The following is a 576,716-nucleotide window of genomic DNA, read 5'->3' as shown; positions in this document are numbered from 1 at the left end:
TTAGCCATATCTCCATTTCATTCTTTCAGTGATTGCCTCAGGGCTTGCAATTTGCATCCTTAGCTTATCACAGTCTACTTTTAAATATATTCCTATTTCCTTTCTCCTGTCTTTTGTGCTACTTTTGTTGTGCTTTGATTTTACTACCATATGTGCTATACCTTCCACAATACATTGTTAGTTTTGCTTTAAATAGATAATTAGCATTTAAAGAAATTTAAAAAGTAAAACTATACCTGTTACATTATCTATATACTTTCAGTTCCTGGGGTTCTTCATTCATTTGCATAGACCCAAATTTCCCTCTTCCCTGATGAACTTTTTAAAATATTTCTTGAAGTCAAGATCTGTTAATGATGAATTCTTTCAGCTTTTGTATTTCTGTCTTTGTCTACTTTTCATTTTGACTGGTTAAAAAAGTAGAGGTTGAAAGATTTATTTTCTTTTAGTACTTTAAAGATATCTCTCTTCTGTCTTCTGGCTGTAGAATATCTGATAAAAATTATCCTATCATTTTTAACCTCATTTCTCTGTATATAATGTATCTATATTCCCTGTCTGCTTTTAAGATTTTTTTCTTTTTCAGTGGTTTTCAACAATTTGATTATGATGTGCTTTGTTCTAGTTTTATGTTTAATCTGCTCAATTCATTGAGCTTCTTAGATTTATGGTTTTCATCAAGTTTGGAAAATTTTTGATCAGTGTTTCTTCAATAATTTTTCTATCCCTACCCCCTTTTTTTGGACTCCAATTAAATGCATATTAGATCACTTGATAGTTTCCTATAGGTCACTGCTGCTCTGGATTTTTTTAGTCTTTTTTTTTTCTCTATGTGCTTCACAGATTCTGTTGCTATCTCTTGAAGTTTACTAATGATTTATTCTACAGATGCTAGTTTGCTATTAACCCCATCCAGCACATTTTTCATTTCAGACACTGAATTTCTATTTATTTGAAAACTTACCCCAGTACTATTTATTTTTTTAATGTCTTCCATTTCTCTCCTTGTAATTGCCATGTTTTCTTAAATATGTGAAGCATATTTGTAATAGTCCTTTTAATATCATTTGTGTGTTTGTGCAAATTGACTTTTTTCCTGGTTATGGATCATAAGTTTTGCATTTTTGCATGTCTGAGAGTTTTGGGGAGGATTATGATATGTTGTTTGTTGCTGGATTTCCAGTATTCCTTAAAATAATGTTGAATTTTGTTTTTATGTACAATTCAGTAATTTGAAATCAGTTGGATCATTTCAAAGCTTGCTTTTAAACTGGGTTAAGATAGATCTAGGTGGACTTGAGTCCAGGATCAACTTTGCCCTACTACTTAGGATTCTACTTAATGCCCATGTATTAGGTCTTTCCACGTGGGCTCATGTGAACACAAACTATTACCAGCCCTGTGTGAGATCCTGGAATCTGTCTGTCCACTGATTTCCAGTGGTTTTTAACACAGCCTGAAGTCGTTTTCTCTCATTCATCTGTAGATTAGCAATCAGTGAAAGACTCAGAGGATTCTTCTGCATCCCCTAGAGAATTTTCCCGGAGCCAATCCCTCCACTCCAGTGTACTCCACAATAACTAGCCCTTGTCCTCCCTGAACTCCAGTCTGCCTCCTCCTCACTGTAAGCTAACTGTGTTGGGTTTCCTCTGTCTTCACTGAAGCCTGGAAATTCTCCAGGCACGAGAAGCTAGTGCAATTATTCAGGTCTTTATTTTTCTTTCTGTTACTCTTTCTTTCATTATTGTTGTTTGCTTTTTTCATTTTTCTCAGGGTTCCCAGACCTGGGCTGCTTGTTGTCCAAAGACGGAAAACTATTGTCTCAGATTGTGTCTAGTTTCCTACTTTGTTAAGGCAAAAGATTAAAGCTGGTCTCTCTTACTCAGTCTTGGCCAGAATCAGAAATTCCTATCAGTTTTAATATTTAATTTCTCTTATGATAAAAGAGATTGAGTATCTCTTCATGTGTTTAAGAGGTTTTAATATTTCTGCCTTTCTCTGTGAATGTGTTCACATCCTTCATCCATTTTTATTGTGTTTTGGTTCTTTCATCAGTTTCAATAGCATCATTTAGCTTCACTGATTCTTTATAGTTCCAAAAACAGTTTTTATTATCCACTGATATTTCAATAGCTTTTCCTAAAATAATTTTCAATGCTGTTCTACTGGTGTCTTAAAGAATCTTTATCCCATTTGTACATCTGCATATTTTTATACTTCAGTGTAAACATCAGTTAAACAAGCATTTCTTAAGTATCTAAGGCTTGCATATAACTGTTCTAAAGCAAAGAAGGATCAAATCAAGCAAAAGACACATATTATGATCTTAAAGAGTTTATGATATAGATGTGGAGAGAGAAAAATATATGTATGTACATCTTTTAAGTTGGGGGTCCGGGGAGGGAGACAAAGCCAAATTATAAAATGAGCTAAGAAAGTCATAAAATTATTCTTGGAATAGATGAATCTTGAGAAGAAGTTTGAGCAAAGTGATAAAATCTAAATATTCTCAATGAGGTAGGCTTTCCAGGGTCAATTGAAAAATGAGCAAAGGAAAGAGAAGTAGAATGAGGGGGGAAATAAGTCAGGGAGGCTCTGTGGGGTGGCAGTCTCCTCTCAGACCCCACTTATATCCTGTCCATTAGAAGAAAGTAAGAGTTCTGAGAAACAGAAGTCCAAGTTCACAGAAACCTGGAAAAGCTGGTCTCAGAGATTTAAGAAAACACAGCACTGCCTCCTAAATAGTTAAGAACTAGATTCCCTCATTTAACAATGTATTAATATTTTTATGGATATTGATACATTATAGGGTTCTATTGGTGAGTTCATTGCAGTCACGTTTAACTTAGGGAGCATGAGGATAACAGGTTTAACTGCAATTCTATAAAATTTGTATAAAATTTTATAGAATTGTATAAAATTCTGGTCCTTCTTACTAGTGATCTCTCTAGGCTCTCCACCCACACAGGGATTGACCAATCTCCATTTCCCATCCCATATTTATCAGCATTCCTCTGACCTCCTGGCCACATGGAACCAGATACTGTCTCCTAAGGCAGACCCCAGAAGACTTCCTGGAGAGGGGGTTCATGTCGAACCTGACTAAATGCTTGCATGCTAATCCTTCACTGCATTGGTAGCAGAAGCATCTTAATTTTTTGACCTCTATGGCTTGCCTTGTAAGCCCTCTGTGACTACCCAGCAATGGGCATTATCTCTCTTTTGTGTTTTCTTGATCCTAACTTCTTTATGAATTCACTTTTTTCCATTAGTGGCTCAAGCCCCTAAAATCTTATTAGTAGGAATGAAAATAATATCACTTCCTGAGGCTCATCAGTCACCCATGAATTGACTAAAGCCCAGAGCTTTTCAATAGTTCAAAATAGAGGGTTGATGCAATAGATAGATAAATGTGTGTTTAATCAAAAGGGTAAAGAATGGGAAATACCAATGGTAGAATAGAAATATATAAGAAAACTTGTAAATTGACAAAGGCAATTAAAGAATGCAAAGTTGATCGAACTTACGAGAAGAAGAAATAAGAGCACAACAAATTACACTATAAGCACTAATTAAAATGGATGGAATAAAATCAAGTACACCAATTATAACATGGAATGTGACCAGGTTTTCCTATTTAAAGACAGATATTTTTACTTTGCTATTTAAAAATAGAAGTCTGAGCTATATGTTGTTTATCAGAAACACATTTTCAGTAATAAAATTTTTTTAAAGAACTGAAAACAAAACGGAGGGCAAAATAATATTAGGCAATCACAAACAAAAATAAACAGCATAGGCAAGGCGCGGTGGCTCATGCCTGTAATCCCAGCACTTTGGGAGGCCAAGGCAGGCGGATCACTTGAGGTCAGGAGTTCAAGACCAACCTGGCCAACATGGTGAAACCCCGTCCCTACCAAAAACACAAAAATTAGCCAGTTATGGTGGTGCAGGCCTTTAATCCCAGCTACTCGGAAGGCTGAGGCAGGAGAATTGCTTGATCCCTGGCAGCAGAGGTTGCAGTGAGCCGAGATAGTGCCACTACACTCCAGTCTGGGTGACAAAGTCAGACTCTGTCTCAATAAAATAAGATAAAATAAATAGAAGAAATATTAATTTCATAAAAGTTAAATTTAAGATTCAAAGCACTAAGCAGGATAAAGACAGAATATGATGACAAAAGTCACAAAAGTTATGTAAGTCATATGTGGGAGCCTGCCTGGGAATACTGGGTGCTATAGGCTTAATAAATAATTAATTCTTTAAGAAGTCATATCTTCCAAAGAAGATAACATATAGATCTATATACACAAAACAGCATATGAACAAGAAAAATCTTTAGAAATGCAAACAGGAAAATATTTAAAAGTGCAATTAGAGTAAGAGACTTTAAAATCCCTCTTTCCGAGTGGTTTAATTAGTAAGAATAAGAATAGGCCGGACATGGTGGCTCACGTCTGTAATCCCAGCACTTTGGGAGGCCGAGGCGGGCAGATCATCTGAAGTTGGGAGTTCAAGACCAGCCTGACCAACATGGATAAATCTTATCTCTACTAAAAATACAAAATTAGCTGGGCGTGGTGGCGCATGCCTGTAATCCCAGCTACTCAGGAGGCTGAGGCAGGAGAATTGCATGAACCTGGGAGGCAGAGGTTGCCGTGAGCTGAGATCGTGCCATTGCACTCCAGCCTGGGCAACAAGAGTAAAACTCCATCTCAAAAAAAATAAAAATAAAAAATAAAAAGGAATTAAACAGTACACTGAATGAGCTCATAATAAGTAGAGATTCTTCAACTAGACAATATCCTTTTTTCTTCCTACATGTACATAACACATTTACAACATCAATTTTGTACTGGCCAGAAAACAATTGCCCCTAGCAAAAGTTTTAAAAAAGAGATTTTACAGGCCACATTCTGTAATCATAATCCAATAGTATTAGAATAGATCATAAAAATACCCAGAACAATTGCACATACTTGAACATTAAGACCCATACTCCTAAATAATCCTTGAAAACAAAAGTGGCTGCTAAAAATGGTATGCAGAAGAAGAAACCCACACGTTGCATGGACACAGCCCTCCCTGAGAGATAAGAAGTCATCCTTCATTCCCATCGGTCATTTTTATCTTTAGCAAAGCCGCTACACCTATTCATCTTATCTCCTGGTGTCTGTCTGGGATTGATATTTACTTGTTTATTTATTTATGTCACTGATTTGTTCTGTGAAAAATAAGCCAGTAATTCAAGAACAAATTAAATTGCCAACTTCGTAAAATCATATAAAGCATGTGGTTAGTTTTGGTATTTTCAAATATGTAGTTTAATATAGTTTTATGCATTGAAGTTAATAATGTGAAACACTTAGGGCAGGGCACAGCAGTGTGTCCCACATGCAACATTAGTTGTTGTGTTCATACGTCAGTCCCTATCTCCTCAGCTGAGTAGAAAGTGCTTCCTCCCCAACCCTAACCAACCTGTAGGTTCTTCCCCTAATGTGCTCCAAAGTCTCCCATGGTGCCTTTTTCTCCCCATAGGGCCAGTTGCCATTACTCCCAATTCCTGGAGCTGGAATTTGGATATGTCTCCCTGAAGCTGGAAATACACCAGAGAACTTCTTAAAGCAGCTAGAGCTTCCCACGTAGCACTTGGCCCAGCTCCTCCTCTCTAACTGTGCTTGTTGCCTTCCCGAGAGAAACACAGGAGGGCCTTCTTTCCAGTTCTCTGGGAAATGGTCAGGAAATGGAAATGCACAGCCCTCTAATTTCAGGTTCCAATGTCTGCCCAGAGTTCCCAAGCATGTAGGCCTCATGGAAATTACATTCTAATGGAGGAGACAGAAAATAAACAAGTAAACCAATAATAATATAATAACAGGTGGTGACAAGGGCTATGAAAAACATACAGCAGGATAGACAAATCAGGATCCAGCCAGGAAAACAGTCCAATACAGTATTCCAGGATTTAATATGGGAAATTAGAACAGTGTTAGAAATACTTAAAGAGCAAACATGACAATAAGGCAACCCGGGGATTTGCAATTGTCTATTGGGCTGGAGAATAAAGGAAAGAAGTGGTATTATTGAAGCCCAGAGGCCAAGACCACTTCGCAGATGCTGGAATCATGAGGGAGATGCAGCTGTATCTGGAGATGCCACCCAAAGGAGAGAAAAGGTGAGAAATCTCCCGGGTCTTTCCACTTCCTTCTTTCTCCTTTCCCCCTTCCCCCGAAAGAGTAATGACCAAACTTAACTTGAAGCCAACTGGCAAAGGAGGCTAGGAGATGTGGTTTGCAGAGATGAGCCTCCATAGTAGAAAGTGGAGGAAGGTGGGGCATGGGTCTGAGATGAAACAGACAGAATCCCAGTTTGCTGATGGAGGGATTGCCAGTGGTGACAGGTGATGGGAGGGGACTATTTGAGAGAGGATGGTTAGGAAAGATGTGTGAGGAGTTGACATGTGAGCAGACACCTGAATGAAGTAAGAGAGTAAGTCATCTAAAGATGTGAGGAAACCACACACTGGACAGAGGGAGGAGCCAATGCAGACTCTGAGAAAGGAACTAGCTTGGCACGTTCAAGGAGCAGCCAGGAGGCGGATGTGGGTGGGGCAGAATGAGCAAAGGATGAAACAGCAGGAAAAGAGATCAGAGAGATGGAAGAGGCCAGAGCATGCAGGGCCGTCTAGGCCACCATGGCCAGGAACTTGGAGTTAGTGACAAATGTGATGAGAAACCATGAGAATATTTTGCATAATATAGTGGTGTGAACTGATCAACATTTTTAAAAGATTCTGTTCATATTGAAAATACAAGTAACCTCAGCTGCTGAGCACACACTTGTTCCTGTGAATTTCTGTGTCGTTCTGCCTCCCATCCTGCCCCTCTGGTGCCATCACAGCAACCCTGCAGAGCCAGGGTTCAAGGCCTCTTCTCAGAGTCCAAGGAAAATGCTCCTGAGTGTGCCCTTATCTTTGGAAATGACTGGTTGTAGTGAGAGAAAGATATCCTCTGACAGCTTCTCTGTGTAGCAAGACCGCATCTCTGAGAGATGATTCCTGACACTAGTCAGGAAGGTGGAACCAAGTTCACTACATCAGCCGGGGGTCCAGACTGCCCCATCAAGAAAAAGAAAAAAAGTATTTTAAAAAGATTCTGTGTAGGTTGTAAGAAACTTGTAATTCAATGTCCAAAGCCCTCCTTCCTTAGCCACTTCCCTGGAAACTCTAACAATTATGGCCCTAAACTCCTCATACAGGATCATTTGTCTGGTTCTGCCGAAATATCCAGCCCCAAAGAGCACATCCTCTATTAGTCACATACTAAACTGTTAAGCAGAACATCCCACGACTCCCATCTGGAACTTGCAAAGCTTGATATGGCACAATTACAGTGTGGGCATAGTGTTACTTTTTCCAGAGCAGCTCTATCACCACCATTGTCTGTCAAGCATTCAGATGGAAGCAGGCTTGAGGGGGATGATGACTGAATTTTCCGGGTTCTATCAATAGCAAAGCTGTCTACTAGTTAGGATCAGAACTATGAAAAGGTCAGAAACATTTTAATGAGGAATACAGGTTATTGGGGGTGAGGAATGCCAGATAGTTCTCTTCCCACTGGAATTCTAGCTACTAGGATTCATTCACCCTGTTCTTTACAGAAAGTTAACTGGAATAAAAATACAAAGAAGTTTCATGTGTCAGAAAATATTATTCTCATTATTTTCTTCGACATTTAACAATATAAGAACGACACTTAGAGCCATATAAAAATGAGCAGTGGGTCATTTTTGACCCACTGGTTTGGCCTATGGGCCTCAGTTTACCAACTCCAGCCCCAGGATGGAGTCTAGCAGTTGACAAAACCCTTCCTCCATATAGAAAGCTTCTCATAGCTTGTTTAAATGTGAATGGAAAGCCAGAGATCACTAGATAGGTGAGGAAAGTCTCTAACAGAATAGTTGGAAACCAAAATTTAAAAACAGCAAAAAAGAGGAACTCACATGGAACAAAACCAATGCAGAGAATAGGAAGAAATTCACCCCGAGTCACATGGGTCCTCAAAGGGACTCATGAGATGAAAAAGGAGAAGTGTCACAGACAACACAGACAAAAGATCCAGAATCAGAATGCCATTGGATTATTCAACTCCAGCAGTGGAAGCTAGAAAACAATGGGGCAATGACTTCAAAATGTTGAGAAAAATGATTTCCAACCTACAATAGGTAGCAGGCCTTGAGAATAATCAGACTGCAATGGAACATGAACATGGAGAGTTAGGAATGAATTAGTGAGTGTGTATAGATAACCAAGCTAACAAAAAAACAAACATTAACAGGAAAAACAAGAAGGTCAACAGGAAATGAAATATAATACTATACCACATGACTCAGCTGTGACTAAAAATCATATTCAGAACAAAACAAACACTGAATTGTGATCTACCTTGAAATTATATAGTTCTATAGAAAGTTAGGGTGGAACTGAGAAGAGGAGGGCAGGTATTTAAGAAAGCTAAATTCTCATCTTCCATGGTAAATAGAAAGTCAAAAGATAATATCTAAAACAGGAAAATCAAGTAAAAGCAGTTTAAATATGCTTTTTGAAATATAGAGGAAATACCTAAAGAATAACTCTCAAAAGAGTTGAAAGTGGTTATTCCTAGAGACTGAGAATGGAGGTTGGGGAGGAGGTAACTCTTTGTTATTTATGTGAAATATCCATTTTGGAGTATAAAGTTGAGAGTCAAGTGAAACATTCAGCTCTAACGCAAGAAAATAACTTCCCAGAACTATAGTTTAATGGTGACCAGATGCTCTGATTTTCATAGGATTTTTTTCCCCATCTTTGAATCTAATTTTGAAAAACCGTTCCTGTAAGATTAAGTGTCTTGAGTAGCAGTGTTACAGGACCCTTGCGGTGTTGCTTCACCAGCCGGAAACCTCTGTGGCCAGTAGTGCCTCTGCCCGAGTTTTGATGTGGCCCGCTGGGCTCATTTCGCCCATTTGGCCTGACAGGTTGCGCTCGGCTCCCACTACCAGCCTGGATCCCATGCCTGCCAAGGGCAAGCCAGGTGTGGAGAGGTGAGGGGTGTGTGAGCGAGCATGGGATCCAGCCACTGTGCACAGCCAGGCATACCAGCTGCAGCAGGATAGGCACCGGCATGGGCGCTAGCTCCCTGGGACTCTGGCTTGACGGGGCGTACCATAAGCAGCTTCCATGGCTGACACTGGGGAACACAGTGTGGCACCCAGAACCTTGGAGATGCCCAGAACCACAGAGCCCTAAAGAGGGTATCACAGCCCTGGCTCAGGGATCTCCTAGGTCTGGGGTCCTCAAAGGACTGCAGCTCTTTTCTCCTTCTCTCCTTCTTGTTCCCCGCAACGTGGTGGGCAAAGGTCCTGTTTCAGCCCTGTTTGTGCTACTGCTCTTTCAGCCCTGCCATTCAGTGGGTCCTGAGTTCTTATCCTGTCTCCAGGAAGAATTAGGTACGCAGACAAGTGGAGGGTGAGCAAGACGAAAGGGAGCTTTTTTGAGCAATAGAACAGTTCAGAGGAGACCCGCAATGGGCAGCTCCTCTCCGGAGCCAGAGTGTCCCGACGAGTGTTCAGCTCTGAGCAGAGGGTAGCTCTTCTCTACAGCTGGTCGTCCTATCATTGCTTCAGCTCTCAGCAGAGAGGGTAGCTCCTCTCTGCTATGCAGGTCGTCCCAACGAACGTCCAGTTCTCTGCGGAGAGGGTAGTTCCTCTCCAGAGCTGGTCGTCCTATTGTCTCATCAGCTCTCAGCAAAGAGGAGACTCTGGCATGGGCAGCTACTCTCTGCAACTGGTCTTCCCATTGCCTCCTCTAGACTGGCTGAGTCCAGGCTTTCCCGAGCCTCAGAGGGGAAGTGCACGCTGATTGGTCCATGGGCAGCTATGGGAAGGCCTGGAAAACGGCATCACCAGTTCCCACTCTTGTCCGCAGGACTGGCAGCCTGGCCCCCAGGCTTCAGGCCCTCCCTGACTTCATGGGGGACCTGCCCCCTTCCACTCAGTCTGTCTGCCTCCTGCCACTGTTCATGGCGCCCATGCTGTTTGTGCCAAGGGGCGCCTGCAGACCAGTGCCAAGCTGCCCTCAGTGCCCCCTCAGCCTCCCTCCCATGCTTGTTGGCATCCAAAGTCCAGAGGGGGCTCAGGTGGCAGGGGGCTGGCGTGTTAGCACTGCCCTGAGTGTGAGCGCACCCAGCCAGGTTGTGACAGCACCTGGGCTTGGCTTCAACTTCGCTCTGTGACCAGAGCATGCGCTAACAGAGTGGAGAAGCCAGGCAGTGGGAGCAGACACCTCCGAGCCTATAGCGGGAAGGGAGAGCTTTCCCGGGCTCCGGAGAGTGCAGATGTGCCTGGGTCCCCAGCTGCAACTTGGGCAGCTGCAGCCACGCCTGGGAGGGCAGGGCTCCTGCCGGCTCCTGCCTGCTCCTGCCAGCTCTGTGGAATATGGCACTGCCCCAGACCCAGCTCCACCTTAGGGCCTCTCTCTGCCCGCCTCTCTGTGCCTGACCACGCTGCCCACCCCCACCAGTGGGAGACTGGCTCAGCTCCCAGGGCAGTGGGTGAGGTGGAGGTGGCACAGCACTCGGACCAACCTGGCATGAATGAACCTGATGCTCCTAGGGCCGGCCCTGCGAGTTCCAGCTGCGCTGTCAGCCAGGTACTTGCAGCCCCTGGCATGCAGTGGGAAGTGAGGTTGAGGCCGCAGTGGAAGCCGGGCCCGGGAGCAGGTGCTGCCCGGCCATGCGAGGGTGGAGGTGATGCAGTCGGCTGCCTTGGGGACACGGGGCACAGGGGACCCACCGCCACTACTGCTGCTCTCACAGTTGCTCCTACTGCCACCTCTTGCGCCTCCCCACTGCAGCCCGCATGATAGCAGCAGCCCCTCCAGATGGCCTGCCGCTGCCATCAGCAAGGCAAGTCATTTTGTCAGTACTCTAAGAAGCCTATCTAAACGATGTACCCCAGGATTGTTCAGTGTACAACCTATGCAATACTATCAACCTGCCTCATACTTTTTACCTGCTCCATGTTTACAAACTATAAGATAAAATCCAGAATTAGTGGCACTGATTTGCTGAAATTAGATCATCTCTTTATGGAACAAGTTGTTACTGTTTTCATTTAGCCAATTATTTTAGAATAAGCTTACAACCAAAAACCTAATATTAACTGAATGGAGACATTTATGGATACTCCAAACCAAGCTAGAATGGAGAAAAGCAGTATCTGTGGCAAAGAGCAAGCTTCTCAGAAGTGCTTTCTAGAGACATTTTCCAGTAGAGGCACTTTCTCTCCAACCCTCTGTGTTTGCACCTGAATCACATCAGAGTAGCCAGATGCCAAGTCTCTGAGAACCACTGAAGAACACTGGACACAGATTGATGTCAAAATGGGGAAGCAAACCAAAGCAAAAATGCTACTTAACCAGAAAACTTGGGTAGAAAACAGCTGTATGAAAAATGACAAAGTCATTCAAAGCACTCTGCCAATGTCTTCCCGAAGCTAGCATACGCCCCCAAACACAGTTGCAACACCCCTGAGCAGAGACTGAGAGGAAAGAGGGTGGCGCTGGGGCCAAAGCTGATTTTTTTTTCTCAAACTTTACTTTGCTCCCCGCCTTCCTGACTCTAGCCCCAGGGCTAGCTACTCCAGCCCCCACATGGAGAGCCCAGAGCCGACTTTCAGGTTGCATGAACCACCACCTATGTTGGCATCTTAACAGGTACCAGCCTGCCAGGTTTTATTACCTCTTACACAACAGGTCTAAAGACCGCAACTTCTGGGGAAGTGATAAGCTTCAGCTGGTTAGCTTGGTTAACATTCCTTTCCTTTCTTTCCTGAAATCCTTTTCCACCCGCTCTTGGGCTTTCTGGGCTGGGCTCTGCATTAAGTCCCTTAACAAAGACTCTCTTTTGTTACACAATTAACTAGACAGTGTCTTTTTGTTACGTGCTTCTTAATATGTATATTATTGTCTTAACTGAAATATCCAGGGAATTTTAGCACCTGGAAAGACTGTTCTATGTCTCCTGAATCCACCAGATCAAGTGTCTGTTCTAAATGTACCAGACACATGCGGTTAAGCAATTCACCTGGTCGTGTCTGAGTTTTCTTATTGTACCGATGCATTATTTGCCGGATTGGCATGGTATCTTGGCCAAGAATGCAAGAAGGCAGTGTGATAGGTTTAACTTACTACAGCACACACACACTCATAGGCACACCCACAATACTTGCTGAAGCAGATGAGATTCTTGCACTGAAGTCCGTATTTTAAAAACAGCTCTCCATGGAAAATGAGTCCTTTCTATTAGCAAACAGCATAATTAATTTAGAATGCTTCGGTGATTAGTTTCAGAAATGCTAATTGTGTTAAATTAAGAGGACTAGATAGTGCCAATTGAGGACTAAATAGACACTCAAAGACCTGAGGTAATATGGAAGGGTACATCTAAGTTTATTCTGCTAAAAAATATCTGGGAATGTCCTCATAAATGACTAACTTTTGGTGTCTCTTAGAAGCAGAGTCAGTTTTTCCTTCTATCAAATGGCACGAAATCTTCCTACCAGACTGATGGGATAGCAGTAAAGGTTTATATACAGGAGGCTAATAAATTTCTTTTAAATACAATTATGTATTTTAAAATCAAAGGTACAGAAGTATAACCTATCGAACTAATTCTGCTAGGGCAGCAGTTATGCAGATGATAGGAGACACTATCCAAACAGCACTAAATATTCATATTCACCTGAACCATACATATATTAGCAATCACGGCTCAGATTATTAATTAAATTTCATCTTTTAGATTAGTGCCTCTCCAAATTGGCCAAAGTCACCCAGAGGAACTTTTAAAAAAACACAGATTGCCTGGGCTTCCTCCAGATGGCAATGTCCAGGAGTGAGTCTGGGTTTTTATTTTTCAAAAGAGCCTTAACGATTCTGAGCTAGGTTTGGATCACTGACTTAGAAGGCCAAGATAATTGGCTCTTCATTTGTTGAGTCTGGTTATGTTCTTTTCTTAGAAATCAACAGCTGCATCACCTGGTCATCAGTAATATATATGGTTGAGTCAGTCAATATTCATGCAAAAATTTTTCCTAAAATAGAATTCTGGAGAGATCCATCAATGTTTCCCCATCCCTGCAACTTTGCATTAAAGACCACTCTCTTAATCATCCCAATCTCATAAATTTAATTTATTGTCAGGATGTAAGAAAGCTGGGTCAATAGTTTAAAAAGCCATTGGAAAATTTAATGTAGTCTTGTTAATAATTTTGTGGCTGAGGCTGGGTGTGGGGGCTCACGCCTGTAATCCCAGCACTTCAGGAGGCTGAGGTGGGCGATTGCTTGAGCTCAGGAGTTCAAGACCAGCCTGGGCAACATGGTGATACCCTGTCTCTAAAAAATAATAACAATAATTTTGTGGCTGGATATTAGTTTGATAATTACTCCACAGGCTTTTCCTCCTTGTGTTTCCACTTCCTCCTTCTCCAGTCTGTCTGTATCAGGCTTTCCTCCCTTGTTTGTAGCTTGATTATCTCAGAGATGGAAAACAGAGAAAGGCTTCCTCCTGCTGTTTTTCAAAAGCCTAATTCCTCAGGAGAATGTATAAGACTAAAGAGCCAAAGCTAAGAAGGGACATAAATTTTAAAAGGGGGGAAAAAATAGGTAATCTACTAAAGGAGGCAGGAGAAAGGGGCTACCCCCATCCCTCAAATATTAAAAATCATCCCTGGGCTAGGAAAGGAAGCAAGGAAGGCATAAGCCAGTACCCCAGGATGTGTCAGAGCCTGAAGGTGGCCACTTGATATTCCAGGCAAAGAGATCAGAGGTTCTGGATGTTCCTGCTTCTAAAAACTACCTGAGTCCCAAGCATGTGAACAGGGACAATGGCCTATTTAGCATTATCAATGTGGCCAGAAGATGACAGCCCAGACACACTGTCACCCCCACCCGATTTCTTACACAGTATAAGGCTCTGAATTAGTTTGCTATGGCTGCCATTACAAAGTATCACAAACTGGCTGACTTAGGACAGACATCTATTGTATCACAGTTGTGGAAGCCAGCAGTCTGAGATCAGCAGGTTGGCAGGGCCATGTTCCCTCTGAAACCTATGAGGAGAATCCTTCCTTGCCTCTTCCTAGCTTCTGGTGATGCTAGCAATTCTTGGTATTCCTTGGTTTGTACATGCATCACTGCAATCTCTGTCCCCATTGTCACAAGGCTGTTTTCTCTCTTTATGTGCCATTCCTCCTCTTATAAGGACACCAGTCATATGGATTAAAGGCCCACACTACTCCATTATAATCTTATCTTAAATAATCATGTCTGTAATGAGCCTATTTTCAAGTAAGGTCACATTGGAAGGTGCTACAGGTGAGAACTTCAACGTATTTTCATGGGGGAAATAGTTCAACCCATAACAAGCCCTTCAATCTCAAGCTGACCCCAGAATAAGAAGGATCTCTAAGAATTCCTGAGGTGAAACTTCCCACAAATTGGTAAGATCAAGACTTGGATATCATATTAACTGAGAGAAAGTAAAAGGGGGAGTAAAAAAATATATCTTGCATACTTGAGTTTGTAGACTGAAAATTACACGCACTATAATTTTTCATTTGAATGTTTAATAGTCTGTGAGGTGCTTAATTTTTTTTTCTTTTTCTTTTTTTTTTTTCTGAGATGGAGTCTCGCTCTGTCGCCCAGGCTGGAGTGCAGTGGCATGATCTTGGCTCACTGCAACCTCTGCCTCCCAGGTTCAAGCAATTCTCCTGCCTCAGCCTCCCGAGTAGCTAGGATTACAGGAACATCCTACCACACCGGGCTAATTTTTGTATTTTTAGTAGAGATGGGGTTTCACCATGTTAGCCAGGCTGGTCTCAAACACCTGACCTTAAGTGACCAACCCTCCTCGGCCTCCCAAAGTGCTGGGATTACAGGCGTGAGCCACCGCGCCCGGCTAGAGGTACTTAATATTTTAATAATCTATTGTGTGCAATAGAGCTGATACTTCCTGCAACAGCTCCCTATCCCCACCCTCCATGTTTACGTTTAGCACAGTGGAAGTACCTGTCAAATAGCAAATAAATCAATAAGTGTTTCATGAGATATTGCAACAGAAAACGTACAATTGACAAGATATTAATACAAGTTGCTATTTTGCTTTGAAGGTATCAAACTATTTAAAATAAAGGTAGTTTCTTTGATTTCTGAACGTGGTGCTACTATAAAAGCCATTTCAGTTAAAGCAACCTAGTTTCATTTATGATGCTCTTTACAACTTTCATAGTTATTTTTACCATAAATTTGTTTTTTTTTTCTTCTTCTTCAAAAAGTAAATAGATCACTGGGGAGTTGTAATCTCTCCAAAAATTCTAAATGCAGGCACAACATTTAAAACTCATTTGATTAAAATCACTCCTTAGAACAGTGGCTTTTTGAAAAGTTAATTTTCTTCTAATGTAGTCAGATTTCCGAATCAGAATGCTAGTGCTCCGGTAGCTGTATTTCAGAAATGTCAACCAAACATTCAGACCCTTATCACCAACTAGGGAAATAAGTTACAGAACTCATGTCACTCTTAAGTTCTAGCAAAAGGACATTACAGATTAGGTAGAAACATTTTTAAAGATGGGGCTTTGATTTGACTGACATATTTAGTGACCTTGTTTCATGGATTAAAATAGGCAAACTTTCCCCTGTGTTCTCATCTTTTTGAGGAAGAAACATAAGGATAAAATCAGACGTTTGCATTGTTGGGTTTGAGCTTCCCTACAGGGGGCATTTACAGCTTTTTTATAGCTCTTGAATTCAGAAAAAAAAAGATTTAGCTTTTAAAAAAATACTGTGTGCACCAGTTAGAATGGCGATCATTAAAAAGTCAGGAAACAACAGATGCTATAGAGGATGTGGAGAAATAGGAACACTTTTACGCTGTTGGTGGGAGTGTAAACTAGTTCAACCATCGTGGAAGACAGAGTGGCGATTCCTCAATGATCTAGAACTAGAAATATCATTTGACCCAGCCATCCCATTACTGGGTATATAGCCAAAGGGTTATAAATCATGCTACTATAAAGACACATGCACACGTATGTTTATTGCAGCACTAGTCAAAATAACAAAGACTTGGAACCAACCCAAATGTCTATCAATGATAGACTGTATTAAGAAAATGTGGCACATATTCACCATGGAATACTACGCAGCCATAGAAAAGGATGAGTTCTTGTCCTTTGCAGGGACATGGATGGAGCTGGGAACCATCATTCTGAGCAAATTGTCACAAGGACAGAAAACCAAACACCGCAGGTTCTCACTCATAGGTAGGAATTGAACAATGAGAACACTTGGACACAGGGCGGGGTACATCACACCCCGGGGCCTTTCTTGGGGTGGGGGGCAGGGGGAGTAATAGCATTAGGAGAAATACCTAATGTAAATGATGAGTTGATGGGTGCAGCAAATCAGCATGGCACAAGTATACCTATATAACAAACCTGCATATTGTGCACATGTACCCTAGAACTTAAAGTATAATAAAAATAAAAATACTGTGTGCATGCATGCATGTGTGTGCATGTATGTGTGTATGTGTTCAGAAAAAAACGTTTGAGTTTACATCAATCTGAGAGACACAAATCCCCAATCTCTGGCCGTGAAGGAGAAACATCTTTAGTGTTACTATAAAAGATGTCAACCTGTTCAAAAACAATTCAAGCCCATGAAACTAGTTTTAAAAATTAAATTCTTGTTTCTGAAATCATGAATATATAAGTCAAAGATGGAAGTTATAACCCATAAATAGATATGAGTTTAATTTTTAGTATCTGCTCAATTCATATCCATCCTACCACTTCTTTCCACATGTTTTAGTATCATATGTTAGGACTTATAAGTCTAGAATCACAGAAAAATAAGTTTGAGGAATTCATTTATTCTATCCCTCCTTCTTCAACCTGAACTCTTAAATCATTCTTAGATATCGAAGTTGGAGGGTTTCCCAAACCCTTGTGTATGGATGTTTTCTTTTGAGTGTGCAAGGCTTGGAGGGAACCAGAAAAGCAGTTTACAAGTCTCAGCACAATTCTCCGCCTTTCAAATGTTGACTGGACAATGAGATAGAATTAGAGGAGCCCACAAACATTTGACCTTATTTTTGGCAGAATACTGGAAAAAATGCCTATGTCCCAGCCTTGACCAAATTCTGTTTGGCTTCAGAGTAACCAAAGGATTGAAAGGAGAAATACTTACTGCTCTCAGGGAAAAACATGACAGTGCTCAATCGGAGCAGAGTTCCACAAGAACTAAACTATTGTATTAGTTTAGGTGACCAAGGGCATCTCCTTTACTCTAGAACCAGGCTAAAAAAAACCAGTTATTTGCTCCAATCTTATCCTGGTCAGTGACTGTGAACTTCTTTAAATGACTGGTTTAGAGACCGGAAATCACTAATGAAGGTATAAGGTAGAAAGAAAGTAGTTGTGGCTAGTATGTTATTCACACTGTGAATTAAGGATTATCTATATTTAGAATACTTTCCTTTTCTGTCCAAATCTTAAAATTTTTTGAAATAAGAAACTTTAGGAAAATATGTGGTCATGGTCAAATAAAAGTTTTTGAAGTAGGACCATGAGGACAGATTTGAAACCAGAATTAGCCATCTATTATCTATTTAATAAACAAAGATGTAAAACAATATAGCTCCTAGTTATTATGCTAGGTGTCAGATATTCAAACGTGAAAACAAAGAGCTATCTTTATGGAGCTTAAAATGTAGTCCAATTTAGCAATAAAAAAGAATGAAGTACTGGTAACTACAACAACACAGATAGACCTTGAAAACCAGTATATTAGGTGAAAGAAACCAGTCACATAAGACCACAGATCATATGCTTTTATTTATGTGAAATTTCCAGAATAGGCAAATCTGTAGTGACTGAAAGCAGATTAATGGATGTAGGAGCAAGAGGGAAGGTAAAATGGGAACTTTCTACTAACAGATACATGATTTTGTTTGAGGATAATAAAACAGATTGTGGTGATGGTTGCCCACTTCTGTGGACATATTTTTAAAAATTTAGCTGTACATTTAGATAAACATGGTATTTAAATTATATCTCAATAAAGATGCTTAAACATATTAGTAGATACAGATACATTCTTAAAATGGCATAAATGGCATGATTAGCTTTATGCTGAAAGTGATGAAAAAGGAGACTGGGCTTGGTCGCTCAAGCCAGTAATCCCAGCACTTTGGGAGGCCAAGGCCAGCAGATTACTTGAGTCCAGGAATTCAAGACCAGCCTGGGTAACAAAGCAAGACTCCATTGCTACAAAAAAATACAAAAATTAGTCAAATGTGGTGGTATGTGCCTGTAGTCTCAGCTACTTAGGAGGCTGAGGTGGGAGGATCTTTTGAGCTTGGGAAGCAGAGGTTGCAGTGATGAGTCATGATCATGCCATCACACTCCAACCTGAGTGACAAAGTGAGACCCTATATCCAAAAAAAAAAAAAAGTAATGAAACAGGCATATAATGCACTGAGAAAGAGACAATTATTTTCAAATACAAGGCAGGAAGAGGAAGTATGTGACATTAATAGTCCCTAAATAATCAGTACATGGTCATCTCAGAATATTTATCTGTGATTTACTCAAAAATGAACTCTACACAATTATATGATTCAGTGTTTCTAGACTAATATGACACTGAAGACACCTGGGTAAAAATGCAATCTTGAATGTATGCAATTATCTCCAACCATTCCCCAAACTAAAGTTAAATATGTTTTTCAACATTAACAAAAAGCCACAAAGATAAAGAAAAAGCAAGAAATAATAACAATGGAGAAATGCTGTCAACATATTTGTGGAATTATTATAAGCCACACTGAAAGATGAAGGACAATGGAGCAATGCTTTCAAAATTTTGTAAAACAATGATTTCTAAATTAAAGTTTTATACCCAGCCAAGCTATCACTCAAGTTTGAAGCTACAAAAAAAGACATCTCAAAAATGTATTCTCATGAAGCCCTTCCCAGGAAGGTAATAAGGAATGCCCTCAAAGAAACAAACAAAAATAAACAAACAAAAACAATTGAGTAAATCAAGAAAGATGTAAACATGAGATCTAACTCAAGAAAAAGATAAAGGGATTTCCAAAGATGACAGCTCTTCAGGAAACTTAGAGAGCTGCCAGTCCAGACTGGAACACAAGAATCAGGAAATACAAGAGAGAGTTCCCAAGGGTAAAGGTGTGATCAGGGACAAAACTATATAGATTATTTAATATGTTCAACAACATTAAGACTTTATAGTTTTTAAAATTAGAAGTGTAGACAATTTTCTAAATGACAAAATGAGGTAATTATTAACTATTTAAAAAACAAAAGTTGTATAAGGAAATGTAATAATATACTATTTAGTGAAAAGCAAACAATGTTTATGTAAGTACAGTAATATAAACTATTTACCAAAAATTACAATATAATTATCTTAAAAAAAGGAAGGTGGGAAGTAGCAGAGGTTGGGGGTAATAAGAGAGGGTTAAATTTTCATTTTTCAAGAATCAGAAAGTCAAGAAATGTTATTTAAAAATAATGACTTAAGTAGTTCAACAAACACCTACAAGACCTGAACGTGGTTTCCCTTGGGTAATGAAACTCAGGGAGATATGAAAAAAGAAAATGCCATTTTATCTTATAACAGTATTTGACATTTTTAACTTTATAAATGCATTTCTTTCATAAAAATTAATTTTTTGAAAAAATATATACAGCGCTGAAAATACTGCCAACTCAAGAACACATAGAGTTCAGTGACATGTTTTATTCTTCTTTGGGGTTTCCCACAGAACTAAAACAGTGCTTTTAATATATTATGAGCTCAATAAGCATATGTTGTTTAATAATTACCACCAAAATGTTAGATCAGTAGGTTTGGCAATGAATCTTATGGTGTATAATCTGGGAATTAATTTTTGCCTACTAAAGAGGAGCTAGAAGTCATAGTGTGCTGTGCGGTCCTTTGTCTTGATATTGAAAAAAGTGGTTGGATGGCACCTGGAGGAAAACAGGCTAGTTGTATTCACTATATAATATCTGGCACACTGTAGGTGGTCAGTTAATTAAACAATACCTTCCATTAGCAAGTGTAGTGAATGATAATATGAACTGGGTACTTCTTGCTTTTATACATTTTATGCCGTCTTGAGCTTTGTTTTCTCTTTCCAAGACTTTCAAAAGGTTCCTTTTCTTTCTTCAAAATCAATGAATTTAAGATATATTTGTAAGAAGTATCAAGGATGGCAAATACACAGGGCTCATGTCACCTCTCCCCCACCTCCCTTATCTAGGCAGGTATTGCGATTTAAATGGCATTCTCAGGTACTGGAAATGGCATGGCATTTCCAAGGCCAGGAAAGTTGATTGACTTGATAGAGCAGAAGTTTACATACTAAGTAGCTGGAGTATATATTAAGTAGCAAGAGTTCAAGATGAGCCCCAAAGCAAGAACAACTGCTTAGCCTTGGAAAGCTAGTTGAAGAATTCTAATGTGATTCATTGATAGTGGGAAAACTTTGTGCTATGAAGCAGCCTAATAAGTGATACGACACACAGCAAAGAGGTTCTGGCATTGTAGCTCTAAGGCCCTGTAAACATTGATTCAAAGAGTAAGAGAAATGAAGCAGACATGAAAAACTAGAGTGATTACTAAGAAGAAAGAGAAATGACTTGATGAATTACTAGATGTAAGAGTTAAAAAGAAAGCAGAAATGTAGATAATATTTTTTAATACTTAATGTGGCACCCAGGTGTTGTGCTGAACCAACTTTCCATATACTATTTATTAAATCCACTTAGGTAGACTCTATTATCACCATCACCAACCTATTCTCGAGTTGAGGAAACTAAGGCAATATAAAGTCACTTTCCCTAGAGTCTCACAACCAATAAGTGATTGATTAAATCCCAGATTTAAACCCAGTCACTTTGTTTCCTGCAACAGAGAACCTGGGGTGTAGACTGGATATCCAAGTGGAAATGACTAGTAGGTAGTTTGCTATAAGAAATAAGGTTTTATGTGAGAGGCCAGAGTTTAAAGCATTTATAGGGAGTCACCACCATTTTGATACAACTTTAATTTTGCGAATGGATGGACACAGAGTCAAGACCAAAGCCTTGGAAACAGGCATAAGAGAAGGTGCTCAACATCATTGATCATCAGAGAAATGCAAATCAAAACTACATCTCACCCCAGTGAAAATGGCTTTTATCCAAAAGATAGGCAATAACAGATGCTGGCAAGGACTGGAGAAAAGGGAACCCTCATACACTGTTAGTAGAAACATAAGTTATTACAGCCACTATGAAGAACAGTTTGGAGGTTCTTCAAAAAAACTAAAAATAGAGCTACCATATGATCCAGTGATCCCAGTGTTGAGCATATACCCAAAAGATAGGAAATCATACACTAAAGAGATATCTGCCCTCCCATGTTTGTTGCAGCCCTGTTCACAGTAGCCAAGATTTGGAAGCAACCTAAGTGTCCATTAACAGATGAATGAATAAAGAAAATGTGGTAGATATATACATGGAGTACTATTCAGCTATAAAAAAGAATGAGATTCTGTCATTTGCAATAACATGGATGAACCTGGAGGTCATGATGTTAAGTTAAATGAGTCAGGCACAGAAAGACAAATTTCACACGTTCTCACTTATTTGTGGAAGCTCAAAAATCAAAATAATTGAACTCATGGAGATAGAGAGTAGAAGGAAGGTTAGCAGGGGCTGGGAAGGGTAGTGGGGGGTTGTGACAAGTGGGGTTGGTTAATGGGTACAAAAAATAGAAAGAATGAATAAGACCTAGTATTTGATAGCACAACAAGGTGACTAGTCAAAAATAACTTAATTGTACATTTAAAAATAACTTAAAGAATGTAATTGGATTGCTTGTAACACAAAGAATAAATGCTTAAGGGGATGGATACTCCATTCTCCATGGCGTGATTATTATGCATTGCACTCCTGTATCAAAACACATCTTGTAACCTATAAATACATACACCTACTATGTGCCCACAAAAATTAAAAACAAACAAACAAAGGAAAAAGCCATGGGTTGATGATCAACAGGAGAAAAGCGGTGTCACCATGGAGTGAAGGAAGAGTTAAAGAGGTGAAGTAAGAATTCAGTATTATAGAGATAGAGCCTTTGACAAATTTTTAAGGAGAAAAAGAAAATCAACAGTATCAAGTACTTCCGAGAGATTTGATGGGGTAATAACTGAGAAAATGACACAGGACTAGAATAAAAGCCAGGAAAAAATCATTTCAGTTGTCTGGTAGGAGTGAAAACCAGATTGCAAAGGCTTAATATGAGAACTGGTAATGAAGAAATTAACATAACCAATACATTTCACCTGTTCAGGAATTTGGCGGTGAAAGGTGATTGTGTTAATGCAGTTGCTTGAAAAGGCAATGAGGTGAAGCAAAGATTTATATTCCAAGGTAGGGAAAACCCTAGGCATCATTAAAGGCAGAGAATGGGTAGGATTTTTCTCATGAAAGTCAATTTTAACCATAAAGAATATATCTCAAAACACTGAGAAACACTAAACTTGTCTCAATAAATATAGTAGCTAGCCAACATATCATTCCTTCCAGATAATCCTGGATCTAATGCCAGGTAAAGTGCATTCTTAGGAAGATCACTAAGAGGTGATATACCTCCAACTCCTTGCTGCCTCTCTAGGAGTGAGAGGCTGGCCAAGTGGAGCATTTTGGACATTCAGAGGAGGTGGCTGATTCTACCGGCCCAGGATTTAGGCCAGGAAGCTTGTTCCTGGAATTGGAGCAAGGTCAGTCAGGAAATGAGTGTCAGGGGATGGGGTGGGAGATGAATCAAAGGGAACACTCACAGGCAGACATTTCACAGACGTTTGAGTGGGTGTTCATGTCACCACTTGGCAAATCTCATGGCAGAGTCAAGACCCAGAGATTCTGAGCGGGCAGTCTGTCTCAACCGAATAAGCAAGAGACTGCCTTGCATGAGAAACAGCCACACTATCAATGCTCCTTATACCCATTAAACCAGCTAAAAGGACAGGCTGATAGGTACACAAGCTAGTGCTTTCCCACTATACAAACCTCCTGCATACCTGTGGGGTAAAAGAGGAAGCAAATTTGCTTTTCTCCTTGATCAATGCTAGAACTGAAGGAAAATCAAAGTTTCATACTCCAAAGTTCCCAGTATGACTCTAGCAGAAGTGAAACTAGAATCCAGCATTTTTTCTTGCCCTGCTAAAAGAGATTTTCCCATTAGCTGTGCTAATTCTCTTCTCTAATGAGTGACCCCTAATGCAACCAATTTGGTTATTCGACATTTATTATATTTTCAATTTGAATCAGAAGCTACTAATCTAGTGTTAAATCCTTAGGCAATAAGTTTGTCTTCTAAGCAGGGTGGGCAAAAATCCTCATCTTCTTTGAATGCCCAGAGCTAACAATTAACTTTCTATCTTTATTTCTACCTCAAATCTGCCAAAAAGAAAAAGTCAAAAACATCCTCCCTGGAATACAAAATTCAAAAGCTAAAAAACATCTGAAGAATTAATCTGTCTCCTATTCTTTGGCTGGCAGGTTAAAAATGGAATTTGCATAAATCCATAGCAGTCAGTCCTCTCATTCGTGAGGATAAAAGAGGGCTTTCGGGGGATGTGCCCAAGATGGCCAAACAGGAACAGCTCCAGCCTCCAGCTCCCAGTGTCAGCAACACAGAAGAAAGGTGATTTCTGCATTTTCAACTGAGGTACGGGGTTCATCTCAATGGGGTGTGTCAGACAGCTGGCACTGGTCCATGGGAGCAGCCCAACCAGTGAGAGCTGAAGCAGGGTGAGGCATCGCCTCACCTGGGAAGCTCAAGGGGGAAGGGAATTCCTTTTCCTAGCCAAAGGAAATTGAGACACACAATACCTGGAAATTCGGGTAACTCCCACCCTAATACTGTGCTTTACCAAGGGTCTTAGCAAACGGCACACCAGGATATTATATCCCACACATAGCCCAGAGCGTCCCACACCCACGGAGCCTCCCTTATTCCTAGCACAGCAGTCTGAGATCTAACTGCGAAGCGGCAGCGAGGTTGGGGGAGGGGTGCCCACCATTGCTGAGGCTTAAGTAGGTACACAATGCCACCAGGAAGCTCGAATTGGGTGGAGCCCACCACAGCTCAAGGAGGCCAGCCTGCCTCTGTAGACTCCTCCTCTGGGGACAGGGCATAGCTGAACAAAAAGCAGCAGAAACCTCGGCATAGGTAAATACCCATGTCTGACAGCTTTGAAGAGAGCAGTGGATCTCCCAGCATGGAGGCTGAGATCTGAGAACGGACAGACTGCCTGCTCAAGTGGGTCTCTGACCCCTGAATATCCTAACTGGGAGACATCCCCCACTAGGTGCAGACTGACACCTCACACCTCACATGGCAGGATATACCCCTGAGACAAAATTCCAGAGCAAGAATCAGACAGAAACACTCGCTGTTCAGCAATATTCTATCTTCTGCAGCCTCTGCTGCTGATACCCAGGCAAACAGGATCTGGAGTGGACCTCAAGCAAACTCCAACAGACCTGCAGCTGAGGGTCCTGACTGTTAGAAAGAAAACTAACAAACAGAAAGGACACCCACACCAAAACCCCATCAGTCTGTCACCATCATCAAAGACCAAAAGCAGATAAAACTACAAAGATGGGGAAAAAGCAGTGAAGAAAAGCTGGAAATTAAAAAAATCAGAGCGCATCTCCCCCTCCAAAGGAATGTAGCTCATCACCAGCAACGGAACAAAGCTGGATGGAGAATGACTTTGACAAGTTGAGAGAAGAAGGCTTCAGTTTATCAAACATCTCAGAGCTAAAGGAAGAACTACGTAACCAGTGCAAAGAAACTAAAAACCTTCAAAACAGAATGGATGAATGGATAATGGATAACTAGAATAATCAATGCACAGAAGACCTTAAAAGAACTGATAGAGATGAAAACCATAACACAAGAACTATGTGACAAATGCACAAGCTTCAGTAACCAACCCGATCAACTGGAAGAAAGAGTATCAGCAATTGAAGATCAAATGAATGAAATGATGTGAGAAGAGAAGTGTAGAGAAAAAAGAGTAAAAAGAAATGAATAAAGCCTCCAAGAAATATGGGATTATGTGAAAAGACCAAATCTACGTCTGATTGGTGTGCCTGAAAGTCACGGGGAAAATGGAACCAAGTTGGAAAACACTCTGCAGGATATCATCCAGGAGAACTTCTCCAACTTAGTAAGACAGGCCAACATTCAAATTCAGGAAATACAGAGAATGCCACAAAGATAATCCTCAAGAAGAGCAACTCCAAGACACATAATTGTCAGATTCACCAAAGTTGAAATGAAGGAAAAAATGTTAAGGGCAGCCAGAGAGAAAGATCGGGTTACCCACAAAGGGAAGCCCATCAGACTAACAGCAGATCTCTCGGCAGAAACTCTCCAAGCCAGAAGAGTGGGGGCCAATATTCAACATTATTAAAGAAAAGAATTTTCAACCCAGAATTTCATATCCAGCCAAACTAAGTTTCATAAGTGAAGGAGAAATAAAATCCTTTACAGACAAACAAATGTTTAGAGATTTTGTCACCACCAGGCCTGCCCTACAAGAGATCCTGAAGGAAGCACTAAACATGGAAAGGAACAACAGGTACCAGCCATTGCAAAAACACGTCAAAATGTAAAGTTCATCGATGCTAGGAAGAAACTGCATCAACTAGCGAGCAAAATAACCAACTAATATCATAATGACAGGATCAAGTTCACACATAATATTAACCTTAAATGTAAATGGACTAAATGGTCCAATTAAGAGACACAGACTGGCAGATTGGATAAAGAGTCAAGATCCATCACTTTGCTGTATTCAGGAGACCCATCTCACATGCAGAGACACACATAGACTCAAAATAAAGGGATGGAGGAAGATCTATCAAGCAAATGGAAAACAATAAAAAGCAGGGGTTGCAATCCTAGTCTCTGATAAAACAGACTTTAAACCATCAAAGATCAAAAGAGACAAAGAAGGCCATTACATAATGGTAAAGGGATCAATTTAACAGGAAGAGCTAACTATCCTAAATATATATGCACCCAATACAGGAGCACCCAGATTCATAAAGCAAGTCCTTAGAGACTTACAAAGAGACTCAGACTCCCATACAATAATAACGGAAGATTTTAACGCCCCACTGTCAACATTAGACAGATCAACGAGACAGAAAGTTAACAAGGATATCCAGGAATTGAACTCAACTCTGCACCAAGCAGACCTAATAGACATCTGTAGAACTCTCCATCCCAAATCAACTGAATATACATTCTTTTCAGCACCACATTGCACTTACTCGAAAATTGACCACATAGTTGGAAGTAAAGCACTCCTCAGCAAATGTACAAGAACAGAAATTTTAACAAACTGTCTCTCAGACCAAAGTGCAATCAAACTAGAACCCACAATTAAGAAACTCACTCAAAATCGCTCAACTACATGGAAACTGAACAACCTGCTCCTGAATGACTACTGGGTACATAACGAAATGAAGGCAGAAATAAAGATGTTCTTTGAAACCAATGAGAACAAAGATATAACATACCAGATTCTCTGGGACACATTTAAAGCAGTGTGTAGAGGGAAATTTATAGCACTAAATGCCCACAAGAGAAAGCAGGAAAAATCTAAAATTGACACCCTAACATCACAATGAAAAGAACTAGAGAAGCAAGAGCAAACGCATTCAAAAACTAGCAGAAGGCAAGAAATAACTAAGATCAGAGCAGAACTGAAGGAGAGAGAGACACAAAACCCTCCAAAAACCAGGAGCTGGTTTTTGGAAAAGATCAACAAAATTGACAGACCGCTACCAAGACTAATAAAAAAGAAAAGAGAGAAGAATCAAATAGACACAATAAAAAATGTTAAAGGGAATATCACCACTGACCCCACAGAAATACAAACTACCATCAGAGAATACTATAAACACGTCTACGCAAATAAATTAGAAAATCTAGAAGAAATGGATAATTTCCTGGACGCTTACACTCTCCCAAGACTAAACCAGGAAGAAGTTTAATCCCTGAATAGAACAATACCAGGCTTTGAAATTGAGGCAATAATTAATAGCCTACCAACAAAAAAAGTCCAGGACCACATGGATTCACAGCCGAATTCTACCAGAGGTACAAGGAGGATCTGGTACCATTCCTTCTGAAACTATTCCAATCAATAGAAAAAGAGGGAATCCTCCCTAACTCATTTTAGGAGGCCAACATCCTCCTGATACCAAAGCCTGACAGAGACAAACACACAAAAAAGAGAATTTTAGACCAATATCCCTGATGAACATCGATGCAAAAATCCTCAATAAAATACTGGCAAACCAAATCCAGCAGCACATCAAAAAGTTTATCCACCATGATCGAGTGGGCTTCATCCCTGGGATGCAAGGCTAGTTCAACCTATGCAAATCAATAAATGTAATCCAGCATATAAACAGAACCAAAGACAAAAACCACATGATTATCTCAATAGATGCAGAAAAGGCCTTCAACAAAATTCAACTCGCAATAAATTTGGTATTGATGCAACATGTCTCAAAATAATAAGAGGTATTTATGACAAACCCACAGCCAATATCATACTGAATGGGCAAAAACTGGAAGCATTCCCTTTGAAAACTGGCACAAGACAGGGATGCCCTCTCTCACCACTCCTATTCAACATAGTGTTGGATGTTCTGGCTAGGGCAATCAGGCAAGAGAAAGAAATAAAGGGTATTCAGTTAGGGAAAGAAGAAGTCAAATTGTCCCTGTTTGCAGATGACATGATTGTATATTTATAAAACCCCATTGTCTCAGCCCAAAATCTCCTTAAGCTGATAAGCAACTTCAGCAAAGTCTCAGGATACAAAATCAATGTGCAAAAATCACAAGCATTCTTACACACCAGTAACAGACAAACAGAGAGCCAAATCATGAATGAACTCCTATTCACAATAGCTTCAAAGAGAATCAAATACCTAGGAATCCAACTTACAAGGGATGTAAAGGACCTCTTCAAGGAGAACTGCAAACCACTGCTCAGTGAAATCAAAGAGGACACAAACAAATGGAAGAACATACCATGCTCATGGATAGGAAGAATCAATATTGTGAAAATGGCCATACTGCCCAAGGTAATTTATAGATTCAATGCCATCCCCATTAAGCTACCAATGACTTTCTTCACAGAATTGGAAAAAACTGCTTCAAAGTTCATATGGAACCAAAAAAGACGCTACATTGCCAAGACAATCCTAAGCCAAAAACAAAGCTGGAGGCATCACGCTACCTGACTTCAAACTATACCACAAAGCTACAGGAACCAAAACAGCATGGTACTGGTACCAAAACAGAGATATAGACCAATGGAACAGAACAGAGCCCTCAGAAGTAATACCACACATCTACAGCCATCTGATCTTTGACAAACCTGATAAAAACAAGAAATGGGGAAAGGATTCCCTATTTAATAAATGGTGCTGGGAAAATTGGCTAGCCATAAGTAGAAAGCTGAAACTGGATCCTTTCCTTACTCTTTATATGAAAATTAATTCAAGATGGATTAGAGACTTAAATCTTAGACCTAAAACCATAAAAACCCTAGAAGAAAACCTAGGTAATACCATTCAGGACATAGGCATGGGCAAGGACTTAATGTCTGAAATACCAAAAGCAATGGCAACAAAAGCTAGTATTGACAAATGGGATCTAATTAAACTAAAGAGCTTCTGCACAGCAAAAGAAACTACCATCAGAGTGAACAGGCAACCTACAGAATGGGAGAAATTTTTTGCAATCTACTCATCTGACAAAGGGCTAATATCCAGAACCTATAAAGAACTCAATCAAATTTACAGGAAAAAACAAACAACCCCATCAAAATGTGGGCAAAGGATATGAACAGACACTTCTTAAAAGAAGACATTCATACAGCCAACAGACATATGAAAAAATGCTCATCATCACTGGCCATCAGAGAAATGCAAAGCAAAACCACAATGAGATACCATCTCACACCAGTTAGAATGGCAATCATTAAAAAATCAGGAAACAACAGGTGCTGGAGAGGATGTGGAGAAATAGGAACACTTACACTCTTGGTGGGACTGTAAACTAGTTCAACCATTGTGTAAGACAGTGTGGCGATTCCTCAAGGATCTAGAACTAGAAATACCATTTGATCCAGCCATCCCATTACTGGGGATATACCCAAAGGATTATAAGTCATGCTGCTATAAAGACACATGCACATGTATGTTTATTGCAGCACTATTCACAATAGCAAAGACTTGGAATCAACCCAAATGTCCATCAGTGACAGACTGGGTTAAGAAACTGTGGCACATATACACCATAGAATACTATGCAGCCATAAAAAAGGATGAGTTCATGTCCTTTGTAGGAACATGGATGCAGCTGGAAACCATCATTCTCAGCAAACTATGGCAAGAACAGAAAACCAAACACCACATGTTCTCACTCATAGGTGGGAATTGAACAATGACATCACTTGGACACAGGAAGGGGATCATCACACACCGGGTCCTATTGTTGGCGGTGGGGAGGGATGTCATTAGGAGATATACCTAATGTAAATGACGAGTTAATGGGTGCAGCACACCAACATGGCACATGTATACATATGTAACAAACCTGCACATTGTGCACATGTACCCTAGAACTTAAAGTATAATTAAAAAAAGGGGGGGGCTTTCTGTGCTAAAGGGAAGAGGGCTGGCCATACTCTTACAAAGTGATAAAAATTGGTACAAGGATGAGTGTAACAGAGTGCTTCAACTAGGAGTCGAGGTAATCTTAAGATAAACTATCTACAGGTTAAGAAGGTAGTGAAAAAAGGTTAAGACTACCACCCACTGGCATACAGACACAGTCTGACCATTGGAGGGAGGGGCAAGGAAAAAGACAATTGACATTCAGATGGGAAGTTTACCTGGCATTTATTGACCCTAGCCCAGGCTATAGAACACTGTGACCTTCCAGTACCTTGTTCTGCCAGCTCCCTCCAGTCCACATCATATATCCTGAACTGACAAGTACCTATATAAGCTAACACTGACATCTGTATTGATTGGTTGATGCAATCTTATACCTCATTCAATATTTTAGTAATACCCCTGGGTATATCCAAAACTACTCATCATTAACACTTAAAAGCTGAATTTATTTTCTTGCTTCCTAAAAATATTTCCTCTTAGGGCTTACTTTCCTCTATGCCATCTCCATGTTCTTGGTCACTCAGTTAGCCTCAGTTAGCTTTTGACTCCTGTCTCACAATTGCCTGTTACGGGAAGTCAGGGACCTGAACAGAGGGACCGGCCGAAGCCACGGTAGAAGAATATAAATTGTGAAGATTTCATGAACATTTATTAGTTCTCCAAATTAATACTTTCATAATTTCTTACGTCTATCTTTACTGCAGTCTCTGAACATAAATTGTGAAGATTTCATGGACACTTATCACTTCCCCACAGTCAATACCCTTGTGATTTCCTATGCCTGTCTTTACTTCAATCTCTTAACCCCGTCATCTTCTTTGTAAGATGAGGAGGATATATGTCACCTCAGGACCCTGTGATGATTGCATTAACTGCACAGATTGTTTGTAGAGCATGTGCATTTGAACAATGTGAAATCTGGGCACCTTGAAAATAGAACAGGATAACAGCAATCTTCAGGGAACAAGGGAGATAAGACTTGGAGCCTGACCGCGCCGGTGAGCCAGGCGGAACAGAGCCATATGTCTCTTCTTTCAAAAGCAAATAGAGGAAATACCACTGAATTCTTTTTCTCAGCAAGGAACATCCCTGAGAAAGAGAATGCACCCCGAGGGTAGGTCTATAGACAACCCCCTTAAGGCAACCACCTTTTACTGTGGAAGCCAAAGGGATGAAATAAGCCCCAGTCTCCTGCAGCACTCCCAGGCTTATTAGGATAAGGAAATTCCCGCCTAATAAATTTTGGTCAGACAGGTTGTCTGCTCTCAAACCCTGTCTCCTGATAAGATGTTATCAATGACAATGTGTGCCTTCATTAGCAATTTTAATTTCCCCCCATCCAGTGGTCCTGTGATCTCGCCCTGCCTCCATTTGCTTTGTGATATTTTATGACCTTGTGAAGTATGTGATCTCTGTGACCCACACCCTATTCGTGCACTCCTTCCGCTTTTGAAAATCACTAATAAAAACTTGCTGGTTTTATGGCTCAGAGAGCATCATGGAACCTGTTGACATGTGATGTCTTCCCCAGACACCCAGCTTTAAATTCCTCTCTCTTGTGCTCTTTCCTTTTATTTCTCAAACCAGCTGAGATACCTAGGAAATAGAAAAGAACCCATGATAAATATCGGGGGTGGGGGCTCTTCCCTGATAATTGCCTGTCTTCCTTTAAAATCCAAGCTGTTCCCAAATCCATTGGAATCCATCAAGCCTATATTGACATGCTTCAGGGCACCATCAGTTATATACTAGCGAGGCAAGGTTGAAGAGAGAAACAGAGGCAAGAAGAGGTCTAGCTGCTGGTGGCAGAAGTTCAGCCTGCTGAACAAGTATGAGATCAAGGGGTGCAGGGTACTCCAGCTATAAACCAGGTAGTCAGTGGGTTGGCAGGGACGGACTAGGAGTTGAGCCATCAATTATCTAGAGCAGGCGAAACTTGAGAGTTGTCACATGGTTGGTTACATGGTTCATGGTTGGTCTGTGGACAAGTGGCAGGGCTGACACCAGCACAGAGTTCATCCAGGGTCCCAACAATCCTAAAGGAAGGGAGCAGTAAGACAGCACAGACCAATAACCTTTGGATATGATTGTGTTACTCAGCAATTAGCACAAGAGAAATTCAGGCATAGGGGTGAAGGTAGGTCAGTTGTAAGAACCATGTCATAAGCAGGGAAGTTAGGGTCCAAGAATAAGAATGAATCTTTGGTGATCAGAATTTAACCATTTAAGAAATATTTACCAACTACCCACTATGGGTCCTCAAAGTGGAAAGAGTTTAAATATAAGTGCAATTCTGTGTGATAAGTGCTAAATCCAGGTAAGATTCAGATGCACCCAAAAGAGGAGATAGTCAGCTTTGTGACATGGAGGTGTCATGTGAGACTGCAAAGAGGAGACAATGCTCAACCATGTTCTAGAATTATGAGTCAGCCCCAGCAATAAGTGGAAAGAACTTCAGATGGAGGGCATAGCAAAATGCTACAGATGGGCTGTCTAAGAACTCCAAGTGTTCACACCCATAGCACTAGCAGTGAGAATGGCTGTGGGTATAGCCAGCAGATGGTGTCACTAGATGGGTGAGCATCTCCAGTCTCTGGCTGGAAGTTGCCCTGGATATTCAAGCAGGGTTGGACTTGCAGATCAAATTTGAGTGAGGTGGAGAGGAATGCAAGATATATTTAACATACATCAGGTTTAATGTTTTTGTATCTGTCTCCTCTCCCTTCTTCTGAACACTACTCTAATCCATACCAGCAAAACCTTAAGCTTATCTAAGCCACTGCCATGATTCTCTAACCAGTTTCCCCAGTTAGACTTCTCCATTTCCTTCCTACACAGAGTTTCTTGATAAATCTCCCTAAAGCACAACTTTGAACATGCTACTCCCCTGGGGGGGAAAAAATCCTTTCAATGGCTTGAAAAGATCCCTGTCTTGGGAGAATCAACCTTCTTATTTGCATTTTGTTTGTACATTTGAAGGACTCCATTAAATATTTACTTGTCTCACATCATGAAAACAATACAAAAATTCACAGGACACAGGGCGGCATTGACAACAGAGGTGACAGGTGAAAGGTGGAGAGAAGAATGGTTAGGCAGAGCTGAAACCACAGACTGACAAGGACTGATCATCCTCTGATCTTCCATCTCTTAGAATTTCTTCTCATTCGATCTTTGGAAGAGTCAACACAGAACTAGGCACTCAGAGCAGAAGTGAATGACATCTTTGTAGCTTTTGTCATACAACATCCTCTGTGACACTGCCTTTTTTCAGTGGTTTTGTTTATGTTTGTTGCTTGTTTAATGGCTTAGATCTTATACTTTCTAAATTTAATGAGTATATCCAAGTGAAGTTTTTCTGTGCCAAATTTATTATTTTTTTTCATATGCATGTGGAAGAATATGCATTTTGCTTGTAAATCTCACATGCACATAAAATAGGTTTTGAAAAATATGATAATGAAATAAAAGATAACAAGGAGGTTAGCTATTATTTTTATCTCAACATTTAAAACTTTGAGCCAGTGAGGTTTTAGGTCAAAAATGGTAAGAAATTTCTAAAATTTTCCACTTTTTTTTTTAATGTTCAGTGTTCATATACACAAACAGTAACTGCAATAATATATGATTATAGAAAGTCAAAAGTTATCTCTGTGAAGGAGGATGAGTCTAAATTGAAAAGCAACTTTTGGTGCTATAAAAACCAAAAGGAAAGTGGACAGGTAAGCTCAATATACCTTCTATGTATTACAAGTGGCTCCTACAAGTTTCCAAAAATAGTATTGTATAAATTCATAGTTGCCACTTTTTTTCTAAATACATATCCCTCCCATTGCAGTATAGTCTGAAGGTCTGGGCTCAATTTCCGATAATGCTCGTAACAGTGAAAACAGTTTCTCTTTTTAAGGAAAAGACCTTTTTATATATGGCACCATTTTCAAAGGACATAAATAGCTCCGTCTGTTAATAATCTGCCTTTAAATTGTATGCCATTCACATGACTGAAGAGACTATAATTTATAGGCCATATTCAGAGAAATAAACTTGTCCAAACATCTGTCTATCTGTAAAGCTAAAAGCTTAAAAACCACTACTGACCCCAAACCTGAGATTTTGTTACAAATGACACAGGAATTTGGCACAGGGAGGAAGCAGAGTCAGGCTGATGATCAGGGCTGGCAAAGCAAATTCGTCCAGCTTCCATCAGATAGAGCCTATTTCCAAGTGCAGTTGACCACAGCTGTGCTGTCACCTCAGGGAAAGTTCAGAGAGTAGAGCTTACTCTGTCATGAAAGAACTCAGTCACAATCCCAGGGGCTCCCTTCTCAAGGGTTGGAACACCAGGTAGGATGCTTTGGGTTGCAAGGAACTGAAGGGCCAACAGATAGTGACTGGGGCAAAAGGGCATTTATCATTTCACAGAGCAACCAGTCTGGAAGCAAGGGCAGTTCTACAACAGAAGCAAGAGCTTCACAGTGCCACTGAGGACCCAGACTCCTTTCCTTTTCTGGTCTCCTCTGCTCAGAATTTTATTTTTGTCCTCAGCATTTTGCTCTAGTGATTACAAAATGGCTGCCTCGGTTCCGGGGTATTGTATCTTCACACAATCAGCCTGAAATGCAGAAGAAAGACACATTCTCCATGTGTCTCTTTATCTGGAAGGAAGAGCTTTCCCAGCAGCCCCAGCCAGCTGCCTTTCAGGTTCCTTAAGACCAGATTGGGTAGAAACTCAAGCTCTGGCTGTACAGGAGGAAAGCAGTATTGGGCATTTTCTTATCTTGCATTCTTGCCTGTCAAAGTCTGACAGCAAGATCGAGGTGGTAGCTGGGCACAGAACAGGAGCAGCTGCAGGGTGTAATTGGGTAGGCGATCAACAGTGTCACTTATAGAAAGTTAACAGCTTTAACGGCAGCCCTTTTTGAGCATAAACATTTAAAGTGTGCTCCTTTATACCTCCATATAACATTCCTTACCAGCATGCATTGCTAGCTTTGCACACTCAATAAATGAAAGAGCGTATCTCTCTTCCACATGATAATGAAGATAGATGCATAAAATATTAGCATTTGCAAAATATTTTTTCTAAGTAAGGATCAAGAAAACTGGAAATTTCTGCATGATTGATTTTATTCTTAGATAACAATTCTTCAAGACCTTATCTAGATACTTAAACCCTATGGCACAATATCCTCATATGTAAAAATGGGTATAGCATGAATAACATTGTGCAGAGGGCTATATATATACTTGCCGTTAACAAAATGAATTTTTCTGATTTTTTTAAAAACTTGAATAAATAAGGATTATGTCAATTATTGCATCTCTCCCCAAGGGCAGAGTTTGCCTGAGGGTTGCCGTGGGAGGGCCCCAGTTGGTCTGTGGCAGAAAGGGTATAATAATCACCACACCATTTCACTAGGCTCTGTCAATATTTGTTTGATTTCCCAAAGCTACAGTACTGCCTATTAACAGCTCAATTGCACAAAAAAGTTAATCAACATTTGCTACAGAAATACTGTGCTGGCTTTTATAACCTACTTTTAAGATAAAAGATAGGTTCATAAGAGGAGAGAATTCATTAGACTTTTTGGAAAATTTGAAGCTACTGTGAATTATTTTATGTACTTGATAAATAGGCCCACACAAATAAATGGCCACTGAGACATGTCACTTGACAGTATCAAAAAACTTCCTCCCCACCCTCAACCTCACCCCCATCTGTCCTTACTCATAAATAGTACTCTCTCTTCACAGCTGTTTCAAATGATCAGTGAACTCTTCCCTATGTGCATGGAGGCAGTAGAGGAAAGGGAATTAGAAGCTGCAGAAAACAATGGTTAAAGGCCAGGCATGGTGGCTCCTGCCCATACTCCCAGCACTTGGGAGGCCAAGGTGGGAGGATCCTTTGAGCTCAGGCATTTGAGACCAACCTGGGCAACTAAACAAGGCCTCGTGTCTACTAAAATTACAAAAATGAGCTGGGTGTGGTGGTACATGCCTGTGGTCCCAGCTACTCAGGAGGCTGAGGTGGGAGGTAGAGGCTGCAGTGAGCTAAGATGGCACCACTGTACTCCAGCCTGGGTGATAGAGCAAGACTCTGTCTCAAAAAAAAAAAAAAAAAAAGAAAAGAAAAGAAAAAAGAAAACAATGGTTAAAAAGCAAATTTGTTGCCTGGGAAAATCACTAATATCCAGTGTTCTATTATCACATAGCAGAAAACAAACCCTTCAGTTAATGAGACTAGGCTAAGGGAGAGCAAGATAAGCAGCAAGAGAATGTGCTAGGGAAAGGGAGCCCAAGAATGGTGCAGGCACTGCCTGGGAGCTTGCCAGAAATGCAGAGTCTTGGGCTTCTCCCCAGACCCACTGAATCAGGGTATTTACTTTAACAAGACCCTCAGGTGATTCCTGCACAGGTTAAAACTTGAGAAGCACTGCACCAAGGCAGGAGACAGTACTTCCAAGGAATAAACCCTGCCAGAGTGTCATGCTTGGAGCCCTGACAGCTAGTTGGGAAGAGTCTCAGCTGAGGTGAGAGGGACCTTAGGCATGTGTAACAGGCAAGCATAGGTGCCAAAAGGGCAACAGTGGTAATCGTGGTTATTGTCAGCTTTAATGAAACACTGACAATGTGGCAGGCACTACCGTACTAAGTCCCATGCATTGTTTCTGATTTCACAATAACTCTGCAACACAGGTATCATAAAGAAATGGAAACTCAGGGAGGTTAGGTAACCTGCCCTAGGCTCAGGCCAACAAGTAACTGAATCTGGATTCACTCCTGAGTTTTGGAATCAGAGAAATCCAAGCTCAAATCCTCTGTCTACTTCTTATTAGAAATATAATTTTATTGAGGTTGCTTCCAAGATGGCCAAATAAGAACAGCTCCAGTCTACAGCTGCCAGTGAGATCAACACAGAAGATCAGCGATTTCTGCATTTCCAACTGAGGTACTTGGTTCATCTCATTGGGCCTGGTTGGACAGTGGGCACAGCCCATGGAGGGTGAACCGAAGCAGGGCAGGGCATCACCTCACCCAGGAAGTACAAGGAGTTGGGAGATTTCCCTTTCCTAGCCAAGGGAAGCCATGAGTGACTGTACCTGGAGGAGCAGTACACTCCATCCAAATACCACACTTTTCCCACAGTCTTTGCAACTGGCAGACCAGGAGATTCCCTCTCATGCCCAGCTCAGTGGGCCCCATGCCCATAGAGCCTTGCTCACTGCTAGCACAGCAGTCTGAGATCGACCTGGGATGCTGAATTTTGGTGGGGGAAGGGGTGTCTGACATTGCTGAGACTTGAGTAGGCGGTTCTATGCTCACACTGTAAACAAAGCAGCAGGCAAGCTCGAACTGGGCAGAGTCCAACACAGCTCAGCAAGGCCTACTGCCTCTCTAGATTCCAACTCTGGGTGCATGGCATATCTGAACAAAAGGCAGCAGACAGCTTCTCCAGACTTAAACGTCCTTGCTTGACAGCTCTGAAGAGAGCAGTGGTTCTCCCAGCATGGTGTTCGAGGTCCAATAATGGACAGACTGCCTCCTCAAGTGGGTCCCTGACCCCTGTGTAGCCTGACTGGGAGACACCTCCCAGCAGGGGCCAAAAGACACCTCATCCAGGTGGGTGCCCCTCTGGGAAGAAGCTTCCAGAGGAAGGATCAGGCAACAATATTTGCTGTTCTGCAGCCTCCACTGGTGATAGCCAGGAAAACAGGGTCTAGAGTGGACCTCCAACAAACTCCAACAGACCTGTAGCTGAGGGGTCTGTTAGAAGGAAAACTAACAGAAAGGAATAGCATCAACTTCAACAAAAAAGACATCCACACCAAAAATCCGTCCAGAGGCCACCAACATCAAAGACCAAAGGTAGATAAAACCACAAAGATAGAGAGAAACCAGAGCACAAAGGCTGAAAATTCCAAAAACCAGAACATCTCTTCTACTCCAAAGGAACACAATTCCTTGCCAGCAAAGGAACAAAACTGGATGGAGAATGAGTTTGATGAGTTGACAGAAGTAGGCTTTAGAAGGCGGGTAGTAACAAACTTCTCCAAGCTAAAGGAGCATGTTCTAACCCATGGCAAGGAAGCTAAAAACCTTGAAAAAAGGTTAGATGAATGGCTAACTAGAATAACCAGTGTAGAGAAGAGCTTAAATGACCTGACGAAGCTGAAAACCACAGTACAAGAACTTTGTGAAGCATACACAACATTCGGTAGATGATTCAATCAAGTGGAAGAAAGCATATCAGTAACTGAAGATCAAATTAATGAAATAAAGTGAGAAGACAAGATTAGAGATAAAAGAGTGAAGAGAAACAAACAAAGCCTCCAAGAAACATGGGACTATGTGAAAAGACCAAATCTGCATTTGTTTGGTGTACCTAAAAGTGATGGGTAGAATGGAAGCAAGTTAGAAAACACTCTTCAGGATAATATCCAGGAGAACTTCCCCAACCTAGCAAGGCAGGCCAACATTCAAATTCAGGAAATACAGAGAACACCACAAAGATATTCCTTGAGAAGAGCAACCCCAAGACTCATAACTGTCAGATTCATCAAGGTTGAAATGAAGGAAAAAATGTTAAGGGCAGCCAGAGGGAAAGGTCAGGTTACCTGCAAAGGGAAGCCCATCAGACTAACAGTGGATTTTTTGGCAGAAAACCTACAAGCCAGAAGAGAGTGGGAACTAATATTCAAAAGTCTTAAAGAAAAGAATTTTCAACCCAGAATATCACATCCAGCCAAATTAAGCTTCATAAGTGAAGGAGAAATAAAATCCTTTACAGACAAGCAAATGCTGAGAGATTTTGTCATGACCATGTCTGCATTACAAGAGCTCCTGAAGGAAGCACTAAACATGGAAAGGAACAACTGGTACCAGCCACTGCAAAAACACGCCAAATTGTAAAGACCATCGATGCTATGAAGAAACTGCATCAATTACCAGGCGAAATAACCAACTAGTATCATAATGACAGGATCAAATTCACACATAACAATATTAACCTTAAATGTAAATGGACTGAATGCCCCAATTGAAAGACACAGACTGGCAAATTGGATAAAGAGTCAAGACCCATTGGTGTGCTATATTCAGGAGACCCATCTCACAGGCAAAGACACTCATAGGCTCAAAATAAAGGGATGGAGGAAGATCTACCAAGCAAAGTGGAAAACAAAAAAAAAAGCAGTTGCAATCCTAGTATCTCATAAAGCAGACTTTAAACCAACAAAGATCAAAAGAGACAAAGAAGGCCATTACATAAGGTAAAGGGATGAATTAAACAAGAAGAGCTAACTATCCTAAATATGTATACACCCAATTCAGGAGAACCCAGATTCATAAACTTCTTAGAGACCTACAAAGATACTTAAACTCCCACACAATAATAATGGGAGACTTTAACACCCCACTGTAAATATTAGACAGATCAATGAAACAGAAAATTAACAAGGATATCCAGGAATTGAACTCAGCTCAGGAGCAAGCGGACCTAATAGGCATCTACAGAACTCTCCACCCAAATCAACAAAGTATACATTCTTCTCAGCACCACATCACACTTATTCTAAAACTGACCACATAATTGGCAGTAAAACACTCCTCAGCAAATGTAAAAGAACAAAAATCACAACAAACTGTCCCTCAGACCACAGTTCAATCAAATTAGAACTCAGGATTAAGAAACTCACTCGAAAATACACAACTACATGGAAACTGAACAATCTGCTCCTGAGTGACTACTGGGTACATAACGAAATGAAGGCAGAAATAAAGAATTCTTTGAAACCAATGAGAACAAAAGACACAACATACCAGAATCTCTGTAACACATTTAAAGCAGTGTGTAGAGGGAAATTTATAAAACTAAATGCCCACAAGAGAAAGCAGGACAGATCTAAAATCGACACCCTAACATCACAATTAAAAGAACTAGAGAAGCAAGAGCAAACAAATTAAAAAGCTAAAAGAAGAAATAACTAAGCTCACAGCAGAACTGAAGGACACAGAGACACAAAAAAAACCTTCAAAAAATCAATGAATCCAGGAGATGGTTTTTTGAAAAGATCAACAAAATTGATAGACCGCTAGCAAGACCAATAAAGAAGAAAAGAGTGAAGAATCAAATAGATGAAATAAAAATGATAAAGGGGATATAACCACCGATCCCACAGAAATACAAACTACCATCAGATAATACTACAAACATCTCTAGGCAAATAAACCAGAAAATCTAGAAGAAATGTATAAATTCCTGGGCATATACACCCTCCCCAAGACTGAACCAGGAAGAAGTTGAATCTGAATAGATCAATAACGGGTTCTGAAATTGAGGCAATAATAGCATACCAAACAAAAAAAAGTCCAGGACCAGATGGATTCACAGACGAATTCTACCAGAGGTACAAGGAGGATCTGGTACCATTCCTTCTGAAACTATTCTGATCAATAGAAACAGAAGGAATCCTCCCTAACTTGTTTTATGAGGCCAGCATCATCCTGACACCAAAGCCTGGCAGACACACACAAAAATGAAATTTTAGGCCAATATCCCTGATGAACATCCATGCGAAAATCCTCAATAAAATACTGGCAAACCAAATTCAGCAGCACATCAAAAACCTTATCCACCACGATCAAGTGGGCTTCATCCATGGGATGCAAGGCCAGTTCAACATACACAAATCAATAAACGTAATCCATCACATAAACAGAACCAAAGACAAAAACCACATGATTATCTCAATAGATGCAGAAAAGGCCTTTGACAAAATTCAACAGCCTTTCATGGTAAAAATTCTCAATAAACTAGGTATCAGTGGAATGTATCTCAAAATAATAAGAGCTATTTATGACAAATCCACAGCCAATATCATACTGAATGGGCAAAAACTGGAAGCATTCCCTTTGAAAACCGGCACAAGACAAGGATGTCCTCTCTCACCACTCCTATTCAACATAGTATTGAAAGTTCTGGCCAGGGCAATCAGGCAAGAGAAAGAAATAAAGCGTATTCAAATAGGAAGAGAAGAAGTCAAATTGTCTCTGTTTGTAGATGATATGAGTCTATATTTAGAAAACCCCATCATCTCAGCCCAAAATCTTAAGCTGATAAGCAACTTCAGCAAAGTCTCAGGATACAAAATCAGTGTGCAAAAATCACAAGCATTCCTATACAGCAATAACAGACAAACAGAGAGCCAAATCATGAGTGAACTCCCATTCACAATTGCTACTAAGAGAATAAAATACCTACGAATCCAACTTACAAGGGATGTGAAGGACCTCTTCAAGGAGAACTACAAACTACTGCTCAAGGCACTGCTCAAGGAAATAAGAGAGGACACAAACAAATGAAAAAACATTCCATGCTCATGGATAGAAGAATCAACATTGTGAAAATGGCCTTACTGCCTAAAGTAATTTATAGATTCAATGCTGTCTCCATCAAGCTACCAATGACTTTCTTCACAGAATTGGAAAAAAACTACTTTAAACTTCGGATGGAACCAAAAAAGAGCCTGCATAGCCAAGACAATCCTGGACAAGAAGAACAAAGCGGAGGCATGACGCTACCTGACTTCAAACTATACTATAAGGCTACAGTAACCAAAACAGCATGGTACTGGTACCAAAACAGATATATAGGCAAATGGAACAGAACAGAGGCCTCAGAAATAACACCACACATCTACCACCATCTGATCTTTGACGAACCTGACACGCACAAGCAATGGGGAAAAGATTCCCTATTTAATAAATGATGTTGGGAAAACTAGCTAGCCATATGCAGAAACCTGAAATTGGACCCCTTCCTTACACCTTATACAAAAATCAACTCGAGATGGATTAAAGACTTAAACGTAAGATCTAGGACCATAAAAATCTCAGAAGAAAACCTGGGCAATACCATTCAGGACACAGGCATGGGCAAAGACTTCATGTCTAAAACACCAAAAGCAATGGCAAAAAAGCCAAAATTGACAAATGGGATCTAATTAAACTAAACAACTTCTGCCCAGCAAAAGAAACTATCATCAGAGTGAACAGGCAACCTACAGAATGGGAGAAAATTTTTGCAATCTACCTATCTGACAAAGGGCTAATATCCAGAATCTACAAAGAACTTAAACAAATTTACAAGAAAAAAATTGAACAACCCCATCAAAAAATGGGCAAAGCATATGAACAGACACCTCTCAAAAGACATTTGTGCAGCCAACAGACATATGCAAAACACTCATCATCACTGGTCATTAGAGAAATGCAAATGAAAACCACAATGAGATACCAACTCACCCCAGTTAGAATGGTGATCATTAAAAAGTTAGGAAACAAGAGATGCTGGAGAGGTTGTAGAAAAATAGGAACAGTTTTACACTGTTGGTGGGAGTATAAACTAGTTCAACCATTGTGGAAGACAGTGTGGTGATTCCTCAAGGATCTAGAACTAGAGATAACATTTGACCCAGCCATCCCATTACTGGGTATATACAGAAAGGATTATCAATCATTCTATGATAAAGATACATACACAAGTATGTTTATTGTGGCACTATTCACAATAGCAAAGACTTGGAACTAACCCAAATGTCCATCAATGATAGACTGGATTAAGAAAATGTGGCACATATACACCATGGAATACTATGCAGCCATAAAAAAGGATAAGTTCATGTCCTTTGCAGGCACATGGATGAAGCTGGAAATCATCATTCTCAGTAAACTATCACAAGGACAGAAAACCAAACACCTCATGTTCTCACTCATAAGCGGGAGCTGATCAATGAGATCACATGGACACAGGGAGGGGAACATCACACACCAGGGCCTGTGGGGGATGGGGGGCTAGGGAAGGGATAACATTAGGAGAAATACCTAATGTAGGTGATAGGTTGATGGGTTCAGTGACGTCCATACGTGACTATATATATACACGTATGTGTATATGTATTCTATATATATGTATGGTATATATACATATATGTATATAAATATTTTCTATATACATATATGTATATAAATATTTTATATGTACGTGTATATATGCATATAAACATGTACATATAAATATATATGTAAATATATATGTGTATATATACACGTACATATATATAAAAGAAGTATTTCAACCTCACAATACTCTAGAAGCTGAATAAGTCCTATCCTCATTTTCCAGTGGCACAAACTAAAGCTGAGAGAGGGAACATTCTTGACAAAATTATATATTTTTAACAAATATATTAAAAACATTAATATATAATGAAATGTTTACAGACAATTGTTTTTACTGGACTTTAGGTTCTGGGTTACATGTGCAGAACATACAGTTTCATTACATAGGTATACACGTGCTATGGTGGTTTGCTGCACCCAACAACCTGTCACCTACATTAGGTATTTCTCCTAATGTTATCCCTCCCCTAGCCCCCATCCCCCACAGGCCCCAATGTGTGATGTTCCCCTCCCTGTGTTCATGTGTTCTCATTGTATATATACATATGTGTGTATATATATGTATGTTTACATATGTATATACACATGTGTGTGTATATATATGTTTACATATGTATATAGTACGTTTACATGCATAAATACACACATATCTGTATATGTATGTGCATATACACGTATGTATGTATACATATACATATATACACGTGTATAAGCACCTCTCTCTATATATATACGTATATACACGTATACGTATATATATACGTATAGTATACGTATATATGTATAGTATACGTATATACACGTGTACATAGAGAGGCGCTTGTGTTTCCATAATAGTAAGATCATGTATGCATTAAATAGTAGTATATATTATTACTCCTTATTACTAAAGTATAATTTTTAAACATTTAGACAATACTCATTCAACTCTCTAATAACTACATATCAAAGACTGTATTCAACTCACTAATTAATGAAGAAACCAGTGAGATGTTGAACCTGGTTCAAATGAGAATTTGAGGAACAAGTGTTTGTAGACAACTTAGTAAAGTAAGGTTAGGATAAGACTGCTAGGTTATATACAAAACTGGTTCATGTCCTACAGGTTAATAAACTGTAACCTTTGGAATTATCCATTTTCACAAAATAGAAATTACAGGCATGCATCACTTAACCACAGGGATACATTCTAAGAAATGTTGTTGTTAGGCAATTTCATCACTGTGCAAACATCATAGAGTGTACTTACACAAACTTATGGTACAGCCTACTACACTCCTAGGCTATACAGTATAAGCCTATTGCTCCTAGGGTACAAATATTTACAGCATATTACTGTACTGAAAATGTAGGCAACTGTCACACAATGGTAAGTATTTATGTATCTAAACATAGAAAATGTATAGTAAAAAAAAATACAGTAGTATAACGTTATGGGACCACTATGGTATAAGCAACCTGTCATTGACCAAAACGTTATTCAGCATATGACTGTATTTGCATCTCAACCACACTTCCATGAGTGGTGAAAGGGTATTTCCTGCTCTCTTAGCCTTACCACTTTCTAAACAACTGGAAGAAAAGAGTTAGTTTTAATTCCTCCGTATTATTTGGACTTTCCTGTAAGTGTATTTTCGTAAGTCAAATAAAATGTGGGTTTAGAGAAATTCACAATTATCTGGAGTCATATTTGTGACTATATAGCATTGGTTCTTAGGATGCTCATACCATTCAATGAACTTCAGAAGCAACTAGATGTGGCAGAAAGGATCTTGGCCTGGGGGCAGCATGAAGATCTGTGTCTATGTCAGCATTGCCATTAAATGGCTCGGTGACTCCAAGCCTCAACTTCCTCATCTGAAAATGAGGGGTTTGATTAGATGGCCTCTAAGGGTACAGATCCTCAAACTTCAGTGAGCATCAGTGTTACTGGGAGAAACTTGATTAAAAGAAAAAAAAAAGGAACAAACAAATGTAGATTTCCAGACTCCACATCCAGATTCTGAGTCAAATCCAATTCTGTTGTTGTTAGTGTGTGTTTATTTTAACAACAGCCCAGGTGATGCCAGTGCAGTAGCAGACTGCACTTTGAGAGACTTTGCCTGGAGGTCTCATCCAGCTCTAACCATCCACCACTCTGTATCCCAAAGAGGGGCCCCAGAAGCCTGGCTTGAGCTGCTACTGATTCTGGTCACGAAGAGCTCACGAGTATCCATGAGGATTTCATTAGTCACTTATTTCCTTTTAAGAGGCTACATGCATTAACAAACCGTTATTGGTACAGCACTTAATGCTCCTGAAAATAATGTACTGTTATTGCAGAGGGCCTTTCTGAAAGGATTTTAGGTTGAATATTGTTGAGCTCCAATTTATTGTTTTACTTACACAAGACCTCTGAGTGGTAAATTGGTGTGTACATTGTTACAATGCAGTATTTTTTCAGCTAACATTACAAAAGAGATTTTTCTAATCTAATGCAGCCAAGCATTTACAATTTTCTGAGAGCTAAACCATAAACTGTCTTGAGTGGCTTGCCTTTCATCTTTGGTTATATTTTTTAATTAATTTTTCTAATACAATGATGTAGGTCATTTAAGTGTGTATTAGCAACATATAACCATCGGTATTAGACCCAGATAAGCTTATATTTGTTTGCTACAGGAAAACATGCTTATTCATTTCATTCTTTGTTTCCATAGGAGGCTAACAATGACTTTCATTAGACTTACATAAGTAGAAACAAGATTTAAATTGACAAAAAAGGCCAGGCACGGTGACTCACGTCTGTAATTCCAGCACTTTGGGAGGCCGCGGTGGGCGGATCACGAGGTCAGGAGGTCAAGACCATCCTGGCCAACGTGGTGAAACCCCATCTCTACTAAAAATGCAAATATTAGCTGGTTGTGCTGGTGCATGCCTGTAATCCCAGCTACTCGGGAGGCTGAGGCAGGAGAATTGTTTAAACCCGGGAGGCAGAGGTTGCAGTGAGCTGAGATCGTGCCACTGCACTCTAGCCTGGTGACAGAGCGAGACTCCGTCTCAATAAATAAATTGATTTAAAAATCAAGGAAACTCAGATTTTGTACCTTATATATATTAAGAAATTTTTATGATGAAAGGACTAGAAAATTAATATCTTGTTAGCAGAGTATATATGAACACACACACGCATGCATACTCCAAAATCACACACATCCAAAAAACATCAGAATTCTAATTAGAGAAAAACATAAGTAAAATGGTGAAAATTCACCTGACGCTTAAATGTTACAAAAGCTTGTTATTCTTCAAAGTGGAATTTGGGCTTTTAGAATCTGATGAGCACTTCCTGCCAGGGCTAAAAAACAAGAGTACTTGGAAAGCCGAAATAGCAGAACAACTAAATTAGCTCTCCATCTCCTAGGGAAGACACAGTCTCCCTAATGGAAGGTGGATGGGAGATGCACAAATAATCCATGTTTAGATCTGAGTGAAGATTATCTGCCCATCTCCCATTTACCATGTGGTGACTGATTTCAACCAGCTCCCATGACTGCTTTGAAGAAATGTCCCCATGCCCCATACCTCAGGGGCATCTCTATCTGTCACAAGCTCTATCTAACAGCAAACAGGATAAATTCTTACTACCTCTTTGAGCAGAGCCCTAACCTCATCCAGAAGGCCTGTATTTTAAACCTTTTCTTCCCAATAACACCAATCTTCCATTTATCTGGAATTCCCTTTCTCACCTCCTTCACATTCCCTCTTCATATGCCTGTGGATGCACAGATCTGTGTAAAGTAAAAAGAACGTTTGCCACCCATCTTCCCTTGTTGTTCTTATTGGCAAAGAGTCTCCTAAGTCAATTGAAGGAATTGCTCTTCAATTCCTTGTCTGAAGCACATTCAACAATTTACCTAAGAGGTTCCTTATAGTCTTTTACAGTAAACTTTGTGATAAAGTGTAACAAATATAATACAAAACAGCGCACAAATCTCAAGCGTCAAGGGTGAAGACACCCATATATTCAGCACTACATCAAGAAACAGAAAATTACCACCACCCCAGAAACATCTCATGTCCACTTTTAGTCACTAACTGTAAACGAAAACCACTCTCATTACTTCTAATACCATATATTAGTTTTGCTTGTTTTTGAAATTCATGTAAATGAATTCATGTACTATGTACTCTTCTTTGACTATCTTTAGTTCAACATTTTGTTTATGAGATTCATTCGTGTTGTTGTGGCAGGAGCTAATTCATTTTCATTGCTATATGTCATGCCATTTTACAAATACACCATAATTTATCTGGTCTACTTTTGATGGATATTTGGTTTATTTCTCGTTTGGTGCTATGATAAACTGTGTGCTATGAACAATCTTGTATATGTTTTTTGGTGAACATGTAATTGCACTTGTTATATATAAAGCCAGGACTAGAACTGCTGGATTATCTTTAGTAGATACTGCCAAATAATTTTCAAAGATAATTATACCAATTTACACTCACACAACAATTACTTCAAGTCTGGGTGCATACTATATATCATTATGGTTTTAATTCATTTGCATTTCCCTGAAGTTCAATTAAGTTAAGCACCTTTCTATATCTTTAGGACAATTCAGGTATCCACCTTTATGAAGTGTCTATATAAAATCTCCATTTTCTATCGGGCTGCCTGCATATTTCTCAAACTCCTAAATTCTTGGAATAAACACTACTTGCTTCTATTGAACTATTCATTTTATATATTACTGGATTTGATTTGCAGTTTTGTTTAGGATTTTTGCTTCTAAATTCATTAAAGAGATTGGCTTGTCATTTATTGTCTTATAAACCCCTTTTTAGGCTTTAGTAGCAGGTTTACACTGATCCTATCAAACAAGTTGAAAAGTATCTCTTTTTCTGCACTCTGGAAGGGTTTATGTAAGGTTGGTATTATTTCTTCCTAAAATGTTTAGAATAATTCATCAGTGAAGTAACATGAGCCTAGGGTTTTCTTTGCGAAAATATTTTTAATAATGGATCTGATTTCTTTGATAAAATAAAAAGATCCTTAATAACAAAATGAATTAAAGGGTTTTTTTACAAATTTGTCAATTTCCTCTAAGTTGAAAATTCATTGGCATAAAGTTGTCTAAAATATCCAGTTTTCTTTAATACCTATATGACCTGTAGCAATGCCTACTTTTCATTCTTGATATTAATTTGTATCTTTCCTTTTTCATGAATGGTCTTGCTAGAGTTTTATCAATTTTATTAATCTTTTCAAATTTAGCTTTGTTGAAAATTTTTTCTATTGTAACTGTTTTCTATTTCGTTGACTAGTTGTTTTATCTTAGTAACTTTTCTTCTGTTTTATTTGTGATTGCTGTTCTTTTTCTAGTTTCTTGAAATGAAAGCTTAGCTTATTCCTTTTCTGTCTTCTTTCCTACTATATGCCTTTAAGCATTTTAGTTGCATCACATCAGTTTTAACAAATTGTATCTATTTCATCATTCAGTATACAGTATTTTCTAATTTCTGCATGTGACTTAGAAGTATGTTGTTTAATTTTCAAAAAGTTGGGAGTTTTCTAGTTAATTGATTTCTAGTGCAATTCCACCATGGTCAGGGAACAAACATACTCTGAATGACTGAATTTTTAAAATCCATTGAGACTTGCTTTATGACCTAGCATATGGGCAATTTTGGCAAATGTTCCATTAGTACTTGAAAAAATTAGTATTCTGACATTGCTGGGTGCATTGTTTTATACACAAAAATTAACTAGAGTAGGTTAATTTTATTTTTCAGATCTTCTGTAACCTTACTGATTCTTTTGTCTAACCCATTACCTATGAAGAAAGGTGAGTAAAGTCCCCAAGTATGACTGGGGATTTGTTTGATTCCTCTTTTACTTCCATTAACTTTTGCTTTATACACTTTGAAACTATATTATTGGGTGGCTATAGGTTTAGAATTATAATATTTTCCTGATGTACCTACTCCTTTATCGTTACAAAATATCTTTCTGTCTCTTTTAACACTTCTTACCTTCAGGTAAGTGTCTGAAACGTGTACCTTTTCTTTGGTTAGTATTTACATGGTATATCTTTTATCATTCATTTTAAACTTTCTGTGTCCTTACATTTTAGGCATACCATTTTAAATTAGAACATTGAGGTTTTTTAAGTCAAGTCAGAAATTCTTAAACGTTCAATGGTAATTCTTAATCCATTTTTATTTAATACAATTGTGATAAATTGGGCTTCATAGTTACCATTTTTCTGTTTGTTTTATGTATGACCCACCTATTTTATACTTCTTCATTCTTTTCTTTTTCATTAATTTAAATCTTTTTGTTATTTCATTTTCCATATTACCTTGTATTTACACTTTCTTCTAATATCTTTTCAGGATGATCCTAGAAATTACAGCATGCATCCTTGGCTTACTATAATAAGATCAAATTGTTTCTTTCACTACGTCCCAGAGAACACTAGACTTTAGGACACTCTAACTCCACTTAGCCCCTCCTACCTTTTACATGATTTTTTTTATTTCTCTCTATATAATAAGCCAATAGATACTAATGTTAATTTTTTTTTTTTTTTTTTTTTTTAAAGACAGTTTCTCTCTTGTTGCCCAGGCTGGAGTGCAGTGGCACGATCTTGGCTCACCGCAACCTCTGCCTCCCGGGTTCAAGCAATTCTCTGCCTCAGCCTCTCAAGTAGTTGGGATTATAGGCACCTGCCACTATGCCAGGTTAATTTTTGTATTTTTTGTAGAGACAGGGTTTCACCATCTTGGCCAGGCTGGTCTTGAACTCCTGACCTCGTGATCCACCCACCTCAGCCTCCCAAAGTGCTGGGATTACAGGCGTGAGCCACCATGCTCAGCAATGTTAATGGTTTTTACAATCAAAACTTGTGTATATTTACTTGCATATTCACCTCTTCTGATGTTCTTCATTCTCTCTTGAGTTTCTGTTTTTCCATCTGCAGTGATTTTTCTTTGGATTAAAGTCCTTCCTTTAGATTTTTTTTTAGTGAAGCTCTTCTAGCAAAAAATTATCTTCGTTTGTGTTCTTCTAAATATATCTTTATTTCAATTTGTTTTTGAAGAATGTTTTTGCTGGGTATAGAATTCTACATTGGCAATATAAACCAAAAAGTGAGACACATCTCAATTGATTTAGAGGTTTATTTTGCCAAGGTTGAAGACATACCTGGGACAAAGAAACACAAGTTACTTTAGAAATGCAAGATCTGTAATCTGTGACTTTTTTCCAAGAAGGTTTTGAGGACTTCAGTATTTAAAGGGGAAAGAGTCGGCAAGAGGAGAGAGAGGAAAGAAAAAAAGAGGGGAGGGTAGGCAAAGACCCAAGTGGTTACATTCTTGTGAGGCTTTGGTGCTAACTGAATCTGTATTTCACATGTGAAAAGACAGGAGTGGGGGGAAATTCAATTATGCATTGTCTTATGCTTAGTAACTCCATACTTTACATAAGGTCAAGTAAGCATGTGAAATTATAGCTGTCTGTATGGGAATGAAAGCAGGCAGTTTTTTGGTGGGTTTTTTTGTTTGTTTGTTTTAGTTTTGTTTGCATGACTCAGTTCCCAAGCTTAACTTTTCCCCTTTACACAGTGCATTTGGGGTCCCAAGATTGTATTTTCCCTTCACAGCAGATACGTTTTTCCATCACTTTAAGATGCCATTCTTTTGTCTCCTGGCTTTGTCATTTCGTGAAAAGTCAGGTTCAAATTCTTTTTGTTGTTCCTTTGAAGACAACTTATTTTTGGTGCTTTAAAATTACTCTCATTGTCTTTGGTTTTCAACAGTTTTTAATGTGATATGACTGGGTTATTTTTCTTTTATTTATACTGTTTGTGTTTGTGGCACTTCCTAAACCTTTGGTTCATCAGTTTAGGAAAAATTTGTACTAATTATCTTCTAATGTTGCTTGTGCACTCATCTTTATGTACTCAGTTGACATATGTGATATAAAATGTTAACTGTTTTCCATGTATCTCTAATGTTCTTTTCTATACTTTCCTTTTTTTTTTTTTTTTTTTTTTTGAGACAGGGTCTCACTCTATCACCCAAGCTAGGATACAGTGGCATCATCACAGCTCACTGCAGCCTCGACCTTCACAGGATCATCAGGTGATCCTCCCACCTCAGCCTTCTTAGTAGCTGGGACTACAGGCAAACACTACCATGCCAGGCTAAGTTTTGGGGTTTTTTGTTTGTTTGTTTGTTTTTGTAGAGAGAGGGTCTCCTTATATTGCCCAGGCTATTGTCTCAAACTTCTGGGCTGAAACAATATACCCACCTCAGCCTCCCAAAGTGCTGAGATTACAAATATAAGCCACCACACCTGGCCAATTCTTTTTTTCTCTGTGCTGCAATTTATTTCCTATTGACCTGTCTTCCAGTGCACTAATCATATCTTCTGCTCAATCTATTCTGCTGTGAAACTTATCTATTGCATTCTTATTTTTTATTTCTAAAATCTCCATTCAATTCTTTTTTAATACATTCTAACTCTTTCGTAAAATTTTCCATCTTGATTCCTATTTTCCTTACCCTTTCTCTATTTTCTTTAGCATCCTAATCATAGTTAAGATGCTTGTGTGTTAATGCCAATATCTGAATCAATCATAGGTGTATTTACATTCTCTATTTTTTCTCTTATTGTTGGTTATATGATCCTATCACTTGGCACACCCAGTAATTATTTTAGTGAGCACTAGACGATATATGTGTGTACACGTACACATACACAAACACACACACACAGTGGAAGCACCATATAATGTTAACTTCATTTAGAAAAAGTTTGTCTTTCTATGCTAGAAAGGTTAGAAACTGATCAACCTAATTTGATCAAGGAGTGAAATGACTCAAGGCTGACTGCAATTTTGGTATGACTAAGTTTGTCCCTGGTTTACTTCACTCCTGGATAGGTCCTGAACTCTTATCCTTGTGTTTCAGCATGGCAGGACTGCTGGAATCTTTTTTTTTTTTTTTTTTTTTTGCAGACTTTCTGCTTAGCTTCTTACCCTTCTGAGCCACAGCTTTAAATTTTTAGCAAATGCATTGAGCTCTATGTATTGACTATGTGTCCATCTCAGTGTTCTGCCCCACGCTTTCTTAGCCACCCCACCTTCCCCCTCTCACCACTGCAAAATTCTCTGCTGGTTTTTCTGTCCCCCAAGCAGTGGCCTTCCCACTTGGAGGAAAATTTCAGATTTTCAGCTTCTGCCAGATACAGACTCTTGGCTGCAATCTCTGAAGTTGCTCCCTTTTTTGAATATTCCTCCTCCTCTCAGCCTTGGTTGTTTCAGTAGCTCTCCAATGCCATGAAATTGTTTTGTTTCATCTAGCTTTTCTAGTTGTTTTGGGCTAGAAAGTGGTTTGTTGCTTCTACTTCAACATAACTGGAAGCAAAAATCCATTCTTTTTTTAAATGAGTTCTGGGGAGCCCTTGTTAAGCAACAAGAACAGGGGCTGTTGGAAGATACATCCTTTGGGGGTTTCCTGGGTCATGTTTTGCCACAGTGTGTCCAAGAGTCAGAATAGTTGGTTCTAACCATGAGTCTTCATTTACGTGCTGAAAAACGGAGGCCAGCCATTGAATTTTTCTACTTAAAAAGTGAGGACATTATCTTCTCTTCTTACTTGACAGAACTGTCATGAAAAATAAATATTTAAGAGTTTTGGAAAGATAAACATGACATGTGTGATGAATACAGTCAGTCCTACAATATCAAATGTTTCTCTAGCTGTTCATTGGATGAATGACTTTCTCCCCCCGTTAGATTATAAGCACTTTAAGAGAGAGCCTGTGTACTCTACTTCCATCTTATTTCCTGTGGTTCCAAGTTTTGTGTGACACACAAAATAGTCATCGTTTAAGTGCTTTGCTTTTAAAAAACCATCTTATCCCATGCCTGTCCATATTAAAGTATTCTGGAGTGCAGGCTATCAGCCTTGCTATGGTGTGAATGTTTCTGTCCCTTCAAAATTTATGCATGGAAATCCCAAGCCCCAAGGTGATGGTAGTGAGAGGTGAGGCCTTTGGGAAGTGATTAGACTTGAGGACAGAGACCTTATGATTGAGATTAGCGCCCTTATAAAAATGAGACCCAGAAAGCGAGCTCCCCACTTCCACCTTGTGAAGACACAAGAAGAAGACATCATCTATGAACCAGAAAGCAGGCACTCAACAGACTTCCCAGCCTCTAGAAGGGCAAAAAAACAAATTTCTGTTGTTTATAAGCTACCAAGCTTATGATATTGTATTATAGCAGCCCAAATGGACTAAGACAAGCCTCATTTGGATTTCTGTCAATCTATGTTGGTAAACAACAGCTTTGGGATTTGTAATGTTATGTGCTGACTAATTTAGGGGACAAATTTTGATAATTAGCTTTTTTTTTTCTCATTCATCCTTTAAACTAATAAAGTCTTAGAGTAAAGAAATTTCAACTGCATGGAAAAGTAGATGACTTCACTTGCTCATGATCATTAGACCCAACTTCTTTTTTCGGTAATTACTAGTATGTGATAGAAGTGGATCACCTCTCATAAAGACAGCATTCTTAAAGTGAAATGCTTCTATGTACCCATTCAATCTCCACCTCTCAGACCCTTCCTTTCATCTAAAAACAAAAGGAATCAATTGCTTATTCCAAGGTAGTCTTGAAAATCATTTAGACATAATTAAAGCTTGCAATATCCTGTAAGCAAGTATTATATTCTAATATTTTCTGCCAAGAACTGAATTTGCTAGGCATGACACATTTATTTCTGGCAGTAGATGTACCAAAACCTACCAACACCAGGGAATTAATAAATACCACAGCCCTCCTATGGAGCAAGTTGCATGAATATTTAATAGGAAATGCATGATGAATTTCTTGCATGATTATGCAGAAAAACATTTGGGAATGGTTGCAGCTGTTACATGAAGTAGCTCAGTCTCCCCCATCTCTTTCTCTCTCTATCAATCTCAATATTGTACTTTAACTTCAGCAGTAAGCTATCTCCAATGATGAGTATTACAGACACCTGTCAACATTTTAGGACATGTGTGACTCTTTATATATGCTCTGTGTGTGTGTGCCTTACAATTTTCAGTAGTGCATTTCGAGGGAACAACTGAGAGAGGAGGTGAAAAAAGCTAAAAGTTAACAGCTGTCACTCTTATGGGTGTGTCACATTTTCTCTGACAACACCTTACATCTCCACCTAAGCCCTATGAAAATCTAATCTAATCTAAATTTAATAAAGGTGGGGTTTTTTTTTTTTTTTTTTTTTTGCAGCTTCTTAGTTGTTTTTAGTATTGCAAAGATGTTTCTCTTCCTTCATGCGTATTGTATATCCTTTAACCACCCTCCCCTTCAAAATATGTACCTTTTCAGTAGGTGAAATAGTCCTTTAACATTTTTTTAACTTTCTGGCACATTCATAAGGTTGAAAGATCATTGAACAAAAATTTTTTTAAACAAGAATTAGAAACAGAAGATCATTTATCAAATTTGAACAGGGAGGCCAAGTCAACATGTTTTGAAAGCCAGTGGGTTTGGACCCTCCAGAGCTTCAAAGGGCATCTCTTTAAAATAAAAGCCGCTTTTTGATTCCATTCAAATTTCCCAATTCATAGTCGATCTTCAGCATCCTGTTCCCAGGAAGTGGGGATTCCAGAAAACCCTCAAACCCTGGAACCTCCACAGACAGAACACAATGTTATCAAATCACTGCAGGGAGCTCAAACAGGCCCAGGTTTTGACAATAGCCTGTGACCTTCTAATGAATTGCAGGTGACACAATGTCTATGCCCTCTAAAGCAATTGAGTGCTTACTAAATGCCATTAAAGAGTTGGCACTCCTTAAATTATCAAGTGGTAATTATATTCTTGGCTTCATAACAAGAAAATCCTTCTAAATTACATATTTGTTCCCCAAGTGTGGTAGTGAGATGAGTGGCACCTATGAAAATGGTGACTTACTTGACTGCTCTCACATTTTGCAATCTATTTTTGGTAAGAGCTCTGGTCAACCTGGACAGAGGCTCTGCAATCACAAAGATAAAGGCGTCCTCACTGAATCAAATGTTTCTGTCTGAAGAAAGTGTAGACAAAAGAGAGGATATGGTAAAAATCCAGAAGTTTCAAGATGTGCACCCAAGTTAAACAAACAAACAAAAAAATCATGAACAACACTAGAAAGCAACTTCTTTTTCCAAAAGTAAAATGTCACAGTGAGGCAAGACAGTTTCTATCATGGCTTCCCTGACAATTTCCCACTGGAATCTGAATGTCTAATATGTGTGCATCCTTTGACAAGCTCACCAGAAAAAGCCATACGAGGGTATTCCACTGTTGAGGACATCCAGTGCTACACTGCAAAACCCTTACGAACATGTTACACACAGAACATCCCCTTGTCAGCAAAAGTGAATACTCATCTTTACCTGTCACAGAACCTTAATCAGCAGCATAGTGCCTTGGTGATATAATTTAAGGTGAAATAGACTTATATCACCCCCACCTTCCATCTTGCCAAAGTCTGAAATTAACAACCAGTTCTTGTGCAAAAAATCAAAAAGGAAAACTCATCGTATGCTAGAATTAACCTAAATGCTTTATTTATGGGGGTCTATCTTTGGTACTTTTAGAATATTTATATGCAGGCAGCAATATGTAGATTCAAGGAGACGAAAGTCAAAGGGCCTTTGCTGTGCTGCACAGACACAGTTGAAATGAATTCCAATCTGACCATTAGATTATTTCTATTGTTAAAACATAAATTTTAGTTTGTGACGATGCCTTAGTATACACCTCAATTAGAGCATGATTATAGGGTGGTAGAGAAATCTAGTTCTAATGGTCTCTAATGACCTTTTTCTTAACCCAGCACTATCAGGTATAGTCAAATAAAATGGCCAAAATATTTACACTAACTCACCTAAGAAAAGGCATTTTAAGGAAATTGTCCTTGCTTCTTTTTGTATCTTACAGGAGAGTTCAGTGTTATCTCTCTCTCAAGTGAATGAAAATCAGAAAATTTTCTTTGTAAATGAATAATACTGTTTAGAGCTAACCTGCAATATGTTAAATATTTGGAAATTGACTTGACCCAACTCAGACTCGCTCTAAAGGAGGCTGATTCAAGCCACCCATTGGGAAGGGGCCAAACAAAGCACAGCCACCAGTTTCCTGTTGCCTGGATCTTTTATTACATTGGCTCATTAAAACTCCTTGTTTGTATTTGCATTTTACTCTTGGGCAATTTTACAACATAGAATAGTGATAAGCTTGCAGGCTGATCCTACTCATTATGTTTAATCATGACTGCAATAAGGGAGATCATCGTATCATGCCTCTATCTCAAATACACTGCAGTGATTTTAAAATAGAATCGGTATCTTACAATAGCCTTGGCACATGCTCTCTCTTTTTTCAAGAGGAGTGCTTGAAACATAAAATAAAAGGCCTACAATAAACTTGGAGAGGTCCCCATTTTTAATCAGAATGTATGATTAAAACTAGGGAAAAGCCTTGCTGGAAAGCAAATGTGTGGAGAGAAAGAGAATAGATGAATATCATTAAAGAGTTTAGTTGATCTTCTGTGGCTGCCCCACACATACCTACTTCAAGACATCCATCTGAGTGTGGCCCAAGAGGACCCTCATGTCATCTTGGGTTGGTCTCCTGCACATTCAGGTTTATATTGTAGTTGAACAGAGCCAGTGCTTCAGTTTCTGGCATCAGTTACTCATTTTCTTATGTTAATGAAAAACACACATCAGCCTCCTTGAAATTCCCAAAAGCAGCATCAGTTTTGCCACTAATTGCGGTACTTTTGGGGTGGTGGAGGGAGAGAGGGAGTGATTCCAATAGCATTAGTTGGGACAGGGTTCTTTGCCTCCCTGAGTGGTCCTCTAACTGAAAACATTTGTGACTTGCCCCTCCCTGGCCTTGAGTTCTCATGAATTTTGAGAAATTGGAAGCTCCCAGGAGCACCAGAGCATGATGAAATAATGGAACTCCGGAGGAACTCTGGCCTACAAGATATGAAGAAGAAAGTCTGGCTCAAACTTCAAACCCCAGCAGAAGGGAATTTGAGACATATCCATTTGATCTTCTGTCTCAACCTAACGAGATATTCCTCTTCAGGGCCAAATACACTCCTACACGCTCCTCCAGCAACTGATACCTTATGCATGAGAATATTCTAATGAACGTGACAAGCACAAACATAATAAGTTGATTTTCTATGAAATGTAGTTTTTGAAATAACCAAAGGACTTTGGGATGCTGAGAATTCCCCCCAAAACTTAGGGAGAATCACTAAAGTGGGGATTTGAGGGATTTTTCCTCCTCTGAAACCCATTCAGAGCCTAATTCTAGTTACCAATGCATAAAAATTAGCTTTGCTCAATAGAATGTGTTCTATGGATAAAAACAGAAATGTCACAAAAGGGTTGAAGACCCTATTATACATAATATCTCAACTTTTGCATACTCAAAACACACATGCTGGGCAGATATTTTGCTAAAATTATTTGCTGCAAAACATGAAGCAGGCAGGAACCTATGCACAATGAATTGATTTCCAAGTCTTATTTGTGGCTGATTTGAGGTTGGAGAGCATTTCTGTGCTGGGTGGAGTGGTAAAATGCATGTTTATTATTTAGGATTTAAAAGGTCCATTATCATTCAGGCTCAGTAAGGTTCTGCCACACAAAACTGAGTGCCAGACCAGCAGGCAACTGATTCAAGTGACAAGAGGTGAGCTGCAACAGCCTTTCCATGTTAATAAAACATGTACCAGCACTCAGAAGGAACTCTAGCACAGTATGAGAGCAGATAGAATTTATTAATCAGAACTACTGTTAACTCTAATTATAGACTGCCCCCAAGTTACAAAATAAATGGATGCCTTGGAAATAAAGCAATGTTTTATATATTGAATCCCGTATTTCCACTGAATCCTCTTATTATCATTGAAAGTGAGTTTTGATAGAAAAAAGTCTAATCCCATTAATAGGGACTGTGAGATAGCTCCCTATCCAATTTCCCACGTTTAACCTTGTAATCTTTAGTTCTGGCTGAAGTGCTTGTCCAGGAGTCAGGAACAATGGCATCTGGTTCTGATTCTGCCAGTCATTAGATGTGGCACCTTAAGTCAGTCAGTTTTCTCATCTGCACAAGAGGAGGTGTTAAACTTGATCAGTTCATCACAAATGTTGGGAATCTTCTGAAAGCTATGGACCCTCTCCTCAGAAAGATACATGTACATACATACACAAGACCTGTGGCAATCAATTTCAGGAGTACATCAACAGAAACCTATTAAAGAATCCTAGGTTTAAAATCCCTGAACCAGATCATCTAAAGTAATTAGAGCTTTAAAACTTTCTGTGATTTTGGTTTCTTGACCAGTTTTCTACATGGAGATAATAAATTACAGACATTAGGTGCCTTGACAGGTCTAGTGTGTGTGTGAGTGAGAGAGTGAGAGAGAGAGAGAGAGAGAGAGAGAATGTGTGTGTGTGTGTGTGTGTGTGTGTGTGTGTCTGTGTGAGACGGGGTCTGACTCTGTCACCAGGTTGCAGTGCAGTGGCTCAATCTCAGCTCACTGAACCTCTACCTCCCAGGCTCAGGTGATCCTCCCTCCTCAGCCTCCCAGGTCTATTGTGTTTTTGTTTGTTTGTTTGTTTTTTGGTTTTTTTTTTTTGAGATGGAGTCTCGCTCTGTCGCCCAGGCTGGAGTGCAGTGGCCGGATCTCAGCTCACTGCAAGCTCCGCCTCCCAGGTTTACGCCATTCTCCTGCCTCAGCCTCCCGAGTAGCTGGGACTACAGGCGCCCACCACCTCGCCCGGCTAGTTTTTTTTGTATTTTTTAGTAGAGACGGGGTTTCACCGGGTTAGCCAGGATGGTCTTGATCTCCTGACCTCGTGATCTGCCTGCCTCGGCCTCCCAAAGTGCTGGGATTACAGGCTTGAGCCACCACGCCTGGCCCCAGGTCTGTTCTTGACTGACCAAGATAACTGTGTACCCCCTTCTTCATGTCAGATGCCTCTACACAGCATGGGCAGGAAGGGACTTTGCTTTAAGTAACACATATTCTGGCATATCGAATACCAATCTGTACCACCATAAAATAAGGGACCTCTATATGAATAGGCCAAAATTTCAAACGCTGCAAGTGCAAGCAGGTTGCCTTCAATAAGCCCTATGGCATGATGTCACTCTGAAGAGATGCCACAGAGCCTCTGGGTCTAGCAGCACAATGTTACAGTGCACAGCTTTCCATCTCCACGTCTTGTCTATGCTGTGGAGTTCTTGCTACCATTTTGAAACACAAAAGCAAACCGTTTGACATTACACCTAAACAAATGGCTCTTTCAGTTTTTAAAAGTACCATGCAATATATTTAAAACCCTAGTTACTTTGAGAAGTTTGATATACCTAGTAATTATACACCAAAAAAAAAAATAGTAAATATTAGGTCAGCTTATGTCTTCCCAACATTGGGGCACTAAAATTAGTTTCAGTATTGACATCACTAGCCAAGTGACAAGGTAGCAGTATTGCAGCAGGAAAAGATATTTATAATACATACAACCAACTCTATCCAGGATTTACAAAGATGTCTACAAGTCAGTAGGAAAAATCAGCCAATTCAGTAGAAAAACGGGATAGGAACTTGAAGATACACTTTGAAAAAGAGAATCTCTAATGGCTAATGAATATAAGAAAACGTGCTCAATCTCATTAGTCATCAAGAAAACTTAAATTCAAATCTAACTAAATACCACTATCCAATAGAAGACACAAAAGGAAAAAGGTGGACAATACCAACTGGAATAAACATGTGAAACAACTGGGACTAAACGGCTGGTAGGAGTACTAAAGTTGAAGATACCATTGGACCCAGCAATTTCATTCCTAGGTATATACCCAAATGAACATGCACATGTGCACCAAAATTATGTACAAAAGAATGCTCACAGTAGCATTAGTCATAACAGCCCCAAACTAGAAACATCTCATTCAACAATAGAAGAATGCATAAACATATTGTAATATAGTCATACAATGGAAAATCAAATGACAAACTACATTTACAGACAACAAAACTAGTGAATTTCACAAACAAAAAGCAAAAGAACCAGACACAAAAGAATATAACTGTAGGAATACATTTGATGAATTTAAAAAGCGGACAAAACTAAACTGATTTCAGAATTTAAGATAGTGGTTACCTTTGGGGAAGATGGAAGGGATAGTGATTGAGACAGCATTCAAGAGACAGTGTTTCTGTGATTTTAAAATTTCTTGATAAAAGTGATGTTTTCACACATGGAATCATTTTGTGATAGTTTACTGTAGCATGCATTTATAATCTGTGCACTTTTCTGAATATATTATTCTTTAAAAAAATAGTTAAGAGAGAAAGAGAACATAGCTTTGGGGGGTATATACAAGATTTCAAGTGCTGAAATCTTAATTTCTCCCTTGCAAACTGTGTGACTTTGAGCAATTTATGTAATTTATCTGAGCCTCAGTTTCTTCATTTTTAAAATGAAGATAATAGTGCTTATCAGCTTTGTATTACTGAATGGAAACATTCATGAAAATTATTTAGCACAGTAAATGTTTGCTGATCTATTCTATCCCCTCAATTTACAAATGAACAAACCAAGAGACAGAAGTGACATGTCTTGCTGACAATTCCTACCTAGCCTGTTGTCAGAGCCAGAATTTGGGCTTCTATTAGATAAGCAGTCACAGGCAAGGGTGACTACAGTACTGTGAACTGAAATTAAACAGAAGACACCCTTCAGACCATTCTGTTCGCTTCTTCCATGTGTGTCAATAACACGAGATACACATTTTTTTGCTCTGATTCTGGCTTCACGGTGACATTACTCAGCCAGTCTCTACAGAGTGGCTTTGGAAAAGAGATAGCAAAGTAAATAAAGTAAGTAATTAATTCAATTCAGCATGTATTTACTGAGCACATACTATGTGCCAGAGACCCCATTCTAGGTCCTTAGAATTTGTCAGTAAGCAAAAGAGAAAAAAATGCCTGCCCTCCGAGCACTTATTCTAGCAGATGTTGGGCAGAGAGGGAAGAAGTTGGACAGTGAAAATTAACATGATAAATCACTTACATATTGTTTTTAAAGGTAATAGATGCTTATTTTAAAATGTAGCCTTTATTATTACTCAACTATGGTGAGGCAAATTGATCAGGAGACAACTGCCATTGTAAAGGCAGCTGTTATATTCACAGGTCCCAATTTAGGCTTATAATGCATAAGCAGTCACAGGCAAGGGTGAGGCAAGGGTGACTATTAACTACTGTGAACTGAAATTGAATAGAAGGCACCCCTCACACCATTTTGTTTGCTTCTTCCATGGTTGTCAACAACACAAGACAAAGGGGCCACAAGGGGAAGTACCAGAGTGGATCAGGAGGCAGGAGCAAGACAAAAATACAGACAAAAGCCTTAATTGTGGCATCTACAGGAAGGAATGGATAAGGCAAAGGAAGCAGGTTTAGGATTGGTGAGTTTGAATAATTTCAGCAGGCTCTGGGGTGTAGGTACCTGGCCATGGGATGAGTGTAGGAAGGGGAAAAGTGGCCTGGAATGTGAGAACTCAATATAGGAAGTGGTTGGACATTTGGGCTCTGGATTTGTTGGTTTGCCTACAAAAGGCATGCTCACAAGCCAGTCATTTACTAGTTTTAGGAACTGGCTAGCTCTGAGAGGATCACTCTTCAGGGTCAGGAAGGCTTCAGATGTCAAAGGACCAGAAACTCATGGTTAATACAGTGGTCTGAAAGAGAGGGCAAGGAACAGGGACTAAGGAGCTACTGATCATCACCCAATTTAGAAGATTTATCAAATAGATCACCAAACAGGCATCTGACTTTTGTTGAACTAGATTTATATGTTTTCTTTTACATTTTAATTTTAGTCCTTAGCTGTCAGTGCAGAATGGACTATCCCATGTAGGGGGAAACATGTCATATATAAAAACTAATTCACATTTTGTGACAATGCTCAATACTATAAAATAAGAAACGGTGGTTTGCATTTGTTTCTATGTACTTGTGTAGCTTGGAAGCCACCCAGCCAGAAATAAGCTCAAGTCATCATTCTTCCAGAACAGCTGCTTATGTGATGCTTACATTCTGCACACTCAAATAATAGTCTCATGGTCAGGTCAGTACCCTCACCCCAGAACCCTGATGTAACTATAGCTGTATGCAGATACAGAATGGAGATGACAGCACAATTCATTGTTATATACAGTTTACTATATATGGTTCTAAATAATAAACCATAAAGGCTATACAATGAATCTGGGGCCAATCCTTAGACTTTCCTCACTGTAAAACAAGTACGATCTTTAATTTGTGTGGTTAAGAGAATAAATGGTTCTAATCTAGGTCTATGCTTAATCCTTTTTGCTGTCAGTCACCAACAAATAGAAGCCGTTGGGGGGTGGTAGTAGGGCAGACCTCAGAAAGTTCGGGAAATCAGACTGGAAGACAATCAAAAGTTGGCAAAGTGTTAAAGAGTTATAAATGATTAATCCAAAAAGGAAATGACCAAAAAAAAAAAAAAAAGCTTCTGCAAACATTTTAAAAACACTGCTACTTTATGCATAATCAAGGCAATCACAACCTGTTCGAAGCGTGTAACACTTGTGAATAGATGTCTGTCAGGCAGAGACTGGGGAGTTTTAAGAGGCCCCAGAGTGGTTAATGGGGGAATTAGCACAATTCAGAAAAGACATTAATTAGGTCAGTCTGCAGTTTTGAAAAACTTTAGCACCTCTCCAATGCTATTAGTGAATTAATGACCCCAGTTATTGAACAACAGACAAAGATTAACACAAAAATTTGGGGCCGTTAAAGTCAACTTTAAAAGGGAAGTCCGAAGAGAACTAACAAAGTTGGAAAACTACAATAAGAATTAATGGAAGTGTGTTTATGAATTATAAAAACAGACAATGGAATAATAAATCTTTTACAAAGAACCCTTCAGCAAACTTACAACTAAAAGGAAGAGAATGTCCAGTGATATTTAGCCTAACAAGAGGTTGTATAGCTTCTCTAAAGAAGAAATTTTAATTTATATAGTAAGTATGAACTTGCTCAGTAATATTTGGGAATAAGAAGTATCCCAATAATTGGCTGATCTGTAAATTAATTCTGGCACCGGCTCCCCTTCTCATGGTGCAGTGTGTCATATTTTAGGAGCCTCTCCTTTAGGTATTACAGAATCCAGACCCTTATGTAATGTCTCAACATAGGGAAAGAACCTGTCCCTTTATGTCTCTTAAGGTGATTCCCATGCCTGCTGCTCCTTCTACTACTTGGTGATCTTACACACCTGGCCCTCCAGTCTAAGTCAAACAATGATGCTCCAGAAAGGACAGAGCTGTCCTTCCCCGCAGTCCACACCAATGACCACTGAAACCCTTGTAGGAGTGATACAATATCACCTGATAGGGCTGATGAAGTAAGTACAGATCCTTTCCAGATAGCATAAGGTTTTGCAATCTGTGTGTGGCAAATAACACTCAATTGTTATGGAGAGGCCTGGGATTATATAATTTAAACATGCTGCTTGTATCCAAACACAGGATACCATAATCAAGAAATTCTGCCATTGGAAAAACTATGCAACAACCAATAATCAATAGAATATTAAGACTGTATTCTCACTTTTTTGTGGAAAAGCCAATGTCTTTGGCATATTTTGCCAACCAATTCAGGATGTGTTACATACAATCTTCCTTACCATGCTATAAGAATCAAAATTCATTGTTAAGAGCTAACATTTCTGTCTCCACACAAATAATTCCTGAATATATTGGGAGTAGTGTGGCTTGTAAAAACAAATTATATACACACACACACACACACACACACACACACACACACACATATATATATATAAAAAATGATTGTTTTCCAGAATAACTATTGTTACCAGAAAAGGGATTCCTTATGAATGGCAAATCATGTTGACTGACTTAAATTCCTCAGGATGGTACCTCCTCCACATCTATTTTTAAGATTTGTGAGGCAGGAGGTTCACTTGAACTCGAGGATTTGAGACAACTCTGGGCAACATAGTGAGACCTCATCTCTACCAAAAATAAAAATTTTAAATTTAAAAAAAAAAAGATTAGTCAAGCATGATGGTGCACGCCGATAGTCCCAGCTACTTGGAAGGCTGAGGGGGAGGATCACTTCAGCCCAGGAGGTCAAGGTTGCAGTGAGCCATGATGATGCCACTACACTCCAGCCTGGGTGAGGCCTTGTCTTTAAAAAAAAAAAAAAGTTTACTATGTGGGACTTCACACAGTTAATCAATCAGAGTTCAATCACCTTTAGCAGGTGGAATAAGGAAGCGTTTTAATACTAACATTTCCAGTGGAAGTGGAACAACATGGTCTGGAATCTGTAGGGAAAAAGAGCTAAAGGCAGAAACAGAGGACATTTGATGATATTTTTCCAGATTCAGACAAGATTACAGCAGTAGAGATTGGACAAAAGATTCCAAACTTTTTTAGAGGGCCACAATTTAAAAGTTTAGTTTCTTTCTAGAAGAGAAGCTAAAGGAGACAGCACAAATTTTGGAGACAGCACAAATTTTAGAGGCAGCTTTAATGGTCATTGTGGAACTCCTCAAGAGCAAGGGCTTTGTAATCCATTTTGGCATAGTTCTACATTACAGATTATACTGTTCCTGAATATTAGGAATTAGTGCTTTCATGTTCCTTGCATTTGCACTTGACTATACCCAACCCCAACACTGAGATGAAGAGTCAGAAACAAGAAACGGTGGATTTTGGTCATCTCGATGTACTAATCATAAACTCATGTTGAAATATACCCTGCAAATTAATCAGCCTGTCAACCAATCTTGCCTGGTTTTCTCCCTCTTGACACCAAAACATTGAATTACTTGGGTAGGTAATGACTCAGGAATCACAAATAACAATCCTTGAAGGGTTTCTCAACTTGAGATAGTATGAAGACAGAGGACTTACTGAGAATGACTAAACTACATTCAGTAATGAGAATTTGATTCCATTTACTTTATACATGTGTACAAAGTTTATTATACTACAATGTAAACTACAATGTAAAAAAGAAATGATTCTCCAGTTCTGCCTCACCATGGAATTGATAACCTTTAACTGGAGTGATAAAGGAACAGTCTGGTCCAGTCTGGATCCTCTTTAGAACTTTGCATGTCCCTTGCCTTACATTTTCTCATATGTGCTGGGACAGTTGAGTCAATTCTTGAGAATAACAAAGTCATGCTACAGACCTTTGGGACCCTCAGAGCTCTGTGCTTGGGATAAGGAGTAGAAAAAGCATTCTTACTTAGAAAAACATATAGATGAAACAAAGAGGAAAAAAGGGAAGATGCTGGGTCTGCATCAGCAGACCTGAGACCAGGAGTCCTCAGGTCTGCAGCTCTCTGACCTTGAACTTAGTTCTCTCACTCCATTCATCTCTGCCCTAAGAGTAGGAGGAAGAGTCACAGGTGACATGAAGGCAGCTTATATTTTTGCAGTGTCTTTCCAATTTTTTATCTCGCTCCTGCCACACACAAGGGCAGTATATTAATCAGGGTTCTGTAGAGGGACAGAACTAATAGGATATATGGATACATGAGATAGAGTTTATTAAGGAGAATTGACTCACACAATCACAAGGTAAAATCCCATCATGGGCTGTCTGCAAGTTGAGGAGCAGGGAAGCCAGTGGTGGATCAGTCCGAGTCCCAAAACCTCAAAAGTAGGGAAGCTGACAATGCAGCCTTCAGTCTGTGGCCAAAGGCCTGAGAGCCCCTGGCAAACCACTGGTGTAAGTCCAAGAGTCCAAAAGCTGAAGAACTTGGAGTCTGATGCTCAAGGGCAGGAAGCAACCAGCACAGCAGGATTTTGTCCTGCCTGCTTTCTTCTAGCCACTCTGGCAGCGGATTAGATGGTGCCCACCCAGATTGAGGGTGGGTCCGCCTCACCCAGTCCACTAATTCAAATGTTAACCTCCTTTGGCAACACCCTCACAGACACACCCAGAAACAATACTTGGCATACTTCAATCAAGTTGATGTTCAATATTAACTATCACAAGTAGCATTCTTTAAGCTGTAGCAATGGGAATATTCAAACCCCTTTGAGTTAAAAAATGGACACCACAATACTTTCTAAGTAATACTATTAATAATAAACATCTCGCCATAAAAATTGGCTTCAGGTGTTCCCAGTAGGTCATTCTCACCCAAAGCTGTCAGGGTTACAATACCATGGATTCAAAAGACAATGGATTTAATATTCTAGAAAGATCCTCATGCTTGGAAATCCAAAGTTATTGGATTCCTTTCATCTGTAAAGTTGAGTAGCTCTAGAAGGACCACATTTTTGTTTTATTTGCAGCCTGAGCCTATCACAGATTATTACATTTTCTCTTTCTTGGCTGGAATTAATACTAAGTACAAAGGAGACACTGGGTGTTCCTGATCTTTCTTTGACAGCTAATTATCGTAATGACGTGAGCCTATATAAAACCTAACCATGAGTTTGCCCTCTGTCAACTGCAAAACTAAGGAATCTAAATGCAGAACACATCTACGTTTTAGAAGTCAGTATCTGGTTCAGGCAACAGAGGATGCAGGAGTGATGACTGGGCATCTACAGCATTAACGTGCACCACTTTGAGCAAGAGCCATTGCTGAAAAGACTTATCTCCCTAAAAGCACAGTGAGGAGCTTCCTTCCCTGTCTGTTGAAAAGGCTGACCCAAGGGCAGCCTAGGGCTGCTTAGGTGCCTTACAAAGTCATTGTATGACTAAACCATTCAAGGGTTCCTTGACTCAAACTCTCGAAATTTTCAAGGAAAAATGGATAAGAAAAACAAAATGTATGGAATGACTTCTTGCCATGTGTCAGGCACTTAGCTAAGCATTTTGTGAACATTATGCCAATTAAACTTAATATAAACCTAAGAAGTGGGATGATATTCAAATTATTATACTCTATAACAGTTATAACACTGGTCCTGACCAATTAATTTAACGAACACTTTTATTTATTTATTTATTTTTGAGATGAAGTTTTGCTCTGTCACCCAGGCTGGAGTGCAATGATGCAATCTCGGCTCACTGCAACCTCTGCCTCCCAGGTTCAAGTGATTCTCCTGCCTCAGCTTCCCGAGTAGCTGGGATTACAGGCATGTGCTACCGCACCCAGATAATTTTTGTATTTCTAGTAGAGACAGGGTTTCAGTAGATGTTGGTTGGGCTGGTCTTGAACTCCTGACCTCAGGTGATCCACCCATCTTGGCCTCCCAAAGTGCTGGCATTACAGGCATGAACCACTGTGCCCAGCCAATTTAATGGACACTTATCCATAACCCCTTCACTTATGCCATACCAGTGTATAACTGGCTGAAGATTAATCACATTTTGCAGGTGAGAAAACTGAGACTTAGAGAGACTGAGTAACTGTCCAAGATATACTGCCAGAAAATGGAAGGGTTGAGATTTCTACATCTGCCTGATTCCAAAGCTTGAGATCCCCTTCTTGTTACATGTTTCCTCTTATTAAGTGACCAATTCCTTAATAAGAGGATTTTTGTCACCATTAAGATGCTGGATGAAAGGCTATCCATGAAGAAACCATGCTGAACACTCCCAACATCACCTGTGTGTGCACTGAGGTTTTTATCTTTTGTATAATATCTCCCTGGTAAGCATCTTCAAGCTCTTCCCATTGTCTACAGACTCTAAACTCCCTAGCTCTGGCCTCATAACTTAATAATCCACTCCAAACTCCACCAGTCCCATGGATCTTATACTCCAATCACTCTAGGTGCCTAGTCATTCCCCAAATATACTTGAGCTTTCCTTATTTCTTGTCTTTGCTCATGCTCTAAGTCAGAACTGTTCTCTAGCCTTTAACCCCAGTTGAAATCCAGGACCTCTTTTAACAGCCAATTAAAAGTTGCCTCCTATATGATACAGTTAACTTACCTGCCCCTATCAAAATCACTGTAAGGGGCAGCCTAATAGGCCGTGTGGTGCCTTCATTTTCACACTGACGCCACTTAGCAACAGCTGACCCAAGGTCAGCCTGTCCATCAGCTAGTTAGCAACCAATTAGATTGCTAACTTTATCCCTAAAGGAGAAAGAGAGGCCAAGTGGGGCTCAATACAAGCCTCAAAAGATCCTGTCAGACTAGGATGGGCAACATTGTAGGGCTGAGTGAGAGTAGAGGAAATAGAGAGGGGACAGCAGTTTATCTGCCACAGGCCCCCTTTCTCATGAGGACTGGATGCATTTTTGATTTTCTGTGATCTTCATATTCTTTCAACAATCCCTCCTTTACTTGAGTTAGCATGAGTAGGTCTCTTCTGGAAAACAAAGAACCTTCTAGAGATCAGGTTTCTCTGCTCACTGTTCAAGATTTAATACCCTCCTGCTTGGCAGTCCACTAATCTTTTTTATTGATACTTCGATTCTGGCACTTTTATCTCATCTTCAATTAATGTTAATTATGCATATATGTCTGTCTCACCACTTTTCCTTCAGACCACATCCATTCATCTTTCCCTTAGCACTGAGTAGAACCTGGCATACATAGAATGTTAACAAATGTTTATTAAATTGGATAATTCTTGGTGATGTCAACAACCATGCCACCAATGGGGCCTTGTGAAGTTACATTATTGACATGTCGCAAAAGATTTTACCATCACTACCACCCACATACTTGGAGTGTCTACTCCAAAAAGGTGACAAAAGAAGGAGAGGGATGCAGTGATGTTTAGCTAATCACCCAACATTTGTGCTCTCCAGCACAGAGATGTAGCTGCTAAATGCCTTCCCAGACAGGAACCGTATTTCCCAGCTGCTTATATATAGGTAGGGTTAACGTATACTTCTTCCCCACAGAACGTGAGATGGAAGCCTCTTCCAAACCAAAGTGCTTAATAAGTGCTTGTGAGGACCCATACAACGTGGAAGGAACCTGGGTCTCTGAAAATTCCCACAGAAGGCTACTGACCAGGAAATCTTTTAATAGACTGTGACAGGAGCAAAAAGTACATTTTTGTTGGGTTAAACTGTAGAGATTTCTGGGTGTATCTGTTACAGCAACTGGTGTTAATTAAACAAATAGAGAAGAGCACTGTTCCATTTTCTCTTTAAAGGTTGGAGTATTCAATTGCCTCTATTCTTTTGTCTCTCTTATGGTATTGATATTGTTTGATTGAATGATCGACCAGGTTTCTTTACTATCAATTTTTCACCTTTAATGGGCCCTCTTTACATTTTTTTTCTACATATCCCTGCATTATATTTTCTTGATGTTTCCCAGGACATCTTAGGGGAAGGAGGGTGGGTAAATGGTGGGATGCGCAGCCAATGATTCTTTTGAACTTGATTCAAGTCCTGGGGGCTTCCACTGACATGTGGATAATTAAGATTACTTAATTCAAGGTGATCTGGAATACTAACAGTTTCTGGATGTCAGTCTGATGGAAAGAAACCTTCATCTTATGAAATCTGCACCCTGCATCTTTGATTCATTAAGCAGAATGTGGATGTTAGCATTTTCTTTTCTTTTTTAGGGGTAGGTGGGAGTCATTAACATGTTGATTTTCATTCAACCAAAGAGGCCTCACTGGAGGGTTTCATCATGAACTTCATATACAGGGCAATCCTACAATATATCATCAAAAACAATTTACAAAACTGTGGTTTTGAGACAGATGGTGCAGCTCTGTAGTGCGAGTAGTAAATAGTAGTGCCCTTGTCGTGGTAAGATTCCTTTTGTGAAATTTAAACCTCTGAAGGATGATTAAGGGTACTAGAGGAAAGCATGCTTTGGATAAAGCCCCAAGTTCATCAGATGCCTTGCACGCATTGGCATGTGTTTGGATCCCACAGATCATTAGGAACAGAGTGAGCTTTGGTTCAAGGCCTTTATTTGGTTTACATTTAAACCATAATGAATGGCCCTTAGTTATGAATCAAAGAAATCTTATTCATGAACTTCCCACTATATAATATGCCTCCATTTGACCCAAAGCCATGATTTTAAGCAAAGCATTGGCTCAGTTTTTCAGATGAAAGCTATATTCAAATGTTTGCTGGTAACACTGAAGCATAGTAATAATAGTCAACATTTATAAAGCTGTGACTACACAACAGACTTTTGCTAAGCACTAAGCACTTTGTATTCATTATCTCTCTAATCTTCACATAACTGTATAGAGATGTGCTGTTACCAGTGCTATTTCAGAGTTGAATTTTTTGCAAGGCTTGCAGAAGTCAATAACTTGCCCAAAGTTCACAGTATTAAGCCAGGACCAGAATTGTGGACTGGAAACAAGACCTTCTAAATCTAGTGTTTAAAAAAACAAACAAAAAACCCCACAATATTTTATTAAAACATTAGTACACGCATAAGATTAAAAAAAAAATACAGATATGCATACATAAAAAAAAAATCAGAGGCCGGGCGCAGTGGCTCAACCCCTCTAATCCCAGCACTTTGGGAGGCTGAGGCGGGCAGATCACAACGTCAGGAGATCAAGACCATCCTGGCTAACACGGTGAAACCCCATCTCTACTAAAAATACGGAAAAAAAAAAATTAGCTGGACATGGTGGCAGGTGCCTGTAGTCCCTGCTACTTGGGAGGCTGAGGCAGGAGAATGGCATGAACCCGGGAGGCGGAGCTTGCAGTGAGCCGAGATCACGACACTGCACTCCAGCCTGGGTGACAGAGCGAGACTCCATCTCAAAACAAATAAATAAAAAATAAAAACAGAATATCACATTCCTACTACTTAAGAGATCACCACCACTATAACAACTTAGACCAAATTATTCCAGATTCCATTCCATGTATACAAACACAAAATATATGTGGCAAGAACTGACAGAATTGAAGGGAGAAATAGACAAATGAATAGTAACTGAAGACTTCAATACTCTGTTCTCAATAACATATAGGACATTCAGACAGAAGATCAACAAAACAACAGAAGACTTAAATAATGTTATAAACCAACTTAACCCAATAGATACTATAGAATACTCCACCCATCAAGAGCCGTATACACATTCCTCTCAAACATATATGAAACTTTCTCCAAGATAGACCATATATTAAGCTATGAATAAGCATCAACATATTTAAAAGGGCTGAAATCATGCAAACCACTATGGAAAGAAATTAGAGGAATTAATAATGAAAAATTTGGAAAATTCACAAATATGTGGAAATTAAACAACATAGTTCTAAATAACCAATAGGTCAAAGAAGAAATCACAAAGAAAATTTCATAAGAAATCATAGAAAATACCTTGAGATGAATAAAAAATTGGGACACTATGTACTAAAACAGATGGGATGTAGGTAAATCAGTGCTTAGATGGGAATTTACAAGTAAAAATTTCCCTCTAAGCACTGATTTATCTACATCCCATAAATTTGTACATTATATGTATCCCATTGTTTACATTATACAACAAGATCTCAAATCAATAATTTAATCTTATAACTTTAAAATACTGGGGTAGGGGGAGAGTAAAAGCAAGCAGAAGGAAAGAAATAATAACAACTTGAGTAGATATTAGTGAAATAATAGAAAAACAATAGAGACAAGCAACAAAACCAAAAGTTGGTTCTTCGAAAAGACCAAGAAAATTATCAGATCTTTATCTAGACTGATGAAGCAAAAAGACAATTCAAATTACTATAATCAAGAACAAAAATAAGACATTACTACAAATCTTACAGAAATTAAAAGGACTATAGGAACTCCTATGAACAACTATATGGCAATAAATTAGATAAATTAGATGAAACAAGCAAATTATTAGAGAGACATAAACTACAGAAATTGACTCAAGAAAAAATAGATAATCTAAATAGATCTATAATAAGTAAGTAGATTGAAACAGTAATCAAAAAACACAAAGGAAAATGCAGGCCCAGATGTCTTCACTGGCAAACTCTACCAAATGTTTAAAGAATTAGTATCAAGCCTTCACAAACTTTTCTAAGAAATTCTAGAACAACTACTCCTAACTCATTATATGAGGCCTGTATTAATGTGATACCAAAACCAGACAAAGGCATCACAAGAAAACTGCAGACCAATGTCTCTTATGAATATGAGAAAACATACTAGCAAACTAATAACATATTAAAACTATTGTACAACATAACCAAGTGGGGTTTATTCCAGAAATGTAAGTTTAGTTTAACATCTGAAAAATCAATTAATATATACATTACACCATACCAATAGAATAAAAAACAAAAGCCATGTGATCATCTAAATAGATGCAGAAAATGCATTTAACAACATGCAACACTACTTCATGATAAAAACATTCAACAAACTAGAAAGAGAAGAAAAATTCAACACTATACTAGAGATTCTAGCCAGGGTAGTTATGTAATTTTAAGGTAAAATTAAGTAAAAGGCATCCTGATTGGAAAGGGAGAAGTAAAATTATCTATATTTGCACATAACATATAGACCTTAAGGATCTTGTATGTAGAAAATTATACAAATTCACTAAAAAGCTATTAGAACTAATAAACAAGCCTAGCAAGTTTGCAGGATACAACATCAATATACAAAAATCAATTGTATTTCTATACACTAGCATTGAATAATCCAAAAGCAAAATTCAAAAAAGAATTTCACCTACAATATCACCAAAAAATTTAGAAATAAATCTAACCAAGGAAGTATAAAACTTATACTTTGAAAACTACAAAACAATGTTGAAAGATAATAGAAAAGACCTAAATAAATGGAGAAATATCTCATCTTCATGGACTAGAAGACTTAATATTATGATGGCAATACTCCCCAAATTGATCCACAGATTCAATTTACTTTCTATTATAATCTTAGCTGACATCTTCTGAGAAATTGGTAACCTGATACCAAAATTCATATGACAATTCAAGGGACCTATCAATCTTGAAAAAATAACAAAGTTGCATGAATTTCGCATCTCAGTTTCAAAACTTATAAAACAGCGTGGTATTTGGATGACGACAAATAGGTAAATGGAATAGAATTGAGAATCCAAAAATAATTCATACATCGATGACCAATTGAGTTTTGAGTAGAGTTCCAGGCAAATCTTTTCAACAAATGGTGCTGGGAGAACTGGAAATCTACAAGAAAGAACGAAGGAAGGAACGAAGGAAGGAACGAAGGAAGGAACGAAGGAAGGAACGAAGGAAGGAACGAAGGAAGGAACGAAGGAAGGAAGGAAGGAAGGAAGGAAGGAAGGAAGGAAGGAAGGAAGGAAGGAAGGAAGGAACGAAGGAAGGAAGGAAGGAAGGAAGGAAGGAAGGAAGGAAAGGAGGAAGGGAGGGAGGGAGGGAGGAAGGGAGGGAGGGAAAGAGAAAGAGGGAAAGAGAAAGAGGGAAAAAGAAAGAAAGAGAGAGAGAAAGAAAGAGAGAGAGAGAAAGAGAAAGAAAGAGAAAGAAAGAAAAAGAAAGAAAGAAAGAAAGAAAAAGAAAGAAAGAAAGAAAGAAAGAAAGAAAGAAAAAAGAAAAGAAAAGAAAGAAGGAAGAAAGGAAAGAAAAGAAAAGAAAAAGAATGAAAGAGAGAGAAAGAAAGAAGTTTGAGCCTTACCTCACTCTATAAAAATTAACAAAAAAATGGATCAAAACCATAAAACCTTTCAAAGAAAACAGGAGGTATATTGGATTGGATTAAGCAATGGTTTAAGATGACGCCAAAAGCATAAACAACAAAAGAAAAAATAATCTGGACTTCATCAAAATTAAAAACTTTTGTGCTTCAAAGAACACCATAAAATAAGTGAAAAGGCAACCCACAGTATGGGAACAAATAATTGCAAGTCATATATATAACAGATTTGTATCTAGAATGTATATTTAAAAACTTTTACAACTCAAACATAAAAAGAAAATAACCCAGTTGAAAACTGGGCAGATTATATGAATAGATGTTTCTGCAAAGAAGATATACAAATGACCAATACACATATGAAAAGATGTTCAACATCATTAGCCATCAAGGAAATGTAAATCTAACACAGAATGAGACACTATTTAATACCCACTAGGATGAATACAATAAAAAGACAAAAACAATGTTGACAGAGATGTGAAGAAATTGAAACTCTCAAACATTGCTGATGGGAATGTAAAATGTTGCAAACTTCAAAACACAGACTTACTGTATGATTCAGCATTTCCACTACTAGATACACAAATCATTTATCCACACAAAAAACTTGAGAAATTAAAAAAATACAAATTTATGCCTGCACAAAATCTTGTACATGAATGTTCATTGCAGCAATAATCATAGTAGCCAAAAAAGCAGAAAAAAATCACCATGTTCATCAGCTGATGATGGATAAACATGGTATATCCATGTAATGGAATATTATTCAGCAGTAAAAAGAAATGACTCACTGATACATGATTCAAAATGGATGAATCCTGAAAGTATCATGCTAAGTGAAAAACAGCCAGTTACAAAAGACCACATATTGTATCATTCTATTTATATGACATGTCCAGAATAGGCAAATCTATAGAGAGAGAAAGTAGATTAGTGGTTGCCTCGGGCTAAGGGTAATGGTTGGGGAAAAATAAGAGTAACTGCTAATGGGTGTAAGAATTTTTTTTTTAAGGTGATAAAAATGGTCTAAGATTGTGGTAATGATTGTGCAAGTCCATGAATATATGAAAAAATATTGAATTGTACGTTGTAAGTGGGTTAATTATAATGCCATGTGAATTACATTTCAATAAAGCTATAAAGAATTAGGACATTGAGAAGAATAGTTCTTTCAACGAGTTTGCTCTAATTGGGGCAGAGAAATGGGACAGCAGCCTGAGAGAAATGTGGGGTCAAGGAATGACTAATTTCCAAATGAAAGATATTACATATGTTTGTATTTTAGTTAATGTTCTAGAGGATGATGATGCAAGAGAAAGACAAAGCACACTTGCATTTAGGCAGGAAGTGATGAGAGCTATTGCAAAGTAGAGGAGGTAGCCTTAAGTCAAACCCTGTAACTTGCAGTTCAACTCATCCATTGCAGTAGGGCTGGCAGAAAGTACAGTTACAGATGCAGAAATGGTGGCAGATTGGTGCTGTAGGCATGAGAAATTCTTTGTGAAAAGTGAAAGGGGGGAGTTGACGTTTTGAAGAGAAGAAAGTATAGAACAGTCGTTTAGAAGAATAAGAAAGTCGTAAAGTGAATAAAGTGCAGAAATATACTATTACTGTCAGGTAGCATTCAGAGCCTAACAACAGTTTGTGCTTACATGTTCAAAGTGAGACCACTCAGCACAGCTGAATACATTTATCTTTCAGATGCTTAGGGGTGTGCCAAGAGTAGGAAGGAAGGTTAAATTTTACAAGCATGTGATTGGTGAGTACCGGGTGGGCTAGGTAACAAACAGTAGAAAGTTAAGCCAGTGGATTAGAGGCCCTGGAATGGTGAGAGATTTGTCAAAGGGAAGATACTGGAGGGAAGGAGAGGGAAGAAAATAGGAAGGACCCAGAGAGGAAGGAGGAAAAGAAGGAAAGAAGGAAGTGTTAAAAGAAAAACTTCAACTGAATTAAATTTAAAGGAGTTTAATTGAGCAATGAATGATTCGCAAATCAGGCAGCACCCAGAATCACAGCAGATTCAGAGAGACTCCAGTGTGGTCATGGGGTGGAAGAAGATTTATAAACAAAAGAAGGAAAGTGACATACAGAAATCAAAAGTGACGTACAGAAACAACTGGATTGGTTACAGTTCAGCGTTTGCCTTACTTGAACACAGTTTGAACGCTCAACAGTATACAAATGGTTGACATATGGCTGCTGGGATTGGTCAGGACCCAGCCACTATTATAGGCACACACTTCCAAGTTAGTTCTCAATCTTGTCTACCTATTAAGTTATGTTGTAATTCGTCCACAAAGAACTCAAATAGAGAAGTACAGAGTCCTTCTCAGGCCATATTTAGTTTGTTTTAACAGAAAGGAAGGGAAGGGAAGTGGAGGAGAAGGGGGAGGGAAGTGGAGGGGAGGGGAAGAGGAGGGAAAAGGAGGGAGGGAGGGAGAGGGGATTGTGGTCAGAGGGAGGGATGCTTAAAAATGAGGTCAGGAAGGAGGAGCAGTTTTTGATAATTATCATAGCTCAGTTATGCACATGGAGGTGGGTAGCTGAGGAGCAGTAGAGGAACCAAGAGTCCAGATTGTTAGATTCATCACTTATGTCAATACGGAATCACCATGTAGTGATGGAGAGATAGTGAGTCAGGTGCTAAATTCTTCAGAGAATGAAGGACAGTGACCTAAAATCAGTAGTTATCTGAACCAGGATGATTAGTGTGTGCTTTAAAGACACTTTAAAGGAGGTGAGAAACTTTGCAAAGAATTATTTTAGGAATTTTAGAAAGAAATTGTATTTAAAAAAATGATCGGTTTGCAAATGGCGAAGAGGAAAAAAAGAGGATGACTTACCCACCTCCAGTTCCTAAAGGAGAAAACAGGTGCAAGAAACACAAAGACCTCAAGGACAGCCAGGTTTCAGTCACAGGAGTATTTCCTAACTTGTTCTTTATTATTACCCTCCTAAGGAGCTTTTTAAGGTATTACCTGATTGTCTCCTGTGAAATTGTGAAAGGTCTATGTTTTGTATGTAAACAGTATGATTTTTTCACTGCCCCTGCCCAACAAGAACTAATTTTTGCCCACATTAAGAATTCATGTATTAAAGCAAGAATGTAAAGGGAATAGTCAGAGCAGAGGTTGAAAATAAATGAAGTCTATTACTAGAAATACACAGACACAGGCCCATTCACACATATCACTAAATTTCTTACTTAATCTATGTTCAATTAGTTAACCAAAGAAACTTTAGGGCCATGCGCAGTGGCTCATGCCTGTAATCCCAGCACTTTGGGAGGCCCAGGCAGGTGGATCACAAGATCAGGAGATCGAGACCATCCTGGCTAACATGGTGAAACCCCATCTCTACTAAAAATACAAAAAAAAAAAAAAAGAGCCAGGCGTGGTGGCGGGTGCCTATAGTCCAAGCTACTTGGGAGGCTGAGGCAGGAGAATGGTGAGAACCCGGGAGGCAGAGCTTGCAGTGAGACAAGATTGCATCACTGCACTCCAGCCTGGGCGACAGAGTGAGACTCCATCTCAAAAAAATAAATAAATAAAATAAACTTTACAAAGAAAGAGGGAAAAAATGAATAGATGGAAGTAAACATTGAAATTATGAGCTCCCATTTACAGCCAATGTCTGGTTCTCCATGATGGGGGAGGTTATGATACAATAGATGCTATCTTCACTCATCTCAGTATTTTTGCATCCCAGGTACAACTGTTGGATGTCCTTAAAAATGTTTTTATTCATGAGAAGAAAACACTAGTTATTTAATACTCATCTATATTTGAAAAACATACCAAAGACAGTTCTGTGCTTTAACCAAAATGACATGACATAGATTTTGGGGGGTAAGACCTCAAAAGCACAGATGACAAAAGCAAAAATATACAAATAGGATTATGTCAAGCTGAAAAAAACTGCTGCACAACAAAGGATACAATCAACACAGTGAAGAGACAGTCTACAGGATATAAGAAAATATTTGCAAGCTATCCATATGACAAGGGATTAATTAGGATACATAAGGAACTCAACTCAATAGCAAGAAAACAAATGACCTGATTTTTAAACAGGCAAAAGACCTGAATATACATTTTTCAAAGACTCACAAATGGCCAATATTTGAAAAACTGCTCAATATCAGTAATCCTCAGGGGAATGCAAATCAAATTGATGAGATATCTCACTCCAGCTAAAGTGGCTAACATCAAAGACAAAAAATAAGGATGTGGAGAATGGGAAATGCTAGTAAACTTCTGGTGGTAATGTAAATTGCAGCCACTATGGAAACCAGTATGGAGTTTCCTCAACCAACTAAAAATAGACCTACATATGACCCAGCAATCCTGCTGCTAGGTATATATCCAAAAGAAAGACAATTGGTTTATCGAAGAGACATCTGCATGCCCATATTTACTGTATCATAGTTCACAATAACCAAGATATGAAATCAACCTAAGTGTCAATCAATGGATGAATGGTTAAAGGAAATGCGGTGTGCATACATATAGAAATATTATTTAACTAAAAGAGAATGGAATCCTGTCACTTGCAGCAACATGAACGGAACAGGAGGTCATTATGTTTAGTGGTACAATAAGCCAGGTAAAGGAAAACAAATATCATATATTCTGACTCATATGTGGGAGCTAAAATAGTGGATCTCATGGAGGTAGAGAGTAGAATGATAAATACCAGAGGCTGGGAAGGATTGGGGGAAAAGGAGGATAAAGAGAGGTTGATTAATGCATCTAAACATACGATTAGATATTAATAGAAGGAATAAGTTCTAATGTTTGATAGCACCATAGATTGACTATAGTTAAAAATAATTTACTGAATATTTTTAAACTAGCTGGAAGGGTAGATCTGAAATGTTCCCAACACAAAGAAATGATAGATGTTTGAACTGATGTATATCCTAATTACTGATTTGATCATTACAGTGTATACATGTATCAAAATATCACACATACCCCATAAATATGTATAATTACGTACCAACTTAAAAAACATGAAAAAGAAGTTTCAGAAGACTTTCAACTAGAAACTAGGCTTTCAACTAGAGAACCACAGCTGCGAATGTCAACATGGTCCATCTTTCACTCCTCATGCTTCTGATCCTACTTTACTCTATCATAGGACTCATTTTCTCTCTCGCTTTCTAGTTCCCAGTCTGTTCTCTTCTGCATTTCTTCTTATATTTTCCTAAAACTTCAGCCAAAAATCTCCTATCAGCCAGAACTAGAAGAGGGGGTTATGAGCTAGAGGTTGAAGCCTGACCTCCAAATGCTGCCTGATCAAACAGCAAGCAGAAATCCAGCACTTCTGTCCTCCCGCACTCTGCTTAAACAAGGTATTTGGTTCACAATGTGAGCCTTGTTAACCAGCCAATATCTTTGCTAATGATGGACCAACAAGGACCAATGCCTACTTAGGCATATTGTACCATTTGGAAGACTTTGAGGCTGGGTGCAGTGGGTCACACCTATAATACTAGCACTTTAGGAGGCCAGGGTTGGCAGATTGCATGAGCTCAGGAGTTCAAGACCAGCCTGGGCTGCATTGTGAAATCCTGTCTCTACTAAAATACAAAATAATTAGCCAGGCGTGGTGGCATGTGCCTATAATCCCAACTACTCAGGAGGTTGAGGCAGAAGAATTGCTTGAACCTGAGAAGCGGAGGTTGCAGTGAGCTGAGATAGTGCTACTGCACTCCAGCCTGTGTGACACAGCGAGACTCCATCTCCAAAAAAAAAAAAAGAAAAAGAAAAAGGACTTTGAAACAGGGTCTTAGACAGGGCAGCTCCAGATCAAGCATTCAAAGCACTGGTGGATACACAAAGAGGATCACAGCACAATGGCTATGTCTGGAATCCCATGCAACAGGCGCTTCAGGGTAGTCATCAGGTGAAAAGACGACTTAGGGGATTTCAGGTGAAGCTATATTTGGTTAGAAAACCCAGGGGTGTGTGTGTGTGTGTGTGTGTGTGTGTGTGTGTGTGTGTGTGTGTTTGTGTGTGTGTGTGTGTGTTTACCCACATTGAAAGAAATAGATCAATTAAAGTGGCAAGTTTTCTATAAATGCTTAGTAGTACTTTTTATATGAGCGTTTCTATAGTATGATGTATTTGTATTTGACTTTTGTTATTCTTGTTATTTGGAGTAGCTTTGAGGAAGCTGATAGAGATTGTTGAGGGCCAAAGACTCACCCCATCTCACTGTCACCAGTTGAATGCATTTCTCAACTATGAAACGCTTAACTCAGTGATGGTTACACCAGATTCTCTGATTGAGGTCTGTAAGCTCCACGCACTAGAAGCAGCCTGGAAAGAACAGCAGGGGACCCAAGCTCTGAAAACAGCAAGTGCAGGTGAAAATTAACTCCTCAGCAAGCCATTGCCAATCCCTTTTTAAAATCGAGACATAATTCACACACCATAAAAGTCACCATCTTAAAGTGTACAATTCAGTGGGTTTTAGTACATTCACAAGATTGTGATCATCACCACTAATTCTAGAACATGACTCCAGAAAGAAATCCAATGCCCATTAGAAGACATTCCCCATTCCTCACTTGTCCCAACCACTAATCTGTTTTCTGTGTCTATGAATTTGACCATTCTGGTCATTTCATATAAGCAAAATCATAGACTATATAGCTTTTTGTGCCTGGCTTCTTTCTTTACCATAGTGTTTTCAAGGTTCATTCATGTTGTAGCATGTATCAGTACTTCATTTTTTACAACTGAATAATATTCCATTATATGATTATATGACATTTTGCTTACCCATTTATCCATTCATCACTTGATAGACATTGGATTGTTCTCACTTTTTCACTCTTATGAATAATGCTTCTATGGCCAACCTTTTTTGAAAGGAAGTTTCTGGGGCCCTGGAATTCTTAAGAAGAACTCCAATTCTCTTGCAAATACCTTTTCAGCATCACCATTCTCACTAGCCCCTCTCCAGTTTTATCTTGTCTCTCCTTCTTCACTCTATCTCCTTTCAGTTTATGGCCACATGAGGCAGGAAATGAAGGTCATGACCCAGGACTTCCTTCTATGGAGCTTGCAAAGAAAAGTGGTGAGAGAGGAAGAGCAGCAAGAAAGGGAAGAGAAGTAGCCACCAGGCATCCGTGCAGTGGGCCTGAAGGATCTGGGGGGTAAAAATGCCTCTGTGAGGAATGGGACCAACAACCCAAAACTGCAGCTCCTAGCAAGGCTGTGGTGTCCCCATGACCCTGGGGACTGTGCTTCCCTTAGTGGGAGAACAGATATAAACACTAGTGGCCAAGTTCCTCGGCTCTAGGCAGTCAGGCCCAGAAGGGGAGTGATAAAAAAGGCGCTGCCACAGTAGGTCTTCTGCCCTTTGACAGTTCCACCACATTTTACTCACCCTGGATCCATTGTCTGCTTGTCATGTCACTGACTCTCTCCTCTCCCAATCCCTCTCCCCGCAGGTTTGATTCTAGATTCATCCATATACCTAGACATTCACATCTGTGCTTTCCTTGGACCCCTCCCTGCTACGAACTCCCTAACTAATCCCTGACTGCCCCGATCCTGCTGTTCACTTCACAAATGCCTCCCTATGCCTTGCTTCTGACCCTAGCCTGCCCTGGCCTTGGTTTGCTGTTCCCAGCTTGGCTCTGACAATTCCTAGTGATCTCACCCCATTGCTGATCCCAGATAGGACAGTTGTGTTCAGAAAGGTCATCAGTCAATGGGGTGTTTGGAACTCAAAGAATTTCCTCATAGAAAAAAATCATGATAAATAGTGGTATGGTTCCCAGGCCAAACCACAAAGGCCTATTTAACCATGGTGCTGGCATGCCTGTTCAAAGCCACAGGGTCCCCTAAGTGAGAGTGACATGGAGGGAAATAGGCAAGAGAGTGGAGGCCCCTGGCAATTTAACAATTCCCATGGAAACATGGAATGAGGGAAATTCCAGTGGGAGAAGAGGCAAGGAAGAGATTGAGCAGTATCCCACAGGTCATCCAAGGAGAGATGAAGCACTCAAGATGCAGAACAGAGGGCACCCTGCCTGGAGAGGGTTTGCAAAGTTGATACTATCGCAGACTGGACTGGGAGGAGTCCAGGGGCAAAGAAACAGAGGCCAGCCCTCTGATCATTCATAAGCAAAACAGCATTATTGCAGGCCTGCCCTTGCTGAGTACCTACCCTCTTGCTAACTCTGTCCCTGTCCCTCTTCCTATGAAATTCCTGATTCTTCTCTGGCCCTTTGACCACCATCTCATTCTGCTTATTGGACGTCCCTGATAGCTGATAGATAGTTTTTTGCATAGTGAGATTGGCTTTCACTGGTTTGCTCGTTTTTGGTCGAGGGGCCAATTGTTTTAACTGTTCCGCATCCACTCCATTCTATATCCTTACTTTGAGAAAATGCACCATGAGTTCCTTTAAGGGAATCCCTCCCTCTCATTAGATACAGACTAGGGGGTTGTTGATCAAGGTGCCATGCCCTCCACTAACAACATATCTAGTATCTTCTCTTTCTAGCTCACCTTTCAGCCTTCCCTTAATCTTCAAAAGCCTCCCCAGCCTTTCAGTGAAATGCTTTGTGCTTGAGCCCACTAGATTTGCAACCAATGATCTCTAACACACATAGGACATCAAAGCGTTCTGCTCATGGCTTGATACTTTCTAATACACTCCCCGAATGCTTGCTGATCACTGGCCCCAGTTCACTCCTGCACAGGCCCTGCGGTACCACATGTGCCCTGCTTGCCGGGTACCTCCAAATGGCTGCTGCTTGGGGCACACTGTAACCTGTGCTATTGCTCTTCCCTGTGAGGTTTGGGCTGAAATGAAAGCACATATCCACAACAGTTGCCTTCTTAGCCCCCATCATGTCTTCCCCTTCAAAGTACACATTCCATTCCTCTAGGCCCACGTATCTCAGAGTCACCTGGGTGACATAATTAAATGCAGATTCACAGGCCCCAAGCCCAGGAATGCTCTTTCAGTAGGTCTGGTGTGAAGCCTAGGAATCTGCATCTCTACAAACATGCCAGGTGATCACACAGCCCATGGTTTGAGAAATGCTGCTGTGCAGTGACTCCAGTCATGCCACACACCTGTCAGCTGAGCTGTTCGCCTGGGCTGCCCGAGCTATTGCCCTCACAGAACCCTTCTTTTGTGAGATCTCAAGGCTTTGGGTAAATATTCTTTTTACTTTCATGGATAGTGAGAGACACAAATAGAGAAAGAGTAACAGGAACAACAGATAACAGTTCCAGCCCCAGGAATCAACTGGCAAATTTCAAAGTTAACAGTTTTTGCCAAGCTAATTCTTGGTCAAAATTTTTTTGACTGGCGAGGTGAGAGAAAATCTGCCTATTGATAAAACTGTAGATATGTTGATGGAAAGATGTACACATTTATACCCATTCCCTTTTTGTCACCATTTTACAATCTGAAGAATAAAAATGCACATGCACAATGAGTTAGCCAACCTACCTGATCAAAGAGAAGCAGAAATAACTCAGAACCTCGGATTCGTAAACATCCAGTATATTAACACTGCCCCAGAAAAGGCTTTGTGTATCAGACTGTGAGGAAGACCTGCATCAAAGGCAGGAGGAGGGGACAATTGCAGAGCACAAAAGGATTTTCAAGCCCTCATTTCTGTCCTGTGCAATGGAAAATAGCAGAAATGTTGGCAGCAAGACAAAACAAATGGTATTTCAGACTCTTGAAAAGTATTATATTACATGCAGTTCTTAATGATATCTAGTATTAATCTAAAACTAACACCCAAGGTCAACTCTGCAGTATGTTTTATGATTACTAAATGATACAACATTCTGAATGTCTTGGGAACAGACATTTTTGCATGGGGGATGGCCTGGAGAGCTAGTAAGAAGCTTGTTTTTCTTTGTTTCAACATTTTCCTCTCCAACTTCCTATCACTCCCTTCTTTAAAGAAGAAGGAAAAAAAAAAAAAAAAACTATTTGTAGTAACTGCTCTAGTTTCTGCCCTTAGAAATCTGCTCTATTTATTAACTACTCCTCCGGTGAAGAAATTCCACTGAAATTCCTTCAGGGCCTGGCTGCCTTTCAGCTTCTCTCTGCACATTCCTGACTCTATGTATGTCACCATCTTAAATAGCTGAGCCTTCTGTGCTTTAATAAGGTCTCCCTATAATCCTTTTTTTTTTTTTTTTTTAAGAACACAGACCTAGTTTTGCTAAATTTCTGAATACCTTGGATTATAAAGCCCCCATAATGCTAATTAATTTCTGTTCTACCTTGTCTCTGTCCTCACTGGTCGGCTAATAACATAAGGACCAGAACTGACCTCATTATAATAACTTCTTACATTTCTTACAGCATAATGGAAATGATTCCTCCAGGCTGGTATTTGAATTACATCCCCCTCCCTCCTGCTACCCCATCATCCCCACCCCCGAGGCACTATGTTAAAGATTTAGATGTGCATTCTTCACAGATTTCAATTTTCTGGGTCCCAAAATTTGGGTACTAAATTTTTTACAAGGCATATTCTTTTTCTTTGCAAAGTTCATGACATGTCCAAGCATTGCCCTGTCTGCATAGAAAACTAACATTGCTAAGCATGGTTCTGAATTACCATGAGACAGAATTTATCCAAAAAAAACAGAAAGAAAGAAAACTGTAAACATCCTATTGTCTTTCTTATGACAGGAGCTTGCTTGAAAAGAAGCTTTCAGAAGCTCTTAGAAAGAGCATCTCACCCTTAGGGTATAAGGAGTCAGCAAACATTTTATCTTGATTTTACCCAGATGGAAGCTTTTGAGTTCTGGTCCTTTGAGAAAATCCCAGAACTCTCTCCACAAATTTAGATTAGTGAAGTATTTCATAAATGCATCTTTTCCCTTCCCCTTCCCCACTCCACTCCCCTTCTTAAATTATCTCCAGACCCTTGTAGCAAAAACTAGTCTTGGAGTTGGACGTGGAATAAGTACTAGTGTTCTATACCACTCTAGGATGACTATAGTTAACATTAATATATTATATACTCTCAAATAGCTAGAAGCAGGATATTAGACGTTCCCAACACAAATGGTAAACGTTTGGGATGATGGATATGCTAATTATTCTGATCTGATCACTATACATTCTGTGTATTGAAACATCACTGTGTATCCCATGAATATCTCCAATTATTATTTTTCCATTTTTTAAACTTTTAAAAAAAATCAGCATTGGAGCAAAGAATTGACTGGCTCTTTTTGCTGATTCCTCAGCAGGATGAAAAATACCCCTGCCCACATATTGGGACCCCTTTGGTTTTCTATTCAAGTGGCTTTCTGAGGTTTTCCATTGAGCCCGGTGCACGCTCAAGGCAATGGTTCTCTATATGAGCTGTCTGTGTCATCCTGAATAGCAATCTTACTTGGGGCCCTCCTCTGGCTCATTCTTGCCCTAGCTCCCACTACCAGTGATTTTTAACGCATAGGCTTACATGGTCATGACGTCCCACATGGCTTGGGCTCACTGTGATTTTCTTAACTGAGTTGTATTCCACAGCTCACATTCAACCTCAATGATACCCTTAAATCATATCACCTAAATGGAAACTGAATAGTGGGAGGGAATTATTTAGACACTCCATCGGAGGCTGTTACATTGGAGGATCTCCCTACTACATCAGGCTGTGGCAGCTAGGGATTGTGTCACATAGCATGATTTTCCATCCCCTTTGAAACATAGCCGTCTTTCCTTTGAGGAGTTCCTATGCTTGCCCCTGTGAAGCTAGAGACAGAGCTTTACCACTGAAGCACAGGGGGAGGCTCACATGGGCCAGGCCAGTCACAAGGCGTCATCTCCCCGCAAGCCATGCCAGTCAGAATCTTTCCCTGAGAATGATACTCAGATGCTGGATGTAGGGCTGGATACAATGGGTTGGTGCAGCTCTGGAGCTAGTGATGGCCATCTTCTCTGCCACATGGAGAGAGTAGAGAGGGCCATGCTGCAAAATGAGGCTCAGCAGAGGCAAGACACAAGAAATAAGTCCACAGTTCTTATCCCTAAGGCTTTAGCACTTAAAGCTCTTCTGTAAGCCACTATATCTTCTTGAGCATTTTTTTTTTTGAGCTCACTTCTGTGAGTCTTCAGTATCTTAAAATCTATCAGAGCTAATTAATTATTTTATGCTTAAGATCATTCATCTTGGGTTTCAGTTATTGCAACCAAAAACACTCTGTCTAAAACCTCTTCCCTTGTGAATGATGGAAATGTACTAGAGACCGCATTGTTCCCAAGGAAATTCCAAGAAACATAAGATAATGCCAGTACTTGTCTAATTAGGATGAGCACAGAACAGTGTGAGTACTAGTAGACATCGTGGGAAGGTCTGTGGCAAAAGTATTAGAAAGCTTCCAGGTAAGGAAGTGAGCCACAAGATCAGAGACAGCATCAAGTGGCTGATGCAAAAAAGGAATAAGAAGCAGGAGCTACAGTACTGAAAAACAAAAACAGAGAGAGCAGCCAAGTAGAAAAAATGAAGATAAAAAACAGCTATAGGTTTAACCACAGAAGACAAGAAATGTCACCTCATTGCAAATATGTCTGACAAAATTACATCCAGAAATGTATTTTCAAAATGTAGGTTTTAAAGGGAAAATAGGGGGATGACATGCTTACATTCCAAGGCAATACCACCATGGCCAGAGCCAGGTCAACCACAGCGTGGCTCCAGGACCTCGGTACTGTAGGCTGTTCCAGGGGGACCATGAGGTGCAGACTGTGTCTAACAGCCCACCAATCAGATCAACTCAGCCACTCTCCTCTCAGGTACTCCCACAATTAAACCAGACATTTGGAGGCCCCTAATCTTTGGCTTTATGTTGGCCGTTCTGTTTTGGAAATGTTTCTTAATTAATATATATATATTAGTGGAGCAAGGAAACATTCTTGGCTTGCAGCAAATAGAAAGATAATCAAAATATTGTTAATCCTATTTGAAGGAGCTTAGATGCTAATGGCAGAGCTATGTAGATAAGGAACTCACTCAGAGGGAGAAGGAATGGAAGGGTTGTTCCTGATGATGTTCACTGACATCAGGATAATACCTTTAAACACCTCCCTGCAAGGCAGACAGCTAACTGGAGAAGGACACAGCCTCTGAGGGCAGGTAGCCCAAATCCAAACCTGGGCTCTGCCTCTCATTGATACAATCTTGAGCAAGTTATATGGCCTCTTTGTGTCTCAGCATCCTCACCTGTAAAATGGGGAGAGCAATAGTATGCATACCTCACAGAGCTATTGTAAGGACTAAATGAGTTACTATGCATAAAGAGATTTGAACAATACCTGATACATGGTAAGTGCTAGGTAAGTGCCATAAAAGTGCTGGCAAGTATTATTACAATCCCAACTGAGTTGGAAATAATTGACTGCTACGTGTCTATGAGGTAGGACAGCAGGACAGATTTTAAAATTCTTTCCCAGAAGAGCAGCTTCTTGTGGCATGATGTGTTCAGAGAACAGCTTAACCCTAGACAGATCCAGGGAATATCAGGCACATCCTTTCATTGCCTCACTCCATAAGTCTCAATGCATATCATACTCTCCCACCCCTCCTTCAACGGTTATTTCTGCAAACAATTTTATAATTTTCAGCAGTGCAACGTTTTTGTTTTAAAGAAAATCTGAAATGTCATCTCCCCAATGTAAAAAACAATAAGCATTCTTTTATTCTCCCCAGCACCTCATTTATTTCCAAACTTTGTTTTGGTTGATTGGTTTTGTTGATTATTTCATTCATTCATTGGTTTTATAGTACCAAGAAAATACAGATTCTCAGAGATAACAATTGCAAACAGTACTTTTTTTAATTTAACATCTTACCTTACATTCTTGGGAAACTTCAAGTAAATAAAGATGGCAACAAACTCTGGGAAAACTGGTGTATAATATAGTTAAAAATGTATATTTTTAAATATAAATTTTAATCTAATTAAAGTATACTTTAGGTAAATTCTAACCCAATATTTGAACACCCTTAATTTATGGCCTGTAACCTTGTGCTTGGCAAAATTCTAAGATAGTCCCCAAGGTTTGCAACCCTGATATATACACTGTATTTGTAATCGCCTCCCCTTGAGTGTATCATCATATGTGAATATTATGAGATATCACTCTCATCAGTAGGCTGAGTTATGTGGCAAAGATGAAGCGATTTTGCAGATGCAAATCAAGACCCTATTCAATCAACTGTCCTCAAAAAGAGGTTTCCTTGGGTGGGCCTGACCTAATTAGGTGAGCACCAAAAAGAGACTCAAAGCAACAGTAGTCTCCACTAGCCTTGAAGAAGAAAGCTGCCAGGCTGTGAGGGGACCACACGGTTAGGACCTAAGGGAAGCCCCTAGAAGCAAGGAACACTTCCAGCCAAAACACAACAAGAAAATGGGTACCTCAGTCCTATAACCACGAAGGACTGAATTCTGGCAAAAATCCTTGAGCTGGGAAAGAACTCTGAACCTCAGATAAGATCAGAGCTCTGGCCAACACTTGAATTTCAGCCTTGAGGGGCCCTGAGCAGAGGACCTAGTTAACCCTTACTTGGACTCCTGACCCACAGAAACTGTGAGCTAATAAATGGATGTCATTTTATGCCACCAAGTTGTGGTAATTTGTTGTTTACTAATAGAAAATGAATATGATCTCCACAGAAGACAGTACGTGCTCAATATTAGAGAGGGCCTAGCTAGTAGTCAGGGTATCCTAGGAGACTTTCCTGAAGTTGATAAGGGTATCTTCAGAAAAAAAGCCACCACTCAGAAAAGCGAAATTAAAACCCTCGTCAAGTCATCCATGAGAGAAGGAAACCCAAGGAACTAACAGCAGTGTTTATAGCCTAGGAAAAAAACGAGTAGCCACGGACCTATTGGAGGTGTTGAAAATACCTTTTGTGCATACATGGAGAAAAAGTGAATATAAGATATGAAGGAGGGCTACAACATTATAAATAACATTTGTGTTTTATTCCAATTCCTAAAATACTTATTGAAGTTTAAAAATTAAGATATAAAAAGAAAATATTTTGACGTTGTAATCACATGTATTTTGTATTTTGCTTTTAAGTTCAGGGGTACATGTGCAGGTTTTTATACAGGTAAATTTGGGTCATGGGGATTTGTTGTACAGATTATTGCATCACCCAGGTATTAAGCCTAGTACCCATTAGTTGTTTTTCCTGATATTCTACCTCCTCTCCCCCTGACCCTTCCCACTGTGTGTTGTTCCCTGACATGCGTCCATGTCTTATCATTTAGCTACTACTTATAAGTGAGAACATGTGGTATTTGGTTTTCTGTCCCTGCATTAGTTTGCTAAGGATAATGGCCTCCAGCTCCATCCATGTCCCTGTAAAGGACACGATCTCATTCTTTTTTATGACCGCATAGTACTCCATGGTGTGTATGTACCACATTTTCTTTATCCAGTCTGCCATTGATGGGCATTTAGATTGATTCCACAACTTTGCTCCTGTGAATAGTGCTGCAGTAAACATATGTGTATCTGTGTCTTTATGATAGAATGATTTATGTGCCTTTGGATATGTACTCAGTAATGAGATTGCTGGGTTGAATGGTATTTCTGTTTTTAGGTCTTTGAGGAATCACCACTGTTTTTCCACAATGGTTCCATAATGGTTGAAGTAATTCACACTCCCACCAACAGTGTTAAAACATTCCTTTTTCTCCGTAACCTCACCAGCATCTGTTATTTTATGATTTTTTAATAATAGCCATTCTGACTGGTGTGAGATGTTATCTCATTGTGGTTTCCATTTGCATTTCTCTAATGATCAGTGATGTTGAGCTTTTTTTGGTATGCTTGTAGGCCACATGTCTTCTTTTGAAAAGTATGTAATGTCTTTTGCCCACTTTTTAATGAGTTTGTTTTCTTGTAAATTTAAGTTCCTTATAGATGCTGGATATTAGGGCTTTGTCAGATGCATAGTCTGCAAATGTTTTCCCCCATTCTGTAGATTGTCTGTTTACTCTGTTGATAGTTTCTTTTGCTGTGCAGAAGCTCTTCAGTTTAAAGAGATCCCATTTGTCAATTTTTGCTGTTGCTGAAATTGCTTTTGGCATCTCTGTCATGAAATCTTTCCCTTTTCCTATGTCCAAGGTTTTTATAGTTTGGGGTTTTACATTTAATTATTTAATTCATCTTCAATTAATTTTTGTATATAGTGTAAGGAAGGGGGCCAGGAAGACAGCCAGACTTTTAACCTAACAAATGTTATCCTGACTCACTGCATTTTGTCATCTGCGTCATTTTAAGGGCTGAATATTATTCCATCTCATGGCATGGGCTGTGATTTACTTAAACATTTTCCAATTGTTAGACGTTAAAGCCATTCTAAATTTTAAGATATGTATTCTGAACTTGGGGAAAACTTTCAAGCATCAAAACCTATAGAAAATGGTGTTAGTTCATAGAGCTTCTTCCCTTGCATTTGACTACTCACCATTTTAAAACAGCCTAAAATAAAGCTAGTAGGGGTTCCTGCTGAATAAAATCCTATCTTATCCTTAGAGTTTCCTCTGTCTTGGGTATTCTTTTTGTTCAAACACGCTCTGACTTGATCCAGATTACTTATTCTCATTGCAATTTCCTCCCCTGGGAAATAGGTTCTTTCCTGGCTTGTCTCCCTGTCTCCTTTGTAAACATTAAAGTACGATATGAGATTTGTCCTAAGTGATGTTTACTTTCTCCTTTAGTAAAAGGGCTCTTCCATCTCTGAGAAAGGCCTATTGTTGCTATCACTAGTCATTCATTCCTTGTACACATGCAAAATAAGCCCTACAAGCCTCTCAGTGATTCTCCCATCCTCCCACTGCATGACTTTCATTTGTCATGTTTTCCTTATACTGTCATGAATTTACTTTGTCATCTCTCCAGCTTGCCTCTGCCTGTGCTGTCATATGTTTATACCCAGCACAGAGAAGCCATAGGAGCTCGTGGATGGTGGTTTGGTCTAGAGGGCAGGCCTTGAGTTCTGGTCTACCTCTAATGGCTGACTGGCATATCAGATGGGAAAGGGACTCCATAAGGGAAATGCCCCGCACCATGTCTTTCAGGAGTGGTACAATGCAGCGCATGTAACATGGCTTTCAGGACCAGACAGACCTGAGGTCATTACCAGTTTTGTGGCCAAAGATGAGTTACTTTCATTCTTTTAGTTTCCTCATTTGTAAAATGTAATTGACGATAGTACTAACATCATTAGGTGGTTGTATGGATTAAATGAAATGATGCATGTGTCCTTAGCACATGGTAATAGGTAAATTTAAACCATGACTAGTATAAGTTGCTCCCTAGTTCGGGAATGTTAGAGAAGGCTTCCTGAAGGAAGTGAGGCCCAATCTGAGATCTGAAAGTAAAGGGATGAGGAGGTAGGCCCAACAAAAAGAGTTTCAAGCATAGAGGACAGCACATGCAAAGGGCCTGTGATTAGAGGGAGCTTTGCTCATTAAGAATATCGAAAGAAGAACAGACTAGCTGGGTACAGAAAGTAGACTGATTGAAAAATAAGAGATGAGTGGGTATCAGACCCAGTAAACCTGTACGGGATGTCTGTGATTTGGCTCTTGAACCCAAGTGGCATGGAAAATCACTCAAATACTTTCAAATGGAGATAGTGGGAAGGTGGGAGTGATGGAATCATATTGTATTTCAAAAGTCAGTTCTTTCAGGAGCAATGTAAAAAATTAACTGAAGATGAGTATTAAAATTAACATGGAAGGCCTTTTAGCAGGCTATTACACTAGAATAGACAAGGGATAATGGTAGCTTAGACAGGCTGTTGGTTTTGATGATGGAAAGAAGTAAAATCAAGAGACATTGACAAAGAATAAGGAAGAGGGAAATTTCAAGAATAACTTCAAGGATACAGGCTTGCATAGTCAAGTAGATTAAGGAGCCACTACTTGAAAGAGGGAACTTTGGAAAGAAACTGTTTAGGAAGATAATGGCATGAGTTTGAGGTGCCTTTGAGTTCATTCTCATGGACATGTTAGGTAGGAGGCTGAGGATGTCAGTCTCAATCTCAGAAGATGGTGAGTCATCCAGAGGGAGGTGGCATTTGAGGCAACGGCATGAATGGAATTGGGAGTACTGGATGTGATCAATTAAATCCTAGTGTCTGGGAGTGCAGTCTGGGTAGCAGTACTTTTAAAAACTTCAGGTGATGCTAACATGCAGCCAGGATTGAGAACGATTGCACCTGCTATTCTGTTGTGCCCAGGCAGGAAGAAGGAATTGACAAGGGATAGGGGCATCTTGCATAACTAGTTGCTCTTGTGGTCTGCTCTCTGCTGGCTTTCATTCCTTTTTTGACCAATGCGGAACTGATCTCGAAATCCTCTGGGTTCTTTGTAGGGTACCCTGTGAACTCTTCAGAAGGCTCTCAAGTTCTGCTATGAAGAGCCACTCCCAGATGACCCTCCTCAGCTCTCATGACCAGAATTTCATACCTCCTACTATTAAGATTCCCACAACAAGGGGTCCTCTCTTGTGGATAGAGCAATAGCCTGAAGACTCTAACCAGATGACACAGTGATATTCCTCAGCACAGAGGAAATTCAAGACAAACAGTAAACACATGAATTTCTCCATTGCACCTTCTCTCCTTTCCCTGCTATTCCTTTCTCAACCTCTTTTGTCCTGCTCAGGCAAAGGACGGATAAACCAACAAGTCCTCTGCCTGAGTCCAATATCCAGCTGGGCTCTCCCTAAAAGATTCTGATTTCTACACTCAAAGTCCTGACTACCCACTTAGCTTGGCAAAATTTGGGTAGGAAACACCAACAATGTCCACCTTTTAGTTTGGCAGTAGGGATAATCTATGATGATGAACACTACAGTCCTACTCTTATTCTCCTATCTCCTCTACGGTATTATGCATATGTCACCTGACTTGGAGCTGAGGATAAGGCTATTTCAAGGTCTTGTAATAAGCCCTGAAGCAGCGTGTGGCATCATTTTTTAGCAGCTGTCTTTTGAGTTCGAGTCTAGCTGAAAATTAGATTCACCTGGGAAACCTTAATAAAAATACCAGTGCCACTAGATCTAAGTTCCAGGAAGCTTTTGTTCAACTGGTCTATGGTATATCTCAGATTTTTGTGATTTTTTCCCCCCTTTTATAACTTTATGGTTTTTTTCATTAATTTGTTGTGTATAATTATAGATTCACTTGCAATTGTAGGAAATAATACAGAGCAATTCCATAGACCCTTTACCCAGTTTTCCCCAATGGTAACATCTTGGGAAAGTTTAGTACAATGTCACAAGCAAGATATTGACAAATGATACAGTCAAGATGCAGAATATTTTTATCAATACAAATTGCCCCTTTTATCAACACAAGTTCCAGCCACTAATCTGTTCCATAATTTTTCCAATTTAATAATGCTATATAAATGGAATTATACAGCATGTAACATTTTGGCTTTTATCACTCAGTATGATTCTCTAGAGATTCTTCCATGTTATTGTGTTTGTAATGTATCAAGATTTTGCTCCTTTTTATTCCTGAGTAATATTCCATGGTATGATGTACCATAATTTGTTTAGCCATTTGCCTATTGAAGGACTTCTAGGTTGTTTACAATTTTTGACTGTTATGAATAAAACTATTATGAACATTTGGGTAAAGATGTTTGGGTGAAGATAAGTTTCCATTTTTCTAGGATAAATGCCCAAGAGTACTGTTTTAGGGTTCTCTACAGGGATAGAACTAATAGGATAGATGTATATATGAAGGGGAGCTTTTTAAGGAGTATTGACTCACATGATCACAAGGTAAAGTCCCACAGTAGGCAATCTGCAAGCTAAGAAACAAGGAAGCCAGTCTGAGTTCCAAAACCTCAAAAGTAGGGAAGCCAGCAATGCAGCCTTCGGCTTGTGGCCAAAGGCCTGAGAGCCAATGGCAAATCACTAGTGTAGGTCCGAGAGCCCAAAAGCTGAAGAACTTGGAGTCTGATGTTTGAGGACAGGAAGCATCCAGCACAGGAGAAAGATGAAGGCCAGGAGACTCAGCCAGTCAAGTTCTTCCAACTTCTGCCTGCTTTATTCTAGCCATGCTGGCAGCTGATTACATGGTGGCCACCCAGATCATGGGTTGTTCTGCCCCTCCCAGTCTACGAACTCAAATGTTAATCTCCTTTGGCAACACCCTCACACACCCAGGAACAATATTTTGCGTACTGGGTGCATGGCCAACCTGAATAAAACCAGGGTCCCATCTATCTGAATAAACTAGATTATGCTGCAGTAACAAACAACCCTCAAGTCTCAGAGGCTTACCACAACAGTCTTATTTTCCTCTTTTGTTACATGACCAGCCTGGATTAGTTAGGGCTTGGCTCTGTGTCTTCACTCTGAAACCCAGAACCACTATCAGGAACATGGCCACAGAACATGGTAATTCCTACTCCATTCCTTAAAATTCACAGTGTATTGGCCAAAGCAAGTTACCTGGCTACATCTAACTGTAAGTGGTCAGGGAAATGTAATTCTACGATTTATCAAAAGGGGGAGAAACAGAAATGTTTAGAGAATATGAGTGATGACTTATCACAGTAAAGCAGGAAGGGAAGAATAGATGTTTAGATAAGAAGCAATCTCTGCCACAATCTCAATTGTCTATGTGTTATTTGTAACCTGCTTTTGCTCTACCTTTTGCGTATCAATGATACTAAGGGTTTAATTGTCATTACCTAAATATACTATGCTACTTCATTACTTAGTATATTAATGGGATTTGCATTCCCTGAAGTGTCTTTCCCCATTTATCTTCCATGTTCTCAAGACTTGACTCAGATGTCCTTAAGCCCCATGCCTTGTGCCTGTCTCACAGCACCTTATCAGTGCTTGCCCTTTAGGATTATGTACAGCTGTAGTGGTTCCAGATCTTGACCTAGTGTGGCAGCTCTGCTTCCCAAAATCATCAGGGATCTAGTGTCCTCATACTTTGTACAATGTAACTCTTTGATTGCCATATCATATCCAATTTGGCTGCTTAAATTCCAACCATCACACCTTTAACCCAGCACATAGGAAGCATGAATAGTCAAAGACCAGCACACAACTCCCCCCTTGAAAGACCTTTTTGATTAGTTGCAAATGATATTTCTACTTACATCCCATTAACCAGAACTTAGTCATACAGCTATACCCTGCTGCAAGGGAGTCTGGGAAAATGTAGCCTCTTTCTGGGGAGGCATATATTCAGGTCAATATTGAGGCTCTATTATAGTACTAATGAAGAAGAGATGATGCTGAGGGTGACTGAGATATAAACAGTCTCTGCTGCAAAGATGAACACAGCAGTCCATAGATTCATCCTCCCTTTCAGTCTTCACTCAATCAAAACTTGTCTATTGAGTTCCTACTCTCTAGAAGAAATCAAGACAGGTATGTTGTCTGCACTGAGAAACTTTCAATCCTTAAACAAATAACCACCCAGATGAATACATGATTGCAAATTCTGATTAGCACAATAAAGAAATTTTGCAGCTGGGTACAGTGACTCATGCCTGTAATCCCACCACTTTGGGAGGCCGAGGTAGGCGGATCACCTGAGGTCAGGAGTTTGAGACCTGCCTCAACATGGAGAAACGCCATCTCTACTAAAAATACAAAATTAGCTGAGTGTGGTGGTGCATGCCTGTAATCCCAGCTACTTGGGAGGCTGAGGCAGGAGAATTGCTTGAACCTGGGAGGCGGAAGTTGCCGTGAGCCAAGATCACGCCATTGCACTCCAGCCTGGACAACAAGAGTGAAACTCCGTCTCAAAAAAAAAAAAAAAAAAAAAAAGACAGAGCTAATTCAGACGGAAGGAGGGATCAAGAATAACCTGTTGAGGGTTGTGGGGGAAGCATGGCTGGGGAGGCTGGTACGAGGATCAGCAGTGCAGCAGGGGTGCGGGGGTACTGTTCCAGGAAGAGAGGGAGATATCTGCAAAGGCCCTGGGGCAAGAAGGAGCTTGGTGTATTTGAAAAACAGGACAGCTATGTGTTGGACCTAGAGCAGAGAAGGGAGGTGTGAGATGCAGCTGGAAATCTAGGCAGAGGCCAGATCCCAGGCTTCGCAGGCCACGCTAAGGGACTGGGAGGATTCTAGGAAGAGTGACATGATTACCAAACACTAAGCAAATGAGGAAGTTAGAAACTGGTTTCTTATTTTTCATGTGTTACATTTTTCCATACATCAACCTCCTATTTTTATCATTCTTTGTATAATCATTTTTCTTTGAACATTTTTCCTTCTTCTATTCAGATTCATGCAGTAGTATTTGCATTCTTTTGAATTGGCCTTGTTAAAATTCATCATTGGTTTATTTTTATTCCTTCTTAGGTCCCTGTTTATCATTTGCTCTTCTCCCAAAGAGGCAGAAAAACATAGGGGGGATTCATCCAAGAAAAAGAAACGGTTATTTAATATACTGCAATTTAGGACCAATCCCTGGTCTTTCTTCTGAAACTATTATCAGCCCTGTTTTGTGATTTCACAGGGCTGCTGCAAACCATGAACTTCTAGATTCATCACTGGTCTGCATAACTGCAGTGATGAGATGGAAAGGGGCACCACAGAATTCTTTTGGCTGTGACTTCCACACTTTGGCCCTGCTGTGATTCCCACATTCTGATTTGGAGTTGGCCCTTTACTCCTGGCAATGACATAATCCAGCCTGATGTTAACTGTACCTCACTAGACTTCTTGTCCCCAGGCTTTCTCTACAGACCTACACAGTGGCCCTGCTGCTGCTCTGAGAACCTCTGCATTGAGTCTTGACTCTTCCCTTTCTTCCTACATGTTTATATTTTTGATATCTTATTTATATCTAGCCATGATAAGTCTAGGCAATAGAGGAAATTTTTGCTAAGAGATACTAACGGGGCTGGGATTTGATTCAGATGGAAGGAAGAACCAGGGAAAGTCTTTTCAGGGTTGCAGGGAGAAGTATGGCTGGATACCCCCTTCAGTGGGGGGTGGGTAGACATGTATCGGTCACCTACTTATGTCAGCACTGTGCTACGTGATTGGATGCAAGGATACACAGAGAATCAGGGAAGGATTCACACAGAGATGCCTGTTCAGCTGAGACTTGAGGCATGAATAGAGGATAACCAGGGGAATATGACGTGGAGTGCCATAGCAAGGAGCAGCAGCAGGGGCACAAGTGTGTACATGTGAGAGTACAGTCTGTTGTGACTGTAACACATGGGGGCTCGTGTAGTGGGTGCAGAAGGCACAGCAGCAAGATGTGAGACTGGAGAGCAAGCAGCACCTTGATAGACTGAGACTTGAATCCTGCTAACAATGGAGGGTGACTGACAAGAATTTAAGCAGAAGGTTGAGATGAAGAAATCTGCACATCAGTATGAACCAAGGAGAGATTTGAGGGAGGTTGCCTGGAAGCGAGAAAGTGAGTCTTTGAAGCCATCTGCATGAAACTTGGTGAAAAACTGACCTTGAGTAATGGTAATAAGATTTGAGTGATTTGACCTACAGGGAGGCAGAATGGACATAGCTTGGGAAATAACTGAATGAGTGGTGTGACTGACAGGGATTAGAGATGAATCTCCAGTCTAGTGGGTGGCTGGGGTTACTGAGTGATGCAATGAGTTAAGCAATGCAGGGAGAAGAGCAAGTTTGGTAGGATGGATGATGAGTTCATTTTCAGACATGTTGAGTCAGCTGATTTGAATGGACAGAAAGCAAGTTGATTTTAGTGCCAATCCATGTATATTTCGTTCATTTTTTAGTGGATGTAAAAACTAAGAGTAAAGGGGTTTAACAAAAAATAGAGAAAGATGAGTGAAAAAGGAACTAGGAATGAGCAAGCAATCATGCTGCTATAAAATTCATGGCAAGTCATTCATTTCCTAAATATTCACAGAACATGTACAGTCCTCAAGGTAGTATTCTATAGAAACTCTAAAGATAACTAAACTATATGTAACAAATACTAATATTCAATTAGCTATCATACAGGCTACAAGAATACCAAAAGCAAAATGCAAAAGTGAAAAATGTATTTATATTCGGGAAGATCTAGTAGCCATGGCCTTATCTAAATGATCAAATGTATTATCACTGGAAGCTGGACATGCTGACATGGTATATTTCCTAGTGTGATGCAATATGAAATCAACAGCAGCATCTATTAAGTGTTCTTGCCAAAAATACTTATCTTGAATTTAATCAAGCCTTTGTAACCTAACCTCTGGGTTATAAAAACTAGAGTTATGAACAAGTCCCATAGCACCAAGAAGAAAAGTCAGAAAAATTCAGGGATGTTCTAGAAGACCACTGATCTAGTCTTTTTAAGAAGTCAATATCATGGTGGGGCATGGGTCGGGGGGCAGGGGAAGGAGTTAGTGAAATTGTTCTAGATTAAGAGATACTGAAAAGATGTAACAATCAAATGCAATGAGTAAACTTTGGATTTAGTTTGAAACAATCACTATAAACTGCATTTGGGGAGCAAGTTGAGAAATGTTACTATGGGCTGGAGTATTATATGGTATTAGGGAGGTATTCTTAATTTTCTTAAGTGATAATGGTATCAAGGTTAATTAAAAAAATAGTTCTTGTTTTTAGGAGAAATGTGAAGAATTTAAAGGCTGTGTTAATCAGAATCAGGAAAACAGAACTCACACACACACATAAAAGGGTGTTCAAAAGATGGGATTCAATGCAGGAAACTGGCCTAAAAAGTGTCAGAAGTGAAAGGGCCAACGGGACCAAAAGGCAACCCAGAGATTAGCAAAAGTGGGAAACCACTACCACCCTGGGATTGAAGGGACAATGGAAGGAGGCGGTATTACCAGAGTCCAGGAGCCAAGGCTGTCCAGTGGGAACTAGCCAGGACTCCCCAGCAGAAGCCTGGATTGTGGAGAAACGGGCTGAAAGAAGTAAACGAAGTCACTTCCCAAAACACAACAAGGGTGGTAGAAACACCCTGCCTTCTCTTCTCATCCGATCTCCAGCCCATGCTTTACATTGGCCAAAACCTACAGAACCCAGTTGCAAGGGAGTCTGGGAAATGTAGTTTGCAGGAAATGGCTCCCGGAGGTACCTTCACAGTGTAGAGGGAAGAGCAGGGAATGGATCAAAGGCAAATTACTGGCCCCAGAAAAATTGTTGATACTTGCAACTTATTTTTAAATGGTCCAGGGAACAAAATATGTACATACACACATACAGCTTAAAGAAGTTTGGTAAAATATGGAATCTAGCTGGGCATACAGATGTTTCTTATAATATTTCAGTTTTTCTATATGTTTGAAGTTTTTCACAATAAAAAGCAGGTGAAAAATCCATTCTGATACTCTATGAAAGAGATATTAGGAAGCTGATACAAGGTCATGGCCATGAAAATAGAGGAAATACTAAAATTGAATTTGACAAAGTTTCTTATTAAATTCTTGTAACCAAGATAAAAAAAAAATATGAGCCAGGGCAGCATTTATTGTTTTTTTTCTACCGCTACACTTTTGATAGTTGATTTTTTTTTTATTTCACTCTCCCAGGGACATACCCACTATTATTCCCATGCCAGCTATAACACATAACCCTGTATACCACATGCAAAAAAGTTTGATAAAATGGAAGTGAATGAGAATGGCTTTAACTTGGTTGTAATCTTTAATCTGTTCTATTTTTAAAATAAATAGTTATGAAATACTTCACAGTCAATTGCAACACACCAGTGTGTTGTGACATCAAAATTGAGAAACCTTCGGCTAGAAAAATAGTATAATTATAAAGCCACATGCATGGTTGAACACTACCCAAAGTAGTTGACTAATGCAAAGATGTCAGCCTGGAGCGGGGCTTCTCATAATGCGCTAGAGGGTGTCTTTTAGTTTGGCCCTGTCAGTTTTACATATTTGTCAATATCTTGGATGAGATTTGGAAAACAAGATCATAATTACTAATAGCATGAAACCTAGGGTGAGAGTGAATGCCAGCTCAGGATCCATAAAGATTTGGATCAGAGTGATGAACAAATATAAATTGGTTTCTAATACAAATGTGTGACCAGCCTTTCATCTGGATCCAGAAAAGTCAGCTAAGCATGACCTGTCTGGTACATAGAACTAGACAGCTTTAGTTCATTCTCTAGTTCTTCCACTAATGACCTATATAAACTTCAGCAAGTTAACTTTATGTCTCATCAAGTGCCTCCATTTTCACATTGGTAAATAGAAACAACAGTAATATCTACTCTACAGTAGCTTAAGAGAGTTAATATACATTAAAGCAGTTGAATAGTCCCTGGCCCAGATAACAAGAAATGTTGCTTCTTGTTAGTGATGCATGTGGAGAGTACTGATGGCTATAGTATCTACTAGATAGGATAAAACAAAATGATACTACATTCCATAGATTTCAGTTGTGGGACAGAGTTAATAGTCTATGATACAAGACTATTTTGCTCAATTTTTATTGTGGTAAAATGCACATAACAAAATTTACCATCTTAACCACTTTTAAGTATATACTTTAGTAGCATTAAGTACATTCCCATTGTGTTGCATTTACCATCGTCCATCTCTGGAATTCTTTTCATTTTGAAAAAGTTAAACTCTATACCCATTAAAGAACCCCTATTTCTACTCCCCCTAGCCTCTGATAACTATCATTTTACTTTCTGTATCTCTGATTTTGACTACTCTAAGTACCTCATAGAAATGAAATCATAAATATATTTTTTGTGACTGGCTTATTTCACTAAGCTTAATATCCTCAAGGTTCATCTGTGTTATAGCAAATGTTAGAATTTTCTTCCTTTTTAAAGCTGAATGATATTTCAGATATATATACACATTTTGCTTATTCATTCATCTATCAAACACCTGGGCTGGTTCCATGTTTTAGCTATGTTGAATATAGATGTACAAATATCTCTTTGAAATCCTGCTTTTGAGTATATACCCCAAAATGGAATTGCTGAATCATATGGTAATTCTACTTGATTTTTTGAGGAACTACCATATTGTTTCCATAGCGACTATTCCATTTTGCATTCCCATCAGCAGGGCAAAAAAGGTTCCAATTATTCCACATCTTCTCCAACACTTGGTATTTTTCTGGGGGGCTTTCTGATAGCAGCCATCCTATTGGGTATGAGATGGTTTCTCATAGTTTTGATTTGCATTTCCCCGATGATTTTGAGCATTTTTTCACGGCTTATTAGCCATTTGTATATCTTCTTCGGAGAAATGTCTTGGCACATTTTGAATCAGGTTGTTTTGTTGTTGTTGTTGTTGTTGTTGAGACTTTAATAGAATCTCACTGCTTTGAATAAGACTGATGAAAGTCATGATTTCCTCTGCCCTGCTCAGGCTACAACTGGAGCAAGGGGTTGAGATCAAGTGTCATAGTAGCAAACTCTCATAAACAAATCGGAGTCTCTGCAGTACAGAGCTGAAATGCAGGTACTGTTGATAGAATTGGAGGTGTCAGACTGTCTAAAATTTTAATGAGCTGTGGAATAGAATTTTGAAGTTGTTTTGTGTGCCCCCCATTGATTTCTCCAGAGCCAATGAGTAAAATTACCATGACATAGATGCCGAGTCCGCATAATGGAAAACCTCCCTCATGATCAGAAGAGCTGTTTGGGGGTGTGCTAAGTTCCCTTGCCTTGCAATGATAAGGCATTATATATTAGGGTGACTGCTTGGCAAGGGTGTGATGGGACTTAAATTCCAGATGTGTGACTGGATTAGGTGCCTTTTAAGATTGACTCCCAGAAATCCTGAGTTTTTATCCAATGAAAATCTTAGAATTCTAGATTGTTTCTAATTACATACTTAACTGCTTCCTACACTGCTGCCTTTAAAACTCTTATTGGGTGTTTTTAGGCTCTGGGCCAATAAGACTGCACTTTTGTTTTCCCCACCACCAAATAGGTTAAATACTCAGTGTGTTCATTTTTTAGGAAATGAAGTTGAAATGATTAAACAGGAAATATGCCCTTAACTCCTAATGTTAGCTACATCAAGACAAAATCAATTTCATTTCAAATGGAATGCTACTGGAGAGCTGTTTAGAAATTCGTTGATGGGAAAGAAATATTGAAGGTGAATGCACCAGACACAGGAAATGAGAAACTTAAAGATATCTTTCAATGCTAAAAAGCACTCTGTATTTCCTGTTCTCAAAACCTTGAAGAAATCTTTAAAATGCTCTACTTATTTGAGACATAAATATCTTGCGCTAAAAGTCAACACCTGGATCAAGAACCAAAATTTTCTCCACTAGGTTGCCTATGGAAACTTAGAAATCTGAATTCTGAAGATGCCCAAATCACTGACCACACATACCTCCATGAATATATAGAGGAGGAAAAGCCAGAAAAATCTTGCTAGTTCTGACACCTTTACATGAACAAGGCCATTGATCATACCCCACGTGGCCTCTGTTTTCAACTGGTAAGCATTCTTTTTAAGCCTAAGAAGTAGAATTTACACATTATATGGAGCAGTGCTTCATTTCCTTCTCAACGACTTGTTGCTTTGGGAAAGGGAACATTTCCAACTCTCCCAATGCAGTTGAGTGGCTTATGCCAAACAGTGTAAGTTTTTCATCAACTGCACCTCGGTTTGTGAGTCTTATGAAATAACCAAAAAGTATGTTCAGAATCACTAGCCTCCAGTCAAAGATGAAGATGGAAGCATGAAATTGAGGTTGGATATATTGTATCTTTCTCTATCTTAGGTTTTTGTGTTTTACCTGTAGGGGAAAAAATCAAATATATATTTTAAAAATTTATATTTTATATCAAATGCATATTTTAATATATCATTGGGGAGGATTTTATAATCTTGAAATATAATCAGACTATTCTTTTCAAATTTTAGAACACAAACTAATTTAACATAGCTTCCAGAAAACAGTAATAAAGTAAAAATTTGTCTTGCAGTAGTTGAAAATCTGATGTTCTATCATGAGAACTTGAGTCTTTTCTGGAGTTCACGTTTTTCGCTTCTAGATCCCAAACTCTTTAGTTCACCAGATCTTGGGCCAGGTGATGCAGATTCCTCATTAGAAAGCATCCTCACTTTTAGGTCTGGAGGCCTTTCTAAAGAACAATGAAATGATTCCTCCACTATGTATTAGGAATATAAGGCTTTTTGTTTTACTAGGAATTCCATCAGAAGTGAGATGGAAACAGTCAAATACCAGGAATGCACCAGTATTGATAAAAATAAGACAGTTTACGTCATTAAGTAGATCTACATGTTTGGATATTTGTTTTTCTGAATGTAGTATACAATCCTAAGAAACAAATATTGGCAATAGTATTGAGAAAAAAAGCTTTTGTAATTCTGAAATGGCTAACACAGCATCAGCCTTTTCATTATTTATTAGTACATCAGTAGATTTCACAGGAAATTATAGCTAAAGCATGTAGGCAAAGTGTGGGGAGAATGAAGCCAAAGTTCCAAAAAAGGACATTTTCTTCTCCTCAGAAAACTTTGCCAGTATGTTGCTAGTGAAAATTTTGGCTCCTTCTTAACTTACCCCAGATTTCTCTGTCAATAGCACACAAAAATTGAATTATTTTAAAAAAAAAAATGTAATAGAGGATGACTTGCAATTCCCAAAGGTGACCACCCCTAGATTGAAAACAACATGCTCTTCTGGAGAAACTACGAGTCTTATTTACCTGAGTCTTACGTGATTTGCAACAGAATAGACAAATATTTATTGTGTAAGTCAGTAAACAAATGAATAAAAGGATAGACAGAAGCAAAATAGAAATACATTACAAGATGAGAAAAACTGAATTTTCAAAGTGAAGAATCTTATAGGATGACTGTAATGATTAATAAAGTCAAAGAGCTATCATAACCCCACATCATTATTTACTACATTTTCTGATTTTCCTTTAAGTATATGCCTAACAAGCCAACACCTGTGTATTTCAAAAACCCAGATGTATAAATTGCATGACCTTAGACATGAGACTTAAGCTGAGACTCGATTTTTTCATCTGCAACATAGGAATAAGTTAAATGATTTAGTGTTAATAAAGCACTTAGAACAGGACTTGACATACAGTAAGCACACAATGATTATCAGTTAAAATTGTGATCTTTATCCTTTACATCTGCAGTGGATTCATTAGATGCAGAGAAAGTAATAACAAATTACTTTTAAAAGATTTTCAAAATCAGATCATTTTATAACAGTTTTAATTCATCTGAAACTCAAGTGCATAAAAATGGAAAATATTCAAAATTTTCCTCTCCTTAAGGGCAGAGGCAATGCATCATTTAGCTTTATATCTCCCAATGAATCTTACAAACTGTCTTATAGATGCAGATGTAAGGCAGTCAAAATCTGTTTGTGAAATGTATGAAAGAACTAAATATATAATAGAACAAATTCTCCCCCTATCTTGAGTTGATCTCACCAAAATTTTGTTCATGAGGATTTCTTTTACATTGCTTTTTGAGCAACTTCAAGAATTTCAGTTCCATATAAGAGAATGCTGAGTCAGTCCTCTTGGCAGTAATGAGAAGAGGGGAACATGAGAACTGGAAATAGGAGAGGAAGGTAAAGTATGTGGTGGAACTAGAGTAGAGCGTTTTGTAATGAAGATTTTTGCAAAGAAGAAAAGAATGTCGAGAGATAGTAAATCCCAAGCTTAAAGCTACACACTTACGTCTGTAAGGAAGACAGGCATGAGATACTAGTCAAAAGGTAACCAGCAGACTTCACAAGCTTTGTCATACTCTTGCCAATGCTCATTGAGTCTTTACAATGTACTACATAGATCTGATCATTTAATCCATCCTCACAGCAACATGTTGGAAAGGCACTATTAGATGATCAGCCACGACTCTGTAGACAAAGGTATTGAGTCATAGAAAGGTTTAAAATGTGCCCCAGGTCACAGCTAGCAAATGATAAAAATCAGGATTTGAACCCAGGCAGTCTGACTCCAGACTTAAACCCGATGGCACATTCCTCATGACTAAATCTATATGATCCTCTGTACTGTGCCAGGTATGAGATATGCTTAGTTGGCTATGCCAAAAAGGTTAAAAAAAAAAAAAAAGAAAAAAAGCTAAACAAAGGTTTTATATCCTAAGAGTTCTAGTTATTCATCATTGGGCCCAGAAAGAAGAAAATCAAAACTGAGTTAAAAATTAGAAAGATAGGCCGGGCATGGTGGCTCACACCTGTAATCCCAGCATTCTAGGGGGCCGAGGTGGGTGGATCACTTGAGGTCAGGAGTTCAAGACCAGCCTGGCCAACATGGTGAAACCCCATCTCTACTAAAAATACAAAAATTAACCAGGCCTGATGGCGCATGTCTGTAACCCCAGCTACTCGGGAGGCTGAGGCAAGAGAATCGCTTGAACCCAGGAGGTGAATGGTGCAGTGAGCCGAGATCGTGCCATTATACTCCAGCCTGGGCAACAAGAGTGAAACTCCATCTTAAAAAAAAAAAAAAAATTAAAAAGGAATGAGGTCGGTGGGGGGAACAGAAGTCTCTTTTGTGAAAGTTATCTGTAGCAATCCAAAAACATCTTATTGAAACTCTAAAGAAGGAAGATTCTAAAGATTTACTTAAAAGATCCTAAAGAGGGCTGGGCACAGTGGCTCACACCTGTAATGCCAGCACTTTGGAAGGCCAAGGGGGGCAGATCATGAGGTCAGGAAATGAAGGCCATCCTGACACGGTGAAACCCGTCTCTACTAAAAGTGCAAAAACTTAGTTGGGCATGGTGGCAGGCGCCTGTAGTCCCGGTTAATCGGGCGGCTGAGAGAGGAGAATCACTTGAACCCAGGAGGCAGAGGTTGCGGTGAGCTGAGATTGCGCCACTGCACTCCAACCTGGGAAACAGAGCAAGACTCCATCTCAAAAAAAAAAAAAAAAAAGAACTGCATGCCTCTCTGTTCACCCACCATAGCTGTGGTTTTCACCTGTGCATGGTCCATACTTCTCTTCTAAAAGGAGCCTCCTGGTTTTCCTTCAAGAATTCATCCTCCCTGGCTCTCAGAGCAAATTCTGGTGAGGCTGACTTCACTTTCAGCCTGAACACTAAAAGTTCTGCATTACTCTGATCAATGTGCATAGGAGTCTGATGATCAGTCACGAGATTTTCAATAGATTTAACAAAGAGAAGGATTTTTCCCAGGAACTGTCAAACTGGTGTGCTCTAGTCCTGGACTTAGTGATGGTCATCTTTCTGCACTACTGGGTGAAGCCTGTCTCAAACGAGGACCACATAGGGCATATGGGAGACACACAAATTCCTGGGGGTCTCCAAGTGCACCTGTATCCTGCCGAGACTACCAACTTGCCTTTCCAGTTATGTGGGCCAAGGGGAAAATATGTTTTTAAGTTAGTTTGACTGGGCTTTCTGCCACTTACAACAGACAATCTGGAATAATACACTAATATAAGGCATGTAAAAGGCCCAATAATAGTCTGTTTAGTCAGAGATCTTTAATATTTTGATTTTGTGTTCACACAAAGGAATATATAAAACAATAGCTTTACTTAGGATTTTAATCCATCAACCTCTCTATTCCTGTAAATTCTAAAATTTCTTGCCTGTGAATTCTCATTCCACGGTGGATTTTTTTATTTGGAGACGGAGTCTCGCTCTGTCACCCAGACTGGAGTGCCATGGTGCAATCTCAGCTCACTGCAACTTCCACCTCCCAGGTTCAAGCAATTCTCCTGTCTCAGCCTCTCAAGTAGCAGGGATTACAGGCATACGTTACCCACCATGCCCAGCTAATTTTTGTATTTTTAGTAGAGACGAGATTTCACCATGTTGGTCAGGCTGGTCTCGAACTCCTGACCTCAAATGATCTGCCTGCTTTGGCCTCCCAAAGTGTCCATGGTGTTTTTAGGAACCTAAGCCTCACATATCAGGACTATCACACAGTATTTTAAGTATTTACTCATATAGATGTTTTATTAAGATGCTATTAATAAGTGCAACAGGCCAAAGACTTTATTATGAACTTAATATTGTAGAGTGCCTTAGGCACCACATTAGATTATTTAGTAAATTTCTTCTTAAAAAATTAACATATCTGGTTGGGCGCAGTGGCTCAGGCCTATAATCCCAAATCTTTGGGAAGCCAAGGCAGGAGAATCACCCAAGAACAGGTGTTTGAGACCAGCCTGGTCAACATAATGAGACCCTGTCTCTACAAAAAAATATTTTAAAAATTAGCCCGACATGGTAATTTGCCTGTAGTCCCAGCTACTTGGGAGCCTGAAGTGGGAGGATCCCTTGAAGCCAGGGGTACTAGCATGCAGGGAGCTATGATCATGCCACTGCATTCCAGCCTGGGGGACAGAGACCCTGTCTCTTAAAAAATAAAAATGAATGTATCTAATAGAAATATGAAATTAATGAACATAGGTAGAACAGTGGCCCTCCAATTTCAAGATGCAAAAGAATCACCTTGAAAGGTGGGAAGATTAATGAGTTGAAGATTCCTGGACCCTACCCTCAGAAATACCAATTTAAGAAGTTTTGGCATGAAACCCAGGAGTCGAAGTTTTCCCTAAGCTCTTGAGGCAATTCTGATATAAGTAGTCTCAGGCCAGCCTTGAGGAAGTCTTGAGGTTCTCATTGACCATCAGCTTGATTTTATAAATTGTGGATCTGTGTCTCCAGAGGCAGTCAAGGATTCCTAAAGATAAACCTGAAAATTCTGCTCAGTTTACTTCAGTAAAATGTGGTCAGGATTAAATGAAATAATGCATTCAAAGGGCTTTATACAGTTTTCATGTGCTGGAAACAATTTTTTAAATTTTTATTTTAGGTTTGGGGGTACATGTAAAGGTTTTTTTACATAAACACATGTCATGGGGGTTTGCTGCACATCTTATTACATCACCCAGGATTAAACTCATTACCCAATAGTTATATTTTCTGCTGCTCTCCTTCCTGTTGCCCTCCCACCTCAAGCAGACCCCAGTGTCTGTTATTTCCATCTTTGTGTTCATAAGTTCTCATCATTAAGCTCTCACTTACAAGTGAGAACATATGGTATTTGGTTTTCTGTTCATAAGTTTGCTAAGGTTGACAGCCTTCAGCTCCATCCATGTTCCCATGAAAGACCTGATCTTGCTTTTTTATGGCTACAAAGTATTCCATGGTGTACATGTACCACATTTCCTTTATCCAGTCTGTAATTGATGGGCATTTAGGGTGATTCCATGTCTTTGTGAACAGTGCTGCAATGAACATTCACGTACACCTGTCTTTATGGCAGAATGCTTTATATTCCTCTGGGTATATACCCAGGAATGGGATTGCTGGATCTAATGGTAGTTCTGCCTTTAGCTCTTTGAGGAATTGCCATATTGCCTTCCACAATGGTTGAACTAATCTACACCCCCACCAACAGTGTATAAATGTTCCCTTTTCTCTGCAACCTCACCAGCATCTGTTACGTTTTGACATTTTTAATCATAGCCATTCTGACTGGTGTAAGATGGTATCTCACTGTGGTTTTGATTTGCATTTCTCGAATGATCAGTGATATTGAGTTTTTCATATGCTTGTTGGATGCATGTATGTCTTCTGTTCATGTCCTTTGCCCACTTTTTAATGGGGCTGTTTTTCTCTTGTAAATTTAAGTTCCTTATAGATGCTTGATATTCAACCTTTGTCAGATGCATAGTTTGCAAATATTTTCTCCCAATCTGTAAGTTGTCTGTTTACTCTGATGAGAGTTTATTTTGCTGTGCAAAAGCTCTTAAATGTCATTATATCCATTTGTCAATTTTTAATTTTGTTGTGATTTGTCAAGAAGTCTTTGACTGTTCCTATGTCCAGGATGGTGTTGCATAGGTTGTCTTCCAGGGTTTTTACAGTTTTGGGTTTTACATTTATGTCATTAATCCATCTTGAGCTGATTTTTGTATATGGCATAAGGAGGGGGTCCAGCTTCAATCTTCTACATATAGTAACACAGTTATCCCAGCACCATTTATTGAATAGGGAGTCTTTTCCCCATCGCTTGTTTTTGTCAGCTTTGTCAAAGATCAGATGGTCACAGATGTGCAGCCTTATTTCTGGGCTCTCTATTGTGTTCCATTGGTCTATGTGTCTGTTTTTGTACCAGCACCATGCTGTTTTGGTCACTGTACCCTTGTGGTATAGTTTGAAGTCGGGTAATGTGATTCCTCCAGCTTTGTTTTTTGCTTAGGAATGCCTTGGCTACTTGGGCTCCTTTTTGGTGCCATATAAATTTTAAAATAACTTTTTCTAATTCTGTGAAAAATGTCCTTGGTAGCTTGATAGGAATAGCATTGAATCTGTAAATTGCTTTGGGCAGTATATCCATTTTAATGATATTGATTCTTCTTATCAATGAGCATGAGATGTTTTTCCATTTGTTTAGCATGCTATAATAGAACTGAAAGACAACAGACTTAAACATCCTAGTGTATCTTTTGAGTCCAGCTCTTATCTCTCTCTGAAAGTATTATGATTCAAGAAAAAATCCTATGCTGGTTTTTAAAGTTTTCTTTCTCAATGCCAAACCTCTGGACCTCTCTGGATTTGGGGAAAATATATATCACATTTGTGTGTGCTTCTCTGATCAAATAACTTATAAGGTTGTAAACTTCAGTGGACTCAGTAAGAGAAGGCTCTGCAGCGAGTCCAGTCTGCAGTGCAAGTTGCTCTGCCTCTTCAACTTTGTGGCTCAATAGATCCAATGGTTCTTGAAGTAGAATGACTTCACCCAAGACTGTTAGAAGAACCCCAGATGCCAAAAACTTTTAATTACCTCTCACTTCTTTGTATATTTTGGGGGTTTTACTTTTTGGTTATTTTCTTCCCTCTTTGCTTGTTTAAGGTTAATTGTTCATAAGTACTCCTAGCCTTCAATCACAGTATTCCTAAGATCCTTATCCCTTAGCAGTAACTAGATATGAGATGTGTCTGAATAATCCACATCCAAATTAATGGGAAGTCACTTGATTATCTAAGGAAGATCCAAATAGATTATGAGACATGTCTTCATGGTCCAGATTTGGAAGTTTACCTAGTATTTTGTTTTGAAGTACCTTGCAAACTTTAATAATCTTAGTATGTCTGGGTTGTCAAAGCCAAATGTGTGATCTCCAGAGTCTTGTTACTACACAGCTGCTGTCATGCCACATAATTCAACAAGTGATCATCCAACAAAGAGAAGATGACCTGATGATTAAAGAGATAAAAACAACTACCATTGAAAACTCAATACCCAGTTATGACCTCTCAAAGAGTAGTATAGATCTGGATTGATCACATACTGAATAGTCCATCAGAAAGAGATTCTGATTAGGTAGAAAAATATACCCTATTGGTAGCTGTGAAGAGGTATCTGAGAATTGAGGCAAAGACCACAATTTGTTAAACTGTACTAGGACTCACGAAACAGATTAACTGCCCTAAACTGTGACATGCAAGACAAGCAATATAAATTCATACTCTTAACACAGCTCATTTAGACTCATGTGTTCCAAGGGAAGACCACTAACCAACTGATCCAATGGCAACTCTGCCTGAACTCATGTGTTAGAAACAAGGCCAATGACTATGCCAGCAACTTGACTGGTCTATAGATTCTGACTAATCCCTGACAAGACCATCTGATATGATTTGCCTGTGTCCCCACCCAAATCTCATCTTGAATTTTAGCTCCCATAATTCCCACATGTTGTGAGAGGGACTGGGTGGGATGTAATTATGGGGGCCGGTCTTTCCCATGCTGTTCTAGTGAAAGTGAGTAAGTCTTACGAGATCTGATGATTAAAGGGAAGTTCCCCTACACAAGCTCTCTTGCCTGCCATCATGTAAGACATGACTTTGCTCCTTATTTGCCTTCAGCCATGATTGCAAGAGCTCCCCAGCCATGTGGAACTGTGAGTCAATTAAGTCTCCTTCCTTTATAAATCACCCAGTCTCGGGTATGTCTTTATTAGAAGAACGGACTGATATATCATCCAATGACTAACTCCAGCTCCCTAAACCCCATAAATGCTCTTCTCTAATTCACCCATTGTGAGACACCCCATAGTTCCCCAATATGTGTATTCTCTCTTGCTGCAACAACCTAATAAACCTAATTTTGTGTTTCTGATGCAATGTAATGCTCAGAAATGACTAGTCTGATAGAATAGTGAATGACTTACTGAAGATTCTATTAAATACCAGTCATGAGACAATATCGTGAAATGTTTGGTTTCTCCCTTACAGGCTACCATAAGCCGTGAATTAGTGAACAGTATGGGGTCATTTCTCACAAGCCAGAATAGATGGGTCCAGAAATCAAAGGGTAAGAAGTGGAATTCAATTCTTTCAATATTACACCCACTCAGATTATTTGATGCCTATTCCCCCCAATTTTGAACTTTGCAGGTTTGGAGGTCTTAGAGGAATCTTTCCATCAAAAGACACAGCAGTGATGCACTGAATTGGAAGTTGGAATTGTGACCTGGTCATTTTCAGCTCCTTATACCACCATATCAAAAGCCAAAGAAAGGGGCCACACTATTGACTGGAGCAGTTGGTCCTGAGTACCAAGATGAAGTTATGGCTCTAAAATGAAAGCAGAAAGGAAAATATACATGGAACCCACAGTATTCTTTCAGGTGCCTCTTAGTACTTCCATTTCCAATAGCAAAAGTTATTGGAAAAGTATAACAAGTGAGAAGGCAGGCATGACCACAAAAAATACACTTTAATAACGAAAATTTGGGTCACCCCACCAGGTAAAGGGTGTCGACCAGTTGAAATGCTGAGGGCAACGAAAACACAAGATGTTTAGTAGAAGAAAGAAGTTATAAATATCACTACAGCCTTATAAAACTAGGACTACAACAATGCGTATTTTCCTCCTTATTATATAAATACAATATGATATACTGCCTGATGTTATGTTATTATATAGGTTATATTTTTATTTTATCTTCTATGATATGTATTATAGGCAATATAGTGTTTATATTATGCAATATATTATATAATTATATTTATATTGAGAGAAATAATTTTATATTTATATATTTATATGTATATATTTATATATATTCATACTTTATATTCATATAATATAAATATATAATATATACTTGCATATATTAACAAAATTTATGTATGATGTATACTTGCATATATTAACAAATTTTTTTCTTTCCTTGTTTTTCCCTAATTATGGTGAAAAAATATTGGTAGTGATTAAATTTATAATTTAGTCATTAAATTATAAAATATTTGTAAAGGAATGGAAATGAAATTAAGGAGTAATTAATATCACCAAGAGGTACATACCATGATTGTCACCCATATTAAATATTAAATATGTTAAGATATGATTTAATTTGACTATAGTGAATTTATATCTCTCCTTTTGTGGTGAGAATGAAAACACTTTTTATATGAGGGATACTTGGACATATTTGTTATTGCTGCTGTAAGAAAATTCACATGTTTAGACAGATGTATATGGATACTGAATAGCCTAAAATTTGGACTGTGCCTTTTTCTTTTGAGACCGAGTCTCACTCTATCACCCAAGCTGGAGTACAGTGGCGTGATCTCAGCTCACCACAACCCCTGCCTCCCAGGTTCAAGTGATTTCTGTGCCTCAGCCTCCCAAGTAGCTGGTATTACAGGTGTCCACCACCACACCCAGCTAATTTTTGTATTTTTTAGTAGAGACAGGTTTTACTGTGTTGGCCAGGCTGGTCTCGAACTCCTGACCACAAGTGATCTGCCAGCCTCGCCCTCCCAAAGTGCTAGGATTATAGGCAGGAGCCACGGCACCCAGCCTGGACTGTGCCCATTTTTAAGCTATTGCCTCTCAGCTCTACACCCATCCTTCTACACTCTGCCTTGGAATCCTGTCACTAAAAGTCTGTAAACTATTCCTCCTTTGGCAGCCAGCTCTTTGATAGCCTGTGTTAATGGAGGCTATCTAGAGGATAATGGAGGCTAACTAGAGGAAGACTGGCAGGTTAGGAGGAAGAAAGGACTGTTTTCTTCCTGTCAGCAGGGCCCCAACACTTGCTCTTTACCTGTCAGTGGTAGTCGGTTGGACTCTTGTCATTTTCTGACATTCTGAGAACCAACCTCATTGTACCACCTCAGACATACCAGCTCTAGCCAGGCAGAGCCACCTCCTCAGAAGCTCAATCCCAGCCCTTCAGAGTTTCCATTTTGCTGGGTTCTAATAATTCCAAACTTTCCCTTTGTTCTTCCAGCCCTGGAGTGGTAGCTCTTCCTGCCATTACTACTTCTATATAAGTGCAATGTCCTTTGCCTTTTTATTCTCAAGCAACCATTTAGCCAAGGTCTTAAATTATCTTTTTAAATAACTGAAATTATTTATGACTGGACAGTAGTGGACACAAATACAAACAGCACTGTTGGCTTAAGATAGTATCTAGAGAACAGGGTTCACCTATCTAATTACAGTACGAGTAACATTCTACTCTCATGATACAGATCAACAATCCCTTATTCAAAGTTTTCAGGGCCAGAAATATTTCAGAACTCTTCAGATTTTAGAAAGGCAATAGAGCATGTATGTACATTAAATTATGTAATAGTTCCAATGGGATGTGGGTCAGTAGCTCATAATTAGACACTTGCAGGGATAAATATTCCCTCTAAATCAGTTCAAGCCAGGCTTTGCCACCAAATGAGTTACCAAAAAACAAAAACAAAATTGTGGTTTTCATAGCTCTTTAATTTTGAAATTGTGGGTAAAACATCTTGAACCTGTATTAGGAAAAGCTACCAAATGACTAATTAAAGGACTGGGTAAAAAAAAAAAAAAAAAAAAAAAAAAAAATCTAAGATTGAATTAAAGTGTTTTCAAGAAAACACTGAGCAAATCTGGTCAGGGAAGCAATGTCTAACTTAAACAAAGAGAATGACAACAGAAACAAAGCTTTTGCAGACTACTCTGGCAGTCTTCAGGAAAAACTGCCCCCATTTACCAGAGATTCAGTGAATTGGTTCTGTGATAGTAAATAGAAACATCTAACAGCAAACCATAAAGAGTCCTTATTGAGACTAGGGTAATGAAGTTCCATGTAAAATTCAGATAGTGCAACTCTATCAAGGGAATCATGACAGTACACACGGAGCATGTTCCAACAGGCCAATTTGTTGTTTTTTTGATGTGTTGTAAAATTAAACAGAAAAAAAGATGTTTATATATATTTTTGGTGATTTAAATATATTGAGCTAGCTGCCAGAACTCGAAAGAGAAACAGGTGAAAAATAATTGCTCTTGAGAAGTGGGACTGAAGAAATGGAAAATAGGGGAAGGGCAGAGAGCTGTTTGGGCTTTTCTGTATTAGTCGCCTGTTAGTATCCATGGAGAACTGGTTCCAGGACCCTCCTTGGTTACCAAAACCCATAGACACTTAAGTCCATGATATAAAATGGCATAGTATTTGCCCATAACCTATGCACATCCTTGCATATACTCTAAATCATCTCTAGATAAATCTCTAGATAACTTATAATAGTAAAATGTAAATGCTGTGTAAATAGTGGTATACTGTATGTTGAGATAATAATGGCAAGAAAAAAGTCTGCACATGTTTAGTACAGATGCAACCATCTGTTTTTTTTCCTAGTATTTTTCACCCATGGTTGGTTGAATCCACAGATACAGAATCCACCAATACAGAGGACTGACTGTATTTGATTTGTAACTGAATGTATTTTTTTTAATAAAAGTTTCAGTTACTGTTTTAAAATGTAGAGACTTAGAATGAAACATGTCTCTGAGTTGTAAAGAACAAGTGATTAATTTATAGAAAATAAATGCCGGTTTTATACTTTCTGAATAGCAATTTAAAATCTGATTTAATAAAATTGATTTGAGTCAAATGGACTCAACTTCTAGTTCTACTTAGTAAAGATCTATTCCCCTCCCTGAAACCAACCTAAATAAGCAGAATGATAAAAACAGACAAAAACTTCATCTCCAATGAAACTGGAAAATAACCCCAATCCCAAACCCAAACCAAAAACTATGAAAAACAGCTGCCAAAGACAGAAGATTCTGAACTGAATTGAAAGAGGTTGGGAGGAGAGACACCACATGACAGATTGTATGCAGTAGAACAAGCTCCCCAAAATCAGCATATGGTCCTGAAGAGCTCAATCAGTGATCCCTCAGTTGGAACAGCAAATTCATAGTTTGCTCAGAAATATTCCGGAAGCCTGCTTCAACCTGCTGGCCACAGGGGATGTGGTGCTGGGTGAGAAATGACACGGCACGACGTTTGTGCAAGAAGTCTGCCAACGTGATTTCATGGAAAAGAGATAAAAAGAAGCCATCAGATTTTATAGCAGGTGATCACAGATGGCTTTATTTTTAGAAACATCTAGTGTTTGCTCTTTGCCAGTACTATTCAAAATTCCTTACACATTTTAATTCATTTAATCCTGATATCCTTAGGAGGTAGGTACTATTATTATCACCATCCCCATGTTGCTGGTGAGGAAACTGAGGCACTGAGGGGTTAAGTGACTTGCCCAAGGCCACAGCTTGTCAATGACAGAACCTAAATTCATACCTAGACAAAGTTCCTCCAAAGTTTGTTCATAACCACTAAGTTAAAGTGCCTTTTCAAAGAGAAATATGAATTTTTAAAAAACAAACGAAGAAATAAAGAAAGGAAACATCATCAAATGCAAAAACCATTATTAAAATGCAAGCCACTTGCTCACCCAAGGAGGGTACAGAGAACACTGAAAACATGGGGAAGAAACATTTGAGGTTTTCGGAGTTTCCATAAATGCTAAGATTTCTCAAACTACTCTTATCTCAACTTAATCCTCTGAGTTGAAACTGTCTGATACCTCAGTTCACCCTCTAGGTTCCTTTCCTCCAAATTCTTGAGGTCATAGCTAGTTATGAGCAGACTATTTTTCTTCAAAGATGAATGATAATAAGAAATGGAATTGTGCAGCCAATTAAAAGGAAAAAAGCAAAACAAAAGCAATTAGACTACAGAAAGACATGCAAAGTGAGCAGGCGAAAGAAAGAAAACAGTAAATACACTGGAAAAAGTAGACTTAACAGTGCTTAAGAGAGTCAAGGATATGGAGGAAATGGAAATCTAAATCACATACACGCACACACACACACTCTACACGTCCTATATGGTACAAGACTTCACTGTAAGCTGGGGAGAAATCACACCATCCCAGAGACAGTCCAAGTTCATAGGCCAGTGTGCTAAGGAGAGAGGTTTAGAAGACTAAGATTTCTCAAACTACTGCTACCTTAGCTCAGTCCCCTGGCTCTTCTCCCACATTTAGTTTAAAATAGCCGGTCAAGGAAGAATTTCCCTCATTTAGAAATCAGTAGTTTTCATGAACAGGATCAGCTTAGAATCTACACAATACTTCAAGAAAAAGAGCTGACAGAAAAACAAGTGAGGAACACATGCATACACACGCACAATTTTTTTTTTTTTTTTTTTTTTTACCATGAAACAAGGAGTTCTTTATTAAATAAGAGAACTTAAAACAAGACTCTTTATACAACAAAATGTAGAAGCGTTTCTTCTATCTATGTTTTGTACCTATTAACTATCCTTCTTTATACCCCCCACTCACTCCCCCTTCTCAGTCTCCAATAGGGTGACTATAGTGAATAATAATTTGTTGCATACTTCAAAATAACTAAGAGAATTGAATTAGGATGTTACTAGCAGAAAAAATAAATGCTTGAGATGATGAATAGCCCAATTACCCTGATATGATCATTACACATTGTATGCTTCTATCAAAATATCACATGTACCCATAAATATGTACAACTATTATGCACTCATAATTTAAAATTTTTAAAAGAAAATAGTCAAGGTGCATAGCTAATATTTACTGAGTGACAGTTAAATCCCAGTCACTATTCTAAGTAAACTATTTAAACTTAAATGATCAAAAAGATAATCTTGTGAGAAGCCAGGCCTAAGAATGTCACCTAAAGGGTTAAAAAATAAGCTAGCTTTGCTTTGGATTTCTCCACAGCAGTGCCCAACTCTAGAAGACAATGGAGACTGCGTACAAGATTATAGGGAAAAATCCAGCTAAACATTCAAACACAAGAATAGCTATTTCTAAACATGCAAAAATTTAGGAATATAGTTTATCCAAATCCTCTGAAATAAATTTCAAGAACTTCACTAGCCAAGAGATGAGTAGAGAAAATGTGGCTAAAGTACTGGCAATGATCTTCAAATTGACTCAAAATGTAGAATTAAGATTAAACAAGCATGAAGTTACAAAATAAAATGTAAACATTATAAACCAAAGCAATATAAAAATGTTACTTAAAAAAATCAAGAAGTTGATGGGTAGAGATGGAATCATGTTTCATAAAAAAGGACATGGTCAATTAATATTATTTTAAAATCAATTAAGTCAATAGCTAGAAGAATTTAAGATAATTCTACTATTATAAAAAGAGAAAGTACGTGGTGATGGATATCCCAAGTACACTGATTTGATCTTTACAAATTATCGAACGTATTAAGTTATCACATGTACCCAGAAACTTGTTAAATTAAAAAACGTATCAGTGAAGTTTACAAGTATCATACTTAGTGATGAAAGTCTGAATGTTTTTCCCAAAGATCAGGAATGAAGCAAGGAAGTCCATTTTCACCACTACTGCAGAATATGGTGTTGAGGATTCTAGCCAGAGCAATAAAGCAAGGGGAAGAAATATAAAGCATACAGATTGGAAAGGAAGAAACAAATGTTTTTACTTCAAGTCTATATACACTTCCAAAATTGGCAACAAGCTAAAAACTATAAAACCTTGATGAAATAAATCAAAGAGCAGAAAAATGATAAGATATAACATGTTCATGAATCAGAAGATGTCAATTATCCCCAAATTCCTCTGTAGATTCAATGTAATTCCCAATCAAAATCCCACAAGTTATTTTTATAAAAATTGACAAGTTGAGTCTAAAATTTATATGAAAAAAATCAAGTACCAGAATTGCCAAAATGATTTTGAAAAAAAAAAAATTGAGAGATTTATACTATCTGATTTCAAGATTTATAAAGCTATCATAATGCAGAAAGTGTGGTCTTGGCAAAAGATACAAAAAGATACAGAACAGAAGCCCAGAAATAGACCCGTGTATTGGTCTATTTGGTATTGATAAAGTACCCAGGTAATTCAATAAAGGATGGTCTTTTCCATAAATGGGACTGGAACAATTAAGCGTTTATATGTCTAAAAAAATTGATCCTTGACTCAAACTTCCAATTATGTATTTTTAAAAAATCAAAATGAGACCGAGTTCAGTGGCTTATGCCTGTAATTCCAGCACTTTGGGAGGCTGAGGTGGGAGGTTCATTTGAGCACAGGAGTTTGAGAACAACCTGGGCAATATAATGAGACTATCATCTCCAAAAAGAATTTTTTAAAAGCCAGGCATGGTGGCTTGCTCCTGTAGTCCCAGCTACTCAGGAAGCTTAGGCAGAAAAATGGATTGAACCCAGGAGTTTGAGGCCACAGTGAGCTAATGATCACACCACTGCACTCCAGCCTGAGCAAGAGTGAGACCCTGTCTCTAAAAAGAAAATTTTTTAATTCAAAAACAAAAAGTAAAAAATATATATATTCAAAATGAATCATAGACCCAAATGTAAAACTGGAAACTATGAAACTTCTACAAGAAAGATAAAATCTTTGGAACATTAGGCTAACAAGTATTTCTTAGCACTCAAAGGCACAAACCATAAAAGAAAAAAAGATTGATGTGGTTGGGCGTGGTGGATCATGCCTGTAATCCCACTACTTTGGGAGGCCGAGGCGGGCAGATCACGAGGTCAGCAGATAGAGACCATTCTGGCTAACACGGCGAAACCCCGTCTGTACTAAAAATACAAAAAAGTAGCCGGGCGTGGTGGTGGGTGCCTGTAGTCCCAGCTACTCGGGAGGCTGAGGCAGGAAAATGGCGTGAACCCGGGAGGCGGAGCTTGCAGTGAGCCAAGATGGTGCCACTGCACTCCAGCCTGGGCAATAGAGCACGACTCTGTCTCAAAAAAAAAAAGAAGATTGATGTTAGACCATATATAAAATATCATATACAAAAATTAGCTTGAAATGAATCTTTGATCTAAATTTAAATCTAAAACTATAGAACTTTAGGAAGAACAATAAAATTTTTGTAACACTGAGCTAGCAAAATTTCTTAAATAAGACACAAAAGTACAAACAATAAAATTAAAAAATGATAAATTGAACTGGTACCCAGAGCATATATAGCACTCTCAAAATGCAATAAGAAAACAAACAGCCCAATTTAAAAAATGATAAGTAGGAAATTTGAACAGATACTTTGCCAAATAAAAAATTCAAATGGCAAACAAACATAAAAACATGTTCATTATTATTAGTATTAGGAAAATTGAAATTAGAGCCTCAATAATAGACTATAATGCACCAATTAGAATGACTAAAATGTTGAAAGTTAATACCGAGTGTTGACAATAAAGCAAAGCAACTGCATCTTTTATATTTTTCTGTTGAAAATGTATATGTATTACAGCTGCTTTGAAAAAGAGTTTGACAGTTTCCTATGAGGTTAAACATACAATAAGCAATCCACTACTAGGTATTTATCCAAAAAAATGAAAACATATCCACCCAAACATCTGTATGAAAATGTTCAAAGGAGGTTTATTCTACAAACTAGAAATAATTCAGATGTCTATTCACCTGGGAATAAACAAATTGTGATATATTCATAAATGAAATCCACATTCAGAACAGAAAAAACTGCTGACACTTGCAACAGCCTTGATAAATCACAAAACCATTATGCTAAATGAAAGCACACAATAAAGACTATATACTATATACACTATATATACTATTGTGTGAAAGCACACAATAAATTTATTGCATATAGTGTGTGTATATATACTATAATGTATATATAGTGTATATATAGTATATAGTGTATATAGTATATATAGTATATATATAGTGTGGGTATATATACTATAGTCCCTTTATAATGACTTTTTTTTTTTTTTTAAAGAATGGCAATTAGATCAGTGGTTGTCAGTGGCTGAGGGTGGAATAGGAGGTTATTATAAAGGCCTACAGAAGGCCTTTTTGCAGTCATGGAACTATTCTACTATGTATTGATTGTGGTAGTGTTGATACTACTGTATACCCTTGTCAAAACTCACAGAATGGTATACCCAAAAAGGATAAATTTTGCTGCATGTAAATTATACCTCAGTACATCTGACTCTTAAAAAGAAATCAAATTCAAGAGAAGGAAAAGACAAGCCACAGAATAGGAGAAAATATTTGCAAAAGACATATCTGGCAAAGACTATTATCTAAAATATACAAAGATCTGTTAAAACTCAATAAGAAAACAAACACCTCATTTAAAAATAGGCCAAAGACCTTAACACACACCTCATCAAAGGAGGTTTACAGATGGCAAATAAGCATATGACAAGATCCTCCACATCATGTGTCATCAGGGGAATGCAAATTAAAACAACAATGAGGGCCTGGCACAGTGACCTAGGCCTTCAATCCCAGCACTCTGGGATATCTGAGGTCAGGAGTTCGAGACCAGCCTGGCCAACATGGAAGAACCCTGTCTCTACTAAAAGTACAAAAAAAAAAAAAAATAGCTGAGTGTGGTGGTGCACACCTATAACCCCAGCTACTGGGGAGGCTGAGGCAGGAGAATCACTCAAACCCAGGAGGTGGAGGTTGTGGTGAGCTGAGATCACACCACTCCCTCCAGCCTGGGCTACAGAGCAAGACTTTGTCTCAAAAAAAAACAACAAAAAAAAAAAACAAAAAAAAAAAAAACGAGGTACCTCTATACATCTATTAGAATTACCAAAATCCGGAACACTGACAACCCCAAACACTGGTGAAGATGTGAACAACAAGTTGCGGGATCTGGAACTCTCACTGCTGGTAAAAAGTACAAAATGGTACAGCCACTTTGGAAGTCAGTTTAATGGTTCCTTATAAAACTAAACATACTCTTGCCATAAGATCTAGTAGTTGCACTCCTTGGTATTTAACCAAAAGAGTTGAAAACTTCCTTCCATACAAAAAACTGCATGTGAATGTTTATTAGCAGCTTTATTGATAATTGCAAAAACTTGGAAGTAATCAAGATGTCCTTCAGTAGGTGAATTAAACCATAGTACATTCAGACAATGAAATATTATTCAGTGCTTAAAAAAAAAGTTGTTAAGCCATGAAAAGGGTAAAACATTAAACCACATAAATACTAAGTGAAAGAAGACAATCTGAAAATGCTACATACTGTTATGATTCTAATTATATGACATTCTGGAAAATGCAAAACTATGGAAAGAGTAAAAAGATCAGTAGTTGCCAGGGGTTAGAGATAAAGAAGGATTGAATAGGAAGAGCACAGAGGATGTTTAGGGCAGAAAAAATACTCTGTATGATACTTAATGGTGATACATGTCATTATAATTTTGTCCAAACCCATAAAATATATAATACCAAAAGTGAACCCTAATGTAAACTATGGATTTCGGCTGTAATGAAGTGTCAATGTGGGCCCATCGATTGTAACAAATGTACCACCACTGGCAGAGGGAGGTTGATAACCGGGAAGATGATGGATGTGGGGGGAAATGGGATACATGGAATGTCTCTGTACCTTCCTCTCAATTTTGCTGTGAATCTAAAACTGTTATTTAAAAAAAAAAAAAAAACAAAACAACCTGTAAAAATAATCAGCCACAACTATGAATTAAGTTTTAAAGTTGCAATTCTCATAAAACTTACATAGTCATGTAAATTATAAAGAGAAAGAAGAAGAAAATTAAAATTAGAAGTTGAATGAGAAGTGTGTATAAGTGAACATAAATTTTCTTGTTCATAGTAGAGTCAATAGGTGCTGTCAGTAGTTGATAAATCAAAATACGTAAGCTTAAATACATCATTAAAAGTTATAAAATAAGCAATAAAAGGCCAAAAAACACAAAACTAAGAAAAACTATCTGAACTATAAGAAAACACACATACACATTTAATTTTAAAAATATAAATTTAGCAAAATAGAAAACAAAGCAGTAATGGCAGAAATCAAAGAACTGAGAAAAAACAGATGAATTAACATATATAAATGAGATAAAGCCATTGTCTTAGTCCATTTGTGCTTCTATAACAAAAATACCTTAGACTGGGTAACTTAGAATATGAATTGATTTCTTATAGTTCTGGAGGCTGGGAAGCCCAAGATCAAGGTGCTGACATTGGGTCTGGTGAAGGCTGCTCTCCATTTCCAAGATGGCACCTCTTTGTTGCTGCATCCTCACATGGTGGGAGACAGAAAAGCAAGAAAACCAAACTCACTTACCCAAGGCCTTTTACAAGGGCACCTGATCCCCTTCGTGAGGGTAGAGCCATCACAACTTAATTGTCTCTTAATGCCACATTTTAACAGCATTAAGGCCACACCTCTTAGTGCTGTCACATTGGGAATATTCAACACGAATTTTGGAGTGATTATCATTGTTCAAATCATAGCAGCCACTCATTAAGAGAAAAAATTCTTTAGGTAGGTTTCAAAAACCAAACTCAACTATTTGTTGCATGCAAGAGATACATTTTGAGCAAAATTAAATACTGGGCACATACATGAGACCATTACTCACAAAAACTGCCTAACAGGATAATTACATTTTTAGTATCAAGCAAAGTTGAATTCATGGCCAAAAAAACAAAAAACACTAAAGACAAATAAGTTCACCTCATACAGATAAGAGTCAATCTACAACAAAGATCTGTCAGATCATTAATACCAAAGGCACTACAGTGAAAACTCTTAAAGCAAAAGCAACATAAAATACAAGGAGAAAACTACAGAAGTATCAGGGAAAGTTTACTCATTCTCTTGACCAATGACAGTACAAGAAAACAGTAAAAAAAAGTACAGATATAAGATGAGATTCTATAATTCATAAAGTCTCTCTAAATAGCTATCACACCCTTCATCCTGAAAACAAAGACTATTTCACCTTTGGTTGCCAAAGAACATCCCCAAACCTTTGGTATACGTTGAACCACAAAATACTCCCAATACATTCAAGTAGAAACAGTGCATATCATCTTCACAAGATATAATACAAAAAAGTAGAATTGATTTTTCAAATAGAAAACAAAATCCCCAACTGTCTAAAAATTAAGACTATTTAAAAAGTTGACTTAAAGGCAATAGTAAGTGAAATTGAAGGATGTGTAGAAAATAACAGCAATAAAAACACTACACATCAGAATCCATGTGTTATGGCTAAAATCGATGCTTTGAAGAAAAATTCAGAGCCTTAATTATTAAATAAGAAAAAAGAAAATAAATGAGTTTATATTTAAAGCAAGAGGTAAGAAAAAAGAATAAGAAAAAAATCCAAGGAAAACCGAAAAAATGCATTAAAGACAAAAGCAGATATGATTTGGAAATAAACAATATGGAAGCAATAAACATACAAACTGATCTCTTGAAAAATATCTACAAAAATGGATAAAATGATAGGTTGTCTCACTTTTTAAAGGAAATGTAAGGAAAACAAACACATAAAACCGGCAATTATAATGAGCTAAAAGGAAACCAAAATAAATATAAGAAAATGCTTTGCACAAAATTCTGCAAATACACCTGAAAATCTAGATAAGTCAGTTTCTAGGAAAATACAAATTATCAGATTTGTCCTTAGAAAAGATTTGTAAAAACAGACAGACTAATTACCAGTAAAGAAACTGAGAAAGTTATCAAAAATCGACCCCTCACAAGAACACAAGGCCCCTTCAGTCTCACTAATGATTTCATGCAAAACTTCTAGGAACAAACTATTTCAATCCTAAGTAATCCCTAAGCATGAAGAGAGAAGGAAAGAATGACACTGACATTGAGCATAACAAAGCACAAAAAGGGAAACTAAAGGCCAGTGTGTAATTTATAAATCATGCCAGAATGTCATAGAATATAAGCAAGTTAATTAATACACAATGATAAAATGGGATTTATTCTTGGAATGCAAGAAATAGTTCAAAATTAGAACGTCTATTCATCTTTTATCATATTAATAGATAAAAGGAGACATCCCACTTAATCATCTCCCTAAATGATGAAAAGGCATTTTGCAAAGTTGAACGTACTTCCCTGATTTAAAAGTCATATATAGAGAGGTATAGTAGCTCAGGCCTGTAATCCCAGCACTTTGGGAGGCCAAGGCAGGTGAATTGCTTGAGCTCAGGAGGTTGAGACTACCCTGCCTAACATGGCAAAATCCCTTCTCTACTAAAAATACAACAAAATATCCAGGCGTGTTGGCACATGCCTATAACCCCAGCTACTCAGGAGACAGAGGTGGGAGGATTGCTTGAGCCTAGTGGGCAGAAGCTGCAGTAAGCCAAGATCATGCCACTGCACTCCAGCCTGGGTGACAGAGCAAGACCCTGTCTCAAAAAAAGAACTAAATAAGTATCATATAGATAGAATATTGATATAGGTTCACATATGTATTCACATATGTATATATACAGCTATATCACATCCATACTTGTATATGTACACATAATCAAAATCTGTCACCATTAGAAGAATCACTAGAATTCAACTTAATGAAGAATCATTAGGATTATCTCCATTACCATAAGAAACAAGATGGATAAAGACAGCCTGTGTGAGAGCAGCATTGGAGTGAGACATCAGGGGAAGCCCAGTGGTAGCTGGTAATAATGAGAACAGCATTAGAATGGGGAGGAGGGACATTTCAGTGCAAGCCAATACCTGTGTCCCACTCAAGGACCATGTCAAAAGCAGCCAGCAGGGACAGCCTGGCAAGATGGGGAAATTAGCTTGTCCATAAAGGTAACTGGACAAATAAGCAATTTTTCTCAGAACAATGAGTGACAGGTTTCTCACAAATGAAGAGGAGAAATACAAACAGGGAACAGATGAAAGTGGAATGAATCCTGTGGTACTGAACTGGAACTGGAGCTATGCAACTCAGGAAGAGAAAGAAATGTATATGATTTGTCTGTACACCTAATGCCGCTCTCACTGAGAGGGTCTGGGAGCAGCAATACCCCAGTAATCACGAGCACACTTGCCCCAAATCTCCCAAACAACACTCTCTGCTAAAGGAATCAGTAATTCTTGGAGAAATGGCTAATTCCAGGGCTAGGCAGGAAAGGTAGAAGATGAGCCTGAAGCATCCTGTTATGCCAGAAAGTGTTCAAATAATTATGGGATGTGTCAAAGGGACACAGAGGAAGCTTGAAGAGGTTTCTAATATCAAAATCTGGGCCAATGAGAGCATCAAAATAAAGATAGTGGTAATTATAATCCATGAATGAAAGTTCTTGAGTACACACTGATATAAATAAGTGAATAAACAGGAAGAGAAAGATTTTTCTTACTATAGAAAGTCAGAAAATAAATTACAGAAGAAATTATGGAAATAGAAAATCATTTGGCAATCTTCAGAGTAATAACACAGATAAATATCAATGGATGCTAAAAACTAGTGGGTGAAAATAGGATAAGAAATGCAATGTTTACATACCTGAAAAGTTTCTCCTCACAAAGTACTTATTAATTACAAAAAGAAATAAAAGTAACTTGAAAGTAGAGCTATATAGTAGCAGACACCTCTTAAGTACTCAAAGTTAAGGCCACGAGTAATGGTACAAATTGACTTCATGTGACACAGATAGCATACAGCGAGGAAAACACAGCCTCACTGCTGTGATACTCCTACTAATGATGCATAACCTAGATTCAGTCATGAAGAAATGCTGGACAAACCCAAATTGAGGCCTATTATAAAAAAGAAACGCCCTGTAATCTTCAAAAATATCAGTGGCATGGAACTCGAGGAAAGGCAGTTGAAAGCATTCCAGATGAGAAAACATCAACACTGGGCATAACAACTAATCCTGGATTAGACTCTCTTGCTAAAAAAGATATCATTTGAAGGTAATTCATTTAAGGGTTGATGATCAAATTCCTTTATTATAGTTTTCTGTCTCCCTTAGCAATTAGCAGTGACGAGGTGTTTTGGTGCCATGAGATAGTCCTTCTCTATAACCATCTCTCTCCTAATGATTTTAGCCTTTAGCATCCACGGATCATTCGTCCATAAATCAATTATTTCACTGGGAATTGCAAAAGGGGTTTTCTAATTCTCTCATTTCTTCTACATTAGCTGTTATTCTTCTATAAAGAAGAATTTTTCTTGTCATCGTCTAAAAAGATATAGTAAATAATTATTTCCCTTTAATTACAGATATTCAGAATAAGGATTTGATGTAACAGTCACCTTCAATGTGGCACTGAAACATTCTCTCCCTTTCTCTTCCTCACTATGGATTTAAGGGTTATGATCAGTTACAGATGATGATCTTTTTAATGTTAAAATTTTCCTAAATTTGGCCAGTGGGACTGTCTTCCATCTGGCTGTCGTGTACTTTTGTCACATGTGAATTGGTTTTTTACTTCCTTGCTTTTGGGTATAAGACATCCCAGGCTCACTTTGTACTTCCTGTGTCACATACCTTAGAATCAGCCATGATTTCTTTCAGCTCAAAGGTACTTAGAAACCAAGATGGGGATGTTAAGTATAAACGTTGCTACTGGGTATCATTGCATAAGAAGAGACATATAAATAACTGAAACAGAATAGTGTGTCCAGAAATAGACCCACGCATACATAGAGAATTGATTTTTGACAAAGGTGCCAAGGTAACTCAATGTGAAAAGGATAGTCTTTTCAACAAATGGTGCAGGAACAACTGGATATCCATATAAAGAAAAATCGATCTAGATATTTCCTTCACACAATACACCCCCACACAAAAATCTCTAAATGGATCATAGACTAAAATTATTAAACTTCTAGGTGAAAACATAACATCTTCACAACCTTGGGCTAAGCAGAGATTTCTTAGGACACAAAAATCACAAAAGAAAAACTTGATAAACTGAAATTCATCAAAATTAAAACTTTTGCTCTTCAAGAGATACTATTAAAAAATGAAAAAGCAAGTTACAGACTGGGAAAAATATTTGCAATACATTCACCTGAAAAAGGTCTTGTATCTAAAATATATAAAAATATCTCATAACTCAATTTTTTAAATGTAATCCAATTGTTTAATGGGCAAAAGACTTAAACAGCTACTTCAAAAAGCAGATATATAAATGGACATTAAGCACATGAATTAGTCAACATCATTAGTTTCCAGAGAAATGCAAATTAGAAGTATAATGAGATGCTAGGACACATCCAAATTAAAATGACTAAAATTAAAAAGACTAAAAAAAAAAATAAGCGTTGGCATATAATTCTCATACTTTGCTGGTGAGAATGCAAAATGCTACAGCCATTCTGGAAATACTTTGGCAGTTTCTTAAACATACACTTACCATCTGACCCAGAAATTCCACTTTTAGATATTTACTCAAGGGAAATGACAACATAGGAATGTAAACATACACAAATGCTCATGGTACCTGGTTATATCCACTTTGGGTAGAAAACGAACTGTCCCAAGGTTTATGGTATATGATTCAGAGGCAGTGGCAAATGGCCTAGTTCATTTGGCCAAAAGAAAAAAAAAAAGTCAAGTGGTCAGAGATCTGTAAAAGGGAAATTGGAAGATTAAGTGCAATAAATTCTAAGAAGCATGTGAATAGATATGGGAATGGGCACAAAGTATGAAGATCTGTAAATCACATGACAGCACCCACCAGAGACCATCCACCATAGAACAGACACTAACCAACCATGCAGAATGACCTGGACATCTGACATCGACATCAGCAACCTCACTTCTTGGGACCCTGCCATCCTGGAAGGAAGGGCCAGATATTTGTTCTCCCAAAATAGACACATACTCCAGATATGTATTTGCCTTTCTTGCCTGCAAGACCTCAGCCAGCACCACTATCCAGGGGGTTAACAGAGTGTCTGATCCACTAGCATAGGATCCCACACAGACCAGAGGACCCACTTCTCAGCAAAGAAGATACAAGTCTTCTGTGGCAATGAGTTATAGCCACAGAATTATATCCTGCATCACCCACAAGCAGCTGGCTTACTTGGAGGATTTGCTATACATAATGGTCTTTCAAAGTCACACTTGAGTTATGGTTTGTACCACAAATTGGTCAGATTCACCCATAAATCGTGTTTAGGTTATTTCCTCTTCCATCGGCTAGTTGTAATGACTATCCTTATGAACACGGGTGTCAGCAAAATGCTTCTCCGACATGGGGCCTGAGAACTCTACTCACACAGCTTGCTTGTGCTGCTTCTGGTCCTGCTTGTGCTCAGCCCCAAATGTATCACTGCCATCTATACTAGATGGTGACTGGGCCTGCCTGGCCTTATGACCTTGTAGGACTGACAGAACTCAGATCCTGATGGGAGGTTCAAACAGATAGTCACTTGGCCAGGCACAACTCCATCTCTACCAGGGCTCAACTTTACTAAGATGACATTTTCAATTAATTCAGTGTTTTCATAAAGCAGTTTTGCTATGCAGTCTCCAATTTCTGTACATAAAGAATTCCAGATACATGCACAAAAGTTGAAAATGTAAAATTAAATCAGCAGACGTATATGCCTTAAAGGATGCCAATTCTCAGAAATTAAAAAAATGTAAAAGCCAGACACAGTGGTGGGTGCCTGTAGTCCCAGCTACTCCAGAGGTTGAGGCAGGAGGATGACTTGGACCCAGGAGTTCCAGGTTACTGTGAGCTCTGATTGTACCACTGCACTCCAGCCTAGATGACAAGAGCAAGACCCTGTCTCTAAAAACAATAAAACCAAACTGTAGAAGTCCTAGTCTTACCTCATGTTCAAATCATAATCTTGTTTTGTTAATTTTGTTCTTGAAATTGAAAACAAAGCTTGAGTTCAAATAGACTAAAGAATTTACTTGGGAGGCTGAGGCATGAGAATTGCTTGAACCAGGGAGGCAGAGGTTGCAGTGAGCCGAGAGCACACCACTGCACTCCAGCCTGAGTGATGGAGCAAACCGTAAAGACTCAAAAAAAAAAAAAAAAAAAACCGAATTCAGGTTTTTGGCATGCTTTATGGTTGTCATCTTTGTCATTATTAAGCATATAAAAAGTTCGATGATTAATATTAGCACTTCTATTTTTCATTAAGATTGGGACAAAAATTAAAAATATGCAACTAATTGCCTAATTCAAATAACTGACAAAGATGTTGATACCACTGTAAAAGTTGTCAGAATAAAAATGGAGTCACTCATGTTATAAACAAACTGAAAAACAGATCTGGGGAAGGACATGAAGGGAGGATTCCCACACACATATGCTAAATAACGAAAACTATCACAAAAGACTACAAAACCACAACCTTACACAAAGGCCATCAAAGCCTTACACAAAAACGTACTTCTGTGAGGATGTCTGCCCAGCAACTGCCTATTTAAATTTGGACAGATGCCACTCTTGTTATTGATCCTTGTAGCCAAGGATAATTATCTCAAAACTCTTTGTTTCCTTTAAAAGTCTTTGCCTTCCTTTACCTCCCTGAATACCTAGTTTACTATGGCACATCTTCTATTCCCATTGCAATGCTTATTCCCAATTAAACACTACTTTCTTTTAGAGTTTTTGTTATTTAGGTTGACACTGACAAAACTGAACTATTAACACCCAGCTTCACCACAGAAAAGGTTAGTATTCTTTTATCAGCTTACATACAGAAATCTAAATTCAGTATTTAAAAAGTTTTAGGCATTTATAAGGTTGCCCCAAAGTCAAAACAAAAATTAAGTTTCTTTCAAAATAAGTTGATCTTAAAATTTAAGTTGAATTACCATTCTAATAAAAATGGTATTGGCTGTTCCACAAAGCCTATATATGAGAAGCCTGTTGGTGGTAAAGTGGCTGTGAGCGACTTTGCCTGGAGTTACCATGTGTAGTTAATGCAGTGGCACCCTGCCCCCATCCTTCAGGCCTGACCATTTCTATGAACTCCAGCATTTTCAGCTGCCAGTTGAACTGCATCCCTTCACCTGAGAGGGTAAACAATGCAGTCTGCAAGAACAAACACCCCTCTTCTACCTCCCTCTCAGCTGTCCTTAACCAATGATTAAGGGGAGTTGGTGTATCAATATTCCAGCTCCCTTGTCTTTCATTAGGATAACCCTGGGAAATGTTTTATGACATTTCCCAAGATTTCCCTATGGATTAAACTCCAGCCACCCACAGTGCTTGATTATAGGTACTTGATAATGCACCCTTTACTGGTTACCTTTCCTATCTGCCTTCCCCACTCTTCCACCAATGTTTCCTGCACTTCCTACATAAACTGGACATGCATGGAAATCCTCCTCTTGGGATGCACTTTGCATCATATGACCCCACCACCACAGCCACAACTAATTGGAACAGCAGTTGCCTGGCCAGTAACCTCTGAAGTGACCTATTTTGAGACCTTACAGGGTACTGAATACATTGATGAACCCAACCAATCCTCTCCTGGGAAGGTTAAATATGAAATACTTGAAAACAGAGTTGGTCTCAGTGACAGAAACTCAGACACGCTGGGGGAGGCCAGGAGAGCAGTAAGAAGATCAGAAGCAGTGGCACAAAATGCCTTCAACACTTGTAGGACTCAAGTTTTTTACATGTGTCAAGGTTTCATTTTATAATGAACCTAGAATGAAAACCAATATCTTCTACTTTTAATGCGTCTACTCAGATCTCTATACATTTTTTTATAAGTGAGAAATGGCTTATATATTTCAAATATATTTTTTCAAGTATCATTGTATCCCTAGAGAATTTTGTTCCACACCGAACAGCCCAAAGGTTTAATAAAGTAGGTTAACCCTGGAACTTTACCAATTATTTTTTAAAAGTCCTAAACTGAAATGTTTTAGATTTCAGGACTTAAGTATAATGTTCCTCTTTCTTTTGCAATTTGCTTATTTCCACACTTCTGTGTCAGAAAAAAAAAAAAAAAAAAAAATCTTCAAAACATCTGCATTTTGCTTCTGGTTAGAGGAGGTGTAACTTTTATCTTTCACTTAAGTCGCAGCCCAAATTGTAGCTGAATACACAGTTCTGTAACTTGGGGCTGCAAAGAGATTCTCAGTGTTGTATAAATGTTAATGATGCTTTTTAAAGCTATTTAAAAGGAAACACAAATCGTTTTGCAGTTTTGAGCCTAGTATAGCTAACAATAATGTGTTAGGATTTTTTGGAATGTTTATAGCCATTATCTTACGTTCTTAGGTCAGGGACCCATGAGATAAGAAGGGCAGATATTACCCTATATTTGAAGTATGAGGAAATGGAAATACTAAACATTTAGTTAATTTCAACAAGGTTCTAAAGAATGTTGGTAAAGTCAGGACCTGAGCTTCCTGACCAGGGACTCTTCGTCTTCCGTAACTCAGAGATTGGATCATCTGTAATCTATGATTTTAATATTGTGAGTCCCTTGGGGCCAGGGCTCATGTCTTTCAATTTAATGGCTTAGAACACTGTGATACACATGGATAGAACTAAATAGCCATATATCTGTGATAGTTTTGAATATTTCTAACAGTTGGTGACCAGCCTGGGCAATATAACAAGACCTCATTTCCACAAAAAAATTTAAAAATTAGCCAGGCACAGTGCAGCACATGTTGGTAGTCCCAGCTGCTCTGCAGGCTGAGACAGGAGGATAGCTTGAGCCCAGGAGTTCAAGGCTGCACTGAGCAATTCAAGGCTGGAGTGAAAGCTATGATTGCACCATTGTACTCCAGCCTGGGTGACAGAGCGAGACTGACTCAAAAAAAATTCTAATAGGCCCAAAATATGTTAAAAGAGTCTTTGAACAAAAAAACCATCCTTGAAACTCATATCAATTTTGAGAGAACATGGATTTTGATTTCTTAAGTTAGAAATACTCCCAAGATCAATCTGCCTTCATATGTTTGATCTAATACTTTCTTTTAAAAAACTAGGAAAGCAAGAATCCATATCTTTCATTTTGAAAATGAAGCAAAGCTTTTTATATGTATCTAAACTCAATTTCTAACTAATTCCAGCAGTATTGCATCCCATTTTGTCCCTTAATATTGCTTGGCTAATGAGGCTGTAATTATTAGCAAGTATTTTAACAAGTATTTTTAACATTAAAGAAATAAGCATCAGTTTACTATGACTTTATAGTTTAGAGCATATGTGTTCTATTTTGAACACGAACTTGAGATTTTCTTTTGCTACTTTTAAGTACCTAGCATTTTATTTCTGTACACACTAAACAATGGAGAAGAGGTGGCATGACTTCTACCAGCACTTCCTTTTAAGGAAAAAGTTTGTGAATTATACTACAAGGCCTCTACTTTTGTATTTTCAGACTTAGGACTGGGAATTCTAGCTGAACTGTAAGTCAGATGACCTTTATTTCTAGTTAACAGTGGCATGGGAGCTCAGGAATCTCATAATTATACCCTGTGGACCAGCTCCAGAGGCAGCTTCCAAGAAGCCCTTTGGAGCGTTGTTTCAATGACAGTCCTTAGCTTCAGGGCAGCTGGGGCCAGTGCTCTCTTACCATAGCTGAATCTTCTCATTGCTCTTGGAGGTTTATGGGCAGATGCCACCGTCTGATAGCTAGTCTCCAGGTTCTCCATTATTTATGTGGAGATGCCAGCATTTTAAACTATATTTCCAAAATCCCACAGCTCTCAACTGGTAAAATCCAGAATTCTTTTCACATTAAGTTGCACGTGTGTATCTTTCTAGGCAGTGTTTCTCACTCTGTCTTCACCAGGTAAAGATTGCTTTCCCTTCCTCATCAAGGTCACCTTTAAAGCCCCTGTGGAAATTTTTGAATGTGTTGGGGTTTGGGCTGTCAAAGCATATTCCTCAGATCACAAATCATTCCCTTCTCCCTCTCCTGCACAATTCCTAGAGCTCAGAACAAGCTGCATTTGAGCTGAGAATTCTTGAATTAACATTGATTTTCAATATGGACTTACTATCCTGATAACCAAGAACAAATTCATTTGTAAGGGTTATCAGCAACCTTTGACAATATTGTTTATTGGAAAAGGCTGATGATAGCATATTTATATGTGAATCTGATTTATAGAATTCTGAACTTCTTGCCATGGGTATGTTTGCTTTACTTGAACGTATATACTGGGTTGACAGAAATAAAATCTATAGAACACATCCTGGATAACTTAACCAGCAGTTCTTGTTCAATTGCAGACACAGAAAAGGAGAGATCAATAAATAAATGAGCAGGTAATTGCATAATTAAGAGAAGCCAATTAACCTGACCACCCTTTAAGTCCCTAAGGTATTAGAATAGGCATGAATATAATAGTATGTGTTAAATGTTAAGATGCCTTTAAAGATAGTATCTATAGTGGGCATTGGTCATTTCTGTTTGCTATCCACCTCTGTTCCTCTGTCCAATTTTTCTGTGGACACCTCATATTTCAGAAGCCAAATAACCCAGATGCCCTCTCCATCCTCCCCACAACCAGGAGAAGGATACATTACTGGCCGCTCCTTGGACTTTAAATGCTGAGTCAGGGATAAAATTATTCTGAGTAGGTTCAGGATGATTTGAGGTGGAAGCATGTGACCCAAACATATCTGCAGCGCATATCCATAGCCTTTGTGGTGGCTTCTGCCATGCTCTTGGACCCCACTTTGCCTCCTGCCCACTCTCAAGCCTTCTCCTCAAGGTTCATTAATTCTCAGCACCGTGATATCCTTCTAACCCTTTAAAAGACTGAGTTGTTTTCTCTTGCTCATAAAAAAGAACTCAGGCTTATATTGCACTGGAGGATACCAGGAGAAAATAGAATTCCATTTAGATGATTCCTCTAAAGAGACTTTAATAATTCACAATGTACGGAGGTGTGGGGAAGGTTAAAGGGACCAGTGAGGGGTGTGGAAGCCCCCAGAGATCAGCAGCATTTCCACCTCTAGGCCTGAGGAAGGGTGGGGAACGGTGTTGCCCAATGAGAGCTGAAGCCAAGAAGGAAAAGGCTCCCCAATACATTGGAAGAAACACTCCAACATTTTTCTTCTCTTGCCCCCCGCCCCACTCCACAGGCTCCTGTCTGTGCTCCCATTGACTGAGTTCTACCAGAAGCCGTCAGTAAGGAAGAGTAAGTGAGGCAGCACTCAAGGGTCCAGCCTCCCAGGGAACAGAGCAGGTCAGAGAAGGGCAGGAAGGGAGCTGAGGGAGGGGCATCAGAAGACAAGCAGAGAACAACCCACACAATAATAATGGAGAGGCTTGATCTCGTCAACATTTTCTATATCACCTGATAATTAACTACAGACAAAACATTGTCATCTAGAGTTCTTATGCTATTGTTGATTGATTGCTTATGGTTCTTAGGCTATTGTTTGATTGCTTGTCATTTTTATTTACCAAAAGTTGACAGAATGGTCTTTCTGAAATTAATATGAAAAATAAATTGAAGGCAACATTTATAATTATCCTCTATTAAAATTCTATTTGGTGGCACCCAATTTAAAAAAGTTATCTTACGTTTTCATATTTTCCATTTCAAATCTATTTTGAGATTGTAGCATATAAATTTATATACATGTTATAACAATCTGAAAATGTAAAATAGGTAGGTTATGTACATAATGCAATATAGCATATGGTTTTCTTTTTTTTCTCTTTTTTTTTTTTTTTTTGAGACAGAGTCTCACTCTGTCACCCAGGCTGGAGTGCAGTGGCACAGTCTCGGCTCACAGCAAGCTTCGCCTCCCAGGTTCACGCCATTCTCCTGCCTCAGCCTCCCGAGTAGCTGGGACTACAGGCGCTCACCACCACGGCAGGCTAATTTTTTTGTATTTTTAGTAGAGACGGGGATTTTACCGTGTTAGCCAGGAAGGTCTCAATCTCCTGACCTCGTGATCCGCCCGCCTCGGCCTCCCAAAGTGCTGGGATTACAAGGGTGAGCTACCGCACCCGGCCAATTTTTTTTTTTTTTGACCCGGCCGATTTTTAAAGAAAAAAAATCAAATTATCAATATTAACTTATCTCGATTGATTTTGTTGTTGTTGTTCATTGTTTCTTTATCAAGATAAACTATTTCTTGGCCCACATTTTCATGTTTCATAATAGTTCAGGAACACAGGTGGGTGACAAACTTCTAGGTAACTCGGTCCAAAGAAATTCTTTATATTCCAAAATCACTTTGTACTCTGACAGATAGAAACCTTCCTCGTCTCAAAATCTTTCATAGACCCACAATTTCTGTAGAAATCTGTGTATGTCTTTTGTTTGTTTAGCCACAGCAAACTTAGAGAGCTACAACCCCCCCAGGGATACAACAAATGCTCCAACAACATGAAACCTTCCAGGCACACATTCGAGGTTTCGTCAAAGTACTGGAAATTTTGACAGTTACTGTTCTTGATAGGAACATCAACCTCAGCACTAACGTCCTCCTTGGCTGACAGACCACCTCAATTGATTTTTAATGAAACTGAAGTCTCATTGTTCAGCCAAATGATGGAGTCTTATACATATGTAAACTGTCAGAAAAAAAAAACAAAATAAAGCAGTGATTACATTATTAATATCAGTCCAAATAGAATCCAAGGCAAAAACCATATTAAAATGGAAAATTACGTAACAAAGGGATATTTTATGTTAATGAAGCAATCAACAGTTAGTAAAAGTCATGAAACTGTTTCAAATAAAATAAAGTAAAAGAGGTAAATAAACAACACAACAAATATGGATGGCTTACATATAACTGTCTTACTTTTTTTTTTAATTGGAGACAGGGTCTCACTATGTTGCCCAGGCTGGTCTTGAACTCCTGGGCACAAGCAATCCTGCCATCTCAGCCTCCCAAAGTGCTGGGATTACGGTGATGAGCCTCCGCACCTGGCCTTACTATTTCTTTGTTTTTTGTTTTTTGTGTTTTTTTTTTTTAAAGGAAGAGAAAATAGATGTATTAAGTGGATCATCTTAAGAATCTTCATCCTTGTTGCTTCACAATGAGGGTGGCCTTATTTCTTGACATACAAATCAAGGAAAAGTATAATACTGAAATGCTGAATACTATAATAAAGTTGATCTAATAACTACAAATTGAACATTGTACTCAACGAGGAATAAATACACTTTCTATTTTAAAGATTCATGGAAAATGTGTAAAACTGATCATGCATTTAGCCACAAAGAAAAGCTCGATTGATTTCAACAAAACAGAAATCATGTAAGATACAGATTCTGACCACAAATCTTTATAATTAGAAATTAGTTTCAAAAATATAAACTGAAAAGCATTTTGAAATGAAAAGAGAAACCACTAATAACTTTTGGGAATAATCTGAAATTATAGAGTCCTAAGAAAAGAGCAACAATGAGAACATGACACGTCAATACTAATGAGATACGGCCAAAGCATTTGTCTGAGGCAAACTCAGAACATAACAAAAAATGAACTACGTATTTAATTCAAGAACTCAGGAGACAGCAACAACACAAACAAGGAAAGCAGGAAAAAGAAAAAAAAGTAAGAAATAAAAATGACCCAAAAAACATTAAAATGGTAAATAGACAAAGTTATGTAAGAGCTGCTTATTCTGTGGGAAACAGATACAATAGACATCCCACTCCTTAGTCTAATACATTGAAAGACAACACACAACTACATAAAGCTAATAAGAGGACTTCACCACAAAGAGACACTGAAAATTATATTATAAAACTCAAAGCAATACATTTTTTAAATATCAAAGAAATGGACTTTCTAGAAAAATGCAAATGACCAACACTGACTCAGGAAGAGATAAAAGATCTGAACAGACTACTTATATGGAAAATATATAAAAAGATATCAAAGCCAAAGTCACTCTATTGCCCAGGGTGGAGTGCAGTGGCGCCATCATGACACACTGCAACCTCTACCTCCCTGACTCAAGAGATCCAATTCAGCCTCCAGAGTAGCTGAGACAACAGGTCCGGGTCACCATGCCTGGTTGATTTTTTTTTTTTTTTTTTTTTTTTTTTTGTAGAGATGAGGGCTCGCCATGTTGCCCAGGCTGGTCTCAAACTCTGGAGCTCAAGGGATCCTCCTGCCTAAGCCTCCCATAATGTTGGGATTACAGGCATGAGCCATCGCACCTGGCCTACCAAAGCCTTATCTCTATGAAAAGGACAGGGCACAGAGGGTCACTTGAACAAGGTTTTTGAGACTTCAAGGAACATGCAATTTCCATGCTATCTCAACGATTTTGGAGCATTAAAATAATAGACATTTTCTAAATTCAGATGCTGAAATCTGAACATTACAATGAAAATAGATGGATAGATGGATGGATGGACAGATGGGTGACAGGCCAGTGGACAGATGGGTGAGCGGGTGGGTATATAAACAGATAACTCTCACTCTTAAATATAGATGCAAAAACAGACAGAATTTGACTACTTCTCACCACTTTTACAGCAACCACCCTGGTCCCAGCTGCCATCATCTGTCCTTTCAATTATTCAATAATCCTCCTAACTTCTTGTCCCTGATGCCACCCTAGTCTGCTATGGCTTATTTTTCACCTAGCTGCCAAAGAGATCTTCTGAAAACATAGTTACAGCATGTCATTCTTCCACTCATATCCTTCCAATAATTTGCCATTTCCTCAGAGTAAAAGCCAAAGATTTTATAAGGGTCTATCTCTAAGTATTTACATTATTTGCCCCCCCCCCATATATGTATTCCCACCTCTCAGACCTTTCCTTCTAATACTCTCCTTACTTGCTCAGTTCCAGTCACTCTGGCCTCTCTGAAGTTCCTTAAACATAGCAAACACACTTCCATCCCAGGGTCTCTGCACTTGCTAGTCCCTCTGCCTGCAAGCTGTGACCCCAGTTAAAGACATGGCTCACTTCCTTCTCTCCTTCAGATATCTGCTCAAATGTTGCCCTCTTGATAGGTCCTCAGAAGGCCCCACTCCCAACACATCCTTGCCTGCTTTACTTTTCTATTTTTCTCTGTTTACCACCATCTGACCTACCGCATATTTATTATCTCTTTCTCCTCATTAAAAAATATAAGTTCTATAAGGGTAGGGCTTATGTTTTATTTATTCTTGTATTTCCAAAATGTGGAACAGTACCTAGCATATTAGATTATCAAAAAAAAAAAAAAAAAAGCGGAAAGGTTGAAAACAATCAGGAAAAACAAATGAATGAATGAACACTCCCCACAAAGAAATGAGCTATTTGCTAAGGACAAGCCAGATATCAAATAAATTTATTTTTAAAATTAACTTTACTAGTTGAAAAAATGCAAATTGAAACAGTAAGATGATACTTACCCATTAAATTACCAAAAAACTTAATGATCATCAGCGCTGAAAATGGGGAGAATGCATATTATCCAACCTTGCTGCTTGCGCTTAAATTGGTAAAACTGGCCCCAAGAGCTGTTTGGTGTATTTATGGAAAACCTTTTGAAAGTGCTTTTATTCTTTGTCTCAACTTCTGGAAAATTTGATGTAAGGAAATGAATGAAGAATACTCACAAAGATTTGGCTACAAAGATAGCTATCACTGCCTGGTTTATAATAATATAAAGTGTGAAGAGATAAATATTATCCACACAAGTGTCCCTAGCCTTTCCCCACATCCTATGGAGAGATTCTGACTTTGCCAAATTGTATGCTGGGCTTTAGTGCTGCCAAATCTGTCAAATGGGTAGAAATAGTACTGGAGAAAGGCATTTGGTGATTTTAAAAAGAAAAAAAAGACTAAAAGCTAACAATTACCTTGGTGTGATGGGATTATGGCTGATTTGTACTTTGTGCTTTTTCTTATTGATGAAGAGAAAAAAGCCGCAGCTCAGAACATACATGGAAGAAGCTACAGCCAATGAAAGAGGCAACCACAACCACATAGTTGAACCCAGAAAAGACTAATGACTCAAACACGGCCAAGTAGGACCAAAAGTTGGGAAAGAAGAGTGTGGCTGAAAATTGGGAAATCATTTCTAGGTGAATATACTTAGCAATCAATGCATCCCACAGTTTCCTACCATATAGAAGAGTTTGCAGTCAAGCTCTTAATGCAAAGCAAACTAATTTGAGGGTTCTCTTCTAAAGAAATGAAGCTGATTAACTAGGAAGAACTAGAATATAAGTGTAGGTCAGTGAGCCGAGATCGCGCCACTGCACTCCAGCCTGGGCGACAGAGCGAGACTCCGTCTCAAAAATAAATAAATAAATAAATAAATAAGTGTAGGTGCTCCATAGTGAAGTTCTCTTTATTAAGCTTAATTCAGCATCCACTTCTGACTCCCACTAACAGTAGGTTTTCCAGTTAGCGAGTCTCACCCACAAAAACAGCATGAAGTCAACTTTGCAGTCTGAGTTTTTCAAATGTGAGTAGATAACCAAGATTCATTAGTCATATGAATAAAGCTTGCAATGTGAAATAGAAGACCAGTAAGAATAGCTCACATGTATTGAGTGCTTACTATGTGCTGGGAGTTACCTAAGTATGCTTATAAACTCTCTAGATCTTCACACAATTCATGTAAGCTTAGTTATTATGCCCCAGGAAACTGAGGCAGAGATGGCTTAAGTTACTTGCCCAAGGTTGGACAGTTAGCTCCTATTAGAGGTGGGGCTTGATCTGTTTCCAGTTTGCAGTGATAAACTACTATGCAATTTTGCCTCTCATGATAAATAAGCAGAAAACTAACAGAACAGATAGCTTAGGACAAATAAAATTTAACTAGAAATTCCAGAACACTTAACACTTATAAAATACCAAAAAGAAACAATTACTGAATAAGGAACTTCTGAACATTTCAAATATAATTTCAGAAAATTATCAACCCAAGGTAGGCCAATAATTCATAGAACCTCTTTTAAAAAATAAAACAACAACAACAACAACAAAAACAGAGTAAGGGGACATAGAAAATTAACCAGAAGGTCAAATATCTACTTAATAGGCATGTCAGACATAGAGAAGAAAACAGTGAAGAGAAAATAAAGGAATTTCTTAAGTCACATTCCAGAAGGGAAAAACACATCTTCATATTTGAAAACTCTTTTCCTTCCAATGAAAGACACTCAGGATACCATTGTCTAACTTTGGAACCAAAGATAGGAAGATTCCAAGGGCTTCCAAAGAGAAATCAATAAATCATCTGCAAAAGTATGGTTTTAAAACTGGTATTAAAATTCTCATCAACTAAAAGATTAGGAAGAAGCTTCAATATTTTAAGAGAATCTTTTTTAAGGCACTGTTATTAATTAGGGTTCTCCAGAAAAAAAGAAAAGGATGCATGCACACACATACATACATACACACACAAATATATATATATATATATGAAGTGGCACACAAAATTGTGAGAAACGGCAAGTCTAAAATTTGTAGGACAGGCATGGAAAAATCAGGCAGGGATTGATGCTGCTGCCTTGAGGCAGTTTGTTTGTTTTTGCTATTAAGGCCTTCCCACCCACATTAGGATAATCTTTACTTAAAGCAAAGGCTTTAAATTGACATTAAACTCAGTTGTAGATGTAAACAACATCTACGAAATATCTTCACAGCAATATCTAGAGTAGTTTTGATTAAGTAGCTACGTACTATAGCCCTGTCCAGTTGACAAAACTGTCACTGGTACTTTAGCCTGCCATCCCTCTCCTCATTTTTTTAAAAATTGTGGTAAAATACACTTAACATAAACTTCATCATAGCCATAGCAAACTAATAGACAGTGGGAAACAAGTAGTCTATTAGTCTATGTTTCAGGGTTTCAATTTCTGCACATCCTGGACAACACTTGCTTTGTTTGGTTTTTAGCTATGACCATCCTAGTGGGTGTGAAAGGGTATCTTATGGTGGTTTTGATTTGAATTTTCCTACTAGCTAATGATGTTGACCATCTTTGTATGTATTTGTTAGCCACTGGCATGTCTTCTTTAAATAAATGTCTATTCAAGGTTTTTGCCTATTTTTAAATTGGGTATTTATTTTGGTGTTGAGTTATAACTCTTCATATATTCTAGATATCAGACTTTTATCAGGCATATGATTTGCAAATGTTTTCCCCTTCCAATTGTCTTTTCACTTCTTAAAAAATTTATTTTAAAATTTTTTTGCAAGTGTATAGTAGGAATATATATTTATGGGGAACATGAGATGTTTTGATACAGGCATGCAATGGGAAATAAGCACATTATGGAGAAGGAAGTATCTATGCCCTCAAGCATTTATCCTTTAGTTACAAACAATCTAGGCCAGGTGCAGTGGCTCAGGCCTGTAATCCCAGCACTTTGGGAGGCTGAGTCAGGTGGATCACGAGGTCAGGAGATGGAGACCAGCCTGCCCAAGATGGTAAAACCCTGTCATTAGCTGGGCGTGGTGGCAGGCACCTGTAATCCCAGCTACTTGGGAGGCTGAGGCAAGAGAATTGCTTGAACCCAGGAGGCGGAGGTTACTGTGAGCCGAGATCACACCACTGTACTCTAGCCTGGGTGACAGAGCAAGACTGTCTCCAAAAGAAAAAAAAAAAGGATTACATAAATCATTTTAAAATATACAACTAAGTTATTAGTTATTATTGACTGTAGTCGCCCTATCATGCTCTCTCTTTTCACTCCCTTGATAGTGTTCTTTGACGCATAGAAGTTTTTATTTTCAATGAAATCTCATTTCTCTCTTTTGCTACTTGTGTTTTTGGGGTCATATCTAAGAAACCATTGCCAAATCTAAAGATCATCAAGATTTACTCCTATACTTCCTTCTGAAAGTTTTATAGTTTTAACTCTTATATTTAGGTCTTTGATCCATTTTGAGGTTTTTGTTTTATTTGTCTTTTTGAGATGGGATCTCATTCTTTCAGCCAGGCTGGAATGCAGTGGTGTGAGCATGGCTCCCTGCAACTTTAATCTCCCATGCTCAAGCGATCCTCCCACTTCAGCCTCCTGAATAGGTAGGACTACAGGCACGTGCCACCACGCCCAGCTAATTTTCATATTTTTTGTAGAGATAAGGTTTCACCATGTTGCCCAGGCTGGTCTTTATTTTGAGTTAATTTTTGCATGTAGAGTAAAGTAAGGATCCAATTCATTCCTTTACATGGGGATATCCAATTGTCCCAGCATCATTTGGGGAAGAGGCTATTCTTCCTCATTGAATGGTCTTGGCACCCTTGTTGAAATCAATTTGCCACAGATCTGTGATTTCTGGACCCATGATTTTATTCAATTCATCCATATGTTTATCCTTGTGCCAGTATCACAGTGTTTTAATTACTATAGCTTTGCAGTAGCTTTTGAAATGAGGAAATGTGAGCTCTCCAATTTTGTTGTTCTTTTTTCAGTATTGTTTTGGCTTTTTAGGGCCCCCTGCAATTCCATATGAATTTGAGGGTCAATTTTTCCACTTCTGCCAAAAAATAAATAAATAAATAAAACAGGCTGTTGGAATTTTGATAGACACTGTTTGGAATGTCTAGATTGCTTTAGTATTGCCATCTTACCAATATTATATCTTCTAATTCATGAACATGTTATATCCTTTCATTTATTTAGATCTTCCTTAATTTCTTTCAGCAATGTTTTATAGTTTTCAGTGCAAAAATCTTTCACCACCTTGGTTAAATTTATAAGGTATTTTATTACTTTGGATAGTATTATAAATAGTACTGTTTTCCTGATTTCTTTTTTGGACCCTTTCATTGTAGAATTACCCACTGAATTTTTTGTGATCTTGTGTCCTGCAACTTTGCTATATTCATTTATTAGCTCTAATAATTTGGGGAAATTTTTAAAAATTTTTCTAAATACGAGATCTGTGACTAGTTTTACTTCTTCATTTTATCTTCTTGAATAATTGCTCTAAAACTTCCAGTACAAGGTGAATAAAAATGGCAAAAGCAGACCTCCTTGTCTTGTTCCTTTGTCTTAGGGAGAAAGTTGTCAGTCTTTCCACTGAGCGTGATGTTTTCCATGGGTTTTTCATAAATTCCTTTTATCATGTTAGGGAGTTCTAAGGGATTTTTTTTTTTTTTTTGCAACCTAGAATTCTACACTCAGTCAAGCTTTCAATCAGAGGTGAGAGCAGAATAAAAGACATTTTTAAACTTCTAAAAAGTCTCAGAACATTTCATCCCATGTATCTCTTAAGAAGTCGTTTCTTGAAAATGTAGTACAGCAAAACAAAGGAGCAAAGTAATCAAAGGAAAAAATGTAGGATCCAAGAAAGAGTACATCCATCCAAACCAGGAGCACAGTCAAAGGGAGCCATAGAATGACATAAAACCTAGAAAGTAATCAGTCCAAATTATAACACTAGTAAGATAAAAGGATTCCAAGGAGATCTGTGGGCAAAGTTGGAAGAGGGGTAACTATGAAAGTATTCATCCACAAAATGACCAAAGTTGTCAAATTCAAACAAAGTCAGGCGCTTTAGGGAACAATAAAATAGATTTCAAATTATAAAAAGAGCATGAAAGGAACTGTAGATACATAGTGGGGAAAGCACCATAAGAAACAATCTAAACTAGAAATTATGAAACAAACTAAACTGTGGAATGATTTTAGGCAATTGGTGGCATAAGAAAGGTACCTTAATTTGAACTTAACACAAGAAATAGTCCCTAGAATGGCACCAAATTGTGCCATCAGGAAGCCTCTGAGTGACCAATATTTACATACAAGAATGTTAAAGCAATGTATGAGTTTTCAGCATTCACAAAGCTGTAGACAATCACAGGAAGGTTTAATTATGGTTATAGAATACAACGAAATATAACCAACAGTTCAATAGGAAGATAAAACAAATGGTTTGGCTATCTCTTGGTAAAAAATTTAACAGTCTTTTAGTCAGATTGGGTTCATGGTAATGGATTCTACCAACAAGCCCTTCAGGATGTGTAGGGAGAGATGGCAGGTTTATAATGCAATGTGAAGATTGGTGGCATGAAATCCTGAGAAGGAGTTTGAAAGGAACCTTTTCAAAAGCATTGGTTAAAAAATAAAAGTCGGTCAAGTGTGGTGACTCATGCCTGTAATCCCAGTGTTTTGGGAGGGCAAGGCAGCAGGATTGCTTGAGGCCAGGAGTTCAAGACTAGCCTGGGCAACGTAGCGAGATCCTGTCTCTAAAAATAAAAAAATTAGAGAGACACAGTAGTGTGCTCCTATAGTCCTAGCTATGCAGGAGGCTGAAGTAGAATTGCTTGAGCCTACAAGTTCAAGGTTATAGTGAGCTATGATTGCATGCCACTGTACTCCAGCCTTGGTGACAGAGTAAGACACTGTCTCTACAAAAATTAAAAATAAAAGTAGGATGTTCTTTCATCCCCTAGAGAAGAATGAAAAAGAACTGGTGATAAGAATACCCATTGAGGTTGAGGGAAAGTAAGTTCCAGGAAAATTTGCCAGACTACTCTAAAAGTTCCATCACTATTTAGCTAGTTTCTAACGTTTGTCTGAAAACCAAGAATGGTGCATCACATTCAATTCATTTTAAGCATAAATTTGAATCCATGAAGTTTTTCATTTTTGCAGACACCACGCCCTTTTCCTGTTCTACAGTTCTTTTCAATTTTGTTCCATTAGACAATCGTGCCATTTTGCTCCATGGAAACCATTCCATGCATTCTTGGCATCAGTTTTTGGTCCTCTTAGCGTCTTTAACTCCTACTAATATGAATGGGCATGACCTCAGTATCAAAGGGTCATTTAATTTGGTGTACAACATGATAATGAATTATCTTCTGTGCACATTATACAAATTCAAAGCTTGCCCAGAATATAAATAGTTCTTGAAAATATTCTGTCCTTTTTGAAAAGTAATGCTGTATGCATGTGCCCAAGTTCCATGATTTCTCCTAGCCATTTTGGACATGTTACATGTGGCTTCACCAGAAAAGCAAAGTGGAAAAGTCAGGCAATTATACAATGAACGTATTTAATGGAGGCAGTCAGTCTGGAACACATAGCAGTGAAACATTTTATCAGAATCCCTTTTTGAAACTTGAATTATCAATGATGTCACCTTAGTCCCTCAGTGATTTGTGTGTGTGTTGCAAATTACTTGAAATGAAGATATTTAGGGGGCAACATTTTGCCTATTTTCATAGAGAGAGAAGAAGCTGACCCTGTTTAAATGTCAAAAACTTTTACCGTAGACATTGGGAAGTTTAAATTTTTTTTCCAATGAGGTACATGATGTACCATAAGCTCCAGCTGAATTCTGAAGCTGTTGCTTAGCTCTTCCTGTGGGCCTCCTCCAAATATAACTTCACCTAACACACTAGAAGTGGAAGAGGCAGGAGGGAGAACAAACGCCCCTAGAGATTTCAGTTACTCATCTTAAATGGTCTCTTACACGCCTGTGTACTTGTAGTTAAGAACCGTGGGGCTCAGAGTGCAAATATGTAAAGTACATAAATTAGCACCTTGAATCAAAAGCCAAGGTATGTTTTTTAACCAGCACTGAAATATGGATAAGCTCTCCCTCCCACCCACTTAAAATGGCCCCACAGGAAGCAGGTAGGAAGATTATTTTGTTTTCCACCCTCTCCAGCCCTACGTTTCTGTCCCAGGCAAAGGCAGCTCACTGGAGTTGTCCCAGCAGGCTTGTTATGTCTGAGAGTGAGGAGGAAGATGCTGAGAGCTGGGCTTTGTTAGTTTCATGTTTTCTGGAGCACAGTGTGGGTGTGCTATGAATACTGAGATGACATCAATTACAAGGTAATACAAAAACTCCCTGAGCATTAGGTATAAGACAAGGCCAAGCAAATCTTCAGCTGGACCCAGACCTACCACCCGTTTTCAGGATTAGTTGGCAAGACAATGTACTTGAGAAATCTCTGCAACAATCTACTGATCTCTAAAACCTGCCTCTTTCTCCCATGGGGACTTCTGTCTTCCATAGCGTGTGAGCATCTTCACGTTCCACCCCCAGCATTACACTACCTGACACTGACCCAATAGCCCATTAATCAACCAATTTGCTATTTCTTCCATCTCTAACTCTGGTACTTACGAGTTCATGTGCCTCAACCTCCAAAGTTCTCTCCCTCGAAACTCTCCACTCTAAAATTCCCCATAATCAGAGAGCCTCCCGTTGGATATCTCCCCATGCATCAATTCAACTTCATCCGCATTGGGTTATCAACAAACTTGAAGTATGTGAGCCACTACATTTTCAGCTTTTCTTTCCATCTTACTTTCTAGTTCATCTGAGCTGCCATTTAAAACTTGCCACTTAAAAAATGATCCTTTCTTGTTTGCTTTTTGTTTAAGATGGAGTTTCGCTCTTGCTGCCCAGGCTGGGGTGCAATGGCACGATCTCAGCTCACCACAACCTCTGCCTCCCAGGTTCAAGTGATTCTCCTGCCTCAGCCTCCCGAGTAGGTGGGATTACAGCCATGCGCTGCCACCGCACCCAGCTAATTTTGTATTTTCAGTAGAGAAGGGTTTTCTCCATGTTGGTCAGGCTGGCCTCAAACTCCCGGCCTCAGGTGATTCGCCCGCTTCGGCCTCCCAAAGTGCTGGGATCACAGGCATGAGCCACTGTACCTAGCCGGTCCTTTCTTTTTTCTATTTACAGAAATAGAATGTGCTCATGAACACTTCCTTCCTTAGTGTCTTGCTATTCCATAGTCTAGATATACGTTAAACAGTTGACCATTTTGACAACGGGCTCATCTAGAATCCTTTAGAAATTTGCTGTTTTGCCAACCACCATCTCTTCCCTCTATAGTTGTGTTCTGTTTTCTCCCTCTCCTGCTTCATAAATGTCATTTGGAATGAATCACAAAAATCTGTTGATGGAAGCCATTTCTTATACCCTCCAAGCTCACCTGATTCCTTCTTGACTGTTGGTGATCTTTTAATGCCTTTCTTGCCAAGTCACTAAGTCTCAACAGCTGCTGTCCCTCATTTTCTTCACTTCCCCTAAGCCTCAAGCTGCCCTTGATTTTCCTCTTTCTGGGCAGATGCTTTAACATCACACTTAATTGAAAAGAGAATCATCATCTGAATTGACATATCCTGCAGAATTTGTGTAGTCCCTGTGCCTGTTATTCTTTTTTTTTCCTTTTTTTAAATTTTTTATTTTTTTTAAATTTATTTATTATTATTGTACTTTAAGTTGTAGGGTACATGTGCATAACGTGCAGGTTTGTTACATATGTATACTTGTGCCATGTTGGTGTGCTGCACCCATCAACTCATCATTTACATCAGGTATAAATACAGCCTGTTATTCTTCAGCAAATGCAAATCTAAGCTTTCCCCAACCCCCAAACTGTTCTCTTCCCTGCATTTTCACACACAGGTTAAATGACTGCCCACACTCGACATGGCTTGCAGGCAGCAGAGCTGGGCTTCAAAGCCAAGAAACCTGGCTGCAAACTCCTGTGCTTAACCACAACACTGTGCTGCTTCACACTTATGCTACTGCTTTCTTTCTTCCCTCATCTCCCAAATATCTGAATCATCTGTGCTTCTCGATTCACTCCTTACCATTCCTCTCTAATCCTTTGCAATTTCTCTTATAACCTCACCTGTGTCCTGAAATTATTCTCTCCAAAATGTCCTCACCCAAAACCTTTTTCTTGCTTGCAGCATCCTCAACTTTAGCTCTAGAGGACTTTATTGATGAAGGGAAAAGATGTGGGAAGAGAACTTGCATTTCCTAAGTGGCTGCTAGGTATCAGAACTTTTGCATATAGCTAACCTAATTTCTTACAACAGCTGTATGATATAAGTAATATTTTTCATAAGAAAAAAATATTTGCAAAACACATTTGCTTATGGATTTGTCTAAATGAGAATATTTTAAAACAAAGAGAACTCTTAGGATTCAATAATAAGACACAAACCCCAATTTTTAAAATGAACAAAAGATTTAAACACTCTACCAAAGAGGGGTAAACGAATACTAAAAAAATGAATGCTTAACATAATCATAGTAGTAGTCCATTTCCATAGTGCTATAAGACTGAGTAATTTATGAAGAAGAGAGGTTTAATTGACTTACAGTTCTGCATGGCGGTGGAGGCCTCAGGAAACGTACGATCATAGTGGAAGGGGAAAGCAAGACACCTCCCTCACAAGGCAGCAGGAAGGCGAATGAACACAGGAGGAACTACCAAACACTTATAAAACAATCACATCTCGTGAGAACTCACTCACTATCACGAGAACAGCATGGGGAAAACCTGGCCCCATGATACAATTACCTCCACCTGGTCTCTCCCTTTACACACAGGGATTATGGGGATTATAGGGATTGCAATTCAAGATGAGATTTTGGGTGACACAGCCAAACAATATCGATCATTAATCTTTAAGAAACTGCAAACTTAAAAAATACCACCTGCGCACACACACGTGAATGGCCCAAATGAAGAAGACTCAAAATACTAACTGTTGACAAATATGGAAAACAATAGTATACATTGCTGGTGGGAATGTAAAATTGTACAGCTAATTTTAAAACAATTTGGCAGTTTCTTATGAAGTTAAATATACATCTACCATATAACTAATCCCACTTAGGCATTTACCCAAGGAAAATGAAAATGTATGCTCACACAAAGACTTGTACTCAGATGTTCATAACAGTTTTATTCATAATTGCCAAAAACTGGAAACAACACAATTGTCCATTAATTGGTGAACACATAAATAACCTGTGATATTTTCAAAAAGTGGTTAACTAGTCAACAATAAAAGAGAATGAATTATGATATCTGGCAAAATATGGATGAATCTTAAAAGCAGTATGCTAAGTAAAAGAAGTCAGGCATAAAATATTATATATTTGAAATTCTAGAAAAGCCAAAACTATATTGATAAGAAGCAGATCAGCTGTTGCTAGCAGCCCGCAGTGGAGGGAAGGATTTAAGTGTAAAGGGTATGAGGGCAACTTGGCTGGTGATGAAATGTTCTGTATCGTGATTGCGCGGCTAGTTTCACAGCTGTAAACATTTGTCAAAAATAATCAACAATTCACTTTAAATATGTGAATTCCATTGTACCTAAATTATCCCTCAATAACACAAAAAAATATAAAAGGAAGGGTGAGAAAATGTCTAAATAATGAATGATTAGAAGAGCTTCGTTGACTATAACTATGTTCCTTCTTCATTCCCTCATTATTTCTTTTCTTTCTAGTCCTTCCATATTCCTCTACAGTCTTTTTCCCCAACCCACAAGTTTTTATTTTCACAAGTGATTAGCTCTGCAAATTATCTGGTAATTTTTAATCATAGAAAGTGACTATTACATGAACGGGAGAGGAGACAGTCTTTGTGGAACTGTGTGTTGCAGAGTTTCTCGTGACTAGATAAGTGAAGCTCTGTTCGAGTGAAACGTGGACATAACTATGTTATCATAATGACGGCTACCAGGAAGGCAGAACCAAATTTGATGCTTCATCACAGCAAATCTATCAGCCCTTCAGATTGACATTTTTTCTCTCTCCTCCTTTCCATGGTCTTGATTTTCCATTTCAGTTTCGTCATCCTTATAATAAAACCTCTTCTTCATGAACCACCTAAATTCCTTTTGGTAGAAAGAAGGAATATAAATAAAGGAAGTAAAATAATAATAACGATGCTTATGATAATGGAATTATTCCTATGTATGGAAAGGTCTAAGGTGGTTTATACTCTGCTTATAGTGCTTTTCCCAAAACACAGAGGTAATTAGTACTTCCTAGTACCAGTGCATAATGGTCTGAAATTACAGGAAAAAAAAAAAAAGTTCTCATTTGTTTTTTACATATAGGAAGAACTAAATCTATTGCTGCACTTGTGAAGGCAACCTCATTTGAACTTTTTTTTTTTTTTTCTTTTATCTTGACTTGACTCATGGGAGGCAGAAATAGGAGGGTGGGAGGAGGATGAAACTGGATCTTTATTCTCCTGGCTCTCTTTATGGCAGCCCACACATTAATTGAATTTCTCTTTTGAAAGCCACAGTGCTGTCAGGTACCTCCCTCCCCACCCTACAGTGATAGTGATTGGCTCCAGGTTCCACTGTGTGCTTCCTGCCCTTTCCCCTGAAGGCCTAGGTGTGGTAAAGACAGACCTCACAGGGCTTTGCCATTCTTTGTTGGCTTCCCCCAACCCTGCTCTCGTGGATTGAATGGTGGCCCCCAAAAAAGACATGTCCACATTCACAGAACCTGTGAAGGAATGTGACCTTATTTGGAAAAAGGATCTTTGTAGATGTAATGAAGCTGAAGCTCTTGAGATGAGGAGATCATCTTTCACTATTGAGGTGGGCCTTAAAGCCAATTGTAAGTGTCCTTATGAGAGAAAGGCAAAGGGAGATTTGACACAGACAAAAGAGAAGAAGACAGACAGAGCAGAAAGTGATACAAAAGTGAGAAAGGAGAGGAGAAAGGGATACAAAGGCAAGGGCAGAGCCTGGAGGGATGTGGTCACAAACCAAGGAGGCTACGGATTGCCAACAGCTACCAGAAACTGAAGGAAGCAAGAAAGGTAATTCTCTAGAGCCTCTGGATGGAGTGCAGCCCTGCTGACACCGTAATTTTAGATTTCTGGACTCCAGAACAGTGAGAGAATACTTTTTACTTGCTTTAAACCACCAAGTGTATGGTAATTTGCTATTGCAGCCCTAAGAAATAAATACACCTGCCCACACCTTGGTAAACAGACCCTCTTAAAGTTCTCGCCAGTTACACAGTTTGCATGGGCCTCTCATGTCCTGCCAAGGTCTGCCAGATAGATCATATCTTCCCATGAGCAAGTGCCTCATTATTATAACTCTGAACTCTAGGGGAGTTCTGGTGATATAAAATGCAAAATTAGCATTTATACTACCTATTAAGTGTTATTTAAATTTGCATATACTTTCTATTCAGCATGAGGCAGGTCTAGATGCATAAGGTAAGCTACAAATTTCCCAAATGACACTACTGCAGTTTTTTCTAGTGAAGATAGTTCCATAGTAAGGATGATAGTTTTTTAAAAATGTTCTATGAAGGTTCCTGCGTGGTGGGAATTGATAATTGGAAAAGGAGACTTTTGGTTAGCTTCATGAATAATAAATGTCACGTCTAATTTCCAAAACGATGATCAAACCAAGACTAGAGGCTGGGTGTGGTGGTTCATGCCTGTAATTCCAACACTTTGTGAGGCCGAGGCAGCCAGATCACTTGAGTATAGGACTTCAAGACCAGCCTGGGAAACATGGTGAAACCCTATCTCTACAAAAAATAAAAATAAAATAATTTGCTGAGGAGAAAGGATCATTTGAGCCCTGGAGGTAGAGGCTGCAGTAAGCTACGACGGCATCACTGCACTCCAGTCTGGGCGACAGAGTGCAACTCTGTCTTAGAAAACAAAAAAAAGAAAAGAAAGACTAGAGTCACTAGAGTCACCAGGTAACCTACTAAACCAATCTTTGTGGGAGACATCAAGTCAACAGCGGTATGAATGTTGTTTATAGACAGGTGGAGCCATGACAAAGTCCAGGGAAAATTAGTCAGAGAGGAGTCTCAGAACAGCTCTCAGGGGAGCACCTATATTTAAGGTACAAGAGATGGAAGAAGAGAGAGAGGAATAGTTGGAAGCACAGGAGGAGAATCAGGAGAGTGAGGAGTTTCAAGAAACATGGAGTGTTTCTAAATCTGAACCTCAGAGGTTCAGAGGAGTGAGTGCAAACAAAAGGCTATTAATTTGGGGACTTTCAGTAGAGTGCATGGGACAAAAGCCAGATTGCAAGAAAAGGGTCTGCTGATTACTGATAAGGGTTTACTGTGCAAGTCAACCTTCAAATACACAAACAGCAGCTCTTCAGAGCAGTGGCTCTCAGTGCTGGTTGTACTTTCTAATCCCTGGAGAGCTCTTAGACAATATCAACCGTGGAGGCACATCCCAGACCAATCCAATCAGAATTTTAGGGAGTGGAGTTCAGGAAATGCCACTGCTTAAAAGCTTCTGGGTTCTTTTAACAAGCATCCAAAGACTGAGAATCACTGCTATGAAGGGATTCAAAAACCCAGGCCCAGATCCAACATGCTGATTAGTTTCGTAAAGTTTATTGGGACATAGCTGCACCCATTCATCAGCTGGGATGTTGTCAGTGGCTGCTTTCATGCTATAGTGGCAGAGTTGAGTAGCTGTGAGGGAGACCACATGGCCCACAAAGGTGGAAATATTAACCATCTGGCCCTTATTAGAAATAATTTGTAGACCCTTGGTATAAAGCGGGGTTTCTCAGCCTTGGCACTTTTGACTTTTTTTTTTTTTGGAGAGATGAGGTTTCAGCAAGTTGCCCACATTGGTCTTGAACTCCTGAGCTCGAGCAACCCACCCACCTTAGCCTCCCAAAGTTCTGGGATTACTGGTGTGAGCCACCACACCTGGCCACTTTTGACAGTTTCTTTCTGTCTTCTTTTTTTTTTTTTTTTTTTTTTTTAAGATGGAGTTCTGCTCTTGTCGCTCAGGCTGGAGTGCAATGGCAAGATCTTGGCTCACTGCAACCTCCGCCTCCTGGGTTCAAGTGATTTTCTCACCTCAGCCTCCCAAGTAGCTGGGACTACAGGTGCCAGCCACCATGCCCAGCTAATTTTTGTATTTTTAGTAGAGACAGGGTTTCACCATGTTGGCCCAGGTGGTCTTGAACTCCTAACCTTGGGTGATCTGTCCACCCACCTTGGCCTCCCAAAGTGCTGGGATTACAGGTGTGAGCCACTGCACCCAGTCACTTTTGACAGTTTTGACAGGTTAATTCTTTATTATAGGGAGCTGTCCTGTGCATTGTAGGAAGTTTAACGGCATCCTTGACTTTTACCCACTAGATGCGAATAGCACCATCTTCTGATCCCCCACCCTCCACCTAGTCATGACAATCAAAATGCCTGTAAACATTGCCAAATGTCCCATGAGGTACAAAATCACCCTGATTGAGAATCACAGCTATAGGGTGTCAAAGAATGTACAGTCAGTTTTTGTGATTCATAGTAATTATATTCTATAAAGTCACTATAAACACTGGATTAGCAAATACTGCACCATTGCTCCTAGAGGAAATATAGGGATAGGTTCCTACAAGCTTCTGGCCACAAGGTTTTTTGTCAACTGATCAATATATAACCTTATTTTATGTGTGTTTAAAGACAGCATATTTAATATATATTTCTAACAAATAATTATATGCAGAATTTCTTTATAATAAAACAGCAACTTAGAGGGGTTTAACACTTTCCTGACCTTGGGTAATATGACCATAATTATCTTTGGTTTTCAGCCTCATAATTCATCTCATGAATCCACAAATTCAGCAATTTTTCCATTTTCCCCATAGCTTCATCATGCACTATTGATGTTATGTGAGCACTTTCCAGAGAGGACTCGTGTGTAGATTGGTGAATTTCCTCTTCCTTTTTCTGAATGTATAGTATTACTGATTTCCTAACATTGAACTTATAGCCGACAGCACTATAACTCATGCTTGAACGAAGTTTGCTCAACACATATTTTCTCCATACCGCACAATACAGTCTTCTTGTCTTTAGAAACTCCAGGCAGCACTTCAGCATTACAGTTGGGGCTTTTAAAAACAGGGAAGTGACCAACAAAAACGCCAACATGCAAAAATAAATAAATAAATTAAAAAGTGGCAATAAATAGACTACAATAGGACTGCATGAGGGCTGAAACAAGAAGGCAGAGTATTGCCTTGTTCAACCTCAACTGGAAATGTGCATAGCAAGGGACTCAAATTTTTCACCAACTCTGCACATATCTACAAATGATTGCAAAAGTGCCACAAATATTGACTTCAGAATTACCAAAAAATTTTAGCAAGTAGACTAAATAATAATGAGGATCAACTATGGAACAGATCAACACTAAACTACTAGAACGTAAGTATGGACATATGGACTGGAAGCAGAGTTGATTTTTTCTTTATGTATCAAGTGCTAAACACATAGGAATGTTCAGTAAACAGTTGTCTAATAAATTAATGAATACTCAAAATGGGAAAATATTTTAATCTGCTTGTGATGCTTTTGAAATTAAACAATTCTTACATATAGCATGAAGAGAAAGGAGCATTTACAAAAGATCTATGATTTTTATGGATTGCTCTATATTATTCAAAGAAGTTTGAAACTTGGCAAGTGCTTATCCAAATGTGGAGAACACAGATGAAACATAGAGATAGCACAATACAACAAGCAGAGGAGATGACTAGTATGAAGTTTAGGCAATTTGCAGGTTTCCTTTAACTAAAGGAAGTTTGGAAGACCAGTGCCCACCCATCCTGACCTCTGAAGACTTGGTAAGATCAGGTCAGCTCTGTATATCTCAAGAAAAGTCATAATTGCCTCTGTGAATCTTCATGATACTTAAGCTGAACTTTAAGATTCAGTTAATCATCAGGCCTGGTGGCTCATGCCTGTAGCCCCAGCATTTTGGGAGGCTGAGGTGGGAGGATCAGTTGAATCCAGGAATTTGAGACCAGCCTGGGCAATATAGGAAGACCCTGTCCCTTTAAAAAAAAAAAAAAAAAAAGGTATTCAGTTAATCACAAAATAACTTTGATCAGTAAAGGGTAAATCATTTTCTTCACGTTTACACACCACCCAGGAGTTCCTTTACTGTCTGGAATTTCTATGAAGAATTCCTATTCTCTTGGCAATCATCTTCAAACACCATAATTTTTGCTAATGCCCAAGATCAGTATAATAATAGTGGCAATGAGATCTTACATTTTAAAATGAGCAGTAATAGCTAACATGTGCTATCTTACATAGTGCTCATTATTTACCAGGCACATTTCTCAATGCGCATATATATATATATGTACATGTATATAATTATATATTTCATATGTATGAAATACAACAACCTTTTACAAGAAACAATTGTTTTCCTCTCCATTTTACAATGAGGAAATTGAGGCACTACAAGGTTAGATAACTTTTCCAGGGTCACACAGCAATTAAAGGCATGGGCTCAACAATAACAATGACAAAGGTAAGTATGCAAGGCGATGGATATGTTAGCATGATTGTGGTAATCATTTCACAATATATGCGTATTTCAAAAAGCACGTTGCATACCTTAAATATGTGAAATTTTTGTTAATTATACCTCAATAAAGCTGGAAAAATGAAATCAGTAAATACATAAAAACAGCAAGAGTTCAAACCTAAGTCTGTCTGCAGACTCTTTCCCTCAAAAATCTGTCTGTATAAACAATGAAAAGAGACTGCACTCTAGTTTCATATGATTAGGAAATACATTTTTGACTAAATTTTCTGAGTCTGCAGACCTGTTAGCCACTCAGTTATATTTGTTGATCATACAGCCACTGAAAACTGGTAAAATACACAATTGTGTTGCCCTTGAGGAGTTTATATCTTTTTACCGGAGGCTGACAGGAAAGATACCTTTCTGCTTTGTGGTTGTTTTATTTTGTTATCTGTTTCACACGATCTTCTTTTTCTCTTTTCCACTAGTATAGCTTGCCTCAAAATTAGTTATAACATGAAAAATAAAGTCATGTTTTTGTCATAGGGGTTTGGTAAGTCACAGAAAAGGATCAAGATAATCTGTCAAAGTGATATTAACCATTTTCTTTCTTCCCCCCCCCCCAAAGACGGAGTCTTGCTCTGTCGTCCAGTCTGGAGTGCAGTGGCACCATCTGGGCTCACTGCAACCTCCACCTCCCGGGTTCAAGCAAATCTTCTGCCTCAGCCTCCCGAGTAGCTGGGACTACAGGTGTGTGCCACCATGCCTGGCTAATTTTTGTATTCTTAGTAGAGACGGGGTTTCACCATGTTGGCCAGGCTGGACTCTCGACCTTGTGATCTGCCTGCCTTGGCCTTCCAAAGTGCTGGGATTACACGCGTGAGTCACTGGGTCCAGCCACGATTTTCATAAGAATGAAAATATGATCCCAGAAAGCCCAAGAGGTACTGTAGCATGAATGGAAGAAAACAATTGTTTCAACCTGACATACTTTACTCCACATAAACTTAAGATGATTTAAGGGCAAGTATCACCTGATACAGTGATTGCCAGAGAAACCTAGAAAACATACTATGTTTTGCCGATAACAAAACTAATCATGTGCAGAATGGCTAAATCTGATAGACAATTCTTATCTAGTGTTTGCGGCTGCATATCAGTCTCAGTGCCAAATGGAGAAAAGGAAAAAAACAAAACAGACAAGGAGAGACTGAAACAAGGGGAGTGTTTACACTATTGTTTACATTCTTCACAACAGAAATTTTCCTTAAAAAAATTACCAAAAAACACAAAAAAACAGAAAATGAAGCAAGCAGACCTGTCAGCATGTTATCAGAGTCAAAAAAAAATCATCTGTTTTTGTAGGATAGATTTATAAAATAAAGTAGCCCAAACGAAAGCAATTAACTCATTATGCTTGAGGAAAGCACATCTCACCTACTAAGAAACATTCCCGTGCAATTCGAGGCAAGGGCTATGTGGAAAACATGAAAGTAAGGATGCTCATCAGGTCTGAATCAAAGTCACTGATTCTATCCTTGACTAATCTTTGTCCTTTTAAAAAGCCTCCTTAAAATTTTCAGCTTCCTAGTGTTTAAAGAACTAAAATAAAAGTTGATGGGAGGCAATTAGCAGAACGTCAGCAGTATGGTAAATAGCGATTTTTTTCTTCAAAGCAATTGAACCTCATTGAATAAAAATAAAACTATAGTTTTTCATTCTTGTGTTTCTTAAATAAAATCTCACTTAAATATTATCTAATCTCACTAAGCAAGAAGAAAATCATTGGCGGGGTGGCGTATAAGTGAGGGTATATTGTTATCTTCTCTCTTAAATCATGTATTCCCAGTCAAATGTCTCCAGATATTTAAGATATGTATTTAGTTTATAAAATTTGAGATTTTTGGTAAATAATATTGACTACAGTCTATCCTAATGTTATAAGATAATATGACATTATACTGGTATATCTAAAATCACAGACAATCTAAAATACATAGTGTTTTCTATGTGAGCCCTATTTATTATTTCCTTTATTTTAAATTCATGAAAAATGTATCCTATATTTGATCTAAAGTTTTAAGAAGTGCATGGAGAGTCTCTGTTAATGGCATGAAAATTAAACAGGGATTGTGAAAAGGTTTTGAAATGGGGTTATTGAGGAAATGAGGAATGCTCCCGTCCCTGGATCTTGTTAAAAATAGGACAGAGTCTCATCTGTCTGGGCTGGTTTTGGGTGTGGCTCTGACTGGAGGCAAGAGGATGGACTAGAATAGATGACCGCATACTGTCCCTGCTGTCCCTGACATCCTGAGGACACTACAATTCTAGAAATGCCTGGATTTGGGCATCATGGGAATGAGTGAGAGAAAAACTCTTCTGAGTTTTTATTGAACCACCAAGGCCTAAGAAGTAAACACATCCTTCATTTCTGTAGGCTTCTGTAACTGAATAACACCTAGAATATATAGGTATCCTCGTTTCACAAACCAATGCATTAATCATGGTGGTGCTAGAAAGGATCTCAGAAATTATCCAGCCTTAGGGGGACCTTCACATATTTTGAAAACCTGAATTCCCCAGGGATCCAGGGGAGCACACTATTTAAAGGAATTCTACATTGAATCCTTTTGTTAAGAAAATATTCAGCCTGTTTTGCATTTTTTGCTTGTCCATAATTCTGGTTTTCCTAAAGTGAGGTATACTTGTGCTGCCTTAATTTCACAAGTGTATTATTGTATAGTTACTAAAATTGTAACCATAAAAGCTATACAACATAGAAAAATGTAAACAAAATGTTACATGAGAGTGATTGAACCTGAAATTGTGCATTTATGATTAAAACTACATAAAAATCATAATTGTATATGAATTAAGATCAGAAGAAGCTTTTACAAGATGAGAGTAGATAAATACACAAAGTTACAGAAAATTTACATAAATGTCTTTACTTATTACAAAATTAATTAGAAAATTAACTGAATTGTTTATATCTTCCATTGGCTCTTTGCTTACAGTGAAATAATGAGGCATAATGCAATGAGTATAAACCCAATTCAAATCATGATTCCTCTACTCTGAAGGCTTGGGCAAGATGTAACCTCCGGCAGTTTTGTCTTCTCATCTGCAAATGCAAAGACAGTAGCCTACATAGCAGGGGGACTGTGAGGATTAAATGAGATGACATTAAGTAATTGTCTGACATTGTATAAGAGTTATCAAGTGTAAGAAATTCATGGAAGTCAAATGTGAGCATGACCTCCAGGAAGCCAACTAGAAAATGGCTGTTTTTCATGCAGGATCCTGGTGGATGCCCTGACCTATACAGACTCTGCCCATTCTCCACCAACACCAATTACCCAGGAGTTTAGTAAATAACTAACTAAGTAGGTAACCCAGGAAATTACTAGGTGATCTCATCTCCCTCCATAACACTAAGGTATGTTAGCTCCTCCCTCTGAGCACATAAAAGACAAATCTTTCAAAAAGTCTCGTTATCCTAATGATTGCACAGCAATTAACATCACTGGCCTGTAATCACATTATTCAGGAGTCACTTTCTTCCAGACATCAGGGTGTAGTTACTGTTCTTCTGAATGCTGGGTGAGATTTCCTTCAACTCGCTAGGCCAGGCATCTTCCAAACAGAAAAAACTCCAACAAAAGCATTTTGGCAGCACAGGATTACTTGCATTTCATTATCCTTGCTGTGTCCATCACAATGTATATGCCAAACACAAAAAGTCCTGGCAAAGATTGGATGGTTTACCATCACTGCATTCTACACTGAGCGTACAAGAAATGGAAACAACTGAGGTATGTATGAGCTGGAATTTAGTCCTGTAGACAGATTTACAGTCTTGCTTACGCTCCAATATCCATTAAAGTGCGAAGGTTGCAAACATAAAAAGTCTCATGCAATCCTAGGAGCATAATTTGATGAAGAGTAATATCCCCCAAAGTGCAGGCGAACAGCTTAGTGTCAATCTGTTTGAAAGCTATCGCGTTGGGATGAATTTTAGGTCCCCAGTGTTGTTCAGTATCCCCTATCAGTGACAAAGAGGAATTGGGAAAATTTTCAACCCTGGTATGATAACAAATAGGACAAAAGTATTAACACTTAAAAATATAAGAATATTTGTTTTTTAAACACATTAGAGATATGTGTAAAACAAAAGATTTTAATCGAAAATTTTGAAGGAAATATTAATATGTGCCCTGAAATTAAAATACTGTCTACTGATAGAATAAGAGAAATAAAGATCTACACATAAATGCCAATAAATGGGCTTGAGATGATAATGGAGCACAAGTTAAAGATACTACTAAATCAATAGTGGGTTTGTCTTGTTCTTTTTATAATAACAGAACATGATACTATCTTAAAAGAAGGATTCATAACAAGAACTCAGTAAAGCACATACTTTATTGAGCATGAGATGGCACCCTACTAGATTATCCAACTGAATCATGATGTAGTAAATTACAGGACACCTAGAATATGCATCTAAATATGAGAAAATATTTAAAGGAAAGATGAAAGGCCTGGGGTTATTTAGTCAATAGAAAAGATGCCTGAGAAGCTATTTGTATCATAGAGCACTGACAAAACATTATCTATCTTCCACAGAATGGAATGGGAGTTCTTTTTTTTTTTTTTTTTCTGAGACGGAGTCTCCCTCTGTCGCCCAGGCTGGAGTGCAGTGGCGCGATCTCGGCTCACTGCAACCTCCGCCTCCCGGGTTCACGCCATTCTCCAGCCTCAGCCTCCAGAGTAGCTGGGACTACAGGTGCCCGCCACCACGCCCAGCTCAATTTTTTGTATTTTTGGTAGAGACGGGGTTTCACCATGTTAGCCAGGATGGTCTCGATCTGCTGACCTCGTGATCCGCCCGCCTCAGCCTCCCAAAGTGCTGGAATTACAGGCGTGAGTCACCGCACCTGGCCTGGAATTTCTTAATGTCAAAAATTGCAATTTAAACACCGAGAAAGAAAAGGGGATTTCTTAATAATAAAAATGACTAGCCTCTTGAGTAAGTAATTGAAGGAAGTTATATAGTCTTATAAAGTGCATAGGTTAAGAACAAATGAGAAGCTCTGCCTATATGGGCTGGTTTGATGCTAAGGATGCCCAAGGGAGTAGATCAGAGATACCTAAGATTTTAGGCAAGTCTTGTATGCCATAAATATTTTGACTTAATTCCTACCTTTGGTTCATTGTTCTTTTTTCTGTGCATGCTCTCCTTAGGTGATCTCACCCTTCTTTTATTTATTTATTTAATTATTTATTTATTTTGAGGCAGGGTCTTGCTCTGTTGCCCAGGCTGGAGTGCAATGGTGCGATCTCTGCTCACTGCAACCTCCGTCTTCCAGGTCCAAGCAATTCTCCTGCCTCAGCCTCCCAAGTAGCTGGGAACACAGGCACCTGCCACCATGCCTAGTTAATTTTTTGTGTTTTCAGTAGAGACAGGGTTTCACTATGTTGACCAGACTGGTCTCAAACTCCTGACCTCAGGTGATCCAACCGCCTTGGCCTCCCAAAGTGCTGGGATTACAGGCATGAGCCACTGCACCTGGCCATCCTTCTTTTAATTTTAACCACAACCTATATATCATTGCTGACTTCCAGGTCTGTCTCAATTTCTGACCTCTCCTCTTAGTTTTAGACTCACAGGCATGAGCACCTACTGAACACACTCAAATGTTCACTGGCATGTCAAAATCAGTAACACCCATCCCCTACAAAATACTTTTATATAAATGTTCATTGCAGCACTATTCACAATAGCCAAAAGGCGAAAACAACCCAAATATCCATCAACAGATGAATGGATAAATGAATTGTGATATATACAAGTATATTATATATTTAACATACATATATATGTAACAGAATATTATTCAGCCATAGAAAGGAATGAAGCACTGAAACATGCTACAAGCAGATACACCTAAAAAAATGTATTATGCTAAGTGAAAGAAGCCACGCAAGAAAAGGTCATAGGTTGTATAATTCCATTTATATGAAATATCCAGAATTGGTAAATCCATAGAAACAGAAAGCAGATTGTTGGTTACCAGCGGCTAGGAGGAGCGGGAAATGGGGAGTAGCTGGTTAAAGAGTAATTTTCTAAACTAACTTCCATGTAGCATACAATGTTCATTGTATGATTAAGTAAGTAGACTAAGTAATAAGAATGTGTTCACCATACACATTATGGTGGTAGCCAGCCTCCAAGAGGATCTCTAATTATGCCCACCCTACTATGCATCTTTTTGTGTAGGCAGTGTCCCTTGCCACATGGTGACTAATAGAATATGGCAAATTGATGGTAAGTCATTTCTGAGATCAGGCTATAAAAGACACTGCAGCTTATGTCTCAGTTGATCACACCATCTCACACTCTCTCTCTCTGATCATTCACTCTGGAGACAGCCACTGCCATGTCGGGGCAGTCTTGTAGAGAGAAGCTCATATAGAGAGGAGCTGAGGATGTGAGTCAACAGCCATATGAGTGAGCTTGGAAGCAGATCCTCCAGCCCCAGTCAAACCTTCAGGTGACTACTGCACCAGTTAACAGCTTAATCTCATGAGAGACCCTGAGCTGGAACCCAGCTAAGCCACTCTTAAATTCCTGACCCTCAGAAACCATGTGAGATAATAAATGTTTGTTGTTCAAGCTGATAAATTTGGGGAATAACTGTTCATCAGTAATAGATAATGAATACAATTATTAAACCTCCACAGTAACTATGGCAATTCTTTGGAACTCAGACCAGCAAAATATTTTTTGAGAGTGTGTACTTATTACTAATATTGTTTAGTGATAAAAAGTGTGCTCAGTAATAATGGAAAGCAGACAGATTTTTAGTTACTTTCTTATTATTGTTACATTCTCCACAGACAATGCACTCCTTACTGTCTGTACCTAGAATGGATCAGTGACACTGTTTTTATACATCTTGGCTCTAGTTTAAGCCATTGTCACTTCTTCTCTGGAACAACTGCTGTTTCTGATTCTAGTCTCACCTATTCCTCTTGAATTTATCTACCATCTTGATGAGAGTGTATTCTTTCTAATCATAAATCTGACCTTGTAACTTAGATTGCAACTCAGATTTCATAATACCCCCAATAATGCCCTTGGGTCAACAGAATAAAGCCCAGGGGATTTACAAGGCTTCCTTCCTTCCTTCCTTTCTCTTTCTTTCTTTCTTTCTTTCTTTCTTTCTTTCTTTCTTTCTTTCTTTCTTTCTTTCTTTCTTTCTTTCTTTCTTTCTTTCTTTTTCTTTCTTTCTTTCTCTTTCTCTTTCTTTCTTTTCTTTCTCTCTCTCTCTCTCTCTGTCTCTCTCTCTCTGTCTCTCTCTGTCTCTCTCTCTCTCCTCTCTCTCTCTCTCCTCTCTCTCCTCCCTCTCTCCTCTCTCTCTCTTTCAACAGAGTTTCACTCTGTCACCCAGGCTGGCGTGCAGTGGTGCCATCTTGGCTCACTGCAACCTTTGCCTCCCAGGTTCAAGTAATTCCCCTACCTCAGCCTCCCGAGCAGCTGGTATTACAGGCGCCCGCCACCTTGCCTGGCTAATTTCTGTATTTTTAGTAGCGATGGGGTTTCACCTTGTCAGTCAGGCTAGTCTCAAACTCCTGACCTCAAGTGATCCGCCTGCCTCAGCTTCCCAAAGTGCTGGGATTACAGGTGTGAGCCACCACGCCCGACCACAAGGCTCTTTCTATTGACTATGCTTAATATATTTTTAAATTTTCACTCATTGAACAGTGGTATTCTAATAAAGTTCTCATGATGCAGGCCCCTACTTAAGTCTTTCCAGCTCCAGTCTCACTTACCTTGGCATGTACCTTAACAAAATGCATGTGCTACAACAAAATACCACAGACTAGAAATAAACTGTGGAAATTTATTTCTTATGGTTCTGGAGGTTGCGAGGTCCAAGATCAAGGTGCTGGCATTCAGTGTTTGCTGAGAGCCTTCTTGCTGCATCCTCAAATGGCCAAGAGCAGAAGGGCAAAGTGGGCTCAAACTAGCTCCCTCCAGCCCTTTTATAAGTCACTAATCCATTCATAAGGGCAAAGCCCTCATGACTTAATCACTTCTCAAAAGGTCCCACCTCTTAATACCAACACAATGGGGATTAAGTTTCAACATGTGAATTTTGGGGACATTCAGACCATAACAGCATGTACTTGGCATTGTAAGTCACAATGAATGATTTGTAGATCTCCAAGCATACACTTCTGCACATACTGATTTTTTTGCCTGGAATTCTCCAACTCTCATCCAACTCTGCTCCTCCTCCATTCCAGTTGTGTTCTTATTTACTGAATGAATTCATGTGATTGATGTTTGGAGAGAGGTTCAGACTGGGAACCATGGGAGGTATATTTGACCCAACCTGGTGACTGAAGAAAGTCTGGATATAACTGAGTCTTGTAGAAAGAGTAAGAATGAACCAGGTGAAGAAAGGTGAAAGATGCCCTAGGCAAATGGATTAGAAAAGGCCAAAGTTGGTCTTCCAACCCTCCAACCCTTCCAACCCTCACCATACAACAATATGGTGAGGGTTGGAAGAAGCAGGCAATGGAAGGGAGGAAATAACTCTATGCCAAGAGGTAACATAGCAGAAATGAATCTGGAAAAATGGGAAGGGCCTGGTCAGGAAGGAAGTTATGAGTTGTGGCAAGAAGTATGAAGTCAATAGTGCTTTTCAAACTCTGGTGGGGTTGGGGAACACATTCTGAGAATTTTAAGATGGTATGTTTCATTTTGATGAATTATTTTTAAAAGCATATTACCATTTATAAAGAAAATATTTTTCTTTAGCAATGACTTGCAAGATTTTAGTTTCCTAATTTAGGGCTTCACAAAATAGAGTTTGATGATTAATATCTGAGGAACATCAGGCTAGAAGATTTATACATAAACATTCCTGCAGATTATAAAACAATTCCCTATTCATGATGAAACCTCATAGTAGATTATAAGTGTTGGTTCCCTTTTATCTATGTTCTTACTTGTTTAACCCTCTAAGAACTCTAATGCATATGCCAGCAACGCTTTCATCTTGCAAAAGCTATTGCCTTTCTGTTTAAGTGTTCAGTAAATGTATTGCAGATATAACCTAGTTACCTACTGTAGAAACAAGAACAGTAACCACTCAGTAATGTTCCAAGTTCTGCATAAGACCTTTCTCATGAACTTAAATCCCATTTACAATTCACTAATGCTGCAGCACAGGGGCTTTTTGTAGCAAAATGTCTCATTTTATCCAATTATTTCAATAGTCTCAAGGAGATGGCATTAGAACAAAGGCATTAATCAAAACTAATTTGTTTGGTCCACTTCTGATTAACTATAAAAAACTTTTACCTTTGGTTATAAGAGAAAACAGATTGTAGATATTGGATGCACTAGTTCATGCCTCAAGGTTTGTAACTTGCTGCTGCTTCTGTAGGAAAACAACCCTCCATTTTTTTACTCCATAAAAGGTTCTTATGGCTGACCCATTTTTATTCATTATATTTCCTGGAAGAGGTTGTCCTCAACTACAGAATTCGTAACCCAACCCCCACAAAGTTACTCTCCTTCTATTATCCTGTTGCTTTCTTCATAGAGTTTATCACAACTTATCATTGTTTTATCTCTGTCTCTCTCAGGAGACTGTAAGCTCTGTAAGGTAGGCATCAAGTCTGCTGTATCCCCGGTGGCCTGCACATAGAGGATGCTTCTTCAGTGCTGGCACAGATGTCAATGTGTAACCTCTCTTGGGAAAAAGCACTTAATGGGTCATGCTTTCCTAGGGGTCATCTTGGCACAAAGTTTTATTAAGATTCCTTCATGAGCTCCTTCCCACAAAAGTGCTAAACATGTAGCACACATTTTAAAAAAATGTGTCATTATATAAAATTTTTAAGGCAAGCTGACCTTTTTTCTTTTCAAAAAGAGAAATGGCTAATAGCAGACTCAGATCTGGGTATGAACCGTATAAGAACCTGGGACAATCTTATGCTAGAAAGCGAAAAAAAAAAAAAAAAAAAAAAGAAAGAAAGCAAGCAAGCAAGCAAACTGTCAAGACTGTTAGAGTCTGTTTTTTTTGTTTTTTTTTGACATGAGGCAACTTGAAGGGGCTCCTATTGCCCAAAAATGGGACAATTTGAGCACCAATAAGAATAATGACTGCAATGGGTTGAAGCAATTCAAATACAGTACATTAAAATCACAAATCCAGAATCTTACTTAAAACTGGTTAGCTTTGGAGTTTCCTAAGGGCACCAACTCATCTCCTAAAAATTGATAAATAGGAGAAATTTATCCTACCTTTCCTTTGCTATTTTAAGTTAACCAAAGAGTTGAAGAGAGAAAGTTCTTCTCCATAGACAATTTCTAACTAATAAGTGCAGAAGAAATTATAAGAGGAGAAAAACCGCAATTTGTAACTCCTAATTAGAAAAAAATAGATTGAGGTAAAACTCACAAATGTTGAAAAACATCTTGTGAATGGTTGATGGGGAACTTTATAATGAACCAGTTAGACTGATAATGCCTGAACTTCTGATCAACTTAACATCCCCAAAGATGAGACAACCAGACATTACAGTTTTCTGATGGGATACACATCACATCACATTCCCTATGTGTGCTCAGTACCATCTAGGAACTATTCTTTGTCAAAAAAAAAGTGAATCTGCATCTAATCAAACCTCTAGAACTAATCATCATTGCAAATGACACCATGAGGTTGCAATCAGCCATGTGGGATATTCTACAGGACAAATGACCCAAATCCTTTAACAAGTAAATACCAAATTTAAAAATGAGTGGGGACAAACTGTTTTATTAAGAGAGTCTTAAGAGATCTATCAACCAAATTTAATATGTGGACATTGTTTTAACGTGATTTAAATAGACAAACTACAAAAAATGATTTTTAGACAACAGTAGAAAAATGAACAAGAATTGGGTATCAGCTCACATTAATAAATTATTGTTAAATTTGTTGGGTGTGACAATGGCATTATGTTTTTAAAAAGTTATTTGTTAGAGGAAGGTACTAAAATAGTTACTGGTGAAACATGATGCTTGGGATTTGCTTTGAAACGCTCTAGAAAAATAAAAGTGTGTGTGTATGTGTGTGTGTGAGAGAGAGAGAGAGAGAAAGAGAGAAAGAGAGAGAGAGAGAAGATGGAAGAAACAAGAATGACAAAAGGTTGATGAATGTTGAAGCTGGATGTTAGGAACAGAGGGTTCCTCTGCTTTTGTATTTGTTTGAAAATGATCATGCTTAAAATTAAAAGCTGATTTTTTGTTTTAGAATGTTTTCACATGAAATGCAGTAAAAATACAAAAGAACTTATGAACATTAAAAGAAAAACATTGAAATGCATTCTCATGTATCAATAACCCAGAGCAAAACATCCAACATTACTATTTCTAGAGGTCTCCTTTGGCCCCTCCTTAAATACTTCATCCTTCTTCTTCCTAAGAGATACTGTTTTGAATTTTATGTTATTTTACTCTTGATTTTCCTTATAAAAGTTTTTTAAAACTACTCTACTCTTGCCCTTATTGTTACATAACATACTGTTTAGTTATTTTTTTCTGTTTTTGAACTTCATACAAATGGAATCATGCTTTATGCATTCTGTTGACTTGCCTTTTTCATTCAACATCAATTTTGAAATGACCCATGTTGATGCTTTTAACTGCAGTTTATTCATTTCTGTTTCTGCAAAGACTTCCAATGTGTGCATATACTAAAACCTTTTAATCCATTGGTAGACATTTGAGTTATTGTCTGCATATTATGAACATTCCTGTACATTTCTCCTGGTGCACATATAAAATAATTTATTTAAGATATGTACCTGTTACTGTGTTGTAGGAAACATGCAAATGAAATTGAGGAATGCCAAATTGTTTTCTGAAGTGGTGGTTAGACCAATTTATACTTCCTCCAGTAAGCAGTGTTTTCAGATTTCCCCCTCTTCCACATTTTTACCTACTCTTAATATTTTTAGAGTTTTTAATTTTTGCAAATCTGGTGAATATGAAATGGTAGAGTATTATTATTTTAACTTGCATTTCTCTTATTAATAATGAGCGTGAGCATCTTTTTATGTGTTTTCTGGATATTTGTGCTTCTGTGAAATACACATTCATTTTGTTCATATTCTAACAAGTTCTCTTTTTCTTATTGATTCTTTATACATTCTGTATATTAACCTTTTTGTGCTATATGTATTACAAGTAAGTATTTTGTGGCTTTTATCACTCTTCATAAAATCCTGCAGTGAACCAATGTTCTTAATGTTAACAGTCAAATCTGTCAGTCTTACACTGTTGTTCCCCTTATTTAATCAATCTTTCCTATTTCAGGGTCAACAAGATATTCTTCTATATTGTTTTCTAACAGCTTTATACTTTTGTTTTTCGCATCCAGGTCATGATTCACCTCAATTTTCCCCCCTCCTCCCTTGGTATGTGTGAGGCAGGGCTGCTATTTCAGTTTTTCCATGATTGCCAATTGACCCAGAATCATTTATTGAAAAGTTCATTCTTTCTCCACTGTGCTATAATACCAACTCAGTCATAAATCAAGTGTCTATATAAGTGTGGGTCTGCTTTTGGGTTCTCTAAAACAGGCTGAATTTCCATCATCCAGAAAAAAACAGTAAGTAGAACAGTCTAAGTTTGGTAGTTTCCCTTATTACCTCAAACCTAGAACTTCTGCGATTGTTCTCGATTTACTTCTCTTCCTTCTGTCACTCTTCCAAACCATCATTCCTAGTCTTCCTAAAGCACAATTTAGTTCATGTCAGTTCTCTGTTTAAAAACATTAAAGGGGCCCACATTGAAACAATATGGGAAATATTTTAGGCTCCCCTAGTCTGACAGTGACCCACTCCACCTTTCAGGTCTGCATGCACCTCAACAGTGCCTACAATATAGCAGACACAGTAAACATTAGCTTCCTTATAGGATTTTACATAGGTAAATGAGAGGGACATGATTTGCCTCCTGGCAGACCCAAAACGTGCTCACCTATACTTATATTTATTTTTTGTCAAACATGTATGATCTAGAAATTTGTCTAAACCATATAACGATTATAAGGGCTTTGGGTCTCTATTTTGTCATTGCTTTAAAGTATCTTACTAAACCTGTTTTAAAATGTTATTTAAAAATAATAACTGTTTAACAAAATAATGCATTCCAGTTGAGTTTAATTTACCTTGTGCTATTAACAAAAGACTCTCCAAAAACCAAAATGACAAAGTAATCAAGGTCTATTTAATAACAAACACTGTTTTTATTATATTTTATTAGATGTGCCGGAACCCTAATTTGAGGATGTTTGCTTACCTATGCTATCCGTATGTACGTTTTGGTATTAGCTCTCTTTTTGAGCTGGAAATATAAAAGTCTTCTGCAGGCAGCTTCGGGGACCAATTAACTCCATTAAATTATATCCAGTTATGTAGTGAACTGAACCACTGCTGGTCTGGGGTTGTCTAGAGCTGTGACAATTAGGAGATGGAGAGAGGCAGAAAGAGAGATTGATTTTATATGTCACTGAAGCACACTGCAACAATATGCCAGCGTGACTTTCAAAATGGCCTTAAAATATTCCAAACTCAGGGAGTTTCCTTGCTCCTGAGTGGGAGTTGACAGACTGTCTGGCAGCATTAGAAAGAGGCAGAGAAAAGCTGATGTCTATATTGTGTCCTCTAATAACATTCTGCCTCTTTGCGGCATCCCCCCCTTAGAAGGATCCGTCTATTTGTTGTGAGGGGTGTGTGTGTGTGTGTGTGTGTGTGTGTGTGTGTGTATGTGCTTTGCCTCCCCTTGTGCAAGGGGCATGATTTCACCTCTCACATCTGGGAAAACCAAACCGAAGGACGCTAACCCTCCCAAGGTCACCTAGATTAGTCTTGTGGCCCGGGGTGGGTGGTGGGTGGGAGGAACAGGACCCAGGTGTCCGGACTCCAGCTTTGTTGGGCATTAAATCATTTTCCTTCCCTTGTGAAAAAAAATTACCGGGCGATGGGAAGTGAGAGATTAATCAGATTTCCTCTTTTCCCTTATTTCCCCTCCCCCTTACGAAGATAAAAACTCGGGAAAGCAGAAGAGGTGCCCGCCCTGCAGTTCTTAAGCGGGGTCCCCCCCCGCATTCCCCCTCCACCCTCACTCCCACTCCCATTTCCCCACCCCCGACACAAAGCGATCTGGACTCCCAGGGCTTCCGCCAGTCCAACCGCGAGCCTAGGAGGTGAGGAGTGGTTAAAACTCAGCCCTCACCTCCGCGGGTCCCGGGCTCGGCGTCGCCCAGGCCCCGCCCCCGCCCGCCCTTCCCCCACGGCCTCGGAACGCCAGCCCCTCTCCTCTCTCCCATTCGGGCGCACCCACCCCAGATGCCGCCTGGCACCGAGCGCAGCCGCCGCTGCCGCACTTTCCACTTGTATTGATCACCTCTCAGCCCCGCGCAGCCAGCTTCCCCGAGCGGACCGCGGCCAGCGCGCCAGCCCTTGGCAGCCCCGGAGCAGTCGGGCTCCGGGAGGAAACTCGTTGGGAGCGCCCTGTCCGGGGTGCCCTCTGCGCTCTGCAGTGTCTTTCTTTCTGCCTGGGAGGAGGAGGAGGAGGAGGAGGAGGAAGAGGAGGAGGAGGAGGAAGAGGAGGAGGAGGAGGAGGAGGAGGACGTCTGGTCCCGGCTGGGAGGTGGAGCAGCGGCAGCAGCAGCCGCCGCCGCCGCCGCCGCCGCCGCCGCCGCCGCCGGAAAGGGAGAGGCAGGAGAGCCCGAGACTTGGAAACCCCAAAGTGTCCGCGACCCTGCACTGCAGGCTCCCTTCCAGCTTCATGGGCAAAGTGTGGAAACAGCAGATGTACCCTCAGTACGCCACCTACTATTACCCCCAGTATCTGCAAGCCAAGGTAAAGGGGCACCGGGGGGAGATGACGGCCGTAGGAGGGGGTCCGGGGGTGCGCGCGGGGTCGGGCCCGGGGAGGGGCGCGCAGCGAGCCCCCGCCGCCCCCGGGCGGAGTTGCTGGAAGGTTGCTAACTATAGCGCTGGCCTGGGCAGAGCCGGGCGGCGCGCGGGGCGGCGGCTTCCCTGGGAGCGGAGTGCGGGGATCGGGTTACAGAAAGGCGCGGGGGGAGAGACTAGACAGGAAAGAGCCACCAGCCCCTTCCTGGCCCGGCCAGCGGGGAGGGTCGCGGGGCCGAGCGGCGCCCCTCGCCGAGCCCTGGCCGGCCGGCCGCCGTCGCCTGGCGTCCGCGTCTGGATCCGCTGGTGGCCCGGCTTTTCGACCCCTTCTCCAAGGGCCTCGCCCTGTAAGCTGTAACTCTTTGCTCCCCTCGCCGTGGAGGCGGGAGCCTCCCGCCCCCCAGGGACGCCCCTCCACCTCCCGCGCGCGCAGCGACTAGGGTGGAGGGGCGGCGGGGCCGGGACATTTTCCTCCCCGCCTCCGGCCCTGCGCGCCCGCCCCTCGCCTCTGATCTTTGTGCGGTGTGGCACTTCACCTGGTTACTGATTTCTACTTTTACGCTGGTGTTTTGGGTAGAAAAGTGGCCAAAGTTCACTCGCGTTCATTGATGTCCTTTCTAATCTCTAGAGGTTTTGCAAAGGAGGGACAATGGGCAGATTTCAGTGCAGAGAAAGAAGTGACTTCGTATTTGGTTAAAAAAGAAACAAAAACAAAACTAGCTTATATGTTTGCCACAGATCGATTTCCAATGTTGCTTTTTAAAAAGTGACCTCGGCACACTCTGGGTAACAACAGCTGATGACATGTAGTCATACAAATTGCGCCTGGCTTTCTAGGGACCCTAGGTACTTTGTTAGTGGGCCTATCTTATTTTTACAATAAGAATTTGATGCCTCCCGAACTCATTTAAAAAAAATTGTTTGGGCCAGGAAGACTGGAAATTTCACTGCTTTGGAAGCAGCCGCCAGAATTTGGGAGGGTGGAAGTTGGACGCAGCGGCCTTCTTCAGCGTCCTTCTTCTGCCATTAACATCTATCACAACTCCGGGTGCCCTTCTAGATCACAAAAGTATCAGGTATGGATGCAGTGTACCAACTTTCTTTGGGAGGTTGTAATCACGCTCTGCTTGCTGGTAGTTGGGCATTTCCGGCCTGATACAAAGAATCTCTGATTCAGCCTTTTCTTTCTTAGAATGTGTGTGGTCCACGTTTTCATGTACTTACGACATAACCCTGTATTTGTCTACGTAAAAAGGACACTTGTCAGTATCTAGACCAGAAATGTCCTAGCACTCCAGGGCCTCATTTTCACTTCACCCAATTCCCACTCCACTTTGGGTCACCAGAAAGCAGCAAAATGGTAGCAGCAAGGATACCCCTTATTCATCTCTGTGTAGTTTTCACAGTATTTGTTTTCAGGAACTTGCAGGAGATGCTAGTTTTCTGTGAGCTACATGGAAGGTGTTCAAAGAAATTTTGTGGCATAATCAATGCACTGCCTTTTAGATGTCTTATATATTTAATGCACTTGTTTAAATTATGCAGCATTGGGTGGCTAAAGGACAGCTTATTCAACACTTAACAATATGAATAATAAATACACCCACTCAGGTGAAGAAGAAAAAAAACCATGTTTCTACAGGCACATTTACCTTAGTAATTTTTGTATACCATTAGTAAGTTGGAAACCAAGTCCATACCATTTAATGTAGCTAATGCAATGCCATTTGGCTTTTTTGCCCTGTAAATAATTGAAGAGAGAGACAAACGGCAAGAGCCTGCTCTAGTAATTAGGGTCGGATCCCAGAAAGCTTTACGGCCCATTTTCTGAAAGTGTGCTTCCTGCATAAAGCATTTAATATTGATTTGTGTTGCGGTAAATGACATTCTCAAAACATATTTTGCTATTTCTACAATTAAATCTGAAATCCTATTATTCCGAATTTCTTTGTTTCTGGAGAAAGGTATACATACTCACTTGACCTATATAACATGGTATTAAAGTTTGGTAATTAAGTCTAAATTCCCTGTTGTACAAGTATCTTGATTATCTCAGAAGGGGACAGCTTCTAAAAATGGCACGTGACTAGATGCAAATTTTAGGTAAGCAGATTTCGGAAAAGGTAGCCCTTTTTTTTCCTCTCCCTTATGTATCTGTTGGTAGCATGGTAGTAGTGTTGAGTCATTTAAAAAAAAATAGACTTTGGTTTGTAGTTAGTTTGAAAACAAGTGTTGCCTAATCTTCCTAAAGAGTTAATAAACTTAGGATCTGCTGTCTGTCACGATTCTTGCCTCTGTGTGTTCTTTAACCTTCCTAAACTATGGGATAGAAAACATCACTCTGTTGAAAGTACAGTGATGTGTTTGCTAGGCAGAGTTGTTTTGAAACTTCTGTTTGGAAGCTATATCAAACACTGAAGAATGGCATGGCCATCTCAAAAGTGATATCTAATTTGTGCTCAAGAGGTAGATGTGATTTTCTCAAATCTGATTCTTTTAATCAGAAGGAATAGATAATACCAGGTAAAATGGAACTTAACAGTTTGTTTTGTTATTATACTTTTAAAAGTTATATATGTCAAACCATTCTTCTTGTTTTAGTGATCCAGTCTATTTTTGTAAATTTATTTTGTAATTTTCCCCATAAAAACATACTAGTTACTTCCACATTTTATTAATTAAAAAAAAATACCATCTGTTGGGCTATATTGGAGCAAATGACCATATTGGTATACTTTGTGCTTTGACAGAAAGAAAAAAAACATTAGAAAAAGTACTATATCTCCATGAAACATAAAATAAACTTGAGGGTACTATGGAAGAGCAGGACATGAGTGGAAATGAATGCGACTGTATAATATTCATAATACTTTGGTGTAGACTTACATAAATTTCAGTAACCTGATTTCACATGCTGTTCGGTTTTTTTGTATTTCTCAGTGAGGATGGTCTTATCACAGCAGGTTCTTTTTTATCAGCTGACACATTCATTCTGAAATGTAGTTTGATGTAGTTTTGTAAACATAACCACATGTCGTCCTAAAGAATTTTCTCAATTTTAAAATGATCTATGCTGTATTATATTAAATTTAATATCCACCTTTTAGCTACACAGAAAAAAGATGTTGATAATCTAACATATTTTAACTTAAAGATTTGTATGTACACATTTTCAACCAGTGGCTGCATTAATTTCACTTATTGTAAAAGCAACCCTTGAGTTATGGTCGGTTTATTTCAAAGATACTAAGACATACATTATTGCTAGTGCATGAATGTAAATAGTTACGGGCATTGAAATACTCTATTTCTTTTGAAGAAAGGGAAGTACAAAATTTTCTTTCCATGATTACTTAGCTACATATTTTGTACCAACTAAAAGCAATTTGATACAGTTGTAATCTTTATTCACATAGTTCTAAGAATATATTTCTATAAAATATATGGAAAGCTTGATTTTTTTAAGTTTTTGTGTATAATGAAGTATTGTTTTCCACACTAAATAAATGTCTACACAAAAGATATGTTTATTTCTAAAACAAAACATAATTTTGTTTTTACACCATTTTTACATAAGTTTATGACACAGAATATATCTGAGCCTAGCTTCAGAATCTGAAAATAATGAATGATATAATTTATTCTATTAATAAAGGCTACTAGAACAAAGCAGTTTTTCTGCATTGAACTTTTGCATGCATTTTTGGTTGAATTCCTTAACTCTTACTTAGTTATAGCCAAATGAATATTGATTGTATCAATCTGTTTCTCCAGAAATTAGGAGTCCTGATTTGATACATAAAACTGTTGCGTCTAATTAAGTGGAAGTACACAGGCATAATATTGAGACATGGTGCCCTTTGTATCATAAGAAGTAACCACATTTATGAGGTAAATAGAGTTTGCTTAAAATATGTCAGTTTGGTAATGCAGTATTTTACACTGATGAATCAACCTCATTTCCTTAAGTGAGTGGGGTATTATGTATGACTATCTGGAAGTGGTTTTGGAAGGCTGAAGGACATGTAACTGTTATAACGAAGATGCATTGTAATGCAACAGTGTAGCACCCTTCTCTTCCAATAGCTATTTCTTTTGAATTTCCCATACAACCTTTTTTTTTTTCTTCCCTTATATTGGGAGCCAAATCTTAAGTTCCTTGAAGAGAAAAGGAAAAGATAGGTGAACTAGGAAAGTATTCAATCATTGAGTATCAGGATAACTATATATACCTTACATCTTTGGCAATCTTGGCTTTGAATTTTAATTCAGATATGGGGAATTTCCATGTAATATACTTTCAAGAAAAGAATTTTTACTGATATGTTGCTCTGACTTTGTATTTTGCTTAATGGTTTATTGAAACCATTTTGGCGTCTAGCTTTTGAATTGGGACAGTGAAGTTTTATCCTATTTATTGGAATATTATAGAAATAATAGATTATTATAGAAATAAGAGTATGTCAAGTTACTCTCGAGTGGAAGTGTTTATGCAATCTAAAATAGCTTATTTTAAAGAAATGTAGTAATGACATGTCAGTTATTCAAATGCAGCACCATAACATTTGGTATAAAACCAAACCAAATATTCAAAAGTTGAACGTCAGCTTGGGGATTTTATGTGGGATGAATTTAAATGTTCTGTTTTCTCTGCTGTTTTATTTTATTTATTTATTTTTGACACAGAGTCTTGCTCTGTTGCCCAGTCTGGAGTGGAGTGGCACGATCTCGGTTCACCACAACCTCTGCCTCCCGGGTTCAAGCGATTCTGCTGCCTCAGCCTCCCGAGTAGCTGGGACTAGAGGCGTGTACCACAATTCCTCACTAATTTTTGTATTTTTAGTAGAGATGGGGTTTCACTACGTTGGCCAGGCTGGTCTTGAACTCCTGACCTCGTGATCTGCCTGCCGCAGCCTCCCAAAATGCTGGGATTGCAGGCGTGAGCCACCGCGCCCGGCCTCTGCTGTTTTATTTTAACGAATAAATAGTGAAACCTGATGGAATTCAGCTGTGCCTCACAAGAGGCAGCACTTGGATGATGGAGGTCTACCATAGGTAGTTTGGTTAGGTGATACAGAGCAAAATGTCATTTTAGAACAAACAGTGTGTGTTGAACACACATACAAATTTGAGTACATATGCAAATTTGATAATAGAAACAAAGCATTTCTTAGTCTGGTAGATATGAGGTCAACAGAAGAGTGTAGAGAGGATGGTAATAGCTAAGCCAACCACAAACTGAACATATATCTCCCATAATCTAATTCCTTAATGCATCTAGTCTCCTTAACGAAATTATGTGAATATTTTAATTTTTCAAACAAGCACTGGAAAATAAGAATGTCAAAATGATGAGAGAAAAACAAAAAGGAGAGAGAAAAAATCAACATCTGAACCTCCTGGGGAGAAAAATGTATAAAATTACGCATTGTCATTCTCTCCCTATGTTGTCTCTTAACTAATTCTTAAGTGGATGCATTTTAGAAGATGGAGAATATGTTGGGTGTTGAATATGAAAACCTAGATTCTAAAAGTGAGGTTGGATGCTGATATGAACAGTTAACTTGCATGTAGAGCTGGCACTGTAAACATGCTAAATCAATGTTGATGGGTGATTTCCTACATTCACTGTAATATCTGTGTTCTGGATTAGGTAAAGGTTTAAGCTGGTAGTTTGTTGTAAAATTGCTGAGGCTCATGATGAAGGACTAAAATATTAGCCAATCAATTGTATTTACTGAGTGACCCCAGTACATCATTCTTTGCACTTGACACTGGGAAAGTTTAGAGAGTGGAACATCTGGTACCTGCTCTCCAGCACCTCACAAGCTACCAGGGAGGACAGAATAGACACAATACAAGAAATAAGCACAGAATATTTACAAAGTAGTACACCCACGAAAGCAGCACACCAGCTGGTGTCCTGGGTTTGAGTGACTGAGAAGGCACTAAGATATATGTAGGATTAAACACTTTGCCATGTCTTTTGCCAGAAAATGTAAAGTGCTAATAAATGCTACAATAAACCTGGGAATTTTAGAAAGAAATAGGGCTTGAAATGAATAAATGAATTTTTTACTTGATTGTCAGCATTGTTTTGCATTTTTTCTGCTGTATAAATTCTTTTAAGAGTACTTAGAATTTTAAACGTATAATATTTTTTGTACTTTATGTTAACTCCTTCTCCTCAAAGTTTCATATTCAATTAATTTATTTCATCCTATTATTTTTCTAGTTTATGCTTATAAATGTGCTGTTAAGCCAACCTATTAGAGGTGTGGCCAGTTGGAAATGTAGTCCTTAAATGATGACACAGTGGTTATACAGAAGTATAACTTTGATTGTTTTGAACCATTTGAAATAATGTTTACTTCTCTGATTAGCTTTGCTCTGGCAAAGGGGAGGAAATAAGTTTGGGGTTTGTAGTGCTACTAATTAGATCATTGCTTGCCTGCAATCTACACATTGATAATGTGTCTAATGTGGGCTGGCATTTCTTCAGAAAATAAAATGTTAAAAAATTATTCCTGGTCTTTAGTGGATATCTCTTTATCTGGTCATCAGCCAGCTTTAATTCTTTCAAAATACTCACGCTGCAACTAGATCCAAGTGCTTCAGGAGTCCTGTTGTCCTCCACTTGGCCTCAGTGTGGCCCCTGGAATCCATTCCTCAGGCTACCCGTTGAACAACATGTGCTATGCAGTTGGGCTGCTGGGTCCCAGATAAACAGTGATTTCAGGGAAAGGTTTTGTGCAACAAAATGAGATCATTTCATAGATGTCATAAATATTTTCACTGGTCCTGAAGGAAAAATGCATCATCTTCCCAGACACATTTCACACAATACTAGAGGTGTTTCTTCTACAAGTTGAAAAACCGAATACTTAGAATGGTAGAATTGGATGGACACATCATAGAATGCCATGCTCTGAACTTGAGTTTCTTGGGCTGGGGGGCGGGGGTGTCGGACAGGGAATTGAATTGCCAAAACAGAATTTTATATTATGAGCTTATATTTATATTATCCTCAAATAATGCTATACTATTTCCCCTGCTAAATGCTTTTTAAACGTGATGATTTCGAGTTGCAATTGGGAGTATATTTGAACTGGAGAACCCCTAAACCCTCCCTTACCAGTAGAATTACAATGAAAATTTTCACAGTTTATATAATAAAGTCTCAGATAAAATATTTAGTCATTAGGAAAAGTAAATTATACTGAAATTTGTAATATCGTCAACTTTACCTTTGTCTTCTCAACAACAATTTCATTTCATCATCCAACAGGTTTTTGACAAATGCAGACATTTATAAAAAGAAAAATTTGCCAGAAAAATGTATTTTCAAGTCACTAACTGAAATACTCCCACGACCCTCTTTGCCTCCTACAAAGCACAGTTCTGATTAATTTCATTGTTTCTAAAACGACATTCTTTTAAAAAGGTGCCTAATCTCAGCCTCTTTTCAGGTTTCATTCCACATGATCACTTGCATACTTCTATTTAAAAAACAATAAACACAGAAAGAATTACCTATCAGAGAATGGGCTACTAGATGATGTTTTTCTCATGCTCTGTGTGATTTGTTCAAAAATTGGGTATACCTTAACTTATAAGTGAGTTGCATTTCCAACAATTTTATTCCAAACAGTTAGCTTGTCATTTGGTTATTTAAAACTTCAAATTCATTTCATAAATAAATAGTTATACTTAATGATATGGTCCCCAGCGAACCTATGAGAGTCTGTAAAAGTAACCCACTTTATAATTCACATACAGTTCTCTACTAATACTGCCATTGAACCAAATCACCACATCAGATGTTTCTTGGAGAGAGGGGTGAGTTTTCAGAGTTAGATTTCCAGGAACCCGCCTTTGCTTTCTTTGGGTGAGTGGGAAGACAGGGTTCTTCTACAATCTTTCAACAAGGCTTTGAGCTTTTATGACAGGGGAGGGGTTTCAGCTTGTGAGGTCAGCTTGTGAAGTCACAGGGATCAGGGAGTTTGTGCTGGAGCTTCCTCTGGGGGTCGCCTGAGAGCCCTCTTCACTTCTAGACCCACTCACCTGTTTTCTTGTGCTGGCCTCAGAGATAAACTCGTTCCCTTTTCCCCTTAATTAAAATAAAATCTTTTTCTTTTTAAGAGCCGAGGGTTCCTAGTAGTGCTTCTCATGCTGAGCTTACCACTACTAGATTACTACAGCCTCACAGCTTTTCTTTACTCTCCTTTAGCCTTGAATCAAGCAAACATCTCTTGAGGCTGGTAACCAGAGGAAGCAAAAAGACAAAGTAAAAATTCTATCTTTTCCACTTCTCTTTTTACCTTTTCTTGGTTCGTTGATGCTTCATAACTCTTTAGGGAATCCCCAGACCCCACACCTCCTTGAGAATCCGATGATGGCGTAGTTTTGTTTTGTTTTGTTTTGTTTTTGAGACAAGAGTCTCGCTCTGTCGCCCAGGCTGGAGTGCGGTGGCCGGATCTCAGCTCACTGCAAGCTCCGCCTCCCGGGTTTACGCCATTCTCCTGCCTCAGCCTCCCGAGTTGCTGGGACTACAGGCGCCCGCCACCACCCCCGGCTAATTTTTTGTATTTTTAGTAGGGACGGGATTTCCCCATGTTGGCCAGGATGGTCTCAATCTCCTGACCTCGTGATCTGCCCGCCTCGGCCTCCCAAAGTGCTGGGATTACAGGCGTGAGCCACCGTGCCCGGCCGATGGCATACATTTTCATTAGCCTCAAATGTTTACCTAGAATCAGCCTGTGGAGCACAGGTTAAGAGCCTTACCCAGGGTGGGGAGCAGTGGCTATGCCTATAATTCCATCACTTTGGGAGGCCGATAGGGGAGGATTGCTTGAAGCCAAGAATTCCAGACCAGCCTGGACAACATAATGAGACACCGTCTTTGGCGGGGGGCGGGGGGGGGGGGGAAGGAATCTTATCCTGGAAGGAAGACAAAGACTGAACAAATCTATGCTTAAGAGGATGAATCAGATCAGACCAGAGATCGTTTCATGTTTTTTTTTGCGTTGTAGCTCAACAGACTCTGATGAAGAGCTGCACAAAAGCCAGTGTCCTGCAGAGTGGGGTTAGGTGGCGTGAAGTCCATACCCCTATCCAGCAAGGGTTTGAACAGTTTCACAGTGTGTTTACTTTCTCTCTTCTCCTCCACTCCTGCTCTCCAATTTTCTTGTTGTACTCTTAGAGTTAAGCCACTCTGGACTGACTTCTGTCCACTAACAGGTGTGTGTGATCGTGGTAGATGCACCAGTGTGACCATCGTATAAGCTACTCCCACTCCATCTGCCGGAATCAGGGGCCAAGTGGGTCTGACGTAATTTGGCTAAAAAATCTTTACTACTTCTTAATGCTGTAGACTATGATTAAGAATTTGTAACAACAGTTGCCCCAGATTTGGGTTTTCTTTTCTGATCTCCTTATCCAATTTTATATGGAAATTTTAAATAAAATTGTATTTGGTAATGTATAAGTGTGTTATGGAACCATAGACATGATGTAATACTTTGAACAAAAGTACATAATTAGCATAATAGAAAGTATTTATATGGTAAATGTATACTCCTAATGAGATTGAAACTTAAATATGATAAAGTCAAATAGCAAGCGGTTTACATTTTTTTCTTAACCCATACTAAAATTTAAAATTACATATAACCATTTTTTCTACTTTTTGAATACTAGTTATTCTTTACCTTAAAAAATAATCAAAAAGTTGTGTTTTTATATTGGCAAAAACCTAAAAACAGATGTGTTTCTTATTTGGTAGTAGTTTCTCAGACTTTAAGTTTAGCAGCAGAAATGTTTAACCTTGATTTTGTTTCCTTTTTTTTTTTAAGAGAGATTATTTTTTAACCTACAAATAGGATTTAAAATGACAGTGGGTGATATCTGGTGTTCTTTTCTGCCTCTCTATCTCTGTCACAAAATTCAAATTCATGTTTCAGCAGTACAGGATGTTCTTCAGTACACATCCTTTGAGCCTTCAAAATTTGATTTGACTGTGTGGTCTGACGATAGCATGTTGAGATAAGTACATTTTGATAGTAATCTGTGCCCGAGCCCTAATGAGCATCTGCTTTCTAGGGCGCCACAACAGCACCTTTCTTTGTTTCCTCTTCCTTTGCTTCTTTGATTTGAATCTTGTTACATCCTGCAAATGGGTCATTTTTGTTTGTTTTTCAGTATGCAAATCCTCCTATCTCCCTTTTTTAGGGAAAAAGAAACCAGATATTCTAAATATAAATGAATGCACAGGGAATTTTAAAGGAGTCTTCAGGAAGTGCACAGCTATAGTTCTTCTATTAGCAAATCAGACATATTATTCTAAAAATCATCTAGTTAATTTGATACAGATGGAACTACCTGGTCAGTTTAATTAAATTCAATAATTACTTACTGTGCAGGCATGGTATTAGGCCCTGAAAGGTGCAATATGTAATTAAAACATAGTGTGCATCATCATAATGCACAGTGGAATAATTTTGTTCAAAACTTCTATAGTGCACAAATTTTAAATCTATAGGTTGATATACTCATGTAATAACCACTCAGGTGATGATATAACATTTCCAGAACCAGACAACATCCTTAGTTGTACCCATTAAACGTAACTACTAGTGTGACTTCTATCTTTGTTGGTTGGTTGTATCCATTCTTGTACATCATAAAGATGAAACCATATTATATATATCCTTTTCTGTCTGGCCTCCTTAGCTCATTATTATTTTGTTTTGAGTCACTGATGTTATGTGTGCAATTGGTTCTCTTTTTAATGCTATGTGTATTCCATTACAGGATATATTGTATCAAAATTTATTCATTCTATTATTAATGGGCATTTGGATTATTTCAATTTAAGACTATTTTGAATAAAATTGTATCAAAATTTATTTATCCATTCTATTATTAATAGGCATTTGGATTATTTCAATTTAAGACTATTTTGAATAAAATCACTGTAATTGTCTTGTTCATATCATGTGTTCAACATATGCACTTACACCTAAGAGAGGAATTTGTAGGTCATAGGATATGTGTATGTTCAGCTTGGGTAGACACTACCAGTTTTCTCCTGCCAGCAAAGCATGAGAAATCTAATTGCTTTGCGTCCTCACTAAAACTTGATATTGTCAGTCTTTTAACTTTAGCCCTTCTGGTGGGTGGGTATCTCATTGTGGTTTTAATTTGCATTTTCTTGATGATTAATGATGTTGAGCACTTTTACAAATATATTCATTGGCCAATTAGGTATCCTCTTTTGAGAAGTCTTTTGCAAAATTTAGCCATTTAAAAAAAAATAACAACTTTATTGGGATATAATTTACATACCATGCAATTCAACTTTTTGTTCACTTTTTAAATTGGGTTGTTTTTTTAATTGGTTTGTAGGTTTTAAAATATATTTTGGATACAATCCTTCATCAGACATATGTATGAAAATATCTTCCCCTAATTTTCAGTTTTCGTTTTTACTCTGATTGATAGTTTTAATAAATAGAAGTTCTTAATTTTAATGAAGTAAAATTTACCAATCTTTTATGATAATTGCTTTTTGTGTCTGTTTAAGAAATTTGCTTACTTTAAGATTGTGAAGTGTTTTTTTTTTTTTTTTTTTTTTTTTTTTTTTTTTAACATTTCCTACTAGAAGCTGTGTTTTATCTTTTACATTTAGGCCTGCAATCAATTTCCAATTAATGTTTGTGTTTGGTGTGGATAGCATCAAGATTTGTTATTGTTGTTTGTTCCACCGCCCCCCTCCCCGCCCCTCAACAGGCCCAGTATGGCTATGTTATTGATCCAGCCCCATTTATTGAAAAGACATTTTCCTCCTTTGAATTTCATTGTTGCCTTTGTTGTAAACCAGGTGACCATGTTTGTGTGGTTCTTTTTCTGCACTCTTGCTTTTTTTTTTTTTTTAAAGGCAGTCACACTGTTGCCCAGGCTGGAGTGCAGTGGTGTGATCTAGGCTCACTGGCAACCTCTGCCTCCCAGGTTCAAGCAATTCTCATGCCTCAGCCTTTTGAGTAGCTGAGATTACAGGTGTTCGCTACCATGCCTGGGTAATTTTTTTGTATTTTTAATAGAAATGGAGTTTTGCTATGTTGGCCAGGCTGGTCTTGAACTCCTGGCCCCAAGTGATCCATCACCTCGGCCTCCCAGTGGATTCTTGCTCTGTTTCATATGTATCCTTGTGTCAAAACTAATTACTATAGCAATATAGTAAGTGCATATTCTCCAAAGTGCTCTTAACTATTCTAGGTTCTTTGCATTTCCTTATAAATTTTAGCATCGGCTTATCAATTTCTGTACAAATAAATCTGCTAGGATTTTTATTGGAATCATACTATTTCTGTACATCAATTTAGGGAGAATTGATATATTAACACTAATGAATCTTCCAGACTTCAAGGATGGTATATCTCTTATTTATTTATGAATTTACCCCTTTAAGTAATTAATAATAAAACACAATGAAAAGTTATTGTTTTAAGTACTTGTTTCTTAAATACATCCAAAGACTTCTTCAAGATCTGTATTATGATAGTTGGCATAGGTTCTATGAAGAAAATAATTCTTTTGAAGAGAGAGAGTATGTTTATTATCACAGATCAAAATTAATTTTGAAAAGGAGCTTGCCACTGAAACTTTACTCTTTAAGAACAGATGACGTTCTTTTTGATTTTTCTTGAATGCATGTCAAAATATAACTGTGTTTCCCCTTTATACTCTTTATTCTCTTTGTTTATTTGATGGCTTTGTTTATTTGATGTTGTTGTGACACCCCATCACCCTGCCTTATATATTTATAAACATAATAATAAATTGAAAATTAGTTTTTTTGGAGGCTTTTCTGACATCTCTTATGATTTTTTAATATGCCCCTGATATTGTGAAAGCAAAGATTGGGAATTGCTGCTTAGATACTAACTTCTAAGCAATAAAACATTCTGCTCAATGGACTTCAGTTCCTTCAAACCTTTTCTTAGATGTTCCAAAAATCTTTTATATATGTATGTATATTTCATGCTTTATATTGAAAGTTTTAAGCTTTGATCATTGCCATATTCAGCCAACCAAAAACAACTACATAGAACCTTCAAAGCTTATTAGTTCTGGCTAGGTTAGCCTAGGTTGAGTAGGAGGTTGAATAGATGACTTCTGAAATTCCTTAAATTCCAAATTTTATGATTCTGGGAATTTATAACATCCAAGAATTACAGAATGTTAGAATGGGAAGGAACTTTAAGATCATCTGGTCAAAGCCACTCATTTTACAGATGAGAAAGGCTACCCAAGTGTAGAGACAGAAGTAGAGCTCTAGGGAGGCAGAGAGGGGATGTGGCAGAATAGCCAGAGCTGGGGAGGGTCTGGGCATGACCTCACAGCACTGGTCAATCCATGGCCTGCAGAGGAAAAAGGGAGAAGGGGGACCACACAGGAGCTTCAGCGTCACTCCAGGAAACTGATCACAGGTTGGATGGGATGCGAATGGGGCCAGTGGCACCAGCTGGTATCTGAACAGGAATCAGTAATGTTCACTCTGTCTGAGGTCACCTGGCAGTCAGGGCCAGCCAGACTTGTGTGCTTTCTACAGCTAGCATAGCTGCTTCTCTTGGTTTGGCAGAACAGCAACATCCAGAGCTGATTCTGCCTTGCTCTTATGTGTCTAACCTGTTGTAGATGAGCTGGGTAGCCCATAGCTGCGCCCTGCTCACACTCCATGGCTCCTGGCCTATTTATGGCCTTGTTGTGTTTCTGAAGTCTTTCTTTGCCACATTCCTAAAGATTTTTGCTGTTGAGGCTGTGGGGCCATAACCCTCTTCACTTTTTCAGTATGCCTGAAATTTTCCCAGATTGGCAGGTTGGACTCAAACTACTTCATTCTTGCTAAACTTTCTCTATCCTGCCATCACTACCTGTTGTAATTAGTTTGGTCAACAACAACAACAACCCAGTGAGGCTCTGATTAAACACCACCTCTCTCTGTTGAAGCCAACCCTTTCGTTCGCCACTCCAATGGGAACCACCTTCCTAATGCAAGCACTCCACATTGGTCTCTTGTTTTTTTTCCCTGAGCTAGCTGAATACACTTGGCAGGTGGGCAGCCTTCAGGAATCATCATACAATTAGGCTTCAGGAGCTCTGTTTTAGTCAATTATGTGGATAACCTCGGAAAAACAAAATGCACGGTAGGTGGCATCAACAAGCTCATTGTGCCTTTGGGCACAGCTTTTCCTTCGTGCTGTTTGGATCATATACTCATTAAGTCCACCAGCTGAAAATGTCACAACTGGCTGTGTGCCATGCATTAGGGAAATCAAATACAGGAGAAATTGGGATATATTGAGCAAATAAAAGAGAATGATTTTTCCACAATTTACAAAAGATTTACCAGTAAAAATGCCACCTTAGTTCATTTACATATTTTCAAAGATGATTACAGGTCACTAACTCTTTGATAGAAAGTGTAATTTAAACTTAAGCTATCAGGAACCATGGCATACTAAAGATTAATTAGGTATTAGGATAAATGGTTTGTGCAATTTCTTAAGTCTTTTGAAAAGGATGAGTTTGTTTTATTATATTTGATTTATACGCAACTTCTTAGGATTGTATGATTGAGTAAAAGCAAGGCACAATTGTAGCTAGCTTTGTTTGTTTTTGTTTATTTCTCACTGTTTTAAGGGTCCTTTGCCCTGGTTGGTTCAAAACTTTTCTTCCCGTAAGTGTGTGTGACCATAACTGGTGAATTTTTGAAGCGTTGGGATACACAGAAGGAAAGGACCATGGACAATTTAAAATCGTGTTATCTGTAAGAAACCTAAGTTTTATGTGTACCATTATTATTTGACAAGTGTCATAGTCAAGGAGGTCTCCAGTGAGGAGGTGTGTTGTAAGAATGGGGAGAGACATGCCTTTGTAGACAGCATGCAGTGCCTTTTGGGTAGAGCAGTTGGCACACTAGGACTAGAAGACTGTCTTGGTTGGAACTGAGAGAATCATCTTAAACAACATGCTGAGCCAAAACATTTTTTGATGTTAATAATATTCATGTGTAAATAGATTGTTTCAAATCTCTCCAAAATCATAGCAGTAGCTTTGTACTTGGACTTCCTTTACTTGTTTTATTTTCAACAGCAAAAGATGGGCATGATGAACACCTTAAAAGTCATGTGGATTATTTGTCTGAGTTAAAAATGTATGTATTCAATCAGAAAAATATAAAGTCTAAAAGGAAAGTGAGGGTAAAATAAGCAGATGAGGAATTATTATCCCTGGAAATACAGGGAATTTTCTTTTTGATACAAATTTACTTCCTAAAATAAAAGTTTCTAGAGTTAGTACCTTTCATCAAACTTTCTTAACATAATAGGAAGCTTTTAGCACAGTTTACCCACATTATCTAAGAACTGCAGGCAATTTAAAAAAAAATAGGCAGGCGTGGTGGCATACACCTGTAGTCACAGCTACTTAGAGGCTAGAGCAGGAGGATCCATTGAGCCCAGGAGTTTAAGGCTAGTGAGCTAGGATTGTGCTACTGCACTGAAGCCTGGGTGACAGAATGAGATTCTGTCCCTTAGGGGGGAAAAAATGCAGGCAAACTGAAGCAAGTATTTACACATTATTTTAATTAATTTATTATTATTATTATTATTTTGAGACAGAGTCTCTCTCTGTCACCCAGGCTGGAATGCAGTGGTGCAAACATGGGTCATTGCAACCTCAACCTCCTGGGCTCAAGTGATCTCCTGTATCAGCCTCCGAAGTAGCTGAGACCACAGGCATGCACCACCACGCCCTGCTAGATATATGCAATTCTGTATTGGTTGTGTGCTCACTCTTAGGCCGCCTGTAAAGTTTCATTCTTTGGATGCTTGAGAAATGGAGACTGCTTACTAATTTGATTTTTGTTTCTTCTTATATTTTAACTTTCACTAAGTGACATTTCATTTAGACCATACTGTATAACATTTAATGCTGGGGGAAAAAGACTGAGAAAGTCACAAAGTATCAGGAAAGGAAAGGCATAGCATGAGGTTACATGTGTATTTAGAAATAGTTTTATATCATACTTTATAAACAGTAATTTGTATACATGCAGGCTTCCTTTACAAGAACGTAAGATCCTTAAAGACAAGAAGTGTATTTTGTTCAGTTTTGTGCCGATTACAATGTTTTGCACTTGGTAGGTATTTATTGAATTAAATCTGTATTTTTTGTTTACCAACATGATAAAGAGGAATATGAGAGACAGATAGAATTCTTTAGTGATGAAATGCTTCTGCTTCAAATACATACGTGATTAGGATAAAAATGAGCTTTTAGCCTGAATTACCTAAGTAATGGTCTCAATCTCAAGCTTTACTATGAGACTTGCTCATAGTGTCCCCAAAGGTGATCACTACTAAGCTAGTTTGTTGTTGTACATAAACACTTCATAAAATGCAAAAACCAAATAGTCAATGACTATCTTAAATATAATGAATATAATGTGTATAGCAAAGCGGGGGTGGTGGACAGGTGCAGTGGCTCATGCCTGTAATCCTGGCACTTTGGGAGGCCGAGGTGGGTGGATCACTTGAGTCCAGGAGTTTGAGACCAGCCTGTGCAACATGGCAAAACCCCATCTCTACAAAAAATACTAAAATTAACTGGATGTGGTGGCTTATGCCTGTAGTCGCAGCTACACGAGAGGCTGAGGTGGGAGAATTGATTGAGTCAGGGAGGCGAAGGTTGCAGTGAGCCAAGATCACACAACTGCACTCCAGCCTGGGTGATGGAGTGAGACCCCTTCTCAGAAAAAAAAAAAAGAAAGAAAAAAAGAAAGAAATTGGGGGGCCCATTCTACACTGTTAGTATAATTTAAAAAATAGCATATGGATGGGGCATTATTAATTGAAAAGCAATTAAATTTTTAAAAGCAAAATAAATGGCTACATATCTAAAAACAATATTTCTTAGGATTTGCTGAAGGTTTCTAAGGACCTAGAACTGTGTCTGACAAGAATATGTGATTATATTACTTAGGATTCTGATAGGAAATGCATGATATACATACAGAAACTTGTTATTTAAGGAATGTTTACAAATGTGTTGGCAGGTCTTAGGAAAACCAAAAAGAGACAATGACATGTTCCAAGGCCAGCAAAAGCTGAGTGCTTTTACTACTCAAAGTCTGAGCGAGCAAAGTGTGGGAGCAGTTACCAGAACCTGGACGGGAAGCCCAGTGCAGGGGGCTCCCTGAAAGAGGTGATGACCTTCAGCTGAGGACCAAGCCCACGTTGACCAGATATCTTATCACTTTCCTCCTACCCTTAGATCTGCCAGTACCTCCAATTAGAACCAACAGGAAGCCCGAGAGAGGAGGATACCAGTGATGCAGGGCATGTGGTTGGCCCCCAGGGCACAGGATAGAGGGGAGAAGGTGGAGAGGTGAATGAAGTGTGGGAATCAGGAAATTTTGTTGAATAAAGGAATGGCTGCTTACTACTTTTCTTAATGGATAGTTTCAATTCTTTCAGTTAACATAGCTACCCATTGCCTTCTTAAAAATCTGCTGTGATTACTCAAATGAATTAGATAAGCAGTAGTTAGTAAGTGCCTACCATACCATTTTTACAGGTCTATTGCTAATCAATAGTGGAAACTTTCTAAGAAAATTAGTTATTAGTGGAAATTATTAGGCTGTCTTCAGAAATCTGCATTATCTTTTTTTTTTTTTTTTTTTTTTTTTTTTTTTGAGACGGAGTCTCACGCTGTTGCCCAGGCTGGAGTGCAGTGGCGCGATCTCGGCTCACTGCAAGCTCCGCCTCCCGGGTTCACGCCATTCTCCTGCCTCAGCCTCCTGAGTAGCTAGGACTACAGGCGCCCGCCACCGCGCCCGGCTAATTTTTTGTATTTTTAGTAGAGACGGGGTTTCACTGTGGTCTCGATCTCCTGACCTTGTGATCCGCCCGCCTCGGCCTCCCAAAGTGCTGGGATTACAGGCTTGAGCCACCGCGCCCGGCCAGAAATCTGCATTATCTTAAGTCTACAACCTGAAAAACACAATCACTTGAATCTCATAATTATTCAACAAGGATGTGAAACATTATCACATCATAAATACGACATATTACCTGCAAGGCAACTGAAAATACTTTGCGGTACATTGAGTTCATGGATATTTGTTTTCTGGTTATTCTTACACTACTCAAGCCTACTTTTTGCCCACCTTTTCCACATTATGCTTTATTTAATCTATCTTTAACAGGTCGTAAGAATTATGTCTGAGATTTTGCATTTTAAAAGGAACAAGCTCTAAGTTTGATTATGACAAATGTTTGAAAGACTCTTCCTGTACATACGTATTCAAGAAGTTTTGTTTTGTTTATTGTGGTAAATAATGTTAAATTTGTCATTTTAACCATTTTTTGTGTACAATTCAGTGCACTGAGTACATTCACGTTATTAGGCAACGATTACCACTGAAGAATGTTTTTTAATCCTTCCTATTGAGAGGTGGTATTTCTAGATTCACGGAGATGTTTTCTCTTTCAAAAAGAACAACAGCAAAATCCCATGAGCGGGCAGTCATATCAGTAAAGAAACATCTGCCCAAATCCTATCAAGTGACATTTTAAAGTGGTATTAAATTAGCAAAGCTATTGTAAGCCTGTTCATCAACACACACAAAGAAAGAACTTGTTGGAAATAACTTTTAGAATGAACACATCCCTTTAAACAGGAAGATGCTGTTATTTTGCTACTTACTTCACCTCTGAATGAATTTTGTCAGAAGTCCAGCTAACACTCTAGTTTGCGGTTGTAATGTATGGGATATGCCACACTTTGTGACTCACCTTTTTTTAATGTATTTTTCAAATTTGAATAATAATATCCGGACTCAAACTTAAGCTCTTTTGTTCATTTAATTGAGTTCTTGAGATGGTAATAACACAGCAGTGAAATTTTTAACTTTTATGTATGATAAAACTCATAATTAACTCATAATGTTTTATGACAATATAAAGATAAAAGTAGCTTTCCTCTACAACATGGGTTCTTCTTACCTGTTGTCATAGTAACCAGGTAAACACTAATAAAACCAAATGGGCATCAAAAAAGTTTTTCATATAAATGGTATTGAAAATATTTATAGGACCTTTAAAAAATAGATTATCTGAGTAGAGGAAGAAAAGACTCAAGTAATAGAGGAGTAGTCAAACTTTATTTGCATATGGAAAGAGAGTTGAGGGGATGGAAATCTGCATTGCTGAGAAAAAGAGTTTTCAGAGCAGACTGTTCTGGTATTTTATACCAATTATGTGCAGCTATTGCTTTGAATAAATTTTGCTGCCCTGCTGAGATTTCCTTTTTACAAATCCTGGAGCAATTATAAGATGGAAGTCTGGAATGTATAAACAATGTCCTTTGAACAGTAAATGAGCCTCATTCTTATAAAACTCAAGGGTAGGAATGTACTACCTTTTATCCTATGTTTCTCTGCCTTTCCTTCCTCCTTAATCATAGCACAGAAATTAGGGTCTACTTCAAGAGTATATAAAAACATGAATTTTGCCAAAAATACTTTTAAATGACAAATTCCGTGAAATTAACAAAATCTCTCTGTTGCTGTGTAATACCAGTGTACTTAATACATGTTCAATACAGCAGTTGATTGAATATTCCTGTTCTATTCTATTACTAGCCTTAACATGAGAATCTGTAATAGATTACTTTTTTCTGTAGACCTGGAAACAGAACACTGCACCAAGTCAGTGTGCATGGGGAAAAAGTGACACCCTTCGAGCGTAACATTAGGCTGAGTTTCCAAATGCCAGCTTGTTTTACGTGACAGAGCAATCGGCACTAATCAAGGCAAACAATACATACAATCCTAAAGAGAAGTCAACTGTCACTTAGCGTTAACTGTAAAAGCCTGAGCTCCATTATTTTGCCGCACTTACAGACCTTATACAATGTTTACAATAAGGTTTGGAGAGTTGCCTAGCACTGGAATATATACAATTAAACAACATAGTTGAGCGGCCCTTTTATGTCAGCACTGCTAAAAGAGCACCATTATGTGTACTCATGATAGTCATTCTTGGAACTCTTAACATAAACAGGAATAGAGAACATTCATTTGGAATTCTATCTGAGTACATGTGGGATTTTATTTTATTTTATTCACATAAACCCCCATGGACACTAAAGATAGCAATAACAAAAGGATCACTGAATGAGAATTATTTCTTTGATTGTCAGAGAATGCAATACTTTGATTGTTTGCAGCCGAGTTTGAGCACTCACCTTATTTGGACTTTTATTTAAGCTTGCATGAAAAAGGGAGATTGTATTTAAATTAATTACAAAGTGAATTTTATTTGTTTGAAAATAACACTAGAAAATAATACAAAATGCACATACTGATTTCCTCTTTCAGACATTTTCAAAAAATAGCACGTGCAAAGAGGCAACAGTATTATCGATTAAAATGAAACAAAACACAAGCTAACTTTTAAGTTCACATCATATTTTGTTAAAGTTAGTTAGGCTAACTTCATAGTTACAGCTCGGCCAGAAAGTCTCATCCTTTGGTGTCAATAGCAACAGTAAAAGGGAATGACACACAACTGAAGAAATTTTTTTTTGAGGAAAATAGAAATATTTAAGAGATTGATTTATAGCTCTATCATTCAGAAATACAAATATATATATTTTTAATCTAGGTATTGGGTTTTTATTGAAGTTTTCTTTGTCTGCCTGTTTCCCAGAAATGTTTGGCTTTATAATTCTGAGAAATAGTTTACATCAACACCAAAATAAAATATAGTTATGTCAACTGACACAAAAATGCCTGACTCAAAATGGGGAGGAAGATTTGATTTCAATTTAGGTCACTGAAGCCAGTAACGCCAGCTGTTTTTGCTTCTGTTTTCTAGTCTGTTGTCTGAAATTTGGGAATTTGTTAAGCATGTTTCTAGAGAGAGGATTTAATTGCTTCATACAAGTTTACCTGTTATTTAGCAAAAACATAAATAAAAGACTGTCAGCCTGATAAATAGAACATTTACAGCAAGATGCTTGAATGATTGAGTGCTAGCGTACCTCAAAATATCCAAACATTTCCTAAAATGTAATTTTTCAGTGAGAAATGAAATGTTTGCCTCCCTCTAACCCTGGCCTGAAACTGTAGTTTAGAGCCCTCAATACAGACAACTTTTTGTTCTTTACTTTCTCTTATAGTATAAATCCTTCTCCTCACTTCTTGTAATACCTAGTGGGCCTCTACTTATAATCAGAATGTATGAAAGGTTATATTTGAGTTAGACCAAAGGATTTCCCAAACATGATTTTGTCTCTACTTTTGGAAATGAGAGAGGGAGTTTTTGGAGTACAAGTTGTGAGTTGCGAGAGATCAACCAGTTGCTCCAAATATTGCTTAAACAACCCAGCAATGTGATTCACAACGTTATTTGTGAAGTATTACTGGCTTCTCTCTCCCCAAAAATATGTATTTCAAACATTTTCCTCTATTCCTAATTTTTCCATAAGTTGATGAATAAATTTAGTTATGACTTTATAAACTTAAAAATATCTCCTTTAAATTAATATTTTTCTAGATTAGAGACTCCTAGTTTTAATATGTATACTTAAAATGTCTGTATTCCTTGAATCATTTTAGTAGTTCTCCATTTCATTGTTTTCAAAGGGCAATCATTATAACCTCCTAGAGTGACCAATTTACACACACTGGAATTTTGTACATAAAAGCATTATGTTTTCCGTTTTATTTCCAATACATAATTTTTATTTCCCTGCCCAGCGTTTATTGCCCTTTTGAGTTTTGGTTCATATTGGGCTCCTACCTTTCAGGAACTGTCCAAAATGGCTCCCAAATGGTTCCAGTTAGAAATGATGGTTTAGTGGGCTAAGTCTTGCTTGTGGATATTGAAGATCATCTGTCACTTTTCTGACCGACTTTTCCCACAGCTTATCCCCATCAGCTCAGTATGTCAGTGCAATGAAAGGGTAAGGTGTTATATGCATATTTGGAGATTTTCATTGTGGACAGATGCTTTCCAATACTGTGTAAAAATGTTGAAATAAAAAGACGTGGGTCCGAGAGAGACCATTCTTGGAACTGAAGGCAAGAATTAAACCATGTTGGTTTCCTGTTACATTTTCTTACATAATAACATTAATTGCACAGATATTCTTAACTAGGCATACGGGGGATTCATAGGTTGGACATTCCCCCACTCTGAGAGAGACAGTACAGTACAGTCTGATAGAGGAAACAGAATATGGTAAACAGACATTAACAATCTAAGATGAGGGCCACAGGTGGTATCAGGAGAGAGATCTGCAGAAAAACTAGAGAAGTAGACCTAACTTCTCTGTCCAGAAAAGATAGAAAAAGTTCTGTGGATGAGGCAGCATCCATCCTGCACAGCTGTAGGAATTTCCTGGCAGGTATAGACTATGATATGATTAGAATTCATTATAATAAGGAACATTGTTATTAACAACAATAACAATGATAGTAATGATAATGATTACAGGTAACATTTATTAAATATTTACCAAGTAATGGGTACTATTCTAGAAAATTTATATGTATGCAAATCGCTATTGTTAAAATATAAAACATAGTTAAGTATGAATGTATTTTATGTTAGAGTAAGTAATAGGAAAAAGGAAGAGGACAATAAATTGATGTGAATAAATAGAACAGAATAAATTTAATTTATAAATATTATACTTTTTCATATAATCAGGAAAATATCTATGCACTGTGAGAATAAATAATGTTGTTTTATACTGACAATCGAAAAACTCTATAGATAATTAACATATGCTAGGAAGTAAAAATAAATTGGGTTTACAGAATAATATTGGGGAGTGCGATGTGGAGCTATTCCAAGCAGAACACCAGCTTGCATTTGTTTTTCTTTTACATCTACACCCGCACAACAGCCTCATGAGTTTAAAAATGTATCTGTGCAGTTTTACTGTCTTGGCTCTGGAGTACCATACTCAATGAAATCCTAGTTATCAGCATTAGGCTTCAGACGTTGCCAGTGCAGGCCAAACATTTTTTATTAAGAATCTTCTTTATCATTCCTCCTTTCAGAAATTTCTAGCCCCTCCCTGATTTTCATTGTTGTGTCTATTCACTACGAGGTCAGCTTTTCGTCTTTTTTATTTTATTTCAGTTTTTTGAAATCTTTCAGAGTCACATTCCAGAATGAGTCTGCCCTGTAATTCTATGTTATCTCATGACAACTCTTTGGGTACTTCCCCAGAATCATTTCTGAGTTGATATGCTTGTGTGAGAGTTAGTTATAGGATACCAATAAAGCCCTGAGAGGAAACAGAAGGTCTGGATAGAAATGCTGAGGGTAGTGACTCCCTGAAGAAAAGGGTCTGTGGAGAGTTGGGTACCAAGATGGGAAACTAGAAACCGTCGGATAGTGATTCTTGCCGAGTGTTAGCCAACTGAGACGACACTAGAACCCACTAAAGAAACAACACATTTAGAGAATGGCTGGAAGCTCTCAAGGCCCTGCAGCCCCGAGTTGCAGACACCTTGTGTGGGCACACTCCAGGGAAACCTGGAGTCAGGGCTGGGTGGTAACAAGAACCAAAGAGATGAGAAACAGCCCCAGGCAAGAAGCTCTGGGTCCTGTCCTGTGTCTCTGGCAAAGAGGACAGGACTCTGGTTTGAGTTAAGGTTGAAAACGAGGGTAAACTCAGAAAAGAGACTGCAAGTGCCATGAAAGAATGATTTACTGTGTAAAGATGAGCCAGACCATGTGGAATTGGAAAGGGCACCTATGATACGTCTAATTTGTATGTAGTTTGTTCCCTAAGATTCTCTTTGTGTTTTCTTATAAACAGTTACCAGGACCCAAGTCAGGGATGAGGGTATTCCAAGAAAAGTACAAAGGCATGAATCCAAGTGGCTCTGTCTCTGGAGAAGAAACCTGTATTATTTTAGATGATAGTAACAGAACATTTCCCAAGAAATGGCATTAGAGACTGTTGAAGGGTGCTCTGGGCCTGGGTTTTAGCATATGTATGTATAATAATTCTAACACAGGTTGCTCTGTCCATGGGTAAGGGCAAAACTAATGCTAACAAATAATATTTGCTGTGAGCCATGATTTAGCTAACCCCTGATACTTCTTTTCATGCAAGAGCTTGAATCTCTCTTGACCAAAATATATGTTCACTTTTCAAAGTTGAATTAATGGATACAAATTACTTTAATGATGTCTTACATTGTAGATTTTTTAAAAGGCTTGAAGATGAAGTTACCTCAAACTTTCCTGCCCCAAATAGAAGTTAATCATATCTACTTAATCTATACATTTTAACCGAATGATCAAATTTACATGTCCCACATACTGTACATGATACTATTAGTCTCAGTGAAAGCTAATCAAAGTAATCAGAAAATAGATTGTATGTTTTTTTGTTGAAATTGAAGGAATGAAAATAAGTTTACTTATATTAAGGCTGATTTTTCATAGATATATTTTCAATGCTAGGCAGTAAAAAAGCCTACTCAAGATTGGGGCAGGGTGTATTTACCTGTGTAACCATTTTGTAACTGTGCCATAACCATGTTGGCAAAACAGTCCAAAACTAAATAAGATAGAAACATGAATCCATGTTCTCAGAGAGATTGTTAATGAGCCACTTGTGAGCAGGGGTCCTGCCTTCAATTGCTTTGAAACCTTTGTTACTCACGTAGTGGGATACCCACTAATAAATATTTGTTGAGTGACCCAGACCCGTATATTATATCACCTTATTCTGGGCTACTGCATTTCTTTAATTCTTAGGCACACCTTTCCTCCCCATTCTTTAACATCCCTGAAATCGGGGTGCATCTTACATTTGATGGCATGTTTCAGTGGGTCATCAGCCTAGATTAGAGTCAAGTTCTTCCAGAGGAGATTTGTGTTTGCTTGTGATGGCCATTCAGGGACACTACCAATCTGAGACTGCTTGATATTAAATTATCTGTTTGAGGTTTTCTTGTGCCACACTGGTTGTGTGGATGCAGTACCAGTTGGTAGTTTGCATTCTCAGAGGAGATTTTTTTTTCTTCAGCTGGTCCCAAGCTTGAGACATACATGTCTAACTTGCTGTTTCTTTCAGCGTGGCAAGTGTATTCCTTCTTAGCCCTTCCCTAGAAAATGTGACCCTTTGGTGTCTCAGTTTTCTGTAGTAGTCTTCTGTCAGACTCTTCATTTTGGAGCATTAAAAAAATTTAGTAGTGGTGCACAGACTAATGGTGTATCCTACTGTTGATGGCATGTTAGACCTGATGAAAACTTGTTTATGTTGCTATATATCCAGCTGATCCATGACATTTGAAAGCCCAGACGGGTTTCGCCTTGTTGGCTGCCAGTGGGACCAGAAAGCTTATTTTGTATAGAAGATGGTTGTGGTGCTCCCATACATTCAAAATTATGAGTAAGTCTAGATGACCATGTCTTCACATTTAGTTATTTGTGCTAAACTTCTCTGATGCTTGGGAAACAAACTTGGCTGTAGTTTCTTTTGTCACTGTTCCTTGCTGTGCATAAGGTTCACTTAAGAGACCGCACTCAAGCGATAAGACTAGGAATCCAAGTGGTGTTTAATCAGAAGTTCTAGTTCTTCATTGGCTCTCACTAAATGACCTTTCTTCTCCTTTGTGGCTAGGCTTTCACCTTGTACACTTATTGGTCAGCTGCATTCCTTTTGCATTCCTCATAGCAGTTGGTCCTTGCCCACCTTTTTTTTTTTTCTTTTTCCCCTCATATGATCTGCAGGAACGCCCATCTTTTTGCTATCATGTGCAGACTAGAATGTCCTCCTGAGTTACAGTCTTCACTGGGTAACTTTCTATGCATTTCTCTCCTTCCGTAGTGCTGCTCACTTTCCTAATGCTCTCCCCGGATAATTCTCATCTTGTTTGGGAAAAGAGACAAGAAGAAGAGAATGAGTTAACATTTATTTATTACCTACTATTGTCAGGCACTTTATGAAATTATTTTATCAACAACTGTAGCAAATAATTATTATTATCCCATTTTACATAAGGGGAGGCCGGGGTTCACAGAGGTGAAGCAACTGCCCAAGGCCATATGGCAGGTAAGGAGTTGAGCCAGGATTTGAAACCTTTGTCACACTTCGAAGTCAAACTATTTTCACTCCACCTCACTGCTTCCTTTGAAGCAGAGCTTCACCTAGCTTTTTGTTTTTGTTTTTCTTTATCTCCTTTTAGGTTCATTTAAGTTACTTATCCACAATAAATATCAAAACTATAAAGAAGTCAACTAAAAGCAGATAATGGCAAATGATGGCATCCTAGGTATGGGTTCTGGAACTTGAGATTTGGGCTTTAATTTTTTTCTGTTTTTGTTTTTGTGTGTGTCGTGTACATGTTGGCTTTCTGTTACTGTGTTAACATTTGAGAAATGAGTATTTCAGATAAAAACAAAAGCTGAGGACTTCACTGTTCCAATTCTCAAATTTAAAAATCTTAAAATTAGCCTGACATCTGCTTGGTGTCTCATTTTCACATGGATGTCTAATTTAGAGGGTTTTTTCCTCTTTAACTAGAGTTTGGCAAAGCATCAATTGAAAGCAAACAGTATTTTATATTTATATTTTGTTATATTCTGAGGAATCCCTAGAATATATCAGTACCATATAATTTATTGAATACATTTAATGTCACAAAAGAAAGATTTTAGGAGCTTTGGTTTTTATAGGTATGATTGGCAGACATAATGTAACTCACTTGAGATGGTAATAAATTGCAATAAAAATACAATAAAACACTTAAAACACTGTGTGTGTATATTCCATATGATAGTCATACATAAATACTTTTAAAATAATAAACACTTTTCTGATAAGTGTTAGAATTATCACTTCTGATAAGTGTTAGAATTCCACTTTGTGGAAGTTAGATGACATTCTTAACTGCTATGTAAAGATTGAAATTCTAGAACTGTAAGACAGTGTGTGTGTGTGTGTGTGTGTGTGTGTGTGTGTGTGTGTGTGTGTGTGTGTGTGGTGTGGGGAGGGTGTAGCTCTGCCAAAGCCCCTTGTTTACCTGGACTTTTGTTGCCTGTTTCTTGATCAGACCCAAGCATAGTCTTAGATGATCTGAATCAATTTTGTAATTTGATGAGCTCTGCTCTGAGCTCTGGTAACTGATGAGAACACTCAGGAGAAGTGCCCTAGAGACAAGAGAGGATTCTGCCCCACAGTCCTCTGGCTTGGTTCCTGTGCCAAGCCTGCTTTAATGATTTGATGCTGGGATTCCTTACTCCTGAGACTGGTTGTAATGTGGTTAGTGTCTGACCTTTTCTTACCTGAGTAAGATCTGGAGTACTTCTCTGAAAGTAAGAGATACTTAGGTAGCCTGTAAGCCTGAGGGCTGACCTGTGATGCCCAAAATAGTGGTGCTTCTTTTATCAAATAAAAAATTTGAATGAAAAATGTAGGAGTGAGTTGGGCAGGAGCAATAATGTTAGAGTTAGCCAACAATATCGAGTACTGTTTGATTTTTTTGTTCAGTGTAGTTGTTGATATTTGTTATGCAAAGACTGTTGGTGGCTACCTTAGAGATAGGATGGACCAAACACTTAATCTTGACTTTGTAGAGAATTGCGTCATAAGATATTGGAAGTACTATCATAACGACTATGCCAAATACAAGTTACACCATATCACATGCTTTTGTCATTAATAGTGACAGGTTGGCCAATTAATCTGTCTCTTTGGAAAACCTTCAAAGAAGGATTAGCTTATTTGACTTTTTGTCATTGTGATTATTTGATAATAACTCTCTTTGGAACATCCTCAAGATTCATTTGCTTAGAAGCCCTGTAATAAAAACTCTTGACAAGAAGATAAATATAAATATTGACCATTTTATTTATGGAACTATAGTAGCATGCTATTCTGTAAATAAGCACATTGCAATTATTCTTGGATAATATCAAACCTAGTGGAAATCCTTACTTACGGTGTACAGAAACCTCCTTACGGAATATGACAGGATTCTTAATTAAGCATTAGTCCATTTCGTGTGGTTCTTGCAAGGGCAAGGGTATTTTCTTAACTCTTCACATCCTAGGATTAATGACATACTCAACAAATATTTGTCAAATGCATAAGTAAATGGGCAATTGAATGAACTCAAGAAAATGTGTGACTTTTAAATAGAAAATAGTGAAAGCTACACAATATTTAAAAAGTTAATATTCAAAAAGCTGCTGAGGACAATATAAAAGATACCAATATATCCATCTGATAGTATTAACAGATTACAGTGTTGACCATATGCTTTACCTCCTTTTTTCTTTTTAATAAAAGAAAAAAAATTGCCTTCCTTTCTTCCTCAGAGGCACCTCTCACCATGAATTTCAAGTGTACTTTTAATATGCACACTTTTCCTACATTTTTGTGTGTTAATAAAAAGTATGTACAACTGCATTTTGTGTTTTTAAATCTACATTTATGATGTCATAATCTATGTATCCTTCCGCGGTTTTCTTCATGCTGCATTGTTTTTGAGAAATGTGTTATTTTATTCATTTTATTTAGTAGTTTTCTGTTTTTTAACTATCATAATTTGTTGAACTGTTCACTTTTTGATGGTGTAAACCGTTGCTGGTTTTTCCAGTTGCAGATATGTCATGGTGCCCATCCCTGTGTGGATCTCTGTGTGCATGTAGATTCTCTGAGACACATGTCTGCAAGTGGAGTGGGGAGTCGTGGGGTGGCATGGCGTGTGTTTCCTGAAGGTGATGTCTTGATTTGTCCTTCCACTGGCATATAGGAGAGCACTTTGCTCCATACTTCTTTTAAAAGGCTTTGGCATTTCATTAGTAAAATACACAGTGTTTTGTGTATGTGTGTTTTTTTAAGCTCATGATAGGTGACTTAACTGCATTTAATTTCACAAAATTCAAATTCCTTTTCATAACCATGGAAAAAGACCACATAATAAACAAAACACTTGTGAATGAAAAAAAGGGAACAGCCATGGAATGAAATAGGAGACATAAAGTTAAAATGCCTTTGTTGCTCTCCATCAAAGTTGCTGTTTTTTTTGTTTGTTTGTTTTGTTTTTGAGACAGAGTTTCACTCTTGTCTCCCAGGTTGGTGTGCAATGGTGCGATCTCAGCTCACTGCAACCTTTGCCTCTTGGGTTCAAGCGATTTTTCTGCCTCAGCCTCCTGGGTAGTTGGGATTACAGGTGCCTGCCACCATGTCCGGCTAATTTTTGTATTTTTAGTAGAGATGGGGTTTCACCATGTTAGCCAGGTTGGTCTTGAACTCCTGACCTCAGAGGATTCACCTGCCTTGCAACTCCCAAAGTGCTGGGATTACAGGCCTGAGCCACTGTGCCCAGCCCCGAAGTTGCTGTTGAACTCACTGAAGTGTGTCTCATTCTGAAAGGGCTGGTGGCTCACCCTCCTGATTATGATCCTGGTTGAAAAGACTACATCATTATCATTTTCAGCCCTAAATACTTAGTCTTGTATCAGCCTGAATTGGTGTTTTTTAAGAGGCATGTTATAAAACGAAAGTAGGTATCTACTGAAAGGTTCTGGATTAAAGAGCTTAAGTGAGTAAGAATCAGCTTTTACAGTTATTGGATTAACCATCCTGACCACTCTGAACATCTTTTTGAACCTCTTTTTTCTAGAACAGGTATCATTTCTTTTATGTGAAAACTACTTTTGGCAGAAATGAAACCTGGTTTTGTCAGAAGGGGGAAAAAAAGCATCTGGCTACTTTTATGGATAATATTTTTTTTCTTTCTTTTCTTGACGGTGGGTTCCATTTTCTTCTCGGTTCTGCAGGAAGAGCCCATTTCCTTGCTATGCTTTTCCTTTCATGTATGCTGTAAATAACAAATGTTAGACTCCCTTCTAACTTCCCATCTCTTCCATTCTTTTTGGGGTTTCATTCTTTAACCGAAATGTCCATCTAAGTTTAGAAATGATCTTGGCTGGCCAGGTGCGGTGGCTCACGCCGGTAATCCCAGCACTTTGGGAGGTCAAGGCGGGTGAATCACCTGAGGTCAGGAGTTCAAGACCAGCTGGCCAACATGGTGAAACCCCGTATCTACTAAAAATACAAAAAGTAGCTGAGCGTGGAGGCGCACACCTCTAGTCCCAGCTACTCAGGAGGCTGGGGCAGAAGAATTGCTTGAAACCGAGAGGCAGAGGTTGCAGTGAGCCAAGATCACACCACTGCACTCCAGCCTGGGTTACAAGAGTGAAACTCCATCTCAAAAAAAAAAAAAAAAAAGAAAAAGAAAGAAATGACCTTGACTAATATGATGTTCCATATCTTTTGCCTAAAGTTTCTATTCCTCTTGCCAAATATTCTTCTTGTTCAGAGTATTATATTTCTACTTACCCAGTACTAGAATCTCGAAAACCACCTAGTTTTAAAGTCTTCCACCCAGATACCACTCACTGCGCTTTTTCAACAAAATAGCACCTTTTCTTCTTTCTTCAGCCCCTTCCTTTTCTGCCCTAATTTGACTGGTGTCGTATGTTAACATTAAAGGTCTGCTCAGGGCTGCTACCTAGAAATCTTGGGCAAAAGGCATGAGACAGAGCAGAGGGCAGGCATTGTGTCCTTGTTAGTTCGTTATAGTACTTAGCACATTTGTGAACTCAGTAAATACTAAGCACGGTCAAATGCTTGAGTGTCCACTTGCCAGTTATCTGTGATAAATAGCACAAAACAGATTGGTTTTTCTCACAACAGCAACAGGCTGTCAGATCACTTGGATACCCTCCCCCTGGTGAATCTGATGCACATCCAAGTTTGAGGCCTATTGAGCTAAGCAAAGGAGAACTTGGAAAAGAAATTGGTGGGGAAGAGCCTGTGAGGCATCCCTTAGCTGAAAACAATAGTAATAACTCTCGCGCTGTCTGTTGTTCAGGGCCATCTGCTCTGCTGCTTGCCTTCCATTGTCATAGAAAACTGAATATTGATTGAAATTATTAAATCAAGAAGATGGCAATAATGATTCTACTCGACAGTCTACAAGCCTGAGGGATTGTTTTACAGCAAAGCAAATGACCACTTCAATGGCTAATGCCTAAAAGAAAATAACCAGCAAGTCCAAGGGAAATGAAACTCTCTCTCCTTTCTATGATCCCCTATTATTTTCTACTGGAAATGTGTATTTGTGAAGAATTTCTGAGTTGTTTGCTGTAGGCAAATACTTGTGTGAGCCTAATGGAGTATAAAGCAGTGAAAGCAGAGGTTATAATGCAAGGAGGAAGGCAGCGGTGAGCAGCAGTGATGGGTGTGAGCCCAGCTGGGTTATCTTCTGCAGCCTTTGCAGGCCGGTGCACACGCTGTGGCCTATAGCGCTCCCAAAGCTGGACCAGCCACCGCGGCTTTCCTTCCAGAGGTGATGAATGTGCGGGCTCTTGCCCTCAGTGACTGTTGCGCTGACTTTACAAAAATGAAATGAAAGGGACAGGAAGTCACTCCTGTCCCTCCATTTACTTGAATTAAAGTGAAGAACTTCAGGCAAGGCCACAGCCACCCTGCCTCTCACTCAGAAGCTTGAAATGCCACCATTTTCTCTTTATTCTTTTCATCAGAGAATTATTATTGATTTTAAAAAAGAGCACATTTTCTTTTCTTTCTTTTTTTTTTCTGAGATGGGGTCTTGCTCTGTTGTCTAGGCTGAAGTGCATTGGCGCAATCATAGCTCACTGCAGCCTTGAACTTCTGATCTCGAGTGGTCCTCCCACCTCAGCCCCTTGAGGAGCCGGGACCACAGGCATGCACCACCATACCTGGATAATTTTTTTTTAAGAGATGGGGTCTTGCTGTGTTGCCCAGATTGGTCTCAAGCTACTGGCTTTAAGTGATCCTCCATCCAGCCTTGGCCTCCCAAAGTATTGGGATTACAGGCGTGAGCTACCATGCCCAGCAAGAAAACCTTTTCTAAAAGGGATAATATTAAGTTTTATTGCTCATTTAACTCTTATTATTGTAGACTAGATGAAGGACAGAGAGGTCAAGAGGATGCTGTATGTCTCACAAGGACACGGGAATAGGGAGGTTGAGGGTACAGATGTTCCTCACAGAGCCTAGGGAGTGGGGAGAAAACACACCTCCTTTCTCCCTACCTCACAACTCAATGTGGTTGTTATGTTAGTGAAACCAGAATAAGACATGTCAGTGAAACCAGAATAAGATATATTAGTGGAATCAGAATAAGTTGAGTCAAGGGCATCATTAAAAAGAAGCAAAACAGCCAAAGAGGAAATTGCGAAAAAGCAACAGGTTGTCCAATGGCCTGTGTTAGAAAAGGAAGCAGGCACTGTTGTATAGCGGCATAGCCAGGACTCCCTTCCCCTGGCAACTAGCTAGCTGATAACCTCTGGTCACACCCCACTGACCTGTGGTTCTACCACAGTTGTCCTATGTGACCTTACCTGAGACTGCTAGTGTCTCTGTGAACCAGTGTCCTTATCTGCAAAACTGGGGAAACAATGCTGACTTTGCAGAGCTGTTGCCAGGATTAAATATATCGTCATCTGCAAAGCCCCTGGATTGAGGTGTGTGTGTGATCTGTGTTGATTCCCTTACCTCATGGTGACATGCTGAGTGGTGAAGGCACTTAGGCTGGTCACCACCTCCTTCTCCTCCTGCTCCTCTGACTTGGTGCCTTTCAGAGTCATTGAACGCCCTCAACTTCCTATTTCCCACAGAAAGCAAAAAGCAGATGCCTCTTCAAAGTTATGACCAGAAGCAGGGCATTCACCTTGATTGCCTTGCTTTGAGTAAGGGCAACCACTGGGGGAGGAGTGGAGCCATCACCTGCTTCAGGGAGCGTCTGCCTTCTGTGGGCCCAGAGGTTAGTTTTAACTTATGTACAAGGTTAATGGATTGAGTTGTGTGTTAGATTGTAATTCAGAATTTTCCCCAATTAATGATGCTGGTGTAGGAAAAGCCATAAATCCTCCCCTGGCTCAGCAGGCTTAAGCTTGAAGCAAAGTGGTGTTTAGAGGAAGTTCCTGTGTCCCTAATATATACTTTTGTGCACATTGGGTTCAATCAATATTGATGAACTGATCTCTTAGAAAGAAGATAATGTGCATTAGACCTTAGATCATCTATTTAGTAAATCTGTGGCTATGCTTGGAGTGTTAGTGTCAGACCCTGTTGTGAAACATTACTTTCTAAGTAATGGAAAAGTGGAGTAAATTATTTATTGAGAACTTTGTCATAAAACACCTCCTGGTCACTGGAGGCAGTAAGATTAACCATGTAACATGTGAAATAATACATGATTTTGGTCAACAGTTAATAATGATAAATGTGGAGGAGAAAGAGGAAAATGTTTTCTAAATAGGTCAGAAACATAATGCCTATGTTGGTTTATACTTCTGCTTGAAATTTTAAAAGATTAACATGTGTATCATTTTTAGTTATTTGAAATATGCTATTAAGAATTAAGGATTTAAAAGTTTCCCCAAAATATATTTAATCTTTTAAGAATTTGCACTATTAAAAAGATCATGGAGGATTAAGTAAAAACATTTTAAATGTAAATCTTAGAAGCAGAAAGAATGACAGTACTTTGTGTGGTGTCCTGTTTATTTTTCTAACATGAAATTAAATGTCACGTACTTGGGAAGCCACCCAGTGTTTTCTCTAAATAGTAGATACTTATGGGAAGTAGGAATAAATATGCCAGTGCTAGCAATGAGACAAATAAAGCATGAATTTACATGAATGAAAACCATCTACTAATGGGATTATTTGGAACATAAATACAGACCGACCCTAACCCAAACAATCTCAAAACATAATTGCATCACAAAAAATGATTAGACTGTATGATGCGTATTAGGTCTTTTCTCCAAAACAGTATGCTCAAGGTGCTGCCTGAACTAAGGAACTATTTGAACTCATGCAATTTTTGCTTGAGCACTTCTGATTTGTGGCTACAGAAAAGTCACAGCAGCACATAAGGGCTGTGTGCATCTAAAGTGAATGCAGTGTAAGGGCCTGCCCCATCCAGTAAGCCATTTCTCCACAACTCTGTGCATGTAGTATACATTATTGGCCTACGTGTTTAAAAAGTTGCTTTGGAGATTTTTTTTTTTTTTTTTTGAGACTGAGTTTTGCTCTTGTTACCCAAGCTGGAGTGCAATGGCACAATCTCAGCTCACTGCAACTTCTGCCTCCCGGGTTCAAGTGATTCTCCTGCCTCAGCCTTCAGAGTAGCTGGGATTATTGGCATGTGCCACCATGCCCAGTTACGTTTTGTATTATAAGTAGAGATGGGATTTTACTGTGTTGCCCAGGCTGGTCTCAAACTCCTGACCTCAGGTGATCCACCCACCTCGGCCTCCTAAAGTGCTGGGATTACAGATGTAAGCCGCCGCGCCTGGCGTGGCAATTTCTTTTTGTCAGTGTTTTCTGACATCCAGGAACCCAAGATGTGACCAACAGTTTTTATTACAGATCTGAGGAAGTTTTATGGAGTGTGGTTGCCGTATGAAGACCTCTCCATCCTGTGTAAAGATTTAAGTAACTTTAGGAGTAAATTGGGAAGAAACGCTTTTGAATGTAATTTGACGTTGAAAATAGTTTCCGTAGCAAGTTTCTGGATCCAATCTTTAGATATTGACAGTTTTATACCAGGTTCTATAGCTGGCGCCTGTAATCCCAGCACTTTGGGAAGCCCAGACAGGAGGATCACTTGAGGCCAGGAGTTCAAGACCAGCCTGGGCAACAAAGTGAGATTCTATCTCTATGAAAAATAAAAATATTAGTTGGGTGTGCTGGCAAGGAGCTGTGGACCCAGCTACTCAGGAGGCTGGGGTAGGAGGATCACTTATGCCCAGGAGGTTGAGGCTGCAGTGAGCAATGATCACACTACTCAGCCTGGGTGACACAGTGAGACACTGTCTCAAAACAACAACCACATCCACCAAACCAATAACCCAAAAATAATTTTAAAAAATTATGAGATAGAGAAACCTTTATTTTTTGCATATTTGTTTTACTCTCATGCAATAATCTGCCTCAAAAGTAGTGAGCTGCACCTGAGAATGCCAGGAAACCACCAAGAAGGTCACACGATGTGTGAAAGTGCGATGTTCAAGCTGTCACCTGTTAGTGCATAGGCAGCCCTGCCCAGCTGATCATATATTGTATGTTGCCTATTTAGCAATCTCTGGTCTGTGCTCTGAATCCTTATAAAATTGTAAGATCATCTTTCATGATGTTAGTATTTTAATATGAATCTGTAATATTATCCAATACTTACCATACAGCAAATACATAAAGCAAATTGTAGCTATTTCTTGAAGCTATTAGTTCTGCAAGAAATGGTTGTGTTTCCCTTCTCCCACCCCATTTACGGCAGTGAAACATGAATCAGGAAGCCCATGTTAAAATCTCAGCTCTGCTGTTTACCATCTGTGAGAGCCTAAGTGAGTTCCTTAATATTTCTGAGCCTCAGTTTACTCCTTTCAAAATGAGGATACCGCACGGTGGCTCACGCCTGTAATCCCAGGACTTTGGGAGGCTGAGGCGGGCAGATCACCTGAGGTCGGGAGTTAGAGACCAGCCTGACCAACATGGAGAAACCCTGTCTCTACTAAAAATACAAAATTAGCTGGGCATGCTGGCACATGCAGGTAATCCCAGCTACTCGGGAGGCTGAGGCAGGAGAATCACTTGAACCCGGGAGGCGGAAGTTGCAGTGAGCCAAGATTGCGCCATTGCACTCCAGCCTGGGCAACAACAGCGAAACTCTTGTCTCAAAAATAATAATAATACTAGGCCGGGCACGGTGGCTCAACGCCTGTAATCCCAGTACTTTGGGAGACCAAGGCGGGCTGATCACGAGGTCAGGAGATCGAGACCATCCTGGCCAACACGGTGAAACCCCGTCTGTACTAAAAATACAAAAAATTAGCCGGGCGTGGTGGCGGGCACCTGTAGTCCCAGCTACTCGGGAGGCTGAGGCAGGAAAATGGTGTGAACCCAGGAGTCAGAGCTTGCAGTGAGCCCAGATGGCGCCACTACACTCCAGCCTGGGCGACAGAGCAAGACTCCGTCTCAAAAAAAATAAATAAATAAAAATAAATAATAATAATAAATAAAATAAAATAAAATGATACTACTGCTAATTCACAGGCCTGTCCATCTTTTCAGCCTCTAGTAAGATGCACAAAGTCCCGCATATCTGGCTAGCTGAAGTTTATTAGAAAAGAAGTGCCAGGTTTTTTTGTTGTTGTTTGTTTGGTTTGGCACACTATCTCTACTATCACTGTTGATAAAATAGCCTTACAGAGAACAAGTACAGGTCAAAGTAGACTTTGTGAAAAATGTATTGAATTGAACTGATTGGAATTCAGCCTGCAGTGGGTGGCTCAAGGGGAGGTTGGAGAAGAAGCCAAATTGGAAGAAGGGGAGGGCACATTGCTGCTGGAGAGTGGATCACTTGGCAGTGAGGGAACAGACAGTCAAAATACAAGAAACAGGAACAGCTCAGAAGAGCATTCCGCTTCCATGTGGTGAAGGAACAAATCGTCCTTACATATCTTAGCAGCTCGGAGGCTGTTTTACAGTAGAGCATGATAGCTAATGTTTAAATTATGCTCATTCTACTGTGAATTATTAAGGGAACTTTAAATTATGCTCAAGCTATTGTGTTTAGAAGAGAAGGAAAATTTACAATATGGCTTAGAAAACTTTCCATTAGAAGGAGTAAGGTAACTATACTGTATTTTATTTAAGCCTTAATTATCTAGATTAAAAATAATAATAAAAAAATTACCTGAAATTCCTTTGCAAAAGTGCCAGATGACCTCACGTACACCTTCTAGCTTCCTGACGTTGGATTTAACAGCAATTTCCTCATCTTTCCAATGGAAAGAAAAAGACGACTCACCCCAGAGCCGGGAAGAGGTTTAAATCAGACAAACTATAGAAAGCACTTAGCACAGTACTTCACATGTAGTGTGTGCTAAATACATTAGGATTTATTATTGGTGATGGTATTATCAATGTTACAACTACTATTTTACCTTTTTAAGTTTGTTTCTTCCTGAAATTATTAGGTCCACTCTTTTCACATTGCCTGTAGGTCCTTGATCTGTACTCCCCTGTTTGATCTGTATTTCTTTTTCTTTCACTGATTTCCCAAGTATTGCTTTTATAATGGATAAATCACTGCCCATAAAAAGCTTGGGAATGGAGTTTATATTACATTATATGTGATGGTTATAATTTTCTCTCCATTCTCTTTCTTTCCTTGGCTTGGATGTTCCTTTGGTGTCCTCTCCAGGCAGGTTCACAATTTTCCTCCCAAGCAGTAAATAGTATCCATGCAGCATGACTGCTTACCAGCCACAGTTAACAAACTGAAGCATGAAAGTGTGTTCCTGTTCATTGTTGTTCAGTCTGCAATTATATTTCTCTTCTTCTTTCCTGTCACCCCTCTTAGTTGTAACATTTCTCTTGGTTTAACAAAATGTCACAAGAACATTCTAAAATATAGTACTGCATGTTACCTACTTTTTGTGACATAATTGTAACTTGAGCAAATTTGTTCGCAACAAAGAGGATTGTGACATTTCTAAACAAACAAAAATAACAGCCTGTACCATGTCTTATATTGCCATTTATAAAGCATCAGCTTAGGTAGAAAAGGCCAGGTTTTCAACTGAAGTAAAAATGAAAAATTTGAGTTTCAATTGACGTCAGATACTGGTCTTTTTCTTGACAAGAGGCTGTAAACTTTTTGGAATGATAACTCTGATTAAATGTTTAATGGCGTGTACAGTGTGGCATTCTAGGAACCAGGATCTGCACCATAACTTTGTATGCTTGAAGTATACTATTCAGAGAAACAACTACAGAGGTGGTTTGAGTTTAACTTTTAAGAATGATCAGAGACAAATATTTGACCGATACATATAATATTTACTGATGGATGTTCAAATAATTATTATTCTAAATATACTGAGACATCAAATAAATGGAGAACTTTTCCATCTCACTCATAATTCTACCTAAAAGAAATTTCAATTGCTCATTTCATGGTGATATTTTAAAAATGTTAATCTGATCCTGTCACCATCCCAGCCCCACCCCTGCTACCTAAAACCCTTAATGACTCTTCACAGGACCAGCTCCTTAGAGGAGTTCTAGGTTGACTCTCCACTCTTCTTCACCAGGTTCCAGGCATGCTGGCCTTCACTTCCTTACACACACCCAGATTGTTCCTGTCTCAGGACCTCCCAGTATATTCTCCTTCTTTTGGGATGCTCTTTCTCACATTCTTTACATAGTTAATTCCTCCTTCACTTTCACTTTGCATTGTTCCAGTTGCTTCCTTAGAGAGGCCCTTCCTGGTATCCCAGGACCTCAAAGTTGCCATCCTTCATGGTCTCCTGTTCTTTCTTTATATGGCACCTACTGCATTTTATAACTATTCATTTATTTGTGTGTTTCTTTAGTATCTTTAGCATCTTGTCCACAACTGTGTACCTAGCACAAATAGTAAGCAGTCAGTAACTGTGTGCTAACTTGCTAAATACTCAAGTAACATTGCATGAAAAGAGTAAATAATTGAAACGGTGTGTTGTCCTTACATCTTTTCTATGTCTAGTTTAAACAGTCTACATCTCATGAGGTTTCCTCAAAGAACCCATTATATTATTATCTTAATTTGAACAGTAACAACACAGACATGTATTGAGTTATTATCTGGATGTAACAATAAAGGTAAAGTAGATATGGTTTCTACTTTGATAGAACTCAGTATAAGCAGGAGATAAACATAGAGGTCATGGCAAGGGCTTGTGTTTGGGGGCAAGATGGAGAGAATACAGGAAATGTTCATAGAGGAGATGACATTGAAGCTTAGTGGGTTGGGAAGGGGGAGTGAATTTTGTTAGCTGGAGAAGGCTGGAAAGCCACTCTTGGCATAAAACTATCATGAGCTAAGGTAGAGGGGCACCAAAGTGTATGCTGGATTCAGGAAATTGGTGAGAAGTTCCGCGTGGCTGAGGGTGCTTGTGAAGAAGGGTGGGTAAGGAGAAGAGTGGTAGGAGATGACACGAGAAAGATAGATTGGATGGAGGTTCTGGGTCATTTGGGTGATTTTCCTGGGGAGCTTGGGTGTTATTTTGTAGGCCATGAAATGTTTGAAGCATGGGAATGAAAGAGCAGATCTGTGTTTGAGAAACATGATGCTGGAGTGGTGGCAATGCATTGTTGAGCGAGTGGGAAGTGACATAAGAGGGCAATAAATATAAGTCAAATTTGGCAAAAGTGAGGTTGTTATGGGGAGAGAAAGAAAGAAGGGATCACTTTTAAAATTCTTTTTTTTTAAATTATCAAAGTAACGCATGCTTACAGGGATAATTTGGAAAATGCAGAAAATTATAAAAAAGAAAAGAAAGATCATAATATGGTATGTGGAGAGAAAAGCAGAATCAAGGGGAAATGCTTTTATAATGGTAAGGGTGAGAAGGGAAACTTTTGGAAAGGATCCAGAAGGATCCTCCCTTTTAGAGATCTCTAGTTTATTTCTTTTTTGCAGGCCTTAATTCTGTCCATCTGGAGGCACCACAACCTTTTGGATCTCCAGGGTTTTGCACGTATTGTTTTTCTTCTCTCTGGACTAGTTCCCCCTGCTATTCCGTTCTCCCCGTTTTGCCTGGCAAACTTTTATTCCCTATTCAAGCCAATAGTAATACTAATAATAAGCATCATCATCATCATCATCATCATCATCCTCATCATAGCAGTAGTTGCAGAAGCACACAATGGTCACCTATCCAGTGCTTATCCCTGTGGTTAGTGCTTTGTTAATCCTTACGTGAGTCCTGTAAGGTAAGCACTACTATTACCGCATCCTACAGATGAAGACACTAAGGTATTACAAGGTTAAGTGACTTGAACAAATGTAAATATCGCAGCTTATCACTTCCCTCACCAAGTTTGGAGCCCCTGTAATGTGATCTCATAAGCTCCTAATTTCTCCTGGGAGACTTTTATCATATTCGTACTTGTTTGATGAATGCCAGTTTTCTCTGCTGGACTGTAAGCCCTGTGAGAGCAGGTAGTACGTCTGTCTTGTTCTCTGCTATACCCTCCAGTGCTTAGCTTTGTGATTACCTAGTACGTAGTAGGGTGCTCAGTTAACCAAGCAGTTGACACTTTTGATCACCGTTCTTGTAATAAGGTCAGTCTAAACCTGTTGCACTGACCTGTAAAAGTGCACACCTTGGAAGGGAATACAGTTGGCCTTCCCTATCTGCAGGTTCTGCATCCATGGATTGAACAACCACAGATTGAAAATATTTTTAAAAATAAACAACGAATAACAATACAACGAAAATATAGTGTAACCACTATTTACATAGCATTTATGTTGTATTACGTGTTACTAATATAAGTAATTAAGAGATGATTTAAATATACGGGGAGATGTCCCTAGGTTATATGCAAATACTATGTCATTTTATATAAGGAACTTAAGCATCTGGGGATTTTGGTGTCTTCTGGGGGTCCTGGAACCCATCTCCCATGGATAAGGAACGACTACTTATTAGCTCACCGTGACAGCCCTGGGACCTTTAGATGAGGACTTTGGGATTTCCTGGGAGCTCAGAGGCTTCCAGATCAATCTATATCTTTCTTTTTTTTTCTATCTCCTGTAAGTTCCATTAATTCCATGGAGCCTTCTCATAACTGATCTCATTTTCTAGGCCTCAAACTAGATCACATCCCCATGGAGGTCCAGATAACAAGGACTCTAGTCCTGCCATGATTGATACTTAAATTCTTTGTACAGCCTCTTTTAAGGGGTTCAGGTTTGCTTTTATTCAGGTTTTATTTGGTTTTCACTAGATAGATAAAACTTAAATATAAGATTTTATAATTTGAAAAAAAACTTAGATGGAAATAATAAAAGGATGATTTTTTAAGATAATGCTGCATTGGCCAGGCGCGGTGCCTCATGCCTGTAATCCCAACACTTTAGGAGGCCGAGGAGGGTGGATTACCTGAGGTCAGGAGTTCAAGACCAGCCTGGCCAACATGGTGAAACCTTGTCATCTCTACTAAAAATACAAAATTTAGCTGGGAGTGGTGGCACACACCTGTAATCCCAGCTACTCGGGAGGCTGAGGCAGGAGAATTGCTTGGGCCCGGGAGATGGAGGTTGCAGTGAGCCAAGATTGCACCACTGCACTCCAGCCTGACTGACAGAGCAAGACTCTTGTCTCAAAAAAAAAAAAAAAGATAAAATAGTGCTGCATTAAACGTTTTATTTCTGTATTTTGTCTGATGCATTGGGTTTAAGTGGATCTGAAAATTACTAATAAAGAGCACACTAGGGTTATTTTACTACCAAAATGATAAATTATTGATATTTACATTTTAATCCAAATACAGATTATACTTGTATATTCTAAAGGAAATACTTTTTTTTGATTGGTTTTGGATCTGTTGCTTCTTTATTTCATTTATCAAAGGAGATAAAAACTGTGAAGGCACTGGAAGGTGAACACTTACCAGGGTTAATCATGGATATTTTGAACAAAACAACCAACACTCAAAGAGCAAACATTTAAATTGGTTTAACACAGCAGATAAATTTAGAGATCCTGACTCGTTCTTTGACGATTAATACAAAACACCAAGAAAATAAACATGTTATGAAATTTTCTCTAGTATTTATTTATTTAGTTAGTTTTTCTGAGGCAGGGTCTTTCTCTGTCACCCAGGCTGGAATACAGTGGTGCTCCTCACAGCTCACTGCAGCCTCAAACTCCAGGGCTCAAGGGATCCCACTTCAGCCTCCCAACTAGCTGGGACTGCAGGCATGCAGCACCATATCTGACTGATTTTTATATTTTTTTTGTAGAGATGGGGTCTCACTATGTTGCCCTGACCTCAAATGATCCTCCTGCCTTGGCCTCCCAAAGTGCTGGGATTACAGGCATGAGCCACTGCACCTGTCCTTTTTTTCTAGTTCTAGATACTTGAGTTTTTGTTGTTGTTGTTGTTTTCTTATCAAAAATCAGTCGCAGTATTAAGTAAAGTATTTAAGTCAGGTCAACGCAAGTTTCAAAATACTGGCTTGGGAGCTACTTCAGTCTTTATCTTTGTCTTCCTGTTTAATTATAGACTGGAAAAGGAAGACAGTGTTTCCTGCTTTTGCAGTTTCCTAATGATGATATCTCAGCTTATAATGATTTAATCCAAAGGAAGAAGGCATTCTGTGTACATCTGCAAAACAAACCACCACTATTACAAACTGGGTTAATGATCTTCAAGTAGTCAAGTGATTTCTACCATTTCACTTTATTTAAAAATGAATACAACTTTCTAAAATAATTATTAGACTAAAATGTATTAGAGCTGATATTATGGAAATAATATAAGAATAGACAATATTATAAAAAGATATAAAGATAATTGTTATAAGCCAGTAAAAACTAACTGTTTGACAGCATTTTATGGCTGGTCCTGTTATCAGATTTTGTTACTTTGGGCATGAAAATGAAAGTTAACATAGCCTATGGTCTGATTAGCTTATTTATAAAAATATTTTTCAGTGTTTTACATTTATTCAACCCTCTAAGAGTGCTGAGTGCTAAGGATTCAGTGATGAGTAAGAGTCAGATCAGAGTCTTGGGGAAGGGTGATGGCTGTATCTTCTGCATGGTTATCAAGGGCATCATCCAGTTCTCTGTAAGAGCTACTGCAGCATCTCTTGACCCCCAGCTCTCAGAAGAGCATGCCCTAGTGTCTCTTGATCTTTGGATTTTCAAGTACCATTTTAGCGATCTAGTTAGGAATTGCAGAAAGAATAGACAAAGAGTCATTCACGCTGTCTCAAGTATAAATGGACATTTGTGGCAGGAATGTCCTGTACTACATTCTAGCAGTATAAAAATAAAGGCCACATTGCTGGCCTCCAGGAACTTACAGTTCAGCGGGGGAAAGAAACAAATATGCAGAATTTCACCATCCAGTGGAGCAGTGCTTTTATCCTTTTGTAAGTATCCTTTTCTAATACTGTATATTCTTGTATCATTTTAAAAATACCAGTTCTAATAATATCAGTAAGCATAGACTTTCATGAAGAACAAAATAGAGTTATGGATTTAGCAACCCTGTTTGACTTTCTTCCTGCAGCTCCATTTCTTAGCTTCTTTGCAGTAAGTTTGGAGGCCTGTGATTGAGTTGTGGTAAGTGGAATGTGGGCAGAAGGAACATATACCACATCTTGGCCTGGGCATAAAATCTCCTGTACAAGCCTTCATGATCTTTCTTCACTTTCTGAGATGACCTTGGAGGTCAGGTGTAGAAGGTGGCCACGTTATTGGACCTTGAAGGATGACCATGTGCAGCTCACTTGCCCACCTAGAAATACTATCCCTGTCCCTGGACTATTGAACTGGAATATAAATGAGAAGTAAACTTTCACTATGTCTTTAAGATTTGAAGGTTATTTCTAAGTACTTCATCTGTACTGATTAACACACTCTACTTTGCATTCTCAGGCTGCCTGCCTGGAGTAAGCATTAGTTACATGAAGAAGGGGCGCAAGGTATTCCTGGTGGAGAATAGCATGAGGTGGGAAGAAAGCTTGGAACTTTCAGGCGCCAATCAGTAGTCTGGTGTGGCCAGGGCGCAGCAGCAGTAGAGGGCAGTATTCATGATGAGAATGGAGAGGAAAGTCAAGGCAAGCACGTGGAACGTTTTGTGGGATGGGAGAGGAAAGCCCTGTCAACCGGAGGGGACAGCAGTCCGAGGAATGGGGAGTAAAATGGGGTGGACAAACAAAAAAGAAAAGGAGCTAGCCTGTATCTGGTAATTAGTTTAAAACAGAAACAATTTCTTATAATAGAGATAAGTTTTGATAGTGGACATGTCTAGTGGGTTCTCTCACATACACGGTTTCCAAAAGTATGTAAGTTAGACCCTTCCATTGATGTTGATATGTCCATGAATGTGGACAGAGCATGAGAAAAGCAAAGATGCTGAGAACACTTGGCCTAAGAGGAAACAAAGAGACCATAATCTCTACCTTCAAGTGTCAGAAAGGATCGCAAGTAAAAGACGTGTCCTACTTGGCTAAGTGACCTCTAAGGATGAGTTAGAACAAACAGGTAGAAGCGTTGGGAGACAGATGTGGGCTCCGCATAAGGAGGAACTTTGTCATAATTGCCTGAAGAGCAATCGGCCAATCCCGTAGAAGATGGCAATGAGTTTATGAACAGGAAGAGTTCAAATAGACTGGTTCTTAACATGGAGGGTCTGTCATAGACAGGGTTCAAGTATTGGATGAGGCTGGGACTAGGTAACTTTTGGAGCCTTTACTTATAGTCTCATATTCTTTGATGCTTGTCTGAAATGTAAAAATTTTTGAAGGTGGATGTTATTTAAACTCTGATTTCAATGTGAAGGAAATGTTATGATAATGATATAAGGCTGAAAAACTTTCAAAGAAAGCAAGCTATTCTTGCCCAAATGTCTTTACCTAGAGTTAACCACTTGACACTTAATACTTTTTTTTTTTTTTTTGGAGCTGATGGATATGCATTTAATCCAGTTAACATAGCCAGATGGACCTTGCAATGATATCACTGAACGATATCTCCAAGAGAATGTGAGACCTCAGCAGCAAGGCAGTGGGGTGAATGAAAAGGCAGATACTATCTTCCTCTGAGATTTTGGGAGAAGAAACTTTCCCTTAACTCCCTTATTTATGAAAAACAGATAGCTTAGTTGTTCCTCTGAAACTGTCAGAATTTCTCCCATCACTGCCTCTGAACTGATGGATGGGGATTGGTCTTGCTTACTAAATGTGCATTGTAGCAAGACACAACTTTATTTAAAATACCATTAAGATGCAAGCGCATTATGGCTACTCTGAAGGCCTTCACTTACAACATGAATTATTCAAATAGCTTCTTAATAACTGCATTGATTTCCACAGTTAAAAGCGGATCAGATTATGGAATCTGCTCAATACCACTTAAATGTTTATAGATGTTAGAGTTGACAAAGACCTTTTAGACACCGATAATTCCTTTCACTGATCAGAATGCTGGAGATTTGGCATTGCTAGTAATGCTTTGTGATTATTTTTAATGAATCAGGAACACTGTAACAGCAATCATTTGAGGTCTTCATTCTTATTCCATTTTAGTCCCAGAGTCATTGCCTGAAAATCTAGTTATGCTAAAAATCTGACCAGAAACTTTTACATTTATATTGATCAGAAGCTTTTATATGTTTCTTTTGTGAAGATCAATGTGGTAAACATGTCTTAACCTGCGTGTATTATTTAATATTTAATATTTAATAATCTGAATATTTAAAAATATCTATGAATATTTATAATGATAAAATCCAATAAGGTTTCAGTTTCTCAGTTGCTTTTAGTACCCTGTGAAAAGGTAAAAGGGGGCAAGTTTACTAGTATGAGAAGAAATTATAGGTGGAATAAAAATTAGATCTTACATTCTTTCTGATTCTCCCCTTATTTGGAAGTCTCTGGGAAGGGAAATTTCCAGAGTGGATTGATTAGTCTGCTCGGGCTGCCATAACAAGATACCACAGACTGGGTGGTTTAAACAGCAGAAATTTATTTTTTCACAGTTCTGGAGGATGGAAGTCCAAGATTGGGGTGCCAGCATGGTCAGGTTCCAGAGAGGGCTCTTCCTGATCGCAGAGGGCGTCTCCCTGCTGTGTGCGCACGTGTCTTTCCTTAGTGCATGTGTGTTTGTTTGGTGCTGGGCTTGGGGGGTCTCTTCCTCTCTCTTCCTCTTCTTGTAAGGCCACCAGACCTGTAGGATTGGGACCCCAGCCTTTGATCTCATTTAACTTTAATTACCTCCTACAGCCCCTATCTCCAAATACAGTCAAAGTAGGAGTAAGGGCTTCAACATAGCCATTTTTGGGAGGCATAGTTCAGTCCACAGCACAAAGGCAGTGGGTTCTGGAGTCAGACTGCCTGAGTTTGAATGCAATGCGGGGCAAGTTACCCTTTTTGTTTCTCGGTTTTCTGTAAACTGAGAATAGCGATAGTAATTTCACAGCTTTATCATGTTGAATAAATGAATTAAGACAGACATGCAAAGTACATAGAACAGTACATGGCATTTATAAAGTGCTCAATAAACGTTAGTTATTATTAATAAATATGTAACTAGATATTTGTACTTTTAGCTGAGACTTTATGATTTTATATATGTGGCCTCCACGTACTTTATGTTTACATATCAAATGATTTTTGGCATCAGGATTCAGAGTATGCCTTGAAAAATTTCTCCATGAATCTTGATAGATGCTTAAATATAAGGGAATAGAGTGTGTTCTATTTTATAAAATGTAGTTTATAATATTTGTAAAGAAGTTGTTCCATTTTCCCACTTAGCCCTTATGCTCTCACACACACTGGTTTTCTACCTGTACAATAAAAACCAGAATGTTGTTGTAGACCTTATTACTGTGGAAATCAAAGTACTTCATTCATAACAAGAAATTCAGTAATCTTTGGACTCTTCCTAAAGAGAGTTTGCGGTCAAAGATATCCCCGTTTAGTTAGTGTCTGGGAAAGCTAAGTAGAGAGCAGTTGACATCTTACTAGAAACTACAAGTAGAGTTTCTGCAAGTACAGAAGTACAAGTACTACAAGTACAGAAACTCTACAAGTAATGTAGAGTGGCCTAATTCATTGGCCAATATTCTATTTCTTGTGTTAATGGAATTTGAATTAAAATGTGACAGAAAGCACACTAGGCCATTCTTGCATTGCTATAAAGAAATATCTGAGGCTGGGTAATTTATGCAGAAAGGAGGTTTGATTGACTCACAGTTCTGCAGGCTGTACAGGAAGCATGGCACCGGCATCTGCTTAGCTTCTGGGGAGGCTTTGACTCATGGCAGAAGGCAAAGTGGGAGCAGGCACTTCACCTGGCGAAAGCAGGAACCAGAGAGAGAGAGTGGGGGTTGGGGGAGGTGCCACACACTGTTAAATGACCAGATCTCAGTGTGAACTCAGAGCAAGAGCTCACACATCACCAGGAGATGGCCCAGGCTATTCATGAGGGATCCACCCCCACGATCCAAACACCTCCCATCAGGCTGCACCTCCAATATTGGAGATCACATTTCAGCATGAGATTTGGGTGGGGACAAATACTCAAACTATATCACATGCTTAACTGATTCTCAAATCTTTCATGATTGTCATTATACTATGAGGCTGTCTTCAGTTCTTCTGGGCTCCTTCTAAGTCCAGAGGAGGAGCTGTGGAGCTGTGTTCTCTTTCTGCATAAGTCAAGGGTTTTTGTTTGTTTGTTTGTTTGTTTTTAAGACAAGATCTCACTGTGTCACCCAGGCTGGAGTGCAGTGACGCAATCTCGGCTCACTGCAACCTCTGCCTCCTGGGTTCAAGCAATTCTTCTGCCTCAGCCTCCCAAGTAGTTGGGATTAGAGGAGCCTACCACCATGCCTGGCTAGTTTTTCTATTTTTAGTTAAGGTGGGATTTAACCATGTTGGCCAGGCTAGTCTTGAACTCCTGACCTCAAGTGATCCACCCACCTCTGCCTCCCAAAGTGCTGAGATTACAGGCGTGAGCCACCACGCCCGGCATCAAGGTCATTTTTATTTGGCAGGCAGGGTTTAAAAAGAAACAAGAAAGAGAAAAAAAGAAAGAAACCGCCCATGAGTTCCCTTAGTGCCCTTTCTAACAGGCAGTTGTTCCTTCCTGCCTTCTGCTGCCTGAGTTGGGCCTCCTGTTGCCTCTCTATTCCATTTCAAGTACAGGAACAAGTCATGGATATTTTACACTTAGAAACATTTCATTCTAAATAGTTGTACTTATGAGTCAAATTTTAAGACTTTCACTAAAATTAGAACCTAAGAGTCTTTTTATATCTGAGCTCCTGCTTTAAAAAAATCAAAGTGAAATATTTATATAACGCAAAGTCTCTAGCTGCTGTAGGATGTGCAGTTTAAATGATCTATCCTTGTAATACTTCTCAGTATTGGGATGGCTAGTTCTACTAGAATATTGAATGCAGCAGAAAATAAAATCAGCATAGCGTGGGCATGTACAACTTGCATGTAAACTAAGGTGTTTAAATTATATTTCAAATACACTGGATACTACTATTTCCCAAACTACGGGCAAATGTAGTACTAAGAAGCAGTCTCTGTAGGAAAAAAATGAAATGTTATGCCTATTTCTATACTAAAAACTTAATTTGAATTGAGTTATAAACCCAAATATAAACTCAGAACTGTAAATCTTCTAGAAGAAGACATGGAAACGTGTCATTGTGACCTCAGAGTAGGCAAAACTTTTTTGCACATGACACAAAAAGCACAAATCATAAACAAAAAAATTGAGAAATTGGACATTATCAAAATTAAACATTTCTGCTTACCAAAATATGCTATCTTTAAGAAACTGAATAGACAGGTTCCAACTTGGAAAGTGTTCATAGCTTATATATCTGACAAAGTATTTGGATCTGGAATACATAAAGGATTTCTACAAATCTACCATAAAAAGACAAACAATCCAATTAAAAACTTGAAAAGGCACTGCACTAAAGAAGATATATGAATGGCTAGTAACCTTCAAAAAGGTGGTTCACATCATTAGATATCGGGGAAAATGCAAATTATAGCCGTAATTCAAGACCATTTCACATTCACTAGAATAGGTAACATAAAAAAGATGGCCAACACCTAATGTTAGGGAGGGTGTATAGCATTTGGTATTCTTAATCATAGTGGGAATGTAAAATGGTCTAACTATATTAGAGAACTGTTCAACAGTTTCTTATAAAATTTTTGTCTCACTCTGTTGCCTAGGCTGGAGTGCAGTCGTGTGAGCATAGCTCACTGCAGCCTCAAACTCTTAGGCTCAAGAGATCCTCTTGCTTTAGCCTCCCTAGTAGCTGCAACTACAGGCACATGCCCCTATACCCAGATAATTTTTGAATTTTTTGTAGAGACGCAGTCTTGCCATGTTCCCCAGGTCGGTCTTGAATTCCTGGGCTCAAGCAGTGCTCCTACCTTGGCCTCCCAAAGTGCTGAGATTACAGGTGTGAGTCACTATGCCCGCCCTCTTAAAAGTTAAACATACATTTAATACATTTACCTTGTATGATCCAGAAATACCACCCTTAGGTATTTACCAAAAAGAAATAAAAACATAGGTTCACAGAAAAAGATTTACAGAAAGATGTTTTGCAGCCTGATTTATTTATTTATTTATTTATTTATTTATTTATTTATTTAATTTTTTTTTTTTGAGACGGAGTCTCTGTTTGTCGCCCAGGCTGGAGTGCAATGGTGCGATCTCGGCTTAGCTCACTGCAAGCTCCGCCTCCCAGGTTCACACCATTCTCTTGTCTCAGCCTCTCGAGTAGCTGGGACTACAGGCGCCCTCCACCACGCCCAGCTAAGTTTTTGTATTTTTAGTAGACACAGAGTTTCGCCATGTTAGCCAGGATGGTCTCGATCTCCTGACCTCATGATCCGCCCACCTTGGCCTTCCAAAGTGCTGGGATTACAGGCGTGAGCCACCGTGCCCGGCCTTTAGCAGCCTTATTTTTAAAGCCCCAAACTGGAAGCAATCCAAATGTCCATTAACAAGAGAATGGGTAAACAAATTACCTTAAAATGTCATACTACTTAGCAATAAAAAAATACAAGCAACTGATTGGAGCAACAATATTGATGACTCTCAAAAACACGCCAAGTGAAAGAAGCCAGTTGCAAAAAAAGTCTCTCCTGTGATTTCATCTACATGAAATCCAGATATAGGCAAAACTCCTCTATGATGACAGATGTCAGACAGTGGTTGGAGAGGGCATTGACAGGAAAGGGACATGAGGGAACACTCATGGAAGGAAATGTCTCATGTCTTGTTTTCAATGGTGGTTACACAACTGTATGTGGTTGTCAAAACTCACGAACTGAACACTTAAGATCTATGTATTTTATTCTATGTTAATTATATATCATTTTTTTAAAAAAGCAAAAAGAATCTACCTTCCCCCACTAAAATGATTGCACACTGATGAATAATCCAAGATGGAAACCTAGAGGATGTGAGATGTTGTAGGTGAGATTTCTTGGGAGAAAGTGATAGCTGCCTACAATGTGCACAAATACATCTGTGCTATAAGAATCCCTAGAAAGAATGTTACAGAGAGTGATCTCAAGTCAACAACCTACTAAGGAAATGGAAATGGAAAGTACTGTACATTTCCATTTCTGTACCAGCAGATCTAGGGACATCACCGGAGAGGCCATTTTAGAGTGACTAGATTTTAGTAAGGGTTGGGGAGAGATGGGGACGGGCTTTGCTAGCAGTAAATATGGCGACTCTCATGCCTCATCCAGTGGAGAAGGTGGTACATGGAGATCCTTCCTGGGGTATTTCAGGTGTTCTTCAGCTTGGGAGTCAAATGATGGATGAAAGATCAGTTGGTGAGTGTATGCTGAAGGTGGAACTGAGGTGGAAACATCCTCAAGTCAGGGATGCTGGATTCATTTTAGGTGTCAGAATTGTTCTTGTATACTGTTTCTCGAGGCCAGGGATGTTGGGTCCTGCCTTAGATAGGAGGTGAAGTTCATGTGGTCAGGCTTCCTAATGGAGAAGGATAAATCCTTTATGTTCACAGTCACAAGAAAGTATTGAGCCTCCAAAGATTGCCTTTCGTCTGCATAAACAATAGACTTTTTATATAACCTGATTCCCCTACGGAGTCTCATAATGATCTCAAAGAATATTCTTGACTTCTGAATGCTTTCAATGCTACTGAAAGGAAAAAGGACTTGAGAAGTCAGAGAGGGTATCAACATCAAAGTGATGTCTTCCCTTCCCGCACTGGTAGGAACAGGAGGACCTAAGGCATTTCTTAGTTTTTGTCCAGGTCCTGTCAAAAATCTCAGCTAATCTCCCTGATCACAGGAGTAAAAGTGGTATGAACAAGGTGATTCTCCTGCCTTTTAAGAGTCAGGCTTTTAGAAACTGTTTTAGAGAATTTCACTTGTATATCATTAATCCCTTAAATGAGGTAGTATCTAATATGGCGATAATTGGAACTTGATTTTAGAAAAACTGTGACATATAACTCAGGTCCCTTGAAAATCAGTGCCTGTGATTTTTCCTGAATGACAGCTATGTGTAGCACAGGCAATATGGACCATTCCTTTGTATCTGTAGCCCTCAGAATTTGAACATTTTCAATGTTATACATTCCTAAGATGCAAAAATGTTCTGAGACAGTGTCCATCAAACCCTTGGGAAGTGGATCCAGAAGAAGTGTCGTATTCACATACTGCCTTTGTTCATATTGTTACGGACATTTCAAGATTCATTTGTCAGCCACAAAGTTGGTCATATTTCAACATCTGTTACTCCTTCATTGTTACTGATGGAAAGATGAAGATTCTGTGTAGTGAATACTTGATTGGAGTGTTGACATTTCTGACAGAACTGGCAATTTTTGAAATTGAGTGAGGCATTAGGTAGGCAGCTTTATGGATTCTATACTACTATCCTATGGATTATATACTATTCTTGCTAATTGTGCGAAACTGGGAGGGACTTCAAGAAAAACAAGCAACTGAAATAGAATGACAGAAAATCTTGAATTATTTTAGGTCCAGACTAAATTAATCTTCTTTGCCTAAATTTCCTAAATTTCTAGGCTTTGCACTTCTCCCTTCCCAAGAGTTCCTTTAGAAGGGCTCAGGTGGGAGCAACAAACTAGACCAAAAATGAAGCAGGTGGCAGTGGTGGAGGTAAGTTAGGTGTCCCTAAGGGCAACCATGAAGTTCTGGAATGGTGGCCTTTGGGATAGTAGTTGTCAATTTGCTATTCTATTTCTATGTAAGTTTTCTTTCTTTCCTTTAACATCACTCTTCCAGGGTCCAAGCTAAATGAATGGGGCACCATACAGTAGGTTTTACCTTGGAGAGTATTCCCTTTGGGCACTGTAGACTTCTCTAGCTATGCTCCCCAGGTTTATCTGGTTATTTTTCTTCTTTGCCCTTCAAATTTCTGTATAAAGACCTTAGCTGCAGATTCTTTTGCTAAACACATTGTCTTCAAACAGTGTGAAAATGGAGGCTGTGCTTTTCCAGGAACCCATTACTCTGCTAGCTCCTTTAAAATTTTATTTTTAGTAGGTGGTGGCAATAAGAATGAGACGAATGTAGCAGAAGACCTCAGGGATGAGCTCTCTGTCTGGGTGGGCCTTTTCCATGACAGCAGCACCCTCGGAAATATTTGTGTTCAGCCATATTTAAACTGGAGTGAAAACGGACAACTGAAAAGTTAGTTCTTGTATTAACAATGAAAGAAAGAGAAATTACTACTTTTCAAGTTACTTTTAAAATTCAGAATAAAAAGGAGAAGTAGCAAGCTTGGTAATCAAGTAAAGTAATAGATAACATATCAACCCAAAACTTTGTGGCTTAAAAAAGTAATGATTTCTTATTTCTCATTATTCTGTGGCTCAGGAATTTGGAGGGGCGGTTGGCTGTTCCACATGTCATCTGGGTGAGTCAGTGGGCTGCATTCAGCAGGGAGCTTGGATGAGCTAGAATATTAGGAAGGTTTACCTTTTAATAGCTGGTGCCTCTTGCTTTGTTGTTAGCATTTATGTCTCTATATGGATAGCTTGGCCTTTCTCACAGGTCAGTGGTCTCAAGATAGTTGAACTTTTTACCTGGTGGTCAGCTTCCAAGAGGAGAGAAATAAGCTGCCAGGAGCAACATCACCTCCACCACACATTATTGGTCAAAGTAACTCACCATGCCAGCCCAAATCCGAGCAGAGATGAGGTAGATTCTACCTTTTCAGGTGAGTACCAGAAAGGAAGGAATTGACAGTGGCTCTTTGGAGATTATCTATCACAGTTACTTACATATGTTACTTAAGTTGAAAGGGACCACTGTAGCAGTTAAAAGTGGTGACTTTAACTTTTTTCCAGTCAAGTAGCAATCATGAAAGCTTTATTGATAATCTCGTGGACTCATGGAGGTGACTTGAAGAATCCTATAATGTTCATCAAAACGTCTCCTGCTCCTCTGTACCCCAGTCAAATTATCCATTCTCGTTAAATAATAACTTGGCTATAGATGGAACATTTAGTTACACACTCTAAGTCGTTAGGATACTATAATGAATGCATTCTTGAGTGCTAGGAAATTTAGGCAAAGAAGATTAATTTAGTCTGGACCTAAAATAATTCAAGATTTTCTGTCATTCTATTTCAGTTGCTCATATAACTTCTTGCTTTTTCATACTTTTTATATGAGGAGTATAGGTTTGTTTTCTCATAGCCAGAGATGATCTTGAAAATAAGTGCCTTTTTTGACAGAAATAATAAGGCTGGAATTCTAACGTAAAAGGTCCTCCCAAATACAAAGAAAAGCCTAAGGCTTGGACAGTATAAAAATCTGCCATTCCTATTGCATTCCAAATATTAAACAATAAAATATACTATATAATTGTTACTTTATTAAATACTCTGAAGAAAGAGACATGGAATAGCAATCAGAGGACTGATGTTCAGGTCACCTTTGGCAAATCACTTAACTTCAAGCCTTTCTTTTAATCTGTAAAATGAGGAGAATAATTTCTTCTCCACCTACCTCAGTGTTTGTGATACTTAAATGAATAAAAGTATTTAGGACCCACACATAAGGCATAATAACTGTATGATTAAAAAATTGTTGGTATACCAAAAAAAGAGAGAAAAAAACCCAATTAAATATTTATATGTCCCTCATAAGGGGCTCATGGTCTCAATAGATTGTTATGTTCAGTAGGTTATTTAGTTAAGGCATAGTGATAGTTTAAAATAACCTCACTCTTTCCATAGAAAGTTAGCAAGATCTTTCTTTTCATTTCTGCTTGGTTCTGCTTATTCTATAGAAAGCTGGGGTCATGTTGAACTGCCCTGGCTAAAATGCCAGTCCCCTTTATATGTCTAATTCCTGGAAAAGCTGGGTAACATGGCAGAACAGTAACAATAGGAGTCAGGGCTGGGCTTGTCTTTTCTGCCCTGGGATTCTTACCATTTCTGGCTGTCTTTGACCAGGAAGTCAAAGCTCCTTTTATTTATTTGTAGTCCAAGCTCTTTTTCATGGCTGATTTAGTAAAGATTTTTAAAGATCATCAGATAAGCATCAGATAAAAATAATTCTAGACTCCTGCTGGCCACAAGATAATTGCCATATTTGACTGATCTTAAACAATAGTTTCATTTTTCAGGGATTTAGTTAATTATAAGCCTGTGCTGTCTAATATGGTAGCCACAAACCCTATTTAAATTTAAATTACTTAAAATTAAAAATTAAGTTTCTTAGTTATGCTAGCCATATTTCAAGTGCCCATTAGCTGCATGTGGCTAGAGGCCACCGTATTAGCACAGATGTAGAACATTTTCATCGTCACAGAAAATTCTAATGGATAGCACTGTTAGAGACTTCTTTCTAACCTGTGCGTTGCTGTTTTTCTTTCTTGCTATCTCCATCAAAGGCTCTTTCTTTCATGTTTATTTGTTTTGGGTGAGCAAAGTTGGGGGAAAAGGAGCTCACACTCATGCTCTATTTTTTAGTAATATTGATGAAATAGTTGGTGATTTGATGGACTGAAACTATTGGCTAGAGTAAGATTTTGAAAATATTTTTGAATTTAATATATATGTATTGCCCAAAGCAGTAGTTGTAGAGGTTTTTATTTGGTTTTTAAATGGACTAGAATCCTGTATCAGCTAAACACTTCTCATGAACTAGCGACTACAGTTTTTCTATTGAATGTTATTTTGTTACTTTTAAAAGTTTTATTTTATGACAATCTCCTCTACTACAGTGAAAATTTGGCTCCTGTGCTCATATCGAAGTCATTTGAACTAGTATATGCCCTTTTCTCAATTTAAATGCAATTTCTAATCCAAGATCCATTCAGATCTTGATATATGCCAATTAAAATATTGACTTTAAACAAAAGGGTCATAAAAAAGGTGAGATTAAAATGATTAGGAGCTGAGTCCTTATCACATAATCCAAAGTAAACGAGGATTGCACAATGCCATACTTGAGGAAGCACAGTTCAGTTGCATAGACATGTTCCTAGATATTCCAAACTGCTTTGAAATTTTAGTGCTTTGTGTTGAAAGATTGATATTAAAATATACTTGGGAATTAAAATTCACTTTATGATGAATTGTTGCTAAAAGGCTTTAAGATAGCACTGTGAAGACATGATATGTAAAAGAACAGTCTCCAAAGCCAAGCCACATTTCTGCGAATCAGAATCAGAACATTTTGTGTAGGCAGTGTGGCTTACCAAATGTGTCTTTCATAAAGGAAACCTATTTTTCACTTTAACATTGACATAATTTATGTAAATCCAGGAATCAAAATTATACCTCAGTGTCACTTAATGTTTGTTATTTGGACCAAATTTCAGTTGGTTTAATTGTGAAACTAAAAATGGAATTTTGTTGCTGAAAACTTGAATTCAGTGAACTCAGGTTCTCATAACTGTTAACAAACTTGTTTTAAAGTTTTTTTGTTTTGTTTTGTGTTTTTGGAGACAAGGTCTCACACTGTGGGCTAGGCTAAAGTGCAGTGGCACAATCTCAGCTCACTGCAGCCTCAACCTCCAGGCTCAAGTGATCCTCCTACCTCAGCCTCCTGAGTAGCTGAGACTATAGGCGTGCACCACCACACCTGGCTAGTTTTTGTATTTTTTTGTAGAGATGGGGTTTCGCCATGTTGCCCAGGCTGGTCTTGAACTCTTGAGCCCAAGCGATCCACCGGCCTTGGCCTCCCAAAGTGCTGGGATCACGAGTGTGAGCTACCTCACCCAGTCTAAAGAATTTTTTTTAAATGTTCATTTCAAAACCAGTGAGAGTAGGTGCTCACCCAGGAGATGTGACCAGTTAACTAGGAGCCAGGAACCTCAGAAGAGAAGAGTAGCTCATAACTCAGCTTGCTGGATCCAACATGATGAGAATTCCTTCAGGACTGGGAGACTAGGGTGATTTCCCAGGTCTAATTCTGCTTTGTTCTGGGTAGTTGGGCAGGCTATGTAGTATATCCAGAATTCCAGACCATTAAGTGAAATGCTTGTCATTAGTGATACCCAATCATTGTTTCGTGACACACCACTGTGTCATAAAGATTTCCTGCAGTGTTGCAGTGAGCCTCTCTTTTCCCAAAGCTCTGGCTCCTTCTCTGACACATTGCCACCAGGCGGCCCGTGTGACCTTTACTCCCTTTTCCCCACCCGAACATCTTACATTCCTTATACCTTATATCTGGATTTAGGAAAAGACTTCTTCTGGACAGTTGATTTGCAGTTCCAATCTGAGTTCTTACACAGTTGCCAAGCTATTATTGCTGCAAGGAGTTAAATCAGTTTTCACACAGTGGTTCTAATAGTTTATTGTTAAAATGTCATTTATTTAAGTTAAGCATTTCCAATGCCCCATTAAACCACTGTTTCTTTTATTTCCTGGAGTTTGGGAATACCAAGTGAAAAGGAAGAGCGAAGAACAGAAAAGTGTTAGTGGGATGGTAAACACCGTGAACACTGCTGTTTCTAGTGGGCCAGAACAATGTATGTATAAATCTTGCCCGTTCTTGGAGGCACTTTCGGATTCTCCTCCACAAAGCTTTCTATGGTCACCATTTAGAGTCAATCCCCCTTTCCCTGTTCTCCATGGTATGTTATTTAGTTCTCTTCATATTACTGATCAGTAATCTGATCAGAGACTGATCAGGTCTGCTTTGCCACTTGGTCATTTGTGCATGTCTTTTTCTTACTGAAACTGTCAGATTCTTCTTTGTATCTTCAGAAGTACATATAATGTACCATATGTAAGTTTATTTGTAGACATGCATTTTTAAATTCTTTAAATATAATAGATTCATATTCAATAAATAGTATTGAATGCCTATTCTGTACTATACAAAACACTGGTGATAAAACAATGAGCAAAGCAGGCACAACCCTATTTCTCAAGGAGCTTTTATAATGAGGCAGAAAGGATAGACATTAAATAATAATTTAGATTGCAGCTTGGTGAGTCCAGAAAAGGAGATATACAGTATGCTATATGAGGTTTATATAACAGGAAGACCAGCCTATGCTGGGGATTAAGAGGGAAGATTTTCTGGTATAAGTAATCTAAGCTGAGCCTTGAAGAATAAGTTGGAGTTAACTAGGCAAAGAGGTAGAGAAGGAGCATTCCATGCATATAGAATGGCATGTGTGAAACATATTGCTGGACTGGTTGCCTTGCAAGTGTAAGAGACTGAAAGTCTAGATTACCTGGTTTTTAGTGGTGAGGAAGAGAATAGTGCACGATGGTACTGGAGAAATAAGTATGAGTCAAATCTTGCAGAGATATGTGGGCCATGTGAAAGATTTGGTTCTTTAGCCTAAGATCACGAAACAGACTTTGGAAGCTATCAAGTAGAAGATGCTTAATCTACAGTTGTCTTAACAGCCTCCCAGTAGATTCCTGGCTTCCAGCCTCTGTAACTTACATTTATACTTATAGTTCTCATTTGCATTGTGACTGCTGTGGGAAACGAGGAAGTAGCATGTCTTCTATAGGTAATGAGAACCTTCTACAGGTAATGAGGAAGCAAGTGGGATGCTTGCTTCCTCAGAAAAGAATCTGGCTAGTAGGTTGATTCAGTCTGGATCCAAAGCTTCCAAAACTTGAATTTTATTCTGTCTTGAATGTGGACCATTTAGTTTATTTTGAAAATTCGATTTCTAGCAGGTTTTCAGAATAAACTAACAAATCCAAGAATGGCCTGGGTTACCTAGGCAATAGTCTAATTTTATTAGACTATTTTATTAGACTATTGCCTAGGTAACCCAGGCCATTCTTGGATTCTGAGACCATTCCTCCTGCCACACACAGCTCCCCAGAAGAACACTTAGCTATCAGTGGGAAAAATCCAATGTCTTTCTCTTGCTGGGACTGTCTTGTCCATATCAGTCATATACAGTCTCACAGGTAACCCTGGAGGAGGGAAAGGGGGATGGGGAACCAAAATGCAAAGGACCTGGTGCTAAGTGCCCCATCATTATTTTGTTCAACTGAAAGTCAAACAGATAGGAGAGTTGTAAAACTTGCCTACAATGAGAATAAGCAAGGAAAGAATTAAGGGTCATTTCACATTTAAAAATTCAGCTTATCACTTGAAGCTGTCAGTGCTTTGTGTGTAGAACTTTCAAATAATTAACATTTCTCAAACATCAAAACACAGCTAGAGGTGTGCATAAATAAAGAGGCACAGGTCCAAAAATATTATTTTTACTTTTTGAACTGGTAGGACTAATAGAAAAATAAATGAATATAATTGTTTAGATTAACTAGTTTTTATGGAAAAGAAACGTGGGAGAGAGTAGTTTTTAACCAGTACTTGATTATTTGATAATCACTACTACATTAGATAAAAAGTAGAAAAATAGGCATATATAGCATTTACTTATGAGAAACATCTCTCTCTTAAACTGTATTTGTTTTTAAGCACTCCAAGATCTTGGCCAGGATATTTAACTTTTGACCTAGTTTCCCACTGCATGGTATGGCTATAGGACATAGTGGATGTGGGCTTTCAACAAATATAGACCATCATACAAACATATTTACTAGTATTATTGTTTCAATTATCTATTATGGAGTAACGAATTACCTCCAAGTTAAAACTTAAAATGACTTAAAAATGACTTGAACTTAGAAACGACTTAAAACTTTAAAATTACTTAAACTAAAAAGTGACTTAAAATTTTGCATTTTCCTGGGTTGCCTGGGATCAGCTGGGTGGCTCTTCTGCTCCATTTGACTTTGACTGGGTCACTCAGGCAGCTGCATGCAGTTGGGAGCTCAGCTGGGGACAGAATGTCCAAGATGGCCTTATTCACATGCCTCACAGTTGTCTGGCTGTTGGCTGGAGTGCCTCCATTTTCCTCTGTGTAGCTTCTCTTTCAGTACAGCCTCTCTTTCCATGTGGGTTCTAACTGGAAGGCAGATTCGCCCAGATTTCTTTACAGGGTGATTGGCTGAAAGCCTCTTCAGGCCCAGATCTGGAAGTCACTCAGCCATACTTCTGCATTCCTCTGGTCCAGTCGCACAGGGCCATCCCATAGTCAAGGGGAGGTGAAACAGGTTCCAGTCCTGGACTTTGGAGGAGAGAATCACATTGAGAAAGCACGTGCAGAGCAGGAGGGATTGTGGCAGGTATTTTTGGAACTGTCTACCACAGTTATTATTAAATACAGCTTGAAAGAGTGAAAGATTCCAATCCCAATGAATAAGAACGCTTATTCATTGTACTGCTTCCAGATATTAAAATTAAGAAGTTACCTTTAATATATGTGTGCTGTGCATAATAGCCATGGCATATATTCACCATAGCTATTCTAACTGAAGGAAAAGATATATCCCCTAAAAACCTAATTCTTGATTTAGTCTTATTGTTTAATTTTTTCAAAAGTATACTACAATCATAGTTTCTATTGTTTCAGAAGTTAAATTCACTTTACATGTTTACTGATACAAAGGGAATTTTGAACTCCCTCTAGTGGCAAAAGATTTTCTTTTATTTTTTCAAAGAGCTTACTTAATAAGATGGCTGACATGTATAACACAACATAGTCTCAAAAATGACCTGTTCTTACCATCAGAAGATACCCACTTTCTCCTGTGTGAGTTATGGTAGGTCCTTTAATCTCTTATGAGAAATGTTAACCTTTCTAAGAAACATTGATCATATTACATGAAAAACAAAAAAGGAAGAAAGGAGACTTCCTGTTAACTTTAAAGTGCAAAAACTGCCAACTGCCCCTTTAATCAAGGTCTTAAATAAAAAGTATTATATTTTGACAATTAAAATATCATTTTCCCTGACTAAAAAGTAAATTAAATTTTAAATTTTTGCCTGAAGAATTATTTTTTGAACAGACAAATGTATTTAATTGAAAAAATCTTTACATAGAGAGCAATAGGTAACTGTTTAAACGTGCAGCTTGGAAAACACTAATAACCAAACTGGCGAGGGGTGGGGGGATCATAGGGATCCCAAAGTGTTATGCTTTTTCCTAAGTTCAAATTTGGATTTTCATGGCCAATAGGGAAGGAACATAGTTATCACCATTACTCCATACAAACGGAAGCACAATGTCAAAGGGTGGGAATAGAAAAACAGCTATTACAGACTTCGTAAGCTAAGTTTTCTTATCCCCACCCCATTGCCAAACAGAATTAATAATACTAATTAACTTACTCTGTTATGGGTCCATCTATAGACAAATTTATTCTGGTTCTTTATATAGTAAAAGGACATTTATTTGATGCTAAAAGACATTCTTTAAAAATGGTCTTTTCCCAACTATTTATGGAAGCTGATCCAACCTATCGTGTACTGTCTAGTAGGTTGACACCCAGAACCTCTGTTCTCCTGCCTACAGTGGTAGGAAAATGGCCAGGGATGGTAAGAATCCATAGGGTTTTTTTTTTTTCTTCTTCTTCTTCTTAACGCTCTGGAAAGTGGAACCTAGGATTATAAAAATAATTCCCAGATATTTTGTTTTTTTGGGGGACTAAACTATGAAATAGTAAGATTTCACTACAATAATTAATCCAGCAATAAAAAGTTAGACTTTGTTTCTTTCCAATACCTCTTTTTAGTTCGACATTTATAACTAAGTCTGTGTCTCTTGTGGTCTCGATTACATCCGGTGTTTTCAGCTGGCAGCATTTCCTCTGCTGAGGCCACCCCATGTTTTTTGCCAGGCTACATTTCTGTGAATATAAAGAGAGAAAACCAAGTTGTATTAGACAGTGAAATTTAAGGAGAAATTGAGTATAACTTTGATTTTTGAAACAAAAACCAAGCCACTATATTTGTTATAAACAAACTGGTGATTAAAATATGTAGGCTCCAGAAGTACATTGAAAGTCTTACAGCCATCTCCAAGCCATCCTGCATGTTTTCTCTTGAATATTTATAAGAACCTAATTTAACTAACAAACAGAGACCAGAGATTCCCTTCCAGCTTTGCTTGCACAGATTTAAAATAATGAAAGTGAATTTGCATTTCTTAAAATGGTGTTTTCTTCCAGCTCTCATAGAAATGTTTTTGGAACAGTGATCTGTGCTAACAGCTGTATTCAATCTTGAGTAAAAGTCACTTCCTGAAGAGAATGAAATTCAACTTAACATTCGAACTTGCCTAGAACATAATCCTGTAGGGTGAGTGTACTATGTGATTATGAAACTGGACACAGGCACCCTGCTGAGATGATTTCTTATAAATAATACCCAACAGAAACCATTAATCAGTGTCAGTGTTTTTAACTGAAGAATTAATATTCTAAACATGTTCCTTACTCATACACGTAACTGTCTTAGTTTTCAACAATTTTACTCTTTGGCATTTAAAAAATTTAATTCCCTTGTGGAATTAGATCTATATGAAATCTCTATCTCTATGTATTAATATATACCATCAGGTAGAAATAAATATAGATACATATAAAATATATAAACATATATGTTTATATATATATAAAATATATATATTATATATATATAAAATATATAAACATATATGTTTATATATTTAGGCTTTAAAAATTTTTTTTAATTGTGTCATTCTTGATTTTCAGGTAAAATTTATTTTTGACTCAGTTCTCTTTACCTATTCTGTCATGTATTTATTGCAGTGAGCTCAATTTAAATAAAATTTTGTTCCTGGCCTCATAAAATTAGTTGTAGGTATATATATGGGAGGTACAGTTTTAGCTATTAATTATGGATTTTAAAAAATCTCTTAGTTATTATTGACCTCTACTTTCCTAAATATTGTACTTCTTTCTTTTAAAGAAGGAAAATGTCGTATTACAGTAACTTGGATATTGCTAAAACCTTAATGGAATCATCCCTTAGATGGAAAAGTATTCACTCAATCATCCGTTTTCTTTATGGATCATTCTTTTGTCATCTAAACAGTGAATGTGGAGTTTTCAGTCACAGGCTGTCAAATTGATATAAAGTCTAACACGTTAAGGTAGAATTAACGAACATACATAAAAATTCCAACCATCTCAATTTGTAGGAATGAAAACCGTTTCTGGCCTTACTTTGGTAACAAAAAAGGAGGTAGGCTTTTTTCAATTCCTTGTCCAAACCACTAAGTTGCCTTGAAGACCTTTGTTTATAATGTCTTCTTACATTCTTTTCCCCCTGACATGCTCCCCTCCCTCCAGCAGTGAGATACTAATTAAAGAGAGGCCACTGTGACCCTCGGTTGTTTAGAAGTCACCCGGAATGAGGTGGCGGCACCGATCTGGAGAGGAAGCGCTCATTCCTAAATATAACACAGTCCTTAAGACCATCTTGTCAAAAATCTGTTGGCTTCTAATAGCAAACAAAGTACCTCCTTTGACTTAAAAGGTATACGCTTGAAACTAAAATGGAATCTCTAAAACTTACTTTAACAACATCTATTTCCACTTTCATAAGAATTAGCAACAAATACAATTAACTCATATATGTCACATGATAGTTTCTTTCAGAGACACTGAAATATAAACATTAAAAACATTTTAAATTTGATAAAGAATAATCTAATTTTTATGTGTTTGTTGAGGGGGAGGGAGCACATATCCTGCCATTCCATTTAAAAAATTAGAGACAGCTTAGATTGTGTATGAGAAGACCCCTTCCCTTTCCTTCCCTTCCCTCCCCTCCCCTCCCCTTCTTCCCTTTCTTCCCTTTCTTCTTTTTCTTTCTTTCTCTTTCTTTCTTTCTTTCTCTTTCTTTCTTTCTTTCTTTCTCTTTCTTTCTCTTCCTCTCTCCCTCCCTCTCTTCCTTCTCTCTTTTCTTTTCCTTCCTTCCTTTCTCTTTTCTTTCTTTCCCTTCCTTCCTTCCTTCCTTCCTTCCTTCCTTCCTTCCTTCCTTCTTTCTTTCTTTCTTCTCTCCCTCCCTCCCTCCTTTCCTCCCTTCTCTCTTCTCTCTCTCTTTCTCCCTTTCTTTTGTTTCGACACCAAGCAACACTTTAATTGGGATGGTAGAACGAATGTGGTGCCTGCCAATCATGGAAGTGCAAGGATTGCAAATTTTTCTTAATATAAGCATTTTGAAAGAAATTGAAATAATTTAATAACTTGCCTTAAATGAGCAGGTGGTGCTGCCTGACATTAAATTATTTCCTTCTTAAGTGGACTTGCTATTGCTAAGTACTAACTTACAAGAAGCAGTTTCTTGCACAATTTTATTAGTATTTGTTTAGCAGGATAATTCTGGTTGCAAGCACAGTAATAGAGACCCATTACTGTTTGTGTTAAGTAATGAGGTGGAATTGTTCTAAGAATATAGAAGGGAATAAGAATCTCCGTTATGAAACCCGATCTCAACAGAACCCGAGAAAGCAGCTTCCTAGGTGGGCCTTTGGAGACCAGTTGGATGACAGTTTTCCATTCAAGAGCAGGAGTTTTGAATTTTTCCTCTTGAACTTCTGCCATTTCTGCCACTTAGTTGCTCTTTGTTTAGCTGGGTTAGAGTCCGGCTGCTTTGCTTCTTACTGTCTACTATCATTCTACTCTCTGGGTCTCACTGTCCTGTGATTCACTTTCCAAGTGATGATTCCTCTGCCTCTTTGCTTCTCCTTCCTCCCGGCATTGCTTACTCATGGCCTCTCAGCTACCTTATATATGGCCTCCTTCTCTATGCACAGTACCCAGCGGTTTTAGGCTCCTGCTAAACACTGACTGAATAAATAGATGAGGAACATTGTTAGGGAATTATAAAAAGTAAGCGTTTTGTGTTTTCTTTTAGTTAGCCTTTAAAGGAGCTAAGAAGATATCAATTAATTAAAAGGCAGCTGGAAGACAAATGTTATTTTGAAAAATTTAACCTAGTCATCTCTCTTTAGGTTAAAAAGGATTCACTGTAATAGTAGTAAGAAATTATTTATTTACAGAGGCACTGAACAAGTGTATACAGTTAAACTTGAGAGTCTGGACTACCCTATAAAGAATAGTAGTGCGTTTAAATGCTCTTACTTCACACTGCCCCATTGAAGCAGCCACACTGGCAGGAATGGAGATGATAATTTAACTTCAGACTCCAAGAGGGGAAGCAGTCATTTTTTATTGAACATATTCCATTTAGGAGTCGAAATTAAGGTCTAATAACGGTCTGAAGACTATTTTTTTTAATCCTTCAGATCTTAATCTTAATAATTTACCTGTGAATAGATGATCAATTCCTGATTATTTTTAAGGCAATCTTTTTTTAAAAAAATGTTTGATTTTTGAATCTCTCACCTTCCTATTGCTGCTCATTTTTACCCCTAGCTTTCAGTTGCCCAGGGTACAAAAATAAATACCAGGAAAGAGTTCTCAATTCTTCATCCCTTTGCTTCCTTTTATTTTTTTTTAATATGAAAGGTTATAAACATTCTGTAAAATCTTTCCTAATTTCTGCTATTCATATAGTCATTTGTGAGTGAATAAACAGTAAACAAAAGCAGACCCAAATATGTATTTTTTTAATCATATAAAGTTTTTAACTGAATGTTGGGTTGAAGAAGAACCCAAATAGCGGTTTAAAATTCAGTTGCTCAGCTTCCCGGTTATAGCATGAATATCCAGAAGTGGCCAGTTAATGGGGCTTCATTCCCCAGCACTTTGGAAATGACCAGCAGTCCCAAATGCATTTGAGAGCATTTTCACTCATGAGAGAAAATGTACTTCTCAGATTCTAAAGGCTTTCTGAGTGAAAACCAGACAAAACAGACAATAAGGATGCTAATGAGTATGAGACGTCTTTCTTTTTTTCTTTTTCTTTTTTCCCCCAATCTCTCACCTCTGGCTGAAATTCTTAATTTTATGAAATGATTCTTGGCCGGGTGTGGTGGCTCATACCTATAATCCCAGCACTTTGGGAGGCTGAGATGGGTGGATCATTTGAGGTCAGGAGTTTGAGATCAGCCTGGCCAACATGGTGAAACCTGTCTCTGCTAAAAATACAAAAAGTAGCCAGGGCATGGTGGTGGGCGCCTATAATCCCAGCTACTCGGGAGGCTGAGGCAGGAGAATCGCTTGAACCCAAGTGGCGGAGGTTACAGTGAGCCGAGATTGCGCCACTGCACTCCACTCCATCCTGGGTGACAGAGGGACTCTGTCTCAAAAAAAAAAAAAAAAAAAAAGAAAGAAAGAAAGAAAAGAAAAAAAAGAGAAATGGCACTTTTTTTCTTGAACTTCCAAGTCAATAAATTTTAAATTACTTTTGTTTCTAGAGTTGCAACATTGTACAAGACATTGAGGTAGACCGGTTGCTCTGGACGAGTTTGCCCTCCAGTGAAATGGGCTGATAGATAGAACCAAAGTACAAACAAACGGCCTTAGTGGGTGGCACACCTATTTCAGTGGTGACATCAGAGAGAGGAGTGAAGGCCACCCGGGGGACACAGGACCTCAAGGAAATTTGAACCGGGGTCTAGATCCCAAGAGAAGAGCCAAGATTGGAGCTCTGGCTGTGGTATTCTTTCGTTCACTGGTGATACTGAAGTGTTAGTCGTGGGTGAGATCATATGTGGAAAAGAACCTAGAGCAGAGCAAAAAAGAGGGTAAAGGAGGACGCCAATAGAGTAGACAACTTGGAATTACATGAAGGTGAGTGGCTGGCGCTATCACAAAACTACATCATGTTGTGTGGGGACAAGTGGGAGTCAGAAGCCAAGTTAGAGTGGTCTGTATTTGCAATGGGCAATGAAGTGCAAATGTCCACTGATGGACAGTCTTTCAAGAACTCCAGCAGAGAAAGAGAGAAGGAATAAAGTAGCATAAGAAGCAAGGGAATCATTTCCCTCCCTGCCTACCTTTTTTTTTTTTTTTAGAATAGAGAAGACTTGAGCAAGTTAGTTTACTGAAAAATGCCATTGCATCTGCTGTTCACATTTTTAAAAGGAAAATATATTAATGTATTACTTTTATAGTAAAAAATGTATTAAGTTGCCAAGAAAAATTGAAAGAAAGAAAAGAAAAAGAAAAGCAAGCAATCAAACTGGTATAGAAGTTGGGCTGGGGAAAGTCAAGTGAGGGTATGTTATAGAGAAGTTCAGAACTCAAGGATGCAAATGGAAACCTAAATCTTGAACACAGAGAAGCTATCTAGCTAGGATAGAGAAGAATGCCAAGAAGACATGCAAAAGTGTAGATGTGTATTTGAGAGATAACCGAGAGAATTTCATGTAAATAATGAATGATCTCTACCGTATCATTGTAGGGGTAGGATTAGGAATTTGAGAAAAAAACTAAAAGGTTTGGAATTCTGTTTGGGATGGGGTAGGGAGCCACTTGCAAATGAGTAAAATGGGTGCTATACAGCAGTAAAGGCGTAACTAAAATTGAGTTTTGAGCATAGTATGATTTACCTGGGAGGTTGTGAGTAACTCAGGAGAAGAATAGAAAAATCTGGTGAAAAATGCTTATTTTAAAGACAGGATGAAAAGGCTATGAATACCAGGCACTAGAAATAACAAACTTGAGTTCGCTGACTGGGAGTTTAGGTTTGTTAAGTAAATTAAACGTGGTGGGGTGGGGGCAGTTGTTGGGGGTGGGTGCTGGTGGTGATGGTGACCTCACAGAGCAGAGGATGCGAGAGTAAAGAGAATGAGGGAGAAACTTACATTTCCACATCTGAAAATGAGAATAATAGTGTGGTGTGGGGATTGATGAAATAATGGCTGTAAAATACTTAAAACAATGTCTGGCACAATTAAAATGTCTAATGCTATAATTTTTGTGAACAAGAGTACAGACTAGATGGAAGAATCGGAATTACAAACTTGATGATACACAGTGATGTCAATGAAAGAAAGTGGATGTGTAGATTTTCTTGAAGTGGAACTGTCAGGCTTACTCACGGCCCCCTAAACTCAAGGCTTAGGTTTAGATGAAATGACATCACCCAGGAAGAGTGCTTAGCTATATGTTACATTTATCTGAAAAAGGTGGGCATTAGAAGAAGGTAAATAAATGATAATAAATGTCTTTGTCATTTAACAAACTGAAGTGTCTGCTTTGTTTCCTGCAAAAACTCTGTGAGGAAGATATTGTTGTCTTTTTGCTTTTAACAAATGAACAGTAGATTTAGGTGAAGGTGGCTAACAGATAGTAGAACTGTCTTTTGGACACAGTAGTTCTTCTTGAAAGCCCATTCCTTGTCTGCTGCTCAGTACTATAAATGACAGCAGATAGAATGAGTTAGAGTGAATCTCAAGGGCTGTCCTGCTTTACCTTGAAGAGGAAAAGGAAGAGACAGGTGCCTCTCCGTGTGGGGAAGACAGAACAGTCAACCACTGGAGTTTCAACAGAAGTGGTGCCATCCGGGGAAAGTAATTCTTGATTGCTTTAGTCATTCTAAAATACGTCGTGGTACCATCTTGGGTTTTAATAAATAAATGCTCACCCGAGATAACAGTGAATCATTTCCAAATCTTCTTAGCTCAAGAGGCTATAATTTTTATGTATCTGACAGCAAAACTTTCTTTTATAGCACAGAAAGTTGTAGGGGGTACTGAGGTTAATGCTTATCTTTTCTGTGTTCCTGTGACCATGTTCTGGTTCATTCTTTGTAACAATAATTTTCAGCAAAGTTGGGAGCACGTGTCCTCATAATTTCTGGCTCAGAATCATGTAGAAGTGAGCCATGGTGACTGAGGGGAATATATGATAATCCTCAGGTGAGCTGGACTGAAAAGGAGGCCGAGAACTACTCATTGACAATGAAGCCAGGTCAACGGGTACTTGCTGACTCTTGCAGGCTGCATTTCAATAGAGTACATATGGGGAGTACATCGTAAATCTTGGCCGTGATTATATCTTCAATAGAGGAGTTTATAATGTAAAGACACTGAGTTGGCCTAATTTAGGCATTTAATACCGTCCTTAGAAAATGTAGCAAGAGGTCTTGGAAAATAGATGAGAGTAGGAAAAACTCAGAGGGGGTAGACCATAAGCCATGATTTCAACAGAGTAAACGGAGGGATGAGTGTGGTTTGGCTGATGGAAAAACAGAGGCTGTTTCCTGGCAAAGCTCAGAGCCAGAGAAGAGTGAGTTCATGGGCAGCCAAGACACAAATAGTAGCTGGAAATAGAGGTAAAGGGACAAGGGAGTTAGAAAGTGGAGAGCTTTACAAGTGCTGTTCAGAAATTTGCATTTGATGTGGGAGTTTTAGGAAGTAGAGTGATACAGCCAAAGAGGCCAGAAAAAAATTATTTTGGAAACAGGGTACACAACAACTTGGAGTAAATAAGGACCAGTCAGAGGGAAAAACAGAAGAGTTCCAGCAGTTCAAGCTCGAGAAAACTCCATAAAAGATATGGAGAAAGAGAAGAGAGTCAGTTTGAATTACAGCTAAGCTACTAATTTAAAAATCATGTATTTTCACTGTCAACTGTAGAAATTAGCAGTCTCCTATCTGTTTCATCACTCAGATTTGCGGCATTTCTCAATGGGTTTACTATAACCTTCGTACTACCCAGACTGTAGTCTCATATTTCAACTTTTTAAATGTTTTTGTTTCCCCATTTCCTTTTTTAGGAGAGATTCATGAGAAAAAGGTAAAATGGGCAGATAAAGTAGTTATTTAAAAGAAAACTTATAACTGGCTATGTAGTCACTTCCTAGGTGCTGTGGCACCAAGAACCAGTTTACCTTGGTTGTCTGAGATCCTCTGAATCAACCTCACAAGTCTTTTAGTACACTGACATCCACTAAAAATACTTGAATTGCAGACATTTTCAAACACACAATAAGGTGGAAAGAAAAACTTCAGCAATTATCAGCACTTTGTCCATTCTTATTTACTGATATAACCTTTTAAATTTTAAATGATAGAATGAAACAAATGATATGATTTTGAACTACAAGAGTTTATACACCTAGGAGTAGACATGGGACTAAAACAAATTAATTTTTTTAAAGAGTTTATACACCTACTTTAAAAATCTGTCAGTCACTAAAAACTTAAATTATGATTCATTTTTAAAATAAAGGGCCAGACGGGCATAGAAAGAGGGGAAAACAGTTCCTATAGTGATTTGCAATATTTTTTAGCCTGATATATTTAATAATGTTCATAGCAAATAGCTTAAGTGAATTCTAAGACTTCTTAAAAGAACCCCCCGAAAATAGAATATATTTTCAAATCAATCAAGAAATTACAAATGACAGAACTTAACATGATATTCTTTAATATAGAGGAAGTTTGGCTAGTAAATTAGAATGTAAAATTTATCACCGAATTAACCATGGTTAATTATCTCACCCAAGATAACAGTGAATCATTTCCAAACCTACTTAAGTATTTCTTAAGTATTTCAAAGTCATAAGCTTGTTTTAACTTTATAGAATAATAACATCTGTTTGAATAGGACTTGCATACATTTTTAATATATTGCTTATTCATTCATTCCAACATTCATGAACCACTATTCAAACACTTAATATGTGCCAAGCGCTGTGTTAGAGGCTTCAGAATATCAGTGGTTTGGTATGTTAATAATTCTTATTAGATGACTTTCAACGTGAGATCAGTTATAATTTTCTTTCATAACAAGGGGAACATTACAGATAAATGAAATTAATAGATAATCCCCAAGCCTCAGGTTAATCAACCTGTAGTCAATACATAAATTGGCCAATTTGTTTCAGTTTTTCATGTTGGTTTTATCATCACACCAGCAATTAAGTGACTAAAAGGAATGCTGCATATGGAAGAAGAAGAAATGCAAGGAACTAGTTAGTTCCTGAACAGATATGAAGTATCAGATCCTAATAGTTGTTGTTCCAAATGTGAATCATTTACATCTTTTCCTATAACTGGGTCACCTTAACTGTTAAGTTATTGCTTTTGATTCACTTTGTAATTTCATATTAATTTTAAGGACTGTGATAATCATTTCAGATATACGTCTTTTTATCTGATTTACCTGATCTATGTAAAAATTACTTTTCCAATCTGAAGCCCCAGGAAGATTGAGAACTGGCACTCCAGGTACTGTAAAAGGGTGGAAATTTGTGAGGCTTGTCATGTGCCAGAAGAGTACTGATGGCTGATCTTTGGAGTGTATGTGTGTGTGTGTGTATATGCACGCGTTTGACTAAAACTGGCCAAAGAAGTAACAGTCCAGGATTCATGTTCTCAAGTTATGTTTGCAACTGACAGTTTAAAGCAGTAACAGCAAGAACTGTACAGTGGTGAAGTCTGATAAATATCTATAGATTTAGGTTCATCTCCCTTTCATCTTTCTTATTATATAAATGCACTGTACATGTAAAAACACTTTAAGTAGAATGACGTGATTGTGGAGAGAGAGAGCTGAGGAGGGAAGCAGACAGCTCAGCTTGTTCCTTTATGATGGATGTCTTTGTGAGATTAGGGTAAAGTTTCTCATTCTGATGCGTGCAGACTGTGCCCACTACTTGTAAGACGCACTGTCAGATCTCCTTGAAAAAACTGAGCATATGAGTCATTTACTTGTAAAAACTTATTAGCTCTGTGTTCTTCTTAGGAAGGGTAAAAATGAGTGTTTGACAAATAATTTCTAAAGCCAAGGTTATGAATTAAAAGGACATGGATGTGCATTTGCATGCTGTGTATTCATGTTCTTGTATGCCATACTTTATAGATACTAAGACTCCTACATTTTTTACATTTCAGCATCTCTGCAGTTGAAATGCAGGTTGTAAGTTATGGTGTCTTTTAATTACTGTAGTCCACTTTTGTCAAATGTCAATTAACATCTCAGTAATTTTCAGGCAGCTCACAATCAGTGGCATCTTAGATTGCATGACCTACAGTTTATATCTGAATATTTGTAGGACACTGATTGCAGAGAGATGACTGTGATACTTCTCTTTTACCCACAAAATAAAGTGAGAAGATTTATTCTGACAATTAATGGTTGAAGTCAAGAGAAACTATTTGATCATAGAATCTCATTTCTTGAATAAGTAAGTCACATACAGTTGCAAAATGCAACATTTATTTACAGTCTCTATGATCTTAAGTAACCTAAAGATTAGGATGCAAATTCACTATGTAGTTTATAAAGCATATTCTTTCTTATTTGATCACTACATCACTACATTTTTTACATTCAACTCTTTTTAACTCAGATATTCATGGTTTTGAAAAGAAGGTGAAAAATATTTCTGTGCTCTGTGTGTGTGTGTGTGTATGTGTGTGCGCACGCAAGAAAACTTTTACCTCATCCATTCATGCCTACAACAAAACATACTATGTGCAGGACACTAGGTTAAGTTAAATTGTTAGAGATTTACAGACTGTCTAAGCAATCTTATAATATTCTTAAAGCTCAAGAAAAGATAACTTAGCTCGCACTTTTATAAGTTGACCAGTACAGAATACAGAGAAAAAGCACTATACAATCTATAGAAGACACCAATTCTAGTCCTGTGGTAGACCTATGATGGATGGTTTCAGATTTCAAGGCTGTTTAACAAAGTTTTCTAGTAGATATGGCTGAATATGAATAGATGGAATGAATTTACTATTGGCCAAGGTGTCCAGGGAGAGACAGTAGCATTCATTCAATTGCTGAAAGATTTATTGAATGATTGCTGTATAGCAATTACAAGGACTGGCCCTTAATAATTCTTTCCACCTCTGAAATTCTATTATTTCTAGGGCTTCATGTCAGAGGGCAAGTTGCCTGACCAACCTGAGGGTATCTACCTGTTCAAAAAAAGGTGGGCAGTGGTGGCGGGGCGGGAGCAGGTGGTAATAATACCTGTCCTGCCTCCTTCCCCTAGACTTTAATGAGATAATGCATAATGAAGCATTTTATACATTGTAACATTTTTATGAATTCATTATGTCTATACATGTGAAAAATGTAAATAACCCCGAAAAATGGAAATGTCTGCAGAAGTTATCTACTTTTTCTGGCACTTTCTTAAGTTTAAAAGGATCTAACCAGATTTTAACACTTAATAATAATGCCTTGTTTGAAACATTGTATTTGGCACTAGATCAGACATTAGATTGGGAAGTGAAGGAAGGGTGGTTCTGGGAGTATCTAATATGTTGTCAGCGTTCTGGGAGTGTTCTTTACAGTTTTGAATTAGGAATCGCTGATGTCATGATCAGTCACATTGTCATGGCAACATCGGAATTTCCTCATTTGCCTTCTCTTCGCTTGGGGAGTATCAATTTGCCACAGGTCTGTCATCAGTTCACCCCATGTGTTAAACATACTAGATAACCCAGAACTAGTCATTCTTAAAGACACTTGGGGTGAGGAATTTTTATAAGCTCTTTAAATATCCTGTTTCAGTACTCTTAACTATATATCCTGATGTTGGAAACTTTGCCTTCATACATATTCAACTGAATAGAAATTCATTTGTAATTCTATATCTTCTTGTTTGAACCTTTATAATTCAGTGGAGAATGAAAGGCTTTTCAACATTCTCATTTACATAAAGGACGTCATTAATTATTCTAGCATCCTCCTCTTCAAGTGAAATAGACCTAAATTAATGGTAATTTTAGCAACTGAAGAGAAAGGAAACTTACTGTTTCTTTCCTTCTGTGTTTTGAATGGTTTAAAACCTTACTTGTGCTATCCATCCTAGGTTTTGGATAGACATTGGTTATGCACTGTCTCCCTACAGATAATTAGGAATTTCTTATTAAATAACCTTTTGCCATTCTTAGCTTACATGAGGGTTTTGTTTTCCCTGGTACAGTTTGCTGTTAAAGTTGGATTTTTACTCATGTGAAGGACATGGTCATTCCAGGTTCAAATTAATTTTGTTTCTCATGATGTAAAAATTTTGGCTCCAGTTTTCCACAATTTTTTTTTTTTTAAATTTCCTAAGTACTTTCTATCTCTTCCCAGGTCCTATAGCAAGAGGTGGATGTGATTAGAAATTTTCCCAGCACACTGTTCCCTCCTTCCTCACCTCATCTCTTGTCTTTTACCCCACAGTTTGCTAACATACATAGGTTATTATGTTACTTCCATCTCTTTGGAGTCAGAGAGACCCCAGATCAAACTCCAGCTCTACTACTGTAATTTCAGAGATTACCTAGTAGTATCTTTCTAGGTAAATTTATGAGTTTTACTAGTCATAATTTATGAGTTTTACTATAATTCATGGAAAATTCATTGAATTATCTCGAAATATTCTGAAAATAAGCACTTACATTTTTATAGGCTTACAATAGGCATGGAGAATAACAGCTCCATACCAGATTTTCACAATCAGAGTATAGAAAATTGAGACATTGTCCAGTCAATTTAGGAAAACAGCCATTCACAATATATAAAAAATGGACCTTCTCTTTGTCTTGGTACCCCAAGCAGTTTACTTATTTTGCTATGGAATTTGATCTATAGCTACAAATTCACTGTTGTTTAAACAAAAGCAAAATCTTGAATTTTTCATTTAAATAGCCTTTTATTCAGATGTTGTATTTTTGAAAAGGATATGACTCCCATGTACCTGTTTTTACAGATTTTTTTTGTGTTTGTTTTGTTTTGTTTTGTTTTGTTTAGACAGGGTCTTGCTCTGTCTCCCAGGCTGGAGTGCAGTGGTGCGATCTCAGCTCACTGCAGCCTCAACCTCCCAGGTTAGTTGGGCTAGCTAACTAAATCATTTTTTTTTAATATAAAAACTTAGGGACAGAAACTAATAGATAACCCTTATACCAAAAATTGCTGTCAGCTTTGAATTTTTATTAACTATCATGCAAGAGTAGAGCAATAACTATTTTATGAACAGATTAGATCCCAAAATGTTTGTAAGTTATTTGTTTCAAATTTGGAGGATGTTTCTTCATAGAGAGATGTTGTAAATGGTGATTAGGATTTTGGTTGACTTAAAACAAGCATCTATGAATCTCATAACATAGCTAATATCTAATATGGTCTCTCACCCTTTTTTGAGGGAAAATAAAACTTGGTTCCACTTCAGGATTCTGCAAATAACTTTCACCTAACCACCATCTCAGCTATCCTACAATATCCCAGAAGATAAATTTTTCTGCTTCTCTCCCAACTCTGTCCCACCAATGATTCCAGAAAAAAAAAAAAAAAAAACTGGTTTAAAGAGAGGAGTTGCACCTTAGCAACCATCAGTGAAATGAGATTTAGATGCTAGGTTGGGTCTGCATATCTACCTGTACTATTCACAATATATTCAAATATTGGAAAGTTTGCATTTATATTCAGTGGACTGGAAATTCAATGTAAACCCATATGCTTTTACAACTGAGCAAATGGAGGCTCCTAGAAGGGATAAGTGCCTTGCCCAATGTCACACAGATGGTAAATGGTTAAGATTCAGGGTCAGGTGCTCTGATGCCCAAGCTGTGGCTCTTAATACCATGTAAGTTTTTCTCTGTGGGGTTTGGACTTGACCCATAACTAATGGTAATAATAACCATTATTAATATTATTGGAGACAGGGGACTCTGGAGTCAAAGAGACCCAAGATCAAACCCCAACTCTACTATGTGTTGGATCTGTGACCTTGGGCAAGTTACTCAGTTTTCTCTTTGGTAAAATGGGATAGTCATTCTTCTGTCCTGGGGTGTGTGTGCAATGTGCTTAGAAAGTGCCTGGAATATAGTAGTTAATAAATGACAGCTATTATTATTTAATACTACATGCAGGGAAGCAGCAGTGGGACAAAACTCATGTATTCCGTTTTGTTAACCAGGACAGAATAATCAGACTATGGCTTCTGGTAGCACTCATCAGAATATGGCTATGTTTATATTGTTCTCTATACTTTCTAGGATTATAGCTATAGTTTTATTTTATTACAGTGGTTTCAGCTTTATACACATGTACTTTTATACATGTCTAGGGAGCTTTTAAGTCTGGAATAAGAATTGCAGATTTTTTAAAAAGCAAAATAGTAAATAATAGAAAATGTTGCTGCTACTTTAGAAATAGGGTACTTTATCAACTCTATTTTGTACCAGAAAAGAACAGAAATTTGAAGACTCTGCTGACCCCATATTTTTTCATTTTTTTTTTCTTCTGTTTTGCTGGGAGCCAGAGGCTTTGTGAGCTCTTATACATAGACTCTCAAATGGAAATAGTTTTTTTGGTGTGAACTGCGTATACTAACCTATACTGTGTGGCTATATTTTATGCATTAACGGTTGCAGTCTGATATAGTGTTGAATGAATTTTTCCTCTTAATTACTTTCACCATTCAATTTAACCCAAATAAAAATGGGTGCTTGAAATGGTTCAGCAGCAATAGAGGGATAGAACCTGCTGTAGGTCAGTTCTTTTCTTGATAGAGGTCTTCTATTCTTATCTCATTGGACATCTTCTCTGCCCCCATTTTTTTCCCCTTCTTTCAAAGCTTAGCTTCGCCACCATACTTTCTTTGTAGTAATTTCATTCAAAGCTTACTCTTTTATATGGGGCTCAGTAATATGTGTATTAGGGTGTCGGGTCCTCTAGGACTCCTCACCTGCCCCTTTTAGGAAGTTCATCAATTAGCAATGATTTCAGCAGTGATTGCCTCAAGTCTGCATTCTCTCTCATTCCAGCCTTCTATCTGTAGTTCTGTTTTTCTGATCATCTGCACAATGCTTCTTTCTGAGTATCCCTCAAACAAAACATTTATACAGTTCAGCTTCCCACGCCCATGTTATATTCTGTATTGATCTCTCCCTGCTGTGGACTCCCATAGCACACGATTGTCTGGAACACTTGCCTGGCACTTATCACTTAATGCCTTGCATTATTAGTGTACAGCAAGCAATTCGGGTGCTCTATGGTTTACAAGTACTCACCTAGGAATTGAAGCATTATCTGTAAGGCTTTTTTTTTGAGATGGAGCATTACAGAGTTTTAGAGAGCACAAGACTTAGTAAATCTTTTAACCCTAGCCAGGTCTAGATTTTAACCCTAGTTTGCTACTTGCTTACTAGCTTTGTGGATAGGTCATCCAGCCTTAACTTTATTTCTTTCATCTGTACATTGAGGCTTATAACCCTTCCAACCTCAAAGGTTGTTGTGAAAGTTAAATGAGACGTGAAAAGCTTAAAAATGAAAATTTCATTTTAAAATTGTTGCTTTGGGACAAATGTGTTTCAAATTTAATTCTCAAATTTCAGGCATATGAGCTCTTTTAAGTGGCAGAAGGCATTATTACCTATGTGTGTCATCTCCTATTTCAGATTGCAGGCTTCTGCATGTACTGGTGGCTCCATCCTTATTATCCTAGTTGGAATATACCTCCTGGCTTATGAGAGTGATCTCTGATACTGCTCACAGTCTTCCTATTCATTCAAAAATGGCTCTTCTCCAACACATAACTTCTTTGAAGGAAACTGGACAAAAACAGATGAAGAAAAACTTCAGTGCACCTAGGTTCTTGAAAAAGACCTTTTTCTAGACTTTCGTTTTCCTTTTAAAGTTAAATCTGCAGCATACAGAACCTTAGAAAGCATATTCATTCAGCCATTTAACAGTTTTTTTAAAAAATGACCTCCCCTTGCCTAAATTCGCTTGTCATTAATTCTTGCTTTACCCTTGCTCCTGTTCTTTGATGTTCAGCATCAGTTATTTGCACAGTGCAACCATTTAAATCTACACACCACCATGATAAAACCTGGAAAAACAATAACAACAACTGCCATTTATTGAGTTTGACACTTTGTCCATGTACTGTACTTAAGACAATTTTGTGAGGAGTCTGGCACTCGGAGAGGTTAGCAAACTTGCCCAGAGCACAAGTGGGAAGCTGAAATATGGACCCAGATCTGCTTGGTTCTGCTTTAATTCTGTTCCTTGGATTGCAAAGTCCAGATTCCTTTAAGCTCTCTGAAGAAGGAAGGGTGTTTTAAGTACACAAGTGGAGGGGCTGTTGTAAGTCTTAAGAGCCAAAGCAGCTCTAGGGACTACAGCCCCCTCCATCATTTCACCGCCAAGTGCTCACCCACTCCTGGCATGCCGTACTCTCTGCCCGCTGCCAGTAAGCTTCCTGTTTACTCATAGTTTCTGCTTCCTCATAACCTTGGCTTGCATATGGTTTTGGCTTGTTGTGGCCTCTGCTCTAGCCCTGGCACTCTTGCAGTTTCTGCCCCCTTAGTAACTGGTTCAGCCATTGGAGTTTTCTGAATCAAATCCCCAAGGGTGAGAATTGGATTGGTCCTGCTCATTTTTTTTAGTCCCAGCCCGGTCATAGGTCACAGGCCTGTGGCTTGCCCTTGGATCAGATTCCCACAGCTTCTTTACCTATCAGCTGAGTGAGGTGAGGGAGGAAGACATAGGACAGCCCAGGCAGCAAAGTCTGTTTCCCTTGAAAGAAGACGAGCATCAGCCAGGTGCGGTGGCTCAGGCCTGTAATCCCGGCACTTTGGGAGGCCGAGGTGGGAGGCAGATCACGAGGTCAAGAGATCGAGACCATCCTGGCTAACATGGTAAAACACTGTCTCCACTAAAAATACAAAAATTAGCCGGGTGTGGTGGCGCATGCCTGTAGGCCCAGCTACTCGGGAGGCTGAGGCAGGAGAATCGCTTGAACTCGAGAGGCAGAGGTTGCATTGAGCCGAGATCGCGCCACTGCACTCCAGCCTGGTGACTGAGCGAGACTTTGTCTCAAAAAAAAAAAAGAGGATGAACATCTCTAGGACAGGTTCTTCCAAAGCCCTGTTTTTACCATGATAACTTGGTTCTCTCTGGACTGTTTTCTTACTTTCTCTGTGTTAGAACGTATTTGTTTCAAAGGCTGAGGAACGTTTTCAGATGAACCTCACCGAGATCTGTCCCTGTAATCACTCTTACAACTAAGCACTTGTGAATAATCAATAATTGAGTGTGTATGTTATATACAGGGTCTCATAGTTACATTTTTTTCCTTACGTTGCATTCTTTGTGTTTGAGTGACTTCATTACATTTTATATTTTGTTGAGGGTAGATTATCTTATCTCTTTGTAATGCTTTACTTACTTAAGAACACAGCACCTACTTAAGTTTGGAACTTTTGAACCCCGGTGGGCATTGTTTTTTTAAACCTATATGCCTTATATTCTGTCCTTTCATGTCATTCACCATTACAGAACATACATTTTGTTGGCTTTTAGATATCCTTCTCTAGCCTTAAAGTCTTTTTAATATTCTTTTAGTATTGTTAGTATATCTTAGTATTTAGTATTAGAATTCTTTTAGTTTTCTACTTTAAATTTCATCATCACTTAAAAACTTTTCTTATCCCCATAAAACTATTGCAGAGTGTATCCAATCAAATTTTAGCATTCTGGACTGCACAGCGTCCAAAGTATCATGACCTTAGAGTACAGCCATAGAAAAATTAATCGGTGCTGTTCTTTTGTGGTTTACATTGTGGTTTCCTAAGAGACCACTCTTGACAACTGAGGTCGTACAGGGAATTTTTTCCATAGATGCACAGATGACAGGTCTGAGCTGCTGGGGTGTTGAGCAGTAAGTTCTCAGAGAAAGGCACCTATGACTTGAACATTCTGATGAGCGTCTTCTATTTTATACTCGTGCTTGATAACTTGCAGTAAAGCATCCTAGTGAGAGGAGACAGCAAAAGGGCAGTCAAAACAGTTGTCTAGCAGAAAATAGTTCCAGCAGATACACCAACTTTCAATGAATGCTCATTATACTGTGTTTGATATTTAATCACTTTAAAGGACAGATTTTTACGTGAATTTTGTCTGGCAAGTTCTTACTCGTCCATTGTGCACCTAGTACTGTGCCCGGAATAAGTTACTTTGCTTTTTTTTTTAATGAAAAGAATTCGGAACTACATGTGTGTTTTATACGGTTATTTTTAATAGGTGAGGCTTTCCAGTTATCTGGCTGCGGAACGTTGGAAGAGCCTGAGTATGGAAGGGGTTCACTAAGTCACCAGCAGGGTATCTAGGATGAATATTTTTTCCAGTTCCTCGCAGCTAGAAAAGCCTTTGAATGGCCACAGCTTTGCCAGAAGACTTCATTTCCACAGGGGACACTGTTTTCCTTAGGGAAGCCAGAAGGCATACGCCTTCACTTTTTAGACAAGTTAGGATTTTTCATTATCATGGCAGATGAGCCTTTCCAGGAAGGTATTAAGAGACCAGAAACCAAGGAAGAACTCTGTAATATTTACTGCGGCGATAGTATTCGGTAAAAGTCACCGTGGAACAGGCCAATTTGAAGGATGGCAAGCCCGTCCCAGTGGCTTATCCAGAGACCGCAGGCTCTGCCAGTCCGGGCTGCCGTGGAGGCCTTCTGCACTGCACAGGTTCGGGGCTTCATATGTCCACGGAAAGGTGGTCGAGAAAAGGGACAGCTTGAGCAGCCTTAGGTCATTTACATCGGGAAACAAAGGGAAGTCCCTCCTCCCTTTGTCTCTTTTTTTGCCGAGTTTCTGTGTCCTTCGAAGAGAACACATTCGTGTCGCATCTAATAATTAACATAAGGAAGGATTACACTTCCAGTTTTCAGGGAGAAAGGTTTACCAAACCGATGCCCTTAAATGATTTTCGTTCCTTGATATTATCATCTTGAAGGAAAGCTGGTAAACTCTGGCTTAGGAATAAAACAAAACTTTACTGATCGTATTTGGGTGAGGGGCTGGGGAGTGGAGAACTGTTTCCTTTGCTAAAATTTTAGCGTGTGAATCGGGGGATGGAGACGTGCAGAGGTTTGAAGGGAGGGTCGTGTGTTCGTTGAAGTAGGGGTAATTGTCCGCACCTTTTCTTGAAGAGTGGCGAGGGGGCTTAGTTTGAAGGTGAAGACGACAGGGAAGACCCAGGTGCCGGAGTGGTCCCCGAAGCGACGCCCTTAAAAGGGCTTCCAGCCGGGGTGCAAAGGTGCCGCTGGTGCTTAGGAAAGAACCGAGGGGGAAAAAGAACAGAGGAGGGGGGTTGGCTACTCCGAGGAATGTGAGGCATGCGGGGAGCCAGACCCAACCATTGCACCAGAGCGGGGGCGCCGGCGGCTCCCCGGGCCGCCGGGCCCCGGCTCCGGCCCCGAGCCTGGGAGGGAGAGCGCGGGGGCCGGGCGGGCGGTGGGGCGGCGGGCGCCGCGCCCAGCGGGCGGGCGGGGAGGCGCGGGTGGGCCTGGGCGCGGCGCGAGGCGGTGCGCGGCCGCCTCCCCGCCCCCGGCCGGCGCGCTCTCAGGGCGGTGGTTGAGGCCGCGGTAGGTGGGGACGCGGCGGCGCTGCTCCTCCGCTGCCGCCGGGAGAGTCGGCGACGCCGCCAGCTCCGCGCGCGAACACCCGTCCATGGCACGCAGGGCGGCGGCTGCCCCAGCTGCTCGAGTCTCGCCCGCCGCCGCCTCGCACTTTTAGGCGAGTGCGGAGGTCGAGGGCGGAGGGGAAGTCAGCGCGGAGCTGCAGCCCCCGCCGACCGCCGCCGCGCGGCGAGAGGGAGTTCCCAGAGCTGCCGCGGCCCCGGGCCCGGCCGGCCCCCTCCTTGCGCCCTCCCCCTCGCGGCGAGGCTGCCCCGCGCCGGCGCCCGCACCCGCCGCCCGCAGCGATGATCTTCCCCAGCAGCAGTGGCAACCCCGGGGGCAGCAGCAACTGCAGGACGCCCTATCGCAAGCAGGTGAGGCGGCGGCCGGGATGCCGCGCCGAGGCCGGCGAGCCCCGCGTTACAAAGGCGGCCGCGCCCGGGGGCTCCGCGCCTCCTCGGAGGGACCGGCTGGGCGGTGACCTTGTTTCCCAGGAAGGCGGCCCGCGGGGACGGCTCGGTCGGCGACCTGAGCAGGGGAGATGCCCTCTCCCCCGCCGCCGCCCGGGCCGGGCAGGTTGGGAAGTGGAGGAAGGGGCAGGGGCGGAGAGGCGGCGAGGGCAGAAGCGCGCCGGGCCAGGGGCTTCACCCAGCTCTGCAACAAGTTTGGGTTTTTCCCGAAACCTTTGTGTGTAGCGGAGTACGGTAATAAGTCGTCTCGCTGGTGTGCAGTCTTCGCTTGGAACCTCAGAGAACCTGTCTGATTCGTAGGAAACCCGGAAGACGTGTGTCTGTGTGTGTGTGTGTGTGTGTGTGTGTCTGTGTGTGTGTCTGTGTGTTTGTTCGCGCGCGCCCCCCTCATTTAAAGAAAAAAAAAAAAAGAAACAGGAACTTCTACTGTCACTTTCTCAAGGTTTTCAGTAGCACAGGGAAATCCTGTGACATCCTAGTTGCAGAAGATACTTGGATATGCCTGAGTCATACACATGCTCTTTCCTATTTTAATACCGTTTCATACATTTTTTAACAGATTGAACTCCAAAGCCACTTCAGTGGTTAGATCACAATCCCCTGCCGGGAAAAGGAATGGAGCTGGGAGCTTATAGTTGAGGCCTTTTGTTTTATTTTTCATCTTTGTTTTTAAAAGAAGGTTACTGAAGCCATGTTGTGATACATCTCACAGAGCCTTTCAGCAGCAGCAATAACAAAACCTAGCTTTAAATTATCTAAAAAATGTGCAGGTCTGTTTAGAAAAGGTTAAACTGATTTAGAGGTCAGTGGCAAGATGCTTGTTGAGAAAACAAAAACAGGATTGCAGATATTTTTCCTCCATAATAAATCTCTTGTCTACATCCTTAGCCACTGAGACAAATCAATTAAGTTATTATCCCAGTAAGGATACAAGCGAACTGTAGCCTTCCATGCAGACCGTGGCTCTCTCAAGATCACGAGCGATGACAGTGATGCCTGGTGGCTTCCCTTTAGGTGTTTGGGATTATTGATTATGTTTAGGTCTTGTTGTCAGAGTCATTCTTTTTGTGTGTGTGTGTCTTAGCATAAGTATATTTGCAAGTATTTTGGCAGTGTCAAAAAGAAATGTTTTCTGCCTTCTGGTCTTTGGTTCTTTTAATGTTAACTTTCCTTTAAAGAGGCAGTACACACACCGTGGTCTGTGTGCCCTTGATGTGGAAGTCCATGGAACTTTTACCTGGGTTAAGAAGTTCTTTCCTTTAATTAGATAAATAAAATCTGCATTTGTGACTCCGCTGAAGGATATGCTAAGATAGTTAAGATTCCGAAGCAGGCATCTCGAAGTCATTTCATGTGGCTTCATTTAAAAGAAATGCTCTCGGATCCAGTACACTTACGTCAACTTCATAAATGCGACCAATTTACAATAAACATTCCCCTTGCAACCCCTCGTCCCCCACCCACCTCACTCTACCTGAAAAGATGGCTAATTATGTTAGGGCCTTGTGTATTCATTTATTTGTTGTCAAAACCCGGCGGGGTGTTAGCTCTGAAATGGGGAAATGGCTCTGAGGGCGAGGCCTTTGGCTGTGAGGGGCTGGAGGTTTTGTGTGTGAAGGAGGGTAGCCTGCTGGTCTGGAGCATGCTGATAAGATGCTCTTCTTTTCACAGGGCTCTCCTTAGATTCAAAGACTAAAAGGGCTGACTGAATCAGAAAAACAAACAGACTTTCTTTTTTTCTATAGGCAAAGAAAGAAATGAATGTGTAGGCATTATACAGACACAAGACCCCGGGTACCAGTGGTATTTGAGTCAAAGGTTTCTTTTGTTAGTATTTAGCCATTCACTGGGAAAGCACACTTCCAGCGCGGGGACCTGGTTACCATGAGTGACTTTGTGATCTCATCCTGGCTTAGGCTAAATGGGAAGTCTAATTAATGCTTTTTATAAGATTTTGTGATGTTAAGCTTCAACCTTGCAGTTCATATTAGTTTGTTCATTTTGATGAAAGAATTGGCAAATTTTAGGTATGTGATGCAGTTTGATTTTAGTCTAGAAATACATAATCAACTGTTAGAGCTGATCTCAGATAATTTGCCCGAAGAAAAAAAGAAAAATGGAATGTAAGGAATACTTTACAGTTACCTTTGGAAAAAACACTGTAATGGTTCGGAATCACACTTGCATTATACATACATAATAGTAATAGCTAACTTTCATTGAGTACTTCACTACCTGCTGATTGCTGTTCGGAATGTTTTTGGCAGATTAACTCATTTAGTCATCTTGAAAGTCCTATGAGGCAGGCAATATTAGTATATCCATTTTACAATTAAGAACACTGAGGCATAGATTTAAGCAAATTGCCCAAAGTCTGTACAACTCAAAGTGCAGAGCCAGAATTTGAACCCTGACAATTACTCCCTTCAAACCACCACACTACAGCTGCCTGCCTACATGTACACCTCAATAGAAACCCATAGAGAGTTTATCTGCATCATTGCCCATCACCCTTCTAATCTCAGAAGACCAGTTTAGGGATTCCTCCCACCTTTTTGGGGAGGGAGAACTTGTGAGCTAGGAGGTGAATGATGAAGTAAATGGATGATACAGATGGTAAGTTTGTGATGTTTGGAAGCAGCATTGACATAAAAATATGGCTGTACTGAATGATTGTACAACTCTTAAAGCTTTTTACATTTTACATACACAGTCATCTCTCAGCATCCGAGGGAGATTGGTTCCAGGATGGCTCAAGTTCCTGATATAAAATTGCATAGTATTTGTATATAACCTATGTACATCCTCTCGTATTTTTTAATCTCTAGATTACTTATAATACCTGATACAATGTAGATGCTATGTAAATAATTGTTATACTGTATTATTTTCCAATTGTTTTATTGCTATTTTTATTGTTTTTCCCAGAAATATTTTTAATCCACAGTAGGCGGATGCAGAACCTCTTTATACGGAGGGCCGACTGTGTAGGAGTGAGCTAGTTTCAGTTAAAGCAGAGGTGGTTGGTACTCATCCCTCACCTGCCCCCACGTAGTGTAGCCAGGGCATCAGGGAGTACTGATCTCTGGCATCATCTGGGATCAACAGGATTTTCCTGCCTCACAGGCCTGTGAGCACATTAGAAATACACCTGCTCAGCTCAGGTCAAAGTGAGAAGCTTTTGAATGGAGTGATAACCCAGTAGGCAGTATCTAGATAAAGATGATTGGTTCAAGTGTCAGTGGACAAATGTGTACGTTCTATTACTGTTGACTGTGACTTTGAAGTATATGGTGTTCAATCTGATTATATGAAAAGAGCACCCCAAAACCAAAATGAAACCATTTATCAGGACTTTTGTAGTTGTGAAAATATTTGTGTGTTTTAAAACAAAAGAAGGATTTATACTCAAAGGCTTTTAGATATAGAAAATTGGTATTTTCATTTTTCCTTTGTGTTGTTTCTTGAATTCTTTTATTAGCTACTCCTCTTCCTGTTTCCTTACTTCCTTTCATTTTGGAACTGCTTTCTTGAGGTAGTTAAGTTACAATCCAACCATACTTTGGTTTCTGCACATTGTGGCATGTAGGAAGGCCTTTTTTGCTGAATAGTATGTTGTCCTAGTGGTTTCCAGTAGGGTTTTGGAGGTAGGGGAGTGAATGCAAAATTCTCCTGGCTGTGTGTATGTGTATGTTTATGTCTGTGTGTGTATTTCTTTTTCTTTACAAATGATCTTGTCCTCCCATAGTTGTACTTGTTAAATGTTGCTAACTTTTGATGAGGGAAGTACTTATCTTCCCAGTTTAAGCAGATTTACATAGTTTACTGCCTTCTTCAAGATTAACTGGGTGTAGCTGCACGTGAGGAATTCAACAGTGATTCAGTGTTTGGCCTTGTTTAGAGGATGACATACAAAGCTGTTGATTAATCCTCTTCAGGCAGTTTCTGTTCACAGCAATTTGTGTTTAGTAGATTGGGTTTTGTTAAAGTTTGAAGATTAAACTTGTGCACAGAAGATATTTAAATGAACACTGCCTGAAACAGTCCCAATTTGTTGTTGTTGTTTTAAAGTAAACGTTTTCAAGCTACAGAGATTGGAGGTTTAGGGGAGAGTAGCAGAAAGGTAAATTGGTATGTATAAGAAAAGTCTTGGCCCATTTTTATGTTATGTTATCTCTATGTATTTGTGATCAGGTAGGATCTATGAGTCATGATGATGATGTTTTAAAATCTGCCCATACATAACCATTTGAAAACTGTACAATTCATCATGATTGTCCACTTTTTCTACTAGGGGTCCCTAGTAGAAATGTCCCGTTTTGGCATCTCACTACATGGCCCATAGTTCACTTCAGGTTTTGAACATATTTCTAGTGTTTTGCTTTTCCTTATTTTCAGAGATTACTGTCAACTGGGCTTACCATATATTAGTAGTACTTTTATTTTTGAGACCTTTCTTGGTCGGGAGGGTAAGAGTCTATCTGATCCAGGTTTCTGAGAATATATTTATAAAGTACTCAGCCAGTAAATAAATATTTTAAGGATGTATAAACCTCAGTCATACTTAATCTTCATAGCATCCATATAGAGAAGGTCTGGAGTTTTGAGGCAGTGACATTAAGTGGCCTACTTGGTGAAAGCTAGGTCCCTGGAGTCAAGGGCTGTGTTTGCTACTAGGAGAAAGAAGGAAAGCCTGTCAAGAACAGCTGTGGCCTCACTACACTTCTCTTTACGTGGCCTCCCAAAGACATGTGGCCCACAGAGTGTCCAGATTTCAGATGTGAGAATTGTAGCTTTTGAATGTATTAGTGTTTTTTGTTTGTTTTATAAATACTTTCACAGATAACATACTAGACACTGAGTTAAATTTGAATTTCAGATAAACAGTGAATAATTTTTTAGTATAAGTATGTCCCAGATTTTCATCATACTGCATTTTAAAATTTGCTAAATCTAGCAATCCTCTCTCAGGGAAATCCAGTTCACTTTTTAAAACTAGTTATAAAAAAAATCATGATAAGAAGACATACTATTCTTACTTTTTCCACTGAAAATTTTGCCCCTTAGCATATTCCTTAGGCCCTGATAACAATGCACATTTCACATCTTACCTTCTTGAACTATTTGGTCCATGCTTCCGCCTGCACTCTACCTAATTGAAAGACTATAGCTTAAGTTCTGGCTCTACCATTTGTATGCTTTTTCACTTAACCTCCCTAAGTCTGAGTTTCTGCTAAGTAAAGATAATAGCGCCCACTTCACAGGGTTGTTGTTGTTAATCCTTCTAAGGTGCTATTATTAATGTCCCCACAGAGCAAGCAACAGCGGGTGGTCCTAGGAGACTTCTGTGTGGTCTAGGGAGACCTTGACACGGTCGCCTAAGAATGGACCGTGTTTACAGCCTCTAAGAATGGACTGTGTTAGAATGAGAGGCAGCCTGAAAAAGGAGTAAGGACCTGAGGTTGAAAATGAAATTCTTAACCACATTTTTTTTAAAAAAAGAAAGTACCAAGAAGTAGAAAAGTGGATCCCACCATATTTTTAAAACAGTTGGTCATGGTTTATGCTCTTGATAGCAGAATTTGCTTCCTCTCTGGGGAAGACTTTCAATCCTTTCTTCTTTATTTCATGCAGATATATTAGGAAGATAAAAAGAGCATTGATCATTCTTATCAGTGAAAAATGCTACTTTTTAATTTGCTGGAAAACAGATGTGATTATTAGTAGATGCATGATTATTTCCTGAATTCTTTCCTTTGTCTTGTTTGTATGTTTGATTTTCAAAGATATTGTCTTTGCATTACTCAGAAAAATAAACATTTTTTTTGTCCTTGGACATCTGTAGGTGTTTAGTGGGTGTTTGTTTTTAAACTCGCATCTGTACAGAGTGCTTTGCTTAACACATTCTAAAATCTTGGTGTAAACTTTAAAATAGTATAGAACACACTGAGGAAAGGAAGAAAGCATTTCCTGGAATTAGGATAAGGTGGAAGAATTAAATGGAGCAAATGTAATCCTGGACTAAAATAAAAATCAGTATAACTGTTGGGATTTAGCACTTACTATAACAACAGCAGCAGCAAGAAACTTGGTGTTACGCAGAACAGTACCCTAATAAATAGAAATCGATGTTGGCTCTGCTTTATTCATTTAAACATATGGAGTTTCATAACAGAATAATGTAAACTAGAGATTATCTTTTGTTTGTCAATTGTATATGCAATACAGTCTCAAAAATGTATTTTTAAAAACTGGAAGGAAATATGCCAAAATATTAATAAATGGCTTCCTCTGCTATAGAATCACAAGTGACTTTTTTATGATCCTTTACATTTTTTACAACCATCCAGTCCCTCTTGTCCCCTACAATGAGCATGCAGTCCTTTGGTTATCAAGAAAAAGACTGTGAAAAAAACAAAGTGAAACCAAAAAAACCTAACAAATTGTATTTTTTAAATTTCTCAAAATTGTGGTGAAACCCCAAAGAATTCATTTTGAGAATTTCAATCAAGCGTGAAGGTACTGCTCGTTTCTAATGCCTGAGTTTTGAGGGGTGGTCCTTTCCTATTCTTTATGTATTATTTTTATTTCCTGCAAACTCCTCTACTACCTTTTTAGAAATCACTTATTTCTGACAGATACTTTTTATACTTAATAACTTAAAATTTTCCTATTTTTATACATATTTTAAATAGGCCTTCTGTATTTTTTAAAACGTTTTTAAGGCACAAATTTATCTACAGAGTTACTGAGGGGGAAACATAGCTATATGTGTGAAATTTCATATTCTAGATTACTTTTCCGGAGAGTAGCTATTCTAAATATTCTAAATATGGAGGCATTATCACACTCACCTGTTTCATTTGACTTACAGCTGTTTTGTGGACAGATGCATTTTCTCCATATTTAATTTCTATATTAAATGTGACAGACAAAGACTGTCCTACCTATGTTGGAATCCTTTGGGTTTATTTTATTATGAATACATATGATTGTCTTCATTGCAAACTTCCTTTTTGGCTCTTAGCTTCTTTTTTTTTTTTTGTCATATATATGTTTGTATTTTTCCTTTTCTTTCTTTCGTTTGTTAAATTTTATTTTATTTTATTTCCAGTTCCAGGATCCGTGTGCAAGCTCTTCGCTTTTTGAAAGGGCAGTGCAGTGGGAGGTGTGGCTTCTTTAGAGGCTTCTTTAATATATAATGGAAGAGTAAGGATTTCTGTAAGAAGTACAAGGTACCGATAATGTCAGCATTGTAGAAGCAGTTGTTAGTGTATAACCCAGGGGAGTTTTCAGTGTGTCTGGAGAGTTTTAGGTGTGCACTGCAGAGGGTGCAAAGCTCCAGAGCAAGAAGGGGAGGAGGGAGTGCTGAAGAGAGGGAAGGGGAAGTAGGGCTAAGAGAGAAGAAAGCACTATTACCTTGTCCGTTTCTTACTTTGCTAGTTAATGTATCACTTTACAAAATGGGTTCCAGTCTCATTGTTTTGGTGCTGTGTATGTTGGGAGCAAATATGTAGCCTCATTGTTTTGAATTATCTCAGATTCTTACATCTCCCCCTTTTTTTCTTAGTTATCAATCCTATCATCATTTTCTTTCTCTGTTCTAAGATAAGATCTCTTAGTCTCTCTCCTCTTTGGAGAACTGCCTATAAAAATCACCTTTTTGGAAGACCATTTGTGATCAACCCAACCCTACCAATTCAGATATTCTAGAAAGTACTTTGGCTCTACTTTGTATTCTCAGTTTTATATGTTAAATGTATCAGACCAGTTCTAAGAGAGTGAGTAGTTCTTTTGTTTAACTGAAAGTTTAACAGGGGCTCAAAAACATCGAGTTATAATTAATTGAGTTGTAGGTGTAAGTGATTGTTTTTTTTAAAAAAAGCAGACAGGAATCCTTGCGAAGTAAATGGGTGGCATGCAGGAGATAACACTGGTGCACATTAGGGGAGAAGCTGGGCAGGGAAACCAGCTAGCTAGTTGTTAAAACAGCTGAGCACTGGTGAGGACCCAGAAGAAGTCAGTTAAATTGTAGGCAGGAGGAGTGACCAAATTTTGTAGATATTCAAATACAGGAAGCCCTTAAAATTGTATGCAAAATGTGCATACATTGGCTATTTCCTGGGTAGAGATTCATAGCTTTCATCCATTTGTCAGAGGGATCTGTGTCTTCCAGAAGTTTTTGTGACTGCATTTGGAAGGACAGGGAGGACTTGACCAAACTTTCTAACTCAGGAAACAGGATAATTGGTTGCATCATGGAAGGTGACATTTCAGGTAAAAAGAACATTGATTCAGCAAAGATTTGAAGATAGAAAACATGGGCTTTATCAGGGAAGCAGTGGGTAGTTCAGGTTAGGTTGACTGCAGGGTAGAGTTTGAAGAACAGAGGCCAATAGGAGCAAGCTTGTTAAATTGGTGAGAGCAGAGTCTGAGTTTAGAAGGTATTGTCTCAGTTGAAATAAAGACATAAAATGTGGCAGTGTGAATGTATTAAATAGAATGGATTCAAGATATTGTGTAGAAAGAATTGACAAGATTTGGCTGGTGGCTGGCTGGATGGGGAGGGGAAGATCTTGGGAATATACCATCGTAGGTTTCTAGTCTTAAATGATTGGGAAAATGAAAAGTTACTGCAACCTTTTTTGCTCTGGGGCTCAGTGATGAGGAAAAATCCAGCCTTTCTATTACAGGGATTTTCTACATTATTATTATTATTTTGCTGTTAAAATAAATTGGAGAGGGATTGTTGAATTCTGATACTCAGTGTCCAGACACCAGGGATGCATAATATCCTGCAGTGTCCAGGTCAGTTTCTCATAAGGAAGAATCATCCAGCCTAAATGACTAATCCCACCCCCCTAGTGAAAACCACTTGAAGAAGTTATTTTGGTTGGGGAGATGGTTGTGTTTCTTTACCACTCCCTTGAGATTACCTGGAAGCCAGAGTAGAAGCTGGCTCACATGTCTGCATGGATTTTCGTGTTTGTCCTGGATCGTCTCAATCACATTGTTATATGGCCAATTTCATTCTTGGTAATATATGTCATTCGTAACTATACAGTCACCTTTAACCTCTATAGTCCAACAAGTACATTGGTTATTTAAAACATCTCCCACCTCAAAGGAATATGGAAGATGGGCAGGTAGAGTGGTGAGTGGTTTAGAGTATTCAGCCTACCAAAATAAAAGAATTTCTGGGGAAAGGCAGCGAGGTCGGTTTGGCCATTTTAACTTGTCCACGTGAGTTACACATTATTCTTCCCACTTGCCATCCCAGGCAGAAATTGCTAGCAAGCAATTAGAGAACTGGAGCTCTGAGGAAGAAGCACAGAAACTTCTCAGACTATTGGTGGAGCACTGAGAATGGATTAAAGCACTCCGAGGAGAGAATGTGTCAAGACAAGAGATGGGACAGACTTCGGGGAACACAGATTCTATACTGGGCAGGAGTAGAGGGGAGCCTTAGGCAAAGTAGGGGGAAAGAAGTGGCAGAAAACTGAGAGAATCCAGAAGGTGTCACAGGAGCCAAGGAGAACAAAGTTTTAAGAAGAGGTGGTCAGCTCCATTAAATGTTGCCAAGAGGTCAAGAAAGACAAAAGCCTAGTAAAGGGCCATTGGAAATATCCATTGGGAGGTCTTTGTAAGCTTTTGTAACAGAAGTCTCAATGGAGTCCTGTGTGTGTGGTGGACAGGAAAGGAGGGTGGAGGCAGGGGTGGGGGAAGCACATTCCAAAGGGTTTAAAGAGTGAATGAAAGAAGAGAGTGTGTCTTTAGGAAAATCAAACGCCAAAGAGAGAGTTTTTTCCCTGAAAATTTCAAGTGACAACCTAGAGACAAAATTATTTCAGCATCTGACTGTGTTTGTAGGTAGAGCAAGGTGCTAGAAAAAAAGAGGGAATATTTGGAAATAGGGCTTACTTTTATGAAAGGTTGAGGCAGGATTAGTCTTATAGGAAAGGGCTCCTTAGAGGTCTTCCTGACAGTGATTACAGGAAGGAGAAAGTGGGTTATGCTAGAGATGGCAGGAAGGCCAGTGAAGCTCACCTGTTTATAAAAGCTTAGGATTCAGTAAGGAAGCAAGGTTGTCTGTTCAGATTCTATAAAATAAAAAAGATGAGATTTTCAGTTTAAGGAGTATGACAAAAGATTTGGAATAATGCTCTTGGGAATTTGGTGAGCATTCAAACAGAGATGAGTGCAAGGATGACTTAAGCAGTAGTAAGGACTCATGGGAGTTCGGAATATGAGTTGGCGTGGTGTCCTGACCCTCCATCAGCAATAAGTAGGGGAAAGCATCTGGATAATGGGTTTATATAGGGTTTGACATTGGTAAGATGAGTGTGCTGTGAAAATTGAGAGCACTGTTACAAAGGCTAAGAAAACTGGTGAAATCAAGAAAGACAATGAGCTTTTGGGATAGGGAGGGGCATGGAGATTCTGATAAGATCCTTCTGCCTAGGGGAAGTCCCCAGACCTGGCGCTGAGAGTACCACGTGCATACGCAGGTAGACATTCCCCACTGCTGGGCGCGGTAGCTCACGCCTGTAATCCCAGCACTTTGGGAGGCCGAGGCAGACGGATCACGAGCTCAGGAGTTCGAGACCAACCTGGCCAACATGGTGAAACCCCGTCTCTACTAAAAATACAAAAATTATTCGGACTTGGTGGCGCCTGCCTGTAATCCCAGCTACTCAGGAGGCTGAGGCAGGAGAATTGCTTGAACCCGGTAGGCGGAGGTTGCAGTGAGCCGAGATTGGGCCACCGCACTTCAGCCTGGGCGACAGAGTGAGACTTCCTTCGTCTCAAAAAAAAAAAAAAAAAAAGTCCCTGGGAGAGAGAGGTGAAACAAACAGGCTACTTCAGAGAGGAAATTCTGAGGTAAAAGCCTTGAAGGTAGAGTAGTCCCGGGATCCTTACCTTGTGGACTTGTTTGGAGGATTAAATGAGATGGTACATAGGGGTCTGTCTGGCACCTAGTAAGAACTCAGGTGGTTATAATTATTAAGATGAGGTTCTTGTATAAATTACACCTCCCTCTAACTACTGTTGTAATATTCGTATAAATCAAATCATATTTCAAACAGATTCCACCAACCGTGACACACAAATCCAAATAAAAATGTTAATTTTTTTCAACTGAACCACATGGCCAACGTCGGTTTAGAAAAATTTCATCATCAAACCATTTCAAAACACAGGTTACTTTTAAAGAAAAAAAGGTGGACATTGGTGTGGATCCCAACTCTATCACTTGAAGGGGCATTTCTTAAACTTTCTGGGTCTTAATTTCCTTGGCAGCAAAACCAGGGATAATAGTTACTCAGTGTTATTGAGATGATTACATGACATCATCTGGGTGACAGCACTTGGCACATTACCTGGCACAGGTACTCTGGATGCTTCCCTCCTTCCTTGGGGTGTCTCCTAACAGGTCAGTTTATACAAAAGAGGATTTTGGAGGAAGGGTCAAGGAAAGCCTACAGTTATAATCGTGGAAGAAAATTGTGATCATTCTGTTCATTAGCCAAAAATCCTTGTGTTGAGAAAGACTTGTGAGGATTATTATATCTGTCCTTGCTTCTCAGGGTTAAGTGTCAAAAGAGTTAATGTAAGATAAAGTGCTTTATGATGTGTAAACACTATGGAGATGTTATTACAGTTTCTGAAATAAATGCCCTCAACTATTATGTGAGCATTTTCCTTCTTTCAGCATCTGATTTTAAATTCAGAAGTTTATTGTTCAAAGCTGCTTTCCTTAATTGTGTTTACTAAGGTACACGAATTCTATTAAAGGTTGAAAGTGTTTGAGGAATTAAAATACTCATTTTACAAAGAAACTTCGGAAACACTACATACTCTGTAGTATTGTCCAGGAGAGTAAAAGTGTAAATTAGCAGTAAAAAGTCTTCAAGAAGTCCTACCGTGGAGATATTTGTCTGACTTTATGCATTTCTTTATTTTCCTAGAATTACTTGATCATGGAATAATTTAGTTTTAGAATATTTACCAATTATATTCATGGAACAGTTTGGGAACCACTTATTTAAAAGAAGGTTTTGCATTTTAGTGTTGGAAGGGACATTAGAGATTATCAGGTTCAACCCCTTTAATTTACTCCTAATTAAAATCCAGAAACATTGAGTGATTTGTTTAAATTCTCGCAACTTGAAAAGCTGGATTTTCTGACTTTTACTTAGTGTTTCACCATCCTACCTTAAAATCTTTGTTTTTCCAAGTATGGCACACACTTGCACTAATGTTTTTCTAATGAATGTTAGAGTATATCTTTTAAAAAAAAATCACTGATAGGACTTCAGAATTGTTTTTATGTGAGGTTTTAAAAATCATTCTCTGAACAGAGTAGGCCTTTAGCAATAGTAAGTTGCATGTTAACTTCAGGCAAAATAAACTAGTATCTGCCAACTCTCATTTCTTTTTTTGCTTTTAATTTCTCCTCTGTTAAGGTCAATTTTTCCACCTGTTTTATTGCTTTTTAAAGCATTTACAAAGTCAAGATAGCTGACTTGAGAAATCAATCTAGTTTAAAATGTCAGTGATCTGGAAAACTCACACATTCTAATAATGAATATTCTTTTGTCCTCTAAATTTGTTTTGTCTTTCTCATATAATTGGCTGTGGGTAGAAAAATTTGCATACTTTCAGTCCCTTCCTGCCTGACTTATTACAGCATGCAGAATTTACTCTGTGGTTTCTAGGTGTAAGTTCCTGTATTGAAGAAACCACAGTTAGGACTTTACAACCCTACTGTGGAGAAGGCTCATCTGTGAGGAACACACTGCTATGTGTTCTTGAAAATTCTGAATGGCCGCTTGATCATCCTTTATTATAACAGATAATCCAGACTAAATTGTTCACTTGTACCATATAAAAAAAAAATCTATATTAAGGTTCTTAGTTGCACAGTCCAAAGAAAAGTGGGTGGAAGTCTATCGGTCTCCCTCACCAACTGTTTCTGGTGTCTACAGCATGAAATTTTATCCTGAATGAATTCTACGATGTGATACTAGTGTTTCGGATGAAGTGATCTGAAGGAATGTTCATTATATAATGTGTTATTACAAAAGAAGTGTAGTATACTAGGCCAAAAGGACCCAGAGATCAGCTTTTCCCAGTACTCATTGTAGAGGTGAGGATGTTCCAACATCACATAGCTTATTTGTAACAAAACCAGGACTAGAACCCATGGATCCCGACTGCCAGTGAAGCTTGGCTATTTTCTTTTTTTTCTTTTCCTTTTTCTTGTTTTTTTTTTTTTTTTTTTTTTTTTGGAGATGGAGTTTTGCTCTTGTTGTCCAGGCTGGAGTGCAATGGCGCGATCTTGGCTCAGTGCAACTTCTGCCTCCCAGGTTCAAGTGCTTCTCCTGCCTCAGCCTCCCAAGTAGCTGGGATTACAGGCATGTGCCACCACACCTGGCTAATTTTGTATTTTTAGTGGAAATGGGGTTTCTCAGTGTTGGTCAGGCTGGTCTCGAACTCCCGACCTCAGGTGATCTGCGCCCCCCGCCGGCCTCCCAAAGTTGCTAGGATTACAGGTGTGAGCCACTACTCTCGGCCAGCTTGGCCATTTTCAACCAAATTCAGCTTGGATTATCATTCATTCAGTCAATATTTTAGAGTACATTTTGGGCCAAGAATTGTGTTAGGCCCTGAGGGCAGTAACAAATTAGTAATCCTATTGTCAACCTTACGGTCTGAGAGAGACTATGGAACAACTGTATAAGTAACTATGTAAGTTAGAAATTAGTGCCATAAGAGGTTCAGATATTTAAGAAGTACCTAGTGAGAACCTGTCTAATTTGCAGCTGACATGCTACAATTTACCTGAATTTTGACCCTTTTTCTTGCAGGTCCATTTGATTTGATTCCTGTATAGAAACAAGGTTCTCAATGAGCTGTTTTGTGTTGATTGTCACCTTAGAGTTACTCTACACTTTAATTGACTCTATTGAACTGCTTATTAGGATACTAAATTAGAATAGAGAAAAAAAGGAAATATATCTTCCATGTTCTTGACATCAATTCATTGCGAAGTTTGGTTTTATTTCTTTAAAAGGGATGCAGAAAAACTGCCGAGCATTAAGAGAAATTTAAGCAAAAAGAAAGATAGTACTTAACATTCTAAGAGGTCCTTTCTCTCTCTCTTTTTTTTTTGAGACAGGGTCTTGCTTTGTTACCCAGGCTGGAGTGTGGTGCAGTGGTGCAATCATATCTTACTGCAGCCTCAACCTCCCAAGCTGGAGCGATCCTCCCACCTCAGCCACCCAAATAGCTGGGACTACAGGCACACACCACCACATGCAGTTAATTTTTTAATTTTTTGTAGAGATAAGATCTCACTGTGTTGCCCAGAGTGGTCTTGAACTCCTGAGCTCAAGCAGTCCTCCCACCTTGACTTCCCAAAGTGCTAGAATGCCCTTCCACTTTTTATTGTTCTCTTGTCAAATGTGTGAAATAGTATTGGAAAATAGTACTAGTGGAATTGGGATTATTGACAATCGAGAGAAACAAGCAATAAAGGTTTATGTGGGAATTGCTCGTATATTTCATACACTATCTGTAGTTGAGATCAGCAGATTTTTTTCTGTGAAGGGCCAGATAGTAAATATTTTAAGCTTTGTAGGCCATAAGATCTCTGTCACAATTACTCAGCACTGCCTTTGTAACTGGAAGGCAGCCATAGATAATATATAAACAAATGGGCATGGTTGTGTTTCCGTAAGACTTTAAATACAAAAGCCAGCTGCAGGCAGTATTTGACCCACAGACCATAGTTTGCAGACCCTTGATGTATAGGATCCTTCTTTGTTGACACTTTTACCAGAAGATGCACAGAAGGACTTGAAAGAAAATGAAACTCAAACCAGATGATAATACTTATTAACACCATCAGTATAGGTAGGTAAAAAATAAAACGAAGTGAAGGTAGGTCCGATTCATAGGTTTGGTTAAAAGGTTTTGGATTAAGAGCTCAATCTTGACTAGATAGTTCTTTTGCTTGGTTCTGTTTGGGGAAGCATCCTTCATATATCTGTGTAATCATCACTACGTTGGTTGTTAATTAATTAATTAATTAATTTGTTTTTTTTTTTTTGAGACAGAGTCTCCCTCTGTCACCCAGACTGTAGTGCAGTGGCACGATCTAGGCTCGGTGCAACCTCTGCCTCCTGGGTTCAAGCGTTTCTCCTGCCTCAGCCTCCCCAGTAGCTGAGACTACAGGCGTACGCCACCACGCCCGGCTAGTTTTTGTATTTTTAGTACAGACAGGGTTTCACCATGTTGGCCAGGCTGGTCTTGAACTCCTGACCTCAGGTGGTCCACCCATCTTGGCTTCCCAAAGTGCGGGATTACAGGCGTGAGCCATTGTGCCCAGCCCTACATTGGATATTTTTGTTTTGAATCCCTAAGACTTGTCCATAATTCTGAAGTGGTGAGACAGAAGGCCATGGTAAAATAGAAGTTGCGTCATGGAAGCAAAATATTAATGTTTTTCTTTAAAAAATATTTTATGGCAAAATGTGTGTTTTACTAGTCAACAAGACAACCTGGCCCAAGCAGACTACTGAAGCACCTGAGTATTAGTTTGCTAGGGTTGCTATAACAAAGTTCTACAGACTTGTGTTTCTTAAACACAGAAACTTATTTTCTCAGTTTTGGAGGCTAGCATTCTGAGATTAAGGGGTCAGCAGGGCCATGCTCCCTCTGAAGGTGCCAGGGAAGGATCCATTCTAGGCTTCTCAGCTCCTAGTAGTTCTTGACCTGAGACAACATAACTCGTCTTCACATGACATTCTCTCTGTGTGCCTGCCTGTCTGTGTCCAAACTTCTCTTTTTTAATAACGGTACCAGTCATACTAGATTAGGTCCTCATTTTAACTTGATTTCCTCTGTAAAATCCCTGTCTCCAAATAAGGTCACATTCCAAGGTACCAGGGGTTAGGACTCCAGTCTGTCTTCTTGGGTGCATGCTATTCACCCCGTAAATTGTGGTACCAGAGACATTCAATTTAGGCAAAATTCATCAACTGGGCACATCATTGGACCTGAAATAAAGGCAAAATACTTCATGACTCACTTGTGGTCACTTTAGCTTCTATAGCAGAAGTATTATATTGGTGGCTCTGTTGTGCATAATGTATATGGAAATGTTATTTTTTTTTATTGTTGTTTTTAACTTGCAGTTAGAAGATATTTCTTTACAGAAATATTAATAGCTTAAATATGTTAATGGCTATGGCAATGTCCACTTCCGTTTATAGCCTTCAAGGGTCCTGAGTGACTGCCCCTTTCTTCCCATGCTCTGTTTTGTGCAAGTTCATACCTGCCATTCCAGCCAAAAGTTCCTCCTTGTTTTTTTTCTTTTTTTTTTTGAGACGGGGTCTCAGCCTAGGCTGGAGTGCAGTGGCATGCACATGGCTCACTGCAGCCTCAACCTTCTGGGCTTAAGCGGTCTTCCCACCTCAACCTTCTGTGTAGCTGGGGCCACAGACATGTGCCACCACACTCAGCTAATTAAAAAAAATTTTTTTTTTCATAGAGATAAGGTCTTACGATGCTGTCCACGCTGATCTCAAACTTCTGGCCTCAAATGATCCTCCTGCTTTGGCCTTCCAAAGTGTTGGGATTACAGGCATGTGCCATCATTCCTGATCCCTTCCTTTCTTTCTGAAGTCTTTTTCCTGCCTCTCCTCCAAGCTTTTGTTAGGCTACCACAGAACTCCAGCGTCCTGTCTTCAAGTGTGTGTCCCTCTCTTCTTTAGGTTGAAATTCAAGGTCTACCTCTTCCAGGCAGATGATCTCTTTTTTTCCCTAAAGTTCCTGCTTTTTATTACATTAGAACAATTCTGATGTGATGGGTTTCATCTACCACATCTCACTTGGGGTGTGTAGGTGGGTGGAGTGGAAAAGCAGTAATGCCTGTTGTCTTGAGAAAGGGATGGGTTGCACCACTACCCATTAAGGTATCAGGTTACCCTTGGGGAATGGGAGTGAGTTCTTGTAATATTCTTGCCCATTTGTAGGTTTGTTTTGAAAGCTATTACAGAGCTGCAATTCTGTAAGAATATGAAGGAGCATTAAAACTTAAGTTTCTTGAGTCTTATGTAAGAATTTTAAGATATATATATGTTTTATTAGAGGGACCTCTCTTTGGTTGTTCTCAACCTTCACGTTTTTGTAAAATTTTCTTCTTTTTTTTCCCTGCCAGAATACAGGGGACACATCTTAGATGGCATTGATTTTAAAAAAAAAAAAAAAAAAAAAAAAAAAAAGCTAGTCATTTCTCATTATAAAAGGATTCCTCTTTATATGATTGTTGGTTAATTGCTGAGGTTTGTTTGTTTGTTTGTTTGTTTTTGTTTTTGAGACAGAGTCTTGCTCTCTTGCCTAGGCTAGAATGCAGTGGCACGAACTTGGCTAACTGCAGCCTTCACCTCCTGGGTTCAAGTGATTCTCCTGCCTCAGCCTCCTGAGTAGCTGGGACTACAGTCATGTGCCACCATGCCCGGCTAATTTTTGTATTTTTAGTAGAGATGGGGTTTCGCCGTGTTGGCCAGGCTGGTTTTGAACTCCTGACCTCAGGTGATCCACCTGCCTTGGCCTCCCGAAGTGCTGGGATTACAGGCGTGAGCCACCATGCCCATTCTGCTGAGTCATTTTTTAAGTTTTTGTTTGGATATGTTTCTCATTACCAACTAGATTGTTTAGTATCTTTGAGCACTGGAACCTCTCTTTGTAACATAGCGTTTTTGTATTTCATGCATATTTTGTGGGCACAGCATTTTCTGGTATTTTTCTCAGGCTTTCTTTAAAAATCCTATTTCCTCATCGCATTTCAAACATGGATTTGCTCGTATCAGATTTTTCCAGAACACATCCAGGGTGTGAAGTTAGGTATACTTATCAGTCATTATCTCAGCAAGAATTTGTCAGTGTGTGACAGTGCTATGTGTCAGGGATGCACCTATAGGTGCTCCACCCTTTCTGATTAAAATGAGGTCATTGGGTTGACCAGGACAGCTGTGTTCTGAAATTTTTGCCACAAACCATCACGTCAACTAAAGTAAGGATGGAGACAGTTTGTGAGATGAGCACGTGTGGAAATGACTCCATGTGCCCGAATAGGAACAGAAGGATCTGGCCTGTCACTGAGTGGGTGGGTGCTGTGGAAGGCCTCCCCCCGGGGGATTCATCCCAGCAATTTGTTTATCCCAAAAAAGTTTGTAGACCTGTTAACCTAGGAACTCCCTACATGTCAATTAGAGGAGCCATGAAAACGTCTCACATCGGAGGGAGGGTTGGTTAGAAGTGTCAGTTCAGGGAACCGGAAGTTGCTTGGCTCAGCTGACACAAAAGAGGATCTGAAGGGTGCGGGCAGAGAGCAGGCAGTTTTAGAACCAGGAGACGCGTTTTCCTGCTGGGGAGTGACAAGTCAAGTGTCATTTGAAGAGTTGAAAGGTGGACTCTGTGTGGAGCAAGGGACAAGATGGGACTGCTTTGGGAGTGGCACAGACACAGAGCTAGAGTGCCCAGAAGACTACGATTAGCTGTGGAATCCCGTGGAGTAGCCCTTCCAGAGTAGCAGGGACACTGGGTCTCTGAATTTGAAAGACTCACTGTCTTGGTTTTGCCCCTCACCATACCACCTGCATCAGAAACTTCTGGGGTGCTCATTAAAAATATAAACCATTGGGTCCCTCTGTCGCTGGCAAAACAGTGTGGGGGACATTTTAGGCTATCTAGGTTACCTGGAATCTCACTGAAGGCTAAGGACCGCTGGGTGAATTATTCCTTAAAGAGTGGTTGCTCTGTGTGTTTGAACCTTTCAGTGATGAAGAATGAACTGTCTTCTAAAGCAGTGATCTTTTAAGTCTGGGGTGATGCAGGCAGGAAATGTAAATAGGTGCCAAATAGAGAATGACAATCTTATGAGTAACTGAGTTAAAATTGAGTCCAAGGAAAGATTGGGATACTTTGCTTAGGGTTGACGTCAGAAAAGCTAACAGCACATGTTCCTTGGAACCCTGTTTGGTTATAGTACCGGAGCAGCTGGACTGATGCATGAGAGCCATTCAGAGTTCCTCTGGGACACTGGAAATGGTTTCAGAGGTCAGCCTGTGGGCATACTGAGCCAGCTAAGATGCCAGAGCCAGGCATAAACCTCTGGGTTTAGATGAAGCTCTCTGAAATCTAGGATAAGGAGAAGCTTTTTCTTTTTTTTTTAAATTTTCTTGTCTAATATCTGCCATATAATTCTTTAAGTAACTGCCTGGTGGGGTGGCGGTGTATGCATTTGCACATTATGGGGTGGGAGGATCTGTCTCTTTTGTTGGGGAGGCTGTGACAGAAAGGAGAGATTCCTGAGCATATATTGAGCCCAAATGCCTGTGAACAATGAGAATGGGTTTCCATTTTCTTTCTTTTTGTTGACCCTTTTCCTCACCCTCTCTGCTGTACACAGAGTGCGCCAACCATCATTTGCAGCAGAGACAGGAAAGGTTCCAGGGCTTGTGCCACTGCAGAAACCCCTTCCTCCCCTGAAACTGGTCAGCTGTCTAATCAGAGAGGCACCCAGACCATGACGTGGCTCCTCTCCCTGCCTCTGCCTGCTCAGCCACCATCCCTAAAACCTGCCAGTTAATGCTACTTTTAGGAAAAAACATTTAGTGATTAAAAGCTCTTGCTAAAATGTGGAGATTTACCCAATTCTTATTCATCCCTCCTAAGGGAAGACTGCAAAAAAAAAAAAAAAAAATCATTAAAATAAAAAAACGAGATACTGTAATGTAATCTCACTTGCCTCAGTCTTTTCCCATTTATTAGCATCACCGCATCCCCAGCTGCTGCAGTTAACAACATTTTGAAATTTTTAACTTCTATACCGACAACCATATATAGGGCTATTGAACAGCCAGAGGGGAAAGCAGCCAGGAAAATCAAGGGGTGGGGACAGTCTTAGAATTTGATAAACAGACAGTGAATATCCTGTGATCAAATTGGTTGAAAGCAGCAACTTGTACACCATGTAGAAAACATGCTTCCCAGTTCTTCAGCTGACACCTAGCGAGGAGGAGTGGTGATGTACACAAAATAACAGTTATTTCCAGAAAGGTAGCGGCACACTGGAAGATAAGCCCAAGTTAACAGAAGGAAGTGTAATGGGAATAAATAATCATAAAATCTTGCATTTCTATGAAAATACTGAGGGAATTCTGGTATGACTAGGTATATCAAAAGACCTGGATGGTTGATGTCTTAGTTCAGGCCGCTCTAACAAAGTAGACTTAGGTAGCTTATCAACAACAGAAACCTATTTGTCACAGTTCTGGAGGCTGGAAGTCTGAGATCAGGGTGCCAACATGATCGGGTTCTGGTGAGGGCTCTCTTCTGGGTGGTAGACTGCTGACTGCTGTATTTTCATGTGGCAGAGAGAGCCAGAGGGTTCTCTGGGGTCTGTTTTTATAAGGGCACTAATCCTATTCATGAAGACTCCATCTTTATGACCTAAATCACCTTCCAAAGCCCACACCTTTTTTTTCTTTTCTTTTCTTTTCTTTTTTTTTTTTTAAGACAAAGTCTCACTCTGTCTCCCAGGCTAGAGTGCAGTAGCGCAATCTCAGCTCTTGGCACTGCAACCTCCACCTCCTGGGTTCAAGCAATTCTCCTGCCTCTACCTCCTGAATAGCTGGGATTACAGGCATACGCAACCATGCCTGGCTAAGTTTTGTATTTTTAGTAGAGATGGGGTTTCACCATGTTGGTCAGGCTGGTCTCAAACTCTTGACCTTGTGATCTGCCCGCCTCAGCCTTCCAAAGTGTTAGGATTACAGGCATGAGCCACTATGCCTGGTCAAGGCCCCACCTTCTGTATTATCACATTAGGGGTTAGGATTTCAAGAAATGAACTTTAGAAGGACATAAACATTCAATTCAAAGTATTTGGTTTGACTATAAATCAGTATTAGACAAAAAATTAATTTAGCTGCTTAGGCCCTTAGCATAGTTTTACCTATATTAATAAAATTATGATATTTTGATTAAGAAATGAAATCATACTACCTAGACAAATAAGTTCTAGTTCAGAAGTTCTCTAAGTTTGGATTTTTGAAATCAGAACACATTTTTTTATGTGTGTAGAAACCCATTGTACCATGTTTGGTAGCCAGATTACCACAGAAACCCAGCCTTCCAATGGACGTTTAGAACCAATATTGCCAGCATCTGTTCTGAGTCTCTTGTGAGTGCAGGTATGTCATGTGGTGCATAGATAGAGGAAGAGAGTATCTTCCTTGCATCTAATAATCTTACTGAAAAATGCAGATGGGGTGATCTTTTGCAATCTCTTCTCTCTGTGAAGCTTGAGAATAATAAAAGGGAGGCACCCCGAATGGAACATGTGCACATCTCTACATTCCCTTCCTGATGCTCTTCTCAGTTGTCCTAAGTGATGAGCGTTTCATCACATCACATGCTGGAAGTTTTGAGATTTTAAAGTGGGGCCCTAACCCAAATGCCTCTCTCGTTAGAGTTTCAGATGATAAAACAATCTCAAGTGACAAAATCCTACAACGATGACAGTCTGGAACAGGCCAGCCTTTCCAGGGACCTTTCCTGGGGAAGTGGCTCTCCCAGCTTCACCTGCCTGTCACTTTTGAATCTAAGGGTTTTTGTTGTTGTTGTTTTAGTTAGTTTTCTCTCTCTTTTTTATTTTTTTTTAAATGCAGCTGTGCAAAGGAGCCTCCAGGCCTCCTCCGAGTAAGACAAGCGGAATTGAGAAGTTCTTTATATGTATAGGCTGATTTTAAGATTAGAACTGGTGGTGTGTGCCCTAGGCAGAGCCCTCCTGGATATTGGGAAATAAAATTTAGAGATGGACATTGTGTTGGTCTGTTGGTGGTTCTGTAAAGAACTATCTGAGGCTGGGCAGTTTATAAAGAAATAGATCTAATTGGCACATGGTTCTGCAGGCTGTGTAGGAGACATGGCATCAGCATCTTCTTGGCTTCAGGTCAGGCCTCAGAGAGCTTACAGTCATGGCAGAAGACAGAGTGGGAGCAGATGTGTCACATGGCAAGAGAGGGAGCAAGAGAGAGAGGGAAAGGCCGCATGCTTTTAAACAACCGGATCTCACAGCGAGAACTCACTCATCACCAGGGGATGGTGTTAAGCCACTCATGAGGGATCTGCCCCATGATTCAAGCCCCCCACCACGTCCCACCTCCAACAGTGGGGATCACATTTCAGTGTGAGATTTGGAGGGACATATATCTAAACCATATCAGACATTGAGAAAGATGGACTCAAGTATGGGTAGCAGTTATTGAGCACTTCTTACAGCCTGACAGTTTATTGATCAGCTTGTGTAATCTTTACAACAACACTGCGAGCTAGTATGGAATAGATGGTGTCCTCCTCCTCACTTTACAGATGAAGAGATGAGACTTGGAAGCTTTAAATGATTTGCCCAAGGTCACCTAGTTAGTGAGTGGCTATGGTGGGATCTGAACTCTGATTTCAGAATCCATCCTTTCATTCCTAATTGCTGTACTGCCTCCTAAGAAGTTGCCTGGGCCAAATAAATTGTTTGGTTATTGTTTGTTTGGAGGTTTAGAGGAATATTATTGGGGGATATCACTAAAGATTTAAAGTTGTTTAAAAGAAGGGGAGACTACACTTGTTTTATGTTGTAGCAGTTAGAAATGTTTCAGAAATAAATTGGGACATCTGCTGTTTTCTAATGACATTTTAAATTTCTTAGATTTACCCCCACCCCAAATCTCTGCTATGGGTAAAATTCTGTGCCATAGAGAAAATTCTATTTTTTCATTTAAAAAATTACATTTAAAGTTTTTTTATTTTTTATTTATTTATTTTTTGAAGCAGAGTCTTGCTTTGTCATGGTGTGACCTCAGTTCACTGCAAGCTCCGCCTCCCAGGTTCACACTATTCTCCTGCCTCAGCCTCCCAAGTAGCTGGGACTACAGGCACCTGCCACCGCGCCCAGCTATTTTTTTTTGTATTTTTAGTAGAGACGGGGTTTCACCGTGTTAGCCAGGATGGTCTCGATCTCCTGACCTCGTGATCTGCCTGCCTTGGCCTCCCGAAGTGCTGGGATTACAGGCGTGAGCTACCGCGCCCGGCCTATAAGTTTTTATTTATTTACTCCATACCCAATCTCTATGCCATAAAGAAAATTCCTACTTTAGATATGAGACTGAACAAGATGACCTATCAGTTGTTTTCTGAATCTAAATATGGTTAAAGAACTCATTGGCATTACAACCTAGTGGCTGCTTCTGTGAAATAATTCTCTGTATGTGTTCTGATTACATAGTTCACTATACCACCATAGAATGACTATAGTTAACAATAATATATAGTTTCAAATAGCTAGAAGGAGGATATTGAATATTCCTAACACAAATAAATGATAAAGGTTTGAGATGATAGATATGCTAATTACCCTGTTCTGATTACTACACATTGTATGTATTGAAACATCACTAAGTACCCCATCATTTGTACAATTATTATTTGTCAATTTTAAAGAAATAAGTCCTTTAGAGAAAGCCACTGTAGTGGATCAGTTTCCTCCCTCAAATTCATGTCTAACCAGAACCCCGGAATGTAACCTTATTTGGAAATAGGGTGGTTGTCATTAATTAATTACCGGTAGAATTAATTAAGGATCTTGAGATGACCAATGACCAATGATTGGTGTCCTTTCAAGAAGAGGATAGGACACAGAGAGAAGGCCACGTGAAGATGGAGGTCGAGATTGGAATTCTGCTGCCACAAAGCAGGGAACAGTAGGAGTCGCTGCTGGAAGAGGCAAGGAAGGCTTCTCCTTTACAGCTTTCAGGGGGAATGTTGACCTGCTAACACCCTAATTGCAGACTTCTGTTTTCCTGAACTGGGAGAGAATGCATTTCTGTTATTTTAATCTACCCAGTTCATGGTAATTTGTTACAGCATCCCTTGGAAACTAACAGCCACTTTCCACTCTCTCCATTGATACTTCATCGTAAATTTTGGAATAGGTTCGTGTCCATGTACAGTGTTGTGGTTACTGTATAAATTGTGCATTTTACATTTCCTGACAGGAGCCAATCACATTTAAATTGTATTCGGATCTATTTGTGAACTGAATGTTTTAAAGAAATGAAATGCATTTTAAGGAGTAGCTTTTTTAAAAAAAAAATTAAGCAAACCTGTTAGTGTTGTGGGGTGGGAGTGTTGTGATTCTTCTGAAAGAATTTTATCTGACCACCCAGATGACTCTATTAACAAGTTAGTCCTCTAACGAACTCTCTCACACTTCTCTAAGGTTAAAAATCAATTAGAAGAATTGGAGTGAAGGTGTCATTTTTCAATTGAAAGTCTAATAAAGCAAATCTTGGAAAGAATGAATAGCAACTGCATGACCAGATGTGGCCATTACCAAAGGCAGGAGGATCCCAAAGTGATTATATCTTCTTGAAGGTTTATAGTAATTCTGATTAATCTGTTTTGAAAAGATAGATACCCATATACCCCATGTATGCAAAGGTAATAAGATTAAGATTATTAGGACTCAAATTTTTTTCTGAATTAGAATTCTTACTATCAATCATAATTTGTCTAGTGTCCCTGGTGTTTTGAAATCTAAGCTAGGAATTTTAAGAGTCCACCTGTCATGGAGTTGGGAAACTGTTCTGGAGATGCTTTAGTCTGGAGAGAGAATAAATTTCAAGTGAAAGATTCTGTTTCAATGAGGAAAATGATAAATGAGAACGCATTTCTCCCCAGATGTCAGACTACTTTCTAAGATACTTAGGTTCCACCACCATCTAGCTCTTGCTAACTTCACCCACCTCCTTATACCCTGGAGGTGTTCAACATACAACATTTTAATCACTAAAGCAGCCTCACGGTTTCTAACATCATGTTAATCTACGGTCCTTCACCAAACACATAAAGCCGTTAGTCCAGGTTCTGAGACATAGGGTGGGATTACTAGGCAGGGCCTGGTCCCTTGTCCTCCAGGGCTTGACAGGCTGGTGGGAGAGATTTGTTCTTTAATTCAAATGTAGAAACACCATGTTAGAAAGTACTGACCTTTTGTTGAGTTGAAATATCATATATATTGAGATCTAAAGGAAAGCAGGTTTCCTGAATGTTTTCTAGCAATAATCCTTCACAGTAATGCTGTGCTGTTGGTATTAGAGGAAGGAAGGAAGGATGTGTCACTCAGTTGTACTGTTTTGCAACCAGTTTCTTGAGCCAAACCTTTTGGTTATGTTTTATTGGAAGATGTTTAGTAACCAAGACATAGATATACCATTCGTAGCAAAGGTCGGTTTTTCTAAAAGCCTCAGAGTAGTTGTCTATCAAACAAAGCCCCCAGTATGGTGAAACTCAATGGCATATGCTTCCTTCACTCCCATTTTCTCTTCCACTCAGCTCCTGAAGAGGTTGTCGACTGATCTTTCACAACCTGACTGCTACCTCCTCGGTGACCTTGGGGGAAAGCCCTTAACTTTTCTGTTCTCTTATCTGTAAACTGAATGAAAGAATGCATTTAGCCTGATGGCAAAAACAGAGTAAATGCTCAATAATGTTAGCAATTAGTATTATGTGTAACACTTACTTCTCTGGGGAAAAAATATTTTCCAGAAATTGTCATGCTTTGGGTTATTCCTCTTTAGTTTTTGCTTGTTAAACTATTTTTAAGGACTGCCTAGGTTATTTTGATAGTAACAAAAAGATGAAATATAGATTCAACTAAAAATGTGTAAAAAGAGAGCTAAACCTATCCACCTATTAAGGGAAAAACATTGTTCCCAGTGTTTTATCTATTTCTAGGATAACTGCTATCCAGGATTTGCATATGAGCTATTATTGTAGGGAAGATTGAATTTTGCAGTTAGGGAGAACAGAGATGAAGTTAGAGTCTATAAGGCAGAGCAAGTTTCTACATGTATTCCTGGGGAGAACAGAGTGAGATAACCTCTCCAGGATTTTATGGGTAAGTTCTCACTGCAATATTTACAATTTATATATTAATTAAAAAAACATATCCAGGCAGGATTAAACTGTCCTTCAGATTTTTATCTTCATTTAGTTTGCTTTGTGATGGAAGTTCTTCTAAAGGTAGGATGATGTTTTAATTTGAGCAATTTTTATGTAACTGGAGCAACTACTGGGTTGCGGGGAAGAGCAGAGTGACTGCCGCCGTTCCCTGCCACGAGGGTGTGGGTGGACTTCCCCAGCTTCCTGGCCGCAGTGGAGAAAAGGAAGCTTGTCTATTCTTCCTAAATTGTTTTCCATACTAGAAGTTATCATGCTTGGTTCCAATCTTCACCAAAAACAAAACAACAACAACAAAAAAACCCCACCATTTCTCTTAATGCATTCTTTTTGCTCTTCTGTAAGATTTAAACTGTTAGATCCAAAGACTTGAATTTTAGGAATATGTGAAGTTGTCTTTTTAAATAAATAGAAATTTTAAAACCATTTGTGTATCCTCTTCCTGCATTTTTTCTTTTTTAGCAAAATGATTTGATATTGTATGGGGTGCTCTGAAGTTCCCATGCTGCTGCTTTTTTCTGTTTACTTCACTTTGAGGTCCTGGTGTAGCTGCAGGCCACACCTAGAATGCTGTTCCTGTCTGCCCTATGCTCTGGGAAGGGGTCCACCATAGTGTTTCTCCATGTTTGGGCTCCAGTCTGTTTTTCCCTTTCCTGTTCTGGAAAGCCCACTGGCAGCTTTGGCTTAGGTGGGGGTGAGCAGAGAGCTGCTCCCCGTCACTGGTCATTGAGTGTGAGGCTCCTGAAGCCAGTTTCCACTTAGGCATCATTTTCTTTATAAATGTGTTTCTCTGTGGTGAGTGAGGAGAGATGGTGTCATTTTCTTATTTTGTACATTTAGAAGGGCTGAGATTTACAAAATTCATTTTGGGTACTCGTCACTAATTAGTTTAATCTGGGGTAAAAATGGACAATGAAAGATTGCATGTTTGATCATGCACAGCAAAGATGAAAGATTTATAATGAAACTAAATATCATGAAAGAAGAGAAGGATCAGAAAACTCAAGTGTCGGAACTGAATCCCGTGTTGCCCACTGATCTCCACACTCAGCCCCCAAATACACAGAGGTCCTGGGTCTCTGTTCTAGAAGCCAGAACTTTATGTTGTTCAAGGTTCTTTGGGAAAAAAAAACTCCCTTTGACATTTTCAATAACTAGCAATGTGCACATTTTGGTAAAAGAGATGAAATGATGCTTTATGATTAACTTTAGAAACAGAAAAATAAAAAGGTGTAGAGAAAGACTAATATCTTCACTTTTTTTCTTGTTGAGCAATAACTTCCTACTCCAAATAGAATATTGTGAAATAATTTTAAAACGAAAAGAAAAAATGTTGCATCTGGTTTCTGTAAATACTGAAAGTATTTCCCAGATCCTGCTTACCACAGAATGACGTTCTACTTCAATTTATCTGCTTCAGAAGAGATGAAGAGAGGAATGAGGCTTGCCAGCATTTGGTTTGGTTAGCTCCCAGGGCACCTACGTATTCGAAGGTTGATACCATCGCCACTAAAATGATTAGACAATAGTGCATGGGCTGACTCCATAAAAGACAGGAAAGTCTCAGGGCTGTTGTTAGCAGTACTCAATCCAAATATACAGTATCATTAAATAGAAATTTCACCTGAAAGAAACCTTGTCCCTGTAAAAATGGGAAAATGCTTAGGTCAAATTAGAAACAGCCCTTCAGAGTATAATGGTGGGCTGCTGGGAGCAAGGTTCACGTTAACTTTATTTTTTATTTATTTATTTTTTTTAAAGACAGGGTCTTCCTCTATTGCCCCCCAGGCTGGGGGCATACACCACTACAGGCATACACCACCATGTCTAGCTAATTTTTGTGTTTTTGTAGAGATAGGGTTTCGCCATGTTGCCCACACTGATCTCAAACTCCTGATCTCAAGCAGTCTACCCATCTCTGCCTCCCAAAGTGCTGAGATTACAGGCGTGAGCCACCACATCCGGCCCACATTAACTGTTTGAGTTCTGAAGGAAAACCAGTTTGTTTTAGAGAATTTATTTGAGTATATGCTTTGTGAAGCTTTAGGAAAAAAGCAAACACTGGGGAGTTCACAAAAGAAACAATCTTACAAATCTCTCCATTTTATTTTAAAGAAACAGAGTTTGAAGTCACTTGTTTTAACTGTATGAATTTGTGACATATATCGGGAGACTTGACCATGGGTAGACAATTCTAGTGATTCTTTAAGGGTTCCTAATTCAAGCTGGTTAAATTGGTAGTTGACTCTGAGTGTACTCTTATGACTAAAAAGCATCAAAGTGCTTTTTTTTTCTTTCTTTCTTTCTTTTTTTTTTTTTTTTTTTTTGAGATAGAGTCTTACTTTGGTGCCCAGGCTGAAGAGCAGAACAGTGGCATGATCTCGGCTGACTGCATCCTTGACCTCCTGGCTCAAGTGATCGTCCCCAACTACGGGGGAAGTCAGCTTCACACACAGGTGTGAACCACCACACCCAGCTAATTTTTTTTTCTTTTTTTGTATAAACAGGATTTTGCTATGCTGCCCAGGCTGATCTGGAATTCCTGGGCTGAAGTGATCCACCTACCTTGGCCTCCCAAAGTGTTGGGATTACAGGCGTGAGCCACTGCATCCAGTCTCCAAACTGCTTTAATTAACCTGTTTGATTTTTGTATCTTCTTGTAGATGGTACAAATAATGATCATGTATGCTACTCAAAAATTCTTAATATAAGTAAATACAAAAATAGAAATGAGTGGCATTCACAAGCATTTTTTGGGAGATTTAAATTATCAATTTCATAGGTGTGTTTCCTTTTTTTTTTTTTTTTTTAAAGCAAGCAACTAGATGTCTAGCATAGACCTGGGCATCTAAGTAAGTGATCTAGAAGTTGACAGTGGATAAAATCATCTGAGGTATAGAAAAGGCTGCACAAAATAATTTTTCTCTGCTGTCTTAACAGGTCCAGCATATCAATTTTACTCAGTTTTTAAAAACTCATTAAGAAAATTTGGCCTGTACCATCATCTTTGCTGCAATTCTGGTAACAAACAAGGACTGGTGCTTTATGACAGCAGTGTGGGGACTGGAAGCCCCGTTCTCCCTCTGATTAGCTGTATGGCCTTGGATATGTGGTTTGACTTCTCCTGGCCTCGGGTTTCCTGCAAAGTGAGGGGTTGCATTACATCAGTGTTTCTCAGCATTTTCAAAGCCAAGCTCCCTTTGCTAAAAATTCAAGTATGCCCCCACCTCTACTTCCCATCCTGCCATCTCCCAAAATTTCCTTATACTTCCAGTGGATAATTATTGGCTCTTATGATCCCTCCTACCCCTCCCAGCTCTACCATTTTGTTACTCTGAGCAGATAATGGGTTTGAAATCAGTGGAACAAAGGTTTTTATCTCATTTTGTGAATAGAGGCAGCTTGCTTCTCCTTAAAGCTGGAAGGGGGCGCTTCCCAAATTCATCCACACAGACCAGGAGTCCTGCCTTGTGCAAGGGCAAAATCCGGAAGCTTGTGTTAGAAATGCAGAAACTTGACCGCACCCCAAATGGCTGAGTCGAAATCTGCATTTTAACAGTGCAGGCACTTCATGTGCACATCAGTTTGAGAAACGCTGCCGACCACTGTTTTTTAACCTGTAGGTGGCAATATTAGTGGGAAGTGTCAGTTCAGTGGGTTACAGCCAGCATTTATTTCTTTTACCGAAATATACTGGAAAAGATAACGTTAGGGTACATTGCATTTGGTAAAGGAAAATGTTGTTTCACAAAACTTACGTTTCAGTTTTATATGTCTGTGCCTATTTATGTATACAGGATGGAGAGGTCAGGCAAAAAGTTAATTTCTGAGGTGGATGTTGGACGAAAATGTTTAAAAACCCAGCAAGCCCCAGTCTCAGGCAGTATAGCTTAGAGACAGCCATCCGTTCCCCTCTGTCTTTATTCACACACACAAACATGACTGTTCACACACACAAACGTGACACAGAAATACACAGATTGACCAGGCTCATGCCTGTAATCTCAGCCCTTTGAGAGGCTGAGGCAGAAGGATCTCTTGAAGCTGGATTCAAGAGCAGCCTGGGCAACACAGGCGATAAAGTGAGATCCAGTGTCTACAAAGAAAGTTTTTGTTTTTGTTTTTGTTTTGATTAGCCAGATGCGATGGCATGCTTCTATTGTCCCAGCTATGTGGGAGGCTGCGGCAGGAGGATCACTTGAGCCCAGGAGTTCGAGGGTGTGGTCAACCATGATTGCACTATTGCATTCCAGCCCGTGAGGCAGAGCGAGACTCTGTCTTTTAAAAAAATTTTAAAAATTAAAAAATAAAAAAAAAGAAACATATAGACTGATATATAATTGAAGAACTGTTCTAGTATCACTCACTTTCTCTAATTATTCATATCAGATGTAAGCTACTAGATTTTACCATGAAAAAGAAACAAAAGTAGACATTAATTGTTGAGTTATATTCAAAAAGTTTTCTCAGTGATGTTTATAAACAAAATTACAACATTGTCAGATAAGATTTTATGTTTTTAAGTTATTACTATGTGGAGATTGCAAATACTTGTTCAGTTTCCTGTAAGTACAGATAATATTTTTTTCTCTGGGGGCTAAATTGTGAAACCCATAGTACTGCAAGGTCATTCACATGTCCCTCTGGATCTAAGAATAAATAAATAAGTTGGTTTTTGTGGGAATATTTTTTTGTAAGCTTACTCATATAAGTTTTCTAACTTAATATTTAATCACTTTATAATACTTTCAGTAAGTTTGTTTAATGTGGAGAAAGTATGTTTTAGAATGGGTATTTTTGCACCCTGAGGACTTTACAATCTCAGCGATAATTCATTACTTACAAGAAATAGTAAGATACAGACTGTACTGTAGATAGACTTTAAAAAACAGCTGGGAGGAAGTTGTCAGCCCTGGAATCCTAACTCTACTGGGGTGAGGCAGGAAATGCATTGCAGAGGTATTCTGAACTGTCATGATAAAAGTAATGTTTCACTTCCCCTAGGAAGTTTTCTTTCTTTTTTATTTTTATTTTTTTTCCCATTTATTTTGAGTAAAAAGTAAAGGAATAGTTGGCTCTTGTCCCCTTCCCAAGGCTCTGTGTTGAGGAAGAAAACTGGCATGGATCTGGAAATTGAAGAAGGAGGAAAACACTGTACACCTGCTTTCAGAATTCAGAAGAATAATGAATTTTGCACCTGAAGTTGGGTGGGATTTTGTGTTTACTGTGTTCTAATTGCTGTTTGTTTGGGCTGTAATTTATTTATTGTTTTGAATTTTCTTTTAAAGTGGTTTTGGAGCTGTTACAGAGTCCTTTTATATAGAAGAGATTGAATAGAATGTGAAATATAACTCTTTATACGAATTACACGTTGAAACACAAAGATGGCAGGCTACTAAGTAACATGCAGTCTCAATAGATCTTAAGTTATTATGGTTATTTCAGCTGTAATATTGTTTCTACCTTAAGGATACTCTGGTTTCGGGAGCTCTTTAAGATTGTTTTTTGTTTTACATTTGTTCCTTTAGGCTTCAGTTGTTGTTTTAGGATAGCTTACATATTTAGAATATTTTCTTAGAATCACTTATGACTAAGTCAGGAATCCATGCTGGCCTAAGGGGTGTAGGAAAATGGTGCTGCAGTGTGATGTCTGTTGGTCTTAAGTTGCACAATGTCACAGAAGTTGGCCTTGGAGTCTGCCAGTTTAAGAAACTCTTGCTCCATTTCTCTATTTGGCAGACAGACGAGAGTACTAAAGGACCTGACTGGGTCTGTCTTGACATGTCTTAGCTGGAGATGGCACTGTCCAGCACTATCCAGAATTTTAGAGAATTTTGAAGCTGCAGGGAAGCTTAGAAATCATCCAGTCTAACATGCTTATTTCACATGTGAAGACCTGAGCCTTCCAGCGATAATACTCATTCCTGCTCCTGGCCAACGCAGAACATGAATCTAGATATTCTAACTTTTCCGTTCAGTTTTTTTCTTCCCCCTGAGATGGAGTTTCACTCTTGTTGCCCAGGCTGGAGTGCAATGGTGCAATCTCAGCTCACTGCAACCTCTGCCTCCTGGGTTCAGATGATTTTCCTGCCTTAGCCTCCCCCACCACCACACCTGGCTAATTTTTGCATTTTTAGTAGAGACATGGTTTCACCATATTGGTCAGGCTGGTCTCGAACTCCTGACCTCAGGTGATCCACCTGCCCTGGCCTCCCAAAGTGCTGGGATTACAGGCGTGAGCCACCACGCCCGGCCAATTTTTTTTTTAATTATTACTATAAAAATTATTTTCATAGAAGGAAGGGAAGAGTTTTTCTAGTTTTGCATTCTCCAGAAGCCATCCTCTTCATTTACTGTGTTTAAATTCTTTTCTACATGTGAGACTCTGGTAACCTGTGACATCATGTCCACATTCCACCTTGCTTTTCAGATTCTTCCTACTACCTTTTTAGTACCACCGCACTCCCACCTCAACATCACCTTGGGGTACTTCCTCTGAAGCAACCAGGTTGGGTAATTCTCTGGCTTTTGTGAAGAATGATCCTTCCAGTCTATGTCTTTGTTGGTCACTCCTCTCCTTACTCTACCCACCTTTCTTTCAGATTTGCCATTCCTTTTATTATTTTTTGTTTGTTTTGTTTTGTTTTTTTTCCTTTTTTTGAGACAAAGTCTCTCTCTATTACCGAGGCTGGAGTGCAGTGGCACAATCACAGCTCCCTGCAGCCTTGACCTGGACTCAAGTGATCCTCTTGTCTCAGCCTCTTCAGTAGCTGGGACTACAGGTGTGCACCACCAAATTTTTTTTGTAGAGTCGGGGTCCTGCTATGTTATTCAGGTTGGACTCAACCCCTTGGGCTCAAGTGATCCTCCCGTCTTGGCCTCCCAAAGTGCTGGGATTACAGACATGAGCCACCACCCCTTTTATTCTTAATGACATGTCATTAATATTCAGCTCACTCAGCCATCCACCCCCTCTGTGAAGCCTTCCTCAACCTTTTTGTCCCCTGCCTTTTCATCCTCCCTCCTCCTTGATCTTCCCTTACTTGGACTCTATTTTTAGAAACCATACTGTACTACACCATTATAAGCAATGCAATTAAGGGTAGCTAAGGCTAGGAACCCACTGTTAAAAGCTTTTCCTTTCTGATGAATGCATTCTCTGGTAAGGAAATTTTGAAACCTTGCCTTAGGCCCCTTACTTTCTCTTTTGGTCCTCTAGTTTTCTGGTGATTAATTTAAAATGTCTTCAGTCTGGTATCTTCATATTCACACACCTGTACCCCTTATAAATGCTGTTAGAAAAACTAGAAGGAACAAATTGCACAGGAACTCTTGTGTGTTTCCTGGCCCAGAGTTCTCAGTGGGCAACTTGGCGAGTCACTGGAGTTCTTAGAAGAACTTTTGGAGGAAATACAACAATTGGGCTAATTACAACAATTGGGCTGATTAGCATGCAGGAGCACAGAACCAGCCCTTAAAAGATACTTGAATGATAAGGAATCTAGTGTCTTGATGGGATCTGGAAGGAAATCTCAGTCAGTCATGTTGTATTCAACAATGCAAGTCTTAACTTTAATTCTTTTATCTGAAGCATAAGAAAATGATGCTTTATTCATGAACTTAGGTGAAGAGATTTCTATGTGGAGATTGCAGTTTTACATGCAAGGATCAACTTTGATGGGTATCTTGGAGAATTAATTATGAAGCCTATTGGAAATTTTTATTTTTATGTTTTATTGCAATAGTGAAGGTAACATGGGTCCATCTCCTTTGACAGGCTTAATCCAACCAAAAAAAAAAATAATAATACTCTATTGCTCAGTTTCACAGTCTTGAGAAGCTGCAAAGTTTTTTTCCAAACAAGGAACAGTGAAGATATGAGAACCAGTTTCACTAACTAATTAGCTGTGTGATTTTAAGCTTTGATATCCTTGTTATCAAATGGGATTATTTCCCTAACTCCATGGTGTGTATAAGGGAGGCACAATGGCTGTGTAAAGGGGCATTACTGTTCTTCATTAATTTAGTTGCTATGTGTTTTTTCACATCCTGGTCTCAGGCATTCCTTCCCTGACATATCCACAGGAACAACTGATTCCTGGCCAGTTTCTCACCTCTCTCTAGTTCACCTCCCACGTTTAGTTTTGTTTTTCCAGTTCCCTGTGCCAGAACTTCTCCTTCCAGCCGCCATTCCCAGCCCTCTCTCAGTCACTCATATGGCCAAAAACAAACAAAGAAAATATTCTGACTGTGGTGATACTTGGCCCATGTCGGTGTCCCCCTCATTCCTGTTTGATAATTTATTTAAATTGTTAAATTCCTTTTACATCTTGAAAGCATACGGAGAGGAACCGGTGTATGGAAATGAGTGTAGCAGACAGTGTCTTCACGTAGTACTCAGTTCATTTCAGGCGTGATCTTATACTGTTTCCCTGTAAAAATGATAATGTTCTGTAAACTTCTGTCTGCTTTCAGGAGCAACTGTAGTGATTATGTTGCTTCTAGAAGAAGGAAATAGTTGATGTATTAAACCAACCTGCTGTTTGGGATGGTGGTGGTGGTCGTGGTGGTGGTGGTGGTGGGTGTCGGGGCAATAGGGGTAGGAATGATAACCTTCTTGAACTATAAGGATGAAAACTTTAAAAAGCACTTGAAGAAAATTAAAGGGCAGGTCCTAGCTTTCCTTTCCCTTCAGAATGTACTAGAATTCTTAGAGAAGTGGCTAAGTAAGGTGGGGGTGGGAAGAGGAGGACAGCTTCAGCTATAAGATTGGTCAGAGCACTGTTCTTTAGCCTATTAGTAATAGGAAGGAAATGAGACAATAGAATTTTAAATGACAAGTTTTTGTTTCAAAATTATCTTTGCTGCATGGAAATCTACAACAATGTACATGATTACTAATATATTTTAGTTCGCATGTCATTAATTTTGTAAATGACCTTTAGATTTGTATTTATAGAGGAGAGACTATTTCTCTCTTCTCTGTAGGGGGTGATATGATAGAGCAGGAAATAGTATTACCCTGTGTATAGTTGCCCTGTGCCTATTGTTGATCCTTTTAGTATAGGAGGCCCAGTGGGACTTCTGGCTGGACGGAGGCATCAGTGTTGTCCATGCAGGAAGTGCTCCCAGATTGCTATCCATAGAGGAAGTCCTCCTTGAGTGCTGCCCACACAGGACATGCTCTCTGAGTGCTGTCCATACAGGAAGTTCTCTCTGAGTGCTGATGAACGCTCTTACTGATGGTGCCAAACCACTCGTGCAGGAAAGGCTGAGGGTCTGCTACTATAACCACCCCATTTATTCACGAGTGACTTTGTTTTCTATCCATTTTGGTATGCAAATTAAGCCCATATAAATATTATCAAGAAAATGGAATTAGCTTGTTTTCTTTGCCCTTGGAGATACAAGAATGTAGTTTGTTTACCTGACCTGATAACAGGAAAAATTAGGCTAGAGAAGGCTGAGAGACCACTAGGCTCTTTTGGGATTGGTGGGCACTTAGCATGCTTATCCAGCCACCAGGTCCCCTAATTAGATTGAATGTGTGTAAATAGTTGCAAGCTTCATCCATAGAGGGTCTTTTCAAGTTCCAAGGCATCTTCCGGGTTTTGAGAAGCAAAATGTAAAAGGACTACCAGTGATGAAAATGGAACTGGGTAAAATATTGTCCCTTTTTATCCCTTTGTAAGCTTTTTAAAAATTTATTTGTTTATCATTTGTGCTGCCAAGACACATAATCTGATGACAAAGTGTAATTGCTTTAAATTTATCAGAGTTCTGAAGCTGTAGTGAACGACTTGTCAGTATTTGTATTTTAATCTATGAATGAAGGTTTAATTTTTCACTGTTTTAAGTCATGTCATCCTGAAATGTTGACTCTAATGTTTAGCAGTAATATGCTGAAGCTTTCAAAAGTTGTTTGTAGAATTTATTCTTTAATGAAAAGATTTTTATAAAGTAGAATTTTTAAAACCGCTTTTTTAAGAGCTAATCTTTGTTTTTTTAACACTATGAGACTGTGTGTTCATTAAGTCAACTTAAAGACACCTTTTACTTTCTTAAAAAACATATCTGCCAATGGTATTAAATATCACATTTCAGAGAAGCTTGAATTTGGTAATTAGCAAAAATTATGGGCACAGAAAATGGAAGAATACAAATAGAGCATTCAGGATATAGAAAGTGTTTTGGGGTCCCACGTAGAGTACTGTTTGAAGGCTCTGCTCTGGCTTTGTTTTCTAGCAGATCTGCGTTCAAATTCTAGCCCTGCCACCTTCTAAATGTGTGGCCTTGGCACATTCCTAACCTTTCTTGAGACTCGGTTTCCTAATCTACACAATGAGAGAACAATTACCTACCTGCCAGTCTGATTGAATTAAGTACGGTAATGTATGTAAAGTACTCAGCAGAGTCTGTATCTGTAGTAGAGATGGGGTTTCACCGTGTTGGCCGGGCTGGTCTCAAACTCCTGGCCCCGTGATCCACCTGCCTTGGCGTCCCAAAGTGCTGAGTTTACAGGCGTGAGCGACCGCGCCCAGCCCAGTTTCAGTGACTTCTAAAAACGTAGTCTTTGGTTTAAAAATTTCTGCACTAGAAAATTAAAAATTGACAACCTGGAATAATTCAATGCTTCTCTCTTTCAGTTTTCTTTCTCTGTCTTCAGTTAGCCCCAAGAAAGAATTGATTTGGAAATAAAATTTGAATTTGAACTTTGTTCTGTATAGGATTCACCAGAGGCTAGTAGTCCTCATTGGGTACATTTAGGAACCCTCTTCTTCTGCCTGGGATCAGATGCTGGGAGATTTCATTCCCTCACAGGGCAAACTTAACAGGGGAAGCAGGGAGGCACAGGCTGTATCTGCTTCCCACAGTGGGAAAATAACTACTGCAGTAAATAGGGATGCCCATCAAATTATATTAAAACAGCTATGTAAATTCAGACATGTAAATCATAGTTGTATTTCTGCCAAAAAATGAATACATAAATAAAAAAACCTACTACTTTCGTGTCTAAATAATCTCCAAATAAGTCATACATCCAAATGTTTCTTTAATTATACAGGTGCATGCCCGCCACTCCCTTTCCACTTCTGGCAAAATCAAAGGTTCGAGTGAATGCAGCCTTGGAATGCAGTCTTTAAAATGCCCGATGGTTCATTTACTTCGTGTTGATGTAATCCCACTAAGAGGTAGGGGCGGGCCTGATCCACAGCTTCTTCCTGACTTCTCCAAGTCTCATCCCAGATGACGGCTTTTCATCGCTCAATGACTGCATTAAACATACTGGGTCCTACTGTGGAAACAGTGTTGCTTGTGTCAGGGATGGTTTCTGAGACACTAATCAAGGGAGGTTTAAGGGAAAATTCAGTCCTGCCTAGTTTTAATAGCTACAAGTTATCTGTGTCAATCAAAGGCTTGGGACAGAAGGCAGGCGTGTGGGCTACTTTCCAGCACCTCTGTTCTCACTGATGTGAAAAATAGAGTAGGGCTGGATGGCAGGTACCAACTCAGTGGCTTCAGAGAAGGAGCACAGGCTTTGTGGGGCATGGCCAGTTCTCTGAGGTGCCACTTGTGGCAGAGCAAGTGTCAGAGTTTGGTCTTAGTTTTATATCTAGAAAGTAGTTAGCCCCTAGAGAAAAACCAGAGGTTTGGGGAAAGGATATGAGTTCAGCTGCTCGTTAAGGGCGTGAATCAAATAGATTTGGTAGGACGTGATCTCAGGCTGCTTTTATTTTGGGATTAAGCAGTACTGATGTTCCCAGTTCAAGTTCAGCCTTCAGTGAATAGCATTTCTGCATTGACTATTATTGACCCTTTGCTGCTCTCTTTCTAAAAGAAATAAGGAAAGTAAAGTGGTGTTTGGACTCAGATGATATCTTAGCAAGAACCTGGGCAGTGGAAGGAAGGATCTGGAAGATACAAGATCAGAAGAAATAGTTAACATATCTAAATTAATGGGGCCAGGCATGATGATTCATGCCTGTAATCCCAGCACTTTGGGAAACCAAGGCGAGCGGATCACCTGAGGTCTGGAGTTCAAGACCAGCCAGGTCAACATGGTGAAACCCCGTCTCTACTAAAAATACAAAAATTAGCCAGGCATGGTGCTGTGTGTCTATAATCCCAGCTACTTGGGAGGCTGAGGCAAGAGAATCGCTGGAACCCAGGAGGCGGTTCCGGTGAGCCAAGATCGCACCGCTGCACTCCAGCCTGGGTGACAGAGCGAGAGTCCGTCTCAAAAAAATAAAAATAAATTAATGAGATCCCCGTGTGTTGGGATATTATGGAATTAGGATGACCATGGCAGAAGCTGGGTACAAAACTAGGAATCTAAAGTGGGCAACGGAGGTTGCTGATGAGGTAAATGAGGGTATGCTTATTGCAAGGGATCTGCTTCTCCAACCTTCCACTGTGGGATTTGATTTGTCTTCTGTAGACATGCCTGACTTTTCTTGATTGTGCTGGTAAAAACTAAGCCATGAGATTTGAACCTTTTAACTGTCTAATGACTATTTAATTTTGGATGTTCAGACTGTTCATGAGTGATGTCTTTGAGTTAGTACAGTATATTTATTATTTAGAAAATGTGAGGTGAGAAAGCATCCCTGTCCTGGTGTGAAATTGCCACGCATTTGCTGTGAGGACACTTGGGGTTGTGTGCCCTTTCATCTTGAGCTGAGCCGTTTAACTTCCTCAAAGTCATGTGTGTGGCACTGGGTCAGAGAACTGTTGGTTCTTTCTGTCGGTGCACAGAGAATTATCTGGTGTGAGTACAATTTCAGACATTCTTCTTAGGTGGCTGCTGACTGTAAAACCACACTGAGTCCTTTGGTTGCAGGCTTTACAAGAATTGTGGTGGGTGCTGCAAGCTGGGAAGGTTTCCAGCTTGGACACTGTTCTCACAGGGGTTAAATTTCACAAGGTTAGCCAGAGCGAAAGGCAGCCTGCCTGGGAATCTTACCCAGATGTCTCAATGTAAGTCGTGTGCCTGTCTTAGAACTAGGTGAGATTGTCCTTATTGGAAGATCTGGATTAAACTCTTTCTTATACTTGAGGAGTAATTTTTTTTTTTGAAGAGTCATCCTAATAAAATTATAAGCAACTTTCAATCAAACGTTCTTCAGAATTTGAAAACCTTTTCAAAGTCTAGTGATTTCTAAATTACTGTATATTAAGATGGTATCATCTAACTTCATGCACATTAATTTTGAGTCTCAGTAGATGTGTTCCCGAAAAATGCGTGAATAAATTAATCTTACATAAATTTAGTCACATTTAAGGTGCTCATAGAGAACTTTTACTGAGTAAACCCTGTTATCAATTTTATGTTGAAGAAGAGGCCTTTTTTAAAGTAGCGTGAACAGACCTTTTAAAAGGGTAAATTAAAATTTATACCTCAAAGTAGCTTAAGGTAATCTATATTTAAATCTTGGTAACTTCATTTTATTTGGGAGATCATACAGCCGCTGAATGACAGCCTCTGAATGGTGTCAGTCTCCTAATGCTAGCATACTAAGGCTCCTGATCTTTGTTTTCCAGCAGTCTCTGGTCCCAGCCCACCCCATGGCCCCTCCCAGTCCCAGCACCACCAGCAGTAATAACAACAGTAGCAGCAGTAGCAACTCAGGATGGGATCAGCTCAGCAAAACGAACCTCTATATCCGAGGACTGCCTCCCAACACCACCGACCAGGACCTGGTGAAGCTCTGTCAACCGTAAGTAGTAGTTGTTCGTATTATTTTAGCTGCTAAGTATCTTCTTGATCATATTATAGGGTGATCTATACTGCATTGTAAGAGACGTTTATAAGAAATACCTGTGGACTCTCAGTATCGCAACAATAAAAAATGGGTTTCAAGTTTTAACTTCTTAAATACTTTTTCAGTCAATATTAATATCATCAGACTGGCTACATATCAAAATGAACTGGAGCATTTTCTCAATAGAATTTGACTTTATGGGCATATGAGAAGTAAAATGTGAATTAAAAAAAATTTTTTTTGGCTAGATATTTTTCAGGAGTCCTCATTTTTTGTGGATGCACCTCTGAGGGCCGGTCTAGCCTATGAGAGGAACTTTAGCTGTCATTGCTTGTCAGAAAGGTTGTTAACCATCTAACATCATACTGAATGTAAGCTCTTAATTCCAGCCGGGACCATATTAGTCTGCCTCCATTAGCATCCATAGTTTTGTAGTCTGAATTGTTCGCCCTCATCACTTTGGGAATAAGAACTCAATTCTACCCTTTCAGAGTGTTATGAAGAAATGTGTGCATGTGCATAAAGTTCCAAAGTAAATTTGCATTATATGCTAATGCTGTCAATGAATAGAATATAATGTGCTTCTTTGCTGCAATTACATTAACTTACTAAGTAAGAAAGCACTAATTTTAAAACAAGGAGCCAGAAGCACTGTATAGTGCAAAGATCATTGTGTAAGGACTGAAAGCATCAAATTGCATTGAGCTATAAAAGCCTACACATATAACAGTACTTTTTATTTATCCCAAGACAATAATGGTCCCTTAAAAAGAGAATTTTGCATAATTGCAGTAGGAGACTTTTGCTAGAGAATGTTTCCTATTACCTGAATTTCAAAACACCTGATTGATAACATCTCATTTCTCTTTTCCTGGTTAAAATCCAGATTCATTACTTCTTACTTTTTTTAAGAAAAAAAAATTTCAAAGCTAACTTGGTCAGTTATTTCCAAACTGGAACTAAAAGTAACATCTGGCCTTCCATGGGTGGGGAAGGGGTGATGGTTGTTTTGCTGTGTTTTGTTCTGAAAGGGGAGGGGTGGGACAGTAGGTGGTAGCTTTTCAGGATCTGGAGAGCTTTCTAGAAGGCCATCCCTCCCAGCACTCTCCCTGTGCTTTTCTCATGTCCCCCTTTTTGATCAGCCCTTGTGGACTTTGACTCCAGTCCTTGACTTTTGGGGCAGTGAAATAATGCCCTGCATTAGAGACTGCTGTGAAAGCAAGCCCAGCTCTTGGGGTTTGTCATTGCTGGCTGGAGGCAGAGGGAACCCTGCCAGGCACGCCCTGCCCTATTGCAGCTGTTCAAGACCACAAATAGGCCTTTTGCTATCTCCTCTGCTGCTGGCCTTTCAGTGGTGTTGTCTTATGTTTTTGCAGCGTAATTACAGGTAGATAGAGCGCCATAAAGTCTAAGGAATGAAAAATATGACTGTAAGAAACAGAAGAATGAAGCTAACTCTCAAATTCATGAGGTGTAAGAGAAGAGGAGAGGTATTCAAAAAACAAATTGTTCTTCAGCTATTGTTGAATTATGTAGGGTGAGTTTTGATGTTAAGGAGACAGTTAACCCTAAAATACTGGAGTAACGCCGTGTTTTATATACAGTAAATATGTACCTGAAAAATTGAGTCAGTAATTTTTTTTTGAACCGAATCATATTCCAAAATGGCAGAAGAACATTTTATCATTTTTCCTAGAATATTCATTTCTTTCTTGTTGTTCTCTTTGACATGTATGGATTTTCTTAACGTATGTAAACATTACCCTCCTTCCTTTTATCAATAGCAGCAATAATGCTTTGCAACCCTCACTGTCTCCCATCACTTGCAAAGGAAGGCTCTTGTACAATCCCAGGTTTCATACTGAAGTCTGATAATAGTCTTCTTGATATGTATCATACAGAGGCAAAACATAACAATAACAGAGGACTCTGTCTCATAATTTGCTGGGAACTTCATTCCATGTAATACAGAAAATCTAGTAAATACCAAATTTGACTTGCTGAGAGTTTCGTGTCTTGGAATGTAGAGAAAGCACAAAAGAGCATTCCTGTTCTGGACTTAATTGTTTCCAATAAAGAAGAGCTAGTTGGTGACATAGAAGTGACAAGAACCTTATGAGAAAGTGACTCATCCTAGAGCTTAAAAAACCACTGGACATAATTAGAGATTTTTAGAAAAGTAGGTATCAGAAACGTCTCAGAAAAAAAAGATATAAATCTATACCTCTAACAAAGAAAAGAAATACTTAGAACTAAAAACTTAGCACTGTAATTACAAATTGACCTGATGAGGCTGAATTAGGAGGGGAAATGATGGAAACAAATGATTTGGCTCTCCAGGGGGCTTGGATATTTTAGAGGATTATTTAACAGAAAGATGGGGACAAGCAGGAATGTTTATCACGGTGGCCCAATTCCATACAAATGGTGCATGAAGTCCAAAGGCATGTATGACATGAAGATTTTAAAAACTAGAGAGGAAAACAAAAACTATTTTTTAAAAACTGTGTTTGAAGTAGAACATAGAGATGCTGTAATGTTAGAGGCGGTTACAGTGGAAAAGCAGATGTTGTGATACTGAGATGACAAGGAAAGGCAGCCCCACCCAGACTCAAAAGAGGGAGTCATGACCCTGCAAAGTGTAGATCACTATGGCTAAGAAGAGAAAGCATGTTGGGTAGGGGCTCAGACAGGAAGCCAACCAGCCTAAGTTCCTGATACAGGGTGGTGACGGTGGTGTCAGGTAATCTGGATTGAAAAGAGATAAATTTCCTAGAAGCTTTTAATGAAAGATGTCAACCAGCTCTATTAACTTCTAAATTGTGAAACACATACGAAAAATCTTGGAACCTTGACTGCTTTTATGCTGCAGCAAGTTTACTCGCTATTTCTAAGAGGTTATCTATTCACAAACAAGATACCAGTTCAGTTAACCAGCAAGTTCAGGAAATGGAACAACCCAGGTGGCCGAAAGGATTCATCTACTGCCCCTTGGCTTAATTCTCTTCCTTCTCTGAAATCAAGCCAAACAAACACTGTGCTTGACCGTGCTTATCTGTGTGGTGTATTTGTCACCTAAATATTTGCCAATGCAATATTTCTCTCATTGAGACTTCTTAGGCAGACTTTTTAGATAGATGAATTGAGGGCTCATGTTGTGTCCATTTTGTTGACATCTTAGCCATTTTTATTTTGCCTTCAGACTTTCAACTGAAACTGCACTAGCATCTTAAATATCCCTAGCTTTTTTTCACTCTCATCCCTCTCCTCCTCAACTCTCTGCTCTTCAGGTTTGTTTTCTTGGCTGCCTCCTCCATAGTCCCATCCTCTGATAGGGGTATTCTCTACTCTTTTTACTTTCCTGTACATTTTCCATTTGAATATTTTATTTTTACCCATATTCAACCTCAAATTCAAAATATCCTCTCTCTCAACACTGTCTCTTTTCCACATTTACTTTTTTAAACATGAAGCTTTAGGAGAGCTTTAGGAGTCAGCAGCTCCTTCTCTTTGTCCCTTAGTCACTAAGTTTTGTGGATTCTTCTTTGGCCCTTCTTCCTTCTTCTCCCTGCCAGAAGAACCAGGTGACTCCTCCCTCCCTACAGTGTGACAGGAGAACAATTTGCTCCTCTGCTACCTCCCCTCTTGTGCCTCCCCTCGCCTTCTCTATTCAGCAAGGCCAAGTCCAAACTCTCTCTGCCTCCTTTATGCTTGGACCATACCAGTAACTCTCCTCTTTATTTCTTAATTTTTACGTGTTGCCAGCTCATAATCAGCATCTTATTTCCATATAGTTCTGTTCTCCAAGTGCCTGTTACATTACTTAGCCACATGTCTGTGACAGTATATGATGCTAACAATGTATTATCTTATACAGATTTGTCACCCTGACTACAAAGGCATTGTAGTCAGGATTGCTAGGTTTGGTATCCCAGAGTTACCTAAAAGTGCTAGGCAAATACTGAATTCCCAGTCAACAGACTGTAAAATAGGTCAAATAATGCTATTATCAAAAATTGTGATAAGCATTAAATCAAATAATGTAAGTAAAAGAGCTGGTCCAGAGCCTAGATCACAGTTGTCTCTGAACAAATATTAGTATCCCTTGTTTCTTCCATCCTTGAAATTCTAACTGCTAGAATAAACTTAATTTATATTGAATTCTACATTTAAAACAAAGGAGGAAGAAACTCCACCAGATTTTGATTTTGAAAGCTAAGAAAGCCAGGGAAGTAGCTTATGCTAACATAACCTCCAACCTCCTCTTCCTTGAGGCTTTTTTTTTTTTTGCGGGGGGTGGGAGGGGTACAGGCATACCTCGTTTTACTGTGCTTTACAGATATTGCTTTAAAAAAATAGACAAATTGAAGGTTTGTAACAGCCCTGCATTGGGCAAGTCTATTGGCATTTTTCCAATAGCATATGCTCACTTTATGTCTCTGCATCACATTTTGGTAATTTTCACAATATTTCAAACTTTTTCATCATTATTATGTCTGTTGTGGTGATCTGTGATTAGTGATCTTTAATGTTAATTGTTTTGGGGCACCACAAACCATTCCCATATAGGACTTAATAAATGTTGTGTGTGTTCTGCCTGCTCCACTGACGGGTCATTCCCCTTCTGTCTCCCTCTCCTCCATTTTCTCTGAGATATAATATTGAAATTAGGCCAAATAATAGCCCTGCAGTGGCCTCTAAGTGTTCAAGTGAAAGGAAGAATCTCCCATCTCTCACTTTAAATTAAAAGCTTTTAAAATGAAAATTAAGCTTGGTTAGAAAGCCATGCTGAAAGCCGAGATAGACCAAAAGCTAGGTCTCTTGCACCAAACAGCCCGCAAAGGAAAAGTTGAAGGAAATTCAAAGTGCCACTCCAGTGAACAAATGAATAAGAAAGCAAAACATCCTTATTGCTGATGTGGAGAATATTTGAGTGATCTGAATAAAAGATCAAACCAGCTACAACATTCCCTTAAGCCAAAACATTATCCAGAGCAAGACCCTACTTCTTCAACCCTGTGAAGGCTGAGAGAAGTGAGCCTTCTCTCTTCAATGCTATGAAACAGCATTGCATGCTATAGATAAATCTTTCATGAAAGGAAGAGTCCATTGATGCAGCAATCTTCACTGTTGTTTGCCACAGCCACCCCAGCCTTCAGCTGCCACCACCCTGATCAGTCAGCAGCCATTAGAATCAAGGCAAAATCCTCAGCCAACGAAAAGATTACAACTTAGGCTGAAAGTTCGGATGGTTAATACTTTTTTATAATAAAATATTTTTTAAGAGATTGGAGTGCAGTGGCTATTTATTCTCAAGCATGACTGTAGTGCAGTGCAGCCTTGAACTCCTGGGCTCAAGTGATTCTGCCTCAGCCTTCTGAGTAGCTGGAGTTACAGGTGTGCACCACTGTGCCTGGCTAATACAGCATTTTTTAAATTACGGTATGCACACTGGGCTTTTTTATATATAATGTTATTACATAATAAACTACAATATAGTGTAAATATAACTTTTACTTATGCTTGGGAAACAAAATTTGTTTGACTTGTTTTATTGCAATACTCGCTTTATGGCAGTGGTCTGGAACCAAACCTGCAGTGTCTCTGAGATATTCTTGTGTTTGCAGAAGAATTGTTTCAGCCACATGCTACCCACACCTGATTATTGCTCATCATAATAATTACCGTGGCGTGTGAAATACTCATTGTGTCCAGCCTTTTTTAAAGATTTACAAATAGCATAAGTGTGCAAGATTTGGTAATGGCTCTCCCTGATTTGTAGTGGAGTAAATGTCTGAGAGTCTCTGTTGGCCCAGGCTGGGTAGCTTAAAGGTTGCTATGGTATTGACATCATATGACGAGTTCTAGGTAACTCAGTGTAACAGTAACTTATTTTAATGGAAAAACCAGTGACTTGATATTAAAACAAAATGAGGTATCTCTACTCTTTCCGTCTTCTACAGACAGCCCTTCCCTCATTCCTAAACCAATTCTTGATTCAGTAAATTTCTAATTTGTTTCCAAGTGCAGTAAAACATATGATTTTAATAGAAACATGAAATTAAATCTAGCTTATGATGTGATAGCCTGTTACTATTTAAAAGGAAATATTTTTGAAATGTAATTGGTTTCCCCTTTTGTAATATTCAATACATACTTATTTTCTATCCCTTTGTTTTGTTTTCTCTGTAAGTTTTCCTTGTGTTTTTGAACACAGCACAGATCTTAAAAGGTGAAACAGTAAAGCAAGACAGGTCAGCAGAGAGACAGGATAGTATTATCACCAATGTGGTGGACTGGGAGAAGCCAGAAGGCTAACCTTGATGTGAAGGAATTGGGGTGGCTTTCAGGAAGGAGATGACATCTCAGCCTTAAAGGACAAGGAAAATTTCATGAAGGGTGAAAGCAATAGTATCCTCCGGGCATCAAGAAGTGCCCAGCAGATGTGAGAACCCTTGGATGTTTAAAAAGGTACAGAGAGGGCTTCTTGGTGCAGAGCTGGCACTCGGCAGTTGTTAGTTACCCAGGGTTCCCGTGACGGGTTGTCAGTGGGTGTAAAGGAATGTGAGGCGGTAGGTATAGGTTGGGGGCATACCGTTACCATCTTGACTGAGACAGTTAACGCCAACATTTTAGTTTGGAGTTTATTCTTTAGTTACAGACAAAAAGCTGTTGGAGTGGAAGAGTAGCATAATGAATTTCTCTCCTTTCTTTCTGTCTCTCTCGGATGCTAATTTTGACACAAGCAGAAAGGGTGGATTGGAGAAGGCGAGGACTCTCATAGGTGAGAGGGAAGCCTCTAGTTGCATTAACAGAGAGAGCGCACATGAAAGGCACCGACTTTTAGTGGTTCTCTCTTAGTCACGAAACTCCAGAGTCTCCCTGTGTTCCCCAGATTTGACCATGCTTTTGTTTGCGTTACCACAAATAGGGCCCATTGAACCACTTGCTTTTCTGAAACCACTAGCTAATTTGTTGAATGCTGATTTAGATTAATTTTTTGAGATGGAGTCTCACTTTGTTCCCTGGGCTGGAGTGCAGTGGTGCAATCAGCTCACTGCAACCTCTGCCTCCCAGGTTCGAGCAATTCTCCTGCCTCAGCCTCCCGAGTAGCTGGGATTTAAAAGAATATTTTAAATTATTCTTACTGTCGTAAGAAATTAGGGCAACTAACAGGAAAAGGACAACTTGAAATGGTTATATTCATTATTTGTACATCTCCATTGATCTCTGTAACACTGAGATTTCTTAAGCAATCCATCTGCTAAAAGATGTTTTCTCTCCACCCTGAAATTAAACGATCATCTCTTTTATTACAAAATGATTAGGCTACCTTTAGGGTAAAATTTGAAAGTGAAGGCATTCTAATAAATTGAATAGTTTTTTGATGCTTGATCAGCTTTTACCCTATTACAAAGTTACCTTCAACATTTACTCTGAAGGGAGCAATGGGCCCAACAGACCCAGTGTTTTGAAATCCCTATGTAAATAGGAAATCTTTTGGAATGTGTAGAAATTACATGAAATAGAAGAGCCTTTATTTTTAATACAAAAGAATGATCCTGTAATGAGATAGGAAAATCATTCCACCCAAGAGGGACTCAGTTCTTTAAAATTGAAGAGAGAATTTTGAGTCAGGGGACCCAAGGTCAAGTGACTCAGTCCAAAATGCCTGAACATACCCTTAGTTATTACATTTATTTTAGAAAGAAAGACACACACATGCTTCACATGTATTCTACACAGGAGTATTCAGATAGCTATGCAGATGTGACAGACATAGACCAAACGTTTCATTGCCTGCATTCACATCATTCTATAGCAACACCTCTGAGCCTTAGAAACCCTCATGTAGGGTTAAATTAGAGGCTAATATAAGGGAATAGCTTCTCTTTAAGATATAATTTGCCCTTTATGTGTTGTCTTCCAAGAAAATTGAAGAACTGTCCTACTGCTGGTGATGATGATAATGGTTATGGTGTATTTAACTCACAGGCATTACAATAAAACACCCACAGATGATTTTTTCTTTGGTAGCTACTACATCTCAGGTAATTGAGATCTGGGCATATTGAGCTGTGTTATATTGTATTGTAGTTGTTTGAATGTTCTGTCTTTTTTAAAATGGTATTTTACAAAGCTACTGAAATCTATATCTAGTGATTTTTTATTTCTTACATTTCTTTGAGGGACAAGGAAAGAAAAATAAAAGTAAACAAAAACATGGAGTTGTGGGCAAATAGTTCTTCTCTCATTAAGTGTGTCCTTTAAAAATTTAAAAAAAAAAAAACAAAAAACCTAATCTTTATTGACTGGTAAAAAATGTTTTAATTTTCCCAAAAAGTGAAAATTGGGTTAAGATGATGAGTTTTCTTCAGTTAATTATAGAAAATGCCTTCCATTTTTGTGTCTAATACTATTATATAGCTTCTTGTGCCCATTTACAAATTTGATTTTACAAATCACAGGATTTTTTTGATTTCCAAATGTTTTTGTCCCATAAAACAACTCATTTTTATCCTCTCAAGTTCTTTCATCATTGATCTAGAATATTCTCCATACATAAAATATTAATAACAGTATTTTCCGGAACTTGGCTTGCTTCTATTATTGCTGGCATAATAGGATGACACGTAATAAATAACACAGTGAGGGCTTAGACCAAGGAACTTGAGCATATTGCTGAAAAGTGTGATCTATATGACGTGCAGTTTACAGAATTTGTCTCATCGTTGTAAAAAGGAATGCCAATCTGCTAAGTAAAAATATTGAGTCACTAATTGTAACTTAATTCTCTCATCATGGACAGTATTCTAGTAAGGTTCCATGTCAAAGAGTTTAACACATGATGCATTTGAGACTGAGCAAAACACAGAACCTTTGCGATCTCCCACCCGCCCCATAAATGGACACAAAAGCAGAGTTGAGAGCTTAAGAGCAGTTGTGTAAGTAACTGAATCTTCTTGCCATTCATCTCTTGGGTAAGCGAAATGTAGAATCATTTTCTTGTTCATGTTAGTTGCATCATTTCTTTTCTTGGTTTAGAAAAATTTTGGTACTTTAAGAAATACTTTATGTATAATACTTCTTTGACATACCAAGGTATATAGTTTGAAGACTTTTGGAAATCCCCAGATTTCACAGAAATAATTTTAACATCACAAAAAAGAAGATCCCACGAAATAAATACCTGCTCCCCAATAGAGAACCATCTCACTTACACCTCTGTGTATACTTTCTTCAATTTTATCATTAGAACTATCACTCAGTTCGTTTTCAAAAATTAAGACAGTGTTTAATCCCTTCTTGAAAATTGCTGTGTACACGATTAGAACAAAACCTTATTGAAATATGGACCTTAGGTAATGGGTTATGCTTCTTCACTGGCTTCACGATCTGCTGTCCTCTGCTGAGAGTATCCACAATTCAAATGCATGCCGTAGCAATATTAAGCATAACTGCACGTCAGGGAATTTTAATGTCATCATGAATTGTTGAAACTTCAAATATTAATTATTACCAAGTACCTACTTTATACATTCATTTGATATTTTGACAGAAAATCTCAGTTATGTCTATTTTCTAATTTATCCTCAGTATAAAATCTGCCAGTAAGCATGGATATTTAGAAATTTAGCCAATCCTCCTTATTGTCAGTTGACCTTTTTCTTTAGGGTATCGTTTTGTTACTCCTAGGCATGATAAAGAGCCATTCTCTTTTCTAATGCCCAAATACTGCACAAGCTGTTGGCAAACCCATTTTAATAACAGCCTTAGCAGAAGTTAATTGGGGAGCTGGCACTGAAAATAATTATCATAACAATAAGAATTTTTATAAAAATCATGCTTTCCTTCTCGGTGATTGAAGAGAGTATTTATGTCCTTTCTTTGTTCCTTTATATGAGCCTTGGATTTCTGTAGCAGCAGCTTGGGGATATTTAACCATTATATGAAGGTGAAGGTACTGTCATCAGAAATAAAAGCCTCTAAAATCTTTATTTGGCAGTTGTGCTTGGTTTTATGTAGAATTTCCTTATTGGGTTACTGTTGAATCTCAGAAATTTATAACCTTTCCCTTCATCTTTAGTTCATAATAAATGCATATGAAAAAAAATCCTGTGTAATGTGTAAACATCTAAGTAATGCTAGCAGCCAAAATTGTCTAATGCTTGCTGTCTCCCAGTGACTATGCCAAGTATTTTATTATTTAACACTTAGAACAGTTTTATGAGCAATATTATCATCTCTAATTTTCTGTCTTAGTCTCTTATCTGCTGCTATAATAGAATACCACAGATTAGGTAATTTATAAAGTAAAGAAGTTAATTTGTCTATAGTTCTGGAGAATGGAAAGTCTAAGAGCATGATGTTGGTGTCAGGTGAGGGCCTTCTTGCTGCTTCATAATAACATGAAGGAAGAACAAAATGAACCTGAAAGATATTTCTTTTTCTTACTGCCTAGGATAATATAGCCGATAATGGTGGAGCCAGAACTTATGAATGGACAGTCTGACTCCAGAGCTCATCCTCTGAACCACTGTGCTTTCTGCCTCTCCAAGTGTGCCCTGAATGCTACTTTATTAACTTTCTCTTTACCTCACCAGCACCCTTGTTTCTTCATCAGCACCACAAACTACAAAATACTAATTTCTCCAGGACCGTAAAAGATACTGGGCCATGATAGATTTAACAAAATTTTATTAGAAAAAGCACCTTTTCGTATGTCCACTTGAATAGCCAATAAAATAAAAAACTCAAAGGCAGGAGGATAGAGGAGGAACCTGTGTTTCCTGATGTCTAACAAAATAATCCCTTTTAGCATAGCTGGTCGTATGAAACTCAGCTCCTGGTTAGCTGTCTAATGTGCAGCTCCCCAAGATTACACAGCTTAGAGAAGGTATGCAACTTGTCACTTGCTAGGCACCTGAGAGGGTTTTTGCATATATGAAAATAAACAATTTTTTAGAGGTCACTGTCTTACAAGTCCTAATACTGCTTTAGAAAATAATGGGCGTGTAAGAGCATTATAATTTTGCTGTGAGTAAAAATCTGATTAAAACATAAGAAGACACTTTTGGGGAGAAGTGAATGGTAAATCCCATTTTTTTGTAATTTAACAAATATTTATCAGGCATTATGCCAGTGATTTTTCTATAGATACTGCACTGAGACATTTTCCATCTTTAAGGAGGTGTAGAAAATGAGTTTCACACATAATGTAGATCAGAATGTGGGAGATAGAAAGTGCTATTGAAATTACAGAGTAAGGAGTGATTGCTTGTTAAGGGGGGCATCAGGCAGAGCTTGGCATTTGAATGAATCTTCAGGATGAGCTTGGCAGCCCCACCCCAGCATTGAAGACAGGACTAGCTCGCCTGCCTGCCCTGCTTGGTATTCACTGATGCCATACTGGGTGGGGAGGGGGGGAACTTTAACACCAGAGGAGGACTTGTACTTCACTGAGAAGGGAGGTGATACATGCTGCCCCAAAGTTTGTCCTTGGTGGAATGTCCAGAGGGAGGGTGGAGGAAGAATGTGGTTCAAAGATGAGTATAAGATTTGATTGAGTCTAACAAACTGGGAATTTGATATCATTAACAAATACAGAGATCAGGAGGAAGAGTTTGTTTTTATTCTTGCCTGGTGGAAATTCGCATCTACTCTCAGGGGAAACTCCAAATTGAGTGCCTGTTTGCTTTATGAGTTTGTGTACTTTTGGTGTGGCTATTAAGTGAAAGAAGTAATGCATCAACTCCAGGCTGGTGAATCTTCAATGCATAAGAGAGGCTAGTAATTAAACATTCTGTTTGTCAACTGAAACAGGTGATCTGTTTGTTTATTACTCACTGCTTATTTATAGTGGATCCAAAACTCTCAGTTGAGATAGCCTGGATGGTCAGCAATGGTCTCCAGTACTTAATTATTTTCTTAGATGTTTATACTTTGTTTTAGGTGTATAAATTATTTGAAAAGTTGTTTTTTGTTTAATAAAGTGCTTACAGCTCCCTTGATTAGAATTGTTTGGCTTCAAACTGGAGACTTTTGAGACGAAATTTCGTGAGAGAGGCATGGAACTGAGTGGGAGGAAAGGAAGATGAGTTTCCATAAATGGGGTATCTAGAATTAGCAAGAAAGTAGACTCACAGTACAGACAATCCTGACCAAGTTTATGGCGCTGCCAGGGCACACGTACTTCCTCTCCTCTTGGCTGTCTATGCACTTACTAACCTGGCCATGCCAGACTTAATGCTTGTCTGAATTGCTTATGGGGCCAGGACCATTTGTCTTCCTCATTTTCTTTTTGTGCCACAGCATCTTCTTGCCTCTGCTAAGTGTCACATGTCAGTAAAGGAATCTGCATGGGATATCAGCATGTGTTTGAGCATCAGCATTTGCATGTACAGCTTTAGATTTCCAGATTTACAAAGGACACTTTCCTACAGCATAAGGACTAGTTCTTTAAAGATGAAACAAAGAGACATTCATTTGTGGTCCTGGAAACAAATTGGGCGTGCTAGCCCATTTGGACAGGAGCACTGATGCTTTCCAAGTGGGCTTCCAAAGTGTTTCATCTTCACCTTCAAAGCCAGGCCATAAATTGTGAAATTGTTTTCACTGTCCCTTAATATGAGGCATAGCTTTTGCTCCAATACTTAACCTATTTCAATGCCCCTGTGTAGCTGGCTAGATATTTTGTTTCTTAGATTTTCCTCCACCACCCCTATCCATTACCCTTCATTTAAGTTTGACAGCATGCAGTTAGCTTTTAAAAGCCATACTTATTTAATTTTGGCTCTGATTTTTGAGGCACAAGAATTTGAGCATTTATTTAATTAAAAAGTTTATTGAACTTTTTTCATCTCTAGTCTGAATTACAGAACTTTACATCTCTTCTAGTCAAGTGACTATTAACGAGGAGTACGCACCAAAATCAGAATTTACATGTCAGGTCCTTCCATAGATTCAGGAGTCAGAAGACAGAGAGATACTTAATGGAGAAGCGACATACCAGACACTTATACTAAAGAGCACAGGCTCAGAGCTTTCCACCTGGCCCTGCCTCTTGCTTGAGCAAATTTCTCAACCTCTCTGTGCCCCAGTTTCCTTACCTATAAAGTCAGGATAATCATAGTATCTGCAACATACGGTTCTTGTAGGGACTAAGTGGGTTAATGTCAAGTGCTCTGAACACTTCTGGTATGTATTAATGTCACATTAATGTCTAATTCTAATGGTCAATCCCAGTTGAGAGCTTGATTTCGTCTTTTTATGTTATAACTGAGAAAGCTGAGGCTCAGGGAAGGTTAAATGACCGTTTTGGAGTCACAAAACTAGAAAGGAGGAGGCTTGGGAAAAGAATCCATGTCTCCTGAAATACCCACCCATCTTGATTTGCCACTTGACTTTTCACTAGTGCATGTTACCCTTAACTCTGCTCTTAATCATGAGGATGAGATATCTGTACTTTAGTTTCTTGCCAAAGAACTTAATTTTGTTCTCTCCACTGGGCAGGTCTTGTCACAAGCTCTTGGAAGAAATAAGATTTATGAAGAATTGTATGAAGGATTTGGAGTTTCTTTGTTCATCACAAAGCTTCCCAACTTGGCAAACACAGGAAACGATAATATTTGTATTATGTTATATTGACACTGAATTAGATTATATTGGATTGCCACTTACGGATGAGGCTGGTCATTGCTGGAGGTGACAGGCCCCACCCAGTCTCCAAGGGTTGACAGAATCAGCATCTCCTGACACGTTTAACAGAACTACTCCAGCAAGTGTGGTTTTTAAAAAATGTTCAACAAAACTATATACAAAAATATTTAAAAGTGGTATTTTTAATTATGTGCTGTATAAGTACAGATTTACATTTGTAAACTTATCAGGGAGAACAGTGAGACATTTTTGATAAACTCAAAAATGTGAGATCAGGGCTTCTGGATAACAGTTGCAGAACAGTATCAGTAACATACCTAATTTACTTCTGTATTTCATTTTGGTTGTATGACATTTAGAAAATCCTTATGCATATCCATAAGCAACTTCTTAATATTTTAATTTTTAACAAACTCATTTTGTCTTGATACCCCATTGAATTAATCTTATTAGAAACTAGAAATAATTTTTTTTGCCTCAACATTGAATTCATAGTAATATAGCTATTCACGTGCCTCATAATAGATATAGAAGTCTGACCAGAAGCACCCAAAACTTAGCATCAGTACCAGTCAATGATGTCACTTTATCATGATGCAACACGGTAGGCACTTTAGTATTATACAATCGTCTATTAGATCATGGTGAGGGTGTGTGCCAACTAGTTGTACCTGCTCTTGGCCTGGCATTTGAGCATGATGGATGTGTAGGTCATTTGTACAATTTTATATGAATGGACATGTGCAGACTTGAATTTCCAAAAGAATACCAACACAGAGTTACAGCTTTCCTAATCAGTGACTCATTTATACAAAGAGGTAACAGGAGACACATTTGTCTAATGTCAGCACTTGAAGCACTTTAATGTAGATGTGGTCATCAGTATGTTAACATTTGTTGTGCTATGTATTTGCCTGCATTTCCTATTATTTGTTTTTGTACTTAAAGGCTAAGAAGTCTTTAAATACAAAATATTCATATGGAAAATTGATAGAACCCCTGAAGTACTTCTTCAGAGCCTAATTTGGTAGCCACTGTTCAAAGGAATGTGCCATTTATCCCTGGATGCAACAATATTATCAGAAAGCCTTGTGCATTAACCACATAGCTATTTGCCCTTGTAGAATTCCAATACTTGGGCCCCAGCTGATCCTTTGACTGTGCATTGCACATAGAGTATGGCTTTTAGGAGGAACCATAGGAAGACGCTCCTTCCGGCATCAGAGCTGGGAAAAACGGAACTTCAGCCCAGGACCTGGTTTTACTCTAATGAATACTCAATTTTGTAATGTTGTATTTCCTTATGTTCACTACTAAGAAGTTATGAGTCAACTTTGCATCCAACATTAGCACTCTGCAGGATCTCACTTTCAGGCTCATATATTTGTGGAAAAACTACTCCTGGGTTTATTTTTCCTTCACATACCTTGAACTTTATATCTCTTTTTGTCTTGTGGTGTTGCATATATTTGTGCCAGCAGCTTCAAACTTTTTGGGGAAAGAGGTAGAAGCAAATGTTTCTCATGCTCTCTGTTTGACTACCCTTAAAATCACAGAAGGAACATTGCTTAGTCACCTTCTTTTTTCAGTTTGTATAGCAATGGTTATTTTGATTATCAAAGTGGCTCACTTGAGAGTGCTGATATTTTGGATATCTAATGGCATTTCCATTGGAAAGGAGAATCTGGTCCCTTCTCTTAATGGCCCTGCAAATAAATTAGTGCATACACAACAGTTTCCTGGACTGTCAGTAAACATTAAAATCAGCAAATAATCAAAATCATGATTTCTAGCAACTTTTAGCTTCATTGACGTCTTTGCTGAAAGGAAAGTTTTTTTAAATGTGATTTTTCTTATACCCATTCTTAGTTGGAATTTACTTTGGCGTTGAATTAATTGCCCCTGCCTTTAATTATTTGAAGACAGGAAACATTCAGCAACTTGCCTGGATATGTGTTTCAGCTGCAGAGGTTTGTATTACCTGTATTTTGCCTGCTTAATAAATCACAATTTAAAAGTATTGGTTCTGACTTTTAAACCTCCTGTGAGGTATGCATCTGCTTCGTTCTCTACCTGAGTTCCTGATAAACCTCTTGATAAATTCCCAGCCTTGAGCATGAAGGAACATCCTTCTGGAAGCAGTTCATCATGCCATTGTCGTTCATTCATTTCCTTTCCTCCTCTCCCCTGCTTTCCTTTCAATGTCTAACAGTACCAGCCTTTCCTTGGCTTGCATAGACAGTAATGATATATCTGTTGTGGGTCTTTCTGAATTGCTTTTACTTCTTTACAGGGCTGTTCATTTGTACCTCAATCTTATTACACAGATGTAATGGTTTTTCTGACCTCTGATACTGCTAGACCAAGGTCTACTCCATGGGTCCCACCACTGACAAATATCCAGGGCAGAAGAATTTTAATACCACGTTGAGGAGAAATGAGGAGATGCTTCCTAAATGATCTTGGACTGCAGCAGATTAGGCAGTCTTCCATTCTCCACTTGTAATGCTGTTAGTGTTTAAAACTTCAGCAGCAGGATCCTCGGAGTGCTGTTGCCACACTGACACAGTTGCCAGGCTGTCTTATCATGGCTACAAGACCTTGTATTTTCTGCCTCCTCTCCCTATAACTTCTCTGACTTTATTCTCCCTTACTGTCCTCCACCACTTCACTTCAACCATAGTGGACTCCTTGGTGTTTCTTAAGTGCACCAGGCCTTCCACATACCTTACGCTAGTTTTTCCTCCTCTGCCTGCAGTGCTCCTCCCCTGGATCCTCCTGACTTGCTCCTCAGGACCTTGCTCATGTCACCTTCTCCATCAGCCGACTCAGCCACCCTTTTAAAAATTGTAATCTGCCTCTACTTCACCTTGGCGTTCTCATTCTCCACCCCTCTCCACCCCCGGCCACCCCGCTTTGCTTGTACTATTGTTGTAATACCACCCCTAACATATTGTATAATTTGCTTATTTTTGCTTATTTATTATAAGCAAAATCAGCAAATATTTTTGAATGAAAGAATAAAGTGCTGCTTTATGTGGCACAAAGGAAGGCTGAGTATGAGCCCAAATCCCTAATTACGGAGGCATTGTTATCTTGATAGCCACAGTCATGGCCTATTCCTGGGGTACATATTTATCTCCCTTCCTTTCTCTCTCTCTCTCTTTCTCTCTCTGAGATGAGCAGAGAATAGTAGTGAATGTGGATTACTCAGTGCTGGGAAAGGCTGTGGTGAAAATGAAGACTCTAGAATTTGCCACAAGAAGAAACTTTATCCTCCCACATGATACACATTCTTCCTATCATCCTGGAATTTTTTCATCTATTTATTGTTTTGTGTATTTCTGTGACACATCAAGTCATTTTTTGTAATGAGGCAGGCTACAAATAAATACATCTATTAAGAAATGGTAAATAATCAAATACTTTTAGCCTCTGGCTCTTCATTGGTGACATCAGCAGATTAAACCAGAGATCAGAAATAAACAAGCAAGTGGCCATGTACCACCTCATTTCCTGTCTCCTGATAGAATTGCTAATAAATAGATGAGAATACTCTTTCCTACTGCGCCTGGCTGGGCCTCGGAATCTTTCCCTATGCAATACAACCACTAGTAACTCATCAGAGTGGGCATGCAAGAGGAAAGCTATTTGAAAGTCTTGGCAGATTCCTTTCAGCTCTGTGATCCAAAAAAGGAGAAATAAAGGATTTCTCTTCATCTTTCTAAGGTCCCGGAATCTTGCTTGTTTCAGATTTTTTGGTATTAAATATTCCTCTATAAAACATTAATAAACTCAAGTAATCATTAACTGGGCTATCTTCCAGTATAGTCAAAAAATAAGTTTTACTAATTCAAGTTTTCAGATTATAGAGTTTTACCTTATATGTCTTATATGAATTGCCAATTTTCAAAGCAATAGGATGCACTGAGATACATTTTCTTATCATCATTCACATTACACTTACCACTTGTATTCCAGACTCATCATTAGGACCAATTACTATTGAATTATGCTTGTGGTGAAGAGCTGCTTATGATAGATTTCTTGTCAATCAGGTGCTTCATCTCTAGGTCTTATGCTGTATTTGATCAGTGCAGGTTGATAGTCATTAAGTAAGCTCTTCAAGCTCAGCCATCAATGAGAAGTTAAGCACTTGAAACAGTCATCCTCTGTGAAAGCCATTTTATTCCTGCCTCATTTTTGCCTTTGTCCTGTGTTCTTTGCTGTTGATTTTTTACCTTCGCCTTCTAGGGTATGTCTCTTTGTAAGCTACCTTAAGTCCTTTCTAGAACAAGACAGGCTATAATATGTATACATGCTACATACATAAATACACATACACACCTACCTGCACACAAGCGTTTATATTTGAATGCGTAGATGGGTAAATGTCATTTTTATTATTGTAAGTAAAATGAAAAACAGCAACCAGAAACTTTTCATTCCTCTGGTGAAGAGGATATTTTGAATGAGATACCTTTAAAATATCTTGTTGGGGAGCATTTGGGAGATCAAATGCATGTACTCTTTTGGAAAAAAAAAAAGTCCAGTATTGGCTTGGGGTGGATTTATATAATGGTTTACTTTCTCACTATGTTTTAAGTGCAATACATAGCATCGTTTAATTGGATCACAATTAGGAAAACTTTTTCCAGTAATAAAATTAGAGATAATGACTGTGCGGGCCATTGTTCTGTTCTAGAATGGTCAAAGCTCGGAAATACCACCCCTGCCTATTTTCCATGCAATAGACAGTGCTTAATTTGTTGTTATTTTAGCCTCATTTCTCAATCATGGACTCTAAATTAAAATTGAAATAATGAATATGAAAGCACTAAGTAATAAAGCATTCTATTCAAACAGAAGATTAGGGATATCAGGGCTTCTATTGGTGCGTTATTGGGCTAGATTTGAGATATTGCCCTTGAAGTGCAGCAAAAGCAAAATTCCTTAGTCTAAAAATGTTATGAATCATGATAATATATTTTATATGGTGTTAGAGATCAGTAAAAATGTAATTCTCAAAATGACACCTTCCACAGATAGAAATTGGTAGACCTTCAGGTGATTTCACCCATAGTATTCAGGGCTGGTTTATACCGGTACTTGTTGACCTTCGATGAGAAAACAGATTAGTTCTACTGCTGTCTTGTGTTCACCACCATTCTGCTTAGAATAATTTTCCAGTTCTGTAGTCTTACTTGATCCTTGGCATCAATGGAATTCATTATTGTGGCTGTCTCTTACATCACTGGATATCACACTGATGCTATAAGAGGTGATAAAAGTAAGGTTTAAGATAGTGTTTAAAGAAAGAGTATGGTCTTATAACCGTTACATTAAAACTTTTTTGAGAATCTTGTGTTTTGGCAAGGTTGTATTTGCTTTGGTGGTTATGTGGTTTGACATGTCTTGTGAGTAGTTACGTTGAATTTTTCACTGAAACTTTAAACTATTTGAATTAGTACATCTACAGAAGCAATAGAATACAGCTTTAGCATTATAAGCAATTAATTGCCAACCCTTAGTGAAAAAAAAAAAAAAAAGAAGCCATAGTCCCACCTCTGCATTAATACTCAAAGTGGGTTTTTTCCCCCTTTAGTGCAAAGTCATTCATTTTTCTGATATTCATTTCTTACATGATTTAAGTTAAAGCTCAAAGACTCTGACAGTGGTTTTATACACGCTTTTTTTCACTGGCGATAGGAAAATGTCTTTTTTTCTTAGTACTGCCAGAAAAGGAAACAATGAAGTTTCTTTCATAATCATGCTTTTGCAAAGTTTGCTTTTTAAGCAGAACTTCCTTGTAATAATTATATTTCGTTTCAATTTATCAAGGAATCCAAATGAAAAATAAGGTTTTCTTTGGTGTATTTTGAAAGGTAGCTTTAAGAAATTTTGTTCATAACTCTATAGTGTTTAGAGGATTTTTTTATTGTCTAAGACTGCTAATTTCTGTTCTTCAGTTTTTCCATTCCATTGCATTGTCTTCAGAGTTTTAGGAAGGCTTAAAACAATGGAAAGATTCAGTCTTAGAATTAATAATTGAGAGAATTAATATGTAGCACCTGTTGCTTGCTGGCTGTCTTCATCCTAACCCAATTCCTGCATTGGTTAATGTATCTTCAGGAGGAATGGATGGATGCTGGGAGCTTTCCCAGTTTTACAACATGAGAACTCAAATCAACTTCGATTCACTTTTTAAATGGATATATAGGAGATTTGGATATTTTCTGTGATTTGTCTCTTTTAAGGATATGTTCTAATTCTTATTTTATACCATTTTGATAAACAAAATGCCCTCTTAGAAAGATAGGAAAGCAGGCCACTCTTCTGAAAGAATGCCCTGGCTGCCCCAGGGCCCCATGCAGCATCAGGAGACCCCGTGAACTGCTGCCCACTTTGCTTAGTGTTTGTGTCATAGGAGTAGTAAATACTTTTAGCATCACTTATGAACTGGCATATTCATGTTAAAGAGTATATTCCCACGGTCAATAATATTGCAGCCCATCTCTGATAACTGTAAAGACCCAGAACAAAAGAGGTCGAGAGCCAAAACTCTAGCTAAAAGTTTTTTTAAGAAGGGGCATACCTGGGAGAAATTTAGTGGTTGAGAACACCCTAAAGACTGGAGAAGGCTTCCAAGATTTGGGGAAAATTTGTTTATCAAGTAATTCAACAAATATTATTACGAGTGCCTACTATGCCGGGTTCTGGGAAATGGAAAGTGAAGTTACTAACGCTCCTTCACTCTGAACAGCCATTGTCTGCTTGTAATACCAGTTTTGGCACCATACTTTGCATAGCCTGGACTGTGACAGTGGTGTCCAACCTTCTTCAAGTTTTAAATCTAGCGTTATTAGGAAAGATTGTTCCCACTACTCACCACCCACTTCTGGAGTGATCGTCAAAATATTTAACAATTAGAAAACAGACTCTAGCCAATCAGAACAAGCACTGGAAAACTGAATATTACCCCCATTCTGCTCTCCTATGGGGAACTTCTCTGATGTTTTTCAATGGGATTTTAAGGGATATGATTTACGTGAGCTGTCTTCTCAAAGAATAAGTAAAAGACAAAGCATATGACTTGGAGTCAGTTTAGAAACAGACGACCTGACTTCGGACGTTGGACCTACCAGTTACCAGCGAGGGTTGCTTACAAGCCAATCTTTAAGAATGCACTGAATATTTGAGTTTCTGTTTCTTTATCTTTAAAATAGAAATGCTGTTACATGGAATATGAATTTCTAATCTCTACTTCAGGTCTCCTCACTTTCATCAGGTGTGGGCGGTTTCAGGTCCCACTTAAAGAACTCCACAGGGGCCCCTCCCCTTATAGGCTTAACTTCCTGCCTTGAAATGTTAGTAACTCACCCTTTCCTCCCTCACCCTTATTTTCAGCTGCTGTCTATAAACTGATCATTTCTGGTATGAAAATATTCGATGTAGCCCTTTTTTCTGGGCTGTTGTCTTATTTTTCTGTCTAGTGGTCTCGAGTGCCCTCCGAGTTACTCTACTTAGCATTGCGGGTTTCACAATAGGAAGAAAAAGAGTTTCCAGTTTCATTTCTTCTGAAATTACCATATAACCTTGGGCAAATTTGCCTGAGACTTGGTGTCCTTTTTTGTAAAACAGGCATAAAATAGTAACGTTCTAAGCTTATTTGTAGGAGATACATAGATGTTTATAGATGTACATAGATGTATGTATCCTATCATGTAGACCACCAAACCCATAGACACTCATAGCTAGAAATGTCTATTAATACATCTTTATCATTATATTTTGAGTTAAAGATGATACATCCCTTTTTTAGTCTGGGGAGTTATTGTATACCAGGTCCAGTTTAATAAGCTTTTATTCGAGCATCTACTATGTGTCCAGCATGTGCTAAATGGTGGGATGATATGAAGCCCAACCAGCAGAGCCCTCCATAGTTCATGGTACCTAATAGCCACCTGTACTGTAATAATGAGTTTTCTTCTCTGTTCTCTCTAGTGTCTGAACTGAATGCTAACACTTAGTAGGCACTCAGTAAAGAGTTGCGAAATGACACAGTTGTAAATGTTTTACCATTTCCATGCACTTGTCTCCTGAAAATTAAAATTTGACCTCCCTTTGAATAATTTGCACCTTCATAGAAACCATTGGTGTTTTCATATACTGTTAGAGTCGTAGACTAAAGTGTTCATTAAGAATGAAACAACTTCTAGAAATAACAACAACAACAAAAACAAAAGAAAAATGAAGTGTTCATCAGGGCAGGCAAAACATCATAGATAGGGAGTGGAATGCAAAAATATATCTGTCCATCTTCTGCCTTTAGGTGTGGCTTCACAGAAAGTATCTCAGAAAGGTAAGTGCTTAATCTTGGTTAAAACTTCTAGAGGAATAAGCCACTGTCTTTGTTAGTAATACCCGCTGTTCCTCCTTATTGCTGCTTACAAGTTACCTCTTTTGCCTTCTTTACTGGCCGTTGTGAGGACTGTGTGACATCGTTAGTTTTATAATTAAAATATCAAAAGTGAGTTGTTTTACTGATTTCATCTTGACTTTTAAAAAATATAACTTTCAGGTTAAAAGAAAGAAAATGTCATTTAAAAGGTAACAGCTGCTTTCCTAATGACAAGTTGTTCAGATTCCTAATTACTTTTCCTATCTTTAATCTTGCACACCAGTGAAAAATAACTTACTCATTCATATCTTTTGAAGATGTTATATTTGGCCAACAAAGAGTAGGATAGGAAAATATGTTTATTTAAAACCTATATTCGCAATTCCTGTGATACTGTTTTAAATGTTAGCGTAATTTCATTCAGTAAATTCAGTTTCTTGTAGCTCATGTTCTTGAACTTTGAAAAATAGATTATGCAATTTGCTAAATTAATAACACATCAAAAGTAGAATAGAATATATTGTGGTCTTGCCTTCTGGATGGTTTATTTTTAGGTTTTAGAAAGGGGCCTCACTCTAATTATTCTCCTAATGGCAGAGGAAATACTATAAAATAGTACTTTGCAATCACAGATGCCTCACAAGAAGCCATTTTATATCATCTTTACTCCCATTTTCTCTGGTTGATAATTAAATTTTACTCCAGGTGACTCACAGCAGAGGTCAGAACTTCCTATAATGGCAATAATGCACATTAATAACTGTGTGGTAGCCAGTAACACGATCCTTAATTAGAACCAGTAACCCGATAGGCTTAATAATGAAACAGGAGGCCCCACTGAACTTGTTCCATTTTCGTATGCAGACCCAGGACAAAGCCATGGCTATAATTTGGCTACAATAAGACAGCAAAATGTGGCCTAATGCTGCTGTATTGCTAACTAAAATCAGTCTGCCATTTTAATGTAGACTTCACGTTTTTAATTTTTTAAAAATTTATGACATTACAAGAGAATTTCTGAAATGCAAATCAGCCGTCTTTGAACATACAAGTAATGCACACTCTGCCTTTATTTTTAGAACTATTCACTAGAAGTCTGATTCTGTTTGCCTGAGATTCTGTGAAAAGAGGAATCTTTGAGAACTCTGCAGTTGCCCCTCCTTGGGTGTAGCATTTGATTGAAGTGAGCGTTTTTGCCCAGCTGGCAGTGGTCTTCTGGATGTGGTCTGTAATGGAGGTGTTGCCTGGGATCTCAGTTTGTCTTATCAGTAAGTTTCCATGAGCTCCATGCCATGGTGGCTTCATAGGTCCCTTATTCCAGTTCATGGGAGATAATTGTTTTTTCTTTTTTCTTTCTTTTATTTGTTTTTGAGACAGAGTCTCACTCTTGTTGCCCAGGCTGGAGTGCAGTGGCGCGATCTCGGCTCACTACAATCTCTGCTTCCCAGGTTCAAATGATTCTCCTGCCTCAGCCTCCCAAGTAACTGGGATTACAAGCGCCTGCCACCACACCAGGCCTTTTTTTTTTTTTTTTTTTTTTTGTATTTTTAGTAGAGACGGGGTTTCACCATGTTAGCCAGGCTAGTCTCAAACTCCTGACCTCAGATGATCCGCCCACCTCGGCCTCCCAAAGTGCTGGGATTACAGGCGTGAGCCACCGCGCCCAGCTGATAATTGTTTTTTTACATATCATTTGGACAACCCTAAATTCCACTGGTAATGGAGTAATGGCAATCTAACATTTTTCATTTATGTGTGTGTGTGTGTGTGTGTGTGTGTGTGTGTGTGTGTGTGTGTGTATATATAAAGGCTGTTGATTTTCCTTTGTGAAATGCTAACTTGATATGTGTCTCTTAAGGACTTTGATGTGAGCAGATGATATGGATGCTTCAGGGTGGAATGAGTGTCTGACCTCTAGAATATGCTCTATTTCTGCTGTAATTCTAACTTAATCTTAAGAGGAGACTTGACTGTTTGAACATTTAAATACTGTAAATAGTCCACTGGCATTATTAACAAATAAATATAATGGCTTTTAGAAATAAGCTTTTCTTATTTTGCATTACATGTGTTACATCTTTCAGTTACTCTAAGGAACACTAGTGAATAGCTGCTTAGATTATTTATGTTTAAAACTTTATGGGAACATAGATTCAGATTATTGGATACTCAAAACACATACTTCTCAGAAGATGATTTTTGTCTCCCAGTTTAATGATACTATGCCAAGTATTAACAGAAGCCATTTTCTATGAGGAGAAAGGGTCAGATATTTAAGATAAGTTTCTGTAAATGACAATAATTAAGCAGCTGCTCAGAATTCAGGACATCTCAATTAGCCCTTTGAAAAACAAGTTACCATCATTTGATTTCACAGGCAAGTTCAACTAGGTTTTAGGATCACATTTTAAGACTGCGAAATGAAATTTTAGTCATCAGTGTTTTAAAACATATAACTAGATCGGAGATGAAAGGTCAACCTTAGGTCTTGCCCAGATTCATTTATCAACACAAATATTTATTGTGAGATTCAAAATGGAAGGGCAATTGAGATGTGGGATAAAATTATTTGAACATTTTCACGTGCCTTGCTAGTTCAGTTTAAAACATAAAACAGATGACAGCACAGTGCAGCTGCCCTATTGCCTCCCTATTTATGAACACCCATTTCCAGGAGTCCTAAAAACAGAAACAGTGTCCTTGAGATACTGTCTAATTAAGATTTGTTTTCTTGTGGTTTACAGTTTGTTTTCTCAGTTCTGATTCCTTTCTGGGCCCTGAATTCTGAATTCTCCCCTCCTCACAGTGAAGATGAGATTCCCCTTCTCCTTTTGGGCTATCAAGAGGGAGACTTTCTGTCGTCAACAGTGGTACCAAGTAATCAGCTTCAGTGTCAGGATGAAAGTGCCAAGACTCAGGGCTCTCCCCCGCCACAGTCGCTCACCCTGCAGGAACAGTGAGATGGGTGCTGGTCAAGGGAAGGTCGTTATGGGGCTGAAGATGGTAGTAAAAGGGTGTTTATCACAATGTCATTTGTAATACCAAAACATTGGAAACAACATAAATACTCGGAAATAGTGAGTTTATAGTGTGTCCATTAAAGCATTTATTGCAGATCTTGCTTTGGAGGAATATTTAATGACAAGAAAAAATTTTCACTATATGATTAAGTAAAAAGGATTTAATACTTACAGAGCCAGTATCCCAGTTCAGTTAAAAATTTTTCATTATCCCTCCACCCACTCAAACATATATTTTTTAAGCTCTAAAATAACTAATAATTTTTCTGATTCTTCAAGAGCAATTATATAGTCTTTAAAAAAAGAACATTTTATAAAAGGGGAGAAATGGGAAAAATGAGAGTAAACTGTGAAAATGTATTTAGTCGCCGGATTCAGAATCATCAATTGGTGTATGACACTGTCTATAAAAGTTGACTAAGTTGACTTAAAGGTATTGATCATGCCTCTAAGATTTACATGTGTTTGACAATAGAAAGTTTTAAAAAATCTGTATGTTTACTAACATGCTTATGAGTATCCCAGTTTTCTAAAAAAGTAAATTGGAAGTTTTGCCTTTCATTAATGGATAGACAAATACTGCTAATTGGTTTGGCTTTGGACTTAGGAAGTTTTCTTTGTTTTGCTAGGTTTTTTTTCTGGATGGTGTTAACGGCTTGCCCATCTTTTGTAACTTGTATACCAGAAAATTCTTATCTACATTTCTTCCTTGTTGAATTTGCACCTGCCTGAGATCTTTTTCAAGTGTTGTTGGTTCCTCACACTCCAAGCCCCCTATAATTTCTAGTGTTGTTTCCTTAGGGTCTCCGTTCCACCTTTCCCCCCATGTACCGTGAGGTATGCTAGTGTGTTTCTGTTATTATTAGATTACACCTTGGAGAACCGAAAGCTAGTGTTGAGCCTGTACCTCCTGGGAAAATGTTTTGAGAAATTCTTCCTTCTGAAGTCTTCCAGAGTCTCATATCTGCCACAAGAAGATAAACTCGAAGATGTCTCTTTTTAAAGCTATCACTGGGATTGAGCAGAATTAGAGATGTTTTCAAAAAATTGTCTCATCTGGCTACTTTAGATATTTTAACCTATAGTCCTTAAATAAGGTTGCTCCATTAATAAATGAGAGCAAAGAAAATTGTATGTTTTAATATTTTCTCTCAAAAGTAACATAGGTCATGAAAAATTAGAAAAAAAAACATTAAAAAGTATAAATAAGAAAGTAGGAATCAGAAAGTAATACCATTGGTGAAGAACTCGTCTCAACAGTTAATTGGCTAATACTCAAATTAATCTAAACTGATCCTTTAAGGTCTACACAACTGAGCAACAGATTTGTACATGTTATGTGTGTGTGTCTAAGAGAAAATGATTGAGATGTCAGAACCTAAACAGTACAGGCTTCTGAAGGATAAGGATGTAGAGTTACATGGCACTCTGAGTATTGTGAACATTTAATGACCAGTAATGATCAATGCAAAGATAAATACCTTTAAAACATGTTGCTGTATGTTTACTCACAATAGCTTATAACGGTTTACTTTGGTCACAAAGACTGTTGTATATATAAGTGTGTGTATATATATGTGCACGTGCGCGTGTGTGTGTGTGTATATATATTTTTTTTTAATTGCATCTCACACACACACATATGTAAAGATGTATGCCAGTATGGAGAAGATACAAACTATATTCATTTTGCTGTTTTGGACCTTTCAATGAGAACCTTTTTAAAACACACATCATGGTGTGTAGTAAATACACTCTTGTGTTTCACTTCCTGGCACTGTGGCAAAAATTCATTGACAAATGCTTTTCCCAGAACTTTTAGATCGCCAAATGGTTTTAGAGCATCACCACGGCTTTGACATCTGTTTGTTTCCAACTACATCCAAAACACAGGAAAAATGAGTAACAAGTCATTGTTACCATAAACTTCAAAGGAATAAGAGCTCAAAATATTTTTTTCCTGGAATTTTATCTTGAATGTTATTAAAATAACTTGTTCATCAATTTAGAATTTGTGCTGAGATGGTCATGTTATTCAAAATGAAAACATCCGTTTCAGTGGACTGGAAGGAGTTGTGTTACAGGTAAAGGAAAAAGGGAAAATGTAACTCTCTCCTTAGATGACATACAATAGAATTTTTCTCCAGAGTCTGTGCAGCTGGCTTCTTGGCTTTTTCTTCAGCAGCTCCTCCCACCGTGCCTGTCCTCCAGTGCTGAGGGCGCTGGAGAGAGAGATGTGATTTGGCTCAGGCAGGCCTAATCAAACCCTGCTTGCCTGTGTAATAGGTGGATGATCCTGGGCAACTTGCTTTGGCTTCCTGGCCTCAGTGTTCTCTGTTCATAAAGTAGGGATTATAATGCTTGTGATGAGGATTAAGTAAGGTAATATATGTAAAGCTCCTTGGCCAGTGCCTGGAACAAATAGGGCCTGAAACCAATACTGTTTGCTTCATTCTCTTTCCTCAACTCTCCTCTTCTGCCTGTTGAGTGGTTGGTTATCAGAGGATCGTCTGTGCTCACCCTGTCTTCTCTGTCTTATGGCCACTACCTTTTCTTTTTCGCACTTTAAGTCTTTTTAAATTAGAAAATCAATTCAACCACCATTTATTTAGCACCAATTATGTCAAAGGTGTTGTGGTAGATAGCATAGGACATAAAAATGAATAAAACAGTTTCTATCCTTAACAAGATTAAAATACATATGAAAAAAAGATATATAGATAGCAAGCAGGATATGATGACTGCTTTCCCAGTGTATAAGGAATACCAGATTTCGCAGGGGAGATGAGCTTGACCTGCCGTTATTGTGCACTTTCATCTAGACCTTATTTAGATGGACAATAGAATGTACTGTAACTTTTTTCTAGCATACATAAAATTGAGTATATTCTGCTGTAGTCACTACAGTAAAGGAGGAGTGAAAATGTATGCAATCAACAAACTCCAACTTTCTTCGTTATATCATTGGGTGGTGGACACTCTGAGAATCATGTATTACATATTTTATAAAGATTTATGGAAAATATTTTCATTAAGTTCATCACATATTTATTCATATTAAGAACTGCCCTAAGCTTTAAATTTTTAATTTCCAATTTAGATGCATATCAGTAGTTTTACTTTTTGAAAAATCTGGTATTTTCTTCTTTATTTTCTGCCTCACCTTTCCATAAGGAGGATGGTTACCAATTTTGCAGTATTTAGTAAGGATGGTATTTTTGGTACTGGGATGTCTAGAGGAAATCTGTAACCTACATACTGAGCTCACTGCTGTCACCAAAGCTTTCTACCTATGTCTGCTGTTGTATGCTAACTGGGACATTGTTCCCAGGATTCCATGTACAATTGTGGGCATTGTCACATGCACAAGAATGCCTGGTCGGGGGTGAATGGCATTCTCAGATATCCATCTCACCCTGAGTCACCAAGTCCTGTACTTCAGAGATTGACCCTTCCCATACAGGGTACATTTTTCTAATTTGCAAGAAAGGTGCCCTAAGAGTTAGTGGCTTCCCTGATTGTTCCTCTAACATCATATGGTTAAATTTTGGTATCTGAGACAAGTAGAGGCCGCAGATCTGCAGGGTCAGTTGGCTTCAGATTTAGTCAATTTCTTGTTTTTTAGACAGTGAATAAATATGTGGTTCCTCCCCCCATTTTTTTCTTAAAATGAAGCTTATCAAACAAATGTACCATTCTGATGTGTGTTCTCAAGTCATATAATTCATTTCACTCAAAGTATATGATTAAAGCTCATTCAAAGCCCTAAGAGTTGGGAATGAAGGAAGAATTGTACGATGTTCTGCTGTGCCACAAGATTTAATTTATACCATTTATTAGTCTTACCAAATGCATTAAAAGGAAAAAGTTGTTGGGGGCCAGGCACGATGGCTCACACCTGTAATCCCAGCACTTTGGGAGGCCGAGTTGGGCGGATCACTTGAGGTCAGGAGTTCGAGACCAGCCTGGTCAACATGGTGAAACCCCACCTTACTAAAAATACAAAAAATTAGCCAGCCGCAGTGGCATGCACCTATGATCCCAGCTATTCAGGAGGCTGAGGCAGGAGAATCGCTTGAACCCAGGAGGCGGAGGTTGCAGTGAGCTGAGATCATGCCACTGCACTCCAGCCTGGGCGATAGAGCGAGACTCCGTCTCAAAAAACAAGGAAAGAAAACACTTCTGGGACTTTTCAGGTAGGCCTTGCTGTTGAGACATTCTCAGAGATTAACCCCAAAAGTGAATGATTATCTCCCTGAGACCCAGGGTTAGAAAAATAACTTCAGAAGTATAAAAGTTGGATTATTGCCCTAATGTGAGCCCACTTTAAAGCAACTACCATAAACAATCTAAAGCAGAGTTGGCAACTGTGTTAGCCATGATTTAAATTGTGCCAAGCTACAATTTCCCATGGCAAGGGAAATGTTAAACTGTGAAAGAGGCAACAGCCCATAAACATCTGTATCTGCGTGCACAGCACAGTGGCCACCAGCCGCATGTGGCTATTGAGTGCTTGAAATGTGGCGAGTCCAAATAGAGATATGCTGGCAGTATAAAATACACACTGGATTTCAAATACTTAGTAGGAAAAAAAAGTCAAACATCTCAATATTTTTATATTTGTTACTTGTTGAAATGATAATATTTTGGATATACTGTATTGAGTTAAAGAAAATATTACTGAAAATTTCATGTTTTTTTTTAATGTGGTTGCTAGAAAATTTAAAATTACAAATGTCAGCTGCATTTGTGATTTGCATTCTGTTTCTATTGGACAGCACTGATCTAGGTATTTCAAGACAAAAGAAGGAGGGAAATGTGTATTTGGTTTCTTCACAGTCTGTGTCTCCCAGGATACAATATCCTGTTCCCTGTTTCTTAGAGGCATGGATTGTCTCCCCGCTAAAAAACAAGGCCATACAGTATCACTGATGACATGCTTTTTTCCATTCTGTGGCTATTCGGCAGTTCACTTAGTATTTACATTGTTAACTTTTCTATGTAATCTTTGCCACAGAGTGTTTGTATACATTCATAATAATTTTCTTAGGAGAAATGACTTAAAGCTTTTGCTACGGATTGCCAAATTGCACTCCGTGTGTAACCAATTTGCTCTTACCAGATGTGTATGCCTATTTTGTCATTTTCTCTCCGACCTGGGATTTTTCACTTTTTGTTTTTGTTGTTTTTGTTTTCTTTGTCAATTTGATAGTATGTGCTCTCTCTATTAGAAAAGGGAACACACCTAAATTTCACACCCTGACTTGAGCTGCTCAGTATAAAATAACAGGAGAAAATGATCAAGGACAGCTTATCCTAACTCACTTTGGCTAAAGGTTTGAATTAATTTGCAGTCTGTGCAGAAGAGTGTCAGACTCAGTGACCATTCCAAATTATATTTTTAATGAACGGTCCTCTTTGTCAGCCGTAAAGACCATAAGAAACAAATAATAAAAAATGCACAGAATACCTGGCAGGATGAATCCTGTGGGAACCAATCCGTAATGTGCCCTAGACACGAAGGGAAGCCAAGAACAGTTAACGTTACATGTAGTTTTGGAAGTACGTAATGAAGATCCTGGGGAAAAGAGTCCTTCTTAACTGGGAAGTTTTTAATTGGCATGGCTGTATGGGATACAGTTACATCAGGATTGCAAGTCCAATTAGCCAAGAGTCTACAAAAATCTGTTCTGTGCCTCCTGAACTTGAGAACAAATGAAAAGAAACCCCAAACACACTTTAGCTTTCCTTCTTTTCATTTGGCAAGAGCAGGAACGAGTTGGTCTTACAAAATTGATTGTCACTGCTGTCTCCAGCACATTAACATTTTTTACACACAACAATTTGACCAGTTCTCTAGGAGTTTGCTGTCCTGTAACTGTCATGTCTGGGTTTGCTACATGATGTAACAGTAAGAGCATCTCAACCCATTGGTGAATCAGATGCTGCCAGACATTGCTTTGCCACCCTCTCCCAGCTACTCCATATTCTGAGTAGGAGCTTGATGGTACTGCAAATCATTATACCTTTGCATTTTTTCACTTGGTTCATTAGTTTGAGAATAAAATACATTTAAAAAATTTCCTCCTAAATGATGTTTTATGCATTCTGTCATGCCCTTTTCAGGTGGTGGATAGGTCCATCACATGCCATTTCTCCAGGAATCATTTCTATCTCTCTGTTGAGCTTGTGTGTACAAACTATATTCTTTAGATTCTAAACATATCATCCTCTTTCTTCTGCAGGATGGGTTGGAACAGATTTTAATCTTCATTACTTTGCTTTTATTATGTGATGAGCTGAAGGGTTTTGACCTTTTTGTTTCTGAGATAAATATCCCTCTTTTTTTTTTCACATTTCAGGATAAAATCTTGGGTATCTGTTATAGCTTTGTTTGTCTCAAAAACTATCATTTTGGACTGGGTGTGGTGAATCACACCTGTAATCCCAGCACTTTGGGAGGCCGAGGCGGGCAGATCACAAGGTCAGGAGATCGAGACCATCCTGGCTAACACAATGAAACCCTGTCTCTACTAAAAATACAGCAAATTAGCTGGGTGTGGTGGTGGGCACCTGTAGTTCCATCTACTTGGGAGGCTGAGGCAGGAGAATGGTGTGAACCCTGTAGGCGGAGCTTGCAGTGAGCCGAGATCGTGCCACTGCACTCCAGCCTGGGTGACAGAGCAAGACTCCGTCTCAAAAAAAAAAGCAACTATCGTTTTGTGTTGTGTTTTCCCCTAGAATCACTTCAAGTCTCTACTCGTATTAGTATATATTTAAAACTTGTGATTTAAACTTAGCCTGGAATGGTGACTAAAGGGTTGAATTTTGGGTTGAAATTTTTCTGTTTCATCTCCCTTAAGAAGAGGGCTGTGTTGCATTATTTCCTTGGCTCCATACATTCCTCCTGGCTTGGGTCTGATCTTGGCTCTGGTAGTGATCTCTTCCCTTCTTAGCCAACAGTTTCCTTAACACACATAGTCACTGGAAGTGGCTACTCAAAGAGCTTCAGTGGAACCTGACTCAGACTCATTCTTGTTACTGAGGACCTACCAAATACCTGGTTTCGTTTTCTGGTTTCTTTCAACTGCCGTGCAGTGGAGAAAGATGAGTCAATTGTCCCCTCTGCCTTAGTTTCCTTCCTTGTAGAACAGGATTAATGGTACTACCTTTGCCAGGTTGCCACAGGCTTGGATGAGATTATGTGTCAAATGTGGCAGTACTTTTAAAACTTTGTCATAGAAGTCAAGTACCTGTCATAGCTCTCTCCTGGTTTTTACTCTAACTAACCACATATTCATGGCTACACTCATTAGAAATAACAAATTCTCCTTCTGTTAGCTCATGTGGTTACTCAAAAATATTTTGTTGAGCACCTAAAATGCATTACTACATCTTATTCTCCTTTTCTGCAAAATCTCCTTACATAATGTTGTGTCAGCTAAATGGAAATCTTTAAGTACTATAGATAAATGCTCTATGAACAGTGATGGATGATTTCCTCATTAGAAAGAATGAAAATGTTGATAGAACTGAGTTCTCAAAATAATCATTGTCAAAGAAAGGATTTATAAATGTGGGTATCTCATTTCTGTGGTACTAGAATAAGTGCTATATTACTCATGTTTTCTTGCATTTAAAATGAATGCACTTTTTATCTCTTTTTTTGAGTTTACTATTTAGAGTTCATGCTGAAATGTTTTGTGGCTTCATGTCTCTGAAGTACTTGTTGGTGTTAGAAAAATGGGTTTGTTATCTCCTGAGTTTCCATCACAACTTCTCTCTGATTCTTCTATGATTGTTTCTTCTGTTTTATGCTCAGCCACTAGAAGGAAATTTGATTTTTCATTTAATAGACCTAAAAGTGCTTATTCCTGTCCACCACCCATCCCCTACTTCACTTGCCCTGTTCCTGTCTTACTGGCTCCATCAGTGAAGTGTGTGGTTTGGGAAGAGCTTGGAGTCAGGTCTAGGAAATGAGCTTCAGCTTCAAGCCATTCTCTGCCTTCTTTCTGAGTTAAGGTGTTTGTGAGAGGAAACAAGCAGGGGCCTGGAGCAATTACTGACCCAGTGCAGGCCTGGGTGTTAAGGGGGCCATTATCACCTTCTTCTGGATGTGGTTTGGAACAGGGACTGGCCTGTGGAAGGGTCCCAGGCTGGCCTGGTGCGGGCTGACCCAGGTAAAACAAGACAAATATTTTGATAAGCTGAGCTCTGAGCAGTTAAGTAGTGGGAAAGGGCACTTAAGTTTTATTCAGGACTGTATCATTTATTGTACCTCCATTCTACAACACATACTACGTTCCTAACAAGAGAATGGGAATTAGTATTGTTAGGATCACAATATAGATGATTTATAATACGTATTTCTCAAATGAACACAGGAGAGATAATCATTTCATATCCCTGCCTCTCCCTCAACTCAAGCTCAAAGAAAGCCCACCTGCCCTTTCTGCCCCCACCTCCATCATCACCCAGCAGCCTCTGGGGTGAGGTCTGCAAAGAGTGAACTCACCTCCACTTGGGTTGCTTTACGTCTTGAATCCTATTTTAATGCCAGAGCTGGTATGTTTACTCTTTAAAGTATAAAATAGTTTATACTTATTTTATATATGTGTGTATCTAGACATACACACATATGAGTATATGTGTATGTCTGTATAAACACACTCATGTGTATACATTTATACACATATAAAGTATGTATTTTATATATATATATATATAAAACCATGTCATGTAAAGAAGCTTTCTGGTTCCATGCTTTGACCGTGTGTCTTCAGCAATTTTCTAGTATCACTAGGATCTCAGCTCCCCTTGGAGGATTCACTCCTTTTTGGTTCTGAGGGGTCTTTTGACAGACCTATAAAATCCTGCGTGCGTGTTCAGGACCCATTTTTACCCTGATGGTTTAAGCATACAAGGTTAAGTAAGCCCTGAACAAGGCGGGAAAGGAAGCAGGAAGTCAGGGGAACGGAGGGGTTGTGTTCTGCTAATTCAGCAGGATAGTCACAGGAAGTGTGAGGAGGCATCATTGCTGATAACATGCTCACTTCAGCTGAATCCCAGAGAGAATGAGAAGGAGAAAAGCTAATCAGATGCCTCTCTCTGTTGTCTGATTGTTTTTCTCTTATGTGGATTTTTGTTTGTGGCATGGTCAGTTCATACATGATTTTACAAAATTGTATTGGGCCATTTTTGTCCCAGTTTATAACTTGAAATTAAAATAAATTGAATGCTGTGAGGTGTGGTTTTTAAAAGGTATCTTTGCCATTATTCTTTTACTCAGTAATTCTGTTCATGTAACCATTATATTTACTGATACTCATCTTGTATCAGCAAGATGTCCAGTCCTCTTTCAAATCTGGGATATCAAAGCCTCTATCCACCAACCCACCATATTTTAGTAGATTCCTAGATTTTTAGATTTTAAGGACCAATAAACTAAACAAAAATAATTAGGGTTAGGGATCCAGTATAGAGTCAAAAAGAACACAAACTGCAACAACCGCCAATCTTTTATCATTCTTTCTTAAAAAGAAAGACCATTTCACTACCAAAAAAATTAGAAGTATGTAATCGAACTTAATTTTTTGACAAATCCATGGCACCTGTTTTTCTGCTGACACACTGGTGATCATCTTTCCCCAGGTTAGTTTTTGTGAAACCCTGCTCTGCATCACCCTCCCTGACCCAGGCTAGTTCTGCTAGAAAACTTCTAGTGACTGCAAACACGCGACTCCAATTTTTGGAAAGGCCTTCCTTGTAGTCTTTCCTTTTCTAGGTAAGCATCCATAAGACCGTCAGCTGTTCCTTCCTTGCAGGATGTGATTTCTAGCTCTTTGTTTATGGTGCTTACTTTTCTGAAAGAGCTCAGAAGACCAAGTTAAAGAAGATGTTTAGAATAATTACATTCCATGTAGAAAACACTTCATGAAAACAGACTGTCTTATTCATTTATTCCTCTACTCCTTTCTTCTGAATGTCAAATGTTTATTATTTGTCAGGCACTATGCTGAGGCCTCATACACAAGGAGGAAAACACGCATTCCAAGGGCACACACCTAATGGGGATGACAGCCATGCAGATAATGTAACAGGGTGCTGAGTGCTGCACCAAGATGCTGCGTGGACAGGATGCCATGGGCAGAGTGCAGAGACAGCACTCAGCTCAGCTGGGGAAGGTTAAAAAAGGCCTGCTGCTAGAGAATGCCATTTAACTGAGTCTTGCAGAAAGATGCTAAATTTCCCTGGTGAAGGTACATCTTAAAGGGCAGGAAATTAAAGTGGAACAGGGCAGGACAGGGACCTATATAGCGATATACAGGCAAGCTGGAGTTTTATTCATTAAGATTGTTGTAACACAGTACCACAGCCTGGGTAGCTTGAAACAACTAATAGTTATTGTCTTACAGTTGTGGAGGCTAGAAGTCCAAAATTAAGGTGTCAGCAGGGCCATGCTCCCTTTGAAACCTGTAGGGGAACATCCATCCTTACCTCTTCCAGCTTTGGTAGTTTGCCATCCATCCTTAATAAGTTCCTGGCTTGCAGGAATCTCTCCCTCCAATCTCTGCCTCTGTTTTCACACAGCCTTCTCCCCATGTGTCTCTCTGTTCACATCCCCCTCTTATGAGGACACCAGTCACACTGGATTAGGGCCTACCCTGCGAGACTCATCTTGACTATATCTGCAAAGACCCTGTTTCTAAATAAGATCACCTTCGGAGGTCTTGGGGCGTAGGACTTCCACGTATCTTTTGGGGGAACACAGTTCAACCCATAACAGTGGGTGTTGGAGAATGGTGAGCAGAAAGGCCTAAGAGGATAATGTCTTTCTATGATTGGCTCTTTTTTTTTTTTTTTAGTGCTACCTAAATTTTAATTGTTCTGGGAACTTGAACTTGTGCTTAATCAAAAGCAAACAAACAAATAAAAAAACAGGTATTTTCATGTGAACAAGCCAAGAGTTTTTATAGATTTGTACAGTTGATTTTGCCCCTTTGGAACTTATATGTAAGACCTGTTTTTCCCTAGTGAATATTATTTTATTGACTTTGGCCAAATATTCATTCTAGCCTGTTGAAATAATTTGAAAGTGTTAGTTCTGTCATCTTACGTTCACCAGCCCACCTGGCTTTGGGACATTTATATATTTGATAAGTGTGCCACCAGTGACCTGATTTTTGTCATTGTTTAAAATGTCTTTTTACAAGTGCTGGCCAAGAACAGAACTATATGGCATATCCTCAGATGCCTCCCTTCGTGTTCACCATGACCGCTAACCAACAATTGACAACTCAATCACTCGTTCAACCAGTTACCCGCTCACTCAAGCCACATTTCATCTTCCCAGATTTCTTCATCTGACCTGTGAGCAAATAATGATTTTTTAATTTAACTCAAAATACATTATGTAACATTCCTAAGCAGCCCTGATTTTCTCAACACTCGCCAAAGTAGAAGTAACAAAAGTTGAATGTTCTTACAGTTCTGGAGGTTAGAAGTCTAAAATTTAAGGTGTCATGACTTGCTTTTAAGGAGTTTGCTAGTACTTGTTCTTTTCATAAGTCTCTCTGACCTTCTGTTTACTAATCCAATCTAGAATTTTGCCTCAGATCAACATTGGCCTTTTCTGCCTTTAGTTTCTAGAATCTAGTTTCTCTGTTTTTTAAGGAATCTGAATAGCATTTTGCCATCCTATCAACAGCTCTCCTATTATGCAAGCTTTCTCAAAACAAGATTGGAAAATGCTTACTGACAGTCATACAGATAAGAAGCACTTTTAGCCCTTATCTCCATACCCAGACCCTGCGTTTGCCAAGTACAAGCAAAAGAACATCATCATCTGGGAAACAGTGGATTCAAGCTCTATTGAGGGTGAGGCATGTTACCTTTGTTTGGGATATGGTAATTGTAAGAAACTGATACTAAAGTAATTTTACAGCATTTGGTGCTCTTTATAGTTACGTTTTCATACAAAGATAATTCCTCTTTGATTTTCTTAAGTTTCAAGATTCTGAATTTTTGGAGCCGTACTGTCCTACCTCCACAATGATTGCTCATTTTTTCTGCAGTATCTAAGGACAGGGTAGTTTGCAGGCAAACCAGTAAGAAATCAATATTGGGGCCTATGTATCCTTTTCCATCAGATCCACTCTTACAGCTGTAACCATTGTCACAAGTGACCTTTGAGCCAAATGTCTAAGTTTAGAAACGTCAACTCTGCTGGCAGGCTGTGGTAGCATTCTCTTGCTTATACAGTCCAAGTGTGTCTTTTACTAGGGATATGTTTATATCCTATCCCCAAATTTTTTAGAGCTGAAGTGAGTAAAATAGATATCATTTTCTTTGTCAGTCTGTTCTTCAGACTGGCTTTTCAAGGTCACAGGGCAGTCAGGATTTATTACTTGAGAAAAGGATGGACTACGTTTGGAAATCAATATGCTGGTGCAGTGTTTTGGATCAAAGCCAACTAGTGTTCCATCTAAGAAATGTTCAATTTGACTCTTGCCTTTTTAGCTTGTATCAGAATCAAGAGAAATTTCTAGGTAACTTTGTATACTGTTTTAATAGCTTCAGATAACTCTGTTTTGCTTCAGAGAGGATGTTTACTTTTACTCTCTGTCACACTGTTCTTGTTTTGAATGAAGCAGTCATTTATGGTTTTCAGTGTTGGAGTTTAATGCATTCACTTTACAGATTCAGACACAGTTACTTGGTTGTGTATGTGTGTGTAAGATTTCCAGTTGTGTGATTTACTTTAAAAGGAGTGACAAATTTAGAGACAGTTGACAACAGTGTAGGAACGAAAAGCCTTTCTGGGTTTTTTTTTGCGCACGTCCCCCACCCCCCTGCCCCGGCCCCTTATAGTTTTGTTTCTGTGGTGTTGGGTTGCGGGGGGCAGAGTGCTAATTTTTAATTCCATTTTAAGCACCTAAATTACCTTGCTTCCCTCCTGTGATTTTATGAGCTAAATTGGCATAAATTATAAGGTCATATTCATTTTCTAAGGCAAAATATATTTCCCTTCTCCTCACTGCTGCCATTTCCTTTTGAGGGGAAAATCATATTACATGTTTATATTTTATTCACTCAAACCAGTGTATGTTGAGAGGTTACAATATGCAAAAACACACACACACACACACACACACACACACACACACAAAAACTGTGCTGAAAAGTAACAAAAAAGTTGGGTCTCTCTTTTCTCAACATTTTGCCACATTAGATCACATTGCTGTTAGGGTAAGAAGGTAGTCTAGGTAAATGCTTGCAAGTCCCAAGTAATTAGAATTAGAAGTGCCCTTAATTGAGGGGTATGGGAGAAAAGGATAACATTTATTAGTCATTGAATATTCATTATATGTCAAGCACTGTACTGGTCCTTTATGACAGTGCTGTGAGGGAGACATTATCATACCACTTTACAGATGAGGATCCTGAGGCCAGGCAACTAACTCCACCAGAGTCCCAGGGCTGCCCATTGGCCATATCAGCACTTGAGGACCGGTCTCTCTGGTGGCAACTCTGTCTTCTTTCCATTATAACATTGTCTTCCTTATGTTTCAGTAAAGTTAAGTAGTATATAAACACAAAGGTGACACTGTCAAAGCAAAGAAAATACATTACAGGTTTTGGTGGGGGAGGAAGAAAATTTAAGAAATAATTATTGTCAGTTCATAAATTCAATTCAGAAATAAAAGGCCACTTTCTATAATCAAATTGCCTTTGCTTTAAAAGTTGGACATTAATCAGTGTTTGAGACATTTAGGGATTCATTTTTATGATAAATAATATACATTTTACTTGCAAAATTTTGAGTTTCATTTTCGGCACATATTTTCCTCTGACATATTAGTACTTGGGAGCACTAATTTGGATCTGGCCATCTGTGACTGCATCCTTAAGTGCTGCAGTACAGTGACTTGTGGTAAAAATATTGCCATAAGATAATGTAAATGACCTTTTGTGTGCAATGTGCTCTTAAAAGACCATAAAATAGTGTAAAGCTACTTTACCTTGATTGCAGATCATAATAGACTTGATACTAAACTGTAATAGCAAGTCTGTATAATAAATCAAATGCTTTATAGTATACTTTTTATTTAGAAGAGAAGTTACAAGTTTTTCATAGAATATGGCAAAAAAAAATGCATCTTAGCGATTTTTAATGAGGTAGTTTTAGTGTTTTATATGAATTTTTTAGTCCCAGTTATACATACATTAAACAGCATCAATTGTCACCTTTATATACTATTTATAATGGATTCACCCAGGAATGTCGATAAGACAGATAAACAGGAATGGTTCTCAATTTAGTGAGAAAAGGTTATTAGTCTCAAAATCTGGGTAGAGATGACCAGTTTCATTTGTACTCTCAAAGGATGTGTTGATCTGAAAATTTCAAAGTTATGAAAAATCAAGTATGTAGATGTCTCTATCTTCTCTTGAAAAAAATGTGATACTTTGTCCCAATGCTTATGTAATTCATTCTTTATCAGCTCACATGCTGTAAGGCAGCTAGGCTAGCTGAGGGTTAGACCACATGAGGATTGTCTGAACTTCTGCTAAATCACCTCAGATCTGCAGGCTCTGCGTCTGTGGCTGGAGCTGAAATTGTTTTCCTTTCCAGGACAGTTCGGAAAAGTGAACTTTGGGATTCCTTTTCTCCATCTTCTAAATTCACAGAGACAAGCCACTGGCTTTCCATTGCACAGATACCATGGATTATTTTTCTCAGATGTCAAGTTAAGCATTTAAGCCTTCTTCAAAGAAATCCTTTGTCTTTAATCTCTCCTGCCCTGTAGAGCCTTTCCATTCACCCACTCTGTCTCATCATCCCTCATTGTAATTTCTTGAACTTAAGTGTTATTGCCAGAGTACAAAAAGCAAGAAAATAAATAAAATGTGGCATCTCTTTCTGCTAATCCTGGACATGAAATTTTCGTTAATCTTGCTAAAATAATTGCTCTTGTGATTTCATTCTACAGTTCCAAATCCTCCAGCCTCATTCTGTTCTCTCTGTCCTTTTCTTAGAATGCAGAGTCCTCCAAGACCTTTGGAGACTTAAACTTCCATAACTCACTACATAGGTTTACATTAGATTCTTTATTGTCCTACAGAGCCCACCTAGATTTTTGTTTTCCCCAGTTTTTCTTACTCAACTTGACCTTCCCTCTATGTTTATGCCTCCTCTATTTAGCATCCATCATACAGGGTCTCATATTTTTAGTTATTTTTTAGTATTAAAAGTTTTTTTACATCCCCCAAATGACTGTCCTCCTTAATGGTAGGTTTGGCATCTGCTGTATTTTTCATAGGCCTTGAAAGGGCATACTGTAAACATGCTATAAATATTTGTGAGTTGATTCCTTGGTTTAATTCTCCTTTCTTGACTGTACTTATCTTTCCTGTAATCCCTTCACCTTCAGTGCCTGGTTTTCAGTTGTTTCTGACCTTTAGGTCTGCAGTAGCTCTTCTTGCCAAGCATTCTCCTTTAAACCCTGGCTTCAATTCCAGCTGCGTAAGATGTAGCTTCCTGTTCTGTATACACTAGGAATCTTTTATTCACAAAGGTACACTCAGCCATATAACACAAGTGGAAGGGGCAGTTATCTAATGTAAGAGTTAGGCCAGAACAACCAAATGAAATGGGGAATATCTTTCTATACCCTTAATTTTTGTGTCTTGGAAGTAGAAACATTGAAAATCTTCAGGGCAAAAGAGGTAAATGTCTTATAAAATTTATTTGATTTTGATTGCCTAATAAATTTTTACATCTTCTGTCTCATCTCCAAATACCACTGTACATACCAAGTAAATAAAGGAAATAAAACCAGCTGAATTATTCCAGGTAGTGAGAATTCAGAATAACATGGGTAATGACTCTTTCTACTATTTTTAGGCCTCATTCTCCAAAAAACTTTATTTGCTAAATAGATATAATATATACTTTGTGTTCCTTCCCCTATCCAACCACTGTTAAAAGAGCTAAAGCAAGTTTTAGGAAATCCCCTTTGTCTGGGAGGCCATTGAAAAAACAAAGCAGCCAAAAAAGTGAGTTAGAAAACTGCATTCATCTGTGTGTATATGTGTGAGGGTGTGTATTGTACTTTTTCTTTTTTCACAGCAACTCCAAAATAACGAGAGGGGGTTTGGCTTGTAGTCCTCAAATTCACTTCCCTCTAATAGATACGTTAGTTATTCCTTTTAAGCTTTAAAGCCAGTCCTGCCGACCCCTCACTGAGGTATATACTCTATTGGGCATGTTATTCCAAGATAGACCAATGTCATGTATCCAGAAGGTCTTTAGGCAGGTAACTTCTTCCTGAATGTCGTCACCATCTGTCTTAAGGACCTTAGCAATTACAGAGTCCACCCTCATCCTCTTACTCTTTTGGAGCTGTGCAGAGTCAAACTGGGAATTACTTTCAATCTGTGGAACAATCTGTGGTTGGTGACCCAAGTTTCTACAGCTGTCAACATGCTTGGCCTTTAAACTACAAAGCAAACGTTCTGCCTCCCATCTTTGCTACTTAGTTGTGTAACCTTGAATACGTCCCTTACTCACTCTGCTCCTGAGTTTCACATCTACAAAGTAGGAGTAATACTCCACCTCCCCAAAAGATTGTTATGAAGATTAAAATAATTATATAAGTTTTATATATATATAAAACTTAGAATTTATATATATATATATAATTTAGAATAGTGCCTGGCATAGGGTAGGAGCTATATACCTGTAAGTAATTACTTTTATTATTCCCCTGAATTAACTCATGAGGTCATACGTTTTCCCATGTTGATATTTTGTTTTTCTCTTCTTTTTCTCATTTCAATCCCCTGTCCCTCCTACTTGCTGATTATGGTCATTTACATAGGCACAGCATCTTTTACGGGATGCGTAAATCCCTGTTTGTCCTTCAGGAGCAGTTATTATGAAAACTATCATCCTATATGCATGAGCAATATCCTGCCCTTTCTCAAAGTTAAAGTATCTTTTTTGTTTAGACATATCCCTTTTTTTTTTTTTTTACTGTTGTTTTAAACACACCCATTGTGTTTTCAGGTTTAATAATGTTCATAAAATATTCTAAAACTAGCACAAGCACTGCAAATGACCCCATGTGCCTTAAATGAATTTACAACTGAAATGACCAATATTAAAATAACTTAACAACCATTATCGCCATCTGTTGGTGGTGGTTGGAGTGGACTCCACTCTCCAGAGCTTTGGCTTATAACTGGGACTCTTCAAAAGCTGCACGTTCCCTAGCACACAGGAAAATTGTGTGTGTGTGTGTGTGCGCGCGCGCGCACGTGCGCGCACACGCATGTGTGCACATGTACACACACACACACATTTTTACATTTGTATGTGCACATTGGATAAAGTCTATAATGATATGCACCAATAATCATATCCAGGACTTCAGGTGATTTTAATTTTTCAACCTACTTTTCTGTGTCTTCTAATTACAATAAGTTTGTGTTTCTTTTGTAAATATAAATTACCAAAAAGGTAGAATTTAGGAGGAACTAAGTGATGGAAGCAAAGGAGAAAATTAAGCTTTATATACTAATTGCAAACTAAGATACACCTAAATTTTATATTATAGCAGATGAAAGAGGAGATCTAAATGGAAGTAAAGAAATGAGTAAAACTGTGGTGCAAACTAAGGAAGTTTTAGTAAATTCTAAGCAAAAGGTTTTATTAGCCAGGTTCACTTGGGCCGAGAGGTTTGAACATGAACTTTTACCTGTTATCCTCTCCCTTTGAAATTCATATTATTGTATAGTCATGTCTCTTAATTATTCTTTATCTTTTTACTGTCAGAGCTTGCTCTGGAGTAGATTATCTACTTTTAGTGAAGAATATTGTAATCTGGGTAGCTGGGGCTGTGGTCTAACCCAGTTACTCTGAAGCCAGATAAAACCCAAAGAATCTTCATAGTCACTCTTTTTTTTTTTTTCCCCATAAAATTCTACACCATGCTGCTGTTTGGTCATGCACTTTCTTGGTGTCCTTAGAGTGTGAATTCCTCCAGTCAGGAGGTCTGTTTCTCCTAGTACATCATATGTCCCTTATTCCGTAACAATGAGTTTTTTTTAAACATGGGGTCTCACTCTGTCACCCAGGCTGGAGTGCAGTTACGCAATCCTGGCTCACTGCAACCTCTGCCTCCCAGGCCCAAGTGATCCTCCCAACCTCAGCTTCCTAAGTAGCTGGGACTACAGGCACACCACCACGCCCAACTGATTTGTATATTGTTTATCAAGAGGGGGTTTTGCCACATTGCCCAGGCTGGTCTCGATCTCCTGAGCTCAAGCAGTCTGCCCTCCTCACCCTCCCAAAGTGCTGGGATTACAGGCGTGAGCCACTGTGCCTGGCCGATGATTATAAATAAATAAATAAATAAATGAATAAATAAATAAATAAATAAATAAATAAATATTAAGCTACAGATAGGAGCAAGGGTAGGTGAAGATCTGGTTGCTTTGTGAATTTGTACCCAGATGTCTGTTACTCTTACAGGCATTGGTGATTGACAACAGAATTAGACTAAATGTTAACTGTCTATAACAGCTCCCCCTCACCCCTCACTTTAAATCTTACTGCAAGTAAAATGAGTAGAGAGAGATGATGACTGCTGTGAACCCTCCCACTCCTTATCCCAGTCCCTGAGGTGCCATTTGATATAAGGCTCCCTCCTTATATTCTAGATCTGGACCTTTCCTGGCCCTTTTCTCATGACATCAAAAACTATTGGTTCTATACTCCAGTGACACAATAAGGTATCCAAGTCACCCACTGAGGAGCTAACTTAGCTAGGGCCTGACGGATTTCAACGGTGCATCTTCCAGTTCTGGGGTCTGTATTTGAATGGGAGCCTCTTGTGCTGGGAGTGGTATAATTGAGTGGACAGCCCAAAAGAAGAATGTTTTAGGAAAGGGAAACCCTTCAGTACCTTAGGTAAATCCAAATAAGCAGCTTCCTGTGCCATTTGTTTGCAGAAGGCCAGTATGCAGCTGCCCCACAGACAGAGTGGAATCTGTTTTCTGATGTTCTGTGAAATCACAGTCTTTCAGTCTTAGCCCACAAATTGCAAGGAAAACCACAATAGAAAGTAAAACTGATAAATGTCAGAAATCATTCTTTTTCTGCTCAGCATCCTCTGTCTTGTTACTCCTCTTTCAACCGTAAGCCACATGTTTATTTCTTATGTTTGAAACGAACAAGTAAAAAATTGCCTGTGCTTAGAAAATGAGTATTTCAGTACCATACAAACCTTCCATTACTCTTCTACTTCCATACTCAGAGGTCATTGTTTCTCACAATCATTTCATTGATAAGTTGCCGTGAAAATTTACTCGTTTGTGAGCTCCGGGATTTCAGGCAAGGTGTAATGCTCAAAACTTGTATGAGCTTTTTGTTTTCTCATATGCACAAATGGGAATAATAACACCTACCTCATAAGATTGTTGTGAAGTTAATTAAATAGGAGCATACATGCAAAGTACCTGGCACAGTGCCTAGGACATAAGTAGGAAGTCAAAAAATGTAATGCCCTTTCTAGTTTCTTAGAAAATAGCCAACCAAATAGTTGAAGAGATTAGGGATAGTTTCATGGAAAAGATAACGTTTGAACAGGTTCTTCAAGTTCAAGCATAGGTAGAATAGGGTAATGGAGAGATGTTTAAAGTGATATTTAAGGTAAATTAATGCAACAGACAGGGTTGAAAGGCTGGATGCAGGGAGAACTATTATGTGTTTTTTGCATGTGTCTAGGAACAGTGAAGGGAGAAAGTGAATGTTGGAAACATATCAAAGGCAAAACTCAGAACTGAGTTATTGATCACCTGGATACAGGAATTACTGAGTTAGTGATGGCACAAGGACCCCGAGCTTGGTAGGAGATGGGGAGAGTGACAGTGCTAGTGAATGAAAAGAGATGAGAGAGACAGGGAAAGCCATGTTTGGGGTACCTATTGAAGATGAGATTTAGAAAGTGATGGGCTTGATATTTCACTACTTAAATATTTCACTAGATATTTAAGAATCCTAATAAAATATTAAGTTATTTAAGTGGAAAGAGGAAGAGAGAAAAACCAAAGCTTTGGTGATTTTAAAAAAACACATATACACACACAAGAACTGGGCAGCATCAGGAGATTGATTAATTAAAACTGTGGCACTGAATGAATTTCCTAAGAGAAGAAACAGTTAAAGACCAAATATTAAACTTGATGAAAGTACTCAGTTAAGGAAGGCGAAGAGGAAGTTGAATGGGCGAAGAACCCCTGAAAGAGGACTGTGAAAGATGGAATGAGATTAGGGAGTACCTGCCACAGAGAAGGGAGGTGCACTGGCATAGTGGACTCATGCCAGACGTAGCAAAGAGGCTGAGAGGGTGTGGTGTGACTTGCATTCAGCACTACTGAGCCTTTTCTCTTTGCCTACTTCCTCATTCCCCTTTCTCCATGCCTTTTCCTGTCTTTCCCATCATTAAATGTTGAAAGCAGAACTAGAAATGTCGAAAGCCAACCCTTTACCTTCCTTCTCCTAAGTAGCCTTTCTTCTGTTTGGTTTACAAAATGCCCTGAACTCGGAGAGCTCAAGCAGCCTCTTAATCACTGTGACTCTCAATCTCTTTACCCCAAATTGGCGTCATACCTACCATCCCTGCTGCTTTTGGAAAAATATGAAACAGGGATACAATCTAGAAGTGCTTTTGTCAAGGACTTGTGCACACAAGTATCTTTGTCCATTTTTTGTGTTCCTATAAAGGAACACTTAAAGCTAGGTAATTTATTAAAAGAAAAGGTTTATTTGCTTCGTGGTTCTGCAGGTTTTACAAGAAGCATGGCACCAGCACTTGCTGCTTGTGAGGGCCTCAGGAAGCTTCCACTCCTGGCAGAAGGCAAAGGGGAGAAGGTGTGTGCAGAGATCACATGGATAAAGAGAAAACAGAGGAGGGAGGTGCCAGGCCCTTTGCACTGGAACTAATAGAGCAAGAACTCACTACCACAAGGATGGCACCAAGCTATTCATGAGGGATCCACCCTCACATCGTAGACACCTTTCATTAAGCCTGATCTCCAACACTGGGAGTTTTTGTTTGGTTTGTTTTGAGACAGGGTCTCACTCTGTTACCCAGGCTGGAGTACAGTGATGAGATCACAGCTTACTGCAACCTCTGCCTCCCAGGCTAAAGCGACCCTCCCACCTCAGCCTCCTAAGTAGCAGGGACTACAGGCCCCACACCACCATGCCCAACCAAATTTTGTGCTTTGGGCGGGTGGAGACGGGGTTTTGCCATGTTGCCCAGCCTGGTCTCGAACTCTAGGGCTCAAGCCATCCCCTGGCCTTGGCCTTCCAAAGTGCTGGGATTACAGGCATGAGCCACCATGCTCAGCTGGGAATCATATTCTAACATGAGATTTGGGTGGGTGAAATATCCAAACGATAGGAGCTGGTAAATATCAAGCATATAACCTAGGTAGATAGATGGTTGCTGAAAGGTTGTCTTTAAATCACTTATTTTTTTCTCATTTGTAGATTTTTATAGATTATTTCTTTGTAAGCCTAGTGATCTGTGTTAATGTTGTTAAAATGCTCACAGTCTCAACAGGGAATTGAAGGTGTTTGTGCAGCATTATGCCTCTTAGATGTAATTGTCATTTGAACCTGAAATTATCTTTACTTTTATGCTAGTTAGTAATAATTTGATTACACGGAGTGAACATAGGGAAGATTAACTATAGGAGAGAAGTGGTTCAAGGTATTTTTTTTTCTTCTAGATAAATATATTTCAGCTTGTTTCAGTGCATAAAATACAAGTCTGTAATATTCACAGTGGCTTAAAATGCTACAAAATACTTCCATTTCCTAAAAAAATGTAATATGCTTTTTAGTCCTCAAAATCATTCATGAGAAAATTAAAGTGGAGCAAATGTGGAATTTTCGAAGTTAATATCTAGGAAAGTAGACTGTAAATGAGGAAACCTGAGACTCAGATGCATCAAGTAAGTTACATGCATTTCCCAGAGTCTTACTTTGATTTGTTTTGTTTTGTTTTTGAGATGGAGTTTCGCTCTGTTACCCAGGGTGGAGTGCAGTGGTGCGATCTGGGCTCACTGCAACCTCCGCCTTCCCAGTTCATGCGATTCTCCTGTCTCAGCCTCCCAAGTAGCTGGTACTACAGGCATGCACTACCACACCCAGCTAATTTTTTGTATTTTTAGTAGAGACAGGATTTTGCCATGTTGGTCAGGCTGGTCTCAAACTCCTAGCCACAAGTGATCCACCTGCCTCGCCCTCCCAAAGTGCTGGGATTACAGGTGTGAGCCACCACACCCAGCCTTACTTTGATTTTTAAGAAACAATTTTAAAAGTTATCTTTCCCAGTAATGGGATGGCTGGGTCATATGGTACATCTAGTTCTAGATCCTTGAGGAATCGCCATACTGTTTTCCATAATGGTTGAACTAGTTTACAATCCCACCAACAGTGTAAAAGCGTTCCTATTTCTCCACATCCTCTCCAGCACCTGTTGTTTCCTGACTTTTTCATGATCGCCATTCTAACTGGTGTGAGATGGTATCTCATTGTGGTTTTGATTTGCATTTCTCTGATGGCCAGTGATGATGAGCATTTTTTCATGTGTCTGTTGGCTGTATGAATGTCTTCTTTTGAGAAATGTCTGTTCATATCCTTTGCCCACTTTTTGATGGGGTTGTTTGTTTTTTTCTTGTAAATTTGTTTGAGTTCTTTGTAGGTTCTGGATATTAGCCCTTTGTCAGATGAGTAGATTGCAAAAATTTTCTCCCATTCTATAGGTTGCCTGTTCACTCTGATGGTAGTTTCTTTTGCTGTGCAGAAGCTCTTTAGTTTAATTAGATCCCATTTGTCAATTTTGGCTTTTGCTGCTGTTGCTTTTGGTGTTTTAGACATGAAGTCTTTGCCCATGCCTATGTCCTGAATGGTACTACCTAGGTTTTCCTCTAGGATTTTTATGGTATTAGGTCTAACATTTAAGTCTCTAATCCATCTTGAATTAATTTTCGTATAAGGAGTAAGGAAAGGATCCAGTTTCAGCTTTCTACTTATGGCTAGCCAATTTTCCCAGCACCATTTATTAAATAGGGAATCCTTTCCCCATTTCTTGTTTTTATCAGGTTTGTCAAAGATCAGATGGCTGTAGATGTGTGGTATTATTTCTGAGGACTCTGTTCTGTTCCATTGGTCTATATCTCTGTTTTGGTACCAGTACCATGCTGTTTTGGTTACTGTAGCCTTGTAGTATAGTTTGAAGTCAGGTAGCGTGATGCCTCCAGCTTTGTTCTTTTGACTTAGGATTGTCTTGGAGATGCAGGCTCTTTTTTGGTTCCATATGAACTTTAAAGCAGTTTTTTCCAATTCTGTGAAGAAACTCATTGGTAGCTTGATGGGGATGGCATTGAATCTATAAATTACCTTGGGCAGTATGGCCATTTTCACGACATTGATTCTTCCTATCCCTGAGCGTGGTATGTTCTTCCATTTGTTTGTGTCCTCTTTTATTTCACTGAGCAGTGGTTTGTAGTTCTCCTTGAAGAGGTCCTTTACATCCCTTGTAAGTTGGATTCCTAGGTATTTTATTCTCTTTGAAGCAATTGTGAATGGAAGTTCATTCATGATTTGGCTCTCTGTTTGTCTGTTACTGGTGTATAAGAATGCTTGTGATTTTTGCACATTAATTTTGTATCCTGAGACTTTGCTGAAGTTGCTTATCAGCTTAAGGAGATTTTGGGCTGAGACAATGGGGTTTTCTAAATATACAATCATGTCATCTGCAAACAGGGACAATTTGACTTCTTCTTTTCCTAACTGAAAAGGATTATAAATTATGCTGCTATAAAGACACATGCACACGTATGTTTATTGCAGCACTATTCACAATAGCAAAGACTTGGAATCAACCCAAATGTCCATCAGTGACAGATTGGATTAAGAAAATGTGGCATATATACACCATGGAATACTATGCAGCCATCAAAAAGGATGAGTTTGTGTCCTTTGTAGGGACATGGATGCAGCTGGAAACCATCATTCTTAGCAAACTATCACAAGAACAGAAAACCAAACACTGCATGTTCTCACTCATAGGTGGGAACTGAACAATGAGATCACTTGGACTCAGGAAGGGGAACATCACACACCGGGGCCTATCATGGGGAGGGGGGAGGGGGGAGGGATTGCATTGGGAGTTATACCTGATGTAAATGACGAGTTGATGGGTGCAGCACACCAACATGGCACAAGTATACATATGTAACAAACCTGCACGTTATGCACATGTACCCTACAACTTAAAGTATAATAATAATAAATAAATTTAAAAAAAAAAAAGTTATCTTTCAAATTTTTTCCCCTCAGTTTTTAGAAGGCAAGCATAGATAACAGTGCTTTTCCTTATGGTATGTTCACTATGGAGAGAGTATGGGGTTCAGTTCATATTTACATTATACTGTCACTTCATTTTCAGTAGCAGTATGCTAAATTTTAATGTTCTTAATTTTTCCTATATTCCCCAGCATCTATGACACATAAAGGAATCTGAACGTATTTCTCTTAGAAACTTCATGAAATTAATGATTAATCCCTGATTAATTCTTATATTCTTCATTATATTCTTGATTGCCCATTTCTTAGACACATATGCATGCACACAAGTTAGTGAGTTTACTGTATAATTATTATTACTGAATTACACGTGGTGTAAATAAGTGTATTTATGAACAGTTATAAAAGTCCTCAGTAAAAAGGATCTGTTTGGCACCATTAAGTGTGTTAAACATAAACATGCGCTCACACCTGCCCTTCTGTGGCGATATGGATCCTTGCAGTGCTGTCCATGGAACCAAAATGAATAGAATAATGCAAGCAGTTTTTCCCCATTACTATTTCATAAAAGCTGTGTGGATCATAGGAGAGTACTTTCCTGTTAGAATTCTATAGCCTTGCATTTGGCTTTGTATTTTACCACTGACGTTATTAGAAGAAAATATTTTGTATAGAGTCCACATCCCATGTTTCTGTCCTAAGATTGTCAGGTAAGTACCTGATTTCTTCAAAGTTGAACTTCAAACTACAATCCCACTATTCAAACGAGAGGCCTAGCCATTCCCTTTTTTTCAGTTTTGAGTTTAGAATTCTCATTTCCTGTCTCTTAGTAAAGAACATTTTGTACTTTAAAGTTTGCAGATGTTTGAAAAGGAAGTGTGTTCTTTGGATTTAGGCATTAATAAGGGTTCCTTATAACTTCTTTTTCTTTCTTTTCTTTTTTTCCTTTTTTTTTTTTTTTCTTTTTTTTTAGATATGGGAAAATAGTCTCCACAAAGGCAATTTTGGATAAGACAACGAACAAATGCAAAGGTATGTTTTCTTGGCTGGTTATTTGGTAAATGATAGCTTTAGAAAAATGATGGAATTTAAAACCTGATCTTTGGTTCAAAACCACCTTCATTTTATTAAAAACCAGATCTTATATATCACCCAGTTTCTGTCTTGCACAGTGTCAGCATATTGCTTACGTTTGTCCCTGGTTGGGTTTTGGCTACAAACCCAACAGCAGCTAGCAGTTTGCCAGAATTCCAGATTTGACGCCAGTAGAGTTAACATGCGAAATACTGGTTGGCATTTAGCCCTTGCTTTTGAAAGGGAAGTAGAGTTAGAAAATAGCTTTTCTTTCCTGAGCCTGAGGAGATTAGAGCTGCTTACTGAAGACCACTGGACTGTACTAAAGAACTGAAAAGATTACATATTGTGCAAATTGGCTCTATTAATTAGAATAGAGTAGTTTTAAGCAGTACTTAATTACATGTTTCAATACTCCCAATTGTTCTCTGCTGAATGCCTGTTGACAATATTGGCAGCGGGGAGGAGAGAACCATTTTCACTGACCAAATTGTAATAGGGAGGGGAGGTCATGCGCCCCTTTGAAATATGCTGCTGCATTAATTTGATGCACTGACCTTCAGTTTTCCATGTAATTGGGATGAGCTCATCCAGCCCCATGTGCTGGAAGAGGAGGCGTCTACAGTAAGCAGCACTGATGCTCTGTGGTTCTGACTTTTAATGATCCAGCATCTTAACAATAGACATGTGATTTCTAGGAAAAGGGAAGAATAGAGTCAGCTGACTTTGAATCTAACTACTGACCCCATGAACTGAAATAAGTTGACAGGAATAGGCAGAGAAGGCAAATCTCCTCATTAATTAGACCCCAGTTTTTCAAGTAGTGGTGAGGGGGCAGTGGCTTAGCACAATCTGAAAAAGGCAGAGAACATAAATGAACCCTATGGTAGGGGCCTCTCCTTATAAGCCAAGCATTTCCTTTAATCTAGACTTGAAGTGGTTCATTGTATTTCTGTCTCTTCTTCAAAGTGCCTAAATTTAAAGGAGCTATTGTAGCAAATAACTAAGCCCATGTTTAATCAACATGGCACATTAAGGCAATTTTGCCTTGGGACAGTGAATAGAACGTGCTTTATGTAGAGTCGTACCCAGTAAATATTTTAAATGAATTAAACTAGAGAGAGTCAAATTGTAGACTGAAATGCATATACTTAGTTTCCAAGATTAGTCTTATTTAACATTTATAAATGATTTGGGAGAGCAGAGACACAGAAAGAAATCTTTTGGTTTTATAAAGAAAAACAGACTCTTGTAGGCATAAAAATAGGAAGCTGATCACCAACATCACTTTGAAACTAGAGAGAAATCAGAGTAGACGAGTGGTTTCATCCATACCCTACCTCATCTCTTTTTCTTCCCCATCCCAAAAGAAAGTTTACATGTTGGCTCAGTGTGTTAAAAAGCAGAGCTGCCCTAATTAAGTAAAAGAAAGGACCCAGAGGTTGAATTCTTCACCACATCCCTGAACTGAAAGCCACACTATTTTACACTCTGCTCCAAAAGCAACCTATTCCATAGAAGCCTTTTCAAATTGCTCTACATGATCTAGAAAAGGTATGGGAAAAAATAAACTAATGCTAAATCTAACATGTTGTCATAATACAAACCCTTAACAGTTGGTAAGGGTCCATAGTAGAGAGATTTATGAACTTCTAACTAAGGGTAGGACTAATTCAGAACTAATTTTAGACACAAGAAGTCTCCTGGTAACTTCCTTTAAAGTGGGTCTTGGGAGACACTGCTTTTGGGTATGTGGGCAGCAATAGAAACCTTCCAGGGCTCTCTGCTTCACACAAGCCTCCCAGCAATAGGTGTCAACAGATATCTGGTGGGTTGAGACGGTGGTTGAGTGAGTGAGTGGAGAGGGTAAGAGTGGGTTTATAAAATCCTAGAAGCAAGAAAAAAGTAATTTCAGGACAAATGAGAAGAAATAACACTTAACTTAGCTCATAATAAAGTTAGATAACATGTTACCCAAGATGACGTGATAGGTAGATAGATAGGCATATAGATGATTGATAAATGAATATAAAATAAATGCATAAAAGATTATAGAATATTAATGTAAATGAAAGCTACTTGTGTTATATACTAATTTTTTAAGATTAAGCAGATCAAAGGACTTTATATATGGGAATGAGAGATCTCAGAGGGTTACAGAACACTTTTTGCCACAAAACATATGTTTGGAACATGTATTTTCAAGATAATTAAGCTGAAAGAAGTATTAGAAAAACATGTACCTAAGTTATTAAATTTTAAAATTCACAATTCAGTTGCTATTTTACATTTCAATTTCTCTCAAAGTTTAGCCAACAAAAGGCATTTCTAGGCCCTCCAATACTGGTAAATGTGGCAGTTCAGGACACAAAAAAAAAAGCTCACAAAAGATTGGTTATGAAATTGATTGATTATTTATACTTACAGAAGTGCATGTAAGACCAGAACACTTACACACATTAGCAAAATTAGTTTCAGGATGAATTAGACTGACAGGAAAACTAAGGGTAAAAGCAGGCAGCTTTAAGTTATTACCAAATGTCCCTGTGTTTCCTAGTGGCCATGGCAAAAATAGAAAACATAGCTCTCCCTATGATTCAATCATCACAATGTGAGAGGAAAATCCAGGGAGCAGGAATAACATAACTATTCCTGGTCCTGAAACCTGAGAGGAATTCTCCTGGGAAGCCTCAGTGAGAGGATGCCATGTTATTTAGTGAACGCTGCCTTCAAAAACGTCTTTACACCTATTATAATCAAATCCATAGAGCCTGTATAACTGAAATTTTATATTGTCTTCTATTTATTTGAAAGTAATACAGATAGAGAACATGAAAGAGCACAAGGTTGCATACTTAACTATTATGTTTGTCTTCAGCAAATGGTTATAAAACAGCCATAGTGTGGTAGGCATTCGGAAAGGCCAGAAAAGGATGTTGACAGTTAACTAAAATACAAGCATTATGGATTTCTCTATGAGAAAATAACGGGTAACAGAATACAAATGTTACCTGAGTTGGTAGTAACTTCAAATACAATAACATCAAAATTGAGATCTTCTGTTTATTGTAATTTGTTGACAATAGCAAAACTGAAGGAAAAAAACTTTAATATCCATCAGTAAAAGCTGTATCATTTCATTGTAGCTAGGTGCTCATTTATGACCCACTGAAACTGTATGAGAGCGTATGTGCATGTACATGCCTGTGTGTGTATCCACAGAGCATTGTTGCATGTTAGCATGGACGACAGATGTCTAAAAAACATCCAAGATATGTTTAACCTTATTTCTAACCTGGCACTTAAGTAGCATTCTTTGTTTTACCTAGATCAACCTCTTCATTTTGCTCTGCAGCCTGGCTGTTTCTCTGTTGTCTAAATCAAATTATTTCAGCCCAATTCCAAGTAATATAAGGAAGCTGCTTCTTGTTTCAGTTTTAACATTTATCTCTCCTGAAACATCTATTCCTGTAGTCGATAGTCTGCTCCATCTCATTATAACTTACTTCATTACCAGGCCATATTTTTGGTACTAATACTGCAAAACTGACTTTGGGTTGTTTCTGAGCTTTCTGTTTGACTGTATTGATGTTGATTTTGTCACTAGTATCATACTATCTAAATTACTACTACTTAGTAATATTTCTGTAAGTAAATGATAGGACTGGCTCCTCTTCTAAACAACCTTCCAATGATGCTTTTCTTTTTCAAAGTGTTCTTACTCTTTTAAAATTAGTTTGAGTTCCATGGAAGGTGCTGGTATTTTGCCTGGTACCCTGTTTCTTTAGTCTACTAAGTATAACTTGACCCTTTTCTCAATAACTTATAATTATCACAGTGAAAAGTCTGTGATTCTCTACTTTGATACAGTGATACTCATGGGATCTGTTGAGATTCATGAGGCTATTAGTGCTTATGCTGTGTAAGTCCTATTCTTTGCATAGTTTTTTCTCTTTCATTGCTTGTTAGTTTTTACCGTTAGATGCCATTCATATACTTACTCTGTAGCAGGCCTGCCATCATCCCAGCCCTGCTTTTCCCCTAATTTTCTGCTTTTGATTTGTTGTGGCCTGGAAAGACAGATGACCAGCTCATTAAAAATGTTTGTAAAGCTATGGATAAGGAAACTTCAAACTAGTGCATCTCTTAGGAGGTTATGTGTTTGTTTTGTTTTTAGACTTTAGAACATGAACTGCCAAAACATATTTTAGGTGCCTTGAGGCATTTTCCCCAGCTCTTCTTTATTTTGAAGGGGTGTGATGAGCTGTATTTTAAGAAAATAAGTATGATGTATTTAACTGAGTACTAAACTTTAGATTATTTTATATTGGGGGTGTCTAATAGTTGTACGTATTCTAATTTTTAAAAATACAAGTTTATCTACAAAATTTTTGTTTCTGTCATTTATAGACTCTGTAGGATGGCTCCATCTTTCTTACTGAATCATTAAAATGCTATTTCTCTGAAGTTGACTTTTTTTCTTCCTTTTTTTTTTTAATTTCTTTTTTTAACCTTGGTTGGCAACTTAAATGTCTTTTTGTTTGTTTGTTTCGAGTAAATACAAGACACATCAGAGCTTGACTAGGGAAACGCTGGTTCTTTACTCCCCCAACTCCCTCTGAAGGGAGGCTTGTCTGGCTGGTGACAGGGAAGAAGGGCCCAGGAGGCCGCCGGCCTGCAGCTGTTAACGCCTTAGCTCCCTCAGGACATTTTCATCTCTCTTGCCTGCACCAGAAACAAAGTAGAGCTGTTCTTTTACTTTTTACCTAACCACAGAATAATGCTTAAATACTAAATGTGTTTTTGCATTTCAGGTTACGGTTTTGTCGACTTTGACAGCCCTGCAGCAGCTCAAAAAGCTGTGTCTGCCCTGAAGGCCAGTGGGGTTCAAGCTCAAATGGCAAAGGTGAGTTGAGAGCCGGCAATCACTTCTCTGTTCCACAGCTTTGGTTGTGAAGCCTGACAGGTCTGCTTTTTCTATCTGCATCTGCAATCTCCCCTTCATCCCACTCAGCACAGCGCCTTCTGGACGCTTGTCCTGTGCCTCCGCAGCCTCCACAGTCACTCTTGTGCAGAGGACTGTTCTTCGTAACTTAATCTATGAAGGAGGATTTATAAATATATAAAATTTACATAGTAAATTATGTAACCCCATAAGTAAATTGAGAAATAGCAGCATATTTTCTCAGGTAATCAGGTGTTTGTGAGTCTTTAAGATCTGTACTGTTTAAAAAAAAAAAAAAAAAAAATTTAAATGTCAGTGCCCAAGGAATGAATACTCTTCTAGACATGTTTCAAAAGATAATTGCATATTCTATTTCAGAAATATATATAACTGGCACATACATTATACAAATATTAAAACAAGTAGTTTTAATGCAGATGTAAGCTACAGATGCTATTTCTGTTGTACAGTTGTAAAACATTTTTAGGTGTTGATTATTGATGGGATATAAATCTACTTTTTAGTAGTTCTATAATGACTTTATTCAAGACTTGTTTCTGATGAACTTTTAGCGTATTTTAGATGAGCAATATTGTTGAAAATTTCTTCAGGTGAGTAATATGCCTGAATGTTAGGGGATAATAAAATGGGAGACCATGTTTCATGCTTTATATGTATTTTAGCACAGTACACATGGATGTTAATTATAAGGTACATTTTTCTTGAAAACTTTCATCTTATGGTAGTTTACCGCTACGGTTTTGACTTAGAATATCAGTTTCTGGATGTAAATGGAATTGATCAGCCAGTCATTGTGTCTTTCTCTTTGCATTTGTTTCATCCCGAAAGTTAGTTTAAGATGCTCAGACCCTCTTCCAAAAGTAATGATGCCTTAGATAGACTTGATGGCCTTGAAAAAGTTGGCCTTACATGATCTAAATCCCTAGTTCAGGTACAGTCATAATTCTAAAGCTGGAGGGACCTTAGACTGTCTAGTGCATCTACCCCCAACGCCACTTTCAATTTTATTAAGAAGAGCTAAGGCCCAACTAGGAGAGTCACACTTGGAATGGCATGCATCTCTTAAGTGCTTACATTCCATAATACACATTCTATTATGTACCAAACACATTTAGGAGTCTCTGCTGAATAAACTGGTATTTATGTCCCAGTCTTTATTACCCAAATGTAAGTTTGCATTGCATCCTAATACCTACTACCTACAGTGCAGTTATTAAGACATCTGTGTAATTATGTAAATTTTTTAAAACCTGAGTTCTTCAATTGCTACGGAAAATATTTTCAAGCCCGAAACTCAGCAGTTTGATCTTGTGAGTATTCTTTTTAAAAGAGCAATACTTTTATATTATCTGGCTTCTTCAAGTAAAGAGGAAAGTAATTTTATACTGTCTTCTGCTACTTCTGAATTATAGCATGTAATTGTTCCCTGAGAAGTATTTACATACACATAAGAAGGTTCATAGAAGTTAAAGGACTCTGGTAAGCGGATAAGTTGCCTACGAGGACCTTAAGGATGTTGAAAAACCTGTATGCAGCTATAGGGTAGAGATGTACTTTGAATGAAAGAATCAGCATAAAGATTTCAGTAGTAAAAGGAATCACCTTTCTAAGTAGCTGTTGCCATTTAATATTTTTTAAACTTTGCATTGAGTTGAACTTACTTTAGATTTTCTTAAACTCCAGAATAAGAAGTTTTTTCACTCTGTCACCCAGGCTGGAATGCAGTGGCACAATCTTGGCTCACTGCAACCTCTACCCCTCTGGGTTCAAGCGATTCTCCCGTGTCAGCCTCCCGACTAGCTGGGATTACAGGCACTTACCACCACGCCCGGATAATTTTTGTAATTTTAGTAGAGAGAGGGTTTCGCCATGTTGGCCAGGCTGGTCTCAAACTCCTGATCTCAAGTAATCTACCCACCTCAACCTCTCGAAGTGCTGAGATTACAGGCGTGAACCACCACACCTGGCCTCAGAAACTGTAAATATTGAGCATCATGATTTTCAGATTATGTGTCCATCATATAGAGATTCTCTGTGACATTATTGAAAGACGGTGATAAAGAGGTTTTAAATATGTTTATTGGAGTATGTGATACCTATGTTGCATAATGATTTGCAGAATTTTAATCTGGTTCTGTAAACGATGGGTAACCCAGCATTGTATAAGCAGGACTTTTAGGGCACACTTGGAAAACAACTTTCTTCTTTTCCCCACTGTCCATTCTATTAATAATGCACTCATTGAAGCTCCTTGCTTTTTGGATAAAATCCAGGGCAACTCTCATGACTTCTGTAGCCACTGTCATTATTTCAAGAAGTTCCCCTAGCTGCTTTCGTTTCAGGTGTTTCTGGTTGATTTTTTTTTTTTGGTAGAATGCCTCAGTTTTTCATAGCCAAACTCCATGAAGCGTACATATGTTTCAATATATTTTCAGTCAGAGTCTCAAGTTACATAGCAAATACAGTTTATAGAATGTCAGACTCACATATAGATGTTTTTAAAACTCCTGAGATTTAACATAAGGGATGTGTGTCTTGGATATTGTTGGTGCTGAGAGAGACATCACAGCCTAAAAAGCAATTGTTGGCTGACAACCATATTGATTATTTGGTGATCAGGAAGCAGTGTTTCCATCCCAACAGAACCATTTGTTATATGTGTGCACACATGCACAGAGACAGATGTAATGATGAATGTATTTAGTTACATTTTTGGGAATTATAGAAAAATAGGAAAATAAAATAGTTACATTTTAGAAAATTTGGTTGAGGATTATGACTGATGTGTAATACATTATAATTTTTTCCTATTTAATATAATGTGAAATAGGCTCTCGGTTAACATTTTGATGCTCAATTTCTGATTTTCAGGAACAGATTATGATGTTAAGTGTGGGATGCCTGTAATTTAATACTCCAATACTGTTTATTTGACAAAAATTTTGAGTATCATGTAGTGAATCTTCAGCTGAAGCTTCTTCCTTCCCTGGATTAGGTCTGCTCCAAGTAGCAAGCTTATAGTAAGATGAGCAAATGACTAATTTCTTTCCTATTTCCAGAGCTTGTGTTTTTCTCACTCTTCCTTCAGCTTACTAGCCATGGCTTTGTTTAACCCCTCCAGGGTTGGTGTGCTGGAAAAGGATGACCTGACAATGAGGTCATCTGATGTTGATTTCTGTAGCCAGGCAGCATGCTGATGCTTTCTCTCATGGAATGCTTTGGTTTTCTGAGATCTTTAACCAACTCCATCCCCACCTCCGCTAAATTGATCTTTCTCCTATAGCTCCTTGAAGTGAAAGAATACATGTCCTCAGGTTGACATGGTCAGCTCCTGATAATCTAATGATCTATCTTCAACCCCTTTCTGCTGGGATTTCTTGCCCCTCGCAGCAACCACCTTGGGAGGATCTAACACAACCCTGGGCCAACTCTACCTGTGTGGCCCACATCTGATCTACCTTTGCCAGTCATCTTTTGGAGAGAGTTACGTCCCGGCCACACTAGTCAGCCTTTCATCCTTTCTCGTTGAAGATTCCTTAGATTTTTAAGTGGGGCATCTGTCTGTTGTATCCACTCAGGTTCCTGAGACACAGATCAAGCTCCCTGAGTGGTCCCCCCCTCTTGCTTGACTGATGGTGAAAGGAAAGCAATTCACAGGGTGAGACTGGGAATGCTTCAGCATTTCTCTCCCCATCAATGCTCACTCTCAGTCTCTCCAGTCTCTTAGACACAGACAGGAGGTGGGTGGTCAGTTAAGTGTCCCAAACCAGTTCTCAGCCACCTCCTTTCAGGCTGTCTTTAGGTGGTCTGTTTTCTCACTCTGGAATATGGGAGTGCCTAACACCCATTGTTTTAAGGTCTCCCCTCAAACAGAATTAGAAAGAGTTCTATTTTAGCAATCTGTTAAGAATGTAGAGGCTTTAGTTGGAGTGACCACTGAACACTTACCTAGGCATCATTTCCAATGCCTGTAATATTAAGCAGCATAGAATATTAACTATATACTGTTTTGAAGAAGCCTTTACAATGCTTTTATTCAAAACTGGACTGGGTATAGACTGGCACTATATGTCATGTCTACAGCGCTCTTCAAATACTAGCTTTCCCCCAGGTTGAAAATGAGCACTGTTCAAAGACCTCTTTAGAAAGCTTGATACTATAAATTGGCTAAGGAAAAGGACCTCTTCCTCCATCATCTGTGGCGAGGACCAGTACTCAGGTTCAGAGGTGCTGGCCAGCTGCCAACATTCTGCATATTGTGAATTTCTTTAGGTCCCTGTAGAATGACTTGAGATTCCTAGATCTGATTTCTTTTTTATGATATCATTAAAGTTACAAGAGGTATTTTAAATATCAGTGAGTTTATCATTCTATACTGTAGAACCATGAGTTTGAGTATCTAGACTTGACTTAGCCCCTTTATGCTGCCTGGATAAAGGAGCACCTGACACACATCTTTTGGGGAGATGATTTTTGTTTTGTTTTGTTTTGTTTTTTGAGACAAGATCTGGCTCTATCACCCAGGCTGGAGTGCGATGGGGCGATCTCGGCTCACTGCAACCTCCGCCTCCTGGGTTCAAGTGATCCTCCCACCCTCAGCTTCCTGAGTAGCTGGGACAACAGGCACGCATTACCACACCTGGCTAATTTTTGTATTTTTTTGCAGAGACCAGGTTTTGCCATGTTGCCCAGGCTGGTCTCGCACTCATGAACTCAAGCAATCCACCTGCCTAGGCCTCCCAAAGTGCTAGGATTATAAGCATGAGCCACCACACCCAGCGGGGAAGTGATTTTTAAAAGAAGTTTAAGTCCAGCCCCTGTGCTTGCGTGATAGGGAGGGGACCCATCACTTTCCACTGTCGTCTAGTGAACTAATCAGGATACTATAATGTGTTGAAAACTCATATTGCTATATATTAAAAGTCTTTCATCCTTATATAGTCAGAAAAAAATTAAGAGCAATCACTTAGAGGATAAGGGCAGAAATATAATATTGTTTGACATACTGGCTACCTAAGTTGAAAAAGAACCCCATAAATATTCAAAACTAAATTGCTGCAAAACTGCAAAATGAGGGCATTAGAGACCAGTGATTGGTTTTTATTCGTGTTTTAATTTTCAGTGCTTTGCCTGGTACCTACCATATGGTAGGTTTTTAGTGTTTGTTTTGTTGATGATCAAATAAATTAATTAAGTGAGAAAATAACTTTTTTCCAAGCTTGGGCAGATACTGAGAATTAAGAAAGGGACAGTTAAAAATTATATCCGTCAAGTACACTGATGAAACTTAACCTAATGGCTTTGGGCCTTTTGGAAAACCTGTTTATGTTACACTAGGCAAACGTTACAAATGTTTACATCTTTCAAATAAAAGACTCAGATTCTATAAAAGGAAAAGAAACGCAGATAATGAGCTGCAAAGACAGTAAAGGCGAATGGACGTTGTTTATATCTATTAACAAAGTGACTTCTGTAGGCCTTTCATTTCCTCCTATTGCCTGATGGGGGTCAGCAAATCCTTATGTGCTGTTTGGCTATTGGGAAGTTTACACATTTTTTTCAATAAATAGGCAGTCGCACGAGCAGGAATGTAATTCCCCCTCTCCATCCAGAGCTTCAACCATGCCCTGAGCAGTTTGCAGTCACATGCCAGTGACCGGCTATCTGCTGGTTGTTGAACCTATTCCGTAAAAGAGAAAACAGATGTCTGCTCTTACTGCCAAGTCCCCATTCTTGCATTTTAGGAACCGTTCCACACTCACGGGGAGGTTTTTGTTAATTTCTTTCGGATGATGACTGAGTGCTTTATGCTGTGCAAGACTTCCAAGCCTGGCTTTTCTACTCACATGAACGTTAGTAGCTGTTTATCCCTCTGACGGCCAATGTGGGATCTAGTTTTCTGCTTGTTATGGAAACCCTTGAACCCCTTCCATGCCTAGGGACAAAGGAGGCCCATTGACCCCATTTTTATGTTTGGTCACCTATAATTGAAAGAATAAGTATTTTTTTCAGACATAGCATTGTAAATAATAACCCAGTTATGGTTGTCACTGATTTTAAAGATACTAAACTATCCTCATTTCAAGAACCACCACCAGTTATTGCATGTATTGTATGTCCTGTTCACAGTGAATGTGTGGTTATAAGAATGCATGGACAACAACTAGAAAGAAAGTAAAATTTAAAAAGAAAAAAAAAACACCCATGAAAAGAAGGGATTAGGAAAAAAAGAATTCATGGACACTTTGTTATTTTGTGGCATGTGCTGCCAGCTGGGAGTTTCTCCCCCCCTCCCCCTTTTTTTTTTTTAATTCAACTTTGTGGGCAGTGTTTGCAGGATATGTTGACCATTTGAAAAGAAACATAAATAACATTAGCGCTAAAGGTCGTCCCAAATGAAATTAGGTTTCTAACTGACAGGGTCGTTGCTATTGAAAACAAGTGCATTAACATCATAGGAAATACTTTCCTGCGTTAGTCTACTCTATTTCATTATATCAAAGAGTGGTTTAAGAGCCCAGTTCTTTCTGAGATTCTGCTTTATAGCATTTTTGAATATTATTTCCTCATCGGTAAACTTTCAAGTTGAATCAAGACTTTAAAGCATGGCTGGGTTCAGTGGCTCACGCCTGTAATCCCAGCACTTTGGGAGGCCGAGGTGGGCGGATCACGAGGTCAGGAGATCAAGACCATCCTGGCTAACATGGTGAAACCCCATCTCTACTAAAAATACAAAAAATTAGCCAGGCGTGGTGATGGGCGCCTGTAGTCCCAGCTACTCAGAAGGCTGAGGCAGGAGAATGGCGTGAACTGTCCGCAGTTATAATACAATGATAAGTATTTCTGTATCTATAGAAAAGGTACAGTAAAAATATGGTATAAAAGATAAAAATGGTGCACCCTTATAGGGCACTTATCATGACTGGAGCTTAGAGGACTGGAAATAGCTGTGGGTGAGTCAGTGAGTGTGTGATGAGTGAATGGGAAGTCCTAAGACCTTACACTGCTATAGACTTTATAAACACTGTACACTTAGACTACATTAAATTTATTTTTAAAAATTTCTTTCTGGCAAGGCGCGGTGGCTCACACCTTTAATCCCAGCACTTTTGGAGGCCAAGGTGGGTGGATCGATCACAAGGTCAAGAGATCGAGACCATCCTGGCCAACATAGTGAAACTCCACCTCTACTAAAAATACAAAAATTAGCTGGGCATGGTGGCGCACGCCTGTAGTCCCAGCTACTTGGGAGGCTGAGGCAGAAGAATCGCTTGAACCCGGGAGGTGGAGGTTACAGTGAGCTGAGATCATGCCACTGCACTCCAGCCTGGCATAGAGTGAGACTCCATCTCAAAAAAAGAAAAATTTTTTTTCTTCATTAATGAATTAGCTTATTGTAACTTTTTTACTTTATAAACCTTTAACTTTTTGACTTTTGTAATATTTAGCTTAAAACATATACATTGTGCAGCTGTACAAAAGTATTTTCTTTATACCTTTATTCTATACGCATTTTTCTATTTTAAAATTTATTATTTATTACCTTCTAAATTTTTATAAAAAACGAAGACACTAACACACACATTAGCCAGGGCTACACAGGGTCAGGATCATCAAGACATCACCAGGTGATAGGAAGTTTTCATCTCTGTTACAGGACCACCATCATACATGCCATCCGCCATTAACTGAAATGTCATTATGCAACTCGTGCATGATATCACAAGATAAGCATGGCTTATCTTCCTGGAGTGTCAGTGTTACTTACTGGTATTAGGTCAAAAACATTGTTTCTCCATTAAAATAAACTCAGATAGGAAGTAGATTGCAAAATTTACATGACTTTTTTTTTAAAGATAAAACACAAGACTTCAAGAACATTTTGCAGCTCTGGCAAGGCTACCTTGCCTTTTGCCTATAGATACATAATTATTCTCCTTTCTTTCAGCACTGCTTAAGTAGGAAAGTTGAAGTAGTAGTGACTGACAAAGTAAAATCAAACCCCTTAGATAGCCTTTTGCAAGCCTCTTGACTTCTGCTTGATCTTCAGGTCCCAAGTCAATGCCATGTCCTCTGAACAAAGTATTTCCTCCCCCATCTACTCTTGAGTTCAGCTTTTCCAAGAGTCTAAAATTTGCCCTACCCAGAATTAACTATTTTATATGGCCTTGTGATTTCTTGTTTTCATTAAATTAGCTGTTTTTACTATTGGTGATCATGACTCAAAAGTAGTATGAACTTTGCTATGGAGCAGAGGATGGGAATTTGGGCAGATCCCTATTGGACTGTAGATGACTTGGTCCAGAATCCTTCATGTATCTCTAAATTGAATTATTAGCAGTTTTAGTCTCCTGCGCAATAGTGTGCCTAAAATGGACTCCTAAAAATAACAGTGGAGGAGAGGTCAGTTATTTTTAGAAACACCGTAAACAAATGAGAGTTGTGGTTCCATGAGGGCATCCTCTCCAACTCAATCGTGCCATTTCCAGATCTGCTAAGAAGGGCTTGGTGGGATCATGTCTGGTCTGCACAGATTGTCCAAGCTTCAGACACTGTTTTCAAGCATCCAAGGTGACTTTGGTGTTCTGAGGTTCTGAGTACTTTAAAAGGACTTGAGCAAAGAAAGTAGCTAATAAAAATAGGTGTGTTAACATAAATATCTCACCTTCTGTTGGAAATTAATGGACAACACTCTGTTCTGTTTTAGCAACAAGAACAAGATCCTACCAACCTGTACATTTCTAATTTGCCACTCTCCATGGATGAGCAAGAACTAGAAAATATGCTCAAACCATTTGGACAAGTTATTTCTACAAGGATACTACGTGATTCCAGTGGTACAAGCCGTGGTGTTGGCTTTGCTAGGTAAGCCTTGTGCCCTGTCTTTATTATGTCAACAACAATAGCTTTGCCTAGTTATCTTGGAAAACTAAAAATGACCAAGAAGAGAGAGTTTCAGCTGGGGTTATGGGAGCAGTTGCACCATGAACTTAAATTATGTGTAAATACTAGACTGCATTTTTCCAGATCTTTTGCAAGTTCATTAGAATTCATGAAGCTGAGCACACTAAATATTTGGGTCCTCATGGAAAGGAACTATCACATGAGCAAAAGCTCTGAACGTGTGTGTGTCCTTAGCTCAGGATGCTTCTAACTTTTTAAAAATAACAGTCTCCTGAATTCAGTAGATAAATCAGTATGTTTTTTTTCTTATTCGATGGAAATTTGATTCATCAGTAAAGTAAATGGGTTAGGTTTTAAAATGAAATATGTAAAACATTCAGAAAAGTAAGACAAGGACATGATACCTGTGTAACCACCACACAGATATGACAAATACTAACATTTTATAATTTCTGTTTCAGATTTTTTTTTTTAAAGACATAAATCTAGGCCAAGCATAGTGGCTCATGCCTGTAATCCCAGCACTTTGGGAGGCCAGGCGGGCAGAGTTCGAAACCAACCTGGCCAACGTGGTAAAACCCTGTCTCTACTAAAAATACAAAAATTAACTGGGCATGGTGGCAGGTGCCTGTAATGCCAGCTACTTGGGAGGCTGAGACATTAGAATCACTTGAACCTAGGGGATGGAGATTGCAGTGAGCCGAGATCACGCCACTGCACTCCAGCCTGAACAGAGCGAGACTTAGTCTTAAAAAAAGAAAGAAAATCTTCTAGGGCCTGCATGCAGTGGCTCACACCTATAAACCCAGCACTTGGGGAGGCCAAGGCGAAAGGATTGCTTGAGTCCAAGAGTTTGAGACCAGCCTGGGCAACAGAGCGAGACCCTTTCTCTACAAAAAGTTTAAAAATTAGCCAGGCATGGTGGCGCATGCCTATAGTCCCAGCTGCATGGGAAGCTGAGGCAGAAGGATTGCTTGAGCCCAGAATTTGGAGGATACAGTGAGCCATGATCATGCCACTGCACTCCAGCCTGGGTGACAGACGTCTCTCTCAAAAAAAAAAAAAAAAAGTCTAGTTATAACTAAAGTGCCCTCTACTCCTTCCGTCTAATTTTTATCTTTTTCTCCCCAGAAAAAAAGAAAAACACTTGAGAGTAGTGGTTATTTTGGTTTCTGATGGAAAAATACTAAATAGAAAGCTCTTTGATTTTTATCAAAATTCTAATCCAAAGCTGATTTTTATATGATGCATTAATTAGAAATTTATTAATACGGTGCAATAACAAATAATGTGTACATATTTTAAAGTATTGACTTTGATTTTGTAGGAAGAATTTCTGAGAGTTTACTTTTATACACAAATGACAATCACATCTTACCTCAGACCTGTGATATATCAACAACAAAGCATTATTATTACATGTTGTTTTATATATTAGAAAATTGAGACCAAAAAGGGAACTTTTCCATTGTTACCTAACTGCCAAATAATGAAGCAGGGGCTAGAATTTGGTTCATCTGGATTTTTAGTTCATTGCTCTTCCTGTCAGGCCAGATAACTTTATCATAAAACTAAAATATCCTACTAGTAGTAAGTCACCAAGGCCAGCATCTCCAGCATATGATGCACTGGCTAAAATGACGCAAGTGAGTCACTGAATAGCTTAGCATCATTTTGTCACTACTGTGGGTGTTCTGAAAACAGATCAAGTTGTATCATTTCTGTATCCAAAGACAGAAATCAATTTAATTACATTGTTTTTTGAAACTATCACTGCTTGTTAAAACTAAGATGTAACTCTCTGAGTAGTCCAGGTGTATAGAGTGTTTTTAGTAGATTATTCAGTGTTTCTTCCATTAAAGAAAGATAATTTGAAGTAATTTAAGTTCCCAGCAATGTTTCTCAGATACTTTCATCCACCTGTAGGTATAGAGTAAGTTGTAAAGTTAGCCTCCAACCTTTACTCCTCCAAAGCCAAGGCGAAAATGTATATAGTTGACTTCACTAAATTTAATTTTAAACCTGAAGCAAATGTAAGAAGCATGTAAGGCGCACCCTCTCACTGATACTGGCTGTTATCATGACTTTTTAGTCTGTCACTTTGTGAATTTGTAAAAGCAAAGACAATTTTAAAATGACTAGTATTTTAGCAAGTAGAAAATACCGTAGTATTTTAAACTGTTATTTCTTCAATTCAGTATTATGGCTAACAAAGCTATTGTGTATTGATTTTTCAGTTTTACAACAATTAGAATAAAATTATACATTTGATATACTTGATCTTAAACACTCAATATAATTGATTCTTGCTTTGCTTCAGAATATACTCTATTGTTATCAGTTATCATTTTACTATAGAAGTACAAAAATAGCAGTTAGATAAAAGGTAGAATAGACCCTTTATCATATTCACATTTTTACTAGCTTTCATTTGTATCCAAAAAACCTATAAGAATGTTTATGCATGCACAGAACAAGAGGAAAGCTAAGAGACCTTTAAATATTTATGTATTCTATTTTTATTATAAATAGGATGGAATCAACAGAAAAATGCGAAGCTGTTATTGGTCATTTTAATGGAAAATTTATTAAGACACCACCAGGAGTTTCTGGTATGTTGTTTGTCTGAAACTTTATCAGTAGTCTTCTGTATGATGTATGTTTAACTTTAGCACATGATGACGTCAGTAGAACAAAAACCCCTCATTTTGCTCTTTAAGATGCATTTTGTTGGATTTACAAATCAGACTTAAAAATTCACCTCTCCCTAGGCATAGGCATTGGATGTTTAAATGTTAATGGAAGCAGTGGTAAGGAGCTGGCTTGTAAAGCATTGTGCAGTTCACTCCTCTTTCGATGCAGCAGCCAGCTTCTAAACCACCTTATCACCATCCTCAGTGAACCTCCCTTCATTCGATCATATCCGTTGAGCAGTGTGTGGTACTTTTCTATGCCAGCAGTGCCTAGACCTCAGCTCCTATGGCCTTTGTGTCCACTCCACTTTAACCACTTTCTCCCATGGTTTTACATTGTGTTGTCATTACCAAGAACAACACACTTCATGGGTTTTTCATTCTAATGTCACACTTACTCTAACTCCCACAAACCCTGATCTGAAATACAAAGGGATCCTTCTCTTTTCACTTCATTCTCCTTTACCTGTTTCTCTTTCCTACTAAATCTGGTCTCCATTTTTGAGTGTTAAAATCATTTCTTAAGTGGCATTCTCCTGTTCTTGCACCCCATCCCTTGGTCACACTATCACGGCAGAATACTGAACCTGGATTAATCCTGCCATAATTCACCCACACCACTCTTGTTATATCCATGCAGGCAAAGATTGGCACTACCACAAATTAAATGTCTTCAGTTTGATCAATTGCTCAGCACCACCAGTCCTCACTCGGCTTCCTTACCCTTCCCTAGCAGCAGTTCTCAATTTCCCCAGCCTGCTCAGTACCCTACCTAACCCCCTCCCTAACTCTCAAGTGGATGACTTCACTTCCTACTTGATGAATAAAATTGAAATCACCAGGTAGAAGTTCCGTCAGCTTCCTGCTCTCTCCCAGCAAGGGGACCTACACCCACATCCAGTCTTACCAGTCTCCTTTCTTAAAGTCTCATGGACAAGGGTTTCAAAGCTGTCCTTGAGATCCCATCTCATTGGGACATTGCTCTGCCAGTCATTGCCTCACTCTCCTATAATTTCAGTTTCTGTCTTTTGCTTTTGTTAATTTTTTTTTCAGCACAGCCAAGAAAATTGAATTTCAGTTACTGAAATAACAGATATCTAGCAAGACTAATTGGTGAGGAAATGGGGGGAAATGTGCAAACAAGTAACACTAGGAACGAAACTTGTGAACGTAACTACAATAGACATTTTTAATCACAGGATTCAGTGAACAAAAACTGAACTACTTCATGCCAAAAATATTCAAGAAGATAGCCATTTGTATTTGAAATCACTTAAGTCTTTGCAATCTAGAAACTAAACTAAGCACCCTGGTTTTTTATAGCACCTTCTCATGTAAACATTTTAAAGTGTAGTCTTCACTTCCTTACTTCCCATTTATGCCTCAGTTCTCTCCAATCTGACATTTCCTGGTGTGTGGTTGAAACTCCTCTTGGTAAACTTGCAGTATTAGTTTGCTAGACAACCATAACAAAGTACCACAAGCCGAGTAGCTTAAACCATAGAAATGTAGTGTCTGAGAGTTCTGGAGGCCAGAAGCCCAAGATCAAGATGTCAGCAGGGTTGGTTCCTTCTATCCAGACACCCAAGCCAGGCAATGAGGGAAGGATCTGTTCCAGGCTTCTCTCCTTGGCTTGTAGATGACTGTCTTCTCCCCGAATCTCCTCACAGCACCTTCCCTCTTTGTCGTCTGTCTCGTGCCCAGATTTCCCTTTCTTAGGAAGACCGCAGCCGTATTGGATGAAGGCCTACCCCCTCGCCATGATCTTGCTCTAACTTTGATGACCCTGTCTCTAAGTAAGATCACATTCTGAGGACTGGGTGTTAGGACTCCACACAGTTCAACCTGTAACTCTTAATTCCTGATTACCCCATCTGGAGAATTTCCCCTCTTTTTATACTGTGTCTGTCTGCTGTATGTATTTGGGACTGCTGGCCCCTCACTCATCCATCAAATGCGTCCTCCTTTGACTTCTTTTACACCTGTCTCTGTTTTCTTCCCATCTTGTGTTAATCCTTCTCTTTTGTAAACTTGTTTCTTCTATTTGCTTTTAATTGTTAGTGTTGCCTTGAATTCCATTTTTGGCTCAGGATTCTGATAATTTCATCTACTCTCAAGGTTTTAACTATTACTTATATTCATAGTCACTGATTCTCATTCATCTCTCATCTTGGCTGTTCCCCAGAGTTTCAGACTGCCTGACCTCAGTTACCTTACATTCATCCTCTCCAGAACTACACTAGTCCCCCTTACCTCACTTCCCATCTAATTCTGCTCTTCCTCCTGTTTTCCTACTCTCAGTTAGTAGAAAGAGTATCTACCCCGACATCCAAGCTAGAAACCCAGGACTGGACTCCCCTGCCTCCTCTGTCCTTTGTATCTCACATACAAATAATCATTCAAGTCCCTAAATTTTTCTTCCTGATTATTTCTAGAATCTACCTTCTCCGTCCCTTTCTCCTACCACTGCCTAGTTTAATTTCTGATCATCTCTCATCTGCACCATTGCATCAGCCCTATTTCTTCTTACCTCTCTAAGATATTCTCCCTGACTGTAGCCAGAGATAGATAAAATATACACCTATGTGTCACTTTATTGTTAAAAATCCACGCCCTCTCAGTTAGAAGGAAAGATCGAGGATTCTTGGAATGGCATGGAAGGCCAAAGGTGACAGGAGCCCTTGCCTACTTCTGCAGTCTTGTCTGCCTCCATCCTCTGCCTTCCTGCTTACCCTCCTCCAACATTGATACTGGAAGGTACAATATCAATGTTGTACCCTCCAAATGGTATTCCCAAGACAGCATGCTGCATCATTTTTCTTGGCTTTCTCTCTCATGGTTTCCAATGGCCCAGATCCCTTTGGTTCCCTTTAGCCTGGCTGTCGCTTCCTCAGCCTTCAAGACTTTGTTCAGGGCTTGTCTCCTCCCTGCAAGGACCTCCTCTGACCCAGCTGGGTTGTGCTCTGTCTGCAGATGATCACCTTGAGGACACCTCCCTGTAGTGTGGCATTTAGCATGTTTACATGTGTCAGTCCAACTAAACTAGAAGCTCCTTGAAGGCAGAAACTCTATCTTCAGCTTTTTGTTTTCATGCCCACCACAACATTTGAGCCATACTATGCAAAAACAAATATTTGTTGGTTTTGAATAAATTTTACTGCACTATAACACCAGGCCAATACTATGTTCTTAACAAGCTAGACTGTGGGGGGAAATTGGAATGTCTTCTGATCTGATTTGCAGCCAGCCGCTAGCACACTGCCTGCCAGAAAGGAGAAAGTTTCAAAATTTGGAAACCACATCACCTTGCTTTGAGGGGGAAGTAATGAAATTGTTAAAATGGGGAAAAAGAAAAAAAGCCACATACACCCTCGTCTATCTTTTCTCCCCTGGAATTTTAGTCATCTTATGCTTAGCCGGCATAATACATCTGTAATTCCACTTCCCAATCTGTATCCCAGATCAGCAAGTCTTCACTGATCCTTAGGTCCACATCAGCTAAAAGTCCCACTTTCCAGCTTCTGCCCAAGCATGCCCAAGGGTTAAAGTTGAGGTTTCACTTAGTGTCAGGTACAGGTCTTGAGAGGGAGCCGTTAACTGCTACCTTGGCCACCTGTTTGTGGGAGTCTCAAGTGGATTAGCCATATCAGCAAGATTTATCCCAAATATTCAGACTAGGAGAGCAGACACTGGCACTCATCTCTAAATGGGGGAGGAGTCTCTAAAGTGAGCACCTGCCACAGAATCCACAAGAATTAGAACAGAGTGCCCCATTTGCCAAAACACAGATTTTTGCTACTTTTTCTATGCAAAAATATGTACACACTAAAGTTAATAGATTCAGTGACTTGAACCTAATTAAATAACATAAAAAACAGGTCAGACCCATTCTTGAAAGCAAGCACAGAGGCTATATAGAATATTTATCCCAGTTTTTCATGTGAGAGACAAACCAAGAAACATTGAGGTGTTTTGAAGTTAGATTCATTCCAGCCAGAAGTCATTGAAGTGAGCATTTTCACCAAGGCTGTGCGTGTATAACTAGTGTTTAGTATTTATTCTGCTGTAGCTCCACTGTTTTATCTTTAGCTAGATGACCAATGATTACCATTAGAAATTCACTTTAATTTTCTGTATTCAGTTGCATTTCATTTCATAGAAAAACTAACTTGTATGTGCAGTTCCACAGGCTACACCTGATCTTATAATACTAAAACCTGAGTGCACACTGCATCTGTGGCTGTATCTGAAGTTGAACTGCTTCCATGCACAAATTTGGAGCATAAAATATAAAACCTGGAAGTAATTATTTCAAGAAACTCAATCTAGTGGAAAAGCTTCCTTTTTTTTTTGTTTTTTAAGTTAGTATTGTTTTCCCATCAACATCAGTAGAGTTGAAAAAAAAAATGGAAAGAGAAAATAATGTTTTTAACTTCAGCCCAAGTAAAGACAAAGGAGAAATTTTGTACGTGGGAGCCTTCTGTAAACCCTACCCTGTCAGCCTCCGGCATTGAGCACCTGTGCCCAGCTGGTGTTTTCTTGCTTCTACTGTGTCAGCCTTTGCATGAGCAGGGCCCCACACATTAGTCCCTTGAAGGGACTATTCCACCTACTTGTGACCACCTATTCATCCACCTACTTGTGACCTCTTTGCTTTCTTAACTCATTCTTGTGTGCAACAAGGAACGTTTGAGAAGGAAAAACATGTAGGCCACTTTTGTTTTGATGGTGTATCAGTCTAAGATAAGATCTTCCATGTTGAAGGAATGGTTTGCTAAATTAATAACAACAAAAGATCTTCAGTTCCTCGAGTAAAGTAGATCTCAGGCTGTCACAGATCAAGATTAGACATTCTCTTTTTTTCTCTAAAGAACTTCATGGTTTTGTCATTAGTGTTTTCTTTGAAGGGGGTTTGCAGACTATTGGTCATCCATTCAAGGGAAACAAAAGCCCTAGATTTCTAAACCACATGTAAATGACCGTAGGATCCTCTTCACCTTTAGCTAGTAGAAAGTAGTTTCTTCCAAGCTGTGCCAAGTTGCAAATGGAACATAAGAAACAGATGAGTTCCTTCTACATTGAGAGCATTACTGCAGGGGTACAGTTTTTCAGTCAAGCTGTTCTCTTTGTTCTGAATTAGCACTTAGTTTTGTGCCATTTTGAATGTGTAATGATCTTTTAGCGTATAAGTCTTGGTTGACAATTAGATTACATGTTCTTTGGGGGCAGGAGCCATGTTTTCTTTTTAATTTTGTGCTGGACTCAGGGAGCTTGTGCATCACCCTACCACCAGAAGTTACCAACGGGTTTCTAAGAGCATTTTTCATGCAGAGCTCCTCCCAAGAATCATTGCTATGTTGAGGGCCTTTTTGGATACCACCTTTTTGCACAGGAGGTTAAATTGCCTTTAGGCATGAATTTTAAATGTATAATGCCAGACTTGGAAGCACACTGTCATAGTGAATTCAGGTTTTCCCAAAAAACAAGTACTCAGTAGACTTGAAAACCCACAAAGAATGTGAAAGAGTTTTCAACTTCTCTGGATTTTCTTCCTTTCTTTTGATTTTTTTGTTTTTTGGTTTTTTTGTTTGTTTACATGGTGACTCCAGAATTCTTTTGAATACTAGTTTGTGTATTAGATACTGTTCTTTCTTCATATCCCCTGAATGGCTACATCATAATATCAGTTTCTCTGTGGAGGGCATATGATTATTATCAGGAGAACCAGATAAAAAACAAAAATATTGTCAGGCAGGGGTCAGTTGAATGAGCCTCCACTTGAATGTTTGCATAATGTAGTCTCATTGCTAGGTAGACATAACATTTCATAAATACGGTCAGAAGACGGTTTATTTAATGATGCAAGTTGTTTAGCTGGCATAAGCAGAATTATCTAGGATGATTCCTGTCAGAGTACTTGGATTCTTGCATGGCTGGCAGTTTGCCCATGACATTGGAGCCAAGTACAGAAAAGAAAACCACATTAGACACAATTCCCGAAAGATACTTTCTTAAAATGAACAAACTGAACAATGAACTCATCCTAACTGTGACACTCTTAAGGAAGTCTCTAGATGGCTAAGCAGGAGGAAGGCAGCTATGCACATGAGCTGTCACTTCTATACTGCCTGCCCTGCTGCCAACATATTCTTTCCATACCCAGGTGGCATGGCTGGGTCCCCTATGCCAGCCGTGTCCCACTCTGGCCTGGGGCATGGCACGTAATATAGCATATGGTTACAGTTTTGTAAAAATCTAATGTACCACATCACAATTTCTAGTGCGGTCTGCTTTCTGTAATGCTCTTTTAAAATCTTGTGATTTTGTGTCTGATGTCACTATATTTTAAAAGAGGCTTTATCTTATAGCAGATGTTTCTTTAAATGTATATTATAGTTTGTTGGGGGAAAAAAAAATAATTGCTTATGTGGCTTTTCCTTCCATCTTTCCCCACCCAGTCCTGCATTTTTTCCTGAAATATTGGAGGTGGCTTGTTTGTAGTAAGTCACATTTACTTGGAAGGTCCCCATCCAGGGTAAAAGAACTCATGGCTTCTTCGTGACACAGTCTAGGTGAATTCCATAGAGGTTTTCAACAACCACTTAATACTTGCTTGATAAAAAATTCCATTATGCAGAAATACTATGGTGGCAGTTTTCTACACAATGAATGTTAGAAACAGAGATGGGAAGTTTTAGTTATCTAGAACCAGTGTCCAAATTAGGAGACATGCCTCAGGCAAAAACACTGAAACACATGATCATGATTCAGTGGTTTGTCTAAAAATGCTCTCCTAGGACCTTCCTGGAAGAGAGTACCGTCTTTGAGAAGACTAATGCGTATGGCATGTGGGCTGGAACCATCCTAGAGCTGAGAACAGCTCTGGCGCCCTGACTGCCTGGACAAACGCCTCTCCCCCACCACCACCACCACCTCTCAAAGACAAAGGCTAACAGTGTGTTCAGTGCTGCAAGAGACAGTGTGATTTCCCATCTCTCTTTCTGAACCTCTCCATGACATTAATGGAGTGTGAATAAGTCCCTGTGTGCTAAGGGCACGGAGTGCCTGTTAGATTCTCAGTGTTGCACTGTTATCATTCTGCCACATCGCTCACAGCTTCATCTTGTCACAGAGGAGCCCCAATGAAGTGCATATGTGTCTGCTGGCAGACTCCCTCCAAAGATTTCAGCTTGTTTTACATCTGCTTTCTGTGTTACTCTGACTTTTCCAATTGGTTATGTGTCCAGTGGGGCTTGAAAACCGCTCTTGCCCACATTTCATAACTCTGTGTGTATAGTGATGTTATGAGGGCATTGTTGTATGCCAAGTAGCAGAAAAGATAATGTTTAGAGGGAAAATTATGACTCTAGTAAAAGGCCTGGAGATTTTTCAGAGGTTTTTATTGCCCATTTTGTTCCCTTAATATTTCTCTTAAGCATTGTTACTCTGTAAAAACAGAAAATTTTGGTAGCTCTAGGACAAAAGAAATACTTGAAGACATGTGCAATGTCCCTGGTACCTTCAGGATGTGCAGTCACATCTCCCTCACCCAGTACATACAACAGAACTGGATCTGAACTCACACAGCATCATGAGCTGTACCTTTCAAGGGCTATACTCTTAAGAAGAATTGTCGTGACAGCAAAAGCACTGAAACAGGCCTGGGTGGCCCGTGGGGCGAGGGCAGTCTTGCAGATCCAGAATTCAAATTCATTCCTACTGAGGAGGAGCAGACTAGTTTTTAAAAAGTGACAGGGGCCCACAACCTGAGATGTAGCGGTGTTCTAGCCCCATGCCAGGCTTATGGTGAGGCTGCCTTCCAACAATTATCACCATCGATCACACCCAGCCTACAGCCAGCCTCACAAATCAGTGTTTTACACCCTTTCACTATCAGGTTCTGCCAGTGAGGAATAAATAGTGGAGTAAGATTTTATTAAAGCACAAGGCTCTTGGGTAGAAGTTGTAGGTGTTATTGTGTAACAGTTTTCTAAAAGGCATTCACCAGTAACTTTATCCTTAACTATAACTTCAACACTTCTTCATTCTATGAGAAGCCAAGGCAGCAACTCTAGCCAGCTCCTTAAGTCTCTCAGAATCAAATCCCATGGATAACAAGCCAGTCCCCAAGTGCTTAGACCTTCTGAACCAGAAGTGTCCCTCTCCTGAGAATTTTTCTTAATTCGAAAACAAGGAGGAGCCGTAATTCAAAACTTTGAGCTCCCCCTGTTGCCACAGTAGTAAGAACACTAGCTGTTCTAAACACTGTTATGTTAACTATAACAATCTTTTGAAGTGGGCACTATTATCCCCATTTCAGAGATTATGAGACCAGAGACATTGAATAACTTTCCTGGAGTCACTAGCTAGAGAATACAAAAGCAGAATTTTTAACCCTTGGAGACTAATTATGAGCCAGTTAGAATACTGGTTAGAATACCACCATACAGTACACCTACCACTATAGCAGTTGACTCTGGAATTAAAAAAGATTAAGATCCACACACACATGTTCCTGCGGTGTTAGTTACAATAATAAACTATGCAAATAAAATACTATGTCACCATTAAATAAGACAGGGAAGGACCCACAACATAAATGGTAGAAGGAAAGGACCTATCATTGCAAATGTGAAAAATAAATGGCTCTACATAGACTTAGAAAAGTAGTAAATACAGAAAATTAAAATGTTTATTGGAGTCATGGGAGGTATGGAGTTTTTGTTTTGTATTTAACATGACTTTAATACTGTGAAATCATTGTTTCACTGATACACAACTCTTCGTTGATGGGTTGGGAAGTAAGGTGAAGGAGAATTTCAATAAGAAGAAAACTCAAACCCAGCAGGAGCAAAGCATGACTATATATAATCAGGTAACATGATTGTAACATGACGATATTACAAATGTTACTCTCTCCTCAAACTGGGTTGAAGATAGAAACACTACCTAAGGCACAGGGGAGGAGGAGAAACCAAAACAGCCATGGGAGGAAGAATGTCCACAGAGAAAAGCTGTGGCTCTTCCTACTGGTTGAGTAGGTCAACAGAATTCAGTTAGAAAAGGAGAGGGCTAAAACAGGAAACGATGTTGTGCCCATAAAAAATAGATAATATTTATTGGATCCTTATTGAAATGTTTTAAAAGCAGCAGCTAGTTCGTTGCATTTTGTGAGTTGAGGAATGTTGAAAGTAGCCAACATTATCAGAAAGAAAGCTAATTACAGTTGCTGAGTGAACTAGTTTTCCACAGTGGATGGAGAAGCTTCTATCAAGGGCAGTTTACATTTTACAGTTTTTTGATTAGGATAAAATACAGCATAACTAAAAAGATAGAAGTTTGGAAGTGGCAGTTTCTCCAGCTGTTAACTGCTGTCAGCATCTGACAGGGAAAAGCATGGAGAAGACCTTCATTAGAACCTGCTGAGGAAAAGATCCATTCTGTTACAAACTCTAGAGAGCTCCAAGTTCTTCCAAGCTGTTTGATAAGTGAGGAGGACTTGCAGATCTCATCATGAGCTACAGTGCTTACTCAAAGCCGGCATTCTAGAAGTGATTTTTTAGTGCAAATATCAAGGAAAGACATTGGAGCACAAATCACTGTATAGTTAAGTTTCAGAAGATCGGTAAGGAAAATACTCTGTGGAGATGGGCAGCAAGTCAGCCTGAGCCTTATGCATGGAGCTCACAGTCTCTTGGGAAGGATTGTTAGTACCACAAAACCAAGCTTGTGTAAGAGACCATCCCACTCTCAAAGCTCTGTTGAGAGCACTTTGGAGAATCCAGTAACATGATTACCTTCGATGGCTCTTAAGAGATGCCAGAAAATATTAGATCAGTGTTTGCATTGCAGTGTTGCCTGGGGCCTTTAACAAATGCTCAAGGTAACACTGCAGTTGTCAAGCTGTTGGAGATGCATGTTCCTGTTGGTTCTGATGAACAGGAAAATAACTCTTTAGTTTTGGGTAATGAGAATGAGAATCCCTTTACAAACCCAAAAGATCACAACTAATTAAGGGGAAATTTAACCTAGAATGCTCTGCATATTTGGCAAAATCAGTTGATTTAAGGGTAGGTTATATAATTTTTATAGTACTTTAATACAGGAATACATCTTAAATCACAAAAACATTTGTCAGAATTGTTTGTAATCACTGCTTTACAGAATGAGGTAAAAAGTTGCTAATCTGGAAAAGTAATCATGCATATAGAAGATTGACAGTTACATATCAATTTTTACGTTAATTCGGCCAAACTTACCTATCACTAAAAGTCATATGACTAGTATTTATGGCGCTTCCTTTTCTGCATGTCAGTCTTCCAGTATCTCTCCCTTGTAAAAAACAACTGGAGTTCAGCTGAAAGGTCCGCTCTATAGAGCAAGCTACCATCACGTAGGATCTCCTGATTCTTCAACCTGGAACCTGTATATTTGGTTCCATAAGGCAAACTAGGGACTACTGCTGGTTTGGTAGAAGCCACAGGAGATGCTGGCCAAATGAGGATCTGTCATTTTGTAACAAGCTCACACACACTTAAAAATAAGTGGGTCGTGACATCTGTGTGTTTTGTTTGTTTTTCCTACCCAAAAATCTAACTGAGATCACCTAACCCTTGCTCAACATCGTAAGACCACATATCAATTACAATAAATCAGGCCCTTTTGTCACCTAAACTACCTAAAAATTTCTTAAATCTTCATGTAATTTGCTTTCCTAGGGCACATGGACAATCTTTGTAATGAATAAAACATTAAGAACTTATAGGGAGAAGCTGTTTCTAATAATGTCATTCAAGTAAATAGAACAGCAGTTGTCAAAGAAGTACAGCTGTTTCTGCATCAAAAGTATTTTGCTTCTGGATAGCATTTTTATTGAAAACAAATACCTCTAAAAACAATGCTGTGTTCCATAAATGACTAAATGGGTTTTCATGAGATTAGATACACTCTCTTCTCCATTAAACTGCAAGCCCCAAGGAGGCAAGGGCCCTATTTTATCTACCACTGGATCCCCAACTCTTGTGTACTTGGCACATAGTGGACACTGAGTTAAAATGTTGGTGGTTAAATAGACCAAAGAGAGTTTAAAAGAGTTAGAATTGTATATTGCTTCACATGAAATATTGAGGTACTCCCATTTTCCTGAAACAAGCAGCCAGCAACTGTCTCAGAAATTTGTCATTTTTACTGGCTATAATTCTTAAAAAGCTTGTTTTCCTAAGATATGGAATGCCTGCCAGTATACAAACTGTTGTAACTGCTTCCCTTTTTGCTTTTGGAGGGGAAAAAATAGCTTAATGACAGCATAGAATCATGTAGTAAATATAATTTGTTTTTTGAAAGATGCAGCTATATCCTCTTCCATTTGTTTATTTTAAATGATCTATTTGCAAACATGTCATCACTGCCTTGATGTTTACCTCATTGTTACGCACTTTTAGCAGGCTTTATTGTCACCTGAGATTTATTTTTCTTTGACAGGCCGGAGTCTAGATGAAGGAAAATGTGTTAGAAACACCTTATCCACAGATAGGGACACTTGGTCATTCAGCACATGTTGAGGTTAGGCGGGCACCAGGGTCTGGCTGCTTACCTGCTTTTATTCACACCTGCCTGTTTAGGTGGCCTGCACTGAACTTCTAAAATGAGTCCAGCCTGAAAGAAATTATGCTAATGGAGAAGAACAGCCAGTTGGGATCACTTGCTGAGCCAAGTAACTTCTTTAAAAAAAAAAAAAAGTTACATTTCAGTCTAGGACCTAGTTTTCATAAACTCTCTAGATAAAAGCACCTCTTTTCAGAGAAGACCCACTATGTGCCAGCACCACCGAATTTATTATCTTCTCTCTTGCTCTACGAGATTGTGTGGAGTCAACATCTTACAACCTCAAATGTCAGTGGATAAACCTCTCTAGATCTGGGCCAAGGCTTGCTGATAGTCTCACCAGACACCTAAGATTTTTGTTCCTGACTCTTCATACCCATAGCCCAGTTGTCATTCAGAAGTGAGTTGGCATTCCAACCCATCCCTCTAGAGTGGTTCACACCAGGGAAAAAAGAAAGGAGTGCCAGGCAGCAGCCCAGACAGTTCACCAAGAAGGAGTTACAGTTGGGCTTTTTGTTTGGTTTTGTTTTGTTTTTTGGCAGAGAAGTGTTGAAAGACACTACTGCTTCCACCCTATCATTAGTGGGTGGGTAATCGTGAAATAAAATAAGAGATGAATTAGGATAATAAGAGGCACAGGAGAAAGGAGTAAATTTTCCACAAGTAATATTTTTCTCTTCATGGTTATTTAACTTTGAAACAGAACTTGAAAGTAGTAATCATGGTTCTACAGTAGACAAAGGACAGAATGTGGGAACCAGACAGGAAGGTGTGATTGCCTTTATTACCTTAACTAGAAACACGGAAAAATGCCCAACTTTCGGGAATACACTGCTATTTCCATTGCAGAAAAGCAAAGAAAAGGAAAAGTCACTGGTACCCTATTACGCTGTCTGTAGACTTTTTTTCTTTTTTTTTTTTAACTCTAATGAGTATATATCCTTGAAAATAGCCTCTACATCATCTGCTTTTCTGTGTTGGCCTCACGGATTCTGTAAGAAGGATTTATATAAATATATAGATATATAGTAATATATAAGTAATAAGTAATATATACATATCTATATATAGTGATACATAGTAAAGCAATACCCATTTGTATGATTAAAGACCACCTTTAAATAGAGTGGACAAGTATTTTTAGCTTTCTCACAATAGTCGTCTTCACTGACGTATCCCAAAAATGAACATGTGAGACCTATTTCTATTCATTCATTGATGGAACCAAGATGTAATAAGCAACTACAAAGTCCAGACACTTAGGCACTGGGGATACAGTGATAGACAAAACAGGGTTACTGCCCCCATGGGGCTTATCGTCTAGAAGGGGAAGCAGACACGAAACAAGTCACCATACTCACCAATTGTTACAAATTGTGAATAAAAATACGTGTGTGTGCAGTGTAGTGGCGGCTTGTTTTCTACTGGGAGAAGTGAAGGGTCCCTCTTAGGAATTATAATGGGAAGCTAAGGGACCATTTTAAGTTGGGAGAGGGGAGGATGGCACAATCCTATTGACATTTGAAGATTATTTTGGTGACAGTCCAGAGGTGGAATTGGAGAGGGCCCAAAACCAAAAGAAATGTGCCTGCTCTTAAACATGAAAGTGAATTGAAAGATTCCTTTGCTTCCTCCGAATAGTTCTTTAAATGTTCAGAAATAATAACTAGTGTGTTTTTCTGCACTATATTTTTTACCGTGGACAGTTTTACAAAGGTCTAAGTGAACTACTTTTGCCTTAAAGTGTCGTATGAACTTTCTTACAGCATGAACACTATTCCTATTTTTGTAATACATTTTGTCATCCACATACACGTATATTGTGGTTTCATTTTATTTTTCTCTGTTTACTTAGCCCCCACAGAACCTTTATTGTGTAAGTTTGCTGATGGAGGACAGAAAAAGAGACAGAACCCAAACAAATACATCCCTAATGGAAGACCATGGCATAGAGAAGGAGAGGTGAGACTTGTAAGTCCTTTCTTGAAACTTTAGTGGGGGGGTGTGTGATCTTGAATGCCCACATGAAAAGTAACACAAAAAGGCATCTTGACTTGGCTGCACACTTCTGAAATAGGTGCCAGGATTAAATCTTCCTTTTGGTACATTATAATTCAAATGATGTCAAATTAAAATTATTTTCATTATATATGGTGATAACAGAGTGATTCTGCAGATGGACCAATAGGTGGTGGAAACAGCTGTGTTTACCAGCTAGCTACATATGAAGTACAAGAGCATTCTAAATTGCCGTAAGAAAAACACAAGTGATTTGGGGGGTTTTTTTGGTTTTTGGGTTTTTTTCAGAAACAGGGTCTCTAGGCTGGGCACGGTGGCTCACACCTGTAATCCCAGCACGTTGAAAGGCCAAGGCGGGCAGATCACCTGAGATCAGGAGTTAGAGATCAGCCTGGCCAACATGGTGAAACCCCATCTCTACTAAAAATACAAGACTTAGCTCTGCATGGTGGTGCATGCCTGTAATCCCAGCTACCTGGAAGGCGAGACAGGAGAATCGCTGGAACCTGGGAGAGAGAGGCTGCCGTGTTCCGAGATAATGCTACTGCACTCACGCCTGGGCAACAGAGTGAGACTCCATCTCAAAAAAAAAAAAAAAAAAAAAGGAAGAAACATGGTCTCCATTGCCCAGGCTGGAGTCCAGTGGTATAGTCATAGCTCACTGCAACCTCAAACTCCTGTGCTCAAGCAGTCCTCCCACCTCAGCCTCCTGTGTAGCTGGGACCACAGGGACATGCCACCACTCCTGGCTAATTTTTTAATTTTTTTTTTTTTTTGAGACAGAGTCTTGCTCTGTCACCAAGGCTGGATTGCAGTGGCACGATCTTGGCTCACTGCAAGCTCCGCCTCCTGGGTTCACGCCATTCTCCTGCCTCAGCCTTCCGAGTAGCTGGGACTACAGGCGCCTGCCATCACACCCGGCTAATTTTTTGTATTTTTAGTAGAGACGGGGTTTCACCATTTTAGTCAGGATGGTCTTGGTCTCCTGGCCTCGTGATCCACCCACCTCGGCCTTCCAAAGTGCTGGGATTACAGGTGTGAGCCACCGTGCTCGGCCTAATTTTTAAAATTTTTTTTAGAGATAGGATCTAACTATGTTGCCCAGGCTGGCATGGTTTTTTAGAGGGGTTTCTTATGTCATGGTTTCTTAGAGGGGTTTATATTTATAATATTTAGAAGTTATCCTAAATAATAATATGAATATGTATATATAAATAGTACATTTATCATTGAGTTGAGGTTTTTTTAACCTGTCTTTTGAATAGTTTTCTTTTTTAATTAAAACCCTCAATTTCCTAATAAAATGTTGGACTTCCATTTCCATCTATTGACTTTCCATGAATTATTATTTTAAAACAATAATACATTGATCCAAGAATGTCTAGGGAAAATGTTCTAGAATCTGCACTGTCCAATAACAGCCACCAGCCCCAGGTGGCTCTCTGAGCACTTGAAATGTAGCTAGTATGCTAGAGAGATCGATTTTTCATGTAGTTTTAAATATCTGCGTGTGGCTCATGACTATCATATGGGACAGTGCAGGTCCAGAGATTAATTATCATATTTATAGTTATTTTGACTAACAGAAACTCCCAATTTTAACAAATGCTGTTGGACTCTAAGTACAAATTCCACCCCCCACTTTTTTTAAGAGACAGGGGTCTCCTTCTGTTGCCCAGGCTGGAGTGCAGTGATGTAATCATAGCTAACTACAGCCTTGAACTCCTGGGCTTCAAGGGATCTTCCCACCTCAGCATCCCCAGCAGCTGAGACTACAGGCACACACCACCACACCTGGCTAGAAATAGAATTTTTAATTCATGCCTTTCTAGATAAATGTTCATATTTCTTTCTCTTTCCCATAGGCTGGAATGACACTTACTTACGACCCAACTACAGCTGCTATACAGAACGGGTATGTCATTAAGATAAATCCATAATGGCTTGAGGGAAAATGAAAATGTGAAGGTGGAAAATATTAGACATTTGTTCCATGAATTATTCTATTTAAAGGATTACTTAATAAAGGCTTTTGTGTTTGTTCTAGATTTTATCCTTCACCATACAGTATTGCTACAAACCGAATGATCACTCAAACTTCTATTACACCCTATATTGCATCTCCTGTATCTGCCTACCAGGTTTGTACCTCTAGGATTCGTCAGCAGTATAACCACTTGTGGACCATGAATCTCTGCTACATTTTTATGTGTCTTAAAATTTTGAGCATTTATGAAATTTGAGTCAAATATTATGCAGCCCAATTTAGTATGAGCTGCTTTGTATTTGGCAGGGTGATTTATTATATATAGGAGAATGTAAAGCAAAGGAAAATGGTTGTCAGTGGTCAGTCCTTGGAATCACAGCATTTTGGAATTGGAATGAACCCAAACACTTCCTTCACCATGGAGCCCTGCTTTTGGACACCATGTTTCCCAAAAATGGAAAGTTAAGATAATTGCCATTAGATGTAATACAAAGTAGGTGTGTACCCTTGCTTTTGTTTATTCGTCAGCAGGAACTGATAAAAGAACAAGTAAACATGGTAATACACAAAGATGTGTCTCTAGTAGGTAGCATTAAGTGAGCAATGCAGCTGACATTTGAGGCAAAAATATAAAAGCAAAAAGGGGACTTCCTGTTTAGGTTATTACATGGGAGGCTTTACCTTAAAAGGAATTCCCAACTTAGAAACAAAAACTCTTGAAGTGCCTTGTATTTCAAGATTTGATTTGATTTGATTTGAATGCAAAGGTAGCTCCTGTCCGCCATGAAGCCAGTAGTGTACATGCATTTCTCCTCCTGTGTCAGAAAACCTCTAACAGGGTTACTGCCTGGGCCCAAGATAGGAACCTTATAATGGAGTTCAATTGCAGACATGTGGGAGCAGAGTTTCCTTTTGTTGACCGTCGGGGTCCTGTGTGACTAAATTTTTGTGTATTATTGATTTTAAAACAATTAGATGTTGTAGTCCTAATTTCTGGGGTTAGGGGACTACAATATGTAATCTAATAGTTGTGTTATTTTAACTTCTATAAGCCTCAGTTTCCTCATCTTTAAAATGGGGATAATAATAGTTTCTATCTCATAGTCTTGAGAGAATTATAAAAACCAAATGAGACTGTATAAAGAGCCCAGCCGAGGACCTCGCATATTATTATCACTCAGTTAATGTTAGCTATGATTATTATTAATATGCAGGATTAGGTGGCTGATAATAAGGGTATATTCGTTATACTTTTAAATAATGAATTGGCCAAAATAAGCAATGTCATATAACTAATTCTGTCTAAAAACATAAAAATGGTTTTGAATAATGGAAGTAATTAGGTGCACTAAAACTGAAGGTTGACATTATCATGCACTAAAACTGAAGGTTGACATTATCATTCACAGTCTCCTAAGCTTCTAAGCTCTTACAGCCTGCTTTCCCTGAGTTATCACTCATTTTCTTTTCTTTATTTTCTCTGGGTTCTTATGTTACTTATTCTGATGCTTCATTCTGCTGGGTGTAGTATTGACTAATTTAATGCCTCTTTAGTTGTTTTGGATTTAGGATTCCTATCCTTTCCTTGACTGTATAAGACTCGGTGAGATCTGCTCTAGTGCACTTCCCTAATAAACAATTCCTGTGCCTGGTATGAAAAGGTAGTCTTTCTTAACTGTCTGAACTTGGAAACCTCTGTCATTTATATGTTACTAAAAATAGGGGCAAGTGTAAGTTATTCTTAGGCAAATGAAAGATTATAAGTATTAATTTGAATTTATGTTGCTATAGATATTACAGCTATTAACACATTTCTCCAACACCTCTTTTTCCCTCTTTAATATAAAACCAGTGTGCATTTTGGCCACAGAACTATTTTGTACAATAAAAATTAGGAGATCAGTGTCAGTAATAGATTTGATATAGCTAACTGGAAACAACATATTTCAAAGGCCTTATTTCCTCTCCTGGGCATTCTGTATTTCTCTAAGATATATAGGAATTGCATTGCATTGCCTGACACTCAGTGCCATAGCCTCTAAGACTGATTTTTAACTCCATAAGTTCAGGGCCTAGTAGGGTCAGTGGATGAGCTTTAAGTTGTCTGTGACTCCTTAAGTTGTTTGCAAAATGTTGCTTGTGTATGTGCAATTAAGTGGGGAAAAATGTTCTATTTCCCTAATTAGGTTTTCAGAGGGCTCCATGACCCTAAAGAGGTTAAGAACCAATAGTAAAGAGTTTACAAAACATTATTATTCCCATTTTATAATTAGAAAATTGAGGAATAGAAATTGACAGCAGCTGATTTGCTGCTTAAGAAAGAAAATTAGATGTCATACCTCCCTAATTCTGTAATGCTATAAGCTATTAGATTATTAAGACCACTGAAGCATATAAAAAATGGGGGCATCTGGCCCAAATTAGGGTCTGTAGGGAGTTGTTTGCCTTCCCATCATATATCCAGTGAGGGCCCTGCACTCGTGTTGGAGTGGGCCTTTCTCCACTAAACCACCATAAGCTTATGCAATTGGATTTGAGAAATTGGCAGCTGCAAGAAACCACCAACCCCAATGGGGAAAGGCTACAGTCCAGATAACTGAAATGTTAACAAGGCAGAAGCACTTAACTTTGGTCTGCCTTAGGTGGCAAAGGAAACCAGAGAAAACAAGTATCGGGGCTCTGCTATCAAGGTAAATCACAATACATTCTTCCCCCATGACTCTTCCCCATATCCTCTCTGTTGAACCTCTGCAGTTAACAATAGGGGGAAAAATGCAGGAGGGTTTTGTTGTTAAGAATTGGAAACTGGAACTTATTATAAAATTACATAGACTCTGGAAAGCTCTGGGCATCAAGAAATGGGCTGATATGTTTTTCTTTTGAGTGGCAGACTACACATGCTTTCTTTCCTGCCACAAAACCTGACTCTCACATCTTTATTTCTCAATTCAGAGGGTCTACTGTGTGGATGCCCATTTGACTGTAGATGTCAAAATCTAGTTACTGAAGTTTAATTTCCTTAATCTGAATTTCAGATTTTTATTTTCTGCACTAACTAGAAATTGTTGACCACAATACAAGATTTCTAAAACTAATGTCCTAGGTATCAAAGAGAAATTGAATTTCGTTATTTGTATTAAATAAGCACATACTTTAAGGGTTAACTTCTAATAAGATGTGCTGGAATTAATTGTCATTCATGTGTAATTCTAAAGCACCTAGTTCATACCTTGATTGTTAACACTTTTCACTCTTTGAGTTGTGTTTATCTCCCTTGCATAGATAGTAAATTTCTTGGGGGTGGGGCCCATGTCTTTTTCGCCTTTTTCTCTTTGTTGCCTGATACTCAACAATTACTTCTTGAGTGGGCAAATAGAAATTGTTTCTGAATAATCATTTCATCCTATTCAGAGTGACCAGTTTGCCAAGAATTCTAACTGCCTTAATCTTTTTAATCATTGATAGTATTGTTTCCTTGTTTTCTTTCTGTAGATTTTTAACATGATTAAAAAGAGTTCTAAAGAAATAGGTAAGCTTTACAATGAAAATCAATATTTCTTTCAAAATCCTCCCTTTTCTAGGTGCAAAGTCCTTCTTGGATGCAACCTCAACCATATATTCTACAGCACCCTGTAAGTTTTTCATCTTAATGACTTTGTATTTTACAAGTAAGTTATGTGTATATTCTCTCTGGGTTAAAACCATTTGCCAAGGGTGGTATAGGATTTAGGAAATTTTAAACATGGAATACGAGAGTGTACAAATTCATTATAAAACTTCTTCTCATCCTTGTCGTAAAACAACTTGGTAGAAGATTATTAAGTTAAATTTTCTATAAGAACTTAAAATGTATCATATTTGAGGCAGGGCACCATTTTCTTATTCATACCAGCTCTTTAGAGATCATTCAGTTGAGAGGCTACATTTTTAATAGTACTTGGGATAAAACTGCTCATTTTTTACATTCTGTTTAATGCAGATATAAAGTTCAAAACCAAGATAAGATTTTCATCAGTGTTACTTATCCTTTCTATGGAGATTATAAACACTAAAGTGGTAGCACATTATTTGGTAAATAACAAATGTGATTTCTTAATCACGTGAGCATTCATATATATCACTTTTTTTATTGAGTGAGTTATACTTTACCTTATTATATAGTGTATTTCATGTGTTTTTCAAAGACATATAAGATCTAGTTTGTGGAATATCTAGTTTGTGGAAGAAGGGTTTGAAAATTGAAAAATACATATGGAGAACAAAGTTACAATAAGGCTAAGGATGTCCAACACAGTTACCTGCATGCTCACATGAGAAAATCACAAATTTGGCTCTAAGCTTTCTAGTAACTGATGCAAAATGGGAATCCTGGTAAGCAATATGGTTCACAATATGTGTAAAATAAAAACAGATTTGGTTGCTTAGAAAAAGAACTCTATTCTTGGCCTTATGTTCAGACAGCAATTTGTCTTGGGATACCTTTTAAAGTGGATACTGCAACGTAAGACCATGTGTATGAAATAGCAATCCAGGGATAACAGGTTCTGAATGAGAAATTGCTGAGATGACTTTTAAGAAGCAGATAAAGCATGTTTAGGTGATGACATAGGAGAGGCGCTTTCTGATATATGTATATGTTTTGTGTGATATATGCACATACATATAGATCTATACATGTGCACATACATAGACACATCTTCAAACCCACACTTGCCTGTACATGTGTACATAATATACATGCACTGATCCACACATGACCGTAGCAATCTATATCCCTGATACTCCATGCTACCCTATTTTGGAATGCTTGGAAATCAATCTACTTTGAGTTTGAGGACTTCCTATTACAGATGGTGCCAATGAATGAGAAAAAAGAGCAGGAAGCTCCTCCACCATCTTCTAGGCTTCTGAGTCATTTCCGTGTTACCACATGCTTTTTGATGATGCATGTTAAAAAAAAAAAAATCTAACAATGTATTAAGGACAAACATTATCTCTGACCCACATCTATATCTTTTTTTCTTTTTGGCAACATTTGAGAAAAAGACTGCACGTATCTGAGCTTAACATCTTTGAGGAGACATTAGGAATGTACGCAGAAGGTTGCTATCTGAGGATTCATTACCCTTCCCCACCCAGCTTTACACTGCCTGATTTAAATCAGAATTAAAGTGCCTGTACACCTAAATCTGTCCTAGATTGTCTATCTAATTATCAATAAATAACAGTTGTATTTAAGGGATGCCAGGTACAGTGATACCAAAACATATGTTAGTAGTTACAGAGCATGTCAGAATACTTGCATTCTCAGATAATGAGGTGATTGCAAAAAGTCCAAAAATAAAGAGTTCATTAAATTTTGGTTTATACAATCAGTGTAACCATTTAAAAAATGATAATAATGATGATTTTTCAATAAGCTAGGTGAATGGTTAGAATAGAATGCTAAGTTAAGAGCAAAAACCTAGGATATGAAATTGTTGATGCACTCTGATTGAACCTGTACAGAAACACACAGAGGCTAGAATCTGGCAGTAGTACCCTGACATTGCTAACAGTGGTTGTATTAGACTGGCTGAGTTAGAAGCGATTTTTTTCCCTCCTATTTTCTTGAATATATTTAATGTGATTTTAATGACCAACATTTTTTCAAATGAAATAAAAGATTCTGGACTCAGATTATTATTCATATCCTAATTGTCTTCCCTCCCAGGCACCAAAGTGTAACTTAAAGTTCTGAGAAACACTGAGTGAATGAAGAAATGTACTCTCAATCCTAACAACCTGATGTTGAACCAAACGATTATCTGGATAGAACATTATTAAACAAAATACTATACTGATCTTATTAAATATAATACATTGTTTTGTGACTGGAGAAAACATCAACTGCCTTTTTTTCCAGTTTTTTTTTTTTTAAGAAAGCATTTTGTAACCCTAGACAGGCAGTGATAATCAGTTTGTTTTTCCTATGATAGCTCCTCCTGCTGGACTAGCTTGCTTCCAGTTACAGGAAGTGAAGGGAAAGGAGGGACCAGTGGCTTTAATACAGGGATTGTTGTGAAGTGAATGCCAAGATATCATTTCCCCTAATGCTCTTACAAAACTCTCAGGAAGAGCAATTTAGAAGATTTTTAGGAAACTGTTTATGATGCCATTTGCAAGATTGAGGGAGCTTGTTTTTGCTTCACATTCTTAAACAAACTAAGGTATTTCCTTTGCAAAAGGTAATTACAGGATCTTGACTCTTGCCTCAGTTTGTCTAATTTTGCTCTTGTCTCCAACTTCCCAGGGTGCCGTGTTAACTCCCTCAATGGAGCACACCATGTCACTACAGCCCGCATCGATGATCAGCCCTCTGGCCCAGCAGATGAGTCATCTGTCACTAGGCAGCACTGGAACAGTAGGTGGCAAATTAGTATCATGTGTCTCTGTAAACAGAGGAGGGTAAATTAATGCAGCCTGTATCTTCCCTATCAAATGACAGGCTCTATGATAACAGATTATGTCTAATCCCCTCTCTTCCCTCCACATGACCTTCCATAAAGTAAATACTCAGCTATTTCTTGATTAATTGATGAACTCGAAAGTCTATTCTCTGGGTATGTCTCCTTTACAAGAATATAGCACCCACACATGGCCACATCTAGCCTTTTATGACTATTGTCATTTATATAACTAGTACCACTGTCCCTGTGGCAATGTCATGAAGCAAAAGACAAAGTAACAAAAGATGGTAAAAGCAGGAAATTATTTCTCGCTTATTTCTTCTTTTATGGAGTTTGGGAGCATTGAATCATGATCTTAATATTGAAATATTTCACCAAAGTCCAGGGGACTCCTTTGGGTAATAAGGTTGAGCTGGCACCAGATCAGCTTCCAGGTTTGATGCTTAGCATTTTGCTGGTAAGATGGCTAAAGGATTTTAATTTAGCCTGTATTCTGTAGTGGCTTAAAAGAACAAAGGGTGGTGCGTTTTCCCCTCATATATTCAAAACCCACAGCCATTTCTTGTGAAGGCTAAGCCAGGGCCACACATATCCAATGAGATTGACTAGAAATTTCTCCTGCCTTTGGGAAAGAATGACTGTCAGTGTCAGAAAAGCCGGGCTTTGCTGCCTAATGCAGTGACCTGTTAGAGGTCTAATAAGTCATTTACCCCTGTGGATGGGCTCCACCTGTAGAAACAATACTAGGTACTAGTTTAGGGGGCTGCTAGAAAATAATGAGGTCCTTTGAGGAGAGATCTTCTAAAATCACACATTAATGATACTGAATTCTTGAGAGTGACAAACTTTTTTATCTTCACCCATGATAAACTTTTTTATCTTTGTTAGCAAATCCAAAGAAATGTGGAATTTTTAGTTTAGCAGATTCAAAAAGTAGAAAACAGTTTGCCTTCCATATGACATATTTATATGCACTATTTAAGCTTTGAGGTAGCCCATTTAAATTTCTTCTTTGAGATTTCCAAATACATTATATCCATCTCACAATTCCCCTAAGTACTCCAAATTTTGCAGTTTACCATTGCCCATTCTGATCTCATTCTTCTTTCTAGTACATGCCTGCAACATCAGCTATGCAAGGAGCCTACTTGCCACAGTATGCACACATGCAGACGACAGCGGTTCCTGTTGAGGTTGGTAGAGACCATCCAGTGACCATTCTGGCTATAAGTTGTTTCAGAAATGGGTAAATTAAATAGAACTCAGAAAAATCTACCAGACGTCAAATATTTGGATAAAGAATTGCGTTTAGCCAGATGTGGTAGATCATGCCTGTAAGTCCAACATTTTGGAAGGCTGAGGAGGGAGGATTGCTTGTGGTCAGGAGTTAGAGACTAGCCTGGGCAACACAGCAAGATCCCATCTCTACAAAAAATAAAATTGTTTTAAAATTGGCCAGACATGGTGGCATGGACTTGTAGTCCCAGCTACTCAGGAGTATGAGGCAGAAAGAAACCTTGAGCCCTGGAGTTCGCGACTGCAGTGAGCTACGATCATGACAAATTAGGGTAACAACATCCAGGCCACACCTCTAAGATTCCCAGAAATATTTTCTAAGCTTATAGTGTCTTTCATACCCATCGGAGGTTCTGTCTTGTCTCTTAGAAAATGATACTACAGACACAATAAGATAAATCTGGAGTTTGCAGTCCCAGTACTAAAGATCATATCCATGATAATTAATAATGATGAAAAGAAATCAGTTGTAGTTAAGAAACTTAGTGCAAAAGAGAAAGCTGTTTTGAAACTGCTCCAGGGATGAAGAAGAAACCATACCTGTTTTTACAGAGGCTGTTAGTATGGCTAGATAACTGTTCTTGTTATGGAAGATACTGATATGGAAGAAAGAAGTCTAGCATTTAAATTACGGTTAAAGAGAAAAACGTAGCATTTTCCTGCTAAATATCCTTAAAATTTCAAGGAAATGTATCAATCCAGTTGATCTTGCCCATTAGGCAGATCCCAAAGGTTCCAGTTCCGGGAAAGGATCGTAGGACTCTGGCCTGTTGGTGGATTTGGTGGTGGTGGTAGTGGTGGTGATAGTAGTAGCAGTAGTAGTAGTAGTAGCAGTAGTTGTTGGAGGTGGTGGTAGTAGTATTTTACTTCTGTTTGTGCAGTTACTGACAACCACAATTACCAGAGCCTACAATTCCTTATCTTCAGTCTGAAACCCAAAAAGAAATCTGAAAATAAAAATTATCTTTGTAACTACTTTAGCATAAAACCTGACCTATCGCAAAACCCAACTTGAACTGAGATGAGACAAAATCTTGATCCCACTTAACTGTGCTGCTTCATTCATGGCTTCCAGTGTAGAACTATTAATATGTTTGCTTATGAGGTGCTGCCCTAGACCCTACTGGAGGCATTATGTGATATACAGCATATGCATACCACATTTCAGATTATAAAATCTGAAAATACTGAATTCCAAATCACATCTGTCCCCAGGGGATAAAAGGGTAAGAGATTTGTTTGATACACTGTAGCTTCATAAAAATAGGAAAGTCATAAACATTTGGATGGGAGGTACTTTGGGTCTATTAGACATGCCAGCTGCTTAGGGAAATGATTAACCTTGAAAGCTCTGCATGATGTGAAGAAATTTACTTTAAAGAGTAACTGTTTTTAAGGTACTGTTGGATTCAGTCAGGCCTAAGTAGCAGAACTGAGGTTTTTTCACTAACGTGTCTCATCCATTCTGCCTTGTTTGTTGTAGGAGGCAAGTGGTCAACAGCAGGTGGCTGTGGAGACATCTAATGACCATTCTCCGTATACCTTTCAACCCAATAAGTAACTGTGAGGTATGAGGGAAGGGTCTCCGTAACTGGGGGGCTCAAGCTATGGGGCTTTTTTTTAAATCAAAATGGTGATTGAGATAACTCAGATTTTATCATGCTGCTTTAATCATGGCCCAGGCATCCAGTCTTGTTGAAATATTACAATCAGTGATTTTATGAATTTAAGATTAATCATTTTGTCTAAAAAGAATACTTTATACTGAAGCCAAATGTATAACTACTCTCCCCACTAAAAAGAAAAAAATAAAAATCTGTAACATCAGAGAACACCAAGTACCAAAATTGTCCTATAATACAAGTATCCTATATTACTTTAATACTCAGAAACCAGAGGACCCATAGCATAAGATGTTGCTTAATCTAGCATTACAAGTTTAGCAACATCTTGATTATGAATATAGATAAATGTCAATATCCTTAGATTGAAAGATTGTATTTCCAGCTCTTACTTGAACCACAAATTCCAAACTTTTCACTTTACCATGCAGACTGTAATAAAATAGCTGTGTAGAACTTAGAATACCCTGGTTTCTGGATTGCCCTGGTGATAATAGTATTTTTGATTTCATAAAGTCACTCTTTAGAAACCCACATGAATTTGGCTCTAAATTAAATAAAGTATTTTGCAAGTCCTGGATGTGACAGGCATTGAAAGTAACCATCAGTTCCAGAGTTTGCATTTATCAGTCTACCACCAGTGAGGAGCATAGCCTTTTTCAAACACGTATCTCTTTAAAACAAGAAACAGATTACAAAGCTCTGTAGTGTATCACACCAAATCTACAAAAGCATTTGTCTTTTATTTTTCTCTTCCAGATGTATAGAAAGGTGTTCTTACATGAAGAAGGGTGTGAAGGCTGAACAATCATGGATTTTTCTGATCAATTGTGCTTTAGGAAATTATTGACAGTTTTGCACAGGTTCTTGAAAACGTTATTTATAATGAAATCAACTAAAACTATTTTTGCTATAAGTTCTATAAGGTGCATAAAACCCTTAAATTCATCTAGTAGCTGTTCCCCTGAACAGGTTTATTTTAGTAAAAAAACAAAAACAAAAAACAAAAACAAAAGATTTTTATCAAATGTTATGATGCAAAAAAAAAAAAGAAAAAAGAAAAAAAAAAGAAAACTTCAATTTTCTGGGTATGCACAAAGACCATGAAGACTTATCCAAGTGCATGACCGGATTTTTGTGGTTTTGTTCATTTTGTGTTTAATTTGTGTTTTTTTTTTCAGCTGTATGAAATGGGCTTTCTGAAGTTTAAATAGTCCGACTTCACCCATGGTGTTCTGTGCTTGCAGTGCGAGTGTTGCTGTAATTCAGTGTTGCCGTCAGTGTCTCTTTTCTTAGCTTTCTGTCTTTCTTTCAACGTAGTGTGAAGTGTCTTATCCTTTTCTATGAATTCCAATTTGCCTTAACTCTTTTGATGCTGTAGCTGTTTCAGTAAAAGTTAGTTCAAACTAATGATGTAGAATGCTTTGACCAAATGAGCTGGTCTATTATGCCTTGTAAAACAGCAGCATAGGGCTTTTAAAAGGTAGTCAATAAAAGTTGCTGAAATTTTGGCTTTTTTAAATATGTAGTAGGTGTTTTTAATGATTTTTCACATAATGTGTAAGGTAGTGAAATGCAAGAAGGGAAAAATGTTTTGTGTGAAACACATTTTCTGACTGGGGAACTTTTATTAGGGTAAATTGTTTGTAAGGCTGTATGCCAACAGTTTCCTCTGATAGTTTGACTGATTTAGGATATCTGCTGTATGATGCAATGTAAAGTCTTTTTTGCCTTTTTTCAGGAAAAAAAAAAAACTAACTTGATGTACTAGATTTAGTGTAGGTAGTGTTGGGGTTGGGGACGGCGGGTGGGGGAGGGGAGTCACTGAATGTTTTGTCCTTCCTTTATACTAATGATAGTGCTTTAGAATGAGAATTATGCCTGAAATCTGGCAAACCGAAACATGTTGCTATTGCAACCAAGTGGCAAAAGCTAAAAGTAAGGATTTATCTTCAAACATAAGCTGAGATACGAATAGAAGCAAAACGATTGGCTACTAGCTCTCTCTCTCTCTCTCTCTATTAGGTAAATTTGAAAAATAAAAATGACTTGGCACTTTTAAAGGTAACTTCACCAAAGACCGAAGAGCCAGTAACCAGTAGCTCCAACTTGTCTCAGCATCACATCTTCTGTGCTCTTTATTTTTGCCGGACCAGTTTGCGGTTAGGAGAATGTGCCTTTTTTGTACCTTTGCATTTAGGTTTTATAATTTTAATTGATGTATGGACACACACAAACAAAAAAGCATGAAGGAAGATTTGGATCCAAGCAGTGCCACACTTTACGTCATCACTACAAGTGTTCAAGTGTAAAGAAAACCAATTTTGAAACTATGAAATTCCTGATTCATAAATACACAGTTATTTCTACTTTAGTACATATAAGATAATTCACTGTTATTAAAGCTCTTTTATTAAGGCAATTGCATATGTTTTAAAAGCAATGGTAAATTAAGTTGTCTTCCAAAACTGTGTACTTGTCTGGTCAGCTGTGTATGATCAGTTATCTACCTCAGAGTCTATTTTCTTTTGTGCTGGGACAGGTTGCTGGCCCTCCCTGTTTCCACAGACCAAATCCTCCTAGCTCAGGAGCTAGGGCTAAGCAGTTGTTTCTTTCAAGTATTTTTTAGTTCTTAAATTTTATGCTTGTATTTGATGATAGATGTCAGTGACATTTCATAGTTTCAAAAGTCCTTGCTGCTCTGAGAAGTGTAGATTCTAGTGAAAATTACATAGTCATAAGAGAAATGTGTTTTTGTTTTTGTTTTTGTTTCATTTTTTTAAAGTTGTGGTATTATTGGTTCTATGCTCCCTGGAATATTACTGCTTTGTGAAAGTCCAGACTGAACGCAGCACCCTCTGTGTACCTAGTACAGTTATAAACCTGGGTCTCTCACTACTTGATATTTTTGCATTAGTTAAGACAGAAATTTGATAGCTCGGTTAGAGGGGAGGGGAAATCTGCTGCTAGAAATGTCTGAACTAAGTGCCATACTCGTCTGGGTAAGATTTGGGAAACATAACCTCTGTACATAAAAAAAGATCAGTTAAACATCACATAGTAGACAGCCATTAAATTATAAAAAAAATTAATTTATGAAGAAAGACCTTTTGTACAGATTGAAAAAAAAAGATTTTCATAGAGATATCTATATGATCAAGAGAGTTAATTTTTTATTTTTGTTTTACTAGTGCCACAGACTTGCCAGTGGTAACTTATTTGTCCGGTTCAAGATAACTCTGTAGTTTTCTTTCCTAGGACTTGTTGTTAAACGCCAAAAGACATTTTTGAACTGTACATTTGATCAGATTGTTAGCTTTTCTGTTTTATTTCTTTTGAGAACCTTTGAATAAAAAACATCTGAAATTTTATTTTTCCTGTCAATTTTTTTAAGTAGATTAAGTATATCAGAATTTCGTTTCATTTCTGATCTCTCTCTTCAGCTCAGTAGATTAGTTTGAAAGTGAGTTGAAAGTTATGTCAGATTCAATATATCCTCAAAATACATTTCCTTGAAAAGAATTGGAAAAACCATTCCAACCCCCTTTTGCTGGTTATTTAAATCTGTGTGATGACCAGAGACGTCAACCGTCAACTCAGCACGTCAACGGTCCGCCCGGCAAATATCCATCCCAAAATACACCTCTAGTGGTCTGTTCTTAAAGACCAAAGAACCAGACCCTTTTTCTTCCTCCTTTCTTGCTGCTACCTCTCAACTATTTCATTGCTTGTCAATGCTCAGCAAGGAAGACTGCCTAGCAGCAGCCCTCCCACCTGTGGTAAGGAAGCATGTGGGCAAGAACCTCGGGATGGTCTTATCTATGCGTTTATGACCACGGTCCTCTTTCAGAGCTACCTGTTCAGCTGTTCCCAATTGGAGGCTCCCATGCAGCATTCACGGAGGAGCAAGAACTCCTCTTTCCCTCACTTGACTGCTTTATAGGAGGCACTTACTATGCAAAATAGGCTCCTTCTGCCCAAAGTGGAGTAAATGTTTTAGTGTGGTGGTTCAGTATTTATTTCCTGGTGTCCAGTGGCTGTCATGATGATAAAAAGAGTGGACAGGGAAAACATGCAGTCCAACTCCATTTCTGGGTGCCTCCCCTGCCATCTGGATGGTGTGTGGGGTGAGTTAGATAAGGGAGGGGTCAGCACTTAACTTGCCGGAGCCAAGAAAGCGCTGGTAGTTGATGGCTGTTTGAGAGAAGGAAACTCATTCCTCTGATGCTAACTGGTGCTTCCGAGAGCAAGACGTCAGGGAGGAGAGAAGCATGGCCTCTTGAGACAAACCCAGGCTGCTAAGAATGTAAGCTCTGGTCTCACTTGGCGTTCCAGCCACACACCTAAGTGGCCCTTCCTATGACCAAAGGTAAGAAAGAAACGGAATTCAGGCTGCTGGGCACCTTCAATTTTGTTCACCTTATTTTTGTAGCTTCTCGCCGCTGAAGCCCGCGGCCCTCCGTCTGGCTGTGTTACGTACTGAAACTGGTAAACACACTCAGGAGCACCAATCCACGGAAAAGGGAGGATCGAGCCAGCGATGGTGGTTCACAGTTACCGCTCCCATACAACTAGAGGGGTTGTGGCACCTTTGGGGATAAACCCCACCTAGCTGAAAGCTCTGAGACTGACGTGGAATTCTGGGGTTGGAGGAAAGAGGGTGTGGCTAATGCTCTGTGGTCTACGTATTCCGCCCCCGCCCCCCCCCCCCCCCCCCGCCTTGGGCTGGGATGAGGAAAGCCAGGGAGTGGAGGGGGAAGCCCCGTTTTTCACCTCACTGCCACACCTTTCATGGCCAGTGGCTCTAGGTTTGTCCGCTGGAGCTTAAATCCCACAAATACTGATTTAAAATTCACTAGGAAAAAGGCAGTGCCTCCCAGCCTGAGCCGGGGCTCAGTGAATGTTAAGATATGACTGATTATATCCTCATTCCATTAGGGTAGCCAAAAAGGAAAAGAGCCAGCGCCACTGGGGCAAAGGTCACCGACCTCTCAACCGCCCTGCCGCTTCCACAAAAAGCCTGAGATGTCAAGTAGGTGGGGGAGGGAGGAGAGCCGGGAGCTCAGGGTTTGAGGAAGGCCAGGCAGTCTCTGCCCCTCGAATAGCAACGCGATGAGCTCAGCCCCCTCAGTCCAGGCCGAGAGCCAGATGGCGGTCACGTGGCCGCGGGGCGCCCCGGGTGCAGGGTCCTCGGCACAGCTGAGGGGTGCGCGCCGAGCTCCGCCGGGCGAAGGAATTCCAGCCTCGCGAAATGGCTCCAGAGAGTCTCCGGTGACTCGCTCGGGGGCTGCGGAAGGCAAGAGAGTGTGTGCGCTTGAGCCGCTAGAGGGAGGGCGTTTTGTTTCTCAGCCGTCAGACGCGAGCTCTGCAGGCCGGAAACCCAGACCCGCGGCGGCCGACATCGGGAAGCCCCTGAGCTGAGGTTTAGCCTCTCGGTGCACACAGGCTGGGTCACAGGGGTCTTGAATTTGGGGTTCCTCCTCAGACTGGAGCGCAGGCTGTCGCCTGTGCTGGCAGCGCCCTCATTGTGAGCTTTGTTGGTCAGATGGGGAGTGACTGAAATGTGACTTTGAAGGTTCGGGGAAGCTGGGGGCGGCTAGGGAGGAAACCACGCGCCTTGCCACACCACGTGACTCGGCACGAGCAAGTGATGGCAGGTCTCTGGGCTGCTCAGAATTGAAAACGTGGCTTTGAATTAAATAATACGATTTTTTTATGCGACTCTGAGAGACTTAAGATTTGATTTAGGCTATTCCAGTGCTTACACAAGACCCAGACCATAAACCAGACTGCAGGGATTGCCTATCCTCTAGTATCCTTGAAGCCACTTGCCCTACTTGAACACCTTGGGGGACCAGGTACTGCCTGCCTCACAAGGCATCAGGTGTCTTTAGGGAACAGCTCTCAAACTTATTTGCAGAGGAGTCCAAATTGTGACTTTGAAATTCCCAGTTACTGGCCCTAGTGCTGCCAACCAGGATGCCACAGAGTCAGTCAGTCATACTTCAAGTGTGGAAACGTGACTCCATGTTTCTGCTCTTCTGTGGGTTGAGCATTCCTTCCAGCTTTAACTCTTCGTCGTCAGCCCTGGTCACTCCACATCATCAACTCCCCTTCCAGATGTACCACAGTTGACTCAGGATAAAACCCAAAACCGGAGGGAGAACTTGGGGCTTCACCTGTCTCCCCTGCCCTGCCGGATCTTACTATTACAGATGAAATGGTTTCCTTTTTGACTTCTCAGACATACCACAATTCTTAGAACTTGTAGCCAGTGTAAATCCCTATGTTGCTTTATTTTTTAAATGACAGTGGTTATGCTAAAGACATGCAAGATAATATGAAGTCATTTTAAAATGAAGATAATGACATGGAAAATGCTTAGGATATAACGTGAATAAAAAGTGTTAGGAACAACTGTAGATACAGTATGATCAAAAGTATGAAATAAGTATAAAACCCAAGGAGAGGCTGGGCACAGTGGCTTATGCCTGTAATCTCAACACTGGGAAGCCAAGGCCAGAGGATTGAGTGAGACAAGCCTGGGCAATGTAGCAAGACTCACCTCTACAAAAAAATTTTAAAAATTAGCCTGGCGTGGTGGCACACACTTGTAGTCCTAGCCACTTGGGAGGCTCAGACAGGATTGCTTGAGCCCAGGAGTTTGAGGTTGCAGTGGCTGCTGTGTTCATGCCACTACACTGTAGCCTAGGTGACAAGAGAGATAGAATGTCTCAAAAATAAATAACAAGGAGAAAGTACTTCAAAATGCTTATCAAGTGAGAGGATTATAGAAAGGTTGTATTTTCTCATTTATACTTCCCTGAATAATTTTTCCAGTTTTCAACAATGAAAACATTTTATGATCAAGAAAAAAAATTCTTAAAAAATGTTGTCACATTATCCTGAAATTATGCAAGTCGCTATGCTCATATTCCAACTAAACACATTTGATCGATTTTTTTTGTTGTTGTTTAAAAGATAACTGCCCCAAGCATTGGCAGACACAAAGATGATGTGATGTGGTCCCAGTCCTCAAGGGACAATCTTAGAGACACAAGTCTATAAGTGACAATATTATAAGGAGAAGTAAGAAAAGATCTAAATAAAGAGCTGTAGGAGTTCTGTGAGGGGGCGAAGATAATGAAAACATCTCTCCTGAGATTCTCAGTATTTCCACATTTCCAACCAGTTCCTTTTTTACTGATCAGAATTCACTTGAGAGCAGCCATTTTCCTCACCAGTTCCTCTACCTTCTGAGAGATGAAATTGTCAGGCAGACAGACAAAGTCTTTTATAGTTCTGCCCTTGCCAGAATGAGACTTGGAACAGATGTCCAAAGAGTTGACATTGCTGTCACTTCTGCTCTGAAAATACTAGAGTGTGTAAGAAGAAAGAACTGTCTAAAAAAAAAAAAAAAAAAAATCAAGCAGGGTGTCGGATACTTTCCAAGTAATGTCATTTTGACTTCTTTTACCCTTGGTCACATGTTCTCCACACATCAGATTATGGATTTGCAAACACCTGTATCGTTTTCCCATGTCCTCCATATATCTTGAGAACTATTTGTTATTTTCTTCAGGGAAGCCTAGGCAGGAATGCCATTTTATCCACTTTGTAATTCATGTCTTTGACACATGTTCAAGACCATAAATATTGTTCCTGGCCTCCTAGCCAGGAACAACAATTTTTCCTAAGAAATACATGAAGGAACTTGCATTACTGTTATTTTCTCCCTAACATTTAGTTCAATTTTATTGAGAAGATTTTGTATCCTTCAACTTAATTCTTCCAATGATCTGGAGTTTTTTGTTTGGTTTGGTTTTACAAACCTGTATTTTACCAAGATTTGAGGCAACTGTATAGGAAACACAATTAATTAGAAATGTAGAAATCTGGACTTGATACATTAACAGGGAAGAGACATAAGGAATACACAGAATGTAGCTCTATAGGCCAAAAGTTCTCCACCATCACTACAGTTAAACTTCAATAATTATGTTTCCTGGCAACCAAGGTGAAAAGGGAGAAAAGAACATGCACCTGTAGCTCTTGCTGTCAAAAAGAATAAAGCCTGCCAGATTTTCTGGAGAAAGATAGTATTTACTAGCTTTGTACAGGGGCTGCTGCAAGGGGTACTGGGTGGTGTCCACCACATTTCTCCACCAATACAATGACAATTTCCCAAGCCTGTTCAGATAGGACCCATTCATAAAAGTCAAGGGCGGCACAGCAAGGCACTATTTCATGGTAGTGATTCTGGTAGGCTATAGACTCATAATAGGTATTCTGAGTCTTGTCACATGTTCTTAAGTGATATACCTCATCCCTCTCACAGAGCCCATTGCAATGACTCTGAAGGAAAAAACAGCTCTGCAACAGCAAAAATGTTCCATATCCTCCTTTTATTTCCACATTTGGCCCTTCACATGGGACAAGAGATGCAGGCCACAAGTCCTCCTGCCACTTACTTGGCACTTCATGTTATACCTAAGACACCAACCAGTTTCTTCCATTCCACCCAAAGCAGCAGCTCAGAGGTGAGTCGCTGAGCTGGCTGATTTGGGCAGTCGCTTCCTCCTCTGGCCAGTGAGTTGGGAGGTAGGATGATGACCCTTTCCATTACCTAATACTGCAGCCTTCCTAGGGCTCTCACAAATCATAGTGCTTTTTTATTCTGCCATCAAAGGACCCTTGAGAGCCGAGGAGTGAGAATAGAGAGCCCCAGGGATGCAAGGCAGAGATAGCCCAGTGTGGCCCACCATAAACATAAAATTTCTGAAAATTCTCATGCTTTGTTCTAAATTCATGGGAATTTTGTTTACCTCATAATGTCTATTTTTCCCAAAAGTGGGTATGCCATTTGATTAAATATTTTTAAATTTTGAAACACAGAAGTTGCAAGTACAATATAAAGAACTTGTATCCTAATTTACCCAAGAGCAGATTACAGAACTAATGCTCCCTTACCTGCTAAAAACAAGGACATTCTCTTATATGACCACAACACAACCATCAAAGCAACACTACCAACTCATTACTACCAACTAAACCTCAGACCCCAGTCAAGTTTCACCAATCATTCCAGTAATGTTCTTTATTGCAAAAAGATTCAATTCAAAATCACACATTAATTATGTCTCTTAAGTTTCTCTCAGTCTGAAATAGCTCTTCGGTCTTTCTTTGACTTTCATGACTTTGACGCAGTTGAAGATTATGGGCCTGTGATTTTGCAGAGTATCTCAGATTGGTTTGTTTGAAGTGTCTGCGTTGCAGAAACTTTTTGGCAGGAATATCAACAAAGTGAAGCTGTGTTCTCCTCACTGCACCCCATCAGGAGGTGAGTGATTCCACTGTTTCTTTACCTATGATGCTCTCTTTGATCACTTAATTAAGGTGGTGTCTGCCAGGCATCTCCACTGTAAAGTTACCTTTCACACTTTGCAGTTAATAAGTATTTTGTGAGGAAGTGCTTTGAAACCATGGAAATACCCTAAACGTCCTCAAACTTTTAATTTATTCATTTACTTTATATGAGTATGGACTCAGAATTTCCTGTTTTACTCAATGGATTCTAATCGCTTGCAGTCATTACTTGTGATATTCAAATTATCCCCAGTTAGGCCCGGTGGAGCCCTGCAAGCCAGCCTCTGTGTTTTTTAGACATGTCCCTGTCATTCTTTAAGCATCGCCTTGCCTACTGGCACCACAAGATGTTTCAGGATTATTTTGTTTTTTGTTGTTTTTTTTTTTTTTTTGAAACAGAGTCTTGCTTTGTCACCCAGGCTGGAGTGCAGTGGCATGATCTCAGTTCACTGCAATCTCTGCCTCCCGGGTTCAAGCAATTCTCATGCCTCAGCCTCCTGAGTAGCTGGGATTACAGGCGTGTGCCACTAAGCCCAGCTAATTTTTGTATTTTTAGTAGAGACGGGGTTTTGCCGTGTTGACCAGGCTGGTCCTCAAGTGATCCACCCGCCTCGGCCTCCCAAAGTGCTAGGATTACAGGCATAAGTCACCACGCCCAGTCAGCCCTAGTTTCTTTTGATGGAGAATGACATTTAGAAGCTAAGGTTTGGGTACTAGGTATACTCTTTGCTACTTGCATGTCACTGTTCCCAAGCCTTTTCAGTAGACAGGGCTAGGGAGTGTATGTGTGTGTATGTGCATGTATATGTCCACACACATATTTATACCTTGTCTGTAAATATTGGAAAGCATGTATTTTCAACCACAGATTTCATTTTCCCTTTCCTTTTTTTCTTTCTTGGAGACAGAGTCTTACTCTGTCACTCAGGCTTGAGTACAGTGGTGCCATTATGTAGCTCACTGCAGCCTCAACTTCTTGGGCTCAACCAATCCTCTCACCTCAGCCTCTCAAGTAGCTAGGACTACAGGCACACAACACCACACCCAGCTAATTTATTTTTTAATTTTCAGAGAGAGGGTCTGACTATGTTGTCCAGGCTAATCTCAAACTCTTAGACTCAAGCAGTCCTCCTGCCTCAGCCTCCCAAAATGCTGGGTTTGCCACTGTGACTGGCCCCTTCCCATTTTTGTAATTATTTTCTGATGGTAAGAAGCCTGGCTCCCAATATCTTTGATCTACTTACTAATATGGTTTGGCTCTGTGTCCCCACCCAAATCTCATGTTGAATTGTGATCTCCAGTGTTGGGAGAGGGACCTGGTGGGAGGTGATTAGATCATAGGGGTGGGCTTCTCCCTTGCTGGTGTCATGATAGTGAGTGAGTTTTCACAAGATCTGGTTGTGTAAAGGTGTGTAGCATTTCCCCCTTAGCTCTTTCTCCTGTCACCATGTGAAGATATGCTTGCTTCTGCTTTGCCTTCTGCCATGACTGTGAGTTTCCCAAGGCCTCCCTACCAGGCCTCTTGTACAGCCTACATGCAGAACTGTAAGTCTATTAAAACTCTTTTCTTTATAAACTACCCAGTCTTAGGTAGTTCTTTATACCAATGTGAGAATTGACTAATACACTTACCCATTGCTCACTCCCTCTGTGTGCAACCAATCTCCCATTGCTAGCACCACCCACTTTGCCATGCAAATGCCTTAGCCCAGCTCACACTGCTCAGACTCTGATACCTTGCTCTGTGTGGGAGTTTGGAGGTGGTGAGCAAGTTGGTTCTCCTCCTACTCTTTGCCCAGAAGCAAAAGAGAACCACATATTAAAGAAGAGAAGTAATTCTGCCATAAGAGAGCAAGTACTCTCCACAAGAAGGGACATTTTGTGATGCCATAAATTTGCCCCATGAAGTCTGCTTATGTCTCACTGTCATGTGGAATGTGCTAAAAGTTTGAAACAGTTGAAGGGCAGGAAGGGTGTGGAAGTGGAAAATCCTAAAAAATATATAAAGAGAAGTAATGAGAGGGTGACATAAAGGAGAGAAAGGAAGTAGAAAAGAAAGACTTAGTAAGATAAGTGAGAAAATAATATAAGTAAGAGAAAGTAAAAAGTGTAGGAGAAAAAGAAGATAAAATGAACGATTGATTAACATCCCCTTTCCAAAGCTGTTCCCTGAAGGCCTAGTAAATCGGCTGGTAATGGGCTTGTAAGATATAATCTCTCAGCCACCAACTTTGGCATGTATTAAATTAAGGAAACAGCAATGTTTCTACGATGTCAGCAGTGAGTTACTATCTTTGAGGCCACAAATCCAGCTTTCCACAGAAACTCAAATGCAGCAGCCTCTGGATCTTCCCAGGTATTTTTCAAGTGCCTCCCAAGAAAAGCACTTCACAGAGCACAGGGACTCATCCTCACCAGTTGAACCATCTCATTAACCATGAGTTAATTCTTAAATTTCTAAAATAAATGCTTTTGAGTTTTTGAGAATGAAAAGAACTTCAACCTTCTGTGGTCATGGGGAAGTGTGAATTCCCCAATCCAATTCATCTCATCTGTTTCGTCCTCCAGTTGGCCCTCTGCACCATTGATCGGTGCTGCCAACTCCATTTGTCTCCATGTGCCCACCTTCCATTCCACCTCATCTTACTGCAATCTAGTATCTGCCACAAGCTCTTCATGCATGGAGGGTCAGAATCCTATTCTCAAGTAAAAGAATCCTTATATAATGACCTCTTTGCTGCATCTGTCATAAAAAAAAAAACAGTAGGAAGAGCCCATGGGTTAGAGGATGAGTATTGGCAAAGACCAGCATAGAGCCTGAGGAATGCAGCTGAGACGGGGCTAGTCCTCATGGGCAGCAGGGAGCTAGGCTTAGGGTAGCAGGGATATAAGTGGCTTCCCATGTGTAGTTGTACTGGCTTTGTGAATACTGCAAAAGAGTTCCCCTCCTTTCTCCTAAAAAGAGGAAACTAGGTTTGGCTAAACAAGGATGCAGTTCGTGGTTACAGGGGCTCTGGTGCATTGAGTGTTGTTCCAGTGGCTTCAAAAGACAGCCGTGGCAACTGGGGAACCAACCATGCTGCTCCAGGGCCTGCCATGTGCTCACCATCCACCCCAGTCCACTGTGTCTCTGCGACTCTCCCTATCCTGACCTGGCAGTGGCTATCATGGGTCTCTCAGAGTCTTGGCCCTTCAAGCCTGAAGAATAGCTTTAATAGCCCAATGTTGCCACTGCCTGAGTGGGGTGGTGGAATGTTCTCCTCATTCACACCTCATCACAGAACCAGAGACGGTGGGGCAGATGGAAGGAGTGCATCTGGGTATTATTCTGAAGCTGAGGCTTCATAAGGAGGTGCCCATATGTCTCCCTCCTCCACTATACTGAGAAATGGGTATCACACCTTTGTCTTCACTGGGTCATTTCCTTTCCCCCAGCCCCACTCCTAGTGCCTCACACACATGGATACCTAACCTGCCACTTACTCAAACTGCAACTTTAGATCAATTGGGGATGAAGGAGGCATACTATTCTTAGAAGTCTTTACTGCCATCTGCTAGAAAATTGTCAGAAAGCCCATACAAATGTACAATGACTATGTGAATGGCACCCCCATAGTTGTGCAGTGTGTAGCTTTCTCACCGCAAGCTGCAGTCTGTTCGATGGATGAAAAAAATTCAATGCTTGTAGCCAATGCTTATATTCATTTTTGCTAATAATTCTAAACTCTCAAAACGGGGTTCCCAGAAGTGCTAACAAGGAACAATGATCTAAATTAACATTAATTACTCCCTTTAGGTGGAAGATCCACCAAATATTTAAGTTCAGATCAGCCAGAAACTGCCAGCACAAGGGGCTTGAATGATTTAATAAAACAGCCAGTGATAGATGTGAATGTTTTCATGGCTTAATGATTTTTTTTCCATGTGGAACTAGGCAGCTGGCAGTTTGCAGACTATAGCAAGCACAACATCAAAATTTGTCCTCAAGTTGTTCCTGCTGGGGGCTGGAAAGAGAGGACTGGCAGGGTGTGGGCCATCCAGCTGAGCCCGTGGTAAGGGGCGCTGACAGGGTCGTACAGTGCGTGTTTGGCTGAGTAGGGTGAACAGGTTGCTCACCAAAAGCTGTGTACCAGAAAGACTGCTTGGTCCAGCAGAAGGCAATGTTTTCTCATTTGTCTGCCCATAGGGGATGCGGTTTTCTCATTCTCACAAGGACTAGCACCATACAAGAGATTCCAATTGTCACTGCAATGCTGAGCCTAGTAACAGCAGTTCCCTGAAATTAGCATCTCTTGTGCGATCCACAAAACCAAACACCCTGGCTCTTTCTTTCCCTTTTCTACATGAAATCATTCATAAGCCTGTCATGAAATCTCTGTGTTCTAAGTTCAGCTCAGTGACTTTGTGAGCTGGAAACTCTCTGTTCCTGCAGATTACTCTTTTCTGCTGTCTGTATCTCAAGAGACTGACCTTCAAGGGTGGCGTTAAACAAGCTTACTTGCCTCTGACTTCCATCTGGTTTGGCCAATGAGAGATGCTGGCAGACCAATAGGCTGCCAGGCGGGCTGGAGCAAAGATTGATTAATGCTTCCTCCCTGTGGGCCACAGGTTGGCAGTGTCCATGTCATGGGCTGAATTAAGTCCCCCCAAATTAATATGTTCAATTCCTAACCCCCAGTACTTCATAATGTAACTGTGTTTAAAGATGGGACCTTAAAGGAGGTAATTAAATTAAAATGGGATCATTAGGTGGGACCCTAATCTAATATGACCAGTGGCCTTATAAAAAGAGGAAATTTGGACACAGGTGTGGGCACAGAGGGAAGATCATGTGAAGACTGGAAGGAGAGAGGCCTTAGAAGAAACCAACCCTGCCAGCACCTGTATCTTGGACTTGTAAGAACATAGATCTCTGTTGCTTAAGTTATCACATCTGTGCTAGTCTGTTATGGTACCTGAACAAACTAATACAATCCCTCTACCAAAGTCACAGCTGCAGTCCATGCCCCCACTCCTAGAGCTCCAGTTCTCTCCTTGGGCTTGGATCATGGCATCCTCTCCTTACCCCTTCAGGCTTAGGAGAAAGCAGGAAGGGTCCCTGCTACTGCTTCCTTACCACTGCTGGTTCCTCTGAACTGTGCACATGCCTTTGTAACTGCCTTTATTCAACTCTTATTCAGTTACCCCACTCCAGTGTACCAGGTATTACTTGCAGGAACTTAGATGGATCCACTTGTTCCCCTCACTATTTGCCTGAGCTATTCCTAAAAGGTAATCCTACCTAGTAGAAATAAACCAAAATGGCTTATCAGGTGAGCCCCCTTCTGTCACATTACTGTGTAAAAAGTATTTTCTAAGATTTCCATGGTGGCAAGAAGCTGCTGGAATATGCAACCTAACAACTCTGCAAAAATAAAGGTACTGAATTGTAACCAATGAATGAGAAACTGACTGCTTTGACAAAAAAAAAAAAAAAAAAAAAAAAAAAAGTATGCTATGGAGAGGACACTTTGAAGGTGAATATTTAGAATTGTTTCCACCACTGAGAAATGTTGGTTCTGAAAACAGTGTTACCATTATTAAAAATTCTGATATGTGCATGTGCTGAAAACTGAGAAATGGAATTTTTCTACATTATTTTAAAATATTTTAAATGCAGGCTGGGCACATTAGCTCACATCTGTAATCCTAGCATTTTGGGAGGCCAAGGTGGGAAAATCACTTGAGTCCAGGAGTTCAAGACCAGCCTGGGCAATAAAGTGAGACCCAGACTCTATAAAAAATTTTTAATTTAGCTGAACATGGTGGTGCTTGCCTGTAGTCACAGCTACTTGGGAGGCTAAAGTGGCAGAATTGCTTGAGCCCAGGTGGTCGAGGCTGCAATGAACTATGATCATATCACTGCACTCCAGTCTGGTGACACAGCAATATCATCTCTTATACAAACAAACAAAAAACCTTTTAAATGTACAATTTCAGAGAGCTTTGGACATATCTTTATGTCCCAAAAAAAGGGTGGAAATCAATATATTAAAAGAATATCTCCACTCCCATGTTTATTGCAGCCCTATTCACAATAGCCAAGATATGGGTTCAACTTAAGGGTCCATCAATAGATGAATGGATAAAGAAAATGTGGCATATATATATAATGGAATATTATTCAGCCATAAAAAAGAATAAAATTCTGTCATTTGCAGCAACATGGATGGAACTGGAGGCCATTATGTTAAGTGAAATAAGCCAAGCACAGACAGACAAATAGCACATGTTCTCACTCATGTGGGAGCTAAAAAAGTGGATGATTGCTAGAGACCAGGAAAGACAGGAAAGAGGGAGAGATGAGAGGGAAAACAAGAATATAAATGTGTTTATTACCACTGAACTGTACACTTAAAAATGGTAAAGATGGTAAATTTTAAATGTCTATTTTACCTCAATAAAAATAAAGTGTAAAAAAACTGAGAAGTGGGGTTTTCTAAATTATTTAAAAATCTTTCAAATGTACAATTTTAGAGAACACTGAATATATCTTTATCTGTCTCTGTCTCTACATATCTATGTAAAAATGGTGCATCAATCAGACTTCTTTGCCTTCTGACTTTCTTTGGGTTTGGTCAATGGGAAGCACTTTGATTAGAATATAAGAACTATTGATTGACCCAAGGCAGATGAAAATGTATTGGTAAACTTTCAACAGACCCTTCACATAGCTGGTGGATGTGGGTGAAAAAGTGAGTCTAACTTAGCAATTACAGCCAATAATGCCCTTCTTGCATTATCTCTGTAGTATTGTTTTAGCCATGAGAATCACTAAAGCCAGGTATCAAAATAGACTGATCTTAGAAGCAGACTTTTGAATTGTGTCACCAAGTGTTATACCAAACTTTTCAAATGAAGCATATTCAGTTCAGTTACATATAAATATAAAAAGAGTATACAACCTTAATAGGAAAGCAGAAAGCAAAAAGGGTTTTGTACCATCAAGAAAATAATATTATTTCATCTTTTCCTCATTCTTTTTCGTTTTTTGTTTTTTGAGACAGAGTCTTGATGTGCCACCCAGGCTGGAGTGCAGTGGTGTGATCTCGGTTCACTACAACCTCTGCCTCCCAGGTTCAAGCAATTCTCCTGCCTCAGCCTCCCAAGTAACTGGGATTACAGGCCTGCCCCACCACACCCAGCTAATTTTTGTATTTTTAGCAGAGATGAAGTTTCACCATGTTGGACAGGCTGGTCTCCAACTCCTGACCTCAAGTGATCCACCCGCCTCGACCTTCCAAAATGCTGGGATCACAGGCGTGAGCCACCGCCCCAAACTCTTTGCTTCATTCGTTAACATTTTCTCTTTGTCTGTTTTTAATTACTATGTTAGTTCAATAGTACATAGAACATATATATAATTTACAAATAACAAGTATTGGGAGTATCTGCTTAAAAACCTTTTCTGAATCCAGGGATCCATCCAAAATGCCTGGAAACCACTGAGCATTACACCATAAGGGGCTGTAAAATAAAAAAAATCTGTACCCAGAATCTTAGAACTTCAGATTGACACATTCAACGTGTGTCAACGAAAGTGGGGGATGTGAAGGAGGAACTGCCAGCGCCACGCAGCTTCCCACATTAGTCAGGAGAGTATGTTCATTTAGTTGAACCACCATTTCTCAGAACGTTTTGGAAATATTTGGAATGTACTCGGAGGCCTAAGGGACCACCCAGTCAAAACCCAAACGAAAGTCTTCCAAAGACAACATGGGACAAAATGAGGGTCAGCTCCTCCCAGCTCCACATCCGGCCAGCGGTGGGCTGGGCAGGGCAGCCATCTTGTCCCACTCTGGCCACTTCCGCGCATTCCTGACTGTCACAGGGGGCCTGAGCCTGGGGAATGAATGTTATCACTGCAGGCAGTGTTTACAGGTGACAGAGAACACTCCAGTCACGTCAGAGAGAAGAGCCATTTAGACTAGACTAGGGGGCAGTACCCCTGGAGCTGAGCTTTCTTGCCTTTCCCCTAATGTCTCCAACGAGACTCCGGTTCCAGGCGGTGCTGTGGACAATATGCTTATTTACTGCCTGACCTTTCAGACAAATGGCTGTGAAAATACTTTGGTGGCTTGGAGATACGACTATACAGTTTTGTAGTGAAAGCTGCTTCCAAACTGCTTTCTGTTATTTTTTCAGGATTCCTCACTGATTAAAATCTGATTACAAAACAAGGGACCTAGAGAGACGTTCACTTCACTACTTCTCTACAGATGCCTCCTGCTGCTTCCAACTTTTCTCCTTTAAGGCAGGGTGAATCCAAATCATGGTCTCAGCCCTGAAGGAGGCACCAAAGCAGTTTCGTTGCCCTGCAAAAAGCTTCTAGAGGAGCTCATCTTAATGCCTGAAGAAACCAGCCGCCTTTGCAATTATCTAAAAGGAATTGAGTCATTTTAACAAGACATTATTTCAGCCATCCATGGTCACAATCATCTCTTTGAAAAAAAAATACTGGTGGTTTGTTGTTTTGTTTTTTTGTTTGTTTGTTTTTAATATCCATTATGGAATGGTCTGATTAGACAATGGGGTTTCATAATCTAAGGAGGTGAGCCCATCCCTAACCTCCTGCTGTGCTCAGGGGTGGGGCTTCTACACACCAGGAAACTCCAGATAAATGGAAGCACAAACTGCTCTGCCCAAAACCACACTCTGTGGTGCCAAGGCTGGCAGATCCTGCCATTTTACAGACTAGGACCTCCCAACTGGGTTTTCCTCTTTTTCATCCCTGCAAAGAATAAGAAAGCACATAGTCCCAAGTCCCTTTCTCAAGATGACCCTCCAAATGGACACCTGGAACAATCAAACAGCCTCTGACCAAGAGGCATTGTTATTTACTCCACACACCATCCTCCAGCTTGTTGCAAAACCTGTCTGCCTTCTCACTGTGAAGGGTGATGCACACACTTTTAATCCATTTGGCTTTTTGAAAAATGAAGGTGAGGCCTTGATTTACTGTGGTTTGCCTACCCTACTCTATAACGCCAACAGATTATTGGGACTGGTGGCAGCCTTGTCCATCATGTTTTATGGCTGGGGCCATTCCCATCTTGGCTGGGAAGCTGAGAGTGGAATTTTAACTATGAATTTTCTTGTGTTTAATAGGCTAAAGTCAAAAGGCCACATTCTGCCTTCAGATATGCATGAACAACTTCCAACTGGAGTTACTCATGTGTATCTGAATTTAGTTAAAATATTCCAACACCTAGCCACCATTAAATAACATACTTTTTTTTTCTTTTTAAACCTTTTTAATGTGCATATGGATGAGTGAAACAGCATGTATAAATCAAAATTATTCACTCTTTTTGAGGAAATGTTTGGTTTTTAAGAAACAGTCATTTGGACATTTTACTCTCCAGTCCTGCTCATCTATTCTACCTTGATACACACTAACCACTGAGCTTCTTCAAGCTTATCTTGAAGGGCTTATTAGCCTCTACCCTTCCTGTTACTTAGTGGGCAGCTGTGGTAGAGTGGAAACACACAACAGGGCCGGATTCAGAAGAAGCAAGATCAAAGTCCAGCTCTAATAATAGTTAAATGAACTTGGGCAAGTCAATTAATCATCTCAGTATCTATTCATCTGTAAACTGTTGACTTCATAAGATTATTGTGTGAATTCAATAGATAGTGTTACCTTTTATTTTTTTTCAAAAGAACTTTGCCTGTTGCATATGCAAAAAAATGTAACAAACAAAAATCCAATGCTGATGAAGATAGTAAGGAGAAACGGTCACACAATGAGAGAAGGAGTATAAAATGGTACTACTCCTTTGGAAAGCAATTGCAATTAATATATTGATAATATTGACCATTTAAAAGTGCCCTCTTTGATCCAATAATTCCACATATGAAAATTTGTCTTTACCTCTATATGTAAAGCTTTTCTTCATAGCATTTTTATCATGGAAAACAAGTGGAAACAATCCAAATTTTAAGCAAATAAGGGAATGTTTAAGCACACTGTCATATACACTTAACAGAATACTTGGGTTAAATTCTTGTAATGTTAAATGAATAAAAATTAATTCAAAATACATATTCTGCATGATCACATCTTAGTAACAGAAACAACAAAAAAGCCTTAAAAAGGACTAGAACAAGTAGAAAAAATTTTTCAGAAGTAATTTTTAGAAGAAAATCAGAAAGTGCTTTGGATACAAAGAATATAGGAACATTTCCCCTCTTTGAATACTTAATACTATCTACATAGATGGCACAAAGTATATATTAAATGAATTTTTTAAAGTGTTATACGTTAGCTCCTAATTAGCAAGAACACGCTGCTCAGCTAACTTTTCAATTAATCAAAACTTTACTTTAATTAGCCCTGGAAAATAGGTTTTTGCAGTGGTTGTATCTTATTTTTCCATCCAGCTATCTATAGGATCATAGAGATTCAGGCTAACACATTTGGCATTTGGTCAAATGGCAAAAGCTTGGATTTAGCCATTGTAACAAGGAGCAACATCAAAGGAATTCTGAAACATTGCTCCCCACATACAGCATGGCCCATGTCATTTGATCTTCAAGAATGCAGAGCAGTGGGTGATGAATGTTCATGACAGGAGAGCCAATGTATACATTTCCATCAACAGGAGGAATGGGTGCAGGCCAAACTAGCAATGGGTAGTACGCTGTAAGCACAGACAGCCATTTGCAGAGGTGTCAGCATATTGTACAGAATTATACATAAGGAGGGACATGTGATAAATAAAATTTCATTAATTTATAGAAATAAACCAAAGCATCCAAAATAGGCAGCTCCATGCATATTTGGTCTTCTAACCCACAAGAAGTAATATTTATTGCCTTCATATGAAAGCCAACTTTAGTGATATTCCTTTGTGGTAATATTATGATATACCATTTTGTATTCCTAGCATGTCCTACAACCCTCGTTATGGTGCACTTATGAGCAGAGCACCACAGTCAGTACACCAAGAAAATAAAAGGTAGTTTGTATTGAGACAACCCACTTAGAGAAATGAATTTTACAGAGGGGAGAAATAATGTCTCTATGGCAGAAATTAAGTCAGTTCTTGAATTTCAAATGGAAGTGTCTCCTCACAGCTGAGTTATTTAAAGAGCAAAAGACCAAACATGCACCTCAATTACAGGAAATTAAAAGCCCCGTGAAAGCTCACAAAATCATCAAAAGTTATAAATGAAAGGTAGCTTATAAATCTTCTATTACCCACCACACAACACATACACACATTTTTATAGATGAGGATACAGCCCAGAAAGGTTAGATATTTTTCCAAGATCACACAGTGAGTAAATGGTAGAGCCAGGATTCAAACCCAGGACTCTTGGCTCTCTCTGTTTTTCTTGCCTCAATGCTCCACAAATACCAAAGGGCTTGCAAGCTGCAAACCTGAACCAGTACTGTTTATCAGACATTTGGGAAGAATTGTAACATGATGGAAAGAGCTTTCAAGTCAGACTGGAGTTTAAATCCCGACTTGGTCACTTACTTGTATGGCCTTGGATAAGTCAACCTCCGGGTCATTTATAAAGCAAACATCGTGACTCCTATCCGCAGTGTGGTGGTGAGAATCAAATAAAATAATGTACACTAAGTGCCAAGCAGGGGGCCTGGCACACCATGGGAACTTGAGGAGTATCTATTATTACTATCACATTACTTCCTTGGAGGCATACCCAAAGTCCTGAACTTTCAGTCTTAGCCTGGAAAAGAGAGTATGGGTCCAAATTCTTCATCCTTCTCGACAAAGCCTGTGTGGATGTTTCTGTTCACGGCTGTGCTGCGCCAAAATAAATCTAATTCAATCTGGACCATTAAATGCTTGGCACCATGTTTTACGCTAATCTCATCAGTTGTTATTTTCAGTTTCTAGTTTACCCAAACAATCCATTTTTAGAGTTAGTGACCAAAGCTGCCAATAAAATAGACTTATCTCGAAAACACCAGGATCCTCCTGAAGGAATGTCAATACACACATGTAGCATACGGCAATGCTTTATAAGAGTTTGACCACTGGCCTGCAGTTGGCCAGCTCAACTGTAAACTCAGTACTATTTTGGGGTATTAATATCTATAAGTGCTTAATATCCCAGCCACACTGCCATCCACTAGGTTTGAATGTCCTTTATGGAGTGAACTTGATCCTCCCGTTTCACTTTTGGTCTCTCTCCAGAGAAGCTAATGTACTGGCATAGTTCTGCCATTTGTCAGCCAGAAGTCTGGTTACACATTTGCTCGTCAATCTAAACCTAACCTATTCTCATATGAGCACTTGGGGTTTCATGTAAATCAACCAGACGTTCTGTCATTCACCAGCAATATCTCTCCATAGTATTCTACACCCATGTGCCTTCATGAAATATTTCATTATGCCGGTGGAAGAAATATTCAAATGAATGTGCTTTTTCAGGGATGGTGACACCAGAATGTTTTAAATCTGTTCATTACCACAACAAGGATAAATGGCGTTTCTGCCAAAGACTTTTGATAACGGGTGCAGTAATGCATGCCAGCACTTTCTGAAATTAAAGGTTCTACCCTGAGAGGTAAGTAGGATAATGCATGGCTAACAAATGCAAACCCAAATTTCAGAACTGAGTGTTTCTTGTCAGTGTCACCGATCGCTTCCAACAGACGCTGCCTTAGGGAGTTTGTAATGTCATTTCTGCTCTCCTGACATGAACGTCCAGGTGAGCCTACCCCAACGTTTGTAAAAGAGCGGATCCTTATTAACTTAGCATGCTTTACTGTGATTTTTCTTACATTTGGACTCACACATGTTTTTAACAGCTGCATTTTAAAAATCTGCTATGGTTTAAGAACAGTATTTCATAAAAGCCTTAGTTCATTATTCAGTAAAATATTTTAATAACCAGTTGAACAGTCTCTCGTTAAGATTTTAAGATATTTGTTTCTGATTGTACTAATTAATTGTTAAAGTTTTTTTAAAAAAAAATCAGTGATGAGACTCGTCTTCACTAACTTTTTGGCATCTTCAAGAGGCACAAAGGAAATGAGGAACTGGAAATTTAAAACAGGAAAATAAATATCAGTTCATATTTGCATTGACATATGCATGACATCGGACCAGTTAACTTCAGTACCTCTGGATTGTAAAATGGTGTTTTAGTGTAGAACTAATACATGAGAATTATGGAGAAAATGGAGAGAAAAGGGCTTCCAATTCAGGTTATCTATGAAGAGCATATTTTATTCTTACAAGTGTCTGAAAATACCTGGTATCATTACTATTCACCATGAGAACTTTCGGAAGTATGACCACTAGCACTGTAAAGAACAAAATCCAATATCTGTGGATTTTGTACATTATTCATCCAAATAATGTACCCTCTAAAATTAAAAAAAATCACAGGTAGAGCTATATTGTATTGGCTCGTAAAATACCTAAAATGGACAGAATCTGATCAGAGAGTAATAGTTTTCTTCTCCTATTTTTTTAGATTCTGAACAGGCTCAGAAAGAAAGTTTTTTAATACAGGGTTTTGAATATAAAGTCATTTGGTCATAATACAAGTATTGGTGTCTGCCTAAGGAAAATTTTGTGCCTCAGTGATATGCAAAAACGCCTTCCTCTTTAGAGTTCTCCTTTCTTCATTCCCCATTCATTCCCATTGTAATCTTTTTCCTCTATCTGACTTGCTCCCTCTAGTGTTCCCTGGATGAAGTACAATAGCTAAAGCTCAATTTACAAACACACAAAATCCTATTACTGCAATCTCTCAATGTTTTCCCCAGTTACCATACACTAAAGCAAACTTAGCACCAGATGTTTTGGCCTTGTGAGTTGTAGGTGACAGCAAGAATTTTTAATCAGAGAATGGAATATTGTATTCCACTTAGTGGAATATTGTATTCCAACTTCAGATCCTCAAAGGGGGCATTTATTTCTAATCTGATTGTTAGGGTTAGGTTCCTTCTCTGCCTTTGAATTCTTGTATTGGAATTTACTTTTATTGTGATATGCAGAAGGGGAAAAGATACTCTAATGAACTAAAGCATGCAAGCAGTCATTTCTTTGACATATTTCCCAGGAGTAGAACTTACACTGATCTTCTAAATTACCTAAGAGATTCAAGGCATTTTGACTCAAGAAAAAAGCGATCAATTCTTTAATGGTTTTACAAAAACCATAGGCATATTCTCAGCCACAGAATCTCTTAGTCAAACCAGGAGGAACAACCACTTGGGAGGTGTATTTCTTATGGGCACTTTTTCTTTACAGAGAATAAACACTCCCAAAGCTGTCAGCTGCCATTGCTGCTACTTTGGAAATCAGCCACACCCAAGATGTAGTTATAAGAGCTAACTACAGGCCAAGGTCATCTGGGGATCCATCCAGCCTACTCACAGGCATGGCACCCCAACCTGGTCACAGTGCATGGGCCTGTCAATCCAGGCAGGCCAGCCCAGATTGCTATTTTAGGTTGGAGTTCCCGAAAGAAGGCCCTTGACTGTCCTTCACGCTACTGGCATTCAGCTTTGTACTTAGCCATTCTGAACCATTATCTACTCTATGCCCTAACTGTTTCTCTCCTTTGCAATATCCCACCTCTTTGGGGAGCCCCATAGGAGGTTGATAGATATGTCAAATTGTAATATTAAAATGATTATTTTGTTTAATAACACAAAGTTCACCCATACATACAGCTCTGCTACATCAGGTTACGTCTACCAAGTGCCTGAGCAGGAAACCTCAGGCTTGTTTATCCTCCTCCTTCACTTGGATCTGCCGTTCATCCTTTCCTCTTTCATGTCCACTGGCATTATAGTTCATCCACATTTGCCTAGACTGCTACACTAACTTTCCAAGCACTCTCCCTCCCTCCAATTCACCAACATACTACCGTTGGTTATCTTTCAAAACAACAAATCAGAATGCATTTCTCTTCTGTTTAAAATTTTTCACTGGTTCCCTATCATATATAAGATAAATTTTGAATCCCCTACCATCTTAGTCTGTTTTGTGCTTCTATAACAGAATACCACAGACTGAGTTATTTGTAATGAACAGAAACTTGTCAGCTTACAGTTCTGGAGGCTGGGAAATGCAAGATCAGGGGCCAGCATCTTGTGAGGGCCTTCTTGCTGCATCATCCCATGATGGAAGGTAGAAGAGCAAGACAGGGTGAGAGAGAGGAAAAAGGGAGCTCAACTTATCCTTTTATAACGAACCCCTCCCATGATAATGGTGTTAATCCATTCATGAGGGTAGAGCCCTCATGGCCTGATCCCTTCTAAAAGGTCCCACCTCTTAGTACTGTTACAATGGTGATCAACTTTCCAACACAAGAACTTTGGAGAACACAAACACCTACAGCACCTAGACTGCTATTCAAGATTATTTGAGATCCAGAAACTCCTGCCCACTTTTCCAGCCTCATCTCTCATTATTCCCTCCATACTATCTTTCCCTCCTCACATCAAAATACCCTATGCTTTGGCCAAACTAAGTATTTATTGTTCCCCAAACCCATAGTGCTTTTTCATGTCTTCAGATATGCCTAGTGGAATCTTCTCCCTTTCTTCAAGAATTCAGTTGAGCATCACTTTCTGATGGCATTTTCCCTGACTCCTCACACAACTTATGTACATACGTATGGTTAGTTCCTTCATCTATGGTGCTCCCTGGGCCATTATGCACTCTTAGTTTTTGTATCTCTCTCTTTCTCTCTCTCTCTCTACACACACACACACACACACACACACACACTTTGAACCCTCCTATTAGGCTGTGAGGTTCTTAATGAAGGGATTTAATGTTGATTTTTGTGTTCCCAATATCAATAGCCATACCTAAATTAAATCTGTAAGTAAATATTGTTATATTAAGTTAACAAAAATTTAAACCTCATAAGCAAATCAGCTAGTTGCATTCAAGAAAATATATTTGAATCCAATTCCTACCTTTACTTATGTCTTTCACTAAGTAGAACTTGACTTACCAGGTTCCAAGTTGGGTTGCAGTCTAAGGCACGATATCTGCAGTTGAGGAAAACTGATGTTTCTGCCAAAAGATGAGCTAGAAAATTCTTGGGGACCAGGGAATTAGATTGGAGGAAAAGAGGCAAGAGCAAGGATGTGCTGGGGCTGGCTTGCTGCCCCATGTGAACAGTCCAATTTTTGAAGACTTAGGAAGCAAAGAGGCTGTTAAAATTGAGACAGACACCATTCATGGCTCATACATATACTATGCCTCTAGGCTATCTCTTCTCTATTTAATATATGTACTCTCCACTCACCTATGCAATTCCCAACTTGGATGTAGGCTTAACCTGGTAAATTTGACTTCAAGATCAATAACCAGCACAGTTCCTACTTTTGCTTTTCCTGATTAGTAATTTTCACCACCTGCACTCCTCTCTCCTTTTCTTTTTTAAAATCACAGGCATCCAAACAGTGATAAGGTTGACCTGGAGATGTAGGAGGAGGGAACTGGTATAGTACCCTTGCACAGAGTTTCTGTGATTTCACAAGCACTTTTCTTATGTAGCCATGTCATCTTCGTTATCTGAGCATGGAACAAATTGATACAGCAGTGAACAGAATCTGGCCTTCCATTGGATTGACCAGCATAGCGTGTTATTAGTTCACAACTCTGTGGGCTGGCAGTTTGGGCTGGGCTTAGCTGGGCAGTTCTTCTGTAGGTGTCCTTTGGGCCAGATGGTTGGTCTAAGAGAAGCCTGACATACATATGGGGGATAACAGGCTGTCTGCTAGACTGTGGGCCCCATTTCTCTGCTAAGTGGCCTTAGTTTGAGCTTATGTACATGGTGATCCCATGGATCTGGAGCAGCAGGAGTCAGCCAGCCTCAGTGTGCAAGCGTTGTTCAAGTCTCTGCTTGTACTGTGTTTACTAATATCCCAATTGTCAAAACAAGCCACATAGTCACACCTAAAATGGAGTGGAGAAAAACACTTTTTTAAAGTAAGAATGTCTTTATTTGTAGATGACATGACTGTCTACATCAAAAATCCTAGTGAATCTATAACAACATATTAGAACTAATAACTGAGCTTAATAAGATCACAATATACAAGATCAATGTATAAAAGTCAACGTGAGAAATTGATTTCTTCATGGGAGGGGTAGAAAGAGGCAAGAATAAAAGAAAGAAAGGTCTTTGTGGTCATTTTGTAAACTACCACAGAGGCCTTTTCAAGGTTCTCTATATGAGGCCTGGGTGTCATTTGCAGGATTCCTCTGCTTTCTTTAGTAAATTGATACTCATGCGTTGGTGCATTACTCTGCATGAATTTGACCAGACCATAGGGTGGGTACCCTCTCTGCCCTGGTGAGCCTGATGATGACATGGAGTAAGCTCTGCCTAGCAGCTGTGTGCAACGAGCTCAAACTAGCCCTGTGAGCAAAACAAATAAAAACTAAATAAACAGAACACCCCAGCCCTCACTGAGGAGCCTCCCATCCACTTCAGAGAAATGGAAGGACAAGAAAAACCTAGAGATATCTAAAGGAAAGAAATGGCAACATGCCCCATGGCAAGCTTGGGGAAATAGAGTGTTTTAGAAGAATCTGAAGATCTATTTCTAAGCCCCCATCCTCACTCAGCAACAAAGGAAATGGCACTTAACAAGCAGCTGCTCCCTTTCAATAACCTATAAACTCTCTAACTGGATACAGTTCCCATCACTTTCTTGTCCACTTTCAATTGTCTCTTAACACTGAAACCAGGTTTTGCTTGCCATTTGTCCTGGCACTATCCCTATTGTATAGAAAAATTGAGGAGGATATTTTTTTTTCTCACCAAAATGTGAAAACTACAGATAGACCAACAAGGCTCCAATTTTGTAGGGAAAAGAATATTCCTGTGTCTTAAATATACAAGAAAAATGTGTGAAAACAATGCACCTTAAAATGCTATTATGAAACAGCTTCATTCATTCATTCATGTTGCCCACCTGATCCCTATAGTTATGTGAGTTTTCCACTCTTGACGAACAAATACTTGCCCTATTTTCCAAGCTAAGTCTTGAATAACTTGTAATGTTTTACTTCTTGCAGCATCCTGCACTTTGTGCAAAATCAGGAGTGAGAAGTGCCGATAAATATTTGATTGACTAATTGACAGCTTGGGTCAAGGTTCTGGAAGAGAATAAATACAAGGGAAAGGCATTCCCTTTTTCATTTAGACCATATTTTGCCTAAGCCAAATGGATGATTTACAGCTAATCATTGCATCTTAACCAGAGACAGCTGGAGCTTACTGCTTGCCTCCTGCCTAGTTGTCTTTATTCCTTCTATAAAGGCAGAAAACAGAAGGGCTCTGCACACAGCAGTCACAGACGCTCATCAAAGACAAACCACTGACATGGAAACTGAACAAGAAAAGGCTTCCTGATTCAAGGCTGGCTTTTGGGAGCCACGTTCAAGCACGTCCTAAGTAGCACAGTCAGCAGCCTTTTTCCTTCACTCTTTAGGGGCTGGGGTTGAGGAATAAGACTCCCTCCATTTTCCAACAAATAACCAATTTCAGTGAAATAAAAAAGGGGGGTGGGGCAGTGGTGCAGTCAGTCATTCATATGCCAAGTTGTAGCCATGTTAGTATTTCATGCCAGTAATTCTGTCTAGCAGAAACTCATCCTGGCTCTTTTCCATTCCTTTTAGCAAGATTGCAGTTGTAAATCAGCAGGAGTGTCCTGAGACTGCTCCAGGTGGGTTGTCGGGAGCAGTCTGGAGGAAGAATCTTCAGAATAATTTAGGTTATGAGTCTAAGAGGGAAGGTCAATGCTGCTATTTAGAACCAGAGCACTGTGCCAAATTTGGCTTTGGAAGGATGCGTTAAATGTCATTCTTGGAATTTGAATTTAGAATATTTTAAAAACACAATCATTTATACATTCACCCCTACAAGATTTAGCCCGGTTTCTCATCTCTGTCCTCTGAACATCCTGTAAATTTGGGAGACCACTTTAGTAATAATCCAATTTGGGTTAGTACTTTTTACTCATAAGAACAGTTTCATTTGTAGCTTTTAAAGGAAATGGAGTGGGTATCATTCTGATCTCAAGGGCACTGTGGACAGAAACTGGATTTGCGGAGTTAGTGTAGGTCTTGGTTCTACCTCTTAATAACAGTATGGCCTTAGACAAATACTTTGACCTCTCTGGGCCCTTTCTTTCTTTTCTTTCTTTCTTTCTTTCTTTCTTTCTTTCTTTCTTTCATTCATTAAGAAACAGAGTTGGCTGGAGGTTGGGAGGAGGGAGAGGATCAGAAAAAATAACTATTGATCACTAGGCTTAGTACCTGTGTGATGAAATAATCTGTACAGCAAACCCCCGTGACATGAGTTTATCTATATAACAAACCTGCACATGTACCCTTGAAGCTAAAATGCAAGTTTGTTTGTTTTTTTAAAGAAACAGTTATTCAGAGGAATGAATGCCACAAAAAAAAAAAGGAAAGAAAAGAAAGAAAGAAAGAAAGAAAGAAAGAAAGAAAGAAAGAAAGAAAGAAAGAAAGAAAGAAAGAAAGAAAGAGAAAGAAAGAAAAACAAAAACTTTGTAAAGTTTAAGAAGATAGAATTAGAAACCAGGGACAGGGAGATGAATGGCCAAAGTTAACTTAACCAGCAGCTGCAGAGTCAGGGATAGAACCCTTGCATCACGACTCAGCACTGAGCCCAGCATTAGCGGGCTTGTTAACTGAACGCATACGTGTTTTCCTGTTTTGTCAGGCCCTTTGAGCTAAAGACTGGATGTAAGGCACAAGTCAAGTAGAACGTGGAAGGTTGGAAGGCCTGATCTGTCTACACTGTAACCTCTGCCAGATTTACTAAACCCTTAGTAAGTTATAGACACAAGCAAGACTCAATAGGCATTCTTCAATTCTTTCTTCTGTATGAGAAAATGTCTCATACAGAGATCTATGGCCCTATTGTTTGGAAACAATCCGCAGAGATGGCAGGGGCTATAGGCTTTACTGCAGCTCCCTCCCTAAAGCTCTCTCCTGTGGCTCTGGTCCTCTTTCCTCAGCATATTTGCCTTTTCATTGGGTGCTTCCCCCTCAGTGGAGTCACTGTTGAGTTATACCAAGGAAACTCCCTGGCCTCTGACTGTCATGATTTCCACTGCACAATGTCTCTAAAGACCTCCCGCTCTCTGCAGACTGAAAGAAAAACAGCTTACACCCTGGGGACAAAACCAACCCCTCCCATAAAAGCACCCTTCCTCTGCCCAGTCTCAGATAAGGTTTTTCCTAATGGAAGCCACTGGAAAAGAAATAAACACCTCAAGTAATAGTTAACTCTGATCACCCTATTTGCTTTAATTATTAACATTTGGCAATCAAAGGAAACAATAATACTCTCACTAGGCACTTGAGAAAAAAAAAGGAACTGCCTTTATAAGATGTTTGAGCTGTCATGTTGGATGGACACATGCAGTCTTCGCACAGACCAACGAGTACTCCAAAGTGTAAGGACTGATTCTTCCACTCTACTAGTATTTCTTGAATTGGCACAGTTCTAGATGCTGAGGATACATTAGTGAACAGAACAGACAAGAGTCCCTGTTTTTGTGGAGCTTATGCTCTAGTGGAAGGTAGAGGAGGCAAAGATTTAACAACAAACATAATAAATAAGGAAAGTATAAAGTGTGTTAAGAGGTAAGAGAAAAATATAGCAGGGTAAAGAGGAAGGAAGGTGCTGGGGGAGAAGTTTCTATTTTACATGGAGTGATCAATGTCATCTCATTAAGAACATAATATGTAGACAAAGTCTTAAAGGAAGAGAAAAAAGTGAGGCAAGTAGAAATCTGGAAAACGGTGCTACAGACAGACAAAATCACCGCTGCAAAGGCCCTGAGGTGGGTGCATGCTCGGAGTATTGATGGAATATCAAGGAAGCCAATGTGCCAGGAGCAGAGTGAGTTGAGGTGAAGATTAGGAAATAAGGTCATAGGGGAAACAGTGGCCAGACAGGCAGGACCTTCAAGGCTGATGAACAACGTCTGCTCTCTTTTAAAGAGATGGGGTCCACTGGAATGTTTGGAGCAGAGTGAAATGATCTGACAAAAGGCTTAATAGGATCCCACTCTGGCTCCTCTGTGGTGGGTTTCATTAAAGGCTCAGATAAGACCACAGGGTTAGACCATTTGTATTGAAAACAACCACCCACTTCCCCTGATTTTCCTGGAGAATGTTTGGAGTTGTTGGTCTGCCAGGCTAATGCATCCTTTACTGAGCTGAGCACTGCTCTGGCCTCCATCACGACTCCCTGTCCCCTGGAAGCAAATCCTATCATGCCTCACTCTGGCATCACATGGAAACAGACGGGGAAGGGGAAGCATCTCCTCCTTCCTTCTGTCTGCAGACTTCCTAATCATTCAGACTCCACCCAGCAAGAGCCATTAGAGCTAATTAACGACCCTCCTTTCAGTAGGTGTCTCTTCACTATGATTAATTCTGGGTCAGAGACAGAAAGCTTGTTCCATTATGGTTCTTTTTAAAAATTATTATTATTCAAGCTTCTAATACTAGCATGAACTGCGGGTGAATTTCTGAAGTCATGTTACTTAGCTGTCACAACCAGTAATAGAAAAATTCAATTTATAAAGAATTAAGAGAGGCAGGAGAGGCATGCTCTTCAGTCTAGAACAAAAGAGATCAATCCTGACACAATGGCAGCATGACATTCGTGGACTTTGAAGATTCCAGGCTTCCTCTTCATTAATTAGAGAGAATCAAGAGTTCTGGTGGTTAATTTTTTTGCAGAAATTGTGCTTTGCAAAAGCAGATGTCAACTCACTCCAGCCACCTCCAGCTGCAGCTCTGCATGATAATTAAACTGCGTGTCCGTCCTAAGCTCCATCTAGGTTGGCAAATCAACACTCAGATGGCCATTGCCACCTACCACCCATCAGATTTAGGTGGGGTCACGGGACTTCCTAGCACAAAGATCTGGGGGTTGGGGTTGGGGGGGCAAGTGGGCAACATTGCTGTAAATGGACTGTCCTGGATAGGTACTACATTTAAAATCCTCAGCAAGAAATAGAAGATCGAAGTTGTCTCTAATCTGTCCTCACGTGGTGTATGCTTGGTGGAGTCCAGAGTATTTCCCTGTCAGGGTCAGCTGGTCCTCTTGTGTTGTTGCTGTTATTGTTGTTACTGTATTAAGTAATCAATTATCTTTTAAAAAAATTGTTTTCAATATTTAGATTACCAAAGTAATAGATATTCTTTGTACCAAAGTTAAGCAATGTAGAAGTGTATAAAGTAAACAATGAGGCTTCCTCTGTGCCATATTCAAATCCCAGGAGAGAGCCACTAGGAGATTGGAGGCCTTCCCTCTTCCTGGGCAGCAGGTTGTGGTCTTTGAATACTTTTTTCACCCGTCAGATTCTGACTCTTAATGTGACATCTTAACATCCCTGCTGCTTTTTCTGTGCCAGTGAGACTCTCTATTGTCCTCAACTTCTCTGCTTCCATAAGAGTCAGCGGCAGGCCCAGTTTTGGAGTCTTGTTAATGGATTTGACCACAGGGACTGGCACAAGAATGCAGGGACATTGGTATTTGTTTGCATGATCCTAATGTTTCTATGTAGGAGACAAGGGAGGAATCCAACACCACCACCACCATGCTATTAGCAATGCATCTGCAACTAAATATGTAGAGCCCAATCTTTAATTTGATGACAGATATTGTTGGAAAGATAGTAGAAGAAAATGAGCGTATTAAAGCTATCAGAACTGTTGGAGTCAACAGATGCCTGCAGTCTGCTCACCACTACTGGGGGAAGGGAAACAAGATGAAAGGCTACCCTTCCAGAAATAGAAACGTTGCCGAATTTAGCCCTGGGCCTCATTTACCACAGGTAAGAAGACAGATGGAGCCGCATCATTAACCTGCCCTCCCAGGCATCAATGTCTTGGGGGATTTGTCCAGACGATTTCAGACAGGGCCCAGCGTGTCTGATTGGAACTCAGGAGAAGCTGCAGGCAGCAACAAGGAGAGTGGTAGCCTTACAGGTCTTTCCTCAAATACCCAGATTGCCTTGGGTGTTTTGACATTTGCTGGCATTAAGACCCTTTGGCTGTTTCACAGTCCATTTATTTAAAGACGGTATTTTAAACTCTCTCCCCAGAGCAGCTAGGTTGTAATATTAGCCTGGCTGACATCAGACCCTCTCTCAGGTTACCAAGGTCATTCTGACTACTTCAAGGTTACCAAACTCTAAACAACAGTGAGCAAGTTTTATTCACATCTTTGTTATGGTATTTATTCCATCGGTGTGTAATTATGTTTACTGGACTGTCTCCCTCACTAGAGAGTTATCTCCTTGAGGGCAGTGAATGTGTTTTAAGTATCTTGGTGCTGGCAGCACCTAGCTGGAACTGGGGTACAGATGTTAGGCTAGCTGTTTTTCTGCAATTTCATTATTTGTTTGGTGGTGGTGTTTTTGCTATGGTTGTGATGGTAGTGGTGGTTGTTTCTATGAACATCATTTGACAAATGATGTGATGTTAGTTTTATGTGGCAACTTAGCCAGGTTCTAGTACCCTGTTATTTAATAAAACACTAATCTAGGTATTTCTGTGAAGGTACTTTGTAGATGTCATTATTATATACAATTAGTTGACTTTAAGTCAAGGAAATTACTCTTGATAGCAAGTGGGATTTATTCAACCGTTCAATCAGTTGAAGGCCTTAAAAGCAAAAAGTGAGGTTTCCCAGAGAAGAAAGAATTCTGACTCGACTGTAGTAGCCACTTCTCCCTGAGTTTCCAGGCTGCCAGCCCACCCTACAGATTTTGGATTTGCTAGCTCCCATAATCATGTAAGCCAATCCCTTAAAGTAAATATCTCTTTATCTCTATCTCTATGTATCTATCTAATCTTATTGATTCTGTTCGTCTGGAGAAACCTGACATGATAGACACACGTTGAATCAATGTAAAATACACCATTCATTCCATTGATTCAACACAGGTTTTCTGAGTGCCTACCACATGCCCCACATTGTGCTAAGCGTTAGCAGTAATGGTAGAAAGCAGCAGTCCCTGATCTCAAAGAATGGTTTGATTTAAGGCAAGTCCAGGGCAGTACTGGAAGTTTCCTAAAGAAATGAAATCAGCCCAGAACCTACAGGAACTAGACTCAGACAATGAGTCACCTCCAGCTGCCTTGGCCTGGGGCAGGGACAGCCTGGATGGGCATGGAGCCAAGAGGAATAAAACACATTTGCCCAGGCATCCAGGGCACCCAGGCTTCATGGTGCCAAAAAAAAACAAAGCATGGAGGGAGAGAGATGATCAGGATGGTTTTTCTCACTCTAGGCAACCTTAAGCTTGAGAAAGCTTTCTTCCCCGCAAGTACCCAGTAATTCCCCTTCCTGGTGTGATGGAATGAACTCACCATGATCTTACTTCCTTTCCAGGAAGTCCAAGAGGGTTCGCATCAGTCTGAAAGCTTCAGGGAAGGCCTGGCCTTGGGCCAGTCATCACACCTTAAGCACTTTAACCTGGAAGAGTGGCTGGCGGGGGCGCAAGAAGAGCCTTTACTCTGCAGCCTTTATTCTAACCATGGCATCTTTTAAATCGGCTTTTAAAGGGAAAATGTTGTCCTGGTGTTTCTAAGTCTCAGTTGAAAAGAAATAAGAGAAAAACAGTGTGAAAACAAGACTAACCAGATGATTCTAAGAGAAGGTAGAGAATTGTTAAATAGCCTTTCTTATAAGCTAAGTGGTATAGGCCCCACTGGCCCCAGGAAGGCTGTCGCCATCACTATCTTCCTGAGCAAGAACATGACCATCCCTTTCCTTCTCACCCAAACGGGAAGTAGCATGAAGAGAACGCAAGGCTCAAATTGGGTGCCACTGCCTGTATCAGCAGCTCAAGGTTTGGGAAGAACTGGGTAAGCCCATATAGCATCATTTGTGAATGGAAAAAAAATGTCACCTTCATTCAAGACACTTGACTCCCATCTGCATTAAATAGTCTTAAGCAATATGCTAATCTATGATAAGTATAGTTGAAATATCGCCCCCTAGAGTTTTGCGAGGCATAAGCATTCTGGGTGGTCCTGGAACCATTTGGATTTCCTCCTTGAAGCTGCAGGATTGTGCCTTTGCAGATTCCTCTATTTCAGGGAGTTGCTGTCTTTGGCAGCTTGCCCCATGATCTGTCACCAAGGTGGTTCTAACCCTGCAAAACTTTCTCCATCTTCCCAGTGACCACCTTCCCCCAAGTGCACATTACAGTTTTACATTCGTGGTAGCCCTGAGCAGATCCTACTGCAAAGTCCATCACAGTCTTTTTCTCTCCCTCATCTGCCTCACCATTTCCCCACCCACCCATGCACAGATTTGGGCTGAATTTGTGTAAGTCAGGTGTAATATCTGTTTACAGGGCTGTTGTCCTTATAAGACTATGAGCTGCTCAAGACCAAGAGCCAGGTCTTCTCTCTATATCCTCTGTGGCTCCAGTAGTACCTACCATCTAACCAATATTAATAAGTATTAGCTTAATGAAAGGCTGGCAAGTTTTACAACCAACATTTGAATGCGTGATCAAAAAATGATTCTGCTAAAGTCCTGACTTCCAGTGGCCACCTAGGTGATCTCAGGTAGATAAAAATGATCTCATAATTATAACAGCTTACATTTTACAGCATTTCAGTTTACAGAGTATATACATATATATTTCTTTTACTCTTTAAAATCACTCTGGGAATTATTATTAATATATAAATTGTACAGTGGGGAAGTCCAAGGCTCAAATAGTGCATGTAAGAAGGTCGTAGAACAGTAGTTCACAGCAGCCCACTGACTTCAGGGCCCTGGCTGCTTCACCCTCTGCCACAGTACCTTCGAGCCCAGCAAGACTGCTCTGGACTGAGCCCAGTTTCACTAAGAGGCATCTTGCAGGCTCAGATCTCTCTCTAAAGGAGGCCTAATCCCCATGGGTTTCCCTTAGTGATGTATCAGCCCAGACTGAAGCCCAGCATGGTGACCCGCAGGCCAGCTGACCCTGTTTCACTCCCCTTTCAGGGGCCTTTCTAGGGGATGCCACATCTGGGAGGGTCATGCCCCAGGACACTCGCAATCCACCATCCTCCCATGGGTTCCTGCTGCAGATAAAGACCCAGACATACTCTCCTCTCAGCCTTAACTTCATCAGCCTGGACTGCGCCACCATTATCCTTCCGAGAGAGGGAGAGAAAAGGCGTTCATTTTGCCTTCATCCTACTCTTCCATTGTGATGCCTTTTTGTATAGTTTGGGGTGGAGGAGGATGCACATTGCAGCTTCGAGAAAGATTCAACTCGGTGTTAGGTGGGCCCCTTTCTCAGAGGGCAGCAGATGTTCCAGTCATCAAGCCCTCCCCTCTTCCCTGTGGAGTCTGATAATCGACAATTCTCACCTGTATTGGCTGACAGACCCTTTTAGTCTTTTATTCCTGGCTTCTCAGACTTGTTAGTGAAAGGAAAGAAAAGCTACTTTGATGTATGTGTGCCCTTGGCTTAATGCTGCCTTTTCTCTCCAGATATGTTTTCTGCGCTTACAAGCAGTCCCCGGGAGAAGCCTTTCCCTCAGCCCTTCCTCCAGGCTTCTCAAAGGAATTGCTGCAAACGAGCCGCCGCCATAAGGAAACCCTAACAAGTGATCAGAGAGCACTAATGGGTCCCAGTAGCACTTTTGAGCCTTTTCACAAATGGAAAAGCAACGTGGCAGTAAGCCCCTAACTGGAAGACTTGAGATAGAGATTCGAATTCCTGCTTCGCAAGGTTTCTGAGAACTTTAAATGAGTGGGTACAAAATAAGTATTGGTTTTCTGCTCTTAAAAAAGTTCCATATAAATTTCAGTTATAGAGAGATCCGTGGGGCATGCATTACCAGAGTGGGGTGACTAAGGCAAGCCCCTGAAAGATAGACCCCTGAGTTTGGGGCCATCATCTGCTACTTAATAGCTGTGTGAATTTAGCAGGGCTATTAACCAATCTGTGTCTCCCTGGATTGACTGAATTCTAGAGCAGGGCCAGCTTTGTAAGGAGCATCTACTAATGCTAACTGTTGCTATACTATGTTTTACGCTATTGACTGATACTCCATCTCTCTCTATATGCATGAATTGTGGTGCTATCAGCAGGTTAGTCCCCAATTTATTTCACAAATATTCTTGCACACCTATGTCATCTAGGAAAATATAGTACAATTCTGTTCTGCAAAATTGTAATTTTTCAGAGTATTAAGAGGTACTCCACAGGGGAAAAATGGTTCAGTAGTTAAAGAAATATGTGATTCTTTGGCTTGATGATGCTTAACAGGTATTTTTACTGAAGAACTTCACAGAATATTTAATATCCTGAATCCACTTCAGGAAGAAGCCTTTCCCTCCACAGACCCATTCCCAGAATTTGTCACCAGTATACACTTTGGGAAGTGCTGGTAATAAATAGCTTGGATACAAGTCAATGAGACTTCTGGCTTGGTCAGGAAAGTGTGTGAGCATTAAAGGTAGAGACATAAAAAAGGACCTCTTGGTGCTGTGGGGCATGTCCAACAACAAAAGCGCAAGGAAGAACCAGGCTGGGAAGAACTTGGTAGAACTTGCCTGGGAAGGACAAAAGCTACATTGCTGTGAGTTAACGACACCCAAAGGTAAATCAGACCGTAGCTCAGTACAAGCGAAAAAGTAAAAGTAATGAGGTCAAGGAGTGTAGCATCAGCTACCATTCAATCCTTTCTTCCTCCTAGCTCAACTCTTATTGAGCACACATGATGCCACAGCACTGTCCTGGAAGCAGAATGCCCCGCACGCCCAGGGTTCCAGTGCACTCACAAGTGGAGCCAGGTGGACAGAGGGCAGGACTCCAGGGAAAGACCAGAGAATAAAGAGTTCTAGGCTCCAGGAAGGGAAACATGCCTCAGGCAGAGGACTGGGGAAAAATTCCAAAAAGAATTTTTTTTTTAACTGAGTCTTGAAAGAGGCATGTTATGTCAGGCAGGGGTAGGTGACAGGAAGGGCATTCAAGAATTAGGAATCCCTTGAGCAGAAGTGAAACAATACTGGTGGTGGTTGGTGACGGATGAGGAGTGAATTTGGTTAGGGCATGTGGGGGAGGGAGCAGGGACAGCCATGAGTTAGGACTGGACAGTCTTGCTCAGACAAGACTGTAGACAGTGTTGACAGCCCCCGGCCTCCACTCTTCATTCATTCATTTATTCATAAATATTTAATGAGTACCTGCTATGCACCAGGCATTATACTAAATGCTTAGGGATAGAACAATGACACAATGGACAAACCTCTCATTCTCATAGAACTTGTAATTCTGGTATAGAGAGAAACCATAAACAAATAAACAAAGAAATACTACAACATCATGTAGTAATAGGTGCTATAAAGCAAAATACAGCAGGGTTGGAAAATAGAGATGCATGGGGCACCATTTCTGATGGGGTAGCCAGGGCTTGCTAAAAGGAGATGACACTTGATTAGGAACCTGAATGAATTCCTGAATGAAATGAGGGGGTCAGCCAATCAAACAAGCAGAAGAGCTCTGCAGAGTCAGTGCTGACACCCAAGGCAGTGCCATACTTGGAGGGTACAGGGTATCTAATGGGCCACTGCAAGAACTGTGAATTTTATTCTAGTGTAATGGCAGCTTGGGCTTTATTTCACTGGCCAAGGGGTGTTGAAGGTTTCGGAGCAGGAGAGTAATGGACTAATGTGATATGAGCTGTTGTTTTTGGGCAGTGACTTACCAGCTTTGGGGGGGCGGGAATCACATAGAGGCATCATACTTGATCCTAATAGAAAAAGGATGCTCTGGCTGAAGTGGAGATGGAGTTCAGAGCCCCAACCACTCACCTTCTCCTCTTGCCTTCCCTTGAGACCCCAGGGAGCCTCAAAACTCTTGACATTAGGGAGGTGGCTGGGGCAGCTGTGTAGAATGGCTGCAAGCCACAGACACAGGAGGTGGGACCAGAGCTCAAGGTTTTCTGGTAACCCAGAGGAGAGATGCTGAGGGTTTAGGCTGGGTGAGGGGTGTAGAAGTGGAGCAGAGGAAATGAAGCAAATTCAGTTCGTTCTGCTTATCCCTCTCAGCTAATGTGTGCCAATGCTGTACACGACCAGGAAGAACTAAACATACTCCATGCCAAAGAGAAAACCATCTTTGAGATTTGAGGGTGATGATTTTATCAAGATGAGTGATCTGCACAGAGATGAGGAAAGCTGTAGAGGAATTTGGATTTGATGAGAGATCAGACAGTTGGACTGGATTCATTTCCTCCCTCTTTCCACATAGAACACATATGAAATATGACCCTTCAGGCTCCTTGGCCACTATCTATCCTCCCTTCACTCCACAGCCTCCTCAACGTTCCTTGACTACGCTGAGCACACTTCTGTTTCGGGTTCTCTGCACCTTTGTTCCTCCTACCTTGAAAGCTTCACTTCAGATGCCCATGTAGTGGATCCTTCACTGCCTTCAGGTCTTCGCTCAAATGTCCCATCTCAGTGAGGGCTTTCAAACCCATTCTACCTCCTTGACAGTTCCTATTTCCCTTCCCAATTTTTTTTTTTCTCCTTAGCACATTGTACTATCTAAAGTTGTATATATTTTGCTTTTTAAATAGAGTTAATATCTGTGACCTCCCTCACGATTTAAGCCTTTTGAGAGCAGGGACTCCTGCCTGTTTCACATCTATACCTGCAACAGTGCTCAGCAGAGGGATTCCATAGAGCCTTCTGGAATGACTGAAGGATTTTTCCTTTATGAGCAATTGTCAGAGGGTCTAGGGCCAGTAGTTAATTTATTATTATAGAGGATTTCTGAGATATATATATATATTTTTTTTTTTTCAGCATCAAAGCACATTTGTTGTGGGCTGTGTGGTGATCTGAATATAATTATTTTATACCTTGATCTGTTAAAAATACAAAAACATATGCTAAGCATGGGGTGTATTAGTCCCCATGGGATGTAAGACTTTTTCTGACCATATTTTCTCCCAATGCTCCCCATGCCAGGGACTGGGGTGCAGTGGTAAATGAATGTGGTACACCATTGAATACTAGTTGGTCTTTGCTGTTTCTTAAAGCAATTCTATAATTCATAACCTGCATTTACAATTCACTGCAGGGTTGTCATTGTACTTACCGAGAGTCTTCAACTGACAGGTTGTATTCCTAAACATAGTTTTAATTCAACTGTTTGAACATATTGTCTTATAGAACTTGCGTAATAAATGGGGAGTTTCCAGGCTGGGCCACAAAAGTGCATTTAAGAATAAGGCAATTGATAACCATAAATTTAAGACGAACACTGTAGAAAATAATGCTGTTAAATTACTCACATCAAACAACTCAATAGAAATTGAACTCAAAATGTGTTTTTATGTACCGAGGTGGCCATTCTTGAAAGAATCTTTGGGTTCTTCCAGGTGACCTCATATTTGGTGTACCATCCTACACCAGCACCCTTGTCCCCCATTCTTGACTTGTTTGGTCTTCTCTTTGCCATTTCCCTTCTCTTTTGCCAGCTACGTACTTTGTCATCTATTCCTGCCTTGTCTCTCTGAGAGTTGAGGCCTCTCCCACCTCTTTCTTGAACTCTATGGCCATTGCAAAATATTCTCTCATCTTTTTTGTTTTTACTTAAAAATAGAGAAAGGAGGTCATAGGAAGAGAGCCAGTCAAGACCACCTGTTTTTTGGCTGCTCCTGTTTGGAAGGATGTGGTCTCTCATTTGGATTCCAATGGAGACAGGAAAAACTTCCCCATGTCATTCAAGAATATCAGAAATTGTGGCAATGTTTTTTTGTTTTTGTTTTTGTTTTGTTTTTGTTTTTTTGAGATAGAGTCTCACTCTGTCGCCCATGCTGGAGTGCAGTGGTACAATCTCAGCTCACTGCAACCTCTGCCTCCTGTGTTCAAGTGAGTCTGCTGCCTCAGCCTCCCTAGTAGCTGGGATTACAGGTACGTACCACTATGCCTGGCTAATTTTTGTATTTTTAGATGAGATGGGGTTTTGCTATGTTGGCCAGGCTGGTCTTGAACTCCTGACCTCAGGTGATCCATCTGCTTCAGCCTCTGAAAGTGCTAGGATTACAGGTGTGAGCCACTGCGCCCAGTTCATTGTTTTTTATTTCTTATTTGATTTTTTTAAAATGAAATGCTATAAATAATCCTTATGCTTTAGGTCTACAGATATAATAGGATCAATATGAATATGAAGGTATATATCAGTTGGTCTATTTTTTGCCCACAGTATATCTAAGACAATGTAAGAATGTATTATGTGGCAATGTTGTTCAGCCTTGCTTGGGAATGTGAGCTACAGATTTCTTAGGTCCTCATTGCTTCACACATAATAGAAAAATCTATGGGGATGGGGAGATACTTCGCTCCTGTCATTTAGGTGGGTCACACAGTCACTCTCCTAGGGCTGAACTTCCTTATCTTTCAAATGTGAATAATAATCCCTGCTTTTCCAATCTTATTAGACAGCTGACAGGGACAGAAGGCGTAATATAAAGGGACTTCACAAAGTTAGTGGAAAATAGAATTAAAAGATAAAAACAGAAAATATAAACTTTATTTTTCAACACAAGCTTCTGGCTCACACCTGTAATCCCAGCACTTTGGGAGGCTAAGGCAGGTGGATCACTTGAGCCCAGGAGTTTGAGACCAGCCTGGGTAACATGGCAAAATCCTGTCTCTACAAAAAATAAAAATAAAATAGCTGGGCATGGTGGTGCATGCCTATGGTCCCAGCCACTTGGGAGGCTGAGGTGGGAGGATCACTTGAGCCTGTGAGGCAGAGGTTACAGTGGGTAGAGATCATGCCACTGCATTCCAGCCTGGGTGACAGAGTGAGACCCTGCCTCAAACAAAACAAAACAAACAAAAAACATAAGCTCCATCAAGTTCAAGACACTTTTATAAGTGATGATACCAGCCATTTAATACATCCCTAAGGAACTGAGAGTCCTGGGAACTCAAACGAGAAATGCAGTCATGTTTACATTTACTACTTCAGCTAACACTGAAGAAAAATGAGTGCCCTTTAAAAAATATTTTTAAAGTTAGGAAACAAAAAGAAGTCAGAAAGTGCCAAAATCAGGACCATACGGTGGACGCCTAATGATTTCCTATTGAAACTCTCACAACATTGCCCTTGTTTGATGAGAGGAATGAGCAGGAGCATTTTCATAGTAGAGAGGGACTCTTTGGTGAAGCTTTCCCGGGCATTTTCCTACTAAAGCTTTGATTAACTTTCTCAAAACACTCTCATAATAAGCAGACCTTACCGTCCTTTGGCCCTCCAGAAACTCAACAAGCAAAATACCTTGAGCATCCCAAAAACTTTCGCCATGACCTTTGCTTTTGACTGATCTGCTTGTGCTTTGAGTGGACCACATCCACCTCTTGGTAGCCATTGCTATGATTGTGTCGTGTCTTTAGGATCATATTGGTAAAGCCGTGTTTCATCTCCTGTTACATTCTTAAAAGATGCTTCATGATCTCGGTCCCATTTGTTTAACATTTTCATTGAAAGCTCTGCTCTTGTCTGCAGCTGATCTGGGTACAACGGTTTTGGTGCCCATCAAGTGGAAAGTTTGTTCAACTTTAATTTTTTAGTCAGAATTGTGTAAGCTGAACCAGTTGAGATGTCTGTGGTGTTGCTATTGTTTGTGCTATTGATCATTGGTCCTCTTCAATTAGGGCATGAACAAGATTTTTTTCCTCACAAATTGATGTGGATGGTCTGATACCACCGGCTTCATCTTTAACATTATCTCAACCCTTCCTAAAATGAGTTATCCATTTGTAAACTGCTGATTTCTTTGGTGCATTGTCTCCATAAACGTTTCATAAATCATCAATGATTTCACTCTTCCACCCAAGCTTCACCATAAATTTCATGTTCGTTCTTGCTTCAATTTTAGCAGAATTCTTGATGCTCTGATATGCACTCTCTGTGAATTTGTGTCTTATCCTTCTTCTTCTTCTTCTCCTTTTTTTTTTTTTTTTTTTTTTTTTTTTGACAGGCCCTTGCTCTGTCACCCAGGCTGGAATGCGGTAGTGTGATCTTGGCTGACAACCTCTGCCTCCCAGGCTCAGGTGTTCCTCCCACCTCAGCCTCCCAAGTAACTGGGACTAGAGGAGCACACCACCATGCCCAGCTAATTTTTACTTTTTTTGTAGAGATAAGGTTTCACAATGTTGCCCGGCCTGGTCTTGAACTCCTGAGCTCAAGTGAGCCACCCGCCTCAGCCTCCCAAAGTTCTGGGATTACAGGTGTGAATCACCTTGCCTGGTATATGTCTTATCCTTCCTAGTGCCTTAAACTAGATTATCTTCAGGTATATTGTAACAAGTTAATATGAGTTTATTTTGGTGCAAAAAAATTGAAATCCATGCATAGTTTTTTTCATAATATGCATTTTCTATGAACTTTCGAAGACCCTTCATAGAAAAGAAATTGCTTCTAAGACTTAAAAACCCTAGAAGCCATATTACAAATTATCAAAAAATTAACTCTGCCTATCTCTGCAATGTTCTCATAACCTAGAAAGCTCAGTACTCTTACATCACCTAGGAAAGTCCCAGAGTTTGCGCAGGAAGGGTTGAAATCACTTAAAGTCTGATATTTGTTTTGGAACCATTATCAATAACATAAGTAAGTAGTTTCATTATTAAGAGCTCTAAAAGATGTATTTGCAAAAGGAGAGGCTAGAATGAACAAATGCCATGTTGAGAGAATGCTAAATTTGATACCTGCATTTTTCTTCTGCTGACTGGGTTAGGCCATTTGCACTTTAGAATTGGGAAGAGGACAGACACATTAAGAGCATGACAGACAGAAATATCCTTATGCCACCTACAAATTAAGGAAACTTTCTCCCTCTGGGCTTGACTCAGGTGTCTAGAATGTACACCTGCTGATAAATAACAAGAGTATTCACCAGTGTGGTTATTTTCTCCACCTGGGTTATTTAGGGATTTCAGCTCACTCTATAAATGATTAGTGTATGTCCTTATAGAATAAGTTCTATGATGTGTGAGAGAAATTCATGAAGAACATTAGCCATTTGTACCATTCTCCTAGCCAGCCAGAGACCAGTGTGGACACAGCATCTTTTGCTCTAAGACTTACCCATCTGGCAGAGTGTTCCAGCTCACCAAGGGCGTTTCTCAGAGGCAAACCTTGGGACAGACAGAAGACATTGACTGTTGTTGTTGTTATTTTTCTTTTGCCAAATCAATAGCTGCCTACTGACTGTTGTTTTAAAGACTGAGGACTCAGTGACTTTGAAATCATGGAGAGCAGGAGTCTGGCTTTTTTTTTTTTTTTTTTTTTTGAGATGGAGTCTTGCTCTGCTTCTCAGGCTGGAGTGTGATGGCGCAATCTTGTCTCACTGCAACCTCCACCCCCAGGTTCAAGTGATTCTCCTGCCTCAGCCTCCTGAGTAGCCAGGATTATAGGCGCAGGCACCCCACACCCAGCTAATTTTTGTATTTTTAGTAGAGACGGGGTTTCACCATGTTGGCCAGGCTGGTCTTGAACTCCTGACCTCATGATCCGCCCACTTCAGCCTCCCAAAGTGCTGGGATTACAGGCGTGAGCTACCGCGCCCGGCCGAGTCTGGCATTCTTGGCCTGAGGAAGTGACAGTGTGATTGAGAGTGAGCCATTTGTCTGCTCTGGGCCTTAGTATTTTATCTATAACAAAGCAGGACTCTTCCAGCTCTACAAATGTCAAGAGCCAAAGTCAATGTCTTAAGCACTACCTGTCCAGATTACCACACACCTCACCAAGTGAGCCTTGGTAGGAAGCTGAGGCCAAGTGGGCCAAATGGAACTGCTAGGAAGATTTGATAGGCCCTTTACAATGCTTGTTGGAAGTATTTCATCACAAATCTTTGAAAATCACAAGACATCGTATAAGAAACTGGATTTCTTGGCCAGGCGCGGTGGCTCACGCCTGTAATCCCAGCACTTTGGGAGGCAGAGGCAGGCGGATCACGAGGTCAGGAGATTGAGACCATCCTGGCTAACACAGTGAAACCCCGTCTCTACTAAAAATACAAAAAATTAGCCAGGTGTGGTGGTGGCAGGTGCCTGTAGTCCCAGCTACTCAGGAGGCTGAGGCAGGAGAATGGTGTGAACCCAGAGGCAGAGCTTGCAGTGAGCTGAGATCGAACCACTGCCCTCCAGCCTGGACAACAGAGCAAGACTCCGTCTCAAAACAAAGCAAAACAAAACGAAACAAAAAAGAAACCAGATTTCTGGCTGCCCCTAAAAAATCAAAATATCTGGCCACATTGGGCCCAAATTCTGATATGGCAACAGTTAGCTGGAGTTTGGTGGTGGCTCTTCCCTTTGAATGAGGCACGTGTTCTTCAGTTTGCCACAGTCTCCACCACTCCCTATTGTAGGCTGCACCTAGTCTACTTTACGGTATCCTCCTGACTCCTGTAGACATTTGAAATTCCGATCCTTGCCTTAATATCTCTTCCATACCCAGGTGTATTAATCTCCACTTTCGGTACCTTTTCTAAAAGCAGACTTTCCGCAGACAGAGATATTAACATCTTGGCATGAAGCAGGTGAGCAGAACACTATTCGCCAGGTAGGAGGATCTTGGAGTCCTGGTGAGGAAGGAGGAGGGCCAAGAGACCAGGGAATAACTTTAGAAGGGCAAAGGATTACATAAAGTAGCTCTGTCCAATAGAAATATAATACAAGCCACAAATGTGAGCTATATATGCAATTGAACATTTTCTAGTAGCCACATTATGAGGAAGTAAAAAGAAACAGGTGAAATATTTAACTGAACATACCAAAATATTTTCATTTCATTATGTAATTGATTTTCAAAATTTATCAGTGAGATTTTTATATATTTTTACATGAAATCTCTAAAGTTCAATGAGTATTCTATACTTGCAGCACATCTCCATTTGGACTAGCCACATTTCAGGTGCTCATAGCCACATGTTGGTAGTTGCTACCATATCAGACACACGGAGGTAGAAAATTAAGAAATTGTTGACCAGCGTACTAGTTTTGCCTAGAGCCCTCACTAGCTACTTATGAGATTCAGAAACGAACCACATTTATTGAGTGCTCACTATGAATTGTATGTAACAAATATGTAATTTATTTCATTTTAGTTTGCATGTCTCACCACAAAAGACAGCTAGAGCAGAGGGTAAATGCCATTGAAATAGGCCTGATAGACTGCCCGACTCTGTCTGCTGCTGTAGCATGGCTGTGGTATTTCTTAGCCTCAGTTTTGTTATCTCCAAAACTGGTAATAATTACATCTACCCTAAGAGGTTATCATGAAGTTCATTAAAATGCTTTATAAACTGTAAATAATTATGTAGGTCTAACAAAAAGAAAAATATCTTTATTTTTTTGAATTGCCAAGTTCTGTGCTAGGCACTTTGCACATGTTATCTGTCTTCATCTTTATAATACCTTTATCAAATCGTATTATTATCCAGGCTTTAAAGGAGAAGAAACTGAGCCTTATAGAAATTCAGCATCTTGTACAAAGTCAACAGGTAGTGGCAGAGCCGATCACAGCTTTGAAAATAGGGTGTTTGATATTCATGGCACCATCCTAGTTAGAGAGAGATGGAGAAAGAGAGAATATAAATCTTACACTTCACTTTCTGAGACATTTGAGTAAATGTTTTAAACATGAAGAAACTGGGAGCTGGGAGCAGTGGCTCACACCTATAATCCCAGCACTTAAGGAGGCCGAGGCAGGCAGATCGTTTGAGGTCAGGAGTTGGAGACCAGCCTGGCCAACATGGTAAAACCCTGTCTCTACTAAAAAAATACAAAAAAATTAGCCAGGCATGGTGGCGTGAGCCTATAAGCCCAGCTACTCAAGATGCTGAGGTAGGAGAATTGCATGAACCTGGGAGGTGGAGGTTGCAGTGAGCTGAGATCGCACCACTGTACTCCAGCCTGGGCAACCGAGCAAGACTGCATTGCAAAAATAAATAAATAAATAAATAAATAGTGAAAAAGAGAAAAGAAACTGGGGCTTTATAATTATATCTAGGATCACACATGTGGCAAATTAATGGCCCAGGCAAATTAAGAATTGGACAATCTCTAGGATTCTCATTCTGGATTTAAATCCACTGAACCACTGAGCGGAAGAAATCTCTTGATTATTGAGATTATTTTTTAATCCCCCCCAAAGAAGAGTTAATCCCTCTGAAATCAAACCTCTTCAGTGGAGGAAATTAACGTATAGGACTGGCAGGTAAATACATTACCATTTTGTGACTCTGCTTCTCCTTTGCTCAAATAACTACAATCTGTTTGAGTCCGTCTTAATTCCTCTTCCTACTTCCTGAGGAGCGAGTTACTGCTTCTTTAATGAGTTAATTTTTCATCAATTTTTCTAGCTCCAGCCTGACTCATGCAAATAGATAAGAAAGATTATTTGTGACTAAGCTCCTTCACAATTGCATATAGACACAGTGTCAGCCAAGGCATTATTGTCTCAGAAAGGATGTTATTTCTATCCCAGCAAATGACACTATTTGTGTTAGTCTATTTTTTTTAACAATGCCCCCACAAAACCTTCCCACCAAGTGGGTCCCTTTTGCTGTGTGCACGCTTGAATCCTTCCCAGGTGGTACCTTTGTGTGTGCCATTCCTCCCGCCTGAAGAAACTTGTCCTTTAGTCTCTCCCACCCACATCTTGCCTGTCCTTCAAGGACCATTTAGCTGAGGTCAGGGACCTGACTATTTCAGGCAAGACACAGTCTTTGACCTTCAAGCACATATTGGCCATACCTCTCATTTGAAATCATCTCACATTTCACTTTGTGCTGCCATTGAACTAGTTCATCTGTGTTTTCTACTCAACTAGATAAAGGTTCCTTGAAGATGAGGCCCTTATATCAACAGTGTTTTACATGTCAGCAGTACTTAAAATATTTTATTGATAAAATGTATGAATACTTATTCCGTATAGTAGGGCTGGATATAAAATGGTTGTGTAATATCTGTTGATTTAAATAAATTTTAGATTTTGAAAATCATATAGAGTAGTTCTCTTAGGGTAATAAAGCCCTGTCATGATTTCAAGGTTCTTAATTGTCTTATTCTCCTTTCCTCTGTCACATCTCTATAGACTATGAACGTGAGTCACTAAATCTTGCTGGATTTCAAGTTTTCACCTCGGTTTAAGAGTACTTTGATAATGCAGTTCTCCATTTATATTATGCATTATTAATATTCTTAAGCAAAAGGCTGGATTATCCTGCAAAGTATGTAATCAGAGTCATATGAAGAGCAACAAAATTGATAAAGATATTGAAAAACTTTGCTCCTGGTGAAATTGAAAGACTAACTGAAAACTATGACTCAGCTGTCTGCATTTTTTCCTGATTTAACAAAGCAGCACAAAATGTACAGTGGCCATGGATAAACTCTTAATGCCCTTCAAGGTAATGAGTAACTACGTGTGACTAAGATGGAATTAGGAGAAAGTCTCAGACATTGAAAAAACACAGTTCCCATGTCTGGTTAGTTCTGGATACTCCCAGTTCTGGGAAAGATTATCATATCATACGCTTGAGTGACATCGGCATTCTTATTTGTCAATGAGAACCTGGGAGGAACAGTTATTGTCTTTAATTTAAAAGTAACTACAGTGATAAAATTCAGGGATCTGTAAATTCCTTGCGCTCCCAGAGGGTCTTTCTCTCATACATTCACCCTTTCTCAGGTCTTTTCATATTTTCATCAAGTTCTGTTTGTGAAGTCAGCAAATACCGAGACAGTAAATGTTGGCAAAGCAGAACATTCCTTTGGGGTCTGGGTTTTCAGGTCCTTAAAGAATAGATTGGGCAGGTAGTTTTCATGAGAATAGTGCTCAGGCTTACCCTTAAGTAAAACAAATTAAATTCCAAGGTGAAGACTGTTATCAGAAATCCCCAAGCCCAGCCCAGCTCCTGAACTCTCCGTACCGCTGCCATGGATATTTCAGACAGTAAACAGAACTTTTGGCCAGTTTAATTCACTATACCTGCCTTGGGCTATTTTAAAGTTATTTGACTTTCTAGCCTGTGGAACTGGCTATGGTTTGCTTTCAAAAGCTGCTTTTTAAGTATCTGAAACCAACTGATTGCTCTAGCAGCTTCTCTCCAATCTTCCTGCAGTACCCACACATGTCAGAGAGAAAAAGAGAGGTGCTAGTGCCCCTTCCCCCTCCTGTAGGATAAGCCACTCTCCTAACACTTTGGTCACCACCCTGATGCAGGCCACCTGCATCCCAATCTAGTAAGAGGCTTCTGGTTTCCATAGTTATCACCCAGGAATCTTGAAGCCCCCTCTTTCCTTGCTTTCCACATCCAATCAATCAACAAGTCCAGTCAGCTCTACCTCCAAAGACCCCAAATCTGTCTATGCTCTCCAAGCTGGATCTGGTCACCTTGGCCCCATCACCATCCTACCAGATTAGACTCCTGCCTGGTCTTCCAGGCCTCTCTTGAGCCACTTCAACCCCTTCCTCCCACAGCAGCCTAAGTTCTCTGTTTTGAACATAAACCAGACTATGTTACTCCCCTGTTTCAAACTCTAATTGCTTCCCATTATGTAAAAAGCAGAAAAACAAAGCCTCCCCCTTTCTTGGACTCCATCATCACAGCTCACCAAGCTCACCCCCGCTCCTTGCCCAAGCTGCTCTCCTGCCTAGAGTCCTCTTTCCGATGACCTTGCGTGGATGACTCCTGCAATCTGATCTCGACTTGTCACTGCCTCAGGGAGGCCTGACCTGGTTTCCTGCTCTAACAGAACCGTGTAGTCACCCTCCATCACATTACTCTGAGTCAGTTCTCTGAAGAGCATTTGTCACAGTCTGGTATTTTCTTATTTATTGTTTTTAACTAGTTTATTTAGCATTCATCTTTCCCCATTAGGATCTCTTTCTTTTTCATCTCTATATCTTCCATGTCTAGAATAGAAACTGTCACATAATAGATGCTCAATAAATATTTTAATGGATTACTAGAAAAATAATAAATGTCATGGCCTCTAGTCATTCAGTATTGGTATCTCTTGAGCATTGACGCATGCAAGGTTTTAACCTTACACAACACTGACATGGCCATTTGCAATTTAGGTATAACTTTCACCATACTATCTCATTTTATCCTTTTAGGAAACAGGGTGGGGAAATTAAGGAAGGGAGTTAAGGACCTTGCTGTCAAGAAGCTGTAAGCTGCTTTCTATCTAAAGCCTGAAAAAGGAATATGCATGTTAGAAGCTCAGTGCTTTTCTTGCAACAAGGCCGCTTGAGACTAGAAGCCATCCACAGTCTCCAAGTATTTATTTGCACAGTTGATCTGCATCCTCTTGATTTTTAGCTGGAGCAGCAAGGAGGAGTTTAATGAACAGTGGATGGACACTAAGGGAGAGTTGGGGGAGTTGCAGGACAGTGAAGGGAGGCCCTGTAGGGTGTGAGCCCCTAAGGAGAGCAAAGTCAGAGCCAGAAACTGAGGAGCTGTCAGCACAGAAAATTTTAGATCCTCAGGTGCAAGCAGAGCAGCTTTGGGACTCAAACTATAAAAAAACTGCACAGGGTGGGGTGAGGGTGTTTTCCCCAGTTCTGCGAGGAATGCGGCAGGACCACAGCACAAGAAGGAATGCAGGGAACACGGAACTCTGTGGCGCTTTGCAGGTGGGGCAGAGGCCAAGGGCTAGTTTCGTGACCCTGGAAGACAAGCCCTGAAAGAGAGAAGCATCACAGGAAAGATTTTCACGAGAGATGTCACAGTGCTTTCTTTTGAGCTGTGCCACAGTCACAGCCCACCGAACACATCCCTGAGGTCCCCAGGGAGTTATGCATGGCTTGGGCACCTGAAAGCTCAAGGCTGCCCCAGCCAGCAGCTCAGCCACCTGCGCCAGGTGGGCTGAGCCAGAGACTTGGCCCTGAGCAGGGGAATTGAGACACAGGACACCGACAGAGGGGCAGTTTCAAATGGTTGACAAGCCATGAACATCCAAGAGCTGCAAACTTTTTCTCTGCCTACTTGGTACATTCTATGGACTCCCCGCAAAGAAGCAGACAAACTTTGAGAAAGGGGAGGTGTGAAGGACAAGAGTCACACAGGTGGAGCGAGTAACTAGCTAACTCTCAGTGAAAGTGGTACCTAATTGGCTCCCGCAGGCTGGTGAGGCCTGGGGACATTTGGTTACATACCTGCCAAGGAGGTTTGGAAAACAGGTTCAGACCTACCCAGTTGGGAGGCAATTAGGAATCAATGCCAAGAGGGAGCCAAAGGCAACAGTGAGCAGAACAATAGCCCTGTTGTGGAACCCAGCCCTCCACAGGCTACCAAATGCAGCTCCAAGCCCACTGGCCGCTCGGTGTCTGCACTCAGATAGGCATAATTAATGAATAGGAGCTTGCTGTAATCACTTCTGCCCTAGGGCTGCACTCTGCAAAAGTTTACAGAATATGGAAAAGAGTTTCCTTCATTGCAATGACGCTGTAAATTCCCACAGAAAACAGCCCCAAGTTATCAAAAGATCTGTGGCAAAAGGGTTTCATTGAGATTGGATCCATGAAGTTATCTATTTAGGAGTTAAATATAGACATATGTAACTTGTCTTTCATGTTGCCAGCAAAGAAATTTAAGATTTGTTTATCAGAAGGCATAGAGTTTAGTCTATCTATTCCTATATCCTGAACAACCTAGCTGGGATCTTGCACACAGTAGGCACTCAGCATCTGTTGCCTGAAAGAATCAAATTCCCAAAAGAAATGAGCTTTCTTTCTGACTCAGGAGCTCATCTCTAGAGGCAAAACCATGGAGCTTGGTGTGAAAGATACACATTCCTAATGACACAGCGAGAATCAGGTTCCTTTCACAGTAACCCTCCGTGGAAAAATAAAACAATTCTACTGAAATAAGAGTTGAATCAAAGTAAAATAAGAAGATAATGAAACAATTCTATCTTTTGGCATGGTCTAGTTGCTCACCCTCTGGAAAAGAGTCAACATTTGGTTTATTGGAAACCTCTGTGTGTGATGTGTATATATGGTTTGTGGGGTGTGTGTACAAGTGTGTTTGTGTGCTGTGTCACCAGAATGGCAGAAAGCATGAGTCTATGACCATTGAGCCCTGAGAATGCCATTGCTAAGCAATTGGAATAAAAGTTCATCAGTGGGCAGGATGAAGACTTAAAAGCTAACTTGAGAGCAAGCAATGGGCTATTAGCCATCGTGGAGTAGCCCAGGAATCTCTGAATAGACCTAAAAGAGAGCCCTAGGTTAGTGTTGGAGGAGGTGAGTGGGAGGGTGGGTCTTTGTGATAAAAGATGATGACAGTGTTCACTGGGTTGGCAGATGTTGGCAGAGGGGCTCACATCTGCATCTCGTTTACCTTTCCACAGACAGCCCTCCCTGGGCCTGCTCAACAGACTAGCTGGGCACACTAGTCCACGAGAATCCAGGCAGTATCCCCACCAGCTCTGGGAAGTGTGCTTATCTCAAAGCTTGACTTCATCAAATGAATACTAGGGACTGTCAAGCAAACTCAGATGGTTTTGGGATTGCAGTACCTTGGGGTGTGCTCTAATTGTTACTATTGTATCACTACAGCTGCTATTACCAGGAAGGCAATGAGTCTTTCAGGAAATGTATCAGTCCTTAAGTGGTAGCAAGACCTTTTAGAGAATTCAGGCTGCCCAAGATTCTGACTTCAAATTCACAGAATATGTGGCTCCTATGCAACTAGATTTCCTAGAACACCGCAAGTCTCAAATATCCTGCACCCTTTTCCCATGAGTACTCCACGGGTGGCCCCTGCCAGGGCTTAGTGCTTGCTTTTGGTTGAGAATATGTAATAACTGCCCTAGTTTGATAGCAAAACTGAGATTCTTTGCATCAGTTGTTGCTTCTGAAATGATGATGACTCATCTGTCCCTGCTAACTTCAGAGCTGAAGGTGAGTCATCAGGGAGATAAGAGGTGGCTGTACAGATCCTGAGAACTCGGGTTTAGGAATTAAAGAGACACGTCAGACATGACAGGAACAAGCCAGAAGTCCTTAACCACCCTCCCTGAGCTGAGCCCTGTGAAGGGCTAGTTTTAATTTAATCTAGTTTTTCTCTCACCACTTTCATTTTTATTTATTACTGCCTATTGAGCCAGAAGTGGAATGGTCAAAACATTTCCAGTGAGGCTGATTTTTCAGGGTGTTTACAGTCAACCTGGAAGCAGCAGGAAGTGGAATTTATAGATTTGCATTACCAGGCAGGCAATTTCCCAAGCCTCAAGATTTGAACTTGTTTTTAATTAAATAGATGTATAGGCCTTACTGGGACAAGGTCTCTGAATCCTAGGAGGATTTCCCTGTAGATTGAAATAAGATCCTTAACCCAAAGGCATTTGCATGCCTGAGAGAACACCAATAGTTGGGTGCTCCAATCACTAAGAAGGACGATTGCAGAGTGAAGTCGATCCCTGGGAAGTCAGAAAGGTCTTGGCAGGTGTGGAGGGTGCTGTCACACCTAGTACTAGACTTAAAGGAAAAAGTTCTTGCAGCATGATGAGTTTTTTCAGCCATGGAGAGGCAGCATCCATCGGTGATTAAAAGCAGGGCTCATTCTGGTTGGGTTCAAATCCCAACTTCCATTACACTCTGGCTAACCTTGGGTAAATTTCTTAAATCCTTTAAGCAAAGCTTTCCTGCTTTTATGATGGGGATAATAATAGTACCACTATGAAAGACTGCTGTGAACAAACCTGCAATGGCTGCTGATTTAAAAGCCTTTATCTGCACACATCAAACCATGTTACTCCCCTGCTCAAAACCCTCTCATCTCGAGAGGATAACTTCAGTGCTGTCTAGGACCTTCAAGGTTCTGGTTTCCCACTATTTCTCTGGCCTCCTCTGCATCCCTACCCCATACTCACTGCCCCAGCCTCACTGGATGGCCTGCGGTTCTTAACACACAGAACAGTCTGATGTGCAACCAGCTGGTTCCTCCTCCTGAAATGCGCCCACGCCCCATGTTGGGCTACTCTGTCAGAGTCACTTCCTATGAAAGGCCCACCCTGACCACACTAGATGACAGAACAAGCTCCACCTTCCCCAACACTCCCTAAATATTTGCTGAATGTAAAGCAGCAGGATCCCAGCTTCCCCCACACGCCCCCAGTTCTTGCTAGGTGGCTATCTCCAGTGTCTGTGAGGCTCGCAGATATGCCCACAGAAAAACAGGGAATTACCACAATCTCCAGTTAGCATCTTTCATTCTGAGTTCCCACGGCTCCATGTTTCTCACTCATAAGCTATGGAGAACCTCCCTGCAACTGCCCATCCTTGGGTAGTGAGGGTTCCTGCCAAGGGTGCAGTCCCTGCCTGTCCCCAAGGCCTGCAGTTCTCCAGTGCTGCAAAAGTACTAGATGCTGGGCAGAGGAAAGAAGGGCCCCTTTGCCAGCAACCTGCCCCTGGGCCCCGAGGCAATTCACTACTGAGACTCAATGAAGAGTTTTTTAATCTGCTTTGGCCATCGGCCCCATGACCACTGGGCTAGAGAGTGGGAGGCATGCCAGCCCTTCCATCTTCCCTACTTTTCTCCTCAGCAGCTTCTTCCCCAATTCCCCTCTCCAGAAGGGAACAAGAACTTTTATGTATGTATTTATTATGTACAAATACCAACAGGTACACAGAAATCAACAGCAAGGGTGTGTGCGTGAGGAAGGGGGATGGTCCTAGTAGACTACTAGTGCCTATTTGGTGCCTTTATGCAAATTAGGCAAAGGCACTCCTTCCTCAAGACACTTTACCTTCGTCTTCTAGGAAACTATCGTAATAGGTGGACAAATCTACAATGTCGAATGTTGGCAATACAAATTGTTTCCCCAAGTGCCCTGCTATGCAAGACATCTGAATTGAGCTGGCACCTTCCTGCCAGTGGCACACTGTAAGCAGTCAGTACACTTTGACTTGTTCAATTAATAAAGTTTATGAACATCAGGAGCACGGTGAACAATCCAGTCCTTCCCAGAATTCTGAGTTGTTTTCAGATAACTGATTCTCCAGCCTCTCTCTCTAAATCTGTGAAGTCAGGCACAAGGGCACTGTGAGTGTCATGAGGGTCCTGCCTGCCTTCCAGGCCACCCTTAACCACCTTCCAGGTGTCAGCTGGATCATCCCTGGCCCAGGGCCAGGAGGAGTAGACAGGAGGACCATGAGGTGAGGGTGGGCCAGGTTAGGCCTGGTGCTAACTGAGCCTGACTTTTTCCTCCACCGGGCTCTTCTGAGGTGTGTGCAGGGAAGGGTTAGGTCATGCTGCCTGGAAGCCTGGGAGGGAGCCAGGCTGAGGCTCACCCTTCACCCACATTCCACCAGGGCAGCCTCACCCACAGCACAGGCCACCATATCAGACCTGCAGGAGACTCTCAGGCCTGGAAACTGGTGGCCGAGGGGAGGGAATGTTTGCATTATTCTGTTTATTTTGTTCGAAGAGGAACACTCCAGCTTGGGGCTAAGCAAAACTATGTTAAACTGGGATGGCTTTATTCAGAGGACTAAGATTTAAAGTGTGTGCTTCCTCCCTGAACAGAGAAGCCAAACACTGGGGAGTTTCCAGCGGGCCCCGCTGCTTGTCCACTCTGGCCAGCCTGGTTCCCTCCCGGGCTGCTAGCTGTCCACACACTGCTGCCCCACATTGCTTCCGAAGCTGCCAGGGCAAGCTGAGGAGAGAGAGAGTGCTCTCTGTCAAGGGCTGCAAAGGGGGTCCTGGGGTGCCAAGTCCTAAACTCACAACACCGTGGATGTGGGCACCAGCAGCAGCCAGCCAGCTCTCTGGTCCCGACAGGGCTGCAGTGATGTCATCTACACCACACACCCCCTGGGCCTTCCACCCTGCACTCAGAGGGTGGGGGAAAGAGCAGGGCCTGCTCCAAAGCGGTTGCCCAGTGATGGCAGACATCAGACACAAAGTGAGCAAGATCGTGAGACCCCAAAGGAAGCAGGGACAGGAGCAGTTACGACCAGGGCTCTGGAGTTAAAAGAAAGATATGAATTCTGACTGGAATCACTTATTAGCAGTATGACAGTGGGCATAATACTAAGCATTGGCGACATTATTTATACGAGGGAAAGAGTAACATTTACCTCAGAGCACCAGTCAAGGGTCGCAGCAGGAGAGAGAAACAACACGTTCTTTCAACAGAAAGAATTAAACATAAAGAATCACTGAGTGGGTAGAAAGTTGTTAACTAGGCAACTGTTAACTAGGCAACTGGAAGGGTAAAACGCTGAATCTGGGATATTACTGAGGTGGGAACTGCAGGAAGTAGCTGCCACCCTGAGGACTGGAGAACAAAGGCAAGGAAGCTGGAATTACTAAAACTGAGAAACCTAGAGGAGGCTTCCCGCAGGGCCGACACCCAGACCTCTGAGGACTCGCCTTGCTGGGCTGGTACAGAGTTGTTGAGTGGGCATGATGAGACTGGCTCTGTGACAGTTGAAAAACCAGCAAACTAGATTCCACTATTGCTACTGGAATGAACCCACTGCCAGGGCGAGGAGGCATTGCTGGGGAGACATTGCTAAAACAGGAAGCAGACAAGAAGGAGCAGGTCCTTCTCCCTCCCCAAGACTCACAGTCCTCCTCTGCTGCCCCTGTTTGCAGAGCCCGACATGAAGCAGCTGGCAGCAAGGCATCAGTGTGACTTGCAGAGTCTCAGCTTCCGCTTCACAAAGCGGAGTATGGAGGGCTGGGCCTTGAGCTCAGAGACATTAACTTAACAAATGACCCATTCTCAGTTGGGATTAAATGTATAGAAAATGCTTAGCACAGCACCAGGTACATAGTACCATAGTAGATGCCAAATAACTATTATTATTATCATCAGTATTATTTCGATAGATAAATGGGCTTGGCAATTAGATGGAAGATAAGACAGGCTCTGTGATAAGTTGTGAGTAGAGACTAATTTCTGGATTTCAGTTCTGGAAGTTTCATTGAGAATATGAGATTCTAGGTGTAATATAAAGGGCAGATGTGATATCAAATAGTGGTAAGTCTGTAAATGAGTCATGCAATTTTGATCTCAGTGATGCCCCTCCCTCTCCATTCCTGTGCCCTTCTCTAGCTCACACATACTTCACCCCTTGCCCAGAGTCATTAATACCCTCTCTAGGACTGACATTTCATATGCTAAGCAATCCCATTTGGAAGCCCAGAGATGGTACTTTCCGTTGGCTCTTTCCCTCTCCTCCTCATACCAGGATCAAATGAGAGAAGTGAGGAGTGGGAAGGAAGTCAGGGGAGGCCTGACCTCCAAGGTCTCTCCCTTTGGACGTCCTAATATCAGCTCTACCTCAGGCTGTCAACAACAGGATTCATGATCCCTTTGTTTCCCACCCACCTCCAAACCTTTAATAGGACCCTCATCACTGAGGAGGTAATGTTCTAATGCCTTGAACCCAAGAGATGCTGCTCAGCTCTTCCTCATTGCATTAGCGACTTTCTTCTCCCTTTTTTTTTCTTTTTTTACAGTCATCATCCACATCCATCAGCTAAGGCTGAAATAAGCTGCAGTGACAATTCCAAAATCTCAGTGGGTTACGATGCCAGGGTTTATGTCTTACAAATATGTGTTAGCTGCGGGTCAGGTGCAGCTCTACCCCACACCCTTTCACTTCAGTACCTAAGCTGAAGGAGCAGCTACTATCAGTAACATTACCAGGTTCATGGCAGAAGAAAAAGAGAAGATGGTGAGACCTTGAAGTGGGTCTTCAAGCTTCTGCTTGGAAGTAGCATGTATCACATTCACTCATATCTTATCGGCTAAAGAAAGCCACGTGACTTCTGAGTTCAAGAGGATGATAGGCACAATACTCTTTATAATAGGGGCACTGCAAGTCACATGGCCAAGCCTGAAATCAGGGAGCATGAATGCATAATAATCTCCTAGAGAGATTCAATGAATATTTATTTTATTTTAACTTCCAGGATACATGTATAGAATGTGCAGGTTTGTTACCTAGGTAAACGTGCGCCATAGTGGTTTGCTGCACTTATCAACCCATCACCTAGGTATTAAGCCCAGCATGCATCAGTGTAAGTGAATATTTTCATCAATAAAACAATCGACTACACCAGCAGTCCCCAAACTTTTTGGCACCAGGGACAAGTTTCACGGAATACAATTTTTCATGGACTGGGGGCTGCGGGGTGGGGATGGTTTTGAGATGATTCAAGCATATTACATTTCTCATAAAGAGAGTGCAACCTAGATCCCTCACATGCACAGTTCACAATAGGCTTTACGCTCCTATGAGAATCTAATGCCGTCACTGATCTGACAGGAGGCGCAGCTCAGCTTCACTAGCTTGCCCGACGCTCACTTCCTGCTCTACAGCCTGGTTGCTAACAGGCCATGGACTGGTACCTGTCTGCAGCCCGGTAGTACATTATCCTAGTCAAGGATACCATTACCTCCCTCCTGGATCCCAGGGTGTGAAGAAGCTAATCAAACCTGGATCCTACAGAAGAGTTTCCACAGATCCTTTTGGGTCTCCCTGCCTCTAGCATCTCCATTTTATATAGACAGCAGAGTAGCTGCCACAATATACTTCCCCAAATGCATTAGCGACTATTATATAAATGCTATTATCACCCTGTTACTCCCTCGTTCAGAACCTTCAGCAGCTCCCTATTGCCAATCAGTTCAAATCTAAATTCTAAGGCCTAGGGCTTGAGGTTTACATCAACTGGTCCTCCCTTTCCTGTCCCACTGCATCTTGGCCCCAACTCCCCATATCTAACCAGGGGTCTGATGGGTTTTTTTTGACAGCTGTTCCAAGATTTTGCCCAGGATGTTAATCTTCCTTTGTCTGTGCTTCTTTTGTTCCCCCCACCACCCAACTCTCTGTTTTCCAACCAGTTTGTGTTCTTCAATTTCTTGAAGAGTTGTCTTAAATCATATCTTCCAAAAAATTTCCTGGAATAACTGCCTTCTCTTTATACTCCTCAAAATTCAGAATTACATATCTCTACTCTTGTTTTTATTTTCTGTTTCTAGAATCATTGTGTGGAAAAAGATCTTGGGATTCTCTATTCCACACTCACCGCCTCTCTCCAATTTGATGTGAGGAAAGTAAGACCTAGAAAAAGAAGGAGGAGGAGAGTCACTCGTTTGTTGAGAGGCTAAGTTGAGATGAGGCTTAGGTCTTCCTGCTCTGTGTTAGTATTCTTCCCCTGCACCAATTTGCCTCTTTTAATTTGTATCAATTTCTCCAACTAGATGATATGTTACTTTGGGGTAGAGATGCCTCTTGTAATATTTTATACAAGACCTTTGACTTATATTATCTCTATTTATAACAACAACCTTGCAAGGTGGCAATTATTATCATTTTACCAATAAGAAGGCTCAGGGTTAGATAAAGCGAGTAACAGGCCCAAGATCAAATAATCAATAAACAACAAAGCCAGGATTTATTGAATATCTACTGTGTGTTTGGAATTGTGTTAGTTCTCAATTCAAAGAAATTAAAATAGGGCTGGGCATGGTACCTCACACCTGTAATCTCAGCACTTTGGGAGGCTGAGGTGGGCAGACCATTTAGGCCCAAGAGTTCAAGACAAGGCTGGTCAACGTGGAGAGACCCCATCTCTACCAATGTTTTTTTAAGTAGCTGGCCATGGTGGCACGTACCTGTAGTACCAGCTACTTGGGAGGCTAAGGTAGGAAAATCACTTCAGCTTGGGAGATTGAGATGATCATACCACTGCACTCCAGCCTGGGCAACACAGCAAGAGCCTGTCTCGAGAAACAAACAAGCAAAAAAACCCAGAAATTAAAATACAATTTAGTTAAAGAACATATGTCACAGCTTCAACGTAGCTCATAAAAAATCCCAACTGAATAACATATTCAGTACTCTGGAAATTCATATAGGACAAAGATACTTGAAGAGATATTAGACATGAACTTGGCAGTTAAGGATGCTAAGGATAAGTATAATCTAACCAGATGTGGTGGGTGGGGGCAGGTATTTCCATGCTGGTAAAAATGGGCTGTTTGGGAAATGGGAAAAGAATTTATTTGTCGGGAGGTGTAGCTTTCACAGGAGAGTCATGCACGGTTAGTTACAACAGATTGGGGAAAAGTTATGGAAGGCTTTGAATGTCAGGTTAAAGTATTTGGATTTTGTTCTGTAGGTTACAGAAACTCACCAAAGATAGTTGACCTATAGAAAGAGTGTTTTGGCCTGTTGCATAACATGTGAGTGGAGGGAAAGGGCTGGGAGATGATAGACCACTTAAAGGTTACTTAAAGTGGATTGAAGACTAACTCATCACCTACCTATGAGCTAAGAAGCTTGGCATGGAGCTGGGCAGGTTTTAGGGGGTGATGGAAATAATTTTTTTGGTACAAAAATTATGACTACCATTTGGGGAGGAGGAGGTTGGAAGAGTGAGATGTGAATTTTTTAAATTGCTTGTCAAAAGCAGACAGGCTGTTTTTCTGAAGCATGTGTGGAAGTTAAGGATATAAAAGTTTGCTCTAAGGGGACATAGAATAAGGAAATAAAGAGTCTGTTCCTAGAGAGTTAAAGGCTTTTACACCCCTAATTCCAACTCACCCTTTACTTGGGCTTCAGGGGTGTGTTTCTCTATGTTTTTAAAATTGTACCTTTCTCTTTCATTCAGCGGGCATCCATGAGGCAAAGTGTGCACTGCTTTCAACCCAATGACTTCCAAGGTCATGACATCTCTTCTTGCAAATAGTATCCACACCTTTATCTTTCCCATCCAATTACTTGAAATAATCACATCAACCAAATTCATTTAATTTAACACAATATTCAATTTATTGCCTGAACAAAGATGGCACTGCTCACCAAATGGAAGTGTGGGCCACCCAGATAGGACTCTATACAATAGCTTATATTTAAGATGTTGATTCACTGACTGGCACATGGAGCTGCAAATGTGGCTCACCACAGGTCATTCAGTACTAAAACTGTAGTATCTGGGCTACAGTTACTAGATCAAGGGCTGGGTCTAAATCTAGAGGTCAAGGTGTTATATCTATAATAAAAGTAAAAAAGTATGGGCTGAACAAAAGTTGAATTTAAGATAAATACATAAATCAATGCATTAATTATGTGCATAAAAATTTTTTTCACCTTTCTTTACAATGTCTTGATTTTCAACCTTCCAGTCATTGATAGGACTCATTTCTGTACTCTCTCAAAACCCAGGGTCTATCTTAACTTTGTAGTTAAGAAAAATCTGGAAGTATCAGCCTAACCAATGTCAAGGGAAGTAAAAGTTGATCAAGTAATTCCCAAATACTATACCCTACTCTGGAAACCCAGGTTATGTTTGTTTTACTTTCCACAGGGAAAACCTGTACATTTTGTTGGGTGATCCAAGAACGGTTATGTGACCTGAAACTGTGTAGCATATGTCCCAATATTATTTCAGAGATAAAAGGAGGAAGAGTTTTTCAGCAGGATTTGGAGGGTCTAAAAATAGGGTCTTTGGCTTACATGACTAGTGTCCTTTCCTTACTTAAGGGTTTGGAACTTGTTCTGTGTGCCATATGCTTTTCTGGCAGTCTAATGCAGGCTAAGAACCCCTTTTCAGAAAAAATAATGTTTTAAAATTCCTAAAATAAACTACATACAATTAGAAATAAAGTTAGTTAGACCAAAACATGGTTATCAAATTATTGAGAAACAAATTTATATTATTGGAATACATATACCTCTTTATTAACACTTGAAAAACAAGGTCACTGGCAGAGCTAATGAACACTGTGATTCTGACACAGTGCTAAGCGTTGACAACATTTTGAGATATCTGCAACAACTGTAAAGTGATGTGAAAAATATGTGTAATTCCTGTTGGTGAGAGTTCCAGTACTGCTAATATTACAGTGGTTTGGTGTCTACATTTGTAATGGAAGAAAATGTTTAATTTCACTCTGGGCTTACTGCAAATGAAGATGCAATTTTTTCCCCTTTCCAAAATCAAAGACTCTTCAAGTTCTATCAGTAGATAAACCCAGGTTTAAAATGGGTGTATTAAAGGTTTTTTTCTAGGTAACACATAAACCATCAACACTAACTGGAGACCACATGGACAGCTCCTCAGGGGGCGTGGGGTGCCCCACTGCTTGCCTGTGGTGCTTGCTGGCCACCATACCTGGCTCCCAGCATCATGCCTTACTAAAGTGGATGCTCAGTGCATCTACTCAACAACGGCATGAAGAAGGGAATGGAGAGACAATGAGTGGGTTGGACTTGGCTCACCCTTCCTGCCCTAACATTTGGACACTCTGTGACTAATGCAGAAGGAATTCACCGAAGCCAGCTCAGAGTCCTGTACTGCCAGGAGTGACCGCAGAACACAGCACAGGCAAGGGATGGAGCAGTAATGCGCCATGGGGTGGGTGGGGGTCCATGCTCAGCCCCAAGATGGAATTCTGTCCCTTCGATAAAGATCTGGAGCAGAAAAGGAGCATGCAGCACCCAGCAACCACAGAGGGTGACCAGAGGGCTGAGCAACAGCTGAGGCTGCCCAGCTGCTTTTCTGTGGCAAGTCTATCCACATCCGCAACAGACAAGGGATTCACTCATCAGGACCCTGGCTTCATGAGAAGATCATTTGTCAGTGTGTGTTTCTGACAAGTGTTGTTAGCTGAAAGCGTGGACCGAAGGTGCCCCCCAGCCCATCCCCACCTAGGCCGCCAAGAAAAGGAGAAAAAGAGGCTGAGTTCACACAGCCTTGTGAAGTTCCTGGCAGGACCAAGTGTTAGAAACTTAGAAACAACAAAGACTGTAATATAAAGCAATTATTAAGATGAATAATAGTCATATAAACTGGGCGTGGATGATGAACGAATTTATTACATTTTGGACACTTTTGTATCAGGAGGACTCATATTGTAGAAAAGAGTAATCATAAAAATGGCTGTCATTTTAAAAAACATGCCTACTGTTGCAAGTACCACATGTAATTCTATTTCATTTTATCCTCGCAACAACCCTCTGAGCATTTCTAGCCCCTGTAGTGGATTGAACGATGGTTGCATCCAAAATATAGGTTCACCTTCCCAGAACCTGTGGATGGGATCTTATTTGAAGAAGCGTCTTTGTAGATGTAGTTAAGTAAAGGATCTTGAGATGAGATAATCCCAGATTTTTTGGGTAGGTCCTAAATCCAAAGACAAGTGTCCTTATAAGAAGAGGAAAAGACACAGAGAAGGAGAAAGGCAGAGGAGAAGACGTGAAGACGAGGCATCCAAATGATGCATCTACGAGTCAAGGGATGCCAAGAAGTGCCAGCAGCACCTGGAAGCTAGGGAGGGGTTAGGGAACCCCTTCTCCCTCAGAGCCTCCAGACAGCTTGCTTTCAGGCTTCTGGTTCCCTGAACTGTGTGTCAGAAAACTGATTTCTGTTGTTTTAGGCCACCCAAGGCTCTGAGAATCAGGGAGCTGTTGTTCTAGTTCTAGTAATGAAAACTACCCATGTGACTCTGGCCAGTCCCTGACTACCAGCGGAGCCCCCTGGATCAGGTGTGCACACCACACTGCTGCTCTGCTGCCTGGACAAATAAGTCATTCAAGTCGAATAACACTATTAACATAACAATAGTTTAGTATTAAGGTTAACCACCTGCCTACAATCAAACTGCCTGGATTTGAGGCCAGTTTTTCTGCTTAGTGCCTATCAGACTGTGAGTAAGTTATTTAACCTGAGTCATTTTCCTTTTCTTCTGTAAAATGGGGAGAATTCAAGAGGAGCCTTGAACAGGAAAGATATTTGGTGAAAACTAAGGAAGTCTGAAAAAAAGTATGGACTTTAGATAATAATAATGTATTAATATTGGTTTATTAATTGTAACAAATGGGGTAGGTGCGGTGATTCTCACCTGTAATCCCAGCACTCTGGGAGGCTGAAGCAGGCAGATCACCTGAGGTCAGAAGTTCGAGACCAGCCTGGCCAACATGGTGAAACCCCGTCTCTACTAAAAATACAAAAATTAGCCAGGTGTGGTGGCACATGCCTGTAATCCCAGCTACTCGGGAGGCTAAGGCAGGAGAATCACTTGAACCCAGGAGGTGGAGGTTGCAGTGAGCCAAGATGACACTGCTGCACTCCAGCCTGGGTGACAGAGTGAGACTCTGTCTCAAAAAAAAAAAAAAAAAAATTGTAACAAATGTACCATACTAACATAAGACATTAATAATAGGGAAGACTGGCTATGGGATATATAGGAATTGTACTAATCTAAAACTCTTCTAAAATATTAAATTACATATTATTATTTAAATGGGGAAAATATCAATACCTCGCTTCACATTGTGATAAAGATTTATAACAGTGTTTGGCACATTATAAGAGGTATTGTTAGCTATTATTGTTTTAGGGCTGTTATCAGGAACAAGGAATTCATACTTGTAATGTTCCATGAAACAGGCTAAATAATTTTTTTCAAGTGAGATGATGCAACATATTTAGAGTAAGGTTGTCTGAAAATTTTACTATAACTGTAATTTTGACTCATTCCAAAGCTAAGTAAAGCCAATGTAGTAACTAAACTTTGTTTCATGCCTCAGTGTTTCCTGGTTTTTAGATCTTTTCAAACTGTGATTTCTGACTACTACTGTAATTGCATGTAACTCGTGTGAACAAGATCTACTTTGTTTATCTGAGAAAAATGGAAAAAAGAGAAAGACTCACAAATTGCTAATATATCTCCTTTTTGTTTCCTATCTGCTACTGGATTCCATTTTTAAAGCACCTACATCATGTTTTACTTTTTCCTTAGAAAACCAAGCAGAATGAATTGCAGTGACTTCTTTACTATTTTGACCCCACAAGGTGGACAAATGACTATACACACACACACACACACACACACACACACACACACATATATGTATATTCATTCAGATTACCGCAACAATGAAAGAAGCACACTTTTGACAAAACTGGTCATTTTAAGAATTGTAGGCTTTTCATGAGAATGACAGTGTCAGTAAAAGAGAGCCAAACTCATTCAGATTGTTCCCACCTTGCCTGATGCCTGCATCATGAGAAAGCAGCAGACAATCCAAGTTTAGAACAAAATGCTGCACACTTTCTCACCTGAAGAGATGCTTCCTACCTAGGAAGAGAATGCCGTTTCCTTAAGGGAGCTACTCTTCTGGACCTTTGGCAAGTAAGATGGGTAGATGGACAGACAGGCAGATGACAGCTTGAGGACAGGCTACTGTACCAAAAAGAAAGAGACCAAGGGCAGATGCAAGCAGCAATTGGGATCCTCTGCCTAGAGGAAAATACAGGAAAACAATAGATAGTTCTGCGCGAAATTCATTTCACAAAGAAAACCAGTCTAGGTCATTCAGTAATAAAACTGTAGTATCTGGGCTATAGTCACTAGGTTAACTATACTAGGTTATTGGGCTGGGTCTGAGTCCAGAAATTTGTAATGAGCCATCACTACTGCAAGTGCCTTGTCTGAACTATTATCAGAACGGACCTCCTCTCTGGGCTTTCCTGAGAAAAAGAATCATCTCCTGGAAAACCCATCTCGAAAGATCTTTGAATTGGAGAATGCACACAAAAGGCAGCAGTAAACAAATGAATTCACACCCAAATTTTCCTAAGAAATCTGAGTACAATATTATCATAGGATAATGAAAATAGTTTTTTGTTTAATTGTTCAACAAAAGTAAGCAATTTTCTTCCCTGTGGGGCTTCTTAACGTGTTTAACAGGTTAATGCGCATTGTGAGTTTCTGATGGAAGATTTAATAGTCTATATTAAATAAACTGCAGGAGCATTTCATTATCAGGGCAAGGATTAACAGCTCTCTTCAGATCACATTTTAGGAAGCTGTGCTCCTCCTCCAGCAACATTCATAAAAATAAATTCTTCTGTTGGTTAACATTTAAATCCTGTCTTCCTAATCTTTGGTTGCCTAAAGTTTAGGGCCTAAACAATTTCAAGACCAATCTATACCATGCAACAAATGTCCAATAATCCACCAAGGTCCGGACTGAGACCAGGGCTGACAACTGCCTTTTCTGCGCTGCTGAGCCTTACTTAAGATAACTTAATTTCATCAACGCATAAGGAATGTTTGCCCCTCCCCCAATATTTGCCACTAACAGCAATTGTCTTTTATTTAAAAACTTTCATTATTTGTGCTTTGATTGAAACTTTAAAACATCAAACTCCTTGATAAAAAAAAAAGATTCAATTTCCTTCCTTTAATAAATATTGAATCTACTGTTGAGCCTCTTGCTGCATCACGCCTCGGTTGTTACACCCTCAACTGCTAGGGGGTGCCAGGAAAGGGCGCTGGGCTTAGGAGCAGCAAGGATCCACCCACAGTAGTCAGGAGGCAGCAGAGATTGCAGCCCAGGCAGGTGATTTTCATACTTCCCCAAACAAGCCTCACATCTGACTGCTCACTGGAGCCGCTTTTTGTCTGGAAGTAATTATGCCCAAAAATATATAGATTCATTACGTCTGTTGTGGTGTAAAAACCTGACGCACAGTCTTTAATTAGAGGCCAGCTGAATTTGCTTTAAAGGCTTTTCTTCTTTCTCCGCTTCCAAGTCTTGAGACATCACCAGGTTAATGACATTTTGATTAGCTTGTTAGAATAATTTATTATTTAGCCTTTTTAACGATTAAGGTGTTCATATCATACCCAATCCTTTACTCTATTTGATTCCCTGAAAACTTACTGACAGGGTTCACTGAGTATGCATCTGAAACAATCAGAAAATTGCATAAAATGGCAGTTAAAAGTAATAAATCCTCCATGAACCCGCCCAAGGATGCGCCTCAAACATGATCACTGGCTGAGGCGAGAGGATCACCTGAGGTCTAGAGTTTTAGGCCAGCCTGGGCAACAAAGTGAGACCTCCATCTTCATAAAACATTTTTTTAAATTCGTTGGGCATGGTGGCACATGCCCAGTTACTTGGGAGACTGAGGTGGGAGGATCACTTGAGCCCCAAAGTTTAAGGCTGTAGTGAGCTAGGATTATGCCACTGCACTCTAGCCCAGTAATAGAGTGAGGCCCTGTCTAAAAAAGCAAGAATAAAAAAAAAAAATAATTATTGGCCACCATTTCTCCCAGCTTTTTAAAGGATTAGAATTTTCCCTATTGTTGCAGCTGAATAAATTGCATCTTTAAGGTCAAAAGAAATTTGAAGCCCTTCCACTTTCCAAGGAGTTTTTAAAAGCAAAACATACCCATCTCTTCTGCCTTCTTACGAGGGGTATTTTTTTAATCTGTTGGGGAGACTCTTGCTACTGAAACTGACCCCAGTTAGTCTATCAGCGCAGGTAGAGAGAACTAGAGGACCACAGGGATTTTCCAGGTTTTCTTTTGCAACCAAAAAGTCATGGGGAATTCCAGAACAGAAGATGCTGGCTAATCAGACCTCCACTGGACTGAAGGAATGTTAACACAGCATACAAACAGTCTCCATACAGCACTGGGCTGCATAGTTCAGATCTTTCTGGTTCTACCAGGGAATGCTTTTTGCAGAGTTATGGCTCCTCATGACCCTCCAGGTTGTTAGAGCAGATTAGAGCTCACGATGACTCTGCTGATGAGCAGATGGTATTCTCTCTCTGAAACAGCGGGAGAAGCCTGGTGGTGATGGTGGGGTTGTTGATTCAGGGCCTCAAGAACTGCTAGAGTCATTGTTGATCCCTTGATTTCTCTCCCTCCCTATGAGGAATCTGTTTGTAAATGCTGTCTATCTTGGAAATATATCAAGAATCCACTGTCTATCTTGGAAATATATCTAGGATCCAAACACTTCTCACTACCTCCCTTACTCCCACCATAGCCCAAACTGTCATAATCTCTGCTGAAACAGCCTCCAATAAGGTCCCCCAGCTTCCAACCTTATTGTCTTATTAGTCTGCGCATCCTTGCCACCTTATAAGCTACATCATGTCCAACCAAAACTCCATAAACACTTCCCTTCTCACTTAGAATACAGATCTGGAGCCCTGACCATTGCCCCCTCCTGCCCCTCCCTCATGAGCTGCCCTCTTCCCTTTGCCTGTCTGGCCCCTCTCCTCTGGCCTCCTTGAGTTCACGTGCTCGCTCTGCTCCAGCCTCGCTCGCCACCTTGCTTGTCCACAAACCCTCCCATCCCAGGACCTTACACTTGCTCTTCCCACGGGCAGGACTATTTGTCCTGCAGAGAGCCCTGCGACGCCCTCCCTCCTTTCCCCAAGGCTGTGCCTAACCACCTCAGCAGAGAGGGTTTGCTGGCCACCCCACCTCGGCCACTCTCTGACCTCTTCCCATCCTCTATTTTTCTCAACATTTGTTACCATCTGACATCTTTATTTGTTCATGGGTTTCTTGTCTGTCTCTCCAACTGGAATGTAAGCTCCATGAGGCAGAGACCCTGTCGGTTTTAATCAACACTGTGCTGTCAGAACAGTGCCTGGTCCATCGTGGGGTCTCCACAGGCAGCTGCTGAAGCAATAAATGAGTAAATGAAAAAAGAAGGCTCAGCAGCTCTGCAAGCTGTGAGTGAGTGAACCACTTGGCAATCAGTGTTTGTTCACGCGACATCTTGCTATTTGCTTCACAGATAGGTAAAAGGGGCCTAACGAGTCTAGTTCTCAGAGTCAAGTCAGAATAAATTCACATCCAATGGTATTTTTCTGGAAAATAACGTCTTTGGATTTATTCCACAAACTAAAAGACAGAAAGAGTTCAATTCTTTTAGACTTCAATCTAATTTCTGAACCCTGACTGTGTGGGCCTCCGGAGCAGGCCTAACTCACAGGACAGGCTCCCTGTAGCTGGCAGTGTGACTGCCAGGCTCACTGCCAGCTACGGGGAGTGGGGTAGGGTGGGGTGTGGGTGGTAACTGTGAAGTGCGGGGGGCTGCCTGTGGCTCAGGGGCCGGAGTTCATCCTGAGTCATCTCCCGGCCACAGGAAATGCCCACAGCCGCACTCTCCTGGACTCAATGCCAGGCCTGGCTCCTGACCAGCAGGCCCAGCTTCCCCTGAATGGCCAGGCAACATGTTTTGTTTCATTTTGTTTTTAAGTGATTTGTACTGACTTCAAAGCAGAGAAAGATGGTGCGATCCAGGACCACATCTTTGTCTCATTTTTGGTGGCCAGAGATCCACAGGATAAGCAACAAACAAACCCAAAAGGAAATCACTAGACACAGAGCTAGAGCTAGAACCATAGTCCTGAGATAGAGAGGCAAACATATTTTTCAAGTTCCTTCTGGAATTTCACTTCTTGTTGGCATCTTTTTGATGATTCTTTGTACATCTCTTATCTACCAGGAGGTGGTTTGCAGGGTGATTCTGAACTCAGGTGGGAGGGTAGTGGCCTGTCTCCAGGGCCCTGTTTTCTGAGCAGTGAGGTGATCTTGGGAAAGTTGTGTAGCTTTTCCATGCCTCAGTTTCCTTATCTGGTAAATGAAAGTAGAATAGTCCCTATTTTATTGGGGCCTTGTGAGAACAAAATAGGGCCACCCTAATACAATATTAAATGATACCTGGCACTTGGTAAGTGCTCACTAAAACGAGCAAGAATAAACACGTGTCCCAAGTGAAATCAAAGGAGGGTTTACAGGAAACTGAGAGAGCTTCAACCCAGGCTCCAGTGTGCACAGGTGCCTCGGAGTATCTGGGAGCTGTGGGTGACTCCAGGTGGGATGGAAGCCAGATTACCATGGGGAAGTGTCTTTTAGAAAGCATTTCTGGTGAACTGCCTGAGGTGATGTTAAGAAACAAAGAGACTGGAATTTTCAAGCTTTCAGTAATTTGTTGTCATGGGTTTTTCCCCCTCACTTGAAATAAATATACACTTTCATGCATGGTTTATTTCCAGTTTTGCATTTCTTTCTTTTTTCTTTCTTTCTTTTTTTTATTTTTTGAGAGAGAGTCTCGCTCTGTTGCCCAGGCTGGAGTGCAGTGGTGCAATCTTGGCTCACTTCAACTTCTCCCCCTGGGTTCAAGTGATTCTCCTGCCTCAGCCTCCCAAGTAGCTGGAACTATAGGCATGTGCCACAATGCCTGACTAATTTTTGTGTTTTTTGTAGAGACGGGGATTCACCATGTTGACCAGGCTGGTCTCGAATTCCTGACCTCAAATGATCCATCCACTTCAGCCTCCCAAAGTGCTGGGATTACAGGTGTAAGCCATCACACCTGGCCTGTGTTTCTTTTCTTAAAGAAGGCCTCCCAAATGGTATAATCTTTAGGCCCCACAGAACCTGGACTCATCCCAAAATGGTGTAATGAAATCTTCACCATATTCCTGAAAGGTGGAGATTATCTCTCTTTCATAGTCTAAAAACTAAAGTGTTGAGAGATAAACACTCTCGCCACAGATAGGAGGACCTGGCAGGACTGCAATTTGAACCCAGGACTCCCTACATCCAAAACCAAACTCTTCCCACTACACTCAGCTTCCTCCCATTATGGGCATCATGATGGCTTTAAAAAGTAAGTGCCAGATTCAAATGGATATCCCTACACCAATGTTCATCGCAGTACTCTTCATAAAGGCCAAAAGCTGGAAACAGCCTGAACATCCATTGACAGACGATTAGGCCATCAAAATGTAGTATATCCATACAGTGGAATATTATTCAACCTTTAAAAGGAAGGAAATGCTGACACATGCCACTACATGGATGAACCCCAAAGACATTATGCTAACATGAAATAAGCCATTCTCACAAAAGGACAAATATATGATTCCACTTATGTGACGCACCTGGAGTAGTCAGACTCATGGAGGCAGACAGTAGAATGCTGGGTGCTGGGGGCTGGTGGAGGGGAAATGGACAGTTACTGTTTAATGGGTGAGGAGTTTCAGTTTGGGCTGATGAAAAAGTTCTGGAGATGGTCGGTGGTGAGGATGGCACAACAGTGTGAATGCTCTTAATGCCACCAAATCATATACTTAAAAATGGTTAAAACGGTACATTTTATGTTATGTATATTTTACCAAAATAAACAAAAAAGGAAACCCCAGCCTAGAATGTAAGGCCTAGGCCACAAAACATTTCTTTAGCACTTAGCAGCCTGTGGGCATTGTGAACAAGGATGACAGGAAAGTGTTAGACATCCTTCTTTAAGGGAATCTTTCTGAAGGTCGCAAAAAATGGAACAAATGTATCTACTTCCAGGTTGCTTGCTCCCCCTGTTATGCACAACCACAAGTCAGCCACAGAATTCTGCAAACAACCCACTGTGCAAGGCGTCACACTCAGAGGTACCTCACAGTGAGACCCACAGACAAAGCAGCCATTTACCTTGCCTTCTTTTAGCTACTCACAACGAAACGTTTTCACAAAAAGACACCTGGAGGTGGAAGACTTGCTACCGGTACTTGAGATGAAGCAGGTAGCACAGCAAGGCCCGCCCAAGAGCAGACAGCCGTGACTAAAGTCCCCAGGTTTCCAGTTGATTCCCAGGCAGGTTGACTCAGGGTTTCCTCTCCCAGGAGTGTTGTAAGGTGCCCCGGGGCAGGCCCAGCTGGGGCCTGGACTGTCTTTATTTGATATGGATGAATGGCTGGCTCTGGGAGAGACTCAAGCTAACTGCAGTGACTCAGACACCGGTTCACTAGCTTCCTGAAGTCAGAGCACCGCCGAGGACAGCCCATTTCTAAGTCTCTGAAGTCAGAACCAGCGGAGGGACAGAGTGCAGAAGTTCTGCATCCCTGAGCTCCGAGCTGCTCTGTCTACGCCTGTGCTGCTTAGCCGAGGCCCCTTGAGGAGGGTCAGACTCCTAGATGGAGTCACAGCCCCCAGGCTGGGGCTCTGAGCAAACCGGATGGTAGGATTCTATCTGATGAGCCTGACCAGCCTGTCTGAAAATGTGGATGGTATGACAGAACCTTTGGATGTTAAGGAATGTAATATCCTCTCAACCACCCACAAGTAATGGGAATTTGCTGTAAGAATACACATTACTTTAAAAGAGACGGGATCCTGGGGAAAATTAAGAGCGAGGCCTCTGAGAGATCCAAGCTGGATGGGCATTTGGGATCCATGGCAGCTGTAGGCCTGGACCATGCTCCTTCCCCCCGGCAGAGTGAGTTTGTAGATCTGACTCTAGCACTGTTCAGTTTGTGTGGCTGAGGGCCATTCTTTGCTGATTGCATATTGGTCCTCTCATCTCCCACCCCATGTAGCTTTCTTCTGCCTTGGGATTCTGCCTCGGGCTTCTGCCTCTATGTAGCTGCCGAGTCCTCCTAACATTGACTCCAGAAGCACCTGGTTCCCTCCAACCTTATGCGCTCTCTCCATACATCCTGCCAGCCTCACCTTCCATTATCAAACTCCTGATTTTCCATTTCTATTTCCCATTTCAGATTCTACATACACAGAAACAGAGGTAAGTAATCCAGTTGGCATGGCTAAGGAGACACAGTTGTCATTTGGGGGACTTTACAGGATGCTGGCATCTCATGAATTGACAGCTCACCGAACAGGCAGGGCCGCCACCCTCCACAGCAGTGTGGATGTGGTACTTTCCAAAAGAGGACAGCAGGCACCCCACTCAGGAAGCAAGGCTATGTCTCCCCAGTGTCTTGCCCCTTGGTACAAATTAGCCAGCAGTCCCAAGGTGCAAACAGAGTGGATAGATATTCTTTCATAACATTATTCTACTTTATATTGTCTCAAATTCCCCCCTGCCTTTTCTTCACGCTGCATTTTAAGCTTTTTCTCAGTTTTCGGCACAACCCAAGCAGGGAACACATTTTCCCTTTCCTGATTGTATTATTTACCTTCCTAAACCATTCATTCATTTACTTATCTATTTACTCAATATCCATGAAGTACCTGCTTTGTAACTGGTGAAATACTAGACAATGAAGACTTAAAATTCATGCATATTCTCAATATAAACATTAATTGACTACTTACAAAGTGCCAGGCATTGTGTTACTTGCTGGGAATAGAAAGATTACTGAGACACAGTTGCTGTCTGGTACATAGCAAGAATTGAATAAATATTTGTTGAGTAAAGGCAAGTATTTTGACAATTACAAGCAGAGCAAAAAGGGCTATCTTGGGGAATGTCCACAGGAAGAGAGGCCTAGAGAAACCAAAAAGTGTTTCCTGCAGACACTAATGTTTACACTGCGACCTGGAGGGCAAGCTGAATTAGCCAAGTGAGAGGCATGAGAGGGAACCCAAGGCATGCAGGAAGAACAAATGGTTTGTGCGAAGGCTTGAAAATTAGGGAGGGTGTGCATTGGAGGGGCAGTCATGGGGGACAGAGAATAAATAAATCAGTGTGATTATGATTCTAGGACTGATATGGAAGTCTTTATGTGGAATGGCACAAGTCCATTTAAATACATGGTCAAATCATGGTTTTGGAGTTCTCCTAGGACCTTGTTGCTACCTGCATCTGGTTGTCAGAGGGACATGAGGATGGTCTAGAAGGGGTATGTACCACTTCACTCACATTCTGTTGGCAGATGCTGGTGGTTGGGATTTTCTTAGCTGCAAAACAGGCCAGGAGAAGTAGTCTAACTGTGTTCCCAGGAAGGAAAGATTGTTGGTGGCAGCTAGAACCATGGAGAGTTTCCAGGGAGTGGCATATCCAGAGCTGGGCAGCCATCCCGATCCAGCTCCTGTAGAGTGCCTGCTCTTGGCTGCCAGGAAGGTCTGTGGGCAGACAGACAGCTCAGGACCTGGGGAAACCTCTGGAGCCCAGGGCAGCACTTGTCAGTCCAAGGCAGTCTTGTGGGATGTAAAATCTTTTCTTCCAAAGTGAGGTTTGAACGTTGCGCATTCAGTCTCTAGACAGAGGTGGATTTTGAGTAGGAAATTGACAAGAACTATGAAGGGCCTGAGCTTTTACCTGACTTGCAAGCTGACAAGTTAGCTTGTCATGGATTCGTGGGTACTGATGGAGACATGTGATGCCTGGGTCACAGAAAAAGAACTTTTTAATTCACAGCAATCGCAGTGGTCGGAGTGCCAGCACATTCTTTCACCAGTTCCCCAATACCATTTCCCACAAGATGGCACAAAAGAAAGAGGTGACACCTGCACATGTAGTAAGATGTGTTGTAAGAGAAGAACTTTGAGTTTAGGGAAGCTGAACCTTTTATAATGGGCAGTAAAACAGGCCTACTCTTTGTTCTGGAGGTTGACACTGTTTCTAATTTTTCCTTTTCCCTAAAGAGGGACACTATCTCTATTTTCAAAGGCTGTTCACCTTATAAACATCCTGGAAAAGACAGTCCAGAAAAAAGGCAGCCAGGGCCTCTGCTTGTAAGATGTGCAGAAATGTGAGAAACACTTGAATTTGTCTTCCAACAAAGACAGGTTCCTCTTTAGCAAGATGGAGTGTTCTTTAGATAGAAGCTTCGTTTACTAAATCCTTCTCCTCTTGATCTCTAGCTATCTAGAGGCCCCAGGGCTCCGTCCTCAGAGCTCTTCCCTGCATACATTCACTTCCTGGAGGGATCTCATTCAGCCACATATCTCTGAACACCATCAGCCTCATATCTTTAAATCCGTGCTGATAATCCCAATTTACAATTTGCACTTTGACATTGCCCCCATTTCCAGACCTAGATATCAAACTGCCTATGTGGCATCTTAACTTGGTTATCTTCTAGCCATCTCAAACTTACCGTATTCTTGATCCTCATCCTCCACCTGAAACCTGATTGTTCCTCAATGTAACCCCTGTCAGTAAAATGTATCACTCAGGCAGTAAAATATATCTGTGCCAGCTAGAAACCTCTTTCTTTCATATTCACATCCAATCTATCAGCACAGTCCAGTTTCGAAATAGATCTTGAATCTGATCACCCTTCTCCTCCTGCACCACCAGCATCCTAGTCCCAGCCACGATTGTGTCTGTTCTTGACAGAGACATGTGTTCCTGTCTTGCCCCATTCACCTTCCAATCTTGCCCCATACATTCTAACTGCCTCAGCAGCCAGTGTGGTTCTTCTAAAATGTAAATTAAATAATATTATTTCTCTGCTTTCAACCTTCCAATGATACACAAGGCATAGAATAAAATTCAAGCTAAAGACTACATATGATCTGACCTCTGCCCCCAAATCTGATCACCCTCTCTCTCCCTTCTTGTATTCCACTTGCCCTTGAAAACACCTGCCATTGGGCTGTCTCAGGCCTTCATACTTAGCTGTGTTGCCAAAGTCATCTAGGGCTCTCTCAGATACCAGTTGGTCAGGGAAACCCTCCCTGACTATTCTAAAGAAAATCGCACACTCCCTCGCCCCTCTTTCCTTTTACCCGGACTTACTCTGATTCATAGCCCTGGGCACTGCCTGATTTTAGGAGTCTATCCCCTGCACTGCCCTCCAGCCGAGAATATATGCTGCCTGGATCCAAAAACTTGGTTGTGTCCACTGATGTAGCCTCTGCTTCAAAAATAATATTGGACACAAAGTAAATGTCCAAGAAGTACTTGTTGAATGAATGAATAATGAATGAATAATAGTTAAGACTGGATTTTTAAAATGACAATAACAGAGACACAATTTGTGGCTCGATCTTTCTTCTTCAAGATAAATCAACTAATTTTATATAAATTTTCTCCCAAAATGCACATCTTCCAATTATTCAAGAATTCTGGATTGTTACTGCAGAATTCTTGCCATGTTTTTCCAGCTTCTTGGATATGATGGAGTTCAAAATTGAACATAACATAGGCTTCTGAGAAAAGCCTAGGTAGTCTATAATTAGTTTCTCTCTTTCTTTGGTTTTTATTTTAAAAATTATTTTATTTTAGTTTTTATTTTTGTGGGTACATAGATATTTATGGGGTACATGAGATGTTTTGGTACAGGCATGCAACGTGTAATAAGCACCTCAGGGAAAGTGGAGTATCCATCCCCTCAAGCATTTCTCCTCTGTGTTACAAACAACCCATTCATAGTCTTTTAGTTATTTTTAAATGTACAATTAAATTATTGTTGACCATAGTCCGTTTCCCTCTGTTTACAGGTTTCACATGCTTACCTAGTAATGCTCCTTGAAAAGATTATCTCCTCAGACATAAGCCCGGCCACAGAAAAGTCTCTCTAAGGTCAGCAGTTTCGAGAGTGACGAAGTGAGAATTTGATTCTTATCTGTTCACAGACTCTACGAATCCCAAAACACCCTCCTGAAGAACACATTGGGGGAAAAATACAAACAACCTTATGGATTTAGCCATAGATCATATATATGTTAAATTGTCACTCTTTCACTCAACAAATAAATATCTCCTATGTGCCAAATCATGAGCCAGAAGTTGGAACAGCACATTGTGAAAAGAACTTGGTCCCTAGCCTGAGGGATTCAGAATCTTGGGCACCATCATTTCTGTTTTCATCATTGTTGTCATCAATGTCTTTTGACACAGTCTTATTTTGATCTCCTTTGGTTTTTGTATATTATGATTATTTCCAATATCATTTTAAAATAGGAATTTCGTACTTACGGAAAAATATATGCCATCTAATTTGAAAAATAAGGAAACAGTGCTTTGCTTTCCCTAGCCTGCCTTCTCATTTACTGTAAAATAATAATTTTTCTTTTTCAGGGTTCATTTCAATTTTTTGAAAAGGGTTTAGCAATGAAATACAAAAATCTCAGTTATTTTCATTAAGCTCATTTTTTACTTTCCCCACATATAGGCTATATGCTTTATTTAATATCTTTATTCTTTACATTAAGTTAAAATTATTTTAGAAATGACTATTTCAATTGCTGTTTTGACATTTCATTGATCAATATTTCACTAAAGATAATAACTTTCTCTAGGATGCAGAGAGACTCATATAACTTACACCAGAATTTCCACTGAATGAATTTCCCCACCTTCTTGGTGATTGTACACCTGCCTTCCTTATAAGGCGAACAAGGAAGTAAATCATGTTGAAGTTGCTTTTAAACACAGCTTTTCTGCTTTACCTGTCCAGGTAGCCTCTGTTTTCATTTCAGTCTTAATGAAAACTTTCTAACTTACATCTCAAGTTTCTTTTCAAAGCAGTGTAAGTAGTATTTAAAATGTTACACTTCAAGAAAGAAAGACTTTAACGATATTCAGCTTTGGTCTTGTAACGCTGAAGGTAATTCATTTTTTAATCGGTCTGCACAGCAAGAACTGAAGCGAATGGGGATTGAACTGCTTTGCCTGTTCTTTCTATTTCTAGGAAGGAATGATCACGTACAAGGTAAGACCTACGTTCTCCGATATATTGCTTTCGTGGTATGCTTGACAAACTTGTCATTTGGTTCAGAAACTAGATCTGAAGTCATGTTTTATTTGATCTGTTCCATTGCTCTTTTGTCACTGAGTGAACGCTTTAACAAATTACAGACAAACACCGGGCAGTTCCCACAATGAATGCTCTAGGCTTAAGGTAAATAAATACAAAGGTTGCACAGGCATTTTAATGAGGAGAATTAAATAACATTGCTGCCCAATGGAACTTAGTGCCACTGTGATAACCATTTTTGAAACTTTTCTATTTTATTCTACCACAAGATCTTCCACTTAAGAGTAATAATCTTGAAAGAGAGAAAGGATTTATTTCAAAAACAGAAATACCTCGTTTAAGAAAGAAGCATTTTTTAATGGGTGCATGTAATTTTTAAAAATTAAGGTGGAACAATAAATAGGATAATCCTATATTTGTGAACTTTCACATTTTAAGAAAAAAGAGGATGATAATTTTGGCTTATAAGACATACATACTTTTTAATACACATACACATATTTTACATGTGATAGATGTAAAATACAAACTTTTATGTGAATTGCTAACATTTCGAGGACTGATCTTGGATACTAAACTAAACTTTGATGTTGTTTTGTTCAAGTAATGTAAGAGCCATCAGTCTCATAAATGGAATGACTGAAAGTATACTTAATCCCTGCGTCTTGCTGGGTCTAAACCTAGGTGGCTGTGCCCTGGGAGGTGCAGAAACCTGTGAAGACTGCCTGCTCATTGGACCTCAGTGTGCCTGGTGTGCTCAGGAGGTAAAATAAACGACCTCAACATGTTTTTAAAACCTGTCTGCAGTTACACTCATGTTAATTTCCTCAGTGATAGTTCTGATAGTGAATTGCTTTTTTGTGGAATTGTATGAGTAAAACAAATCAGGAAAGGAGAAGGTGAGCATTGGTAGATCAAAATGGCATTCATGTGATTACTTTCAAAAACAATTTGTAGAAGGAGTGGATGTCAAATTATTTGGAAAAATATGTAACTTGGGATTTTTAATTTTACCTCACTCCTTCTCTTATTGTAAAGCCATTTCTAACTGGTTGCGTATAAAATATGGAGGCTGTCTGGATAATCAGAGATCATGGAGATGGATTTTCTAAAGTTAAACATACATTTGATGTTCATATCATAGTTGTATTCCATCTGGGTACTAGGATCCATTCTGAACTACTGCTAGGTTCTGAGGGATGTGTTTTAAGTTTGGGGCAAATATTACTGGTCAGGCATTATCCAGTTCTTTTAAAAATGGCATTTTCATAAACTCAGTGACTCTGTACCATGCCAGTGACAAAGTTCCAAATAGGCACTCCTTATCTGGTCAAACTGAAAACTATGTGAAATCAGTGTGAAGATGATTGGGGAATATCTACCAAGCCATTCTAAGACACTAGAGAGTGATGTCTGACTGATTCATGGTGAGAAAGACAGGCATTAGCTTTCTGAATTTTAAAACAAGTCTCTACCCACTGGATCTCATAAAGATAATCTAAACATAAATCAAATCATACAAATACCAAGTTCAGCGAAACCTCAACACCTCAACACCAAACTCAGAACTGGGTTCTACCTGTGGAAACCCAAACTCTGAGTTCAGTGTGTATCCATGAAGACATGAGAGCACAAACGTAGCTCAGTCCCCTACCAGAGCCTTGACCGACGCGACCACAAACAAAAGTCCAAGAGAATTATGCCTTTTTTTGAGTTCCTGTATCAAAGCAGGATTGAGAATATACAAGGAGGGAAAAATTCACATGTTTTTGGGTATTGACTTCCTGAAGAAGTATTAGTTTCATGCCAGAGAGATAAAATAACAAATCAGCCTAGAATTTTCATTTAAATGCATTTTTCAGCATTTAGTTAAGAGTTTCCTAAGTTGCTGCTGATAACTTTACTTGTGGATAATACTTGGTAGCCAAATTGTTGTCAAATTGTAAAGCCAAATTATTCTAAGAGGCCACTCTAATATTAGAAGTAGTTATGAGGATGCCAGTTGAGGCAGTTGGAGCAAAAAGTAAATTAGGCTTCTGCTTAGGGCAGATAGAAAATAGGTCATGTGGTTAACACCACCTCTGATCTTTTGGCAAAGGCTATGACTAGAGGGATAGCAATGACACTGTGTTGAGAAGGATTCTGAAGCCTTGGCCAGCCACTGTTTCCCTTAGTGACATCATGGGAAGTTACAGTTTGCCATGCCTGGCCTAGAGCTTCAGACATGCACAGGCCTACTGATTGATAACAAATTGTATTCTCAAAATCAATTTCAGAAGAAATCTAACTTTCCTAGCTGATGAAAACAGCAAGAGTGGCTTGGAGTTCTAAGAGGCAAGGAAAATAGTGTGAGCATTGGTTTGGTTTTCTCTAAGCATGAGAGTCAATGGGCAACAAGTTCCCCTTTGCGTAGTGTCATGCCCGCCCTAGAGCAGTCGTGCCTATCAGGTAAGTTAGGTATTTAATCTGTTAGCTCCATCTCCCTGTTTTGGGCGTTCCAGAATTTGAATGACCACATCTCTGCTGCGAACGACTTCATCTCACTGTACCTCTGCTATCCTTGTGGAACTCCTGTGTCCCACACAGAAAAGCAGACTTTTAACCCATCTTTTTCACTTTTCTTCCTCACTTTCAAATCTTGGAGAAAGTTCTAAAGGATCTTGAACTAGAATGCTTCAAGACTCTGGGTTTAAAGTCCACAAGAGGTCAATTTTGGTGAAGTCATGCTGCACTATAAGGGTAACAGACCAGTGCATACAACTGGCAGAGAGTGCTAGATGGGGGAGATGTTGCAATCCCTACCCTCAGGATCTCTCTTTATCACTAGATTTAGGGATTGACACTGGAGCACTTGGATAGTGTGTCAATTCCCAAATCTAGTGATAAAGATTTGATTGTGGAATCAAACCTACAGGTCAGCCTGAGCAGATAAATTCATGGAATGATGTCAACTTTATGAATCCAACTGTTTCAAGGATCTGGTCATGGCCTGGGAAGAAGCTTTAAAGAAGTGACCTCAAGACCTCCCCCACACTCCCTCCTACCCACCACCCCCAAAATTGTTACATGAATTCAAGTGAATATAATTGAAAGGAGACTCCAGTTTTACTCAGAATTTTACTGGCAGAATTCTCTGGTTATTCACCTATAACTTAACTTTAGACCTATAATCAATGTTAGTCATGTAGGGATACAATATGATAAGATGCTTAACTAGCAAAGTGTGCAGAAAAACTTTCAATTGCTGGTATCTTATAAAAGAAATTCAGATTTGTTTTCTTTTTCTGGTTATTGTTTTTCTTTTTCTTTTTTAGAATTTTACCCATCCATCTGGAGTTGGTGAAAGGTGTGATACCCCAGCAAACCTTTTAGCTAAAGGATGTCAATTAAACTTCATCGAAAACCCTGTCTCCCAAGTAGAAATACTTAAAAATAAGCCTCTCAGTGTAGGCAGACAGAAAAATAGTTCTGACATTGTTCAGATTGCACCTCAAAGCTTGATCCTTAAGTTGAGACCAGGTATGTTAGGATTTGGCTCATGTAAATAGATCTAATGTTATATATGGTAATTCTGCTACCCCACTAATGTGTCTTGTATCATATTACATATCATTGATTATTATGACTCGAATTTCCCATTCTTAAGGAAATCGAAAATTGCTAGGCTCACACATTTCTTTATTCACATCGGTCCCTGGCACTCCAATTGTGTTACTGAAGAAGCCATCTCTAATAGTAACCATTTAAATTACTCAAATGTTGTTAACGCTTACCTCACATTTCTTCAAGGATTGTAATGTAGATTTAAACTCTCTTTTATTTGGTTCCCCTTTTCTAAAACGACACACAAAAAATTCAGCTTATCTTCTATCTAAATGGATGCTAGTTCTCCCAAGGAGATATAAAATATCCTAACTTATTCTCCAATAGTTCTAAACTCACTGCAGAAAGAATTTCATGGGTTGGTTCATTTAGTATCTTAACCACACAGTTAACGAAATCCTATGTATTTCAGTAAGTTCTTATTGAGGTGAAATAGCCAGCTGACCCAGCAAGTGGCCAGTTGCAAATAAATCTCAGTGTGTTTTCCTGGGTTTGCTTTTCCTATTGGGCTTTGCAGGTGGTGCGCAGACTCTGCAGGTGCATGTCCGCCAGACTGAGGACTACCCGGTGGATTTGTATTACCTCATGGACCTCTCCGCCTCCATGGATGATGACCTCAACACAATCAAGGAGTTGGGCTCCCGGCTTTCCAAAGAGATGTCTAAATTAACCAGCAACTTTAGACTGGGCTTCGGATCTTTTGTGGAAAAACCTGTATCCCCTTTTGTGAAAACAACACCAGAAGAAATTGCCAACCCTTGCAGGTAAGTAAATGATTCTCTTGGCATCTATGTGCGCTGATTTTCTATGGAGATACTCCTGCTCTGAGCTGCACTTGCCAGGAGCTTGCTAACTCCCTGGCATTTCTGCCTCGTCTGGTTGGATCTCAGCAGTTCTCTCAGAGGCCTAGGTTGCTTGGAGTGAGGTGAGATCATCTGAACTACATGGTTCTAGCCGTGGGTCCTTGTGGCCTCTGCATTTGCCTCCCAGTGTAGGGCAGGATGTGGCAAACCAGAATGTGTGTTATGCATGCAAGGGAACCAAGGCTTTCACCATAGGCTCCATTGGATGGTGCCCAGTCTCAGTCTCTCAGACACTTTCTAGCCTCAATGGCCACCACTTTCTGAGGTTATTTGAAAATAACCTTCACTTTCCGAGAGTCTTTCTCCATGACAATGACTTCTGGCAAAATAATAATTTTTGCAACTTTTTCTGACATACTCTGGGAAATATTGGTTTCTCTTATTGCTTGGAGAAGGCATGCAGCCTTCACTGCTATTAAATTCAGTAGTAAATGACTCTATAGGCAATGACTCCATTCTAATATGCTATAATAAGCTATTAAAAACCACATATTATGCAGGTGATGGTGGAGGACAAATTGCTTTGTGATGGCTTATCTGTGCGGTGAATGACATGTTCAGAATCAAATAGTTTCCTATTGAAAAAGGGCTACCATATGCTCTGTCCCAGACCTTATGCTGAAGGTTTTACATGCATGACCTCATTCAGTCTTCATAATAACAGCAGGTTAAACAGCAGGTTAAAGCTAGCTTAATAACATCAGCCCTACACTCAGAGGAAGTGAGGCTCCGAGAGATTAGCTATTTGCCCAAGGCCACATGACTAATCCATGATCTGTACCGAGATTTGATTTGTCCCAAAAGCAAGCCCATTACTGCTATATATCTAGTTTATATGAAATAATTTTCCAAATGTTTATTAACTTATAATACTTTTATACACCAAAGGCATCAATCTCTATAAAAGATAAACAGCTTTTATTATACCATTTAAAAAACATCTCAGTATAGTTCCCAACTACAGTCTAACATAATCAAAAATAATTTAACCATAAAAGAAATTTATCAGTGATTGTAACACTTAGAAATTGTGTTTGGTTGCGAGTGTCTGAGACAGTGGCATAAAAAAAGAGTATTTTTGTTTTTTGTGTTTTGTTTTGTTTTGAAATGGAGTTTCATTCTGTCACCCAGGCTGGAGTGCAGTGGCATGATCTTGGCTCACTGAAACCTCTGCCTCCTGGGTTCAAGCGATTCTCCTGTGTCAGCCTCCCGAGTAGCTGAGATTACAAGTGCCCGCCACCATGCCTGGCTAATTTTTGTATTTTTAGTAGTGACTGGGTTTCGCTATGTTGGCCAGGCTGATCTCACACTCCTGACCTCAAGCGATCTGCCCCGCCTGGCGTCCCAAAGTGCTGGGATTACATGCGTGAGCCACCACGCCTGGCCATATTTTCTTTTCTCTTTTGCATGAAATACAGAGAAAGGCCATTCAGTGGTGATATGGCAGATCCGTAAACATGAGGAATCTAGGACTTTTTCTGCTCTCTGCTTCACCATTATTGACACTTGGATTTTATCTTCATGGTCCAAGAATGCTGCCACGGCACTGATCATTACTTCTTCATTTCAGTCAGAAGGAAAGGAGGAAAATAGTGGCAATAAGGGCACTGTCTGCCCACTCCCTCACAACTCCTTTTCATGTATAGTTGACATGCCTAAAATGCACAGATCAAAAATGTTCAGTTTGATGTGTTTTGATGGTTAAATATACCATTGCAATCAATATCCAAAACATGATGTAGAATATGTCCATCACCTCAGAAATTTCACATTACAGTTAGTTCTACCACTTCAGAGGCAACCACTTTCTATTTCTATAATTTATATTGGTTTTGCCTATTCCTGAATTTTGTATGAATATATAATGTAGTATATGCCCTATGTTTTTGGCTTCTTTGGTTCAACATAATGTTTTCAAGATTTACCTATGATTTCGTATGTATCAGGAGTTTGCTTCTTTTTGTTTTAATTAATAATCCATTGTATATATTTACTACATTTTGTTTACTCATTCTTTCATTGGTGGACATTTGGGTTGTTTCTATTTGGGGGGATTATTATGAAAAGGCTGCTATGAACACTTGTGTAGAAGTCTTTGTATAGATGTATGCTTTTATTTCTCTATAATAGACACCTAAACTGGAGTTGCTGAACTATATGATACTTATAATTTTTAAAGAAACTACCAAATTGTTTTCCAAAGTGAACGTACCATTTTGCATTTCCTTCAGTAGTGTGACAGGGTTCCAGATATTCCACATCCTTACTGACACTTGGTGTTGTCAGTTTTTTAAATTTTAGCCATTCTAATAGGTGTGGGGTAGCATCTCATTGTAGCTTTGATTTGCATCTCCTTAATGATGATGTTGAACATCTTTTCTTGTGTTTATTTGCCATTTTTATTTCTTATTTCGTGAAGTTTCTTTTCAAATCTTTTGCCCATTTGTTTAAGATTAGACTGTCTTTCCAATATTGTGTGGTAAGAGTACTTTTTATATGCTGGATACAAGTTTTTGTCAAATATATTTTGCAAAAAAATGTATATTTTTGTCAAAAATACTCTCTCCCAGTGTATGGCTTGTATTTTAATTTTTCTGGCAATACCTTTGGTCAAGCAAAAGTTTGTAATTTTGATGAAGTTCAGCTTATTAATTTTTAATTTTATGGTTACTGTATTTTATGTCTTAAGAAATTTTTGCTTACCGTAAAGGTCACAAAGACTTCTGCTGTATTTTCTTCTAGAAACTTTACGGTTAACGTGCTTACATTTAGGCTTCTGATCTCGAATTAGCTTTTGTATTTGGAATGAGAAAAAAAGGTCTAGGTTCATCTTTTGTTTCCATAGAGATATCTAGTTGTTCAAGCAGTATTTGTTACACAAGATTTTCTTTTCCACATTGAGTTATCTTAATGTCTTTGTGGACAAGCAGTTGACCATGTATGTGTGAGGCTAATTCTGGACACTATTCTGTTTCATTGATCCATTGCGTATACCCATGTAACAACTAATGCCTCACTACCTCCCTTATTGTAGCTTTATAGAAAGTCTTGAAATCAGGACCATAAGTCCTCCAACTTTGTATTTTCATTTTGTTTATCCTAGATCCTTTGCATTTCCATATAAATTTTAGAATCATCTTGTCAATTTCTTTAAAAAATATGCTGAGATTTTTATTGAGACAACATTGAAACCATAGATCAATTGTGGGGATATTGAACAGCTTACACACATCGAATTTTCCAATCATTTTATATGACATATATCTTCATTTATTCAGACCTTGTTTAATTTCTCAGAGCAATGTTTTGTCATTTTCAGGGTAGATATCTTGCACATGTTTTGTTTTATTTATTTCTAGGGACATTTAAAATTTTTTATTTTCAAATTCTTTGTGGATAACATGTAGAAATGCAATTGATTTTGCATATTCACTTTGTATCCTGCAAACTTCATGAATTTTCTCATTAGTTCTAGTGTGATTTTTATAGATTCCTTAGAACTTTCTGTGTATATGATCATGTCATCTATGACTAACAACTTCTTTTTCCTCCAATATCTATGCTTCTTCTTTCTTATTTCTTGCCTTAATGCACCAACTTGGGTCTCCAGTACCCTTTTAAATAGATGTAGTAGGAGAGGACAATCTAGTCATGTTCATGATCTTAGGGAGAAAGGATCAGTGTTTTACCATTAGGTATGTTGTTAGCTAGTGTTTTTTCATTTTCCTTCATCAGATCAAGGAAATTATCTTCTATTCCTTGCTTGGTACGTTTTTTTTAAAAAAAAATTATAAATGGTTGTTAAATTTTATTTCCCCAACTTAAGAAGTTTTTGCCAGAAATTTTACTCAACACCTTAGACTTGCATCTCATTGGCTGGCATTTAGTTACATGACCACAGTTAACTATAAAGGAAGCACATTGCTAGTTGCTCCTCCAAAATCAGCATTCTGTTATTAGGGAAGAAAGAAAGATGGATACAAGGTGGCATCTACGAGCAGTTCCTGCAACACTGAATACATAGATTTCTATAAAAAGTTATAAAGACTTATACCCTCAAAAATGCTGTATAATAAAAAGTAAGGTATGATTATTGTTATTCATTGCTTGATTCACTTGTAAAGGGAAATAAGCTTGGTGCTAACAACCTCTTAACTATCTAACATAAAAGTATTGCTAATGGTTTTGGCCCCATTTTTAAAATCAGAGAATATTATTCCTGAATACAATTTGTATTTAGTTCTTTGGTATACTGTGTGTCTTGCCCCTACAATAAGCTTTCATAGAGAGTTTAGTAGGGCAATTCCATCTAGAATTACAAAGTGCCACCTCTGCCCCAGAGTGTATATTTAAAATCATTCCTCATGTCACAGATCAGGTACGATGTAGCAACATGCAGTACAATAATAATCATGGGAACCAATGAGTGTGGAATGTTACCAGAGAAAATAACTAAAATTAACAAGGTTGGATGGCTCAGCTAAACTGGCAGCCCAGCATCTTGAACTAACAATGAGACCCTGTCCTTAATCGGGCTTCAGGTAAATGAAAGCAGTTTGGCTCTTTATTTACCTCTGACTGCACTTTATTCATGCATTTATTTATTCATTCATTTGTTCAACAAAATTTACTGAGTTCCAACTATGTACCAAGCAATGTGCTAGGCATGAGTATTTTTGGAAGAAGAAGACCTAGTCCCAGTTCTCAAGTAGCTGAAATCCTTTGGGGAAGCAGGTACATGATATCGCATGGTGATTAAGCACAAGGGCTTTGGAGTCAGCCCTGGATTCAGTCTTGATTCATACATTCACAAATAATGTGACCTTGGGTGAATCATTTCATTTCTCAAGTCTTCAGTGTTTTCGCTGTAAGTCTAGAATAACAATGCCAATCACAAAGAGTGGTTTTAAGAATTGAATGAGTTGGCCCGGCGTGCTGGCTCACGCCTGCAATCCCAGTGCTTTGGGAGGCCGAGGTGGGTGAATCATGAGGTCAGGAGTTTGAGATCAGCCTGGACAACATGGTAAAACCCTTTTTCTACTAAAAATACAAAAAAATTAGCCGGGCATGGGAGCACGCGCCTGTAATCCCAGCTACTTAGGAGGCTGAGGCAGGAGAATCGCTTAAACCCGGGAGGCAGAGGTTGCAGTGAGTCGAGACTGCGCCACAGTACTCCAGTCTAAGTGACAGAGTAAGACTACATCTCAAAAAAAAAAAAAAAAAAAAGAAAGAATTGAATGAGTTAATGAATGAAAGCATTTGGCATTGGGCCTGACCATGATACATTCTCAATAAATAGGAGGTGCTATTAACAACAACAGGGTGTGATTAGGGGGAGACCAGAGCACTGTAGGAGGGGGCAAAAAGTGGAGACCTGTAGGAGAATCATATATTTGATCCCTTAAAAGGTTCAATATATCCTATTTTCTGAAGATTATTATTATTGGCAAAATTTACCATTAAGGTTATAAATAGCAAGTTCTTTTTTGCGGCAAAATTATAGATTTTCCATTTCCATTATAGTCCTAACTCTCTCAGTTTCTCTGTCTAGATAGTATCCCCTCATACACACATACATACATATACATGTCAAGATAAAAAAAATCAGTCTTCTGATCAAACTAAACCTTATAATTGTAGAATAAAATGTTCTTAGTAGGAAGGCAATTAGAGGTAAAAGGAAAGAGCATAGAATTTTTCAGACCTGGGTTACAATCCTAACTTGGGATAAACAATTACTCTCTTTGAGCTCAGTCTCATCACTTATAAATGGGAATAATAATATTGACCTCCTAGAGTAATTGTGAGGACTGAATGAACTCAGAACAAAACAGACATTCAAAACAAATGTTAATTTTTGCTTCCTCTCATTACCACTTACTAATTTATCTCTAGTTATTTTAATCTAGTAGTCCTCAGACTTTTAGATCTCAGGACTCCCTTAGACTCTAAAAAATTAAGAGTCCCAAGAGCTTTAGTTTATGTGGGTTATATATACCCATAATCATCATACTAGAAAGTAAAATAGAAATGTCTTAAAATAATTATCTATTGATTTATTTAATAATTATAATAAGAAACCCACAGCATATTACTGTAATATGTTTTTATGAAAAATAACTGTATTTTCTGAAACAAAACAAAAATTAACAGGCCTTCTGCTCTAAAATGGAGCAGCACTGTTTTATATATTTGGAAATCTCTTTAAACATCTGGTTTAATGGAAGACAACTGGATTCTCTATCTGCTTCTGCATTTAATCTTTTGCCTTTTTCAAAAATTGAATTCCATGAAGAAAGTCAAACCTCATATAAACATGTAGTTGGAAAAGGAAGAAGCATGTAATCGCTTTTTTCAATGCCTGTGGACATTCTTCTTCGATATTACCTTCAAACTAGATAACAGGTGATAGTAGATAACAGGTAAAACTAGATAACAGGTGAAATAGTTTCAACGAGGAATCTGAAACATCAGTGAATGTTTCATGTTGTTAATCTGAAAAGCCATTGGTCTCTTTTCATTTTGAATGGCTTTTTAAAACCAGTGTATGATTTTGTAATATGATGCTTTGTTCTTTGTAAAATATTGATTCAGTGAGCTATGCAGACCTTACAGATTTCATGATACAATATCAAAAAAATCACATTTGTTAATATCACTACCATTCTCATCAGACAAATCTTAAAGTACTGGGAAGTATTGATTTTTCTATTTTATTATTATTATTATACTTTAAGTTCTGAGGTACATGTGCAGAATGTACAGGTTTGTTACATAGTTATACACTTGCCATGGTGGTTTGCTGCACCCATCAACCCATCATCTATGTTCGGTATTTCTCCTAGTGCTATCCCTCCCCCTAGCCTCCCACTTCCCAACAGGCCCTGGTGTGTGATGTTACCCTCCCTGTGCCCATGTGTTCTCATTGTTCAACTCCCACTTATGAGTGAGAACATGCTGTTTGGTTTTCTGTTCTTGTGTTAGTTTGCTGAGTATGATGGTTTGAGCTTCATCCATGTCCCTGCAAAGGGCAAGAACTTATCCTTTTTTATGGCTGTACAGTATTCCATGGTGTATATGTGCCACATTTTCTTTATCTGGTCTACCATTGATGGACATTTGGGTTGTTTCCAAGCGTTTGCTATTTTGAACAGTGCCACAATAAACATACGTGTGCATGTGTCTTTATAGTAGAATGATTTATAATCCTTTGGGTATATACCCAGTAATGGGATTGCTAAGTCAAATGGTATTTCTGATTCTAGATCCTTGAGGAATAGCCACACTGTCTTCCACAATGATTGAACTAATTTACACTCCTACCAACAGTGTAAAAGCATTTCTATTTCTCCACATCCTCTGCAGCGTCTGTTGTTTCCTGACTTTTTAATGATTGCCATTCTAACTGGCGTGAGATGGTATCTCATTGTGGTTTTGCTTTGCATTTCTCTAATGACCAATGATAATGAGCTTTTTTCCATGTTTCTTGGCCACATAAATGTCTTCTTTTGAGAAGTGTCTGTTCATATCCTTTGCCCACTTTTTGATGGGATTTTTGTTGTTGTTGTTGTTTGTTTTTTGTTTTTTATAAATTTGTTTAAGTTATTTGTAGATTCTGGATATTAGCCCTTTGTCAGATGGATAGATTGCAGAAATTTTCTCCCACTCTGTAGGTTTCCTGTTCACTCTGATGATAGTTTCTTTTGTTGTGCAGAAGCTCTTTAGTTTAATTAGATCCCATTTGTCAATTTTGACTTTTATTGCTTTTAGTGTTTTAGTCATGAAGTATTTGCCCATGCCTATATCCTGAATGGTATTACCTAGATTTTCTTCTCGGGTTTTTATGGTTTTAGGTCTTATGTTTATGTCTTTAATCCATCTTGAGTTAATTTTTGTATAAGGTGTAAGGAAGGTGTCCAGTTTCAGTTTTTTGCATATGGCTAGCCAGTTTTTCCAACACCATTTATTAAGTAGGGAATCCTTTCCCCATTGCTTGATTTGTCAAAGATCAGATGGTTGTAGATGTGTGACATTATTTCTGAGGTCTCTGTTCTGTTCCATTGGTCTGTATATCTGTTTTGGTACCAGTACCATGCTGTTTTGGTTACTGTAGCTTTGTAGTATAGTTTGAAGTCAGGTGGCATGATGCCTCCAGCTTTGCTCTTTTGCTTAAAATTGTCTTGGCTATACGGGCTCCTTTTTGATTCCATATGAAATTTAAAGTAGTTTTTTCTAAATCTGTGACGAAAGTCAATGGTAGCTTGATGGGGATAGCATTGAATCTATAAATTACTTTGACCAGTATGGCTATATTCACGATATTGGTTCTTCGTATCCACTAGCATGAAATGTGTTTCCATTTGTTTTTGTCCTCTCTTATTCCTTGAGCAGTGGTTTGTAATTCTTGAAAAGGTCCTTCACATCCATTGTAAGTTGGATTCCTAGGTATTTTATTCTCTTTGTAGCAATTATGAATGGGAGTTTACTCATGATTTGGCTCTCTGTCTGTTAGTGGTGTATAGGAATGCTTGTGATTTTTGCACATTGATTTTGTATCCTGAGACTTTGCTGAAGTTGTTTATCAGCTTAAGGAGATTTTGGGCTGAGATGATAGAGTTTTCTAAATATACAATCTTGTCATCTGCAAACAGAGACAATTTGACTTCCTCTCTTTCTATTTGAATACGCTTTATTTCTTTCTCTTGCCTGATTGTCCTGGCCAGAACTTCGAATACCATGTTGAATAGAAGTGGTGAAAGAGGGCATTCTTGTCTTGTGCCGGTTTTCAAAGGGAATACTTCCAGCTTTTGCCCATTCAGTATGATATTGGCTTTTGGTTTGTCATGAATAGCTCTTATTATTTTCAGACATGTTCCATCAATACCTAGTTTATTGAGAGTTTTTAGCATGAAGGGGTGTTGAATTTTGTTGAGGGCCTTTTCTGCATCTATTGAGATAATCATGTGATTTTTGTCTTTGGTTCTGTTTATGTGATGGATTATGTTTATTGATTTGCATATGTTGAACCAGCCTTGCATCACAGGGATGAGGCCCACTTGATCGTGGTGGATAAGCTTTCTGATGTGCTGCTGGATTCGGTTTGCCAGTATTTTCTTGAGGATTTTCACTTCAATGTTCATCGGGGGTATTGGCCTGAAATTTTCTTTTTTTGTTGTGTCTCTACCAGGCTTTTGTATTAGGATGATGCTGGCCTCATAAAATGAGTTAGAGAGGATTCCCTCTTTTTCTATTGTTTGGAATAGTTTCAAAAGGAATGGTACCAGCTCCTATTTGTACCTCTGGTAGAATTTGGCTGTGAATACATCTGGTCCTGGGCATTTTTTTGGTTGGTAGGCTATTAATTACTATCTCAATTTCAGAACTTGTTATTAGTTGATTCAGGTATTCAACTTCTTCCTGATTTAGTCTTGGGATGGTGTATGTGTCCAGGAATTTATCCATTTCTTCTAGATTTTCTAGTTTATTTGCATAGAGGTATTTATAGTATTCGCTGACGGTACTTTGTATTTCTGTAAGATCAGTGGTGATGCCCCGTTTATCATTTTTTATTGTGTCTGTTTGATTCTTCTCTCTTTTCTTCTTTATTAGTTTGGCTAGTGGTATATCTATTTTGTTAATCTTTTCAAAAACCTGCTCCTGGATTCACTGATTTTTTTAAAAGGATTTTTGTGTCTCTATCTCCTTCAGTTCTACTCTAATCTTAGTTATTTGTTATCTTCTGCTAGCTTTGGAATTTGTGTGCTCCTGCTTCTCTAGTTCTTTTAATTGTGATGTTAGGGTGTCAATGTTAGATCTTTCCTACTTTCTCCTGTGGATATTTAGTTCTATAAATTTCTCTCTAAACACTGCTTTAGCTGTGTCTCAGAGATTCTAGTACGTTATATCTTTGTTCTCATTGGTTTCAAAGAACTTCTTTATTTCTGCCTTCATTTCATTTTTTACCCAGGAGCATGTTGTTCAGTTTCCATGTAGTTGTGTGATTTTGAGTGAGTTTCTTAATCCTCAGTTCTAATTTGATTGCACTTTGGTATGAGAGACTGTGTGTTATGATTTCAGTTATTTTGCATTTGCTGAGGAGTGTTTTACTTCCAATTATGTGGTCAATTTTAGAATAAGTGCGATTTGGTGCTGAGAAGAATGTATATTCTGTTGATTTTGGGTGGAGAGTCCTGTAGATGTCTATTATGTCTGCTTGGTCCAGAGCTGAGTTCAAGTCCTGAATATCCTTGTTAATTTTCAGTCTCATTGATTTGTCTAATATTGACAGTGGGGTGTTAAAATCTCCTACTATTATTGTGTGGGAGTCTAAGTTTCTTTGTAGGTCTCTAAAGACTTGCTTTGTGAATCTGGGTGCTGCTGTATTGGGTGCATATATATTTAGGATAGTTGGCTCTTCTTGTTGTGTTGATCCCTTTACCATTATGTAATGCCCTTCTTTGTCTTTTTTTCTCTTTGTTGGTTTAAAATCTGTTTTAAACCAACTCCTGCTTTTTTTGCTTTCCATTTGTTTGGTAAATCTTCCTCCATCCCTTTATTTTGAGCCCATGTGTGTCTTTGCACGTGACATGCGTCTCCTGAATACACACCAATGGGTCCTGACTGTTTATCCAATTTGCCAGTCTGTGTCTTTTAATTGGGGCATTTAGCCCATTTACATTTAAGGTTAATGTTGTTATGCGTGAATCTGATCCTGCCATTATGATTTTAGCTGGTTATTTTGCCTATTAGTTGATGCATTTTCTTCATAGTTTCGACAGTCTTTACAATTTGGTATGTTTTCACAGTGGCTGGTACCAGTTTTTCCTTTCCATATTTAGTACTTCCTTCAGGAGCTCTTGTAAGGCAGTCCTGGTGGTGACAAAATCTCTCAGCATTTGCTTGTCTGTAAAGGATTTTATTTCTTCTTCGCTTATGAAGCTCAGTTCGGTTGGATATGAAATTCTGGATTGAAAATTCTTTTCTTTAAGAATGTTGAATATTGGTCCCCACTCTCTTCTGGCTTGTAGGGTTTCTGCAGAGAGATCTGCTGTTAGTCTAATGGGTTTCCCTTTGTGGGTAACCCAACCTTTCTGTCCTGGTTGCCCTTAATATTTTTTCCTTCATTTCAACCTTGGTGAATCTGATGATTATATGTCTTGGGGTTGCTCTTTTGGAGGATTATCTTTGTTGTGTTCTCTGTATTTCCTGAATTTGAATGTTGGTCTGCCTTGCTAAGTTGGGGAAGTTCTCCTGGATAATATCCTTAAGAGTGTTTTCCAACTTGGTTCCATTCTCCCTGTCACTTTCAGGTACACCAATCAAACATAGGTTTGGTCTTTTCACATAGTCCCATATTTCTTGGAGGCTTTGTTTGTTCCTTTTCATTCTTTCTTCTCTAATCTTGTCTTCATGCTTTATTTCATTAAGTTGATCTTCAATCTCTGATATCCTTTCTTCCACTTGATCGATTCAGCTTTTGATACTTGCATATGCTTCATGAAGTTCTCGTGCTGTGTTTTTCATCTCCATCAGGTCATTTATGTTCTTCTCTAAACTGGTTATTCTGGTTAGCAATTCCTCTAACCTTTTTCCAAGGTTCTTAGCTTCTTTGCATTGGGTTAGAACATGATCTTTTAGTTCAGAGGAGTTTGTTATTACCCACCTTCTGAAGCCTACTTCTGTCAATTCGTCAAATTCATTCTCCATCCAGTTTTGTTCTCTTGCTGGCAAGGAGTTGTGATCCTTTGGAGGAGAAGAGGCATTCTGGGTTTTGGAATTTTCAGCGTTTTTGCATTGGTTTTTCCTCATCTTCGTTGATTTATTTACGTTTGGTCTTCGATGTTGGTAACCTTCAGATGGGGTTTTTGGGTGGACGTCCTTTTTGTTGATATTGATGCCATTCCTTTCTGTTTATTAGTTTTCCTTCTAACAATCAGGCCCCTCTGCTGCAGGTCTGCTGAAGTCTGCTGGAGGTCCACTCCAGACCCTGTTTGCCTGGGTATCACCAGCGGAGGCTGCAGAACAGCAAAGAATGCTGCCTGTTCCCTCCTTCCTGTGGAAGCTGTGGCCCAGAGGGGCACCTGCCAGATGCCAGCTGGAGTTCTCCTGTATGAGGTGTCTGTTGACCCCTGCTGAGATGTGTCTCCCAGTCAGGAAGCATGGGGGTCAGGGACCCACTTGAGGAGGCAGTCTGTCCCTTAGCAGAGCTGGAGCACTGTGCTGGGAGATCCACTGCTCTCTTCAGAGCTGGCAGGCAGGGACATTTAAGTCTGCTGAAGCTGTGCCCACAGTCGCCCCTTTCCCCAGGTGCTCTGTCCAAGGGAGATGGGAGTTTCATCTAAAAGTCCCTGACTGGGGCTACTGCCTTTCTTTCAAAGATGTCCTGCCCAGAGAGGAGGAATCTAGAGAGGCAGTCTGGCTACAGAGGCTTTGCCCAGCTGCGGTGAGCTCTGCCTAATTCGAAACTTCCTGGTGGCTTTGTTTACATTGTGAGGGGAAATTGCCTAGTCAACCCTCAGTAATGGCAGATGCCCCTCCCCCTACCAAGCTCCAGTGTCAGAGACTCCTGTGCTGGCAGCGAGAATTTCAAGCCAGCAGATCTTAGCTTACTGGGCTCCATGTGGGTAGGATCTGCTGAGCTAGACCGCTTGGCTCCCTGGCTTCAGCCACCTTTTCGGGGAGTGAACGGTTCTGTCTCGCTGGCATTCCAGGCGCCACTGGGGTATGAACAAAACTCCAGCAGATAACTAGGTGTCTGCCCAAACAGCCACCCAGTTTTGTGCTTGAGACCCAGGGCCCTGGTGAATAGGCGCCGGAGGGAATCTCCTGGTCTGCGGGTTGCGAAGACTGTGGGAAAAGTGAAGTATCTGGGCTGAAATGCACCATTCCTCATGGCACAGTCCCTCACGGCTTCCCTTGGCTAGGGGAGGGAGTTCCCTGACCACTTGAGCTTCCATGGTGAGGCGACGCCCCACCCTGCTTCGGCTCACCCTTTGTAGGCTGCACCCACTGTCTAACCAGTCCCAATGAGATGAGCTGGGTATCTCAATTGGAAATGCATAAATCACCTGTCTTCTGCATTGATCTCGCTGCAAGCTGCATACTGGAGCTGTTCCTATTTGATCATCTTACCAGCCTTCTCACTACTGTTTTCATATCATCAGTCAAATGTCAACACAGTGAAGAAGGCAAATGACATCTCTGAATCACTATGAAAATAGTTTAATCTGAAGGACCTCCTGCAAGGTCTCAGGGACCCTCATGAGTCTGTGCACCACACTTTAAAAACCACACCAAACCCCCATCACACACAATTTACCTATATAACAAACCCACACAAGTACCTCTAAACATAAAATAAACTTAAATACTAATAAAAATAAAAATCACCCTTTTGCCGGGTGCAGTGGCACATGCCTGTAGTCCCAGAGCCAGAGGATTGCTTAAGTCCAGGAGTTTGAGTCCAGCCTGGGCAACATAGAGAGTCCAAGGCTCTATAAAAAGAAAGAAAACCCACCTCTTTAATCAAATCTTTAATGCTTTATGGGGTAGCTCTTTTATTTTTACTGGATGGAGAGTCACTAACAATTTTTCTCACCCTGTGAAGAATGCTGAAGTGGTTTACATTTTTTAACAGAATTTCTTTTGCTGTTGTCTAAGATACAGCAACAATAAGTGTTTTCTTCATTTTCATATGCATAAATGAGTTTAATGTGTATTTAAAAGTATTTAATTGCACAAAACTTAAAATTTCTTCCCCTATTAAACATTTTGAAGGATTCTTTTTTTTTTTTTTTTTTTTTTGAGACAGATTTTCACTCTTGATGCCCAGGCTAGAGTACAATGGTGCAATCTTGGCTCACTGCAACCTCCACCTCCCAGGTTCAAGTGATTCTGCTGCCTCAGCCTCCCAAGTAGCTGGGATTACAGGGATGTGCCACCATGCCCAGCTAATTTTTTTTTTTTTTTTTTTTTTGTATTTTTAGTGGAGACAGGGTTTCACCATGTTAGTCTGGCTGGCCTCGAACTCCCGACCTCAAGTAATCCACCTGTCTCTGCCTCCCAAAGTGCTGGGACTACAGGCGTGAACCATCGTGCCTGGCTGAAGGATTTTTTAAACATCATTTGATGTATACTGTGGTGTCTTTTGTTTTGTTTTGAATTTACACCAATAGTGAGTTCATTGTCGTTTTTCAAAAGAGGAAACTGAAGCACAAAATGCTGGAATGGGCTGGGCGTGGTGGCTCACACCTGTAATCCCAGCCCTTGGGAGGCCGAGGCGGGTAGATCACCTGAGGTCAAGAGTTTGAGACCAGCCTGGCCAACACGGCGAAACCCTGTCTCTACTAAAAATACAATAATAATAATAATAATAAGCTGGATGTGGTGGTGCATGCCTGTAATCTCAGCTACTTGGGAGGCTAAGGCAGGAGAATCATTTGAACCCAAGAGGCAGAAGTTGCAGTGAGCTGAGATGGCACCACCACATTCCAGCCTGGGCAACAGAATGAGACTCCATCTCCAAAAAAAAAAAAAAGAAAGAAAAATCCTAGAATGGGCCAGGTGCAGTGGCTCATGCCTGTAATCCCAGTACTTTGGGAGGCCAAGGTGGGCAGATCACAAGGTCAGGAGATTGAGACCATCCTGGCTAACACGGTGAAACCCCGTCTCTACTAAAAATACAAAAAATTAGCTGGGCATGGTGGCGGGCACCTGTAGTCCCAGCTTCTCGGGAGGCTGAGGCGGGAGAATGGCGTGAACCCAGGAGGGGAACTTGCAGTGAGCTGAGATAGTGCCACTGCACTCCAGCCTAGGCGACAGAGCGAGACTTGGTCTCAAAAAAAAAAAAAAAGAAACGCTAGAATGAATTTCCTCTATGTTCACACACATAAACATATATGAGTATACAGTATATAGTTTCTTATTGCAAACATAATAAGCCTATGTGAAAATACAGACAAAAGTAAGAAATGGAAATCATTTCTAACCTCAGTCAGGAAAAGATGATACTAATGCTTTGGCATATGTAATTATAGTCTTATTCTGTAAATATTTATTTAAAATTTTAACAAAAAAATTGAAGTAGTACTTCTTTATATTGTGTTTCATAATTATTTTGCATTTTAAATGCAAATCTCTTGTTATCTAGGGGCCTCAAAATCAAGTAATTTGGTGAAAGGTGCCTATTTCTTTTAATTGCTAGGCTAAAAAAGTAACAGCAAAATATGAACATCTGTTAGAAAATGAACTCTCACCTGTAATCCCAGCACTTTGGGAGGCCAAGGTGGGCAGATTGCTTGAGCTCAGGAGTCCATGACCAGCTTGGGCAACATGGTGAGACGCTGTCTCTATAAAAAATACACACATTAGCTGGGTATGGTGGTACCTGTAGTCCCAGCTACGTGGGAGGCTCGGGAGGCTGAGGTGGGAAAATTGCTTGAGCCCAGTGGCGGAGGTTGCAGTGAGCTGAGATTGTGCCACCACAACTGCATTCCAGACTGTGCGACAGAGGGAGACCCTGTCTCAAAAAAAAAAAAAAAAAAAAAAAAAAAAAGACAGAGAGAGAGAGAAAGATAGAGAGAAAAGAAAATGAACTCTGAACAAAACATGGGCAATCTCCAGTCAAAATTCCCTGGCGTGCGCCATCTCTGATACTCTGTTTTCCTTTAGCTCTCCTATCACATGAATTTCTTTGGTGAGTTAAATTAAAATTTCATTCCACTTTCCGAAGGCACAGAGTTCTAGTAAAATCTACATAGCAGATAATTCTAACCAACAAAGATGCAAATCTCTCACAAAAAGATCGGACTGCTACTTCTGTGGATCTGGAAGATGCTCAAATGTCATTTCAGTATGGTATGAACCAGTAGCCCCAAATAATAGATTAAATAATTTCCAAGAATAGTTAGGTCCCAGGCACAATGGTGTACCTAACATGATTACATACTTTTTATCTCATATGATCGTCATGGCAACTTTGTGGAATAGGTATTATAATCATCCCCATTTTATGGAGGAGGACACTGAGGCCAGTGGTGTTGAATACAGTGATGCTGTATTCTTTGCCAAGTTGAATAACTTGCCCAAATATAGATAACTGGCCAGGCACAGTGGCGCACGCCTGTACTCGTGACACTTTGGGAGGCCGAGGTGGGTGCATCACTTGAGGTCAGGAGCTCGAGACCAGCCTGGCCAACATGGTAAAAACTCCATCTCTACTAAAAATACAAAACTTAGCTGGGTGTGGTGGCGGGTGCCTGTAATCCCAGCTACTCAGGAGGCTAAGGCAGGAGAATGGCTTGAACCTAGAGGCGGAGGTTGTAGTGAGCCAAGCTGAGATCATGCCACTGTACTCCAGCCTGAGCAACAGAGTGAGACTCCATCTCCAAAAAAAAAAAAAAAAAAAAAAAAAAAAAAAGATAGATAGATAACTGTTCACTCTTTTTATTCTAAATCCAATGTATTTTCTACCAGCCATAGCTATTTGAAGTGCTATAAGGGCAATTAAGACAAAGGCTGCATTATTGTCATTTAACAAGTTAAATATTTTGAAAAAAATCAGGCTCCTTCCTCATATCACACTTTAAAAATGCATCTTATATTTGAAGGTGGGAAGAAGTTTGTCTGCATCAAAAGTTTTAAGATATATATCCAAAAACATCATGAACAAAATTAAAAGACAAACTACAAAGAAAAAAGGTTAATATTTTTAAGATGGTTCTTAAAATTAAATTAGAACAAGAAATTTAGCAAGGGATATCAGCTAGCAATTACCAAAAGAAGAAATACACAGTGTTAATAAGTGGAAACAAGCACTCAATCTTAATAATAATAAAATGAAAATTAAAACTAACAAATACCATTTTTTGCTAATCAACTAGTATAGTTAAAAAAAAAAAAATGATGCCATGCCGTACACTAATACCACAGAAGGCAATGGATACAAACTTTTTGGAACAGTTTGCTAATATGAGTCAAGAGATAACCCAGCAATTCACAATCAAAAAATTTATTTTAAGCAAGGATATGAAATAGTTTGTAAATATATATGTAGAAGGATCACCATATTATTTAATTACAAAAATGTTCAAAATAAATGCTCAGCAATAGAAAGATGATCAAATAAACTATGATTCATCTCACAACAATTACAATTTATGTTTTTTATTCTTTTCTTTACACTTTCATGTAAAACCCCAGTTTTCTTCAATGAACCTGCCTTATTATTTTAATCAGGAAAAAACATTATTCTAGAGATATCAGGAGCCAAATCCATTATCTGTACTTAGGTCTGTTCTAGACTGTGTGAAGTGATTTATTTAAGAAATGACACTCATGTTTATTATGCATTAACTCTGAAAAGCTCATCGTGCTGTATTCTTTGCCTATTTGATCTCATTCAAGTCTCATGACAACCCTGCTAGGTAGATACAGTCTGTGGTCAGCACTTTAGAGTTTCAGTGAAACCTGATGAACAATATTAAAAATAAGAGAATAAGGTTGCCTTCTGAGAGTTAAAGTTAAACATAATAATTAGGAAAGGAAATATAAAAATTACCTGAAAGCGACAGACTGGCCCCTGGACCCCATAGACTACATGTCTTGATGCAGCTGAAAGGATAGACAGGCCTAGTGGGCTAGGGCAGGGCAGAGAAGGGGATGTCACAGAGGCCAGTGTGGGCCACATCCATCCAAGAGCCTCAGCCAACACACTTCCAGAGCTTCCAGTCCCTTTGGTTGCGAGAGCTTTTCAAATTTGTGTTAGCTGAGGAAGCGGACCACAGATGGGGGAGGGGTCAGATGTGACCAAGAGCATCCATTCTGGGGTGGTTGCCTTGGGCCATCTTGGACTGTGCCATTCAGTGCTGGGGTCCTCCAGTTCCCCTTGTTCTGAAGCCTGGGGACACATCCAAACCTCACCTGCTTTCAAGGAAAGTCTACTGATAGGAAGAAAATGATGGTACTCACAGGCACCAGCATTCTGGTCCCAGTGAGAGCATCCTTACTCAGTGTGAAAGAATCCATGATCACTCTGATCTATCTGTACACACAGTTAATTCTCATTATTCATGGTAGTCATGTTCCATAAACTTGCCCCAAGCAATGAATTATCGAATATTGAATCATTGCTCCCAAGGAAAATGTAGGGTTAGGTTCCTGTGAGACTCTGGCTATCACATTTTCATCAACAAATCACTACATAACCTTATTTTATGTGTGCTTCTGTTTAAAGATGCTGTATGTAATAGATCTCATTGAATTATAAACATTGAACTCCATACAAAGGCACTGTAACTCATGCCTGAATGAAGCTTGTCTCACACAGCTTATTTTCTCCATGAGACACATCGCAGCCTTCTTACACTTAGGAACACTAAACAGCATTTCAACATTATGCTTGGGGGCTATTTTAAACAGTGAAACCATCCATGAAAAGCATAAAAATGCAAGAAAGGTAGCACCAAGTAGACAGTGAAAAAGACACTGACTTAGAGTTGGAGGCCTGAAATAAGAAGGCAGGGCACCACGGTGTTTGATTCCAGTTGGGAATGTGCACATAGGGAGATGCTTTGTTTTGGGTTTTCTTGTTTTGTTTTGTTTTGTTTTGCCTGTCTACACATGTCCACAAATGATTCAGAAAACCCTGCAAGTATTAATTAGGGAGTTACAAATAAATTTTAGCAAGTAGGTTAATTCACAAATATAGAATCTGTGAATAATGAAGATCAACTGTATACCTCAGGCAGATTAACTTGATGAACTGAAGCCTAACATTGAAAAATGCACCTTCTCGTGCTGACAAAGTAGTCTACTGGACCTGCAGAGCCAAGGCCCAGGCCCCACATGTGCCCATATTAAGAATCAACCAGTTCTTCCCCAGGCAGCACATCATTCCCTCACCAGGGGCTATGCCTTTTTGTCTCTTTGCACTTCTACACCAATGATTCTCAAACTTTAGCATGCATCCAGGCTTGGTACAACACAGGCCACTAAGCCCACCCTCAGCATAGCTAACTCAGCAGGTCTTGGGTAGTGGTTCAGATTTTGCATTTCTAACAATTTGCCAAGTGGTGCTCATGATGCTGGTCTAGGGACTTCAGTTGGAGAACCTCTCCTCTATACGATTATCCTCATTTTAAAATCCAAAGCTCAGGAGTGTTGAGTAACTTGCCCAAAGTTTCATGCACAGCTAGAAACTTGCTTTCAAAATAAGATGTGGCTGAACTCATGATCAGCCCTTTGTGTTCTACTGTAATATCTTTGGTGCAGATTTCATCGTAATGTTGTACTTTAAGTAGTGGTTTTATTTCTAGGCTGGCCTATTCAATCCCAGTATAGTTGGACTCTCAAACCAAGAATGCTGCTACAATTGTTGGGCCCTTGGCAGGCAGACCTGGTGGTACAGGAGGGAGCAGAGAAAAAAGAAGACAGGTTCCTCTCTTGTCTTGCTACAGGGTGATTCATACTTGATGACAGCCTGAGATATCAGAATACAAAGGAATTGTCATTGTATAAACTTAGTGGTGAATTTTGGTTGGGAGCCCATAGAAGGTAGTGATTACACACACACACACACACACACACACACACACACAGGAGTCTGATCACCTGATTATCTGTTATCTGAGTCTGAGCCAGTGCAGGACACACAATAAGCTCTAAATAAGTGTTAGCTAATATGGTCAACATAGAAAGGGTGGGAGATGATGTCAACAACCTTAACAGTGAGATTCATAGCTGAGTTACAGAGTCAGGCCCTTTAGAAAAACTAATCTTCATTTAAGAGAATGTTGCTAAGCTATCAGATCCATTACATTTCATCAATAATATTTTTGCATCTCACTTTTGCAGTAGTATTCCATACTTCTGTTTACCTACATTTGGATTCAAGCACATTTTGCCATTGACAAATGATGCTGAAAGATTCAATGAAATTGTGAAGAATCAGAAAATTTCTGCTAATATCGACACACCTGAAGGTGGATTTGATGCAATTATGCAAGCTGCTGTGTGTAAGGTATGCTGAAGGGAGTGCTGTTTCACGCTGTTAACATAAAGTTCATCTCTTATTAACAATTCTACTTCAAAAAGATTAGCTAATTTCCTTTCCTTTGATCTCTAAATTTCTACATTTTGTATTTTTCTTAAAATACACAATTTTTGCCAAATATTTAATTAAATCATGTTGAAATGGGGACTGTTCTTTATGCCTATGATGAATAATCTAAAAACATTGTGTTGGGAAAATTTAGTTGAAACAATAGCTATGCATGATTAATTTTCAAAGATCAAGATCAGATTAGTTTTTGGATTAATCATGGTAAAAATCAAGGGTAGAACATTTATTTTAAAAAGTTAAAATGCTCTGAATCAGTATATGTCCATACATATGACTACATAGCTATTGTTTTGAACCAACAAAGTAAGCTTTGGAAGTGTGCTGTCTCTACAACATCACAGGAACACTGCTTCTCCTTGACTATCTGACAAGTATCCACAAGAATGATTCCCTTGTCTTTAGGCAAGAGCCCTTCATGGAAAATACCAGGAAATAAACAAGGCTGAAGCTCCTAGAAAGTGGGAGGACTAGGGAATTAGAGGAGGAAGGAAAGGAATAATGTGGGATGGAACAGCCAGGATACGTTTTTACCCAATTGGTTCCTGAACTAATATTAATTAAAGGGGAGGGCTTTACTAAACACCAACAACAGACAATTTTAATTAGCAGGACCTTGGGGCCATACTTTCATAAGCAATGCTTATCCTTGTATTAGGTTTATAATTTTTGGATGACATCATTAGAAAGAGAAATATGTGCCTAAATGCTGGGTAACATTTTAATGAAACAGGCTTACTTTGAGCCCCTTTAACATTGCATTTTCACGAGTTTGGCTTCAATTTGGATTTGGGACCATCTATGAACTCCTCTGCTCAATTTTTTGGAGAACTGAAAGCTGGATTGTAAAAATAATTTAACTATGTAAAAGTCAAGATCAACTGAATACTGATTGTAGTGGAGCTATGCTTTTCTGAAGCATAAATCATATGAAAATGTTATCCAGGAAAAAGCAAATGTCACAGAATTTCATGTTTTATTAAAAACATTAATATTATCAATTCACAATAGATAAAAAGGCTAAAATAGACTAGCAATATTATTTTTATAACCTAAATGTGTCCCAGCATAATTGATCCACACTCAATAAAACGCCTGCCTCCCTCCAGTATCACACAAATGTTTGTTTCTCACTGTAGGAAAAAATTGGTTGGCGGAATGATTCCCTCCACCTCCTGGTCTTTGTGAGTGATGCTGATTCTCATTTTGGAATGGACAGCAAACTGGCAGGCATCGTCATTCCTAATGATGGGCTCTGTCACTTGGACAGCAAGAATGAATACTCCATGTCAACTGTCTTGGTGTGTAACCTGCACTCTGTACTGTTTTCAGGGCTATAAGTAGGAGAATGAAGCAACAACTGGTGTAATACATGTGAAATAATTCACGCTTGGTGAAAGCCGTGCACATTTTCTAATCTGAGATTAACAAGTTGCCCCAGTTCAATTCTCACCATCCTTAGAGATTCCCACCGGAGCATAGGTGGGCAGTGGGACATGTGGGAAGCTGGATGTGCTATGAATCCCATGATCCCAGAACCTCCCCAACCTCTCAAAAAGCCTGGTGCTGGTGAAGCAATACAGGCAGCTCATTCTGTTCTTAGCCACGGCCTCAGAAAGGAGGGACCCAAACCAGAACAGTAACCATATAGGATTTGCAGTGAATGATGGTCCCTGAATCGTGCCATGCTTTCATGTTCCATGGGTAACAACTAGTCAGGTATGGCTTGGTTGGTGCTTATTAACCTTTGGCTTATTTTTTGTAATTTATAAAATGCTAGTGACATTCAAAGAAAACAACTGACTTTCGTAAAACCAGGAAGAAATTTCAGAGCTCTTTGGACATGCATGATCTTCTCAATAAACCCCTATGTATCCAACTGCTTTTCCTGAACAGACCATGAGGCTGTCATGCTTGTGCACATGTTATTCCCTCTGCCTGGAATATCCTTCCCTCCTAGCCTGCTGAGAAACTCTTCATTATCCTTGAAAAGCCAGCTCAGTCATTACTGTCCCCAGAGAGCCTTCTTTGACCTCTGGTAGGCTCTGAAGCAATCATCTTTCCCTTCAGTTGCATATGCAGATATGTTCTTGCACATCTCTACGTAGAAATACGTTTTCTTACATCTCTCTTTCTTGCGCAATCCTCAGGGCCAGGCCTGGTTTATTATCTCTGTTTCCTGATAGCACAGTGCCTAGAACATAGTGAGTGCCAACTCATGTATGAAATAGAGGCTGGGCGCATTGGCTCTCGCCTGTAATCCCAGCACTTTGGGAGGCCAAGGCGGGCAGATCACGAGGTCAGGAGATCAAGACCATCCTGGCTAACACTGTGAAACCCCGTCTCTACTAAAAAATACAAAAAATTAGCCAGGCACGGTGGCGGGCACCTGTAATCCCAGCTACTCGGGAGACTGAGGCAGGAGAATGACGTGAACCCGGGAGGTGGAGCTTGCAGTGAGCCAAGATCGCACCACAGCACTCCAGCCTGGGAGACAGAGCAAGACTCTGTCTCAAAAAGAAAGAAAGAAAACAAAGAAATAGATTTGATTTCTGAAGCAGCAATCTGCGATTGTCATATTTTCCCCATTTAACACTTGGGGAAATATGGTACAGAGAATTTAAGTGACTTCTTAGAACAATGCTGTGGAGGTGTAGGTGGGGGAGAAAGAGAGGGGGAGGGGGTGCAAGAGGAGAGAAAGAGGGAGACAGGAACCTAGAATTCTAATGTCAATTGGAAAGCTATTCTCTAAAAACTCTTAACAGTTCATTACTCACTACTATTCCTTGACCTAAATTTCTAAATTTCAACATGAATATTTTCCCCAAACATTTGATCAGTAGTATTCCCCAAATGTGTATATTCTTTAATCACATACTCTGCCTTTTCATATTACAATATCAGTGACGATAGCCACATGTTGTCTTTTAGTCAGTGAGGGGCAAGAAACTGGAAAATTGATCCCCTTTTCATTACCCTTTTCTTGCAACTTTTCAAAAGCTCCACAAAAACTCCATTTTGAATGAGGCAAGATCATAAAAGCTAACACTACCTAATGCCTAATATGACCTTCTCAGCTAATAAATGTTCAAGTCCTTCTTTCTGAATAAGTTGAAACAAATCCACAGAAGCCAGAGACCATATCTATGCCTGTCTCCAACATAGCCCCCAGGTCCTCTGAGCACTTCCTGTGTACTCAAAACTTGGGCCAGATTGCTCAGGCCAAAAAAATAATACAAGGTGGTTCCTGGCCTTGAACTTACAATATGGTTGTGGGAATTAAACCAACAGATCTGATTTAAATAGAAAACCAGCTTCGCTCACCTACGAAGGGCTATGTGGTGTGATCCTGGCTACACACTAGCACAGCAGATGAGGGGTGTGGTAACATGTGGAGATAAGGAGAGACTGGCACTGGAGGGATTTAGGCATCAGCATAAAGGATTTGTATGCAGTTAAAAAGCAGAGGAAATGGATACAATTTGGTATCTCTATTAATAAAAATCCAAATGTGATGGAAATCACATATGAAACAGCAATTTGCAGTTGGGTAATTTACTGCAGTATTTTAGGCAAAACTACGCTTTTCTCTCAACTTGAACCCTATGCCTAAAGAAAATCCTCCAGTAGTACTGAGAATATGTGAATATTCCATATCAGTGTACAGGAGGGCTTATTTATCAGTGTTCCTCCCTTTGGCTGACTTCTGTCATAATCAACATATTCTTAATTTAATTGTTAGCAGGCTAGTACCTCACTTGAGTTTCCTCTTTGTACATTATTCACATTTAGATTCATATAATGGGCAGATGCACATCATGTTTTCCAAACTTGAAAAGTAAAGTCCGTATTCAAATTTAAAAATTAAGCTTCTTTTATTTTTTGTAAAGTACTCATATCACTGAGAATGAACATGCCAATGGAACAGAAGTACAATGTAGTTTTCAATTGTCCTGTGAAAATATTGCAGGATTCCATACAACCAACTTGTGATATTAAAAAGGCAGTCAAACCAAACCCAAGGATTAGTACAGGAATGTCATAGTATGTCATACCTCAGCAACCCTCATTCCACCTCATCCAATTCCAATAGGAGTTTCAGAGCTACAAGAGTCACCTCAGTCACGTATATCATAGTCCAACAGCCCCTCCCTCGACTGTAGCATCCCTAGCCTGCTGGTAAGTGTCACTTAGAAGGAAAAGAAATGTTTCTCTACCCTTGAAAATATGACACACTGTTAGTCTTTAAATAAATTTCAAATGATCTTCTTAGAAGTGGCAGACCATGATACACCACATCAACAGGAACTGACTCTTAGGACTTGACTGGATTTATAAGATTTAGAAAAAGATTATTAAACCAACTACGTGAATAATGCTAATTGTGTATTTGTTTACTTAGAGTGATAGAGCTATAATGCCTGTGAGCATTGAAATGCCAAACTCAGAAAGATATCTTTGAAATCAATATTCCTTTCTTTATTTACATTATCTTATTGAGATGATGCAAAATTATATATGTTAATTTTAGGAATATCCAACAATTGGACAACTCATTGATAAACTGGTACAAAACAACGTGTTATTGATCTTCGCTGTAACCCAAGAACAAGTTCATTTATATGAGGTAAGCAAAAATATCTTGGGAAATTCCTTCAAGGAGATTATGTGACATGAAACTTTAACATTAACTCTGTGAGTTTAACACATGGGAAGACCATTAGATAATCATTAACGCATACCAAATGTACTGGGCGTTTGGCTAAGTGGACTCATTTAGTGCTTGCAATTTAAATTGTAAACACCAAGGTGCAGTAGGGCATGGGGAGCAGATAAGGTGGGATGAGAAAGACTGAGTTAAGGAAATGAAATAGATAGATTGGAGGAGAGTATCAACAAATATAGGACCACCTACCTAAAAGAAAATTTATTCTCTGTCCCCTTGAATTATTTCATCTGATGAGGGAGTTAACAGAGAACAGAGAAAATCTTAAGAATGGGAGGAGAATTGGCTTCACCTTCTTTGGCATTTGCAAATTAGATACTTAGAAAAGACACACACAGAGACACAAGCTATTGAGAAGTGGAAAGTTAAAGGAAAAAAACTTGTTATATGGGGCCAAAAAATAATTTACCCCTTAAACCAGCTGGATTGCAGCTCAAGTGTTTGAATGGAAGCACCAACTGGAAAAAGGGAACGGTTTCATTAGATGAAGTGCTGTCCCCAAACCACTGTGCAAACTGCAAAAAAATACAACATATGCACATACAAAAGGTTTCTGTGGTTTTTTCCTAGCCTAGGAAAAGTAATATGTCAAATGCCCTGAATTGATTTACTCCTAATCTACAGTTTTACAGAGAAGTAAGGAGTCTTCAGCAGGGGCCCTAAAAATAATGCAGAGAAATTAAATAGTCTGTGCCTTCTGTGCAGAAGCGTCAAATGCTCCTAAATACAGAGTTTGATCTCTCATTCCTTTTGAAAGGACCTCTTAACTTGCTTGGTGACTTCACAGGGCTTCTGAAACTCTCAGATTATGTCACAGAAGGCTTTGATTAAATGCCACTCACTACTAAGGACGGTACAGCCCCATGAACCTGCATCAGGTTCTGTAGAAAGGATCCAGCAGGAGATGCTATCTTGCATTTTGAATGAGAGGAGGGTATTGTACTCCCCGGTGAGGTTGCCTTCTGCTGCAAACCAAGGAAGTTCCTTGCAATCAAGCTCCGTACTTGAAGCCTTTGTTCTACACAGAGACCATGTGGGTTCACCTGATCTGGGCATTTTCTTCAGGCTTTTTAGTATGTGATATTTGTTTCCAGTAGTTTTAAGTAGTAGAGTTGCAGTTGAGACTTTTTTTTAAATACCCCCAAATACAATAGTGAGTCTATTCTGCCTTTGATCCTTAAGGCTAGTGTGAGAGGACCCTGGGGGTCACAACACCTTCTCCACAGCAAGGCTCCAGTTTAGGAGTGGGAGAAGGAGTTGCACAGGACTTTTCTTCAAAGGAGAGTCTAGGGAATGCGATTGATGATCATGAACATAGACTTCCATAACTCACTTTGGTAATAGTCTTTAAGACTCACAACTCATTTATACGTCTCCCCAAAACCGCTATTAAAAAGACAGAGGAAGATGAAAAATCACTACATGGCAAAACAGAATCTGTCGGATTTAAGCTAGTTGCGTCCATGATTCCCCTGTTGCAAGGGAAATGATCATTTCCGAGGAAAATGCCAGATTAGAGCCTGCCTCTAATGTAACAGCAGGACATCGATTTTGCCTGTCTTCTAATCTCATTATGAGGTGAATTTATGTTCTGTCATGATCTGTGGTCTTTACCATCCAGCCTTCACTAAATTCAAAGGGACATTTTCAGGGGGTCATATGACAGTCCAGGTCAGCCACCCGCTCTATGACTCTGACCATTTCATTGTTTTATTTTTATTTTGATGGGCTCATCATTCCATCTGTATTAGTGGGGGCAGGCAGCAGCCTGGCCTAAAGATAATAACAGCAACAGTGCACGTCCTTGAAGCCTTCATGCAGCATGAAAATGCTGATCTTCCCTTTTATTGATAATGAAAACTGAAAACGGTCCACTAGTGGCTTGTGTTGCCTTTCAGTTCACATCTTTTAGGAGTCCTGTGTGTGCAGGAGTCCTGTGCAATTTGATGTTTGGATAACTGTGATATAAGGAACGTAGCTACTGAAGAATCACTGAAAAATAAAAACCAGTGATAGAATAAATAAAATGATTAAGTGGTTAGATCTCATGAAAATTCCAGAAGGAAAATTATTTGCCCGAGTTACATGTTAAGCATAGTTACTTGCCTGCACAGGCAGCACAGGTTTAGGTTCGACGAAGGCCCTGTCTGCAGCAAATTAAATTTATGTTGCCCACTCATGGAATGCAGGAAAAATGACTGTTTTTTTAGTAATTGTGGTAGGATGCTTTGGACTGCCCAGGCGTGTAGTGTGCCTGTACATTGTTGTAACAGAGATGAAAGGTGAAAAGCATAAAGTAAGCAGTTTTGCCTTTAGTTCAGTATGACTGTAGTGTGCACCCCAGGCTCCAGCCAACAGAATATTTTTGAACAAACTTATTATTATGAATAGTTTCCTGTTTGTCCAATTATAGGGTTCAAAAGATAATGATGATAATAGACTGAGCAGTGGGTAGTATATTACATTCTAGAGCTAACTACCATTTTGAATCAGGATTCAATTACCCAAGTTAAAAAAAAGTGTTTATATTTCCTCTGTTATTTTAAAATGTTTACTGTTAATTTTACGATAGATAGTATCAGGCCACTAAACCTTAACTGTCTTATTTGAATAGTTTCTCTTTCCTAGTGAGCTATTGAGATAAAAAGCAATTAAATCAATATTCTTTATGATGTTGTCGAATCTTATTGTTAATCACTGTGGGTTATTTCCAAGGCTTTAAAATATCCTATATCTATTCAAAATACCTACATCTGGCTTGAAAGATGATTTTAGTGAAGTTAATAGCAATAATTATTATATGACCTGGTATTTGTGTGTAATGCTGAAACACAGCAATTAGAAAGTAAACAAGAAGTATACTGGTACTTCCAGTTTACTCACTAACTTCTGTGACCACTGATTAATATCTCTTGGCTATTAGGACAAAGCAATGTTTCTAAAGCCTGAGAGAAGGGGAGTACAAGCAGGTTTTTATGCAGCCAAAGGGACCTTTCCTCTAGAGACAAAAACCCCTCAATCATTAGCTCTTTGAGGAGAATAACAGGTCTTACTCATCTGTTTAGGCCAATTCTCAAAGCACAGTAGATTCTCAGTAGCTTTTGTGAAATGAATTACAAATTGCAATAAAAGCACTTCATCTTTTCTAAAATTGGGTCAAGAGAAAGACTTGGAGTTTTGCATGACAAATACTTGTTAAGATTGAGGAAGCCCATGTGCACAGAGCAAGGGGCGGCACCTGACCATTGCCAGGACCTTCTGCAGCCCTGGCTGTCCCTTCTTCCATCTCTCCCACATTGGACGCAGATGGCAATGAGGAAAGAACACTCTGCCATCAGTCTCAGGACCAACATGTTGGAGAAGCTCGCAGCCTTCTAGCAGGCCATAAAAGGAACACCCTGAGCAAGCACACACCTGATGACCATTAGATCTATAAACAAACATAAAGAGCAGCCACATATGCCATGAACCTGATGTCCTTGCGTGGCTTGTGGAGATTATCCACCATACGTAAGTTTCCATTTTTCAGGAATCAATAACCCAGCTATTATTTTACCTCTTCTTTCTTCTACTTGGTTCTTTTGAGCTTTTCATTGCAGCAAGGGAGGAAAAGAGGCAGAGAAAATAGAGAAAGAAAATAAACATTGGACCCCTTTGCTATTTGTTAGCCTGTTCTATTATTGTTTCGTTTTATAATGTCCCTGTTGGAAAGATCAAAGCAATTTTGCTCCAGTGGAAATCTCTTTATCTCTCTGGCCTCAGTTTTTAGAAAATAAAAAGACTGGGTGGGAAGACTTCCAGCCTCAACAGTCAATGACCTTGATTCTGGAGGAGGGAAATTACCATGAATTCCAATGATCTCCACACAAATAACAAAGTTTAATAAGCTGTAATGTAGCTAATTTTAGGGCACAGTCTAGATATTCTTTATCCTATCAATCTCATTCTGTAGTGGATGGAGTATTCCAAACTTATGATTTTAGTAAAAACAAAATCATCTAGGAGTAAAATGACAACTTCTGGGTTATAAGACATCTCCATGGAGGTAATAAATTGCTCTTTATTTAAGTGTAATGGAAAGTATTTTCATTTCTCCTTAACTGATAGTATCTGGGAACAAAGACTGAGGAGGGCCAGCTGCCTACACTTTCCTCATTAATGAAAACATGCCTTAGAGAGGCAAGATTTGGAAATAAACCTTATGTCCTCAGATTATCAGTCAGAGTTGTTGGGAGTATTTTCCAAGCTAATTGATAAATCTTAACCATGAAAAATCATCAGTTACTCCTTAGATCACACATAGTACTTTTCTTCTAAAGAACTCAAAGCCTCATAATTGAGAAAGTAAACACAAGAAAGAAAAAGGTACAGGTTTGAAGCAGGACCTTAATGAGATGCCTGATTAAGCCAATACTTGCAGAAATATAAAATGAGATTTTTTTTTTTCGTGAGACAGTGTCTCACTCTGTTGCCCAGGCTGGAGTGCAGTGGCATGATCTCAGCTCACTGTACCCTCCACCTCCCAGGTTCAAGTGATTCTCATGCCTCAGCCTCCCGAGTACCTAGGATTCCAGATGTGCGCCACCATGCCCAGCTAATATTTGTATTTTTAGTAGAGACGGGGTTTCATCATGTTAGTTCACCAAACTGATCTCAAACTCCTGGCCACATGTGAACCACCAACCTCGGCCTCCCAAAGTGCTGGGATTACAGGTGTGAGCCACTGTGCCGGATCTAAAATGTGATTTAAATAATGCAAGGTCTAAATGCTTTGAGATTTACACAACACACAGGATACCTAGCATATCATTGAAACTAAGATGCTATGGACTGCATAGTCATTCATCCCTTCATTTCTCAAACATATCATGAGTACCTCCCGTGAACTAGGCCAAAGTTTGTGACTATAGAGGAGAATAAGATGTAGTGCCTGACTGAAGAAGTCTCAGAGAGCATCAGCAGACTAGTAAACTAATATTTTGCCTAAAAAACAGAATGAGGGCATTTTAGAGTTGTGTTCTAGAAAGAGACTCCAGCTGAGGGGTCAGAGTTTTCATGTCTGTCAATGTTTTTGCTCTTTTCTATTCACCATCTTTCTTATAAGGAGCAGCAAATTAATCAGCAACCATAAAACTTCTTTTGATGCTAACAGTATCACGGTGTTTGGACCAAGTCCTTCACTTTATAGGGGTGAGGGCTAGAGATGATATGCAACTATGACTATGATAATAATAGTGTAATAGGGAACGTTTGTCGAGAGCTTATTAGGTGGCAGCCTGGGGGTTCAGGATTTTGCACTCATTTTATCATTTAAACTCCCTCTTATGGCTACAGAACCCAAAATAGCAAAGCAAACTGCATGTAAGAGCCAAGATCTGAACCCAGATAATCTGAATCTACAGTCACAATCACTGAGGTAACTCACAATTGAACCTGGGGTGCTGTAGTGAAAAAGCAGACCACTAGACCACCAGAGACACAGACTTTAAAATAAAGTTACCACCTTTTCTTTTTTTTTTTTTTTTTTTTTTTTTTTTGAGACAGAGTCTCCCTCTGTTGCCCAGGCTGAAGTACAGTGGCACAACCTCAGCTCACGGCAACCTCTGCCTCCTGGGTTCAAGAGATTCTCCAGCCTCAACCTCCTGAGTAGCTGGGATTACAGGCGTGTGCCACCACACCCAGCTAATTTGTATGTTTTTAGTAGAGACAGGGTTTCACCATGTTGGCCAGGCTGGTCTCGAACTCCTGACCTCAAATGATCCACCCACCACGACCTCCCAAAATGCTGGAATTACAGGTGTGAGCCACTGCTCCTGGTCAAGTAACCAACTTTAAAAAGTACAGAACCCAAGGGTGGAGCAGAGCTGCCTGACAGCTAAACCAATAGATGAATTCCCTATTAATTGCAGAGTGCTTTAAGACCAGGAAATACTTCATCCAGGGTTCTTCCCTATTGCTGTTAATTTGGATGAAGAGAGCAATTTAAAGATGCATAGACTTGAAAAAAGAGAGACACTCGGATTCTGCCCCGTAGGTTGTTTAAGCTCTGGGTGGTAAGAACAGGCCACACAGCTAGGGAATATTATGCATTGGGTCAGCATATTTAAAACAGCTACGATCTATGGTAATCACAATCTATGGTTCCAATCAAAGTGAGAAATTGGGGGCACGTGGTCTGACCAAGACTATAGGTTTGTTATGATCATACAGTTCAAGCATATGGAAAAATAGAGTAACATAGTAAACACCCAGATGGGCGCAGTGGCTCATGCCTGTAATCCCAGCACTTTGGGGGCTGAGGTGGGTGGATCACCCGAGGTCAGGAGTTCAAGAGCAGCCTGGCCAACATGGCAAGACCCCGTCTCTACTAAAAATACAAAACATTAGCCAGGTGTGATGGCACGTGCCTGTAATCCCAGCTACTCGGGAGGCTGAGGCAGGAGAATCACTTGAACCCGGGAGGCAGAGGTTGCAGTGAGCCGAGATCGCGCCATTGTACTCCAGCCTGGGCAACAAATAATAATAATAATAATAAATAAACACTCACATACTTATTGCCAGTTTTCTCACATTGTAACATTTTGCTACCATATTTGCTTTAGATTTTTTAAGCAAATGAAACATCCCAGATCCAGTTGCATGCTGTGTAACTGCCCAACTCTGGTCTAGTTCCCCTCTCCTTCTACAGAGGTAACCAGTATCCTGAACTTAGTATTTGTCATTCTCACATTTGTTTTTTGTGCTATTAAAAATGTGTGTGTATATATATATATACATATGTATATATATATGTACATCCATAACTAATTATGTAGTTTTGGCTTATAAGCTTAATTTCATGCTGTACATATTATTTTTACCATTTGCTTTTTGACTGAATGTTATATATTTGGGGTTTTTAATTATATTTTTTTATTATGGTGAGATACATATAACATAAACTTTACATTTTAGACATTTTTGAGTGTTAGTTCTGTGGCATTAAGCACTTGAAGCACTCTGCCATTTATAGATAATTTATCTATTGGCTCATCTGCCAGGTATTAAAACATTGTTAAGCTCAATGCTCTGTTTTTGAGGCTTGTCCATGGAGATACGTATAGCTATAGTTTACTCCACCCACTGCTATGCACGCTCCATTCACAGTATTATGGGCAATGTGTTCATTCTGCAAGTGAGGGTGTCAGGTCACTTCCGATTGTGCAGCATTACAAATGTTGCAGCCATGCACATCTTTGCACACATATGCTCTATTGAGGAGTGAAATCCCCAGGTTACAGGGGAATGGCATCTGTAATTTTACTGGGTTTGTCCAAGTTGCCTTCCAAAGTAGTTTTATCAGTTACTCTCCCATCAGCAATGTAATGTGGAAGTATGGCCAAAACAAAACAAAACTTTAAATTATTCTTTTTTTGATTATAAAACTAATATAGACTATTTGCAAAAAGAAAAGTGAAGAGCAATACAGAAAACCCAAAGATAAAAACAAAGATCACTCATAAACTCACCACTCAGACATAGCTAACACTGTTGACATTTTAGAGTAAGTTTTTCTGGCGGGGCATGGTGGTTCATTCACGCCTGTGATCCCAGCACTTTGGAAGGTGGGTGGACCACTTGAGGTCAGGAGTTCGAGAACAGCCTGGCCAACATGGTGAAATCCTGTCTCCACTAAAAATACAAAATTAGCCAAGTGTGGTGGCATGTGCCTGTAGTCCCAGCTACTTGAGAGGCTGAGGCAGGAGAATCTCTTGAACCTGGGAGGTGGAGGTTGCAGTTAGCTGAGATCATGCCACTGCACTGCAGCCTGGGCGACAGAGTGAGACTCTGTCTCAAAAAAAAAAAAAAGAGTAAGTTTTTCCTATTTTCTTTGCATATATTTACACACTTAGACTAACTGGTATAATATTGTACAATTAAGTATGTTCAAATTTTTTGAATGTTTATATATGTATAGTCTTATAAAGGCATACAAATTAAATTACGTGTAGTTATACATCAAAATTTTTATTGATGAGAATAACTATATGAAATCAAAATCATCCTACAAAATTCTGAGCCTATAGTTGCCATACTTATAGGTGTCTACTTTTAAAATAAAAGCAAACTTGTCCTTTCCCACCAGCAGCCCAAAACCTGCGCAAGTACTGCATTTTTACCTCCTGGGTCACTTTTTACATATTCACATAATACTTAGTTACTTTTTTACATTAATAGGACCAACAAATTATGTCTAGTTTCGTTTTCTTATGCCTGAAAGTGCCCCTTTGGTGAAGACTTTGACATCTGTGAACAAAACTCCTGTCTTTCAGCTAACTGTTGAAAGCTGTGTAATTCCCCTTCTCCACTTTATCTGGGTCTCACAGCACAAAGGGACTCCTGCCTAATTCAATTACCCATGTATCCTCTAAAGCCTTTCCTATGGTTGCGGTTGGCCACTCTGTGTGAGGCTGGACCGGACTGTAAGTTTGAAGGGAGCTCACCCAGCTTGTATCACTATGCCGGAGTCTAACAGCAACCAAGCATTTTCCACATGGCATAGCCTTTGAAATAATCACATATGGCATCAAGGCACAAAAGGACAAGTGAAACTGACAGCCCCCTGGACATCAGAAGAGTTTAAGAGTATTATCTATTTTCGTTTTATGCCTGATTATCCAAAAGAGCCCCAAATATCCTACCAAGGGACTAGTATTAATGATAACATAGTTTAATATTTTGTTGTGTTAGCAGTATTGAATCTTCAGAAAGTAAACAGAAAATTTTGGAATCATTATTTGTTGAGCTTGAACAGTTGAGGTAATTATTTATGAATTCAAGGGTTGGCACACTTTTTTCTATAGGGTTTTCAAATTCAGCACATAAAAATCCAGGAGATCCAGTTAAATTCAAGTGTCAAGTAAGCAACAAATAATTATTAGTATAAATATGTCCCATGCAATATTTGGACCACAGGTACACTAAAAATTTTTCATTGTTTCTCTGCTTTCCAATTTTTCTGAGCATTCTGTATTTTATCTGGCAGCCTATCTACAAAGGGTCAAATAGTAAGTTAGGCATTGTGGCCACACAGTTTCGTCAACTCTCATTGTAGCATGAAAGCAGCCATGGACAATACGTAAATAAATGAGCATAATTATTTACAAAAACAAGCAACAGGCTAAATATGGCCCATGGGACATAGCCAATCCCTGCCTTTGTTCGTTCATTCTACAAATATTTATGTGTTTTCCATGTGCCAAGCACTGAACTAGGCCCTAGGAGTATAGAGGAGAATAAAAAAAGACCCTGTTTTGTCCTCGTGGACTAGTCGGGGGAAATAGACAAGAAACAATTAATGAAAAACAACCAATTACAACTTTTAATAGTGTTATTGAAGAAATGGAAAAGAATAGTGTGCAACCATGGACCATAATTAAGGGGGAGAAAGTGAGACTTTCCTTGGATAGAATTTTCATGGAAGGTGCCTTTCCAGAAGTGATAATGAGGAAGCAAGCTGAAGGCTGAGGAGTTTTCAAGAGGCAAAGGCATAGGCAAAGGCATGTGCAAAGGCCCTGAGGTAGCAAAGGACTCAGTTCCCAGTGAGCTTAAGAAAAGGAAAAAAGGCCAGTTGGCCTGGAGTGAGTAGGGGTAGAAGGAGATGGAGTGGGAGAGGTAGGCAGAAACCAGACCCTTCAATCTTGAAGGCAGTGGGAAGTAAACAGGGTGCTATTCTGTGGGTAGCAGGCATCCAAAAATACTTTTGTCACTGGGTATAGATGTCACAGGTGTATGACAGGCTGAAAACCCTGGATAAACTGTGGGTATATAGATTTAAAAACCTAATACCTTTATTTTCCAAATCACTACAACCCCTCTGATAGACTATTCTACACCAGCAGTTCTCAAACTTGGGTGCTCATTAGAATCAGGTAGGGAGCTTTACTAACAAACCCAATGTGTAGGCTACACCTTGATCCAATTGAGTCAGTATCTCTGGGGCTGAGACCCAGACACCAATGGTTTTTGCTTTTTTTTCCCTCTTTTTAACTGGTGTATCCAATCAACCTGGGGGATGGGGGCCTCTTAAAATTCAGACTCTCATTCAAGAGGTCTGGGCTGGGGCCTGAGAGTCTGCATTTCTTTTCTTTTGTTTTCTTTTTTTTTTTTTTTTTTTTTTTTTGAGATGAAATCTCACTCTATTGCCCAGGCTGGAGTGCAGTGGTGCGATCTCAGCTCACTGCAATCTCTGCCTCCTGGGTTCAAGTGATTTTCCTGCCTCAGCCTCCTGAGTAGCTGGGGCTACAAGCGCACGCCACCACGCCCAGCTAATTTTTGTATTTTTAGTAGAGACGGGGTTTCACCATGTTGACCAGGATGGCCTCTATCTATTGACCTCGTGATCCACCCGCCTTGGCCTCCCAAAGTGCTAGAATTACAAGCGTGAGCCACCGCGCCTGACCCAGAGTCTGCATTTCTAACAAGCTTCCAGATGATGTTGCTGCTGTCAGTCCACAAGTCACACTTTGAATATCAAGAGCTGAAACCTCTTTCGCAGTCCTTGCACATACACCTACTTGCTATTTTCTCATCTCCTTCATTCCCTTCCTACTAGTCATCCTTCAAAGTTTTATTACCTGCCGTTTGGCCTGCAAAGCACATAGGCTGCTACTGAACCCCACATCGCTTCCTATTTTAAAAGAGCTTTCTAAAGCTTTGGGACTTGAATTAGTCAGCAAAGGTCTGCAATTCCTCTCCAAAGGCAAGGTAATCTTATTAGGAGAGGATCTGAAGTATCCTTAGGAACAAAATACTCATTGCAGCCTCTTTGTTCTCTAAGTCTCCATTCTCCAATGCCTCTCTGTACATTTGTTTGTCTCAGAACAGTCATGCACGGTGGGTCCATTTGTCTTCCCTTATCACTCTGTTACTGCTGCCGAGCACTTGCTCAGCTGTGTGCTCCAGCTTCTTGGCTGACAAGATAATTACATTCTGGGCAGACTGGGAGAAAGAAAGGTAGTGCTCAAAAGTTCCGATGCTGACTACCTAGTCATTGCTGGGGCAGACTTCAAGATCAAGCACCTGATCTAATTAGCACACTCCCACCGCTACCTGCCTGCCTATGGAATGCTGACAATTGAAAGCCTGAAGGCAAAGCAGATATCATGCAATCCAGAGACAGACATTCATGCTACCCTTGTGCCAGGAACAATTACATGTTCTTTTTGGAATCTTGGGTGTCCTAGTAACACAGTTGAGCCTGGGGGTAAACTTTTGCATAATACTGGAAGCCCTGCATTTACTGATAATGAACCTGAGAACCAGCAGAATAAAACCCCACAAGAATGAAAGACCTCACGGGAAGAAAGCCTTCTGAAGAAGGACTCATTTCAGCAAACCCAGTCTGCCCCTAGCTCTGGAAGAAGCACACGGCTCCATGAAAGCGAGGCTTTGCCAGCAAAGAGCTGTTTTTCTTTGACCAGATAAGTAGCACAATACATTCCGCTAGGAATTTTTTTTTTTTTTTTTTTTTTTTTTTTTTTTTTTTTTTTTTTTTTTTGCCTCTGTGCTTTTGCTACTTCCTACATTTCTTTCAAAATCTAGCCTTTGAGTTTGAAAGTCATTACAGCCACAACCCTTTTTCTCCTTTTCTTTTTGCTCTGGGTAGAAAAGTGTTCTATAATCTCTAAATCCTTATAATAAGTGTTCTATAATCTCTGAGTCCATATAGAGACATAGGCATGTGTATATATACATGGCATTATTATCTTAAATTTCTAATAAGATTCCCACCCTCACTTGCTGCTGGCATTTGCACTAGTTTCTCTGGCAGAGGCCTGGTGGAGAAGAGTGAACAGTGGCTATACAGTCAAGACCTATTTCTACCATGTATTCCATCTGTGACTGGACAAGGTACTTACCTGTCCAGTTAAAACTAAGGCTTTAGGTTAAAGAAATCAAAAGAACCCTAGTCCAGTGTTATGGGTTGAATCATGTCCCCTTCCCCCTTTAAAAAATATGTTAAAGATCTAATGCCCAGTACCACAGAATGTGACCTTATTTGGAAGCAGGGTCATTGTGGAAATAATAAGTTAATTTAATAGGAGGTCATATTGGAGTAAGACAGACCCTTAATCGAATATGACTGGTGTCCTTATATGAAGAGACACAGAGACACTGACACTTGAGGTAGAACATTATGTGACAATGGATGCAGAGACTGGAGAGCTGCATCTACAAGCCAAGGGGCTCCAAGGATTGCTGCCAGAACCTATAGCGAGGCGAGCATGGAGCTCAGACTTCCCGCCTCCGGAACAGAACAATTTCTGTCGTTGCAAGCCACCCAGTTTGTGGGACTTCAGCAATCCAAAGAAATGAACACACCCAGTCAGGCTTACTCATTAACCTCCCTCGGAGGTCAGCAATGACATCACAAGTCCAAGATAGCCATTGCCAGGCACCTAACAGAAGTGATCTGGTTAAGAAATCTGGCTCTAGAAAGAGAATATAAGGAAAGAGGATATGAGTGTGTGGGTTCAGCCCTACTACTTCCTGGCTGGATGACGTCAGGCAAGTTAACTACACTTTCTGAGCCTCAGGATCTTGGCCATAAAACAGGAATAATAATGGTACCTAAATAATAGAACTTCTGTGAACAATGAAAGGGAACAACTGTGGGGTCTAAAGGTTAGCTCTAGCTATTGTTTTCCTGGTAGTGGTAAGAGGAAGGTTTGGCATACCTTTAGCCTTGTCTAAACTGAGGGTTCCCTGAGCCAACAAGCCCTGAGTAGGTAAAAAGCAATGTGGTCCACTCCCCATGCATTCCTGCCACTATTCCAAGGCTATAACAAGGTCTCTTCAAGAGCCTGGGGTTTCTGAGGATGCAGGAGGTGCTTGGGGATGTCAAAAGGCTTGTGAGGACCTCTCAATACTGTTGTAAGGCCCCTGAGTTGGCAATTGCAGCTCCTGAGGAAGGGGAGAGACATAGAAAGAAGCAGATGAGATTCCTGTGAGAGCCAAGGAGTCTGCCAGTCTACACCTCCCTTGGCTTTGTCCTCAGGTAGAGGAATCCATTAGGAGCTGATGACTCTTTGTGATCAAATACCCAACAGAACTGAGCCCCTTTCAGAATTACCTGCACTTTCTGCAATTTAAGTGGCATCTTAATTACCCAGAAGCATCCCCTCGATGACAACAACAATGAATCCTTCTCTATGCATTTGTCTTGGAATAGTCATACATTCTGTTGGCCCATTTCTACTGGGGGGCCAGACCTAGGAGTAGAATTGCTAGGTCATAGAGTGTGCTTATGTTCAGCTTTAGTAGTTACTGCCAACTAGTTTTCCAAAATAGTTGTACCAATTTACATTTCTACTACAAGTGTATGAGAGCATTGTCAGGTTTTCAAAAATTTGAGCCATTCTAGTGAAGTGAGTGCACAGTGGCATCTCATTGTGGTTTTAATGTATTTTCCTCTAGAGATTCCTGATGTTGAACACTTCACATACTGATTTGCCACTTGCATATCCATTTTTATTAATATGCATTCTTCTTATTGCTACGTAGAATCATTTAGATATTCTGGTCCCATGTCCTTGGTTAGATGCATGTACCACAGGTATTTTCCTCCCACCCAGTGCCTCCTTCTCATACTCTTAAAGGCATCTTTTGAGAAGAAAATTCTTAATTTTTAAAAACAAATTTTTCGAGCAGTTTTAGGTTCACAGCAAAATTGAGTAGAAGGTATAGTGAGATTTCCCATATACCTCTTGTCTCCATAAATGTATAGCCTTCCCTATTATCATCATCTCCCACCACAGTAGTACATTTGTCATAACTGATGAACCTACATTGATACATCATTATCACCCAAAGTCCAGAGTTTACATTAGGGTTCACTCTTGGTGTTGTACACTTTAGGAGTTATGTACAATTATTATGCATCCACCTTTGTAGTGTCATACAGAGTAATTTCACTGCTCTAAAACTACTCTGTGCTTTGCCTATTCCTCCCTCTCTTACTGACCCCCAACCTCTGGCAACCACTCATTTTTTACTGGCTCCACAGTTTTGCCTTTTCCAGAATGCCAGACAGTGGAAATGCTACTGTATTAGTCTGTTCTCCCATTGCTATAAAGAACTACCCAGAACTGGGTAATTTATAAAGACAAGAGGTTTAATTGACTCAGAGTTCTGCAGGCTATACAGGAAGCATGGCTGGGGAGGCCTCAGGAAACTTACAATCATGGAAGAATGTGAAGGAAAAGCAGGAACGGAGAAGGAGGAAGAGAGAAGGGGGAGTTGCTACATGCTTTTAAACAACCAGATCTCATGAGAGTTCACTCACTATCACGAGAACAGCAAGGGGAAACTTTGTCCCCATGATCCAATCACCTCCAACCAGGCCCCTTCTCCAACATTGGGGATTACAATTCAACATGAGATTTGGGCGAAGACACAAATCCAAACCATACCAACTACCAAATGTAGCCTTTTCAGATTGGCTTCTTTCACTTAATAATACGCATTTAAACTTCTTCCATCTTCTCATAGCTTGATAACTCATTTCTTTGTAGCTCTGAATCATGTTTCGTTTGATGAATGGACCACAGCTTTTTTTTTTTTTTTTTTTTAACCTATTCACCTACTAAAGGACATCTTGGTGGCTTCTAGTTTTGGCAATTATGAATAAAGCGGGTATAAACATCTATGTACAGGATTTTGTGTGGACATGTGTTCAACTTTTTTTTTTAAATACTTTAAGTTCTAGGGTACCTATGCACAAAGTGCAGGTTTGATACATAGGTATACATGTGCCATGTTGGTTTGCTGCACGCATCAACTCATCGATTACATTAGATATTTATTCTAATGCTATCCCTCCCCCAGTCCCTGACAAACCTCAGTGTGTGATGTTCCCTGCCCTGTGTCCAGGTGATCTCATTGTTCAATTTCCACCTGTGAGTGAGAACATTCAGTGCTTGGTTTTCTGTTCTTGTGATAGTTTGCTGAGAATGATGGTTTCCAGCTTCATCCATGTCCCTGCAAAGGACATGAACTCATCCTTTTTATGGCTGCATAGTATTCCATGGTGTATATGTGCCACATTTTCTTAATCCAGTCTATCATTGATGGGCATTTGGGTTGGTTCCAAGTCTTTGCTATTGTGAATAGTGCCGCAATAAACATACGTGTGCATATGCATGTGTCTTTATAGTAGCATGATTTATAATCCTTTGGGTATATACCCAGTAATGGGATGGCTGGGTCAAATGGTATTTCTAGTGCTAGATCCTTGGGTAATCACCACACTGTCTTCCACAATGGTTTAATTTACACTCCCACCAACAGTATAAAAGTGTTCCTATTTCTCCATATCCTCTCCAGCACCTGTTGTTTCCTGACTTTTTAATGATCGCCATTCTGACTGGTGTGAGATGGTATCTCATTGTGGTTTTGATTTGCATTCCTCTGATGACCGGTGATGATGAGCATTCTTTCACATGTCTGTTGGCTGCATAGATGTCTTCTTTTGAGAAGTGCCTGTTCAGATCCTTTGCCCACTTTTTGATGGGGTTGTTTGTTTTTTTCTTGTAAATTTGTTTGAGTTCTTTGTAGATTCTGGATATTAGCCCTTTGTCAGATGGGTATATTGCAAAAATTTTCTCCCACTCTGTAGGTTGCCTGTTCACTCTGATGGTAGTTTCTTTTGCCGTGCAGAAGCTCTTTAGTTTAATTAGATCCCATTTGTCTATTTTGGCTTTTGTTGCCATTGCTTTTGGTGTTTTAGTCATGAAGTCCATGCCCATGCCTATGTCCTGAATGGTATTGCCTAGGTTTTCTTCTAGGGTTTTTTTTTTTTTTTTTTTTTTTTTTTTTTTTTTTTTGAGACAGAGTCTTGCTGTGTCTCCCAGGCTGGAGTGCAGTGGCGTGATCTCGGCTCACTGCAAGCTCCGCCTCCCGGGTTCACGCCATTCTCCCGCCTCAGCCTCCCAAGTAGCTGAGACTACAGGCGCCCGCCACCACGCCCGGCTAGTTTTTTGTATTTTTAGTAGAGACGGGGTTTCACCATGTTAGCCAGGATAGTCTCGATCTCCTGACCTCGTGATCCACCCGCCTCGGCCTCCCAAAGTGCTGGGATTACAGGCTTGAGCCACCGCGCCCGGCCTCTTCTAGGGTTTTTATGGTTTTAGATTTAACATTTAAGTCTTTAATCCGTCTTGAATTAATTTTTGTATAAAGTATAAGGAAGGGATCCAGTTTCAGCTTTCTACATATGGCTAGCCAATTTTCCCAGCACCATTTATTAAGTAGAAAATCCTTTCCCCATTTCTTGTTTTTGTCAGGTTTGTCAAAGATCAGATGGTTGTAAATGTGTGGTGTTATTTCTGAGGCCTCTATTCTGTTCAGTTGGTCTATATATATGTTTTGGTACCAGTACCATGCTGTTTGGTTACTGTAGCCTTGTAGTATAGTTTGAAGTTGGGTAGCATGATGCCTCCAGCTTTGTTCTTTTTGCTTAGGATTGTCCCGGCAATGCAGGCTCTTTTTTGGTTCCATAAGAACTTTAAAGTAGTTTTTTCCCATTCTGTGAAGAAAGTCATTAGTAGCTTAATGGGGATGGCATTGAACCTATAAATTACTTTGGGCAGTATGACCATTTTCATGATATTGATTCTTCCTATCCATGAGCATGGAATGTTCTTCCATTTGTTTGTGTCCTCTTTTTTTTTGAGACAGAGTGTCGCTCTGTCACCCAGGCTGGAGTGCAGTGGCACCATCTCCACTCACTGAAAGCTCCATCCCCCGGGTTCATGCCATTCTCCTGCCTCAGCCTCCCGAGTAGCTGGGACTACAGGTGCCCACCACCATACCTGGCTAATTTTTTTGTATTTTTTTTTTTTTTAGTAGAGATGGGGTTTCACAGTGTTAGCCAGGAGGGTCTCGATCTAATGACCTCGTGATCCACCTGCCTCGGCCTCCCAAAGTGCTGGGATTACAGGCATGAGCCACTGCGTCCAGGCTGTTTGTGTCCTCTTTTATTTCGTTGAGCAGTGGTTTGTAGTTCTCCTTGAAGAGGTCCTTCATATCCCTTGTAAGTTGAATTCCTAGGTATTTTATTCTCTTTGTAGCAATTGTGAATGGGAGTTCACTCATGATTTGGATCTCTGTTTGTTTGTTAATGGTGTATAGGAATGCTTGTGATTTTTGCATATTGATTTTGTATCCTGAGACTTTGCTGAAGTTGCTTATTAGCTTAAGGAGATTTTGGGCTGAGATGATGGGGTTCTCTAAATGTACAATCATGTCATCTGCAATCAGGGACAATTTGACTTCCTCATTTCCTAGCTGAATACCCTTTATTTCTTTCTCTTGCCTGATTACCCTGACCAGAACTTCCAACACTATGTTGAATAGGCGTGGTCAGAAAGGTCATTCTTGTTTTGTGCCAGTTTTCAGAGGGAATGCTTCCAGTTTTTGACCATTCAGTATGATATTGGCTTTTGTTTTGCCATAAATAGCTCTTATTATTTTGAGATACATTCCATCAATACCTAGTTTATGGAGAGTTTTCAGCATGAAGGGTTGTTGAATTTTGTCAAAGGCCTTTTCTGCCTCTGTTGAGATAATCATGTGGTTTTTGTCTTTGGTTCTGTTTATTTGATGGATCACGTTTATTGATTTGTGTATGTTGAACCAGCCTTGCATCCCAGGGATGAAGCCCACTTGATCATGGTGGATAAGCTTTTTGATGTGCTGCTGGATTAAGTTTGCCAGTATTTTCTTGAGGATTTTCGCATCAATGTTCATCAGGGATATTGGTCTAAAATTCTCTTTTTTGTTGTGTCTCTGCCAGGCTTTGTTATCAGGATGATGTTGGCCTCATAAAATGAGTTAGGGAGGATTCCCTCTTTTTCTGTTGATTGGAATAGTTTCAAAATGAATAGTATCAGCTCCTATTTGCACCTCTGGTAGAATTTGGCTGTGAATTCATCTGGTCCTGGCCATTTTTGGTTGGTAGGCTATTAATTACTATCTCAATTTCAGAACTTGTTATTAGTTGATTCAGGTATTCAACTTCTTCCTGGTTTAGTCTTGGGAGGGTGTATGTGTCCAGGAATTTATCCATTTCTTTTATTTTATTCTAGCTTATTTGTGTTGAGGTGTTTATAGTATTCTTTGATGGTAGTTTTTATTTCTGTGGGATTGGTGGTGATACCCTGTTTATCACTTTTGATTGCATCTATTTGATTCTTCTCTCTTTTCTTCTTTATTAGTCTTGCAAGTGGTCTATCAATATAGTTGATCTTTTCAAAAAACCAGAGCCTAGATTCATTGACTTTTTGAAGGGTTTTTTGTGTCTCTCTCTCTTTCAGTTCTGCTCTGATCTTAATTATTTCTTGCCTTCTACTAGCTTTTGAATTTGTTTGCTCTTGCTTCTCTAGTTCTTTTAATTGTATTGATAGGGTGTCGATTTTAGATCTTTCCTGCTTTCTCTTGTGGGCTTTTAGTGCTATAAATTTCCCTCTACACACTGCTTTAAATGTATCCCAGAGATTCTGGTACATTGTGTCTTTGTTCTCATTGGTTTCAAAGAACATCTTTATTTCTGCCTTCATTTCGTTATGTACCCAGTAGTCATTCAGGAGCAGGTTATTCAGTTTCCATGTAGTTGTGCACTTTTGAGTGAGTTTCTTAATCCTGAGTTGTAATTTTATTGCACTGTAGTCTGAGAGACTGTTCATTGTGATTTCTGTTCTTTCCATTTGCTGAGGAGTGCTTTACTTCCAATTATGCGGTCAATTTTAGAATAAGTGCAATGTGGTGCTGGGAAGAATGTATATTCTCTTGATTTGGGGTGGAGAGTTCTGAAGATATCTATTAGGTCTACTTGTTGCAGAGCTGAGTTCAGGTCCTGGATATCCTTGGTAAGCTTCTGTCTCATTTATCTGTCTAATATTGACAGTGGGGTGTTAAAGTCTCTCATTATTATTATATGGATGTCTAAGTCTCTTTATAGGTCTCTAAGGACTTGTTTTATGAATCTGGGTGCTCCTGTGTTAGGTGCATATATATTTAGGATAGTTAGCTCTTCTTGTTGAATTGATCCCTTTACCATTATGTAATGGCCTTCTTTGTCTTTTTTGATCTTTGTTGGTTTAAAGTCTGTTTTATCAGAGACTAAGATTGCAACCCTTGCCTTTTTTTGCTTTCCATTTGCTTTGTAGATCTTCCTCCCTCCCTTTATTTTGAGCCTGTATGTGTCTTTGCACATGAGATGGGTCTCCTGAATACAGCACACTGATGGGTCTTGACTCTTTATCCAATTTGCCAGTCTGTGTCTTTTAATGAGAGCATTTAGTCCCTTTACATTTAAGGTTAACATTGTTATGTGTGAATTTGATCCTGTTATTATGATGTTCGCTGGTTATTTTGTCTGTTAATTGATGCAGTTTCTTCATAGTATCGATGTTCTTTACAATTTTGTGTATTTTTGCAGTGGCTGGTACCAGTTGTTTCTTTGCAAATTTAGTGCTTCCTTCAGGAGCTCCTTGTAAGGCAGGCCTTGTGGTGACAAACTCTCTCAGCATTTGCTTGTCTGTAAAAGATTTTATTTCTCCTTCACTTACAAAGCTGAGTTTAGCTGGATATGAAATTCTGGGTTGAAAATTCTCTCCTTTAAAAATGTTGAATATTGGCTCCCACTCTCTTCTGGCTTGTAGAGTTTCTGCTGAGAGATCCGCTGTTAATCTGATGGGCTTCCCTTTGTGGGTAAACCGACCTTTCTCTCTGGTTGCTCTTAACACTTTTTCCTTCATTTCAACTTTGGTGAATCTGACAATTGTGTGTCTTGGGGTTGCTCTTCTCAAGGAGTATCTTTGTAGTGTTCTTTTCATTTCCTGAATTTGAATGTTGGCTCGCCCTGCTATGTTGGGGAAGTTCTCCTGGATAATATCCTAAAGCATGTTTTACAACTTGGTTCCATTCTCCCCCTCACTTTCACGTACACCAATCAAATGTAGATTTGGTCTTTTCACGTGGTCCCATATTTCTTGGAGGCTTTGTTCATTTCTTTTTACTCTTTTTTTCTCTAACCTTGTTTTCTCACTTTATTTTATTAATTTGATCTTCAATCACTGATACCCTTTCTTCCACTTGATCAAATTGGCTTTTAAAGCTTATGCATGCGTCACGAAGTTCTCGTGCCATGGTTTTCAGCTCCATCAAGTCATTTAAGGCCTTCTCTACACTGTTTATTCTGGTTAGCCATTTGTCTAATCTTTTTTCAAGGTTTTTAGCTTCCTTGCGATGGGTTCGAACATCCTCCTTTAGCTCGGAGAAGTTTGTTATTATCAACCTTCTGAAGCCTACTTCTGTCAACTCGTCAAAGTCATTCTCCATCCAGCTTTGTTCCATTGCTGGTGAGGAGCTGTGATCCTTTGGAGGAGAAGAGGCACTCTGATTTTTAGAATTTTCTGCTTTTCTGCTCTGGATTCTCCCCATCTTTGTTGTTTTATCTACCTTTGGTCTCTGATGTTGGTGACCTACAGATAGGGTTTTGGTGTAGATGACCTTTTTGTTGATGTTGATGCTATTCCTTTTGTTTGTTAGCTTTCCTTCTAACAGTCAGGTCCCTCAGCTGCAGGTCTGTTGGAGTTTGCTGGAGTTCCACTCCAGACCCTGTTTGTCTGGATATCACAAGCAGAGGCTGCAGAAGAGCCAATACTGAAGAACAGCAAATATTGCTGCCTGATCCTTCTTCTGGAAGCTTTGTTCCAGAGGGGCCGCCGCCTATGTAAGGTGTCTGTCAGCTCCTACTGGGAGGTGTCTCCCAATTAGGCTACACGGGGAACAGGGACCCACTTGAGAAGGCAGTCTGTCCATTCTCAGAGCTCAAACACAGTGCTGGGAGAACAACTGCTCTCTTCAGAGCTATGAGACAGGGATGTTTAAGTCTGCAGAAGTTTGCTGCCTTTTATTCAGCTATGCCCTGCCCACAGATGTGGAGTCTAGAGGCAGTAGGCCTTGCTGAGCTACGGTGGTCTCCACCCTGTTTGAGCTTCCTGGCCGCTTTGTTTACCTACTCAAGCCTCAGCAATGGCAGACACCCCTCCCCCAGCCAGGCTGCCGTCTCCCTGATCGATCTCAGACTGCTGCACTAGCAGTGAGCAAGGCTCTGTGGGTGTGGAAGCCACTTAGCCAGGTATGGGAGAGAATCACCTTGTCTGCCAGTTGCTAAGGCCTTGGGAAAAGCACAGTATTTGTGCGGGAATGTCCCGTTTTTTCAGGTAGTCTGTCATGGCTTCCCTTGGCTAGGAAAGGGAAATCCCCCGACCCTTTGCACTTCGTGGGTGAGGTGATGCCCTGCCCTGCTTCAGTTTGCCCTCTGTGGGCTGCACCCACTGTCCAGCCAATTCCACTGAGATGAGCTAGGTACCTCAGTTGAAAATGCAGAAATAACCCATCTTCTGTGTTGATCACGCTGGGAGCTGCAGACCGGAGCTGTTCCTATTCAGCCATCTTGGAAGTTTTCAACTCTTTTTGGTAAATTCCAAAGAGTCTGATCACTGGATCATATGGTAAGTGTTTGTTTTGTTCTGCAAGAAACTACTACACTGTCTTTTGTAGTGGCTGAATCATTTTGCATTCTCACAAGCAATGAATGAGAATTCCTGTTGCTCCATATCCTAGTCAGCATTTGTTGTTGTCAGTGTTCTGGATTTGGGCCATTCTAATACATGCATAATGGTATTTCATTGTTGTTTATTTTGCATTTCCCTGCTGACATTTAATGTGGAGCATCTTTTTATATGCCTATTTGCCATCTCTGTATCTTCTTTGGTAATATGTCTGTTAAGGTCTTTGGCTCATTTTTTAATTGAAATGTTTGTTTTCTTGTTGAGTTTTAAGAGTTCTTTGTATATTTTGGTAATACTCCTGTAGTAGATGTGTATTTTGCAAATATTTTCTTCCAGTCCCTGACTTGTTTTCTTGTTCTCTTGACATCATCTTTCACAGAGTAGAAGTTTTTTATTTTAAGTCCAGCTTATCAATTTTTCTTTCATGGATTGTGCCTTTGGTGTTATATCTAAAAAGTCATCAATAAACTCAAGGTCATCTAGATATTTCTACCATTATCTTTTTGGAGTTTTATTGTTTTGAATTTTACATTTAGGTGTGTGGTCATTTTAAGCTAATGTTTGCAAAGGGCGTAATAATGTGTCTAGATTTTTTTTTCATGTGGATGTCCAGTTGTTCAAGCACCATTTGTTGAAAAGACTATCCTTGTTCCATTGTGTTGCCTTTGCTCCTTTGTCAAGGATCAATTGACCATATTTATGTGAGTCTATTTCTGGGCTCTCTATTCTGTTACATTTGTCTGACTATTCTTTTGTCAATACCATACTCTTTGGATTGCTGCAGCTTTATAGTAAGTTTTGAAGTCAGATAGTGTCAGTCCTCCAACTTTGTTCATCTTCAGTGTTGAGTTGGCTATTCTGGATCTTTTGCCTCTCCATATAAACTTTAGAATCAGTTTGTTAATACCCACAAAATAATTTGATGGCATTTTTATTGGCATTCATTGAATCTATAATGTGTATCTATAAATGAAATTATTAATTTTAAGTCTTATTTATGAATCTTTTCCTTTATGGGTAGTGCTTTTTCTATCCTACTTAAGATATTCTTGTTAATCATAAGGCCATGAAGATAACTCCCCTGACTTCTACAGTGATAAAAGTCAAAATAGTGGTTGTGCTTTTGTGGGGAAGAGTAATGACTGGAAGGCAATACAAGGGAAGATACCAGGGGGTGGTTGTATTCTATTTCTCTTTCTTTCTTTCTCTCTTTCTCTCTCTCTTTCTTTCTCTCTCTCTTTCTTTCTTTCTGTCTCTCTCTCTCTCTCTCCCCCTCCCTCCCTCCCTCCCTCCCTCCCTTCCTTCCTTCCTCCCTCCTTTCCTTTCCTTTCTTTCTTTTTTTTTTTTTTTTCTGAGGCAAGGTCTCACTCTGTCACCCAGGCTGGAATGCAGTGGCTACAGCCTCAACCTCCCAGACTCAAGCAATCTTCCCACCTCAGCCTTCCAGTAGCTGGGACTGCAGGTGCACACCAATATGCCAGGCTAATTTTTGTATTTTTTGTAGAGATGGGGTCTCACTATGTTACCTGGCTGGTCTCGAACTCCTGGGCTTGAGTGATATACCCACCTCAGCCTCCCAAAGTGTTGGGATTACAGGCATGAGCCACTGAGCCCGGCTTATATTCTATTTCTTGATTTTTCTGGGTGATGGTATTTGCTTGTTTACTCTTTAAATATTTCTTGAACTATATACTTATTACTGGCACAATCTGTATGTTATGCTGCCATTAAAGTTTATAAGAAAGAAAGAGAGAGAGAGAAACAGGGGAAGAGAGAGAGACAGAAAGAGAGAGAGAATGCACCACAAGGAGCTGCTAACTAAAGAGATAAAAAGTAATGAAAAAAAAACTTAGAAAGATTAGAAGAGAAATTTGTGAGCAGAGTATATAACATCAAATATTCTCAGTCTATGCAAGCCAATCTTTTAGTAAATGTATTTCAGTAGAATACATATAGTAAGTGTATTTACAGATTAGAAACACTGATGTTGGTTAATAATACAATATTGAAAACAAACAGTGCTGTGAGCATAAAATAAAGTAATATTAGTGACACATTAGTGAGGCTTCATAAAGAGAGTTAAGCAAGCAGAATCTAAAGGGAAGCAGCCGGCTGCTCTGAGCATTTGGTTTTACAAATTCTTTATTAAAATGTGATAGATTTGATCATTAAACATCGTATATGTGCATCAAAATATCATACTGTACCCCATAAATGTGAACAGTTTATTATGCATCCATTAAAATAATAATAAAAGCAAGAAAAAAATTGCTGCTAGCTGATATGTGACCACTTGACTTGTGACTTCTCACCCTCAAATGAGGGGCATGTGTCACATGGTCTCTATCAAATGAGGGCTACTGAGCTCTGAGGTGGGAGGGGTCTCTGAGACTACAGTAGAAATGTCATAAGATTAGGCTATAAGGGCCCAGTAGAGTCACTGTCCAAAGCAGAAACCAAATCAACGTACCCAGCAAGGATACAGTTAATATGAAACATTGACCCAGCAGACATCCAGGTTCTGAAGAGCTAACCACACAGCAGGTGTAGTTGGAGCAGGAACAGGGGTAACATCAGGAGCTTCCTTTTCTGCAGGACAGAAAGCCAGAATATCACAAAGCCAGAGAGGCTCTGTAAGGTCCTCAACACGAGTCTTGTTGAAGAGAAGGCCAACCAACAGCCTGTCCACAGTTAACCAGGCAGCAGGTGTGTGACTGCATGTTCCTCTGCCCTGAGCCAAGCAGGAGTGCACACCTGACAGCTGGTTCTGGCAGCCAGACACTGAGAGGCACCAAACCGGGAGTCCCTCTCTGAGAGGAGCCCAGGATGTGCAGGTGGGAATGCAGGTGATTTCCTCTGTATCACACCTGCCTGCTAAATAGCTCTCTGTTGGTTTGTTATCCTTTCTCTTCCACAAAGAGGAGATTTCCAGGGAACAAACGCAGACTGTTAGATACACACATAATCTTTTTGGAGATGGGGGCCGAGTGAAGAGATAAATAGAGCTTGAAGAAGGAAGTTAAGAAAACTAAGGTAATCAGAAAGAATGAGTGAGAAAAGCAACCTCAGGAACTTCTGGGTGGTATGGTAGGGAGGACGAGGAAAATCCATAATTAGGATAATCTGCAGATAGATAATAGAGAATTCAGGCCCAAGCATCAGAGCTTGCAATTCTAATCAGCTCATGCAACATCATGTTTGCAGTGTTCACCATTTCTAATATCCAAGCATCATCTTTTAGAGTCACAAATACTATAATTCATCGCATCCAGGCATGCAAAATCATCCTTTTTCTAACATTAAACATGTTTAATTACAACAATTTATAATAGTGCGTTAAGACTTTAATGAAAGGAAGGCATTTGATACATGATATTTACAGTAATCATAATACTACAATATTTAAAGTATGAATTTTGACAGTGTTAGAGCAGGAAGCCAAATTGTCCATATTTTTAGTTAATTATTTGAAATGCTTTTGAGGGGACTCAGCATCCAGAAATTAATAGTTTTCCTCTGTGCAACTGTCAGTGTCACCACTGGTTACTGCTACTGGCTGCCAACCCTTTTATATTATCACTGTAGTGGCAGTCAGCGATTAATGCTAACCACTTGTCCTAATAGCCAAATGCCAAATGTCATACCACATGCAGGATTATAATTATGCTTTAGGAAGTGGATGGGTTTGGCTTTGTTAGCCAAGAATTAACCACAAATTTGGAGGCCACTGGAACTAGTGCAGAATGTATCTGTGACACCTCAGTGTTGGGGTTCTTAGGATGTTTTTCAAGGATAGCAGTTTTGTAGAAAGCTAAGAGCCTTGAAATCATTTTCCTAAGGGACCTAAATGTTTCTTTGTCAAGCTCGAAAGGTTCCCTCTGCCATCTCTTCTGGGATCAGTCAAATTTACACACATTCCAGCTTCACTTAAGTGGAATTCAAGTTCCTGTATAGGTATTCGCCGTTAACCACATGTAACATGCTTCACAGCCCTTTGTGACATGTGTTTATTTGAAAAGGTAAGTCCGTAAACCAGTGCCTTCCTTGTATTTTACAAGTTTTCCCTGACTCAGGGAAACAAAAGGGGGTCCTCCATCATCAGGCAGCAATGTGGGACACAGAGTAAGGTAAGGAATGTTACCTGGATTACTGCCCACAGCCTCCTCAATAATAAAACAGTGTCAAGGCAGAGCAGCATCTCACACTGTTAAGAGTTCGGATTTTGCCAGGCTCAGTGGCTCACATCTGTAATCCCAATGCTTTGGAAGGCGGAGGTGAGAGCATTGCTTGAGCCTAGGAGTTCAAGGCTACAGTGAGCTATTATCAGGCCACTCACTGCACTCCAGCCTGGGCAACAGAGTGAGACCCTGTCTCTAAAAATAAAAATTAACAACAACAAAAAAAGAATTTAGATTTCTACTGACTTCAAACTTCAACACAATCATGACCACTGAAATAAGAGGAACATTACAAATCCTCAAATCAAAACCAAAGCCCATTTTTCCAAATAGGTGTGGAAAGTGTGGACTCACCCAAGGATCCACTTATATCAAGTGCCCAGGACACCCTGCATGCTTTCTGTGTTCTAATGTTGCCCTCGCTTCATTTGTTCCTCTGCTTGGTTCCTTTTGTCCTAATTTATTTTCTTGGTATCACTATTATAGTTAATGATAGTTATCCATTCTAATTTAGTTTTTTTGCATTTTCTAAAACACTTAAATCTTCTTTAAATAAGATAGAATATCATTATGTTTGAACTATATGAGATACCCTAAATCCTTCATTCAAAGCTTACTTACTTTTTTTCTACGTACAATTTTAATAAATTCAGCCATCCAATTTCATAGCACACAGCAACTCAGAAGACCACAGCTGACAGAAGGAGTGGTTGTTGACATAGTACAGTATAGCAAACCTACTCAGCAGATGTTGAATGCAACAGTAAATAGATAAATGAGTAAATTAGTAGGTGAGTAAGACCTTAGAGCTCACCAAGGAGAAGGTAGAAATCATTTAAAAACACATATAAGAAGCAACAACATAACAGTCAGGGTCCACTTGATATGGGTGTGACCTCTCTGGAGGTTTCAAAAGCCTTTGATGATTATAGAGCCATAGTTTATTTAATTTATTATGACTGTTTTTTTGAGACGGGGTCTCACTTTGTCACCCAGGTTGGCGTGCAGTGGCACCATATCAGCTCACTGCAGCCTCAACCTCCTGGGCTTAAGTGATCCTCCTGCCTCAGCCTCCAAGTAGCTGGGACCACAGGAGTGACACCACACCCAGCTAATTTTTGTATTTTTAGTAGAGATGGTGTTTCACCATGTTGGCCAGGCTGGCCTCGAACTCCTCAGCCCAAGTGATCTGCCTGCCTTGACCTCCCAAAGTGCTGGGATTACAGACGTGAGGCAGCATGCCTGGTGAAACTATAGTTAATATTGATAAGTAATAACTCCATTCCTTCAAGAAAAAAGTGAGAGTATTTTGAGGAATCTTTGTTTAAGAAGACAGGTATGTGTATCACACACCTTAGAAAACTTTTCATTTGAAAACAACAAAATTTAAAACATAAAACTCCAGGGTGGGAAAATTTCCAGCTGTCTGGAAAATTCCCTTCTTTGCCGTGCCTCATTCCACGCCCATGCCCAATGCCTGGAGTGATGATGAACTCATATTGCTAGTTCTCAGGTGGGAATGATGCCTCAGGAAAAAACACTGTGGGTAAATAATGCTTTCTGCACTAGTTTCTGACTCACTCCATGGTGATGTGGTGGGAGCAATTCCAACCAACCCCAGCACGGTGCTAGCATCCTGAAAGGGAGCACGTTACCAGAGGAAGAGAGAGCTCAGTGCAAGCATCCAATAATTCACTCTTTCTCCACCAAGCGGTTACTCCTTAAGACCTCTTAACTGAATGACTTACAGAGCGACCTGATTCCCCTCATTGCCTGTGTGCACCAAACCTTGGTTTCTGCAACTTTACAAAAAGATAAGTTCCTGGTTGTGTGCTGAGAACGTTTTGGACAAAGGATGCTTCACGAATGGAAGACGTTATATAAATGTTACTATTATTTGAGACTTGACTCCTCTGGAGACAAAAATCACAGCCCTAGACCATGGCAATCACAGCCCTCGACCATGGCAACCACAGACCCTAGATTTCCCCAGTGCTGACTCCGTCCAGTCTATTTTCCACTTGAGCACAGGAAGCAGCACAAAGTAAAGGCTACGGTTTCAGGAGAAAAGCAGGTTTGTTATCACGAACCTGTTTTCCCCGGCCAGTTAAATAGAGGCAATCATAGCCAGCAGGCTCAAACCCACACTTTTCTCAATTACCGGAGGGAAACAAAGATTGACTTACTCTTTTTCTGTTTACAGAATTACGCAAAACTTATTCCTGGAGCTACAGTAGGGCTACTTCAGAAGGACTCCGGAAACATTCTCCAGCTGATCATCTCAGCTTATGAAGTAGGATATTTTACAGCTGGCATCTTTTTTGCATTTCTTTGGTATTCAAAAACTAAGATGTGATTTAGGCAGTTAAATGTTAGTTACTTGTTGGTAGAGAGAATGCTTATCCAAAAAATGTCTCTGCATGAATGCAATCAAAATATAAATTTTGTTCATTTTGCTTGCTGATCTTCTTCCTGGGAGGTGGAGCTGAAGATAGAAAAATCATAAAACTGATCATAAAGTTGAGGTTGTTTTTATAATAATAAGCAACAGCAACATTGTTGCCAGCAAAATTTTAAAGCCTCCATGAGTCATACAATTAAGCTCTCCTCTGTCTGAAAAAAATGAAGTTTAAATTGCCAGTGAGTGACAGAGTTATGTAGAGAGCTAACTCCACAAGCTTGACGATACTAGGTCATAACTCAAGCAAAAATACAAGTGCTGGCTGTGCACCAAAACACCGGTACACAAGGAATGCCACTTTTTAGTCTCTATACTTCTGGGAACTAGGGACATTTTCCACTGGTTTATGAGCAGGTGTGTAAACTTTTGCTTTGACTTTGGGAATTAGTACCTGAGGACAGAATTTCTCCCTTAAAATTAGAACATATACCTACGGTGTTGTTATGTTCTCATTCTTTGTCTCCATTTCATAACTCCGTTAGTCAACAATGGATGGCCGGTTGTCAATTATTTTTAATTTTGGTTCCTAAATATCATCCCTCCCTTTGTTTGCCTCTATTGACAAAGAAATACACATGCAGAGAAAGAAAGAAGAAGCCCTAAATTAGGATAGGAATGAAAAAAGGGAAAATTTTTAGTAAGGAGTAAAGCTCCAGTATTTACTGTAAACAGCAACTGTGTAAGAACAAGTGAATAACAATTCTCCTGATTTTTGATGTTTTAAAATTACAAAAAAAAAAAGGCCCATATGTAATATACGCCAACATTTAGCGTGTACTGAACCAGCATTCCTTAAATAAAATGACATATCAGAATCAACATGGAAAGTTTTTAAAAATAGGCCTATCCAGATTCCTCTCACAGACATCTTTGAAGGACTTTAGGGGAAATGAGAGCTATATATTTTGGAAAGAAAAAAAAAGTTTCCAATAATTTTGACATTGGCCCACCAATTTTGAAACTACCCCGAAGGAAGAAAAGCAAGATATTCCTTCTCAAGTATTTCATTTCTTCAGAAAATAAAAATACAGATGTGTCCATTAAAATTATAGGATGATGGTTTGGTTTGGTTTGTTTTACTGATAGCCTCAGAAATTTCAGTTTTCTTAGGTCACATCAAATTAATCACCACGTTAGCTCATGCTTGAAATTCTCCCAGGCAGGAATGCTCATCCACAAAATGCTATAAAAACCTTCCTCCCTCTCATGCAGTAATTAAAGTTTTAATTTGTAGAATCAAATAAAATCACACAGCAATCCTTCACTGTATCAGAATGCACTCCATTTTTTCGAACCCAATACTCTCAACAGTGTTGGCCACTAACATCTTCAGAGAAACTAAGGAGACTAGAAAACACTGAATTGTCAAAAATATTTCCCCCTCCAGTGAGAGCAGCCCCCATGCCTCTGCTTGCTCTGCCAGAGGTTACGGCTCACTTTATGATCTCAAATACTTACGTAACTTACAGGATAGTTGAAATCAAGGCATTAAACATTTGAATTAAGTCTTCTGTCCTTGTTTTACTATCTCAGAAATACTAAGACGTGTCTATTATTCTTAAATGAAACCATCTTGCACTGGAGTTATTATTGGAACTTTATGATTCACAAGGCAAAGTCTGTAATGGATCCTGGCACTAGTTCAAATTATTTTTCTACTGTTATTTTTAAATGTATACTAAAAAGAATTTAAAAATATGAGGACCTATAGGCTGAATTTCTTTCTAGTCTATAAAAAGAGAGAGAAGGAAAGAGAATACTTTGAAAGAAAACGTAAAATGCTTCTGACGGACCTCTAGTAGGGCAGAGGTAGACAATTTGTGTTTATAACTTTGTGGCTACAAACTTCAGCTCAGTATTTTACAGTGCCATATTGATATTTTTAAAAAGCTTAAATACCAATGTGTACTTATCTGATCATCATTCACTAATGTCCTTACTTCCCTAATCGTATAATAAAGGCTACCAAAATATCAGCAATCCCAAGGATAAGTTCCTCTGCTGGTGTTTAAATCCCAGGAGGGAATTGACTTGGTTTCTTTTGTTTTTCCTGGTTCATAAGAGATGCTCAAAAAATGAATGAATGAAACGATGAAAACTACAAATAAGCATTTATGTCCTTTCTTTGGGAAATTCAGACTAAAATATTCCTGGTCAAATTTGCAATATGCTGTTAAATTACAGTAATGCTGAAATTTCCTTTACTTAGATCAGATCATGTCATCCACTAGTCCTTATAATTGCTGTCACAGTCTTTTAGCTCATATCCCTTAACTTTTATTTAGCTCCCGACTTTATCTCCAACATTGCTTCTATTTTAATCTTATTATTTCGGCATAAGCAGATTTTGGAGGAAGGCAGGGTCATTTTACTATACATCTGGCGAAATTACACATAAAGTATCAAAGCATCTCATTTCTCCATAAATATATACACCTATTACATACCCACACAAATTTAAAATAAAACAAATTTTTAAAAATTACACTTAAGGGAAATTTGAAGCTGAATATGCTTTTTAAATGCCAACAAGAAAATGGATATGTGGACTTAAAACTTTTGGATTAACTGAAGCATAAATTTATTTATAGTATTTTAAAATTGGTTTTATTCTGTTTTTTTTATTTTTCATAATTTGGTTTGCTTCACCTACAATACAGACTTTTGTTTTATAAGTGAACAAGGAATAAAGAAAGTAAGATAATAAACTTCTTGAGGGCAGAAGGCTTTCTTACAGTATTCCCCAGACCTAACTCTACACTAAATGTGCAATAGGTACTAAATACATTCCAATATTGATTTTAAGGCACACTTTCCCCCCACATTTTAACATCTCTAAAATTGAGCTCCATCTTACAACTGATGGTGAGTTACAATCACCATTGTGGTGCCAGGCAGCAGTCATGATGTAGTTTTCATGGACAATTGTGATTGTACTCACTTCAATTAGTTAAAGGCATTGTTGCTACTTAAGTATTAAGTTTAATTGCTGTTTTAACATATCTTTAAAAGTGTGTACTATGATTCGATATTGAAATGAAAAGTTTATTATGTATGCAGAAATGTACCAAAACAGAGCAGCAGGGTGTAAATTTGATATCAATGAGTCAAATATTCATTGGTGGAGGAATGACTTCAATTCTGGATTCTTTGCAAAGCAACAAACAGCTGGTTTACGGGAGCTAAGAAATCATGATACACATAAAGGAAGCTGTTGTTAAATTTTGTTACTGAGATATAAGCAAAAGAATTGCCTTTTATATGCCAATCTGCGCAACTCAGGGCAGGAGAATTTGCCAAATCCTTCAGAATGGATAAAATAATTTTCAAAGCAATGGTAGATGGATAGGACTGATTCATATGTTGTGCAGAACCATCTTGAGGTATTTTGTCATAGTTTAATGTCATAAGATAATGGTGTATCTTATAATTGTTGGCACCTTAGATTTGATAATATATAAAATGTATGTATGATTGCTCACTTTCTTGCTTTTGATTGGTAATATACTGAATTTCTTTTGACACCCAATTTAGTTTTATTCATTTGTAGTTCAATGAACATGATTCAGTTTCTTCTTCTGGCTATATTTTTGGGGTTGTGACTTCACTGAACTCTTTATATTGTAACTAAAGGAACTGCGGTCTGAGGTGGAACTGGAAGTATTAGGAGACACTGAAGGACTCAACTTGTCATTTACAGCCATCTGTAACAACGGTACATTCTTCCAACACCAAAAGAAATGCTCTCACATGAAAGTGGGAGACACAGTAAGTAGCTGTCCAATAGATCGTCTGAATAAATACCTGGATGGGTCAGAAGTTAGCTGAGCTCACTGAAGTTGGATTTCTTTCAAGAATTTTCAAAGCAATTTTCAAAGATTTTCTAGTAAATGCTTTTGGCAAAGCTGATTTCCATGAAGCCTTGTTTCACCTCATGCATTTTGGTGGATGGAGGGAGATAATTAGTATTTTCTTTTCCAGGCTTCCTTCAATGTGACTGTGAATATCCCAAACTGTGAGAGAAGAAGCAGGCACATTATCATAAAGCCTGTGGGACTGGGGGACGCCCTGGAATTACTTGTCAGTCCAGAATGCAACTGCGACTGTCAGAAAGAAGTGGAAGTGAACAGCTCCAAGTGTCACCACGGGAACGGCTCCTTCCAGTGTGGGGTGTGTGCCTGCCACCCTGGCCACATGGGGCCTCGCTGTGAGTGTGGCGAGGACATGCTGAGCACAGATTCCTGCAAGGAGGCCCCAGATCATCCCTCCTGCAGTGGAAGGGGTGACTGCTACTGTGGACAGTGTATCTGCCACTTGTCTCCCTATGGAAACATTTATGGGCCTTATTGCCAGTGTGACAATTTTTCCTGCGTGAGACACAAAGGGCTGCTCTGCGGAGGTAGGCTATGTCGAAATTCATCTTACCCTGTGGCTGCTCAAGTATCAGCAAGGGGGTTGGCATCCTCTGCACCTTCCACAGTTTCCTGGGCATAGTAGGTGCTCAGTAAATATTTGCTGATCAGCCTTAGACCACGGGTAACTGAATCTTCTCTTGTAGGTTTTCTGGCTCTAACATTCACTTGGGGTGAGATTTCTGCCAACTGAGCTTATGTCTATTTTGTTTCCCTAAGCGTAGATGAAAGATAAAAGGGCCTTCTCTCTGGCTGTCACCCGGACTCTACACAAGTGCCTATAATAGGAACTCCATTGCCTTCCAGGTTTTTCTGGACCAAGCTGCTGTGTCTGACTGTTACCTTTTAAATGTATATGACTTTGGAAAAGTGAAAACTAGATAGACTGCTAAATGAGCATGCTACCAAGGATAAAGAGCACAAAAATATATTAAATGGGCTTTCAGGGCCTTCACTCATTCCACAAATATTTATTAAACACCTACTATGTGACACATACTAGGTTAGGCACTGGGCATAAGAAAGATGAGTAAGTGCATATGTGAAAAGGCTGCAGGAAGGACAAGGATGGAAAATTACTTGGAATATCTTGAGAAATTTGAGAAAAATTTAAAATAGAAGTATGTATGTTTTAATATCCTATGTAGATGTAAAATCACTATAGTTTAAGGATATATTGCATATGAATATTGTAAAATTCTTTTTTATATATACACATATATATGTGTAATCTATTCAGAAAAGAATTACAAATATGTTAATATACTCTTAAACAATATAAATTTGTCTTATAGATTGAAATATTAACTGAATGCTGAATTTAAGCTTCAGTGTCTCTGTTCTTCACACTCTGTAAGCAGACAGCTATTCAAATCAGAAAGCCATTATCTTTACAGAAAACTAAGCAAGTTATGTTTTTAAAAGACAGTGTTAGGAACATATAAAAAAGACTAATTTGGGGGGGAAAAAGACCTGAAAGAAAGAAGCATCAAAGAATTCCAAGCTTTCTGAAAACCATTTGATACCCTTAGAAGTGTACCTACCTTTCATTTCTTTGCTGCTGCTGTTGCAACCAATAAGTTCTTCTGAGAATATATGGCTTTTTCCCTCCAGAGAGTGAAAAATGTATGGTCTGTTCTGATCGAGACACATTTCTCTCCCTTTTCATCCAAAGGTTGATTTCCTGGTTTAATAGGTATGTTTCCAAACCCACATCAGTCCTCTTTTCACATGATGCAGATGGGGCACAATCTGAAGGTGACAAGAAGCCAGCCAAAGGCCGTCACCACATCACAGAGAGGATATATTGGGCAGAATCCCATACTGCATGTCTAATAGAAATCTTGTAATAAAATACATGTTCAAAACACTTGAAATTACCTTTCAAAAAGCCCTAAGTGTAATCTAACAAAATATAATAGAGATACTAACACGACCTATATTTCACCCTTTAAATCTTGGATCAAAGAGATCTAAGGCAGTATAAAATTCTGAACTGTGTTTAGCAATAGAGCTTTCCTTGATGGTCTTTCACTTTATTTTGTACCATGCATGAGGAACAGAAATAAACTAAAAAAGAGTTGACTTGATCTGTGGATTGTAGCTAGGAAGGTCTGACAACAGTGCCTCTCTTTGAGTCAGATACAGTGATTGCTACAGAAATTCTATTTAGAAAATACGATTTATTTAGCTAGATTCAGAAAACTTCACCAATGCCAATTTCCTTCAGCCATTCCTGTTTCTCAAAAGCTATTTTGGTTTTTAGTAACATCACAAAGGATGTTGCTGTATAATTAGTAACTTTTCTTTCAAAAGGTATAATGAAAGTAAAGGCAGTTATAACAAATGGTTAACAAATGGTTATGGAGTACCTACTATGTGCCTGGCATTGTGCTTAGTGCAGGGACAAAAATTGTGCCTGGCATTGGAATAGACACGCTACTGCTGCTGTAGTTTTATGTGCAACTGAGGATCAAACATGCTACAGCTCAGCACTTGTGTGGATCTCCAGTTTATAACTAATATACTCAGCAATGTGCCACTTTTCTGAAGAGCTATTATCGAAATGTTCTTTTTCATACAGCCTCTTTCATCCATCTGTAAGCACTCAAAGATACAGAGCTCCATTGATTTTTTTGCTTGCCCAAATTCCATTAGTCTCCTATATTTTGATTCTAAGAGATGGAAACTAACAGGCAAATGGCATTAGAGAAACACTTGCTGCCATTATGCGCTTACAGTTACTGTCAATGGCATTCCAGAAAGATTCATCCCTCTGAAATACCATGGTAATTTTTTCTTGATCTTTGGTTATCATTTTGTCCCTCCATGAAACCAATAGGAAAGTTTTGTTGTTGTTGTTGTTGCTGTTGTTGTTGTTGTATGAACCAGTACTCTAGATAATTGGTTGTTTGAGGATATCGATTAGCAACTTTGGAAACCAGGTCAGTGGCTCTGGAAGGCCAGCACAGAGGAGGGCTTCTAAATTCTGAAAGGAGCGCCATGTTTTTGCCGTGATGGTTCTTTTCTACTGCTCCAGGAAGGATTTTCTAAATTTCTGCCAAGTACTTCCTACATGCAATGATATACTTGAGCATTCTCAAAGCATTTGGAAATGCATCTTTTCTTTAATAATATTTGTAAATCATATTAATTTTCCAGAATCAACTGTAATATGGAATTTCTTCCTGTTATAAAAGTAAGTTTCCCCTTTTGTTGAGGAAGAAACAAAAAGATATTGTAGTTTAGAAGATCATTTACAGGTAAAAATGAAATGAATGCCTTTGTCCCAAATCATTTAATTATTCTTTGCTTTGAATTAATTATGTCAACTATAAATTGCATAGGTTATGAAATGCAGTTGAAATATATCTTAATATCATGAATCCAGGTAAATTTCAACTCATCTTTCATTAGACAACGCACACAAACACACACTTTAAGATGGTGTGAAAGTGATATAAATTTAGTATGTTGTTCGACTTACAGTGATGTTATGTCTGGATAAGCCCATTATTTTACATTTTACAATGAGTTTATCCAGACATAATCCTATCACAAGTCCAGAAGCATCTATACATACATGCGTGTATGTGTATATATAGAGAGTATATAGAGAATATATAAAGAGAATATATATGTATATACACATTAGTCATCCACCACATAATGACGATTTTGTCAACAACACAGCACATATACGATCGTTGTCCCATAATTTTATAATACTGTATTTTTACTGTACCTTTTCTATGTCTAGATACACAAATGCTCACCATGGTGTTACAATTGCCCCCAGTATCCAGTACAGTAACATATTGTATAGGTTTATAGCCTAGGAGCAATAGGCTATACCATATAACCTAGGTGTGCAGTAGGTTTACCATCTAAGTTTGTGTAAGTATACTTTATGATGTTTACACAGTGATGAAATCACCTAATGATGCATTTCTCGTTACATATTCCCATTGTTAAAAGACACATGACTGTGTGTGTGTGTGTGTGTGTATGCGCACATATACATATATACATACATGTATATATACATATATGCACACACATACCTAGAGAAATCAGAATCCAACTTCAAAATCTTTGTGGCTATCATCTTTGTTTGGTGATTTTTGACCAAAGAATTAAGCCCGGGACTCTCCTGCTCCAAGTTCCTTAGAGCCCAGTCATCAAAATAGAAAAGTAAGCCACTTGCTAGACCAAAGTTTACAAGAGAAAGTCCACAATTCTTCCTCCTACAGTGAACTTGGCAGTGTCTCCTACAAGTAGAATCCTGTTTCACTTGTGATTTTTTTCTACATCCACTTTGTTTTCAGTAAAAGTATAGGAATTTTAATACTGATAGATAATTTTGTTTACAAATTCTTCCTACTGGATAGTTTTCAGAAATAATGCCAGTAACTAACACTTGTACAGTGCTTATTTATGGGTCAGGTACCGTTCTAAACACTGTTATATACTGTCTTAGGTAATCCTAAATTTTGCTGGAAGAGCAAAACTTATGAGGCAAAATGCTTAATGCACATTTCTTTTTCTTTCTTTTTTTTTTTTTTTCAAGAAAAGTATCAGTTACGAGAGTTTGCAAATAAATGTTATTTGTTTGGAACATCCAACACCTATGTTAGTGTCTTACGCATGGTAGGCACCCAGAATAATATTATGGAAATAACACACAAGTCCATTATTTTAAACACTTTTAAAATCATTTTTGAAGTATTTCATACATCATTAAGTGGCCATATCCAAAGGGGCTCTTTAGGATTAGATGGGTTACTTGTCTACAGCAAAAGTGTCCAGGTACCTCTCTCTTTAACAGTCTCTGCCCCATGCCTCTGCAACATCACTTCTGTTCCCCCCCTACCTCTTGGTCTCTTCTGTAGGGATCCTTTTTTTCTGATCACATTTTAAGTCCTGAAGCTCTCCAGAGTTTTTCTCACTCTGCCTACTTGCCCTAGATGACCTGATCCATGAAAACTTCAACTACCACCTTTCCCTAATGGATCCCAAACCCCAAACTTCAGGCCCATATATATATTCAACCTCCTACTGGGATGTCCCACAGGCCCCTTGAGCTCCTCAGGGCCAAAATGAACTCATCATCTTCCCCACCCAAAGCTGCTTCTCCTCCTCTGCTTCAATAATTAGGTTCTACTCTGTGCCAGGTATTGGTGATACGGCAGTGACCATGAGCTAACTTCCACTCCAGTTCAGTGAAAAGCCACATCATCCATCTAGCTGCTCAGTCTAGTCACCTGGGGAGAATTCCATCCCTCTGTCTCTTCCCTCAACCCTCCGCCTGGCACCAATCGCACCCACACCCTGAGCATTCCATGCCCGAATATATATTCTTTCCTCGCTGCTCCCATGGGCACTGCCTTGGTTCATGGTCTCATATCTTCTTGCCTCTACTCTTGATTTTTCTATCTGTAGCTTGACCTGTCTACTGCTGCTAAAAAATGTCTAGATAAAACTTTCAGGATGGAAGCTCTTCCTTTAGCCAATAAGGCTTTTCATTGTCTGACTTCTGACTTTTTGTTGTCCTTTCCATTTCCCCACCTGCCACACTCCATATGCACCTTTGGCTCTATCCATAGGAAAGTTTTGTGGGTGTTAAGCAGGTCGAATGATCCCACATGCATTCCTGAAATGCATAGAACCTTTTTTTTTTTTTCTGTATTGTCTACCTGTATCTTTCAAATTCAGCTCAAGCATCACTTCCTTTGGAACCCTCAAATCTCCAGTCTAATTTGGAAACTATTCCCCTATGTATATTTATTAGTAGTAGTATTCGTTAGCCTGCCTCCTACACTAAATTATAAGTTCGATGACCTTGTCTTATTTAATTTTATATCCTCATAACTAATACAATCTTTGGCACATAGTATATGCTCAATTAAAGTGTGTTAAGTAGTGAATTTTTTGAGCACTCAGTGTATGCCTATGGGATTTCTAACTGGTGAATGCAAAATTAGGAGATATATACATTATCTCATCCAGTCACAAGCATTGAAAGTAGAATTTATTCTGTCTGTTTTAGAGATGAGACGCTCATGATCACACAACTTGAGTGATATAGAGGGGTGGGCTTTAATCCCGGTCTGTCTTGCATCATTATCCTATGGCATCTTAACTAAAAGCAAAAAATAAAAATAAATAAATAAATATGCATAGAGACATACATTCACATCAAATATCTTTTACATGCTTTCTGGATTACCTCATTTGGTCTGATTACAAATTCCATGTCATGTAATATGTGGATGAAAAGAGTCAAACTATAAAATATTTGAAGAGATTTATTCTGAGCCAAATATGAGTGACCATGGCCCGTTACACAGCCACAGGAGATCCTAAGGACCTGTGCCTGAGGTGGTCAGGGCACAGCTTGGTTTTATGCATTTTAGGGAGACATAAGACATCAATCAATACATGTAAGATGTACATTGGTTCTGTTCAGAAAGGTGGGACAACTCAAAGGGGATGGGCAGGGCTCTCAGGTCATAGTGGTTGGTGATTGGCTGAAAGAGTGTATCTAAAGACCTGGAATCAATAGAAGGGAGTACCTGGGTTAAGATAAGGGATTGTGGAGAACAGGGTTCGTATTATGCAGGTAGCAGGCTTCAGAGAGAACAGATTGCAAACATTTCCTAGAAGACTTAAAAAAGGTTCCAGATTCTTAGTTAATTCTCTCTTGGATCAGGAAGAAGATCTGGAAAGAAAAGGGGATTCTCTGTAGAATGTAGATGTTCCCCACAAGAGACAACTTGGTCAAGCCATTTCAAAATATGTCAAATAAATATATTTTGGGGTGAAATACTTTGATTACTTTCAGGACCTGCTATCTATTATGTTGGTATCTTATTGCTACAAAAAGTCTACTTTGTCAGTCTTAAGGTTTCTGTTTTTTTGTTAATGCTGGTCAGTTGTGCCTGAATTCCAAAGGGAGGAGGGTATAATAAGGCATGTCGGACCACCCACTCTCATCACGGCCTGGACTAGTGTTTCAGGTTTATTTTAGAATGCTGTTGGCTGAGAGGAGGGGTCCATTCAATTGGCTGAGGGGCTTATAATTTTATTTATGGTTTACAACCATAAAGTAAGCAAGTGGATCTTCAGTTAGCGAGACCAGATCTAAGTATGCACAATTAGCAAGACACATTTGATAGAAGGTATCTACACTCATACTGCACCCCTCCAACACACACCTTTTTTTCTCATTTTTTTCTTGTCTTTCGATGATGGTGCTTAAAGACAAAGAGAAAAGATGCCCCTCACCCCCTCAAATCTGCAAGTGTTTTTGGGCTGTGAGAAGCATAGAGCATTTTGTTTTACAGACAACGGCGACTGTGACTGTGGTGAGTGTGTATGCAGGAGCGGCTGGACTGGCGAGTACTGCAACTGCACCACCAGCACGGACTCCTGCGTCTCTGAAGACGGAGTTCTCTGCAGCGGGCGTGGGGACTGCATTTGTGGCAAGTGTGTTTGCGCAAACCCGGGAGCCTCAGGACCAACCTGTGAACGATGTCCTACCTGTGGTGACCCCTGTAACTCTAAACGGTAATGTCTCTGCTTTCGTCCATTCCTTTTGTGGATAGGTTTATAGTGATCAAATTTACAATGGCATTTTGTAAACTCAGACCTCAGATTGTATTTGCTGGTTTGGTCTCCAAACATCCATCAAAACACACACAAACCCACAGGGTCTCTGTGATCTTCAGCCTGGAACATCAGTCTCTAGCTTACCTCTTTCTCAGTCCTGGTTATCCAGAATCACGATGTCACATTTCTGCTACAGAGTAGCATGGGGAAACCGAGCTGGTGTCCCACACTGATAACATCAGATCACCTCTCCATTACAATAGCAGCCACACAGAAGGAATGCCCTGGAGGTAGACGGATGACACCCACATGCAGTCAGTAGCTTTTCAGGGGAAACAGACAAGCTTCTTTCTTATCTGGAAGTTTATAGCCTGACCTTACTGGTTCATTCCTATCTGTAGACTGACAGAGACAAAGAGGCAGAAAGATGATCTTAGCTTTCAATTCTCTCCTGCTGCTTTACCACCCATGCTCTTTGGCACCTTTCTTTGGTTGCCGTTATACACAGCTATTGTGTATTGTGTTTTCTTTTATACCACATGCACAATAACAACAATAAAACCTCACAATTTCTTAATGAAATTGGGGCCACATTTGTAGGTCAAGTGAAGCGAGCCTCCAAAATGGCTATTATGATATTGCAGTGGATAATGTATTATGCAGCAAATAGGCTTCAGCATTTCAGATTTTCATGAACTCTGATGCCCAAAATGGTGACATTTGCATTTCTGATATAAACAGAGTGAGAAAAGCAATTTTTCACTCAGTGGTTACTCACCATTCAGGTGTCAAAACTTCTCTGCCACTGTCACTGGCAAACTAAGACAAGACGCATGCCAGGAGAAGCATGAGGACATGATTAGGATGATTTGAATAGGATCTAATGTAAAATGTCCCTTCAAGATGTTTCTTCTATTACTTTTCTGTTTCATCTTCTCTATAAACATGATTCAATCTTAAATCTGAATTACAAGATAGGAAATTAATAATAAAAGCCATTTGAATTTGGGGAATCAGGTAGAGTGACCTCCTTGGGATTTCTGTTAGTTTGGAGATGAATCCATTTTTCCATTTATTCATGCATGTATTCATTTATCAAGTAGGTATTAAGTGCCTACTATATGCCAAGAATCGTGTTACGTCATGGGCAATGCAATGATGACTGAAACAGCTAGAGCTCCTGCCTTCAGAGGTGCTGGGAGTCTAGTGGGAAAGATAGACATCTTTTAAAGTGATTGCGATGCTACCTAGGCTGACAGTTTTAATAGGGGAAATAGAGAGTGCTATGGAACTCTGCAGCAGGGGATAAGGCTACCAGACTAGCTAGTGCAGCCATCAGTGAGATGCACAAAGATGAAGAGATTTTAAGAGCTTCCACAATCACCAGACCCCTTCAAAGCCACTCCAAATAAATATGCGATCTAGATAAATCCAATGTATTTGCAATGCCAAGGCAACTTCACAGTAAAACCTTCCCCACTGCCTAATAGGTTGCCCTTCCTGTGGAAAAATCCTGAGCCTTCCACTGTGAGGGAACTGATTGGTCTAAGGTTTAGTGAAGGTTTGCCTAAGGAAGTGCAGTTTCAGCTGAGATTTGCTGAGTTATGGGTGCGGGTTGGGTGTTTCAAGCACTTAGCAGAGCATACATTTCCATGGCCAGAGGAGAGAGAGACAGCAGGTGTGTCCACAGTAAGAAAACTTCTGCTGTTTTTGAATTACAACAAGCACAATCTATTTGTAAAGTGATTTTCAGCACAAGATTAATTCAGGGTCTAAATTTTACTTTGCTCTATAGATGTCTTTAGAGTAGCTTAATTCTTGGACGATGTTCTTGGAAATGTACTTTTCTATAAATAGTGATCTTTTATTTAAAAGCCTGTATTAATGAGGATCCAGGCTGTAATCCACAGCTTTTGAGATCCAGGCTCTAATCCACACTTTCATTAAGACTTAGACTTATTCAAAAGAGTTACAGAAAAGTGAATTGTGAAAATTATCATATAAGACATATACAAAGTCCACTAATCATTCTTGGAATTCTGGTTAAGGTATAGACCATTTCTGTTAAGAAATTCAAAACTTCTCCTAGTCCCTAATCATATTTTAGGAACATAAGCTCTCTGTAGGAAAAAGTAAAATGAAAACAGCTAAATCAATTTATTTTCTTTGATTGTTTACTTAACCAATCAGGAACAATCATTACAGGTAAATGAAAATGGTAGCTATTATCAAGACTGGTTCAGAGAACATTGATTACTGAGTGGAACTCAGAATAATTCAGTGTTCACTTGGGCATTACCCAACTATCTTTTTGAAAATAACAAAAGATAATGACATCTATGAGATACCCCTATAGCACAAACTGCAACAACAGCAGTAAAGCAATATTCAAGCTGCAAATCTATTTTCCACCAGCATGAACTGATACACTGTTGGATACTGTCCACAGGAGCTGCATTGAGTGCCACCTGTCAGCAGCTGGCCAAGCCCGAGAAGAATGTGTGGACAAGTGCAAACTAGCTGGTGCGACCATCAGTGAAGAAGAAGGTTCTGCTTGTCTTAAATTGTTTTTTATTTCCTTATGTAGTTCTTGAGAGGCATAGTTCTTGACCCTCTGTGAATCGAGGGCTATTTAGTAGCTTGACCTTATTTGTACCAGAGCATTAGCTCACTGACATTCATTTTTTAAGAGTAAATGCATCCTATAAGACTAGGAACTTGATGGCTCAGGCCACAAGCATTTCAAAGTTGTGGCTATTCTATTTGACTTCAGCTCTGTTGCCAAATTCACCTCTGCTTAACAAATTCAACTGTAGAGAATTCCAGAATGCTATATTTTTCAAACTAGAAAGGGAGAAAAATTGAAGAAATGGCTAAAGGTTAGCCCGCAAACTTGAATTCACCCTTTTCATCCAATTGCTTTATTTCAAGATAAGATAAAGCCAACCGTAAATCAGTGTTCCAGATGGTGGCTCCCAGGTACTGGGTGGTTTCTGGTTAGTGACCATTTTTCCTCCCCTCCATATACTTTTATTCCCAACCTTCCAAAAATGGGCATTACAATGACCATCCTCAATACTCTGTTGCCTCACCCCCAAAATACAAGAAGGACCTATTATCTTTCACTGCTAAGCAAACTTCTCTTGCTTTCATCTGTCATTTTAAATTTAATTACTTAGAATCAGAGTCTAGTGGCAAGGTTTCACCTCAAATATTTAAATCGCTTGTTTTTTAACTGGCAATACCTTTTAAACAATAATTTGTAGACTTTAAAACAAAGGGGATGACTGACTCTTCCAACAGAAACAACCTGGGAGAATTTAATTTTGTATCATCCTGAACTCGCTGCATTATCATGCGGCTCAGGGTAGAATTGCTACTCTGCACACGTTAGAGATGTGACCAAGATGTAGCTCAGGTGAAGTGAAATAATCAAGCTAATAATGTGTGACCCTCCAGGATATGTCTCTTGAATAGATGGAATTAGAATACGGAAATTAATCCATTTCCAGCATGGAATGAGTTAATGAACTTTATATTGTTTTGAAGATTACTTACATTGTCTCAAAATTGAGAGTTCTGACTATGCACAATTGGATTACCGTATATGGAGGGTCATGATATGTGCTCATAAAACCCCTCACCAATGCTTTTCTTGTGACCAAAGATAAACATGCCAAATAGCAGTACATTGGACAAGATGGTGTGCACCTTACACTACTACCAAAGGCGAGATACATGAAAACACTAAGCAGGCAGCCTCTGTGGACTTCCCACATTAGTACCTGGTGCAAAGTCCTAGCATCACCTTCTGGGCTCATTTCACAGCAAGCACTGGGGATATTTACCAAGTGTTTCTGAGAAATGCGTAAAAATTGCAGAAAATGCTCTGCAAATTGCTAAGCCTCAATTCACTAACAACATGGGAAATCTAATGTGTTGAGGAAAAAAAGGAGTAAACCTTACATACATGTAAATCATACTGGCAAGAACAAGGTACTTACTATATTTAAGTACACAGGTTTTTTCCAGTAGATTATCATAAATGCTGAGATTGAAGAGGAAGACTAGGGCTCCAGTGGTATTTAAAATATTTAGTCTTTTTGTGTATTTGACTAAATTATTTCAAAATAGGGAGATACAACTATTTCTAACTCAACAATTGAAAATAAAAATTGGATTACTAATACCATTTAAAGCACTAATCTGGATGAATTTGAGAGAAAAAATGTTTTTAATTCAGACTGTGTGTTTAAAAGCCACTTTTCTAATGAGCCTTTTTATAAGCTTTATTTCAAGTTACTCACCCAGTTATGTTACTGATCACACTACCTTGAAATGATCGCATCGTATTTGTCTTTTAACGACCTACCCTTCCCCCAACACGGGGAATTTTATTTTAATAACCCCGGCCAGGTCCAGTAAGCCTCTCTCTAGGCTTCAGTGCAGCTATTTGAAAGAAAATAGGAGTAAAATAAAATTCGCATAACTATATAATCTGTAGGAATTGTCCTCAATTGTGCTGCGGGTGGGCACATCAAAGAGATGTTATTAACCTTATTCATCCATTTTACTGAGAGTCTTTTTTTTTTTTTTTTTTTTTTTTTTTTTTGGAGATAACGCCACACTCTCTCTCCCCGGCTGGAGCGTAGCGGCAAGATCAAGGCTCACTGCATTCTCGACCTTCCAGGCTCAGCCTCATGAGTACCTGGGACTACAGGCGCATGCCACCATACACAGCATAATTTTTTGTAGTTTTTGCAGAAATGGGGTTTTGCCATGTTGGCCAGGCTGGCCTCGAACTCCTGAGCTCAAGTCATCTTGCCCGCCTCAGGCTCCCAAAGTGCTGGGATTACAGACATGCACCACAGTGCCCAGCTTGAGAGTCATATTTTTATTTACCCTACCATACATGTACTCAGAGAATTGTTTCTCAAAGTATATTCCATGCAACCTTAGATATGAAAGCATTACATGGAAAAAGGCACCGCTGGTAATATACATCTTAGAAATAGGAAACTGGGTTTCTTGTTTTCTTTGCAGGACTTCTGAGAGTTGTTACGCATTTAAATTAAACGTGCATTGTGAATCATCAGGAATGGCAAGGGGAGGAATTGGAATAAAGGATTCCCAAACTTACCTGACCATAAACCCCTTATGCTTTCCTTGGGAAACGTTGTTGTTGTTTGTTTGTTTTTGCTTTTTGAAAACTGCTAATTAATCCTAGAGCTGAGGTCTTAAACATATGGCCATCTTGACTCAGTGGTGCAGATGCTCTATATTTCTCACACCCTCCCCAGACCTTCCCAGGCCCACCTCCTCACCCCTGTTTTCACATTTCGTCCTTCTCTGAGTATGGTTCCATGGACTGCTTGGCATCTTATTTTCATTCTATTATTCTAGAGCAGCACTGTAGACATTCACAAAGGAAGGGAAAAAAGAGAGGTCTATTTTCTATGAACAACAAAAGAAATTATGCAGCAAATTATGCAAATCTGTCATTGCACATTTGATAATACTATTTCAATATCCAAACACTATGGAACAGGCTACATCTAGAGCCGTAGCAATCACGAAAAGGAGTGGTGAAGTAATTAAAGCAAGATGGAAGTTGTGACTCAAAGATCATATTCTGCCATTCCATTAACACTTAAATAACCCCGGCCAGGTCAAGTAAGCCTCTCTCTAGGCTTCAGTGCAGCCATTTGAAAGAAAATTTTTAAAAACATGGTTAATATTACTGAAAGGAGTATGATAAGCAGTTCACATATTTCCTACCTCAGAATAAAATGTTTCATTAAATATGTTCAAGGCAAGGAGAGTGAGCCTGCACTGTTCTCACAGAGAGGGGGAAAGAAGCAAGAAAACACTCCAATGAGAAAACACATAGTCCCCAAGATTTCATGAACCCTAGTTAATTGGAGTGGCAAGTTAACAGGAGGTGTGGTAAAGGCCAAATAAAATAGCCAATGTATGAATTAAATATGCAGTACCATTTGCAATCAAACATATGAAATAACACACATCTCACCAAATCTCTTAATCAGAATCTCCTTTTTTTAAAAAAAGGAGATTAAATACTTATTAAACAACTCACTAAGTGTACAAGCTCCTGTACAACCAGCCTCTCAAATCAGAGTACCCAAGGGTGGGTCCCCAGAATCTATATTTTCAAAACTCCCAGGTGACTTAGATGACCATAATCATTTGGCAATGTCTAGACTAGGATGATTTGTAATTAGATTTCTTAATATTCCCATGTAATAGATATTACTAATGGGTTCAAAAACAGTTTGTACACTTAAATCTATCATCCAAAATCTTATTTATAATGCTAAATGTCTTGCTGGTTCCTGTTTTCATAGATAATCCAAAGCATACTTCTCACAGACACTGTCAGGTTTTTCATTTCAAACAAAATGTGAAGACAGCAAACAGCAACTTAATATTTCTATCTACGGCTATGGCATTTTTCTACCAAAAACTGACTATTATTTAATTTTTGTTAGAATCAGAGAACACATTCGATTCTGCTTTATTCATGTTTTTATTGTTAAGCTAATGAGAGAGATTATAAGTCTAGTAGGAGTATGTCCAAGATTATCAGGGGCAGCCCCAGTTTTAATGCTCTGATCCATTGTAGCATAACACACTAACTTTGGACGCATGTCCTAAATATTTAGAATAAGAGCAAAAGGACTTCTACTTACAAGTTTCTGAAAAACAGTGTTTGTAACCATCATTGAAAAGTCTCCAACTTAAAAGATAGGAGAACAGTTAAGCAAATTTGTTTGGTTTTCTTAATCAGGAGAATGCCACATAATTTTGGCATAGGTCCTGGACTACTAAAATTTCTGGTAGATAGTACTGGCATCTCTGGCCATTTTACTTTACTTTTAATTTCTGTCATGACATTCACTTTCTGCCTCTTGAATGAGCTCAATAAGGAAGAATTCCCACTTGGAAAATATTTGAGGGAAACTGGATTTTTTTTTTCAAATTAAGAAAGGAGCTCTACTGAATGATTGACAAACTGTCACTGTGGATTCATTTACCTTTATCCTTCTTGTCCCTGAGCTACATAATGCTTCAGTTTCAGTTTCCTGATATTAATTTATGTTACTGTTCCACAATACATGGCCAGCATCTTGACTATGCCATTGTGAGAAAGGCCACTTTAAAAGTATCAGTATCAGCTTGAACTGTGCAGAAATGTAATCTAGACATCCTTCATGCTCCCAGCAAAGAAGAACCTATAGCCCCCTCATTACTATAATCAGGGCCATTCTATTCCCAAGGCAGCTGTGGGTACCTGCCTTGAAGTATGTTCAGCCTGTTGCAATCCTGCCCATATCCGTTTGATAGGTGCGTTTGATGGTCAGTCCTGATTGACCACATCTGGAACTGTTCTTCTGGAACGTGAGTAAAAACTAAAACCTCACTTCATGAGAAAAAAAAACCCTATGCCTTTCCTAGTCTCATTCTGCACTATTGAAAACTCTGATTTACATATTAAAACTCAATACCACTTTGTTTTAAAAATAATCTCTTTTGGAATCTTTTTAACCTAATGAATGACTCCTTTATTTACAGATTTCTCAAAGGATGGTTCTGTTTCCTGCTCTCTGCAAGGAGAAAATGAATGTCTTATTACATTCCTGATAACTACAGATAATGAGGGGAAAAGCATCATTCACAGCATCAGTGAAAAAGGTGAGTGGTTTCCTTTCCACTGCCCATGGCAAATGACACTACACAGGAGAAGAGAAAGCAACCAGAAAATAGCTCTGGGTAGCAAACCAGGAAAGACATTTCCAAATTTTTGATGAAGTTTCTTAAAGTTTCCCAAGGATTGAAAGATGCCAGTTAGAAGATTCAGTATGTTCCAGTGTCTCTTATTAAGACCAGATAAGGGTCAGGCACAGTGGCTCACACCTGTAATCCCAGCACTTTGGGAGGCTGAGGTGGGCAGTTCACTTGAGGTCAGGAGTTGGAGACCAACCTGGCCAACATGATGAAACCCTGTCTCTACTAAGAATACAAGAATTAGCTGGGCGTGGTGGTCTGCACCTATAATCCCAGCTACTTGGGAGGCTGCGGCAGAAGAACTGCTTGAGCCTGGTAGGTGTAGGTTGCAGTGAGCCAAGATCGTGCCACTGCACAGAGTGAGACTAAAAAAAAACCCAGCTAAGATGACTTGGAGTTGGAGTTGCAGCAGTCATCATCTTCCTGAAAGCTGACTGATGAATTATAGAAAGGTAAGTGAATTAAATGAAATGTAAGCAAAAGGTCTATCTTTAGGAAATGGTAACAGAGAGAATTGTGTCCATTTTTTTTAAGAGTGTGAATCAGGCAAACCTTGGTTCAAATCCTTCTCCATTATTTAATAGCTGAGTGACATTCTGGAAGACACTTGAATCTCTGAGTCTCTATTTCCTCATCTGTAAAATGGAACAGATAATAGTACTTTTTCTAAGTGTTGACTCAAGGATTAAGTGGAATAATGCACATAAAATAGTGGCAATACCTAACTCTCGGTAATGGGTCATCAAATGATGATGCTGAATCAGAAAAGACATTAAGCAGCAAATGAGGAAGGATGTCAAAGTGTCCATTGCTCCTGTGGATTTTCATCCACACCAACTCATAGAGTCAGTTCTGGACTTGGGAAAGCCTTAAACATTTTGCATCAGTGAAGGGGAGAGAGAAGTTTATATTTAGTAGAGAAGAAAGTAGGTGAGAAGGTATTCATACTTTGATTGAGAGGGATTCAAATGTTAGTGGGTATCAGACTTCGTTGGGGAACTTGTTAAAAATGCTTATATCCTGAGTCAACACCATCTAATGTGTGGCCCAGGGCTCTGCATTTTAACAACTACCCTGGCAAGCCTGATACAAATGGTCCCAAGATCTCCCTGTGAGCGACAGCCCTAACACGGACTGCATTCTCATTTACTCACAGGTAAATACGAGGCACTCACAGGTGCCTCATATTTTCTGTCTTTCATCAGTGATGTGTTCCTCCCTAAACCATTTCTGCAGATATGACAGCTACATTAAATCAGACCTCATCAGACCTTGTTTGCAACCTCCTCCTCCCCGCAAAAGCTTGGAGTCTAAGTTCTGCCCCAGACAACAGCGACAGGGCCAGGCCATAAGGCAGATAGGTGTGTTTTGTTGTACCTGCTTGCTTATTGGTATGCTGATAAAATATTAAGTCCTGAACTTGAAACCAAAAGTATCAAATTGGCATCACTTTAGAACATAAAAACCACAGCAATGTCAACGGAACCAAAAAGTAGGTTCAAGACAATTATATCCCAATCAAGAAAACATGATCAGAAAAAGGTCACATTGCAGTTGCTGAGAGCAAGGGAGAGATAGAGGTTGGCACAATCCAAGGAATCTGAAGATGATTGTGAACTTGGCCTTGAAGCTCAGGTATGCTGAGTGCCCCTGGAGACTTGCTCTGGAAAGCTCTCATGTAAATCAACTCCTTTGAAATGCATACATATAATGAGTCTTATGGCCATTCATTAGGGAAACATAAGGAGAATCCTGCCGTACAAGGAAGAATTACTTTATAATACCAAAAAAAGCCTGCCTGCTCATTATCTGTCTGATAAAATAAAATTCTCCAACTACAATCCCAACCCTCTGTGACTGTGGCAGTGGCTTTAGCAAGTTATCTTGAAATCAAAGTCGTCCCTTATCGTATTGATTCTATTGAAAAAAAACGAGTTTCAAACAACAAAAACAAATTTCCAGAATAAGTCCTGCTTTTAATTCAGAGACTTTTGTATCTAGTTGATGAATTTTTTTTTCAGTGAAACATGCCTTGGGCTAAATGCCTCCTCATTACTGAGCTGTTGTCTGTTCTTTTATTCTTCCACACAATACGAGTGGCACCGCAACATGCCACTCTGCAGAGCACACACAGATGCCCTGATGCTTTTTACTATGGCGTGTTATTATCCCCATGCTTTTGTAGTGGGGAAAAGTGAGGGGAAAAATTACCTCCCTGAGGCTTAACAAGAGTCACCTGACAGCTTCCAGGCTCCCTCTTCCTCAACAAATGTCCGCATGGTTGGGTAGGCCTGGCGCTTCCAGGGGCCAGCAGAGCAGAACCTGTCCCCAGAAGTCCATAGTCCCTCCTGTCTCCTGTCTCACAGCTTTCAGACTAGAAAATCCCAGGGTGACCTGGTGGAGGCTTCGGTAGAAGAGGCAAACTGAGAAGAGAGAAAGGGGCTGATCCCCAGGGTCCTCTAAGCAAATTGAAAAAAAAAGAGCTGAGTGAAGGGTTGCCACCAGGGTGCGTAGACACAGGTGATTTCTTTCATCTTCTTTCTTACCCCCACCATCTGGAGGGACTTTCAGAGCATAAGAGCCACAACAGAGTCAAGGAATGATAGGCAGAAAGGCTTCCTGGCTGGAAAGTTCCAGCTAGGGTAGATGCTATACCCACAGGTTCCAACTTAGAGGCTCCAGGTCCTTGAGGTGATGAGGATAGAAAAGGGGAAAGAGTGCTGTATTTGCTGTAACAATAGTAATATTAATTATTATAGCAGCTCTCATTTTTTGAGCCCTTACTAATACCATTTGCCAGATGTTCTATATATTTTACATAATTCACTTAATATTCTTAACAACCATATAAAACAGGTACCACTATTATTTTCATTTTAAAGGTAAGGAAATTGAGGCATAGAGACATTAAATAATTTGCTAGGTCTGGCAGTAATTATGTGCCAGAGCTGGTGGAGGAGCTCTGGCAGCCTGGCCTGGAGCCCGTGCTCTGAACCACTGTGCTCTACTGCCTCCTACTGGCTATACAATCATCATACATATCTGAATCACAAAAGGATGTTAGATCAGCATCATCCAACAGAACTGGTAGGCAAACCCTATATATAATTTAAAATTTTCTAGTAATTACATTATAAAGTCAAAGAAACAGGTAAAATGAATTTTATTTACCATGTTATCGAAAATATTGTCATTTCAACGTGTAATCAATATAAAAGCTGAGATTTTTTTTTTTTTTTTTTTTTTTTTTTTTTTGAGACGGAGTCTTGCTCTGTAGCCCGGGCTGGAGTGCAGTGGCCGGATCTCAGCTCACTGCAAGCTCCGCCTCCCGGGTTTACGCCATTCTCCTGCCTCAGCCTCCGGAGTAGCTGGGACTACAGGCGCCCGCCACCTCGCCCGGCTAGTTTTTTTTTTTTTTTTTTGTATTTTTAGTAGAGACGGGGTTTCACCGTGTTAGCCAGGATGGTCTCGATCTCCTGACCTCGTGATCCGCCCGTCTCGGCCTCCCAAAGTGCTGGGATTACAGGCTTGAGCCACCGCGCCCAGCCAAAAGCTGAGATTTTTTACGTTTTTTTCATACCAAGTGTTCAAAATCAGTGTTTATTTCACCCTTACAGCATAAGTTACGTGGGAAAACTCACATTTCAAGCACTCAATAGGCACATTGAGCTACCAGATTGCACAATGCATGTAGCCGAGTTAGATACCCAGGACCTTAGAAGTAGGTGCTGCCCCAACCTGGACTCAATAGGCCACATTGCACACAGTGATAGAGGTGACCCTCTTCTTCCATGTAGAAATCCATTCGCAGTCTGAGCATCTCAAGAAACATCTGAGTATGAAAAGTGAAGATCTCTATTGTGTAAGACCTGCTCTGGCACTTGGACCAAAATCTTTAATTGAGAAATGTACAATTTCTGAGACTTTCAGTTCTTAATTATCTCTGTCAGACCGCACCCATTTCTTCTTTAGTCCCTTCTGGAGAACCCTCCTAATTCATGTCTAGGTGCAGGATTGTAGCAAGCTTCATCTTGCTTTGAGCAGGAGCATACTATGCCCCACCCCAGGCATTTCTTAGCCAAAGATGTAGCCAGTATATATTCTCATGACACAAGCCTGCTGTTTTATTTGCAGGAATGTGCTAACCCATTAGAGGCAGCTATGGTTCATTTGCTATGCGAGAATATAGTCTTTAGATCTTCATACAGTAATAGGTATGTCATTAGCTCCTTTTCTTACTTCTGCATAATCTCTTTACATGGTTTCTTGGCCAAAGAACAAAAGTGTGTGAGGCCAGGCATCATGCTGTTAGTGGGTAATTAGTCCTACTCAGATTCACATCGACCCCAGATCCTTACCTTAAAGACAGCATGACTAGTCATATGTGTATAACTCTCCTTATTAAATCTCTAAAAGCAGTAAGACTTAGGGTAAGTTAAGCATCATTCATTTCCTCCCCAGATACCATGGATTTTGCCTCATTTCTTGCAGAGGGATGCAGATATCTAGCAATAATGTTATGTGGGATTTTTTTTCCATGAAAGTAAGAGGAGAGCATAATTATAATGTTTCATTAATAAATGTATCATCTCCTAGGCATATTGCAAGGACTATTAGTTATTCTGCTGTGAATTAGGAAAGGTACTGTATAATGGCAAAATTACATTAATATCATCAATAGAGTCAAAATAACATTTCAGAGAATATTCAAGTTGAAAGGACCCTACAGAACATCTAATTTCCCAAACTTGCTTGAAAATAAGAATCATTTAGAATATTTAATAATACAAAATCGGTGGCCTTATCCAAGACCCACTGAATCAGAATATTGGGGAAAGGGTCTAGGAAGCCGTGTTAGTAAGCAAGAACACTTCAGCTTATTGTTATCATCAGAAAAGTTAAGGGAACACTGAACTTTGTTTTACAGGTGAAGGGCCTGGGGCTCAGAGAGGTCAACGGACTGGATCATATTCACACAGCTACTGTACATCAGATGGGAATTGAATCCACCTCTCCTGAATCTAGTCCAGGAACTTCCCCAAAACCAGACTACTGCATTAGGGTTCAACAAAATAGAACTGAAACCTATCATTGTCTTCTGTCTATAAAGAAAGAAGGAAATAGTAATTTTTTCAAGGGATAGGTTTTATGTAAATTTTAATGTAGTCTTCTAGACTCCCCATGATTCAAGAAGGTCCATGAAAAACTGATCACATGCAGCGCACGCGCACACACACACACACACACACACTCCATTTCTACATTATCATGGACTCAGAAGAGACCATTTTTAGTGATTAAACTAGTCTTTTTTCTTAATCCTTTAAATATTCCATGTGCATTAATTATCACTTTTTGGATTCTCTTTTAGAGTCAGCCATCAAGTCTATATACATTTACTTTGAATAACTAAATTCTTCCTTTATCTTTTGTTCTACTTTGAAGGAATGCAGGGCTATCCTTCAACAAGTAACTCATTTTTAAAATTTAAGCAAAGCAAAAATGGTATCAATATTTATTCTCTGCTGCAGAAAAAGTAGATGGAAAATCCAACAAGAAATGCCTTTCCAATGTCAAAATGTTGATTTTACCACCTTTTTATAATTTTCTTTATTTCTGCAGATTGTCCAAAGCCTCCAAACATTCCCATGATCATGTTGGGGGTTTCCCTGGCTATTCTTCTCATCGGGGTTGTCCTGCTGTGCATCTGGAAGCTGCTGGTGTCATTTCATGATCGTAAAGAAGTTGCCAAATTTGAAGCAGAACGGTCAAAAGCCAAGTGGCAAACGGTATGTGGAAACTTAGGGCTACTCCTTGTCTAGGGGAGAAAGAGGCTGGTGGAAGAAACTGAGGGGCTCAGCTTTCTTCTGCTCTGAGAGTTCAAGTGTCACAGTTTTTCTCTCCCACTCTTGCCATGACCCCAACAGCTTTGATTTCTGTTCTGCTTCGGGGGCAAAGGAACCTCTATCCATTATCTGGACCCAGATGACCCTCATAGCATAGATTTGTCTCAGTGCAGTGGGGATTTCCACCACGATGAAGAGTCTCATGAGGCTCCTGAGACAGCTGCTTAGGGACATCAGGGAAGTATGTTTTTACCAGTGCTTCCTCACCACTAGGAATTATCCCTCAGGCCCCATTTGATAAAGCACGGGTGCTGTATCTAAACATTTCCATAAATTGGTTATGTTATAATGAATGGAATAATGTTCATAAGTAGTATGATAATTCATGCCAATTTCTATGGAAATACTTGTTACTGATCTAATCGGTTACAAAGCAAAATTGAGATGATTTTTTAAATGCCATGTAGTTATTTTTTCTTAATGACATAAATTTTAAACAGAGACCTGAAGAAAAGCCCAAAAGTATTAACCTTTAAATACATAAACTCAATAGGAATAATTTAAGTGCCTTCTCTTCACAAGAGGCAAGCAGAAGGCAGGACTATAGTTTTCTGTGTTTCTTTTCCACAGGAGAGAGAATTACATTTCTAGAGACCCATAGAAACAATTTCATGGTTTTAATTTCATCTCTCTACCTCTAATGGCGTGTCCAGGTATCTAACAGCAATTATCTTACATTGCTGATTCTAACAACAATGACATCACTGGAGAAAATGCAGGCAGACACAATGCTCCTTTGGATTTGTCCATGCAAATAATTTGATGTTAACAATTTTTATAGCAATGCCTTCAATTCCTAAAGCAAATGGAATTTTCCATTTTTGATAAATTTATCTTGATAAGGGATGTTTATGTTGTATGCAGTTATTCTAAATTAATCATAATATATGGTACAGAACAATCAACAGTGAAAATTTTTATCTACTTTATCTTCCCATTAAAAATGTGCTAGATACAACAGCCAAATGCAATGTATGGATCTTGTTTGGATCATGATTCGAACAGTCCTCCTGTAAAAATACATTTTTTAAACAACTGGAAAAAGGCTAGGCATGGTGACTCACACTTGTAATCTTAGAATTTTGGGAGGCCAAGACAGGAGGATTGGATCACTTGAGCTCAGGAGTTCGAGTTGGGCAACACAGCAAAACCCCGTCCCTACAAAAAGAAATACAAACATTAGCCAGGCATGGTGGTGCACATCTGTAGTCCCAGCTACTTGGGAGGCTAAGGCAGGAGGATCACTTGAGCCATGAGATCGAGGCTGCAGTGAGCCACGATCATGCCATTGCATTCCAGCCTGGGCGACAGAGTGAGACCCAGTCTCCAAAATAAATAATAAATACATGAAACGACTGAAAAAAAGATTAATACATGCTGGGTATTAAAATGATAGCAAGTAAGTATAATTTCATTAGGTATGATAATGGCATGGTGACATTGCTAGAAAATATCCATATTTTTTAGAGATGCATACTGAAGGAGTGAAAGGAGATGAAAGCTGGGGTTCGCTTTGAAATAATTCAGCCAAGAGAGTGGGATGGAGGGATAGTTGAAGCAGGTGTGACAGAATTGTGATAACTGTTGAGTCTGAATGATAGGTCTTTGGAGGTTTGTTATATAGCTTTCCTCTTTTTGTGAATGTATGTGTTTTCCATAATTAAGCAAAATTCCTCAGGAGAAGATATAATTTACTCATTCCTAACAACGTAAAGGTAAACAGATAGGTTAGCTTGGTGACTTAGAACACAGTACTAATAAGCCCAAAGTTGTAGGACAGTTCACTTCACCTGACCCCTGGCCACAGGTGTTTATTTTTGACTTTTATCAACTCTCCAACAAACGCCTTGTGATGGTTAGAAGGGCAACCTGGTAAAAGAATGTGGTTAAGTTGCCACAAAGGACAATAGCAGCAAGCCCCATGACATAATCCTGGTATTTCCATTTTGAGGAGCTAAACTGAGGCTCAGAGAAGTTAAGGGACTTCCCTAACTTTTGGTGCATAGTTAAGCTGAAGCCTAATTGTTCATTGTTCTTCTAAGCACAGCCTTTGGTTGACCCTCCTAGAAATAATAAGCAGGTGTTCCATAAACACACACTTGGGCAATTACGTGATGTGTATCTACTAACCAGCACATTTCAGTGTTCTCATACAGAGGCATAAATACTGACAAGTGATTAATATCTTTAAAATAACGTTTTAATTAACAGTTAATTTCCCCAAAAACATGAATCGTTCTCCCTCAGGATGTAGAACATGACTGAAATTCAAATACTGAATTTTTGCTGTTTCTTCATCTAACATGCGACCCAAACATGCATTAAACAGAAACAAAAAGCATAAGTGGAAAATATTATTCCCTTATTAAACTGAGTTTCTTTGAATAACAAATGTTTGATGTTCCTGACTAGATAATGACTGGATAGTAATTATTCACTTGGATTCAAAAAAGGTTTAACTCAAATAATTCAGTTTAAATTTCACTAACGTCCTACTGGAAAAAAATGTCGCTCACTGCACACATTTGGAGGTCTTCAATTTAATTGAGTGTTTTCTCTAAAACCTATTTCTTCTCGAAGAAGTGAATTTGACTGGTCTTCGAAACCCGGTGCCCTCCAGGGACAATCGGGACAGTCAGGCCTCCTGGCCATAGGACTGCATTGGACTCATAAAGTGACAGGGCTTAAGACAGAAAGATCTCCACTCCTACCTCCTAAAACATTTCAGAGCAGCTGTAAAGAAAGGTTATCTTTTTATCATGCTTTTAAAAATAATGCCCACCCCCACATATTCTTTATGAAAACACAAATGAAACATATTTAAATTCATCTTTGATTAGACATTTTTTTTCTAGGATGACAAGTCATTAACTTGAGGCAAAAAAAAATGTTCAGCCTGACATTTCTTGCAGTCATGGATTGATTTTGTACTGTGCTAAGCAAATCAGGTCTGCGTTTGGCAGTTGGTCGATCATTAAGGAAGCTGTGGGTCATGACAGAGTTTTCCTATTACCACTTTTTCAATCTTGAAAAATGTGCCATTGCATTTGCAAAATCCAAGCCTAAATTAGCACTCCCAGACTCCTGGGGGAATCAGCCTGGTCACCCCAGATGGTTAGGGGAAAACTGACCTTTTCTGAGCAGTGGATTGCACACTCACCTGAAATAGAGCAGGACTCAAGCCTGCATTTCTCCTGGAAAGTCTGTGTAGAGAGGTTATAGTCAGAAGAGCACTAGAGGAGGCGGTGTGGACATTTCCACACCGCCTCCTGGAACAAAACCCAACGCGAGTGCATTATCCTGACCTCTGATCTTCAGCTAAGGCCAGAAAATACCCTACCACACACAACAGCAATATGTACTTGCTCTTCATCCACTTTTACACTTCCACCTTACCCTCTTACTCTGTGAAGTCTGCTTTACCCATCACTCCCTATAAGCAATGTCTTGGCCCTAAACCAGTTTTGCAAGGGACTCCCAAAATATTGCAGACCTGAATGAATGAAGTTGCTTTAAAATACAGAATGTTGCTTTAAAATACAGAATGAAAATTCTGCCATAAAAATTAAACATTCAACTAAATATCTACTAAATAACATTGTGTTATCTTGTCAGTTGCAACTCAAGTCACACTCAAGTGTGGGATATGGGTGTATTGCAATATGTTTGACATGATATAGGGTGCACCTACAAACAAGTACCTGGTGCTACAGAGCTCTAAGCTGGCCCTGCTCACAACCTGTGTCCTCTTTCCAAGTGTCTTTTCTGTTCACAAAGGTGGGAGCTTCCTGGAGGAAGCGAGAACTTCCTCCAGGACAGGCTTACCCTGTCATTGCTGGCCTAAACCTCTTACTTTTTTCCATCTTGCTTCTTCAATTGAGTCCCTCATTCTCCTGTAACCAACTAGATTCTAGTCTCTCAAATTTAATAGAATTCCATGCATGATTTTTGTTTGCAAATGAGACTCCATCTACATCTAAATTCACATCAGTCTGCCTTTTGCCTTCAAAATCTCAAATTCTTAGGGCAGCAGGACTAGATAAGATCTGGAGGTCCCTCAGAATTAACCAGGCTGCTCTCAGGAATAGAAGCACGATACCAACTTAGCTTTCACCCATCATCCACCATCAGCCAAGAAACCTCTTTTCTGTTTGGCTTTATGATAGAAATAGCGTATCTCTTTAAAGGCACAGAGCAAAGGTAACATGCCACTTACCAGAGGTCAGGCCACTGGCTCTGGACAACACAGAAGCGGGTGCAGCTGTGATTCCCACTCACAATGAGGGCACTGAGGCCAGTGACTGGGAAAGACCAGGGAGTGTTTCCAGTTTTATTCCGTTCTTCTAAGAGCTGAAAGAAATGTACTGAGCAAGCAAAGACAATCATGTTCTTTTTCAAATCCACCCCTAGAAATTGTTACCATAGCTATAATTCATTGAATGAGGTGATCAAAGTGTAAGATTTTAACTTAGAAGGTCAGAGGCAGTACCTGGATTCCATACATACTCAGTAATGGGCTTAGAAATGTTAAGTGTACCAAAGCCCTGGGGGAAAATATCTTAATAATCCTCTGTAAAACCTAAAAGAAAAGGAAATTCCAAATGTGAAGAAAAGCTATAAACAGGAACTAATGAGAAGAGGCAGCATTTACGGAGCATTTGCTATGTGCTACACACAGTGCTAAAATACTTCACCTGGATAAGGTAGGCACAGATATGGACACCAAGGCTCAGAGTGGCTTCAGTACAGTCATGTGGTGGAGCTGGCTTTGGACCCAGACTGTCTGTTGCCATAGCCTGTGTGGTCAGCCTTGGAAAGTGGGAGAGAAGAAACTGTACCTTACCCAGACACCTTCCTCCTGCCTGGAACAACTAAAGAGGCTTGATCCTTCTGGACCTTCTGGTCCTTTTGACCACAGCACCACTGCTATTGACACCTGGAGGCACATCTACAGCCCAAGCAGCACAGCTGAGCTACCCAGAAGTCCCACACCCAACCTCCCCACTGCCCCCAAGGCAAAGCCATATTTCCTGGCCTGCCTTTGGATTGCCACTCTTTCATGACCCCAGGGTCCTCCATAACAGTCTCTTGTGGTTGTCTTACACACTGTTTTACATAGTAAGCAAAAGACAGCTGGTTCTTTGGCTACCCAGAGTTTTGATCTGATCTGATCTGATCTCAGCATGTTTATTTGTGACCTTGTTTGATGCTTCTCATCAGTAACACGTTTGTTAAAGGCAGATACTGTGTCGTTCATTTTTTTATGTTTCTACCAGTTTCGCTTTTCCTGTTTTTTACTTTTTTGGCTTTGATTTCACTTTTGGTTCATCTATCACTGTTCGCGCCACTCATTCCATACATACTGAGCACCTGCTCTGGGCCAGGGACTCAGTGCTGGGAAAACAGCAGTGAGCACAATAGCTGAAGCCTTGTTTTCTATCTGTAAATTTGTGCTTTACCAAAAGAGGTAAGATTTTTAGAATATACATATGGGACATGTTCTGTATATTTAACAAAATGAAAATGTATAAATTGCAAAACACTAAATGTATGAAATACCAAATTAATCAAAATCGTTCTAATAGTTTCCAAGATTGAGCTTGACTCTGCTCTTCCATTTGCACTATGTATTAAAACAGTATAATAACAAAATGTACATATTTTCACTTGAATCTTTTTTTTTTTTTTTTCAGGGAACCAATCCACTCTACAGAGGCTCCACGAGTACTTTTAAAAATGTAACTTATAAACACAGGGAAAAACAAAAGGTGGACCTTTCCACAGATGGATAGAACTACTTTATGCATGAAAAAAGTCTGTTTCACTGGTATGAAATGTTAATGCACTATATAATTTTTTTATCTTTGTTGCTTCAAAATGAGGTTGGTTTAAGACAATAATAGGACATTTGCAGATAAGTTATCCGCTACATGAAGGTGAGAGACTGTTGGCAGGTTCAAAATAATCAAGAAGAGAAATATCCTTAGCAAAGAGGTGACTTTGGGGATCATTTGAGGAATACTAACTCTGTTGCATTAATGCTTCAAAAAAATCATCAAAATGATTCATGGGGGCCTGATTTGCATTTGAAAAATGTTTGAAATTAGAAGCTCATTTGTTTCAGGAATGCAGCTACCTGAGTTCTTTGTCTCAGCAAAGTCACAAAGCCCATATACTCACATTGTATATCTATACTTGCCAATTAATTCTAAACTTGTAGGAAATATGCCCTCTCTTGAAGGATAATTTTTTGAAATCTCTGAGAAATGACATTCTGATTTTACTTCAGCTAAGAAGTTGCAATTCTTCTGAAGATACTCCAAATATAAGACTGAACATTAAGTGTTAATAATTTTTGTGAATTTATACACACCTAAACGTTAAGTACACAAATATTTTATTTGTTTTACAAATGAGGAATAAGTAATTTATAAATTAAGAAGTCACCTATAAAAATAAAAAGATAACAACCCTATCATTTAGCTTATTTTTAAATTACCTGAAAAACAATATTCTACACTCAGTTTCCTTTTTGACCCTGAGTTTTCAAACTGTTACTTCCCCCATATTTCTCAATCCATTTCACTCAGTTGCGCAGTCTTTTAAACCCTGTAACTGTCACACAAAAGTTTCTTTAAAAAAATACTTTAAATGGTTAGCTTATTCAAAGAACACTCCTATAATATAAAAGGAACCTGTGTTAAACACAATAAATTTTTTTTTTTTTTTTTTTTTTTTTTTTTTGAGACGGAGTCTCGCTCTGTCTCCCGGCTGGAGTGCAGTGGCGCGATCTCGGCTCACTGCAAGCTCCGCCTCCCGGGTTCACGCCATTCTCCTGCCTCAGCCTCCTGAGTCGCTGGGACTACAGGCGCCTGCCACCGCGCCCGGCTAATTTTTTGTATTTTTACTAGAGACAGGGTTTCACCGTGGTCTCGATCTCCTGACATTGTGATCCGCCCGCCTCGGCCTCCCAAAGTGCTGGGATTACAGGCGTGAGCCACAAACACAATAAAATTTTAAATGGCTCTAAATCAAGTACATCAAAAGTATACAAGTCTTAAAGGCTTTTTAATACATACTCTTTTCCCATCTGTGTAACCCAACTTGCACATTTCAGCTGCATGTGGTGAATATGCATCATACATTTACTTTAAGAGGTAAGATTTTACTTGCAAAATATATGTGCAAATTAGGGATCCATCAGTTGATGGAAGAGATGGACTCTAGAATATTATTTCTTATGGTTATTACTCCTTTACAAAGCACTTTCATCTCACTTGATCCTCATAAGGAAACTAAGGCTCAGAGTGAGTAGAGCTGGGTTCAGAATCTAGATCTTCTAACACCAAGCCATCTTCTCTTTCCACTGCAGGAAACTGCCTCTTTTGTCAGTGAAATAATAGAAAGATTGTGTTAGTTAAGCGATAACTGTCATTTGTTTGAAAATGTATTTGAGACTAAGCAAATAGCATTTAAACTACTGGCATACAGATGAGATATTGTACTTTTGCGCAATGTTTATGACCTTTGATTAAATTGTAATGTGAAGCTTTTACTAGGTGAATAGTTCATTATGTAGTGGAGGCTTCGTGGTTGTCCATTGAATTGTCACAGCAAAATCTATAAGTTTCTTCAATTCTACAACATAGATCCATATACATTCGATCACTTGGAGACTCTTTTTTTGCTGGTTTTAAAATAACTCAGGTAAATCAGACCTTTACGGAGTACACGGCTAGATGAAAGAATTACTGAACAATCACCTTGAAAATCCAAAGGACTAATATACCCTTAATGTTCCTGACTGATGCACAGAACCTGGGGGAAATCTACAGCAACATACAGGTTGCAACGCTGATGACACAACAGCAATCCTCTCCTCTGCATGGACTTACTGTTGTGTTTTTTTTTTATTATTACTGGAATGGGATTTTAGAAAATAGAAGTTACCTTTGTGTGTGTTTTAGGAAGGTAGAGAAGAATCTGCTCTTTCTCTGAAAAGTGTTTTGACCCCAGGCGGGACCTTGGAAAGGCCAAAACATTAACAGTAGTACTTCTGTTCACTGAAGAGTTATGTTACCTGAAGATAAAATGGTTTTGTCGTGTTTATTATTGTATTTTGTGTTGATGTAAATAAACATGGTAATTTAAACAAGGAACCTCAGAGGGATGATAGTTTCTTTTATTTGCTTGGTACAAAACCCTCTTCTTGGATTTCTGGATTCCTCTGTGACCTGTTCTGACTGCCTTGCTGGTTTTGGTCTGGGGCCAAGGAGAAGAGCAAAAGGAGGCAGTCACAGAAGGCAAGAGACAGCAGGGAGTGGGCCTGGACATCACCATTTTGTAAAGTCAAGTTCTTTAGAGTTAGTGCTATGAACTGAAATGTATCATCTTCCACCCCCAATAGCCCCTGTCCCCCCAAAATTCATGTATTGAAGTCTTAACCCCCAATATCTGAGACTGTAGTTGTGCTTAGAAATAGAGCCTTTAAAGAGATAATTAAAGGCCGGGCATGGTGGCTCATGCCTGTAATCCCAGCACTTTGGGAGGCTGAGGCAGGCAGATCACAAGGTCAGGAGTTCGAGACCAGCATGGCCAACATAGTGAAACCCTGTCTCTACTAAAAATACAAAAATTAGCCAGGTGCAGTGGCAGGCACCTGTAGTCCCAGCTACTCAGGAGGCTGAGGCAGGAGAATCACTTGAACCCAGGAAGTAGAGGTTGCAGTGGGCTGAGACCAGGCCATTGTACTCCAACTTGGGTGACAGAATGAGACTCCGTCTCAAAAAAAAAAAAGAGAGATAATTAAATTAAAATAAGGTGATGGAGTTGGGCCCTGGTCCAGTATGACTGGTATCCTTATAAGAAGCGGAAGTTAGGACTCAGACATAAGGAAAACCATGTGAAGATATAGGGAGAGGGTGGCCAACTACAAGCCAAGGAGAGAGGCCTCGTAAAAAAACAACCCAATTGCCACCTGGACCCTGGACTCCTGGCCCCCAGAACTGAGGGAAAATAAATTCCTGTTGTGGAAGCCCCCTAGTCTGTGGTGCCTGCTGCAGCAGCCTGAGCACACTCACGCAGTCAGGGAGTGTATTCTTCTGCACATCCATTTGTTAGGTATCATGGTGCCATGCTTATCTTCTGAATCCGGAAAATTAAGCACAGAGAGACCAAATGCTGGCAAAAAGAGTCAATTTAATCCCTTTTTAAAGGCCCATTTCTGACAAAAGGACAGGCAAAGTCAAATCAAGAGTACTTGTATTCTGAAACACACTGTCTTTTGTAAACTAAAGGCCAAATGTCTGAAAATAGAGAGACTGCTTCCATTTGGAACAGCACCAAGAGAGTCCCTTCTCTTCTTAATTTTTCCATCTGGGAGGCGGAATTCTTGTGTCTTCTAGCAGCTATCACAATTCCTGACACAGTAGCAACTCAATAAATTCATTCAACAAATATTTATTGAATGCCTTGCATATGCCAAATACTGTTCTTATGATTACGGATATAGTGAACAATGAGCAAAACAAGTAATCTCTATGCTTCCAAATGAGAGAGAAAATAATAAACCAGTAAATATACATTATCAGGGTCCTGGACCCAGTTTGTGCAGACCCCAGATCCACTTGGCCCCACCTGCCTTCCAGGCCTATGCCGGGAGTTACCCCTGCACAGTCCCCTTGGTAGTAAAACCCTAACTTCTTCCTAATTCCTCACAGGTTGAGGAGCTGCTGCAATTCCTGTGCCCAAGTCCAGAATGGCTTCCCTAGCTGCTGCCCCAAGGGACCACATAACACAACAGGAAGGTTCAAGGATTCAACACTCTGAAGAAGGAATGTAGATCCATAAGAGACAGAGATGGGAAGGAACCAGTAGATGAACGGGAGCTGAGCCACCAGCAATGTCTTCTGGGGAAGCAGTGGCCAGCTTCCCAATGCCTCATCTTGTATCTCCATTCCTGCATTAGCTGCCTCCCTGCCCTTTTTCACTGGGATAGCACCCCCCAATAAAACATTAGCACATAACCTTGCTTGGGTTCTTATTATATAAGGAGCCTGGACTAAGACTGTCTAACAGTCCTAAGAACTAACAGAAAATAAAGCAGGACAAAAAACGACACAATGCCCTGTGAGGGTGCACCCTTAGAGTCGTAATTTCTTTTATTTATTTATTTTTTGAGACAGAGTCTCACTCTGTCGCCCAAAATGGAGTGCAGTGGCATGATCTCAGCTCACTGCAATTTCCGCCTCCCAGGAAAGTGAATCCAAAAGTGAATCACTCTAGACTGGGCAAAGGGTAGAAAACTTGATCTTCTATCTTTCTCATTTGGTTTCACAACCAGCAAGGGAGCAGCATGGCACCCCAGAAGTTTTGCATCCCATGAGCTCTCCTGGAGGTAGGCCCTGGGAGATGCCTGGCAGTCAAAGGCACAGATTTGACCGCCACTACCTCACCTGCCACTCTTTGGTGTCATTGACATGGCAAGACTTCACAAATCCCACAGAGGATCTAGTTCAGTTTGAAATTTTAATCTGATCTTTGCAATTTCCAGGTATGTATTTTATGAAAGAACTTACTGCTCAAATAGTATTTACTTTCTGGCCTAAAATGCATTTACATTTATGGTCCTACATATCAATCAATCCTGTTCCAAGTCAATATCCAAAGCTCTCGTATCAAGGAACTCTGTTGTTTGTCAATAACTGGCCCAATGAAAAGTTTATTTTTTTAATCCAGTTGACTCTGCTATACATGATATAGATGTGTGTGTATGTGTATACATAAATACATACATATATGTTTCTTGTTTCAACATTAAAGAGCTTGCAGTGCTAATAAAAATTAGGGTTAACTGCAAGTTGTGCACATGTACCCTAGAACTTAAAGTATAATAATAATAACAAAAAATAAAAATAAATAAATCAAAAGCTCAAAAAAATTAGGGTTTAAGGAAAAACATTAGATGAATTAATTTTAACAGATTTTAATTGAGCAGTTCACAAATCGGGCAGTTCCTCAACCAGAGTAGGTTCAGAGTGACTCTGGCAGTTCTGTGTGGTCAGAGAGGATCTATGGACAGAAAAGGGAAAGTGAGATACAGAAAACAGAAGTGACAGGCAGAAACAGCCAGATTGGTTACAGCCATGCATTTGCCCTATTTGAACACGATTTGAACAGGTGGCCGCCTACAAGTGGTTGAAGTATGGCTTCTGTGATGGGCTGAGACTTGGCTACTCATTACAAGAGTAAGTTACAGTCTGTTTCCACACCCAGTTAGGTTACATCATTATATATGGAGAAACCTTTAGACCAAATTTACCAAGAGGCAGATTTAAGCTAAACCTAATTTAACTTAAGGTAACACCTACTGTTCTATGTACATTATACATGTTAACTCATTCAGAGCTCACAACAACCCTATGGGGGGGTATTATTTTTATCTCCTATTTTACAAGTGAGGAAACTGAGGCACAGAGATGTTAAGTAAAGTCCCCAAGTCACACAGCCTAACAGACTTTGAAGTGTCAAAGATAAACAAAGCCAGACACCACTTAAGGTAGAAACAACAGACTTTAATCAGTAATATGCTATTGCAATAGGGAAGAGCCCAGCATTAAGTGAACTCAACTTCCATTTATATGAAGCTTACTGAGCATTTTATTTTATTTTACTTTATTTTTATAATTTTAAGTTTTTGTGGGTACATAGTAGAGGTATATATTTAGGGTGTACAGGAGATGTTTTGATACAGGCGTACAGTGAGTAATAATCATATCAGGGTAAATGGGGTACCCATCACCTCAAGCATTTAGTCTTTCTTTGTGTTACAAACAATCCAATTATACTCTTTTAGTTATTTTGAAATGTACAATAAATTATGGTTCACCGTAGTCACCCTGTGGTGCTATCAAATACTACATCTTATTCATTCTATCTAACTATATTGTTTGTACTCATTAACCGTCACTCCTTCCTCTCCCTGCCCCCTCTACTGCCCTTCCCAGCCTCTGGTAACCATCCTTTTACTTTCTATCTCCATGAGTTCAATTGTTTTACTTTTTAGCTCCCATAAATAAATGAGAACATATGAAGTTTGTGTTTCTGTGCCTGGCTTATTTAACATAATGACCTCCAGTTCCATCCATGTTGTTGCAAATGACAGGATCTCATTTTTTTTATGGCTGAATGTAGTACTCCATTACGTGTATGTACCATATCTTCCTTAGCCATTCATCTGTTGATGGACACAGGTTGCTTCCAAATTTTGGCTATTGTGAACAGTGCTACAATAAACATGGGAGTGCAAATATCTCTTTGATATACTCATTTCCTTTCTTTTGGGCATATACCTAAGAGTGGGATTGCTGGATCATATGTAGCTCTATTTTTAGTTGTTTGAGGAACCTTCAAACTGTTCTCCATAGTGGTTGTACTAATATACACTCCCACCAACAGCATATGAGGGTTCCCTTTTCTCCACATCCTTGCCAGCACTTGTGGCCTGTCTTTTAGATAAAAGCCATTTTAACTGGGATGAGATGATATTTCATTGTAGTTTTGATCTGCATTTCTCTGATGATTAGTGATGTTGAGCACATCTTCATATACCTGTTTGCCATTTGCATGTCTTCTTTTGAGAAATGTTTATTCAGATCTTATGTCCATTTTAAAATCAGATTTTTTTTCCCCATAGAGTTGTTTGAGCTCCTTATATAATCGGGTTATGAATCCCTTGTCAGATAGATAGTTTGCAAAAAATTTTTTCCATATTGTAGCTCGTCTCTTCACTTTGTTGACTGTTTCCTTTGTTGTGCGGAAGCTTTTTTTTTATTTTTTTATTTTTATTTTTTTGACACAGGGTCTTGCTCTGTTGCCCAGGCTGGAGTGCAGTGGCACAAACTCGGCTCACTGCAACCTCCGCCTCCCAGGTTCAAGCAATTCTCCTGCCTCAGCCTCCCAAGTAGCTGGGATTACAGGTGCCCGCCACCACACCCGGTTAATTTTTGTATTTTAGTAGAGACAGGGTTTCACCATGTTGGCCAGGCTGTTCTTGAACTCTTGACCTCAGGTGATCTCTGTCAGCCTTGGCTTCCCAAAGTGCTGGGATTACAGGCGTGAGCCACTGTGCCTTTTAACTTGATGTGCTCCCCATTTGTCCATTTTTGCTTTAGATGCCTGTGTTTGTGGAGTATTACTCAAGAAATCTTTCCCCATTCCAATGTCTTGGAGAGTTTCCCCAACATTTTCTTGTGGTATTTTCATAGTCTGAGATCTGAGATTTAAGTCTGTAATCCATTTTGATTTGATTTTTGATGTCCAATTTTCCCAGCACCATTTATTTTGAAGAGACTGTTCTTTTGTCGACAATGTTCTTGGCAGCTTTGTCAAAAATGATTTCACTCTAGATGTATGGATTTGTTTCTGGGTTCATGTATTAGTTCATTCTCACATTTCTGTAAAGAAATGCCTGAGATTGGGTAATTTATAAAGAAAAGAAGTTAAATTGCCTCACAGTTATGCAGCCTGTACAGCAAGCATGGGCACCTCTGCTTCTGGGGAGGCCTGAGGGAGCTCTTACTCATGGCAGAAAGCAAAGCAGACGTCTTACATGGCAGGAGCAGGGAGTGGGGAGGTGCCACTTTTAAAACAACCAGCTCTCATGATTACTCACTCATTCACTATCATGAGAACAAAAATCTATACGCCAACAGCAAGCAATTTTATTTGTAGCTATTTATTTCTTTTTCAGATTGCTTGCTGTGGCATATGGATTTTTATATGTTGGCATACTGATTTTTGTATGTTGACTTTGTATCCTGACACTTTACTGAATATATCAGTTCTAATAGTTTTTTGATGGAGTCTTTAAGTTTTTTCAAATATAAGATCATATAATCTGCAAACAGGATAATTTGACTACTCTCTTTCCAATTTGATGGTCCTTTATTTCTTTCTCTTGTCTGATTTCTCCAGCTAGAACTTCCAGTAATATATTAAATTACAGTGGTGAAAGTGGGCATCCTAGTCATGTTCCATATCTTAGAGGAAAGGTTTTCAGTTATTCTCCATTAAGTGTGATACTAGCTGTGGGTCTGTCATATATGATATTCATTGTGTTGAGGTATGTTCCTTCTATACAAAACTTTTTGAGAGTTTTTATCATGAAGTTGAATTTTATTAAATGCTTTTTCAGCATCAATTGAAATGGTCATATGGTTTTTGTCCTTCATTCTGTTGATATAGTGTATCACATTGATCAATGTACATATGTTAAACCATCCTTGCATCCATGGGATAAATTCCACTTGGTCATGATGAATGATATTTCTAATGTGTTGTTGAATTCTGTTTGCTACTATTTTGTTGAGGATTTTCACATCAATGTTAATCAAAGATATTGGCTTGTAGTTTTCTTTTTTTGATGTTGCTTTGATTTGGGGATCAAATTAATATTGAACTGATAGAATGAGGTTGAAAGTATTCCCTCTTCCTCTATTTTTTGACATAGTTTGAGTAAGACGGTATTAGGTTTTTGGTTTTTTTTTTTTAATGTTTGGTAAAATTCAGCAGTGAAGCCATTGGATCACAGGCTTTTCTTTGCTGAGATACTTTTTATTATGGCTTCAATCTTGTTACTTGTAATTGGTCTGTTCAGGTTTTGAATTCCTTCATGGTTCAATCTTGGTAGGTTGTATGTGTCTAGGAATGTATCCATTTCTTCTAGGGTTTCCAATTTATTGGCACATAGTTACTCATAGTAGCCTCTAATGATCCTTTGAATTTCTGCAGTATTGGTTGTAATGTCTCCTTTTTCATCTCTGATTTCATTTATTTTTGGTCTTTTCCCTTTTTTTCTTAGTCTGGCTAGAGGTTTGCCAGTTTTATTTATCTTTGCCAAAAAAATATTTTCATTTTGTTGATCTTTTGTATTGTTTTCTTCGTTTCAATTTCATTTCTTTCTGCTCTGATCTTTATTATTCCTTTTCTTCTAATTTTGAGTTTGGTTTGCTCTTGCTTTTCCAGTACTTTGAGATGCATCATTGGGTTGGTTGTTTATTGAAGTTTTTCCAATTTTTTGATGTAGGCACTTATAACCATAAGCTTTCCTCTTAGTAGTGCTTTTGTTGCCCCCATGAGCCAATCACCTCCCACTGGGCTCCACTTCCAACATTGAGGATTACAATTCAACATGAGATTTGGGTGGAGACACAGATACAACCCGTATCAGGTTTTGATATGTTGTGTTTCTGCTATCAATTCTTTCAAGAAAATTTTCAATTTCCTTCTTAATTTCTTCATTAACTCACTGGTCATTCAGGAGCATATTATTTAATTCCCATGTGTTTATATAGTTCTTAAAATTCCTCTTGTTACTGATTTTTAGTGTTATTCCACTGTGGTCAGAGAAGATATTTGATGTAATTTTTTTTTTAATGTTGTGAGACTTGTTTTGTGGCCTAACATGTAGTCTGTCCTTGAGGATAATCCATGTGTTGAAGAAAAGAATGTGTATTCTTTGCAGCCATTGGATGAAACGTTCTGTATATCTATTAGGTCCATTTGGTCTATAGTGAAAATTAAGTCTGATGTTTCTTTGTTGACTTTCTGTCTGGAAGATCCATCCGATGTTGAAAGTGGGGTGTTGAAATCTCCAGGTATTATTGTATTGGGATCTATCTTTCTCTTTAGTTCTAATAGTATTTGCTTTATACATCTGGGTGCTCCAGTGTTGGGTGCATGTATATTTATAATTGTTATATCTTTTGCTAAATTGATGCCTTTATCATTTTATAATGACCTTCGTTGTCCCTTTTTATAGTTTTTGTCTTGAAATCTATTTTGTCTGATGTAAACATAGCTACTCCTGCTCTTTTTTGGTTCTCATTTGCATGGGATAACATTTTTCATCCCTTTATTTTTAGTCTATGTATGTTTTATAGGTGAAGTGTGTATCTTGTAGGTAACAAATCACTGGGTCTTATTTTTTATCCATTCAACCATGCTATGTCTTTTGATAGGTGAGGTTAGTCCACTTAATATTCAATGTTATTATTAAGTAAGGACTTGCTGCTATTATTTTGTTACTTGTTTTGTAGTCTTCTCTTCCTTCCTGTCTTCCCTTTAGTGAAGATGATTTTTCTCTGGTGGTATAAACTTCTTGCTTTTGATTTTTTGTGTATCTGTTGTATTTTTTTTTGAGATTATCATGAGACTTGCAAATAATATCTTATAACTCATTATTTTAAACTGACAAGAATTTAACATTGATTGCATAAAGAAACTAATTAATTAACAAAAAGAAAACTAATTTAAAAATCTCTATATTTTGACTTTGTTCCCCCTTTTTTCTAATTTTGTGTTGTTTCTATTTATATTTTATTGTACTATCTCTGTCTTGAAAAGTTGTAGTTATTATTTTTGATTATTCATCTTTTAGTCTTTCTACTCAAGATATGACTAGTTTACACACTACAATTACAGTATTACAATTTTCTGTTTTTCTATGTATTTACTCTTACCAGCAAGTTTTGTATGTTTAAACAATTTTTTGTTGCTTATCAACATCCTTTATTTTGAGATTGAAGAACTCTCTTTAGCATTTTTTTTATTATTATTATACTTTAAGTTCTACGGTACATGTGTACAATGTGCAGGTTTGTTACATATGTACACATGTGCCGTGTTGGTGTGCTGCACCCATTAACTCATCATTTACATTAGGTATATCTCCTAATGCTATCCCTCCCCCACCCCACCACCACACAACAGGCCCCAGTGTGTGATATTCCCCTTCCTGTGTCCAAGTATTCTCATTGTTCAATTCCCACCTATAAGTGAGAAAATGTGGTGTTTGGTTTTTTGTCCTTGCGATTGTTTGCTGAGAATGATGGTTTCCAGCTTCATCCACAGCTTCATCCATGTCCCTACAAAGGACATGAACTTATCCTTTTTTATGGCTGCATAGTATTCCATGTGTATATGTGCCACATTTTCTTAATCCAGTCTATCATTGACGGACATTTGGGTTGGTTCCAAGTTTTTGCTATTGTGAATAGTACCGCAATAAACATACGTATGCATGTGTCTTTATAGCAGCATGATTTATAGTCCTTTGGGTATATACCCAGTAATGGTATGGCTGAGTCAAATGGTATTTCTAGTTCTAGATCCTTGAGGAATCACCATACTGTCTTCCACAATGGTTGAACTAGTTTACAGTCCCACCAACAGTGTAAAAGTGTTCCTATTTCTCCACATCCTCTCCAGCACCTGTTGTTTCCTGACTTTTTAATGATCGCCATTCTAACTAGTGTGAGATGGTATCTCATTGTGGTTTTGATTTGCATTTCTGTGATGGCCAGTGATGATGAGCATTTTTTTATGTGTCTCTTAGCTGCATAAATGTCTTCTCTTGAGAAGTGCCTGTTCATATCCTTTGCCCACTTTTTGATGGGGTTGTTTGATTTTTTCTTGTAAATTTGTTTAAGTTCTTTGTCAATTCTGGATATTAGCCCTTTGTCAGATGGGTAGATTGTAAAAATTTTCTCCCATTCTGTAGGTTGTCTGTTTACTCTGATGGTAGTTTCTTTTGCTGTGCAGAAGCTCTTTAGTTTAATTAGATCCCATTTGTCAATTTTGGCTTTTGTTGCCATTACTTTTGGTGTTTTAGTCATAAAGTCCTTGCCCATGCCTATGTCCTGAATGGTATTTCCTAGGTTTTCTTCTGGGGTTTTTATAGTTTTGGGTCTAATATTTAAGTCTCTAATCCATCTTGAATTAATTTTTGCATAGGGTATAAGGAAGGGATCCAGTTTTAGCTTTCTACTTATGGCTAGCCAGTTTTCCCAGCACCATTTATTAAATAGGGAATCCTTTCCCCATTTCTTGTTTTTGTCAGATTTGTCAAAGATCAGATGGTTGTAGATGTGTGGTGTTATTTCTGGGAGCTCTGTTCTGTTCCATTGGTCTAGATACCTGTTTTGGTACCAGTACCATGCTGTTTTGGTTACTGTAGCCTTGCAGTATAGTTTGAAGTCAGGTAGCATGATGCCTCCAGCTTTGTTCTTTTGGCTTAGGACTGACTTGGCTATGCGGGCTTTTTTTTTGGTTCCATATGAATGTTAAAGTAGTTTTTTCCAATTCTGTGAAGAAAGTCATTGGTAGCTTGATGGGGATGGCATTGAATCTATAAATTACCTTGGGCAGTATGACCATTTTCACAATATTGATTCTTCCTATCCATGAGCATGGAATGGTCTTCCATTTATTTGTGTCCTCTTTTATTTCCGTGAGCAATGGTTTGTAGTTCTCCTTGAAGAGGTCCTTCACATCCCTTGTAAGTTGGATTCCTAGGTATTTTGTTCTATTTGAAGCAATTGTGAATGGGAGTTCACTCATGATTTGGCTCTCTGTTTGTCTGTTATTTGTGTATAAGGATGCTTGTGATTTTTGCACGTTAATTTTGTATCCTGACTTTGCCGAAGTTGCTTATCAGCTTAAGATTTTGGGCTGAGATGATGGGGTTTTCTAGATATACAATCATGTCATCTGCAAACAGGGACAATTTGACTTCCTCTTTTCCTAATCGAATACCATTTATTTCTTTCTCCTACCTGATTGCCCTGGCCAGAACTTCCAGTACTATGTTGAATAGGAGTGGTGAGAAGGGGCATCTCTGTCTTGTGCCAGTTTTCAGAGGGAATGCTTCCAGTTTTTGCTCATTCAATATGATACTGGCTGTGGGTTTGTCATAAATAGCTCTTATTATTGTGATATACGTCCCATCAATACCTAGTTTATTGAGAGTTTTTAAGATGAAGGCCTGTTGAATTTTTTTCGAAGGCCTTTTCTGCATCTATTGAGATAATCATGTGGTTTTTGTCTTTGGTTCTGTTTATATGCTGGATTACGTTTATTGATTTGCGCATGTTGAACCAGTCTTGCATCCCAGGGATGAAGCCCACTTGATCATGGTGGATAAGCTTTTTGATGTGCTGCTGGATTAAGTTTGCCAGTATTTTATTGAGGATTTTTGCATCGAAGTTCATCAGGGATATTGGTCTAAAATTCTCTTTTTTTTGTTGTGTCTCTGCCAGGCTTTGGTATCAGGATGATGGTGGCCTCATAAAATGAGTTAGGGAGGATTCCCTCTTTTTCTATTGATTGGAATAGTTTCAGAAGGAATGGTACCAGCTCCTCCTTGTACCTCTAGTAGAATTCGGCTGTGAATCCATCTGGTCCTGGACTTTTTTTGGTTGGTAAGCTGTTAATTATTGCCTCAATTTCAGAGCCTGTTATTGGTCTATTCGGAGATTCAACTTCTCGGTTTAGTCTTGGGAGGGTGTATGTGTCCAGGAATTTATCCATTTCTTCTAGATTTTCTGGTTTATTTGTGTAGAGGTGTTTACAGTATTCTCTGATGGTAGTTTTTGTTTCTGGGGGATCAGTGGTCATATTCCCTTTATCATTTTTTTATTGCATCTATTTGATTCTTCTCTCTTTTCTTCTTTATTAGTCTTGCTAGCAGTCTATCAGTTTTGTTGATCTTTCCAAAACACCAGCTCCTGGATTCATTGATTATTTGAAAAGTTTTTTTGTGTCTCTATCTCCTTCAGTCCTGCTCTGATCTTAGTTATTTCTTGCCTTCTGCTAGCTTTTGAATGTGTTTGCTCTTGCTTCTCTAGTTCTTTTAATTGTGTTGTTAGGGTGTCAATTTTAGATCTTTCCTGCTCTCTCTTGTGGGCATTTAGTGTTACAAATTTCCCTCTACACACTGCTTTAAATGTGTCCCTGACATTCTTGTATGTTGTGTGTTTGTTCTCATTGGTTTCAAAGAACATCTTTATTTCTGCCTTCATTTCGTTAAGTACCCAGCAGTCATTCAGGAGCAGGTTGTTCAGTTTCCATGTAGTTGAGCGGTTTTTAGTGAGTTTCTTAATCCTGAGTTCTAGTTTGATTGCACTGTGGTCTGAGAGACAGTTTGTTATAATTTCTGTTCTTTTACATTTGCTGAGGAGTGCTTTACTTCCAACCATGTGGTCAATTTTGGAATAAGTGCAATGTGGTGCTGAGAAGAATGTATATTCTCTTGATTTGGGGTGGAGAGTTCTGTAGATGTCTATTAGGTCTGCATGGTGCAGAGCTGAGTTCAATTCCTGCATATCCTTGTTAACTTTCTGTCTCGTTGATTTGTCTAATGTTGATAGTGGGGTGTTAAAATATCCCATTATTATTGTGTGGGAATCTAAGTCTCTTTATAGGTCTCTAAGGACTTGCTTTATGAATCTGGGTGCTCCTGTATTGGGTGCATATATATTTAGGATAGTTAGCTCTTCTTGTTGAATTGATTCCTTTTCCATTATGTAATGGCCTTCTTTGTCTTTTTTTATCTTTATTGGTTTAAAGTCTGTTTTATCAGAGACTAGGATTGCAACCCTGGCTTTTTTTTTGTTTTCCATTTGCTTGGTAGATCTTCCTCCATCCCTTTATTCTGAGCCTATGTGTGTCTCTGCACGTGAGATGGGTCTCCTGAATACAGTACACTGATGGGTCTTGACTCTTTATCCAATTTGCCAGTCTGTGTTTTTTAATTGGAGCATTTAGCCCATTTACATTTAAGGTTAATATTGTTATGTGTGAATTTGATCCTGTCATTATGGCTGGGAATGTATTGAGTCACACTTGAAGCTAACACGGCTTTGAGCCTTACCCAGTGTCCATGGCAAGTGCTGCCTGGCTACCACTGTTGATAATTCAAGGCCCAAAATCTCTTTAGTCAGCAGTTGATGAATCCTTTAAGGATTGGGTCCTTCCCTTCAAGGCAGCAGGTACCCTTCTGGCCCAGGGTATGTCTAGAAATGTTGGTCAGGAGCTAGGCCCTGGAATGGGGGCCTCACAACTCTCCCTAGTACCCTATCCTATCATAGCTGTGCTGATATATATGTTGTGAGACAAAGTTATCTTTATCCTTCCTTCTCATCTCCTCAAGCAGAGGTAAGGAGTCTCTCCTGGAGCTGTGAGCTGCACTGCCTGAGGTTGGGGGAGGGGTGGCACAAGCACTCCCTTGGCTATTCCAGCTGATGTATCATTGAATTGTATGTCCCCCAAGTTCCCTGGCCCTGAGCTCAGCCCAGCTCCAGGACTTGCCCAGAAACTGCAGTCCTTGTTGTGTAGACTGCCTTTCAAGTTTATTTAGGGTCCCAGAGCACTTTAGCCTAAGGTAGTAGAGCTTGCTGGAACTCAGGTTCTGAGTGCTGGCATGGGCAATTCCCCTCTGTCTAGAGCTGTAAATGCTCCTTCCACAGGCGGCAGCTGAATTCTGCACTGCATTGATTTCCACTGTGACAGGAAGCACTGAGTTCCAATGCAAAGTTCCACAATCACTGCACTCTTCTACCCCCAAATGTACAGATTCTCTGTCTGTACCATGAGGCTGCTGCCAGAGGATGGGACAGGGATGGCATTAGCAATTCAAGACTGTCTTTTCTACTCTCTTCACTGCTTCTTTCAATGATATGAGCTTTAAACTAGGTACTGTGATCACTCACCTGATTTTTGTTCTTATGTAGATGCATTTTTTGTGTGGAGAGTTTTTCATTTTGATGTCCCTTCCGCTATCCTGCTCCACCTCAGTTACTGGGCATTTTAAAGGGAGAGGAGGAAATCCAGTGGGGAGTGAGTGGAGGCTCAGGAGAGTCGGAGAAGTGAAAAATTACAAAAAGTGAGAAGGAGGTTTGGTCCATGTGAAATCCGTCTGAGTTTATTAACTGGTATTTATGGAAGTTAGGCTTCTACTCTCCCACAGAGGCTGGAGGACAAGTCCTATCTTCAGGCATCGGCTGGAACAAACAGTAAATTCTTTTGGTAGCCTTGAGTTTTGTCGGACAGGCACTTGAAGAGGGGTAAGGTCAGGGTCATCTTAGGGATGCAGACTTGAGTTACTAAAAATGGTGTTAGTGTTTTGTTCAAGTCTTTTTTTTTTTTTTTGACAGGGTCTCACTCTGTTGCCCAGGCTGGAGTGCAGTGGTGCTATCTCAGCTCACTGCAACCTCCGCCTCCTGGGCTCAAATGATCATCCCACCTCAACCTCCCAAGTAGCTGAGACAACAGGCATGCACCACCAAACCTCATGAATTTTCGTATTTTTTGCAGAGATGGGGTTTTACCCATGTTGCCCAGGCTGGTTTCATACTCCAGGAAGGAAGCAATCCACCCACTTCAGCCTCCCAAAGTGCTGGGATTACAGGTGTGAGCCATTGTGCCCTGCCCTTTTAAGTCTTTATAGGCCGAAGTTGAGGCCCAGTTGAAAAGAGAGGTCAGAGAAGACTGGCTAGAGTTTGGTCAAGGAGAAAATATTTGAATCCAAGCAACCTAGATTTGGAATGCATGCTCTTAATCACTATGCTATACCATCTTATAAATGCCCAGTTAAAGACGTAATAACGACACAAGCCACCATTTATTGATTATCTGCTATAACCAGCATTATGCAAAGCATATTTCAGTCCCTGACTAAATATGATCAGATATATAATATGTTTTGCATAATGCTGGTTGCAGCAAATAAACAATAAACAAACAGTACATGCATCTTATCATAGATCATATTTAAATGTTTCCCCTATTCTTTAGAAACTGAGCCTCAAAAAGCTTAAGGGATTTGCCAAGAGTAACTGAGTCTGTAAATTACAAAAGTGGAATTTGAACCTGAGCACCTCTCACACCAAAATCCTCAGTCTTAAACCCTGTTCTATAGTGATAGTCTCTTCTAGAGCTCACCTTGGCTTTGTCCCTTCTTTTGTATAAAATGAGAGGTGCTACTTTCTGCCCCTTGGTACTAAACATCTTAAGTTGCTTTTCCAGATACAGTCATGGATTTGCACTGATCCATGTGAACCTAACTGCCTGAGAGTTAAGTTAATACACCTGAGAACTGGGTTGGGGAAATGTTCTGCTCAGTTCTCATTCAATAGCCCTGTCTGTCACTCTTTAAACCAGATGGGGACTGCTACTATGCACATATGTGTGAAGTTTTATCTCAATATCATGAGTCCTAGGGATGGGGAAATTGAGGTTGTTTTGAGGTAGGGGTCTCAGCATGTCAAGGAATCTGTTCTTGGCAGCAAAAACTTCCATATCCATACTGACATTTTCTAGAAATGTTGCTCTTTTATGCTCACTTGGGTAGAAGTGTTGTCTGAAAGTTCTCTTCCCACAATATCCTTGCAGAGTTCACACACTGCTGTCCTGATGGTTCCCCTTCTTCCCTTTGGGGGCTGGTACTAGTGGAAGCAAATACTCAGCAGAAGGGGCCCCGCCTGCTTGACATGAGAGAATTGGAGGAAAAAGTGGACAACGTGCCAAAGCCAGGATGCCCTGCTTTGCTAGATGATTAATTAGAAGATGGAGACAAGGGTAAGAATGAGGGTGTGGGTGATGGCAAATGTAGCCAGAAAATATTAATGACCATGCAAGGAAGGTTCTCCAATATGGGTAATTCTGAAGCCCTTGTCTTTACTTTCTTTTTTTTTTCTCCCCTCAGAACAAGCTACTGGAGATACAAATTGGGATAAGTCTTTTTAAAATTGAAAATGGTTATCATTTAGTAGTTTTTTAAGAGATCTTCTTAGGCTACATTACATAAAGTACTCTGAATTCAAGGTGTAATTGCCTTTATGAAATGTCTTAACAAAACACACATATACACACGCATTTTAATGCTATCAATAAACAACAGTTTTTTCATAATTTTCTCTTTCATTAATAACTATTTTTGCACCATGTTTTTCTTTTAAAATAAAAAATTATGCCTCTTTTAGTTGTTCATCTCCTATAAGAAATAACTATACTCTACTATATTCTCTATAAAATACTATTAGTGGGATAATGAAAATTTAAATTAAATAAACTGTTAAATGTATTTTGCTTGCTTAGTTTTAGTACATTGAATATCCATTTCATCGTTTTCTAGAAGTATATCATATTTTGGAACCTTTGTTTATCAAAGTGATGGAATTGGAGATAAAAGATATAAATAAAAGAAGATTGAAAACACTGAGAATAATAAAAGATACGAACTTGTCATAGAGGCAAAAAATAAAATATATGATGTTTCTCTCTGAGGCTTCCTTGGTCTTAGCCACACATGTTCAGTCAGTGTTTGATTTAATCAAATTTAATATCCATTTGTAGAGACAACCAACACACGCTTTAATAAAGCTTTATAATTCATTCAACAACCTGAAAATAGTTCCAGTTCCAGAGAAACCCAGGGAAGCACCCAATATAATGTCATCCTATAGTTGCAGAGCAACTTTCTCAGCACAAAGTTATCATTTTAATTCCTTGGCTTAGAATTAGTCTAAGATTAAGATAATTAGCCTTAGAATTAGATAATTTAGTAACCGATTATAAATATGCATGTCTTAACTTCACATACTAAGTTCACAGGGGAGAGATAGCAATCTGATGGACACTCCTGTTCTCAGCTTGGTTCTGTGTTCTATAAGTACTGCATATATCCTCACCGATTCCCTAGAGTCATTGTGAGGATTAAATGAAATAACATTTTCAAGTATTTGACCTAATATGCTCAATAAATGGTAGCTGCATTCATTAACTGAGTGCCTCTAATAATCATCCTCTTAGAAAAAAAGCAGAGTACCCAAGGTTGGGGGTCTAGGTATGATTGGAGAACTGGTGAAGGGGGAAGGTACAACAGAAGACAAGTTTTAAAGAACCATTAGGTGCATGAAAAACAGTAACATTAATACCATGAGTTAGATCAGGGGTTCCCAATCTCCAGGCTGCACAGAAGGAGGTGAGTGGCAGGCAAGCTAAAAAAGCTTCATCTGTATTTACAGCCACTCCCCATTGCTTGCATTACTGCCTGAGCTCGACCTCCTTTCAGATCAGTAGTAGCCTTAGATTCTCATAGGAGTAGGAACCCTATTGTGAACTGCATATGCGAGGGATCTAGGTTGTACACTCCTTATGAGAATCTAATGCCTGATGATCTGTCACTGTCTCCCATCACTGCCAGATGGGACCGTCTAGTTGCAGGAAAACAAGCTCAGGTATCCCACTGATTCTACAGTATGGTGAACTGTATAATTATATATTACAATGTAATAATAGTAGAAATAAAGTGCACAATTAATGTGATGCACTTGAATCATCCTGAAACCATCCCCTTGGCCAGTCTGTGGAAAAATTGTCTTCCATGAAACTGTTCCCTGGTGCCAAAAATGTTGGGGACCTCAGAGTTAGATAACTCAGAACAAGGGTTGTATTGTAAGAGGAGAATGCTGGTTCTGGGTAAATATGGTGGCAGTTCCTTAAACTACACCTCAAAAGAACTATATATAAACTAAAATCTGACCTACTGAACTCTTGGGGCCCAAGCAATACTAATGTGGGGCCCTTTTGAGACAAGTAGAGTACAGAAGAGGAGACCTGCTTCCAAATGGCTAAAAATAAGATGAGTCTGTCAGCTCAGAAGGCAGAGCATCAAGCTGTGGACTGGAGTTGAGTGGCTTCAGTGGAGCAGGGACCTGCCAATGCTGCAGGTTGAGCAGAAGCCTAGAGACAGGCAGGCACAGGGAACACAGTGGGCCACTGAAACCTTGGGAGGGGCCTAAAGGCAGGCGCTCAGCACATGCCATGAAAGGTGGGGCAGCGTTCTGAGCCTGGGCATGGAGCTATGGAGGCTGCCAAGGAAGTAGCTGCCTAAAGAAGCACTGACAAGCTGCCATGAGGGCATGTGAGGTGCCCCCTGAGTATCCCCAGATACTAGAGGTGAGTGTGAGCACTGGAAGGGGCCCCTCAAATCTTCCAGGGACTGCAGTAAGTAACACAGGCCACGAAATTCAGGTCTGAATGTTAAAAAGACTGTTTATTCCCACTGGGCACTGACACTTGGAAAGGTTTGGGACTCAAAGGACAGAAATATTTGATATGAAGGTAGACAAAGGAAAACCAATTTAAAGTAACATTTCTCAAATTAACATCTGTAGACCCTTAAAGGTCATTGCTGAATTCTAAGAGTAATTTTACAATCATGCAGCTTATTCAGTCCTTTCCTTAGCCAGTCCTCCCAGAGGGACAGTACACCAAACAAATCTCAAGTTTTTCAGGGAAGTAGGATGGCGGTGGGAAAATAAGGAGAAAGGAGTAGGGGAATTATGTAGGTCATGAGGACCTACGGGCAAAAATAAGAGTACTGATGGAAATAACAAAGCCACAACTATTATGATAAATAACAAGCATAAGTGACAGATTCCAGATTTCATTTTTTAAGAAACTAAAACAAGCCAGGACCAGTTCAGATTTGGGTTTAGCCTTTCTGAAAATAACCACTCTTACTAACAAACAGGAATTTACCTGACTAGAATGCACAAGTCAAAACAGAAATTTACTAAAAAGAGATGCATAGATTTTCTGTAGCTCACACAGGTGAGTCACACAACTCTCTCTGGGAATACAATTAAGGACAAAGGAGCAGGGAAAAATTCCAGAAGGCAGAGTATTTCATCACACTAAGGGAGTGGAATGTTTTAGAAAGTACTGCTACGCCACCTGTGATTTAGTTTAAGCATGGCATGCCTTTATCCAGCCTATAAGGTAGAAGTGTACCACCCTGATTTGGAAATTAAAGTACTCTGAAAGCAAAATCACTCAGAGAGTGAAAAGTCAGCTCAAAAGGAAGTCATTAACCATTTTCAGAAACAACCCAAGAGACCATCTTTGAATAAGAGATTTAGGGAGATTTGGAAACCCACAAATATAATTAAGGCAAAAAGAATGGGATTGAGATGTGATTTGCCACAAGAAAGCCCCAAGATGATTGACATTTTCTACCATACAGTCTGAGGAAAGACAGTGTCAGTGGAAAGCAAAGGTCTTCATGGAGCTTAGAAAAGGAAAGGTAAAAGTAGACCCTGGACCAAATGGAGTTTATTCCAGAAATGCAGGGTTTGTTTAACATACAAAATGAATAAGATAATTCACTATATTAACAAACTGAAAAGAAAATTCATATGATCATCTCATAGATGCAGAAGCAGCATTTGACAAAATCCAACATCCATTCCTGATAAAACTTCTCATCAAACTAGGAATAGAAAGGACCCTCCTTAAGTTGATAAAGGACAGCTACAAAACTTTAGGGTTAACATGCTAACCATCCTAGCTACTACTAGAGGTTCTAGCTGGTACAATCAGGCAATAAATAAAATAGATTAGAAAGAAAGACATAAAGCTGTCTTCATTCATAGATGACATGGTCATCTATGCAGAAACTCCAACAGAATCTACAAAACTACTGTAACCAATAAATGAGGATAGCAAGATTTCAGGATACAAGATTAATCTACAAAATCAATTGTATTTCTATATATTCACAGCAAACAACTGGAAAATTTAAAAAAGAATGCTTCTTATAAGAGCATCAAAAATATGAAATATTTTGGAATAAAAATGACATAAATATAAAAGATCTATAAATTAGAAACTATGAAACATTGCTGAGAAAAGTTGGTGACTAAATAAATGGATAGATATTTCTTGTTCATTGGGTCAAAAGACTCAATATTGTTAAGATGTCAATTTTCCCCAAATTGATCCTTAATTCCATGCAATTCCAATCAAAATCCTGGTAACGCTTTTGTAGAAATTGGCAAACTGGTTGTGAAACTCAAATCAGAATCCAAAGGATCTTCAACAGCCAAAACAATTCTGAAAAAGAACAAAATTAGAAGGTTAACACTACCTGACTTCAAGACTTATGATAACCCCACCATAATCAAAACAATGTGGTACTGATGTAAAGATAAATAATTTAGTGGAACAGAAAACAGAGTCCAGAAATAGACATATATGGATAACTCATTTTTTTTTTTTAAATCAAGGTGTGAAGCAATTCAATGGAAAAACTGACACAGGAGCTAGAAAGAAATTATTTAGGCAAGAGAGTCCTTGGCAGAATTTCTCTTTTAACAAAAAAAGTAGCCCAAAATCATTATTTTTCTAACAAAGAGTAGCATGAAAAATTGAGCTACAGACATAGATAAGCAAGCTGGAAGCTTGCACAGGTGAATGCCGACAGCTGTGCCAATGGAAAAGGGCTACCTGGGGGCCAGTTATGTTCAACATGGAGGCTCCATCTTCCCTTTTCTTTGTCACCATGTGTACAGTAAAGAAGCAGGCAACATGGTGCCAACCAGGCAGATAACTCATCTGCATAAGAAAAGATTAGTGGGGAGACAGCCAGATTTTCATATGCTATGCAAATGGCACACCTGGTCTGACTAATCTTTCATGTTCTATGTAAATCAGACACCACCTCCTCAAGTTCATCTATAAAACTCCTTGCATTTTGCCTTGGACCAGAAAATATGCTCTGGACCCCTCTCTCTGCAGGAGAGAGCTTTTCTCTTTCTTTCACAGATTAAACTTCCGCTCTCTTCCTCATTCTTTGCGTGTCCGTGTCCTAGTTTTCCATGGCCATAAGACAAAAAATCTTGGGTATTTACCCCAGACAATGGCACTGCTTCATTTTGGGGGCTCATCCGGGTAGACTCATCAGAAGGGTGAGTATAGGAGCGGACCCCAACCCGTTCTTCTCATTTTGAGGCCTTCATCTTCCATTTTAAAATCAAAGCAAACACTGGGCCCCCTTCAGTCATTTAAAAACAGTTAGTGTGGCTGCCAGCCTTACAAGACTGGGGGCAGGCTTGCCAGGAGAACTTAGTGAATTCCTCAGTGCCCTCAGGGTGCTGGGAATGTTGGCTTTGTTTTGAAACAGTTTCTTTTCACAGAGAGCCTAGCTGTCACATGAGGCTGGAAGAAGTTTGGAGGTAACTGAGGGTTCCTGGCCAGGGTCACACCCTGGTGTTACGTGAAGCCTTCTGGACTAACCCCAGCCTCTGACAGCCTGCAGGGCATTGGAAGCAGGATCTCCAAGCTTTTCATATCACAATTTTCCTCCTTTTCTGTCTGCAACCACCATGTCTCCTATCCACTCTCTGTATGCAATGCTGTGGGAATTTTTACAATTCAGGGAAGTAACCCTGTTAGTCAAGATCAGGAAATGCCATAGTAACCAGGAATATAGCTCAAGGGATTGCTGTTTTTGCAATTTTCTTGAAATATGGGGTCTTCTTCCCCTACATTACCTCCCCCCTCCCCCCCTCCAGTGAGTGTCTCTCTCTTTACCCTTGGTCTGGAGAGCACGTGGTATTTTAAGGCCAACAGTACCACCTAGTCGAATAGGACTCCTACATGAGGCACATTGTCAGCTGTTTGATGAAACACTCTAGTTCCCCAATTCTCCTCCCTTTTGGCACTCCTCTACCAGTGACCAGGCTTTATGTCCCTTCTGTGAACAGGAAAACTCAACAATGGGGAGGAAAAAGTTCTCCAAAACAAAATTCTAGTCTTGATACTGTCCCATCATCAGAAAGACTGCCATTCAGTCCCTATGTTCTTTTAAGTCACCTCTTCTGCCTCCAATTAGAATGGTACTTAAATAGTAAGGGGATTTTGTATCTGGAACTTAACCAGAGCTGCCGAAAAATAAATGTTTTAGTCCAGGACTCCCTCCATTAAAAGGCCTTGTCAAATGCAACTGTTACATAGTCTTACCCAAGATCCATTTATTGGGGAGTGGCACAGGTCACACAGGTCTAGGAAGTTAAAGGGAAGTGGAGGACTAGAGTCACATGGGTGGGGTGAGTGTGACGAATCCCAATCACTCAGTTCCTCCATTTCCATGGCTGAGGGTCATGCCTGCATCCATGGGTGGCACCTTTAATGGATGCTGGGGCTCAGGGAACCAAGGAGGAAAAACAGTTGAGGGGATGCCTCCCCTATCTTCCCCTCCACCTTGGGCTAATCCAAAGGAAAGGAAAGAGACTAAAGGGACACTTTTTTTTCTCACTTTGCTTTCTAGATGGGTAACAGACCATCTTCAGCCTGCACTCTTTTGAAACTCTGCTTTTGCACAAGCATATAGCCTTCTTACTAGACTTTTGCAAGCATGGCACAATCTACCCACCTCTTTTAGCAGTCATAGCAGGCAGGCCCATAGGGAATGGTTCCACAAAATTAGAGAAGCAACTTCCAGGGGAACTATCTGAGGCAGATATTGAGTGTCCAGGCCCTTCTTGTCCCCCTTATTTTGGGCCCCCTCCAACTGTGCCATCAGCTCCTCCAGTTCCACCATCTCCAAAACTCTCCACCCTCCAACTTCACTCTTAACCCTACAGGAAATGCCCAATGGAGGTGACACCACTAGGATTCATGTTCCCTTCTCATCGCAAATAAGTGAAATAGGCAAATAAAGAGAGACTTAGGCTCATTTTATGACAACCCTGATAGGTATATAGAAGCTTTCCAAAATTTAACTCAGGTGTTTGACCTCTCATGGAGGGATGTTATGCTGCTCCTAAGCCAAACCCTAACCACAGCTGAAAACAGGCAGCTCTGCAGGCAGCAGAGAAGTTTCGAGAGAAGCAATATATCTCCTACAGCAGGCCAAAAAGGAAAAGAGAACATAGCCAAGGTGAAGAAATAGGGAAACCATTATTCCCAGTAGTAAGAGAAGCAGTACCTCTTGACAAACCTGAATGGAACCCCAATGACTCCACAGATGAATGGAAAAGGAAACACTTTTTTATTATTATAAAATTATATTAATTTTATATATAATTTAATTAATAATAAAAATATTATTTTATTATAAGTTCTAGGGTACATGTGCATAACATGCAGGTTTGATACATTGGTATACATGTGCCATGTTGGTTTGCTGCACCCATCAACTCATCATTTATATTAGGTATTTCTCCTAATGCTATCCCTCCCCCAACCCCCCACTCCACAACAGGCCCCGGCGTGTGACGTTCCCCGCCCTGTGTCCAAGCGATCTCTGTTCAATTCCCACCTATAAGTGATGACATGCAATGTTTGGTTTTCTGTCCTTGTGATAGTTTGCTAAGAATGATGGTTTCCAGCTTCATCCATGTCCCTGCAAAGGACATGAACTCATCTGGAAAAGGAAACACTTTTTAATGTATATATTGGAGACCTATGAAAAACTAGGGCCCAACCTCTTAATTACACTAAACTATCTATGATAGACCAAAAGCCAGATGTGAATTCCACATCCTTTATGGAAAGGCTGAGAGAGGCACTAATAAAAATACCTCCTTATCCCCTGATTCAGTCAAGAAGCAGTTAATTGTAAAGGAAATGTTTATTACACAGGCAGCTCCCAATATTAGGAGGAAACTGCAGAAGCAGGCTGTAGGGCCAGATAGCACCTTGGAAAACCTCCTAAGGGTAGCCACCTCAGCCTTTCATAAGAGGGATCAGAAGGAGGTCCAAGAGAAAGAGTGAAAACACAAGAGAAGGACTGAGGCTCTAGTAACTGCTTTGTAGGCTTGCAAAGTCCAGGATCCCTGAGGTGCATCCACTGGTTGCTACCAGTGTGGCAAGTCAGGGCACTATAAGAAGGAGTGCCCAGGCAGCAAGAAGAAGCCACCTCAACTCTGTTCAGCCTGTGGTGGGACCACTGGAGATCAGACTGCCCCCAGAAATGAAGGTCATTGGGTTCAGAACTAGTCTCACAGATGGTCCAACAGGACTGATGCTCCCAGGGCTCAAACTCTTAGCTCCAGCAACTCAAAACTGCCATCACTGCACAGGAGCCCTGGGTAATTCTGGAAATTGAAGGAAGGAGGGTAGACTTCCTTCTGGACACTGGAGCCAGTCTCTCTCTTCTCTCTGATCCAGACCTCCCCTCTTCCTGTAGCACAACCATATGGGCATCTCAGGAAAGGTTCTAACCTGAAATTTTTCTTAACCCCTTAGTTGTAGTGGTGGGAACCCATTATTTACATGTGCCTTCTTAATCATGCTAGAAAATCTCACTCCTTTATTAGGTAGAGACATTTTAGCTCACATGGGGGCCAGCATCCTAATAGCCCCAGGACACTCTTTGTTTCCCCCTGGTGGAAGCTAATATTAATCCAGAAGTATGGGCAACTCAAGGAAGAATAGGTGGAGCTATAACCACTAGGCCAGTCAATATCCATCTTAAGGATCCCACTTCTTTTCCTAACCAGAGTCAATATCCCCCAAAGCCAGAGGCTAAGAAAGGGCTAGAAGCCATTATTAATAACCTGAAGATGCAGGGCCTCCTCAAACCCTGTAACAGCTTCTGCAACACCCCAATATTAGGAGTGTAGAAACCCAATGGGGAATGAAGACTAGTTCAGGACCTCTGCCTCATTAATGAGGCCATAGTCTCAATTCATCTGCTGGTCTCTAATCTCTATAGCTTCCTAACTCAAATACCTCAGGGAACTAAATTATTCACAGTCCTAAAGCTAAAGGATGCCTTTTTCTGTATACTGTTACATCTCGACTCCCAGTACTTGTTTTCCTTCAAAGATCCCTCCAGCCAAACCACCCAGGTAATATGGATGGTGCTGCCTTGGGGATTTTGAGACAGTTGTTACTTATTAAGACAGGCAGGGTCAAAGGACCTATCCAAGTTTTCCCAACCTCAGGTCAGGTCTTGCAACATATAGATGACATATTGGTCTGTGCCCCAGTTGAGGAAGCTTCTCAAGAAGGCACTGAAGCTCTTCTTAATTTCTTAGCAGACACAGAATGCAAGGTTTCAAAATCTAAGGTCCAGTTTGGCCAAACCTCAGTGAAGTATCTGTGTTTAGTATTGACTGAAGGGACCAGAGAATTAGGGGAAGAAAGCATTATTTCCTCCTTTCCCCTCCCTAAAACCCTCAAGCAACTAAGAGGATTTGGGGACATTATGGAATTTTGCAGACTATGGATACCTGGGTACGGTGAGATAGCACTTCCCTTATGTCACTGCATAACAGAAACTCAAGCAGCTGAAACTTATTTCCTGACCTAGGAACCTGAAGCTCAAAAGGCCTTTAACCAGTAAAAACAAGCCTTACTTAAGGCACCAGCCTTCAGCCTTCCCACAGGGAGGGCCTTCAATCTTTATGTATCAGAAAGGAAGGGAATGGCCTTGGGAGTTTTAACACAGGCCCAAGGACCAGCTCAACAGCCACTGAACTACCTGAGTAAGGAACTTAATTTGGTGGCTAAAGGATGACCAGCATACCTCCGAGCAGTTGCCACGGTGGCCTGACGGGTACCAGAGGCCACCAAATTAACCCTGGGAAATGGCTTAAAGTTATGTGGGGCCTGGGAAATGGCCCCACATAATGTAGCAAGATGGCTGTCTTCCAGGGGAAGCCTTTGGCTAACAGCCAGCCAGCTCCTTAAATATCAGGATTTGCTGTTAGAAGGATCTACAATCCAATTGAAAACTTGTTCTTGCCTAAATCCGGCCACTTTCCTCCCTGAGAAAACTGAACGTAACTGTGAACAAGTTATGGTACAGACCTATGAAGCCAGGGAGGATATCAGGGAAACTCCCTAGAAAATCCAGACTGGACCCTCTTCACGGATGAAAGTTCCTTTGCACAGCAAGGAGTTCATAAGGCAGGATATGCAGTAGTCACTCTGAATGATGGTGTTGAAAGTGTGCCTCTCTCTCTAGGCACAAGTGCTCAACTAGCTCAACTGATAGTTCTTACAAGGGCACTTGAATTAAGCAAAGGAAAGTTAGCTGACTCCAAGTATGCTTTCCTAGTTCTCCATGCTCATGCTGCCATTTGGAAGGAAAGACACTTTCTTACTGCTCATGGATCCCCTACACAATACCACCAGGAAATTAACAGGTTATTATCCTCAGTTTTTCTTCCATGAGAGACAGCAATGATGCATGGTAAGGGACATCAGAAGGGAATAGATGTAATAGCCAAATGAAACAAGCTAGCTGATCAGGCAGCCGAGTCAGCGGCAATGAAGCCTCAGGGCATCCACACACTCGAAGCCCCTCTAATCTGGGAAGGCTCCATAAGATAAATTAAGCTTCAGCACTCCCCTGCAGAGATGGAATGGGCCATCTCTCGAGGGTACACTTTACAGCCCTTAGGATGGCCACAGTCAGAGGAGGATAAACTCCACTTGCCACCATCCAGCCTGTGAAAAGTCCTTAAAATCCTTCACCAAGCTTTTCACTCGATAAAAGATAAAATTTATCAGTGTGCCCAGAGATTGTTTTCAGGAGAGAACTTATTAAAAACAGTCAAATAGGTTGTTAATGCTTGTGAAGTCTGTCTTAAAAATAATCCCCTCAATAGTTGGCTTCTTCCTCCTCAAACCCAAAGTATGAGAAGCTATCCCAGGGAGGACTGGCAGATAGACTTCACCCATATGCCAAAGATGAAGGGCATCCAATACCTCCAGGTATGGGCAGATACTTTCACTAACTGGGTAGAGGCATTTCTATGCTGTACAGAAAAGACCTCTGAGGTAATAAAAGTGTTAGTGAATGAGATCACTCCCCACTTTGGCCTACCTAAATACCTCAAAAGTGACAAAGACCTCTCATTGAAGGCAGCCATCACACAGGGGGTCTCAAAGGCACTAGATATACAACATCATCTCCATTGTGCTTGGAGACCCCAGTCCTCAGGAAAGGTAGAGAAAACAAATGATGTCATCAAAAGACAACTCAGAAAACTGTCCCAAGAAACTCACCTTCCTTGTGTCAGGGTCACTCTTCTTCCCATGGCTTTACTGTGGGTGAGAAATACCCTTTTAAAGTTAGATCTAAGCCCTTTCAAAATG

General features: G+C 39.4%; 2 protein-coding genes and 2 long non-coding RNA genes across 45 annotated transcripts; 3 read left to right on the top strand and 1 right to left on the bottom strand.

The window, feature by feature from the left end:
* The first annotated feature begins 168,557 nt into the window (after nt 1-168,557).
* Nucleotides 168,558-385,852, top strand: RBMS1 (RNA binding motif single stranded interacting protein 1). Of its 27 annotated transcripts, none has more exons than XM_077957122.1 (16): nt 169,421-169,639; nt 287,702-287,828; nt 290,179-290,354; nt 340,841-340,899; nt 345,756-345,847; nt 354,615-354,772; nt 357,344-357,423; nt 370,964-371,079; nt 372,993-373,042; nt 373,175-373,268; nt 375,757-375,804; nt 376,696-376,746; nt 379,407-379,517; nt 380,676-380,756; nt 382,343-382,427; nt 383,241-383,965. In XM_077957122.1, exons 3-15 carry the CDS (start codon nt 290,203-290,205, stop codon nt 382,418-382,420), a joined length of 1,170 nt encoding a protein of 389 aa, XP_077813248.1. In that variant the 5' UTR covers nt 169,421-169,639; nt 287,702-287,828; nt 290,179-290,202; the 3' UTR covers nt 382,421-382,427; nt 383,241-383,965. The 27 variants fall into 27 exon arrangements, with proteins under 27 accessions (XP_028686589.1, XP_028686593.1, XP_028686592.1 ...); XM_077957124.1 differs by having other exon boundaries at nt 169,422-169,639; nt 290,182-290,354; XM_077957125.1 differs by lacking the exon at nt 169,421-169,639 and adding an exon at nt 250,066-250,452 and having other exon boundaries at nt 370,964-371,070.
* LOC144333385 (uncharacterized) lies at nt 328,954-429,266 on the bottom strand. The gene is made up of 4 exons (XR_013402004.1): nt 429,170-429,266; nt 427,421-427,519; nt 426,025-426,074; nt 328,954-329,085 (listed from the first exon to the last, which is right to left on the bottom strand). It is a non-coding gene; the product is annotated as an uncharacterized LOC144333385 (long non-coding RNA).
* Nucleotides 391,688-403,702, top strand: LOC144333386 (uncharacterized). The gene is made up of 2 exons (XR_013402005.1): nt 391,688-391,821; nt 400,032-403,702. It is a non-coding gene; the product is annotated as an uncharacterized LOC144333386 (long non-coding RNA).
* On the top strand, nt 404,150-566,105 carry ITGB6 (integrin subunit beta 6). Of its 16 annotated transcripts, none has more exons than XM_077957099.1 (19): nt 404,150-404,429; nt 454,292-454,314; nt 455,237-455,374; nt 457,923-459,136; nt 459,866-459,945; nt 462,496-462,700; nt 463,302-463,548; nt 483,499-483,664; nt 484,903-485,064; nt 488,295-488,390; nt 516,491-516,580; nt 520,382-520,516; nt 520,730-521,147; nt 528,006-528,228; nt 530,720-530,817; nt 535,864-535,983; nt 541,699-541,865; nt 547,676-547,809; nt 565,212-566,105. In XM_077957099.1, the coding sequence occupies exons 4-18, from the start codon at nt 459,076-459,078 to the stop codon at nt 547,772-547,774; spliced, it is 2,367 nt and encodes a 788-aa protein (XP_077813225.1). In that variant the 5' UTR covers nt 404,150-404,429; nt 454,292-454,314; nt 455,237-455,374; nt 457,923-459,075; the 3' UTR covers nt 547,775-547,809; nt 565,212-566,105. The 16 variants fall into 16 exon arrangements, with proteins under 16 accessions (XP_077813225.1, XP_077813223.1, XP_014965717.2 ...); XM_077957097.1 differs by lacking the exon at nt 565,212-566,105 and adding an exon at nt 551,702-552,007; XM_015110231.3 differs by lacking the exons at nt 404,150-404,429; nt 454,292-454,314; nt 565,212-566,105 and adding an exon at nt 551,702-552,007 and having other exon boundaries at nt 455,204-455,374.
* Nucleotides 566,106-576,716: the final 10,611 nt, after the last annotated feature.

The sequence above is a fragment of the Macaca mulatta genome, chromosome 12, assembly GCF_049350105.2.
Source record: "Macaca mulatta isolate MMU2019108-1 chromosome 12, T2T-MMU8v2.0, whole genome shotgun sequence".
NCBI classification, from domain to species: Eukaryota; Metazoa; Chordata; class Mammalia; order Primates; family Cercopithecidae; genus Macaca; species Macaca mulatta.
This window is presented reverse-complemented; position numbering and strand designations above follow the sequence as displayed.

What these genes read in the sequence shown, in the direction of transcription:
- RBMS1 (XM_028830756.2), top strand. Translation starts at nt 169,565, where the DNA reads ATGGGCAAAGTGTGGAAACAGCAGATGTACCCTCAGTACGCCACCTAC. An exon ending in CCCAGTATCTGCAAGCCAAG is followed by an intron (nt 169,640 to 290,178) that starts GTAAAGGGGCAC and finishes TTTGTTTTCCAG; the next exon opens with CAGTCTCTGGTCCCAGCCCA. An exon ending in CGTGGTGTTGGCTTTGCTAG is followed by an intron (nt 354,773 to 357,343) that starts GTAAGCCTTGTG and finishes TATTATAAATAG; the next exon opens with GATGGAATCAACAGAAAAAT.
- ITGB6 (XM_077957099.1), top strand. Translation starts at nt 459,076, where the DNA reads ATGGGGATTGAACTGCTTTGCCTGTTCTTTCTATTTCTAGGAAGGAAT. An exon ending in TGCAAGCTGCTGTGTGTAAG is followed by an intron (nt 483,665 to 484,902) that starts GTATGCTGAAGG and finishes TTCTCACTGTAG; the next exon opens with GAAAAAATTGGTTGGCGGAA. An exon ending in CAAAAGCCAAGTGGCAAACG is followed by an intron (nt 541,866 to 547,675) that starts GTATGTGGAAAC and finishes TTTTTTTTTCAG; the next exon opens with GGAACCAATCCACTCTACAG.